This window comes from Meriones unguiculatus, chromosome 8, assembly GCF_030254825.1.
Source record: "Meriones unguiculatus strain TT.TT164.6M chromosome 8, Bangor_MerUng_6.1, whole genome shotgun sequence".
NCBI lineage: Eukaryota > Metazoa > Chordata > Mammalia > Rodentia > Muridae > Meriones > Meriones unguiculatus.
In genome coordinates this window covers 9,783,537-10,278,705 of record NC_083356.1, presented here as the reverse complement: position 1 = coordinate 10,278,705, position 495,169 = coordinate 9,783,537, and the positions used below count along the sequence as shown (strand labels likewise).

The window sequence follows — 495,169 nt, the reverse complement described above, 5'->3', positions numbered from 1 at the left end:
GAGGTGAGCAGCCTTCCAGTGAGAGACAGCTGCTGTGCTGTGAGACTCGACGTAACTGCTGAGGCGCTGAACAGCTAGACCCAAGAAATGCCTGGGTTCTCAGCCAGGTATGAGGTAGCAGTTGTTACTATTTAATGCTCACCTAATAACTCCTTATAATATTCTCTCTCTCTTTCCTCTCTCCCTCCCTTCCTTCCTTTTCCCTCTGTCTTTCTGTCTCTTTCTCTGTTTTGGTCTGGCTGTTTCTACATCTGTTCTCTCTTTTTGTCTCTCTCCCTCCTCTGTCTCTCTTCCTTTGTCTCTCACTCATGTGCACACACACACACACACACACACACACACACAGTTCATTGGTTAACTTCCAGTCTCCTGGAAAGATCATTGTCCTAGTTAGGGTTATTATTGTTATGGAGAAACATCATAACCAAAAGCAAGTTGTGGAGGAAAGTGTCTAAGTGGCTTACAGTTCCACATTATAATCCATCATTGAAAGAAGTCTGGGAAGAAACTCAAACAGGGCAGGGACCTGGAGGCAGGAGCTGATAGTGCACCCTGGATGGAGAGGTGTTGGCTTGCTCATTCTGATTTGCTCAGCCTGCTTTTTTATAGAACCCAGGACCACCAGCCCAGGCATGGCACCACCTTCAAAGGGCTGGGACCTCCCATGCCAACCACTATGCCCTACAGGCTTGCCTTCAGCAGATCTTATAGAGGCATTTTCTCAATTGAGGCCCCCACCTCTCCAATGACTCAATCCTGTGTCAAGCTGACATAAAACCTAGCCAGCGGTTATGCAATTCTTACCATTACTATTTCACGCCTGAATCGGAGTATTTAGCACATAGATTTTCTTGTGTAATCAAGAACTATCAAGTTATAAAAACATTAGCCTTGCTTTTCTTGTCTGTTACATTTCCTAAACATAGATAAAACAAGCTACCAAATTTCCCCTTTGCCGTCTTTGCAACAGAATAATTCCATTATAATAAAATCTAATCATTAAACACATGGTTTTTGACCCTGAGTCTCCTAAAAGTTCTGAAAAACCCTTAGTCTCTCCTGCACTCAGTCCTTTCTCTCTGCTTTACCAGTGTGCAAAATCTGGAAGGAACTAGTTACTGTATTGACACTTCAGTTAGTTTAATAAGTCCTTGTATAAGTTATTAAGAATCACTTTTAGCCTCACTACAAATGGCCCCCTTGAGACAGGTGACACACCTACCCCCAGGCAGGATTCAAGGTTGCAGCCTAAAGCCAACACAGACACCATCTCAGACTTGTTCCAGCTGGACCTTCTCCCCAGTTCCTGGCACTGTACCCTGGTTCCTGGCAATATCACCTAGTTCCTGGCATTCTCTTCTTTCATCTATCCTTGGGCACATTTCTAATGGAATGTCTATGGAAACACATTGTAGAAATTCTTTAAAAAACCCTTCAGAGATGTTTTTACTCCTGTGTAGCAGACAGACCTTAAGACCAATCTGAGTGGTTGGTTGCCCCTGTAACATTTGTGCTGCTATTGCATGCATGGCTTTATCTCACCACAGTAATCATTACTGCAGTTCGCAGGACTCAGAGCTGTGAACTTATTCCCTCCCCAGAGGCCTGGATAGTGCCTTCTGATGAAACCTAGCTAGCAGGGAGGAAGCTTTCTGGCTTGATTTCCCCATATCCTGTGACCAAAGTAGGTCACATTGGTTTTACCATCAAGTTCTGGTGGGCACAGAGTAAAGACTTTTTTTGGTTTTTTTTTTTTTCAATCTCCCAGACATCACTAGTCAACAGCACCCAAGAACATGTCAGACATGTAGCATTGGGCTCTTTATTTGAAAGCCTATGCCTTCTAGGAAGTGCAGTATCCCCCACGCTGCTGAGTTCATGAGCAGCAAACATGGAATTAAGTCAGCATCATATAACAACAGAAACAAAAGGACACAAAGTCAGGGTGGGTAGAGAGTAAATCTGGGAGAAGCAGGTATTGAATATGATCAAAATACATTGTGCACATTGTGGGAAATCTCCAAGAAATCAATTAAAACATTATATTAAAAGCTATATGAAAATTCTCTGGAGAGGAAACATAATTTCTTAATTTCGAGTGTCAGTTTTTGTTTACCTCTTCAGTAACAATTTATGCAACTGGTACACACTTAGTTTACAACATACTTTCCTGACCACCTTCTTGTTCTACCTCTTTGAGCAGATTGTTTAGAATAATCCATTGTCTCCTCTCTAAGGCATCTGTGTAATTGGTTTTTGATTATTCTCAGTATCTCTTTCCCCCTTCTTATGACAGTTAAATCTTATCATCATCTCCTAATCTCATGGTGGGTTCTTATTGATTTAAACTTGTTGTTGATTTAAACTTGATGACTCTGAGATTTGCCCAGAAATTATATATGAGTTAAAATGTATTTGATTGTAGGGATGTAAAATTCATTCAAGTGATATTTTTCATGTCATTAAAAGCCTAGATCTTGCTATTAGTAGCTGCTTGGCAGCATCCTTGATTGCATGGGCTTCCAAAATTCTTACCCCTCAAAATATATTTCCTGTTTTAAGCTGTGTGGTAAAAACAAAACAAAAAAGGGAGAAAACGGACAACAACTTTAAGTGTAAAAATAATCAACATAGGTCAGAAGTACATGGCTCACAGCCCAGATTGTAAGAGAGAGGTCTGAAACGGGAGGACTGGAAGATGCCTTTGTATGTGTGGTGAAATAAATGGAAAGGTAGCAATCCTCAGAGACGAGGTTATGATAGAAGTTAAAGCTCCTCCAGAAAACAAAACAGGCTGGGTAGCCTGCCTGCCAGACAAAACGGCTGACATGCAAGCTATAGCAGTGTCCGTAAATAATTAGGGATGCTAGTAAAGGTGAGCCACAGACAAAGGTTCATAAATAGCCCAACACACATGCAATGGCCTCATAAAAGTACATGAATAACCAGTGCGTGCCACAGCATTTCTGCTATTGCAATGCTGCCCTGCCAACAGCACTTTGAACCTGTTCTGCTAATATGTTGATTTTACGATCCTGTGCTGGTTTGTACTGCTAGATAATCTATTTATAGATATATAACTATTTGGTTGGGTAATATGCTAATAGGGATTTCGTGTTGCCATCCACAAAAATAGCCGCATGAGAAGCATTCATTCCGTTGTGAATTAAGTTGCTTTTTTGTTTGCTTAGACTTTGGTGGCCTTTTCTTCCTGTGCAACCCTCAGGCCCAACAGCGATGTCATGGTTTGGTTATTGTTTAGGTTAAATGTTTCTTTTTTGGTTTCTAGTTTTTGATAGTTACGTACATTCATACAGTGTCTTGTGATCAGGTTTACTTCATTGTCCTCTCTCGCTCCAGCACTCTTTCTGTTCCCCTTCATCTTCACAACTTCTTTCCTTCCCATTCTCAGGTCTTCTATGATTTTTTAAATTTTTAAAATTTATTATAATTTATTCACTTTGTATCCCAGCTCTAGCCCCTATCCCGCCCTCCCACCCACTTCTCCTCCCATTCCCCTCCCCCAGTCCACTATTAGGGGAGGTCTTCCTTCCCTCCCTCCCATCTGATCTTAGCCTATCAAGTCTGATCAGGACTGGCTGCATTGTCTTCCTCTGCGGCCTGGTAAGGCTGCTCTCCCCACTCAGAGAGGTGATCAAAGAGCCAGCCACTGAGTTCATGCCAGAGACAGTCCCTGTTCCCCTTACTAGATACCCACTTGGATACTGAGTTGCCATGGGGCTACATCTGTGCAGGGGTTCTAGGTTATCTCCATGAATGGTCCTTGGTTGGAGAATCAGTCTCAGAAAAGACCCCTGGGCCCAGATTTTTTGGTTCTCTTGCTCTCCTTGTGGAGTTCCTGTCCTCTCCAGGTCTTGCTATCTCCCCCTTCTTTCATAAGATACCCTGCACTCTGCGCAAAGTTTGTCTGTGAGTCCCAGCATCTGCTTTGATACCCTGCTGGGTAGAGCCTTTCAGAGGTCCTCTGTGGTAAGCTCCTGTCCTGTTCCCTGTTTTCTCCTCTTCAATGTCCATCTCATGCCTTTCTGAATGAGGATTGAGCATCTTACCCAGCATTCTCCTCCTTGCTTAGCTGCTTTAGGCGTACAGATTTTAGTATGATTATCCTATATTATATGTCTAATACCCACTTATAAGTGAGTATATACCATGTGTGTCTTTCTGCTTCTGAGATACCTCATTCAGGATGATCTTTTCTTGTTCCCACCATTTGCCTGCAAATTTTATGATTTCCTTGTTTTTAGTTGCTGAGTAGTATTCCATTGTGTAAAAGTACCACAATTTCTGTATTCATTCCTCCGTTGAGGGACATCTGGGTTGTTTCCAGATTGTGGATATTTTGAATAAAGGTGCTACAAACATGGTTGAGCAAATGTCCTTGTTGTGTACTTGAACATATTTTGGATATATGCCTAGGAGTGGTGTAGCACATAGGACTCTTTTTTTGTTCTTCAGCTGTTAGATTTTTTTTTGCCTCCTTTTCTGTGATATGTTCTGGGCTATGGAAGGTTTGAATGTCTTATGTAGGGTTTTCTACCTACTCTTTTGTTGATAAAATATCTTCTGTCTGTATGGAAATTTCACCTGTCAGTAATAAATTTGATGGTCTCTAGCTGAGGCAGGAAATAGGTAGAACATCCATCAGGCAGAAAGGATTCTTGGATAGAGCCAGGCATAGAAGATTCACCCAGAAAGACGGACAGAAAACCGGCCACATAGCAGAAAGTAGAGTAGTATAAGTTATGAGCTAGTTAGAGAGGAGCCTAGCTGTATGACCTAGGTATTTGTAGATACTTTGAGTCATTATTCTAGGAGCTACGGATCGGAGGAAAACCCGGGCCTTATAATACTCTTTGTTACTTTTTTGTCAGCATGTATGTGTTTTATTAATACTATTCCACAGAAGCCCCCCCCCTTTTCTTTCCAAACTGAAAGCTGGCCAGAAGTTTACGTTTCAGCAGTTTGTCAGTGCATTTATATAGGTTTATAGATTTTCTTGGAAATCTGGCATATCTGGCAAAATAGGCCATAGTTCTACAAATACAGCCAAATGGAATGAAGACAGTTTCCCTTTGTAAGGAGCCCTGCATTCTTCTGTGGCCAATCCTTTGGCCAGCTTCTTGGCCCAGCAGACATTGCTGGTTTTGTTCCTGTTTCACATTTTCCCCAGGAAAATGGCTGCCCAGTCTTATAGCTCAGGAAGTAATAAAGGCAGGTGAAAAGTTTGTGAGTCACTCCAAGCAACTTTGAACACAAAAGCTGGTTGTAATTTAGTTTTTAAATGGTACAATAAAGGTTTTAATATCCCTTTTACTAAGAATGTTTATATTGCCTTCAATTTAAACTATATTCTTTTACATATGCATGTATAATATGTATTCTTTGTATATGTTAAATGTTTTGTGGCACACAGATGGTATCAAATGATGTATCAAGATATCCATTTAGGTAATACAGATAAAATACTTAGGAGATGGTCTGAAACAAATGCTAAATAAAGAAATATATAAAAGATTATCTCTCAAATTTTATAAATTATTATTGTTATTCTTAGACTTTTAAAATATTTTAATATTTCTGTGATTGGGATATATATATATATATATATATTTATAATCACTGAAGTCATTGTTTGGATGTCCAGGAACTGTGTCCTACCATGAACATTCACTACATTAAAGTTGCTAAGCGTTCAGGCAATGTACACGTTGGATTTAATAAAATTAAAAACATTGTGGTCACACTATGTGCTGACATTTATTAAATACTTATTTCATGTTGGGGGAAAACATAAAGCCAGCCACAACGCACCCAATTTATGTTAGTGAAATAAAACTTAGTGGATGACAATAGGTATAGGCACCAAAATTTGTTGCATTGTTGTAAGTGGTGTAGAAGAAAGCAGCTGAAATTGTAAGCTACCTTTCCTTGGCTCAGAGAACATTAAGAACACTGTGAAGCTGAAACAATGGAGCTGTCCCAGATTTAATAATGATTTACAGGGATGGGGCATGGCTTGATTGGTAGAGTATCTGTCTCATAAAATCAGGGACCTGAGTTCAATATTCAGAACACACTGGGAAAAAATGTTTTGGCATCTGGCACAGGTTTTTAATACCAGTACAGAGGAGTCGGGGGCAGAAGGATTTATGGCATAACTGGCCATCCAGTCAGGTTTCATTGGTAAGCTCCAAGAACTGAAACCATGTTTTAAAGGATCTGGATGATGTTCCTGGTAAAAAGACCCACATTTGTTCTCTGACCTCCACAAGCATATGTGAAGTCTGAACACATATGTGTATCTTCTAGAAGGCACACACATGCATATATGTACCACACACACACACATGAATTAAAGCTTCACAAAATTTAAAGACTGTTAGCTCAACATTTTCCACCTAATTTTCATTTGCAATAGTAACATTGTAGCAAAATTATTTCCCTGAGTTCATTTCAACGAGCTGTTTTGCTAAATGAAAAAAATTCTAAGTGGCAGGGAGGTATTATCTATGTAATTGGAAATATTCTCCAAAGGTTGTACATGGAAATGATGTATCCCACCTATGACATTTAATATAGACCTATGTATTGTAGAAAATAATTTCCTTAGCACTCCAATGATTGTAGATTCTGATAAACTGTTCAGCATTCAATATACAATGAGAGAGGTGTATGAGTAACCTTGATTATTTCGTCTACTATCCCCTTGTTTCTGAAAAGAACAGGGTAATTTGAAAGTTTCAATAGGGATTAATAAAGATAAACATTTCCATAAGAATGTCTATCCTTCAGACAGATCTCCAGTGTGCTGACCGCAAAAACAGCCAAGTGCCTGGAGATCTCTCTATGAAGTCCACAGAGAGTCATGCCCCTCCTATATTTAGGGTCTATTTTTCTGCCTTTAAATCTTGTTGGAAATAACAGTATAGAACAGACACCTTCCACTAGGTCTTTTCATTCTTATTTACTCTTGATCCCCAAGAAATACCCAAATTCTGGATAGTGTGGAATCCCTTCAGACTTTTAGGGTTCTATAAACCATTCACATGAACTCAAACATCCTGGCCCAGTACTGACTGCTTGCTTTTATTTCATGAATCACTGGAAAGATGGTGTAAAAAAATATGTTACTTTGAGACATCTCAATTATTTTCTGTGAAGGCTAAGCTTACATCTTGGGAGTAAAGTCCTAATTTTCTAAGGACAGCATTTACCTTAATGCTTGTTTTAAATACTAAATAGAAGCAGAACATATATGTGTACACACACACACACACACACACACACACACACACCTTTGCAATTTGTAAAATGAGAGCAACAACTGGATATTTTGGCTTATTGGCTTATTTCTCAATATAGTGTGATTTCCAAAATTTTTCTAAGTTTTCTGATTGGTTTATTGGGTCTATAAACAAATGTTGAGACTGATAAGAAAGTTCACAAGTCCAAGAATACAATTTAGGAAACAGTTTTTTGTTGATATAACAATAATTAAATCATGTCTTTACTCTTTAGGCTTCATATTAGGCATTTATTTTTGAAACTCTATATTGAAAATATTGTAAAATCAAATACGTGCAATGATTCAGAAGATAGTGACTATTCTGAGCTAAAACGTGCCAAGCATATTCAGAACATCCATGAGTTCACAGAGTGTTCAGAAAACAACTGCAAGCTCGTACAGAATCCCTCTTGAGTGCTGGCGAATATGATTTGTGTGGAGTGCTGGAAGCCACAAATGCTATTATCATGGAAAACCAATTAGCATAAATCTCTGGCATTGAGTCAGTGCCATCAGAGTCATTCGCTTGTCTAAATGCATATTCACATTTGGGGAGAGGCATTGTTTATTCTGAGGCAAAGCAAATTAAATTAATCCTAATATCTAGGGCCATGCCTTTTTGCTTGATAAGCATCGGGAATCTTAAAGTAATCCGTAAGATTGTTCAGCTAGCTGCAGTTATTAGCTTAGATCCTCCTGTGCCAATGGGGAAAGTTCAGCCTAAGGAAAGGTCATGCCCCATGGAAGCATGTGAGGCACTGAGCACAGACACCATTTCAATTCTAAGGGACAGAAACTGACTAATCGTTTTTGAAAGGCTTACGGAATGCCTCATGAAATCCTGGAAACACTGAAAGAGTTTATACCCTATCCGAATTATGAGTCAGATGACTCCTTGTTGTCAGGCTAACCTTGGAACTGGACTGTTAAGGAATGTGGGTTCCAAAGGTAAAGTGTGGAGACTCTTCCAGAGCCTCTTCAGCCGTGGCACGGGACACTGCACACATGGAAGCCACCCTTGATTCAATCTTAATCCCTGAGCACGAGGAATTCTTACATTTTTTGATATCTCGTGGCAAATTCTTAAACTGACTAAACCACATGATAATATTTAGAATAGCTTGCTTCTTTTTTTTTTTTTTTTGAGACTGATTTTCAAAAACTGACCCAAAAGCTAAACAAGCGAGCATACCTTAGAGAGCTGCTACAGTCTTCTAGCATGTTGTAAGAGCACAGAAAATTTCTTTGCATATAGTGTGCCAAGAGGCCTGGAGAATTAAATGTAGCCATGGTGATGAGAAGCTGGTTTTAAGTTTGGTTTAATTTTAATCATTTAACAGCTCAGTGTCCTCAGGTGACTAGTGGCTACCACACTGACCTCAGAGCTACAGGCCACAGCTACTTATTTTTTTCTTTTAATAATTACACTTTAGTCACTTTGTATCCCCCCATAAACTCCTCCTTCCTCCGCTCTCGGTCCCACCCTCCCTCCCCCTTCTTCATGCATGCCCCTCCCCAAGTCCACTGATAGGGGAGGTCCTCCTCTTCTTCCTTCTGATCTTAGTCTATCAGATCACATCAGGAGTGGCTGCATTGTCTTCTTCTGTGCCTGGTAAGGCTCAGGGGGAGGTGATCAAAGAGCAGGCCAATCAGTTTATGTCAGAGGCAGTCCCTCTTCCCATTACTATGGAACCCACTTGGACACTAAACTGCCCTGGGCTACATCTGTGCAGGGGTTCTAGGTTATCTCCATGCCTGGTACTTGTTTGGAGTATGAGTCTCTGGGAAGACCCCTGTGTTCAGATTTTCTGGTTCTGTTGCTCTCCTTGTGGGGTTCCTTTCCTCTTAAACCTACTAAAATCTGTACATCTAAAGAAACTAATCAAGAGAGAGGAAAAACGCTCAATCCCCATCTCGAAAGGCAAAGAGGATGGACATCAGAAGAAGAAAACAGGAAACAACCTAGGAACCTGCCACAGAGGGCCTCTGAAAGGCTCTGCCCTACAGATTATCAAAGCAGACGCTGAGACTTATGGCCAACTGATAGGCAGAGTGCATGGAATCTTACACAATTACTTATTTAAATAGTCAAAGGGATCACTAATTGCTTGGTAGTAACAGGAAAAAGAAAAGTGACGAAATTAGATCAATTCACCTCCTCTGTTCTCAGTAGATTAAGTATTCGTCATCAGTAGATTAAGTATTCGTCATTTTTCTCATTACCGTGACAGAAGAGACAACAGAAGCAACTTAAAAGGGGAAGGAATTGGCTCACATTTAAAAGGGTGGCACAGGAAGGGGGCTGGCTGCTCAGTTCATGATGGGAAACAGCTCGGCTTGCTCAGGTCTTAGCACAGGTATCCGAGTGTGAAGTGCTCAGATGTGATCCAGAGGCCATTCACCTTTGATGGGGCTCCTTCATCAGTGACATCACTGTTTGGCTCTGCTGGGTCAGTGAGCAACACAGGAACAGGGATGTGCTGAGCTGAGTCCATAAAGATCACGATTGGCTTTTGTGTGAGAGTGAAATGTCTGCACCAGTTTGCAGTTGATAGGTGCTGACATAGCACAGCTTTGGCAAGGTGGTGAGCCTTGGTGCTGTTGCTATGGGGATATTTGACTACCTGGTAGGATATTCTCGAAATGCCAGCTAGTGTGCAAACGCTGCTTCAGATTCCAACAGCTCCAGCAAAGCCCTTGTCTATTTCTAAAGACTGGAAACTCAGCGCTCAGAAGAACTTACCACTCGTATGCTGAAGAAGAGAACACTGAAAAGGGTTGTGTCTGACGCTTATACGTGTATCTACATCATCTACAGCTATGTATCTTACAGCTATATATAATTTGTAGGAAAAGTGAACCCTCGTATTGCCTCCACTGAGTGGAACCTATCTTCAGGGACATGAGATCTGTGCAGAGTACTTTCCAGCTCAGGATATTCAGTAGTCTGTTTTCTAGCCTGTCTACTGCGCATGCTCATCCCAAGGAATCCAAAAATGCGTACAAACACATGCTGAAACCATTTTCAGTGTTATAAAAATGTGTTTATTATTTTTAATTAGCACAGAAAGTACCAACTTTCCTTCCAGCATTTTCATGTGTAATATACTTTGTCTAATCCTCCTCCTCTGCCCCTCCCTTCCCATGCCTGTGTGTACCCACCTTGCCCCCGGCACTCTCATTTCTACTCTCATGTCATGTATGTCCTATCATTCCCCCTTAAAATCATTTGCCTCTCTTAAGGGCCTTTTTCTAGCTTTATAGTCATTACCCGCATAACCCCATAGATGAAAATATGTAAAACTTAGAGGTTATATCTTCCTATTAACAAGATCATACTTGTTTCTCTGACCTTCTTTCCAATTTTTCACTTAGTCTTTCCAGTTCCATCTATTTGCCATTATTTCATAACCGAGTAAAATTCTGTCGTGTACATATTTACCATGCCCTACATATTTCTTACCTACTTATCAGCTGACTGGTGATGGGAATAATTCCTTTTATTGAAGTTGTGACTGAAACAGCAATGGGTATGGTTCTGTGTGTATTCAACATAGATAGTGTCTTCTGTGTACATTCCAAGAGAGGTATAGAAAGTGAGGTAACAAGATCGTTCTGTTTTAGCCTTTTGGAGAAACTTCTTCACTCAATTCCACAGTGGTCTCACCAGCTTATACGTTCTTCAGCCGAGTAGGGCTACTCTTTCCTTATATCCTTATCTGCACATTGGGTTGCTTTCTTAATGATAGACATTCCGATTGAGATTAGAGGGTTTCAAAATAGTTTTAATTTGAATTTCTTTGATATCTAAGGATGCCACAACAGTTTTTAAAATATTAGTTGGCCAATTATAAAATACTAGTTGGCCAATGTATCTGTTCAGTACATTGACCCATTTATTAATATGCATGTTTTGTTATTCATTTTGATGTCTAGTTTTTGCAGTTCTTTATATATCATAAATATCCATCCCCTGTGTACGTTTAGTGGGTAAGGATTTTCTCCCATCATGCAGGCTGCCTATGTGCTCTGCTTGCAGTCTCCTTGCTATGCAGAAATTTTTATCTGCACTGAATCTCATTTGTCAACGCTTGGGGCTATTTCCTGTGTGACTGCCGTTCTATTTACAAAGGCCTTGTCCCACCAGGTAACACCTCCCTTTTCAAAATAATTTTAAAAGATATTCCTAAGGCAAGAGACCCACCCTCATGGTCAACTTATGTTTCCATAAGTACCATCTCCAAACATATCAAAATGGGGATTATGCTTTATCATAGAAATTTTGAAAGAACACGGTCATTCAGTTGGTTCGTAGTGATAGCAGGCACACAGCAACACTACTTTCCTACCTGTTTACCCATAGCTACAGAACTGGCCATAGTGCTATCCGTTGGATGGCCTGGAACTAGCTGTGTAAACAAGATTGGCCTTGTACTCACAGAGATCAGCCATTTCTAGAAAGCCTGGAAGTGGTGTTGCCACACTATACCAACTCTCAGATTCCTCATCCAAATGCATGTTTATGGCATTGTCTTCCTTCTACTACCATTGGGGCCTACAGCATTGAGAGTTGGGAAAAGAACAGAAGCCAGGAACCAAAAGTAATGGCCAAGCAGCAGATCTAACAGTGGCCAGCAATTATGAAACAGAGCTCGGTCCTGTCTTGTCTTCTAAATAATGCACAGTGCAATGCCACACGCTTGCCTACCTTAGCAGTGTCATGTATCTACTGCTCCACCTACATTTTCAACTCTGCAGAAAGCACTGGACACGAATTTCCCAGGGAAACCTGTTTTAGTGAAAGCTCTTCATTTGCAAAGGCAGCTAACTGCAACTGTCTTGGCATCCACAATGGTATCTTACACTGTCATGAATAGAGAAGAAAAAAAATGTATAAAATTGAAGTGAATTCCCAGGAAAAAATATTTCACACTACTGATCAGTAATGCCAGAAAAGCCTAGAATTTTGTGGCTTTATTTCAGTGATCCCAAAGCATTACTGAGAAGAACGTGTACAAACATGCACTCAGAAGGATTCCTTATCTAAAAAAGCTCAGGGCTTGCAGACAAGTCTGTGAGCAAACAAATGTCATGGCACAGCACAAGGCTTGGTGTTAGCTGTGCTATCTTTACATCTGCCCAGGCTCCAAGCTGCATTTCTCCCTTTAAAGAATTGCAGTCCAGATGGACTTAAAAGGGTTTGAGGAGGACTGCTGTGAAAGGTGTCTTCTGGATAGGAACAGAACTGCTGCACACATGAATGCATGGCAACTGTGGTGGCCTGCACCAGACCTCTGCAAGTTCAACAGTCCACATCCCAGCATGGGAGCGGTCCACCCCTAGCTGAGGCATTATTGACACTTGATGGGTGCAGGAAGAGAAAGACTTCCCCCCATGCTCTCCCACACATCAGTTTCCAGAGGATGGCCCTACAAGTATCCACAAAGCATCTCCCATTCAATTAAAGATCAGAAAAAGAAGGAAGTGGAGGAAGAAGGAGAGGGAAAGAAAGAAAGAAAGAAAGAAAAGAAGAAAGAAAGAAAGAAAGAAAGAAAGAAAGAAAGAAAGAAAGAAAGAAAGAAAGAAAGAAAGAAAGAAAGAGTCATGAAGTTGGAAGGGGATGTGGTAGGACGGCTGGGAGGAATTGGATGGGAAAGTATGGTGTGGATCTGATCAAAATACTTTGCATACATGTATAAAATTCTCAAGGAATGCATTTAAAAATATATAACAAACCAAAGTACTCATATTTGTACAGTAGCCAGATGAAGAGTGTGGAATGTTAAAGAAATAAACAGAAATGTAAATGAGCTGGGCACCATGCCAGGAAAGCAGAGTCTATGTTCAAGTGGATGTGGTTGATCTCAGAACCAGGGGAGGGCTTGGCTGCATGCCTCTAAGGAAAGCACCAATAGGGAAAGGGTGTAGGGTGTAAAGAGCTGCACCCTATTCTAGGACTAACCTGGCAAAATGCAGCTTATAATCCTCATGATAAGTGGATGAAGCATGCTGAGCTCTTTGCATTAAAGATTATAAGATGAGTAGCAAGTATTTGTAGGTGGGAAATCCTGCCATGCTAGGTTAGAATGGACCACTGTCACTGATAGCAATTACCAGGAATTATTTTAGAGTTGAGCTCCATATTTTAAATTTTTCTTATGATCTATCCCAAATCTTTTCGGTATACGCTGATAAGAACCTTCGAATGCTAGATTTACATGTGTGGGGACATGTGTCTTATGCTAGTCATCATGCTTGGACAAATCTCTTTCTCCGGATCCTGTCTGTGAAACAAAGATAACCAACCTTTCCAAGAAGTCAAAAGGATAAGAAATGCTTCTAAATGACAAGTGCTGTTATTGCGGTTGACAGCAATGGATGGGGTGCATTCAAGTGAAGCAATGAGTAGTAACCAGTGTGGCAATAGGACACAGACAGCAGGCAAAACTATGGCAGAGGGTTCCTGCCTCTCTGACCAACCCAGAGTTTTCCAGAGGTCTTGAATACATCTACTAGACCCCGTTTTCGTGTCAGAGTCACTCTCTCTCTCTCTTCCTTTGATTTTCATGACTTTTCCTGCTATTTTCTTTACACGTAATTCCTCAGCATAATTGTTGTATGGGCCTCCAGAGGGGCAGTCTTCTGCCTGATAGTGAGGCTTACCCTGTGGCCTGCCACTTTCTGTCCATTCCGACACATCATGTCAGACATTTCCCACACTCTTGCTAGACACCCTACAAATCTTTAGTGCAAATAGCTCACTATGCTCCACCCACTCAGGACTTGGGTTAGAAAGTCCTTTCTTTAACTGCTCTCACTCAGAAAGTCTGCAATTATTCCCCATTGATCTCCGTCTAGATCAAGCCATCCTATCCCTGAAGCACATTCTCAACCAGGTCACCTGTTCCCCACGGTAATTCTTTCTGGCTGAAATTTACTCATCTTGTTTGTCTGTCTGTTTACCACCCAAAAGCAGGTGGTCTTGTTGTCTTTCTTCACACTTATGAATTTTCACTTCATGATTATAATTTTGGTTGTATTTCACCATGTAAATGCTATATTTCAAAATGATCCAAACAGATTTTAGATTTTTAACCACGTACAGGAAATAGATTTTAGAAACTTCATTGCTACTCGAGGCAGTAGACAAAACAAAGTAATGCCTGGCTTGAGGTACCTAATTAGGAACAACTCTGCAAAGCAGTTCAGAAGACAGAAATGACAGCAAAACCACTCCTGCCTGAAGCTCCAACCCACAGACTTGTCCAGCGTTCTTTTAGCAAAACTCCACTGGATGCAGGGGCTATTTCCCAAAATGAAAGCGACCACCAGTGGAGATAAACTACTTGGGATCAAATCTGAAGGCTTAAGTCATCATGCAATGGAAAGAAAGTCACGGTAGACCAGTGTTCTGTGTCCTAAGTGCAGGATGGAAAGAGCATGAAGTGTTTGCTGGTTTAAATGAACCAAGGGGCTGCTAGAACATTAGAAATGTCACTTCTGGAAATTGAAGCTATCGTCTGCTTCAGTGAGAACTTTGAGAACAGGCATCTCAAGCATTATTTATGTACCAAATATTGTGTTTAGATTTATGAGGAATGAGATCTCACACCACACCCAGAAGGGTGTGAGTGTTGAATGCTCGCACTCATGGAGAGATCTGCATCAACAGAATTTTTGATCAAATGTTGTTTCCATAGTGACAGCATTCTCTCCCTTATCTATATCTCTTCATGTTACTTGGTTACTGAAATATGAAATGAATACAAAATGCAGGTAATGGGCTTGAGTTATGAAAGGAGATATAAAGCTAATTATTTAGGTCTAACTCTGTAATGGATTATTTTTATCTTTTGGTGGAGGTGAATAAGTATGTAAATATATTTAATAGTGGAAATGTAAAACCCAGTATGAAGTCCAACCGCCTCCAAATGCCTAGTCTAACTTTATAGAAGTCCTTTGAGATGTACAGACATTGAATCTATTAAATTCATTATGCAAATGTTTTTATTTACAAAATTTCGATACTACATTGGATTGTGTTAAAATGTATATTGTATGTGTATTTACATGGAACCAACACAAATATATGGGTTTTGTGTTTTAAAGAAGCTACATTACATTAAAGTTTCATTTATTCCTATGAAAAAAGAATTTTCTATTTTAAGATAAATTATCCTACATAGTGATTATTTGCAAGGCTATGTTTATCAGTAATGTTTTATTTCATTTAAGTTGTTAAATAAAATAATACTTAGATGTAGAAAAATGAATCACTATACATTTTCTGAATTCTATGTTCTCATATGAAGATTGTCATTGCTTTCAAAACACTTAAGTTCTGAATTTCGTGGTGAAACTTGAGAGGCGGTGAAGAACATTATGATGAAGGTCTCACCATACTTCCTGGTGGCTCCCAAACCCAGAGTTTTCTTCTGACATGTTGTGAACATCCAGAGAATAAAGTCGGACTAAGATGATGGCCTAGGCATGTGAAACACAATGTGACTGATGCCTTCAGACTGAAGAATGCCTTTCGGGAGGGGGGAGTAGAATAATCCCAGCAGCAATTCAGGGCAGCACAGTTACTTGAGATTCAGCACACGAGATAGGAAAGATCAACGCATTATGCTAAGTGAAGGAAAGGCCAAAGGTGGAGAAGTGGAGTTTGGGATATTGTGGTCCCCCCAAACCACAGCATGGCCTGGCAGGCATGTCTGTGGGAAACCAGCTCTCCACCAAGCCCCAGAGCAGTAAGTAGTGTGCCGAAATAGCCTCGACAAATACTTCCTCCCACAAAAACTTTTGTCAGTGTTGCACAAAGGAAAGCACAAACGTATCCACCAATTTCTATGCTCACATAGCCATATGTTACATAATTTTTAATTTTTATATTAATTACAGTTTATTTACTTTGTATCCCAGCTGTAGCCCCCTCCCTCATTCCCTTCCAATCCGACCCTCCTTCCCTCATCTCCTCTCTGCCCCTCTCTAAGTCCACTGATAGGGGAGGTCCTCCTCCCCTTCCATCTGACCCTAGCTTATCAGGTCTCTTCAGGATTGGCTGCAATGTCCTCCTCTGTGGCCTAGCAAGGCTGCTCCTCCCTCAGGGGGGGGGGGGTCAAAGAGCCAGCCACTGGGTTCATGTCAGAGACAGTCCCTGTTCCCCTTACTAAGATACCCATTTGGACACTGAGCTGCCATGGGCTTTGTCTGAGCAGGGGTTCTAGGTTATCTCCATGAATGGTCCTCGGTTAGAGAATCAGTCTCAGAAAAGACCCCTGTACTGAGACATATTTGGTCCTTGTGGAGCAACTGTCCTCTCCAGGTCTAAGTTTCCCTTCTTTTGCATGATTCCCTGCACTCTGCCCAAGGTTTGGTTATGAGTCTCACATTTAAATTTAAATGATTATCATGAATATCAGTGAGTGCTTATAAAGCTTATATCAATTAGTAGTATAATATAAAGTAACAAAAGCAAGTACCACACACCTATCCACATCAAGAAGCAAAAGCAATTATGGTTACAACCTTTTAATGTAAATTTTATAATCAAATTCCTGTTGGTTACTTGTAGAAACTTCACTCTAGTAATAAAACTATGAAGCAAAGTCTGTTAAAGCACTGCAGAGAGTCAGATAAATGACTTTCATGTTATAATTGTATATTATAAAAAGTGCAGAGCTATTGCATCGCCATGTTTATTCTCCGCCTAGTCACATTAAACTGTTATGCCCACATCAGTTTTCCAAAAGATATTTCAGTTTCTCTGAGTAGAATTATGAGTGTTGTGGCAGCACTTAATCATGGGCGTAGTTAAACTTGTGATTTATTGATTTGGATGAACTGTATGCTGTACACTGCCTTAATTGAGCTGGATAAAATCCAGAGCAATAAAATTGGTATTTCCTTGCATTCACATCTACCAGGAGCACTATATGTTAGCACGTTAGACTATGATCTGAAATACTCAAAAGTCTTTCAATACCAACTGCTACAATCTTTGAACTGAATGTCCGTACCTAATTCAACTTGTTTGCCTTCTTTTGGCTGGTCTTCCTTTACACACACACACACACACACACACACACACACACACACACACAATCACACACACACACACTTGGTGTGCTTGTTAGAGAGAGAGAATGAGATAATACTCTTGCAGTTCTTAGTTTTAAGAAGTACTTGCTTTTGTAAATTTGAGTGCTCAATATTTAATTTTATTGTTTGGCTTTTTCAATGTTTTGATGAATAAGCAATCCATGGATATGTCATTTTTATTAGGACTCAGTTTTCCCATTTCAAGAAGAAAGTGCAATTTGCTAGTCATGTATTCTGTCATCTGTGCTGTCTTGAAGAATTTCATGCATTTATTTCATGTAATCCAAGTAGCTGCTCCAGCACATTAAATAATTTTCTTCCTGTATATAGCCAAACATCAACCTGGCAGGATAATCTTTGAAATGAATCTTACTTTCCTAAGCCACTTTTGTTCATATCACTTATTGTCATGTGACATATTTAGATTTTGTTGGATTATTTTACCCGCCTTTGTTACATACTCCATGGCTAAACTATTTGCTCTGCTTCTGTAACCATATCTAATTCCATTGCTGGAGAGACCGGCTCACACCCGGTAAATGGAAATGAATACCTACCCAGGAAATGATCTGGTAAGTGATTGACCTGTGAGTAATGAGCAATGGCTGTGGTCTTTAGAGAGAACATTAGTTTGGGGTTGAGAGTGCCACCTTGAGGTCACTATCTGTTGGCAATTAGGCCTTGGACAGGGTGTTAACATCCATGGGCTATTGTTTCACCAGTTGAATGATGGAGCTAAGATACCAACCACTTCTTGAATCCTGCATGGTAACTACTGAGGCTGTTTTTCTTGAAAAACTCCTGACATTCCATCTGAAACATGTTCACTCAGCCCAAGTCTGAGAGCAAAGTTCAGAGAAGGCACAGGAAGTGCTAAAACAGAGATTCAAAGAGACAGCCTTCGAGAACCAGAGATAGATTTTTCATCTCTGCTCACTATTTTTTATTCATAATTTTATCGAATGGCACTGAATAAGCTATTATAGAAAGAAATAATTGAATGCTGAGTTCTTGCTGAATACCAGTATCATAGCAGATGTGATTCACTTCTCTTTGTAGATAGATGATTATGGGAAAAGATAAACCAGATGCAACATTACATTTGGATATACATTTCACTCTGAAATCTGTGAACGTTGACTCCTCTGCCAACAGATAACTCCCCATTGCTTATTCAGAAGTATTTACTGATTGAACTGTGCAAGTGCTGTGATACAAAGGCTCTGGCAGTTCCCATAATCAGTAACCCCTGGCTTTATTAACATTATCTGTGCTCTGTTGTGTGATAGATAGATTTTTTCAGCTTTGCAGGTTTTAAATGTGTTGTAGCATCTCCATTTCATTCTGCACACAGATCTTTAGGATTGGTTCTCTGGTTCCCTGTAGTAGTAATCAATGCAGTTTTGTTTTGGCCAGAGAACCTTTGCCTCAGACAGCAACCTGTTACAAGATTTCAGTGTTCATCATATTCAAGTAGGGCTGCTCTGGATGAGGAAAGGCCCATCTAATTGTTTCCCCTTTCTTCAAGGCTTGTCAGGAGCCTGCCTAAATGCAGCAAAACAGAACAAAAACATGATGGGGACAAGTTTCTTGTGACACAGTATTAAATGATACTGTTAAATGGACGTGCAAACCTGAGGACAAATTTTAGAAATTTCAACCCAAACAACCCACGAAGATCATCTATGGCACCCTTTGTCACAGATGCCTTTCTGAAAAGATTTTCTGACCAACAGGGGAAAATAACCATGAAAACCCAATATGGAATATTAGAAAAATGATTCTAAGAGAGAAGAATCAGATATACATAAATATATATATAATATATTGTATATATCATTATATATACATATTATGTATGTATGTAATATATATCATATATACTTGTTACACCAACTCTGAAGCTGCTGTCTTCCACAAACACCCAATAGAAACTCTCAGAAGTCATGCTTATTAAACTAGCACTTTGGGCACACTGACACCTGGTGAATGTGTCACATGCATTTAAGCATGTGAGCTTCATGCTTCACCTTAAATGAAGCTTCACCTTCATTTAAGCAGCTGAGCTTCAACTCAATTAATTGTCCTTCTCTTCAGCCTTCTCCTCCCGTGGACGGTTTTCTCCCATTTACCTTGGTGATCTCTGATAAATTCCAGGAATAAAAGTCTCTACCCCAAACTCGTCACTGACGTCTGAACTACTCAGGAGCGACTGGGAAAATGACTGAAGAACTAACCTAGGTTTATTCTCCCTAGGTTTTTAGGCGGGTCTTCCCACCGCACTAAACCTAATTTGTCCAGCGGTTTATCTCCTAGGCGATTCTATTTCCCATCAATTTGATAATCAATATTAAGTGCCCAATATCTAATGATGAAATTCTTAGAAGTCATAAGACTAGTGTCTAGCATCTTTGAAAACCGTACCTGCTTCCCTCAACTTTAATAATTTACTGATGAATGGCTTTCTAGTTCACAAACAGCTTTCAAATGTATGCACACATTCAGCTTCGTGGTGATCAAAGAGGCACTCTGGCTTGCTAGTGTTCTTATTTTGCAAATGAAGAAACAGAGATAAAGTTAGTTGATTTTCCCGATGGTACTGTCTAGTCAGGGTTGGAACCAGAATGGATTCTCAGTTCATGGCAGCCAGCCACTCATTTTGTAGGTAAAAGAAGCATTGGGGATATGTCTATACTAGCTCAGGATTGAAGTTAACAGTAGCCACCTCCTCTACCATTTCATGGCTCCCAGGTTGATGCATTTCTAATTAACCCAAATTACTTATCTCGGTTTATATCATCTGTTATTAAATCATCGTTTTCATTTTCCTTTGTGCCACCATCGATAATATCTCTGTATTAAAATCTTACAGCTCATAATCTTGTTCCTGGGAGGTATTGCCTGCATAAACCCTGCCTTGCCTGGTTTCCACATCTAGATTTCTACTTGTCTATTTTGGGAGAAAAAAGGATGTGACTCTGTGCTTATCTCGCTTGTTTGGATAAACCAGAACTGGGAAAAAAAACTTGCACATTAGGACAAAGTTGTGATCACATCGTTTGCAAAGAGAACATCCTGTGCAAGCCTGCCCTGTGGCTGTGGTGATTACCTTATTGAGGAGGACGTAAAAGAGAAGAAATCATCCCATTTACTTTATAGCCGTAGACCACAGCAGCCTCTCCCAGGCACACATATATATCCATGATTAGAATGCCTTCCACTCATCAACTACCACTATTACCGCTAAATATTGCAAGAGACATCTTGCTGATTATTCAAAGTAGCTATGTGTATATCTAATAAAGAGAATAATCCCATACCCAGTGCCTTACTCTGTCGCTAGGTTTGTTCAGTGATGTTATCGATTTTTTTTCTTTTTTTAATTTTTTTTATCAGTTACATTTTATTAACTCTGTATCCCAGCCGTGTCCCAATCCCTCATTCCCTCCCAGTCCCTCCCTCCCTCCCTCATCTCCACCGTGCCCCTTTCCAAGTCCACTGATGGGGGGACCTCCTCCCCATTCATCTGATCCTGTTTTATCAGGTATCTTCAGGACTGGCTGCAAAGCCCTCCTCTGTGGCCTAACAGGACTGCTCCTCCCTTCGGGGGTGGGGAGACCAAAGAGCCAGTCATTGAGTTCCTGTTAGAAATAGTCCCTGTTCCCCTCACTTTGGGAAAGGATACTGTCATCAAAACAAAACGACTGCCTACAGATTGGGAAAGAATCTTCACTAACCCTTTATCTGACAGAGGACTAATATCCAGTATATACAAAGAACTAAAGAAGCTGAAAAGCAGCAATCCAAGTAATCCAATTAAAAAATGGGGAACAGAGTTATCGATTTTTAACTGACTACAAGTAATGGAAAAAGTCTACTTTGGAGCTGGGAAAAAAATGTAGACCTCACTGGAGATTAAAAAAGAGAGGGGAAAAATTAAGGGGAACACTTTCTTCAGGACTGTTCTAAATATTAATGGGCTGGTGTTTATAAATATGTCTTCACTTATAATCTTGTAAAGGTACACAGGCAGAAAAATGTCAGATGTTATTGCATAGCTCAGTTTTACAACCCTAAAAACGCTAGGTTTGTGTGTGTGCAATGGTAAAGGCACTGGTCACTTCATGAGTTCTCCCATTAATCTTAATTGAACCAAGCTTCAAGTGATCAAGCTGAATTCACACAGGGTGCAGCTAGGCTGGAGGTAGAAAGATCAAGACTTCCATACATTTGTCTCTACTATTTTAAACGAAAGGGTTTGATTTAATGTTTGCCACCTAAAGCCGGAAGGCTGGTAAACGACATATTGGCTTCTGTGATGTTTGTTCATTACATTTGACTCCTTTTGTTTCTATAACTCAGCTTCTGTTTATCTAATGAAAATGTGCCACAAAAATCACAGTATTTGATTATTGGGATATCCAGGTAGATACGTCGAGGTCGAGTGTGAAGTTATATCTTCAAACCTATAGTCAAAAAGAATAGTGTGTGGTGATGATAAATACCACACCGTAATCATTGTATGAGTTGTAGCTAAAGTTCTCACAGAAGGATATTATCTAGACAAGAAGCTTAGACAACAGAGAAAGTTCCAGAGCTTTAAAGATTAAGTCAAGGAGAAAAGGACACCGAAAATGAGCATTAGTTAGGCTCAGGCAAAACATTTATCCCTGCTGCTTTTCTGATTCTCAAGAATAAACAAACACAGAACATAATATTCCCCATCTCAGAGTTCCCATGAATGGAGTGCATCATTTTGATCTAAAATACTTAGGTGTACTAAACTCCTGTGAACCAATAGCCTCAAGGTGATTCTGAGTGTGACTCATGAACTGAGGATGAGATATTGAGGAATTGTTGGAGTTTCTGAAGTAAGTTTAGGCCCAGGGATTAGCAGCAACCTGACATTTCATCATGACTGAAACACTGGTTTCGTAACCCACTGTTCTTTAGCAATACTAAATTGTTTCTCCATGTTCTTTTTTTTAATAAACTGAGGATAAGACATTATTGAGCTTTGTTATATTATCACAAATGGATATATGTGTGTGTGTGTGTGTTAATACACAAAGCCAAAACAATGTCCATATCATGATAGTAGAGTAATATTCTGCAATGGTAGAACAGGAAAATCCTTTAAAATAATCCTCGTATTAAAGTGCTATGATTTTATTAAAAATTTCTTCAGATGTGGACTGGAGCCTGAGCCTAACAAAGAGTCTTAGTGTGCTACAGGTGACAGAGCTGTATAGGTAGTGTTACTCAACCAGTGATTCCCAGAGTATCATCGCCAGCACCAGAGGCTGTACATTGGAGCTGTGAGATTTGGTGGAGAACTCACCTACAAACTGGTTTTTGGTTTGCTTTGGTGTTACTGTTTGCTCTTGTGCTTCCTGTTTTTGTAGGTTGGGAATAAGAAAGTGTGCAACCTTTTCTCTTTATAGGAGTTTTTTTTTTGTCCCTATCAGTGGACTTGGGGAGGGGTATGGGAGGAGATGAGGGAGGGAGCGTGAGATTGGAAGCAGACTAGGGAGGGGCCTACAGCTTGGATATAAAGTGAATAAACTGTAATTAATAAAACAATAAATAAATTTTTAAAAATAAAATAAAACACACATTTTAGCGTTTGATGCTCATCTTGGTGGAGTACTTCCCAAAATGTGTTTGGAGGATAAATGTTTTGAGAACCTCTCATGTTTGAAGATGGTATGATTCTAACTTCATAAATGAGTAGTGGCAAAAGAATCTACAATTTTAGCTGAGAATTATTAATAGAATATTTAAAACATTACACAGGGCCCTTAAATTTCTAAGATGAGTCATAATCTCTTAATTCTAAATCCTATCTCAGTAGTCATGTTTGTCTTCTTCCTGGAAGATTATAGTAAGTAGATTATAAAGTAATGGATTTTCCTATGTTTTTCAAAACTCTAAATGACATTCTCATTGTCATGTTTCTTATTTAACTCCATGGCAATTAGGTGGTTTCTCTCAAACTGAAAGTTACAAATTTGTTTTGATGAATTGAAGCAAACTTCTATTTCTGAAATAACGTGTTTTTTCAATTTCAATGTAAAACTTTTTACATTATTGAAATGTCTTAATAATAAAGATTATAATAATCATGTTTATTTGACTTTTAAATTTTTCTATTTTGTTTATTAATGTTGTACAAACTCTTAGTTTTATCCCTACTTTTACTCCTTCTTGAATGTTGCCCATTTCAAGTAATTTTATTCTACCTAAGTTTCCAGGTTCTACTACTTTATAAGACTATTTTGTTTTCTGTTTACCATACATCCTTTCTCTTTCAGGCTTCATGTTCTTACTAGATAGCTAGCAGATATTAGGAAGCTTGGAGATCATCAGGGATAGATCTTTCCCTCATAATCAAGAAAGAACCATTTTTCTTTCTTGATAGTATTCTGATTATGGGTGAAAAGAGTGGGCTCTGACTCAATTCTCTGGACTTAGATGGAGAAATGTATTATGAATTGTGCGGAAGCATATTAATAGAGATTTATCTAAACATTATAGGATCACAATCAAGACAAATATGTTCTGATAAACAAGAGCATTCCATTTATCTCCACCAGACAAATGTGTTCTGATTTTAAAAAGAGCATTCCTTTGATATCTGCCATAAGACTCTATCATCTGGACAGCTCACCCTCAAAAGCTCTGTGTCCTAGAAACTTTTTAAAAGAGTGTATTGATATAATGGCCTCTATCATATCCCTTGAGACTGTTTTCTACAGCAATGATTCCTCTGACCATTTCCTTGTCCATGCTCTTCTTTACTCTGCAATAAACCATCTTCTATAGCATTTTTGCGTTTCTTGTCTGAATTTTTTTCAACAAAAATTATTAGGATTCAGAAACCAAGGTGAGTTCAGAACATGACCCCTGAGACACTGTCACTACCACTATACAAAATATCCTCGTTTAGTTGAGAATGGTATCGTCAGTAGAGCTTCTTTCTCCTTCATTGACTGCTTTTCATATTTTTTCCTGCTTATTTTGTTGACAAGTCCCATGACGTCTGTCCAAAAACATGTAAAAATCCTTATTATTTTTAAAAAGTATGAGGTACTTTTTGGGAGGAGAACAAATCTGAATGGTAAGGAATATGTTCTGTGTTTGGCTGTACTCTTCTTGAAATTTTTAAAAACACGTAGACTCAATTTACCTGCTACTGAATAAAAGGTGAGCTCTCCAATTGGATACTGCCAATAGATTTTAGCTACTCCATGAACTGTTGATCTTGTAAGCCCTTAACATGACCAAATTTAACCCATAGCTGGATAGACCAACCTCCAATCTGGCTTGTTAGTTTTGGTTTATACCAGTTCCTCCTTTCACTCTTAAAAATCTACGTTAATACAAGTTATACCATCACCAACATGTCATAAGAGCAGCAAGGATGCTTTCTAAGGGCCACTTCAAAGGTGAATGAGACAAGGGGAGATGTTCTCCTCGATTCGTCCATGTGACAGCAGGGTGAACAAATCTAGCCTGATATGATTTGTCTGGTTGGAGCAGCTACATCAACTTTTTTTATGGAAATACATTTATATTCACTCCAGATAGGGTACTAATGACAGACCAAATCAGTTACCTCACGCAAGTCCAGCTTGGTGAGCCAAAGGACTTAATTTGAGTTAATTATAGGAGTATGGGTAAGGGGGTATTTAGAAGAACATAAGCAACTGATTAGCAGTTATGCCACTAATGAAGAGTCTCCACTCCCTCACTCTATTGATTATTTGGGACTTAAATGTCCTTGAGAGGGTCAGGTCTCATATCCTGTCTAAGGTGGGTGGTAACAAATGTTCTGAATCCCAGGCAGCCGTAAGCCATGTCAGACTCAGAGAACAGAATGCCAGAACACTCCCCAGCTTTATCCAGCTCTTGGATTCTTTTGACTTCCTCCTCCTACATGGTCTTTGTGTATTGAGGTGGCATGATATCAATTTTCTGATTTCCTTTAATAATACTGAACGTTCAGCCACTGTGCCACAGTAACCATCATCTGTTCTCAGCACTGTGAGGAATTATGCTTCACAAGAGCAATAGCATCCATGGCAAAAGTTAGTTTCTCTGACGAAGCCAGACCAAAAACATCAGCAATATAGCCACACACTTAAAACACAATTTAACAAATACACACATTCAACAAGACAACAGTAGAATCAGCCCTACCAAGGTCTGTTACCTCCCACTAATTACACCTTCATACAGTACCAAACATAGATTCCCTCTGGTGTAGAAGGCCCTGAATATAAGTGGAAAGCAATTAGTTGCAATCATACAATCATGGCACTATTGAATCAATGAGCACATCTTGCTAGCATGCCAATGGTGCTGGCACAACATGTCCATAGTCAACGGAAGCATTGATGAGAGTTATGAATTAGGCCTCATGGCATGTTAAAGCATTGTGAAAGTTTGGCAACAGAAAGGATATTTCAATACAGTTCCTGCTGATTTCTCCAATTTCCTATAAGTGAAACTCATGCTGTACATTCCATTGCCTTCATCAATAGGGTCTTATTCTATTGGCCATTCAAGGAAGCAGGTAGGCAACCTTCAATGTCCTTCCTCTCCTTCAAATACAGTCCTTCAATCTTATGCCTACTCTGGAACCAACCATTTCCTGTGGCCTCTCCTCCCTCTCTTGCCCCATTCTCAGGGTTTCATGTAGGTTCTGGTAGCTCACTCTGTTTACTCCTGACAGTGAACCTCTTATCTCTGCTATCTGCTAAACCACACTCATCCCTAAGTATCTGCTGCCAAAACCAAGAAACATATCTAAACAGAACCTACCATTGGGCACATTATGCAGGATCTCAGGAACATCCCCTACTAGGCAACCCATAGTCACCATACTCTCCTAAGTACCAGAGAGGGCAATGGAACCAAGGAACAAAATATCCATCACATAAAGACAAGCTATCAGCTCCTAGAATTATAATTATTCCAAACCCATGTGCTTAGATGCCATGATAAAACTATACTCAGTGAAAGCCAGGACAATATGTCCCCACTAGAGACCAGCAAACCTATTTCAGTAGGCTCTGAAGAAGTCTGAAAATGCAATATAGCCAAAGCACAGGACAAGACCTTAATACAAGAGATAGGGAAAGATACTACATGCTCATCAAGGTAAATATTCATCATAAAGATATTACAGTTCTTAAATTCTATGCACAAAACAGAAGATAACCCAAGTTCATAAAAGAAACACTACTACAGCTAAAGCCACGTATTGACCTTCAGCTAGACAAAAACTAAGCAGAGAAATAATGGAGCTGACTAACATTATAAAGCAAATAGGCCTAATAGATATTTACAAAACATGTCACTTAAACAAAAAAAAAAAAAAGAATATAATGTCTTCTCAACAACTCATGGCACTTTCTTTAGACTTGGCCACATGCCCATACATAAAACAAGTCTCTACAGATACAAGAAAATTGAAATAACCCCATGCATTCTACCAGTTCACCATGGATTTAAAGCCAGATAACAAGAACAACAGAAAGCATATAAACTAATTGAAACTGAATCAAAATTGGGCCAAGACAGACAGTAGGAAAGAAATTAAAGACTTTATAGAATTGAATGAAAATGAAAACACAGCAATTTTTTTAATTCTTTATTAATTACACTTTATTCACTTTGTATCCCTCCAATGGTTCCCTCCCTCCTCCCTTCCCAATCCCTCCCTTCCTCCACCCTCTGCATGCAAGCCCCTCCCCAAGTCCACTGATAAGGGAGGTCTTCTTTTCCTTCCTTCTGATCCTAGTCAATTAGGTCTCATCAGAGTGGCTGCATTGTCTTCCTCTGTGGCCTGGTAATGCTGCTTCACCCTCAGGGGGAGGTAATTAAAGAGCAGGCTAATAAGTTCATGTCAGAGACAGTCCCTGTTCCTATTACAATGGAACCCACTTGAGACCAAGCTGCCATGGGCTACATCTGTGCAGGGGTCTTAGGTTATCTCCATGCATAGTCCTTGGTTGGAGTATCAGTCTCAGGAAAGACCCCTGTGCTCAGATTTTTTGGTTCTGTTGCTTTCTTTGTGGAGTTCCTGTCCTCTCCATATCTTACTGTTTCCCACTTCTTTCCTAAGATTCGCTGCACTCTGCCCAAAGGTTGCCCATAAGTCTCATCATCTGCATTGTTAGTCTGCAGGGCAGAACCTTTCAGAGGTCCTCTGTGCTTCCTGAACAGAACACCAAACAGTACAGGCTCTAAGAGCAACAATCAATAAATGGACCTCATGAAACTGAAAAGCTTCTGTAAAGCAAAGGACACTGTCGTCAGAACAAAACGACAGGCTACAGATTGGGAAAGGATCTTCACCAACCCTATATCTGACAGAGGACTAATATCCAGTATATATAAAGAACTCTAGAAGTTAAACAGCAACAAATCAAGTAATCCAATTAAAAAGTGGAGTACAGAGCTAACCAGAGAATTCTCAATAGAGGAATATCGAATGACCGAGAAACACTTAAAGAAATGTTCAACGTCCTTAGTCATAAAGGAAATGCAAATCAAAACGACCTTGAAAGTTTTTATAATCCTTCCAAAGTACCATCTGGGGACCAAGTGTTCAAATACATGAGCCAATGAAGGACATTTTACATCCAAACCACAACAATGTTGAACGATGCAACGTTAAAGTGTCTCTTTATCTCACTCAGTGAGCCTTGATGACACCAACTTGCTGTCTACTCAGTGAAGAAAATGAAAATATCTACTTTATTCATGGCTTCAGTCTGGTTCTCTGCTTCTAAGCTCCGTCAAGTTGCTCAAGTTTGGGTATATCTATAACTCAGAGTGCAGTGGAATGCGCAATTCTAGACGATGTCGATGTCATAGCTCATAACACCTTCACATCCTAAACTACTGTTAGAAGAACCACATGCCCTTTGGTGTGCAGGTTCAGGTAACTGCACAGAAACCATCTTGACACTCAAAGGAACCTATGGAATTTCTTTCTTCCCCCTCACATGTTCTCTTCTTGTTTACTTTCTTGGAAACGATATATTCGGATAATAATTCCCAAGGTTTTTCTTATCCTCAAATCTCCACACTGTTTGAGGGGGCACCATTGAGCTTCTGGCTTTTGCTTTAAATCTCACATTGTCTTTATCTAATAATTTGGACAATTTCACGGGCATCAGGGACCAAATCCTCTACTCTTATGTCTCATGGTATCCTCCACTGGGCAAGCCTAGATACTCATTAAATATTCATCGAAAAATTTTTTATTAACTCAGTGCGGCTTTCCCCACACTTTGGAGTCAACTCAAACACCATGTAATACATAACCCCTTTTAGTAAAAAAAGAAGAAAAAATTACAAACTAAGAGTTTTTAATCTGGACATCGGCCTTTAATTATGTTAACTGCCACTACTCAGTTCCATTGCTGAGCCCAAGAAAATACTGCGTGTCAGTTATTTTCTGGCCTGTGATTGATGCCATGTCCTTGAAGAGCATTAGCTCATATTCTTTTCAGAATCTGACTTGGAGTCTGGCAGCTACACCATCAATTAGACATATTGATGATAACCTGTATTTTATATAGCAAGTCATTTGTTTTTCCATAGGAGCTTGGAGAGTAAGAGGAGGAAATGGCAGTTATTTGTTGCCACAAACCATGGACAGTAAAAGCAATGCGTACAAATTCTTATTTAAACCTCTCAAAGGTCTTTTAAAACCTTCGTGGTTAAGTGCATGCATGTATGTACACGCGTGTGGCTATCTTCAAGAATTCCGCTCTACATGAAGTATTAATTTAGTTTTATTGCCCACTTTTAACCTAGCTATTTACTGTATCATTTTTTTAACCTAAATTTTTGGGTAAGAGTGAAATATCTGTGTCACCATGGAAATGCCTCTCTATTGAAGATATGGGGCACTGACACTGCCAAGCCCAGGAGTTGCCAACTTAGCTGATTTTTATTTCCCTTTTCCTAAATGCATGACATTGGAGCACACTCAGTCTTTTGTGCTTAAGTTTCATAATGCAAATAGGTATGAAGTCCTCATCTGGTGACTTCTAGGAACCATGTGATGTCGCACACACAGACAAATTTACAGATGAGGAAAACAGACTGTGAAGTACTTGGAGACAAGTAATATATGTGGCCCATCATGTGCCAATCAGCATTTAATTCTTTAAGCATTTTTTTTTATTTCCAGATCCTCTAGTTTCCATCACTGACACAGACACGATAATCTTCTTCCACCCATTTGTAGATCATAATTGATACTGACATCTAGATTCATTTGCTTTTTCATGAAGATTATGATAATACAATTGCTAAAACCAACCAGGGAACAGGAGAGGTTTATTTTTGGTTACAAATTACAGTCCGTCATTGAAGGATGCTAAGGCAGGATCAAGGCAAGACTCTAGAGACATAAAATGAAGCAAAGACTATAGAGTAATACTTCTGACTGGTTTGCTCAGTCTGCTTTTTCATACAACACAGGTCTCCCAGGAATGGCACCACACACAGTGTTCCGGGCCGTCCCACATCCATCATCAGTCATGAAAATGCCCCACAGACATGTACCACAGAGCAATCTGACAGAGGTAACTCTTCAGCGGAGGTCACGTCTTCCCTTGTGATGCTAGTATTTGTCAAGTTCACGAAAACTAACCAGCACAGCCTCTCTAGACACAGATTAAATTGATTTCAAAATCCAAACTCTAAGAATGAAATACTCTGTAAATGCTCAGTGAACTTTGAATTTTATTTCTCCTCAATTTTTTTTTTTTAATGAGAAGGATGCAAAGGGCACAGGAGTCCCACAAGGAGACAAGCAAAGCTAAGGAATCTGAGCCCAGGGGATCCTGCAGAGATTGATGCACCAACCAAGGACCACACATGGAGAGGACCTAGACCCCCTGCACAGATGTGGCTGATTGGCAGCTCAGTCTCCATGTGGATTCCCTAGTAGGGGAGTAGGGGCTGCCTCTGTCATGAACTCAGTTGCCTGCACTTTGATCTCTTGTCCCTAATGATGCCATCTTGCCAGGCCATAGAGGAAGAGGATCTAGGCAGTCCTGATGAGACTTGACAAGCTATGGGCAGATGGCAGAGAAGGAGAACTCCCCCTTTCAGTGGACTAGGGAAAGGGGATGTGGGGAAGAGAAAGGAAGGGTGGGACAGGGAGGAGTTTAGGGCAAGGGCTTCAGTTGGGAGAGATAATGAATAAATTGTGAAAAAAAATATAAGGGATAGAGAAAATTGCTTTCTTTCGTAGAATACCCCCTTCTCTTTTAGAGCAGTTATTTTGAAATAAAATGATCAAAACACATAGCCATGTTATTATTGCCAAAAAAAAATCATTAAGATCAATATTATCCAGATCAAGTTCTAAGATGCTGCTAATAAATGTGACTCTTAGAATTTCTCCCATCAAAGAAAGGGCATCAAAAGGAGAGGGCTTTGGAAGAGTAGAATTCTAATGAATTGAGATTTTTTTTAACTTCCAAGGAGATATGCCAGGAAATTCCATCTTACATTCAAAATATCATAGCCCTAGAACGCATTTAATACTCCCAGCCAACATCCATCCCTGTGTGTCCACAGAGTGCTGCTCAGGCCAGTGACTTACTGCTGTGGTTGTACGATCCCAGAAAAAAAAAAAAAAAGAAGAAGAAGAAGCTGAGTTCTCAGATCAGAAGCATGTGCTGCCACACCCAGGTTACTCAGTGTAGCGAGCCAACTCAGGGCCTTGCTCTTGCTCGGCAGCAACCTACCAACTGAGACCTCCCTCCAGACCCTGCAGGGATACGTTTAAAAGAGCCCGGGTTAAACTCCGCCACTTTCTATTTTCATAGGCTGGGTCTAGGCACGGAGGTAACGATAATGTTACTACAAAGTGGTCGTTGGGAAAATGGACTGAGATGATCATTCCGGGTAATGCAAGCTGGAGCCATAGTATTATAATACTATTATTGTTATTATTATTATTATAATTTTATTACCTATTGGTCCTTAAAGTCAGACTTGCTGCCATAGCTCTCTTTCAGTGACTATGATCTCTAATGTATGGTTAACTACATGTAAGGTTTCCCCTACAAACCATCTTCTGTGACAGTCACCTCTTATATAGAATGATAAGATTGCCCTAAGTGACATTCCAGTAATTGAAAGTTGCCACATTTTTACTGAAGAAAACTTTATATGTCGTATTCTAATCATGCTTCCCCCTCTTCCTCAAATTCCATTCAGAAACTCCACACCTCCTCACTCAACAACCTTCACGCTCTCTTTCTCTCTTTAAAAGACAAACAGGCAAACTAATAAAACAAACAATTCAGAAAAAAATATATAAAATGAAATGATGAATAATAATGTAAGAAACACACACACAAACACAAAATCAGAAACCATAGTATACAAACAAAATACCAGTAGGACAAAAAATAATGTCCAAAAAAAGTAATATTACACAAAAAGTCTACAAAGCACCACTGAACTTTTTTGTGGGGGCCATTTACTACTGGTTAAGTCCTACACTTAAGTGTAGTTTTTATACCCAGTGAAACTTCACTGAAGAAAATTACCTTTTCCCTTGCAGGCAGATGTCAATTAAAGATAGTTTCATGGTTAGGGGTGGAAGCACTTGTCCACTTTTGCCTCTTAGTCCTGGGACCCTATTTGGCTTAAACCTGTCCAGGCCCTGTGTGTGCTTGCTGTCACTCTATCTCTGTAAGTTCATACGTGCATCAGTCCTGTTGTATCTGGAAGATACTGTTTTCTTGGAGTTTACCCCACACCCTCTAATTCTTACAACCTTTCTGCCTCCTAATCCTCATAGTTCCCTGAGCCCAGAAGGGAGGGCTCTGGTGAGGACACCCTGTCTTGTGGCTATAAACATGTTTTTGTTTTAATCCCAGGTGTGGGATGTGGGACTGATTCACATAGTCCACAGCAGCAGACTATTTGCCTCGTGTGGGTTCTGAGAGGAGCTCTTTGCCAGCTGCAGATATTTTAAATGTGAAGACTCTGGAGAAAGAGTAAACGGCAGAGCTCTAAGAGTGTGGAGAAGCTCCAAGAAGGAACAAGGCTGCTGTTGCTTCTCCCAGGGGCTCCTGGTTGCTGTGGTTACAGTGAGAAAAGAAGTTGTAGAGCTCCTGAAATGAGGATTGGACTGGCTCCAAGGAAACCAATGACCTTTACCAGCAGAAAGCAGCTAAGAGAACTGTGCCCGTCTAACTGTGTCCCACCTTTTGTTTCTCCTACCTGTTGCTGGGGTGTTGGAAGGGATTGGGGTGGAGTAGGAAGAAAGAGATATAACAAATGTAAATAAAAGAGCTTTTAAAAAGTACTCCAACAATCCCATTTTGGATTGAATGATACAAAATCTCTCACTTTCTTCACATTGTCCATTTGTGGGTCTCTGAGTTGGCTCCTAGCTACTGTAAGAGGAAACTGAGCTGTGCACTGGTCAATAGGTATAGCAGAATGTCATCGGCACTCATTCTATTGCTCTATTTCTTCAGCAGAAGAATCGTATTTGTTTTTCTCACAGTCCCATGGTCGTGGTACTTGGTCTGGTACTTGGTCAACTGTGCAATGTCACACATGGGTGCCATGCTTTGGAACGGGCCTTAAATCCAATCAGGGAGTGGATGGTTGCTCCCAAAATGTTTGTGCCATATTATACCAGCATGTCTTGCAGGCAGATAGCTATTTACATTACAGGATTCGTATATGGGTTGATGGTTACCTTCCTCCTCTGGTAGTGTGAAGAGTACATTCCAGTAAGATAAATACTAATATTAATAACATTAATATAAACATTAATATAAAATTATAATTAATATTAATATAATAATATTAATATAAACACTAATATTAATAGGGTGAAGACTTTAGGTAGGCACCAACACAAGCTCTCTGGGTTCACTGAGATATTTAAATGTCATCGCCCGCAAAAGGGCCTGTGCATCGCTTTCTTAGACAACAACTGGCAGCCTTGAAACTAGTCTGAGATGTTTGTGGGGTTTCCACAGGACGCTTTGGCTAATGACTCAGCTGGAAGTAAACCCATTCCGGTCGGCAAAAGGTGTCAAACTGGGACATTGCCTTCCTCATTATTTGACAGCTCTGCTTAGACGTCTTTCAAATGTGTGTAATTTAGGAAGCTTCTACGGAAATAGCTTTGCATACAACCCTTCGAATGGCCCTTACTATTAGTTGTTCCTCATCATATTCCCTCCCTGAACCCCTCTTCTATCCCAGTCTCAATTTAACCTTCCAGACCAGTCTCCCTCCTTTTCTTCCCATAACTTTATGTTCTAGCTCCCCTTATTTGGGATACCTCCCCCCCTTCCTGGTGGCTTACTTAATATCTAACGTACACGGTTGTACAGATTGTAGCATGCCCATTGAAGGCTTAAAAGCTAACCACACATAATATGAAACATACAATATTCCAGTTAACTAACATATACCACATTTTTATTACCCATTCATCAGCTGATGAGCATCGAGGATGTCCAATTTATGGACATTTTGAATAGAGCAGCAATGAACATGGTTGAGCAAGTATCTCTGGAGCAGTTTGGAGAGTCCTTTGGTTATATGCCCAAGAGTGGCATAGCTGGATATTGAGTCCTTTGGTATATGCTCAAGAACGGTACAGCTGGATATTGAGGTACATAAATTCCTAGCTTCCTTTAGGAACCACCACACTAATTTACAAAGTGTCTGTACAAGTTTGTACTTAACCAGCGATGAATAAGTGTTCCCCAGTTCCCAATATCCTTACCAGCATAAGTCATTGGCTTTGTTGCTCTTGGCCATTCTGACTCATGTGAGATGAAATCTCAAGGTGGTTTTGATTTGCATTTTCTCTGATGATTAAAGATGTTGAATATTTCTTTAAGCGTTTCTCAGCCATATGAGAACTATTTTACCTTTTGAGAGCTGTCTGTTTATATCTATTCCTATTTCTTAATTGTGTTATCTGCTCTCTTGATATCTAGTTTTATTGAGATCTTTATATATTTTAGATATTAGTAACTTCTATCACTTGTATAATTGCTAAAGGGATTTTCCCACTGTGTGTCATGCTGCTCTGTGCAAATAATGATGCCCTTTGCCATACAAAACATTGCAGTTTCATAGGGTCACACTTATAAATTTGTGTTCTTAATACCTGTATTATTGTTATTCTGTTCAGAAAGTCTTTTCTCATGGAATGAGTCCAAGTCTATTTCACACTTTCTTTTTAATCAGATTCAGTGTGTCTGGTCTTATGTTAAGATCCTTGATCCATTTGGAGTTGAGGATTGTGCAGGGTAATAAGTATGGATCTCTTTGTATTCTTCTACAATCAGCCAATCAGTTGGACTAGCACCGTTTGTTGAAGATGCTGTCTTTTCTCCAGTGTATAATCTTGTCGTCTTTGGGAAAAACAATTCAGTGTCCACAGTTAAGATTTAAAGTGCTATACTTTCTGAGTGAGAATGATCAGTCCTTATTCAGAAAGGCAAATGGGACGGACATTGGAAGAGAGATAATAGGGAACAGGACAGAAGCCTACTACAGAGGGCCTCTGAAAGACTCTACCCTGAAGGGTATCAAAGCAGATGCTGAGGCTTATAGCCAAACTTTGGGCAGAGTGCAGGGAATATTATGAAAGAAGGGGGAGATAGAAAGATCTGGAAGGGACAGGAGCTCCACAAGGAGAGCAACAGAACCAAGAAATCTCAGCCCAGGGGTCTTTTCTGAAACTGATGCTCCAATCAAGGACCATTCATGGAGATAACCTAGCACCCCTGCACAGATGTAGCCCATGGCAGTTCAGTATCCAAGTGGGTACCATAGTAAGGGGAACAGGAACTGTCTCTGACATGAACTCAGTGGTTGGCTCTTTGATCACCTCCACCTGAGGGGGGAGCAGCCTTACCAGGCCACAGAGGAAGACAGTGCAGCCAGTCCTGATGAGACCTGATAGGCTAGGGTCAGATGGAAGGGGAGGAAGACCTCCCCTATCGGTGGACTTGGGGAGGGGAATCAGAGAAGAAGGGGGGCAGGATTAGGAGGGGTGAGGGAGGGGGCTATAGCTGGGATACAAAGTGAATAAACTGTAATTAATATAAAAAAGAAAAAAGTACTATACTGAATATGTATGAAGGGAGTGAGCAACCTTGTCTTATTATTTTTAGTGGAAATGCTTTGAGTTTCTCAAAGCATTGGCTATGGTCTTTCTATAAATTGCCTTTATTATGTTGAAATTATGTCCTTGTATCCTTAATCTGTCTAGGGTTTTTATAAAAAGGGATGTTTGATTTTGTCAATGGTCTTTTCTGCATCTAATAAGATGATCATGTAATTTTGTCTTTTAGTCTATATGGCAGATTACCTTTATTGATTTATGTGTGTTGAACTATTCCTGCCTCTCTGAGATGAAGCCTACTTGATTATGGTGGATGATTTTCTGGTGTGTTATTGGATTTGGTTTGTAAGTATTTTATTTAAAATTTTGCATCTATGTTTATAAGATAACTTAGCTTGTAATTCTCTTTCTTTGTTGTGTGTCTATGTGGTTTAGGTATCAGGGTAACTATGGCCTGAGTCTTGGTTGAAAAGCCAGATGTTACTCTATTAAGTATACCTTCATATGTTATTTGCTCTTTTTTTTCTTGGTAGCATTCAATATTCTTTCTTTGTTCTGTATTTTTAGCACTTTGATTATTATATGTCTTGTTGAATTTCTTTTTTAGTCCAGTTTATTTGGTGTTCTGTGTGCTTTTTGATAGGTAACTTCCTTCTTTAGGTTGGTTAAATTTCTATGTATGGTTTGTTTGAAAATATTTTCTTTGCCTTTGACAAGAGTTTCTTCTCCTTCTTTATTCCTAGTATTTTTAGATTAGTTCTTTTCCTAGCGTCCCAGGTTTCCTGGATATTTTGTGGCTAGATGATATAGATTTAGCATTTTCTTTGACTGGAGTATCAGTTTCTTCTATCTTGTCTTAAATGACTGATATGCTCTCTTTCATATTTTGTATTCTGTTGGTGAGGCTTGACTCTGAGATTCTTGTTTTAATTCCTAACATGTCCAACTTCCCCTCAATTTGGGTTTTCCTTATTGACTCTTACTTCCACTTTCATTTATTGAACTGTTTTCATATCAGTCCTCTGTTTGTTGGTGTTTTCATGGGAATGGGAAAGAATGAGGGAGGAGGCTACAGCTGGGACACAAAGAGAATAAATTGTAATTAATATAAAAAAATTAAAACTTTAAAAGGGATTTTTATTAATACATTTGTTTATATCATCTTTAAGGACCTCTAATATTTTCATAAAAGCCATTTTGAGTCCCTTGTCTTGCACTTCAGCTGTATTGCATTTTCAGGGCCTACTGGATCAGGGTTACTAGGTTCTACAGGAGACATACTGTCTTGACCACTAAGATTCATAATGTTGTGCTGGTGTCTCAGCATCTGGAGTTAAGATGATTGGGGTGATTCTGGATGTTGATATTTGGTCTTGTTTTCTGTTGGTGTACTGTTCTGTTCCTTGGGTTTTGCTGCCATGTCTGGATCTTAGGAAAGTGTTCTGACTACTTCAGGTCAGTGAATAGCTGGGAAGAATAGAGGTATGCTGGAAGGGAAGACTGGGATGGACTGTGGGAAAGAGCGAGGGTAATCCTGCCTAGGTCAAGACAAGCTCTCCTCAGAGAGTTGGAGCCGTGGTAGGAGGAGAGTTTCTGCAAGTATGCAACAGCAGGGCAAAATATATGTCTGGAGACAGAGGAATGAAAGAGCTCTGGAAACTCTGGGTCTGTACCAAGAATTGGAGCCTTCAGTGACTGGAGTTATAGTGAGAGGAGGGGCACCTGCAAGCCGACTCCAACAGGGCTGAGGGCAAAACAGGAGAAATCATACTGGATCTCAGGAAAGATGGTGAGAATCACCCACCTGAATACCAGCCTGGTGCCACCGCCGGGGGTTCCTGGTGTTAGCGTTTCTGGGTTTAGATGGCTCACACAGAGGAATGGAGATGGCTTAGGAGAAAAGGCTGAAAGGCTGTGCAAGAAAGAGCTATGCTGGGTCCTGAGTAGGAGCTGAAGTCCCAGGAATGGATGGGTGATGAGAGGAAGGGCATTTGCAAGCAGGCTGCCACTGGATTGAAGGTGAGACCAGAGACAGCCTACTGGTGGACAGGAGGAATTGTGAGAATCGCCTACCTCACCCCAGTGTTGTCAGCTAGGGAGCCAGTTGATAGATGATGGACACAGTTCTGATGTACAGCTGGCAGCAGGTGTTTCTAACTATCAGTGTCTGACACCAAGGAATTGGATGGGCTAGGAGGGAGGACTGTGAGAGTCTGAAGGAGGAAGATAAGCTGGGTAGGAACCAAGAGAAGTTGGTTTTTCCCCCCACTTTTAACAGGATTTTCTTCAAATTACTCACTTGGCTTTGTCTCATTGATTCTTATAGAAACTACACAATTATGGCAAATCTTTTATTTTATTTTTTTGAAGTGTGGAATAGTTTTGTCCGTATCACTTCATTTTTCTAAACAATAGTATTCTGCACTGTCATGAAGGCCTCCTAAGCCTTCATTTTGCCAAAGATAGCAGAAAAGCAAGATAATAGCAAATTATATGGGTTGCAGGTCAGCAGAGAGTATAGGGGTTTAGATTTTCTGGCTTTACCTGATTTTAATTTTTTTCTAAGAGTAAATCATATTTCCAAAGTGTATTTATGATAAAATAGTTCAAAAATGAGCTGTCAGCTTCCCCTGCTTCAGGGCACTGGTATTTTTTTTTTTTTTTTTGAAGATTTGTAGTTCTATTCTGGGTCAAGGTGACCTTCTTATTATCACAAGATCTGTGAACACATTCATTTGTAATTCAAAGAACAACTATGAATTTTCACTATGGCAAAAAATTTCCAAAAGAAGAATATATGTTCATGGTAAATTCAATAATAGAGACCAATGTTTATATAGGAACTATATGGACCTAAGGTATCAGAGTGCTTTGCCTCTGTAATTAGAGTAATTTCATTAAGTAATAGCTTCAATTTAGATCACTTTGTGTAAAAGAAAAGATGATAGACACAGTTCTGATGCACATACAATAAAACTAGAGAATCAGAGAAAATAAGATAGAAAAATAAAATTTTCTTTCAGAGAAAGTTATAGGGAATTTTGAAATATTGTAATGTCAAAAGCACAAAACTATGCCATGATATCATATATTAAATAAGTGATTTATTGCTTATTTAAATTACTATTTGAAATAATTGTCCAATATTTCTTACTTCATGGATCTTAATCAAATGTGCACAGACTCACACACAAACAGACATAAAAGGCAAAATCTCTTAGTTAGGATTTCCACTGTGGCAATGAAACCCCATGACCAGAAAGCAACTTGGAGCAGAAAGGGTTCATTCAGCTTACACCTTCATATTGCTGTTTCTCATTGAAGGAGATGAGGAAGGAACTCAAGTAGGGCAAAAACCTGGAGGCAGGAGCTGATACAGAGGTCAGGAAGGGGGCTGCTCACTGGCTTGCTTCCCACGGCTTGCTCAGCCTGCTTTCTTGTAGAACCCAGGACCACCAGCCCAGGGATGGCACCAAATACAGTGGGTTGGGCCCTCCCCTATCAATCACTAATTGAGAAAACATCTTACAAGTGAACCTTACGAAGAAATTTTCACAATTGAGGTTCCCTCCTTTCAGATGATTCTCGCTTTTGTCAAGTTGGCCTAAGACTAGACAGCGCACAAAACAAAATCTAAAAACTAGTCTATTTAGCAAAACACTGTCTAGGCTTAATGTGGGGGAAAAGCTCTTGCATTTCTACAGTCTTCACCTCTCTGTTCTTAGGATAATGTGCTTGAATGTAAGGTGTTCTAGTCCTCCCCTGCCCCTTGGAAGCAGGGCTTCTTAGAATTGGGAGCTTGCCTCTCCACACAGGAAGCAGCCCAACTGCAGAACATTTCCATTGCTGTTCAACAAGAAATGCAATAAAAAAGCAAATTGACTTTTTTTTTCATGTGACTCAAAGGTGACTCAAAGGTGAAATTAAATGAAACCCAGTTACTAAGCTTAAAAAAAAATACAACCAATAAGGATTGCTTATCCAGTAGTTGAATCCATGCCATAATTCTGAGTGACTGTTTTATTTCCTGGGTTTGTCTCATAGAGAAGTATATTATCTGGCTGAATGAATGTTTATGGGCAAAACATTTCTTGGCCACAACCAGCAATATAGCTAGAGATTACCTAGACTAAACATGAAAACAGAAACTTCATTTGCAGTTCTTCCACTCCCTAAATAACTCAGTTTGAAATTTTCACATTCTATATATTCGTAAAAAATAGAAAATATTGATGAATAAAGGAATAGCCATATGCCCAAGGTTATGACATAAGAAGCTGAGTTATCCCCTTTGCCAAAGATATTAAAATTCTCTTGGATCTACTTTGTTGAAATATGTGTATATTTGAAACTCATTCCAAGTTCCTGTGCTTACCCTCAGAAAATTTCTTCTTATAATGGTAATTTTTCTTCATTCTTGAGAATTTTATACACGTATGCAATGTAAAATAATTATATAATCTTCTCTGCTTTCTCCCTTAATCCACTTCAACATGTCTCCCTCCAAATGTCATGTCTTCATTTTTTTCTTTCATTTTTCTGCTATTTATTATAGTTGTTGTTGTTGTTGTTACTATCCACTAAGTCTACCTGCTGTTGTCTGTTACATATGGGTGTGAGACTATTTACTAGAACATGGAGACCCTACCTACCAAGGGGAACATTAAAAAACCTTCAGCAGCTATCAGCTACCAACAGGTAATTGGTGAGGCATGGAAAGCTCCTCCCCTATCTATGCCAAATTCTGGCTGGACCGATCTTGTGCAGGATGTTTTTACAGGTAGCCACAGCTGCAGTGAGTTCCTGGGTAGGAAAGCTATGTTCATGTCCAGAAGCCAGCATTGCACACCACCCCTCTCACCATCAGCTCTTCCGTTCTTTCCATCTCCTCCACTGTGATGGTCCCAGAGTTTTGTCAAGGGGAAGGGTGCCAAAGGTAACCCATTTAGGGTTAAGCACTCAGTCTCTTATTGTCAGCACTTTGAAGAGTTACAAGGCTCTGAATTAATGACAACCCACTGCAAATCAATCAATCAATCAATCAATCAAACAAACAAACAAAAATGGATTATCTTATTACAAAGGTTGAGAGCACCTCGGGTGTATTGGTATAAGCATACATATTTAGAAGAAAATTTGATAACATGACATTGAGCAAAATAAAAATAGTGAGTTCTATCCGACAGCCTATGACCACCGCAGCTATGGGCTCTTAACCAAGATTACATTGTCAGGAATAAAATTTCCCCTTGCGGAACGGACCTGAAATCTCAGCAGCAGATGGTCATTTGCCCTGTGACAGCGATGCCACTAATGCAGAAGCTGACATACCTTGCCTGACAGCTTGCTGCGGAGCATGCCTACCCGATGCTGGCTAAGACCACCGATACCTTTTGTCCTCCAGCATCGTGCACAACTGCCTGGCTCAATAAAAACTAGCCAATAGAAACTTTTCTCTTTGGTTTGAGATTGATTTCACTGCATCTAGGGAAAAAAAAGGGGGGCAGTGTCTGGACTGGGCAGGAGAGTGGTGGGGATGAGAACAGGAGGTATGGAGTAGGGGAAGGATGTAGGGAGAGAGTGCTAGAGAAACAACTGGATTGGGGGGAAGCATCTCTGTGATGAGCTAGAAACCTAGGAACATGGAAACACCCAGGAATCTATGAGGGTGGCCCTAGCTAAGACTCCTAGCAATGAGTGATATGGAGCCTGAACCAGCCATCCCCTGTACCCAGGCAAGACTTCCAATGGAGGTACTGGGACACCAACCCAGCCACAAAACCTTAACAATTTGTCCTGCCTACAAGATGTGCAGGGGTAAAAGACAGCAGAATTAGAGGGAAGGGTCAACCAATGACTGGCCCCACTTGAGACCATGACGTGAGAAGGAGCCCATCTCTGACACTACTCATTGATACTCTGCTGTACTTGCAGACAGGAGTCTAACATAACTATCACCAGAGAGGCTCCTCCAGCAATGGGTGGGAACAGATGCACAGACCCACAGCCAAAAATTATGTGGAGCTTGGGGAATCCTGTGGAAGAGGAAAAGAAAGAATTGAAGGAGCCAGAGAGGTCAAGGACATCACAAGAAAACTTACAGAATCAACTAAGCTGAGCTCATAGGGGCTCGTAGAGATTGAACTGCCAACCAGAGAGCATGCATGGGACTGACCCAGGCCCTTTGCACATATGCAACAGTTGTGCAGTTGGGTGTTCATGTAGCTCTCCTAAAGCAGGAGCAGGAGCTGTCTCTCACTGCATTGCCTGCTTTTGGATCCCTTTTCTCTATCTGGGCTGCCCTGTCTAGTCTCAGCAGAAGAAGATGTGCCTAGTCTTACTGCAATTTGGTATGCCTAGGCATGTTGATATCACTGAGGAAAGAGGTTGTAAGATGAAGGAACCAGGAAGAGAAGAGGGAGGGGAAGCTGTGATCAGGATGTAAAGTAAATAAATAATTAATTTAAAAATGTACAGTGTCTTTACCAATAGGTAGTTATGGTGTGTAGGAACCAAGGCTTCCTGCTCTGAGTTCACCTGAGATTTTGGATGATGTTATAATTTTCCTGATATATGTAGAAAAGTCTCCTATTGGCTGGAAAGTGGCTCCTCTGACTTTACACTAGGCACAGTGAGGTCCACTGAAATATGTTTGCTACCTTGTTGATCAGATCAGCTCTTCCCAGCTGTGTTTTCTTAACTCTTTTGAAAATGTTCAAACTTACATTTATCTTATAAAATACTTCCCTTAGCTTTTTGTTTAATTTATATCTATGGTCATAGCTACAAGACCAGAATCTTATATGCTAAAAAAGATGAAACATATTTCTCCCACTCAGAGTTATTTGAATAACCTTTATGGTATTATGTGTTTTCTGTTTGTGCATTTCACACACACACACAAAATGTTCTTGTAAATAATGCTGCAATTTTTTCAGCAATTTATTGTTTGCCCATTCATAGAAAGATACGATTTGTGTGGCAGGAAACACTGAATAATAGCAGTAAATAAACTATCATATCTCTTTATAGAACATCGACAATACAGCATCTTATTTTGACGAGAGAGAGAGAGAAATTATTTCAGATATCTGGAACTCCACTCTGAATTTCACTGGCTGTTGAAGGCTCAGAGGGTTCTTCCTAGAAGCTATGCTATTATTATCATAGAGTCTGGAGCCCGTTTTACTGATGCTCTTCACAGCCTTCCAGGAGGAGCACCCAACTGGCAATGGGGTTGATTAATTTAAGAATCTTCATCTCAGGCATCTGGGGTGGTTTCCAAGTAATGGCGGTAAGCCATGCGGCTATATTCTGGTGTGAATGGCTCTTTGCATTCCTAAATTTCAGGAGAAGGTGAAGAAAACATGGTCCGGGGCCTGGAGAGACCCCTATTATATGTTTTCAGGAACTTAGTGTCAAACCGGAGGGGAGCAGTTTGGACGGACTCAGTTCTGGTTGAGTAGAGGGAGGCATTGCTAAGGTCTGTTTTTATGTTACTGCGCTGTTTTCATTCATGATTATTACCTTTTCTTTTCCTTCCGGGTGCTCAAAAGATAATACTCCATGCCCCATAGAAAAATGCCTCTCATACCCCATTCCCAGGAGTGATAGTGGAAAATAGTGCGAGAAATGAACTCGGAGGCAAGCTGCAGCGATGAAACCTTGGTCTCTTCACTGGGCATGAGGCCTGTATGCAGTTCACTGCCTACCCCCTCACCCCAGCAAGAATAAGGTGCCTTGAGGCAGGCAACCAGCCTTTCCCCAACCCGCACTGCATGATTAAAGGTTACTCTTTTTTGTTTTCATTTGCCTGATTTCTGTATCTTTTTTAAATTCAAGAAACAGTTGTCTAATGATTAAATAAATACATAAATGATTAAATAAAGAAATTATTAAAGAAAGAAAGGAAAGGGAAAAGCAAAGGAGATTTCTGTATCTTCATTTCAGAGGCCTGGCTCTGGATTTCCTAAGCGATCATTTTGAAATGGTGAAGCTTTAGGCTCACAGTTCTTAGCTGATGATTTTTTTTTAATTAGCTCCTTTGAACGAACAAAAGTGTAATTTATTTCAAAGATTTTCTTTTCTTTTCTTTTTTAATTGAGGCTCTGCTTGACGAAAAGATCCTGTTCCATCCTGGTAGATTTCAAAGTTCTCAGTATCAGTACTGTGCCCATCGCCAGCTCTGCCCAGTGGAGAACTTGGGGGACTTGAAGTTCATGGCTCAGGGGAAGAATAAGGCTGACCCAAGGACCACCGTAAACTTGCCTCATTCTCAAGGATAGACTTGAAAGACTTCTCATTGCAAAGCCACGAAGAAGGGGGTGGGAGATTCACCCGGGGCTATCATTTGTGTCAATACAGAGAAGTCAGGACCCAGCCAAAGCTTGGAAACTCTGAGCCAAACTTATTCTGAGATCTCACCCCAACTCCCACCCCCACCCCCAAAAAGCCCAACCGCAGCGGTGGGACCAGACCGCTGCCCCTGGCGCAGCCCCGGGGTTGCCCTGAAGAAGCGGACGCCCGTCTTGGCTCTCCCCCTTCCCTCTGTTACTATGGGCTTCGCTTTGGAGCTCTTCGCGGAAGCCGTGGACCCCGCTTTCCAGTGCCAGCTGTGCGGCCAGGTGCCGGAGGAGCCCGCGTGCACGCCTTGCGGGCACGTCTTCCGCGCCAGCTGCCTGCTGCCCTGGGCGGCGCGGAGGCGCCGGTGCCCGCTGCAGTGCGCGGCGCCGGCGCTGGGCGAGCTGTGCCGGGTGCGGCCGCTGCGCAGCCTGGTCCGGCAGCCGCGAGCGCAGCGTGACTCCCGCGCCCGGGGCTGCGGCTACACGGTGGGGCCGCGGGAGCTGGCTGCGCACGGCCAGCGCTGCGCCTTCGGCCCTGCCCCAGCGGCTGCGGGGGCGGCGGGGAGGAAAAGCACCGGGCGAGCACGACCCGCCGAGGTGGGGACACACGTGGGGGGCCGTCGGGGCCAGAAGGACGCCTGAGGGAGGCAGAGGAAGGCGCTGCAGGACAGCTCGTTTGCTGCGGGGCGGGTACCAGAAGTTGACCCAGTACATGGCGCACACGTGCAACTTCGGCGGGGACCCAGGAGGCCGCGGCCAGGTAAGCGCAAAGGGAGTGAACCCCCAAACATGACTGGGGCCGGGAGGAGAGCGTCTTCCCGACCCTTGAGGATTCCTTCTAGAGGTGGCATCCTTTTTTTTTTTTTTTTTTCTTTCCAGAGCCGCGCGAGACATCCTCCCTGCTAACCTACTCTGCATCGCTTAGGGTTAAGAGAGTCAAACTCAACTTTCTCCTGGAGAAGGAGAAATTGAAAAAGCTCTTTTCCCGTCCACGCTCCCGTTCTCATCTCCCACTCTCCTGTCCACTCTCGCTGCCCATCTTTCTTGTCCTTGGCTTGTGCCTGAAGCAAATTCTACCAACAAACCGGTTAATTGGTGTGCTTTGGCAGAGAGAATAAGTCTTTCAAAGCCAATTAACTGGTGTGTGTGTGTGTTGGGTGACAGGGTACAAGGATGGCATTTCTTTACATCTCCAACTTTCCCTGATGACCTCCCTTTGAGGACCTCACATGTCCTTCTCGGCGGTGAGTGCGCATGCTATGACCAGGGTACCTGGGTCACAGCAAGAACAGCCGCCTGCAGGCACGTTGGCCCCCTGGAGCCCGCCAGGCAGCCACTGTTTTGCCTACACAGAAGCTGCTGGTCTGAGCTGCACGCTGCAGCAGCCTGGCTGTAGAGTCTTGGTTGTCAGCTGCGACTCGTCTTCAGGACTGTTCGCCCCGTGTTTGACTTGGCTGCTGTCTGGCAGAGCAAGCAGGGATTTAGCAGAACTTGCAACCCCTTTCAGGGAGCTGTTTTCATTCTTTTACAGTCCTTGGGAGGAGCTACAGGGGGAGGGCTTCCTTCTGAGGACCGGATGATTAGCTCTACCTCCGACTTTACCCCTTGAGTTGAACCTTCCTGCCCCTAGCCTGAAAAAGAGTGGAAGAGAGAGAAGCTCATGTGATGCTCAGAGAACTTGTAGGAAGAGCCGTATATCCAACACACAAAGTATCCTTGTGTGAAAGCGCCATTGCATCGCAGAGCACAGTTAGCTAATGGAGAAAATAAGCATTAAAAAAAAAAAAAAAATGACCGGATGCTCACATGAGTTCCCTAGTCAGCGTGTGTATAGGATAATCTTCAGATGGGTGATTTAGAGAAAAGCTCAGCGATGTGATTTGCACCAGTCCAGGTTTCAATATTGATGGAAAGGAGCAACCGTTAGAATCATGGGATAAAGACATTCAGCATCCTGTCAAGCTGAGGTTCTATGCCACGGCTTCTCAAGGCCCTTTAGTCTGGTTCCTCGTGTGGCGGTGACCCCCCCTCCAGACCTAAAATTATTTTTTGTTGCTTCTTCATAACTGTAATTTTGATAGTGTTGTGAATAGTAAGATAAATTTCTGATATGCGGGATATTTGATATGCGACCCCTCCCCCAAAAGGGGTTCGTGAGAACAGCTGTTCTATGCAGTGCTTTGTGAACTAATTCTCAAATGCTGCTGGTCGGGTTGTGCATCTCGAAATCGCTTTCTGCTGCCTGTAGGGGCTGCTGTGGGCTCTGGGAAACCGGAGGGGAGGGGCGCTGAGGTGGCAGTGGGGATACAGTGGGGTTTCATCACTCAGCATGGGATGTAGCTCCAGATCCTTCACTCCTCAGAGAAGTTAAAAGTCTGTGGCGGCGACTACAGCTCATCTGCCCGGCTACTTCAGTGCCTGTTCAAATTGGTCTTTGCTCACAAACAGGTGGCTGATATAATTTATGGTTTTTAAATATTGTTGTATCACTGGGGAAGAAATACATACCATTGAGCAAAACTCCTTTTATTTTTATTCTGTGAGAATTATGACAAGCCGAATAGGGATGTTGTTTAAAATCAAGATGGCTGCCTTCCAATACACCCTGCATTACACAGCCAGCCCAAATGCTGCTCCTGAAAGGACCTTATAAATAGCTCAGCATTTTTCAAACACTCTTAACACTTTCTACTGTGAACATTTACATAAAAATGTTTCTAAGATTCACTGACAATTTATTTTACTTTTCTGTCATACAAAGATAAAAATAAAAAGCCCTGCCTGGTGAAGCCCAGAAATCTGTTTGCAGCTAAGGTGAAGTCAGAGTGTGATGCCCCATGAAATGCAAATCCATGTAGTCTGTAGTCGTGTGGAAAGCCCTTTCTGGTCATGTGCACAGCAGTTCCCTTCAAACACACGCTTTAAACGATGCTCAGAGAGAAGTTTTCCTCAGGTCAGCCGGCCATTCTTAACGTTTTCTAGTTACAGTAAGATGTCACTGTAGTGGTTAATTTTCTCTTGTGTTTTTGTTTTTCTACTTTTTATTTATTTATGTATTCACTCTACTTTCCCACTTCTCTCCTTTTTCATGTAGGACAGAGAACAGAAGTCATTCACTGTTGTGTTGGAAAGAGAAGATGGTACTTTGGGATTCAACATAATAGGAGGCCGCCCAAATCAGGTGACTCCTTTGCTAGTACAGCATTCTGCATGAAAGCGGACTGTGCCACAGACAAACAAATGATGCGGTCCTTGAAAGGATGCTTGTGCCCAAATGCCAGATTCTTAATCTGGATTTTCTAGTACATTCTCAACTTTCTTCATGAGAGAATTTGAAAAGAAACCATTCCGCAGTTGACAAACTTGATTCTCTTAGATACAGCCATAAAGGAAAGGGTGCGTTTCAGCTGCCTTCGTTGGACAGCACTGTGGCCAGATCTCTTGACCCTAGAGCAGAGTAGCCTGTGTAGGCAAATTCACCTTTGCAACACTTGGTGCCTTGTCTGCACATACTTCCTGTTGTCCTCAAGTGGTTCTGTCTTTGGATGACAATATGGTTGAGAAGCTGACAATGTATATCAAATGAAGAGTTGAAATGAATTTAAATAAGAGAAAAGTGGGGTGGTTTTTTTTTCTTCTTCCCACAATTTCTTAAGAAACTTCATATTAAATAGAGTTGATGCGAAACATTTTTTTCAGAGTCCCAGCTCAAACTTTTTAATCGGGTAAATAATTTCTACAATATATTTATTGTTCCCAAAGTCCATATTATCTATCTACAGACAGTATTTACAAAATCCTTTGATATCCTGCAGTTCTACATTGTCTTAATTTTGAGTGTAACTGAACAAAGATGGTGAAATTTAGTAAAGAGAATCACCTTACTAACTCCAGCTAATTACTCTGAAATGCTCTTGTTCCATGTGGCATTGGCTGTTCAAGAGCTCACCTGCCATAGGACTTTAGTTCCTGCTCTGAGCTGGGTTTGGGATGGTGAGAACTTGTGCCACCCATGCTGGCTAGGATGGAGCCATCCTGTGCCTTCTATGCAACTAGCAAAACCAGCGATCTAAAGTCACTCTGCTTCTGTTCTAAAATAGTCCCAGTTACTATCAAAACACGGGTGTTCCTCCATATTATTTCCATTCTCCCTTCTATTGTGGGTTATTTATAAATTCCACTTAAGAATTTGACACTTAAACGACATTGGGCATTTTAAAGAATGACTTCTAATTCTGGTTGTGGCAGGCCAAGTGGGGGGAATTTGTAAGGTTAATTTTACTTATCCCGCCGTAAAGTCAGCTGACATTTAATAATGCATAATGTGTTGTTATATGTGGAAAACATTTTCTTAAGTAGATCATGCTGGATCCTTGGTCACTTGTGGTTGGCTAAGATTCTGTACTCTCAAAAGGCTACATTTTTGAAGTTTTCCTATGCTCTGTGAAATTTGTGCCTGAAACTATCAGGCATAAAGATCAGATGTGAGTGAGCCATTTGGTCATGTAAAATAGATATTTTGAGATTTTTAGATTTTAAACTTACCCTGTCTTTTAGGTGGTCAGAGCTATGGTCCAAAATTTCTCACCCTGGAGACTAAATTATATTTATAAAGCTATGATTGCATCTAAGCTGTTATATACTAGAGGGTGAATTTGCTTTCTTTCTTCTTCTGTACTTCTGTCTTTTTTTTTATCTCCCATATCACTTTGTAGGTGAGAGGTTTTTACAGTAACATTGTTGATCTCACCTTGTAAGTGCCCTTCTCCAAAGCTTTCATGTGAACTCCAAGTGTAACATAAATAGATGATCTTGTCAAAGATGCTGGACTTGTTCATTATAGCTGTCATCTTGATTAATGACTAGTAGGCATTAAATAAGTTAATTCTGTGCCAGTTTGCCAGCTAAGAGGGCTGCATGTTTGAGCAGAATTGTCAATGTTACATTCAGAAAATCATCCTTTACAAATTTTGAAGTTTGCTTAATGTTTCTTTCTGTTAACTTTTTTCCCCCTACAGAATTACCAGAAACAACCAGTAACTGAAGGAATTTATGTTTCAAAAATTTTAAAAGATGGACCTGCAGACAGAGCAGATGGCCTGGAGGTTCATGACAAAATCATTGAGGTAAAAGAAGAAAAAAAATAGCGCCTGATCCGTGATTAAGACTGCGTACAGTTGCACGCACAGTGTGTACTTATCAGAGTAGAAATCTAACTGCAGTGGAGACACGGCTGTTTTATTTCTTCCTAAAAATGTAAAACTCTATGATGATTTTCTTGTCAATTAAGAGAGAGCAGGATAAAAGTACAAAGTACCTTTTTTTAAGTGTACAGGTGTGTTGGCGAATATCTGCGTCTTAATACAGTCCCTCCGCAGATACGAAAGGAACTTCTTCTCGAGCTGTTGTGGAATTCATTTCTATCACATTTCAAAAGGTGACAAAGCTGTTCTCGAGAACATATTTGATAAGGGAATAATGCTTTCAAAAGCTTGGATTAGTGTGCGCTTGTGAACACTGTAAGATGCCTTTATCATCCCTCGGCGTAGTGTGTCTTTTTTAAGACAAGGCAGACGGAAGCAGAAGTCTTGTCCCCGTAGGGAGAAGCTGTGGGAAGCTGTTGACCGTGCAGCTGTGTTGCTGTGTTTAAAGCTTACGCCGTGATGAGAGGCCCGGAGTTACTGCTATCTCTCTCTTTTTGATGTTCATTTACAACTGGAGACAGTACTATTTGTTGTTGCCAAAAGAGGTTAGGTTGTTTTTGTTGGTTAATTAATTTCCAACGTGTCTGTAGAGAGATGAATAGAAATTGAGAGGGTTTACTGGACTCCACTGTATCTGGAAAAGAAACCACCTGTTTGTTCAATATCATGGAATAACCGACATTGCCTTTCTGGATGGCTAGATCCCACTTCTTGTCATTAAGCTTCTGATAGGTTCTAGACTTGTATTCCTAGTGTATGTGCTAAAATTCTGAATTCATTGGACTAGAATAAGAATAGGAAGGAAAACCATAAGCCATGGGGTCTAGAAGCAAGCTGACTAGACACGAGGAAGAGTCGTGCATTGCATTTGGCAGAAGACTGGGTGTTTAAATAATCAGGTTTCCACATAAAAATGACTTCTAGTTGTATAGCCAAGAAAGGACAGCCTTGTGTTTGCTGTTCAGTTTGCTGCAGGTTACCTGCAGTAAGCATACATACGGAATAGTGGCTATAGTCAGAAGACGTCTATTTTCAGTCTTGGAAATGTATGTCCAGCATGTTTTCATGGGTATATGAAATTAAACAACAACAAATTCTTCTCATCCTCTGTATCATCTTACAAGCATTCTAATGGACAAAAAAAAAAAGAAGCCTACATTTGCTATTATCAAATTGGATAGTGTCTCAGTGGATAGGCTCAAACACACCCATACCCTAATGACAGAACTCAGTAACGAGGACTTAAATCATGTTAGCTAGCTATGTTATAGCTGTTAATGCTTCAAAAAAAAAAAAAAGACAAAAGCAGAGCTGCAGAGAGGGCTCAGCAATTAAGATGCATGCTTGCATCTTGCAGAGGATCTGGGTACTGTTCCCAGCATCCATTTCAGGTGGCTCACAACCACTTGTGACTCCAGATCCAGGAAAGTCTGACCTCTCTGGACTCTGTGGTACCCTCACACACATGTGACACACACACATGCAAACACACATACAAACACAAATAACAAAATATACCTTTAAGAAGAAAGATTTTTTTTTCTTTTTTGTGATTCAACACTTTTTTTTTTATTTTTTTTATCAGTTACATTTTATTAACTGTATCCCAGCCGTGTCCCGATCCCTCATTCCCTCCCAGTCCCTCCCTCCCTCCCTCATCTCCACCATGCCCCTTTCCAAGTCCACTGATAGGGGGGACCTCCTCCCCATTCATCTGATCCTGTTTTATCAGGTATCTTCAGGACTGGCTGCAAAGCCCTCCTCTGTGGCCTAACAGGACTGCTCCTCAACACTTTATTTTTAAGTACTCATTTATTTAGGGCTAGAAGTGTGACTAGATAGTACAGTGTCTAGCTTGTATGCTCCAGGCCAGGGTTCAAGCCCTAACACCAAACTAGAATAAAATCACAGGTACAAAGTCTCGTTGGTTCTCTTACTGGAAAAAGTAATTTTATTTTTCAAAAAAAAAAAAACAAAAAACCTATGCATGATCAGAAGTTCATCTAGTGATCCATTCAATGCCACTTCTAATGTTTGACGAACAATGTTATTAAAACTATTCTCAATAGAGTTTAAACAGCAAAAATAATTCATCTACAGAGAACCAATTGAAATTCATAATGATCTGCAGTATTATTATTCCTTTTGATTGTATAAATTAGCAAGAAATAGAGCTTGAAACTAGTTATAAGAATAAACATTTGAGTAGAATTCTTCCAGGAAATATATAAATAGATAGATATATACATACATATATACATATACACACATACATACATACACATACATATACATACATACATATATAGCGTATCTTCTAGGGCATGGATTAATTAACTAATTAATTAACTAATATTCTGATTCTACAGTTGATTAATGAGAACACCTTTGTTGTTAAGAACTGAGTAAAATAATTTTAATATTTATGGTATTGTCTTGTAATTAGTGTGACTATTTTATAAGGAAGATGGCTAGAAATAAGCCTCTAATACTTGGCTGCTTTCTTAGTGTTCTGTCAACTCCTGAAACAAATACTCAATGATTTCAGTGTCTATTCCAGCAAGTCTTAATAATGGGTAGGATGGTCAGCCCTCATATATCAAGAAAAGTTAGAAACAGTTGATGTTTGGAGTAATTTTAATTCCTATATCAGAGCTACTTCAATACTGTTTATATTTAATAGGAAATTAACACACTGTATATTGATTTAAAATGTGCGGAGTTGAATAAACTGAATTTTAAAATACAATAATTTATTTTCTACTTTACGACTTGCTAGTTGAAGGAATGTAATGGAAGGTTAGGCTGGATTTTAAATTTCAAAAGGCAATAATGCTTTAAACCTGGTACACAAATAAATTTTCTACAATGTAAAGGAAACAAATGGTTTGTATATTATGAAGCTGTCTGTTCAGGTGACTTAACTGCCACAATTTGACTCATTCTGAATGTTTTAAAATGAAAAAATAATCAAAGCTGGAAACATTTATTATTACCTTATATTCAAAATATGCCCAATGTATTGGTTATTTGCATGGCTAATAACCATATGGTTATTAGCTGGCTCTTTGATCACCATCCCCTGAGGGGGCAGCAGCCTTACCAGGCCACAGAGGCAGATAAAGCAGCCAGTCCAGATGAGACCTGATAGGGTAGGGTCAGATGGAAGGGGAGGAGGACCTCCCCTATCAGTGGACTGGGGGAGGGATAAGGTAGAAGAGGGAGGAAGGATGGGATTGAGAGGGGATAAGGAAGGGAGCTATAGCTGGAATACAAAGTGAATAAACTACAATTCATTTAAAAAGACAATCTGTAGAGTGATCAAAGAGTAGGCAACTGAGTTCAAGACAGAGGCACCACCTTTGGCATTGGAAGGAAGAACTTTCCCAACCAGGAATGTCGCTGTCAGAATTCCAGCTACATGCTCCTCCAGTGATACGTAGAATGTCACACCTTCTGCATTCTTTGTCTTCATTTGTCATGGCTGCCGTGGTAGCTTTTAGTTGCTGTGTGCATTCAGCTAAGCATTAGACATTTGTTTATAGCTGTCAAAGTAGGAAAGCTAACTACAGACCAGGGCTAGCTAACCACTTAGAAATGTTGAGACAAATTTCTAAGGTCCACCTCAGATCATCAATGCTAAATGCTTCTCACACATAAGAAACACTTGCAAGTCGTGTGAGTATCTGTGAACCAGTGGGCAGTTAGATATTTTTTGACAAATAATTTTTTATTAGAATAAACACCTCAATAGAACTATAACTTATTCTCCATCTTCAGGTATATTTTAACAGCAGCTTGCTTTTGTGTAATTAAGGAAAATATGGAAATAATTGGTCCAGATAAAGAAGAATTATCTTTTAATGACATTAGTAGTCACAATTCAATGCTCCTAAAATGAATTGTTGCCACATGCTTTCCTGTCTCTTGCAAAATGTGGTACAACTGGAAGAGCCCGGACCGTGATGTGATGTGGCCTTGCTGGAATGCCTGCTTTATTGCTTAAGGACCGAATGAGTTCCTCCTCAGTTTCTGCATGCAGTTTCTGCTTATTTGGGAAGTTTTGGAAAATGTAGGTCAGGTGCTGCCAGCATTCATTACCTGCAGTTCCTGTGGATGCCAGCTTCTGCTGAAGATCAGCAGATGATAACAGCATCAGGGTTTTATCCGCGAGAACACTGCAGGCGAGAAGAGCTGCTGCTGGGAGCTTGTAGGTGGAAATGTATGGTCTTTCAAGCCACAAATCAGTATTTAATAGTTGCCATCTCTGTGCTAGGTCGGAGCCTTGATTTCTGTTTGCTAGATGAGCACCCATGCTTTGCTGGCTGGGGGAGGAGAGCTCTTTCTGCCTTTTACTCCAAAGCACACCATCCTATGACTCCGCTCCTTCATCTGCTCATCCTCAGTGGGATCACCCTATGACTTCCCTCTAGTTTTCCTATTTCCCTAAAGTCATTTGCTTCAGTTTGGAAATGATGGTATGAGGCGAGGAAGACAGTAGAAGTTACAAATAAGACAGTGTCTCATTGTTTCTGAGAGGCCCAGGCTTTGAACCCTGGAGCTTGTGTTGGGTTATAACAGAAGATAGCACAACTTTCCTTACCCTCAGCATCCTGCCCTTTAACAACAATGCAATGATGACCAGTCACTGTTGTTCAGTTCGCCTTTGCTCTCCAAGGATTTCTTCCTCATAACTTTGGTCCCCGTTGTGACAGAATTGAGTGGTAGTAAGGTCATTAAGAAGTGGATCTACGAGGAGGTCACAGGTCATGGAGCATCAGTTTTGGAAAGTCTCAAGTGATTCTGGGGGGAAGCCTCATTATTTCTTTCAAGGACGTTCTTATGAAAAAGAACTGGTGTTTTCCCAGGTCTTAGTTTCCTATCTGTCTGTGTATCTATCTCTTGAATGTGCTGTCACCACTATGATGCTATCTGATGTGAGCATCTCACCAGAATGGGAGCTGGTGGTACCATGCTCTTGAGCCTATAAAACCGCAAGCTAAATTGACCTTTTTTTATTTATAAAGCATCTGGCCTTGAGTATTTTATTAGAGCAGTGGAATGTGGACTGCTCTTGTAGTTGCTTAGACTGTGAATGACCACAGTGCTTTTATCACTCTATGGGCTTCCACTTCAGTAGATGCAGTGTTAGAAGAAGGAAAAAGCAGTGTTAGAGGGCTATCATTGAGCTGCAGTGTGCTGAACATTGTGAGACCATTTAAGCTTGTAAAACATGAGCATGGGTTTGATGTTCGAGTGGTCAGTTTCCAAGAAAGGACAGAGGCGACCACAGAGGACTGCAGGGTTAGTGCACTGTGGTACTGAGTGGGGATGGAGAGAGCTCCTGGAAGCTGAAAGCACTGGCTGCTCTTCCAGAGGACTTGGTTTCCGTTCCCAGCCCTCACGTGGTGGCACACATCCATCTGGAACTCCAGTTCCAGAGGACTTGGCTCCCTCTTCTGGCCTCTGTGGGTACTGCATGCCAATGGTGTACAGACGTACAATGAACAACATCCAGACACATAAAATGACATTAAATAAAATCTCAAAAAAAAAAAAAAAAACACCTTTCACAAAAGAAGTCTGCCTGAGCTTGACATTTTCTTACCATTCTGTGCTGTGGCTTACCTTATTTCCTACTTGTTTTTCCTTTTGTGTGATGTATAAAGAAAGAATGGCCTTCAATTCCTTTGCATGTTAGCAGTTTGAGCAGACGGTCTGCACTTGGCTGAAGACAATGCCTCGATCTCCAGATTTTGCCACATTCCCTAAGTGATCCCAATGGCTTCCTGAGAGGTTCTCTTCACCCAACCTCTGCCATTCTCAACTTAGCTTGCTTCCTGCAGGTTGGCTTTACTTTTCTCTTTCTGCCTGGCTGAGGCCCCTCAGTAGCATCCTGCCATCAATTAAAATCTACTTCGGCTGGTATAGCAAGTATGACCCTTCACAACATTCATATTTCAAAACCCCTTTTCTTTTTACGCCACAGTTCTGTAGTTACATGAAGTAGCATTTTATTTTCCAATCTCTGTCTGATATTTTCTCACACCATCTCCTTATAATTCCCCAAACCCTTCAAAGCCTCTGAAACTCTTAATAGTCCTTGAAAACTTTATAATATCATGAAACCTTTTACAATGCTCCCCTAACCCTCATATCACCCAAGTTCTTCATGACCCCTGAAGCCCTGCAAACCCCCTATGCAGAACCAATGCCTCATCTCTACTGCTGATAATTTTATACATCTCACTGTCTCCTTCTCTGAGATTAGGACTCATTAAAGGTGCTTTTAGTATTTTACTGAGCTTTTTTTTTTTTCTAGAGTCTCTGCTCCCAACACTTAGCCTGGCAAACTCTACTCTTTCTTATAGCTCTCCCTCTCTCTCTCTCTCTCTCTCTCTCTGTGTGTGTGTGTGTGTGTGTGTGTGTGTGTGTGTATAAAGTGTCTGAATATTGCAGGAAGGAATCAGTTGCAGGTCCTTTTTGTTGCATTTTTATTACAGATCATTAGGCAACAAAAACATCTTTGTTACATAATAGTTTCCACAGTGACATTTGTTACATATGGGATTCACCAAATAAATAGATGTGCCTGAGTATTGATGGGGTTCTATTGCTGGAGGTGAAAAGAGCCATAAGCTGCCGTGCACCAGGACTTTTAACCAAGATGAGAAAATGCAAGTACACAGCACATAAAATAAATAAGAAACAAATGAATCAAGCGAACATATAAACAATTGGCCACAGAAGAATTAGCCAAATACATTCTTAGTATTGTGTCCAAAAGCTCTAGAGTACTTGGAAAATACTTAATATTGTGTCCCAAAGCTCTATGGGACTTGGAAGTGGTACTTGGAAAGCCTTTATGGAAAGAATAAAAATTGAGACAGTAGGAGGTGTGAGGGGGTAGAACAAGAGTTTTTCCTGTTGAGAAGGGGTGCTGAGGACCAATCAAGGCGGTGGGATTTGTATGTTTGCTCGGGCACTGGTTTTGGATAGTTAGCATAAGAAATAGCTAATACTTGCATTGCTTTTTGTTCAGTGCTCTTCTGTTTGCTTATGGGTAGTAACCATTCCATTTCCACAGCTCTGAGCCTGGCACTGTAGGCGTCCCGGGTGAGAAAACCGATGTTCAGAAAGATCACGTAACAGAAAAGTTCTTTTTCTGCTTTAAAAATGACTTGACGTAAGGCTTATTGTCTAATGTTTCTTTATTTTTTTTAAAGACCACATTTAAAGAGATAAAGTTTACTAATTCTTACAAATATTTGGGTTTTTTAGTTAACTTTTTTGCAAAACCTTTTAAAATATTTTTTCAAAAGTATATGTGTAAAACATACAATATTTCTGCCTTTTTAAAATTTCCTAAGAATTTAGGAGTGAATCAAGTTTCAGGAGTCTAAGGAGGTGTCCGAGAGTGTGAGTACCTCTATGTAGGTGTGTTGTGCTGTGTCTCTGTGCCTGTCTTCCTGTCTCTTCCCTGCGTCTATCAGTAACATGTCAAGTCTGTCACATCAGATTCATCCTTATTTTGGAAAAGGCTTCTGAATTACTGTGGATGGTTGTGCTCATTAATCACAGAAGTACTGCGTTTTGAATTTTAAAAGATTTTTAAAGCCCATTGTCATGGCTCGCCTTCTAACAAGCCAGTGATGTGTGAGCTGGAGGCATTGCTTCTGCTGCAGCCCATTGCTGGCAGGCTTTCTCCTGAAAGTGTTCAAGAAGCAATGCATTGTGGGTCAGTGAGTTACTTTAGTAATGTCTCTCACAGCTTGCTTAAAATGCAGTAATCGTATCACTTTAAATCAAACATTTTAGCAAAAATTAGCAAACATTTTAGCAAAAAGCATTAAAAGGGCATTGGCTTTCTGTAACAATTATGACCAAGAAAGAGATCATGAATTGGGGGAGGGGCGTGAAAGGAATGGAAGGGTGAGAGGGAAGAACAAGAGTGGGGTAGATGTACTGCTCATGTATGAAATTCTCAAGAGGTAAAGTTAGTAAACAAAAAAATTCAAGTATAAGAAATCTCTTAAATTATTGTATTTGTAAACAGTTGAAAAATGATTCCACAGTTTGAGGCACCAATTACTTCCACAATCCTACACCATAACATTCAATATCGGAAGCTGTCTTCTCATTGCGGGGAGTGTTCTGGGAAATTCTGGCATCTGCATACAGATCTGAACCTACACAGTGCTTAGAGTGGGAAGCCTGGCTCTGGGCGCTCCTTGTTTAACTCCTGATGTGCACGGATAGGTGTAAGGTTCACAGAGGGCTGGAGCTGCAGAAACTGTTCTCTAATATCTGAAATCTATTAGAGCCCTTTGCAAAAGAAAATAAAGCTCCCAAGCAGTGAATCCACTTTGATCCTAAAACACTGAAACCTATTTCCCAGCTTGTCACTGTAGTATAGAGCTGTAATTCCAGGACTAGGGAGCCTGAGAGAGGGGGCATGAGGAGGGGGTGTATGCATAACTGAAAAGCTGGATAGCGCCATGAAGAAGACGATCAATGCAACCCCATAGACTAGCAGCCACATATCAGGGTGGCTCTGTAGCCCTGAGGATGTGGAAAATGATTAACAGTCCACCTACTCATTCTAACAAATGTCTTGATTGGATATTGATTCATATGGTGTCCCTATCTTACTTAAAATAATTGCATTTTATCAACTGGTTTTCTTGATGGCATAGTTCTAGGCCAAACAAAAACACAAGCCAGAAATGGAAAGATTGAGTGGTAGGAGGGATGTTTAGATTTTTGAGCAGAAGTAGCACTTTATGGGGTAAAACATTTCATTAGTTACAGAATGCTTTCATGTAAATCGTCTGGGTAGATCCATGCCACTCTCCAAGATATAGGAAGCAGTTATGCTAAATTCCATAGGGGGAAAAATAGGCTTAGAATATTAATGTGGCCTCTTTAGGCAAGTTTTAAACTTGGAGCACTACATTAGACTAGTCTAGAAAAATGAGAAATCTGATAGAAGGTTAGGGTGAAAAGAAAAATCCCTAAACAGGTTTTGCCTGCTGTGAAAAATTTGCATGTCACATCTCACAGGGATATATTAAGTAGTGTAAAAAATTCCTTGAATATATATATATGTATATATATATATATATGTAGTCATGGCAGACAATCTGCTAAGACTCTAAAGATAGTGAACTCTCTGCCAAGGCAGAGGTAATAACTGAAAATTGTTCTGCTAATCTAAGAGCAGAAATGTTAGTCTGCCTTATTATTATTATTTTTTTTTACTATTTTATACTTGGTAATAATGAATCGTGGATGCGAAGAGCATTAAGAAGTACTAGCCAGGCACTGTTAAGGGCTCTCCTGCTGATGTCACAAATAATGGAAGGCATTAGTGGCTCTCACACCTTAGTGTCAGGAAGTGTGACTAAAGCACTGTGACATAGCCCCAGGGCTTCTCAAGACAGCTCAGTCCAGGGTGATAAAAGTTCTGTATCATTAGTCACTTTGGAATCATTTTTGTAGGTCTGGGTTGATCTGACTTTTGCATTTTGAACAGGCTTCTTAAGATGTGGCCATGGATAACTTCCATGCTACAGCTTGGGAAACCTCCCTGAAAATCTTTAACAGAATACTTCACTGGGGCTGAATATAGCATTTTCAGAGTGTTAAAGTAATCTCCCACGTTCCATTTAGCCTATCTGTAGTAGACAATACCTGGATAAATATTGATGGCCCATTTACTTAATCCTCTAACTCACCTCAGATTATAGAACCAAATATTTTTCATCTTTTCAAATAATTTTCATGATATCAGTAAACATTCCATTTTTTTGGAAAGTCCAGTAGTCTGCTGAAGTCCAGACTAGTATTTTTTGTACTCTTAAAAAGAAGCCTCCTAGCTTAGTGCTATTTTTAGCAGGCATTTGTGCCCTAGAAGCTACATTTCTGAAATTATGTTCATTTTATGAAGAGATGATGCTACCAGTGCAACTGCCCGAAAGCAAACAGGCCGATTCCACTCTTTCCCCTGAACGATTCCCTCACATTCTTCTCTTTCCCGGCATGACACCTGTGGCTAAGCAGTGAGTGGAGTAGTCAGGTTACCCAGAACTGAGCTTTTATAGAGTTTAGGTTCACGTGGTCGTTGTAAGGCTTTTCTGTCTTACATTGGTGGATGGAGTCACCAAAACGCGTGCTGTCATTGGGACACATAAAATAGATTTGTAGAGATTCTATCAGATGGGAATGACATGACGACAGTTTTACTGTTTCCTTCTAGTGTACGAAAAGGTTTTACTCGAAACAGTGAATAAGAGATACATTTGCTTTTCGTAGATAAGTTTAGCAACTATTTTGAAGGCTTAAAGAAAAACTATTCTGTCTTAAATAGATATCATTTTATGAGCTCTGTCCCAGTCTTCCTTTTGTGGTGGTTGTGTGTGTGTGTGTGTGTATGGGTGGGAAGTTGGGTGTGGGAGTGGTGTGAAAATGTGTGTTCCCTTTAATTAAACATGTGAAATGGATACTGTCTATCTGAGGAATGCTTGAAATAGTCTGTTAATAAGATAGATGTAATTGCATGTTGACCCTGGCTCCCTGTGGCAGAGTTCTCACCATGCCCTAAGCCCTACCCAGAACAGAGAGAAAGGAATGAGCTACCGCCCGGTAATAAAGAACTTATTCAGCATGCTTAAGGCTCCTGGGTCCAATTCTCTAACACTATAAGAGGAACCAAAGACCAGAGGCAACACACATTCTTCCCACAGAGCATTGCCTTCACCCTCTGGGTGAACACGCACTGGGATGAGCATGCTGGGCAGCAAAGGGCTGGAAAATCACGAAAGGAAAGCATTTGCAAGCCGAATGTTTGCATTTAATCAATCTTAAAGTAGCAGCTGGACACTTGCGTCCAGAATTCAGTCGGCTTCCTTTGCATAATGTGTCTTTTGAGGCAGTTAAGCCACCTGTAGGAAAAAAAAAAACAAAAAACCAAACAGCTGTTCTCTTGTCTGAACTGTTGGGATGATCAAGACAAACGCCATCTTCCTATTGAAGATAGAGAAACTCTGTCCTCTCAGTGCACTGATGCATTTGATTTGCTCCCAGTGAACACCTTAAAGAACTCCCTGAGCACAGGGAGAGAGAGAGAGAGCTAAAAGCAGGTGTTGTGGGCAAAAGAAGTTCTGGGAGAGGTAAACAGGAAAGGAGTCAAAGTCTGGACAATAGCAATCCCATTCAGGAGCAGCCCCAAGCACTGATTCTGAAAGTTTTGAAGGTGAACATAATATGTCCAATGAACTGGCCTTACATATTCACTGCAGACATATGTGCTATATCCCATGCATTCATGCCAGCCTTTATTTTATGGGGATAGAAAATTATTATGCCCAAGTGGGTACCCTAGTAAGGGGAACAGAGACTTTCTGACATGCACTCAATGGCTGTCTCTTTGACTCTTCCCCCCCCACCCGAGGGAGGAGCAGCCCTGCTAGGCCACAGAGGAGGACTTTGCAGCTGGTCCTGAAGATACCTGATAAGCTAGGGTCAAATGAAAGGGGAGGAGGCCCTCCCCTATCAGTGGACTTGGAAAGGGGTAAGGAGAAGATGAGGGAGGGAGGGTGTGATTGGGAGGGAATGAGGCAGTGGGATATAGCTGGGATACAAAGTTAATAAATTGTAACTAATATTAAAAAAATAAAACTTTAATTAGAAAGTTATTATACAAAACCAGTATTATATCTGACACACGCCTATGCAGAGTATTATTTTAATGATGATAGTTTGATAGCTGAAGGTTTTAGGTGCATATACCAAAATAAAACTATATCGAATAGTTTTATTAATTATAGCTCTTTAGCAGATACATATCATATAATTTAAAGTACATTAAAAATCACATTTTTATTTAGCTTGTACACTTTTGTGATAAGCTTAAAACTTGGTCAAAAGTGAATGTCTTATTAAATTTTAGGTTAAACCGAAATTCAGACATCTAGAGATAATAGCATAACCTTTTGGGTGAAAACAACTGCTTCTCAGTTAGGCTTTTATTTGTCAAAGCTATTTTGTGTACACAGACACAGCCTGTGCCTCTTACAGTTGGAGGTGGGCTGAGGTGAAGAGACTGGTCAGAAGCGTTTCAGCGGAAACTGAACCTATGGGTTAGACTACTAGGAAAACAGATGAACTAACATCTGGGAGCAGGTGACCATAGGTCTATGCTTCGATGGCTGAACAGGAGTTTAATCAAGATTAAAAACAGAAAGAGCAAGGAGAATTAAGTGAGGTGGTCTTGAATCTCAGAAAATACTCATTGTAAATATCTTTGATGAATATCTTGTTGTGGAAGTAGAGATTGGAGAGAGAAAAAAAATGATCCTTGTGGTAATGCCTTAAGGACTGAAATGAAGCATTATTTGCAGTGAGAAGAAGCCCAACATTTTTCCTAATCAATTTAGTCGTGGGAAGGTCCTTAGTAATCCTACTTAAATTGCAAAAATATTTATAGATCGGACTATGTGTTAGGTGAAGTGTTAAAACCGCTAACTGGCAGATAATAATATGCCTGAAAGAGAAACAATGTTTTCTCTTTAAAAAGCAAACAATAATGTTTCAGTAAGTTTAGGAATGAAGAGGTGACCTTGACACAGCATTACAAAGCTAGTTCCAGATGTGTGCACTTTTTGCATAAATGGATTCACTTTTCTGAATGGTGTATCCCAAAAGCCGTAGCATTCATTCCAAAGGAATCCCACATATGTCAGGCATAATTTTTGCATGATGAGTCCAATACTAGTAATGTACTGGACATCACCTGATGGGAAAATTTCTAGAGCTCTTCCGTGTTAGCTTGACCCAGTGAGCAGTCTGTGTCTGCTCTCATGGGTACTCTGTGTGTGGGCACTCTCTGTAATGGCAGCCATTGCAGGTGTGATTGCAGGAGGATGGGCAGGTTGAAGGGGCACAACAAACAGGATGAATGGGAGTGAGTGAGGCTGGAAGCTGAGCCCAGAGCAGGCACAGGGATTTCACGCTGTTTCTTTATCTGCCAAGCCCGTATTTGCTCTTCAGGGTTGCCATAGGAAAGAACCCATATGGGGTGACTTACGGAAATGCACAGGGTTCTGGAGGTTGAAAGTCCAAGACTGAGGTCTTACAGCTTAAGTTCTTATAAGACCATGTTGTTCCTCACTGTGTACATGCTATCTGCCAGCTCTGCCATCATCTGGCTTTTCCAATATGTTCATCTCTGTCCGTCTCGTCTCCTAAGACAGACTGGATTGTGGTTCATGCTAATGGGCTTATTTAACTTTAATTAGTAGATATTGCACTATGTGAATGGGGGAATTAGCCACTGGCTCAGTGGTTAAATAGCACATGTTGTTCTTGCAGAGGACTAGAGTTTGGTTCCCAGAACCCACATCAGGCAGCTCAGAACTTTCTGGAACTCCAGATGGTGGTGATCTGATGCCCTCTAGCCCCTGTGAGCACCGTATTCACGTGTGTACATGCACACATAGAGAAAACCTTTAAAAGACAAAATAATGACATCTCACCTCTCATAATGATGTCTCACCCCTGAAAATGATGTCTCACCTCTGATAATGATGTCTCACCTTTAATAATGATATCTTTCTCACCTCTTACTTGAATATTGTTGGCTAGTGCACCCATAATTTCAAAGGGGAAGAATGCTATAGCAGAAAGGATCTGTTTCTGCTATAAAAAAACATATACATGCTAACAAAAACCATATATATATATTTTTTTAATGAACATAATTATAACAAAAAAAACCTGTTCATTTCCACATTCTTTCATTTTCCTTGAACACACCAGATTCCAGTTCCCTGTTTCTTTGACACAGGAGGGAGACCACACATCCTTGTTCTAGGTAGGGTAATACAAATGGAAATGAAACTCCTCCAGGCCAAGCTTCAGAATGGCCATGCTAAATGTTACTGCCCCCTACCCCTGTCTCTTAGGCCATCCTAAGAAGCAAAAGGAAGTAGAATCAGGCCATACACAGAAGAAGGTAGGGAAGCTACCTCCCCCTCAGGAGAGCCAGGAATATTCATGCCACACTTCACATGATCTGAGTTTACATGAGGTCACTGAGGTTTAAGGGTTATTGGGAACAGCATTTCTTTGTTAATAAGGCCTCTACCTGGATGCTGGAACATGGGACTTTCCTTCCTCTCTATTGAAGGTTGGGTCTGAGCAGTATCTTCTATCATCTCTGTCTTTCTCTTACTCCTGACTGCCCAACTATTCCTATGAGTTCTAAATTTGTATAGCAAGAAGAGACCTTTAGCACACATCTATCTTGTCCTTCCTTTCCTCTGTGTCCAGCCAGCTTAAGAAACAGCAAGCCAGGGCTGGAGAGATGGCTCAGCCGTTAAAGGCTAGGCTCACAACCATAAATATAAGAAACAGCAAGCCAACACTTTTGTCACATCCTCCCCTCTTCTATTTGGCCTGCCAGATCAGGAGTTAGTGCAATGGATAGAGTTCACATGTCTTCCTGCACCCCCCAACCCTCCCACCTCCCGCTTATAACTCCTCCCTTAGTTGGGTAAGATCTTTCTGGGCAGAGAGGTAAGCTTCAGGTGCATGCCTTACTCACCTACAACAAAAGTGATGCAAAGAGCTCATTGGCTTTTCAAGTGAAACATCAGTGGCATGGTTACTTGGGTCTCTCACGGGTGCCTTTTGCAGGTGAATTATTGCTTTCACTTCCTCAGGAAAATGTATACGGCTTAATTGGTGCCTGAACAAAGACTGACAGAACCCACGATGTGTTGGGGGAAGGGTGTTTGCATGGCCTCCCTACACTTACAAACTGGTGGTAGAGCCCTGAGGATCTTATAAGTCTCAGGTTTTTGAGACTTGTAAATTTTGTTTACCTCCTCCAATTAGAAATCTTATTTAGATAGCTGTTCTCTATCCAGCTTGGCAGAATCATTCCAGCCCTGTGGAAAAATGCGCACAATTTTTCAGGGACAATAAGGAATTTTTCAAAGGACCTGTCTGACTGCCTGATGATGCACTGTCGTCTCCTGGATTTCTGCAGTGGCACACTTACATGCAACATATACTGCTTGGAGTTCAATTTACTTTACCCAGATTTCTCTTCTGTGATGAGTAGCAATGAAATAAAAAGGAAAGGAGCAAAATAAAATAAAACTGCCTTAAACAAGCAGAGTACTCACATACACGCCAGGGTTGAGAGCATGTATTTCCATGCACTGAAGGTATAATTGCTTTTGGAGAAAATGTTTATCAGTAGTAGAGAGTTGACTTATTAAGGGAAAGGGCATAAAGAGTATCCATGAAATAAACAAAGGTAGTAATTTCATTCTAACAAGTGTGGAGCCTGAACCCCGTGTCTGTGGGACATATAGATTGTGGACAATAATCCAAAGCCTGCCAAAGCCCAGCGTTGACATTTTCTAGGGTTTCTCTAGCTCATCAGACAGAGGTAGCCATTCATCAGCCATGCACGTCACCATAAGCGATTTATATCACAGAATAGGAATTCATAAGGGTCTCTTTAAGCTAAAGGTAAATTTTAATTAAGGACTGGAGCTAAAGTCAGACTCCCAGACTACACAATTCAAGGCTCTTCACAATAACATCAGTATTCCATGAATAGTCTGTTTAACTTGGATATAATAGGGGGGAAACCTCACTCTAGTCTCACAACAGCTTTAAAAGACCCTTTGCAAGGAAAGAGTGTGGGTTAAAATGTTAATTAGGGGTGAGGGCAAGTGAACTTTTTTCTTTCTAAGTAAAAAAAGCAACCTCTGTTCAGGATTTGTCACAGAGCGTAAAGTGACACTCCACTTTATATGAATCAGACAATTGTAATGCCACTGAGAAGTTTAACTGTGAGTATTTGTAATGGGAAAACAAAATTCTGGTTAACAGCTTCCTTTGAGATCCTCAGAGAAGCAGTGTTCCTTAACGTATTTCAGGGAGCCCACCTATGAAAATTAGGATTATGGAAAAAGACATAACATGATTTTCTTGGCCTCTTTATTTTGTATATAAGCGAATTCCTTCCGCCAAGACAGTATCACCTGCTGCAAAAACTCAGACACAGAAGATCCAGTGCGGCAAGGCCAATATGGATGGGGTTTAAGATCGTAAAGAATTCTGCAAAATCAAGTGTATGATTCCCTTCTTTCCAATAACCCATTTTTTTTCTCCCCAAAATGAGAAATAGGTCTGTTGTCAGGATCCAAACCTGTATTACATAATGCTTTAGCAGTCCGTTATGTCATTCCTTGATCTAGTGAAAATTGCTGCATCTAATGTGTACACTAAGATCTGAGGCAGACAGTATGGACTTCACCCGTCTTTCCCTTTGACAGACCATGCACGGAAAGGGCTGGGAGGCTGCTTCCATGACAGGCACCCAGTTGTTGCCTGAATTAAAGAAAAGTTGACTGCTACAAATAAAATGTGGGCTTCCACAAAGGAGTTCTCTAAAGTTTCATATCATGATCCAGACCACAAACATAATTTCTGCTGCTTTCTTGCACTCACTAAGTCTTCCTTCCTCATTAGTCTTGGTAGGGCTAGCCTGAGAGAGAAGTGCTCACTGGACTGGTGATTCTGCTGTCCAAACTGGAAATGGGTACACTTCCGTTTTCCACTTTTGTCTGCTTTCATGTTACTTTTTCAGATCACCCTATGGCTACTGACATGGCTGGCTGTGGTGGGTTTTCGTTGTCGTTTTGTTTTGTTTTATTTTTTTTTTCTGTCTGTAATCTTTCTTGTTCTAGACTTTAGAAGCCTTGTCTCAAGGCTTAAGGACTGAAAATTTTCCCATTTTTAAGCAGTTTTTCTTGTCCTTGGATGTTATGCAAGATCAACAATGGTCTATGTATTTATCACTAGAAATACGGCCTCATCTCCCAGGCAGAAAGTGCAAGAAGGATCCACATGTGTATTTCTTGAAGGCATGTGTCTCCTGAGTACTGATTTTTATGGGTACAGCAGTTTCTCTCAAGATTCTACAAACGGTTCTTGTAAAAGTCAGCTTGTGATTTGGCTTTTGTTGCTATTACAGGGAGCCTCTGATAACCCATTTCTGTATATCCTAAAGGGAAAAAAAATTAAAAAACTGGATAATATTTTAAAATTCGGTGTAGATTGTTTCTGGAAACAGTGCTATGCCATATAACTTAGAGAGGGGACCTCTCTGTTTTAGGTGGGCAAGTGGTGTATGTATGTTTCTTTGGTTCCAGGTAAGGGACAGTATACAAGTCAGGAGCTTTCAGCCAACTTATATGAGAGGATACAATTATGATTATATAAATTACATATCTTAAGCCATCAGAGCCTTCCCAGATTGTTTTTAAGCAGCAGAGCTACAATAAATATTAGTCATCTTGAAGACAGCATCACTGTGAGAGTGCATCTTCCAAAACAGAAAGCTAACCTCATGCAGATTATACTTGGAAACACTTGTGACATCTAGATCACCAGACACCAGACAGCCGGATCAGCTTTACTCTCCAACACTGGCATGGAGCCAAGACACTCATCATTGTGAAAAGTTACAAGTGCAGTAGTGGCATGGAGACCTCGGAAGTAACCAACAACTCTCTAGTTGCACTTAAAGCTACTCATCAAGAGGAGAATCATGCCAGGTACCAGAAACCTAGCCAATTCACCAGGGCTAATGAAGTCATGGATTTTGGAGAAGAACCTACAACTGTTTAGACTTTACTAAACCAGCATTTTGTTCCTAACTGTATTCTAAGTATTTGTCCTGTGAAGCCTAGCCCCAACTGATATTCTACTACACAACTCCTACATGCAAGGCTCTGGGATCATTGTGAAAGAAGAAAGATTGTAAAAGCCAGAGGAACCGGGAGTTTACTGTGAGATTATGCTTCCTGGAACTTTCACTATCATGGTTGCCTGAACAAAGACTATACCATTAGGTGTGCTAATGTGAAGAGAGGAGAGGAAAGCTCAGGGGGATGCAACACTAGGCAAGGAACTACAGGCACCTCAGGAAATTTCTAGAGTGGGAGAAATAGTCTTCCCCAAGGAAGATTTCCCAGACTGGTTATCCAATGCCATGGTGTCAGCCCTGAAAGCATATATGTAGAAGTAAGAATATGCTGACGTAATAAGTTATATTTTTACGTTAAGGAACACACACAACAACAACAAAGAAAAGCAGGCCATGAATTTGAAAAACAGTGGTACATGGCAGGGTTTGACCAGAGAAAATGAAGGGGAGGGGGTGTTTAACTATAATTTCAAAAAAATTTAAATTATATACATAAAAAAGAAAAAGAAGACCATGTTGTAATAATACAGCGAGTAAGTAACAGCCCATTCCACCACCTTGGAACTGAGAGATCTAATTAGTTCTTTATGTTATCGGTGAACATGGGAACTCTTATCTTTTTTTTTTCCAAATTGCATTAAAACAAACCTTTGCTGTTTGTACTATTTGTAAAGAGGTAGGTTTTCCTTTTATTTCTAACTTTCATTTCTACTATTTATTTGTAACAATCACTTACGCATCATTTTATTTGGCTCAACGGAGAGAATTTATCCAGGAGACAACAAAACCGCCTTTACCCACATTGAGAACATCACAATGTTCTCTTTGTTTTGTTTCTGAGCTGTCCAATGCTGCAGGGGCAGAACTGATTTAAAGCAATTCCTGTCACTTCCCCCATGGCTTAATGGAGTGTGGAGGTGTGCTCGCGTGAGCGTGTTTTCATAGAAAGAAAGGTGGGGGTGCAGAACAGAAATCCATTCATGACTGCACATTACCTCTTTGGTGTCAGATTCGTTTTAAATGAGAAACCCTGATTAGAGAGGGACAGACACGGAAGTGAGGGTTGATTTACACCGGATAAGCCGAGAGCAACAGGGCTCTATTATCATTAATTGGTTTGCAAATATCTACATTGCTTCGGGGGAATCTTAGGGGAAATATATATATATATATATGTATGCTGAAAATGTCTTCATGCCATCAACATTAAAAACTCATTTGTTGATATTACACGCCCTAATTTCCCAGTGACACCAATTATCACAGAAAGAATTGTGCTATCTCGGTTCTGATATATAACGGCAAAATAAATAAATAAATAAAACCTGCAAAGTAAGCTAACTCACTTGCTGATTTGCTTAATTTGACCCCCCTGTCTTCAGAATGGTGGCCTCATGCAAATTAGGCTCCCTGGAGATGTGATTAATCCACTGTGATGGTGGGCCTAATTGTCATATACTGTATATTCATTTAGGCTTTATAAGAAATTACCTTGGAAGCCTTGTTGTTTTGAAATTGTACTTTGTTCACTCATGCAGAGGACAGAAAGCCTGAAATAAGGATTGCAAGAACCTGTAGCTGACAAATGCTGCTTAGGCAGATTAGCTGTGGCTTCCTGGTCAGCCAGCTGTCGTGAGCAGAGGGGATCTGAGTTATGGTCAGCAAACACGAGGCTCTGTGAATGCCTTAGCATCAAAGTTCCTCAAAAGGCTGGGGAAGTATACAAACACAGAGGTCAGTAAAGAAAGCGCCTCCTTGCCCTATAGTCTCCTCTCAGATGCTGTACATATGTGCAGTTATCTCCAGGAGAAGCATGTTCACCAGTGGTCGGGCCTAGAGTGTGGCAGCGGATTGTGGAATTTACACAGCTTCTAAGAGAGGAACATGGGGACATAGATAACCAGCCGCGGCATATCAGGTTACAGTAAAACTAGGCATCTCCTTTCCTATTAATGCTAGATAGGGCAACCCAGTAGAAAGAGTCCCAGAGGCAGGCAAAAGAGGCAGAGATAGATACTACTCCCACGGTTAAGAGTCCCACGAGAAGACCAAGCTACACAACTGTAACATACGTGCAGAGGTCAGTCCCATGCAGGCTCCCTGGTTGGCGCCTCAGTCTCTGTGAGCCCCTATAAGCCCAGGTTAGTTGATTCAGTGAGTTTTCTGAGTCATTCTTTACTGGTTTTATGAATGGAGCCTTCACAAAGTATTGCGTCAGAGGTGTGTTTTCTACTCAATGAACCTCCAGAAATCAGAGGTGGGTATGTGAGCCTGTGTCGGAAGCAGACAGCCTGTCTGTCTTCACGCATGAGATGTGATGTGTGCAAGTGAGCACATATGAAATTAATTGAAGTAGATTGACTGAGAGACCGAGGGAGAAAGCGCTCCTACCACTGCCCAGACCCTGGCTTTGAAGCCAGCCACCAGGCTGTGCAAATGATTCCACCAACCTGCACCAGAAGGGCTTAGAAGGTTATGAAAATACAGTCTTTCTTAAGGCAGTTAGAGCTTCAGTGTGCCAGTGTTCCTGTGCATGCCAGTTCAACCGCACAGGTTATAATGTTGGAACAGAAGAACAATGACTCTAAGACAAGGTTATAACTCTATACAGGCAAACATCGAAGGAGTAATCAATGTTAACCTCGAGCTTGAGATTAGTGATAGCCTCTCAAGCCCTAACTCCTGCTGATTTGATGTATTAATGTGCCCTGTGATCCTTTTCCAAAAATATTCATCTGCCAGGAAAGTTAAAAATGAGCACAAAGTCTTTGAAGTCTAGATTTTAAAGTTATAGCATTTTGATATGTACAAACGCAACAAAGACCAGAGAATCATATTGAATAGGGTCACACATGTAAGAAGCAGCAGGAAGTGCCAGGGAGGCTGTACACATGAAGAGATAAGAAAGTGAGTCCACAGGCAGGCACTGGGTTCCTGGGTATTGACACTCTGGAAACCTGATGCAATACACAATTCCGTACTCATGTGGGTCCACACATCCTATAATATGGAGTCTATAAAGGGAGATAGCGGTTTAAATTTGTTTGTCCAAAACTTCAAGCAATCCTCTTGGAGCCCCATCACACACACTCATTATTTTGAGGGACCTGTGGGCACCCAGACAGCCAACTGCAGACACAGTAAAGTGTCTGCATGAGCAGATGTACAGCATGGGTTTAGCAGGCTCCCCAGATAGGTTGCTCCACCAAACTGCATCTCTCTGTCACGGGGCTGAATTTCATTTTCAAATGTATAAAGCACATTTCTAAGTTATTAAACTTTCAAAAGTCTAATGAGAGCTGAAATGTTGCATGCTGCTGAGTTAGTTGAAACCCCTTCAGGGACTGAATTAATCCCAGAGAAAGTAAACTCTGAGGCAAAATGAAATCAACCAGCATTTGAAAGTAGCCCGCACTGATTGAGCATTTACATTAAAGGAAATGGAGGAGGTGATTCCACTTCCTTTAAAAATGGGGGTTGCTAGTGCTGTGGGCAGGAGAGACTAGCTTTGGCGTTATGACAAACGTATAGTTGTCATAAGAGCAAATAAACCATCACCAATGGGCTCTTGTACAAAGGCAGGAAAGATATGTATGAGAGAAAAAGACACGGCAGAATCAGGGGTAGAGGGTTCTATTATTTTTCGCTGAAGCAGGAGTTGTAGTCTGGCATGTAGTCTTCCATGTAGTGCATGGAAGAACCAGTGTAGAGAGGAGGTGGGGGGCTCCCTTGGGCCAGTATCATCGAGAACACTGGGTTCTATTGGAGTGTCCAGGCTTCATTCCCACAGGAAGAAGACAATATCAGGGCATGTGAGACACAGAGATAAAGGCAAAGAGATAGTTTGCAGAATTATTTCTGTTCAGACACAGAGAAGTAACCTGGAATGGAGTTCAGGACTCTGAAGCATCAGTGGATTTGGATATCATGTGTTATTTGAGTCCAGCGATTGTTTTTCTTTTCTCCCAACAATACATGTGGAATAATAAGACTTGAATTTAATTTTCCTTCTCACACCCGAGGAGACCAGAGAGCAGAGTGAGTTCAGAGCTAAGAACAATGTCTATTTTTACACTTTGGATCTGTTATAAATGAGCTTATAAGGATGGAAGGACAGAGGAAAGTAGAAAAGCTGTTTTATAATTGTGTTCTAAAGGTGGAAGACTGATCAGATTTTATGTTTTCACTAGTAACATTTAAAATAAATAGCACCAATGATTACAAAACAAGACAAGAACAATTAGATTTTGCAAGATTCCCTTGGGTTATTAAAATAATAAAACATGAAAATGAAAACACAGTGTGGTGATATCAGTTTTAATAGTCACACTTTCATGATGCTATTAACACCTCAAAACAGAGCTCTTCATATATAAACAGCATACAATTCAGAGTCAATTGACAAAATGAAACAGTTATGTGCAATAGTTTAAAAATAAATCTATTTGCCATTTTCATCATAAAATGGACTTATAAAACATTTGATACAGTTTGATCGCCAAAAAGTGACATATTTGGTACAAATATCTTTTAGATCATATCTCATTTGACCATTGTTTTTCTGTGAATTATCAAATAAATATCTGAACTATTTTTTATAAGATCAGTGCTATTACTAATGTGCACTGGCTCGAAATGCATGGAATAATAATTTAATGCTTAGATATATATCCAACATCTCTCTTTCCCAGTTCTGAAACAGGGTATTGGTCAAAAGAAATTAGATGATTTCTTTATTAAGTGCATTTAATTCACACATAAAAATAAAATCGAGCATCCACTAGACAGAGGGTGACTGACAGGTATATAGTGAGGTTCCCTACAAGGCTTTCTATGATGACAAGGAAAATATTGAGTAGATAATTTTCTAGAATTTGGAATTTTTAATGAAGCTTTTCAAAATCAAATTGACCTTGATTATAGTGTTTGCCTTCTGTCAATTCCCTAGCCAGAAGATGGCCTGGTAGCGAAGAAGGACTGAAAATAGAGTTACATCATCTTATCTTTTTAAAATTATATTTATTATCTTTATGTTTATGGGTGTTTTGCCTGTATCTATTTCTGTATATGATGTTCATGCAGTACCAGTTGAGTACGGAAGAGGGTACCAGATTTCCTGAGACTAGAGTTGCAAACAGTTGTGAGCTGTCATGTGGGTGCTAGGAATCAAACCTGCGTCATCTGAAAAAACACCTAGTTGTTTGAACAGCTGAGCCATTTCTCCAGCCTTATGATTTTGAATCTCTAAGACTACAAAAATGTCTGCCCAGGCTGCAGAGACAGCTCAGCAGCTAAGAGTGTTTGCAGATTCTTTCTCGGTACCAGAGTTCGGTGGGATTTGGATGTAGCAGAATTGAGAAGCTCAGTTCAGATAAGAGTCTCTCAATCCAGGAGCTCAGGGTGCCTGGTGCAAACTCTACATTACTCCCTGAGTACACTATTAACTTCAAGAGGAACCATGGTTGTTGTCTATTTCCACTGTGCAAATACTCTGCCAGCTGGCTAAGCATGGTGGAGCCTGGGAATTTAATATTGGAGGATGGACAACCAAGGTTATTACGGAGTATACTCGCTCAGATTTTAATTAATAAAATTAGAATTGAAAGGAAAATTGGTTGGGTGATGATACAAATGAGTATTGAATTGACTTTGAAAAGAAAGAAAAATCCAGCTTGGAGGGGAATTGGAGTACCATTATGGGCCACAATTTTAGAGACTTGTTATCCAGGATGGGTAACTGTTGTCTTCACTTCTTTTTCTCACTAAATTTCGGCTGCTAAGATTTTAATATACCATCTTGCCCAAATATCCCAGGGGTTATCCTTCAAATTGTTTTCATTGACAGCCATTGGTTTAAATTGGTAAACTGCTACAATGAATAATTAGTTTTTTTTTAATAAAAAGTGTAGCTTTTGAGCAAATAAAAAAATATTGATCTTAAGATAGTAATTCCAATGTTTTGCTGTTCAGATTTTCTTTAGTTACTGATAACTGGGTATTAAGTCATCAATTACTATCATGTTTACCTGTGTCTTTCTTTACCTGTAGTGATATTTGTTTTGTGTTGTTGAGTAACCCCATATTTCATGTATATATGTTGAGAATTAACATTGTTCTTGATGGATTGTCTATTAATCAGTAAGAATTGGCCCTTTTTATTTCTTGTGACTAATTTTCATTTGAAGTCTACTTTGTCACAGATTAGACTGGTGACACCCATTCGTCTTCTGGTTCAGGGTTCTCAGAATGTTCTTTTACATACCTGGAGTGGTATTTATCTTTGATGATACATTTCTTAAAGAAAACAGATAGACATTTTCCAGCATGGTTTATTTCTTCCAGTACCCACGTTGATGTGTTTTTCTTTCAGTCTGACAGATTTCTCGAGTGCTGGGTTAGCTGTTGAAAATTATACTCTTTTTGTCAGAGAAAGTCTTTTCTTCTTCACTCATATCAGACAATTTTGCTGGATATAGTAGTCAAGGCTGTCATTTGGAGACTGAGACACTTCACAGCAAATCCTCCTGGCTGTAAAGTATCTGATGAGGAGTTTACTGTTATTTGATGTACCTGCCTTTATCTGTGACTTGGCGTTGCTTTATCGGTTTTTCAAGCACATTCTTTATTCTATGTAACGAGTATTTACACCAGACTATATTGTGGAGAGGTTCTTACTTGGACCTTCGGTGGCTGTGTTGGGCATATCTTTCAGTAGAAGTGATTATCACCCTCAAGCAAGAGAAGGTTGCAGTAGGGTTCCTGGGGTGAAGTTTTCGTCTGCTAGACTGCTATATAGGACATCAGGCTCGCTCCTCAGTACTCTCTTGAGATGAGAGAGCAGTTGGCCTGCTAGGCTAGCCCTGACTGTTTCCACATTTTTCTCAAGATTCTAGACACTTGTTGCATGACTTGGGAATCCTTTGGAAGTTTATAGTTGGGTTATAGATGCTGGTTACACATCCGGGTGGTCGTTCAGAAGTCTTGTTGGTTTTGCCTCTGGGTAGTCTTTTGAAATAAGCTGTCAGTGGGTGAGCTTTCATATAATGTGTCGTTTTTCTTAGTTATTTGTCTGAACCAGCTTTCAGACATGCAGTTGGGAACGCTAGACCTAATCCCTGGCTTATGATCCATTATGATATGGGTCATCATGGAAAATTGGGTCTAGGTTCCCCTGTAGACTCTAGTGCCTTTCAGGCTTCACTCTCACTGAATATTGTGCATTTTTGTGCAAATTTTCTTCCCACACTTTAGCAGAGAGCTTCTGGGTGCTACAAACTCTAAAAATATCCAATAATCATTTATCCAAACCCAGATCCACAAGTCCAATTGCAAACACACAAGAAACAGGAAAAGCCAAGGAAACGTTGCTCCTATTAAATGTACTAATCTTATGACAATGGCTGTTAATGCTAGAAAGATTATAAATATGTTCGAAGAAATCAGAAGACAAATTCTTCATTGCATTCCAAGATATCACACACAGCTGAATCATTTATGTCATTTACATACTATTGACACCCCCCACTTCTTCTTCAGCCTATATATATTATTATATACTATATATATTATTTCATAATCATGGCCTCCTGCTTTCATAACCTGCACCCATATTCATCCTGCTTATATATAAATGTTATAGACTAATAGGTACTAGCATATAAGAGAGAAGTGGTATTTCTGTCTTCCTGAATCGGCTACTTTGCCTGATATCATGCTTTGCAGCTCCACTCATTTTCCTGCACATTTCACAATGATATCTGTCTTTACAGCTAAATGAAATTTCATTGTGCATATATACTATGCTTCAATAGTCACTCATCTATTGATAGATATCTGTGCTGGTTATTTTCCTTGTTATTATCTGTAACACAACAATAAACATGAATGTGTAGCTATCTGTGGTACGAAATAAAGTCCTCTGGGTATAAGCCCAGTTTTGCTATATTAAGGGAATATGCTAGTCCTATTTTTAATAGTTTTATAAAACTTTATATTGATTTCTATTATGGGTATATTGCCTGTGTCAGGATTTGAATGAAAATGGCCCCCATCAACTCACAGAGAGTGGCATTATTGTAAGTGTGGCCTGGTTAGAGTAGGTGTGGTCTTGTTGGAGAAATTATGGACTTTGAGGTTTCAGATACCCAATCCAGGCCCAGTGGCTCTCTCTTTCTTTCTGCTGCCTATGGATCCCGATGTAGAATGCTCAACAATTCTCCAGCCACATGTCTGCCTCTGTGGTGCCAAGCTTCACGCCATGCTGATAACTGACTAAATCTATAAACTGTCAGCTGGCAGCAGTCAAGTGCTTTCCTTTATAAAACTTGCCATGGTCATGTGTCTATTCATAACAAGAAAACCCTAAGAAAACAAGGTTTATTCTCATTTGCATCTAATGAGGGTTCCTCTTTCTGTACCTCCTTGCAAGCATTTTTTAAAAATTAACTCTCTCTTTTTAATGATAAACATTATGACAAGGTTAGTAGAGCGAGATAGAATCTCAACGTAGTTTTAGTTTGCATTTTTCTGGTAGCTGAGGACAGTGAATGCATTTTAAAGCACTTATTGGATATTTGTGTTTCTTCTTTTGAGAACCATATGTTCATTTCATTAGCACATTTGTTTCTTAGGTTTTGAGGTTACAATAGATTTATATTTCTCCCTTTCTTTCCCTCCCTCCAAAACCTCCCATGTTCTCCCCTTGCTCCCTTTCAAATTCTTAACTTCTTATATATTAATTATTATTTTGTGCATATATGTATGTGAATTCACTTATATATATTATTAAATATAACCTCATTATATAATGTTACTTTATATATGCTTATAGAACTGATCATCGGGTATTGGATACACATTGGTGTACTCTTTCCCAGGGGAGGTTATTTTGTGTCTGTGTGTATGTGTGTGTATTTATTTTGTGATTTTTTTATATATGCTAGATGTTACTCTCTCTGATGTATAAGCTAGGATAGGTTCATTCCCATTCCTGACTCTGTTCACTGTCCTGATAGGTTCTTTACAGTACTTTTAAATTTCATGTAGAATGTTTAATATGTTATAACAAATGACATAAAAACAAATACAAATGTAATTTTTTGATATATATAATGCAATCTTCCCCGTTTATTAATTTGGGAAATTATTGTGATATTGGAGACCCAATTAGAAAGTTTTTGTCTATGGCTATATCTTGAAATTAGATCCAATGATTTCTGTTAGCAGTTTCAATATTTTGAGGTCTATTTTTATGTGAGGTTTTTTTTGTTTTGCAGTTTTTATTAGTCTTTCCAGAGTTTCATATAATGTATTTTTGGTCTTAGTGACTCTCATCCCCAAACTTTCTCAACTCCTCTCAGATCTATCCTCACCTTACCTACTCACACAAATTTGCATCCTTCCTTTTTGTTTTTAAGCCTATTGGTGTAGAAGCTTCCTAAAATATCCACATCTACACAGTTAAAAAGAACGAAAGTGGAGTTACTCTGTGACGGCACTATACAGCTCTTGTTTGACACCACAGGTTGACAAACAACATCCTAAGGACCAGGAATGGATTGCTTTTTTTTGAAATAGCTGGCCCATACACCCAAACATTACAGGCTATTGCCAGTGTTCTGGGTTGCTATCCAACACTTGACAGTAAGACACTATCATGAAGATCTCACACACTTGAGTTGTACACAGAGAAATCACGTTAGCACTCAGCTGGGAGCTTCGTCTTTAATGGCTAGCTGTCATAGTGCTGGAAGTTGCTATGAATGCTACTGGGTAAGAAAAATAATCAGCATAATTACCCAGCAGTGAAATCTAAGGGCAACAATAATGACAAGCCTGGCAAGACACGCCCATTGATGACAGGTACATTTGGAAAACACTAACCACTTTCTGATTAGATTTAAGGCCTGTTCTATCAGATGAAATCCATACTTGGCACTGTTACTGGGACCAGGAAACTGGTTTGACAGGTCAGAGGCCCTGAGGAGAACATACTACGATTATTCTGCTAAATATACACAGTAGTAAATCAACTAATGACTAATTGATACAGTCACATATTATTACAGCTCTAAGCTCTCCTCAAAAAAGATTCTTTTTTTAGCAGATGCCTATGACCACAAAGACCCAGAGCTGGTCCAGATGAAGAGGTTAAGAGACTGCAGAATGCTCAGCTATCCCTAAATGGGACATCTATGTCACAGACACTTCTCCTAGGCTCAGGAATCATTGAGTAAGAAAGGGCAGAAAGGCTGTAAGAGCCAGTGATGGTGGATGACTACAAGGATACTTCTCTGGACACAGCAGGGCCCTTGAACATATGAACTCAAAGCAGTAGTAATCACGTGCACCAAGATCTGGGCAAGCTCAATCCAGACAAAAGTCACTACATGGAGAGGAGAGACGGACATGAAGTTCATGCCTAGCGGAGAAGCTATCAGCAGCTGATAACTGATAGGAAAGAGAGAGTCAGCGAACTGTGCTCCGGTGAATGGCCACGTATGGCAGGGTATATGAGCAGCGCGTTTTATGTTTCAGTGAAGGTCTTTCAGTCTGAATTGATGATTTCTTTTGTCAAGAGGTGAGAGAGGAAGAGTTTCTGCATGTAGCCATCCAATTTTGACAGGACCGTTTTTGTACTGGCAGTCCTCATTCCAGCATATGACTTTGACTCTTTTGTTCAAATTGGGTGGCCATCGTTGTGCGTGGGGTTTTATTATTAGGCGCTCTGTCCCATTCTATTGTTACTCATTCCCTCTTTATGCCAATACTATACTATCATGGAGCCTGGGACTCCAGCGTTATGGGAAGCGAATGGCACCTCGTTCTGTGTTTTTCTGCTAAAGATTGTTTTGGCTATTTATAGTACTTTGTTTTTATATGAACTTGGGGACTTTTTCTAGTTCTGTGAAGAATATTACTAGAATTTTTGTTAGAGTTGTATTGACTCTGCAGATTGCTTTTGTCCGTACAGCAATTTTTCTCAGTATTACTTCTGCCAAGTAATAGAAGTTACTTCCATTGCCTTTTATTTTCAGTTTATTTTTAGTGTCTTAAAGCTTTTGCTATAGAAGCCTTTCACTTCCTTGGTGTGATTCATTCATGGGTATTTAAAAATATTTGTACTTTTAAATATCTCTCTGTCTCGTGTGTGTGTGTGTGTGTGTGTGTGTGTAGGTTAGTAGTTAGGTGTATACATGTGAGTGTAGGTGCTAGAGAAGTCTGAAGGTAGTAGATTCCCTGAGTTATATGTGGTTGTGAGACATCTGACTTGGATGCTGGGAATATAACTCAGGTCCTCTAGAAGAGCAATACATAGTCTTAACGACTGAGCCAGTAAGCCAGACACACATTCCTAGGTATTATTTTAATTGTTGTAATTAAAAAAAAAATCCCAGCTAATCCATTATTTGTTTATATAAAAGCTACTGAGTTTTGTGTGTTGATTTTTTTTCTGCAACTTTATTGAAAGGATTTTATTCTGAAAGTTTCTGGTAAAATATGAAAGGCCTTTTAATTATGGAATCATATCTGCAATTATTGATAACTTGACTTTTTCCTTCTCTACTTTTACATCTTTTATATCTTGCTCTTATTTCTCCAGCTGAATTTTCCAACACTGGATTAAATAAGAGTGGGTAGAATGGACATTCATGATTTTAAAGGAAATGGTCTTAATTTTTCCTTATTTAGTACACTGTTGCCTAAGATTTTTCAATATAGCCTTAACTATTTTGAGGAATATATTATTTATTCCTCAAATCTCTAATACTTTTATCATGAGAATATGTTAAACTTTAAGAACTGCCTTTACTGCATCTATAGAGATGGTCCTGGATTTCTGAAGATTATTTATGTTGTATTATGTTTATTGATTTGCATATGTTGAACTAAAATTGTGTCCCTGGCATGAAGCCCACTTGGTTATGATTTATGATCTTCTTGATAGGTGTGGTGGTTAGAATGAGAAAGACCGTTTGTTTGAATTATGTCATTGTTTTGAATGTTTGGTCCCCAGTTGGTGGAACCTTTTGGGAAGGATTAGGTGGTGTGGCCTTTGTTTGAGGAGGTGTGTCACTGGGTGTCGGCTTTGAGATGTCAAAAGCTTGGTTTTCTCTTCTTCCTGCTCGTAGAACAGGATGTAAGCTCTCAGCTCCTGCTGTGGTGCCGTGCCTTTCTGCCCGCTGCCAGGCTCTCTATCATAATAGTCATGAACTCACCATTTGAACTGTTTGCTCAGTAAATTGCTTGGTCATGGTATCATCACAGCAATTTAAAAAATAACTAAGAAAATAGATTCTTGAGATCAGTTCCAAATACTTTGTTGAGAATGTTTTGCGTCTATGTTCATCAGAGACATTGGTCTGTATTTTTCTTTTTGATAGTTGTGGCTTTATGGGTTTTGATAACAGGGTAATGCTGGTTTTATAGAGTGAAATTGGTAGTGTTACTTCACATTCTATTTTTTTAAAGCAATTTGAGATTAGTTATCTTAGCTAATCCTTTAAAATTTTGATTGATACCCTCATGAATTCATCTCATCATAGGCCTTTCTTTGTGGAAAGATAAGTACTGATTCACTTCATTACTTATAATGGGTTTGATTAAATTATTCATATCTTCTAGCTTTAAATTTCTTAGTTTATATTCATTTAGAAATGCATCTTTTGCTGGTTTTCATGCTCTTTAAAATGCAAATTTTCAAGAACATCCCCTACTGTTCTTTTAAAACATTTTTGGAGTCCATTGTAACAAATCCGTTTTTGTTTTTAATTTTATTAATTTGTTTTTCTTCTGTTATTGCTTCCTATAATATATTCATATTACCTAGGCATTTGTAAATTTTGTTAATCTTTTCAAAGAATCAACTCTTTGTTTTATTTCTTCCATGTATCATTCTTTAAGTCTCTACTTCAATAAATTCTGCTCTAATTATTATTTTCTGCTGTGTAATAGGTTGAAATTGACATCTTTTTAGTTTTCTACTGCCTTAAGACTTATCATTATTGAGCATCTTACCCAGGGTCTTCCTTCTTGCTTAGCTTCTTTAGGTGTACAGATTTCAGTATGATTATCCTATATCATGATGTCGAATATCCACTTATAAGTGAGTATATACCATGTGTGTCTTTCTGATTCTGGGATACCTCACTCAGGATGATATTTTCTAGATCCCACCATTTGCCTGCAAAATTCATGATTTCCTTGTTTTTAATTGCTGAGTAGTATTCCAATGTGTAAATGTACCACAATTTCTGTATCCTTTCCTCAATTGAAGGACATTTGGGTTGTTTCCCGATTCTGGGTATTACGAATAAAGCTGCTACAAACATGGTTGAGCAAATGTCCTTGTTGTATACTTGAGCATCTTTTGGATATATGCCTAGGAGTGGTATAGTTGGATCTGGGTAAGATTCTCAATATTCATTCAGAAAGGCAAATGGGATAGTCATCAGAAGAAGGTGAAAAAAAGCAACAAGACAGTAGTCTACCATAGAGGGCCTCTGAAAGACTCTATGCAGAAGGGTATTAAAGTGGATGCTGAGACTCATAGCCAAACTTTAGGGAGACTACAGGGAATCTTATGAAAGAAGTGGGAGATAGAAATACCTGGAAGGGTCTGGAGCTCCACAAGGAGAGCAACTGAACCGAAAAAGTCTTGGCCTACGGGCATTTTCTGAGACTGATACTCCAATCAAGGACCATTCATGGAGATAACCTAGAACCCCTGCACAGATGGCAGCTCAGTCTCCAAGTGGGTTCCCTAATAAGGGGAGCAGGGGCTGTTTCTAACATGAACTCAGTGGCTGGCTCTTTGATCACCTCCCCCTGAGTGGGGAGCAGCCTTACCAGGCTATAGAGGAAGACAATGCAGCCAGTCCTGATGAGACCTGATAGTAGGATCAGAATGAAGGGGAGGAGGACCTCCCCTATCAGTGGACTGGGGAAGGGGCATGGAAAGAGATGAGGGAGGGATGGAGGACAGGATTGGAAGGGAACAAGGGTGAGGTTACAGCTGGGATACAAAGTGAGTAAATTGTAAAAAATAAAAAATTATATTAAAAAAAGATGTCATTATGTGAGTATTTTGAGATGTCAATTTTTTTTTTAACTCAGCTGTTGCCTTTCCTTAGATTGCTCTAGCTGTGTTCCAGGGGCTATGATAGTTTGCACTCTTCTCTTCATTTGTTTTCAGACATTAGTTTCTTCAAAGATTTCTTTAATGTCCCACAGTTCATTCATTAAGGTATTTATGTAGTTTCTGAAATTTCTCTTGATCATAATTTCTACCTTTTATCTCATTGTAGTCTGACAAGATACAAGGAATAGCCGAAATAATTTTGTATTTGTTAAAACTTGTTTTGTGTTCTGTGATGTAATAAGTTTTGATTTTTTTATTTATTTTTATTATTAGTTACATTTGATTAACTCTGTATCCCAGCTGTATCCCGCTTCCTCATTCCCTCCCAATCCCACCCTGCCTCCCTTATCTCCTCCCTGCCTCTTTCCAAGTCCACTGATAGGGGAGGTCCTCCTCCCCTTTCATCTGACCCTGTTTTATCAGGTACCTTCAGGACTGGCTGCAAAGTCCTCCTCTGTGGCCTAGCAGGGCTGCTCCTCCCTTGGGGGGTGGGGAGTTCAAAGAGCCAGTCATTGAGTTCCTGTTAGAAATAGTCCCTGTTCTTCTTACTAGGGAAACCAATTGGTTACTGAACCACCACGGGCTACCTCCAAGCTGAGGTTCCAGGTTATATCCATACATGGTCCTTGGTTAAAGAAACAGTCTCATATAAAACCCCTGTGCCCAGATATATTTGGTCCTTGTGGAGCTCCTATCCTCTCCAGGTCATATTAACTCCCCCTTCTTTCATATGATTCCCTGCACTCTGCCGAAGGTTCGTTATGAGTCTCAGTCAGTATCTGCTTTGATACACTGCTAGGTAGAGTCTTTTCAGAGGCCGTCAGGGGTAGGCTCCTGTCCTGTTTCTTGTTTTTTTCCTACATCCAATGTCCATCCCATTTGTCTAAGTGAGGATTGATTAGCTTACCCTGGGGACAAAGTTCCATAGTGATGTGTATTTCCTACCTGTCAAATGAAATATTTTGATATATGTTAAATTCAGTTGATTTATAGAATTAACTTACCACCAAACTTTCTTGGTTTCTTGGTTTCAGTTTACAAGCATTAAGTATGGATTTGTGGTGTTAAAGACACACTATTATTTCACCAGAATATATATGACCCTTCATACCTTTGATGATTTTTGATGAAATTTGGAGCTCTAATATTCAGTGCATAAATGTTCATATTTATTATTTATTCTTAGTGGTTTAATACTTTTGATAATATCTAGTGTTCCTCTTTATTTTTCTGTTATCAGGTATGAGTCCCTACACCTGTTTTCTTGCTGCTTCCATTTTGTTGGTAGGTTAATTTCAGACGTTGGCAATCAATTTTTGAGCGTTTTGCTAATTATTTACTTTGTGGCTGTAATAAGTAGTTGGTTCTCCCTCTTCTTTTTATAAGTCCAGTCAGCTAGCCTACAAATCTTTTTGTCTTTTTATTGGCCGTTGAAGGAATTCACATTTAAGGCTATTATTGAAAGAAGGTTGTTATTTCCTGGAAAATGTTAAAGAAGATATTGTGGTTAGCTAAGTTTTTGATATTGCTTTTACTCCTTCCCTGTTCATATTGGGGTTTGCCAGATGTTTCTTCTTTGTTTATCTCTTCCTTTCAAGGAGTCTATCCTTTCAAGTGGTCTCAAAACTGGGGTGCAATTTTTTTCTTCCCTATATAGTATTCTTATAAGATTTTCCTGGCTTGATTGTCATAAATTGTTATAATTTGTATTTGCCCTAAAATATCTTTATTTCTCTATCAGCTATGAAAAATAATTTCCTGGGTATAGTATTCTTAGTCGGGATTTATTTATTTGCAGGGCTTAAGCTATATCATACATGATTTTATGCATGTTAAGGTCAGTGATGAAAGATTTAAGGTGTTCTGATATATTTGTTGTCACTTTTCCCTTACAATTCTTTAAGGTTGTTTCTTTACTTTGAATCCTTCTCGTCACCACAATGATGCGTTGTGGAGAACTCCTTTTCTGGATATGTCTGTTTGGAATTCAAAATGTCTACTGTGTTTATATGTTGACTTCCAACATCCTTTTCTTTAAGGTTTTTTTTTTCTTTTGCAGTGTGTGTGTATGTGAGAGAGAGAGAGAGAGAGAGAGAGAGAGGGTGAGTGTGAGTGTGTGTGTATGAGTGAAGCTACAGGCAGAGTCCAGGCGTGTTAGATAGTCCTGTGACTGGAGTTATAGGTCGTTGTGAGTCTTCTGATATGGGCGCTGGGAACCTAACTGAGATCATCTGAAGAACAATATATGCTCTTATCCACTGAACAATCTCTCCAGCCCATATTTATCTCTAGTTTTGTAAAGTTTTCTTCTATAATTTCATTAAATAGTCTGTCCATTCTTTTTATTTTATCTCAGCTCTTTTTATTCTATCTTAGGACTTGTCTGGTTTGGCTTCTTAAATATATCCTAAAGTCCTTTAAAATATTGGTTCTGTTTATTAGTTTTTTCTTTACGTATGTCTGGGTGGAGTATCATCTTTGTTCTTCATTCCTGAAATCAATTCATTTGCATGTTTCTGTGTTTTGGTGAGGAGTTCTGACATTTTTTAAAAATGTGATTGTTTCCTTCATTTATAGTATGTTTGATTCAGTTTTTCTATTTCTTTGATTAATTTTTCCTCCATATATTTGACTTTCCTTTTCAATTTACTATGAAATTCACTTTGGAGACTCTCTTCTTAAAGTCTTAGATTTTCTTAGTTGGTGCATTGGCTTATTTGAATATTTATATGGTTATTAATTTTGTTAAAATAGTGTTCTGAAATTTCAGATATCAGATATTCTGATATTTCAGTTATGTTGGCAATTTTGGCTTTCATAACAGGGCACTTGTACAATTTTAAATGGGTCATGAGTCGTATCATATTTTCTTTTATCCTTTGTTGTATTTTGGCATCTGTTAGAATGGTTTGTCTTCTAGTTTTAACTTTTTCCTTTTCCAACCTCATTTGTGATGTAAATTTCTATCAGTCCTCCTTAAGGAGTCTGTAATAGGAAGAGTATTTCCTACAGATATTTAGGAGGCAATACATTGATGCCACACACTCACTTGTCTGAGGCCTTGGGTTTTTCCAGCTGTAGGACTCCTTTGTATTATTTTCTTATGTTGCATAGATAATGGTATTGTGCTTCTGTTTGGAGCCTGTGAGGTACATAGAATGCCTTTAAGCAGTTGAATGAAAAGGGACAGAGAAAGTACTCAAGGGGAGCAAAGTATGAACAAGAAGGAAGAAGTATGAGCTGTAAGCATGAGAAATAGAGTGCCATTATAAAGCTGGAAACAGAAGAATATGATGATGCTGATGTAGAAGAATAAGGGACAGTTAGTTGTGAATGAACTATTCTGGCAAGATAGAGGTTAAAATGTACAAAACTGCAAATAGTTGTATAAAAAGAATTAGAGGAACTAGACTACTAAAATATTAGAGGAAAAAAGACAGGAAAATGATGCAACATACCATAAAAGCAGAATCAGGATGAAAACATGGATGTCAACCAGCCAATCAACAGGCCAAGAAAACAAAACAAACAATAAACAAACAAACAGGAGGTGGCAGTACCAGCCTCCACCTCATCTGCATCATTTGCTATCTGCAGTCCATGGTTCTGATGTAGACTGACATACAATGGTGGTGATTGTGAGAAATCGATGCCACAGCAAGAAAAGGGCCAACTTCAGTGCCCACACTCCCATTGGCTCCTTAATACTCCCTGGACATTTATTCTATGGTTGCATTTGCATTTTTTCCTCCATCTTTATTCTCTCATTGCCTGTCCTCATAACTTCATTAGTACTTTTTTGAATCCTTTGAAAACTTAAACTTGCACTATTCCCAACGTGTCAGCTTTTCCACATATCTGTCTTTTTTTTTTTTTTTTTTTTAGGGGCATCCTGTTAGTTGTCGCTATGTATGCAGCAAGGTGACCTCCAGGTCTTCTTCACCTTAGACGTTGGTGTCCATTAGTTCTCCTTAAGAGTCCTGTTGTCTGTGGCCTTAGAATACAAAATTGAATAAATCAAGATTTAAACTTTTGGGTTAGTGTGGGTATCAATTATGTTTTTATTGCCGTGGTAAAACACCATGACAAAGGCAGCTTATACGAGACAAAATTTACTTTGGGTTTTTGGGTCCAGAGGGCTAAGATGCATAGTGATGGGAACCAAAGGCAACTGAGAGCTCATGTCTTGTTCCACAAACCGAAAGCAAAGAGAAATAACTAGAAATGTCAGGAGCCTTTAAAAATGTCAGCATTTACCCCTAATAACATACTTCCTCCAGCAAGTCCATATCTCCTAATCCTCCCCAAACATCTGCCAACTGAAAATCACATATTTAGATGCCTGAGATGTAAGTGAGACACATCACATTCAGATCACCATAATAAGAAAAATGACAATTAATATATGGCAATATCTAAAACACACAGTAATACTTTATGAAGGAACATTTATTGTGGTCTTACATGTACTTGTGGTTACTGAAAATACACCCATAGGAAAATGTCCTTGGGAGGATTTTTAAAGGAACACCGTGTTTTCTTTTTGTTTGTTTATTTCTTTTATTATATGCTTCAGATCAAATCCAGGGCCTCTTACAGGGAATGAAAACATTCTACCAACTGGGCTATAGTCTCGGCTGGGAAGAAGATTGCTTTTTGAATCGGTAGAACTGCGGCTGTTTAATAACTACCGATGATTGGAACCATGCCACGTGTATAAATATGATGAATGATTTTAGAAGGTGAATCTTATGTTAGTTCATTCTAGATTTTAAAAATTAAATGTAGGTCCTAAGAGCAAGACAGTATTTCTGAGGTTTTGGATTTAACTGAAGACAAATCTTAAAAGATCCAATGGACAGCCAGGCCCTATTGCTGAAGACATTATGCACATCAGACACAGGACTTGCAGTAACTGGGCTGGAAATGAACCAGAAGCCTCATCCTTGAAGTGTGGCTCTCACAGTAGAAGATGCTACACAAGACATTATGGGAGATGAGCATTTGGCAGTCTTACCCAGCTATTAAGTCTATAAGCCACAAAAATGACTGGACTGACACAATTTTCAATGGTGAAATGGTTGCATTTTTATGTTGTGGGTGACCAGCAGCAGTCTAGTGACATTTCAGGCCTCCTCAACAGGAGAAAAATCATGCCAGACCCCCATGGCTAGGAAGGTCATAGATCCAAGAAGAGGAATGGAACCTAATCCCACCACTTTTATAAACCAGTATAATTTGTAACTTTACTTTAGATGCTTATCCTGATAGCCACAGAATTCTGTAGCTTACAGCTTCTTTTTTGTGTCAGGAGACCATTACTGGAAGTCACAACTGGTAAAAATGTAAAGAACGGCTGACTCTAGGGTGCCCAGCGTCAGCTGCTCTATCTACGACACAACTTCTAGGCATGAGCCTCAGGGAGCATCACTGAAGAGAGGGCAGAATGATTGCAAGAGCCAAAATACCAGGAATACCAGTAAGAATCAGAATACCAGAAAGTCCGCTGAGAGATTGTGCCTTTTAGCTATACCAGGGAAACGACGAGTGAAACCTCCAACATGGCTGCCTAAACGAGGCCTGACCGATTGCAACAGTAGTCAACATCCCAACGTGAAATGCAGAAATTTCATGGAGCCCCACCCTTAGGTGAAGAGCGTTAGCAATGGCTGAGAAAGGGAGCCTTAGTCTTCCCTAGGAATGAGCCACATGATTGATTATCCAGTCCCAAGTTATCAACCTTAAAAGCCTCTCCATGCAGGCAACACTGAGCAGACTCAGCAGGTTGTATTTATACATTTATCCATTTATGTGTAGAGGAGCCAAAATATTAAAGAAGAGCGGGTGTGAATTTGGAGGGAGATCACATGAGAGTTGTTGAAGAGAGGAAAGGAAGAGTGAAATTATGTAATTATATTTTGAATCAAAAAGTAAAAACAAAAAACATTAAGAGATAAATAAAGTTGTTTTATTATCCTGAAGTTTTTGAATCAAGAATTAAAACTCTGCTCTTAAATACATATATAATATACATGAAGGTATATGTATAATATGTACATTATATGTGTATATTCTAAGCTGAAAGGTATACACTATTTAGCAAAATACATGTAGCATTAGAAAATCATATCATAATACCAATAAAAGTTAAAAAGGACTATGGATGTGTTTGTATAATAGGTAAAGAAAAATCATGAAGTATCTAATTTATTACTTAAATTATTCCTCAAAATTATTACATCTTACTGTAGTGAGCTCTCAAAGCAAAAGTAATACATCTCTATATGGACACACCCATGAGGATAAAGACCGCGTGAGCTCAGTCTCCATACTGAAATCACCTGGGAGGGGAAGAGATTATGTAGTGAATCTTATTGAATTACAGTCAAATTGAGCTTATTATCTAGGATAAAATATTAATGCCAGTCAGAAACAAGAACAAGTGATCATTAATTGTGTGTTCGAATTAAGTTGAAAATCTGATTACTAGCTCAAATTATGCAACATTTGCTGCATGGAATCAAATCTTAAAATACATGAAGGGGTGTCTTCTCCCTCCCAATATTAATTGTAGGCTCTACCAATACGCTGCTGTGTCTGCAATTAGGGATTATCCCTAGGTATGAGTCTGACTATGGCACGACAGACAGAGAGAGAGGGAGAGAGGGAGAGAGCACACGGAAAGGAAAGGAGACAGAGAAAGAGGGATAGAAGAAAGGAAGGAAAAGAAAATGCTGATCCCATGAAAATCATAATCTTGACACAGCATTCCAGTCCTTTGATCGCATCACTACTTGAATAAAATATAATTAGCAATATGTTCATAATACAAAACGTTCAGGTTTTGGAGAAAATTTTATAAACCATTATAGAATAATGGTTTATAAAGAATATTAAATAACTTTGGCCTAAAAAGAAAACGTCAACCTGAGTGTACACATTTTTTCCCCCCAATGATCACATCAATTGGCTTTTGAGTAATTAGGAGTATGGTAACCTCACATCAGACCTGCAGCCCTGAAGACAAACTTCATTGTCCTTACGGTTGTAGTGGCTATAAGAATCCATTAGAGGGCGGTATAGTCTTGCCTTAAACTGAGTAAACCTAACAGGGAAAAGCTGAAACCTCAGCTCCTTCGACTCTGAGTCCCCCTATTTTTCTGAAACACAAACCTTAAACTGAATTGTAAGCCTCTGTTATTTCGTTAGGGAGATATAATGGGCTTTCTCACAAGTGGACTTTATGGTGAATACAAATATGTGATGTAGCAATTTTCCATATTTTTTTTTCATTTTTTTTTATTAATTCAATTCACATTTTGGTCAGAGGTCCCTCTCTACTCTCCCCAAATCTCACCTTCCCTCCTAAGCCCCTCCTCCCCTATTCCCTAGAATAGGGGAGCCCCACTACCCAGACATCCCAGCTCATGTATTCACATGAGGACTGAGTTCATCTTCCACCCCTGTGGCCTGGTAGGGAAGTCCCATCAGGGGAAAGTGATCAAAAAATAGCCAACGTAGTCCATATCAGAAATATCCATCACTCCTCTAACTAGTGGGCCCACATGAAGCCTGAGATGCCCACTGGCTACTTACAAGTAGAGAACCTAGGTCCATTGTCCTTGGTTGGTGTTTCAGACTTCATAGGCCCCTCTGGGCCCTGGCTAATTGGCTCTGGTGGTCTTCTTGTGGAGTTTTTGTCAGCTCTAGGTCCGTTTATTCTGGGGAGAGTAGAAGCAGGAGGGCAGAAGACCTGCAAAGAAAAGAGAAACGGTGGATGGGGCCATCTCTGCGACAAGCTTCTGACTTAATGCAGGAGAGGCTTCTGGGAGGAGGCGAGGGGGATTCTAGCTAAGACTCCTGGAAGCAGGGGCCATGGAGACTGAAGGGGACACCCTTTATTTAGACAAGACTCCTAGTAGACAGAGGAGATCACCAGTCCACCCACAGAAACCTCAATCCAAAACTTACCCTACCTACAAGACCTGCAGAGACAAACGTAGAACAGGTAGAGCAGAGATTGAGGTTATGTCCAACCAATGTGGGCATAACCTCAATCTCTGAGACTCACAGCCAAACGTTGGGCAAAGCATAGGGAGTCCACATAAATTTTATTTTAAAAGATCATTTTCCTCAGTATCATGTAAAACAGTTTTAGAAGCGAGTAGTGAGTAGCAAGCCTACGTGCAGTTTAATACTTTAACGATACACTTCTTTTTAAAGTTTAATGTTTATTTGAAAGCACATGTGTTTTGCTTACGTATTATTTTATAAGTTAATACTCAAGTCAAGCCAAGTAAAGGTGTAAGCTTTGGAACCCAGCTTACACAGTTGGTTTCCACAGCGAAGGGCCAATCTGTCATCGATACCATTCTTACTTAAAGACATTTTCTTTGACACCGGGGGAATAGCAGAAAACCAACTCTCACCCTGTCTTTAATCCTGTGGATTAAGTTAAAATATATTTCACCACAGGCTTGTGCGTTTTAGAAGACATGGGCGTTAGAGAACCATGAAGTGTGCATCTTCTGCAATAGTAAATCAGCTCTGCAATCTTCTCGGCATGGAGAAGCTCTGAGTGGCTCAGCAATGAGCATTTGATGCACAGGGAGGCTTCTGCCACAAGAGGCTGCAAAAGGCTGATCATCACTGCCATGCCCAGGTCAGCTGGAGTCACTATCTTTGGGACATGACTAAACCAATGACCTTTGAACCTTCTTCTTAGCCACAAACATAACCTCCTTTGGTATTGTTTAGTAGTTGGATTGGATTTAACTTAAATAAGTTTCACATAGAAGATGATATTAACACAAATTAACATTCAGCATCACATGCCATAAATATCAGGGAAAAGAAAAATGAGAACAGGAAAACATTTTAAATTGTAAAACGAAAAGCAAAATTAAACAATGAAAGGAATTATGATGTAAATATATCTATTTGAGAATGTATAGCAGACATTCTCAAAGTGTATTTGAGACCTTGGTATCAGTCCTCTGCTGGAGGAGAAAAAGTTAAAAAACATGGTAAGGATTCTGTGGTGGTTTGAATGAAAACGGCTCCCATGGGCTCTTAGGGAGTGGTAGCATCAAGAAGTGTGGCCTTGTTGGAGGAAGTGTGTCACTCAGGGTGGGCTTTGGGACTTCAGAAGCCCAAGCCAGGCTTAGTGGCTCTTTTCCTGCTGCCTGCCCATCAGGATGTAGAACTCTCAGCTACTTCCCCAGCACCAATCAAGCTACATGCTACCATGCTTCCCACCGTGGTGATCATGGACTGAGCCTCTGAACCTGTAAGCCAGCCCCAGTTAAATGTTTTGTTTTGTTTTTTATAAGACTTGTCATGGTGTCTCTTCACAGCAATAAAACTCTGACTAATACAGAAGTAAAACAGGAGAGCTTGGGAAGCCTTCGGGCTCTCACAGTGGACCAAAAACATGAAGTTCCTTCTCTGTGCTACTCAAAACTGAAGTGGTAGCAAAGGGAAGGTGAGAGGAGATGTAGAAATGTCGATGACTTTATCCGTTTACCCAATGAAGAAGAACGCCACACGAGTGCCCAGTTACCAAGGTTGTAAGTTGCTACCCCAGTGGCCCAGGGAAGCTAAAGACCTCTGCTGCAGGCTATTCTGACTATTCATTTAACTAAACCGAATTAGTTTGTGTTGTGTGGCGTCACACAACAGCCTGGGTACAGGATCCTATTTTGCTAAGTTTGCGGTGGGTACAAAAGAGGAATCTTGAATATTTAATGCCTGTGAATTTTGGGGCACTATAGCAAATCATTAACATGAATTATTTTGTTTAAACCCATAACGCACTTTTATATTGTGTGTTATAACTTCAGGGATATTATATATATATTCATATGTACATAAAGTCAATCAGCTACCATTTGAGACTAGATTTTGCACATTTCATTCTTCCCTACTGCATTGCCTCCAGTGGTCACACAGACAGGAGTCCTCATGCACCTGTGTATTTCTGGGTTCATTGGAAGCAACAGAAGAGGGAAGGAAGGCAGCACCCGCCCCTTCATGATCGTTGACCAAGACACAAAGGTTCTAAAAGAAAAGGGAAGCAAACTAAAAACCAGAAAAATGAGTAGATGCTGAAATCCCTATTCTGATTTCATGACTTAGTTTTCACTTATTTCTAGGTAAGAGAAAACTTTGACTCTTCTCTTGAAAAATGTGTTACATGTTAAACTCTTTGACTATTGTTTTAGAGATGTAGATGATACATCTAAAAAATCACATTCACTTAAACACAGCATTATTTCTCAAAATAGGATAAAATTTTGAAGTCAGCAAAATGAGAGCGCCACTGTTATTTAAAATGATACTGTTGTTTTGATGGAGTACTTACATTTCAAAAGCTGACACATTTTTCAAAGTAAAAAAATTAACCTAGAGAAAGGCATGTAAGAGATGTATGGAGAGCAAATCATTGCAGATAAACACATGGAAACTGCATTTGAAACTTTGTGCCCTGCCTTAAAAATGACCAACTCCACCCAGCAATTCTATCTAGTCAACTCCTGCCATTAATTTTTGAGTTGAAATGTATTGTCTGCTTCACCTTGAGCCTGTGGAGCGAACATGGATATCTGAGTTTAGCCTTAAGCACTGTGAAAAGAGATGGAATAAAATCTCCAGAACTCTGTGTAGCCAGTGGCCTACAGCAAAGAGCTGAGGTTATAATGGTTCCAAAGCTCAGAACAGTATTGCAAGTGTCCAAGAGAATGGAAAGCAACTATAAAAGTGATTGACATGTTCTATAAAGTAGACTTCCACTGCCAGCCACCTAAATATGATTCATTAATCATACTATAAGCGTTTGACAGCTGACTGACAATAACGGATTCTCCCCCCGAGAAAGCTACAGAGAAACTTAAGAGCAGCTTATTAATGCTGATGCTATTTAAGCTGCATGCCATGCATCATACAAAAGGCAGAGAGCTTCTCGCCGCCCAGCATAATTGATTCCAGCAGACCTTGTTACCACAGCGTGCATCCCAGGCCTCTGAAGCTGCCCCAATTACAGAGAGCTGATTGGTTTTACAAGGGAAGAGAAAAGAAAACAGAAGACACTTCCGATTCAAATTACACAAATTATTAAGAAGAGGCTTTTGGCTTTTTTATTTATTTATTTATCTTCGCAGCTTGAGAACATCAATAGTCAGGGTATAAAAACATTGTCAACATCCGCAGCTGTCACAGTGTTGCAGACTTCGGGCCCCTGGATGATGTATTTGGATGTTTTCTGCAGCAGTAGCCCCAGCATCCATGTATTTGTGCTGTGTCCTGAGACAGCCTGAAGCAGGAAGAAAAGTTAAGTTTGAAACAGAGCACAAGATAAGAAGGCAAAGGGTGTTAACAGCAACAACTTGTTGGTACCGAACCTACAGGTCCACTGGGAAGGACATCAAGGCACCCCAGCACCAGGTTTTGCAAAGTATGAAGCTTCTGGTACATAAAACATACTATAACTTTAGAACCTAGAAAGACCATTAATGCTGCCTAAGAAGATATACCTGAGTCTTTCCCTTGTCAACTCCCCGTGTCTCCCTCATCCTCTTCCCCTCCTGGTCCCCATCTCTCCCCTAGCTCTCTGGATTTCTGAATCAGTTTAGTGAGTCTAGAATAATAAAGCAAGGATGTGGATGCTCCTTTTATATTTGCTGAGGATGAGTGAATCAGCTGTCTCTGGCTGATGATAAGTATTTCCTGTCTCCAGCATAATTTATGCATATGTATGTATGTATGTATTATGTGTATGTATAATTGACATACACAGAGACAGAGAAATGCCTTCTTTGTGGTCAGCATTGTTATTGATAGAGTCGGTTTTGGATTTTAACTACTGTGTGTTAAGAATTAGATTTTTTTTTAGTACACATAATCTGGCCATAATTGAAGCAACAGATAAGAATTTAGACTGAGAAATTTTTGCCATTGAAATACATTGGTAGAGATAATATAATGCTTTAGTTCGGAATGTAGGTATAACTCAGTTACCGGAGCCCTTAAATAGCATGCTAGAAATGTGTTTCTGTAACTATGAAGAACAGATGTGTGTAGACTACTGAATCAATGCCACCTGCTTGCTTCTAGTGAGAGGGATAAATTTGAGGTCTTCCTATATACATCCAACTTGCTGACTGCTGCTTCTGCTTGATAATTAATTATTTCCTACTGATTGGTTGGACTTGGGTTGAATATATTTACCGCTATAGTAATTATTTCTTGCTGTTTTCACATCTCAGTATGATAGAAAAGAGATGTACCTGACTGGGAAAATAGAATGTAAAAATCACTCTTTCATTAACCTCGTCAGGGAAACTCAATTTTTTTTTTTTTTTTTGTGGTCACAATACATGTGTCTATGGACAATGAATGAAAGCTTTTACTACAGTTATTTATTGTAAAGTCATACCAACAGGAGAGACATTTTAGTGAAACTGATCATTAAATGGTCCAATCATTAATGGTCCATCATTACAAGTTTAAATTATTATGTTACACATCTGAAATTTAAAGCCTTCAAGCTTCAGGTGTAGGGTTATGAATGATGCTATGTGGCTTAGAGAAACTGCTTTTATGCCCTCTTTCCCTTTGTGTTCTGTGTTTTGTATACTTCAAGGAATAATATATATTTTCTCTTATCAGCCTCAACTAATATACCTATTTTTTTCCTTTGAGTGTTTTTATGGTTTTTTTTTTAAGAAACTGATTTAATATATACAGTTCCTCCCTCAGCACAAAGCACAGAGCCCAGCAGGAGCTGTTAAGGATCTTCCGAGCTTATTGTTTTATGAGTAGCTGATTCTCATTATACTTAGCCAGCTTCCCTTAGGTACAGAAAATATGGGTCAAGTCCTATTTTCGTGGCCTTATTAAGTCAGGTAGCATTTTTAACCATCTGTGGCGTTATTTTCAAGATACCTTCTCCAAAGGTGCTTTAAAAGACCACTTGGCCTGTATTTAGCACAATTGTTTTCCTACAAGCCTACGAATGTTTAGTCTATTCTGTTGTAAGCATTTTTGCATCTCGCCAATTAAATTGCTAGCCTCTTGGCCCCAACTTCCTTCCCTAGCTTCACAGGAGCATCTGTTCTCCCCACATTCTTGTGTAGTTTAACTGGAAATGCCAATCAGTAATGATTGATCACACTTTCAGACAGCAGCCTGGACCCTGATTCGGTACTCCACATGCATTTGCCATTTTGATTAATGACCATGAATCAGGGGTGACAATTCACATTTGTGAGTGGATGAGAAGAATTATTAGGATTCTGCGTGTGGAAGCTGCAGGCCCCGTGCCTACTGCAATTGCACAGAAAACAAACACAGACCTCAGAGTACCTCTTGCCTGTCACCAGGGAACATCTGGAATGGGAAATAAAACGCAGGCTGCTGAGGCCCTCTTCCATTATCTCGATCTCATGAAAGATCTCTATGTTTGAAAGCAAGAGAAACAAGAAGTGATTCCGAAACATCACTTCTGTGTTGACACATCCTCCAGAGGCGGTTCCCTTCACCGCCAAACAATAAGGTCCTGATAACTGTGTGTGGGAGAGAATGGCAAGCACATTCAAGCGTATTCCCCTAACTCACAGAAGCAATAAAAATTAAGTATTTCCTTGGTGTCTAGTCCATGAACTTTATTTTTCTTTTTTCCCCTTTCACCAATATTACCTTTAATAACATAAATTTATCAATAAATAACCTCTTCTAATTTAGAGCCAAAGTAACAGTGGTATTTAACAAATAAGTCAAGCATCACACACTAAGAATAACTTCTTTTCTTTGTCTATGAATATCACTGGCCTAAGTGAGACTTATTGGTTTGAGTCTTCAAATATAATATTTGGTAGGTGGAATACATATAAAATATAATCCATAAGTCTTATATATCCATTTTAATTGACCTGCTTGACCTGTTCATCGCTGTTTGGCTGGTTCTTTTTTATTGTTGTTATTGTTTTCACTTTGTTGTTTGAGATAGATCTTGGTATGTAGCCCAGCTAGCCTGAAATTGCTAGGTAGATCAGGATGGCCTTGAAGTCATAGATATCACCTACTTCTGCCTCCCAATATTAATTTAAAAGTACCCTAATTATAATGGCCTACTCACTATACTCAGTATTAAATCTCTGTAATTCCTTAAAACTATTTGAAAGGGTTGAGGATCTCATTGCCTCAACACATACATACTAGGGCTCATAGCTTTCTCTATTTTTCCCCAGAAAGAAGCCACGGTGTTTAGTAAGTAGTGTCCCTCTGTTGGTAAAAACATAGATATGAGTTCCAGAAACATGTACCTATAATGCCAGAAAACTTTTGCCACTTTGAAGGTTATGAAAATAGGCATCATTCTCAGAGCATGATTCTAACATTATTTGATCTTACTGCCTTAGAAAATGGCCTTAGAAAATTTTGCTTTTCCATCATAACTGATCCTCCTTAAAAAGCATCTGTAGAAAAACCACTGAAAGAGAAGATTAAATTGGTGTCCATTTGCAAGCATAGCAGGCCAGCTGCTGTTGGACAATCATTCAGAATTCCCAAGAGGCTCACTAAAGTCCCAAAATAAAGAGGAAGAAACGAGCATTTATAACCAACAGGAACTGTCCTATCAGAAGTCTTAAAATCTCTACTTTCTTAGTATTGTCTTCTGGTCTTGGCTTAATTTTGTCATCTAAACTGAAACAAATGCTGATGTGGAAAGTGAGTGAAGTGTGTTTGGTTTAATGTTTTTCATTAAAAATATATTACAGTGAGACAGTGTGTTTGCTGCGGTGGCTACACACGCGTACAAGAGGGGGGGTTTCTCCTCCCAAAGCAGTTTCGATCGAGAGAAGACATTGCACCCAGGAAGAACGTGAGAAGTAGAGTGTCGGAAACAAGGGTCAGACAAAAGCAAACAAAAGCAAAGCTCGGAGACGCAAAGAAGGAACAGGTGAATAGAGGGTGGAGCGGCACACAGCAGTGTGAGCTCAGAGCCTGCGTGAGCCTCCCCTAAAACTAAAGTACAGTGCAGACAGGGTTAAAGGGCGCCAGGTGGAGCTCACGAGGAGCTCCCGTGACTGCAAGTGAACACACTGTTCTGTGATCATTTCAATGAAAAAAAAAAGTATACATAAAAATAACAAACGTGTGATTTTTCTACAGTGCCTAAAAATGGACAAATATAAAACCAGCAAAAGCATAGGATATCTTAAGATGTGTCAGATTGCAACAGGGAAACAATTAGACGGATACAGCTGGCTGACAAGTTTACCTTTGGTACAGCAGATACCGAAGAACTAGGTCGCCAGATGGGCTGGACGGTCATTCCGCTGCTGCCCATCACTTCCTGAGGCATCAACATCCAAAATCCAAGACCACCAGACAAGCATCCTCATTGCCTACAGAATCTGAAGTGCTCCTTGGATTGCTTTGTTCTGTCATGTAAGGAGCCTTGCCTTTACATGGAACATAGCTTTTTTTATAATATAATTTTTTTATTTATCACAATTTATTCACTTTGAATCCCAGCAATTATCCCCACTCTTGTCCCCTCCCAATCTTGTCCTTCCTCCCTCACTGCCTCATCTCCTCCCATGCTTCTTCCCCAGTCCACTGATAGGGAAGGACCTCCTCCCCTTCCATGGAACATAGCTTTCAAGCCAAGTTCATACAACCTTGTGAGTGAAGGTGTTTTTTTTTTTTTTTTAATTGAATAACTGCATTTCTATTAAGGGGTAAGATAAATGGTAGGCATTTATCAGAATGTAGGTCCTCCTCATGAGTGTCTGTAAACTGATATTTTCTCTGGAATCTGTGCTACATGGGACTATGTTTCAGAATGAAGTGTCCATATTTTAGTGATGAGAAAACTTACAGGATCCAAATGACACCAGGAAAGGGAGAGTGTGTATGCTTGAAGTCAGTCATGTAGAACAACATTTAGTGCCTATCTTTAGATGGCCCGGCTTTGATTTAAGAGTGTACATCTCAAATAATTTGCCTTCCCTTATACAAATTACTATTCTCCCCTATCATGGCTGTCCTGTTTTTCTTTGTAGTATTTATCACCTGCTCTATATTCATCCCTTTGTGTGAAGTATTTTGCTGGAACATAAATCCAGACATTAGTTCCCACTGCCAAAAACTTTAAATCCTCTGTTCTTTCCCACTAAGTGGTGACTGGCCAGGTCTTTGTCGTGAGTTTAGCACGAGTGGAGGAGTGACTGTCAGAGAAGCAGGAGGTGATTTCCTTCTGACACTCCTCCTCGCCCACACATACCTCGTCCTGGCATCCTTACTAACTGCATTTTTGTTATTATGTATCTCTCCTCAAAGTGTATTGTATCTATCTTAATGATGAAATTTGAGAAATAATTGCATGTAGGTACACAGACCTACAGTAAGTGAAGGAGATGAGATTCAAACCCAGCAAGGTCTGTGAGGCTAGGGCTGAGCTTCACTGTTAGTTTAAAGGGTCCCAGTGCAATATAAAAAGGAAAAAAAAAAGTGGAGCATACTTATGACGAAGAAAATGATGTTTGGAAAGTCTGTGGGCTTGTGTGGAGCTTGAAGGAGACCTCAGATTGATGTGAGAGTTAGACTAGACTAAAAGAATCCATGCATGTTTTAGGGCTAGAGGTTTTTGGCCTGGGACTTGCCAGCCTTATTGGTTGCTTTCTTGGTAGGTGTGTTTGCCTAGTAGCAATCCCATGGTTCTTCACAGGGAACTTTAGCGGTGTGATGAGCCTAGAACATGTCTGAAGGTAGTATCATTCACAACTGTGTATAATACTTCTTAGAGGGATAGGATGTTCAATCAATAAAGTTGTGTTTCTTTTATTGAAAAAGAAAACTTCTTAGAAAGGGTAAAACAACTTAAACATTCCAATGGTTTAAACATTCCAAAGACACATTGGCATATATCCTCTTTGTGGTATATTAAATTTTTACATTTTCATGGGGAAAAGACCCCTGTGCAACAAGACAGGATGTGATACAAGAGAACAGAAGTCATAAAAAATATCTATTTCTAAAATAACCTGTTCTTCAGGAGTATAAATTTTAGTATGTTTATCTTATATTATGTGGCTAATATCCACTTATGAGTGAGTACATACCATGTGTGTCTTTCAGCTTCTGGGTTACCTCACTCAAGATCATCTTTTCTAGTTCCCACCATTTGCCTGCAAATTTCATGATTTCCTTGTTTTTAATAGCTGAGTAGTATTCCATTATGTAAATGTATCACAATTTCTGTATTCATTCCTCCATTGAGGGACATCTAAGTTGTTTCCAGCTTCTGAGATATTACCAATAGAGCTACTACGGTTGAACAAATGTCCTTGTTGTATATTTGAGCATCTTTTGGTTATATGACTAGGAGTGGTATGGCTGGATCTTGAGGAAGCGCTATTCCTAATTGTCTGAGAAAGCACCAGATTGATTTCCAAAGTGGTTGTACAAGTTTACAATCCCACCAGTAATGGAGGAGGGTTCCCCTTTCTCCACATCCTCTCCAGCATGTGTTGTCACTTGAGTTTTTATCTTAGCCATTCTGAAGGGTGTAAGGTGAAATTATCTTATGAAAGAATGGAGAGATAGAAAGACCTGGAAGGGACATGAGCTCCAAAAGGAGACCAATAAAGCCATAAAAACTGAGCCCTGGGGGGGGGGCCTGAAGAAAATGATACCCCCACCAAGGACAATGCATGGAGAGTGTCTAAAACCAGTGCTCAGCTGTAGCCCATAGACTCAGTCTCCAAATGGGGTCCCTAGTAAGGAGAGCAGGGACTTTCTCTGGCATGAGCTCAGTGACAGGCTTTCTGAGCATCTTCCCCTGGGGGATGCAGCCTTGCCAGGCCACAGAGGAAGACAATACAGCCAGTCCTGATGAGACCTGATAGGCTAGGGTCAAACAGAAGGGGAGGAGGACCTCCCCTATCAGTGGATTAGGGTTGGGGCATAGGGGGAGAAGTGGGAGGGTGGGTTTGGGAAGAGATGAGGAATGGGGCCACGGCTGGGATACAAATTGAATAAATTGTAATAAATGAAAATAATAAAAAATGATAAAAAGGATAAAACAATCTGTTCTTAAGGACTCTCCTTAGTGGGTTATAGTGAATATAGCCCCTGGCCACATTTAGGTTTGGATATATCTGGACTTATTTTGTGCTTAGCATCTACCATAGGCTGATATATGTCTTTGAAATATCCATCAACTAAAACCTTGCAACACATTTATGAGAAATGCCTTGCTTAAGACTCACCAAGTCAAACATCATTCTAGCAAATATCCCCTTTGCAGACACTGTTGCGAGAGAGAGCAAGTTTCTGTGTTTGATCACAAAAGACATTATCCATAGACAATTCTGGAACTCTGGGCAGAAATGGGAGCTTCCCCATACACACCTATAGATAGTGCCCTGCGTTAGTTCATGGACTTTGGTATCAACAGTTCTGTTCTCCTTTAGTCCAAAATATTAGTGTCAGAATAGTGTTATCAATAGAAATCTGGGTGTGGGCATATGAAAACTGTGAGCCACTCATAACTTCCTGAGCGTGGATGTATGCTCCCAGCAATGATATACAACCTTCTAACTTGGACTCTTTGAAGACTCAACTCCATCAATTCAGCTGAACAATAAACATCATGAAATCTCCACACGGAGAATGCAGAAGCTGAAACATTCCAGCCTGCAGCCAGCAGATGGCAGAAGCACCCAAGCGTCTGAAACGGGGCCAGGAACCCAGCTTCCCAAAGCGAAGCTTTTCATTTTTTTCCACAGAGTTTTAGTTCATTTATAATGCCAAACGTATACAGTCTGCTTTCCCCGAATACACGGCGCTTGCAGAAAATAGTACGGGCATGGTCATGGGGAGAGTGCGGCAGCTCAGTCACGGCCAGCACCGTCTTCACCACTAAGGGAAGGCACAGCTTTCATTCTGAATGCCGAAGGCTCAGGAGCTTAGTCCAAGTAGGATGCCAACAAACAGATGACCTGCATCCTCATCCCATTCTTGTGTTCACCTGATGCTCACCTGATGGCCAGAGCTTGCCTGATCCAGTTGGGAGGTGGGGTGGCAATTCTGGGGAGTACTCAGGCGCCATCAGCTGTTGCTGGCTTTAATTAATAAAGCTTGTGGCAACAACCGAGGGACTTCGCTGTTCTTTGGTTTAAAGAAAAAGCGGTGTCGATAGAGCAAATGAGCTTCTCTTAGGTAGATTAGTAGCTGCAGTCAGAATTCACATAAGGATAAGGATGAGTTTTTCTTATGTCTGGGAGAAGATAATTTATGTGAGCAAGGGAAAGGTAATATAGAAGAAAAGGGATATTAGTTAGACATTTTAGGTCTCAGAAAGGAATTTGAGGCTAATGGCTTCCATCTGATCTAAAGCCAATTATGCTAATCGCTCTCCGAGATGGAGAAGGCACAGCCATAAGTCAACATACACCCTTGGCTCTCTGTTTGCATGGACACCAGAGGATGATTTTCTTCTCACTTTCTGCCTGTACTCAAACGTTAAATCACTCCTCCCCTTTCATTTATGCATGTGACCAGTTAGGTGATAAGACTGAATGAGTGGATATTTTACACTGAGTTTTACATATTTCATGTGCTCTGGAAGAAAAATAGACACAGGGTGCTAAAGAAAGAAATGTTATCTTTTCACGAAGGTTAATCTTTTTCCTCAAATGGAAGGAGACATCTTAATTCTTCCGTGCAGATCGTTAATGACTGGGGCAGACTGGTGCTCACAGTTGGCTAAGCCAACAGTTTATTCACTTCATACATGTTTACTTACCTTCCGATATGAAGAGAGCACAACTGAATATGGCGTGAGGCAAAGCATTATTTCCCCTGTACTTTCTCAGACAGTGGCCAGGCTGGCCACTCAATCCCTGGAGAAGTAGCCTCTTATTGATAAAGACAGGCTCTTACCAGTCAGAATACCACCCCCAATTCAACCTTAGACCTTCCCAGTTGTCCCACTGAAATTCTTCTTTCTGCAACTGTCTAGAAACAGTGGGCAAAAGCTTGCCTTTTCCCAACTCTGACTAGAGAAAATCAGTCCTGTGGGCTTCTAAAGGTAAATGTCACCAAAATATGATTCAAATGACAGCCTCAAATCTGTCCAGGATGCCAGGTTTCCCTGTCTGCTGTGATAATCCAGTTTAACTTCAAAATTTGGGCCTGGTGGCCCTTACCTCGGCATCAGGCCCACACTGGAACACAGAGAAGCATCTAATCTGGGCCTCCTAGCACATTTATAACATGCCTATATGGAGGCATTGCATGATATCATATGCACAGCTTGTGCTTCTGTGTGTGGAGGGCTGAGGATGGTACTTTCATAGGTTATAGGGCTGGAAAAGATTCCTCGTCATCATTCTTTCACAGTTAAAGCCAGTCTAACACAGATGACCTAAGACTTCCTAATTACAAAATAGAAATGCCAAAGTAGAAGGAATTCCAGGGTTCTCTGCCACTCAAGATTATTTAAGAATGATAATCATTGAAAGAAAAAAAAATGGAAACTATTATATCTAGCTCTTTTGGCTTTATTCAGTTCCCAGAGCCTGTAATGTTAAAAATCTAGAACACTGAAGTACCTTCAGTAATTTGCAAACTCAACTGAAAAGCAAATGCTTGCTTTATGAAAAAGGACACTTATGGCCCTAAAAATAGAAGTTAATTGGCCACCTTTACTAAGTTTATTAGGGTCTGTTTGGGAATCTATAGTGGCATTTTAGGGGGTTAGTTTGCTTTTGTTTCCTTCAGTGAGTCCTGGCGTGAGAGTACGGCTGGTCTTGGCTCTAGTCTGCGTGAGATGTGACTTTAAAACAAATTTTAAAAGAAAACTAAAAATATAGGAATAAAACTAAAAACCACTTTCAAGTAAATATTGATTTATGCACAGGAAAAATGAGACAAAAAATTGGACGTATTAGAATAGTATTGAGGACTGATGGTGTAGAGACTGTGACAGTCATTCTAAAAACGCTCCTAGAAAAACTCCCGAGTAATGAAAATGTTCTTCCCTCACTGCTCCATAACCCTCCCTTTCTAGCAGGTAGAAAGCAGCAACATGAAGTCAAAGCTGTGGTTCTAGGGTGGACAGTGAATAAAATATGGATAGCTCAACAAGTCCCCCTCCCACCTGAAAGTGCACTGTGACATCAGCAGCTGAGGCTCAGCCACGCCTCTTCCAGCAGCCGAGAAGAAATGGCTGTTTAAAAATTTCTCCCAGCTTAGACGGCCCCTGGTCTGTCTGAGCACGGGTGCTAAGCTGTGCTTGGTAGTGAGTGGCCATTCTGTGGTACCTTTGCGAGGTGTGAGGGAAAGGCTGTGTGTTAGCATTTCCTCTGGGTGGGCACACCTGCCCCAACAGCAGAAAAAAATTGTGTGGGTGTTCTCTGACAGTATACCTGATTTTTTTTCTGTTGCTTGCGGAAGCCCCAGGAGCCCCAAGAGTAGTATGAAGCAATGGTTCTGGACTTCTCTGTGATGGGTTGGACACACACACACAAATATACAAACACACACACAAACACACACACACACAAGCATGCACACACACATGTACATGCGATGGCTGCTTATATCTTAAAATATGTGGCTGATTCATTATTTTATTTCTTCTTTTGGCAATCTTTCTTCCTCTACTTCACTAGTAACGTTGGATTTCATTTTTTAAGTCAGTCAATCTTCCCAATTTAGGCATAAAACCACAGGAAGGTAGCTTTGGTATCTGTTTTATTATAGCTGGATTTTTCCAATGAAAACATACAACAACATATTTTTGTATTGTGAAATGGAAATGGGTCATTATATCCAACCATTAAGTCTTTAGAAGAAAAATCTCATGTATAAATTTGCATTTTAAACTCCAGAAAGGGCACTTGGAATAATAGACTAAATTAGGAGGCAAATTTGTGATCTAATTGGGGTTCTTCTAGCCACGCAGCGTGACACAGACATCACATGGGCTCAGACGTCTAACTTTGGATTGAAGCAATTAAATTGAGCTCCAACACTCTGTTAGCTCAGAACTGTGTCCACTGAAATCTTGAGGTCTAAAAGCAATGCAGCCTTATTAAGAGTATCAATTACCCTTAGATTAGCATTTATTCATTATTCAACTGCTGTCTGTACATAGAACAGGAAAGGAGATTGATAAATCCATTGCAAGGACTGAATACCCTTTGACTATGCAGCCTGACTAATGTAAAAAAGTAAGTTGCCCAATCAAAAGCTGCAGGAAATGTGGGAGTCAATAGGAAATCTCAACCCATCCTCTCAAAACCTGCTTTTTAGAAGGAGGCATTTCACCATCAGAGACAAGACAAGTAGAGGAAGGCAACTAAAAGAATAGAAAACAACAGAATTCTCCATCATGAAGCAACTTCGCTATTCTTTTTGTGGACCTGTACATCACACAGAGCCATCTCGGAGAATGTAGACCTCTCTCCTCCCAGGCGCTTGCAGTGGAGCACTCCATGTCTCTTGGGTCTTTCCCTCAGGCTTCTCCTTTCTGCAGCACTGACATTTCTGCAAATCTCTTCTAAATATTATGAGAGATAGAAGTGGCTTTTTATTTGCCGTGCTGGCTATGATTTCGGATTGTCCGAGCAGCCCCTCGGTGCTTTATTGAAGCATGTCAACAGCCTTCAGCAATAACATTTGCTCTGCCTGCTGCCGTGTGATGTATCGATAGGTATATAACAATACGTTATAAATTGAAATAAAATATGCATTTTTTTCATAATTTATCAGCATTAGGACGGCCCCGAGAAGGCAGCCTTATGAATAACGCAGAGCTCTTCAGCAGGCATTATGGACTGTCGGTGATAAACGCAGCCTCTCTCCTGGTCTGCCAGGAGAGTTGTAAAGCAGAGCACATTAGTTCAGGCCTGTGGTAATAAATCATTTTCCTATGGCAGTGGGCTCTGGCTAACTTTTACTCTGAGGCCCGGAAGAGCACCGTGCCATAAGGCCCTGCATGTATTCTGGAGTGTTTAGACTGGCGCCAGGTCCCCTGGGTAATGTTCTGAGTGAACCGCACGGGTAGATAACAAGTGGCAGCGCTTCTCAGGTATCGATACCCCGACGTCTCCTGTTGTTTTATTGCCTGCGGGGGACGCTTTTGTCCTAATTGGAGAGGTAGTTCTTCTTTGTGTCTCTATTTGCAATATGGCATGGTGTCTCCTTAAAAAATACAGAGAACGCAGGCTGTGATCCAAAGCACCTGATTTCTCAGCTCTCATTGCAGGGTTGACAAATCAATGTGTTCTTACTGTTAGTTTATCCTCTTGAGAAAGACAGATGCCCTTCCAGGAGCTACTTTTCTTGAAGCCACAATGACCTGACCACCAGTTTATTGGACATGTTTTGAACAGTGACAAGCTGGCCTTTTTAATAGGGAGCCTCCGTTGATTATATACAGATGTGATTTAAGGAAACACATTTACAGAATTTTGTTTGACTGCCAAAGCCTTCTGTATGTATTAATTTTCCCTACAGCGGGGACAATGACTTGAACACATGCAGTAGAAACTAGTTTTCATTGTTCTGGCTGAGCCTGTTCACCTGGCTTTTAACATGAAATTTCACATGGTAAATAACAAACATCCGAATAGAAATGGTAAGGAACACTTATTGGAGAATAACAGCTCTTCCAAAGGAGGTGAGGCAGCTGTTTCATTTTCGTCCTTAATTTCTTGAGTCCCAGCCTTGTAAACTCACTCTGAGAAAGCACCTTGGCTGTTTGTTGATGCACAGCACGGCTTACCAAATTCTTGCTATGCCGACCCAAATGCTCATATATCAGATTCACACTGGTCCACAGACGCTGAAAAAAGCCGTGATTTGATGTGTCTGCTGTATATTTCACTGACGTGTAAACAGCGTGTTTTGTAACTAATGCTCGTTTTTAAAATGTTGAACTTACTAGAGACTATGATCGTCCATTTTAACTCCCTGGCCTGCTAACCTACGTGGGCTGGAGCTGAATGTTTAATACAAATGATCCTGAACTAGTCCTAAAGAACATTTAGACCAAATCAAGTGTTAAACAAAAGTCGGCACCATCGCTCCTGTGTGCAGCTACACTACAGATGCAGAGATAGCTAGGAGAAAGCACATCAGTTGAGCTGTATGGAAATTCCCATGTAGACCATATACATTCATTTCATTTGGAAGTAAATAGGTCACTGGCATAGCTCACTGGCTTGGGGTCCTTGCCTAGCCTTTATTTTCCACCAGCAGGTCCTTCGAGCAGCTTCCACAGAAGAAATCGCCACAGTCCACATGGGGATCAGAGCAGCATGGAGCACTGTGGTAACAAGGTTGAAGACAGATGCCTCCTGTTTATCCCCAGGTGAGGGAGGGTGGATGCACTAGCAATGTAAAGTCCTTTCCCTAGAGCTTACCTTGGCCTTTGGGTTTGTGAGTTGACCTAGAGGGGAGAAACCTGACTGCAGGGAGCAAACTGACCCCTCTGTGCTAGTTACAAAGGAACTAAGAATTTTGATACCATGTAGCTCAGTGTACATTGTGAGGATGTCTGTGTGTCCTGAGGAGGGACCGCAGCCTCTCACAGCCCCTTTCGCCTTCGTGTGCTGCTAGACATGGTGGTATTTGTGAGTCATTGGGCTTTGTAATGCAATCTTCTTCATGGCTGTGAGTGAGAGTGAAAGAGAGTTAAAGCAAACCGCACTGCTTTTATGTACAGATTCCTAAGTAAACCAATAAAGTAACCAGCATTTTAATAGGAAATTTAATATTCAAAGGCAGCTTTTGGTCCAGAAAATGGAAATTCCAGATCTGGTCACTCCATGGCATGACACTTTAAAATGAAGTTAAGTAGGTCACTGATTACTACATTTTCTAGTATTTGTTTTCCTCATCTTTTTTAGGAAAACAAAGCAGGTAAAAAAAAAATCCTGTGTGTGTGTGTGTGTGTGTGTGTGTGTGTGTGTGTATGGTGTAAAAGAATAAATTTATAGAATATATTTTCCTTTTCTCATTTCTGTGAAAAAAAATGCCTGACAAGAGAAACTTAAAACAGGGTTTATTTTGGCTTATACTTTAGGGAAGTGGTTCTCAACCTTCCTAATTCTATGGCCCTTTAATACAGGTCCTTGTATTGTTGTGACCCTCAACCATAAAATTATTTCATTCCTACCTCATAACTATAATTTTGCTACTGTTAATGAATCGTAATGTAAATATCTGTGTTTTCCGAAAGTCTTAAGCAGCGCCTGTGAAAGGGTTGCTTGTCCCCAAAGAAGTTGGGAACCACAGGCTGAGAACCGCTAGTTCAAGGGGACATTATCTGCCATGGCATGGAGTTCTGGTGGCACAGAGGTCAGATGGCCAATCACGCTGCATCTATAATCAGGAAGCAGATTGATGAATACTACTATTCAGAGCACTTTCTCCTTTCTGTTCACTCCAGGGTCCCAGTCCATTCGATGCTGCCACTGAGGGTAAGGGTGTGGCCTTATCCTTACCCATCTCAGTTAACTCAATCTAGACTGTCCCTCCAGAGATGCCAAGAGGTTTGACTCCTCGGAGATACTACATCCTGATAAGCTGAGATCTAACATGAACCCTCATAGGAAAGATACTTTGTAATACAGTCATTAGAGTACACAGAGAAGTTTGGACATAAGCATGAGCTTTTCAACCTAAGGAAATAGTCTGGAAAAACTTGTAAAATCAGCAGTGACATCACTAGTATTAAGGACATTGCTGGAACAACAGCTGTAATAAAACTGATGTCTAAGCCTGTGAGGAATAATCTCATGTTTACCTGAACCCAGAAAAACAGATTTCAGAAGAGGGAATATTCTGTCATTCTTATAGTCTTTCATGGAGTCACAAGTCTTCTGGGCCTGGCATGGACTCTTTTAGACCTTTATTTTTGTTCATAAAATTTACCATTCTCCAATTTGATATAGTTTTATATACACCTTTCTACTTTTGTATGTGTGTGTGTGATACTAGGGATTAATCAATGGCCTGTGCTAGACAAGAACTCTACCACTGAACTAAATCTCTAAACATTTTAAAGGGTCGTTTTCATCTTGAAACAGATCATGCCAATCTCCCCACTCTGACATCTCAGTCCACAGTCCAAGCTACCCTTGAACATATTACCCTCCTGTAGCAGCCTCCTGAGCAGTGGGGATTGTAGGCTTTTGAACGGCTTTTGATTCACTTCTTAAACAGTCTTAGAATTTCAGATTTATCTCTTTGCATATTGAACAAAGAATTGATTTAAGTGAAAGAATAAAAGACTTTGTTTTTAAGAAACAAGATAGATTTTATTTGTATTCAAAGTTGCTCTTTCTTTCACATTCTCCCATTGACCTTGAGGACTATGAACTCTGTAGTGGAATTAAAAAAAAAAAAAAACACTTGTCAAGATTTCCAATGTGTTGTTAAAAGCAGCCTCTGAAGGTCTTTCACCAGAGCTAACATAAAGGTGGGATTTTACTTGGGTTCTAGGAACACTGTGGACACAAAAGTGCTGGACAATTTCTCAGGAATCTGTGATGAGAAGCATCATCATTTGAAACACTTGTCATGCACACATAAGCCTGGGGTTCCTCTGCAAGAACCACATAAACAAACTGCAGTGTGTCCTGTAATCCCAATACTGATTGGTAGAGAGATAGGTTTGGGGGCTTAGGGTTATCCTTGGCTACATACTGAGTTTGGGGCTAGTACAGGCTACTTGAAATCTTGTCTCAAAAAACATTTTTTTTAAAAGTGTCCAGACCAAGAAAGTCACAGCTTGCCTCATCTGCTGAGAGTCTGTAAACAGGGCAGTGCTGTACAACCAGGCTTAGAGCTCTCTCCATTGACACCTAAATATGTGATGAGACCTTTACTCCAACTCTCTATATGAGTTCACCATCTTTACATCGGCAAGGATGGTTCTCAGGTTCACCAGTAGATTTGAACATGCTTAACTGTTCTCTTTATTTATGTTTTATAAAAGGATTACTGATACTGAGTCTCCAAAAGTCAAGATAAGGCTCTACACACACATGCTGTGCTTTTCAGTACAGTGTGGGTATTACCATGTTCATAATTATTGAGAAAACCTAACCATATGAGCCTTGATTTTCATACTGCACAAACTCAAATCTTGTGAGCAGATGTTGTGAAGGAACACGAGCCCTCAGGTACACCCTGAAGAAAGCCTATGGCTAACCAGGCAAATACTGCAATTACACTTCCACAAAGATGCCATTACGTCTGTGATATGTGCAAGGAGGAGCCCTTACTTCAAATGTGGCACCTTGCTGGGTTTCAGTAGAGGAAGCCTGAATAGCAACACAGGAGAAAGCCAAGACAGTGAGCCCTGTAAGAAGTCTGCAGGCTAAAGAGGTCTTGTACTCACCTATGTGGTTGTGTCAGTCTTCAGAAGCAGCAGAGCAGTGCACCAGCAGCCAGATTAGCACAAAATCAAAGCATGAATATTGGAAGTTAGCAAAACATATTAGTCAGGAATGGTGGTTCTTAGGTACCAAAGAGATGTCATCCATAGCTGCAATGGGGAAGCTTCAGGATACACTACACAAAGAGAAATAAAAGAATAGCTCTCACTGAACAGATTTCAGAGACCCCCCAGCCAGGGGTTCCAAACTCCTTAGCAAGAAGGAAAGCATACTCTTGAGCATGATCTTCTAGAACCCTGTGTGTGTGAAGACCGGCTCTCTGCCGCTGAAGAGCTATGTCAGTTGTTTCTAGCTTTGTATTGATGGTGTAGCAGTCAATGGGAAATGGGAAGAGACCATCTGCGACTGTTTGATGTCAGGACCTGGAAAATTTATGAGTAATCGTCATTCACATTTCATCAGCCAAAAGTTGGCTACAGAGTCCCACCTACATGCCAAATATCTAGGATATGTCTTAGTGGTGGATACGCACCGTTGCCTACCTGCCTGTGCCTCAACAAAGTCTATTCACAGCCACGAAAGCCTGGCTATCGTCTTCTGCATGCTCAGCTCCTACAGTTCTGTCCGACTACTTTTACTTCTGTTCTAGAAGCTACAATACCAGAGGCTTCTCTCCAGTTAACTGGACATCACGAAGACTAAATATCATGACAAAGTGCCTTACATTTGGGGTATTTCTGTAGACTCTTAACGTGTTCCTATCCTGTTTAGGGGAAGCAAAACATGATTGCATGTACCCAGTATGGTGTAATCAATGTGGCAGATATAATTCATTTTGGCCAAAGAAAATTACCCTGGAAGTTACCAGGCAATATAACATGGATTATTTAGTGGAATGGCTGAAGGTGTTTTCAGTAAAACGTCGCATATGCCGTGTTCCCAGATCCCATTTGTCCTCTTAAAATTAATTTCTGTAGTACTCCACAGTTACCTGTTTAATTATTCATTCTAGATGTCACAGAGAATGATGCAGTACTCCAAAACAAAGCCAATAAAACACGTTTCTAACGCTAACTATCAAAGCAGGAAAACACGATCACCGCAAATAAGGAAGAACCTGCCTCCCTCGCCATAGCCGCACCATGCAACAGCAAGCATAGTCTGAATTAATTTGAGGGTGTATACATAAATATGCACAGAGGTTTATGACTCTCTTTCCCTACAGTTTGTAATGGCAGAGCATGTGTCTCACAGGCAAAGTGATCAGCTTGTTTGACGCCCTGAAACTTCTGCTTCTGTTTGCACATTGTGCTGTGGAAGTGTCAGGAGCTTCAGAATCACAGCTCTTGGCCAGGTCTGCCTGGGCCCCTCGCTGATCAGGTTTCTTGACCTCTTAAAGAATATTCCCCGGGCGTAAAGTGAGCTTCACCAAGTGCCTGTGCACATGGGACAGATAGCTGTCAAATGAAATCTGCATTCTTGAAACTTGTCTCCATAACAACTACAACAGATTGTCTCTTTGTGTAGGTCAGAATTCTCCAGAGGAAAATAACCCATAAAATGAACATATACCATGACCTCAATGGCTGGCTTTTTTACCTCCCCCCTCTGAGGGAGGAGCAGCCTTGCTAGGCCACAGAGGAGGACATTGTAGCCAGTCCTGGTGAGAGCTGATAAGCTAGGGTCAGCTGGAAGGAGAGGAAGACCTCCCCTGTCAGTGGACTGCTGTATTTGATGATTAATATTTACTGTTGATATATCTTCTGGTAATGCTGCTGTTAGTCCTAAACCAGCTGAATACCCAAATCACCACACAGAGGCTGGGATTTATTTAATTAATCTAGAACACAATGCTGGGCAATTGTTACTCCATCCTAAACCTCCAAGCCCTCATAGTTTCCTAACATTTAGATTTCCCACATTATACTTGCTTTTAGTGATATATTAAGTCCAGTCCATCTCTCCATGTCGTTTCAAGATCTCCCTCTTGCCTCTGTTCTCCCAGCCTCTGCCTCCCACTGCTTCTGGTCCTCTGGCTCCTCCCTCTCTTTCTGCTTCCTTTCCATTGCTCAACATTGTGGCTGGTTGCTTTATTTTGGCATGTTTACACAAAGTTGAAACAGGTGATGCTTAGAATAAGACTCACAATGCAATGTCCACATTAAAACCAGAGAGTGGGGGAGAGGAATAAACATTTGAATGAACAAGGGTAAAGTGTATATATTCCAAAAGAATATTATACCAACAGTGGACTTAGAGAGAGGCAGGGAGGAGATGAGGAAGGGAGGGTGGGATTGGGAGGGAATAAAGTAGGGGGCTACAGCTGAGATACAAAGTAAATAAACTGTAACTAATATAAAAAATAAAGATGTAATTTAAAAATGAACATATACATCTATATGTATATATAATTCAGTATATATTATATATGTAATATAGTTAAATATATAATATATAATCATACATTTAATATATATTAAAAGAGATTTGTAAGATTATCTTATATGATAACATCTGGCTAGTTCAACAATGGCTTCTTCATCCCAGAGAGGCTGATAATCCAGTAGTTTCTCACTCCATAAACAAAAGTAGATGTCTCAGCAGTACCAGAACTGGACTAAAGGTTAGGAAAGTTCTTGGAGAAATGTTGGTATTTCATCTACTTTGGAAGCCCAAATAAGAAGGTTCTAATATTTGTCAAGGAATGCAGCAGTGATAGGCATGTGATCAAAGGACTTGCCAGCAAGAGCAAAGCAAACAGGTAAGGAGCAAAGTTTCCTTCTTTCATGTTCTTTTATCTACGCTGCCAACAGAAGGTGCTGAGCACATTCAGGAAGGGTCTTCCCCCCTCAAACAATCTAATCAAGAGAGTCCCCCAACAGGCTGCCAAGTGATCAGGTCAACTTGATAGACATATTAGCTATCATACTCTTGAAAGGTGATTATTTCCTATTAGTCATAACAGATGAATAATAAGATTGATTTGAAAGAATAGAATATAAAGTGGAGTGAATTGTTATGCCTTAGTAAAGATTGTTAAGTGAGAAAAAAATTTCATCTTCAGTAGTTAACATTTAAAATTATTTTACTTAAATTTTGTCTCAAATAGGGTAATTCTCAAACTGCTTCCACATTAAAACAGAGTTGATTGAAATCTTATTAACATAAAGATCGACTCCTTTTAAACCTGAATTCAGTGTGTCACACCTCACTGGGGAATGGTTGAAAATTAAAGCGGAGGCTTTGTGTTAAAATCAAGAGAGGCAAACAAATGTGGCAGTCTGTTTTATGTGGTCTGTTGTATGGAGCTAGAGAAGCAAAGCTTCAAAGGCAATCAACACACAGCAGGGCTTTCCTCCCAGCTGCTGGGTTCTAGTCAAGATGACCTCCAGCAGGAAGTAGCTGGAGAGTCCGCCTCCCACTCATTCCTCCTGGAAGGTTCCCTGGTAAGTATGGCTCCCAGTGTGGGAAGCAGGAAAGAGGAGAGCGTGAGATGTAAAACATGGCTTGTTGTCCCATGTACCTCATTAGTCAGGGACTCTGAGATGGTCAGTGACAAACAAGCCAACCAGAAAACATGAAGTCAGAATAGAACCTGATTTGGTTCAGAGCAAAAACTGCTGACAAGCTAGACGCCACTAAGAAAGAACACATATACATATATTCTTCTCTGTAAGATAAAATAAGATATTTTAACACTTAGGAAACAAACTATACATACACACACAGTATTGATAAATCCTAAAATGTATAACATACTTTTGAGTAGTTCATAGAATGTCACAAAAGAGGACTGTGCTCATGGTACAAGAATATTTGAATTTTAAATAATGATGAGATAATTAGGGCATATGCAATAAATGAGTGAATGAATGAATGGATGGATGGATGGATGAATGAATGAATGAATGAATGATGGCCCCATTATCTGAGTGGCACTTCCCAAAGCTATAGCTCTGGGCTTGCCTGTGCCTTTAATTCTGTCTTTCCTGTTTTCCATAAAACTTTCTCCAAGTGTTGTGACTGTGAGCCAACTGCAGTAGAGACTGTTGAAGATCGTTTTAAACTTGTGATTATAACATGAAAATCTGAAACTATGTGTCTATCCTAGAAAGAGATACCACAGTCTGAACAGGTCCAACATGTTTAGGTGTTATCATAGAAAAATACCACATATTCCTCTTAAGGATAGAGAAAAATAGTTTTCCCCCTCACTCTCGAGTCAGTCCAAGCAGAAAGGAGCACCTTTGTAACAATTTAAAATTTTATTCTTAAAATTATATTCTAGTACTTACTGTGCTTCAATGTTTTCCTCTAATGTAAGATTCTTGATACTTTTTTAGGTGTATAGATTATGTTTATCATATCTTATAGGTCTATATAAGTGAGTATATCCCATGTTTGTCTTTCTCCTCCTGGGATATTTCACTCAAAATGATCTTTTCTATATCCCACCATTTGCCTGCAAATTTCATGGTTTCCTCCTTTTTGATTGCTGAGTAGTATTCCATTGTGTAAAAATACCACAATTTCTGTACCCATTCCTCCATTGATGGACATCTGGGTTGTTTCCAGGTTCTGGCTATTACAAATAAAGCTGCTATAAACATGGTTGAGCAAGTATCCCTTTTGTGTACTTGAACGAACTTTGGGTATATACCTAGCAGTGGTATAGCTGGGTCTTGAGGAAGCACTATTCCTAATTGTCTTAGAAAGCACCAGATAGCTTTCCAGAGTGGTTGTACCAGTTTACATTCCCACCAGCAGTGGAGGAGGGTTCCCCTTTCTCCACAACCTCTCCAGCATGTGTTATCGCTTGAGTTTTTCATCTTGGCCATTCTGATCAATTGAGCGGACATGGGGTAAGATGATCAATCCTCGTTTAGAAAGACAGATGGGATGTGCATTGAACGTATGACAGGAGTCTACTGAGCGCATCTGAAAGACTCTAACTAGCAGTGTTTTCAAAGCAAAGACTCATGACCAAACCTTTGGCAGAGTACAGGGAATCATAAGAAAGAAGGGGAGTTAGTCTGATGGGGAAAGGATAGGGGCTCCACAAGGACCAAATATATCTGGGCACAGGGTCTTTTCTGAGACTGACATTCAACCAAGGACCATGTATGGATATAACCTAGAACCTCCACTCAGATGTAGCCTGTGGTAGCTCAGTAAGCAATTGGTTTCCCAAAGTGAGAGGAACAAGGACTATTTCTAACAGGAACTCAATGACTGGCTCTTTGGTCTCCCCACCCCTGAAGGGAGGAGCAATCCTGTTAGGCCACAGAGGAGGGCTTTGCAGCCAGTCCTGAAGATACCTGATAAAACAGGATCAGATGAATGGGGAGGAGGTACCCCCCTATCAGTGGACTTGGAAAGGGGCACGATGGAGATGAGGGAGGGAGGGAGGGACTGGGAGGGAATGAGGGATTGGGACACAGCTGGTATACAGAGTTAATAAAATGTAACTGATAAAAAAAATAATAATAAAATAAAAAAAGAAATTAATAAAATAAAAATGAAAACAATTAGTAATAAAAAAAGATTCTTGATACTTTTAATTGTATTATTTTTGTAATATAAAATGACTGTTGATGTTAAAAAAGACATTTGGACAAAAAGTGTATATTGATTTTACTGTTGCATAGGATGGATAGGACAGAGACAAACCTAGTTAGGGAAATTTCATAAATGTACTTCAAGCCCTCTCTCAGTAGAAGAACAAAGATTCTGTCATTCAACATTAAATTAAACAATTAGGTTAAAAGAGAAGACATACATTTCATTGTAGTAACCCACAAAGAGACCTGTGAACACAGTAGCTAGCGAGCAGTCATCAATGAAGGAACTGGTTATTCCCCTCTGAAGACTGAGCCCCAGCAAGACAGTGACAACTATGAAGCCTCCCTCAGTAGGGCTACAACTCTTTCTCTCTCTGATAGAGTAGGAAAAGCAATATTTTCTTGCGCAAATGTATTTTTAACTTCAGTGGTCATTTTTATATTAAAGAAATATAATATTTAAATAACTATGGAAAAGTCAGTCAAGAATGTTTGTTTGCACAGAGAAAAACAGTATAACTGATGTATTGATTTAAAAAATATTTTTCCCAATGACAATTTACAGTGTTTACAGATTTTGTATGTTCATCTGTTCTGTGACTTGTGAATTATATATCCCATGTATAGACTTTGAGTTTATTTTATTGATTGCCTGTGGTTTGGCTATTTTATTATTTTATTTTGCTTATGTGAGACAAAGTCTCGGTATAGCCCTGGTTTTTCTGAAACTGTGTAGACCAGGCGTGGCTTGACTTTGCAGAGATCCCCCTGCCTCTGCTTCCCAGGCATCAGGATTAAAGTGTATGCCATGGTATTGAACTGCTTTGTGGATTTCTAAAACATACATACATACACACATACATACACACATATATATATATAATCAGGACTAGTCATCTATAAATTACCTTATAAAGACTGGGTGAGGGAAGGTCTCTCCTAGAGCTAGAATGAAGACATCGAAATGAGCCAGTCAGTCTAGAGGACCAGACCAACAAGTGTCTCTCAGAAAACAAGAAAGCAGGTGGGTGGCGACTGACACCGGAATTTCCACTGTGTGTCAATGTACATAGAATTTAGTGTTTTCTTTCTCGAGGAAAATACACCAGCTTCATGGGGGTCAGTTGTCCCAGGACCTGCTGAGTCCCAGCTGTTGTGGGAACAAACACACACATCCTTTCGGCCTTCTTTTCCAATTCCTATCATGCTTTCACTCTTCTGGCTCCACATCCTAGGACAGCCTCCTGCCTTCCTCTCAAGACCGGTAAGCCATGAGGACTTCATGTTATGATACTTGCGGTTTGAATCTGAGCTGGCCCTCGAAGGTTCAAGTGACTGCGTGATGACCTGATAAGTTTTGAGAAGTGATTGGATCCAGCAGACACTGTCCTAAGCAATGGCTTAAGCAATCCATTGACCAATCTATTATATGATAACGTAATGGGGACTTGTGGCCTTTTGGTAGGAGTCCCTGAGGATGGGATCTGTAAATAAATGCTTTGTCTGTGACTTTTCTATCTCTATCTCTGTCTCTCTCCCTCTCCTCCTTCCATCTTTCTCTCTTTCTCCCCATTGCTCTCCTTTACCTGATGGTTTTCCGCACACCCTCTCTCCCTCCCTCCTGGCTGTTGTGAGGTGAACAGCCTCCAGAGTTTGGAGGCTGTCATGCTGTACCCCCTCACTTCAGGCAGGAGGAAACAAGAGAAAGTTTCAAGGGACCTTGGCCTTGAAACTTCAGGAACCATGAAACCAAAGTAAATATCCAAAATTGTTCTTTCCAGAATTTGAAGGAACAACAGCTAAAGGTTTGACGAATATGATAACATTTTAGGGCAAAAACAAATGCACAAACAACAATGATAATAAATGTGTTTAATATCTATAAAGAATAAAGAGAGCCCCAGCTTTCTTCTGGACGCTTTAGACACGATTGATCAAACTTTCTTGGAAACAGTATCGATTTTAGTGTTGGAATGGAAAGAGGGAAAGGGTGAGACGTTTGTGACTGAGCTTCTCTGAATGTTCTTTCCAAGTCTCTGTCGGGACCCAGATGCTATGTTCTATTAAACCACCAAGATTCATAGCATCTCAGACTGTCCCGCTGGGTGAACATGCAACTTGGAAAGTTTGTTTCAGCTACCAGTTCTGATTTTAGATCCAAATACATACTTTTTTGCTCTCGGAATGTATTTATTTTATAAGCCCTGAGGTCTAGATGTTCTCCAGCCTTATAATGTTTATTTTACACAGCACTATACAGAGCCAGGGTTCGGCCAAGTTTTCAGAGGTCAGCTCTTAAGGAGTAAAACTTTCAAAGCAGTTGTTTGGATGAGAAATACATAAGAAAATTATTATAATTCAATATTTTGAAAAATAACTATAGCTAATCCTACTATGTTTTCACATTTAAAATTTTCATTTTTTAAAGAATATCTCCCTTTGTTTCAAATAATCAACAGTTAAATTAAGTTAATAAGAGCCATTTGGCACAAAAAAATATTATGCATATCTGTACAACTTACATTTTTCGTTTCTGCACATCAATAATCGTTGATGAGTATTACTGTTATATGATGGTATCATAAATAAAAATACCTTTCAATAGTAAACATATGTTACCATATGGACATAAATTGAATACCTAGAGAACATTAATTGCTTAAATATTCTCATCTCTGACTATACATTTATTCAAAGATTAAACTGATATTAATTTTTCTTACTTATGTTATATTTATAGGATGCATGTTATTGCTATATAAATTATTAATATATTGTAAAAATGAAAATACTATATAATAATAGCAATGTTCCATTTGTTTCTATGGAACATTTTAAGTTCTTTTAAAAATGTTTTATTTGATCTTTCTAAAACCTTTTGAAATATACATACATATAATCATGTACTTCATTTATTTTAAAAACAAAGATAGGATGGTAATGAGTAAGACAGGGGAAGCCTGGTAAATTCAGTGTTAGAATTAACACAAAGTTTCAAATGCGGAATTCTACAATGAGAATCTTAAAAACTAAATATCTCTTAATAATTCCATTTGGGCTGTATGTAATTTTATGTGAAGTGTTTCAATAAACCATCTGGTATATGCTGAAATGACCCAATTAAGATCAAACATATACTGGAAATATTTCATAATATGTAGGTTTTATTTTTTCCCTTGTGTTCATTATCTCTTCTTTGAGAAATGGCCTCTAATAAAGATATTCATTTGGCCTCAGGATGTGTGTGCATTAAGGAAATAAAAACCCCAAGCGTTCTCCCTATTAAATCTATAAGCTGTTTGTCAAACCTCCCCAGGGCCTTTCACACACTGGTCAGTGGTTCACAGCAATCTTCCAAGAGCTGAAATAGTTTTGTCTCATAACTTTTTGAGCCTTCCGAACTATCACATCTTTCAGGGCTTCCTTGAGCTTTATTGAAGGCTCCAGGGAAAAGAACTATGTCTTTCTGGACCAGAACTTAAAATAACAGTGGATTCAAGAGATCAGGGTTATCCAAACCAGAGTCCGGCGTTTGGACTTCTGCTACTACAAAGCCACAGCCGAGGTGAAAGCTATTTTTACAGTGTTGAATTGTGTGGAAGGAGAATCCTTATCAGTGCAGATTATTGTTGTTCCAAATTTTAAATGTTGACCCTATTTTTCAATATCATTTTGGTTCCGTGAGTTCTTAGATTATAGATGATTGCGGGGAAGGCTCCCTAACCTTCTTCACATGTGCGATGATTATGAATATTTCCCTGTGTGTTAAGAAACTGTTTTCAGGCAGTTTAAGCAAAATCTCAGCATTTAAAAATTTCTCTTTGTTGTTGTTGTTTTTCTGCACCAGTAGATAGCTGTCTCACCTCTGTGGTGAGGATTTTGTTCATGAGGAACAAGGGAACATGACTATACAGAGATTTTGCAGTCTTTATAGAAGATCTGTGGATAATGTGAACACAGAATGATATCGTCCTGGTAGAAAAAGGAATCAAGTTATGCTGTTCTTGGGACAGCTCTATTATTAACCGCACATAATTGAGAAATTCCTAAGTCATAACTTGAATAGAATAGAGAGCTCAGTTTGAAGGTGTGGTCTCTGAATGACAGTTCTCAGGCACTTTCTTCACCTGTAGCAGAGAAAAGGGAGATGAAACCGGAGGAGCCAGTTTGTCACTGCTCATCTCTAAGCTGCTGAGTATTTGTGTCCACAATTGCTAAGTGTCATTATTTTCCTTAACATCCTTAAAACATTCAGCACCAATCTGTAATAGAGTTTGTTTTAAAAAAAATCCCCCTTCTTTTATGAATTATAAAATATACAGAATGTTTCACATGACTTACATAGGGTGTGTGTGTAATGAAGGGTGTGTGTAGGGTGCACGTGTGAATCTGTGCGTGTGTGTAAAATGAAGGTTTATGACCATCTGCATCATGCATGCATACCACATCTTTTTGGAATGCTCAGACTGACCGTGATGTTTCTTTGAAGTGGTTGTTCACAGTAAAAACTTTGTGCATATTTTGTTTTATGAATCATCATATATTCTGTATTAAAGTAATACTGTTTACTCACACTTTTTAAGATGAAGCTATCCACCCCCAAAAAATACTCACTTCTGATTTTGTGGTTCCTTTTGCTTTTTATTCAATACTACAGATCTAAGTGCAGCTTCCAGTTTTCAAACCATATTAACTTGTATTTCTGAAGACAATTGTGGCCAGAGGCTTTTTACAAAAGAAAGATGTAAAGACATAAAGGACTGAAGATGTAATATATTTCAAGAACCATTGTACCCTATAGTCTACCCACAGAAACTTAAGTTTATTTTAGATTGTTGCAGAACCAATTTCCTAATTCTAAAAGAAATAAAAACTTCATTCATGCTGACTTGAGCACCGCAGATTTTCAAGACACTTCCTGTACAGAGTTAGCTTTTCTTTTATTCAGTCAGTATCACCATCTTGGCAAAATATTCCCTGTAGCTTTTTTATAATTCTTGCTTTATCAATTGCTCATCTTGCATTCTTCCCAAGGCTGTAAGGCTGACACTGGATATGACTCATCAGTTCACTAGTACTGCATGCTACAGTGCTATATCTCAAATTTTTTACAGGTAGAAAATTGAACGAATAAATGTTCTTTTGGGGACTGATTTCCCTAAGTTCTTGGGAAACGCAATATCAAGACAACATCTGCCACAAGAAATTAAACAAAACTGTAATAAAACAGAAACAAACAAAAAAAAAGCCCTATGTTGGGAATGGGAATGGCACTCCTCAGAAAGATGTTGTGCTAGGCTTGGCCTGATTTCATCATGGTCCAGGCTAATGGACACAGATCAGCATATGTAGACATTCATTCCTCGAAAATTTAAAGCTATTGTTAACCCGTAATATTGGTCTCAGTATTCACAGAGTCTATCAGCTATGACTTATAAACAGAATTATCCATCGGAAGCCACAAGCTCATGCCAGGACACGGAGCGTCTGCAGGGAGATCTCCACAGCCGTTTCAGTGATGGCTGCAAGCCCTCCATTTTCATAGCCCTGCCCTGTTGCCTAGTAAATCAGCAAAACCAACAGTCAGACCATGCCCTTGGCAAAATAGGATGCAATGTGGCATAATTACAAAGGAAATGGTTGCAGAACACTCAACAGAGCCATGTGAGCTGAGCGCCCCAGAGTGATTTCCTGCTGGCCTCTGATTGGATCCCGGTCATGCAGCACCATGCCTAGAGGTTTCTAGATGTTTTTACCATCCCCAAGCCATATTCTGAAACCTTTGCTTTGACTTGTAAAAGAAAGATTGCATATATTCGGTAATAAAATGCTGCTTAAATTAAAACTATTGAAGAACTAGCCTATTTTCTCTGGAATCGCTGTGCAACTGGATTTCGACACGATTGCTCACCAATCGTTTAATGCACTATTACTTAAACGTATGTGGTTTTTACTCAATTTGTCCTCGTTCTGATTCCTTGAAAATAATGCTGGTGTGGGTGCTCCCTGAGCATTCGAGAGAAAAGATGACTGCGAAATTATGCCCTGCACCTCTTGTACTGTGCGCCCACTGAAGTCAAGTTGACTTCTCCAAGGTTGTGTTTGCGGGAGCCTTGGTATTACTGTGCTAGGATCTTCAATGTCTCTCCGAACAGCACTCAAGGAGGCCCTTTCGCAGGCTCTTCATCATGGGCAGACAATGCTGGAGTTGTTATTCTTCCCTTGATTTTCATCTAGCCACTCACTAAGAACAGGATATACAAGCTCTGGGCTCAGAATTATCATACTCCAAATAAAGAGTAGAAACTGAAGTGTTTTCTCATAAATGATTAAGAAAGTATCCCAGAACGCAGAAGGTTATGGGTTGATGACTGTCTTAGACTGTACTGAGTAGAGGAGGCAAAGAGATGCATCCTGAGGGCAGAGTCTCAGAGTATATAAAGCCCAGTGAAAGACTAAAGCACATGGTATGTAGTGTAGGTGCCATATCCAGTTTCAAGGTTTCCCTCTACATCATATGAATAAGTATTATATGGAGACTCCTAAATAACAACCATCAGACCAGAGTTTGTACTCATTTCTTCCTCAAAAGGAAATCAATGATTGGGTGCTTTTGTAGATGTTGTTTCTCATAGCTTTCATTACATAAGAAGCCTTCTAAACCTTTCTTTTATTCTCCATTGCTCTCTTCCCACACTTCAACACCCGAAATGTACTATACATATGTTGAGCATGGCGGCTCTCAGATGCAGTACACACATCCTGCACTGTAACTTTCAGATGCACTGTACATTTGTCCTGCTGTTTGGAACCACAACCTTTGTAAGAGTTGAGCTTTTTGTTTTAAGCATCTCCCCAAGGTCACCATGAAAATGGTACCCATTTTACTGAGAAATCATAACTTAGAGACATGGTGTGTCAGATGCTAGAACTATAAAGATTCATGGTATGTAGTCCCTTTTCTGGGTAACTTCAATGACTAATGGATGAGAGAAACAAGCCAACACCATTCTAGAAGAGAGTAATCATTTCTATGTGGTCAAGAGAAAAAGACAAGAGTGCATGAAACTTCATTATGGCTGCAGCCGTTAGAGGACAGTCTAGAAACTCCACAGGCATGCTCCACAGGAGAGCTGTGTGCTTCGGTGCTCCCACATAGGGAGATGGGGTGCGGATCAAGTGTAGCCGTATAAGCATGGGCTTGGCAGGTAGACAAAAGCAGCAGAGCGTGTGGCAGGTAGACAAAAGCAGCAGAGCGTGGAACACAGGCAAGGGCAGCCTGCTGAAAGCAAAAATGGGAAAGCAATACGGCTATGAGGAATTGAGGTGTGTCTGGGGCAGTATGGGACCATATGGGAGACTGCGGCAGTACACTTTGTCATGAAAGTGGCGGGGAGAAGCACAACCAATTCTTGACTTGATAGAGAAATCACTCATCATTCTACTTCTTCAGGTGGCTAAAGAAAACTAAGGGTTTTTTCCCCTCTCCTGATAAGCACTGCTTAACTCACACAAAATAAAATTGTGCTGTACCACTGGATATCTGGAGGGGTGGCCTATTTGTTCAAATGCTCCAAGCTTTGTAGATTATGGCAAGGGGGTTTATTTTGCTCAGAGTAATAGATATTGGCAAGGTCAGGCAGCCTCATGGGTTTGGTCTTTGGTGATGGTCTTTCAGCCATGCCATCATGATGGGAGTGTGCAAGGTGCAGAAAGCCATGGCGGAGTGGATATCAATGCTTGTTCATTTATCACAACCCTGTGTCAAGAATTCACTTAGGGTTCTACAGGCTGTGTTAATCCTTCCAAAGCCAATCCTCCAATAACCTAACCAACTTCCCTTAGCATGCACCCCCGAAGTCTTCACAGCATCTTCCTGTATCACTATACCAGAAAGCAAGTAAGGGACCCATGTAGATCACATCCATGCCATAGATGTCACCACTGGAATAATGTCCTGGTTTGTCCAGTTAGCTCAGGCTGCATAACAAAAACCTGTAGACTGGTGGATTAAACACAAACATCTTCCATAGTTCTAGAGGAAGGAAAGTCCAAGATCAAGGTGCCAGCAGAGGTCCTGTGTGATGAAGCCAGCCTTACGGGTCTTCCTCGTCCTCCTCTTTTGAGGGTACTGATCCTGTCCTTAGGGCTACCTACCCAGGGTTTCAACTGCATCCTGAAGGTCCAGTTGGGGTGAGACCTTCAAATACAATGTTAGAGTGTCTGCAAGCTCTAATGTCCTACCCCAGGCTTGAAAACATACGTCTTTCTCCCATGCACAATATAAGTGTCAAATGCTAGCTAGTCTTCCATGGTCAAGTGGATTATTCATTTTGTATATTATTTCAGTAGCGGGAGGAAAAAGAAATGTGTGGCTTTTCCTGAGTTACCTCAACCTCAATGAGCAGAGTCTTGTCTATTTATTTTAATGAGCTTACAAAATAACAGACTTCCTGAAGGCGATTTCATAATTTCTCTAACCATGCAAGCTCCTCTTTTCTACCTCCTTGCCCCCGCCTCACTGTACCCATGCACCCCCTACTTCCACTGTCATCTAATGTGTTCACAGCTGGGCATCATCGAAACCAAACACAGGCAAGATTCCATATCAAAGCAAACTCAGGAAACTTATGACCTCTGAAAGCCTTACCTATGTGCTTTCAAAATGCAGGGGTGAGCCAGGGACAGGATAGACTTTTCATCCCCAGAGGCACACATTAGAAAGAGAATGTAGTGCGACTTAATGAGCCAAGTTTCATGAACTTTTAAAGCTCAAAAATATTCAACTTTAATGCAATAAACAACCTTTCATGCAGGCTGAAGTCACTTCTACATTGAGTGAACCACACTCTGAAGAGATGGATAGTTGTGGAGGTCTTGACTACATAATGTCTCTTGAGTGTGAGGGCTTCCTGTCAACCTCTCCTCAGCTGCTTTAAACACAGTCTTCCCAAGCAATAGAAATGGAGACACTGACACTCATGATCTCTGTGTTGCCTTTGGGGCCATTTTCCCCTTGGAGAGTTGCCGTGTTTGAAATCTGAATGGCTTTACCATCCTGTCATATAGATTTAAGGATTCTATCAACTGTTTTTATTCTGTCCCACTTTCATCCCAACAGTTCAAACTGGTAGCATTTCAATGGGGTGGTTAATTGGGTCTATGGTTGGCATGCCCACCCATCGTATGCACTGGTCCATCACCCTTATTCTTATTATCATACCTTATTCTTCTCTTCTGAATGTGCTCTTTCAGTTTCTGTAAAACAGATAGGCCGAGCATTTCCTAAGTCCTTTTGCTGACAGTGACTTCCTTGATTCATTTCTCACATCTTATATTTCACACAAGCAATAAGGAGGATGGAGGATGCAAGCCCCTCCTTTATCACTTGGGTTACGAACATCCTTATTAAAAACCATCACCCTCACATTTACCAAAAAACAAACAAACAAATCATAAGGACAGTTCAGCCAAGTCCTTTGCCACTTACCAGCAAGGGTCTCCTTTTCCCATTGCCCAGAGAAGCAGAAGCTTATTAGCACCTAGATCTGGAGGTGAAGAAAACTAGTGTTTAGGACTAGCCTATGCATAGTGACAATCTTTCTATCTCATGACCTTAGGAGAAAGTGAAGACTGTACATGTTAATACATTTATAACAAATACACTCCTATCAATAATGCGCTCTTCCTGCTTATAGTGATGTGAATTTCTTTGTTCTCCCCCAATGCCTGATCACTTCTTTATATAAACACTGTTGAATTTGGCATGATTTTCCAATATATGATTTTAGGGGAAAACCAGGAACAACTGTAAGATGAAGTATTAAAATATACTTAAAAAGGAATTGATTGAATCAGGAATAACAAATACAGTTAATGCCTAATATGCAAAGACATAATATTAACAAAAAAAAAAAACTTAATCCAGTGTTCCAGGTTAGGATTAAAGGGTACTGAATATTAGTAAAAATCTATCTTTTTAAGTCTCATGATAAGGAAATTACACTTAGCAAAGTGATAAATGGAAATGAGGAGAGTTGAGGGTGGACAGAAAAAGAAAATATTTCACTCTTTGAGAGGCAGACAGAAACTGGCGTGTTTGTATGTCTGTAAAATGTTACTACGATTTGCATATTTCAAGTGCCCATTCATGAATTCAGTACAATAAAGTGATGGTTTCACATATTAACAGTATCTACAATCTTTAAAGATCACTCTTGTTCTTACCCTCATTCTCTTTTCCTTTGCCGTGTGACTTAAACTATTACAGAGCTCTGTGCAGTTGCTCTTGCTCCTTTCAGACCTGCAAAGAGGATTTAGCCAGGATCATAGTTACATTTGCAAATGCCATCCGCAGGACCTAAGTACATCTTAACAGCATTGACAGTTCCATTATCACAGCTTGACCATGCCAGGCTTTATAGCATTGCTAAGTAATCTGTGTCAATTTTTGCTCTTGAGAATAAAGGGCAAAGTATCTCTTAAGATAAAAGGAAATCTGTGTTAAAAAAAAAAAAAAAGAAAGAAAGAAAGAAAGAAAGGTATTCCCCTGCCACTGCCACAGTATTCTATCTTTAAAATATTACTCAAGTTGTAATATTTTATTCACAAGAGAAATTCTTTCCAATATTCTGTTTCTTTCTTTAGTAATTTTGCTGTGGAAACTAGTTCTGTTTAGTCCAAGCAGTTCTGGCAAACATGAAAGGGATCTTTGCATGCTTGCATACTCATGAATTCATACAGCATTAAGCGAAGTGCACAGATCTGATGGCTGGCACTCAGGAGCCTCCGGACGCTCTTCCATGATCTTCCTCTGATCTGAGATGTAAATTAGGCCTCCTGCTAATAATATATTTACTTCAGCATACAAAACAACTATTAAAATCTTTTTATTCATCTGTAAAATTCCCTGTTCTGGAAAAGCATCAAAAAGGAGATAAAGTATTAAAGAGTTTGAATATTCTCGTCAACAATTTAGCATATTTGATATGATTTTCCCTGCAATGAACTCTCTGATGATACTTCATTATAGAGCTCCATTTGGCTTCAATAATTTCTTAAATATCACATCAGTCAACACACACATATATTTATATATGTTCAGTCTGATTATGTGTGTTTGTGTATGTGTGAAAGAGAAAGAGAGAGAGAAAGAGGGGGAGAGACATACAATAGGGGATTGAGTGGAAAGAAAAGCAACATGGGGAATTATAATCTTGCATATTAAACATAATTGGCAATAACTTCACACAGCACATTAGATTAAGCCAAGTTGGGGCAGGACAGTATTGGAAAGTTAAAGTTTTCACTTTGCAGGGACACCTTCCTGCTTCCATCAATTCAGGTGAGTTTAATGCAACTTTAGAGTAGACACTGTGCTTCGAGATCTACCATATCAACCACATTAGAATGACATCGTTGTTGAAGGAATAACAATGATACATTAAGTCATTAGTACTTCAGGAACTTGACTTTTCAATTTACTACCTATTCGTACTGAACACGACATATCTTCATAAAATGTCAAAATCCTGTTGGCAATCCTCTGTTATTATACAAAGCCAACATTCATATTTAAGAATATGTATGCATCCTTCACCGCTTTGTTATTGGGGTGATTAATGTCCCATAGAAACAGAAATAAATTTGAATCAGATGGAGAAATGTGTTCATTTGACAGCAACAAGAAGAATAGGATGACTTTTAAAGGGAATTATTGGAAATGATAGTGAGCATGATGGAGGAAGGCTTAGCTTTATAAAATGTTATTGCAGTTTCTGTTATGTACAGTCCTTATGAAATATTCAACTTGGAAAAGAGAGAGCAGGAGACCCTGTTTTGAAAGAAGACACTGCCACTCTGTGTGCATAATACTTTTTAAAATTAGTACAGCCTCACATATTTCTTTTCAATATTTATTCTGTGAGAATTTTATTTATGTATACAAAGAGATGTGATCATATCAACATGCAATTGCCCACACTTTTCCTCCAACTCGGCCTCCTACAGTTTTTTCCTTCTCCTCCTCCACCTCCTCCTCCTTCTTTATAACCCAGCAAGTGCACTTACTTCTTCTCATATGAGGATGGATGTGGGACCATCTACTGCACATGGGAAACCAACCAGTGGCCAAACCACTAAGCAAGAACGAGTCCCCCTGCTCCAGCAGGAATCAACTGTCAATAATACCCCAATTAAGGATAGAGTCTTACGAGATTCTGCTCCACCCATACTGTAATTGTGAGTGGCCTGATCTTCCATGAATCCTGCGCAAGTGACCAGAGCATGGTTCCTGAGTACAACAGTTATGACATGCTCAGGAGACAGCCTCTCACAGCACCCTCCTACTTCTCTGGCTTTCATATTCTTTCTGCTCCCCTCTTCCTTGATGCTCCTTGTTACATGAGCTTTGACAGATGTGAAGGCATGATGAACCTGTACTCTTTAGGGCTGAATAGTAACAGTCATTTATTCTTAGCACTTTTACCAGTTATGAGCCTCTGAGTTGACTGATGCCCACTTGGACAGTAGAGAGGTGGAAAGAAAGCAGGCTGTCCCATCACTTACTATGGCTTTAGACCTTAGAAAGGGCATGGAGCATTTGGATGAGGCTGGAAAACTGCTCTCTCACCAAATAACTTGGTTATTTGGCTTTTCGTCACCCTTTGGTTATCTTCCCCTTTCTTAGAGTAGAATTACTTTTGTCAATCCATACAGTGTCTCCCACCGAGACATTAGACCTCTTCTTCGCTATGCTTCTATCATAGCTCACCTTGGTTTCCTATGCTGCATGTCTAGTTCAAGTCTTGAAAATGCCATAAAGGAAAGTATTTCTTGGCAAATTTAAGGTCATGAAAATAATTTAAAACTCACTGTAGACCCTGAAGAATGGTAGCTTGGCTGACAGAGAACACACAAGAGAAACTGAGACTCTAGTTGATGCACTTACCTGGGCACAGTGGCTCAAACTGGGCCAAAACTCGGAATCTTCTTGACTGCATTGTCCATCCTCCCTGAGCCCTACTCTGTTACAGTATCCGTAGTTCTATCTAAAATCATGTAAGGGCCTACCCCCAAGAAACAAGAGAGCTTATACTTCATTGTGAAGTGACATTTTATGAACTCTGCTTGCCCTGGCTCTCACGCATGCCCATTTCATAACAATGAGAGCCTCTTCTGCCAACCAGTATATAAAATTAGGTTTAGCTCATTCTTCTCTAGTATCATGGTCTTGACAGTGAAGGAGCCAAATGACATTTGAGGGTTTTCAACTCTTCTTTATTATATTATGAAGCCTTGATCCACACTGCTGGAATTTGACCTTTGAATTTGATGAAGATGCATATGAATGGCATGAACAGGCATGAACTTTGTAACCCCTTTGTTTGAAAAAGATAAGTATGAACATGGGTTTTGATATTTCTTGCTATAGTTATGGCTTGATTTTTAATCTCGGTTAGTAAAGAACAGTAATTCTTGTACTCTTCACTTTTAAATAAATTATAAATGAAGTTTTGATCTTAGTTTGTAACTCCGGGAAAATTAGGTCTCACCAGTCACACAATTTATATCTGTAATGTTCACCACTTGTAAACCTTTGTAATGATTCTGCGACCATCTAATTACTGCTTAGGTAAACTGCTCTTATAGTAATTTGCAGTGCTCATTTATATTGCATGCAACTTGCTTTTATTTTGTTATTTTTCTTGTTTTTCATACCGAAAAGGTGGAAAAACCTTGGACAGGACTTAAGTTTGCAACCCAACATAAATCAAAGCTCCATTCTTCAGTCTGAAGGCACCTGCCCCCACCTCCATTCTCAGTGACCCTGGGAATGTAATCTTTTCAGCGTGAACCTTGAATCTGGTCTAGACAGCATGTGACTTATGAAGTGTGGAAGGGTGAGGTGTCCAGGGAAAGAGGCAAAAATGAGCTTCACAATAATGCATTTTCTTTGTTGGAATTCCAGTTCGGGTAGAACTATTTTCCTATTTGATCAGAAAGCTGTTACTCACAATTGAATGCTATTTATCACTTCCAATATGCAAGCCTTGTAGCCATAACCTATGATTATAATATATGTATATTTTACTTATTGACCCCTTAAGTCAAGAATCCTGGGTAGGAGCAAAACTAATATTAAAGTCAAGCCAGGAAAGCAATGAAATAAGGGTGTCTGCTGCCTTCCTTAATAGTTGGAGATTTGATTTCTCTGTGTGAGTAGTGTTTTCCACACACAAAATAATAATAATAATAAGTTAGCAATCGTTGTTAAGAGAATTTCTGAGACTAGTATTACACTGAAAGAAAAAGGTAAACAAAACAAACAAACAAAAACAACTGCCAGAGCCCTTGAGAGTGAATCCCACAGATGCTCTTCAGAGGAAGCTGTGAGTTCATTCAGAGTCACTGCATCGAGTCACTGAAAGTGGTGAAGGGCACGAGCACCACATCTTACTGTATTGTCCCGATACACCATTATTTTCAGTCCTTTTGAACAGTACAAGAAAAAGAACTGAAACTGTGTTCTGTATGGCATTCAGGAGCACAGGTTTGGAAAATTTCAGTTTAACTCTGTTAATTTCAGTTCTTCATTAAAATCTTAAAATAACTTTCAGAAACACTAGTTCCAAGGCCTGACCCATTCAAGGTTTTCAGAAACTCTGTCTGCTTCCTACTCAGAAGAATTTTACTGTAGGGTCTAAAATAATGCAATTATGCAATTTCTCTCTGTGTATGTGTGGGTGAGAGAGAAAGAGAGACAGAAGAACAGAGAAACAGAGAGAGATGCTTTCTCCACATTCCCTCTCCCTATTTATCCCTTTCTCTGTGTAATTCTTGAGAGAAAGAGAGAGGGAGAGAGAATTAACTGACTCATGAGCATCTGCAATCTCACTCTGCGAGGCAGCCTGACATTCAAGGAATACAGGAAGGGTCAATCGATCCTGCTGCTCCAATAGAAAATCTTGCTGGAAGACATAGTGAACTAGGATTTAGCATCTTCTGCATCTTTCATTTTCCTGCAGACATATTTATGTAATTACCTATAGATAACTCTATTTGCTTTCATTGCACTGTGACCGCTCAGCTGAAATCATTTCCCCATCATAATAATTCATTAAAGTGTACTCAAGCTTTTATAACTGTATTTATGATTAGAAATGATTGATGTTTATTGTAGAAAACTGAGAAAGCAATGAAAAAATTGCAAACGAGTCCCAGTCTCAGAATAGACCTGCACAGGCTCCATCCTTGTGTGGACTCAGCACAATGAGATAGACAACCCGAACCATGCACTCTGAGCCATGATCCCTCCAGGCCGGCCGTGTTCGTAGCAAAGCATGCTGTGCTGTCTTCGGTGTCTATAATAAAGAGGGAAGACACGCTGCCCATCCTTTCTCAAACTAAACATACTCACATTCTCATTATTTTCTACTACTACCTATGATTGTCCTGGTCGCTTCATCAGGTGTCGGGGGAGTTCCCAGGCAAGTTTAGGTGTCCTGCAGAAACCATGTTTACTTAGAGACTGTTGACTCTGTTCTATGCTTAGCCTGAACAGACAAGAATTTCATTCAGTGAAGTAGGAACTGACAGGATAAAAGAGAAATCTCATTCTGTCTTTTGAATGACAGCCTATGAATTAAAACTCATCAGATGTTTTGAGTAATGTTCATTATGACAGTCTTCTGGCTGCAAAAATAGCAAGAGTCACATAAAAATTAAGCTGGTTATTTCCAACCTGTTGTGTGCTGCTTTGATTTTGTTTGCTCGCAATTTCTAGCCATTCTAGTGATACATGTAATATTATATCTATAGACTCACATCACTTATAAAACAAAACTATCTTTTCAATCTTACACAAATTCAAACGATCATACCCCTAAGAGGCTTAAGTGCAAGGTAAAATGTTCATACTGAACCAAGCACCATACTAATTAATTAATTAATTAATCAATTAATAAAAATAAAGAGGCAACCCCCATTATAGACACCTTTTAAAAATAATGCATGTAACATGGAAAGGGAAAAATCTCTTGGAGCCCAATACAGACAAAGAACTCAAGGATCTTCCGCAGGGATGTGTCCTCTATGGTTTTTCAGTACCAAGTGGTCAGCCTTGAAGTCATAAGAATAACACTAAATGGACCGAGAAGGTTGTATTGGTGTATATAGGGTGCTTGTGTGTGTGTGTGTGTGTGTGTGTGTGTGTGTGTGTTTAACAATAACAAAGAGAAAGAGGCCATGATTTTGAGAGGGAGCAAGGTACGTGGTACATGGGAGGGAGTGGGGAAAGAAAAGGGAAGGTGGAATTTTCTGCAATTTGTATTTTCATTTTTAAGAAGTCACACAAGTGAATGCATAAATAAAAACAGCAGTGTGCTCTGCATTTTTGTCGGCTAGGTTGTGCAAGAGTAACAGTACCTGGAGCGTAAGACTACAAGAAAGAATAAGCTTCAGAATTCTGCAACTAAGAAGAAAGAAACACATCTGCTGTTTATGTCACAAATGCTGGTCTATGCAGATAAACAAATTGCTCTCCAGCGTTAGAGTCTTCCATCTGCTCCCTCGCCAAACTAGGCCAGTCATCAGAAAGCAGTGTGCTTGGCCTGCACTCCCATCCACACAGCTGCTCTCAGGAAGGGACGATGTGCCGCTGGGCTGGTTGTTTCTTGTCTTGGAACCTCTTTAGAATGATTGCTGGCTCTCTTCTCGAATACCATACCGTCAAATATTGTCCTTGACCTGCACAAATGGGTGGACGTAGAAATCTCCTAGGTCTCTAGGGAGGAAATGATTCATCCCTCCTAACAACAAATTGGACACTTCCAACCAGTATGTTCCCTTCTGCCTCAGTCCCTAGAAATCAAAATCAAATTATTTTAGTAAGTTCTCTACCAACCGGGAGCATCTACTTCTTTGCTTTGTTGATCGTTCTGCTTTGACATTTGGATGGAATCTCACCCGTCCTAACCACTGTGGATGGGTTCGGATAGCCTGATCTTGTCTTAGAGGGTAGACACCATTAAGAAACAATCTGATAGTAAAAGGTGACAAACCAGCTTTTCATTTCCTTGAACAGAGATGGGCACTTCACATTGCCCTGGGCACTATAAATTCACCAGTAACTTTCTTATCTGAACAATGACTTTGGAGATTCCGTTTGGGAAAAACTTAAAATCTTTTATTTTCATGCAAGAATTCCATTTGTGGAATAGGGAAACTGCTTTTTACCCTGAAAGTGCGTCAAAGTTTAGAGACTTGAAATTAGTAAGAACTAATTTCAAGGCCTCAGAAGTTGATTCACCAATATTGGGATTCACTCCAAATTTTTTGAACATAGATATCTCTCTCCCTCTGTTTTTTTTTTTTACCTCTATATGTCTCTTTCTCTGTCTCTTCTCTCTTTTCTGTGTGTGTGTTGTGTGTGAGTGTGTGTATATGTGTGTGTGAATATTCACATGGACACCAGAGGTCAATGTTGGGTGTTTTCCTCAACCACCATCTACTTATTTACTTACTTATCTTACCATCATCCATTTATTTTTGAGACATTGTCTCATTGTGCAGCTATACTTGCTTAGAACTTACTGTGTAGACCAGCTATACTTGCTTAGAACTTACTGTGTAGACCAGTAAGCTTAGACTTACTGTGAGTGTCCTGCTCACAGAAATCCACCTGTCTCTGTCTCTTGAGTGATAGGGTCAGGGCATGGGCCACCACTCTAGGCTCCACCTTCATTTTTGGCACAAGGTCTCCCACTAAACCCAGAGCTCAGCGATCGGCTAGACTGCCTGACCAGTAAGCTTTGGTGAGGCTCCTGGGTCTGCATTCCCATCATTAGGTTATAGACATGTCCTACTGCCCCGGGGTCCTACATATGTGTGCTTACATGGCAGGCATGCCATCAACTAACTCATCTCCCCAGCTTCGAGATCTTGAGAATTGCCTCTTGATAGAATTCATACTAGAAAAGTATTTCAAAATTACATAGCTGGAGTTCTACTGTACGCAATAAGTATGTTGAAATGGGTAAAACTGACTTTCAAACTAGCTCTCTTGAAATCATTAGAAACATCCTTACTTAAAGGAACTCCAGACTAGGTTCCTCACAGCCCTTCCCTCTGTCTTATAAATCTTGAAAGTAAAAAAAATTCTGTTATTTGTTTGCATTCTGGGGGCGGGGAGATAGGAGTTATTCTCTTTTAAGTCTTTTATTCTTTTTCCTAGAAAGCTTTATTGATGAAATGTGGGTTTTTGGCAGTTTCATCCATGTATGTAATGCACTGTTTACTCTCACCTCACCCTCTCTTATTGCCCCCTGTTGTTGTCCATTACATGTTCCTTTTCTACATGTGTGGATTCTGTTGTTGTCTTATGACCCTCTAATTTTAATCAGGACTGTCCTATGGCCACTGTCCACTGGAGCCTGGTGGGTCCACTATTCAGTATACAACTGAAGGCAATGATCGTCCTTCCCTCATAATCCACCAGGTGCCTACAGTTCAGAAGGGAGATGTGTGGTCCATTGACCTCCCTGATCATTGATTTTCTGTTGACACATCTAGTTTTGGTATGTCCTAAGGTAGGCATTCCTTGCTACATATGTGCAATAGTTATGTAAATGGCTGAAGATAAAATTTTCATTTCTTCTCTTTATTGTCTGGCTCTTGCATTCTTTCTGCTCTCCTGCAATGGTCCCTAAGCCTTAGAGAAGGTACTATAAATGTTCTGTTTAGAATTGAGCACTGAATTGTCATTTATTCTTGGCATCTTGAACATGCACAAGATGCACTGCCATTCACTGAACATGCACTCTGAAATGCACTGCCATTCACTGAAAAGACAAGCATTTCTGATTAAGGATTGGAATAGCTTTTGCCTGTATACACGTTTAGACCGCAGTTTGGTGCCATGTCAACTTAGTAGTAAGGTCCTACCCTGGGATCTATGACTTCCCTAGCCATGCATTTTTGAGCAGGTTAACAGTAACAAACATGAATTCCCTCCTGTGGTGTGGGCCTCAAATCCCATCTGATAGTGGTTAGTTACTCCAATAACAGTCATGTCACTATTTCACCAGGGAGCACAGCAGGCCCTGCCAGGTTGGCTTTGTAGTTCATAGGGTTCACAGAAAAACAAAACAAAACAAAACAAAAAACAAAAACAAACAAGGCTTTTAAAAGTTTTTGAAGCTCATATCTACTAAAGCACTAGAATAATGACAACCATGGTGGAATGTAATTACTCCTTGTCCAGTAAAGAAGTTCACTTCTTCATCGTCCTGGCTGGCAATCGCGCAGCAACAGTAGTACTTGCATGGCTCTTCAGCTGTTTTCAGGTCTCGTCAGAACACCGCATTTCTTTTCAGGCTAGCAGCACAAAGTCTTTCGCTTTACCCCAAGGTGAGCACCTCATCTGTGGCTTTGGATGAACGGCACAATCATCTGTGGATGGGGTATGCCTTCAAGGAAACATGCAAACAACTTAATTCCTCACTGTTATTGCAGGGGAAGATCCAAATCAATTTAAAAATATAAATAGTTTAGCTTCTTGGTATTCTGTGGAAGCAGTGACCCCTTTCTCAAATTTACATAAGACCTTTAGTGGAATTTGATAGGCATCAGAAAAAAAAAGCATGTGATAAAAGAACAATGAAACAGAATAAAATGCCAAAGCAATGAAGCTATTGGAATCGGGCACTTCTAGGATAAACAAGTGAAGCAAACATATTATTTTTCAGGAGATGAAAAGACTGGCCTTCTTACGGTAATATCCAGAAAATGAAAGCAAGAAATGACCATAACCAAGTGGTAGAGTAGAAAGAGTAAGGGCCTTCTGTTTCATTTCATATATTTTCAGTCAGTCAGAAAGTGATTATATAAAAATATACCACTAATATGGTAACAATGGTGACAGTTTAAACATTTATGTCTCTTTCTTTGTAATGAAGTAAAGTATGCAAAATATTTCATTCCGTTTTATAGTCTTACGTGTTAATTTCATTTTACTAATAAATACACCTAATAAGTTTTTCATATAAATGTGATTTATATTAACTTTGAGAATTTTTCATGATAATGCGCTAGATGGCAGGTTATTTGGGAGCTAATGTAACATAGTCTTAATCTCTTAAAGACAAAACCAAATGCTTAGCTGGTTAGGCTATTTCCACTGAGTTTTATTTGACAATTAGACGTTTCCATCCTTGGAGTTGAATTTTAGTAAATACTGATTCTCATGACTGAACTGACAGATTATTTGAACGACTAGTTCTTCTGATTGTGACACTTTCCGTATGGTATTAAAATACACTTTGACATGGAATAATATCTCTACTAACCCTGTGTGAATTAGAATTATCTCATTGCTGCTTCTCTCATTACTCTACATAGGACTTTATAGGTAACAGCAGCTTGTAAATGTTTCCTTAAATATTTTCTCAACTTTACGTCTTCATGGTGCACAAACAGTATTTTGGTGCAAATCTATGTGTAAAGCAATGTTTTGAAAATTAGCTCACAAATTCAATTCAGAATAAATGTTGCTGCTTTTATGAGTAATTGTTCAGCTCAGGGAGCTATTGAAACGAGTGGACACCCTAGTGCTTTTTGAAAAATCTTATGAGGGCGTAAATTCTATGGTTTATATAAAGGACATAATTTACATTCAAATGCATTCACTAGGTTCTTAGTTTTGTCACTTTTAAAAATGCATGTACTAATATTTTTTCTATTATAGACAGTGACTTCTATAATTTAGCTGCTGACTTTTCATAGACACATCTTAGTTTTGTGGTGCATGCTCAGATCTGTGCTATTCAAAACAGTAATCACTACCCACTTGACAATTTAACAGTTAAATGAGTGGTTTGAATTGAAAAGTTAAGGATTTTAAAGGCTTAGTATAACATACGTTTGAAATTGTGTCGTATTTTTCATCGACTACATTTTGATTTGAAAAGATTTGGGGTTAAAATATATTATTACAATTTTCACCTGAGACATATTCCTTTTAAAAATATAGACACTAAAACATGGGAAAATCTAAGTTACAGATATAGCTCCCATCTATGTTCACAACACTATTTCTATGGAGGTCCGCTGTTCTAGAGATCAGTGTTATAATTAATGTACTAGAGCAGGTATCTCTCTTTCTGTGTGTCTGTGAGTGTCTGCATGCATGTGTACACAAATTTATGGTATGTGTGTGGATCTGGATGCCAGAAGTAAATATTGGGAGCCTTCCTCACTTGCTTCCTACCCTATTTTTTTGAGACAGCGTCTTCCAGTGAGCCTGGATCTTTCTAATTCAGCTGCACTGGCAGACCAGTCACCCCTCTCCACCCCCAGTGGTATGCTCTTCAGTACCGGACACAGCATTGAGTCCAGCTCCTGTGTGTGAATGCTGGAGATTAAACTCAAATCCTTGTGTTTATGTGCAACACTGATTACTGAGCAATCTCCACAGCTCACCTATAAAAAGAATATTTAAATGAACATAATTGTCATTTATGAAAGAATATGCAAGCGTTATCACATCATCATTACTGATTTAACTTCAATTAAAATGTAAATATTCTGGTATCTGGGTTGTGTTTATATGCCCTATTGTTGTCTGACAATCCAGTGACATTTTATCCTTTCCATTAAAAAATTAGAAAACTATATGTTAGGATTATCCTTTATATGGACATTATTTGTGCAGTGTGTACTGTGTACTGTAGTCTGTGGAGGTTTTGGACCATAGTGTGAACTAATTTTAGTTTGTATGTCTCATATATAACCTTCATTTTTATTGTCTTCTTTACCTGGATTCTCAGAAACAATATAAGAACTTAACACAGCTAACTACATGAGCAATGGTTCCCGAGGAAATGCACTCAGCTTTGCTAGGGCAAAGAGACCTGGTCTTGGAAACTCGTCTCAACAGTCATGACAACTCAGTGCAAGGCTATTCTAAGGACAACCAGAAGGGCCCCATGTGCAAAGTACTAGTTCAAGAACTACTCATGTCCCAAAATTCAGCGTTCCTGTCAATGATCAGTCACCAGGGAGCCTAACCCTTGATCTCTTTCAGTTAATATTCTTTTTAGAGCATAGATATCAGGAGTAGTACAAAAAAAAATCATAATGATAGAAATCGTTTTTTATTTTAGTTATCAACTAAGCGTATTATCCCTATTGTAGAGCTACGACTAACAGTCATATGATCAGACTATCAATTAGATCATAATACAAATGAAGCAGGCTTAAAACACATGATTGACAAACAACTGCGTGTAAGACTTGTATCTGGAAAAATTTGACAAGGAAAAAATAAGTATGGTGTGATTTCTCACACTGGCGGAAACAGAAAATGTTGACTGTGCAGTGCAGAGAACCGTAGCGTCTAACTGCAGGAAGCAGGCAAAGTGAAGGCTGGTGAAGAGTTGATCAACGACTACCATTAGGCTGACTATAGATACCTGCAATGAAATGCATGCGGTTTTTGTTTGTTTTGTTTTAAGGCTAGAGGACAGGACTTTGAGTGTTTTCATGAGGAAGTAATGATAACTATTTGAGAAGATAGATGCGGTGGGTTGGATGAGAAATGTTTCCCGGGGGCTTGGGTATCTGAACACTTGCTACCCAGCCAGTGATGCTCTTTAGGAGGTGTAGCCTTGGTGGAGGAAGCATGTCACTGCGGATAGACTTTGCAGGTCTGTAGCCTCAATCCACTTCCTGTTTGCTCTTTGCTTCCTGTGTGTGGTTAAAGATGTGATCACTCAGCTTCCTGCTCTGGTTGGCTGCTGCCTTTCCCTCTGCCCCCACCATTAGGCATTCTCCCTATGGAAACATAAGCCAAGGTTAATTCTTTCTTCTATGGGTTGCTTTTGGTCACGGTATTTTTATCACAGCAACAAAAAGGTATCTAGTACAGTGTGTATCTCATTGATTTAACCTCATGTAATATTTATATGAGGTTAATATCGCATTCAATTCTAAAAACATGCGTAATTTTTCCAAATCCATAAAAATAAACACCTTGCGAAAGAAATTTTAGAAGTTTGTAAGTTTACTTTTGCGTTTGACTCTGGTTTTATAAATTATGGTATTTGCTTTCAACATTATCTGATCATAACCTTACCATAAAGGTGTATACATTTAGTTATATTGAGCTGGCAAATTTTGACATTTTCTCTCTATTTTTGTCTGGTTGCATTTTCTAGTCATGATCTACTAAATACCCCAAACCCCATTACAAATTTGTCTTTATTTGAAAACAAAACCCACACTTTGCTCATTGTGGATATCAGGCAGCAGGAGCCATGGGCAAGCTTGAGGGTCATCAGCAAGAGTCTAAAAAGCAAATAGAAGATGTGGCTCTGGCCTCCAGCCATCCTGGCCATAGCAGGGATGGAGAGCAGAGGCTCTGGGAAATGTGTGTCTGCTTCTCCAGCTGAGCAGAATGTGGATACAGGTTTCTTTTACCCGGTAAGCTTTCTCCCATCAATCTGTAAGATCTCTAACAGATGCGAGATAAGGACATGTTAACCCCTCCAGAGTCAGAGAACCAAGTGGCAAAAACAAATCCCCGCAGAACAGACCACAGCTGAGAGTGTAATATATGAGCTAAACTGAATGAGTCATATACAAGGTAACTTAGGGCATCCCGGAGCTGACTGAGATGGGGAGGAAAAACTTCAAACTAAAGTGAAAGCAAACTGAAAATGTTGGGTGATGACTTATTTGGTCTGGGGCATCCAAATCGAGTTATTTCACTCCCTCCCTTTCCAGTTTGTTTCTCCGTGAGAAAATTCATCCATTCCCCCCTTGGCACAGCCACCCCCACTCCCACCCCTGTTCTTAGTTTCCTCCTCTTAGAGATCAGGCTTTGTTTCTTTCCAGCTGGAGAAGGGCTGGGTGGTAAGGGCAGCCTTGCCCTGGCATTGTGCAGACCATTTATTTCTTCTTTCTCTCCCAGAGTCCTTTCTTCTCTCCCACTGTTCAGCTGCTAACCACAGGACTGAAAACTTGAGTGCCTCCTCCTGTGAGTTCTTCCTTAACGGATTTTCTTTTCTCAGTTAATCCACCTGTGTAAGAGCTCTGCGCTTTTGATGTTTAGTTGTTTGCTAAATCCTTCCCTCTGTCCCCAGGACACCTGAACTGGATCATACTGGTTGAGCTTTAAAGGGCAGCTTTGACTGTTTCCCCAGTCCCCAGTGTGCTCCTTGATTTTTGTTGCTGTACTTTTGAGGAGCCAGTTTTAGCCAAAGTCAATCAACCCAAGAAGCTTGTAGAATTTGTGTAGCTTGAGTAGAACAGGGAGACAGGGGCAAGCTTGTGAGTGCTCACCACACCTGGAACCAACAGAGACGTCCAGGAGCTTACGGTTTGCCAGAGTACTCTTCTCCTCAGCTGTTTAGTTGGTAGAGAACTCAAAATGACCTGTAATATTTCGTGTGGTTTTTCTCTAAGGATGGCCTGGGATATACAGGAATCCACTTCTCTCTGTAGATGTTGCTATAAACATATGCAAAAAATATAGATGTGTATATACAAGACACACCAATGCATATTGTTCTGTCTGTGCCCACGTGTTCATTCAAATATATTTGGTTGAGCCAGTAAAATGAAATGTTCATAATTTTATATGCATGCTGGAACACAGTTAATATTAGCAAAACTGCACCTTACTTGGTAAAATTGGAAATGCAAACTATAAAGATTGGTTCAGAGACAAGAGCAGTCTTTGCCCAGCGGTATCAGCTGCATGTTTTAAAAGGACATTAGAAACTGAAGCCTACAAGCCAAATCCAACTTTTACTTCTCAGTAATGATAGCTGTTTTTAATCTTCCATCAGCATCACTTATGTGCAAGATGCAAAGTAAGAATGCTTGGTATTCTTCAACACATGCTGTTGGTATACTAGATAAAAATGTGCCCAGAAGAAAATATGAATTCTATATATAAAACAAAAAAAATACAGACTACAGATTTTAAAGAATTTTTAAATCAAAAGCGTGGCTTTTGTTTCTAAAATCAGATACAAAATCTGTGTATGTCTTCCTGGACTCCTCCTAAGAGAATGTATGCACACTCCTTTTAGAAGCACATTAGCCCATAGGTTGGTGACGTTTGCATTATTTCTAAGTCATAATATTATCTTCAAAGGAGGCTTCAACATAGCTGGGATCTGGAAAAGACAAGTATTCTGTCTTATATGATGCAGAGAAACAGAAGACAGACCAGGAGAGAGGATGTGAGGATCACCTAGACAAAGCCGAGTGGGTGTTTGTTCTATGAATAAAGCATAACTTTTATCACCTGTTGCTTTGATCTTTAGAGTATTATCATCATACTAGGAATCAGCTTTCAGAGTTCACTAATGTGTCCTTGAACTTGAGCAAAGCTGGATCCTACTAAACACCTGGAATCATCTTGGTGGCACAGAGGTGGTGTCTTCTCTTTAGTTATTGGACTTGTTCTTTGCCTCTGTTTCCACTCTTTACTTCTTCTGCAAATAAAAATAAGACCCAATTTTTGGTTCTGTTGCTCTCCTTGTGGAGCTCCTGTCCTCTCCAGATCTTACTATTTCCCACTTCTTTCATAAGATTCCATGAACTCTGCCCAACAGTTGGGCTATAAGTCTCAGCATCTGTTTTGATAGTCTGCAGGGCAGAGCTTTTCAGAGGTCCTCTGTGTCAGGCTCCTGACTTGTTCCCTCTTTTCTCCTTCTTCTGATGTCCATCCTCTTTACCTTTTAGAATGGGGATTGAGCATTTTAGCCAGAGTCCTCCCTCTTGATTAGTTTCTTTAGGTGTACAGATTTTAGTAGGTTTATCCTATATTATATGTCTCTATGAGTGAGTATATACCATGTGTGTCTTTCTGCTTCTGGGACAGCTCACTCAGGATGATCCTTTCCAGTTCCCATTATTTATCTGCAAATTTCATGATTTCCTTGCTTTTCATTGCTGAGTAATATTCCATTGTATAGATGTACCACAATTTCTGTATCCATTCTTCAGTTGATGGGCATCTGGGTTGTTTAAAATTTGAACACAGGGGTCTTTCCAGAGAATCATACTCCAACCTAGTATCATGCATGGAGATAACCTAGAACCCCTACACAGATGTAGCACATGGCAGTCCAGTGCCCAAGTGGCTTCCATAGTAATGGGAAGAGGGACTGTCTCTGACATGAACTGATTGGCCTGCTCTTTGATCACCTCCCCCTGACGGGGGGAGCAGCCTTACCAGGCCACAGAAGATGACAATACAGCCACTCCTGATGTGATCTGATAGACTAGGATCAGAAGGAAGGAGAGGAAGACCTCCCCTATCAGTGGACTTGGGGAAGGACATGTGTGGAGAAGGAGGAGGAGGGAAGGTGGGATTAGGAAGGGAGGAGGGAGTGGGTTTATGGGGGGATACAAAGTGAATAAAGTGTAATTAATAAAAATTAAAAAAAAATAAGACCCAAGTTAGAATTACACTCCACCTTCTCCATAACATCTTCTGTGTGTAGTTTCCATAGGAAGTGTCCCTCGTAAAAGTTCGTGCACTGGGTCTTGATCCTTATCTGCTTGCGTTACTTTAGAAGCTTCTGGAGATCATAGAGGTAGACCCAGCTGGAAGTAAGTTACTGGGTCCCTGGGAGGTATCTGGCCCCTGCCCATTTTCTATTTCTGTTTCTGCTTCTTGACCTACTGTGTTTCCCCTTACCGTGGTCAGCAGAACCCTCTTAAACTGTGGCCACATAAATCTTTCCTCAAGTGGTTTTCTTTGGAATGGGTGCAACTACTAGAAGAATAACTGACACACCCTGCTAGTTACTTGCTATCATGACGTGGTTTCTATTTGGTGGGAGAGACAGACAATCTTCCCAGGCAGGTACATCTTACTTATCAAAGTTCCCCATATAGACTGGATATTGAAATAGATTTTTAACATGATGGTTCATGGCAATAGGCACCTATCCATACTGCCTATATTTTGGAGGCCAGTACTTTCTGCAAGCTAGTGTAGTCTTCTCTGTATCATGATTTAAAAAAAAAAATAGTCTCTCAGAGAGCATAGTTCTATCAGAGGACTTCTTTACAAATCCCATGGCATTTAGTGAAAATATTTTCTTCTGCTTGCTTAATTCAGTCATCTCAGTCACCTTCATTCAGCCCCCAATCACGGCTTGCTTGGCACACTCTCCACTACCATTGATGCATCTGTTGAGATTTAGTAATAAAACATTAATGTGCCCTCTTTACTTGATTATCATCTTGGAATAATGCTAAATAATGGCTATTAAGGACAGGCAAAATGAGGTTCTTAATTGTGATTAAATTCCCTTTAAATATTTTATCTGTCATTGCTTATGCAATTTCAACCCTGTTAAATTTTTGAAAAGCCACATAAAACCACAAGGCAAATAAAAGACTTTAGTAAACTCAAGTCAAGTAAGTAATCTTGTCACTTAGGTTGCTAAGAGCTGATTCAGAAAGATGTCTTGGCCCCCTTCGAATCTCTTGTACCTGGCTCTCCGAGGCAACAGGATGGTCTTTGCATGGGGACCGAAGTTTGATTAATCTTAGAATCATAGCACACAGAGATAATGCATTCTTTCATGCTTCCTCAAGAGGTGAAATAGAGAATTTAAAAATCATTATGTTTTTTAGCCACATTAAATAATTCAGAATTGTTACGTGTTGTTTAAAGGATGACTTTACTCTCTGTTTCTAAAGTTAGCATTGTGGGCACCACCCTGGCCCGGGTGACCACATACAAAGAGATATCTGATAAAATCTGGAGGACCTGAGCCGTTGGCAGCCCCCGGACTTTATTAGATTGTTTATTTATTTATTTTTGAGACAAGGATTTTCTCTGTGTGACCTGGCTGTCCTGGAACTTGCTTTGTAGACCATGTTGGCCTCAAGCTCACAGATATCTGCCTGCCTCTGCCTTGTGAGCGCTAGAAATAAAGGCGTGTACCATCACAACGAGGAAGGTTTTGTTTTTTTGTTTGTTTGTTGTTGTTGTTGTTGTTGTTTTAAGGAAGAGACTTCAACATTCAGCACATTCTGGGTTTTACGTCTTTACAGTGTTTAATCACATGGGTATGAATGTGATGAGCCATGAGCACCTCAGTTTCTTCTCACTTTTCCCTGCTGCTATGGTTTGTTCAGATAGTGCAAGACTAACAAGGCTTCTGCTTTGTGCATGGCTGAAGAAAGCTTGGCTGCTAGTGATCTTCTAGAATCTGACTTCTGGTCTCTCAGTCGTGGGGACCCTTCTTCTTTTTGCCTTTACTCAGTTCTGTAGTGGAAGTTTTGGTTTCTTTAAAACCCAGTTATGTTATGTTTTTGTTTTAAATCCCAAGTGTGTGATAAGGGGCTGCTTTTAGTTTGGCCACAGCTGATAACTGCCTGGTGCAGCTCAGAGAAGGTTGTGATCTTTGCCAGCTGCAGAGAGCTTAATTCAGAGGACTCAGAGAGGGTATAAAACCAGATCCCAGAGAGACGAAGGAGAGGCTCCAGGAAAGGAAGCTTCAAGGAAACCTCCAGAAGAGGAAGAAGGGGCTGGAGAGATGGCTCAGAGGTTAAGAGCACTGTTTATTTTTCCAAAGGTCCCGAGTTCAATTCCCAGCAACCACATGGTGGCTCACAACCATTGATTATGAGATCTGGTGCCCTCTTCTGGCCTGCAGGCACACACACAGGCAGAATACTGTATAAATAATAAATAAATCTTAAAAAAAGAAGAGGAAGAAGGCTGCTTGTTCGTCCTGCTGTTGCGTTTGCTGTTGCTGGCTTGCTGGACTGCTAGATATCCTGACAACTGAGATTGTTATTGTCTCAAAAACTCAATTAACCTAACCAACTGGAAGTGGTCTAAAAACACCTATGCTTCCCTTTCCCCTCTAATCTTCTTTCTCTCCTACCTAGCATTTGGGGGGGGCGGATATGGAATAAAGGTAGAGGTATGAGAAGACCCAATAAAATAGATTTTAAAACACACACCTAACATGGTTCTCCATGGCAAATCTCTGGGATGGTTTTCAGTCTGACAAAAACAACAAAACAATTTCATAATATTTTTCTACACTTTATGCCAAAGGCAGGAATATCCTCTTAGATGTAGGACATGACATGAGCAGCTTGTAAGTCTTCTTTGCTGTGTGAAAACTATTACAGCATGACTTGTGTGGCTTTATCATATTTTACTCTTTTGATCTGAGTGTGATGTAGCTGCCTCAACCTGGTATAGACTTCCTATTGGTCACTTTCTGTGATGAACAGGCCTAACGATGTGTGGTCGCACATTATCAAGGTGGAGTTCCATTCCTCCCAGGTCCTCCTGACCTTCATTTCCTTGACGTGGCCCTGGACACAAGCTGCCCATCTACCCATATAACCAACTACCCATCTACCCATCTGCTCTGTTGGCAATTATTCTTCTTTTGTTTTTACTTACATATACCTCAACAAATGCCATGCTTTTCTCTGGAAAACCTTTGGCTCTTATTAACATTTTAATCCTCATGACCTTGCAGTATGGCCTTTGCTTGTATCTCACCAACCCCTGTCCCTCAGACAGAATCCTTCCCAAGACGCCCTCTTGCTTCCTTGCATCCTTCTCTGTATTTTGGGTCTTTATTTTGTTCAGTTTGGAGGTTTGTTTTTGATTAGCTAGAGCAGGACTTTGGCGGTGCAGTAAACGTAGGCAGCATTCAGTTAGGGAACATTGTTGAAAAGTTTCAAAAAGGAAGAAAGAAGCCTCACTGGTGGCTGTTGTTCTCCATGCAGATGGCTCTGATTGTCCTGTGAGATCCCTCTGCAGTGAGCACGTCACCACCACCTTATCTCTGATCAGCCTTCCTGCCGGCAGTGATGGCTGAGACAATGCAGAGGGCTCTCAAGTAGGGGCTTCTCTCACAACCCAGTCCTTATCTGGCTGTGACTGGCACAGGCTGTCATTCATGCTGTCACTCAACCAGGGAGCACAATGGATCATGTCTGGCTTGCACATCACAGATAACTGAGCTAACCTAACCCAGTCTGGATTTAATTCCATGGTTTAAAAAGAGAGAGAGAGAAGAAGAAGAAGAGAAAAGATAAATCATTGATTATAGAATATCTGATTTTCCTTTAATTCACTTGTCACTGAAACTGTGACCTTGTGTTCTAGATTGGTGAAATTTGTCAGCATTCCTAACAGAAGACACCTCTTTAATAAGATTTTTTTTTCAAACTGCTGTCTATTTAAAAGTCAGAATAAAATGTAGGTGAATGTCTCGACTCAGACCATGACAATCTTTAGTTTAAAGCATATCATGCCGTTTTGATATGCTTCGGGATTTTTTTTATCCTAGTATTTTAAAGTAAAATGTGTATTAATGATCTCAAGAAAGCATTCTTTGAAAAATTGCTTAGGTAGAATGCTATAAAGGTGTTTTGTGTGAAAGCCTACTGCTTATGCCAACTCCTGAGTACTGACAGCACAAAATTCATTTGCACATCTAAAGCAGCTTTGTGTGTTGCCAATGAAGGCGGTTGACACAGAACTATCATGGAAATCACTGTTTGCCTGTCTCACACATCCTGTGTATGCGACTATGTGTCACATGTGGCATTCTCCTTACAATGTACTAAAATAATCTGATAGAAGGAGCGGTGATTCTTAGCTGGGTTAATTATTGAGTTTTGGAACAGCCTATTAATGATGGCAGGCCTGATTTGCACTGGCTGTTGGAAAAAAAAAAAAAGGTATTGAAGATTTTGAGATATGCAAACACTCCTTGGCACACAATAAGAAATATTTCTAATGTGCGCTCAGGATATTAGTTTTTCCACTAGGTTATCACAGTGTGAAGGAACAGGCTAATATTGCTTTGTGGATCTTTGCTCAGTTTTGGGGTAAAGAGCATGATGGTCAGGAAAACCGTGGAGTTAATGTCTCAGAGGGAGCAAGAAACGATGACCTGTGACTCAGCACCATACCCAAACAAGGTAACAGACTCACGTTGGCATCTTGTTTATAGTCATACCATGCTCTTGCTCCGGTATCATAGAAATTTTTCACCGAAATGGCAGTACTTGGCTTATTAAAATATTAGCTGAAATCAAAGAATTTGCATTCTGATCCTTGTGACAGTTACTTTTAAGAGACTATGTGAAAAATTTAGCAATAGGCATAGCTTTTCCTAGTTACACACTGGCATGGGACCGGGGAGCCCTCAGCTTCTGCCTGGAACTCTCATGTGAGAGTATTTACCACGTGGCTCTGTACAGTGGGCATACATTGGCCTTCTTGATCAACAAATCTGACTGGTATTCTTCCAGATCCTACAGATATCTCCCAGGACAATACCTGTGTGAACAATGTGGCATGTGAGATGGTAGAGAGGCAAGAGCAAAAAAGAAACTGATAAATATGGAAGCTGAGAGGAAGCATGACTAGCAAAGAGATTATTTATAACCTGTAGGCCAGGGCTCGGTTGATTAGCCTTAGTGCATAGGCTCATCTCTGGCCCACACAGCAGCTCTCTCTCCATAAAGACCAGACTAATACTCTGCAGACTGCTCGGCTACATCTGCCAAAAGGAGGATACGCACTTGATCACGCTGTCACTGCAGCATCTAGAGTATTATTTCCCTGCTTGCAACCTGACTCTGGGAGAAACTGAGACGTTTAGCTAAAGTGTTTGTCTCACAACACTGCCTTTGCTCTGTTTCTCTATCTATGAAAAACATTTCAAGTATCTAAAGCAGATCTTAAAGTAAGAAGTCTCCTGGTCACGGTTGTGTCTTTCAAAGAAGAAAGGCAACACCCCCCTGCCACAGACTACGATAACTTGGCAACCAAATGTAAACTAGTATGGCTTCCGTAGCCCTGCCCTAGCTTCTAGTGAGCTGTGCATCTAGGCATGAAGAGTTCCAGCAATGTGAGGCCTAGAAGACAGATACATCCTTTTTATTCGCAGGACCTGGAGGAGGTTTGTAGTCTTCCAAAGTGCCATACTTTAGGCTCTTTTCTGTCTTCTTTGCCCTAGTCCTTCCGGTGTTATCCGTGTTATCCCAAGAGCTTGCCTGATGGCCTTAAAACTAAAGTTCAGCTTCCTTGTTCACTTACCTGGATGAAAATGAAGTCATTCCTTGGCATTCAACTAAGAACTATCTTGAATCCTAGTCTTGTCCTTGAATGGAACACATCAAGACCATAAAGGATACTGGAAGACCATCATAGATGACGTCATAGAAACCACAGGGATATATATATATATATATACATATTTTACCATGAGAAACTTTATGATATCTTGTTATTCTCTTAGGAAATAGTTCCTGTCTAAATTTGTGGCTATATTAAGATATTAAGTATTTCGCTTTATTTTATTTTGCTCGTTTGGAAAGTATCAGGCATCAAGAGAATAGTAGTGACTCTCAAGGGGATGAGGGGTACAGAATTAGAAAAGCAGCTCCACCACTGTAGTGTCATTGTACGCTTCAGAGTCAGAAGCCACAGTCTTTTCATTATGCTCTAGAGAAAGTTAAAGTTAACTAACATTTTGTACCTTAAGGTGAAGCTCTTGGTAATTAGGGACAACTTGGCATACAGTTTTTTTTTTAATCTTTTAATGAAGGCTATGGAGGTTTTAATGCTAAAACTATGATCAAATTGGGAACTTTGGGCAAAATTATGGACTGAATTATCAGACCCTTTATCCACTATTACTGTTTATCTCAACAAGATCATATGTTTCACCATTTCATGATCATTGCATTCGGGTTTTAAAAATTCCAACCCTTTTTATTTAAACACATCAGGGATTTCTGGCAGCCTTCTGTTGTATGAGTCTAAAAATAAATCTCAAAATATTACAGATTTTAATTATTTCAGCCTTAAAAGAAATTCGCTCTGAATGCCATAAAATAGTGGGCTTAGATTTTTGCTCATTAGGAGCCAAGTCATTTCATACTTCTTTTCTTATGCCAAAATGGTTTTCCTGAGTTAAAATCCATAGCAGAGATCAAGGAAGCTGATTATATCTTCCTGTTAGTAGAACAGCAGGCAGAGTTCAATGATGCTTTTTATCTTAAATTATGTTTTCAACTTGACCTCATTAAATTCTTTCCCTTTTGCTTGTCATGGTTGGGCTTGCTATTTTTTTTTTCAATTTCCTCTCAGCCCTTTTCCACTTTAAACTATCTTTTAGAAATACTTCTTGCATGCATAGTTTGCTATTTCCAACAGTGATCACATAGAGAAAATCCAAACACACAGGTAGAATGACCCACACAAGGCAAACTCAGGTAGTGTTAGTTACTGATTATTTTCTTAGAAGGTCATTAAATGTCAAAACACATTTCATGCTTATATTGCTTTTCAACTTTATTTTTAAACTGTTTTTAGGGGGGAGGGAAAGATGTGATAGTGGAATAAATGAAAAAAAATCTACATTTTTGCCTTAATTTTGGTTTTTAGAGAAATAAATAGGAAGCAGAAAATAAATGCCTTGACATAAGACATAGGTCTCTGTTACAGTGAAACATATCTGTTTTTAAACGTTATATCTGTGTCTGTGCAATTTGTGATAATCTATTTCTCAATTTCTAAATATGCAACAATAAGAATATGTATACATATTTTGCATAATTCCAAAGAGGGTATGATTTTGATTTGAAATAAACTAAGTTAGCCGAATAAAATGCAAATTTTCAAACATCAAACATCTTTTATTTTTTGAGATTATAATTATATAATTTCTTCTTTCCCTTCTCCCCCTTTCTAACCTCCTATATAGCACTCTATGCTCTCTTTCAAGTTCATGGGCTCTTTTTTCATTAATGAAAGCCTGCCTGGAATGTATCAGATGAGCCAATGATATGGGGCAGAAGCATTAGAAAGACCAAAGCAATCACCAAAGGGTCCTCAGGCCTGGAAACACCCCCTCCCATCATTGAGAGATGTTTCAGGCCAAACATATTGTTACAAACAGCTTGTATAAAAGACACTTACATTTTTGCCAACTTTAATTTGTTTAATTTTTGTGTTTAAAGAATAAGAGAATTGCATTAAAATACAAATTTCGCTTGGTTTTGATCTCCTAGGCTGTCTTTACAAAGTACTGGCAGGCCAGAGTGATCTCATTACCTGGTGGAGCAGTTAGCCAATGATTGATGTCGCCTTTGTGCACAGCACAGCCGGCTTCCTTTTGTTAGTGGGTATTAGACAAATTAGGCCTTACAAATTTATGACCCACTCTCCCCTCCTAGTTAGCATGTCTCTCTCCTCCCACTTCTCACTCCCAACCCTCCTCCTCCCTCTTCTCCCCCCTCCCCCAGCTTTCTGCTGGCACCTGACCACTATCATGGATAATTAACATTGCTGATAACCTCCACTGAGGCCTGGGAAAGGCTGGTTCGACAAAGGCAGGGCAGAACAGATGCTCATTTCTTACAGTCCAAGGAAAGAATGGGTTTTGGTTATTGTCCAAAAGACCTCAATGCATGAAAAACAAATGAAGGAATGAATATGTCCGTGTTACACCCCAAATCAGTTTTCCCTCTCACTTGATACGGGAACCGTTTATCTTTCCAGTTGCTTTGCATCTCCTTCTGTTGGGATGAGGAGAGATGAGCTGTAAAATAATGAGTTAGACAGCTCCTTCGCCCACGAGGTGCACTGAGGGGGTAGATATACCTTTCCACCCCTTGTTCTACATGATGGTGTTGGGATTCTTCATGCAGTTTTGAAATGGCACAACCAGTAGTGATACTTCAGGTAGATCTGGACATTCTTGGTGGGATACACACACACATAATGTCTATAACAAATGTATTTATTTTAGAAGTACGTATCTTGATTCCAAAATGTTTGAATTTAAATATATATATGTACATGTTACTACATGTTTATTATATAAGCTGATAATGTTAGTGGCTACCATATTGTTGTAATGAAACTAGTGTTTTTTACAGGTTACTGGTTAATCATAATTAATTCACTTTAAAAAATTGCAGGTTTCCACTTGTACATGTAATGAAGCTGAAACACCAGGCCAAACACATAATGCAATATTTCCTAGTTGGTAAACATATGAAATGTAATTTTTTTTTTTTGCTTTATAAGCAACAGCTAATTAAAGCTGATATGGAAGTATTTGTACACATTGTTAAATAGTGATAGAATTCATGGAGCCAGACGCTGGATGGAATGTTTAATGCCTTTATAAAATGAAAAACTCAGGGGGCTTTGGCGTCTTGATATATTGTAGCAATCTAGGCTTGCAATATCTTTGTTTCCCCATAGGGAACGCTACTTGTTTGGCTATTAGTCTCCATTCCCAAGTGACTCCCCACAAACCCTCCTGTTTCCATATTCCATAAGTGTGTCTATTTTGGACATTTCATATGAAGGGAGCCATGTAGTATGTGTTCATCTGTATGTTTTCATTCACTCAGTATAATGTCTTTTTACATTTAGAAAAATTGTCATTTGTGTGTACATGTGTATGTGTGCGTGTGTGTGTGTGTGTATGTGTGTGCTCCCACATGCCTGTGTGCACACATGTACAGGCACAGATACTATGTGCATGGTGAGGATATGTGTGCCACGGAACATGTGTGAAAGTCACAACTTTGTGGAGTTGGTTCCCTTTTCCCAGTTTTAGGGGAAGGAACTCCCAGTGACCAGGTTTGATTGACAAATGTCTTTACCAAACAGATCCATCTCACAAGCCCTCAGCGTGTCTTTAAAATATATCTTATGGGGTGTTTTGGTTTTCTTTTCTTTTGTTTTGTTTTTCATATCTTGGGCTTTGATTAATTTCTGTCACTGAATAATATTCTATTGTGTAGATAATATACATTTTAAAAACATTCCTATTGGTTGACATGCTTTGTTTCCTCCGTTGAATGATGCTTCTGGGAATATTTCTGCATCTTCCATGGACATTTTCTTTTGTTTCATTTCCACATATACCTAGGAGTAGAATCATTTGGTCATATGGCAACTGCATGAAAGCTTTGGTGGAGCTTTTCAGAACTGTGCTATCCTATGCCACTGTCTGTGATGAGTCATGGTTCTGAATTTCCAACACTCTCTTACTGTCTTTATTCTTCATAAAGCTATCCAGCTGGGCATGATGACATGTCTCACTGAGGCTTTCATTTGCATTCCCCTAATAACTAAGAACACTCACCATTTTCCAGGTGCTTATTTTCAATTTGCGTATCTTCTTTATGGACATGTCTATTCAAGGCTTTAGCTCATTTTCAAGTTGTAGATTGAGATTGATTTTTGTTTGTTGTTGAAATGTAACTGTCCTGTGTACAAATTCAATACAAATCCCATGTCATACAGATTTTTTGCTAATACTTTCTTATTCTATTGGTTACATTTTTAGTCCCCCCTTTTATCTCTGTGTTTTAAAACCTTTTTATTTATTAAGTTTTTAATAGCTGGGCAGAGTGGCACATGCCTTTTATCCCAGTACTCAGGGAGGCAGAGGCACGCGGATTTCTGTGAGTTCGAGGCCAGCCTGGTCTACAAAGCAAGTCCAGGACAGCCAGGGCTACCCAGAGAAACCCTGTCTCAAAAAATCAAAAACAAAAAAGCAAGAAAGCAAGCAAGCAAGCAAATGTTTTGTTTTGTTTTGTTTTGTTTTTTGATAATTTCATTCATGTGTATAATGCATTCTGGTTATTCCCCCAATCACAGCTTTTATTAAAATCTACCTCCCACCCTCATCAACTCTCCTGCTTCCTCCCTATCCTTTCCCTGGATTCATTTCTTTGGGTTTTCCGTGTGATCCACGTAGTTTAACAAGAGAGATCTGTGCGCCTGTTGGATTGGGACTATTTGTTAAAACCTGGTAGGGCCACTAGTCATTACACAATCTACCCAATTTATATTTCTTTCTCTACTTCTGTTTTAGTTGCTACTTAAGATTACAGGGATTTATTCTTGCATTTTCTGTTAGAAGTTTTATGTTTCTATGTATTGTCATCTTGAACTTAAAATATCAGTGAAGGACACTTTATGGTGTGAGACTAATTCTTCTTGCATCTCTGGAAGATATCTTAGTAAACTGAGCAAAGCAAACATTTGTTGAGACTATCACGTAGTCCCCGTGCCTTCCTAGAACCTGACACTAAATCAAATCTGTCTTTAGAGAACATTGCCTAATAAAGAACAACAGACATGATATAAGCAACTAAAATACAAGGCAAAAATCTAACAAGTCCCCTATGGAAGATTCCAATTTTGTTCCTGGGAAGTCAGAGAAGGAAATGTATCTTTGGAAGTGGGAAATGATTTACTCATACTGATTTTGAAAAATGAGGAAGCATTTTGGCAGACTTTTTTTTCTTTGTTGAGATCAGGGAACTCAGTGATTGGTCCCAGTCCAATTATGATCTGGTTTCTGGAGTACACAGTATTTTTGACACACACTCTTTTGTGGGTTAGAACAATTTTACACGTTCTGCAGCCAAGTCTTGGGAGCCCTTACACTTTTATAGGTAGTGTACAAGCTCAAGGTAATATATAATACTATTTATATAATAGTATTAAAGCATAATCTGCCACTTTTATTATCTTAATATTTCGCTAGTTGTGGTTGCTTTAATGGACCCTGTGAGCTTATATGTCTGAACTCTTTGGGAAAGCTTAGGATCTATGGCCTCGTTGGAGGAGGTGTGGCACGTGGGGGAGGCTTTGAGCTACCGAAAGACTCATGCTGTTTCCAGGTACACCCTCTGTCTCCTTCCCGTCAATCCAGGTGTGAGCTCTCAGCTTTTCCTACCACCGTGGCTTTGTTCCACCATCATGGGTTTTAGCCACCTGACGCAACAAGCCCAAAACAACTCTTTCATGTTTAAGTTCCTTGGTCATGATGACATAACACAGCAACAGAAAATTAACTAATACTCCGACCGTTTCAAAGGACTGGCTGATAGCTCTTTTATACCTGTGTACCAGTCCACAGTAGGACCAAGCCGTTCCTGTGTTCCTGTATTCCAACAGCTATAGCCTTGAATGGGGCAGTTTACAAATAAATGACTAGAATGAATAAATTGACAAGCACCATACCACTTTATCTTAAGAATGTGGATGGTGAAGTAATAAACTAACCTTACTAAATCTAACCCTGAAATGCATTGCTTTTAGTCCTTGTTTTGATACATTGGGAAATCTGTATGGTGTACTCTCCTGTATACTGAAACATGATGGGTACCCAAGGAAAACCACTTCTGGTTTCTGTTGCAAGCTGAGCAAGCCAAATTTTTGCAAGATGCAAAAACACTTGGAAAGTCTATGATTAAACCCCCCCCCCCAACATTTAAACAGCGTGTTATCCCTAAAGGAAACTTCTGCATCATCTCCCTCTCCCTAAGAGGCTCAAATGACATTACAGAGGAGGCATCAGAAAGACCATGTGCAAAATTGCACATATGCAATTCTTTAAAAAAATAATAAAAAGATTTTTGAAAGATTTGGCACACTAAGGATATTGAGCTTAGCTATTAACTAGACATTTTTTTCAAAAGCAAAAAGCAAATACTGTCATTTGAAGAAAACATTGGTAGTAATAATATTTAAACTTCTAAGTAAAAATTAAGATTTTTGGAAGGATTTGTCCATCACTTTGGTCTTGAGTGATGGTTCTGTTAAGCATGTGATTTGGGTGTTATTCAATGAATTATGACAACATATAGAAGATCTGCATAACTCAACAGATTAGTGACTTCCCATGATATACAAATATATATTATACCACACATAAGTAAAATACCTAGTTAGGGTGCAAAGTAAATAAAAAGATCTTAGTGAAATGTAACATGAAAAAGTCATATATCTAAATTCTGATTGTATGTTGTCCCTGATTTTAAGAGACTATTTAAGCTTTTTTCATACAATGTATTTGACCGTATTATTTCCACTTCCCCAATTTCCTCCCAACAGCCCTACCCTCAAAACTTCATCTTATTTTTCTCACTCAAAAATGAAGAAAAACAATAAAAGTCAAATCCGGTAAAATAAATAAATAAATAAATAAATAAAATAAAAGAACAAAACACACACACACACACACACACACACACACACACACACTAGGCAATAGGGCCTTATCTTCAGGTTATGGAGAGCAACCAATAGTCTTAGCAATAAATCATGATGTTTGATGAAGTCTATAGGAGTCATTTTCCTAATGACCCAACAAGATGAAAAACATTTCCGGCACTGGAGGTTTTACTTGGTGGCATAAATCTAGTTGGAACTTGTCTCCCCCATTACATAGTTATATCATTTAAATTATATATATTTATATATGGACACTTCTACAATAGCAGATGTCCATGTGACTTTTCTAAAAACCTTTATAATGAGTTGGTGTTCCCTATATCACTTTCTTTACCAATCTCAAGCCTCCCATCCCCCCATTTAATCCTCTTATTTTAGTTTTCCCTTTACCTTTCTATAACATTGCAATTTGTTTCTCTGTCCTTGATTGATCCCCTTTTTCTCTCTGGTTTCTTTCAACCTACCCACCATCTGTGGTTATTTCGTTTAAAATGCACACTTTTATAGCTTAAGTGCTAATATCTACATGTAAGAGAAAATGTGTAATATTTGTCTTTTGAAGTCTGGGTTATACCCCCCTTGACATAATTGTTCATAGCTTCATCCATTTAACTGCAAACATCATAAGCTTATTTTTCTTAATAATATTCCATTGTGCAAATGTACCACACTTTCATTATCAGTTGATGGACATCTAGGCTGTTTCCAGTTTCTGGCCAGTATGAATGGAGAAGCATTGAACATGGATTAGCAAGTAACAGAATGTAGAGTCATTTGGGTATATACTCAATCCTGGCATAGCTGGATCTTGTGGTAGGTCTATTTTCATCTTTTTGAGGAACCGCTGCACTGATTTCCATAGTGGCTGAGCAAGTTTCCACTGCCACCAGCAATGAATAAGTATTCCTCTTTATCTTCATCCTCACTGGCATGAGCTGCCATTTGTTTTATTGATTTTCACCATGCTGAAGGGGGTAAGGTAGATCTCATACCTATCACCATGTACAAAAGTCAATTTCAAATTGATCAAGGACTTTCAGTGTAAGTCCAGATACCCTGAATCTGATAAAAGAGAAAATAATGAACATGCTTGAACTCATTTGCACCAGAAAGAATTTTCTAAATAGGACATAAGCACAAAACCCAACAGTTAATAAATGGAATCTTGGGAAACTGAGAAGCTTATGTACAGAAAAGGATACCATCATTCAAGCCAAGTGGCCACAGAGAGGGAAATAATTTGTTTTTACCAGTTATATCTGATAGAGAATCAGAATCAATATGTAAACAACAACAAAAAAGTGAACATGTAAGACTTTGTTTCATGTTAATTTAGTAAATTAATATCATTTTTAATTTTTCTGTGATAAGTATCAGTAGTCACAACCTTTATTAACAAGAAACTCTTTAGAATCCTCAAGGTACTGTGGGAACAAATGCTCTAGTACTCTTGCAGTAAGTGTATAATCTTTCTCCACTGATTCAGATGCGATAGGAAGTTAAACGATCTTAGTCAAGTGAAATTGCATGAATTGAATAAAAGAGGACACTGACCTTAAAGGATGCTATGACACTGAAACATTACTGTGTTATCTCTGCTTAAGGCATGTGATCATAGAAGGGATACAAGAGCCTGTTCTCATATTTATTTTTAATTTTCTCTGATTTAAGTTTTCATAAATCAATTATAAGATAGATGACATGAGAGTGTAAAATAATTTATCACACGAACTGAAAAAGAATTTCACTCTAGTTTTTCACTTAAAATTTACCTTTGATCATTTATGTGTCCTTCATAAACATTGATGAATATTAAATGTAACATGTGTTGGCTGTCTCATGTGTCCAGTACCACGAGATAGCCTTGTAATACTTCATAAAGAGCTTTATTGCTGGTGTGAGGAGAATGTTAATAGAACACTAAAATGAAGAATTTGTTACATGTATGTAAATGGCGTTACCATGAAACATCAAAAACACGGTGCTCATTCTTTTCCGGAAGAGCTTAGAAGAGCTTAGTGTCAAGAAGCATCCTTAGAGGTAATTAACAGGTAAATGCTCGTTGGTAAGGAACACTCCAGAAAGGAAGAAAGAGAATAATGTCGCACATACCTCAGGGATTTGCATTAACTCGCTGTGATTGGAGCGAATGGCCCAGCAGTCACAAGGCGAGAAAGGAGATGAGATGGCAAAGCAGGTGGCAGCCATGCACAGCAGCTCAGGTGTTCAGCCCACACTGAGCGGTTGTTAAAGAGGTTTGAACAAATTTAATCGTATTCTGGGTCGCACCGGTGTGGTGGAGTGTTTCCTCTTCGTTCTACAAACACTACTTGAACCTCTCTTCTGGGAAAGTCTTCAGCTCAGCGCAGACACTATAAAAGTAAGCCAGGCAGCCCGTGTCCCCCGCCGGCTCTCATGTGCTCTTGGACTACCGGTGCGCTCCTGTGGCTCTCTCACGTGAATCCTGCCGGTTCCCAATAGACTAACCAGCTGAAGCTATTCCAGAGTTTTAGGTTGACTTGCAATTGCAATGGGCATAAAGATTAGATGACACATGACCAACGATAATTTGTAACTGATCTTAGTGAATATCTTTAGGAAGGCTAAACAAAAATACTCATGATCAAAGGGGGTGAAATTAAACACACACACACACACACACACACACACACACACACACACACCAAAGAACAAAAATTGATATTCTCAGATATTCAGAACTAACCACTTTATCTGTGAAGACTTCGGGCAATTGTTAGTTAGGAAAATGTGAACTGTGACAGTCGTACGAGTCTGGACACAAGTCCTCTAACGAGATGAGATTCAGGTTTATTCTGGTCTTCTGGCTGAGTAACTCTTTCCAGGCGAGAGAGGGCAAGTATAGTTTTTTGAGATCAGTTCACTAAACAACGACCTTTAAATGCACTCAAGCCCTTGAAAATGTACTTGGTTTTGAATGTAATATCTAGTCATGTCATACGGGTTGTTCTTAGGTCTGTTTTATAAGCATGAGAACTGGGGAATGAAAGCCCACACAAAAGTGAGTGTGACTTTGTCTGGCCCAGCAGCAGCCTCCATATTGTCAGCATTTACTGGCTCTCATCAACAGAATGCGCAAGATGTGTTCATAATACAACAGTTTGTTAAGTCTTCATTCTGGTTTTAGGCAGGTTTTGGTATTTAACAAATGTCTGTATTTTTCAAGTGGGAAAATAGATATCAATGTGGTGTGTAGTTTTAGGTCTTGAACAGACAGAATCAGTTATATCTGATTAGAATATGACTGAGGTGCCCAGAAAACTCTCACATGGAGTTGATGATTTTAATCGCTGCCCTGTATGTGAGTTTTCAGTCACAGACTTGATGTTGTAGCTGGCATTCACGAGAAGGTGATTATTAATTCTATAAAACCAAAGAGAGGAACTAGGAAAGGAGCACTCTGTATCAGGTGAGAGGATGCCAAGAGGCTTCTTGAAAACAGCGAAAGGGAGCAACTGTGAGATCTACTAGTGGTCAAGAGAGAAGCTGGAAACAAAGCATTGGGTTTAGTCAGTGAAACTAATCTGGAGAATTCAGTAAGGGATTGATCAGAGGAGTCTGTGCCAGGCTGAGAATACGGAGTGGCATGGGCTCCACTTCCCACAACAAGGCTACGAAAGAAAAGAGGAAGGATGAGCAATGCCTTGAACGAGGACAAACTGTCAAGAAAGCACTTGTGTGGATTTCAATGGGGCAGACATCAGTGTCTTAGAAGTTGAGAAAATGAGCCCGGGGTTGGGGAGTGGCAGGTGATTTATTTGTGTGATTGGCAGCTTCTATTCTACTCAGGATAAGAGACCGTGAGCTCTTGTCATTTATCATGGCACTTCTGCCTTTGGTAAATCACTGTTATCAATTCTTTCATGTTATGTCTTACAGAACTTTACTTACGTGCTTTAAGGTGAAACAAAAAAGAAAGCCAGGCAGATACAATTAATGATTCCAGATGCTTATTGATGGCGATGCTCTGATAAGGAAGTTATAAGCCAGCTCAACCTAATGTTTTCCACACCTTTTTCTTTAAAAAAAGGAAGCATGTTTTTGGAAACCATGAAATACACGGAGGTGGTTGATTGAGAATTTAATTTCACACATACTTCAGAGGCTGACCAGTCAGTCAATATGCAATGGTGTTCTGCTTTCTCTCTCAAAGGCAGGAGGCGCCTTGCTACAGTCCATATGAAGTATTACTGAATGGCCTTTATTGTTGGGAAATCTGAACTCAGGATAGAATACTATAAACATGAAAAGATGCTGTCAGCGCACCACTATATTTCCTATGACAAACACCATAATAAATGAGTGAAAAAAATGTGGACTTAGAAAAATGGATAACACTGATTTCAAGTGTTCTGACTTCTTAGAAAACATGGAAATCGAGCAGATCTTCAGGCTGAGTTGATGTGGGCAGATGGAGAGAGAGAGACAGAGAGGGACAGAGACAGAGATATAGAGACAGAGGCAGAGAGAGAAGGTAATTCTCACAAATTGGGGTCAACTGTTGGTTGGTCAGTGTTTTTATTGGCAGCAGCTTGTGGAGACAATGTGACTAGCCCCAGGTGACTGGAAGCATTTAGTTTCTTAGGACACTTTAGAATCACAGAAGTCTCCCACATACTGTCTCCTTCTCACTGCCTACATCTCTTCATTTTCTTTTATCTTCTTGCTGGAATCCAGGTTCTCCTCAGTGTTCCTGGGGTTCATCCTCATTGAGTGTTGATAGCAAGTAATACCACATTAAGAATCCAGAAATGTGATTTCCCAGCTCCCTTAAAACAAAGATACAGCATAGAAATTTGCTCAACTGTGGAGAAGATTCACTCGAGCCTTGAAATCTGAACCTAGATGACGTTTTACTGAGCCCCGAACCTTGGCAGTGGAGACAGCCAAATACTCTCTGTGGTACTTGTACCTGGTGTTGAGTCCCAGTAGTTTGGGTTGGGGTGGGGGGATTTGCTGTTTAGTGATGGGGACAACACAGACCTCATGAGTGTGGCTGAGAGCCATGAGTTGGGTATGGGCTGGGCTGCCCAGCTTCTCTCTTTTTGCACTGACTTCTGATCCAGCTTGTCCTGATTCCCCAATAATTCTAAAACCAACCCATCAATTCTTCCAACAAATGGCTTTTCTGCTTAAGCCAGCACAGTTTTCTATTGGCTTCATTTAAGAATCATTGGAGGATTTTAGGTTGAGTTATAGGGGTTTCTCAAGACAGCATAAGGAGCTGAAAGTGACAAGGATCAGCCTGATTTCAACTCTGTGCAGTTGTGAGGCTTTATGTCAGCACCACAGAGGTGAGTTATTTGAGAGAGAGAGTCTCTAATTAGTCCTCTGCTCTGAATGTTTGCTATACCCCAAAGTTTCTATATGCTGAAGGTTAAGTTCTCCAGCAGCACTGCTGGGAAGTACGGACTTTTAGTAGAGAGAGTTTGGGAGAATTCTTCAGGACATTTTAGGCATGTAGTATTCATAGTTTTGCTACGCATTGTCATCATGCCTAACTATTGGAAGCCTGAAGCAAAGGGGGAGGGGATGCCTGTTCTTATACTGGTAATTCCATAGTTTACACTAAAGCAAGCCTTTCTCTTTACAAATTATGAGGGAAGTTTTGAAGTGATGGGAAGCCAATGAATATGGGCTGACAAGTAAAAGTGGCCCTATGGATCATATTAATTGGTTTGTAAGGGGAAAAGTGCTAGATTGAGTTTGAAGAGATGTGAAACACACATGCACACAAATGGCTGGATGGATGGATGGATGGATGGATGGATGGTATTATAAAACTAGGCAATAGCAAAATGGTATTGGACCAAGATTAAAAGAAGTGAGAGTCAGGCCTAAATAATAGTGTTTATGCCTGGTATGTTTCTAGGAAAATGAGTATCACCATGGTGGAGGAGCCTGAGACAAACACATGGGCCACACAATGGTTCGACAATGGTTCTTTATCTTCAGCTATCAATCACTTGCAGTATGCATTTACATCTGAGGTAGGGAGTTGAATGTCTACTGAGAGAGAAATATTGTTAAATGAACTAGCTCTGTGATCTACTCTCCTTTGTATACATTTACCTAGGAGTCCCTTTTATAAAGCAAATAAAAACAGGACATTCAAACACTCTGTTTATATTATCCAGTGGGCTGATAGAAAGTGAATTTGTGAAAGAAATTGAACTTGAGTTATCCAACCAGTATCATGATTACCAGGCAACTGAGCCCCATACCCTGTTTCAGTATTAACTGGTCTTCCCAAAAATGAGTGGAGCTGTTATAATAAACACTATGGAAACTCAACTGTAGATATGAAACTTCCCTTGTATTGCCTTGGAAGTCTTTGATCTGGCAGATCAGTGTTTTACCCCATTCTACTTATACATTTAAGGATGAATTTTTTTCAGGCAGGACATTCTACTGAAGCACTCCTGTAGGAAAGAAAAAACACCCAAATTGCAACTATATATAGATCTTCTGAAAGAAAGCTCATGTGCTCTCAAATTATTTCAAGGCAACCAGCGACTTGCAGATGCTTCCACCATCGCTGCCATTCACTGTAGTCGTACAAGTCATACTCCATGGTCTCAGATACAAAGCACAAAGAGTGGTGTGGACAAGTGCCTTGTTGCTTTGTCACCAGTAGTTTACATTGCAGACTGCCTGATCCTCTCTTGACTTCTGTCTCCTTATGTCTTATGTCAAAGACATAATGAAGCACCCTTAGGAAAATGGTTCAGAATGGAACTATGGTCTAGAAAATAAAATTGGCTCCCCAAGGGCATAAAGAGATGCTCCTGCAAGAGAGAGTTGTGTTCTTCACAGCAGAAACTGAGAGCAGTGGCTGCTTTCCTGAGAGGTCATTGCTCCTATCCCAATATCAATGGTGTGATGGAGACACAGTGGGGACCTGTTGTTGTTGTGTAGGATGGCATCCGCCCTTTCTAGCAGCTATCTGTTTGCCTTTTAATATAATTAGGCAGACCAGATTGGTGTTTAGTCTTGTTCTGACAACAGCAAATTAGGCTTAACTCTTTAATTACAATGAGAAGGAAATCACCTTTCTGATATCCTTCAATTAGCTCAAGCAGCTGTTAAGTTATAATTAAAATTTCACATGGATCATTTGAGTTCTTGGAATGTTTCCATTTAATAACAAAACATTTGCATATATGCATTCAGTCTTCAACAACCTTTTCAAATCTGTCAGTGGTGAACTAGGAGCACGGATGCTGTATTAAACAAAATCTTTGTGGTCTCATAAGCAGACAGCTGGGTCCCACAAAATGAAAAATGGAAATGGAAGAAGGTGATCAAAAAGTATTAGTGCCTTCAAGTTTTCTGGAGCCTGTTCAGAGACTCAAACTTTTGTTTCCTTTGCAGTTACCCAGGAGGGAGAGAAGTCATCAAGAGAGAGCAGTTATTGAGTGCTTTCTGAGTCTCATTATTCCAAGCAATGACAAGCTGCCCCACTGTGACTTAATACATGGCTCCTTGCCGTGAGTTTTCAAAAGTACACATAGGAGAGAAAGTGTTACATGTGAAAATTCTCTTTTGAGTTTCATTTTGAGAATGGAGTTGAGCAAAAATTCATCTCTTTGAAGTTGCTGTGGCCACTATCTATCTGATGCAATTATGGATTCTACTGTATAGGCTAAGATGAAAGAATACAAATAGTATAACTACACTTACAATTTGGGTATTATAAGTTTTAAAAATAGTAAATGCTGGTTAAATTAAACGAGATTCATTTAAGTTATTATAGAAATATTTTTTTTATGTTTGAAAATCTGGGATCATGGCATCCAAATTAAAGATCAGGAAAGTGACTAAAACACTAAAACTATTTTATCCTCCTTTTAAATGTAGTTTATATTTCTACTCTTTGACATTGGAAGAAAGAGCCACTAAAATTGTGTATTAAGAGCAGTGTTGTGATGTGCTAGGTTTTACAATCTATGCTAATGGCCTGAAGCTCAGACTGTATTCAAGCTTATTCATTGATAGCCCACATTGACAAAAAGAATTCTGTATTGGCTAAGGACCTAATGCTATCTTCCTTACCATCAATCTGTATTGTACACTATTGAATTTCAACCACCAAGATAATTGTATCTTTGGGAATTAGAGAATGCATGTGGAGAAGGAAGAGAGATGAAAGAGCCATGCCTGATGTCCTAATTACACCAGTGTGCACACTTTGGGGGGTTCCCAGCTGTGAGCAGCACATTTTCCATCTGCCTTTACTAATTTTATTATGACCTTTCAGAGCTGACTTCATCTGGAAGAGAGTTGGCTCAGACACCTTCACTGTGTCAATTTTATCTTTGAGCAACTGAAAGGAAGGATTAGTTACAAGTGGCATTCTGGCAGAAAAATGTTCAACTAGTACCCGCTACTTTCAGCGAGAGATTGCATTGCTGAGTGATGGGCAGATTGCACTCCTAAGTGATTTAAAGGTTTAGTTTAAGTGCCGCAGCTTAGGGAGCAGGATCGGACCTAAACTCTCAAGTTTAGAGGGTTCTTCAGAAAATGTTCAACACTCTTTTGTATCTTATAGAAATGAGTAATTAATCCTAAAAGATGATTTTATTTGAATTCTAAACTGTAGCAAGATCTCTCTCTCTCTCTCTCTCTCTCTCTCTCTCTCTCTCATACACACACACACATATCCTACTTTAGATCATTTGTTGAATGCCCTATTTCACTTTGTGTGCATAAAATACTTAATTTTATTTCACCCCAACAGCCCTTGCCTTGAAATATACATCTCATGTAAGAAAAAACTGAGTTTATATAAGGTTAATAAATAGTGATCAGTAAAGAACAGAGGCAGAATGTATATAACTCTGAAGTACATTTTCTTAATTAGTACACTGTTATATCCATTGATTGCTTAATTGAGCAACTACACCACTGTCTCACACTTAGCTGGGAGCTAGGAATACAAAGCTGAGCCAAAGGAATGTGGACCCCAACCTCATGGTTTTGACAGCCTCAGGATAACTTCTTAGAAACCAGCTTCACCTGTTGGACTGATCCCTATAAGTTAATCAGCATAAGTATCCATGAGGCACGGGAGGACTTCAGTAATGCCAGTGTGCTCGCACATTCTATAAGGCAATATGTATGCATAGTCTCTCACGGCCTCATTAGCCATGACTGGCTGTTTGGGGAGTAGCAATAGTGATGCCCTTACCATGTCCCAGCACCCAGCTGTTAGGTACAGGATCAGACTCTCCATTGCTCTTAGATTCCCTTTCACTTATAACAGACTGTCTCCACACTTTCGCTCGCTAAGAGGCAAATCCCCTTTCCAGATGCTGTTAGAAAGCAGCAGTCGACATAAAAATCCGAGAGGAGAGGATCGATACTTTTCAGTCCCACCAAGCGGAGAGGTAATGCCAATTTTCTTAGCTTGCTTTAGGAGAGGTGATGAATGAGAAAGGAAAGGTGTGAAGCTTAGAGCAACTAGTGGTTTTGAAAATTCTGTTCTATGCAATGTGAGTTTGTACTTTCTGCTAACACTTTAGAAGGTCTGGTTTCTTAGACAAAGAGGAAAGCAAAAGTCCAGCCCCAGTGGCCATCCTACTGAATAAAATTGGGCTTAGGTTACTAGAACTTTCATACATAATTTCTTCAGATGGAGTACTCTGGTTATACTCCATATTCTGGAATTTAACCACGCATTTCTTTCTTAGCTGTTCTCGTTAATCGATTCATTATTAGAAAGTCCTTTACTGAAACTTTAGGATGTTAAGAAAACGGCCTAGATGAATACAATCCATCTCTGTTCTTTACACAGCAGGCAAGAAACTAGGGTTAAGAAGGTGGCTTGATTTTCCCCTAATTACTCAGCTAGTGAGTAGCAGAAACAGAGCAGAATTGGGGGTCTTTCCCACCAAACCATTTTTTCTGGTTTGGTCACAGGTAAACTGCGTTCCAACTATATCACCCATATAGAAAACACATAGGTTTCGGGACTTTCATTATGCATTAGAAAGGGTTTTTGTTGTTGACTAGGAAACAAATCCACAGTTGTATCACAAGTGTTGATGCCATCGCATTCCAGTTGCTGCGTGATTTGTGTATGAATTAAGATACTGTGAGTTCAAAGGTGGGTTAAAATTCCTTTTTTAAGAATAGCCTCTCCAGGTCTCACTATCTCCCCCTTCTTTCATATGATTCCCTGCACTCTGCCCAAAGTTTGGTTATGAGTCTCAGCATCTGCTTTGATACACTGCTGGGTCGAATCTTTCAGAGGTCCTCTGTGGTAGGCTCCTGTCCTACCTGTGTTCTCCTTCTTCCAATGTCCATCCCATTTGCCTTTCTGAATGAGGATTGAGCATCTTACCCAGGGTCCTCCTTCTTGCTTAGCTTCTTTAGCTGTACAGGTTTTAGTATGTTTATCCTATATTATAGGTCTAGTATCCACTTATAAGTGAGTATATACCATGTGTGTCTTTCTGCTTCTGGGATACCTCACTCAGGATGATCTTTTCTAGATCCCACCATTTTCCTTGTTTTTAATTGCCGAGTAGTAGGGAGATAGTAAGACCTGGAGAGGACAGGAGCTCTACAAGGAGAGCAATAGAACCAAAATATCTGAGCCCAGGGGTCTTTTCTCCAACCAAGGACCCTTCGTGGATATAGCCTAGAACCCCTGCACAGATGTAGCCATGGCAGCTCAGTATCCAAGTGGGCTCCATACTAAGGGGAACAGGGACTGTCTCTGAGATGAACTCAGTGGCAGGCTTTTTGTCCACCCCCATCCCCCCGCCTCCCAGGGGGGAGCAGCCTTGCCAGGCCAGAGAGAAGGACAAAGCATGCAGTTCTGATGAGATCTGATAAGCTAGGGTCAGATGGAAGGGGAGGAGGGCCTCCCCTATCAGTGGACTTGGAGAGGGATATGGGAGGAGATTAGGGAGGGATGGTGGGATTGGGAGGGACTGAGAGAGGGGGCTACAGCTGGGATACAAAGTAAATAAACTGTAATTAATATAAAAAATAAAAATTTAATTAAAAATAATAGCCTCTCACTAGAGATTTTTTCTTCTGAGTCTCATTAATTAGCACTTCTAAAATACATCTGTACCCATCAAATTTATTTAAATCATTTAATGTAATCCTTAAGGATCTAGAATAGGTTGTTTTTTACAAATTTTTGGTTTTGGTTTTGTTTTTTTATGAGACAGCATTTCTCTCTGTTAGCCCTGGCTGTCCTGTAACTCTGACCAGGCTTGCTTCAAAGAGATCTGCCTGCCTCTGCCCCCCAAGTGCTGAGATAAAAGCTATGCACCACCATGCCTGGTAAAACAATACAAAATTTGAAAAATCACCTATGATATATATATATATATATATGTATGTATATATACATATATATATCATATCTGTCCGTATTATTTGTGGAGGGTTCTTCAGTTCTGCGGTGGGTTTTGTGTCTGTTTGGTCTCCTGCTTGCTTTTGCCTTGCAGTGTTAGGGATTAAACTCGAGGTCTCTTGCTTCACCGTGTAGTGTTTGTTATGTGTCATCTCTAACCTATTTCAAGCCCTTCAGTTCTGCCGAGCTTGGCATCGCTTCCGTGGAAAACTGTTCCTGACCCTTCTTTATATGAATTTTCCCTCCTATACCTGAAACCAGGAAATTATCCTAATGGAGCTGTCTATTTCAGGTGGCCGTTAAGTCATACCTTTAGAACACCTTTCAGCAATGTTTACGCTTCCCACCCACTTAGCGGGGGCCTCCTCAGACAGCGTAGTTCACACACACAGATGTTCCATCTCAGCATGAGTAAACAGCACGTGTCTTTACTTTTAGAAACATGACCAGCGTCCCTAGCATACAGCCAAATTAAAACAAAACAAAACAAAACAAAAACCAAACAAAAAACAAAAAACAAAAAACACTAGTTTGGAATGATCAAAACAAAATACATGTTTTGGTGGAAAACAAACAAGCTACTTTTTTGTGTATTTTTCATAAATTTAATAAAGCTTAATTGACATGTTAGTGGAAAACTAAAAGGGACTTCACCAAAATGTATCTTCGTGCATCACACGGGCCATCAATCAGATAGAGAAAGCTCGTCAAAGCCGGGATCTGAAACAGCTAATATCCACTGACAATTACCTGCTTTACATTGTACAAGGTCTTTACCCGACTCCAGGACTATTGAGCAAGTACAAACAGAAGACTAAGATTATCTACTGTCTCACAGAAGAGTCCTTGCTATATAGATGTAAGTATGTGTATAAATGTGCGTGGGCCCACCCATGCACACTTTCATGTTAAGGACTTTTGAAGAATCTTATGTAGGGATTTCCCTTTAAAGCACAGGCTTCCGAATCTGCTGTGTCTAGTGTCATCTTCAGTTGCATAAAAGGCCTGCAAGCTACTGAATACATGCATACTTACATGGCTTGCATGCTTACAAATCTGGGCCACATAGAAATTATATTTTTTGTTATAAAATTATAACACAGGTTATATTTTTTCCTTTTAAGAATAATCTGTGAACAGAGGCAAAATATATAAATAATGAATTAATTATAGAATTAATTTTGTATTAACCTCATCCTGAAATTTATATTTTATTCTATTTGATTTCAACAGAAATGCATTGAGAGTTCTGTTAAATATATTTGAAGTGTAGCTTCTAGTATAACATCTCCAAAACTGGCAACATTTTTGCATAAACTCCATTTTTTTTTTCATTTTACTTTAAACATTCAGAAAAAGAGCTTGTCTCTAAGACGGAACTGGGCTTGCTTGTTATGAGTTATGGATGTTTTAGTGATAAAATTTGGCTTTCTGGAACAAATGGGTGTTCAAATCCAATTTTATTAGTGCGGCTGAACATCGTGGAACTAAAGCAAGGAAATTCCTGCATATTGCCACAATTTGAGGCCGTATGGATCATAAACTTTTCTATTTGTATTTTACTGGTGGACATAAATGGCATGATCTCATCAGGAAAAGAAGAAGGGACCAACAGCTGGCATGTAGGGACTGTACATCTTGCTACAGAATGTCAGATAAAGGTGAAGCTTTTAAACAAGAGGCCCCTTGATTTAGTGTCTTTAATGTACCCAGGAAGGGATGTGCTCCGAGCATCATTAGTGTGACAGGGTGAAGGGGTAACGCATTTCTTCTGTTCCAGCGGAAAGAGGATGAATCTGGCACAGCTCTGATGTCAGAACCTCCATCACCTTTCTCAGAGATGATGTAGATTTTAATTGTACTCGGGGCTGCCGCGCGTCGCACCAGCTCCTACGTGACATTGAGATAGATGAAGCCATTTGTTGGCATTATCAGAGCCAGCTGTGTGCTTGGCTGCAGCTACAGTAGGCATTTTATCTCATGCATAATCCTCTCATTGAGAGGGGATCACAAGCGTCGGAACCATATGGCAAATAATTTTATTATGATCAAAAAAGGACTCTTGAAACTAGTTAAACAGAAGAGTCCTTGAAATTCAATCAGAAGAACTTTGATTTTCATGTCATACCATCATCCTAAATTAATTGTTAGTACTGCCACAAGCAAACAGAACCAAGACTCCCACCCCTTGCAAAATGAGGATCGGCTTGCTGTTATTTTATGCCACTCGACATTTGTTTTTAATCTTCTCAATTTGGGAGAAGTTATGTGTATCAATATCAGAAAGGAAAATCCGGATTTCAAAACCTAAAGCTAGTTCCTAATTAAAAATGGTAATAATTTTAAACAATGTTCTAAATAGCAGAACAGCACAGGAGATGAGCCAAGCTTGAATGAAGATCCTGATTGCTACTCTCTTAAAAGCTGTGAAAGGCAAGCTGTATCTTTTTTCATTCAAGGGAGGAGAGTCTTCTTGCTTTGTGTTGTGTTGTGTTTGTTTTTGATACAGAGGCTCTTGCGGTCAGGCTAGCTTCAAGCTCCCTAGGTGGCTGAGGATGATCTTAAACTACTCATCTTCCTTAGCCCACCTCTCATCTGCTAGGATTATAGTCAATCACCACCCTACCCAACTCAAGAAAGTCCTAGGATAAAAAGAGTGCACCTGTCCTTTTGCCAGAGAGGTTATATATTTAGCTTATGTCTTCAAAAGAAAGAAACAGGGGTGAGGGATTCCCTGCACAGTTCACGGAGTTGCCTGGATCTCTATCATAGGCGTCTGTCCAGGCATGAGGTGGAATCAGCTGCCAGGAAACAGAGGGTTCCAGTTAGGGGTGTTTTAGAGTCTGTGGGGAGCGACTGAGTGGCTGCCTCCTACTTACATCGCTTCAAGCCATCATAACGCTGTATTAATTGGTTTTTATTAATCACAAAGGATTTCAAACTTCCAGTTACAAGGCCACAAAAGGGTGATTTGCCTCGTCTTGCCTTGTCTGTGTTGTGTATACTCTCTTCTTTTTATTATCGTTTTTCTTTCCAGAGGAGAGTATACAGATCCAGGCCTTAGGGTAGCTGCTAGTGCTGGGAAGGCATTATTAGCAATATCCATGCCACAGGGTGAGAGTGTGTGCTAGCCCAGAGTCCAAATTCAGCAGCAGCTCTGTCTTGAGACTGGGCTTTTATTTGGTACTTTATTGACAAATGATAAAACTAGTAATTGTGCTGGGAGAGGCATATAACCACCAATCTACAGAAAGTTTAATTTCTAGCACTAAATGCCTGAAGCAGCTTCCCACTCCCTCCCCATTCCCCCATCCCAGAGCTGAGTAGCTGGCCAAGCTGCTAAAAAAAACAAATAATAAAGGTCTAAAATTTTAAAATGTTTGTTTTTTCTTTTTGAGTTGGTATAAAATGTACCAACGACTCCTGAAGCAAGCAACTGTGCGATCACGCTGTGGAATCGCGATGGCGAAGTTACCTGTGTGCATTCAGGAGGTCCAGGTTGCCAGCCCGGGTGTGTGGAGTCGAGCTATGTGCTATGTGCACCAAGAAAAAAAAACCTCAACAGAAAATCATGCCATCTCCATGCAAGTGCCAAGGGTGGACAGATAAATGTCCCTCCTCATCCTGGTGACAGCTTCAGGCTGGTCAGCCAGCAAGTGGGCCCCACACTGACCACACCGGGTTCTCCCCCACAACGCTCTGTTATTAAGTAGGTGTTGTCAGGAAGGTGGCTTTACAAATCTCTCTGTCCTCCTGCTCCGTTTGCCATCAAGGGAATGCATGGAGACGTGATTGGTATGTTGGAGGCCTCACAGGTTCACCTTGTTGGTACGGAAAGGCCAACACATTACCAGTCTCAGGGATTCGACCTGCTTCGTTTTCTGGGATTGCTCTTTGGCATTTTAGGGAACCTCTAATACCAATGGTGAGTATCTGAATGTTTTGCTGAGTGGTAGAACTTCGGTCTTCCGTAATGTCATCCTATCCACCTTGCAAGCACTTCGCTAGCAGAGAAGGTGGGTTGGCAGGGCCTCAGCACTCAGGACCTCACAGGCCAGCATGTGTTACTAGGAGGCATACAGGTACACCATTCAGGTCAGTACATTCATCTCACTCCATTTATTCAGCTAAGTGAAAGCACGTAGCTCCCTGGAGGGTAGAGCTGAGAGCTTTCCTGGTGTCTTTTCAAAGCTTAGAATTAGGTTCTGAGCACCGCTAGAAGCTTTTCAAATCACCAACTCGCATCCCTTATTTAAGCTGGAATTTTACGAAAATTTCTACTGCATATAAGTTAAAATTCGGCTTATATGCTCATTTGTACTCAAGGCAGTTTCTTCATGATGGATCACCTTGTCAGCATATAGGCAACAGACCAAATGGACCTGTGGGAAGAGACAGCATGAGAGTGTGACACGGGCACCATAGGAGTCCATGCACAGCAGAACACAACAGAGAGGACAAGATTTCCCTTAGGAATTGTGGATGCGTTCTAAACTGGCACTGGCCTATGCTTTTGGAAAAAGAAAATAGCACTATAAATGAAAAGATACATCATGAGTTTTAGGAAGCCTTTAATAATATTTTGTTTCCAGTTATACACATTGAGTTCCTCTCAGTTCCAAGGGTGAATTACAATAAATTAGCAATAACCAGTATGCATAGGCCCAAAACTGCCAGGCCAGTTAACCTAATCGGAATTTCATAGTCTTACGACTTACTACAGAAAGGAAGGGGGAGGGAGGGAAGGAAGGAAGGAAGGAAGGAGGGAGGGAGGGAGGGAGGGAGGGAGGGAGGAAGGAAGGAAGGAAGGAAGGAAGGAAGGAAGGAAGGAAGGAAGGAAGGAGGAAAAGAAGAAAGAGACAAAGGAAGGGTGTAAGGAAGCAAGGTAGGAAGGAAGGAGAAAGGAGGCAGGGAGGGAATCAGGGGAAGAGAGGGAAGGAAGAAGGGAGAGACAGTATGAGGATGGGAGGAAAGAAGGACAAGAAAAGACAAATGAAGAGGAAGAAAAAAGGAAATTTGCCCGAGGCTTGTACTTTTTGTTGTTTATTGTTCTGGTTTTGAGACAGGATTTTATCATGAAGCCCAGACTGGCCTGGAGCTCGCTCTGAGTGCTTGGGTTGCAAGCACGCACTACCACACCCAGCTATGTTTTCTGTTGCTTTTTCTGGAAACTTTAAATCTGTGACAGTGTTTCTATTCTCCCTAGAGAGCACAACAATGGGAGCAATGATGGAACAAATATGATATGGCCAGGGAAAGATGAGTGGCGGCTGTTTAATTGAGCAAACTTGTACTTGCTTATTATTAGAGCTAACGTGTCCAGAAAAATGATTTTCACAGATAAGTCCTGCCATGAAATTGTTTACATCAGTTGTTTCCTTGACCTCAGGGTTTATATTCTACTTAAATGGGTATGTCCAAGATAAGTCTACATGATTGTAAAAGGCCCCATGGTTCAAATTCAACTTAGGGAAAACCTGTTCTTAATTCTATGAGTCCCTCCTGCATCATTATATAATAAATAGTTTTGTCGCCTTCTGAATCTTCAAATCTGGTAAAAGGAAGTGTGCTGTGTCAAGGGACAGCAAGTGAGATCGAAGGAACCCAGAATTTTAAAGCTCATTAGCATTCCCTGCTCCCCTTTTAAGCTCAAATCCCTCTCTCCAGGCAGGGGTCTGAATAAACAGACATGTCTGCCTCTGTGGGACAACACTCACATTCTTCAGATAAGGGCTCTGCTCAGTTTGGGGTCAAATTATACGGGTAGCAAAGCTGAGGAGAGCAAACAAGGTTTTGGAAGATTCAGTCAGTCCTGTAAAAGCTGATTATAATTGATGAACGACCAGTTTGCTAGGCCCTGACAGGCTGGCTGCCTGGCCTTTGCTCTCTGCCAGTTCAAGCCTTACAAGTGTGAAATAGCCAATTACTGAAATACCTATTGAAAGTAATAGGCCAATGAGCAAATTGCTACTATGGGATGCCATAGCGGTGTAGATGGAAGGAGGCCAAGATAAAGTTCTGCCCTGAGCAGCTGCTCCCACCACAGATTGCTAAGACCATTGGATGACCAAGGGATGAGAGTGAGGTACTTTCCCATTCAAACTGCGAGTGTCCTGCCTTGTATTGACTTAAAGTTTATGATGCATGATACCATCTTGTTACCCAGGTCCTAATTTGCAGAAATAAATCCTCCTTTTAAAAGGTAGTTAAATAGGTAATAAGGAGAGTCATGGCCATAGATTTTGTGCAAAAGCATTAAATACAATTTTTGCGGGGAATGAAAAGTCATACAGTGTGCAGGGTGTTAATACTCGCCAGCCATTTGCTATTGACAGAACAATTTATCTTGATAAAGGACAGTGAAGAATTCCAATCTATTCACTGCCATCACATTATCAGCAGTAATATATGACTGCATCTAAATATAAGGGTGAGAACCGATACAGCTGAGGAGTTTGGGCTAATTTGCCTGTAAATATATCATGTACCGGACAATGAACACATGGCACATTTACCATGCCATTGCATAGCCTATTTTTATGTGAAATTTAAAGTTTTACTGTGTTTAATGGAATATCATAATGTTTCCCTTTGCAAGTAACATGCCTCTTTAGAAAGAAATTAAAAATGGTTTAGGGATGGCTGGATATTACAGAGAGAAAAAAAGGGATGGACAAAGGTAAACTCTAAACCTGCACAGGAAGTGGATTCTCTCACAATTTATCACCCTGTCCCTGGATTTTTGCTATCTGTTTCCATGTTGCAGGTATGTACCCCTCTTTCTTAGCATTGCGAGCACAAGGCGTGCTCCTTCAGCGTTCCTTGGAAAATGGATCTAACGCAACTCTGCATTCTCTGAAAGGCCCTGAGACGGGCACGCTGCAGAAGGATGGAGTAAGGTGATGGACAGAAAAGGCACAGGGAGCGCCTTGAGCCCATTTCTCTCCAGGCTGGAAGCCACACCCGCTCAGTCCACACGGGTTATGGGAGACAGACGTGTAGGCACCACGGTCACCCGGGCCGTGCCTTTGTCTGACAAGGCCCCAAGCACTCACTTGTCTGTGAGTCTCAAAACAAGAAAAATTCAAATCCTTCATTGTGTAGCATCTGCATCTTGAGTTTCCTGGTAAGGTTGTTGGGTTTCCTAGGAAACTCTTCGATGGCTCCTTATTTTCTGTTTGTCTTTCATGGACCCCTCACTAGAGAAATAAGAGCTTGAATGAGTAATAAGAAGAAGCTTAAGGGTGATTTGTATATTCCATTTTGGACTTCAGTGTGGACAATGGAAGTAGCCTGCTATTTGTAGTATACATTATTTCTATCATAAATGAAAATTAAGGAACCTATGAAATATGTTAAACAAAATCGTAGTGTTTTTAATTTAACTGTTGAAAACAAACAAAAATGAGCAAGTGAATTCTATACTCATACCCAAGAAATAGCAGAGATCCTGGTCTTATATCACTAAGATAGACACATCTTACCATTTAAACCAAAACTACTTAAATTATCCCTTGCTTTAATAATCAGGATGCTTGGTTTCTCTCTCTTGGTTTCCTCTTGTGGAGGTAAAAACAAACAAACAAACAAACAAACAAAAAAACTCTAGACAAAGAATTCAGTCTTAGCTTTAAGAACAAGAACTATGTCACCATTTGCTTGCCTTTACTTCTCTCGGCCACAAGGTGTCACTGTTGAACGCAGGACCTCCACAGTTTGTTGTTGGCGTATGCCTGTGTCCTTACTGAAGCAGGGAGGCTCCTCTACATCCCAGACGGACAGGGCTCTTGCTTGAGTTCACCATGCCAACCCTTGGGTTGCAGACTCACATCACATCAGAGAGTCGAAAGGCGTTTCTTCACTGAGCTCTGTAAGCACGAGTGTTTTGTGAGATTTCAATTAATCGTACATGCATGCACACCCACACAGGTACATGCGCATGCGTGTATACGTGTATCAGAGATCATGAGCCGTTGCCAGCCAGTTTTTAAATAACCCGTATTGAAAGACCAGCTGAAGCTTGAGCAGAGCCTCTGGCTAGGCTTCCCTCTTGCTGGTCCTGCCATAAGTCATCCAGTGGAGGCCTTGGCATCTTTTTTTGTTTGAAGATCTCACTCAAGCCACTTGAAAGATTTTAGTAATAGTGTCAGTTTAAAACGATGCTTCGTTCTTTATTTCCTCCACCTAAGTAGTCTCGTATAAACTGCCTTCCTTAGTGACTTGCAGTATTGTTCGGGCAAAGGACTACTTTGGACAAGAAAACTAATCTCGTGCTTCTCTCTTTTGATGGTTCCCTCTGGGGTCAATGGAGATCTACTGTTTTACATTTAAATAACTTGAGAGAGGTGTATACAAGATTGAGCCAGTCTCTAAAATAAATTTCAATTCTCAGTTTGTAAGACAAATTCAGCTTGTAGGACAAATCACCCAACCCTTGTAAATTTCTGTTTATCTTGCCAAATGTACTAATGACATATTTTTTTTTTCTGTAGAGATAATTTTTATAGTGAAAACTCCATTTTTAATTTGTCATGAGAAGATGGTGTGATCTAAAGACTGTTCCTATTCTACTTATTGAAAGAACGTTGTGAAGGAAGGAAGAGAATGTTTTTAAGTGTGATCAATAAAGCCTCATGGTATTACAAAACAATTACAGGAAGTGGCATTTTCTCAGAATTTTATATGTGGAATTGATGTTCACAAAATTGGCATCAGTTGCATTTCCCAAGGTCATGTGTGTGTGTTGGTTCTGTGCACACAGAAGCCAGAATATAAACATGGGTCAGCATATTTTATCTGATAAACTTGATGTACAGATTTTGCTGATCATTGTAATAACTGCTAGATTATCCCAGATTTTCCCTTGGCAGAGTTATGTTGCAAACCAACATGAAGGTTTCTTTTTTTCAATCTTCCGTTTTGAACGTTTCAATATGAAATGTCCCTTAGAAGACTTCCATGGAGAAACTCTTATCCTTAATGCAGCCAAGTTCAGAGGTGACATCTTGAGAGGCGAATGAACCATGAGGACTCTGGCTTCGTCAATGGTTTATTCCATTGATGAGTTTGTAGTGAAAGGACCTGCTCAGAGGGATAGGTCATTGGAGGTGGCCTCTAGGGAAAATAGCATGTCCATGGCCCCGCCCTCTCTCCCTGCTTCCTCGTTGCCATGATGATGTTTGCAAGAGACTCTGGCACATGTTCCATCCTTGGTGCCTACCTCAGCTCAGCTCAGCCCGAATCAGCAGAAACATGGACGCAGACCACAGTCTCTGAAACCATGGGCCAAAATTCAGTTTTTCTCTCTGTAAGTTGATTTTTTCAGATATTTTGTCACAGGGACACAAACAAACAAAAACAAAAAGCTGACTATCACAACATTCTCTGGGTCTAGTGACATTTGCAAAAAAAAGGGGGGGAAACTGGGTGGGAGGGGATCTGGGGAGGGTAACCGGGGTGAGGTTCAGGTGTGCAGGGAGATCAGGGGTGGGGAGTAGGGGGTGGAAGACCTGGGGAGATAGCAGAAATTGGCGGGAGGCAGTATGTTTGAGACAGGGGAGGCTCCAGGGAGTCCATGGGGTGACCCTAGCTGAAACTCCTAGCTACAGGGGGTTATAGAGCCAGAAGCGGCCGCCTCCTATAGCCAGGTTGTACTTCCAGTGCAGGAAGGGGGACACCGCCCTTAAAACCTTGGCTCCAAGATTTGTCTTTCAAACAGGAGGTGTAGGGGTTAAGATGGAGAAGAGATTGAATCAATGGCCAACCAATGACTGGTCCAATTTGAGACCCACCCCATGGGAGATGACCAACCCCTGTCACTATTAATAATACTCTGCTATGACTGCAGACAGGAGCCTAGAGTAATGGTCTTCTGAGAGGCTCCATCCAGCAGCTGATGGAAATGGATGCAGAGACCCAGAGTCAAACTATAGGCTGAGTTTAGGGAGTTCTGTGGCAAAGAGGAAGGATAGAGAGAGCCAGAGGGGTCAGGGACACTAGCCCCCTTATCTGTAACAGATATGCAGCCTGGTCAATATGTGGGTCCCCTAACAATGGGAGTAGGGGCTGTCTCTGACTCTGTTGCCTGCCACTGGATCCCTTCTGCCTAGCTGGGCTGCCTTGTCAGGCCTCACTGGGCTAGGATTTGCTTAGTCCTGCTGTGATGTGAGGTACCTGGGTTGATACCCCTTGGGGGCTTCCCCTTCTCTGAGAAAAAGGAGAAGGGGATGGAGGGAGTAGGGGCGTGAGGTCTGGACTGGGAAGGAACGAGGGAGGAGGCTGGGATCAGGCTGTAAAGAGATTAAGTTAATAAATGAATGGGGGAAAAGTGGCAAGTAAAACTGGAGTGTAAGGCTTTCTGTACTGACCGCTAACCGTTCTTCAAACTTGGAAGCATACGCTGACCAAAAATTGCTTCCTTCGGATAGAAAACATTCATGATATAAAGAATAAGTTCAATCCTCTCCCCCAAAAAGAAAAAAACCCAAAAAGCAACAAAGAAAAGCTAAAGGAGAGAAAAAAAAAGGCATATTATGTTAAAATACCAAAGCTTAAAACAAATTTGAATTCATAAACTAAATCCCCTTTGTTCATAATCAACAGCTTTTTGTTCATTTCTAGGTTATGATATATAATACATTATATAATCATATATGTACACACATATACACATGCACACAGACATATTTCAGGACAGGGTTTCTCTGTGTAACCCTATTCAACTTCTGTCGGGTTTACTTTGTTTCTGTTTTGCTTAATTCTTAACTCAAATATTTCATTACCTCCCCCCACAGACCCCCTTTTTCCCCTGCTCTGTGCCTGCCTATAGGGCTACACATTTGCTTTCTTGTACTACCTCAGCTGCTGCCCACACGTTTAAAAAGAGAGGGGTCATTGCTACACAAAGCAAATGTTTACAATTTTATTAATAATTTTTCCTTCGTGCTGAGACTTTTAAAGTGCCTAATCTGTTCTTAAGACTTACGGATTATGTCCTCACCTATGCAAATTTATTGCATTATTTTTGTCAGGACACACAATCTGTGCTGCGCTGGTTCCTTTATGTTAAATGGTGATTTCCAATTCCTATGATATATTTGTGTTCTTTCATTTGTTTTAAAAATCTATTAGAGAATATTTCTGTAACTTGAGGGTAGAGCATTCTTTTCTTTCCTTATATATAAGTATGTGTTCATATATGCATATATATTATACATATTTCACACACATGCATATGTGCCTCTGATACACATATGGTAGATAATTTGTTAAGGGGATAATTCTATTTGCAATCATCACACAGCCTCCTCATCTCTTCTGTTTCTTAGAGTGGTGTGATAAAATCTTAAGGGATAATTGGAGATTTTTCTAATTCTTCCTCTTCCCTTTACGCCCTGTGAGGGTCTGTGTCAGGCGCACGTACAATCCCTCGCAATTACCTTTACCTTTTGCACTGCTCATTTTATTTTAAAATAAAACTTCTCTTTAATGTGAATTAACTATGAATTTAAATCTATCTTGTTCTCATTTAAAGTTATTGTAACAAATTGCCTTTTAAATACGTGACATGGTTGCCCTACCAGGAACCATACCATTAAAGAAAACTGATTCTCCTGCCCACGGAAGTCAGTCGTTCCCAGTTTCCTCTTAGGAGGCCGGCTTGTGCAACACACACCCCGTGCTAGAATTTTGGCTGACCTAATCTTGTGCAGCAGCCTCAGCTGCTTTGACTTCATGACGGTGGCAGCCATGTCATGCCCAGACATTTCACTTAAATGCATTTGTTATCGGAACTTAACTAAGTCTTTTTATTTTCTCTTTACCACAAACTATTTTACTTTCCTCTATTTCCTACATTCTTCTCCACTGAATTGATCAGAATATTCTACCTAGATATGCACCTACCATTCTAATCACTATTCCCACTTATGGTGATTATTTAAAAATATTAATGTGCATTCCAGATTTGTCATAGGACCTTAGAATACTTTAATTCTCATGTATCTTTTTTTATTAAATATTTTTCTCTTTGTTTTAGAGTTCTCCCTTAAAAAAAAAGTGCTTAAATTGATTATGATCAGTGTCCTAACAGCCAATGGTTATTGAAATGTTGTATCATATGTAACTAATTTTTCACTTCATAATTATTTTTATGAGCATACAAACTATTAGATTTTATTGTAGCCTTTTTTGTTTTTTTGTTTCTTTCTTTCTCTTCCCTCCTTTATCCCATTTGCCTCCCACTTTTCCTTTGGCTTTCTTGACACTTGTTCCTCTTACCCCTCTTCCACAATAATGGATGCCAGAAAACATTTTTAAAAATGGAATGAAAATATACCAGCAGGCATCTGTACCAACCAGTCAACTAACCAATCAACAACAGCCCCTCCCCAAAGAAGTCAAAACCAAAAACCCCACCCCTACCCTTGATCCCTGAAAAAGGAAGGGAAAGAGCAGAAGATAATAGTCCTGCTGGAGCCTATACTCAGTGTTTGGCTTTAAATAATGGAGACCTAGGTTCCCAGCACTGATTTTCCATGAGACCCAGCTTGGACTGGTGCTGAGAGTGGCTGAGAAGAAGGGTCCCGGCTCAGCTCCTGACGGTGAAAGGGGCGGCCGCAGCCTCTGTGCTCATGATCCTGCTGGGTTCTCCTGTGCCAACTGTATTTCTTTCTACAATTAGTTTTCTTCACAATGAATGATTAACTATTGTCACTTCTTTCAGCAGCAACCAACAGAGACTAATTTCCTAGATTTTATTTTCTCAAAATGTAATCTTTCTCACTTTTTTACAATAACTTGTGATGATAATTAAGATACTTCATAGTTATGCTCTCTTGTTCTGCAGTTACTATCATTTTTCTTTTGTCCACCCTTTATCAGCCCCTATATATATCTTCCTATATATATCTTCCTATATCTTTAGGAAGAATGACTAATTCTTCCTAAATGTCTACCTTTTCCTTCTGGCCAATTGGCATCTCTCTTTTTTTTTTTTTTTTCAGTTTTTATAATTTAAGCAGGATTCGACATTGAGCATCATTGAGCATCCTTATGTTTGTATAAATCTGGTAAGTTCTAAACTGCTAATTATCCTTCCTCGTTCTCCCTAGTCTTTGCTTCTGGAAGAATCTTATTAGACCTTTTCTGTAATTATGTTTTTTCTTTCAGTGTTTCAGTGTTTCTTTCGGTTTTCATCACTATGTGTTGCATAGCTAGTGCTTGCTGCCTTACCTTAGGTGTTTTGTATTTGCTTGGTTTTGAGACAAGGTCTCACTGTGTATCCCAGGCTGGCCCAATATTTTTTATGTAACCCATAGTAGGCTTAAGACTCCATCCTTGTGCCTCTGCCTCCCTGCTCTTGAGCTCACAGGTGTATGCCATGAAGTCAGCTCATTTTACTGGTTTCTAATGTACTTTTAGAAACCTTTTCAGTGGTTCTGTTCATTTTTATAATTCTATTTGAAATATGCTTTTTTGATTGTTCATGTTGCCCTTTTCATTAACTGTAATTTATGTTGAATAATTTACTTCTCTGATCATTCTAAACATGTTCCATAATCAAATTTTTCTATTATATATGGTAACTGATTGAAAGTAATTTAGATGTGTAATGGTTTTGTTTCTTCTTAAAAGCTCTGGTAGAAGTCTGCAGCAAATCTATCTGTGATTGGGCTTTTTCAGTCAAAATAATTTTTTTTAAAGTACTGTTTCAATTTCATAACTTGTTACAAAGCCTTCACAACAAAAACCAATTGAGAAAACAACAACAAAAATGAAGAGGGGCGAGAGAGGTTGGGGGGAGAAAAAAGAAAGCTCCCCTCTCAGTCCTCCTCTCCCCCACTCCCCTCCTCCCATCCCCTTCCCCATCCAGGCCAGCTCATCAAGTTTCATCAGGACTGAGCATGTCCTTTTCCCCTGTGGCCTGTCAAGGCAGTCCCACCAGAGGAAAGTGATCATAAAGCTGGTGAGTCCATGTCCAGTGTAGTTCCCATTTCCCTTACTACAGGACTCACATGAGGCCCAAGCTGCCCATCTGCTACATCTTTGAAGGGGCCCTAGGTCCAGTTCCTGCATGGTCCTTGGTTGCTGCTTCAGTCTCAGCAAACCCCTGTGGGCCCTGATTAGTTGGTTCTGTTTTTTTTTTTTTCTTACTTCCCAGTCCTGTTCACTTCCTTGCCACTATTCCCTGAGACTCCATATACATCAACCAATGTTTGCTGTGAGTCTCAGCATCTGTTTTGAGGGGCTGCTGGACAGCGCCTCTCAGAAGACAGCTCTGTCAAGCTCCTGTCTGCAAATTTAGCAGCGTATAGGTCATAGTGTCAGGGATTGGCACTCTCTGATAGGGTGGATCTTTGGTTGCGTTAGGTGTTAGTTGGGCATTCTTTCAATCTCTGCTCTACCTGCTCAATCTTTATCCCTGCACATGTCATGGGTAGGGTAAATTTTGGGTCAAAGATTTTGTGGGTCAGTCGGTATTCCCCTCCCTCTTTTAGGAGACTAGTCTAGTTAGTGGGTGTCCTCTTCAGTCTCTATGGCCTCTGCTACTAGGAATTTCTGCTTGAGTGCTCCTCATATCTTCCCTGCAGCCTACTCTGACTTAGGACTACTGCTTGTCACAGAGATACCCACACCTCAGGTTTTCTTTTCTCTGCGGGTCTTCTGTCATCTCCCCTTGCTCTCCCGGGTCTGTTCTCCACCCTCTTAACTCTGCACCCCTCTCCTACCTTGCTTCCTCTCTTCAGCCACTACCTCTGTCTATTCTGTCTCCCTTTCTGAGTGAGGTTTATGCATCTTCCTGTCATCTTTAAATTCACTCAGGAGTTTGTTAATATCTTCTTGGACTTCATTGAACATGTTTATAATTGGTCCCTAGAATTGGTTGCAGTTTGTCTAAGTCAATCTCATTGGGTCCATGACTGTGCTGTTGATTTGGGGAGCAGAAATGCCTTGGTTTTTCATGTCACTTGTGCTTTCACATTAGGAGTTGAGCATCTTGGGTTAGTTCATTGGTTGTGTTTTTCCATGTGAGATTCTGAACCAGCTGTGTTGAGAATGCATTTTGGAACCCCGACTTGGCTACTTAGCTACTTTGGAATCAGTGCGGTGAGGCATGAAGTTCAGTTTAAGAGGCCACACAGAAATGACGTGATCTCTCCTGCTACAGGGAAAGATGTGGTCTCTGACAGCACCCATGCATCCTTTGTGAGTTAGCAGGCTTGGAGGTGGGGTGCTTGTGTTGGAAGAGGCATGACCTCTGACCTGAGGGGAGAGTCGGTCTCTGTAGTTTCTTGAGATATTAGGGACTGCAGTGCCAGTGGAGGGGGGAGGGGCAATATGGCCTCTTGCCTAAAGAAGAAACCAATGTTCTGACCTGGTTCCTCACTCCCCTTTTATTTTGAGGAGTTGGGGTTTTGTTGTTGTTGGGTTGTGTGTGTGTGACAGTTGGTGCCCTTTTTTAATGCTTGTTTATCTATTGTGCAGAATATCAGAACACTTGATGGTGTGCAGTGAGTTCTCATCAATGCACGGAGCTTTTGCTTATGCATGATAAAAAATGAACTCCCCTGGTACTTCACCAAAGCTCAGGAGTGTTCACAGATCACACAAATCAGCTCTGAATACACCAACCCTGTTTTATTTTCTCTTATTTCTGCTTAATTGGCAGTCTATAAAATGTTGCTTACATTAATTTGATTTCTCTTTAAAAAAGATGTAGTACCTATGTGGGACTTAAAGAAAACAGACTATCTTTAAAGTGATTCAGACTGGATACAGATAGTAAAGTTAACAGAAAACTAAAGTGTGAATCAGCCCAGGAATTATGAAAATGTGATTTTCCTGCGTTTATCTATTTATCAACTATTAAATGTACTGTTACTGGATTATCTGAGTACCAGAGCAGCTTTTACTAAAATAAGCTGTGAAAATTAAAGTCCCTCAAAGAAAATTATCAAGCAAAGGAAATATAGTTAATATAAAAGGCAGTCACAAGACTAGATGATATATGCTGGCATACATGTATCAACATAGCCCCATGACAAGGTATGGCGGCCTTTGTAGAGGGGTTACTAGAATAAGTGAAACTTATCCGAGGTGGTAACTGGTGATGGCAACGAGAAGGGTGAAAGAAATGAACCGGAGGAAGAGTCTGGTTATAATAGATAAAACCAGTGCAGGCAGGGGCACCTTTAAGTGTGCTCCTCAATTCAATTCGCACGTCCTCTGTTTAGAGAGATTGTTACTCTGTTCGCCAATGTTACCAATCTGTAATTTGTTTTATCTGACTTACATCAGTGTAAATTTTGCTTCATAAAAAGTTTAAAAGTATTTCTTCCTTTTGAAAGATTATCATTAATAAGTGTGTGTGTGTGTGTGTGTGTGTGTGTGTGTGTGTGTTCCTGTGCATGCATGTGTGTCTTTCCAACAAGATCTCCCTCTTTTGGCTGTGATCCTCTCTATAGGCCTAACTGGCTGACTATTCTGGAACTCCCTACAGCAGTCTGGCTTTGGATTTGTGATCGTCCTGGGTTCTGGGATTAGACAGGCACAGTCACCATGTTTCAACATACTTTTAAAAAATGTTTGGTAAAACATTCAACAAGACCCTCCTAGTTGCTTTCTTTATTATTATTATTATTATTATTATTATTATTATTATTATTATTATTTTATCAGTTACATTTTATTAACTCTGTATCCCAGCCGTGTCCCGATCCCTCATTCCCTCCCAGTCCCTCCCTCCCTCCCTCATCTCCACTGTGCCTCTTTCCAAGTCCACTGATAGTCCAAGTCCAAGTCCACTCCTCCCCATTCCTCTGATCCTGTTTTATCAGGTATCTTCAGGACTGGCTGCAAAGCCCTCCTCTGTGGCCTAACAGGACTGCTCCTCCCTTCGGGGGTGGGGAGACCAAAGAGCCAGTCATTGAGTTCCTGTTAGAAATAGTCCTTGTTCCCCTCACTTTGGGAAACCAATTGGTTACTGAGCTACCACAGGCTACATCTGAGTGGAGGTTCTAGGTTATATCCATACATGGTCCTTGGTTGAATGTCAGTCTCAGAAAAGACCCTGTGCCCAGATATATTTGGTCCTTGTGGAGCTCCTATCCTTTCCCCATCAGACTAACTCCCCTTCTTTCTTATGATTCCCTGAACTCTGCCAAAGGTTCCTAGTTGCTTTCTAATTACTGGTTCAAAACCTTATTAATTCTTCCCACAATTCAATCTTAACATATGTCCTTCTGAAATTTAGCCATTTCTCTTCTTAGGGTATCAGGGTTACTGTGTTTGAGTGCTTGCAGTTCTTATTATCTTGTGTGTTTCTACAGTATTAGATAATGTCTCCTGTTTCTCTTATAATTTTATATCTTTAGAGCTCATTCTTTCTTGATTACTCACACCAAAAGTATGTCCATTTTACTTACCATTTTGAAGAAAATCCCTTAGTCTCACTGACTTTTTATATTATCTTTAATTCTCCATTTCATTTATTTTACAAATTAAATAGTGTTTGGTTCTTTTCTTCTTGCTTGATAAATTTAGGCTTGATGTATTTGTTTATTCTCATATTTTCTAAAGCTGTAGCACTGTGTTGTTTAAGCCCTTTGGGTTTTGTTCTGTTTTGTTTTGTTTTATATGGACGGTTATAAAAATTTTCTCCTTGGAACGGCTTTTGCTAAATATCGTACATTTTGCGCTTTATTTGAAATTATATTTTCTGTGAACTCCTGATATATATTTTTAATTTCCTTTTGGATTTTTTTCCCCACAATTTGTTGTTTGGAAATGTGTTTCACTTGCACTCATTCAGAAACTTTGCTGTTTTTCTCCTATTGCTGCTTTCTTCTGTCTTCCCACGTGAGTCATATGTCAATTAGTATTATTGAAATCTCTTTGAATTTCTTAGTGTCTGTTCTGTGGCCCGACAGAATCCTGTCAGAGAATGCTCCATGTCCACCTGAGAAGGTGAACTGCTACTGTTGAATTTGGAGAGTCTTCATGTCACCCTTCTGTTTTGTGTCCAGGGTACTCTAATCTATTTCTCCTGGCTGGACTGTCCTGACATGTAACGTTTCCTAATGTTCTTTTATTGCTACGAGGGTTTTCTCCCTGTTCTGTTACTATTTCAGCACTCCAATATTTGATGCATGCAGTTTATAAATTATTATGTCCTCTTGATAACTGGCCACTTACCGCAATATAATGCCCTTCCTTGATTGTGACTTGAAATGAATTTTTTATTAATATAGAACCCTCATGCTCATTTCACTTTTAAGAATGTTTTTTTTTTAATTCCTTCATGTTCAATCTATGTGTCCTTAAAGACAAAGACAAAAATGTCTTCTGGCATCAAATCACTGGCTGTTGTTTTTTAATTTACTTCTAGTTCATGCTATTTTATCACATGATTTGATCTAGTTGCCCTTAAGGTAACGTTCATAAATGAGGCTTCATTGAAAGCCCATTTGTTCATTGAAATCCAGTTTGCAGTTTAGCTCTTTCTTCCTCTTTTGTTTGCCCATGTTAGTTGGCTGCCTTTTGTAGTTACGTATTTTGATTTCTGCCCTGTAATCTTTAGGGTATTTAGTAAGTTTTCATTAGTGGTTACCGTATGGCAGGTGTAGCATACACATATTTTAAACTATTTTAAACTGATGCCAACAACCCTGATCATGGTGATGATACTGGTTTTCAACTTGACAGATTCTAGAACCACCTGGGAGACAGGCCTCTGGGTGTGTCATGGAGGAATGTTTGAATGATAAAAAATGGTGTAAAGGGACTCGTTTTTAGCTGTGGGCAGGACCAATCTTTGGGTGGGGACGCTGGATCACAGGATGGGGACGCTGGACCACAGGAAAGGGGCTGAGCACCAGCCTGCATCCATCCCTCTCTGTTTTCTGATGTACTGTGACTAGTGGCTTCAAGCTCCTGCGGTGTAGACTCCCCTGCTTGGATAGACTGCTTTTTGAGCTGTGAGAAAATAAATAAATAAGTCTTCTTTCCCATAAGTTGCTTTTGCTAGAGTATTTTGTGACAACAACAACAAAATAGGTAAGAAAATTGGGTACAAAAACTCATACCTTTATTATTTTCACATTAAATTATTGTAGTCAGTAACTCTTTAGTTGTTTATTTTATTTATAATTATTTTATATGTATTTTACCTTTTATACAACCATGGGAAGAAGAGGTTCTCAACCTGTGGGTCACAGACATTATGGGGATCACATAACAGTTATCCTGAATATCAAATATTTATGTCACAATTCATAACAGTAGCAAAATTATAGTTACGAAGTAGCAACAAAATAACTTTATGGTTGGGGGTCACCACAACATGAGGAACTACAGGAAAGGGTCACAGCAATAGAAAAGCTGAGATCCACTGATTTAAAGTGATCTAACGAGACCTACATATTTCCTTTTATTGATGTTTTGAATATTCATAATTTTTCCATTGATATTTATTATTCCATTTGATTTTTGAGTGGCTCCATCTCAGTTATCTTACTAAGAAGGACTAATAGTGATGAACTTTTCCAGTTTGAGTTTTTTTTTTTTTAAGAAAATCTTTATTTACTTCATTATTGTGATTGGTGTTATGTTTGTTTGCTTTTCAAAAAAAGGGGGGGGTGTCTTATGTAACCCAGGCTGACATTCATTGGTAGCTAAGGATGACCTTGTACTCCTTACCATTCTACCTTCTCCTCCCAAGTCCTGAGCATTTGCCATGCCCGCTTCCACTTCCTTGCTGATGGACACCCTTGCTGCTTTTCAATGGCATAGTTTTCTTTTCTTTTCTTTTTTTTTTTTTCAGTCTTTTCTATGTACTATACCACTCTCTACCATCCTGGTAAAGTTTTGCTAAGAATTCTCTAACGATCATGAGCGATGAGCTTACCGTCATCAATTAACTTAATCAAAATTATTCCCTGTAGACATGCCAGAAGCTAAATAAGCTCGCACAGATGTGCCTTGGAGGCTTGTCTCCTTCTGATTCCAAATTTTATTAAGCTACAATCGTTGTAATAGACGTAATAGTGGGTGGCTAGCTTCTCGGTCTGTGCTTATTGGCTGGATATAGGGGAGGTAGAGGGACTTACAAAATAAGGAATTAGAAAATTAAGGGCTAGGATTTCATTGAGAATTTCTGGGGTAAGAATCTTTTATTCGTGCCTTTATTCGATTATAAGTGCTCATTAAGTTCATCATATTTCCTGGAAACAGTCTGGGATTTCACATTTTACCTTTCCCTAGCAGGTTTAACCCTTGTACTGCAGAGGTGGCTTGGACTCTTGGAGACTAAGTTTCTTGGCAAAACTCACGTGTATAGTAATATCATCAGACTCTCTCCTCTTCAAGGATGTACTTTCTTTTTTCACTGCTCAGCATCTTAGTGGCAGTTTGGGTCAAAAGATGGAGGGACTTGATTATTGGTGTGATTATTTTTCTTCACACATGTAAAGTTTTTGAAAATTATCTTTTAATTGATACCTTTATAGGTGCATATCGTGAGAACACATTAAAAAGAGGCTAGAAACTAAAAGACATACAACTTGCTTAGTGTGTCTGCTAACATGGGTTTATACTGACACTAAGGATAACTCATCTGCTTTGTCAGTTTGTTTGTTTGTTTGTTTGTTTGTTTTGCTGGTTTTCTCCAAAAGTGAAACATCCGAGACCTCTCCATACCTCTCTTTTCCTTGAAGTTGGCCTGGAAGGATGGGTGGTAAACAAATAGAACGCATTCTTTTAAAATGCAACATGAACTAGTTCCATTTTAGTGAGACCCTAATATGGGGGTACACTGGGTCTTAATAATGACTAGTTAGCCAGAATTGCACCAAACTTCTCAACATGTGTGATGCCAACAGAAGCAAAACCATCTGTGCCTTTTACTCTTTCGGGCACCAAATGAAGACTTTGGTTGTGGTTGGAAATTTGAAGTGTGTTTTTTTCCCCCTTTCTGCCATGTAGATGCTACAGAAATTTGTCACCTTCTGCCATAAAAACTCCAGCAAAGATGTTCAGTAGGAAAATTATGGAGGAAAGGGTCAGAAAAAATATAAAGAGTTCTCTGATGTAATGAGCACGTCTAAGTATTTGCCAGGGGAAAGCCAAGTCTTCCATGTTTAAAATAATAGATTTGTTAATCTTATCTTATGTGTAAGTTATGTGTTTTGCTTGCATGTACATGTGTGCACTGCATGCATGCCACTGGAAGTCAGAAGAAGGCATCAGATCCCCTGGAACTGAATTTGTGCATGTATGTAAGCCACTCTGTGGGTTCTGAGAAACTGAATCTGGGTCCTCAGGAAGATCTACCAGTGCTCTTACCTGCTAGACAACCTCTCCAGTGCTCCTCTCTTCATATTTCTTAAAGATTTCTTTTTATTTTGTATGTGTGAGTATATTACCTACAAGTATGTAAGTGTATCATGTACCTTCAGGGCTCACAGAAGCCAGAGAGGTTAGTGGAGCCTTTAGAACTGGAGGTACAGATGGTTTCAAACCACCGCTTGGATGCGGGGAACCCAACCCTGGTCCTCTATCAGGGCAGCAAATGCTTTTAACAGCTGACTCATCTCTTTATCCATCGCTTCTCATATTTTTATGGTGAAAGCATCTCAGTAACAGAGGTGAGTCTGGAGGGCAGAAACTTGAGTTCCCACGTCCTCATGCCTCCGTACAATGAACCGCACAGTGGAGAGCACAGAGGGACATACTATGTGCTCCCGGCAGGGATGTAGGTGCTTTACTAATAGGGAGGTAGACAAGGGTGTGGAGACATGCCAGTCCTTCCACAAAGCCTGGCTCCCAGAAGGCAAACAGAATAAAATAATTGGGGGGAAGTCTACAGTGACCTATTATGAATTGGGAACCTCTCCCAAGTTTCCCTAACGAAGGCTTTCCTGAGCTTGCTCTCTTCATTGAGTGGAGCTTGATTTGATTAGCAATAGCCAGTCTTTCCCTTGTTGTCAGTTTCTTTGTTTGTACAATGCTTTGGTCAGAACTTAACAGGGTACCTAGTACAAGACTAAGAGAGCAGACTCCACTAAAGCCACCAGATCTGGATCCAAATCACACTTCTCCCATTTAGTCACTAGTACATCTGAAATTGTACTTCAATTTCACACTGAAAAAAAATGGAATTAATAACAGCAGAAGTAATGTTACCAAACCTGGGTCATGGTCTGTACCTCAAGAAGCCTGTTCAGCTGCCTGTTCTGGAGAACACCAAAACTGATAGCAAACAAAATATCAGAAAAAAACATTTCTTCAATGTGACCACATTGAAAAAGGGGAAAGGAGATCCAATGACTTCCCTCAAATCTATCTTTTGGGTCCTTAAGTGAAACTGAAGTTTAAACAGGGGCCCAGGAAGATACGTTATCTGAGCAGTCCTGTTACGACATCATCTTGTCCTCCACTGAGTCAACATTGTCTGGCTTCCAGCCTCACCAGCAATGGTCTAACAAGTTGTCCATACTATGTGATATCTTCCTGGGAGGCAAGCTCGCCCTCTGGCTGGCACCAAGCTCCTCCCTTTTTGTCGTCTACCATGAGGTTCCTGGGGGTAATTCCAACATCTCAGGGTGGTTAGCTCCTTCTACCCCTAATGTGGGTTCTAGGAACAGAATACAGGTCACTAGGTTTGTGCAGCCAGAGCCTTTGCCAACTAAGCTATCCCCCTTGTTCCACTTACATCTTTTGAAATGAAAAATCTATTCTAGTAGCAGGAGCTAAGCCATGAACAAAATATGTAAGCGCATAATGTGTTATAGAAGGAAAGGAGATACACTTTGGAGAGATGGAGTTAACACAAGTAAACACACAGGTGTTGCTTTAGCAAAGCAATGAAGGAGGCAGGCACAGCCAGGTGGAGAGGCCTGTGGGAGGGGTGCTTCAGCTGGAGAGAATAGACAAGGCAAGGGAGGTGGGCATTTTAAGGCCACCACTCTAGAACAGAGCGAACAAAGCAAATGTAATAGGAAGTGAGGTCAGGGAAGTCACAGGGGATAAATTGTGAAAGGTTGTGAGGGCCATTGTCAAGATGTTGGCTTTTCCTTTAATTGAAAAGAAAGCCATTGAGAGTTTTGAAGAACCTGTTGTGATAAAAGACACCTTTTATCTCCTTGATTGCTCTTTTGATGCTCGCTGTGGGGAAACAAAAGCCCTAGCAGGAAAACACTTAAGAAACTATTTCAGTCCTGCTGGTGAAAAATTACCAAGTGATAGTATGTGAAGGCTAGAGACAAGTCCAGCTCTTGGATGTCCTGGGGAGACAGAGCATGTCCTATCAGATCCCAAAGTATAGCTAATAGAGGAAACTGTGACACATATCTATAAAAAGTTTCAGAATTGAGAAGTTGAAAGGATCGAATTTCACTTCCTGATTTTATGCTGCCTTTATCGATTACCTTCAAATGCTGGCTATCTTAAAATACTTGTTTATATTAAAAATGAAGCAATCATGAAATCTGCAGGCAAATGGAGAGAACTAGAAAAGATCACCCTGAGTGAGGTAATCCAGACCCAGAAAGATGTACATGGGTATATATTCACTTATAAGTGGATTTTAGCCATATAGTACAAAATAAGCATTCTACAAGGTACAGACCCAAAGAAAATAAGTAATAAGGAAGACCCAAGTGAGGATTCATAAATCTCACTCAGAAGAGGAACTAGAATAGACAGAGGTAGTGGCTGAAGAGAGGGAACAAGGTAGCAGAGGGGGAACAGAGAGTTAAAAGGGTGGAGATCAGACCTGAGAAAAACGAGGGAGAGAAGTCAGTGGACTGTAAAAAAAGAAAAACTGAAGGTGGGTATGTCTTTGTGATAAGCTGGAGACCTAAGTCAGGGTAAGCTCCTGGGAGGATATGAGGGGGACTCAAGCAGAGACTGCCAGTAGCAGAGGCCTTAGAGACTGAGGAGGACATCCTCTAACTAGACTAGTCTTCTAGTAAAGGGTTGGAAACACCAACCCACCCACAAAAACTTCTTCCCAAAATTTACCTTGCCTATGACATGTGCAGAGGTAAAGACAGAGCAGATAGAGCAGAGATTGAGGGAATGCCCAACCGATGCCTGGCCCAACCAAAGACCCATCCATCGTATCAGAGTGTCAACCCCAGACACTATGAACTATACTCTGCTAAGCCTACAGACAGGAGCTTGTCAGAGTTGTCCTCTGAGAGACTACTCAAAACAGCAGCCTCTCAAAACAGATGCTGAGACTCACAGCCAAACATTGGTTGATGCATGTGGAGTCTTGGGGAACAGTGAGAAGAAAGTGGGCAGGACTGAGAAGTAACAGGCGCTCCACATGAAAAACAGCAGAGACAACTAGCCAGGGCCCAGAGGGGTTTGCTGAGACTGAAGCATCAACCAAGGACCGTGCATGAACCAGACTTAAACCCCCTACAAAGATGTAGCAGATGGGCAATTTAGGCTTCAAGTGGGTCCTCTAGTAAGGGAAGTGGGGACTGCATTGGACATAGACTCACTTGTTAGCTTTTAGATCACTCTTCCCTGGTGGAACTGTCTTGCCAGGACACAGGGAAAGAGAACATGCCCAGTCCTGATGAAACTTGATGAGCTGGAGTGGATGGGAATGGAAGCTTCCCTTTTCTAAGGAAAATCAGAGTGGGGAGGGAGAGAAGGTGGGACTGGAAAGGGAGGAGGGAAGGGGATACAAGGATGTAAAGTGAATAAAATAAATAAATGAGAAAAAAAAGAAACAAAAATCCATAACTATTTTTATAAAAGAAAATAAAAACTTAAAATGTTTATTTCTAGAGCTACTATATAATTTTTAAGAGCAAAGAAAGTTATTTCATTCATATGCACTAGGTATTTTATTTGCATATGGAAATTAGCAGATATTGATGACTGACTAGCTGATTGTATATGACTTGTCAGTGGCAGGGAATACATTTTTCCCAATGTTAACTGTGGTGGCTGATTTAATTTCATGCTATAGTCATAGGTTCTTAAATGTCTCTAGAGATATTTAAGATTATATAAAATTATAAAGAAAAATGCTTGTTCATACTGTGTATTTTGGGTGCTTTTGAAATTCTCAGATCTAAGCTGCAGTGTATATGTTGAAAGTGTGGGGGGGGGTGGGGAGTTCATATACAGACGTATGTGTAGAACGAAGGTCAGTGTTGAGATTATTCTCAATTGCTCTTCACCTTATGTTTTAAGACAGGCTCTCTTAACCCTGGGCTCATCGATTCCATTAGTCTGGCGAAATAGGAAGCACCAGGAACCTTCATTTAATCTCTGCCTGCATGCCTGTATTTCACTGGGATTAGAGGCATATGCCACCACGCCGAGCTTTTGCACATAGGTTCTAGAGATCTGAACTCAGATTTGCAGTAGGCAGTTTCACCAGTTACGTCATCTTCCCAGCTCTGAAAGCAATGTTACATGCAGTAAAAACACGTCATCTTGTGTTTTTTTTTTTTCTGTTTTTGTTTTCTAAAGTCTTTCAAAGACATTCTGTAGGCTTTTAAATCAAACCAAATGAAGCTCCAATTTTGAACAAAAGATAATCATTAAATATAAATAGGCACACCTGTGTTTGCAATCTAATCCATAGGCAACTATTTAGTTTGGTTTTTATATTGGTGGTAATGAACCAAAGACCTCCTATATGGTTAGTAAGAACCATCCACTGGGCCACATTCCTAGCTCCTGATCTAGAATTTACATATAAAGAAGTGGTTGATTCTGGCTATTACAAATAAAGCTGCTATGAACATAGTTGAGCAAATGTCCTTGTTGAATGGTGGAGCATCTTTCTTCGGGTATATGCCCAGGAGTGGTACAGCTGGATCTTAAGGTAGTGCTATTCCCAGTATTCTGAGAGCCAGATTGATTTCCAAACTTTTTGTACAAGTTTACATTCCCACCAACAATGGAGGAGGGTTCCCCTTTCTCCACATCCTCTGCAGCATGTGTTCTAACTTGAGTTTTTGATCTTAGCCATTCTGGTGGGTGTAAGGTGAAATCTCAGGGTCATTTGATTTGATTTGACGACATTGAGCATTTCTTTAAGTGTTTCTCCACCATTCAATATTCCTCTGTTAACAATTCTCTGTTTAGCTCCATTTTTAAATTGGATTATTTGTTATGTTGGTGTTTAATTTCTTGAGTTCTTTATATATTCTGCATATTAGTCCTCTGCCAGATGTAGGGTTGATGAAGATCTTTTCCCAGTCTATAGACTGTTTTATTCTCTTGACAGTGTCCTTTGCTTTACAGAAGCTTTTCAGTTTCAGGAGGTCCCATTTATTAATTGTTGATCTTAGAGCCTGTGCTGTTGGTGTTCTGTTCAGGAAATTGTCTTCTGTGCCAATGAGGTTAAGGCTCTTCCCCACTTTTTCTTCTAATAGGTTTGGTGTGTCTGGTTTTATGTTGAGATCTTTGATCCACTTGGGCTTTAGTTTTGTGCAGGGTGATAAAAGTGGATCTATTTGAATTTTTCTACATGTAGACATCCAGTTAGACCAGTACCATTTGTTGAAGATGCTATCTTTTTTTCCATTGTATTGTTTTGGCTTCTTTGTCAAAATCAAATATGTGTAGGTGTGTGGGTTTATTTCTGGGTCTTCTATTTGATTCCATTGATTCTCCAGACTGTTTATATGCTGGTACCATGCTGTTTTTATTACTGTTGCTCTATAGTACAGCTTGAGATAAGGGATGGAGACGCTCCAGAAGATCTTTTATTGTACAGGATTATTTTAGCTATTCTGGGTTTTTTCATTTTTGTTTTTGTTTTTCCATATGAAGTTGAGAATTTTTCTTCTAAGGTCTGTAAAGAATTGTGTTGGTATTTTGATGGGAACTGCATTGAATCTGTAGATGGATTTTGGTAGGTTGGCCATTTTTACTATGTTAATCCTACTGAGCCTAGATATCCCTCATCAGAAAAATAGATACGGAAATTGTGATATATTTACACAATGGAATACTACTCAGCTATCAAATACAAAGAAATCATGAAATTTTCAGGCAAATGGATGGAACTAGAAAAGAGCACTCTTGGTGAGCTTACTAAGGCCCTGAAGGACACACATGGTATAGACTCACTTACAAGCAGATATTATCTGTATAATATAGGATAAACATACTAAAATCTACAGAATTAAAGAAGCTAAACAACAAAGAGGACCTTAGGGAGGATGCTTAATTCTCGTTCAGATGCTTAGTGCTCATTCAGAAGGGAAAACAGGATAGACACCAGAAGTGGTCAAAGAGAGGGAACAGGACAGGAGCCTACCATAGATGTCCTCTGAAAGGCTCCACCCAACAGGGAATTGAAGCAGATGCAGAGACTCACAGCCAAACTTTGGGCAGAGCATAGGAAACCTTTTAGAAAAATGGTAGGCGGGGAGTGTAGAAGGACTCAGAGGGGACAGGAGCTCCACAAGGAGAACAACAAAGCCAAAAATTCTGGGCCCAGCAGGCACTGCAGAGATTGAGGCACCAACCAAGGACCATGCATGGAGAAGACCTACACCCCCTGCTCAGATGTAGCCCATAGGCAATTCAGTCTCCATGTGGGTTCCCGAGTAAGGGGAGCAGGGGTTATATCTGACATAAACTTGGTTGCCTGCTCTTTGAACACTTGCCCCTGGCAGTGTGGCTTTGCCAGGCTGCCGAGGAAGAGGATCCAGGCAGTCCTGGTGAGACTTGATAAGCTAAGGTCAGATGGCAGGGGAAGAGAACTCCCCCTTTCAGTGGACTAGGTGAAGGGAATAGGGAGGGAAGAAAAAGGGAAGGTGGGACAGGGAGGAGATGAAGGAAGGGGCTACAATCAGGATATAAAGTGAACAAATTGTAAAAAAAAAATTAAAAGAGAAAAAATTGATAAATAAAGCTACTTAAAATAACAATTAAAAAAAAAAAGAAAGTAATTGATTCTGGAGAGGTTAAACTCGTGCCTACTTGCCCCGGCCCTGTGGTTCTCTTAACATGTTTTTGCTTTCACTGTAATCAAATGTTCCTAATATTCATGAGCTTTGGAGACCATCTGGTGCAGTATAGTCAATATATTTGTAGTGTAGCTATAATTTTATAAATAATATTGTTTAAATGCCAAGGGAAAGGCATGACCTCAGGTCTCTGTACACTATTCCTAAAACTTTTAACAATTAAGCCCTTCATAACCAGTGTCTTTTATGTTAGCCTCACAGAAACCAAAAATAAACTTACCTTCAGATATCTGCCAAACACAGAGCGCAAGAAATCCATTCCTTTACTCCCAGTGTACTAGTAACTCAATTCTAAGCACTTGCAAACCTTAGCAGTATTTTATATTATATGTTAAAAAAAAACCAGATAATTCTTTTAAATAACATTTTTATTATGAAGTCTTTAAGAAAAAATACAAATTGATAATATTCAAATCCCCTCCTCCCCTAAAGCCTCCCAGATGCACACCTTCTCTAAACCCTCTCAACTTTGTCTTTTTCTCCTCCTCCTCCTTCTCCTCCTCCTTCTCCTCCTATCCCAGTGAGTTCAGTGTGTGCCGCTCATACACTCCAGTGTGTGTGGCCGTCCACTGGCAAGTGGTTAACCTGCCATGGGCTATATCCTTAGAGAAGACTGGTTCTGTCTGCCCCAGGAGTCATCAGCTGTCAATAGGTCTTCACTTAGGAGTATGAATTTTCAAGCTTCTTGTGAACTCCTCCCTTCTCCATCCTGAAAATATTCAGGTCTTGTTCAGGCATCCGTAACTGCTGTGAGTGAACACAGCAGTTCAGTCATATCCAGGAGACATTGTTTTGTTCCCTTCTCCTCAAACTATGGCTCTTAAGATCTCTCCACTCCTTCTTCCATGATGGTCTGATGGTCGCTGAGCCCAAGCTTGAGAGGCAGGTCAGTGACATACATGTCCTATTTGTGGCTGAGCACTAACACATACTCTCTGCACTTTGACCCATTGTGACTGCCTTCATTAATCACTGTTCACTGCACAGTGAAAATTCGCTAGTGAGGAGATAGACTGTTCTTAAAATTAACAGCAATTGCCCACAATTCAGCATTAATTATGGAAGTTGCAAAAATAGGCAGTAAATCTCAGCTAGATGCTTGAGATCAAACCTGATTTTACATTTGGTAACAGCAGCAATTGCAATGCTATTTTGTAAGGACAAATTGTATTTTCAACATCTGGACATTTATTAGACTTTAAGAGCAAGGCTAATTAAGTATTACTACTCCTTAGAAGAATTATTTTGTGTTATTTATAGCCACAAAGAGGGTTAAAAAGAAGCCCCAAAACTTTTTATATTCAAATGGTTGTTAATTCTTGCTTCATTAACTGAAGACTGGGACATTTGCCTTGATGCTTCTTCCGTACCATCTAATTTCCCAAGTGTCTAAAGCAGTCACTTGTCACTTCTGTTTTATTTTGGTTTTTTCCCCCCACCTCAAGACTGCCCACATGACAATCCAAATGATAAGAAACAGCCAGACAGTATTTTCAGAAGGAATTGTCCCCTATGCTCTCTAACAAACAAAACAAAACAGGATTTTAGTCCTAGTGGCCTGATACTAGAGAAGAAATTCTAAGCAAACAAAAAGAAATGCTTTTGGATGTTTCTAAGTCAATGATACATGATGTTCACATCATTCATATCCTTTTAATTGAACTAGTATGTCACTATCCCATCAACCTTTGACATACTGTTAAATTCCAGGATGTTTTCTGATAAGGATACTTTAGCCATGCCTTGCCACACTGATGTCCTTCCCAGCCCCTGTGGTGCAAGCAATTTTAGATGCTAGTAAAATGAAATAGCTAATGCAAGCAGTGTGGCGATAGTATTTATTGTCTTTTACTTAAAAAAAAAAAAAACAAAGATGGCATGCATACTCTTATTTTTCCTAATTCAGGGCATAAATCACAGAGGCAGGAGAAAATATGATTCCATCATGAACAATAAAACAAACTTTGCAAGTTCTGCACTGCCCTGGAATTATGGTCTCTTGCCATCGCTATTAGCTGGTGGCTGAATGTAGTCTGAAATGTCATAGGAATATTGCTACTTACATCTCTTCAAAGGCTCAAAGACTGTTTCTTATTAAGATTTCATGCTTCTGTGTTCCATACTTTTTACACCCCCACCTACTGAGTCACTCTCACTCTCGATGGGAATTTATTTGGATAAAGTCGGGAAGCAAAGCAGACCCCCACCCCCTCTCCTTGAAGCAGATTAGGGACAGAGCACTCTGTCAATGCCTGGCAGGTGTGAAATTTTGAATGTGTGAGCATATGAAAATACACATCAATGTGAAGAACCCTCAAGCAGGCTGAGAGTTTGCCACAAGCAATTTTCAGAGAACATGAGTTATTTGGTTCCTTTCCAGAGGAAACATCTCTGTAGGCATAAATTTGTGAATGGCGCTTGACAACCCGAACAAGCCCTTCTCTCTCAAAATGTGATGTATGTCCAACATGTGACATAGACTTTCTGAACACCTGCATGCTGCAGATAGTGGGTAATTGCCATGATAACTGGGGACATCTTGAGCCATACTATTGATGTACATGCCAAGGAGCAGACTAAATAGTTTCACAATATGGAACTTTTGAAGTGACTTGAGAAAGTATGTCTTTTGGACCATTTCCATTAACCATTCCCAACAATTTCTTAACTATGTAAATGTGAAAAGAAATATCGAAGTCTGACACACACACACAGACACACACACACTCCCAATTTGGTCACTAATTTTTAGGCTCTAACATTGTTAAATTGCTTTTCTGTTTGGCCCCAGGTTCCCTGAGCAATCTTTAGTAATGAAATAAGCTTCTCCTTGGTGTGAGCATGGTGACTTGAGCCAGGCAAGAATGGCTGATTGACAAGTCAGTTCTAATTGAATAAGTGTCAAGGTCAACAGCCAACAAGTGAAGAAGATGAGGGACCCTGGAGAAGCATTTGTTTCAAATCCCATTATATGTTTTTAGGAGCACAGAGCTTAAGGGTGAAAATTTAAAACTGGAAAAGCAGATACTATGGTAAAGCTGAATGCTATGGGTATGAAATGAAGAAAACTTGTTTTTTGGGGTTTTTTTTTTTTTGTAGTTTTAATAGAAGTAGCTGCATAAAATGTAACAATATCAGAGTTCCTGTAAATTCAACACTTTGTGTGAATATGCTCCGAAGGTTCTACCATGAAGCAGCAGAGAAATGAAAACCTTTGCTCCTATCACTCAAGGTCCTAGAGTTTTCCATTGATATTTCCCCAGGGCCCTGTCCCTGAGAAACAAGTGTACTCATCGTTGTTCAACAGTCAAAAATTCAAACCAACATCTAAAGTAAATGCTACTTTAAAAACTACATCAATCTATTCATTTCAGTAATTTGTTCTTCATATATGTCTACATAATTACATTTCAGTTATATTTTGTCTGAAAGGCTGGTTCATCATTATCTTCATGATGAGGATTTACGTGTCACAAATTACTTTTAAATATTTCAGTAGATTTTTGCATATTCCCAAAGTGTGTAGTGTACATTCTCCAGTGGACATTATTGCTATCAGAGTCCCCTCCCACTAGCAAGACCTGAAATGTCCTAGAAGTTGTTGTTCAAGAAATATCTCCTACTGAGTCCTATGAGACTATGAGACTATGAGCTATGAGACTAACACTGCAAGGCCAGAAGATCCAAAAGGGCGAAAGCCTGCTTGTCCCTTCCCATGGCTTTCACAAAGGCCTAGATGAAATCTGTAAGGTTTTCAGCGGGCACTCCTTATTACACAAATTCTTATCACAAATCTCCAAGTGCAGTAGCTCAGGTCATAGGGAGTGAGATCTTTATCTAAGCTTACTGCTAGCTTGAAACACGAGTCAAGACTATGTTCTGAGCCACCACATTCCATCACCCTATCCTCAGACATCAGTCCTTCATTCAGAAAGACTTGCTGTGCATGTGCCCAGCTCCCTACTAGCATTAGTAACATGTGGTGTTAGAGAGTTGCTGTTCCACCAAATATCTTCCCACTTCTTTTCTGTTTTATGAGGGTCTACTCCCAGTTTATAAATACCAGGTACTGAGCAGAGACTATTTCAAAGCAGTATCTTCCTGTCTTTGAAGTCCTGTTGTAGTTTGCATAATGTCTAACAATAGGCTCTGTTGCCTGATAATAATTTCCTCCTTGAATATTATAATCAGTCAGAAACTAATAAACACTTGTTAAAATGCAAACGCACCGATGCTAATTTTATTGAAAAGGATTGCTCTGTTTTCAGGTGTAACTGTTCTGTGAACCAATTTCTTGTAGTAAGTACATATTTGAAAAGCTGAGGATGGATGGACCTCCTCAGTAGCAGCATATACACCTTGGGTTTAGTTCTAACTCAGTGTTCAGCAAAGTATCTAGACACCCTTTTCTATGACTGTAGACAAAATGATGGGTTTTATTATACCACCTTAGTGACTTAAACTCTGGAGCTTTAAAGTTTTCTAGAAGAAAACTGGGAGGATTTGTGGTTATGTATTGCCTAGTTACAAGGCCCCTTTCCCCCTAGGATAAAATGGTAAGTGATTTTGCTCTGTGTTCTTGCCTAACAAGTTCTATAATATGACAGTTCTATAAGATAACAATGGCTTGGGGCTGGGGAGAAGACTCAGTACGCAACGTGATTCTTACAGAAAGCATAAGGACCCAAGAATTGCTCACACCCATGTGAAAGATGGGCAAAGTTAGTACCCATCATCCCTGAAGTAGGGAGGTGGAGACGTGAGGGTGCCTGATGCTTGCTGCAAGTCAGTCTACCAAAAGGAGCAAGCTGCAGACTGAGTGAGCACTCCTGTCTCAAAAGGTAAGGTGGCTGGACCACAAGAAGGTTCAAAGAGTAAAAGGACTTCCACAAACATCTACTGACCCAGGTTCCATCCACAGAACCCACAAGGGACAAGGACGACCAGAGTGTAATCCTCTGACATCCACGTGAGTATCATGGAGTGGCCATGTTTATACATGCATGCAGTAACGTAAATAAAAAATTAAAATATAAAGTAGAAAATAATAGACAAAGATATCCAAAGGCTATTTTGGGGCTCTACAAGTGCACAAGCCCACACAAAGGTGAATGCACACAGTCACACACACACACACACCAGGCACACAGTCACACACACACACACACACCAGGCACACAGTCACACACACACACACCAGGCACACAGTCACACACACACACACCAGGCACACAGTCACACACACACACACCAGGCACACAGTCACACACACACACACACACACACCAGGCACACAGTCACACACACACACACACACACACCAGGCACACAGTCACACACACACACACCAGGCACACAGTCACACACACACACACCAGGCACACAGTCACACACACACACACACACCAGGCACACAGTCACACACACACACACCAGGCACACAGTCACACACACACACACACACCAGGCACACAGTCACACACACACACACCAGGCACACAGTCACACACACACACCAGGCACACAGTCACACACACACACACACCAGGCACACAGTCACACACACACACACACCAGGCACACAGTCACACACACACACACACACACCAGGTACACAGTCACACACACACACACACCAGGCACACAGTCACACACACACACACACCAGGCACACAGTCACACACACACACACACCAGGCACACAGTCACACACACACACACACCAGGCACACAGTCACACACACACACACACACCAGGCACACAGTCACACACACACACACACCAGGCACACAGTCACACACACACACACACACCAGGCACACAGTCACACACACACACACACCAGGCACACAGTCACACACACACACACACCAGGCACACAGTCACACACACACACACCAGGCACACAGTCACACACACACACACAGACCAGGCACACAGTCAAATAGAGATAGCAATTTGTATGATAGATCATGGTTTTGTGCGACAGAAAGTCACAGGAAGCTTAAAGAGTGGTTATTTTCTCTACATCGTGCTAATTATGATTGCCTAACTTGTCTGAGTGGGATTCGAGATCACATCATGACTATTGCTCTAGCAAGAGTTTGCACACTTGTCTTGGTAGGCATGATTGTTCAGCTGGGTTTACCTGGTACTGCCAATCAGAACAACTGCCCATGGAGTCTCCTCAATAACAGTTACAGGGTTGTCAGATCTAATTAGCAGATAACAATGTCTCTCAGGCTGCACTATGGGTATATTATATAATATAGGAAAAATTAATGGCCTATAAACAAAAATGAATTGCTCATAGTTCTGAGGGACGGCGTTCAAAATCTGCCTGGTCATGAGGACTTTGCTTTGGTTTGCAGACTCTTAGCTTCTCATTGTATCTTTCTGTATAGTTAATACGATTAGAAAGCCCTCTGGAGACCCTTTCCTGTGAGCAAATTCATGCAATCACAGAGGTCCAACTCTCAGAACCTGATCACCTCCTGTGTCGATGTAGTACAGCAGGATCATGGCAAAGACTCCACTCTGCTCCCAGTGCGAGGCTTCGGAATGGGCCAAGGAGAAGCTGACAGGGACTCCTGTGCCCTCGCTCAGAACTCCCCCTGCCCCGCCTCGGCCTTTGCCCTCTAAGAGCATCTCACTGCCTGTTGCTCTGTAACAAATTACTTCAAAAGAGAGTGGAGCAAAACCACCACAACACATCACTGTGGGCCAAGAACCAAGGTTCAGCACAGCTGGCTCGTTCTGACTTAGAATCTCTTGGAAAAGCAAATTCTCCTTTGGTTAGAGTCAGGCTGGGGCCAATGATGTGATCTCACCTGAAGTTTTCATCGGGAAATTTTTCCTCTGAACCTCACACAATTGTTAGTACCCTTTAGCGTCTAACTGTTTGGCAGTGACCGTGGTGCCCAGCCACTGAGATGCCACACAAGGTCCTCACGGCTTAACTCTATTCAGTACTCTTTTTTTTTTTTTTTCTTTGCCTGAGAATTATTTTTACACAATCTGGAGTATATGGGCAGATAAAATAACTACATAAACCAAGCACTTGCTGACAATAAATCAGAAAGAAATTAATTTAAAAATAATTCTTTGGTGCAAATATAATTTTATGACTTATTACATAGGGGCAAATTGCCATACCATAGAAAGAGATAGGCCTGCTTGTCTTTATGGAAGAATTAAATCTCGGCTGGGTGTTTGAAACTGCCGGACGTGGAGCATCTACAGTGATAGTCACATTTGATTGATAGTTTGGTTTATAATAATCAATATTGAGAATATTGCCTTTCATGAATTATACAAAATAACAGACGTATGTGTAGGGCCATTTCAGAAACTGTTGGAAATTTGTAATCCCAAGCCAAAAAATCATTTAGCTTTTTTTTTGTTTTTTTTTTTAATGAAACTCAAGTGAGTAACTTAAGCAGCAATTCTTAAAACCAAACATTCTATACAATAAAAGAAAATGTATACTAATTTGACATTTACATGCTAGAGAATGGTGCTAGAAAATGTTGTCTTTGTTGTCCATTATGCAAACCATTGAGTTTCTATAAGAGCAGGAAACTGTGTTTGGACAATAAAAGGCAAGAGTCTTGACCTGAGCCAAGGTGTTTCAGGTCTTCAGTGTGGCATTAGATGGCATGCACAGGGCACCGTCTACATGTTGAGGGGTCAGCACCAAAGCTACGGTGAGGTCACATGACACAGCACAAGCAAGCGCTCTCAGCAACACTGGGGATTCTTATACATTTGATTCTGGATATGTGTTCAGAGGCCTCTTAACCGTTGCCAGAGTTTTGAGGTTTCCTACATTTATGTGGCCTCAGATGGACTTGCAACCCACATGTTATGAGGTGGGGTCGTAGCAGAAATGGCCAGGGAGGAAAACAGTAACTGAGTGGGGTGACAGATGATCAAAATCAGAAGCCACAGTCAAGAAAACACCTATGTTTGAAATTGCATAGCATCCTTTCTGCCACGGGTTATTAATGAGTTCACGTACTAAATCCGGCCCATCCCAAGGGAAGGTGTACCGAGGCCCACAGCTTGAAGGGTAGAGCATGAAAGGATTTTTAAAAGAAGAATTATCTACTTTCCGATCCCAAATACTTTCTGTTGCTCTCTCTGCCAAGCGCCCACCCGCTTCTACCACACTCACTACACTATCAGCTTTAAACTCGTACCCTCAACGTTGAACCGTGAGGTGTAGAAAGAGTCACCTCTACCGTGATTCCCTTAGCAAGTCTAATGCCTGCAAATTCAGGGGAAATCACGTGCTTCTCACACACCTGCCTGGTCTAAGGTAACCGATGCGGACATGCCTCCCACAGTGAGTATGTGGAAATGTGAGAAAGCCACTCTGCCACGCCAGTGTTACTGATGAGCATCAGGGATGGACATGGTCTGCACCTCCCTCCGCTGTGAGGCTGGGACTCTGCCGTTCTTCCTTTCTGAAGACCGATGTCACATCGTGTCTACCCTGAAGGAGTTTTCTCGCCAGCTTGAACACATAGGATTGTAGGTCAGAAGCTGTGTTGCATTTCTGTATATTTCTGCCGTGTCCAGGGCTAGCTGATGAAATATGCACATTGACAACTTCGCTGAAATTCATATTTCTGTGAATCTTACCAGTGTCCACTCCTCTACACAAGGTCACATCCCCGTCCCCCCCTCACACACCACAAAAAAAAAAAAAGATTGTTGAAGTAAAGCCCTGTGTAATTCTGATGTGAAAATGGTAGGTTCTTAATCTTCCCAGAAGGTTTAATATTCACGGGAAGCTGGGTAGTACACTGATGTCATATGTCTGAATAGTACACAGGTGCTCCTTCAAGGTTTTCTGAGATGCTAATCATGAGATTTACTCTAACATTTTCCCTCTTGGTCTGAACCAAGCAATCTTGGTTGTAGCAATCCTTGCAGAGGCACCCATGTAGCATCCCATGTTTCATGGAAAGGATAGAAGTTTTCAAAACCATTATTTCCTATCTCCCCTTTGTTTAACAGTCTTTAGATGAGTGGTTCTCAACCTATGGGTCATGACCCTTCCACAGGGGTCCCCTAAGCCCTAAGACTATTGGAAAGCATATATATTCACATTACAATCCACAACAGTAGCAAAATTTTAGTTATGAAGTAGCAACAAAGGTAATTTTATGGCTAATATCCAGAATATATAAAGAACTCAAGAAATTGAACACCAACATAACAAATAATCCATTTAAAAATGGGATACAGAGCTAAACAGAGAATTCTCAACAGAGGAATATTGAATGGTGGAGAAACGCTTAAAGAAGTGTTCAAGATCCTTAGTCATCAGGGAAATGCAAATCAAAACAACTCTGAGATTCCATCTTACACCCATCAGAATGGCTAGGATGAAATACTCAAGTGACAGTGTATGCTGGAAAGGATGTGGAGAAAGGGGAACCCTCCTCTATTCCTGGTGGGGGTGCAAACTACTTTGGCAATCAATCTGGCACTTCTCAGAAAACTGGGAATAGCTCTATCTCAATACCCAGAATACCACTCCTGGGAATATACCCAAAAGATGCTCCACCATACAGCAAGGACACATGCTCAACTTTAGTCATAATAGCCAGAATCTGGAAACAACCCAGATATCTCTCAATGAAGGAATGGATACAGATATTGTGGTACATTTACACAATGGAATACTACACAGCTATTAAAAACGAGGAAATCATGAAATTTGCAGATAAATGAATGGAACTAGAAAAGATCATCCTGAGTGAGGTAACCCAGAAGCAGAAAGCCACAAATGGTATATACACACTTATAAGTGAATATTAGCCATATAATATAGCATAAACATACTACAATCTACAGACCTAAAGAAGCTAAACAACAAGGAGGACCCTAGGGAGGATGCTTTAATTCTCATTCAGAATGGCAAACAGGATAGACACTGGAAGCAGTGGAAGAGAGGGAACAGGACAGGAACCTACCATAGCCTCTGAAAGGCTCTACTCAACAGGGGAAGGAAGCAGATGCAGACACTCACAGACAAATTTTGGGCAGAGCACAGGGAGTCTTATAGAAAAACAGGGGGATAGAAAAATTAGAGGGGCAGGAGTTCCACAATGAGACCAACAAAGCCAAAATATCTGGGCTCAGGGGGAGGGTCTGTAGAGACTGATGCAGTAACCAAGAACCATGCATGGAGAAGGCTTAGCCCATAGGCATCTCAGTCTCCATGTGGGTTCCCGAGTAAGGGGAGCATGGGTTATATCTGACATAAACTTGGTTGCCTGCTCTTTGATCACTTCTCCCTGTTGGTGTGGCCTTACCAGGCCACAGAGGAAGAGGATCCAGGCAGTCCTGAGAAGCTTGATAGGCTGAGGTCAGAAAGTAGGGGAGGAAGACCCCTCTTTTCAGTACACCAGAGGAGGGGATGGGGGGGAAGTGGGAGGGAGGGCGGGCCTAGGAGGAGATGATGGAGGCAGCTAAAATTGGGATACAAAGTGGATAAGTTGTAATAATAAATAATAATAATAATAATAATAACAAAACACATAATTTTATAGTTAGGGGTCACCACGACACGAGGGCCTGTATTAAAGGGTGGCAGCATTAGGAAGGTTGAGCACCACTGCTTTGGAGTCTTCCATGAGTTAATCTTTAGTCTCTTGGGTATTTATAAAAGGTTCAAGAAGAAACCAAAAAGACATTTTAGTGCTTTATTTGAAATGCCCTTGACTCGTTTCTAAGTCTGTTAAGCCCAAAGGCTGCAAACATCTGGCACTCTGCAACTATGACCTCCTTTCTGGGAGCATTTACTTCACTTTTAAAACAATCTTCCTGACAGCTCTATCAAAGGCCAAGTGACAGTTAACTCCATGGAGAGTGCTGCATTTGGGTGAGCCTCCTGATCCCACTTGGGTGTTAAGCTACTCCCATGTTAGGGTGCTATATAGCTGTAGATGCAAATTTCTGTAGGCTTCTTTAAAAGTAAGAACAGTCAAACTGTAGCAACATTATAGTTACCTAACTACATGTTTGAGTCAAGGACCCAGGAGCAACCCCACTGGCTGGGGAGGGACTTGCTTCCAGATGTACCCTTATCTACAGCTGGGACTCACAAAGACCCACTTCCAGGCCTGAATTACTAATTGAGCTAAGCAACCCTTTTTGGCATTTTCTATCACTTATATACATGTTATTTAACCAGAAAGTTTAGCTTGAAGAGCTTTAATTTCTTGTGTTTATCAAGAATTATTCTGAAAAAAAATGGAAGTTTTATTTCTACATATTTTAAGATGCAAGAAAAATATAAAATGTACTTAAGGTCAACTTTACTATTTATTACTATTATTTTTTACAAAGGACCCTAATTAGAAATCATTACAGTGTAATAGGACAGCACTTGGCTAGTTCCTTTCTTGATGGTAATTAGTTCTTATTCTTGTTTGTATGATGCAGTTTTAAAATGGGATGTATAGTTTAATAGGCAACTAGGGTCTCTAGTAAGCAAATGCTACTTGTGTAAATGCCTCCTCTTTGGGGAAGTCTATTTAAATTCAAACCTAAGAATTGATACAGTTCTTTCAGACAACACCTTAAGACAAAACACAAGCTTAATATTAGGATGCTTTGTCTGCTTCCAACTTCCTTCACTCTAGATGTGGGTGTAACATGTCAGGTAAACTTACTTTTTTGTCCTCTACTACCCTTCCATCCCATTCCCCATCCCAAACGAGACACAACAAAGCCCTATGCTTGTAAATGACTGGGAAATGAGTTTATCTTTTGAAAGTAATTTCTACCATTGTAACAAGCTGGAATCAAAATGGCCAGTCCGTAATAAGCCAACTCTTATTAACTTGCACTAAATCATTTTCACTTGGCAGATAAAATTGCCACTTTTCCATCCTCAATTAGCATTTGGTTTAATAGGATTGAGAGGCAAGCCGGAGCAGGGGTAGATGCTGTATTTAATTGGTTTGAAAATCTAGTAACTTTTAATAGATCAAAATTTGAGTGTTCCCAAAACACTTGGAACATTTACTCTTTTTTTTTTTTAAACTTTCCAGATTACCCAGAGTCTTAAAAGTAGAAACATTTCTGGTCAATAAGCATCTTGAAATTGTGCTGTTGTGTTTTGGCTCTTATGTCCTTATGGAACTTAGAAAGCTCACATCAAAAAGTGGGACTTTATTTCCTAAGCACTTAGACTTTTTTCTCTTACATAAAAGCAAATTGTTCTGCCTCTTGCAAGGGTGCCCTATGGTAAGTCACACACTAAAGTGCTACTTATAGAAAAGTAGGTATATGGAGCAATGCAGATATCAGAGTTACAAGTTCAAATCCTGCCTACTGGCAAGATAACATGAACATGTAACTGAATTGCTGGAGCATCTGGATGGTGTTAAGGGTAGAAATGTAAACATGTTCTGCCTGGTCATATGTGTGCCTGTACCTTTTTTAAAACAATTTTTTACTATTATTTTTCTCGATATGGCACTAAATTTTAAAACATACTCAGTTGGCCTTTGTTCAAAATTCCCAATTCACAAGGCGAATGGCTGAAAATGGGAGAGAGTTTTGCCCTAGTGATGGACCTACTTGCTGTTATTCTGCTAAATGACAGTGTTGAGAAGCCCTGTACATATTTACCTTCACGTCCATGCTCTCAACCTTCTCCAGAAAAAGGCCTCTTTATGCAGTAAATGGTGAGTGAAGCAGAGACTCACACCTGGCCGGCTGCAGAGAATAGGACGCTACGGGGTGGTTCATCTGTATGATGCTCTCGTGTAGTTTGAATAAGGAATGTCCCCCATAGGCTCATTAATTTCATTACATGATCCCAAGTTGTTGGCACTATTTGGAGGATTTCATAGAACACTTATTATGTGGAATCTTCCTGGAAGAGTACACCGGTAGGGGAGAGTTTGATAATTGGCAGCCCCTCCCTCACCAGTTCTTGATTTCTATTTCCTATGCTTAGTTGAGAAATGAGCCCTTGGCTTCCTGCTCCTGTTTCCATGTCTGATCCTGCCATATTGTCCTCACAACTATGGATTGTAGAACTCTGGAACTATGAGCCAAAATAAAATCTTGCATAAGTTGCTTTTGGTGATAGAATATAATCACGGCAACAGAAAGGTAACACACACACACACACACACACACACACACACACACATACACACACACCTCAAATACTTAGGAATCATCACAGAAGGTCTAGAAAGATAGTAAGATCCATTGGTAGCAAAAGGCTATTGTGAAACAATGTTTTCTATACATGGCAGTCCCTCACATGGACTTATAATTGTGACTGTATTCGCAAGACCTGTACAAGACAAATTGGCCAAAACTCTGGTATAAATGGGGGAGGGATGCACAGAGTTCTGCCCCTAGCAGAGGAACAATTGGCTATTGGTAGCTCCTGGAGAAAGGATAATCAGTTTCCTTCAGAGACGTGACTCCTGGGAGGTTATTTGCAGTGGCACACACCTAGGGACACTCTTGGAGTACTAAGAACACTCAGTGGCCAAACCAAAAATGTTAAGAAGGAAAAGTATGTGGGAGGGGGATAGTAGGAAGGAGTTGGAGAGGAGATACAGGCTGTGGATTTGATTGAAATACATTATATACATATGTGAAATTATCAAACTATAAAATTCTTCACTAACTAGCCTTATATAAATAATTCATGTTTATTATCAAATACAATGATCAAGATATAAAAAAGAATTAAAAACAATCATGTATGGTCAAAACACATTATAAGGAGACACTAACCCACATAGATGATAAAAGGATATAATAATCCATGTTACTTTGTCTTTCTATTACTTCTTTAATGTATTACTTCATTTTTCCCATCTTTCTACAGTTTTGTTCAATATTTTCTAGTGTACACCCTGAAAATTTTACAGATATATGAGCTTTAGAGTTATTCCAACCCACAATATTATATATTAAATATATATGATAAAGGAGGAAGAAAAAGCAGCAATTGTCTCCATATTCCATTCTTAATTGTTGGGTAAAAGTTATGGCTTCTTTGCCTTATAAAGATGGCCCCTTGGCCTATACAAAGGCACAAAAAGCCAAGCATGAGCGCATGTGTGTCCACGTCCACATGAGGGAATGTGCATATGTGTAGCAATGTATGTACTGCCCCAGCCCTCTGAAACACGTCATTCTTTAAGCTTAGGCCACTATGCAACTCCTAGGGGGAACATGGAACAACCTTCCATTCAAATGGGCTGCAACATACCTCAGGTTCTGGCTGAGCCACCTTGAGAGTACCACACAAACACGCTCTCTTTGTTTCCATATCTACTGAATCTGCAGCATCTTTGTGACTCTTCTTTCTTTCTTTCTTAACTCTCCCTGGTGTGCGTTTAACTTCAACCTGACAGAAAACATGGATGAATTTTGTAATAGACACTATTGGTACTTAAATCCCAGAAAGGCATTTTGGATAAAGCTAATATCAGCAAAATTTTAGTGGGTAGTGAGGGACTGATGCAGAAAATATGTAATTGGTCTCTGTGTAAAATAGTCCAGTAATACCATTCTGAAGAAGCTTTAACCTCATCTGAATCTGAATAATTTGCATTAAGTGATTTGCAGCCCATTGGAGGCACCACCAAGAGGGCATTTGAGCAGAAGGCATACTTTAGAAATGAAGACCTCATGGGGCTTTGGAGCTTTTACTTCTGTATGAAAATATACTACATATGTTCTGTTTTGTTCTGGGACTGTAAACTAAAATGTTTACAGCTTTCGGATGGAGGAGAATGAGAGGTTAGACACAGGATGCAGGCATGGGGGAGGAGGCCAGAAAGTTGCCCCAAGCATCCTTTTGCCTTGTGTCTTCCCCTGAAATCTAGCCTAGTTCTCAATAGCAAAACCAGCTATCTCAGTGAGGTGTCTCACCTGTCCTATAAAAACACCCTTCAGAGCAGGTGTTGGTTGAAAGTGATGCGAAGGTTAAGTTTGTTCTGGAGAACTAACCCACCTGTCCAAATTGCAGCCTCATTGGGTTAATTTTTCCCTGCATTTTGCAATTGTTCTGAATCCTGACTTTCATAGGTCATTGTTACTGTATTCCTAAAATGTGATGATATACCTAAGTTGGCATTCTCACATATTCAGTAACTAAACATTTTTTAAAAACCTCTTCTCAATAACCGAAATGTAATTTCTAAAGAGGTAGCTAACCACAAGGACGTTTATTTGCAGTAAAAGTCCACCCACTGGCATTTCTTTGTTCACTATTCTAATTCCCTTGCTCTCTTTGCTAGGCAAATTAAAAACATCCATGAAGAAACACACTACCACCAACTTAACATTTTGCACATCCGTCCACAGCAATAAAAACATCACTTCAAGAAAGGTGTGATGAATGACTCCTGGGCTTGGGAAAAAGCTGTTTGAACCTGCGTTTCTTCCCTGCATCTGTAACAAGATACTTCAGTTTTCCTTCATATTTACCCTCAAATTGAGCTCTCTCCTACCATTTTGATTACATGTGGCTTTTAAATGCTTTGTGTTTTGGGTGGAGGATTGAGAAGCTGGAAGCCCAGCCCCACGTGTTTAGAGGCAGGGCCTTTGGGGAGTTGGTGGATTACACCAGAGCAGTTTCCCTGAGAGAAACCTGCTCAAGCAGAGAGTCTATTCTTCACACTCTCACTTCGATGAGCTGCAGCCAGAAAGAGCCCTCCCAAAACCTGACTCCAAGCCTGTTGGATTTGCAGCCTTCAAAACCAGGAGCCAAATAGCCTCTTCCCTGAAAAGAGTGCCTGCCTCAGGTATTTAATTATAGTCATAAAAGGCGGAGTAACACGATCTCTGTCCTTGCACTCGTCAACCATCAATAAGAAACTTCAAAATTCTTCTTAGAATCCTCCTCCCTTGCTGACCAGTCTTTCCTGGGCCAACACTTTGTAAACAGGGCTTCCTGCCTCATCTCACGTTGCCCCTCTGCACTGCTGATTGGTTCCCTACCTTACTACAGTGTCTCTCTATGAATTATTCACTCTGGCATCTCCAGTGCTTAGACTCCCCCTGCAACACAAACCAAGCTACATCATCAGTAAGGCAAAGTTCAACATCTGTAGACAATCCCCGAAAGACTGCAGCCCATCTCACAAAGCTTTACCCTTAAACCACCCTTCTATTATCTGCTGTGCTGACTTCAGGGCAAAGAATTGTCGTAAGACAGGAAAAAGCAACAGTAAGATCAGCAGTAGAGCAGAGGGCTAAGAGCCACCTTCCATGCCACTCAACGCTTGTTGAGCACAGTACTTCCTACAAGAAGAATTCCTGGGTGGTGGGGAAAGTAGATATTGGGATTATTTGAAAGATTGTTAGCGGTGGTTCATATGTGCATACAGATCCTTGAGGAAAGACACAGTTCATTATTTTTGAAGCAGAGACATTTAAGTTCTAAAAGGTCCAGAATGTGCCTTCGATAGGATATATAGATAAAGGCACAGGAAACAGAACATTGTTTTGGAGTGCTGTGAAGAAGAGCATAGACTGATCACACAAAGTTTGGAATTAACACTTCAAAGTGAGCAGGCCTGAGCTTTATTTTCTGATTGTAACAGTCTTTACTACAGGGCTTCTGATAGTATATAAAGGTTACTCATTGCCAGCATGATTCAATCATTCAAAACTGGTGATTGTTTTTTATAAATAAGGCATTACTAAGAATGCAGTGTCAAATAAAATACATACCAGGAGATAAACAAATCGACAGATGAACTACAGCCAGCTATCTGTTCCAAGGAGGGAGGACTAATGTGGCCTCTGTGGTGGTGATTGGGAGGCCACAAAGTGGGCCTTTAGGAGCTTTGCATTATCCAGGAGAGTTACTCAGTTTAAACTAGTGTAGTCATTAGCACCCTGGCTGACATCCTATACCACAGAAGGAAACTTTAAACAGGGTGGTGTCTGGGTTCTGGTCTTAGATTCTCAGTTTTTGAGTTCCAGACATTTATTACTGACCTTTTAAAACTAATTCTCTCTCTTTCTCTCTCTCTCTCTCTCTCTCTCCATAGATAGATAGATAGATAGATAGATAGATAGATAGATAGATAGAGATGTTATATATATACATAATATATCAACATATAATACATTGATGATTGCTGTATGTGAGAACTGGTCATTAGGTTTCATAGTACTATTTTATTTACTTTTGTCTATTCTTGATACTTTCTAAACTTATAAAGAAAGATTTTAAGAAAAGAAGAAATGTTCATCTCAGTCACTCAGGTGCATGTCAACCTTGAGACTCATTGATGCAGATCAAGAGAGAGAGATTAAAGTCAGAGGGTTCGGGGTCTAAGCAACTATTAATACAAACAACTCATGTATTAAGGTAACTTCCTTCCATCTAAATCAACTTAATTCCTGCTTAGCACTCTTTGTTAACTGTAAACTGAAAGCTTAATCCTGGTCAGATGAATGGCCGTGAACATTCTGAAGGTTGGCCTATGTTAGGACTTCTGTTAGAGTCAGCCACAAACAGGCATTTTCTTTCACATGGCTTCCATCCGTCCCACTCTGACCTGGTTTGTAGCTGACAGTTAAAGCAAAGCCATGTAGAAAAGATCTTCATTCATTCTGAAAGGCCTCTTCAGGCTTGGGTCTTTTTCATTTTTCTTCCCTGCCCTTTTTGAATTAATTCTCTCAAAATCCATTGTCTACTGTCTGACGCTTTATTCCATTTATAATCTATCATATCCTCAAGATCCAGCCTTCCCAAATCAAATGCCAAGAAGTTACACTTTAAGACATTGTTCAGTGTCTTGATTTACAGTGTCATGCTTCTTAGGAGAAAGAACGTCACCCGAAAGCTGAGAGGACAAAGAGGTACACAGCATGGCAGTATGTGGGGACTTAATATTTCTAATTTAAAATGTTCTATGCCACAACAGAAATGGTGTATGAAAAGATCTAGAAGTAAAAGAATTCATGTACTAATAAGAAATCTAAAAATAAGTAAGACAAGATAGTTAGAGTTTAGAGGGATACACTTGAAGCGAACAAGACAAGGAAGACAGAGATAAAGGTAGATAGTAAACAGGCAAAATGCCATGTGACTATTATATTTTGAAGGCATTGGAGAGGCATTGAAAGCAGTGCCTCCGACAGGCAATCTGACCAGATTTATGTCCAGTAAACATTAATTTAGTTGAGTTATGGATTCTGGATAAGACGCTGAGATTGAATAGAAGTAGGCTGTCTCCTTGCTATTATTTAAGAAAGATAATTGTGGCCTTGTAGCGAGGCAGTAGAAGCAGAAATTGAGAAATTTGGGCAATGTTAGGTGGAATTAATAGGACTTAGGGGTTGAGTAACGTAATTAATGAGGCAAAGTGGTGTGTTAGAGATGATGGCAATGCTCACATGAGTAGCTGGGTGAATGACATGCCATTTAATACAGAAACTGGTCCCTGTTTGAGAGAGTAATAATGTAAAACACTGAATATGCTGAGTTTAAGACAGAAGGTGTTTGATCAGTGGTTCTCAACCTTCCTAAAGCTACAACTCTTTAATACAGTTCCTCATGTTGTGGTGACCCCAACCATAAAACCATTTTCATTGCTACTTCATAACTGTGATTTTGCTACTGTTCAGAATTGTAACATAAATATTGATAAAGGAGATATCTGATATGCGATCTCAAAGGGGTAACAGACCACAGGTTGAGAACCAGTGTTATATGTTTCTTGATGCCGCCAATGGAAGTGCCCAGTACACTGCTGACTGTCTATATGTGGAGGTCTGGGTAGAGAGAGCGAGAGATCCCTGGAGATTGCTGAACAGCAAACAGACAAGCTGCAGTTCAGTGAGAGACCTTACCTCAAAAAACAAGCTGGAGAATAGATGAGGAGACACTCAGTATCACCTTGTCAACGCCACACACACATGCACACACACACACATACCAAACAAACTTGCATACACAGAGGCACACACACATGAACATCTACACGCACACACAAATTACATAAAAAGTAGAGGATGTTACAGCAATCTAACTTCCAGAATTCTTAAGAGCAAAGATTAGCTCAGTGACCGAGTTTTTGTGTCAAAATAAAAGAAAGTGAAACTAGCAAAGGCACCGACCTGGTGACGGGATCTCCTTCTACAAGAGGTCCTAGGTGGTTCTTTTATCTTGTAACATCAGGCTATCTTAATTTGGAGAGTCACAATCTTATTGTCTGCATAGTTATCACTAAGTGGCACATTGTGGTGTGAGGTATAACTTCATGTCTGTATTTAGCAGATAGCAAATGAAGAAGTAGAATCATAAAGCTGGATGGGGTAGGAGAGGAGACTGAGGGAGAAGGAAAATATCAAAACTATCAAAACCTATTGTGGGCAGCAGGTGGCTCCTTCTGCCTTAATCATGCTGGTGTGATACCCTTAATTGGCCAGAGTGACATGAAGTACCATTCCAGAGTATGATCTCAGTTTCACTATGTTGAGTGTGAACCCAACACTTAAGAAGAGACATGGGAATTAGAAGACGTCAACACTAAGAGTATTTTGTTGAGAAGTGTTACTCTAATTTGAAAATGTTATCACGTGCATTTGTCAACAAAAGGAAGAAAGAGGAAAATTCAGTTCCCAAGCCTTCTTCACAGCATTAAGTACTGTGTTGACCGGAAAACGCTGGGCTTGGGGCCTCTTTCCTTCTAATGAGATGTGTGTTGTGATGCAGAACTTATATTCCCAGTGGACTATGCACTCTCAGATCCACTAATTTATCTTCTAAGAATTAACACTGTCTTTATTAATAGCCCAAAGTCCAGCCCTTAGTGAAGTCCTCATTCACTTGTGTGTGTGTGTGTGTGTGTGTGTGTGTGTGTGTGTGTGTGCATGAGTGTGTGTGTGGCAGGAGGGTGCCAGGCTGAGATATCTCAATGTCACTTTAGTACATCCTATGACAGGGCAGACTCATCTATAAGAAAGCCCTTCTTTTCTTAATAAGAAACCTTCCGTGTTCTCTGTTTTAACACGAGCCTGCAGTAAGCTGGGAGCTATTTGATGCTGAATTCTGAGCAAAGAGTTCTTTGTGGGCAGGTCTGTCAAACAGCATCGTTTCCATGGCAACTCTGGCTAGATAACCCATTTGGGAAAATACTTGTAGGACCTAACACTCTATCATCTGTCATTCAATAATTTCATGTTCATAATAACGAGGAAATCAATGGCTATCCTCTGAGACAGTTTGTGGAAAGGGCAGGCATGCTATTGGCAGCATGGGGGTTTACATTTGTGTCTATTTGTTGTGATTCCAGTGCCAAGTTAGGAGTGTGAGGAATAATGTGTGTGTTTGGACTGGCACAAAGATTAAAGGCAGGTTTCAGTTTGCAATCTAATTACAACCACAGTGTTTACATGTACGAAGGGAGGAAACCAAATGCCGTGGTAGAGAAGCATTTGCAGGACCATCAGGAGGGAAGGCTCACCTGACGCTAACGTTCCATATTTAAAATTCTGCATGAAAATGCAAAGCCCAAGTCATCATGAGACTGGCATGAGCAAATTTGGTAACGTAAAAGGCATTTTCCTTATCTCGGCTCTCTAATTAAACTGCTTATCATTGTAGAGGCTGTGTTACCTGAATGCTACGTACAGAATATAAAGTGATCATAGAGAAGTAATTAAAATTCTCAAACGTGCGACCCGTTGGCTTCACATACAATTCGTTTTTAGAGTGAGATTTGATAATAAAGCAAGTTGGCTGAGTAGAGAAATATACACTTAATAATTACCTTGACAGTGTTTATCAACTGAAAAAAAAAGTCAAGAATAATTTCAGCAAATAGGTATTATAAATAAGAATGCATGATGAACTGAGACCATAAATGTGAGTAGAAGAGAAAAAGTAGGCATTTCGTATTCTGTAAAGGGGAGCTACTTCAGCTTTATGAAATTATTTAGATGCTACTAATTCATTCATCATAAAAAAGGTGATTATTTTCAATCTAGAAGCCTTTCCACAGAACATTAAATCGCTTTTCTTCAGCACAACATGATTTTAGAGCAAGCCATCCCTACTGAATATGCACAGCAAAGGAGCCTTTCTGTAAGTTTATGGAGTTCAGGTTTGGTCAAAATAGACCTGCGGGTTCTGTTTAAAACACCATCGTTTTTCATCACGTGAGATGAAGTCTTCTGAAGTGAAATGGAATTTCATCCAGAGGAGGAGGAGTTCTCCACGTCTATCCTGTGTGCTGAGGGCTAGCCTTGGAAGTGAGAAGATTGTGGGGCCCCTGGAATCCAAACCCAAACTCTACTGAAGTGTTGTTTTGTTGTTTTGGTTTAATAATTAAGTGTGTGTGTGCGTGTGTGTGTGTGTGTGTGTGTGTGTGTGTATACCAGCTTCTTTGTATGTGTACCATGTGCATGCAGGTACTTATGGAAGCCAGTCGTCAGAGGAGTCAGAGCTCCTGAAACCCGAGTTACAGAGAGCTGTGAGTGCTTCAGGAGTGTGGCAGGAAATGAACCTAGGTCCTCTGCAAGAAGAGCAAGAACTCTTAACTGCCGAGCCAGCTCTTCAGTGCCCTACTGCAGAGCTTTAAACTCAAATTTAATTGACTTTTAGTAAACAATACAAAATTTTCAAAAATATGGCTGAGTAAGCAGAGTTTTTCATCTTTCTGCTTCCTTCCGAAACTTTCCTTTCTCTACTTCCTTCTCCTGTTCGTGTTACTCTTGTTCCTGAGGGCCATCCATTGCTGTTGTATTAGTGATGCATATTTGAATAAATAATGAACATTTCTGCTCTCTTTTTAATACTTTTTTACAATTTATTCATTTTATATTCTGATTGTAGCCCCCTACCTCATCTCCTCCAGTCTCACCCTCCCTCTCTCTTCCTGCCCTATTCAATTCCCCTAGTCCACTGAAAGGGGGAGTTCTCCTCCCCTGCCATCCGCCCCTAGCTTATCAAGTCTCATCAGGATTGCCTGGATCCTCTTTCTCTGTGACCTGGAAGGTCACACTGCCAGGGGGAAGTGATCAAAGAGCAGGCAACCAAGTTCATGTCACAGGCAACCCCTGCTCCCCTTACTTGGGAACCCACATGGAGACTGAGTTGCTTATGGGCTACATCTGAGCAGGGGGTCTAGGTCCTCTATATGCCTGGTCCTTGATTGCTGTATCAGTCTCCTCAGGTCCCCCTGGGGCCAAAATTTTTGGCTTTGTTGCTCTCCTTGTGGAGCTCCTGTCCCTTTTGAGTCCTTTTATTACCTGCCTCCCCCACCACCACCACCACGCACAGTTCTTCCAAAAGACTCCCTGTGTTTTGCCCAAAGTTTGACTGTGAGTCTCAGAATCTGCTTCCATCTCCTGTTAGGTGGAGCCTTTCAGAGGACATCTGTGGTAGGCTCCTGTCCTGTTCCCTCTCTTCCACCACTTCCAATGTCTACCCTGTTTACTCTCCTGAATGAGAATTAAGCTTCCTCCCTAGGGTCCTCCTTGTTGTTTAGCTTCTTTAGGTCTGTAGATTTTGTTGTGTGTTTATCCTGTATTAAATAGCTAATATTCGCTTATAAGTGAGTATATACCATGCATGTCTTTGTGGTTCTGGGTTACCTCACTCAGGATGATCTTTCTAGCTCCATGATTTCCTTAAAATTATGAAGCGCTTCATGGATTTGCATGTCATCCTTGCGTGGGGGCCATGCTAATCTTCCAATTTTAGTATATGTGCTGCCGAAGCGAGTGCCATTTCTGTTCTCTTTGCCTTTGAAACCTTCCTCAAATACCACAGAATACTCAGCTATATAAGTGAAATCCAAATGGTATCAAAGGCAAAAATATTATAGGATAATCCCCTTCTACAATGTTTTCATGAGAGTATATTCATTGTTCAAAGTAATTAGCTTCATGACATTTTTGTTCAAGTCTATCATATACTTTAACCATTTTTCCATTTAACCATATTCTCTCCCTATTACCGTCTTCCATTTTTCTTCCTGCTAAATTCCCTTATCTTCCAAAATATTCATCTTCCAAAACAGTACCTATGTGATATGATTTTATGTATAAATATATTTTATGGCATATAAAATATATTTTATATAAAATAATCTTATAAAGTATTATACATATATGTATACATTTATAATCTGATTTTTATATATAAGAGGAAGCATGCAATAGTCTCCAGTCTGAGTTTACATTATTTTGCCATTAGGAATGGTCTACAAGTCTATCCACTTTCCTGCAAATGACATTTTTTTTCCTTCTTGAGATTTAATAAAACCCCAGTTAGCATATATAATACATTTTCTTTATGGAATGAATTCTGACTGGAGACAGTTTTTTTTTTTTTTTTTTGAAGCAGTTGATTGCCTATCTAAACATAACAACAGATGAAAAACCCAATGAGCTGAACAAGACAAAAGTTCCCTGAAAGCCAGAAAGGGCCACTGAGCACAGCGGGCTTGCCATGGTGCTGTTATAGGGAACAGATGTTGAGTGCAACGCATTTCTCGATTTGTAGGAAGAGGTTAGCCTCTACCCACTTTTGTCATCCCTTTATGCATCTGCCATGAATTCTCATTGAGTCTGCACTGGGTCTCAGGCATAGCACTAACCACAAACCTCAGAAAAGACAAGATTTCTGCCTTCATGCTTCCCAGCCATAAAGTAGAGAGAGAGAGATGACGCTGGAGGGATTCGCGCTGTGCTAAGAGAGAAAAAGGTTCTGTCCGTCATCCTTATCCGCATCACTGTGGTACTGAGTGATATGCGATTATTATTTCCCTCCTAAAAACTGATTATTTATGCCCACAGAGTCAACTAACAAGGTTCCATAGGGGCTCACAGGGACCGAACTGTCAGCAAGAGAGCCTGCACCTACATGGGACTGACCTAGGCCCTCTGCACATAAGTTACAGTTGTGTGGGTAGGTCTTGTGGAGTCCTAACAGCAGGAGCAGGGGCTGTCTCTGACTCTGTTACCTGCCTTTGAGCCTCTTTCCTCCTGCTGGGTTGCATCGCGTCAATAGGAGAAGATGTACCTTACTTACTGCAACTTGACATGCCAGGGCTGGTTGATATTCATGGGAGGAGTGGATAGGAGTGGATTCAAGGGAGGGGAAAGGGAGGAGGAAGGACTGGGAGAAGAGAAGGGAGGGGAAAGTGCAGTTGGGATATAAAATAAATAAATGATTTTTAAAATATTATTTTACAAGTGCCTCAAAAATAAAAGTACTTCGGAAGTTTCATATTCTTGCTCTTCGGTATGTTACACAAGATATCATTGTGCAGTGTCAAAATTAGGATCATAATATAGATTAATGTCAGTTTAAAACAACAACTTACTGTTTCTGGCTTTAAAGATTACTCTTTGAAAGCAAGGTGCCAGCTGGGCATATTTTCTCTGCAGCTTTTGTGGGGAGACGCTGTCTGCCTCTGGTAGCCTCTGAGGTTCCTCAGCTTGCTGAGTTCTAGCTCAATCTCTCCTCCTCTTACATCTAGTATTCTTATGCCTTTCTTCTTACAAGGACAACAATTGTATTGGTTTAAAACCCCACCCTATTCCTGATCTTAACCAGTGACATCCACAGTGACCAGAAAAGGTCATTTTGCATAGTGTAATGTCTCAGAATAACTTTAAACCACCATTTCTTTTGTGTTTGTTTGTTTGTTTGTTTAAACAAAGTCGTGTTTCTCCTTCCTTCATATTTGTTCTTGAAGCATCACAGGCATGCATTTCCCAAAAGCAGTGGATACTACAGGTGCTTCAGAACACACAGGTAAACACCTGAAGACATAACGATGGATATTCTGAAGCTTTGCGTGATAATGCACTTTTAAGTACAAGCTATTGCCTAGAATTTCTTATCAGAGCAGTGCTAGAAATACCATATCTATTGCTAGACTATTTTCCTATTGAAGCTTCCGAAGTTGTTCTGGTCCTAGCTTCCAGTGAAATGTCAAAGACAGAATTTAGGGCTTATCTGGAATGTTTAGGGCATCTTCTCTTGAGCGCCTTCTGTAGAAGGAAAGAGACTGCTGTAGGATGTAAAGGAGGAGCTACTTCATTTGGAATCCTGTTCTGGCTTAAAGTTCTGTTCTGCCTGTGGAGACTGACTGGGCCCTAATTTTCGCATCTTCAGAATGAAAGGGCTGTTGTCAGGATGAAGAGGAACGGCTCTTACAGTGTCAGAAACATGGGCTCTAACTGCAGAAAGGTTAAGCCATTTCCAACCGGGATTGTGGCAAGGGAGCCTGAGGCTTTGACTGTCTATTGACTGCAAAGTGAGGACAAGGAAAACTCACACTGTTTCACCCACCTTCTGTATAAATGTTGTCTTTCCTGACTTCGTTCTCCTTCTTGGCAGAGAATACAGTAGAATCAGGAAGATGGCAACCCCTGCGCCAGCTGGAGATACACTAACCCCAGTGAAATGTCATACTCAGAATTTAGGACTCAGCGTCTTCTCTTTGGTGCCTTCTGTAGAAAGCAAGAGGCTGTCCTCCATTTTTGACAGTGGGCTGAAATGAGACTTGCACGTATGAGCCAACAGTAAGGTTGACCACCTTTCTTTTTCTCACTGTGTGAAAGGTCACACAGTCATCTGGGGAAGGGCTCTGTTAACTGACACTCCCAATGGAATGGCTGGTATTCTGGGCTTGACTTCTCACCACATCAAATAACAGGAGGACAAGAAAATTCTGTCTGACCTCACCCTACTGGGTGGTTGTGGTTGTTTGAATACTGCCTAATTGAGGCAAAAATGCAATTTCAAGCAAAAGATATCAAAAAGGTCTTTCATTTAAACCTAGTTAAGTCTTTACAAGTCCCAACAGGGAAGAAACAGAGCAGCTATACCCTTCACTCTTCAGTTTCTTCACCTATTACTGTTCGTTCTTATGTGAACAGCAACTTTTTATCCCAGGTGGCTGTGCCTAAGAACCCTACTTGTTAACAGAAGGAGACACAGAAATTGAAAAGTTAGAAAACAGATGTGGGCCGAAAAGCCCAGCTTTATCAGCGTAGCTCTAAATGCCATCCATTTCTGCATGGCCTGAGGCAGACATGTTATCAGACCATAGCAGTCTCCCCAGTCCTTAAGCGAGAAGATTACACTAGATCGATTTAATTTGCATTTCTACGGTAAAGACCTCCTCATTGGAAATTTGATGATTCCTGTAGATTATTTTTCCCACCATAGATAAATATACATGCATAATGGGTGTGTGTGAGAGAGGGACAGAGAGACATAGACAGAGGCCGTGTGTCTATCATAGCTCTTGAAGCATGAGCATGAACATCTGATGTCCTGGCCCCTGCGCCCATAGTCACTTTATAGTTCAAATCACTAATTCACTTCTAGTCGTGTACAGTTTACTTTTGCTGGAACAACAGCAAAAAGGAGAAAAGATAATGGTGAAAAGTGCGGGAAAGGCATGACTAAAGCAGTGGTTAAGGGGAATTGATTTCATTTCCAACTCACTGATTACAAACTCTGACACACAGAAGAAACAGGGTCTTCTCCCATAGTCATACGCCAAGTTAGAAATAGGACATTCTCCTATTGCCAACACAAAAGTGGGTGGAAAACAGCAATGGCAAGGCCTTCTTAAGTGATTCATATGTACCTCTCTTTACTCTCTTTAAAGGTCAAACTCATAGGCCTCTTTTTTTTTTTCACTTATTGTAATTATGTGCATGGATGTGCATAGTTACATAGATCCACACTGGTTTAACTGATAGAGATTGACATTAACTCCCTGGAAATATAACATCATATTATAAGAAAGGAAATATAATTGTAATACATGATTTGGTTGCACTGTGAGTGTGTGTATGATGATGTGACGGCTACCTATTGACATAAACCAAAATATGAATGAAACAGTTAATATGAAATGTTAGGAGGTGAGTAAAGGAATATTTGTTATCTCTATTGTAGAATATTAATGATTAAAATGTAACAGTTGAAATTTCCGATCTTACTGAATGAAGATGGTGAATATTAAGTGATTTTGCATAAAAGTAATACTATAACCATTATGAAAACTCACACACACCTACAAAAATGATTACCAGGAAGAAGAACTTCACCCTGAGTCTTAGAAAAGGCAACTTTGCAAAGTGGGCAGGCATTTACGAAACAAAGGGAAGGGTTCTTTGTTCAGAGACCGACACAGTTCCGGGTGCTGAGGGGCCAGATAAGGATAGACCACCCTGAAAGCATTGAATATCAGAAGATAACGGCAGGAGGACCGCACGAGCCCTGCGGGAGAGGCTGGGCAAAGCGAAGTGTGAGGATCGGGGCATGCAGCCTTAACATACCAAAAGTTCCACAGGAGTGTGGTAGGGATGTCTACGAGGGTGTTTATATGAGAATGTGTTTCTTGCCTCGGTAAATTGGAGAAAACGTGTAGAGGTGCCAGAGAGGGCGGGACACTGATGATAATGTCAACTTGGTTGGAGAGCTAAAATAAGGTATTTATGAGGCCGAGCCAAAAGGACTCTCAGTTTTCTCTGTATCACTGTGAAGTTCAGGTCCTGCCTTGGAATGCTGCCTTTATCCTCCTAGTTTAGCTCTCCATACTGCCAATGATCAAATAAGAGGTAAATGAACAAGCTAATTGGCCTACGTATAAGAAAATACCAACATCACTTTTCTAAAAGCTTTTTGTTGGAAGGCAGCCAACATTTAAACTTTGGGGGAGCATTACATTTAAGTACATCAACACTTTTCTCCTGTATTTAAAGGCAGAAATCGGTTGCCCTGCGCTAGATAAAACATAATTATTTGAAAACAAGGAATTGTGTCCAGAAGGCACGCTTTGCCATAGCAACCTTAACACTGAGCTACAGTGTGCCTTTCAGCTTCGCAAAGGCAGTTTATCATTCGAGTCATGCGCTGAATGTGTCACACTTTGCTATCCACTTATTTGGTTAGATAGCCAAGATCATGACTCAAGATGAGATTATTCAAAGTTTTGTCTGATTTTCATGCTCACAAGTATAATATGTTTACACTCTAAAATCATTTTAAGTTTTTAAATAGAATAAAACACACTGTCTGGCAAGCACACGTAGGGCCATTTTTCAACATACTTCCCTGATTTTACAACTACGTGTCTCAGGCAGACACAAATATTTTCTTTGAGACTGACAAATATTTTTATTCCTTAGGCTGAACTACTAAAATTTGAGGATTTAAATATAATAAAAATTGGGAAATTGGAGTAATAATTAATTAAAGTATGGATGGGTGCACAAAACTAATGTCCACATTTGTCCCCATTTGCTCTATCGACTGTAAAACCATTGCAGCCTAAAGCTTGAAAAACCTAGTTGTTTGTGTTTTTTTTTTTTAAACTTTGATATATTTTCTCTTCAGTTTAATAAAAAATCTTAAACACACACACACAAAGAAAAATGGAATCTTTCTGATTACTACCATTTGGTGTTTGAACTCAATATGTATTCTGATACATACTGCTAGATATTTGGGCAGGGTTAGCCATGGGAATAACCATTATTCCCTCTTTGTAAAAAGCTTTGCAGCTGTCAATGTTTAAACATAATGGTAAAAAAAAATCTGAAGAAAATATTCTTAGCATGACTGAGATTTGCCTGTTTGTAGGCTAGCCCACTCTGGTTATTTGATGAAAAGCTTGTGGAGGAACGTAAAACTGGAATGGATGCTGTAGCCAAGCCAGACATGATCTCTAAATGTCCTTCTTAAGATGGGAGTTGTCATACTTAATTGCAAGCAAACAAAATGTTTGCATTTTAATTTGTTCTCAATGTAAGAAGAGGCTTAATAGTCACACATACGTTAAATACTATGTGGCTTTCTTTTGCTCCTGAACTAATACCTAATTGACACTTCAGGTTATAGGCAATGCCACCTTTGGTCAGAGGGAACTTGATGAGTGCTATTATCAACATGAATCAAACGATGCCATCTGTTTCAGGGGAAAGTGTGCAAACCTTGTCTAAGATTCATGGATTATTCTTCCTCAGTTTTACCAGTATTTTGGTTTCCCGTGCCTCCTCAGTCGTCCAGTAGAACTATGGAGTATCGGTTGAGTACTAGCCAGTAATCACAGGACAAAAGACAGGGATAGTGCTTGCTTTCCAAGATGTTACAATCTAAGGGGAGCTAAGGATGCAGTCAGAGTTCTTGAGCTAATTCTGGGTTGTAGGTATGGAAGAAGGGTTTCGGCTACAGAAAGAAGGCAAACATTCAGGGAAGCAAGAAGTGTGAATTTCAAATAGATGATGGTTTCCAAGGTATATGAAAGTGCACAGATGTGTGAGAGGGCTGCAAATGGCAAGTCTACACAAGGGTGTGTGAGTTAAAGAGAGCTGAAACCACACAACAGCACAGGCTATACAAAAATTTTGCCACACATCTATATGCAAACACACACAAACACACACAGCTACATATATCAAACTTAGTCTAATACCTTCTCTCCCAATAGTCATGTAACATATAGCCCAACGCAGCAATTTTAAATCTTTCATACTTGAACAAAATAATAAGCAACCCACCTCATACACACACACATGCAATACAACATTTGTGTGATCACAGATTTGTATGATTTCATAGAACTATGCGACACTGAACACAGAGGCAGATTTATGCAGTTCTAACAGGGTTGTTCTTCCTGCTTCTATGAGCACCCTTCTGCAGCACATTATCATTAATTTGAATTTATAACTTACACAGACAAACAAAAGTACACTGCCGCATACAGTCATTTTTAACAGAAGCCTGCTTCAAGATCTAACTTGAAAAAACTTGGAAACATCACTTTCCTCCTGTGGGACATTAATTGAAAGCAGAGTGTCACCCTAAGTTAATCACTGGTGTTGTTTCTGGATTATCCGGAAGGAGTAACTAGAAAAAAGAAACCATGAAATTCATTTTCCAACACCAACAAACACATACGAGTTTATATTAAAAGAATCAGTAGCCCTCCAACATCTTTGCAATAGCCACAAATAACATAAAGTACCTTGGTGTGACTCTAACAAAGCAAGTGAAAAACCTGTTCGAAAAAAATCTTCAAGTCTCTAAAGAAAGAAATTGAATAAGACATCAGAAGATGATCTCCCATGCTCATGGATTGGTAGGATTAACATAGGGAAAATGGCCCTCTTGCCAAAAGCAATCTACAGATTCAGTGCAATTCCAATCAAATTACCAGCACAATTCTTTACATACCTTGAAAGAAAAAATTCTCAGTTTCATATGAAAAAACAGAAAACCAAGAATTGCTGAAACAATCCTGTACAATAACAGATCTTCTGGAGGTATCTACATCCCTGATCTCAAGCTGCACTATAGAGAAACAGTAATAAAAATTGCATGGTACTGGCAGAGAAATAATGAATCAATGGAATTGAATAGAAGACCCAGAAATAAACCCACACACCTATGTATACTTGATTTTTGACAAAGAAGTAAAAACAATACAATGGAAAAAGGGTAGCATCTTCACCAAATGGTGCCAGTCTAACTGGATGTCTACATGTAGAAAAATGCAAATAGATCCACATTTATCACCCTGCACAAAAATAAAATTCAAATGGGTAAAGATCTCAACATAAAACCAGAAACAGTAACCCTGTTAGAATAAAAAGTGGGGAAGAGCCTTGAACTCATTGGCACAGGACACAACTTCCTGAACAGAACACCAACAGCACAGGCTCTAAGATCAACAATTAATAAATGGAACCTCATGAAACTGAAAAGTTTCTGTAAAGAAAAGGACATTGTCATCAAAACAAAACGACAGCCTACAGGTTGGGAAACCAACCCTATATCTGACAGAGGGCTAATATCCAGAATATATAAAGAACTTAAGAGGTTAAACAACAACAAACTAAGTAACCTAATTTTAAAAAATGGGGTACAGAGCTAAACAGAAAAATCTCAACAAAGAAATGTCGAATGTCAGAGAAACACTTAAAGAAATGTTCAATGTCCTTAGCCATCAGGGAGATACAAATCAAAATAACCCTGAGATTTCACCTTATACCCATCAGAATGGCTAAAATAAAAAGCTCAAGCTACAACATATGCTGGAGAGGATGTGGAGAAAAGAGAACCCTCCTCCATTGCTGGTGGGAATGTAAACTTATACAACCACTTTGGAAACCAATCTGGCAATTTCTCATAAAATTAGGAATAGTGCTACCTCAAGATCCAGCTATACCAATCCTAGGTATCTGAAATGTGCTCAATGACTCAACAAGGATATTTGTTCAACCAAGTTCGTAGCAGCTCTATTCACAATAGCCAAAATCTGGAAACAACCTAGATGTCCCTCAAGAGAGAAATGAATACAGAAATTGTGATACATTCACACAATTTGCAGGCAAATGGTGGAAACTAGAAAAGATCATCTTGAGTGAGGTAACCCAGAAACAGAAAGACACACATGGTATATACTCACTCATAAGTGGCTATTAGATATATAATATAGGATAAACATACTAAAATCTATACTCCTAAAGAAGCTAATCAACAAGGAAGATGCTCAATCCTCATGCAGAAGCGCAAATACAATAGACATTAGAAGCAAAAGAAGACAGGGAAAAGGACAGGAGCCTACCACAGAGGGCCTCTGAAAGACTCTACTAATCGAGGTATCGAAGCAGAGGCTGAGACTCATAACCAAACTTTGGGCAGAATGCATGGAATTTTATGAAAGGAGAGATAGAAATACCTGGAAGGGACAGAAGCTCAAAAAGGAGATCAACAGAGCCAAAAAATGAGCCCTGGGGGCCCCCTGAAGAAAATGATACCCCAACCAAGGACCATGTATGGAGGGGACCTAAAACCCTACCTCAGATGTCGCCCATAGACTCAGTCTCCAAGTGGGTTCCCTAGTAATGGGAGCAGGGGCTGTCTCTGACGTGAACTCAGTGGCTGGCTCTCTGATCACCTCCCCCTGAGGGGGGAGCAGCCTTCCCAGGCCACAGAGGAAGACAATGCAGCCAGTCCTGATGAAACCTGATAGGCTAGGGTCAAACAGAAGGTGAAGAGGACCTCCCCTATCAGTGGACTAGGGGCGGGGCAGAGGAGGAGAAGAAGGAGGGGGCATAGTTTTGGGAGGAGAAGGAGGGGGCCACAACCGGGATACAAATTGAATAAATTGTAACAAATGATAATAATAAATAAATACTAATAATAATAAATAATAATAAAACCCCTACAAATGGTGATAAATGAAATGTTTTTTTTAAAGGATGTAACTAGTGTCACTACATAGAGATACCAGCTTTTAAAAAAACTCCCACTCCCCAAATTTTATATGTTATTAATTAAAAAAAAAAACAAACTGACTTTTTGAGGACTCACAAACTCACATTTCATGCAAGTGCAAAAGGAAGTCCCATCTCTATAAATAATCAAGACTTTGTCAAACTTTAATGGCTAAACAAGAGATTCTGTGAGATTCATTGCATTTGGCCTGTGGGTGTATTTCTACCATATCATTCCTGAGTTGGCTGTTATGTAAAACAAAGTGACTTCCCCATGGTCCTCCTTGGCTAAAAGCCTAATATAAAAAGAAGTCGCCCTGCTGCTGTTTCCATGAAGATGCAGCAGCAGCTGGGGCAAAGAGTCTGGCTGCAAAAGAATGAATGGTTGGGCGGCTAGTGTAGGGTGTGGGTATGAGGGGTGGCTTCTGTGTCACATCAGCATTTAGCTGAAAACCCACAGCCCAAGAACCAGTCACATGTGACAAATCTCCCCTTTGCAAGTTGATAGGATACCCTGCTCGACTTCCCATAGTCAGAAGAAGAAAAGAAGATTTTGGGTTAAGGCTATGTAACTCCATTCTGAGATAAAGTAGGATTTTCCTATGCTAATTTGTATTATTTTCCATAAGAAATGAGAAGAGAAGAAATCCTTTATTAAAGGGGTGTTTTGTTTTGTTTTGTTTTAGTGATAAGCATGAATCCTTTCTTTTCTTCTTGCTCTTTTGTCTCAAATACTGGTTTCATATTCGTTGGTTTGGTTTTGTGTGTTTTGAAAACCTTGTGATGGAGTCTGAGAGTCTCTATAAGATAACAGTTGGATGGCAACCTGCTCGCTGGCATGCTTGTGTTTCCGTGTGCTGTAATCCTGCTAAGTCCTCGTACAATAGTGTAACAGCTGGTGCAGGCTTCAGCAGGGGTGTTAGTGTGCTATGTTGGGACTTGAGATCCATGCAGAGATTCAGCTGGGTCAGCTTTGAATGGCCCTAAGTACCCCTCAGACAGCTGGTCCAGTGCCTACCCACCAACCGGTCCTCGGAAAGAGACTCTTCGGATAGCATTAATTTTCTTCTCCAGCAGACGGCAAGGTAACAGGAGCCAGGTTGACTGCGTGCCTTGGGACCTTCACCTAATGATCTTCTGGAAAGCAGGTGCACTGGCAGGGAGTGGAAGCTGCTGAAAACCCAACCAATATCAAAGAGGAAACCTCTGCTGCCGTGGGGGCTTTTACAGGAGTGGGGGTGCATTAGTGTTAGATCATTACAAAGCATTTTGCTGACTACCGCAGAATTAATGGCCCTTTTACAGCTTTCAGTTAATGACTGTCAAGAAACAAGTTTATATCTGTTCACATTGTAATGTTAAATCAAAGTAGCCAGCTGCCAGATGCATCCAGTGCGTGCAGGGTCCTCCTTGTGTAATAACATTTGATGCTTCCCTTACATCCAGCAGCTTATTGGATCACTGCTAAGAACCCAAATTGTCTTGAATGCACTTGATATACAGTTACTGAGGCAAAAGCTAAGCAGGCAGTCCGTTTAAAAAGAGACCCTTATAGAAACTGTGTTTCTTTCAGCGTAAGAGCACAGAATGATTATGTATTCAGCATCTTATTTTAAGTATTTTTTTTTTGTTTCCGTGAATGCTCATGAAAATTGTAACCTCGTTTTCTCATTACTGAATGTAGACACCTGATGTGAACGCATCCAGACCTCACTCCCTTCTGTAGGCTACTAAATTGACTATGTTTTTATTTACCATTTTCTTCTGTCTGAGAAAAAGAAAAATAAGAAAAGTCTTCCAACCAGCAGCTGCTGCCTTCCTGTGCTCCCTTCTATTCACTCTTCCCTCCGCTAGGTTTGTCTTGCCTCCAGTTGCTTCTTCCTTGGGTTCATTTAGTTGAAAACGGCCTAGCAACCAAGCCCTTTGGTACCGCTACCTCCCGCAAAGTCATTTTGTCCCTCTCTCCTTTCCTTAACACACGTCCTAAAAGACCGCCCTTCACGTGTGTCTGCCTCTCGTCGCCTCTGCGGGCTGTGCAGGCCGCCATTCCCACCCACGCTTCCTTGGGTGAAGCAGAACTCTGAGAATGACAGAAGTGTCCAACCATCTCCGCACGAGCGCCCTCCGGCCTGCCGTTCTCGGCCTACTGCTGGAACGTCCCTCACTCTTGAAACTTCATCTCTGTGGATTCAAAATTGTGTTTGTCCTTGTGTGTCTACTCGGAACCCCTCTTACGGCTTCAGTTCTGCACACGCGCACAGATCTGTGTGCATAAAGACATCTGTAGACACATAGACGTACATATACATGTATATACTTAGATACATATACATACATATGTATCTACATACATACACATATGCACATACTAAGTTTACATTAACACACATATGTACACACCCCATACACATGCCTTCATGCATGCATATATGAACATTTTTTTCCTTTCTTTGAGTATCTAACTCCTTAAGTTTCAAATAAAAATTGGTGACTCTCAGATCTTTTACCTCCCTCCTTAAAATTTCAACTCCATGAAGGACATCTTTGTTTCGCTATACCCAACTTGAATCTGTGTCTATTCCTGTCCATAGTAGTTCTTTCTCTTCTTTATTTTTTACTAAAGACATGGTTTTTAATGAGATGCTGAAGGCAGCGACCTTCATTTACTTTCCTCTTTTTCTTTGCCAATCACATCCCTAGCATTTCCTCTCCTATCTTGTGTGCCCTGTCTCCCATTTCCTGTATTCAAGACCACACACACACACACACACACACACACACACACACTATAAGGAGAGGTTAATTGTTGCTCTCCATTGCAAGCCCTGTTATTGGAGTCCTTCGGGGAACCATGAGAAACTGAAATTACAAGGTAACTACTGATAATTCTAGTACAGAAACTTCAGCAATTGTCTTATCTACTGCAAAATAATAATAATAATAAATTCGGACCCTCAGAAATGCTTCCCATACAATGAAGGCCACCTGTCCTGACAGGCCACAAGTGCCAGCCCTGGACACTAGACTACGTGACACTCCTTTAACAGTCCCGAGATTTTCTAATCTCTTCTCCTTCCTCTAGGTTTTCTCTCTTTTTTTAAATTTAACTAGCCTATCTCTTCTTGCTAAATATATATATATTCATGACTTTTTTCAGAAAATTACAGCCAAAAATTATGAACACAAAAACACATAGACACGTATCACATATTTATAGGGAAAAAAATAGATGAAACGGGTCTCTCAACCAGCTAATATCCCATAATGATAAGTACACTGTACTTCTACTGAAAATACTGTTTCAATGATTTATTTATTTAATTATTTAAGGTTAGCAGAATACCCATGTGTATCAATAAATACTTGTTGAATGAATAACTGAGTTTAACTAATTGTTTTTAATTAGTAGCTCTTGGATCATTACCTTGGTATTTCTCAGAACTGATGAAGTTATCCATTTTGTTTTCATTCGTAATTTTGTTCTCACCGATTTGTGAACTACTTCACATGCTACACCGATGAATGCAGTGCGATGAGTTTATCATTGAGGTAAAGATGGGGAGTGAGGCACAGCATACCTTATTTGCATATTGCTAATTAATATTATAGATGAGGATCCTATGCTGTCAAGACATGTCAAAACTACAAAATGCGTTTTCAGCCAAATGAGTTCTACATCCCAGGTACCACACCGATCATCTGGCTCACCAGCGAAACTTCTGTTAGCTATGATTATAACACATTTCCAATAGAAATCTTTCTACTGGTCATATTAGTGCTTTACCCTCCATATTGAGACGTAAAATGTATGTATGAATGCCATCCTTCCTATGTGTGTACCTTACATGCCTAGGAGAGATTTCTTTTGTCAGTGTGACAACTACAGAACAATGGGTGGTGGCCATGCTTCACAGTTTCTTCCTTTTTGTCACCTATACGGATCCTGCCTTTATCAAGCTTTTACCTCCTGATTTCCTTTGTCCCACTTTCCTCTTTGTCGGTGAAAAGCTGGCAACATCGGCTCAATCCTGTGTTTTGGTGGCTTGCTTTTGTTTCGTTTAACCTAAGCAAATCTTTAAGCCCCATTATTAGTTTCCTAAAATGCCCCTAACTCTGTGTAATCCCATACCTCTCGTGGTCTGCACACAGGCTGTATTCTTAGCAGACGTACCGCCATGAATATTTTATTCAACTTCTAAAATTAGTTCCATATTTCTGAGTCCACCCCCAAACATACAACTTCATCTTCCTTCCCCCAGTCGTTAAAAATGATAGCATGAGTTTAATATCCCGCTTGTTGAACTTTTGAATGAGCTGGCCATTCAGAAACTGATAAGACTCTTGGGAGGTCGCATAGGATGGCTTATATAGAGACAATTACTTCAGGTAATCAATCCTATCAATAACGCCAAGAGACTCGGTGGCTATTAACCCCATCTCACAGAAAGTTAGGCATGCCTCTCTTGCTCAGGCTGTGGAGCTGAAATTCAAGCACAAATCTCCTGAATTCTGCAGCCCATGCTTTTTCCTCAGCTTTGACTGTGTTGGGAGGTTCCTCAAGCTCTGAAAATATACAACAGTGTTTAACATTAAAAAGCTGCCCTTTCACTTTTCTTTATGTAAAAATAGATATTTATCGCTTGATTAGCAAGCAGCGTAACCTACTTATCCTGCATTTGTTTGCAATGCTGTCGCCCGTGTTAACCCAGTTAGAATGCACAGCTCCTTTGAGAGCCTAGATTGCTGAGGTGGGCAAGAGTTTTCTTCGCAGGGACTGGAGATCATTGGCTGTCTGTGATCGCAACATGCATGTGCTCAGTCTGCTCGTGTAAAACCATTCCTGCTCACATCAGCTTTACTCGCCTTCTTTAAAAAAAAAAAATGTTGTTTATGAATATATAAGCAAATGACTGGCGAAGATAAGGGTGCTTTGTAAGTAAACTGGTAGATTTGGTTCTTCCGTTCCGAGATGCTCATTTGACTAGAATGTTGCTCATTTGACTAGATGTTGCTGTATCTCTTCGCATAGAATTGCTCAAGAGTCCCTCAAATGTCATCACGACCTGTCACTGAGCCACCATAAGCTGTTTGTTTCATACTAATTAAAGTTTGTTTAGAGATGTGTACTCAGAGGTGTTATCTTAATTGTGCCAAAGTATACTGAAAGAACGATCCTCAAATTCTTTTCAGTTTCATGTAGTAAAGGTGTCCTTCCCTTCGTAAAGAATTGGATACAGGTCTATAAGCAACTGCAAATGGCTTTCACCAAAGACAGCCATCAGACGTCTCGGCTCTTTCTACCAGGTGGACACATTGCTGGTGCTAGTAAGCACGTGGAGCATTGAGGGAGGTTGAGAGCAGCTTCCAGAGGTGAGGCCTGACAGAGGTCTTGACCAGGCCTTCTTCCTGAATTCTGTCAGCCAGAACATACCATATCAGCACCTAACGATGGGAAGGTTGATGAGCACAGTTTTCTAGCCCCAGAGACATAAAATGACTTAACGCACCACACAGACCCATGGAAGATAACTGTATGAACCGAAATTGTGCTTATAATTAATGATGAAAAGTATTTCCAGGAACGGGCTTTTTAAGTCAACTATGAGGAAAAAAATATAAGAGGAGACACAAATATGTATGCCCACCATGGAATGCAAGGGGTTACCTGTGTTAGGTTTTAGTATATAAAACATTAAGTTGACCCTGACATAAAAATTTAAATGAAGAACCCTATAACCCTATAAATAAAGCCAGCTTTCCTGTGTGCGTGAAAAACATGCTGGTGGGAAGGTAGGCTAACACGTGGTCATCATTTCTCATGAATGCGTGAAAGTACAGCCAAGAATAGGAAGTGGGCTCAGCCCTGGAAAATGTAATATATATATATATATATATATATATATATATATATATATATATAATAGCTATTTTTTTTTGTCCTGAAAAAGAATCTGATGACTTGGGGAAAGTGGGCATTTTTTAAACAGGTAATTTTGGCTTATATTCCTTCCCTGTATGATACTGGTATTCTGATTCCACAGAACTTTTTATTGGTACGGGAAGGGACTTTCAATAGAATTATGTCTTTACTCAAGCATTTCTGACATCAAGGCACTTAGCCTTAGAACTCTTGTTTCCCATGTCAGAAAACGTGGCCATGTTCACATTTGGGTCAGAAGACAAAGCTTTCATATGACTTGAACAAACATCTAGAAAACATGCACCATTAGACAGACAAATAGTATGCATTTAATTGAATTCAGTCAATGGCAATAGTGGATCTTTAATGAGTCTTCCTCAGCCTATTAAAGCCTATCAAAATATAACGGCTTTTGTATTACTGTGAGGACTTTCCTTAATGCACTACAGAGAGCAGAAGGTGGTGATGATAATCCACTGAAGGACCTGAAGTCATAAAACATGCAGCACCAGAGCAGTGACCACAGGAGCGATGCCCAGGAAAATGTGGTTTCAGGTCTAAGCCCTTAAAAGTCGTTTTAATCCATCATTAAAGCCTCTTGATTGATTGGTCTGAGGTGACTAGCATTCGGGTGACTAACTCTAATGGGCCAAATATCACCAAGATGAGCCCATGTGTTTAATAAGCAAACAGATCTCTTTCTCTTTGTCTAACACTAACACCTAGAACTTGGACCAATCACTGTCCTGCTGCTGAATGGAGGATCTTTGGTGCTGATCCAGGAGATACATTCCAGGCTGCCCTAAAGATATGATCATCTGTACATCCCACAGCCAGAACCTGTAAATGACGACAAGAAAAAGGAAAAAGGCAGAGGTTCTCTCATTCAAGGGCAGCCTTACCTCTTCATCTGTGACGCCCAGGACTAAAGCAGCTGTGGCAAATGAAGCAATGCCTATAGATTCTTTTACTGAGGAAAAAAATGTCTAACTAGAAAAAAATGGGTCCTAGAATTAATTTAATTCAGAATTAAATATCAACATTTCCAACTACGTAGCCTTGATTGAATTACCTAACGCTCTGAGCCTGAAGGTTTTTAATATGAAAATATGACCACCCACTCATATATTACAAATTTATACAAGATATAAAATACTTCATTTCATAAGTTTAGCTGACTTTTTAAATTAGAAAAAAAAAAAGGAGCCAGTGGCTTTAACAATTGTTTAACTAGCCATGCTAGGAATTGTCTTGATACAGGTATTCGACAGATTATATCTGTTTTAATACCTCACCTGAAAATTTGAAAGAAGGAAAAGAAGGCCTCTATCTGAATTTTCTGTGAAGGATGGGTTGCTCAGAAACCCCATATTGGATCTGGTATACACAACGTAAATTGAAATTATTTCCCAATGATTCAGCACTTACCTTCAGAGGAATACCATAGCTCTTGATGCCAGGGAAAAGGTGTGGAGGAAAAAGAGACTCGGCAAACACCAGGAGATTCAGAGCATCCCTGTCTCCCTGAGGCTGTGCTTTGTATGATCACTGTGCCCTTCTCAACTTCTTCCGTCCCGACTGCCACTCAACGCCACAGCAGCCATTGCTTACCTGAGACAAACTTGGCCCCTTCCTAAGGGAATCTGACTCTTGCAATTTTCCATCCGCACATTTGCCAAAGTGAAAATAAACAAAGTCTCTACTTTAATTAATAATTAGTAAATTTAACAATTATTTTCATGATAAAAATTATAAACTGTAAAATGTTATTTAAAGTTTGTTGAGTACTTACACAGAGCAGACACCACATAAAATCATGTTCTGAAAACCTCCTTGGAGACTGTTCTGATATACCCAATTCACAGAAGGAAAATGGAGGCACTTCAATATAGTTAGATATGAAACTTGTTTAAAAACATATTGCAAATGTTTTATTTTGGTTTTTTTCCTTTATTTTTATTTTACATATGTGGGTGTTCTGCCTGTATAAATGTTTATGCACCACATTTATGCAGTACCCAGAAACTCAGGATAAGAAGGTGTTGAATACCCTGAAACTCGAGTTTTAGAATGTTGTGTGAGTTGCCATGTGGGTGCTGGGAATGAAGCCAGGTCCTCTGGAAAAGCAGCCAGAGTTCTTAACCTCTGAGCCATCTCTCCAGCCCTGTATTGCAAATGTTTTTAGAAGCTTTAAAGATGTCTAAATAACATCAAAGTCTAAAACAAACAAGAAATAAGCAGCAACAACTAACTACTCATTCTGATGATAATGGTATGGGACAAATTCGGGACCAGAATGTGTATGAGATTACATTCACATTCATGGAAACAGACGGGGCATAACCATGCAGGTTTGTAGTGAGGGCCATTTCCCAAGTAGAATGAGGTAAGTCTGAAGATGCCAGGTGACAGGACCACAGTAGATGAGTGACTTCATAGGACCCTTCCAGGCAGAGAAACTTCAAAACCCAAATATCTGAGTTGAAAAGGTCATCTCTCAGCTCTATATTTCTTTATCTACCTTGTTTTATTCACCATCTGTGTTTACTTCATGTCACATAGGTATGTAATCAGATAGGAAACAAAGCAGATAGGGAAACAACAAGGCTGATTCTTATATCCCTCTCCTGTGTTCTGCTTGCAGCTTTTCTGATTATTTCCTGAATATTCATATGTTTATCTTATTACTTATCTGATGTTCCCTCTCACTATAAAATTTGCTGCATGAAGTCTGAGACATTTGTATGCACTATGATGACCAAATAAGTGAAGAAGATTCGGGGTTGAGAAAGGAAGTATCAGCATCAGAGAGAAAAGCAGCATCTGGTCTCTGCTAGGACCTGAAATGGAAAGAGCCAGAGGATAAGAAAGCTCGTACATGGTCACTCACAGGCAGAGAAGGACAGAGGACAACAGTGGCTCCTTAGACCTTTGATACTTCTAACTGCTTTGAGTGAACACAGGGCCTTAGTGGAAAAGACAGATGGCTTGAGCCTAAAAGAATGGCTTCTGAGAAGAAAGAAGAAAGGAGAGCCATTCAGATTGACAGTGACCAGTCCTTAGATTCAAAGCAGGGGACAGGAAGGCAGATGTTCAATCCTGCAACTGGGAGAGTCAGGCCACATTTTCACACGGAGCTTGATGAAGAGCCACGGTTATGGGAAAGACAATGGCAAGTTTTGCTAAATAAACATTAGTGGGTTGTGCACAATCTTGGTAGACATGTCTGCTAATAAAATGGATCAGTCTGAAACTCAAGAGAAATTAAATCTGGCAATTTTTTTGTTTGGATTTTTTTTTTGAGACAAGTCTTTCTGTGTAGCCACAGGTGGCCTGGAGCTCACTATAGAGACCAAGCTGTACTCTAACTTACAAAGATCCACCTGCCTCTGCCTCCCACGTGCTGGGATTAGAAGCACACCCCACCTCATCTAGCCCTAAACCTTGTATTCATCAGCAAATCTCTCACTTTTCTTAAAACCTCCAAATTTGCTTACCTTAGGTAGCTGCCTTTCGTTATCCCTCAATACAGACGTATAATATGAACTCCTGGGTATGCCCTACCATTAAGTACTAAGAAGGAAAATACTATTTAGCTGCTGGCATATATCAAGTGCAGCAATATCCCATAGGCAGCCGAGTGGAGTGAGGTTAGAAAATTGCTTAGGTTTTATTCAATCTATTTTATGCAGTCATGCTTGAGGATGCAACATGGATCCTGGGAGTTAATTTTAGACTACACTTCTGGCCCTCAGGGAAATTCTCATATCTCAACATGCAACAAGCATCACCAGAAATTTTTTTTCCCCTAAGCATTGACAAATCTATTAGAATAACTCTCTCTGAGGGGCAAGACCCTGGTGAGCTAGTCAACCCAGAATACCCTGTGAACGTGAGTCTTGGCTCCCCTTTTACTATCCACATGACCGTTCATTACTCATGTCAAGAAGGCTGACCACCTCAGAGCATTAGTATGAGAAAGTTGGTGAGAACATGGCATACTCAAGCGATGGAATCAGCAAGGACTAAGTCAGGATTAGCCTGTATTTCCACACTAGTCTGTCCAGTCATTGTCACCTTGCTTTGTTCAAAGTACTGCTCAGGAAGTACTGGCTGAATGAATGTAATTGCTGAGCATTTGCTGAAACATTTTTTTTTCTTATAGATGTAAAACCAATGATGACACCACTCAGAATAAATTAACTCTAATTTCTATACTGTTACTGAATAGTGTAGCATTGTCAAGACATAATACTTGGCCTCTAACTGATTCAGGAAAACCAGTACTCAGCTGGGCTAGGCAGGTAGTTAATATTTCCCCCAATAAGTGTTTTTAGGCTGGCCGTTGCATGAGCACATAACTTGCCTCATGCTGTCTTAGTTTCTAGACACTTGCGTTCACAATACTTGCTTATTATGCATGAGAGGAACAACTTGAGCATCGGAGCTATAACTGTGAATGAAAATGGGTACTTCCCATGCCACGATCTGTACTATACGAAGAACCAGTAAACAAGACACTGATATATAAACAGCCAGGATTCAGTAGCACACGAGGTGATAGAAATGACAATAACAGCTAACAAATCATTGTCAAGTAATGTGAGAGGAATCACAACCCCTGTTTGTAATTAGAAAGCATTACAAACAAATTTTGATGTCTAATTTGGATATCATCATTATCTTTATTCTATTTACCGCTATGATAGATATAGTCAGTATGTATTACACACATCATGTGCCAGATAAACAAAACACATATCACTGTAGCTTTATATCTTGGGGGAAAACACACAGCAAATATTATAGTTATGCCTGTTTCAGAATAAGAAACAGAAAAAACAAACATAATAGTAGTAACATATTAGTAATTCATCTCCCAGTACATCAGTAGAAACTGAGACATCACAAGGCACATTGACTATATAGAAGCCATGTATGCCCTAGAACGTGGACAAAGTCCTCCATAGCTCAAGGACGCATGCTCATGTCTTTCACTGTACTTAATCTTCAGAATCAACTGAAAATTAGACATGTACGTCGTGTAAAATCAGGTAATAATTACAAGGTGCAGGTGAGGACCTTAGTGATTCCCTTTGGCGTCTGTGTAGTAACGAGTCCACTCTCAGAAATGTGGAGGATGATGGAACACACTAATGACAGTGAGTGTTGACTATGGGAACGCGTGACTATGGCCAACGAGTGAGCACAGTGCGCATGGTTCAGCATGTTGATATGTCAGGCCTTCGCTGAGTGGCTGGAAGACACACAGGAGACCCGCCAATGCCACAGCTTTCCACACTCATGATATTGGTCAATAGCTCACAGTTTTGTGACCAACACTGGATTAAAGCCAAAGGAAAGGCTCTAGGGTCTCCTGGACCAAATTTTTTTTAACCTTTTCACTTTATTTATTTAGTTGTTCACTTTACATACAATTGTGGTCTTCATCTTCCTCTCCTCCTGCTCCCACCCTCCCTCTTTCTTTCCTCATTCTCCTTCCCTCATCCCTCAGGAAAGGGGGGGCACCCACTAACCCACCCTAGCACTTCAAGTCACATCAGGACTGAGCGTATCTTCTTCCTCAGTGGCCTGGCAAGGCAGCCCCACCAGGGGGAAAAGCATGTAACAGAGTCCATGTCAGAAACACCACCCGTTCTCCTTGCTAGGAGACCCACATGAATGCCAAGTTGCCCATCAGGTGTATATGTACGTGCTTCGGTCGCTGCAGGACCCCCTGGGTCCAGGTTAGTTGGCTCTGCTGGTCTTCTTGTGACGCTCCTGTCCACTCTGGGTCCTTCTGTCCTTCCCCCGGCTCTTCCATAAGGCTCCCTTCAATTTGCCCTGGGACTAAGAATTTCAACATCAAATGACTATGAACATGGGACAATAGCTGACGAATTTCACATCTGAGATGTGGTGAAAGTGAAATGCAATTTTCAAGTTTTCCCACCCAACCACCCTCAGACAGTAAGCACTCAGAAAATATGTGTGTACAGAATAAGTGAGTAACTATCACATGGGCCGGAACATTAATTTAAACATGGAGACATTTTGTCATCTAAATACTCAAGAAACACGTGTGATCAGAACCCAGTCATTTGTAGACTGATCACAGACATTTTTAAAGGCTCTAAAATTTATGTTTATAGAATCCAATTAAATATATTTCATACCCGTGATTAATGTCACCTGCTTGTTAGGCATTATAAAACAAACCTAAATGTACATCTCTTTGCCAGATTCAGAAATGTTACTTCCAAATCCCCAAATAACATGCATTAATTCTTTAGTATTGATTGAAAACCCAGAGTGTGAAAAGTACCATGCTAAGAGTTTAAAAGCTTAAATAACACCGATATAATATTGCTGCCCTCATATGTGTTATAGTCCAACAAAAGAGCTAAAACATGAATATTTATAATTGGTAATTGGTGCTATAGAGATGCCTATAAACATACAAGAAGCTTACAGAACACCAAATAGATGGGACCATAAAAGAAAATCCTCCTGCCGGTTTGACCATGAACAAAACATATAAAGAACTTAACACTGAAGATACTAACTGAGCGAATCCCAGAGGAGACAACAGTGAACTTGCCTAGTGTTTCAGTAGTTTATTTGAAAGAAAAAACAGAACCAATTAGCATCTGGGACAAAGGGAAGATGATATAAACTATACACTGAAGTGCAGCTTGACTGAAATCCAAAGAAGAGAGTTTCAAGTGCACAGTTGGACCAGCCCTGAAGGCCTCCTGGATCTGGAGTTCTGCTGCGTGCCGAAGCCAGCTAAGTTCCTGTCATACCTGGAGAGGCTGTGTATCCTAGTGAGCAGTCAGATGCAGTGCCTGAACACAGATTACCATGGGGTGTTATCTAATTAAATTCAACCCTGACGTATAAAAAGCACTTCAGTACTCTAATAAAGAAAGCAGACATTTTTAAATGGATCACCTCTCTTATTCTAGGTTAAATTTTACCAGTTATTTTATCTTTCTTTTTTTATTATTTTTAGTGTCAGAACTTTGGAGTTCTATTTTCCACTTCCTTGATCATCAGGAAAAGACATATCAGTAGAGCTCTGACTTCCTGTGAAGGAGAGACAGCTCAGCAGCTAGCTATTGAATTCAACCACAGACACTGTAACTGGAGAGGCAAATCTGGATCTCTTTACTCAAGCTGACCTTGAGCAAGACACAGTGTCTCTGTGCTCCTGGTTGTCTGTGTCTGGGAATGAGTATCAGATACATGAACTTTAGAAACTCCGTATATTTACAAAGTATTACTTAAAAGGATTAGAACTAGAATGAAAGTATCGCTCAGGTGTTAATATATTAGAAGGGTTACATTTGACAATGTTCAACTGAGGGACCATATCAGCAAGGATAAAGATAACAACCAACTTATCCACTGCTTATGCCAACAGTGAGACGTGCAGGGGATTGCTGACTCAGAACAGTCTGGTGTCACCTTTATTTCTTCTCGTAAGAACTGAAAATGAGGGCAGCTACCCCTCTTTGTTCATGAGTGGTACATTCTGAGACTCCTAGCAGATACCTGAAACTGCCATTGATACACACATGTATACATGCACCGTTCTTTTGCCTCTACACAAACTGTGGCACAGTTTAATTTATAATTTTGGGACAGTAAAAGAGTCACAATTATAAAACAGAACAGTTATAAAAATACACCATTTGGGAATGTTCTCTTGGAATGTCTTACCGTTTTACCTTTGCCTCTGAAAGCATGCATAACTTTCCTTTGGCAAATCTAAATTGCCAGCCTCACCCATGCTGGGCCTAGGGAATGCTTTTAGGTAAATTAAAGGTTACGTGAATGCAAGCGACACAGTACTTACTACACAATTGGCCTGAGCAGGAAACAGTGACTAATTGACAAATGGGTGTGAGGATACATCGGAAAAATCAATTCATTTCCCTAGCCTGAAGAAGGGAGAGGGCGTGGACCTTCACTGCATCATCCAGGAGTATTTATTTCTGGTATGTAATATTTGTCTTTTGGGCCTTCAATTGACCCAGGACAACCAAACCAAAGAAAGAAGGTTAAAAAAAAAAGCAAAACTAGATATAAGAGTATGGCGCTGACATCAGGGGTAAGTTGTGGCACAGATTCATTGTGAATTAGTGTCCAGTAAATCTTACTGTGAAATACCACAAAAACAGAGAAACCATCTACAGGTAAAGCCCATCTGGTGACTAACTGTGGAAGTCAGAAGATCTGACTCCGCTGGCCAGTGGTAACTCTCTGCTGTCCCTGCCTGACTATGTGCTCCAGTCTTAAAAAAACAACCACCACCATGACTTGTCAGCACTCATTTTCGTAGTTTGACTTATAATTTTGTCAAGTTAATCACGGACGTATTTAAAAAGTACAGTATAGCAATGCCATTAAAGTCTCTTTCGATGAATAGTCTCTCTCTCTCTTCCTCTCCTCTTTCATGTCCATCTGTACAACCCTATTAGCAGTGTCAGTCTGGTGTGGTTTAATATGTTCCTCCATTCTCTGCACTCACTACAATCTGTTTGCCTTTGAAAAGCCTTTGAGTGTTATCGTTCTATCCTACCAGGTAACACAAAATAGACATTTAGCTCTGATATGTGTGCGAGTAGGTATCTCGTTGGCAGCCAGCAATTCTCAGTACCCACACTGGCTGACTGGAAGGCTGCTGGCATGGGGACAGCCTATGTCCCATCTTCACTTGCTAGTCAGTAGAATTCCATGAAAGATAAATTTCCTGTCAGCTCTTCTTCAGCCATTCAGTGATACAAGTTGTGTAGGAGGACCATGAAAGTTATCAGTGTCTTCATTTTACGACCAGCTTAAGCTTTGATATTTAAATTAGATCTTGATGAACACATGTCCTGTTTGGAATGATGTGTGTGGAGAACAGTAATTAATCACAAATTAAAGGCAATGAAAAGAAATAACCATATCTTGAAATTCACCACACACACACACACACACACACACACAAACACCCAAAACAGCTATATCTAATCTATTTGTGTTTTGAAAATCCTCATGATAATGTTATGTTTCACAATTTTCAGTTTTCTAATACAAGACAGACTGCTTAGTCACTAGAACATCTGACCCTCATATTCCAGTGAAATTTGGAAGATTCTGAAAGTATGGGTTCTTTATTCAAAACACACTTTAATTCTTTGGGATGAGCCCATTAGCAGCAGGGTTTGGATTTGTTCCAGGGTAAATGGGTAAGGGCAGCATTTGATAAATGGCTGGAGGAGCCACACTTGCTTCCCTCAGATGGAAACAAAAGAACAGAGGGCCTTGTAATGAATGAACACAACAGCCAAGAGCAGCTGCGGAACTGGACGAGCAGACGCAATGGAAATTGCTTACGTTGCCGGAATGCTCACTCCTTTTGATAACTGAGGAAATATTTTTGAAGCTTTGACTGTTTCTTTTTTAACTAAAAGCCGGCTCTAAGATATGGTAACAGCTCCAAGTAAATAACAGCTTAGATAGTTCCCTAGGCCACTTTCAAAACCTTCCACAAAGGAGTTTAGTCAGTGGCAACAGGAAACACTCAGCGATAAATGAACAAGCCATCCTTGCCGTATTGTACTCTAATTCCATGACCTGGAACTTCAACTACAGAATATCAATACCTCAGAATCCATAATCCACTGACAATTTAGCCTAGAAACTTCCAAATGCTTGGAGGATGTGAACTCTAACATCTTTATACCTGAGCAAATAACATCAAAGATATTATTTCTCCTACACTTAGAAAATTTTCTTCTATTTGTGGTCACCACTGATTTTTATAGAACTCCCTGCAACTGCCTCTTTTAATACACCTGTTTCCATAAATAAATCAAGTCTTAATTAACGTCTCCCACAAGTGGTTTCTAATTTGCAGGATGTCCTGTTGAACTTCGTTCACATGAGTACCACCAATTATTATGCCATTTTCGTGAAGGTCCCTGGTCTTGGCTTTCATCCAGGCTGTTGGGTGAAATTAGGCTCAGAAAATCTGATTACCTCCCCAGGGAAATGGCGTACAGTGACTGTTCATCTCAGGCTACTTGCTGGAGTTGAGGTGTTGCTAGTCACAAAGCCAATTTGTTAACAATTAGTACTCGTTGGATTTATTTCCTGTTATTGGGCCTAAACATTTGACAAAGCACTTTTAAAAAAATTAGACTCCAGAAAGTACTGATAGAGAAATGTTCTGCATTCAAACATCTTCAGAATCCACTGTGATTACTAGACAGAGTCACAAGTATATAAGCAATTATTTTTGCTTTCAGATCCACCCTATAGCCTGTCCAGTTTAACATGTGCTGGGACAAGAACATACTTCTTAATTGGCAGAGGTTTTGGAACAGAAGCAATTGGCTTTTATTAATCTGCTTTGGCTGGATGCAGGGTATCTTTAAGGGACTCAAACTGCTACCTTGCAACCCAATGTAACTATCTGTGAGTCTGAAATTAAATGGATTAATTCTATTATTTGCAGAGCTAAGCTACATCTTTAAGTCTATGTTCACCTTTGCATATTATGAATTCCAAATATAGAATCACAAATGGAGTCCTTGTGCATTACATTAGAATGTAAATATCGCCAGTGTCAGCATCCTGAAATATTATATATGGCTTTAATAAAATTAGCATAAATACTATATACATTGGTAATTTATCCATAGAAGTGCACTGTATTTTATCTGATTTTTAAATATAGATCTACATGCATTATGGTGTTTCAAATGTCTATTTAATGGACATGCTCTTATTATCTAATTAAAATATTTATTATTTGTGCTAGTGTCATCTGTTCACACTTGCTTAAATGTTCTTTATTTGCAGTAGGAGATTGTGCCTGGCATTTTCTCTGTGTGCTGCTCTTTACAGATAATCTACTCAATCATTTCTATAGGGTCAAAATCAAGATGGAATGAACCCCCCCCAACCCCCAGCACACACTCTCATTCTTTCCTATACCAAATCCATAATTTTCATGTGCTTCTGGGTTTATTTTCTAAATTTAGAAAATTGCTTATCTTCATCTTCCCTGTATTAAATAATGCTGAAAACATTTCTTGTCTTTGTTGGGAAACATGGAGTTGTGAACTAAGTAGTTTCTGTTTCTCAATTTTTATTACCATATTAGAAGCTTGTATCAAGGAAGGCATTAGCTGTATGCTCTTCTAAAATGCCCTGCGCCCAACCCCTCTATCCTTAATAAACAGAGATGGTATTGACACAAGTGAATTTTGTTTAACCACACTACATTTGCTTCTTAATTAGTGAATATTCATCTGTCATCAGCAGCGGCTATGACACCCCACCCTGCTAACATGTTCTGTCATAAATAATCAATGAGGCACTATTAATATTCATGAGCTGGAATCTGTGTAGTCATGTGCACTGATGCAGAGACAGGGGGAGTGTTGCCATGAACTGACGGGAAACTCTGTGTATCGGGAGTGCAGGATACTTCGGGAACGCATGCACCCTGCCTTGTGCTTCCAGCCACCAGCGGTTTGTCTGTTTCTGGACCGAAGTGACTGATGAAAACCAGTAGTCAAGGCTGGAGGGTGATTCCCTTTCAGTTCTGGGGAAACTAGAAGACCGGTGCTCTCTCTCCGCCTCCTAGGATGGGCTGCAATTTGTGCACTTTTCAGAAAAGAGAGGAACACTACAAACTGCTGTACGAAGTTTCCCAGGTGAGTGCAGGTCGGCGAGCGGCGGCTGAGCGGCCAGGCTTTGTGTTCCTCTGAGCGATGGGAAATGATTTCTGGCTGGCTTGATTTCTGGCTTTCCGGTGTGTTTCGGGATTGAGGGCAGACTTGCGGTTTGGGGCTTTTTATTCGAGGTTCGGGTGGCAGTTTTCAGTTTCCTTGCCACTCCCCCTTCAGATGACTTCCTGTGGGATTCTTTTTAACATTTTGTGTATCTGCTGCCAAGACGCCTGTCAAGTCAGCGGAGCAGCGAGATCCCTGACTGGAATCTTTGGAGAGACCTCTTTGGTTTTGGGATCATGTTGACATTTGAAAATCAATTGTATCATTGTCTGTATAAATGCTGGGAGTTAATAGGTCTGTGATCTCAGTTATTCCGAATAGACAGGAAAAGTTTCTTGCCAAATCTGGTTAGCCAGAGGAAATTATTTGATTAATGAGACTTTTTTTTCTGCTTTGGTTAAAGGAGAAGACTTGGTATTTTTGTATAAAGGAAAGGAAAACACATGACATGTCATCATTTAAAAGGAGGAAAAGAAAATTTCTTACCATCTATTCTTGGATCCTTGTTCTATTTTCTGTCTGTTTAGCACTATAAAGTAGTTGCAAGAGCTTATTACAGTGTGCATGTGTGACCTAGGGAAAAAAGAATCAAATAAATTCAAGTCTCTTTTTAATGCACATTTGAGGGCTTTTCTGGCTAAAAATAAGGAAACAGAATAAGTGGCCTTCCATAATTATATAATTATGGATTTATTTAGGCAAGGCTCACATGCAAATATCTCATCTTGCAGAATAAAGTTTATTCCTCCCTTCCTCCAGTCTGCCCCGAATACAACAGGGCCACTTTTGTTTTAGACAATATTGTTGATAAAAGATAGTGTTTGGGATGTTGGTGGTCTATGGCCCCGCAGTACCCGCTGCCCACTGGCTCCCCCACGTTCACCCGATGTGATTCATTTCACAGTGGGCTAATTACAAAGTGGATTTGCTACACATGAAACAGCCTCCTCAGTTGCAATGTTAATGCACATTTTCATGGTAATGTGATCAGAGGCTCATTAGCCAGTTTCCAAAATGATCCTCTGCATTAATTAAATATAAAAAATGATTCCTTTATCACCAGAGAGAGGAAAAAGAAGATTAACATTGTTAATTACACTGGGGGCAATACCTTTGGCTCCCCTTCGGAAAAGAAAACCTATAAACTTGCAAGTGTGGGCTAAAGGGAGGCTGCTTCCTGGATGCGCGCCTTTGATTCTTGAGAACAGTCTCCAGGTGGAGCACTCTCCTTTCCTTTGCTTAGAGTTTGACTTCCAACGCTGCTTTTCCATGGTCCAGGAGCAGGGAAGCGGGTTCATCAGTCTGTTGGTGGTGGCTTATAAACATCAAGCCCAAATCATCTGAAAGCGTCGTATGGTGGCGGTGGGGGCTCGCACCTCCAATTATGCCTGGCAGACGATGTTTGTATGCTATCGGGGCGGGGTGACTGCCTCCAGCAGGCAGCACAGCGGCATTAGTTCAGATGCAGGAGCCCTTTGTTACCGGTTTTGAGGACGCTTCTCCATGAGTTTTGCCTTCAAGTGTTTCCCAAACCTTGAGCAAACAGCTAAGCCATGCTCTTTATTGCCTCAGCCTGTGCTCCTCCATCCATTCATTTTATTCTCTCCACTCCCGAGCTGCAGTACTTATGCTCTTTAATAAAGGGGCGAAATGAAGGATTAGCTTCCATTTAACTGGCTTTTATTAGATAAGTTAAAACCTCAGCTTAAAGGTCTTCCCTGCGCTTTCCGAGAGGGGCCCTCCTGCGGCGCACCCCCAGCTTCGCCGTCTATTTTATTGAGTTAATGGATAGATAAGATACCAAAGGCTCATACAATACACCGAGGGGCTGCAAACTATTTCGCGTTTTTATTTGCGGGAAGGCAGCTCAGAGCACACATGAAAATCAGCACATTCTCAGCCAGGTGTTCCGGAGGACACGTAGCTGCCCTTAGGGCTCACAAAACCTCTGTGAGGCTGGAACCTGACTTCTAGCAAGTGCGTCCAGGTGAGGCAGAGCACACCAGACTGCCCCCAAACTGTCTGTATACCTGTAATTCCCACAGCACCTGCGTTTTCTGTCTTTGTTATTTTTTAAGAACTGACAAAAATTCTGGTTTATGGGGGGGGGGGGCGCGGTGATGATGCAAAATTAGCAGTGAAGACATAATGTATTCCCACCAGCAAAGTGCATGTTTCCTTACCATAGGATCATGATGGTTCTGAACTTTCCACATTTCCTCTCTGGATTTAGTGAGCTGATAAGCAGGCCAAGTAGAACAGGGTTATAACTGCAGGAAACGAGGCTCCCCGAGGAGCCCAGTGAGGCAGCCTGGATGATGTACTCAGGTGATGTCTTTTATATTTTGCTGATAGTTTTTGCTCTTAGAGAAGAGCAGAGACTTCAGCTGGCAGGAGCAATGGGATGTCAACCTAAGAAAAATTATTTTCAGCTGGGGTTGGTCCAGTCAGGGTCTAGTACGAAGCCACGAGAATGAATCTAGGGCTGGGACGGGTAAGCTAGCCTTTCTACAGTGCCACACAGCTTGCATCTGGTAACTTTTACACGGTCCAGGAACACAGCTGTTTTCTACAGTGATTCATTTTATGCAGAATAAGTTATTTATTAACCTCTTAAGAATTAATAAGTGGGTAATTTGAACAATGCCCTTCTATTGACAAAAGCTGAACACTGCCCTTCTGAATTAATGTGATTGAGCAACCACCTGTACCTCACAGTGCGGAGGCTGGTCAGGCATTTCTGACCCGAATAGTGCCCGTTCTTCCGAGGGACGCCCAACACTGGTGCCTAATCTAATGGTCTCTTAACTTTGTCGTTCATACATATTAAGCGTGACCTTTTGATTGGTTAAATGATAAAAATTATCAATGGGCTGCGTAGTGGCAGGAAGCAGTGTATTAAAATGAGGAGCACGTGTGTCAAAGTTCATGCTCTCTACCCAAAATGTGTTTATAAGATTTCACTTAAAAGAAAGACTCTGTTACTTGTTAAATTAGAGACAGGAATTTAATGCTCCTCAATCTCAGGAAGCAAAGAGTTAGGTAGTACGGGTCACTGGGCAGTCACAGTTTTGACCCTGTTCTCTTTTGAATGGATGCTTTTTTTTTTTTAACAAGATGGGGTTCTTTTATGTATCTGAATAACTGAGCACAGCAGTGATGTCTGTCTACCTAGCCCCCTGCATCCATGAATCTGCCATATGAACTGGACATAAGCCTGAACTGAAAGCAACATCACCTCCACTGGGCATGGTGCATTTTGGAGGCTGAGGCAGGAGGGTTTTGTTTGATGATTGCCTGGACAGCAATCTAGTAGCCTGCCTAAAAAGTGACTCTAACCATCACCGTCTGTGGTCTAAGACTGTCCCGGGCACTTTCTCCAAAGCATGTAATCCTTTCCCATCACTTAAGAATTCTGTTTGCTTGTCTGTTGTCTGTGTTTATGTCTGTCTGCCTTCTATGCCATGTGTGGAGGTCAAGGGACAACTTGTAGGAACCTGTCTTTCCTTCTATGCCTTGTTTCCTAGGGATCCAACTCAGGCCATGAAAACTGGCAACAAGTGCATTCACCTGCTGAGCCATCTCACTGACCCTCTCTCCCATTGTTTTTAGTATTAAGATGGTAAGGTCTCTCCTAGCCCACAGTATTTCTCAAATCCACATGGTTTTGTGGTTTCTTTTCTCTGTCAAGTACTCATCAGATACCTATTTTGCCTCACACTATGCAAGCCCAACTCAAAACTTCTTACCGACTCTCTCCATATTTCCAAACTCTCGTCTCATTTCCATTGGCTGGAGAGGGCCATCAGTGGTTTCATTCACACATTCAGGTGGTCTCCCTGACAATTACACTTCTCTATCATTCTTCCCTCCTCCCCTTTACCTCACCCTTTATTAACTCAGCCACCGCACTAAGGATGTCTGCCTTAGGATTTATTAGTGGGCTGGCCTGCCCTGATCACTGTGCTGTTATAACTTTCTAGACCATGTTTAATGGCTCCCAATCGCTGTCAAATGATCAGTTGGCTCACTTGTTCTTCTCCAAGTGCAAGGTGTAATTCCTGAAGGCACCTTCTTCCCTTGAAATCAGCTTCCTAAATTGTGCTCTCTAAGCTTAGCATCTTTTGTCATCCCCCATGGAATGCTTTCACCTCCAGGAATATTTTCCTATCACTATTCTCCTCGGGCAGAGCAATTTTAAAAAAAATTATTGGTGAAAAGAAAATCTTTCCCACCTCGGGGTCCTTCAGGTCCTTGTAGAATTCTTTGTACCTGTTAGATCTCCTTCTCTGTGTCTGTCTGGCATTGTAGTCACCTTTTAATGAATGAATTGGAAGTTTCTGGAAGGCACCTTAGGTGCCTGCATGTTCTTAAGCCCCATGCTACCTGCATACCCCCATTAAAGTTGACTGTGATGTCCTTCTAACCCACAGTTTTAGACTCAAACCTCCCCATTCGCAGCCATGACGCTATCAGGAAGCTGCTTGGACCAAGGGCAAGTACCATGCATAAGTGATTGGAGGTCCATGTAACATGTTTTCCAGAGTCATAGATGTAGTCTAGAAAGCAGATTGTTAATGATGGGATTGTGTGTCAGAAAGGAATTCACAGTGTTTTGCTTAGACTGAGGAGCTTAAGGCACATAGTCCATTATAAAGAGCAGGCCACACACACACAAGGATCAGAGACACTAGAGAAATCAAATATGTGTGTAATATAAAAAAGGAAACCCAAAGAATAAGTTCTACGTTGTCAAAGTGGTCACATTTCCCAATCCATGACTGTAATAAGCATCTATTTTATTTATTTAAAGGAAGTGTCTAGTCCTCACAGCTAAAAGAATAAATGAAGACATGCTCTAAAAAGATCTCACTTTTGTTGATCACCCATCAGGTGACAGGACTCTAGACCTGCCGTTCACTTCAACAAACTTTCTGTAAATAGTGGCTTCTTAGATATTTGCCAAGCCCTAGCCTTTGCATTTGGGAACACAAAGAAAATTTCAAAAACTTTGAGAAATACACAGACTGACAGCAGGAAGAGAAAACATAGTGTCAACAGAGTGTCACATGATGTTTTAAGTGAAGCGTGAAACCAACAGACTGATTGGTGGCTAGAGGAGCTCAATGATGTCAGAATGACAGAGACAAGGAATGGCGGAGAGGCAGAGGAAAACTAAAAACAGAAGAATAGAAGAAATGGCAAACAGCTGGTGGGTTGGAAGATATTTGGTATAGGAAAACTAAGAACATGCTTTAAAAAAAAAAAAGCCTAAAAAGAGAACTTTAGATATAACTTGAGAGTGTTTAAGACCAAACTAGTTCCCCGTGTTCTGGTCCTTTGTCTCCTCTTCCTATTTCTCCTCCTCCTCCTCTTCTTCTTTCTATTCCTCTTTTACTTTCTTCTCCTTTTTCTCCTCCTATTTCTTCTTTTTTCTTCTTCTTCTCCTTCTTCTTTCTTCCTCTTCTCCAGAGGGAGAGATGGAGGGAGGGAGAGCAAGCAGCAATATGTTGGCTGTGATGTATGTTTTGGACTGGTTGATGGTATGCTTCAGCAAGAATACACCAAGGGATACCAACTAGGAAGCCATTGCCAAGGACCTGTCGGTGTAGAAATAACATGTAAAGAAGTCAAACTGGAGACTGGGTGAAGGAAAAGCCAACAGGTTTCTGGCTTATGAAACTCTGTATGTGCTCATGTCAACAAAGAGAACAGTAAGGGAAATAAAGTGAGTCCTAGGAATGGAGAAAAGGCTGTTGGTGTGACTTATGAGCTCACCCGTGGTCCTCCAGAAATTGAATAACAAACACTGTAAGCCAAACCTTAGCATAAACCACTGTTGGAAGTCTGCACTCAGACAAGTGGGAAGAACTGACAAGAGGGGAGAGTTATGTGTGAGTCATGAAAACACAACCAAGAAACAACAAAGGAGAAGAACCTAGAGCAAAAAATACATTTTTTTTTGTAGGCTGTGAATGACCTGACATGTAGAAAGAGCTAAAAGGAGGGAGCTATAGAAAGCAACCAAAACAGTTGGCACATTAGAGTGATGGGAAAGAGAAAGGCATTTTTATCATGTACTTCCAGAGTCCTTCCCAGGAGAAAACACTAGCCCCAGCTACTGGGAGGCCACACAGCTAAGGATGTCACTGCTAACCCCTTCATGGGCTTCTTAGCAACAGAGAACTAGCTCACCCAAGGTTTTTCCTCTTCCTGGTAGGCACACATCAGAGATGACCGATGGAAACATAAAACGTGCAAAGGTCTGGTCACCTTGGCCAGACCTGGGACACTGTGGCTGTCTTTTGAGCTCAAATGTTCCCTGCCGCTGTTGTTGGTGGTCACACCTCACAGTTCAGTCTGGTGGCCCAATCTCACTTCCACTGCCCCAGCCCATGTCCTCATACACTTCAAGGGTTGCAATAAGGAGCACAATGCATTCTGTCTCCACGTGCACTTAATGGCGCACCTGACCTAGTGGTTACAGAGCATGTTACTATGAAAATGTGGAAGAAATAGTCAGAAACAGACACTTCAAAAGCAAGGTAGCTAGGCTGGCTGTACATCCCGGAAGTTCAGATATGACAGATTATGAGAGATGGGGTTACTGGTAACATCTGCCTGTAGCTTTCCTCATTTGGTTGAAAAATTACCTAAAAATTGCGATCATTAAAATTGAAAGTTATCTTTGCCTTTCTTTTAAAATTAGGGTCATGAGCCATCATGTTCAGGTAGTGCTGAGTTCGATACGCAGCATAGACACTGACCTGAGTAGCTCAGAGGCAAGATGCCTGAGTGCCATGTCCACAACCCTGGGTTCAATCCTCTGCACCATAAAATGTATCTTAGATCCTTTTTCTAGACTCTCTACAATCCAAGACATTCAAGGAAACCTTCAATGTCAGTTTTGTAAAAGACTTTTTATAAAGAATAATTTGGAAGTCAACAAGATAGATAAACCATTAAAGGTGCCTGTTGCCAGTCCTGATGACCTGCATTTGGCTACTGCAACCCATGTGGTAGAGTTAACTGAGCCAAGGTTGTCCTCTTACCTCCACACACACACACCATGGCTGACACATATGCACACACACACACACACACACAAATAAATGCAAAAAATATAAATAAATATTCCAATGATTCTACTTAATTTACATAAGTTTGGTAAGCAAAGTGTCTTTCCCCACTGGAAAGATCAAAATATCACATTTCACTAACATGTATATCATTACTTTAAATTCCTGCCACTTATTTAATTGATCTAGACATTGGAGGTCAGCCATCTCTAATTACATAGCCATTTAAAAGAAAACATTTTCCTTGTTGGGTAATGCACAGGAAAGACATGTTGCTGAAAACAGAACTCGTAGGGATGCCAAAATATTGTACTTTTCAAATTGTCTGGACTGTTTGGGTGAGTAAGATAATTTAATTAGAAAAAAAATTTAATTTTAATTATTATTGAAAATATTTCTAAAAAATATGTGATTTACATAATTACTTAACATATGTACAATTATTATTCATTTCCAGTCATGTTAACTAGTAACAAATGATTGCATATCTTTAGCAAATAGTAGTTTCTTAACTTTATAAGAGTTAAGTAATTAAGTATAAAGATTAATTGATAGTGAAAAATCCTTCTACAGCAATCAGCGTTCAGTACATTCATTTTATATAAGTAGATTCTCACATATTGGATCTTCACAAGTCATTTAATTGGGTGCTCAATCAGTCTTACTAAATGATGAAGGAAGGCACCAGAATTAAATCACTAGGCAATCAAGTAGAGGCCCTGGGTTGTGGTTCTGTGATTGATCTGTGCTCTGGAAATGTTCAGGATTCATGGCTGAGGATGGGAGCCATAGCAGCCTCTTCGCCCTCAGTCAATCTTTAGACAACAACTTCCTTTACCCATCACAGGGCATGCATCTTCAGAAGTTTTGGCATCATTCTTAACAAATGTCTCTTTCTTGTAACTCATGGGTGAGGTACCACCAGCTGGTAGTTCTGTCTTCACATTTCCAATTCTTGTAATGCCATTGTGTTTCCTAAGTACTAACCTGTCCCATCTTCTTCTTCAAACCATGGTCATTTCTTGTTTCTCAATTCTTTCTCTCTCAATGTGGAATGCCAGCTTTAAAGGTTTATTACAAAGAGTTCATTGTTTCTTCGATAAAAAGCTTAAACAGTAGTGGCCCCACTTCCCTTTGTGCTCCTGTGTTTCTACATATAAATTTAATTGTTAATTTGTGTCCTCCTGTAACACCCTGTAAATCTTGCTTTATTAAGTTTCTTCGGGTCCATGTAAAGCCCGGTCTCTTTCTTGGCTTATGTAGCTTTATAGAAAAACTGTAGCATTTGCTTTTTAATTTGCTCTCATCTCAATAGAAATTAGATACTTTTCTGAACTAACCACTCACTCCCAAGTCTCTTACTTAACGAAATGATGCTTTCAAGGTATGTAAACAAAGAGGAATTTCTGAAACAGCAGTTTGATAAATCATAAATGAAAGACCATCATTGTAATCAGTGTTCATGTTATGTTTTTAAGTAAAGAAAGTTTGAGGGTCTTGAATAATCCTAAGCAATTATGCCACACTTGCATCGCATTCAATATTCTAACACAGCAATGGAGATCACAAAAGAAACATTAAAAGGCAGTCTTCAACAAGTGTATCTTCATGATGCAATTACAAGACAGTCTGGCACATGTGTGGTAAGCTATGAAAGGGCATTTCTACATGGGACCAACAGCCTAAGGAACTTTAAGGAGCTGCACGGCAATGATTACTATGGGATCATAACAGGACGGTCTTCATTATCAGCCAAAGTCAAGGTAACATTTCTGTTCTGCCTATAAGTCCCTTCAGTTGAAGGCATTTGGATCCTTGGATGAACCTTAAAAACAGTCACAGGACAATGACTTGTAGGGCATATCTTGTGAAAAATGGGAAGAGCTTGACTAAAGTGAAGTATGAAATAGGGTTAGTGCTGGCAGCCTGGCCAGGCAAAATAAATGGCCTTGGCACTGTGATCACCGGGCACTGCGCACCTGGAAGATGCAACCAGAGACAAGCAAGTTAGGTCATAGAACAGGTGCAAGCATTGCGCACTTGACACTGGCTTGTAGAAGTATGAAGCGTCATTCCTTCTTCAAGGGTGCTCTGTACTTCGTTAGTGATTCATGTTTCGAATGTTTTAACATGCCTACTTCTGTGCAAGTGTGACCCCAGAAACTGTTCTTCTAAATTGTCTTCTCCGGTGTATTGCCAAATGTCAAATGCCCCTGTGATTTAATAACTTTATTAGCCATTATTTAATGGCTTAACATCAGCCTTGAAGGGTTTTGTTGAGGATTAAGTGAGATGATATATTTAAAGGGCATACCAGAATCCTGGGATGCCAGAGATACTAGCTCTTGTAGTTCTAATCTCATTTTAATCTCAATCTAACAATGACCTTGGGGGATAACTAGCACTGTACCCATCTTCAGGTGAGAAAATAGAAACAGAGTAATCACAAGACAAATTCATATTGCTAGCAAGGGGGACACCTTGAATTTCAAATGAAGGTTTATCTAATGGTAAGGTCCGTGTAAAAATTATTACAAAAACCACTTGCCCCATTTCCTTTCAGTTGATCCACAACTATTGAGCATCTGGCACACAATGAGCATTTGATAAATATCTGATGGAGGAAGAAAAAAAAGGAAAGAATCCAGTGTGGTGCTGTGATTCTATAACCCAACACTTGAGAGGCTGAGAGTATGAGTCTGATGCCAGTTTGAGCATGATACAGCAAGACCCTGTCACAAACAAACAAAAAGAATGATATGATGTGACATGGTATGAAAGAGAGAAGGTCAGGGAAGAAAGAGAATAAGAGACACTAACCTTTTCATTCCAATCATCCACACTAGATCTCCTTCTGGTATATGGAGAGAAAATACACACTTTTCATTACCTACTTCACCATTTCTTTAACTCATTTAATTCAAATCCTTTTTTCTATGAAATATTATTAATATAAAAGATTGACTGTCCTTCCTGCCTTCCTACAATCCGCATCTGGCATACACATCCTTCTCTTGTCAACCTTGACTTTCTTCATTCTTGCCTTACAGCCAACATGTTAGCCAAACCCAACTGTAAATCCCTGTCTATAAACAAACTTTCGGATCTTCTGGTCACTCAACACAAAAATCCCTTTTGCCTACTATGTCTAAACCCATTTAAAACAAACAAACAAATACATAAATAAATAATAAACCCTTAGTTCTTGTGACTCTCTTCCAGATTTACTCCACGAAATCTTCTCCGACCCAACACGGAACAAGCTCGTCTCAGCAATGCTCCACAATTTGCAACACAGCCAGATATCTTTGCACTTAGATCTGTTGCAGTGTGACAGTGTCACCATTATCACACAGTGTCTAAGCAGGAGCAGACATCTGTCTAGGCTTCGTCTAAAAGAGTATTTCTCATCCTGCGTGTTGTGACCCATGCAGAAATTGGAAGGGCTCTTTCACAGGGGTTGCATATCAGATATCCTGCATACAGATATTTACATTTTAATTCATAACAGTGCCAAGATGACAGTTAGGAAGCAGCAACAAAAATAGTTTTATGGCTGGGGGTCACTGTGTTGAAGGGCTGCAGTGTTAGGAAGGCTCAAAGCCACTGCTCTAGGAAGAGATGTGTCCCCAGTCCTCTTCAGCTGTGTTCTAGAACACCCCAGGGTGTGAGTCTGGGATCATTTCCCCAGGTAACCTTCCCGGAGTACTTGAATTGAGTACACTTATTTTTCTCTTTTCAAACTATGTAGTACTTACTATTTCTCCTCCAGGAAGTGTTAAATGTGCACTTTGTATGCACATTATTTGCAGTGGCCTCCAGCTCTCTGCAGACCAAGGACTGTCTCCCAGCTCTGCATCCGCAGAGTCAAACCCGGTACTCGAACCGGTGTTTCCTTGAGTCTATGACTAACCGGTGTCAGCAGAATGGTGTGGTGATGGTGACCGAGAAATCAAATGTGAGGAGGCCTTGCCCGCCTGTGTCCAGACGGTTCTAGTAACAGAGTTTGCACAATGAGGTGTAGAGTGGGGCAGCACAGGTTGTTCGGTAGAACAAAAAGAAACCAAGTCCTCGGGTGTGTTTGAGTGAATATTTGCTGTGGTATAGGTAAATATTTAAACTGAGTACCTAAAAAACACAGGACATGTTTTATTTTGTATAATGTAAAGAATATTAATCCTTGTGTGATTAAATGAATCCGTTATTGATTTAGCATCTATTGTAATTTTTTTTTTTTTTGCTTCCTCCTAGGCTGTAAAATGGAATAAGATATTCGGTGTAAGAGTAGTTTAATGAGTTTGTTTTATTTTAAATGATTTATAACCATTGAAGAAATAGTAAAATAAGCCTGAATTGTTGAACTATATATTCTTACACATGCTCATGTTTAGGTGAACAAGAATTTAAAGTGATGATGTAAAGTAAGTTGTAAACTGCCTGCGTTTCCCTTAATGACGATGCCTTTGGGTTTCATAGTTACTTTGGCACTAAAACGAAAATTTCTTCATTGCCAATATGTTAATTAAGAACATACACAAACAAAGAGTAGTCCATGAAAATTATTTTTAAATATTTAAGATATAAGTAAAAAGTCATTTAAAAATTCATTTTTCCCCAAGAACAGCAAACTGTATTCTTTTACTCATTTTAGCTATGATTTTAAGAGCCAGGATATTTTTCAAGCTATGAGGGATATAGTGAGAGTATGGATAATCTACCCTGAATAGCAGACATCAGCCAAGTTTTTAAGGACATGGACTCATGGCCCACAGATAGGAGTTTCAGAAAGGATAGAAGTTTGTGTTTTAAATCCAAGGCTAGCTTTCCTATCCCATGAAAATTAACTCTGATCTAATTGCTAATGTAATACGAAGCATATTTGCTTTGTCAAACAAGGAGCTTACCTTGCTCCCTGGAAAATCAGAAGGAGGGTGGGAGGAAGCGTGGTGCTTTTACTATTTTATTAATGCAAACAATTTGAGGAATTACACATAAAGGTAATGTCCCTGTTTGAGAGTACAATTATCCAAACTTCATAAACTTTATAAAACTTGAGTTAAAAATTTTTGAGTTTTATTCAGCATTGCATCATATTGTATTGAATACAGTTAGTTGATATGATTGAAAAGTAGGTCAGAACGCTATTTCTGTTTAATAATTTCATATGTGAATTTTGGAGTAAAACACACACACACACACACACAGAGAGAGAGAGAGAGAGAGAGAGAGAGAGAGAGAGAGAGAGAGAAAATAATCTCCTCTTCAACTGGCAAAGACTAACTGGGTGGTTCGCCGTGTCCTGCAGTCCCACGCTAGCCGGTACTGGTGCCCTCCAGAAATGTATAAATGTTATAGATTTCTTCACATGGTGCTCCGTGCACAAGAGCATATCAGTAAGCGTAGCTAAGAGTGGTTGGCAGAGAATGGATATCCTTGCCTGGGGTTCTGTATTCAGTTTGGGTGCAACCTGTTCAAAAGTTGTCAAAATTAAGTTAAAAGGCACCTTGATACTAAATGGCCTTCCCACGCTCTGCAGTCCCTGGACAGCAAGGCCACCCGGTCCTGCTCTGCCAGAAGGGACTTGAGATATTAGAAATGGTGTGGGAGCAACAGGAAGGGAATCTGAAGGAAGTAGGTGCACACACATCTTGCTTGCCACTACTAAGGTGACCACACTCATGTAATAATCTCAGCGAAGCACAGATTCTCTCCTGAGACACGCACGCTGTCTGTACCGTCTCTTTGGGCATGTAAGTGATGCCACCATTGGTGTGCTAACAGCTGATCCCAGGGGTGCCCATTCTTCTCCCACCACAAATACCCACTTGTCATTTTTCCGCCACATCCAAAAAAATAATAATTTCAAATCTACCTCCTCCCTTTGAAGTTTGCTTTGCTCTGACAGCTTTTGAAGTACTTGCAGCATCCTGGCCAGAACAATCTATGTTTCAGAGATCACAGAAAATTCTAAAAGAGGGGAAAATACTTAGTAATTTGTAGATGCAGGGCTCATCTGTTGATGTGCTCCATAAAGGTTTAGTTTTTAATGTCCTGTTAACAAATCAGTGCTTTTAGAAAGTGCACAAGCAAGAGGGAGACGGCTGATAGGACCTTAAGAAACATCTCTTTCTATATCAGTAACATTGTCTCAGTAGTCATAAACAGTAGCCAGTAAGTGATCCTATCACCCCAGTGTTGCCTTAGGTCCTCTGAAAGGACCCAGCATTGTGAGCAAATGAGGCCTGCCTGGAATGTGTTGGTATCTTTAGTTAAGTCCTACTGGACTCAAACTCCTTTCTTAAAACATTATACATAATAGAATTTAATTTCTAAATGTAAGTAAAATAATCATGTCATCTGTGCAAGTCCAGTACAGTAACAATATAGCACATGTAATGTCAGTAACAATAGCAGGCAGGGAAAGGGGAGAGGATATCATAGAACTGGGGTCAGTCTAAACGGAGAGCCTCCTGGGTAGAGAATGAGGCTGGAGCTGAGGCTGGGTTGCTGCTGGCCTTACAGCTGTCTGCAGCAAGGGAGAGCAGCCAGGCCTCTGCAGGCCTCCCTCGACTGTCTTCTCATGTGTTTGTCCCGCTCAGTGGCTGCATCTCTGAGCCATGTGGCTCCCTCCAGCTGAACACAGAGATGCCAGGGACAACAGCCAGTGCCCAGCCCTGGGGAGAGAGTACTTAGTCCTGAGCAGGAGATCTCAGCCCTCAGTGTCTCCAGGCTACACCAGTTCAACTCGTAATGTGGGGCCCGATTTCTAGGTCGTAATGAAATGTTCCTTCCAAAAAGATTTCAGTAAATTTACAGGAGGTTTTTCTCCTTAAGGTTAGCACAGCCTTCTCCTTTTTATCCATTTTGGTGGTTAGTTTAAATCCTTTTATGAAATCACCAGAGTAGGTTTGGAGAATGTGACTTTGAAAGCGTGGCCTGTGGAGACGTGATGAATTGCGTACAGAGAACGAGGGCTAATCCCACCTCATGCAGCCCACAGTCACACTCACTAAATATGTCCAGGCCATATTGTTGAACCCTGCACGGCCACAATCACCTCGTCAGGATGTTTCTATCCTGTGACTAGTGGCTTCAGATGTACTCATCCATCTTCTTGTCCCATTACGTTTTGTGTGACTGATGTCCTGTACCCATTAAAATTGATGGGAAAGAAGAAAGAAAAGAAGAATGTGTCCTTCAATTGATTATCCCTCTGAAAGAGCAAATGAGAGTTTTCTAGTACCAACAAGAGATTTAGAGTGTGGGCTCCCCATTTGTTAAGTGCTTTAATTAGCCAGGTTTACCAAACAGTCTCCAACTCAGAGGGACATCAGTTTATTTAGTTTTAAAAGTCAGGTCCCTGGAATGTTTGATCTTTGTGAGATGAATTTAACAGCCCCACCATTGTTTATAGTCAGGAGATATTTTGCTGAAGTCCCAGGAATAGAATCAGCAAGCTCAGGTGCCTTCCATCTTAGAGGTTTTATTTTATTTTATTTTTCTGAGCGCTATCAAAAGGGTTCACTTTATGCTCTGTGATAGCTTATAATTGAATTGACCATTATTGTAAACTGAAGCCAAGAGCATAGTGATTTTGGAAGGCCTCACCTTCCCAGGTTTTTCTTGGATCTGTAGAATATTATCTTTGGGTTCAACAAATTGTCGAACAGCAAGCGCTTTTTGAAATGCTCAAAAGCATTTGTTTAATCATGTTATTGGATGTGTTATGAGGACAGTGAATTCTGAACAGTAGTAACAGCAGCTACAGGCTTTGTCCTCTGCCCCTCTTTTCCCCACAAGGTCCTTGTGTTTTCATGAAAGGAACAGCAAGGACTGCTTTCTTTGGAGAATGATAGAGTCACATGCTTTAAAGTATGTGTGTGTGTGTGTGTGTGTGTGTGTATGGTTGCTGTTTATAAATTTCAAGCAGAAATAAACTCACACAAATAATATGAAATAGATTGGAGTGAATTCCCTTGAGGGAATTTGGCTGCTGAGGGACTTATGGAATAATTTTAATGCAATGGATAATATGGCCTCTTGGGGCTGGGGGCAGGAAACATTCTACCCTATTGACCTTGGTCACCAGGATGACAGAAGCTATTGTTGGGCTTTGACCATTGGGTGTATCTGCGAACAGCTGTCAGATTGCCTTAGCCTGACTGGTCCACATTTTCAGCAATATTAATGATCCTCTGCCATACAGACACTTGGACTGGCTGTGAGAAAAATAAAAACAGTCAGGCTCGAGGCGAAGCGCTTCACTCCTGTGGAATAATGGCGTTAACCAGCACTGTACCTACTTCTTTCTGCAGTCAGACACACAGTCCCTATCTGTGTGGTTCAATAAGGTACCAGCCACAAAGGACTACTCGGCAACTGCAGTGTTGCCTGTGGACCCGAGGACCAGAATTTACGATCTGGTTAATTCTACCCAATTTAAATTGCCATAGCCACGTGTGGCTAACGGTGTCACAGTGAGCCACACAGATCTGCATATTCTAAAGGAGTTATACTCAGTACTGTCAAAATAATGTGTTCAAGCCTTCAAGTCTATTACACGGTTTTTCATTCTCTCATAGCATTTAAAATTATCTCTGTGACATTTTGGTAGTGGATTGGACTAAAATTTCAAAAAGTATGAAATCCGTATTTATAGACAAATAAAATGTAAATCTCAAAAACAAGCGTTAAAAAATTATTCCACAAAAATAAAAGGAGTTTAAGACCCTAGAAGAACTTGTTTAGCTAACAGGATATAATATTAGATAATGTTATAATTATTATTATAATATAATAATTATATATGATATATTATTATTATAATATAATAATTGGATAACAGGAAATAATCTGGATATGTGATAGAGATCGGAAGCAGGAAAAGACAGGGAAAAGGACAGGAGCCTACCACAGGGAGCCTCTGAAAGACTCTACTGATTGAGGTATCAAAGCATAGGCTGAGACCCATAACTAAACTTTAGGCAGAATGCATGGAATTTTATGAAAGAAGGAGAAGATAGAAAGACCTGGAGGGGACAGGAGCTCCAAAAGGAGACCAACAGAGCCAAAAAATAAAAAATAAAAATTAAATAAATAAGTAAATAAATAAATAACTGAGCCCTGGGGGCCCTGAAGAGAATGATAACCCAACCAAGGACAATGCATGGAGAAGACCTAAAACTCCAGCTCAGATGTAGCCCATAGACTCAGTTTCCAAGTGGGTTCCCTTGTAAGGGGAGCAGGGGCTTTCTCTGGCAGGAATTCGGTGGCTGGCTCTCTGAACACCTGCCCCTGGTGGCGTGCATCCTTGTCAGTCCACAGAACACTATGCAATCAGTCCTGATAGCCTAGAGTCAGATAGAAAGGGAGGAGAACCTCCCCTACCAGTGGACTGGGGGAGGGGCATGAGGGTGAAAGAGGGAGGGAGAGTGGAATTGGGAAGAGATGAGGGAGGGCGCAACAGCCAGGATACAAATTGAATAAATTGTAATAAATGATAATAATAAGAAACAAAAACAACAACAACAGCAAAAGAAACAATCTGGGCACAGAGTTCCACAGAACAGACAGTCTTATCACTTTATAACTTAGAGACTACAAAAGCCAGAGATCTGAGTCCTATTGCCAGCAGGACACAAACCACGGCTTCATAAAATTTATATAGGAGATCACTGTGTCTCCAGGCCTCAGAAAAACAGCCACCACCTTTTCCGGTCATTGTAAGAAAGTCGTATCCCCTTTCAACTGCCTCAGCAAAACCAATTAAAACAGTAGACTGGCAATAACATTCTAAGAGCAGGGCCGGGGTAGCCATGTGTGTTGTCTGCTTTAAGCACCTCTATGGCATCAGGGTCTGCCCATCAGTCAGACACAGCAACCTGGAAAGTCTTCATGAACTGCCATCTCTTCAAGACTCTCAGTGTATTTTCCCTCCAAGATACTTTCATTGATTAGCGTTGTTTCAAATGCATTCAGCATTTGTACCAAGGTGTGTGTATTTTGGACTCATGAGTCCATATGAAGCCCTATCTTCTTTGGTAAAAGTAAGTATGGTTTTGCACAGCAGCCCTAACAAGGGGACCACTTTTTTCCTCACCTGCATCCCTCACCTCTCCCACCCCACTGCTCTAGGCAAGTTGCCAAAACCTGGATTTTTCTCTCCTCCGGCATTTCCTTGACTTATCTCCCTTCCGCACCTTTCCTTTCCTTCGGCCCTCTGGTTTATTGAAGACATGCTTCACAGCTTTACCCCTTCTCCTTGTTTCCACTTTGTACACTTCAAGTTCTTTCTGCCCCACTGACCTGACTCCATCTTGCTTTTCTAGCATCTTTGCCACAGAGCCTTCAGCATCAGGTTGTCAATGCCTGCAGAACCATGTCAGTCACAACTGCCCAGACAGTCCTCCTCCCCAAAAGCCTAAGGCTGTCACCCAGATTGGAATTAATTATTCTCTTCCCTAGACCAGCTGCCTTCATTTTTATCCAGGACATCTTAAAAGTTTGTAAAGGAAAGATCATGTCTTTAGCTATTGCAGAATGCTGTTTGGTCTTTTTCACTAGAGCTGCATCCCCCAGATGTTGTCATCTAGGAGGGGCAAGGGGGGCACGTCCCTGTTTTATAAAGACTGAGACCAACTGAGGGTAGACAGGCCAGTTAACCCTAACTCTCCAGCTAGGAAGTGAATCAATCCTGTGAATCTCTCCATATTAACAAAGTAACAAAAGATATCAGTGAAGACACTAGGCCTAGAAGTGTCCCTGTCGTCTGGGTATTAAGGAATAAATGTCAAATGAGTGAGTAAGACATTGCAGAGAGAGGGAGAACAAACAGAGGATTAATAATTATTACTTTTTAACAGGCTGAACGCAAAAGTCAAATGAAAAGGCTAAGCTGGACATTGTATAGGGAAAGGGTGGCACTAGTGCCCAACAGAGGCAAGCATAGAGGAGTCATTTCCTTTAGATGCAGATGAGCATTTATCTATGTGAAGCCCTTTGGATCTGACTGAACTGATACAGTTCAGTCATGGCCTTTTTGGATCCATGTCTAATTATTCCCATGTGAAGAGGTTGTTTTCTTCTCTTTTAATTTTTATTGTTCCCATGGGGCCATGCCCACTCCCAGAGAAAAGGCTGACCATCCAGAGAGTGCGGAGATCCACTAATCTGAATCCATCCTGAAGTGTGTGCAGCTGGCCATGCTGTCCTCATTCATGGATGTACAATACGCAAGTTGTGCAAGCTCAAAACATGACTTCTCAGAAAATGATCTAGCAAGTAGGGACTGCATTTTCCCCTAACGCCTTCCACTTCTGGTGTGATGAGAGTGCAGTGAAAACATGCACCATTTCCCAGGTTGTAAGGATGATTTCATTTGAGCCCTTCCAGTAGATACTTAAATAGACACTTAAATTTTCCCCACTTTGTAATGGAGAAATGCTCAAGCCACAAAGTGATGGATAACACTTTCTCTCCTTCCCCTTTTTGCCAAATGGGTTGAGTTTCTCTATCCATTTGAGTCATTTATTTATAACTAATTTCTAGGGACACAAGATCCATTCTTATTTTGATTTTCCTAGCACCCTGACTTACATTGTATTTGTTTTAAATGAAGATAAAATAATTTCATTTCTGAGTTTCAAATGCAGCTCTTATAAATAATTTAAAAGCATTAGTAGATTTTTGGTAACCTGAGAAATAAATCTATACAGTGTGTGGGGGTGACCATCCAGTTAGACACCCACACACACACACATTTATGGAATATTTTTAGGTGCAAAAAAATGGTGATAGGCATTGGGTATCGAGTCACAAACAAGGCTCTATGGGGAGCAGAACATCTTCAGGGTATGTCATTATACTATGGGACAAAAAGAAATTAACTGCTAACTGGAACGGGGGGAGAATGGTGACTGAGGGGGGCACAGGGAAGCAGGAGACACCGTGCAGCCCAGCATCCTTGGACATCCAGCAGCAGCGTGTGGGGCAGCTTAAAGACCCTGGGTTTTCTGTTCTCTAAAGTGAAAAGCCTGATGATGTACTTGGAAGAACTGTGGTTAGAAACTTGGTTTCCAGCGTGGACATGTTGAGGAACCTTAGGAGGCCTGATAGAATGCATCATGTCCTAGGCCACTCTCAAAGGTGATTTCATAAGGGTCTAGCAGAGAGAAGGACTTCTCATGGTGCTGTGTTATTAAAAGGCAAGGCCACTGTGACTGCTGAGGGTCTTCTGCACCTGGATGGTTCTGATGTACCCAAGGGGAGGTTTAGAACAGAGGGATTCGCCATAAGATAAATGAATCTCTTTATAAATTAACCAGTATCAGATATTCCATAAGAGTAACAACAGATTAAGGATCAAGAGACAGCTCAGTCAGAAAAGTGTCTATTGCACAAGCGTGAGGATCTGAGTTCAGATCGCTACTACCCACATGAAACCTAGGCATGGGGATGTGGGGAAGGAGATCCCTCCAAGGTCATTGGCCAACCAGTCTAGTTGAATCAGTGAGCTACAGATTCAGTGAGAGACTTTTCCTCAAAAAAAAAAAGAACAACTGAAGAATATACCCAGCACTGACCTTTGGCCTCCACATGCATGAACACACATGTACATGCTTACTTGCATGTACACATGCACACACTCATCAATGAACTCTGTTAGCAAGGAAGAGCAGATGGTTTTCACCCTAGCTTTTAGGAATAGAACTGTCTTGTTTTTGTTTTCTTTCAAATTACATAAGGAGCTTCAAGATACAAAGCATAGCTGTCTGGGGCAATCTGGACAATGCAGAAGATAAACCAGGTTCTGTCTATCTGGGGTACCCTCAAAGACGTTCTCCTAAGGATGCTAAGGAATATGAGGTTCACAGAAAGCCCCCGTCTCCAAGCAAGAAAAATGAGAATGGGGGCAGGGAGAGAATTGGGAAGGAAGCTGTGAAGGAGCTGAACATATAATTGAACATATAATCCAAGCTTCCAAACTGATGCAATCTTTTTTTTTAATGCCTTTTCACACATAAGTTAGAAATGTGCAACGTAGAGAGTCGTTGAAACTCCATATGCCTCTTTTGGCGACCAGAGTGATGCAGCTTTCAGAAATAGAAATGAACATTCAGAAATTGGAAGCATGCCTTGGTCTAAAATCTGGGATGTATTTCAGCCTTCTCACACACGGCAACCTTTCAGCTTGCCATTACCAGTCTTATCCATTGAGGGATTTCTGCTGCTTGGTGCTTCGTCCTGACTATAGCTGGGTCATATTCTATGGTTAGCTATATGTAGGGTTTTCAATAGCCTCCATGCATAGGCTTCTGCACCACAGAATTCTGCTATTCCAGAAAGCTGCTATGAACAAGACTGAATTCTGAATGCTTATTAGACACCACAAATCATTTAGCCTTGCAACAAACATCAATTAACTGTAGTTCACACACTACAATTCATGAAATAGATTGATTGGGGGGGGGTTATAGCTCTGCACCACCTACATTTAGAGATGTTGGGGGAAAATTACCCATTAAATTAACATTAAGTTAAGAAAAATGGAAACTTCTGGAACAATCACAGTTTTGCTGTTTTGACTGAAGGGAAGGAAAAAATGGCCTTGGTTCCAGAAGAAGTAACTTAAACACTTCTATTGTGCATGAAATTGAGAAATTGAGGGTGCTCTCAGCCTGACGGATGGAATGTGTGAGATCTTAGCTGTGCTTCATTAGGCTCTGGTGAATGAGTAGTAAATTTTCCTTATTTATACATTTTCTGTCAGAAGACCATAAACATAGCCTGTTTTGCACATGTTTTTACTGATGACTTTTTTGGTGTTGTTTATAAATTAGTTGCAGTCTTGACAAGAACTTATTCAGGGATTCAGTAAATACCCTGATTTTCAAATATCTAAGTTGGAATTAGGAACGAGGAAATGACCCACTTGCTAGTGTCTGCAGCGCTGTGAATCAAATATGCTTTCCATGTTAGAATTTCCCAGAGATGGAAACAAACAGGCTCAGCTGCTTCCAAGCTTCCTAATACACTGTTTTCATGTACTGGAAGTGAAGCTCAATAGAAAATAAGTTCTTAAACCAAATGTTTGATTCTTGTTCAACTCTGGCAAAACCATCTCAAAAGATGGTTCTCAATCTGTGGGTTGTGACCCCAAAGGGGTCACTTAAGACCATGGGAAAACACATATATTTTCATTATTATTCATAACAGTAACAAACTTACAGTTATGAAATAGCAAAAAAATAATAATAATTTTATGGTTGGGGGTCACCGCAACATAGGAACTGTATTAAAAAGGTCACAGCATTAGGAAAGTTGAGAACCACTGATCTAGAGTTAAGATCACTTCATTTGTATCTTATGCTTAGAAAAAAATATTAGAGCAGGCAAGCTCCCTACACTGGTCTTATAAACCCACCCACCTACAGAAACAATGCATCGATGACTATCTACAGAACTTACAACTTTGTCAGTACAATTTATTCTTTAGGTCTAGTTTTTCTGAGTGGCTTGCCCACATGTATTTTTGCCCAGTACATGTTTGCAGTGCCCATGGAGGCCAGAAAATAGAGTCCATAATCTCCTGAAACCAGGTACAGATGGTTGTGAGACATTATTTGGGTGCTGAAAGTTGAACCCTCTGAAGGAGCCATTAGAGCCCTTAATCACTGAGCCACCTCTCTGGCCTCTGAGTTTAAAATTTTACATATGTTGTTGTGTCATAGAAGTTTTAGAATATCAAACAAATAAAATGTCACTAATAATCTCATAAAAGTACTGAACAGGGCAGAGAGAGATGGCTCAGTGGTTAAGAGCACTGTCTGCTCATCCAGAGCTCCTGAGTTCAATTCCCAGCAACCACAGGATGGCTCACAACCATTTATACTAGGATCTGATGCCCTCTTCTGGCATGCAGGTGTACATGCAGATAGAGCACTTAAACATGATTTTCTTTCAAAAAAGTACTTACAGCCACTAACTATATATGCATATATAATTTGTAGGTAATATATACAGTGTATACATACATTTACTATGTGTTAAGAGAGAGATTGATTTATCACAGGTATACCATTACTTGATGAGGAAAAGGGAGAGAACACAGCAGCGTTGTGCCATATAACCAACACATGTAACATGGAGTCCGTTCAGGGAGATGCGTTGCTCATCAAGAGAATAGCCATCTCCATGGTCTTGGCTAAGGGACAGCATAGTGGACATGCAGACACACTGGAATTTCAAGCGGCCCATTTGAATCCTTCACATGGATGGGGGCGCTCAGACCTCTGGAGCTCTCTTCTGCAGCGCTGTTCTCCAGAGCTTCCCCGTGGGAAGCGGAGTGCTTTGTTAGATCTTAGCTGTTTAAAAGAGCGCAGTTGTCTGATCAGGACTGTAGAGTCAGTGTGTCCACCTACGCCATCCACGACACGGGACAGCCGTGGTGTAGCACTCCAGGATCACTTCCTGCCAACTGACTGCCGCAGGCGACTCCCTAATGCGATATTCACATGTGCTAGCCAGATTTTTACCCACATAGCAACCTTTTCTGAAAATTAGGATTGTGATTACTGTAGTTGGTCCCTTCGTCCCTGCCTTGGAACTCCTATTTTCGGACACAATTAAAACGCCACCCGCTTTGTGTCGTTTTCTCGGATCTCTAAAGAGAATGAATGGAGTGTCTTTCAAAAATCCATACTGCTGTCTGGCCCTCTTTTGCTCCGCTTTTCACAGGTATTCTGCATTCTAATAGAAAGTGTGACAGGCTCTCTGCTCTACCGGATGACCTCCCTCATCGCAGCCCCCACCCCCCTAGAACAGTGTTTTGCAATTATGTTCGTATTCAAAATCAGCCTCATGTTGAGCTAGCTTCCATGAGTTTAAGGGACACAGCACTAACTGCATTCAGCTCATCTGAGTGTGCAGACCGCCTTTTATCCCAGCTGGTGGTGAAGTAGCCCTTTTGGACTCACTTTTTTTTCCCTACATATTTGATACTAAGAACAAGTAAATTAGTAACTGTATTAAATGCTCCTTTAGGAAAATATATATACATATATATATATACATATATAATTTGTGTATTTCACAGAGGTGCTTAACACAGGGCTTTTAACAAAATAGATAGTCAGTGTTTGCAGAACTGAATTGTTAAGTCAGGAATGCCCATAAAACTCAGACGGAGTCGCTCAGCTGCTGAGCACGCATTTCTTATGTATATTTCTCATAGGAAGTTAATGTACCAGGGCGCCTTCATTAAGTTTCCATTATCCTTTAACTATAAAAAGGTATTGACATGGCTTAGAAGTCATTGATCATTAGTCACAAGATGCTGCTAATCTCTACCTGAGTCAAACAGATGAAGCTGTCCAGGTGCAGAGCAGGTCACCACTTGGTCATCCCTTCGGAGCAGTTCAGACTGCCCTGAGTATGCAGTGACCCAAGTGTGCCCAGCCTGGATCCTGGCCTCCGAATAAAAAACAAAATATGGGCAACTACTGATGTTGACAAAGCAAGAGGAGAAATGTAAATTGTAGGAAGGCACGCTTCATTGCTATAAAGATAACAGGTCATTAAAAGAGATGAATACAATTATGAATCAGTAATTCTGACCAACTTTCCAGAAACTCACCCTATAAGAAAATGAAGAATAATAGTAACTCGTCAGGGACATTGGTTTTGGCTAGGACAGTCGTCTCTATATACAAGTATTTAAGGTCTGTCTTCTGCCAGAGTCTAGACAGATGACAGCTTCCTCAAGGTCAAGATGAGGGAGTGAAATGTATGACTTCTGAGATTGCTCTCCCGATGACAGGAACAGAAAACTTCCTGGAAATTAGGTGTTCCTAAGGAATATCCAAGCAAGTCATTCCCTCCTTACACCATCGTCAGTAACTCACAGTTGTCCGTGAAATCACAAAACAGGTATGATTGGCATTTTCTGTGAGTGCTGTAACCAAAGATACCTGTTTCTCAAACCATGCTTTCATTTTCTGTCAAATGCCAAACTGGCAAAGTGCATGATTTTGAACTTAGTTCATTTTAGGCCTCTCTCTCTGAAACACCCACTTTCCCAAGAACTCTTTCTCGAGTTCCCCTAAGGCTGTGCTTTTTCTTGTCAATCTGCCCAAAGTGCTGATGTTTTGTTCAGGGACAGCTGTGCAGGCTGTTGGCTCTAACACTGTGATCTCTTTGACAGAAGAACATTGGAATCACTTTTTCTTTTGCGATACCGCATTCAACAGCTTATTTATTGTGAATATAAAGGACTTAATCACTAATAATACAACAGGAACCCATGGTACTTTTTAGGTTTCAGTGTACACAAAAGGTGTGGAGAGCCATTCAGAGAAGAATCATATGCTGCTCATGACTTGTTTGGTAATTCAGACAAAAGTCTAAACAGACATTGTAGATAATGTAACCCATTTGGTGTCAAAGTTAATTTTGTTTCTTCTTGTCATCAAACTTATCATCAAGAGACACTTGAGGGCGGGTGAGATGGCTCAGGAGGTTAAGGGCGCTTGCCACCAAACCCCTGGGGTCCAAATGATGAAAGTCATAACTGACTCCTGTAAGTTGTCCTTTGAAACTCCCTGTGGCTGACCTGAGCATCACCGTGGCTCAGGGAGCAGAAGACAAGAAGAAAAACTTCTAATTATGAAGGGAGGATCTGTAACCTCAAGAATGTCTTAAGAACAGAACTCAGGTACTTCCGCAAGCTACTTCTCTGTTGTCAATTTGACGTATCTGCAGCCATGGTCACCAAGAACAGCAAATCAGTCTGTGTCTAGACAACCTTGGATGAGCCCAAGTCAGACAGCACAGCTCAGAGAATCCCCGATCGTTCAGCCAGAGAGAAGCCTGCCATTAGAGGGAAGGTGCAAGAATCCACAATCTAAGCACAACTGCCAATTCAGAAATACAGAAGAATGACACTAAAATTACTCCCTTCTGAGTTTCCTCTCTGCCTGCAGAAAGAAAGAAAGAAAGAAAGAAAGAAAGAAAGAAAGAAAGAAAGAAAGAAAGAAAGAAAGAAAGAAAGAAAGAAAGAAAGAAAGGGAACAGGTGCTGGTCGATTCCTTGAGACCAAAGAACTCAAGTTTGAATGAACGGAATGGCTTGCCATTTCCATTTTGATGACATTCAGTGGAAACATGAGTTAGTTAGCAGTATCTAAGAAAGCCCCGGTGTAGGTATAAGAACAGAAACAGACATCCCAAGTACAGCTGGTATGCATTCAAAATGTGTAGTGGCATTATATATATATATTTCACTTATAAACACTTTTTTTTGCAACAGAATTTACATATTAGAATTTTCTTCCTTTTGTTTTTTGGTTTTTGACTTTCCTTTTTTTTTTTTTTAATCTCCCTCTATGGTTCACGCTGGCCTCGAACTTTCTATATAGCCCAAGCAGGCTTCAAGTTCATCCATTATAAATCTTCTTGTTCAACCTGCCAAGTGCCGAGATTAGAGACATAATCTACCATACCAGCTTATATATGACTAATGAAGAAACTATCCGCATTCCACCGTATTTACTCTACTTGACACTCTTTACTTATTTACTTGACACTCTTGACTCACTTGGCTCCCGAATTCAAAAGTGCAGGCGCCACATGGCAATGGAGGTTTGTGACAGCAGGAAAACCATCTAGGGTCATTTGGGCTACCTTCGTTGTTTAAAAGGATGTTACATTGATCCCTTTGACTTCTTGAGTGGATGTGAAGGAGCACGTGTCTTACGCTAGAATCCTGCTTCTTGTTCGTTGAGAGCATGAGAGTGACCACCAGTTTTATTTCTGCCGAGTGTTTGCTTGTTTGTTTTGAGACAAACTAGCCTATAACTCATTCTGTTGCCTAGGCCAGCCTCAACTCACAATCCTGCCTCAGCCTCCCGTGTACTAGGAGTATAGGATGTACCACCATATTCATTCTTCTCTTTGCACTTCTAAACTTTTCCCTATATGAAGAAACCTAAGGGAATACATAGTTCTGGAATATTGGTTGACCATGACAAAATTATGAAGATAGCGTGTGTTAACAAAATTATAAATGGAAAAAATTGAAAAACTATAAAATCTCAGGAGCTTTGGTTTAGATTAACACTGACACCTTTTATAGGCTCTGCTGAGTTCTGGCAACCCTGTGCCTAGTGTAGCTCCTCTTTTTTCTCCTTTCTAGTACCCCGGTCTTACATTGTATGTGACTAACAATAGACCTAACTGATTCCACTATTTTGTTCCCCCCCACACACCCAATTCATTGTACCAGTGTGGGTGAAGAACAGGGAAGGGATGTGAAAAGGGTTTGCCCTAAGTGTCTCAATTCCCTTCAAGATGTAATTTGTGGAATCTCACTGGGCGATACTGATGTACTTTAAGTTATAATGCTGCTTTAGGTTTTGTTTGTGTTTTTGTTTGGGTTTTGTTTTGTTTGGGGGAATTTTATTTTACAAACTAACACCTGTGTTTAGTAATCTTCAAACAGGCCCTGGTTTCAGTACATTGTTTTCTTTCTTGTCCAGCAGAACTGTCTGGTGAAAATCTCTAATTATTAAACATCTGATAATACTATCTAGCCTGTTTTAATTACAGCACGCTTGTGCCTTGTTTTATTACATTTCATGCTAGAATGAGCCTAGCCAGGATCTTTAATAAGGCCATATTAAATCCAGGCTAGAGGTTAAAACTCAGGAGGCTGCCTTGATTCCCTGCCTGTTGTGTCTGGAATCTCATCAGAAAAGCCCCAAACTTCATTAAAGACGGCTGGATGTTGGCGCTCCTCTATTGCCATTTACTTTAAGGGCTATCACTCAGGGGCAATTATTGGTGTGCTCCTCATGATCCCTGTTATATTAAGGCAATTTCTACACCCAGGTTAGGCATTAATACTGCCATTATCTCCAACACAAATCCCCTGGCAGTTGGAAAAGCAGGAGAAATTACAAGCAGATTAATCTCTAGTGCCCATCGAGAAAGAAAACCTTTCCCCAGAGGGTGGAGAAGGGTATGTTGAACTCAGTTAAGCTGTGTTCGTTGTAATGAAAAAGAGCCCCCTGTGCCCAACTCTGCCGGCCATGTCAGAAGACCCTTTCCTCAGCTTGTCAATAGCCCCTCTTGGGCTTCCCTCCCACCATTGTAGGTGTGCTTCTTTGAGTTTTATGACATCTTTAAATAATTATGTTTGCATTAGGAAACAAATTAAAAAAAAAAAAACCCTTCAAGTATGAAGACCAGAGAAAGTGATCCATTTCATACAAAAAGAAGGCAGAAAGAGCTCATGATCTCAAACATCCTTTATATTTGTAGTGCGTTTGTGGGCCTCGCACTGTGAAGCCATACGGAGAAAAGCAGATCATAGAATAAGGACAAAGACTCCCACTAAGCACAAAGGAAGGAAGAAGAGGGGATGAGCGACTTGGCAGGTCACTCCCAGCACACCCTGCTCTGCCTGATAAGGAACCTTTGACAGAGCCTGCTGCAGCTGTTGACGGGTACCTCTGTGCTTGCTGCGCAGTCGCTGGGATTGGCGGAAAGGAACGATAAGAAACACAATGAATAACTAACAAAGCTCCTTTGATGAATGCAGTCATTTGCATCACAGCACAAAATAGCTTTGCTCTGATGGGAGCTGTGCATACCTACCCACAAACATTGCTTGCATCTTTTCAATGACATCTAAGGGCAATGGTGGTCAGGGTGAGGGTTTGGAGTGTAAGAAGGATCAGTTTAGCGCCTTGGAACAGTGTACACAATGTTGAGGCAGGGGGTGAGTTTCTTGTGCTGTTGGCTTTAGAAAGTAACAAGGCTGTGTTGGTTTTGAGGGAAAGTGCTTGTAATTAAATAGTATATTTTTTTCTTGACCTGTTATACTTGAAATTGATGTGGCCTTTAAGGAACTTGGCTCCTCTGAACTTGGCTCCTCTCCTACAGAGTAGGACTGGGTGGAGATGCACCTGAAATGCCAAAGGTTGGATATGAGGAACTTACTGAGAAGGATCCTTCTTTTGAATCTGTTTGTCGCTGGTGTGTCTTCCGTTATCCTAGAATACAGTGAAGGTTTGCAGGCTGAATTCTTACCCACGAAGCTGTGGCTGGGAGCTCAGGCTGGCCTCTCCCTACTTTCCATCTACTACCTGATAATATCTGATGACTCCCAAGCTGGGACATAAAAAGCCCCAGGGAGACTCAGTATATTTCCACCAAGCAAAAGCTTATCCGAAGCAGGAAATCTCTTATTCTACAAGGCATCCCTAGGTTATCCCTCAGCATTCTCTGTTCTGTGTACAAACTAGTTACTCTTTTGACTTAAAGGCACCTTCCCCCTTAGATTCTGCAGCTAACCTCTGTACCAGTTATATCGCATAGTACTGTCTAGGCACCAGGCAATGTGCTTTGTTGATGGAAATGATAGAGCAGCAACTGGAACTGGCAGCATGCTTCTCCCACGAGTTGAAGACGAAATATCTTGAAAATATTTACAGCCTATTTTAAGGATGCTTTAACTTCAGCTGGGGAGAGTGGAGATGAAAAAAAAATCTTTGGAGATAGAAAGCCTCTGTAATTTCACTTCTGTTTGAAATGAGTGATTGCATTCCGGGGTATACTCAGAAACGCTGTCCAGGCGGTCAGTCAGAAAAGGCTGTCCTTTCAAATGAGCTGGATATTGGTGCTCTGTGTGCCATGCCCCAATATTGAGCTGAATATGAACCAACTTAACAGGAAAGACATATGCTCTTGGCTGAAGTTCAATCAAAACGGAAACCTAGAAAGACCAACAGTTTCCCCTGCTAAGAATACATTTCTTTCCTCGCTTCCATCTACCGACCACACATATACATCTGCCTGCTACACATCCATCTCCTGTCAGTTTCAAAGATGGGATGAGAAACACCACAGGCCCAAATCATCATGGACAAGTTAGTCACAGCAAGCAATTGATGAGAGCAAGCTTTTTTATCTGTGTACCCAGGCTGCCTCCCCATGCGGCAGGGTTCTTCAGGAGGTCAGCATTGGATGTGAGGAACACAAGGCTCAGGGGTAGGGAGTTTCAAGTGGGGGATTTGGTGAGCAAAATAGGCAGTGTTGCAGGAGCAGACCCTAAGCAAAACAAGTTGGTCCTTCCTGAGACAAAGACGTGGTCTCAAGGTGGGCACGACCAGGTAGTCATAACAACACAACAAGGTTGTGGTAGGTGGTCCTATAACCTTTGGAACAAACGTAGGACTGCAGGATGGTTATGGACAACTTCTTGAAACAGATACAGAGCCATTTGTAGTTAAAGCTACAAAGGCGGGGCATAGCCCAATCCTTGAGAAACTAAATCACTGAGGTTTAGGTATAAACAGTAATGAACCCAGTTTGTCTTTACTATAGGCTGGCTTTTAAGCCTAAGATGAAGAAAGATTGTTTTTTCACCACTACACATACATTCTATCCATAAATATCCACCCACCACAAATACACACACTTAGGTAACAGCCACACTCTCCTATGTGAATTGTCTGCCAGCTGCTCTCTGTTGAGCTGTAGGAACTGGATTGAGACTTTCTGGATCTTCACCTCGCAAACTCCTCACTAGACGTGTCTTTGCATAAGTACAAAAAACAGAAACAAAAGGCTCTCCAGACCCTCTTCCCATCCACAAAGATTAGTTAAAGATAATATGAGTCAATGTGTCCCAAACAACCGAAGAAATCACATTTTCTCCTTTTCGTTTTGCCTTTCTCCGTGGTTGTTGGTCAAGTAGTCTGCCACTGAAATCCCACAGCCATCTTTTCAGGGTGACTCCGAGACACTTGGTCTCCTGACTGTCATAGCAATGGGGCAGTAGGCAGGGAAATACTTCCTCTTTAGACTCGGTCAAATCTCACAGAAAACTACCGTTGCTCCTAATTATTCTATACACATAGTCATTTTGCTTAAGTAGCTACCCAAAGGTTAATGCCAGTGACACAGGTTATGTTTGAATTCTAAAAGGATGACTACAATTAAGGAAGAACTAAGTACTTTAATAACAAAAGTGTAACACTGAAGAACTTCTTCAGACCCTGTTGCTCCTGGCTTCCTGCGTTACACTTTTGTTTGTTTTCTATGTGACTTTTACCAATTCTAAAGTTCCATTTCTTGCAGCAATCTGTTTCTTTTCATTCCTGTGACCTCAGTCTCAAGATAAGGAATTTCTGAAGCCAGACTATAAAATAGCAATAGTTACCATGTAGACTCAGAGTCAGATCTTTAATTTTGTTTAGTGGAGGCCATGTGATTCATTTATTTTTATAACTGGAAGGCCTAAAGACTGTCTTTGTAATTTCTGTTGTGCTTTACAGATGTTTGTCAGAAAGTTTATTCATTTCTTTAGGATTCATAACTTCAACTGACATTTATACCTATAATCTTTCAGCAAGTTACACACTCTTTTCTCCTTTTCATTTTGCCTCTTTTTCTTCATGATAATTGTGACAGGAATGCGTAGAGATTGAGTGAAGTCCTGAGTGAACGAGTGCTGTTGACATAGGCGTGGCCATGTCAAGGAGCCCAGTACCTCAGCCCCATGGGAGTGACAATACCATCCTGTGGTTTGAGTGTGGATGTTGACAGTGTGTGCAGAAAATGTCCACCATAGAGTGTTCCCTCTAGATATTTACACCCTGAAGACTGCTCCCTACAGAGATTAGCTAAACCTGTCTCCTTGATCCAGCTGTGTACCACAAACCCTGCCTCCTTGTTTATTTTTAGGCAATAACCTGCCTCCCTATTCAACTGAATGTGATAAACATTCTGAACTTATAGGGTATGGTGGCCTTTTTGTTAGAGAGCCAAGTCCCCCAATCCCAGCTTTTTTTGCATGATACTTGGGAAAGTATCAGACGTGTTCTCTCTCTCTCTCTCTCTCTCTCTCTCTCTCTCACACACACACACACACACACACACACACACACACAGGAGCACACAGGGAAAACATCATTCCATCCCTCCAATTCACAGGATATTCATGGCACTCCTGACTGAGTTCATCTTATTTCTCTGACTGTGAGTGTGATTTCAGCAACCGTAGTGATGTGTGCTGGTCCCTCTCCCTGTAAGAGAGTTCTACATGCAGAGCCAAGGTGACAGAACTTTTCTTAGTGGCAAAGCATACATACCTGTGTGACAGTCTGAATCAAACACCTCAGATTTTTCTGAAAACACATGAAGAGTCAAAGAGTCAGCAACTGGGTGCAGTAGTAGTACTGCCTTGCTTCTCCCCCCCTCGCTGGAGGTTGTGAGAGTCCATTACTGGTTTATTTGTGTTTGCTATTTCCAGTGACACCTCAAGGGTGAAATGCAAGACACAGTGAATTCCACGGCTGAAATGTGTGAGGCCAGCTCCTTGGCCCTCGGGAGAGTTTATTCTTTGCCAGGGCAGAAATGGGGATTGTGTCTATTGTTTGCTATTCGACTCATTGCTTCGAAGCTAGCAGGTATTTAGGAAACGCTGATGAATTTCAATTGAGCATTGATGATGTTGGTGGCTATGACTGGCGCAAGTTTTATACAGAAATTCATAACCAGTTTACGAATCAGTGAATACAGGTTGAAAATAGGTTAGCTGTTATGATGGACTGTTGGGATATAAAAAAAATCATTATTAGAATGATAACTATAAACTTAAATTATTGACAAAATGATACTGAAAATATTTTATTTAAAATAGAACATACACCGGCAGCCATGCCACCGCAAATATACCTGATCTCCTCTGACATAAAACATACCTTGTTTTATGAAGGTTTCTTCCTAGAGATCACTGTTATTTTAAAACTGTATTTTAATACCTTAAGACTTCTTTGATCATGATTGATTGTACTTCTAATAACCTTGAATGCAATTGATAAGTGACAAATAGTATAAAGTTAGATCAAATAATAAACACATGAATAACATATTCTGAATGGCTTAGATGATCCAAATCTACTTGAAATATTTCATTTCACATAATGGCATTTGTTGATCAACAGTGACAAAAAAGGATAAGTACTTTCAATGGATGTGTATTTTTAATTAAGTTATTTTTTTATTAAATACAGTTTATTCACTTTGTATCCCAGCTGTAGTCCCCTTCCTCATTCCCTTCCAACCCCACTCTCCCTACCTCATCTCCTCCCATACCCCTCTCCTAGACCACTGATAGGGGAGGTCCTCCTTCTCTTCCATCTGACCCTAGCCTATTAGGTCTCATCAGGACTGTCTGCCTTGTCTTCCTCTGTGGCCTGGTAAGGCTGCTCCCCCCACAGGAAGAGGTGACCAAAGAGTCAGCCACTGAGTTCATGTCAGAGACAGTTCCTGTTCCCCTTACTAGGAACCTACTGGAGACTGAACTGCCATGGGTTCCTTCTGTGCAGGGGTTCTAGGTTATCTCCATGTATGGTCCTTGATTGGAGTATCAGTCTCAGAAAAGACCCCTGTGACCAGATATTTTGGTTCTGTTGCTATCCTTGTGGAGTTCCTGTTCCCTACAGGTCTTTCTATCTCCCCCTTCTTTCATAATATTCCCTGCACTCTGCCCAAAGTTTGGCTATGAGCCTTAGCATCTGCTTTGATACCCTGCTGGGTAGAGACTTTCAGAGACCCTCTGTGGTAGGCTCCTTTTCTGTTCTCTGTTTTATCCCTCTTCCAATGTCCGTCCTGTTTGCCTTTCTGAATGAGGATTGATCATCTTACCCAGGGTCCTCCTTCTTGATTAGCTTCTTTAGGTGTATAGATTTTAGTATGATTATCCTATCTTATACGTCTAATATCCACTTATAAGTGAGTAGATACCCTGTGTGTCTTTCTGCTTCTCGGATATCTCATTCAGGATGATCTTTTCTAGTTCCCACCATTTGCCTGTGTATTTTGCTCAGATGTATTTTATTAATTTTTAAACATGTTTCAACAAGGAGTATTTTAGGCTCCCCACAACCCCTTAACCGTGTTAATGTGCATATAGTCAACACTTAACTGAGTTCTAAGTAACAGGTTTTATGTATATTAACTTATGTCATCTTCTCAGTAGACAGATGAGGTAGGTAGTAGATACCTCCGTTATAGCTGTAAAACCCTTTGGCATAGTATAGCTAACCAATGCACTCACATACTTCTCCCACTAACTAGTGGAACAAGATTAAAATCAAGGAGTTTAATGCTCAGGTGCTTTTGATCATTAGCCCACACAGGACAAAGCTGCTCCCCTTTCTGCTAGAAGCAACATCAGTGTTGCCATGAAGGCAGCATGCTACCTGCAAGAAAGCACGCTGTTCCCCAGAAGAATGAAGTGCCTGCGCCCTCTGCACTCTACAGAGAAGACCACAGCCGTGGTAGCCATTACTTCCTTAGAGTTTAGAAATGGGTTTTACTTGGTGTTAGAAGATTCTCAAGACACTTAGCGCTGATGGAAAAAGGGAAAAGAACATTTGCAATTATTATCATCTGCATCCCACAACTTCTTTTGCGTGTTTTATTTTGTTCTCTAGTAAGAAAGCCTAGACAAGAGGAAGTGAAATATGGCTAGCTGACCACATAAAATCTCCACATTTTATTCCCCCACACTGGCCCAGAGTTGGCAATCCCATGTGATTCAGCCAGAGAGTAACTCAGCGATACAGCATTTGCTGAGTTGTGGTCATTTACCATCTGCTTCACACAAAGCACTCAGAGCTACCCTTGCACTACCCACGATGACAAACGCCTGTTCCCCTGTTTGCTGTCTTCACTCCTACTGGGATGGCAACCTGGACTTGCATCCTGTTTGCAGTGCACCGGTTACCCTCTACATCTTTATTTCCATCTGCTGGGCTCTGCAGACCTGACCTGCTGCTAAATGGCTGCATTATAAACATCGTGTCATGATGTCTTTCAAATCGACAAAATAGCCTAATTGTAAGGATGGTGCCTGAGAATCCAATTACTTAGGGACAGGCTTCACTGAAGAAGGGTAAGTTCTGAGAGGTGATTAGGGCTGGTAGGGCTGAGGGATGGGGCATGAACTGTGAGGTATGCAGGCTGGGATGTGGTGCCACAATTTGTGAGGGTATAAACATCCATCCATCCATCCGAAGTGAAGATTCCAGGCAATGGGAGATTAGAAAGATACACCAATTTTTGTAAAGTCTGTAGTGACAGGAAGAGGACTGAGAGTTGCAGTCCAATATGGCCCCTGAATGCCGAGCACCTCCCGCGTGCCAGGCACTGACCTGTGCCTTTCCAGTTCTGCCAAACTGGAGAAATTAATTATCAGTTATACCAATGAGAATATCTAGCAAGATTAAGTATCTCATCAAAGGCTAAAATTTTAAATCATCTTGTAGGTAATCCCTTTTAAATCACTTACTGTGGAATAAGCTCAGACCTAAGTACTTAGTAAAAATTAACTTGAATTACACAGCAAACCAATGAGGGGTACTCTGTCATTATTATTGTTTCCTCTAGAACTAACTGAGGTACTCAGGAATCAACTACCCAAGATCTCATAGTATATAAACACAGATAGACTGCATAGAAAATCCCTCTGTAGAATCAACTTTCTCATGCACTTAGCTAATCGCTGTGAAACTGGCTGAGGGAGTGGGTCTAGCCCCAAACGTACAAGGCAAGTCTTTGTTGCTGAAGATACCATGCCGTCCAGACCCAGGTCCTAGAGACCCCTGAGCTGGAATTGACCTGAATGCCTCCTTCCTGAAGACTTCCAGAATGTCTCATGCAAGATTCCAAGGAGGGGAGGCCAGTGATATTGCTACTTATGGACCACATCAAAAAACTACATGGCACGATAACTGTAAGAAAACTATGCCTGGTGGTGGAAACCTATCCAATTACCCAGGACTAGTGAAATCAGGGTATCTTGGAAGAGAACCTGCAACCGCCGCTTAACTAAAGCAGCATGATTCTTAACTACATCTGAACGTTTGCTCTTATACTCCCAGGTAAGTGTAGTCCTCACCCCTCATGGACACTATTCCAGAAAACTACAACCAATCAAACTGCAGAGCTATGAACAGGACCAGCTGATACACCTATAATCCAATTGCTGCACCTACAGCCCAGGGATTACTGTAGAAGTGGAGGCAGGAAAGATTCTAGGAGCCGAGGGAATGGCGAGTTTGCTGAGATTGTGTCTTCTAAAACATCAGAAGCAACATTCATAAAGTCTCACCAACATGACTGACTAAACATGAGCTCAACCGGGAGGACACTAATAGTTGTGCTAATTTAGGAGAGAAAGACACCAACAGGTATTCTAACATAGAAGGGGGAAACTTAATGAGGACAAACCCTACAGGAAGAGCCACAGGAGGCTAAGGGATGCTGAAAGTGGAACAAATTGTCTTCCCCAGCGAAAAGCACCCTCATCTAAATATCAAATGTTCAGCCCAGAAAACACATACACAAGTAACATTATATTGTCTGAGCAGGTTGTATTTGTATTTTTAGGAATACACTCTTGTAAGTATTATTTGTTTGTTTGTGTGTGTGTGTGTGTGTGTGTGTGTGTGTGTGTGTGTGGTGTTCTTAACAACAATTAGAGAAAAAGAGGCTCTGAATTTGAAGAACAGAAAATTTACATGTGAGAGCTTGGATTAAAAGGAAGTGGGTAATTGATGTAATTATACTGTAATCTTAAATTTTAAGTATTAAAAACAAAATGGGAGCCAAGGGACACTAACAGTTGGGAAGAGAATCAGAAGGTTTTTGTTAGTAAATACTTCAAAGAGAAGCCACACAGAAGACCATGGCTCAGGTTTAATTCCGAGACACCCAGGAGCTGGACTAGGGCAGCATTCCTGAAGAGGGTGAAGTCAGAAATGATATTAAGGAAAATAGATGTGGAAGTAAGTAGATATGGAAGTAAGCGTGAAGGAAGAAAATACTCCTTTAAATTTTTACCCGGGAGTATCCAGAGAGGCAACGCCATGATATGAAGTTTAAAAGAAAAGTTAGAAGTATTTTGAGGCAACTTTAGGACCCAGTGTGAAAAAATGCAAGAAGCGTCCAGTCACTGGCTGTAGCTAGTTGCAAAACCCATCCCTAGCTAGATGTACACACATATTGATGGAGAGTTTGCACCTATTTCTCCTCTTTGGAAGTAATTTCTAAACTCTTTCCCTTGGGACTCCCCAGCACCCAGTGAAGAAGCATGCTGTCTAGTAGATGTTCAGTAAACAGTGCTGACTGGCTAAAAATGGTTCAGCTGACATTGTTGAGTGTCTTAGGAAGAGAGTGGGGGGGGAGGCCCCGACATCGATTTTTCTCTCTCCCTTGGAGAGACTTGAGGTTTCAGCTACATCTTCTCCTAATAGAATCTGGAATTTCCATCCTAAGAAGCTGCTGCGTGGAATAAATCACCAGGTGCTTAACAAAATATTACCTTAGAATTCTCTTAATGGTTTAGCAGCTGGAATCAATATCTATCTATTACTTCTGTGTCTTTAATTGTTTTTATCTGGGATTCCTGAGAGTGCTGCTGTAAGTGGCATGGAGAAACACATCCTTCACTGCTCTAAGTAGCACTGCGGGGGAAGATCTTATGAGAACACTTATGTGCAGACAGTGACCAGTTTTGACCTTATTCTTACAAGGATCCAAACCACCCCAAAAGGAACATACTGATGGCACATTAATAGTCCCAGTTTTGTTTATTTGTCCCCATTATGCAAGGCATGTTTCTCTTGTGGAAACAGTACTCCCAGATCCCTTTGTGATTATTCTGCTTGCTTCCTTCTCCCTAATTTCTTCTGTCCTTCACAGGTTTACCTTACAAGTACCATCTTTTTTGGCTCTTCTTACTTGATGTCTGCAATATTTTCAGACTTGAGAGCTTTTAACTGTGAGCAAGTTGAGCCTCAAACTTCTGACGATCCCTCTCAGCTCCTTGCAGCCCCTGGCCCAACCCACAACTCACACTGTGGCTGTCTCCAAAGCACCAGGAAACCAGGCTTTTAGGCTTCTGGCTGTAGGTGCTATTATTGTGAAAGTTGTGTATAGGAAACAAATATTGAAATAAAATTATATGTAGAAAGAGCTGGAAAAATAAAACCTTTCATAAGGTTCTCCGACACAATCTCTAGTTCTGATTTGTTTCTCCTTAGTAGACTTACTTTGTAATAATTACTCATGTGAAATTTTCATATGACATATGCACCCCTAAAGAACCAGCATAGCAAAATTTGGGATATAATCACTAGTACAAGATCAAATATTTATTCTAAGTTGTTGATGACATGAAATGAACTGTTTGCATGCCATGCTTCATAAGACCCACTGAGATGACCAGTCAGATACGAAACACAGGACTGTTTAATGATTGCTTCATCTGTATGACCCCCTTCTAATGTTTGTTTTCACTTGGCCAAAAGGACTCAACTTTGTTTTGTTTGTCAAAAGCTGTCCTGGATGTCTCCCTTACCCAGGTGTGTCTTTCAGAAAGGTACCACCATGTTGACAGCCCTGACAGGGAAAGATAATTGACAACCCCTAGTCTCATGTCCTCAGACTACCTGCTAACGATTGTGGTGCCCATGCCTGCTTGGCAGCCTCCATCTCCAATTAAGCATCTGTGGAGACTGGGAAGCAGCCTCTTAATTGGGGAGCTGCAGATACAAAGCAGGTTGCAATTTCTGCCAAGACATTTATCAGTCAGGCCAGGCAAGCTCCCTTCCCTCTTCCTGACTCTAACACACTTGTGTTGTGGTTTTCTGCCACACCCCTCCCATCCCTTCCCCACCCCCCCCAAAAAAAGAGGCTATTTGGCAAGTGTTGAATCCAGCAAAGTCATTTTAGTTCCATAAATAACATCCTACAGAATCAGAACCCGTGACGAATTCTATCCTAATTACACTATTCTCACCCCTCCCCCAACCTCCCATTAAGATATATTGTCTAGGACACATGCAAGAGATCTGTTCGCAGCTATCTTTTACATAGAACTGATTGTTTAATTGCAGATTAAAGATTAATGCAAGTATAATGATTCCATGAGGACACTTCAGACAAAAGCATCCTGCATCAGGCTGCCTGCCTCCATTTTTCAATTTGACCATAAATTTGGCTGGGAATTAAATAGTAAGTAGCCGTGATTGCAACTCTGGTCTCTGAAGGCACTCACGGGAATGAAAATAAATGAACAGGCTCTCACACAAAGCATGTTTCATTATGGTCATTAGTGGGCAGATTCTCAGCAGTACTGAAGGTGAAATTGTCTAGGAGAGTTGTTGGCACATCTGTTAGGAAGAGCCAGAATCAGGTTACAAAGGATGGAAATAGTGTTGGTTGGGAAATGAATGCAACATACTTTTGAAGTTTTGGCTCCTTTGTATATTTCCATTGTTGTAAAGACATCATGCATCAGCAGTAGGTTAATGATACAGAATCACACATATATGCTTCTTTAGTATGAATTTTAAATTGGCACAATGTAGAATGTGAATATGAGTGTATATAATGGTAATCAAACCAACTCAGCATAAAACTGCCAGGATAAATATAACACACACACACAAGGACTTCTCTAGACATGAAATCATAATTCTTAACATGAAATTTTTACTTTCTTTTGTGTTTTTGAAGTAAGAGACAGTTTCTACATACTCTTTTGGCTTTGTTAATATGTTGGCCATTAGCTGCAAGTGTGAGATTAAATTTGCTTCATCATTTGTTGTTACCAGTGTACAAATCAACCTATATGGCTAATAAAATGATAACGTCGGCTGCTCAGATCACTTTTCTTGACCACTTTTCTATGCCCCTAGATAATATAGCTCTCCCATATGTACTTATGTAACATTGCACTATTAAATATGTTAATCTAAAACCTTTGTAAAGATGCTAACTTGAATCATGTAATCTGAAAAGATGATTGTTTAATTCATTTTAAAAAGCTGTACACTAGTCTTGTTAGAGGTAAATATGCTTTAAAATATTTTTTACCTATTGATAATTTGCATGAAGCCAAGGTAAAAAGTTGAGCAAGACACCAGAACCTTACCCATTTATGCTCCTCTCACACATCCGTGACACCCGCAGGGACACATTTATAGATTTTTAAAACTATAAATGTAAATTCTATATCCCTTAAACAGAGGAGGTAAAAATACCACAGCATTGCTCATGAGAACCAGTGTGTTCTGGAATAATCAGGTGGAGCTACGCTAGTGCTTGACAAACACTTTGATGAAATCTTGTTGCCTCAGGAACTCACACTGGCTGGCAAAGTTTAAGCACTTGTAAAGGCGTTCCAGGTCAGAATTCCACAGACATTACTAGGTCTCCCTTGTTCACGAATTAAGAAAACAAAGAATAAATTGATCCCCACTTCTCCAAATTAAACCAAGTCTTTAAGAAAAGAGCAAGTTATGGAAAAGCTGCATTCTGATGCTCAATATCATAATTAATACATATATTTCGGGATAAGAATCAATGGCTTTACTGATGGATTTGAATGAGATACTGTTAGGAACCACAGCAAGAGAAAGGAATATGATCACATCCTGACTTTTGAGTTATTCACAGGCAGAAGATGGAGCTTCTTCCTGGGGTGGAGATGGTGACAGTCAGTGAGCGCAGTTGTGCTAATCATATGATAATGTGTTTCCATCCACTTTTCCTTTCTTCATTATTCGAATTTCTACCATGGCTTACAGAACACTGAACACTTCAAGTGGAAATAAGATTGTTTTATTGAAAGGGCTACCAGATGCTAACTACGATCACTGGAGAGTGAGCAAGGAGAAAGAACTTAGAGGGAAAGCAGCAGGTCTCAGGGTTGCATAGGAGCCATGATGACGATGGTTGGCATTGCCGTCAGTCAAAACTTCTCGGCGTCCAAGTTCACTGCCACACAAAAAAACAAAAACAAAAACAAAAACAAAAACAAAAAACGCTTCCTTTTTGGGGGAGGAAGCAAGATACAAGAAATCAAGAAAACCCTCTCATGTCTGACTTTATAAAACACAGGCATGGGCAGGTCCCTTTATCAAAACATCTTATATTAAAGAATGGGAAGGCCCAAATGGCATGGAGAAAAGTGATGACCAATTTATGCAGAAATGTAAATACTTTTCCACCCTTAAAACCATTCATTTGAGCCATTGTTTCATTCTTTCTGAGTGATTATTCTGTTTGTTTAGTGTAAGTGGACACCGCTGATCTGTGACTATTAAAACAGATAAAAATGAAATAATGTCATAGGTACGAACAAAGACTGTTATTCCTCTGTGGCTATATAATTTCTGCATGTCAAGACTGCATGTTTTGTGCTCATGGTACTGGCACAGAATTCCTCCTCCCTCAATACTAAGATTAGAAATTTAAGAGCATGATTTTGACTATGTCAGCAGTTTCTTTTCTTGCCATAGCCACATCAGTTTCTAGGAACCTGTTGGGAAAGCAGGAATGCTATTTTTTGTCTAACTGCCTTTAGTATCTTGTATTATTACTGAGGATATTTTTCAAGCCTATTCTTTTTTTTTTTTTTTTTTTTGATACTGCTCATAAAACTTGTGGGACTGACTGACAATAGCTCATTGCTAGGTCATGGCATAGATTGGATATTTACATAGTTAGTTCAAATTAGTTGAAATTTGAAATTCTTAGGTAAAATATCACTACTGTGTGTGTGTGTGTGTGTGCATGTGTGTATGTCTTCATGTTATAGTAAAGATATACTGACGCTGGTTTAACACTGAATAGTAAAACATAGTGTACTCTGAAGAAAACAAGTTGCTTCTACTTCTACATTATGGCATATGCTGTGGGAATATTCATGCCCACATGAATGTAGTTTTGTGAACGTGATTCAAAACAAATGAAGCAGCATTGCTATATAACTTTTCCAATGCCAGCCTTAGTTGACAAGTAGAGACTTATATATTTTCTGATAGTCAACACAGTAGTATCAGAAAGATAACACTGGGAAACACTGTCACTCAGCTCCATGGGAGCTCCAACCTGAAAATGCTGGTGCCCTATACAATGAGAAACAGAGAGGGTCTCAGCAGGAGATGGAGTGGAGAAGGTGAAAAGTGATGTAAATACATGTAACTAAAATATGATTGAGATGATTAACTGAGAAGTTCTGAGATTTCAGGCTTAAAATATAAAAGTTATATTTTGGTCCCCAGTGTTGCATTTTCATGTGATTTCTATGTTTGTGAACTTGTGTGTCTCTGTGTTTATATAAGGTTTTTGTGATTTTAAGTTGACTTTTTTCCTGATTGTTTTATCCTGTTCTTGTGTTTTTTTAGACTTTGTCTTATTTTATTCTGTATTATTATTATTATTATATACCTGTTTGTATTAGAATGAGAGAAATAATGAAGAAGGGAGATTTGGGTGGGTAGGAAGTTGGGGAAGATCTGGGAAAAACGGGGGAGGATGGTAAACAGAATATATTGCATGAAAAGTATATAAAAGTTAAAACACTAATTTTTGATATGTACTCATTCATTTTAGTAGGTAGTATTTCAAAACTATCTCCAACCTCTCCCTGTGCAAATGAAATTGAGGTGTACATGAAGATATATTTGGTATTGAGAAGATATTTTCAGCTAGATGTTCCCCAAACATATCTCTCCACAATTTCCCAAGGGCCTCAATTTCCCCCTTAGCAGTTATTCTGTGTCAATCAAGCCATGGTCTTTCATCACTACCAATGTCACCCATCAGAGGAGAGCATTTTGGTCACCTCTTCCTTCTCTTCCTACTCTAGCTACCAACATCTGGATTAAGCCAGTGCCTCTGACAATCACATTTCCCTTTTCAAAGCTACCAAAGCATTCTTTCTCAGGCACGAGGTAACTTTTGTTTCACTTCCCAAATCCATCTAGCCTGCAAGCACAAGGCCAATTCATTAGCTTGGAATTTCAACCTCCCTTGTGCTGTTCTTCAATATGAAAATGAATCTGGCAATCTGTTTTCATCACATCATATCCACAGCCTTCCTTCCAGCAAGCCATGGAGCGAGCCATGTTTTCCTGGCTCCATTTATTTTCTATTTGGAAATATGTTCCTTAAAGCTTTCTTCAAAACAAATTCAGGTCCAAGGCTCCTGTGGAATTTTCCACAGTCATCAATAATGTTGATAGCTCTTTATGGTCTCATGACAGTGATTGTTTGCAATGCCAGAGTAGCAACTGGGGAAAGGTGAGTATAATACTGTTTACCTTTTGTGTATACATGTTCTATATTTGCAACTAAAATCAGAACGCCTCTCCATACCCCATACGTTATGTCCATTTGCAAATCTAGCACCTACTATATGCTTAACCTAGGTTAGACATTTGTGCATAATCAGTAAAACACATGATGATTTATTAATATTTTTATGTAGAAAATTCAATTTTATGATTTTATACCATTTGGATGCATGTAATACAGTGGCCACACAAGGCAGGTTAAATATGTGATGTGAACTTCATTATATGAACACATCAAAAACATTCCAAAAAGCTGGGCAGGGTGGCATGTACTTCCAGCCCCTATAGTTGGCAGATGGAGGAAGGAGGGTTGTAAGTTTGAGATCAGCCCAAGTGAAACGAGACACTGTTTCAAAACATTCCTGATGGAGCTCAGTTGGTGGAGTACTCACCTAGCATGCACAAAGCCCTGTGATCTGTTCCCAGCACTGTATAAACTGGCTGCAGTGGCCCCCGCCTTGTAATCCCAGCCCTCGGAAGGGTGAAGATCAATAGTTCAAGGTCATGCTATACGAGTAGTAAGTTCAAGGCCAAATGAGATTATGTGAGACTCTGCCTCAAATCTTTGTTTATTAAGATATGACTGTTATTGATTTGAATCAGCGCGATGACAATGTCTGGACTATGTGTTAGCTGCTCTCTCTCAGCCTTCCCTTCACTGTCACAGTGGCTGCCACAGCTTCCAGCATATTCATCTCGAAAGGTTTGTATTTATTAGTTTTAGTTATTGCATGTCTGCGTTTCCATGTATGGATTTGTGCACACAAGGATGTGTGCCTGCAGAGGCCAGAAGGTGCTTAATCCTCTGGAGCTGGAGTTACAGGCCTTGTGACAACCCAGTATGTGTAACTGGGAACTGAGCTCAGACCCTCTGAAAGAGCAGTGAGTGTTCTTCACTGCTGAGCCATCTTTTCAGCCCCTCCTGCATATTCTAAAATGGGAAATCAGAGGCTAATAAAAGAAAACAGAAAAAAAAAACTAAATAGATTTCAAAAAATTCTTTAGAAATCTTTCTGTGTCTCTCTTTGTCTCTGTCTCTTTCACACAAACACAGTAGAGGCTGCTCTTAGTTATCAAGATAGTTGGAAGAGACGTCTCTAGAAAATTTAGTCTCTTTAATTGCCTATATTCTACTTCCTGTAACAAGAGAGGAAGTGGCAAATGGGTGGCAGTTGGGTCCAACTGGTAGTATCACTAGGGAAGTATCGTATTTAGTTAAGGGTCCTTGTGCTTGTAGCCCTTTGTCCACTTGACACAGATGTAGACATAACTGGAGAGATGGAATTGCAGCCGAGAAGACGCCTCTGTAAGACTGGTCTGTAGGCCAGTCTGTGCAGTCTTGTTTAATGACTGATGTGGGAAGGCCCAGGCCCCTGTGGGCAGTGCCAGCCGTGGGCAGGTGGCCCTAGACTGTGTACAGGTTAACATTTCAATATTTTGTTTATGGATTTGGATTGGCACTTTTACTCTAGTTTTTTTTTTTTTTTTCATTGTGCTTACAGTTTGGTTTATTTGATTAAAAAATGAGAACCGAAAGGTAAATATTACTTGGAAAACATTTTGGAACTGATTTAGTAGTTGAAAGCTCTTATGTGATATCTGGTCAAATGCTTTTTATTTTCTTTTATTCTCTTAAATCTTAAACAATATTTAAGTTGTCAGAAAATTAAGCAATGATTTTTTAAAAACTATATTTTTCAATTAGCATGCAAAGAATTGGGTTCCTTAGGCCATTTCAGACATAATTTGTTTCTGATGAGCATCTCTGCCCTCCATATTCCCCTCTCCTCCACCTTTCAACCCACAGACTTCTCCTTTCCACTTGCCTGTCACATTTGTTCTAGGCCTCCCCACCTCCCTCATTGTCCCCTCACGGGCTCCACTGTCTAGTCTTATCACCTGTACCCACACTCATACCCACCTTTATGCATACGTGTGCATTGAAAAGAGAGGATTCATGTATGAGAGAGAACATACATTATTTCAATATTTCTCTTTCTGAGTCTGCAGAAACTCACAGGCTTCTGTGACAACCCCCACACCCTAAAACAACCTAGACAGAAAGCTATCGACAGAGACCCCTGAAGACTGTGGTAATCATGCTGAAGTGTAGCTCTCCACAGGTGATGGCGTCTGCCGGGTGGGGAAGGTGGGGAAGGACTCAGTTTTCTCTAAGGGACTGGCCATCGGAAGTTTGTCCATGCTTCGATGAGTATGTGGGCCACATTAATTGGACTTTTTTCTTTTTCTTCTTTTTTGGGGGAAGGGAGGAGGGTCACAAGAGTAGGAAGGCAGGCCTGGGAGGAATGGGAAATGAGTGTACTTGGGATTCATGATGCGAAATTCCCAAGTCATCAATATAAGTATCATGAAAATATACTGAGTTTCGGGTCTATCTCCTTGCAAATTTAATTTTTCTTTATACTGAATAAAGTTGCATTATGTATGTGTGACATATTTTTATTATTCACTTGCTGACAGACATATAGGCTGGTTCTATTTTATTGCTTTAATGACTGGGTCAGCAATAAGTTTGGGTGTGTAAGTGTCTCTAGGGTAAGACATGGAGTCCATCAGATATATGGCCAGGAATAGTAGAGTTTTAGTTTTAATTTTTTTTTTTTTGAGAAACCTCCATACTGATTTGCACAGGGACTACACTGGTTTTAAAGAAAGATATAAAATCAGTATGATTTGCATATGTTTCATGACCGAGTTGACAAAAAGGCTTACTCAGGTGTATGATCTTCATGTGTTCTTAGATACGGCTTGAAAATGTTTTCTGCATTGATGTTCAGTGAGGAGACTGGTCTGTAATTTCTTTAGCTATGTCTCTACCTCATGTTGGTATCAGGACAATACTGACCTTAAAGGATGAGTTTGGTAGTTTCCCTTCCTTTTCTATCATATGGAACGGTACTGATTTTATATCTTTCTTCAAAAGTTTGTAGAATTTAGTTGTAATTTTGCCCAGCCCTGGAATAATCTTTGTGGAGAAATTTTTTATTTAATCTCTTTTCTTACAGTTCTATTCAGCATTTTTATAACATCTAGGTTTAAGATGTGCCCAATTCTTTTTGTTTTTCCAGGCTTGGGAAATGTAAGTTTTAAAAATATTCCCTGATGGTTTTCTGGATTTTATTGGAAACTGTTGTAACAACTCCCTTTTCATCTCTAATTATTAAGTCTTCTCTCTCTTCAAAGACTTCAGCTATTGGTTTGTTAATCTTTCAAAAAGAACCAATTCTTTGTTTAACTTTCTGCATTTTTTTCTTTTGTCTAACTTTTATCAATATTTATTCTTTCTTGCCAGTGAATAGTGTGCTTTAATCTTCTTGATTTTCAAAAGCCTTGAGGTGCATCATTAGGTTAATTGCTTGAGTGTTCTCTGATAGCTTAATAAAAATTATAAACTTTTTTTTTGGACTTACTAGATTGTACCACAGAGGATGTCATAGTTTGTGCTTTCTTCCCTATTTGTTTCTAGGAAAATTTAAAATCCCTCACACACACACACACACACACACACACACACACACACACACACCTTCAACAATCCACAATTTATGCAAGTGTTTATTGTTCCATCTTCAAATATTTGGATTATTTCTGTGTCAATTATATTTTTCTTTCAGTGTGGTATGATGAAATTTTTTTAAAAAATTCAGTATTTTTGTGTGTGTATGAAGGCTGCTTTGTTACTTCTAGAGAAGTTTCTGGGTGTTGCTGGAAGGAATGTGTAGTTTTTAGCTATGCTGGATGTTGTATTTTGTGGACATTTTAAAATACAATTAATTTGTGGTATAGTTTACCACTGCAGTGATTTTGATGACTGTTAATTTAAAACACCTTTCTTAAAAAGGAGTGACGTACTGAGGTATCCCAATATATTTGTTTCTGGACTTGGGACTTTTACGCCTTTTCATATGTGTTTATGGAATTGGGAGCCCCAGTACTGAGTGCATTAATATTTACAGCTTTTATATTTACTTGAAGATTAATTCCCTATGTGTACATATGGTGACCTTCTTTATTTCTTTTCTAAATTTATTTCTTTTTTATTTATTACAAATTATTCACTTTGTATCTCATCTGTAGTCTCCTCCCAAGTCCCCTCCCAATCTCACTTTACCTCCCTTTTCTCCTCCCATACCCCTACCCCAGTCCACTGATAGGAGAGGTCTTCCTCTCCTTCCCTCTAACCCTAGCCTAGAGGGGTCATCAGGACTGACTGCATTATCTTCCTCTGTGGCCTGGTAAGGCTGCTCCCCCCTCAGGAGGAGGTGAGCAGAGAGCCAGCCTCTGAGTTCATGTCAGAGACAACCTTTGTTCCCCTTACTAGGAAACCAATTGGACACTGAGCTGCCATGGGCTACATCTGAGCAGGAGTTTTAAGTTATCACTATGCATAGTCCTTGGTTGGAGCATCAGTCTCAGAACAGAACCCTGTGCCTAGATATTTTGGTTCTGTTGCTCTTCTTGTGGAGCTCCTGTCCCCTCCAAGTCTTTCATCTCCCCCCTTTTCATAATATTCCCTGCACTCTGCCCAAATTTTGGCAATGAGTCTCAGCATCTGCTTCAATACTCTGATGGGTAGAATCTTTCAGAGGCCCTCTATAATAGGCTCCTCTCCTATTCCGTTTTCTCCCTCTTCAGATGTTCATCCCGTCTGCCTTTCCGAATGAGGATTGATCATCTTACCCAGGGTCTTGCTTTTTGCTTAGCTTCTTTATCCTATATTATATGTCTAATATCCACTTGTAAGTGAGTATATATCATGTGTGTCTTTCTACTTCTGGGATACCTCACTCAGGATGATCATTTCTAGATCCCACCAATTGCGTGCAAATTTCATGATTTCCTTGTTTTTAATTGCTGAGTAGCATTCCATTGTGTAAATGTACCACTATTTCTGTACCCATTCCTCCACTGAGGGACATCTGCATTGTTTCTAGATTCTGGCTATTATGAATAAAGCTGCTACAAAAATGGTTGAGCAAATGTCCTTATTGTATACTTGAGCACATTTTGGATATGTGTCTAGGAGTGGATCTAGCTGGATCTTCAGGTAGCTCTATTTCTAATGTTCTAGAAAGCACCAAGTTGATTTCCAAAGTGGTTGTACAAGTTTACATTCCCACCAGCAATGGAGGAGGGCTCCCTTTTCCCCACATCTTCTCCAGCATGTGTTGTCACTTGAGTTTTTGATCTTAGCCATTCTGATGGGTGTGAGGTAAAATCTCAGGGTCATTTTGATTTGCATTTCCCTGGATGACTAAGGACATTGAGCATTTCTTTAAGTGTTTCTCTACCATTCTATATTCCTCTGTTAAGAATTCTCTGTTTAGCTCTGTACCCCCATTTTTAAAACTGTTTAAAACTGATTACTTGTTGTTTTTTTAACTTCTTGAGTTCTTTATATATTCTGGACATTAGCCCTCAGTCAGATATAAGGTTGGTGAAGATTCTTTCCCATCATTTTGTTCTGTAGCCTGTCATTTTGTTCTGATGACAATGTCCTTTGCTATACAGAAACTTCTCAGTTTCATGAGATCCCATTTGTTGATTGTTCATCTTAGAGCCTGTTCTGTTCAGAAAGTTATCTCCTGTGCCAATGAATTCAAGTCTCTTCCCCAATTTTTCTTCTAACTGATTTAGTGTGTCTGGTTTTATGTTGAGGTCTTTGATCCACTTGGACTTTGGTTTTGTGCAGGGTGATAAATATGGATCCATTTTCATTTTTATACATGTAGACACCCAGTTAGACCAGCACCATATGTTGAGGATGCTATCTTTTTTCCATTATATGGTTTTGGCTTCTTTTTCAAAAATCACATATCCATAGGTGTGTGGGTTTATTTCTGGGTCTTCTATTCGATTACACTGATCCACCATTCTGTTTCTATGCCAGTACCATGCAGTTTTTATTACTATTGTTTTGTAGTACAGCTTGCAATCAGGCATGGAGATACCTCCAGATGATCCATAATTGTATAGGCTTGCTTTAGCAATTCTGGGTTTTTTGTTTTTCCAAATGAAATTGGGAATTGTTCTTTTAAGTTCTGAAAAGAATTATGTTGGTATTTTGATGGAAATTGCATTGAATCTGTAGATTTTTTTTGGCACGATGGCCATTTTCACTATGTTATTCCTACCAATCCATGAGCAAGGGAGATCTTTCCATCTTCTGATATCTTCTTCTATTTCTTTCTTCAGAGACTTGAAGTTCTTTTCAAACAGGTATTTTACTTGCTTGGTTAGAGTCACACATCAAGGTACTTTATGTTATATGTGGCTATTGTGAAGAGTATAGTTTTCCTATATTTCTTTCTCAGCCCTTTTGTCTTTTATATACAGGAGGGATACTATTTTTTTTTAGTTAATTTTGTATCCAGCCACTTTACTGAAGGTGTTTATCAGCTAAAGGAGTTCTCTAGTTTGAATTTTGGGGGTCACACATGTATATTATCATATCATCTGCAAAGAATGATTCTTTGACTTCTTCCTTTCTGATTTGTATCCCCTTGATCTCCTTTAGTTTTCTTATTGCTCTAGTTAGGACTTCAGGCACTGTGTTGAAGAGATACAGAGAGAATGGGCAGCCTTGTCTTGTTCCTGATTTCAGTGGGCTTGATTTAAGTTTCTCTCCATTTAGTTTGATGTTAGCTATAGCTTGCTATATGTTGTCTTTATTATATTTAGGTATGTGCCTTCTATCCCTGGTTCTCTCCAAGACTTTAAACATGAATGGGTGTTGGATTTTGTTAAATGCTTTTTCAGCATCTAAAGAGATGATTATGTGGTCTTTCTCCTTCAGTTTTTTTTTTTTTTTTTTTTTTTTATGATGGAGTGCATTGATGGATTTCCGTATGTTGAACCACCCCTGCATGCCTGGGATGATGCCTACTTGATCATGGTGGATGATATCTTTTATGTATTCTTGGATTCGGTTTACGAGTGTTTTATTGAGTATTTTTGCATCCATGTTCATAAGAGAGATAGGTCTGAAGTTTGCTTTTATTGTTGGGTCTTTGTGTGGTTTATGTATCAAGATGACTATGGCTTCATAGAATAAGTTTGGTAATATTCCTTCTGTTTTTATTTTGTGGAATAGTTTGAAGCAAATTGGAGTTAGCTCTTCTTTGAAGGTCTGGTAAAATTCTGTACCGTCTGGCCCTGTGCTTATTTTTTTTTTTTTTTTGGAAAGGAGACTTTGGATTTCCTCAGTGTCTGTCTTTATGTCCCACTTTTCATCTCTGATTTTGCTGATTTGCATAGATTGTCTCTGCCTTTTAGTCAGTTTGGCTAAGGGTTTCTTTATCTTGTTGATTTTCTCAAAGAACCAGCTCTTGGTTTCATTGATTCTTTGAATTGTTTTATTTGTTTCTATTTCATTGGTTTCAGGTATGAGTTTGATTATTTCCAATCATCTACTCCTCTTCAGTGGATGTCAGCTTCTTTTTTTTCTAGGGCTTTTAGGTGTGCCATTAAGTTGCTTGTATGAGATGTCTCAAACTTCTTTCTGGAGGCACTTAGTTCTGTGAACTTTCCTCTTAGCACAGCTTTCATTGTGTCCCATAAGTTTGGGTAAGTTGTACCTCCATTTTCATTGAATTTTAGGAAGTCTCTAATTTCTTTTTTATTTTTTCCCTGACCCAGCTGTCCTTGAGTACAGAGTTGTTTGGTTTCCATGTGTATGTAGGCTTTTTGTTATTTCTGTTGTTTAGTTTTAGGCCATGGTGGCCTGATAGGATACAAGGGATTATTTAGATCTTCTTGTATCTGTTGATACTTGCTTTGTGCCCAACTATGTGGTCAATTTTTAGAAGGTTCCATGAGGTGCTGAGAAGAAGGTATACTCTCTTGTGTTTGGGTGAAAAATTCTGTAGACATCTATGAACGTATGTTCATTTGATTTAGGACCTCTGTAAGTGTCACTATTTCCCTAGTTAGTTTCTGTCTAGATGATCTGTCCCTTAGTGAGAGTGGAATGTTGAAGTCTCCCACTACTAAGATATTGGAATCAATGTGTGATTTAAGCTTTAATAATGTTTCACTTTCAAATGCAGGTGCTCTTGTATTTGGGTCATAGACGTTCAGGATTGAGATGTCCTCCTGGTGAATTTTTCCTGTGATGAGAAAGAAGTGCCCCTCCTCATCTTTTTTGATTAATTTTGGTTGAAAGACTATTTTATTAGATATTAGGATAGCTACTCCAGCTTGTTTTCTGGGTCTGTTTGGTTGAAAAACATTTTTCTAGCCCTTTACTCTGTGGTAGTGTTTATCTTTGTTGCAGAGGTGTGACATGAGGTATTTCCTTTCTGTCTAGTCTATTTGGTGTTTTGTAGGCCTCTTGTATGTTTATGGACATCTCTTTCTTTAAGTTGGGGAAATCTTCTTCTATGATTTTCTTGAAAATATTTTCTGGACCTTGGAGCCTGGAATCTTCTTTTTTCGTTATTCCTATTATTCTTAGATTTCATCTGTTCATGGTGCCCTTGATTTCTTGGATGTTTTGTGTTTGGAACTTTTTCAATTTTACTTTTTCTTTGAGAGATTTATCAATTTCTGCAATTGTATCTTCAACGGCTGAGGTTCTCTCTTCCATCTTGTATTCTGTTGGTGATACTTACCTTTCTCTATGTTCTCCAGCTCCAGGGGTTTTCTCTGTTTGTATTTTCTTTATTGATTCTAATTCTGTTTTCATGTCTTGAACCATTTCCTTCATCTGTTTGAAGGTGGATTCCTGTCTTTCCATGATGGCCTCTATTTTTGTTGCTGTTCCTTTCCTCTCTATATTCCTCTACTTGTGACTCTCTTTGTTTGGTTGTATTTGCCCATATTTCTTTGAGAGCTTTGTTCGTGTCCTCTTTATGTGCCTCTAATAACTGGATAAGCATAGATTTGAAAACATTTTTCTGTGTTTCCAATTAATTAAAATAACCATTCATTTTGAGGTTGTTGGTGAAGCCATGATATCCTGATTTTTGTTGGATGTGTTCTTACGCCAACCTCTAGCCATCTGCCTATCAGTAACCTTCGCTGTTTGTTCCTGGAGTCTGTACTTCAGACTGGGTCCATCTGTCTCAGGAGTCTGGAGTATTCTTCAGGAAGATGAGAGGGGTCCACTGGTTCAAGAGTGGATATTGGTGTTTCAGCTATAGCTAAGGGAGGAAATTGTAGGTGCATGTGTGCAAATGCAGGCGTGTGCTTGGAAGTGTGCGCTGAAGGACAGGGTGCTAGAGCATGTAGATGCCTGGAGGGGTGGAGTATAAAGCACAGGTGGGGGCTGGCATTGTTTGTGGGTGCAATGCACATGCACATGAATGCCTCAGCGGCCCACAGGCCTGGTGTCCTGTCCTCCACATATTCAGTCCTGTCTGAGTTGCACCATCTGGGCTCCAGGAATCGTTTGCCTGGACTCCACTGGGAGAAACACAGAACAGGGGCTTCAGTGTTGAGAATGCTGTCCCAAGAATCCCTATGTTGCCCACGGTGGGGGTGTGGGAGGGAGGGATCCGATGTCTGGCTGCTAGCATAGAGGGACCCTAGAGCTGGGACTCTGCACGCACTCACTTTAAGGCGCACTCACTCGCTCCCAAGCCTATGCAGAAGCACAGGGGTTCCCCCTCTTCTCTACTCTCAGATTTGGGCCCACAGGGGCAAATGAAAGTGTAGGAGATCCGTGAGCTCAGCAGTGTTGCTGTTTGGCCACCAGGAGACCCGTACTTGGGGCAGCTGCCTCTGCCATCTCAGTCGCCTCCCGAGCACAGAGGCTATTGCTTGGGGCAACCACTGCAGCCTCCACCAAGCAGAGACCTCGTGCTTGGGGCAAGGAGAAGTGCAGGGGAGTCGAATATTCACCACTCTCAGACCCCAGAGATGTCCACTGGTGATGTGGATCCAAACTGTCCCAGCTCACGGGTTGTCCCCTCTCACCCAGGAAGCCTCAATGTCAGTGTTCTGGCTTCAGCAGCCTCTCCACTCACCAATTTCAGAGTTTAGGATCCTCTGCCCCTAAGATATTGTACATGCTGGTCGTTGCTATCTTGGACTCCATCTTTATCTCTTATGATTATTTTGGTTTGACATTTATTAGATATAAGAATTGCTGTTTATACTTGTTTATGTATTCTGATTGTTTGGCACGTTGATTTACAGCCTTTGGCACCTGTTTTTGTATGTCTTTGTTAGGTAAATGCGTCATTTGGGACAACAGGCAGTTAGATCTCATTTTTTAGCTGGTCACAATTTTGGTAATTAATTTATTGCTATTTTATATATAACCTTATTTTCGGGAGAGACTTGCTATCTCCAATGATTTTGTTAGTTGTTGTTCTGGTTGATTTGGACTTTTGTATTTCTCTTCCTCATCTGCTGTTTGTATTAGAGATTTTCTAGTCTGATATGTCGGAGATCATCAGTCTTTCCCTTGCTCTTTCCCATTCCTCTCTTCCTCTGACAGAATGCATTCCCTCCCACATTTTCATGAATGGGACTGCCATTCTTCTATTTACATGCAGAGTATTTTTTAGCAATTTCTGCAGTGGTTGTCATATTGCTTTGTTATATAGTTGTGTTGGCCGGTCGTCTTTTGCTTTCTGGGCTTAAACGCATTGTAACTTTTTTCTTCATCTCTGAAGTTTGTTCTTCTGCTTGCTCTTCTCTGTTAGTAATGCTTTTCTGCTATGTTTTTCTTTGATTTACTATTTATGGCATTTCCACAACTTATGTTTGGTTACTCTTTCAATGTTTTTACTTGCTTGTTAATTTTTTTTTCATATTTTAGACCCTTTTCCTCATATTTACCATCTTACTCATTCATTTTATTCATTTGTAACTGTTGCCTAGGGCCTCACTTGATGGTCTTAGTTCATTAATTTGACTATTTGAGTCATCAATCACTTTAAAAAAAATTTGGACTCTGAATTCTTTCTCGGTAATTTAGTTTTCCATTACTGAAGGGCTGAGAAGTTGGAATGTGATGGGGTGAGTCTGGCATTGTTTGTGTTTCTTTGCTCTGTTTACATGTTGGTTGAGATGAGTATTTGCCCTGTTTTAACTTTTATATCTTGCCTACTCTTTGGCTGTTACATTTTTGTGAGTCCCTTTAGAGGATGTTTTCACTAGAAATGATATCTCCTGGTGCTACTTGGGGTGGAGGGAGATGACAATAGTCCTAACCAGCAGTCCAGGCTTGGCTTGATTCAGACACACTTTTTTTTTTTTTTTAACTTCATGTGTGTCTGTTTATAAAAGTCCAGAGACCTCAGCATTGGAATTCTGGTTACAGAAGGTGTACTTTATGGCTATTTTTAGTGGAATGAAGAATATCAATATTTAAGTAGTGAAACAACGGAAGGAATGGAGAAAGGAAAAAAAGATTTGAAGCATGAATGAAAAATGAATTATATGGGTTGGAGGTGTGAGAGGTGGTAGAGAGACTATCATAGGAAAATAAATGCAGAAAAGAAGGTTTTGTTTTAGGTGTAGACAATCTAGGGAAAGTCACAAAAGTCGTCTCTAGTGAGGTAGAAGTTGTAATACGGTGAGTAGCTTAACAATTAGCATATAATAGTGTAAATAGTAATACTATTTTTTTAGGGAAAATAAAAACCTAAAGAGGCAGTAGCATAAAGTAGACAAAATAGGTGGTATTATGTTCTTAGTCCAAATTTTTTGTCATTAAGATACGTCAGCTTTTGCCTCTCATTTGTAATAGTCTCCAGAAGTGGGAAGGACACTTGTCCTGGGTCCTCCTGGCACACACACACACACACACACACACACACACACACACACACACAATTTATACATTTATGAACATAGACTACTTTCTTCCTGAGTATACTGTAGTTAGCAAGTTACAGCCCCACCCCTTGCGAATTAGGACTCAGATTTTCCACAGCCCGACTTCCTGCGATTCGCCTCCGAAATCCCTCCCCAATCCCTAAGTACCTTTGTGTGCTGGTTCTGGCTTCCACCACCCAATGCCCCCTTGTGGTCAATCCTAGCAGCGGCAAAGGATGGGGAGTCGTTTCCTCTGCCTGGCCTTCTGGTCTCAGGGTCCCTGATCATTCTTCCCGTACTCACACTCTGGTACTTAACCTGTCCCAGGCAGTGACAGTCAGCACCAATTTAGAGCGGTCATTGCGGCTTTTTCCTGGTCCGTCAGTTGTGCCACATCCTCCGGCAGATCAGCCGTAGAGAAGTTGACAGGTCATCAGAATGATGTACAGGGCAGCCACGGCCCTGCTGCCGCATCAAAGGTGGTAGCCACCGCAAGTGCTCAGATCCGTTCGTGGGAGATCTTTGCTGGCGGGGAGAGAGTACTCTGATTGGTCAGTTGGTTAGGGAGCTAGAGGGGGGAGCTTGGAGCGTGGTACAGCAGCCCTGGTATTTCTCCTTCCCTTTTTTTGCTCAGATAGGGTTTATAGGCCACCATTTCATCAGGAAGGCTGCTGTTATCTTTGTACTTCAGCTGAGCCTTGAAGTTCAAGGTTTTAGCAACTACAAAAAGAAGAAGAGGAGGAAGAGGAAGAAACTTGTCAGCAGGCACCTGGTGCTTAGTGAGGCATGATAATAGTGCGGTGTGAGATCACGCACGAGGTCATGTGGGAGCAGCAATGTCCAACAGAGTTCAGTCAAGGTCAGCGCTGCTTAACAGGTTCATAATTTGCCTGACTTATATGTTGCTTTTTATTTGTACAAATGAAGAAAAAGTCTCCTTGAGAGAACTCACATCAATGTTAACAATAGTGTGTACTTTGAGGAATTGGCAAGAAAGGAAACTTCAGCTGACCCTTACACATTCTTAATACGCTCCATTTTGTCCCCTTTGTTATCTGATCGGTTGTAAGTATATTCTACAACCAAAATTGTTGATTTTTTTTATCAACAATTTTTTTAAAGATTCAGTGCGCATGCACACACGCACACATATGCGCACACACAAGCATATTATGGCACTTATGAAGGTCAAAGGATGCTACGGAGCCAGTTCTCTGCTTCTGTGTTTACATGGGTTCCAGGGGTTGAACCCAGGTCATTAGACTTGTGCAGCAAGTGACAATTTTTCCCACTGAGCCATCTCTCTTGCCCCTTGTCTATCTTCATATTCCTCCTCTAAGTCAAAATGCCAATTTATATTATTTTTTTATTTCACTAAGCTCACAAAGACTTCAAAGACAAAATATCAAGAAGAGAAAAAAAAATACCATATGTCTCCTCTGAGGCTTTCTTGGATTCTTACGGCACCTCAGGACTTCTGGAGAGCAGGATATTAAATATTTCTTTTTCTTTATCAAGGCAGTTGGAGAGGAGAACGAGTGGCTGGGTTTTCTCCCACCACTGTGTGGGGACTTCAGATAAGAAGCAGCGCTGACGTGTGACACGCTGCTCCTTTCTAAGCGTCGGGAATATTAAAACACCCCTATTATCTGTGCTTAGCCTCCGGCCTCCTTTAATGATCCTCCCAGATCTCGCACGCACTCAGACAAAATCGACTCTATGAGTTCAAATAGTGGAAACATGGTGTCAATTAATGGTTCTTGTCAGGACCCATAAATTACGGCACCTAACTGTTAGCCATTTTTATATCGCCTAATGGTACTTGGGCATCTCATTAAGGCATCTCCCCTTTGCACTGATGCGCTCCTGGGAGTCCAGTAGCACACACATTACATTTCCACGGGCACAACCTGCTTCTCCGGCATTTGAATTAAAACATTTTTTTTTAAAAGTATTTTGTAAAATCCTGCTCTATTTTTCAGATATCAATAAAGTTTGGCTTATTTTATATGAGAGAATAGTGACCAGCATAATTGGGAAGGTTCGTTTTCCTACCACCATGTGAGACTTGAAATGATGGTCGGAGATAAGCATTTGTAAAACCGTGGGATAAGAGTGAACCTGGGAGATTTCTCAAATCTGAATCGTGCTTTCTCAGACTCACAGTCTCGAATCAGTCTGTTTCCAGGAGATCTGTCTAACTAGACTGAGGTTACTTACCAGCTCTGCCATTTCTTATTTCAGTCCAGTAGCTGAGACTTTGGGGTCAAATCCTACTATCCACGAACAAGCTATCTATTTGAGATATGATATTTAAGATCATTGTCCTTTCTCTCACCCACCCCAAAGGACAACAGAGGGAACCTTCTGCCATAGAGAGAACGAAACTCATGCAAGGAATACATTCAACACGTTACACTAAGTGTGTGTTATTTAGCTGTTGACTGGTTGTTTCCCATATTTTCTATTGTACTATAACCCTGACTGATCAAGAAATATGAGGGCCAAACAATTCGTAGCAGATGTGGTAAGAAATCTGTCTGCATTTTTCATGTCTTGGCAACAGACTGTGTGCCCTACTTATCCGGAAATGACAAGACCATAGAAGCTAACTGTTCCCGTGGGTTAAATTTGGTATGGAAATGACAGATCAGGAAATTCCCAGCATGCCATGACTCACAGAAAGTGTTACTATTCTTACCATTGCCTGTGTGGCTACAAAAAGCCATTTATGTCTACACCTCCCCCACCATCCTCCCCATGATTTAATTTCATAAAAAAAAAAAAAATGTGGAAAGGAGAATAAAAATATCCTCTCACTGCAAACAGAACTGAATCAGTGTTTACAAGTTCATAAAACCATGGTAATTGTATCAAACTATTATTAGTAAAACACAGTCTCATGTAATATTGAGAAGCCAGAAAACATTCCTTGGATGGGAAGTTATGGTTTGTATTAGTCCTGAAGCAGAACTTGAAGAAACGCAGGCTACCTATACCAGTGTCTGCCTTTGTTATGATTGAATCTCAACAGGAAACTTTAACGAGAAATAGACCTAAAGGTATGCTACTCAATTTTAAGATATAGCACTTTAACAATTTAAAACTAAGCAAAGGGCTAAGAAAAGAAAGACAGAGAAATGTGTCTTGTATGAGCATCAAGACTAGAGTTTAAACACCCACAGCCTCCACAAAAAGCCAGCAATGTTGACATGCTCATGAAATCCAAATGCCATGGAGGCAAAGACAAAAAGATCGCTAATGCTCACTGAGCACCTAGTATTGTTGAATTAGTGGGCTCCAAGAATAATGAGAGCTCCTGCCTCGATAAACAAGACGGAAAGTGATTGAGATAGAGCTTCAACATTGACCTCTGTTCTCCAAATGTGCAGACACACACACTCACAAATGGATGTATCAAAAAACCCTAAGACAAAATTCTGTTTAGAAGACACACCTGAAAAATGACAGCAGCTTTGTCAATATTAAGTGAAAAAAAAAATCAGTCAACAGTTTTCAGGTTTACATAAAATTAAACAACTGAATATCACAGACCTATGTTATAATATTGTGCTTTTTTTGTTTATTTATTTTTTGTTTTTCAAGACAGGGTTTCTCTGTGTAGCTTTGGCTATCCTGGATTCGCTTTGTAGACCAAGCTGGCCTCAAAGTCACGGCAGTCCACCTGCCTCTGCCTCCCTGAGTGCTGGGATTACAGGCGTGTGCCACCACACCCAGCTTTATATTGTACTGTTTTTAAAGGAAAAATTTATCTTAGATTTCTGACACTGGAAAATTTCAGCATGATGATGACTTGGCAGAGATGTTTTACAAAAGAGATTCCAAAAATAGAGACAGGGTCAATAGAGTTGCTTCCGATCTCCCCTTTTTAACAGTGTAAAAGAAAGGAAATAGAGGCTCAGTTATATAAAATACAACGTTTAAGCACTTTCTCAGTGGAATGGAGCGATGCTTCAGCAGGTGAGAACACTTGCCTCTGGGACCTGAGTTAGGTTCCCAGTACCGCATGGCAGTTTGCAACCTTCTGGTAACTCCAGTCGTGGGGGTTCTGATGCTCCCTCCCGGCTTCTGAAGGCACAGCACATTCATCCCTGTGAGCAAATCACCGCCACACACAGAATGAAGATAATTGCATCCATTAAAAAAAGAAATACGTTTTTAACTACAATTGGCCTGGTGGTTTGAATGAGAGTGACTCCCGTAGGCTCCTCATAATTGAATATGTGGTCCTCAGCTGGCGGAACTGCCTTGGAGATTTAGGGAGTTTGGCCTAGGTGGGGGAGGTGTATTACCAGAGGCAGACTTGGAGATTTCAAAGCAGTCACGGATTCATAGTGATCTCTCTCTTCTCTGCTTCATGGTTGTGGATCAAGATGTGAGCTCTCACCTGTTTCTTCATTCTGCATGTCAGGGACTCTCACCCTCTGAAACCATGAGCCAAGTTAAGCATTTTCTTGGTCCTGTTGTCTTATCACAGAAGTAGAAATATAACTAAGACAGTTTGCAGTAGAAAGTTTGGGACACTCTACACTTAGTTTTGGGTTTGTTGCCCATGGCATTAGATATTCACAGACTAACACGAAAATATCTAACTTTTAATAATGCCTACTCTAAGAATGGTATTAAACAAGGTTGTTTGTGTCTAGTCTGGGGATAGGTAAGTGTTTGTTGGGGGTTGTTTCACGGTCTGTGTCAATATTGCATGAGAAAAAGAAATTTTGTATAACGGCAGCAGCTAGGAGGGAGTAACAGAGAAGGAATAAGGCAGTCTGTACAAACCAGAATGGAAATGATGAAAATATTAAAAAAAGAACCAGCCTAAAACATACTAGAGAAAGCTTTATTGAAAAGTTGTGTTTCTTAGAAAGGCAGCTAGCAGTAAAAGCCCAAGTTCATAAGGCTACCTAACAAGCAGGTGGCCACAGTGACATCCTAAAGGCCCTTAGTGAGTAAGTGGTCACAGTGAGTTCATGTAGTTGTTTAGTGGGTGCTTGGTCACTGTGAGGTCAGAACTCAGCTTAGTGGGGCCACTGAGTTCACAAAACTGCCCGGCAAGCATGTGGTCACTGTGGTGAGTGCGTTCCCTGCTCTTCTCTCAGCCCCTGCCCTGGCTATCCACAAACCCATCGGAAAAGCTCCTGCTCTGAACCTTTGCAACGGGCTGGGCTTCTCTACTTTATTTATTGTGATGGACATGGGAACATTCCATTTTCCCCTAATTAAATCATTGCTTACATTTACTTAATTACCTCTTTCCCTGCGGAGTACCAAGAGAAAAATGGTGACCCCCTTTCCTTTCGACCTTCTCATGATCACTGTTTGTCATATCATTTGACACATAATTATCTTCCAAAGAAATTAAAAGGAATGGAATCTACATGCCCTTTGCTGTTTTTCTCACTCAGTCGTGAATGCCATGAGGTCCGGGATGTAGTCTGACTCACTCTCTGATGCTTCCTTGCTGTGTAAAATAATATCTGGTGCAGGGTGGGGGTAGGGGACACTGATCTTGGGCTCAGGAAAAACATTTTTCTAATTTTCCATTTTAGTATTTTAGGTGTTCTGACAGGAGCATAATATTGTACAAGAGAAGGATCTTAGTGTCTAATTATATTTTAAATTACAAGTTTTAATAACCTCATTTGCCTTCTATTCATTTGTAATTAACTCTAAATAGTCTAGGACTTGAACAACCAGGGAACTTCAGCTTTGCACTTTAAAATGTCTAATACTGTAGACTCTAAAAATAAACTTTACAAATAGAATTTAAAAAATTAGGAATTATGCAAAATACACATTTCCATATTTGACAACACATCTACATACTTAGCTCATAGGCTTATCTCTTGACATCTAGATCACCCAAAGCCTTTATGCTTAGCAATTAAAGCTATGGAAACAGACAGGCAAGACCCAACTTCTGCTGTGCTCCCATCCCTCCTTTCTCATCGAACAAATCCTTTGAACAAGGTGAGGCGATATCTTGCAGACAAGAGGTGAGGGTATTGTCAGATGGGAGTTTGAAAACAATTTTCCCTGGGTGAACATAGTGGCTGCCATCTACAGCCTTTTACGAAGCAGGTACGCGTGAGTTCTTTTTACATCTAGAAAGAAATTCGTTATGCATGAGTAAGCAATGACTCTGATGTTTCCTTACAGCAGCCTCCAATTTAGAACTGCCTCAACTGCTCTAAAACAGAAACCCAATTTCCAAGGCACTGGGTTTAGCCTGATGTTCTCATAAGGCAGCCTGCCTCCTCCACGGTCCGTTCCCTGGAACCTTCCATCCACACCATACTCAGCAACACAGTGAGGTCCTCACCAGGTAATCCGTACAAAGCGGGGCACACCTAGAAGAGTGTGGGACCCCAGACATTCTACAGACAATTCCCTGGCAAATATTCACTAGAGGGCTTACTAAAGCCATGCCTAGGCCTTTCTGTGTGATGAAGAAATGGAAAAAGTAATGGTCTCTCGTGATAATTTTAAAGATGGAATAAAGTAGAAAATGATAGCTGTAAGGGAAAGTTATTGAAGTGGTGTCTATTTAAGTAATATAGCAGCCGTGACCTGGAATTCAGGAATCTCTGTTTTCTCAATGTTTCCCTATGGCCCCATCATCAAAGCATGATGTTAACTCGGGACGTCTCAAGCCTGGTGACTGACAGACCAGTTGTCTAGACCAGAAATCCCTTGTGCAGGAACCGACATACACTTAGCCCTTCCTGACGGGGGGGGGGGGGGGGGGAGGGGAAGAACCTAGCGAGGTATTAAGTACTGTTATTCACTGTTTTACTCAGGTGTGTTCCAGGACAGTTTCCCACATAATGTGACTGTACAGAGTTACAAACCACGGCGTTTTACATGGACAGGGTAAACACCTGCCTCTCAGTTTCTGTTTTAGGCATTATCATCTTTAAAGGAACTTTTATTTGCCTGTATCAACTGTTGTCTCAGAGGCTTACTGCCTCTGTCAGCTAACGTAGGCCTCATCCTGGAAGCTTCCAGCCTCCAAACAATCTAACCTAGGCCTAGAATGTTTTCAGCCTCTGAGACTTACTGCTGAGGAAGCTCACCCTATCTTGTTCTGACTGAACTCTGGGCTGGCTGGTTCAACCCAGCTGTTCCAGCTCAAACTCCTCTTCCAGCTGACTTATTCAATCTGGCTTCTCTTTCAGCCCCAGAAGAGCTCTGCTTGGCCTCTAACTCATTCCAGCAATCTGCTCTAATCTCCTGGCCCTTCTCATTTTCTGACTCATTTGGTCACCTGAGTTCTCTCTCCACAACCTGTCTCCCTTTTACTGTCCTGGTAAAACTGCCTCTTCCTCTCTGTATTGCCCTTAAGTAGCTTCCCTTTCCTTTCTCTTCTCATGAGAACTGGGCATATCCTATCCTGTCAAATATTCTCTGATTTATCACTTTTTCTGCCTCTCAATTAGACATCACATTCAAGCACAGGTGCTTCTAGCAAAATAACTTACCTTCATTGTTTGGGATTAAAGGTGTGTACCACCAGGCCTGAATCTAAGCTTTTTTTTTTTTTTTTTCTTTTTTTTTTACCTGAAACTTGCTCTGTACCAAGCTGGCCTTGAGCTCAGAGATCTGCTTGCCTCTATCTCCTGGGATTAAAGGTGTGTTTGTATTACAGCCAGGTCACACAGACCTAGAAGGTCTTTGGATGTATCTCTTGCCAGAACAACCATGTTCTGAATTAAAATTCCTCTACACATTATTCTCATCTCAAATTAGGTTTCTGTTAGACCCAACACTTTTCAGCCAAAATGAAGGAAAAACGTGGGTAGCAGGAGGCGTAATGTCGGGGTTCTCAGCTGGGCGCAGTCTTGCCTTGAGGGGCTATTCGATCATGTGTGGAGGCATGAGGTCACAACCTGTGGGAGAGGGCATCTGCTCCCGAAATACAGAGGATGGAGGTTAGAGGTGCCGTCCCTAAAAAGAAAAAAGGACAACCTAGCATAAAGTGCTGCTAATGCCACAACCGAGAAAATGTGGCCTAAAGGACACTTTGCTCTTGAGCAGGCAGTCCAGTCATGTGGGAAATCTTTTCCACGCTGGGAAAGGGCTGTCACCAGTGAGATGAGGAAGCAGGTAAGCCGACCTTAGTCTATGAAACCTTGGCGATGTGCTCAGTGTTTGATGTACCCACTGAGAGGAACCGACTGTTCTCTAAACTAAATTCATCGTTTTATTTTCAAAGTCCAGGCTTCATCCATTTTTAATATCTTTCTGATATTTATGGTTTTCCTTTTCAATATAGAACTCCTACCTTGTTATTTGATGACTCTAAGACATTGGTAAAAAAATTTAATGGCGTCATCAGTTTCCCATAGTTCTCAGCATCCTTACTCCTTCTCAAATGAACATTTCAAAGGGACCAATTGTTCTATGCTCTGGCTTCTAACAGACTCAGACATATTTATCAAAGCTTAAAAATCAGTAAGAGTTTCCGTCCCACTACCACTGATTTTGGTAATCAGTGGCTTTTTTTTCCCTCAGAATATAATATCCAAATTTAGATTAACAATCATTTTATCTGTACTGTACAGTGACTAATTAACTGATCCAGGTATTAGTTGGAGGACAAAGCAGAGATGTTTTCTTGTGGCATAAGGAGAGTGCTAGGAGCCAGTCGGGACTTTTAATCCCAGCTTTACCACTTGAGGTATATGACCTTGGTAAAAATCAATTAGACCAATATTTATCTTTTATTGAAGATGTGGATAATACTTAAATCTCCTGTGGGCAGTGAGATAAATGCTGGTGAGCTAATTAATTTACAAATTGTGGGGTAGATTATATGTGCACTAATTCCCCTCATCTGTGATGACTTTACGTAAATATGAGGCATTGTGGATTGAGGGCTCCGGAGTGAGAAATACAGATTTAACTCTGGAGAAAATTGTAGGACCAAACTGAAGACTCAAGTCCTCAGACTACAAACCCAATATTTCTTTATAGTATGATGTTTTACTCTTCAGATTTGTACAATAAAAAAATAAATAAATAAAAGCCAGAAAGCTTTCTCCACATGTGTAATTTTTCCAAAGTTGTAGTCCATGGATACGTTGGCTAAAATCCTTTGATGTTCATGTTGACTACAACACTGAAGAAGATCTCCCATAGTTTGTAAGTTTATATTGCATTACCTTACATACTGTTCATTCTTTATATGTGACTTCCATATTATTATTTTATAAATGTTAATATACAGTTAGATAAATAAATGAAAGTTAAACAGATGATGATAAATAGGTAGAGATAGATAGATAAATAAATGATAGTTAAACAGATGATGATGATAGACTGATAGAGATGATTGATAGATAGATGATATAGATGATTGATAGATTATAGATAGATAGGTAGGTAGATAGATAAATAGATAGATAGATAGATAGATAGATAGATAGATAGATAACAGATAGATAGGCAGAGAGAGATATAAAATAACGATATGAGACAGAGTAGGACTTCAGGAAATTTTAAAATGAGTTGTATTTTCCACCACCCACCCAGCTCCCTTACAGCAACAGCAGCTCAGGACCGTCACACCACTAGGATCCTGAACTTCTACTTAGCCCCACAAGTCCCCACACTTATTTTGAGAGATTCTTACCATGTCCATAGTGGTGGTAGCTTTCCTCTTCTAACCCATCTTCACAGTGTCGGCAGCAGACCTCAGACTCCAGCCTGAGTTATCAGAGGGCAGGTAGGGTTCTGCACCCAAAGTGACAGGTCCTGGTTCAGAGAAGGTATGGGTATTGTCAGGTTCTCTAACATGCCCTTATACAGTGTCAGCACACTTGTCACTTTACTATTCTACCACACACACACACACACACACACACACCCCTCACGTGGGTTACAGTATGCAGGCACGTATTTCCCCAGGGTGATGTGAGGCCTCGGAGAAACCCAGGTGAAGCTTTGTTTCTATTCAACGGTTAAGTGACAAATTTTGTTGGAAACCAAGGCAAATAATGAAACCATAACTACTGCTTTGACTTTCTCCTTCTTGCTGCAAATCTAAAAGAGGGGAGGAGGGAGGGGCTTATGGGAGGATACAAAGTGAATAAACTGTGATTAATAAAAAATAAAAAAAGATTTAAAAAAAGAGAGAAAAACTTGGCCAGTGGGATGTCTCTTAACAGGTAAAGCAACCTGCTACAAGGCTGAACACCCGAGTTTAATCCCATAGATCTACACAGCCAACGGAGAGAACTGACTCCCAAAAGTTGTCCTCTTACCTTCATGTGTGTAGCAGGGCACACACACACATACACACACACTCATATGCACACACTCATATGCACACACGCAGGAATAAATTCAAAGAGAAAAGACTATCATGTGTTTTTTAATCACTGCTGACATTTTTTTTTGTTCTCTCTGAGAACTTCACACTATGTTTTAGACATGTAAGCACCAAACACAGCAACATGGGTTTCCTAAACGCTGTCTTTGGTCATGTGACATTCATGGAGGCCTTTGAGAACCCCACGAAATTTTCTTTCTATGTTTTGTTCTATTTTTTTGGTTCCTAGGCCTCCAAAATGCCCACTAGCATAGGCTGAATAAAATATTTTTACTTGATATAATTTTAATGACCTGATTCATATCTATTGCTTTCATACATATTCATATGAAGACCATATAACCCCCAGAAAAAAAAATGGAACTTAGGCTGTGAATTGATTAGCGTATTAAGCAATCATATCAGATGCATACAAAATAATTTGTGCTCCATTATCTGAATTTTTTTTTAGGTTAAAGCTTTATTTATTCAACAACCTGTAACTCCTATATCATACGTAGCAATCTTAAAAATATTGAAGGTGAAGTGCTAGTTAGGGCTCATATAGTGAAACACCTGTGCATGAAGGGGACCCCTACAACCTAAAAGTAATTTATCAGACTGTCTCTTTTCTATGCAAAATTCTTAGAATTTAAAGCCTTAGAATTTCAGGACAATGCAGAAAACGAAGGCTTAGCTCAGCTGACACATGTGTCTGGCTCCTTCCCAATACACACAAATTTAACAAAAGCATCAGCAAAGCAAACATGCACTATGCTATGCATAAATGCTTGAAAATCAGAGGTGTGTGTGTGTGTGCGCGCAAGTGTGTGTTCATGTGTATATGTGCATGTTGTGTGCAAGTGTGTGGGGGCATATGCATAACTGTGTGTGCCCATACATGTGCATGTATGGTATAAATTCCTGTATGTTTGTGTGCAAACATGTGGAGGATATATGCATGTATGTGTGTCCCCACACAGGTACGTTTGTGTGTTTATGTGCATTTATGTATGTGTGCATGCATGTCTGTGTGTTGGAGCACAATGCAAGTTCACCTCTCTGAGCAAAACTATGTTGCTTCCAGGAAGAGAACAGTTTTCACCCTATGATTTCAAGTTTCAGGTAGTGGAAATTCCTGAGCCTCACTCTGTTCTTTAACAGGGGAGTGGGGAAAGGATCTGTCTGATGCCGGGTCTAACCATCCCAGCCATCTTTTTCAGATAGGGCTGCTTAAAGTTCTTTAAAGTAGGAAAGCTTTGCTGCCACCCGCACCACAAAAGGGACCAGATTTCACTTAGCATTCTATCTGCCACCTCGTTTGGATTGTTCTTCTACCTTTGAAATGTCCGGGTCATTCTGGGAGAGCTGCTTATAGGCTGCCACTGTGAGATGACATTTAAAGTGAGGGAAGCTGATAGAGGTGACACTCTCTCTAAACAAACAGAGCCAGCCCTGCCTAGAACGCTGCTGTGGGATGCTATGCTCTATCTCGCTCTCCTGTGCACGTGGCAATCCGCAAATCATAAATTCCGTTTCACAGAACTACAATATTTACAACCAGAGGAAAATAGATTATTAATTACAGCCAAAGGCTGCTTTGATTAAATATACAATTAATTAGCTATGCTAAGCCCATCCATCCCACAGCTCCTAATATTTTCAGCCCGATGATTCTTCTAGTACTTTTAATTAAAATTGTTCTAAAAAGCCACAAGTTAGCTGCGTGTGCACTTAAACTGAAGTTCTCTCGGCAGTGTTTCGCTGCTTTCCGTATGCCACATAATTAATCTTTAGTGATTAAATGTACATAAAATCATCAGAGATGCAAAGCAATTTGTGCAGACATGGAACAATGGAGAGCTTTTACCAGGACTTTGCAGGACCATTTTATTTGCTGAAATTTATTTCAAAAGCATAAAGATGTTAATTGTTTGAAGGAAGTAAATTTACACAATTTACTCTTTTCTACATTCTTCCAAATTCAGCAAAATAAACAATATTAGTACTGAGTCATTTTGTGGCAATTTAAGAACATGATGACTCTATTTGCCGTTACACCCATCCTGTCGCCCAGCTTTTGCTTGTTTCCAAAGGCATGCATAGAGCCTGTTAAGACACTCTCGTCACAAATCAATAAATAAAGTATGTAAGACAGTCTCACAAAGATGCTCCTTACATGCATACTACACAGACTCAGAGCAGTACGGAGAGGAAGCCACGTGTTCACAAAATGCTGCCCCCACTATCAACGCCTGATGGCTCCTGCACAACCCAGGAAGACCCTGAGTGCGTGCAGAGCTGCGTGCAGCCCAGCTGCTATTTCACTCGTGGTCCTTCCGTCCTAATGCCTCACTGACTGTGACCACTACACAAAAAGGATGAGCACCCAGGCGGTACTTTCCTGTGCACTTTGTCCCGTTTCTGAGACTGTTCCAGCTAACAATGTCATGCCACGTATGTCCTAGGATGGGCCTTGAACAGGGTATCTCAAGGAAGAAGATAGTTTAATGTCTTACATAAAACAGTGTAAGCTGCTATTTTAAATGAGCTTTTTCATTTTTGTCTTTCACAGTTTCTATCTTTTCTCAAAGATGTATTCCTTTTGTGTGTGTATTGTGTATGTGTTTAGATGTATATGTGTATGTGTATATGTGTATGTTCAGTGTGTACATATATGCAACCCATATCTCCAATGCTCAGAAGGAGAGCTCATATTTCCTAGGGCCAGAGTTGCAGGGGGTTGTGAGGTGCCCATTCTGAATGCTGGGAATAGAACCCCAGATCCTGTGGAGGAGAAGCAAGCATTTTCAACTACTGAGCCATCCCTGCAGCCCTTCCATCTTTTAGTAATATGAGTTGGAGAAAGTTGGGAAGAGGATGCTGGGAAGGTTTGACCTGTGGTGATCAATGTTTTGGAACTCCTTTATGGACCTGGCCTTTCTGTAGTGGTTCACATCATAGGCTGAGTTCTACAGAGTAACAGAATATATTCAAGGGGCAGAATTGATTGTTGGAGATGATTTAAACTTCCTGCCTCTCCTAGGATCATGGCAATTTGTTCAGATTTTGGCCTGTCCTTTCAAATTAATGTGAAATATCTTTCCTCCTGTTGTACACTCTAGACTGGAGGCGTCCTGGTGAGGAATCAGACTATGTAAGTCCTTTCTAGTGTTATATCTCTTGTTCCAAAGCTTTAACATCTTCCATTTGACAAAGGTCATACCCCACATGATATATATTATTTTGGAAGAGACCCTTAGAAAGCACAAAGTTACGTAGAGAGAACAAAAGAGACAGGGAAAGATAACTGCTAGACAGACAGATAAGATAGCTGATAGACAGATATATGCATACATAGACACAAACATGTATAGATACATGGACGATAGCTAGGTGATAGACTTATAGTGGAACAATGTACTTATCCAGGTAGATGATACTCAAAAGAACAGTGTTTCAAGTTACTAGAAGCCTAAAAAAATCCACTTCTCAATTGAGGGACATGTAGGTTGTTTCCAGCTTCTGGCTATTACAAATAAAGCTGCTACAAACATGGTTGAACAAATGTCCTTGTTGTATACTTGAGGGTACTTTGAATATATGCCTAGTAGTGGTGTAGCTGGGTCTTGAGGTAGCACTATTCTAATCATCTGAGAAAGCACCATATTGATTTCCAAAGTGGTACACGTTTACATTCCCACCAGCAATTAAGGAGGTTCCTCCTTTCTCCACATCCTCTCCGGCATGTGTTGTCACTTGAGTTTTTTATTTTAGCCATTCTGATGAGTGTAAGGTGAAATCTCAGAGATGATTTGCATCTCCCTGATGACTAAGGATGTTGAGCATTTAAATGTTTCTCTGCCATTCAATATTCCTCTATTGTGAATGCTCTGTTTAGCTCTGTACCTCATTTTTCATTTGGATTACTTGATTTGTTGCTGTTTAACTTGAGTTATTTATATATTCTGGATATTAGCCCTCTGTCAGATAGAGGGTTGGTGAAGATCCTTTCCCAATCTGAAGCTGAGCTTTGTGGCACACACCTGTAATCCCAGCATTCTGGTAGGCAGAGGCAGGTGGATCTTTGTGAGTTCAAGGCCAGCCTGATGTACAAAGTGAGTCCTTTCCCAATCTGTAGGCTGTCGTTTTGTTCTAACAACAGTGTCCATGGCAGCTCAGTGTCCAAGTGGGTTCTCTAGTAAGGGGAACAGGGAGTCTCTCTGACATGAACTCAGTGTCTGGCTCTTTGATCACCTTCCCCTGAGGCGGGGCAGCTTTACCAGGTGACAGAGGAAGACAGTGCAGACTGTCTTGATGAGACCTGATAGGCTAGGGTCAGATGGAAGGGGAGGAGGTCCACCCCTATCAGTGGACTGGGGGAGGGGCATGGGAGGAGAAGAGAGAGAAAGGGCGGAATTGGAAGGAGATGAGGGAGCTGGGATACAAAGTGAATAAATTATAATAAATAAAAAATTTTAAAATTTTAATGACATAAAAAGATGGCACTTTTATATAGAATGCACTTATGGTTTTGTGCTCAATTTTAACTTTCACATCTCCTATCCCTGCTCAACGTGGACTTAATTGATCAGAGTACAAATCCCAGGAAGGTTGCATGGAAAGGCTGCTGATATGATGTGGTCCGTAAGAATAAGATGAATGGGAGTATCTGAGTTCCATTTCACAGCCCTGTCAGTGTCTTCTCCCACCTGGACATTACTATGCTACCCAGGCTCAGCCCAGGCACACACCAGGTCTCCCATTTCCTTCTAGTAAGTTCTCTGCTTCCATTCAGTTATTTCTCACCTTTTGGGTTATTTCCCAAAACCTGACATCAGGCAGCTTTCAGAGAAAAGGTGTTGAAAATGAATCCTTCAACATAACCCACAGAAGACAATGAGATCCTTGTAAGCCTCCTCTCTCGTCCTTACCATATCTAAACCATCACACTCAAATTCCTTCCCTTTATCTTTGCAGTTTATAAATCTTTTTCCCCACCTCCCATGTCATATAGGATGAAGTGACACCACAGCATAGCAATTAATCTCCTCATCCCTTGGTTGTCCCAAAGAACTGTTGACACTGACAGTAACATTTGCAATTTTGTTCCAAGCTACATATTGAAACACATTAATTTCTTGAAATATAATACTTGAGACTGAAAGGTAAGCAATACACTAGGCATACTCTTAGACAGGATATATTAATATATAAAATGTGCTTTGATCGTATTTTCCCCATTATCTTCTTTTCTGCTCCCACAATCCTTTCTCCTTCATGACATGCCCACTTCCATCCTTCATGTCTTTTCCCCCTTTAGTAGCCCAACGCCTTTATTTAGGGTTTCCTATACAAACATCAGAGTAAGGATACGTACTTGAATAAGGACTTCTTACTAGTGGCTACTCAGCTTTCCTCATCAACTACCGTAGCAACCACTGTAGCTCCCCAGAGAGTGGGAAGTCCTCACAAATCCCCCCCTCACCATGACAGCATGCTGATGGCCGCAGTCTGGTGCCATTCTTGTCTAGGTAGTCGCCAGCACCGTAGGTTGTGAACACAAAGACGTTGTTGGGTTTTGCTGTGATGGTTGTTGCTTTTGTTGTTGGGCTGTTTGTTCGCTTTTACAACCATTTGTGTTCTCATTACAAAGATCAGAGAAAGACTTTCCCCAAGGGCCGTGAGCATATTTCCTTTTCTGTAGCACAACAGGAAAAAAAATGAATGGCTCTGTCAAAACCTTCAACTACGAGCAGCTTTTTGTGGGCTGTTTAATTGCAAAGAAGTTTTGATCTTCGTGAACACTCTGAATTGATTTTTAGCGCCATTTTCCTTCTTTGTGCCTTCTGCCTTGTCATCCTCAGCCCTGTTCTACACCATGCTATTTCTCCGGCAGGATTTCTCATTAAGTTTGAGATAGTTGGACCTGATATGTCACAGACTCAACAGATAGGTTATTAATAACCACCTGCATGAGCTTTACATTATCTTAGGAAGTGAAAGGTCAGGGCGTAGTGGTTATCCTACCATTTCATCGGTGGACTCCTCTCCATGGACTTCCTGTCATTACTCACTGCTTAGAGAGCCACTTGAGATACAAATTGTCTTTTTGTAGGCAAGAACTCCCACAATTAGCCAGGAGGCAGCCATTTGTCTTTTTAAACAGCTTAGCTTGGAGAAGAACAAGATGCTCAGTGATATTCACCAAACGAACTATTATGACAGTGATAAAGTTGCTGATACCAATTTGGGATTTTTTTTTTTTTGCATATAGTGATGTGTGTCTGCACATGAATAAGCATGTTCTCATGCATACAAGAGGGAAATAGCCATTAGAGGACTGAGGATGTGTTTGACTAAGGGTATGCAAAAAAACAAACCAAACCAAAACAGGGATGGAGATAGCTCAGTACTTAAAAGCATTTGCTACTCTTGCGGAGGACCTGAGTTGAGCTCCCAGCATCCATTTGGGTAACTTCATAGCCTCTTGTAACTCTATGGGATCCACACTCTTCTCCAGCCTCGGGTGGCACCTGCTCACACATGGTGTGTACTCTCTCTCTCTTTCACACACACACACACACACACACACACACACACACACACACACACCACTTTAAAATTTTAAATCTTATACAAAATTTAAAAAGATATTTGAAAACAGAAACAAGCTCACTCAGTAGGAGGCTCTTCACCAACCAATTCAGTATAATTATTGGGGAAATCTAAATGATTACCACAGAAACCCATTTTTAATAATGACAAAACAATATTTTTGGAACAGTTCAATCTGACTTAATTTTCACTCATCATAAAGTTCCAGGATAGCAGTTTGGCAGAGATTTGTGCTTGGCCAATATGTAGGAAATAGGTGCCTGTTCCGTGCTCAGTCCTAAATGGGGCGTCTATATAATACCCCCACCTTCAAAGGTACAGAGAACAAAAACTGTACAAGCTGGTGGTCGGGAGGGACTGATGCAAGTTAGTGTACTCCTGGAGTCAAGGCAGCTGTGGCTGACGACACAAAAGCAGCACAAAATCAAGCCAGTCAGAGTCAGCGTAGACAGAGAGGAGTGGTTCCTCAGATAGCACCCCAAGCTTCGCCAGTTGATACATGCTAAGCGAAGAAGAGCTGGTTTTCTTCAGCACTTTTGTCTTGTTTTCTTTTGTTTTTCAAGACAGGGTTTCTTTCAAGGCAGTGTAGTTCTGGCTGTCCTAGCACTAGCTAGGTAGACCAGGCTGGCTTCTGACTAAGGGAGGTCCACCTGCCTTTACCTCCTGAGTGCTGGGATTAAATATGTGCCCAACCCCAACAAGCAGGAGCAGTCTTAGCCATGGTCAGTTTTCCATGCTTTCATAGATGACCCCGCACTCATGCACATATGAGCAGCACTAACTGAATTTAGTATATCACTTCTTTTAAAAAGCCACAAAATTGGGACGAGGTTGGAGGGGAAATTGTGGGATAGAAGTGATCTAAATATACTGTATACATGTATGAAATGTTTTTTTAAAAGGTCCAAGAAGCACACAAAGAATTCTCAAATGTCATTCACTCACATTCCCAATTTTTTTTTATTTTATTTTATTTTATTAATTACACTTTATTCATTTTGTATCCCCCCATAAGCCCCACCCTCCTCCCCTCCCAATCCAGGGGGAGGTGATCAAAGAGCAGGCCAATCAGATTATGTCAGACAGTGGCCTTCGATCCATCCCCCATCGGGTCATAAAGGGGGATGGTCAGTAGCAAACCAATATGACTCCCCTCCTAATGGAAGGGTCTGAAAAGAACGCAAGGTGATTCCTGAGATAATTCTGCTAAAAATTCATGGTATTTCCTAATAAAAGGAAACACTAGGCAAAACCAAGTGGAGGAATGTTCTACAAAATAACTAAACATCAACTCCAGGAGAACTTCAAAACTGCTCTATTATCTCAATGAAAATTACATGTTAGCTTTCCTTGAAATTATGACTTTAGCAGTTGCATATTAGCTGTAGGTAAAAATGTTTTGGGACACTGCTTCTCTGTGTAGCCTTGGCTGTCCTGGACTGGCTTTATAACCCAGGCTGGCCTCGAACTCAGGAACCCACCTGCCTCTGCCTCCCTGAGTGCTGGGATTAAAGGCCACCACGCCCGGCTGCCACAGTTAATTTCTACAGGTGCGTTAAATCACTCTGATAATGCATTTCAGCTTTTTCTGCCTTTCTTTGTTACTATTGTTTAACTCAGGACTCTTTCAAAGCACTTTGTTTATTTGTTTGTTTTTGTTTTTTCAGACAAGTTCTCATTGCATTAACCTGGTTGGAGTCAAACTCATAAATCCTTTTGCTTCAGCTTCTGGAGTGTGAATGCTTCAGGCTGTGACACTGTGACCAGTCTAGCAGGGCTACTTATATTGGTCAGGGTTTTAAATGAACCACAAAGCACAAATAATCAAGTGGAAAAAGAATTAATGGTAGGAAAAAAAATGAAGAGATGTTGGCAAATTCCAGAGAAAAATGAAAAATAACCTGGGGAAGAGCTGTGGGGATGTCTTTATCTGTTTAATTTGATGTCTAATTGATAAAGGATACTTGTACATATTTATGGGTTACAATGTGGTGCTTTAGTATATACTGCACTATGGGGAAAAATGATTCAAGCTAGTTAACATATCAGATGTGGGATGCATTTAATTTTGTGTAGTGAGTTTTTTCAGTATCTACTTACAACTTTGAAATGTGCGATCCATTTCTATCAAGCATGCACTGTATTATCTGAGGGACTTGAAGGTGATAGGGATTCAGATCTATACACCTGGAAGGTCAGCCAGGGATGTGAGCAAGTGCTGGAAACCTGAAACCATGCATCGAGAAGAATGTCTCTTTGTCACTGGTGAGCAAGCCGCAAATAGAGAGTGGGAAGTTTGCGGAGGCCATGTATAGTGCTAGAATGGGTTAAATCCCAATTGGGGGCTGCATGGAGCTGTGACAACCAGATAAGAAAAGGACAGAAGAAATGATTTAAACATATGACAAAGACAAGAGAAGAAAAGCAGTTGTGAAAGGTGAGACCCTAAAAGGTTTTATAACCATGCTTATAAATTAATTCGTGAACAGGTTTGGAAAGATCACAGCATATTCTTTACATCTGAAAATGAAAGAAAAGGTGAGTGTTGCTGATATCTGAAAGATTCTGGCAGATGAACTGTGGGTAGATCAAAGATCAGCAGGCTCGACTATCTTTGTGATGTTGGGACCCCAGTAACTCTCTGGGATTGTCTGTTTGGTGAATTTTGAGAATAGATCTTCCTAAGTAGCCTAAGCCAAACTAGAACCCACCACCTTCCTGCCTCCTGAACCATAATTTTGTGAAAGTCTCTCGGGATTGCTGGGAGTCTTCAGTAGGACTGCACATGTAATTTATTTTAACTTACTCAGCTCTGTTAGGCTGTGAATGTGTAAGGCGTCTGTCTTAGTCACTGTTCTATTGCTATGAGAGACACCGTGACCACAGTAACTCTTCTAAAGAAAAGCACTTAACTGGGGATGACTTACAGGTCAGAGGTTTAGGCCATGATTGTCAAGGTGGGAAGCATGGTGGTACCTGGGCTGACATAGTGCTGGATAAGGAGCTAAAGTTTTACATCAAGATCTAAAGACAGCAGGAAGACGAGAGAGCCACTTGGCCTGGATTGGGCTTCTGAAACCCAAAGCCCACCCCACCCAGTGACACATTTCCTCCAACAAGGCCACATGTAAGCCACCAAGGACATGCCTCCTAATCCCTGCCAAATGGTGTCACTATCTAAAAAAAAAATCAAACATTCAGATATATGAACCTGTGGGGCCCGTTCCTAGTCAAACCACCACTGTGTCACATAAGGCACTTAGCAAGAGAGGACCTCAAGGTTTCACAAGTTACAACTTAAGCAATGGCCTTTATAAGAGCAGCATGCGGGGACTGGAGAGATGGCTCAGAGGTTAAGAACACTGACTGTTCTTCCAAAGGTGCTGAGTTCAATTCCCAGCAACTACATGGTGGCTCATAGCCATCTACAGTGATCCCCTCCTCTGGTAAGCAGGCCCAAATGCAGGCAGAATGCTGGATGGATAGATAGATAGATAGATAGATAGATAGATAGATAGATAGATAGATAGATAGATAGATAGATCTTTAAAAAAAAAAGAAGAAGAGTAGCATGCAGGTCCTGAGCATGCAACTCACACACAGACAGACAAGAGACCACCAACTGTTGACATGGAAGAGAGTCTACACACACCCGAGCATTGCTCTTTCCTGCACAGAGACACTCAAATCTGTAGAGAAGAAGAAGAAGAAGAAGAAGAAGAAGAAGAAGAAGAAGAAGAAGAAGAAGAAGAAGAAGAAGAAGAAGAAGAAGAAGAAGAAGTTGTTCCAGGCCCACTTCCTTTCATCACATAGATGACTGCTACATTGTCCTCCCAAAGCTGGACCCCTAGGCTGTCCCCTCGAGGAGGACACTGGACACAACAGATGTGGCGGTCAAGGCAGTCTATGTTTTTACACGCTTGCTAAATGAACAATGAATGCACACCTACCCACCACAGATTCTTTTGCCTACTTACAACATAAAAAAAAAAAAAAGAGTTCATTTTAGTCAATCTCTCACAATGTTTTCCTCATACCTCTAAAATGTATTTGACAAAGATCTTGCAGTGTATCTGTGTCTGGCCTCTAGCTCACAATTCTGCCTCCGTCTCCAGAGTGCTGTGTGCGGGTACATGAAAGCACACCCAGCCGTCCTTGCATAAGTTTGTACGTTCTGCTCTCTGAGTTCCTTTTGCTATACTTTTCACCGTGTGCTTCGCTCAACCTAAATAACAGGTGTCCTCATTGAATCAACATACCAAAGTTTAGAAGGAAACAAAAAAAGTATGTGTTGATGTGAAAATTACATCGGAAGTATTTTAACAAACAGAGATTTAGAGTTATTTTGAATTGTTTTCGTAGCAAATGTTTTAATAGAAATTTAAGTATCAGTTTCTGTATCTGTGACACATCACATGATCTGTAGCATCTCTCTAGTTAGCAAGTAGAGAATTTAATATCAATAAAATTAATAATAATAATCCCACTTGGGAGCCTTAGGAAAAATTAAAGGATTCCGGTTATGCGTGAATGTAAGAAGTCCCATAAGTTAACCAGGAGAAACAATGTGCCCAAACAGAATAATAACATTCTGGACTTTTATATTTTCAACCTGAAATTGGGTCGTAGCTGCCTGTAATCCTTGGTATCTATAGTTCCTTCTTTTATTTTATGAGATAGGGTTTCTTTGTGTAGCCCTGGCAGTCCTGGGCTTGTTATGTTGACCACGCTGGTCTCAAGCTCACAGAGACAAACTTGGATCTTCCTGTCAAGTGTTAGCATCAAACACTGTGCCACCACGTACAGCTTATTAAGCAGTCTTACTTTTGTTATCTCTTGAAAGACACAGATGCTTAGAAACTTTTCTTTATTTTTTGTAAGAAGGATGGAGGAGTTTAAGCTCTCATCAACCTCAGATAGCATTTCTAGAACTGGCCCCTCACTGAAGTGACTTCTTTGAACTCCAAGCTAGGGTGTCTATTGTTTTCCTGATATCCCAAAGAATTGTGTATGTGGTTGGATGTTGGAGGAACAATCAAAAAGGAGCAGCATCGTGAGTGACCACTTTTTGCCTCTACCGAAGGGTAAATGATCCCATTAAACAGCAGCTATGCCAAATGTTATCATAATGTGGTTTACTTATAAAAATCTGCCTTCTTCACATAAATTCACAGGTTGTTATGGATTAATTAGCTCATCGGCCACAACAAATGAATTCACACATCTTTTGCACTGACTGCTGAAAAGTGAAAATTTTTTTATCCACTTAAGATTGTGCCGCCAATGTAGTGAAAAAAAATTACTATTAAAAACATGACTTATTTCTTCCTGGAAGCTTCTACATGTTAATTACAATCCATCACTCACATACATAATCTTAGGACCACTTTTCAATGTAGAACTGACTGGGAAAGGACTTCATGCGATCAGACATTCGCATCCCATCGCGCCTGCTCTTTTGGGTAACCATAATATGTCGCTGGTTCACTTAATTCTCTTTTGCTGCCAGTCCCCAATTTAGTCTGCATGAGTATAGGCCCGTGCCATTACCTAGCCTGCCTTAGGACAGCCCTCTACCACTACGTAATCTGCATGAGCATAGCATCTTGCAACTATCTAGTCCACCATTTAGTGTGCATAAAGATAGCCCCATGCCACTGTTTCTCCTGGAACCTCTTTGCTTTGCATTTCTCCTTTCTCTTCTTTGCCCTGGCCTATCTGGTACCCTGTTTTTGCACAACGTGTCTTCTTTCCCACTTACCCTAATCAGGTGGCTTACACATCTTTTCAGATCGAAGTCCTCACCCTCTGCAATGGCCATCCCGTTGATATTTGGGATGTTCAATGTTGAAATTGAATTATAATTACTGCATTGAAATAAAACCATGCTATGCTTGAGATATCCTTATCAAACTTAGAGTCATTATGGCGACAGGTGGAATTGAACGGTTTGCTTTATTACACTTGACCTCTCTCACATTAAGCCCCTTCACAGATGCCTTCTTTCCTACAGCTTGTGTGAGTCAAACTGCAACCCCTTAGGGATCTCCTATGCGTGAAGACTTTGAGCTCTAACCTGTGTCTTGGCTTTAAAAAAAGAAATAACATATTTCTATCAGTTTTTCTTCCAAGCCTCTAAGTCCACTTTAGTCTTCCCAAAAGTCAGTGTTCCCATTTCAAGCAATGAAGCATCGCCATGTTTTACACTGAGCATCAGTTAGCCTTAGAACAGGCAAGCCCCTTTTCTACAGAGCTTCTCTACTTCCCGTCTGAAATAACACAACAAATAGGCACTGTGCACCGTCCATACAAAATCATATTTAAGATTGAACCATAGAAGGAAAAGAGAAGAGGGCATCTCAATGAAGAACCAAAATCATAAGGGCAGGCTCCGTGAGACCCCAAATCGTGGGATGCTTTAAAAACCTCAGCACCTGAAAATCTGTTCACAACTAACTATTCGTTGATTTGCACACAATTTTCTTCACAGAGTTATTGTTAGCTATTTTGTCAATATTCTTCCTGATAGCCATACCTGTAAATAAACAAGGCAACTGCCAGGAAAAGAAGAAAAAATCCTAATTAATCTCTCCTTTCTTCTGTTGTGAAAGTCGTAATTTATAAAATGCTGACCTTTTGGAAGGCTAATGATATGTTGATGAACTTCAAGTGAAGTGAAAAAATGGTGGTTAGTATTAGCAGTCCTAACATTTTCCAGGAGATCACATGGGGTATCAGGGCCTTTAAAGGTCAGAGACTTCCTTACTTGGAGGCTATATTAAATGGCTTATGAAAATAGAGGTCAGCCATATGGTAACTGACAGAAAAGAGCATCGCCCAATAGGAAAGTAAAATATTTGAGATTACATTGACTGTCTTTTTTTAAAAGATTATATTTGACTGTCCTTAGAGCAAAGAATTAAATTTGCACATAAATACCATGACCATGAATGAATAGGTATACAGGTCTTAGGGTCAACAGTGAGTGATCTTACTGTATAAATGTTAATATTATTGGTATACAACTGAATGTTGACATGAAAACAAGTGGAGTTTTTTGCATCCTTAAATACTTTCCAGTAAAAAATTCACTTCTGCAGTTTTTATTATACTGACTAAAACTGTCAAAATTAATCTTAGCACATAAAATATTTTAATATAATGTTTATTTGTTTTCTGAGAGCTTTATGTATGTATGAGGTGTATTTTCACCATATCTATCACCCACTTGCCACCATCCAACTTTCCTGGACCTTCTATAACATATTCCCTCTGGAACTTCATGTCTTCTTTCTCCTCTTTCTCCTATTTTGGTTTTAACTCACAGGTGAGGAGCTGTCCACTAGAACACTGGATACCTACCACATCCCCAAAGAAAACTGGCTCACCCCTCCCAACAGCCATGAACTGCCAGTGGCTTCTCAGCTAGGGGTGAATCCCCTGAGCCCCTACTCTGTCCATGCCAGAATTTTGATAGCCTTGATTTTGCGAAGGTCTTGTGCTGGTATCCACAGCTTCTAGAGTTTGTGAATGCAACAGCCATGACAAGCATTTTGCATCCCACCTTTCCTCTTCTAGTTTCTACATTCTTTATATCCCTTCTTTTGGGATGTTTCACAAGCCTGGGGATGGGGCAAGCATTTATAGCTAAGCACTCACAGGAATTTATTCTCAGCGCTGTCAACATTTATGTGTCTCTGCATTAAGCAGTGCTCAGTGTTAAAAGGAAACTTCTAACTAAGACTGAGAACAGCCCAGGTCTATGGGTCCAAACATAAACGTTTAGCTGGCAGTCTGACAATCATTACTATTTAGCGGTATAATAGTATGCTCCTTCCCAGGGACTATGACCCCTCTCTCCATTTATAGATCTTGTCTCTTTGCAGAGCAAGAGCTTAGTGTGTCTTAAATTTGTTGTTTTCACAAGTTTTGGCAGTGAGGTTTCTGGCCAGTTTGTCACCTGATGTGGTACACTCCACCGTCTCTGGAATCCCAATTTTTAAAGTAACGTTTGCTTTGAAGGTCACTAAAAACAAATACGGAGACGTGAAAATTAGGTTAACACATAGGCAAGACACCCAGCCACCTCAGGGAAAAACTAGATTAATGGCACTGTCTGCCTAGTACCTGCTGACAGACACAGGTTCTGCACTAGTAGACTCTAATGTGTGACTGAGGCCCGCCTGGCCATACGTTTTTCCTTTTCGTAGATATTGCTCAAAGCTCCTTCAAAAGGACAGGGCTGCCTTTACTTCACCCTGCCACTGCCAGCTAGAGACTGTTCTTGCTGTAAGACTGCAGTAAAGGCAACATACTACCATTATTACAGGAGAGGGTAAATCCGAATACTAGGGTGTTCTTTCAGAGGGAAATGGTGTGGAACACGGCAAGAGAGACATCACTGAATTTGAGGACGAACGATGGAAATGAGTGGGCAGCTCTCCCTCCGTCCAGACCCTTGAAGCTTCTCACTGCTGCTCGCTCATCTACATAATCGGAAACTTAAAAATACTGACCACACTGGGAGCCGTGGAGGAGAACGCTGTTCATCACAGGGCTGGGGTTGTCCTACATGCTAGCCTCTGGTGATGATTCTCTAATTCTCCATCCTCAGAGAGCTGGAGGTGGCCCTGACCTCGGGGCACAGTCATCCCGAACAAGCTCAAGGAATAAACCACTGTGTACTCAAGCGTCCTGTGTCCGCATATGCTACATGCCCAAGTCAAACACTCTGAGGTTGTGTCAATGACATTTTAGGGTCATTGTCCAAGTTCGGTCCACAGAGACAAGGATGAGAATGTGGATATGCAGGCTGGTGAATGTATGCACACTGCCACGTGTCGCCCAGATCTCCATCCGAGGGTCTCCCTGGGTGAGCCAAGAACTGCATGTGTTTCAATGGTGCGGAAACTTAATTGCTCATTGTTTGAGGGCACGTTAACTCTTCCAGGGTCCATTGAGTAAATTAGCTACCCTACGTCATTAAGCTCGTCTCCGGATGACAGGACGCTTTCAGCTGGCACCATATCATTTACCCGTTGCCGCACCCTTGTTTCTGAGCATGCACACTTTCTTCGTCTACACAGGGAGAGAGAAGGTGTACATTTGAGTGTCAGCCACTGTTCCACAGCCAGCGAGGTTTCCTCTCCTTGTTGGACACTCAGGGCTTTTAAAGAGTTGCCAGCTCGGGGCAATTACCACGGCTTCACCAACAGGTTAGCAGCTTAGAGCGGAGGTCTAGAAATGACGCCATTTCCAGGGTGTTTGGAACACTGTTTTGCTACCGAATACATCTTCATAAATGCAAGAACCAAGATTAATCAATTCTGGATAATTCTGTCTTTTCGGGATATTTACTAGAAGGACCTCCACTCACAGGGTGGTGTTATCTGGACATATTTGAGGGCAACAGTTTGACAGTATTTAAGAGCATTCTGGGAAAGAGTTAGGAGAAAGTCTGAGTGTTAAAAACACTGAGGAACATCGCTGGCCCTTGGAAGACAGGGGAGGGAGAGTCCCACAAGAGAATGACCTTTTCCCTTTCTAAATGCAAGTAAGTCTGTCACTGGCTGGGGATGAAAATGGAAAAGCAAGGCGAACTTCACCCATCATTTATGTCTGAAGCTACCTTGAAGAGTTAGGTACAAATATAGGTGAGGATCCAACAGGATGTGGTGTCCCTTCCAGAGGGATTTAGAATACTATTCCTTTCTAGCATGTATGAATCATCTGGGATCTTATTAAAATGCTAGTTCTGACTCAGCAGGTCTTGGGTAAATCCAATGGCTCTGCAGGTTAAAAACCTTATCAGTGACATCAATGGCTGATGGGCCATGCTGGACTGTGATGGTTTAATCTGATGCACACATTCAATAACATTGTCTCGAATAAAGATGAGTATTAAAAAGTGGACAATATTCTGAAAAAGTAAGCTTCGGATGGATTTTTAGGTAAGTACTAAAAATATCACAAAAGACTGGAAATATTTTTAAGTGTTCGCATACACATGCATATGTAATGTTTCTACCTAGCTGAAGAGTTTTGGCAAACATTTTCTAATGCAGTGTTAAGCCCTTAAACCTTTTTAATAATTCTTGTGGTGTTTCATTAAGTTCCAGATAATTTCACATTGATGGAAAAGTGTTTTTGTTTTTGTTTTTTTCTAAGTTGTTGCTTCCTTATGTTGGCAGACAGTTCAACAGATGTCAATGACTGAAGAAGTATTCATCCAAACAATTCCTATGAGAGTGGCTCAGTCTGTCCCGGAAGCTTTCTGTTCTTTATTCTGAGACGTGCACTGTCCTTGTCTCCTCACAGGTCAATGGCAAGGATCTCTCAAAGGCCACCCATGAAGAGGCAGTGGAAGCTTTTCGAAACGCCAAAGAGCCCATCGTGGTACAGGTGTTAAGGAGAACTCCCCTCAGCCGGCCGACATACGGCGTGGTCCCAGAAGTACAGCTCACGAATGCCAGCACGCAGACGGACATCACGTTTGAACACATCATGGCGCTGGCCAAGCTTCAACCGCTCACCCCTCCGGTGCCGGACACCTGTCCCTTTCTGCTTTCAGACAGGTATCTCTCTCCTTTCTCAGAAAGCTCTGTTTGTTTGTCATTCACTACTTAAAGTGGGCATTAGAAAAAGCTACACACCCCAGAAGCTGACAGTCCTAGGGACAGGCTCCTACCTCTGTTTAGAAAATTCTCGCCACTGTGTCGGCTTACCATTGTTTCTCAGCTGTCCCTCCTGCTATCCTTCCTGGCCACACTGTTAGCTGCACACTGGAATCAGACTTTCCGAAGTGAAAAACCTGGTTCTGTTTAGCTACCCTTCAAGGATCAGAGTACTAGTCAGGGAAATAACTATTTTTCACCAAAGCTGCCAAAAATCCTCATTAAGGCTACGGTGAAAGTGACATGCCAGCACCAGGCTCTCCTCCATGAGTCACCTGCTCTCCCTTGCTTTCCCTTTCTTCACAAAAGCGTCTAGGAAATTGATTTAATTCCTTGACAGTTCTCCAAAGAAACCAATTACCAGATACATTGAGATACAAACAAAGGATCCAGGTTTTCACAGAGCAAACACAAACGCACTGAAATAAGCAGCAATTAAAGAAATTTTCTTAACAATTTTACAAAATTTAAAGGTGGGGTATTTTATTTAAACAATGTCACCTGTCTGGGTTTTGCCCCACACATTTTGTTCTCTGTGGTAAGTAATTTTCACGAATTGTCCAGAGTTTGCCTCCTCAGAGCTCCAGTGCCTTTCGGCTACATTTTCACTGCTCTCTGTATGCCAGCTTCTGTTTTGTAAGACACCCAGATTTCTATGCCTGGTCTCAGCCCATTAGTTACTTCCATAATCTGTTTCAGTGAATCACAGGTACACACAGGCTCACCTGGGAACACTGTGGAACACCACAAGAGCCTCAGTTGGGACTCTTGCCATTTAATTAAGGAATATTAGAGTGAAGTCAAGCAAGAACAGTTTCTCAAGCCCTCCTTAAGGCAATTCTAATGTACAAACAAGTTTTTGAAACTACCTCTTGGGGCCTCAGCCAGCAAAAGGGCATACCCTGTTCATCTGTGTGTCTATGTTCATTCCCCCACTGTACAATAGTAGCTCACATATCAGGCACAGCAGTATGTATAAAAAAATGAAACTGTGAACAGATATAAAGCCAGTAGCCCTTAGTATTTATATTCTGGAGTTGAAATGAGAGGTGAGCAAACACACAAATACATGAAATTCATGAATACATCCTGACACATAGTAAGTAGCCTTGCAGGAAATGCTTTCTTGAATGAGCAGAAAGTTAATTTTTATTATCTAACTTTAACACATTTGGGGTAATAGTTCAAGTGTTTTATGTTACTTCTCATCAAGTCCTCACAGCGGTCTTAGGTCAGATTGCATATGTTAGCACCCTCTTGCCGTTTCAGATAAGGAGACGCACACAATGGTTCCTAGCTGGAAGTTTCAGAGTCTGGCTTCTAATAGGGCAAAGGCTAGCATTCTTTAACTGGTGGGGAGAGATGCTTTCATCAAGTCCCGCAGCATCTCTGTCCCCACCACGTGACTCCACAATGTCCATGTTTTCCTTTTAATTATTTTCTTATAGTAAAACTGCCACTCGGAGGCTTGCCTCATTTAAGAGGGCGAGACTTGGATTTTGTGCGTGAGCATGTTTGCCTCACTTGGCATACATCCAGTAGGCACTCAGGAAATCTTCGTTGTGAAACGCCTAAGGTCTTTCCTACCGCCATGTTCTTCCCTTCCTACTAGCAGAAGGGTAAGGGGAAGACATCGATGCCCCGGACCATTGAAAAGTTGCCACCTTCAATTGTTTACATGGAAAGGAGGTTGTAGCTACCTGGTTGACAAGTAGCTTCCTCATACTTCTTGTGCTTTTTGCACCCACATTACTTAATCTTGAGCAAGCCAGCAGCCAGAGCAGTAGCAATAAGATGCAGGCAAGGCCTTACTCTTAGCTTGCTTGCAAGGACATCACCATAAGCCTCACCTTTTAGGCAAGGGAGAGCTAGTCTATGCTAATTGAGCTTACTCAGGGTCCACAATGGCAAAGGGCTGTCACCAGGAAAATGTTTGTTTGTTTTCACTATTTGTGCACATGCCCTTTATCAAAGGGGAGGGTTGGGTTATAAGAGAGAATGAGTACCATGGACCATAGAAAAACTCTTGCTGGTCTCACCACAAAATGAAGCTAGAACCCAGAGCCTCCCCCTTAGTTTTCAGAAATAGAGCATTGGTGAAGAGAAAGACAAACAAGTGCTTTTATTGAAGGCAGAATCCCCTAACCACTAAGAGACAAAGGGGTAAGGTAAAATTCTAACCTCCATTTCAATCATGAAAGCAATCCTGGTGATCCATTGCTGCCCTGTTCCTGCATTCCCCACAGCTGCCACTCTCTTCATCCGATGGAGAACGGATTTTACGAAGACAATGAGTATGTTCCCAGCTTGCCTGCTGACGCTGACAGAGCAGAAGACTTTGAATATGAGGTGAGACCATTTTCTTTCACCTTTCTTCCTGAAGTTATTGTTCAGAGGTTTTGCATAATAAAGAAATCCATTTAGTCTCAGAAAGAGCGTGTCTATTATATTCCTAGAATAAGATCCTTCAAGTAGTTTGGCATTAGTTGCAACTATTTTAATGGTATTTCAAAATTTTTGTGCAATATCAACTTAAAAACAATTTGCTCATAACTTTGTTATTTATATGCATTTATAATACATATATATATAATTTTTTTACAGAAGCTACATTTACCCTTTTTAATAGAAGTCAATTTTTAGAGTTTAGAAAGGAAATTGTTATTTCCCTTGTGTTTGTCTTGTATTGATTGGTAAAATTAATTTGATTTAATTATATTCCCTTTCACAAACTGATTTTCTCTGTATTATGATCCAGGTGTGACCTGGAAAGAGGCTTCATGACTGTTTTAGAAACAGAGAAAGACTCCGTTCAACAGTCATTAAACTGTTCAGTCTTCACAGGACATATGAGGCAGTCCATGTACGGCCCACAGCGCTTCACAAAGCACCATCTAACGATTATTTAAAACATTTCACAAAAGTTAGAGGGTTTATCCTGATATTTCCCCACTTCTGCAGTCTATAAAGTTTGGGTTTGGAGTGCTTTGACATTTGGAAATGCAGTAGATTGAGGCAAAGAAGACTCTGGCAAACAGGCAGAGCACCCACGATTATCTGCCCTTTAATGCCTCAGATGATGTCATACAAGTTCAGCAAAGTGTTCTTTCCATTTTACAAGCAGGAAATCCTGCAATCTTCTCCCTCAGGAGCTTCTGAAATCAAATAAGGGCAACTCAGTGAAGCTCACCTAAAGCAAACAGACGTTTATTTGAAATCTTCCCTCCGAAAAAGTCATTGCTCGTGGTTATGGAAGTCATTAGTTCCCTGCACCTGGGGTTCAGAAAGATGTGCGGTGACACCTACAATCTGAGTTTTGTCATCGTTGTTTGTGTTAAATTTTCATCTCCTCCTCTCCCCTAAGAACAGTTTTATAAACTTTTTCATGTATAGGCACATACAAAGACACCCAATACATTTCACCTAGTTATGAAAAGAAAAAAAAATGACAGCATTGAGGCACCTATTCAAAGAATTGGGTTTGGAAGTTGGAATTGCCTACATGACTTCAGCCTTTCATTCAGGTTGTATCTTACAGCTTTATTAAAATGAGACAATGTTTGGGTAGGTCTGGGAGAAAGCTAAGCATGTTAACAGCAAAGAGTCTTTCATTAATCAGTACCATGACATACCATAATACACACAGATTTCATTCCAATTCCATAGGGCTCACTGGGGCTGAACCATAGCCTCATTTTGGTCAGTATCTATTCCTAGTACAACAGCAGGACACTGAAATTGGTAAATCACAGCTCTCCACAGCATGTAATCTCAACTAATCATGCCACAATCACCGTTAATTTGGTGTCTGTCATCTGTGATTTTTGTTGCCAATGGCACCTTTCTGAATTATTAAAATAGTGTTCTTAAGAAATTTAAAGAAGGAAATGAAACATTTGCTATACCAGTCTTCAGACCTGAAAACACATGCACATGAGAACATCACACATGTTGAAAAGGCAGGTAAAGACACAGGCAAACACCTGAAAGATAAGTCGCCTAATTTCTCAGAAAATAATTGTTCTGCGCAGAGCTCTTTAGTTTGCTATGGCTACACATGGAAATGGCACACAGCAGCCCTCATGGCACATCAGGTGAGATTATAAAGCCTAGCCCATCCATGGCCATCAACAGGGCCTGTCCTGCACACAGCTTTCAGCGGGGAGATGAAACACTAACCCGGTCTTCATGTTTTGCGTGTTGGGCATGAATGCTGACAGGCTGGGCGTTTCTGTGACTAGCTGAGATGTCCTAAGTCTCTCTAGAGTTTCATTATCTTATCACCCTCTACACCTGAGAGTGAGATGGATGTGAGCTTCAGGAATGAGCTGCTTTTGGCACCTACAGAAGACAGGTCCTGTAGTCAGAGTGTGGGCTCCAGGTCGAATCAGAGTGTTGTTCATTCTTTCTTTCTTTTTAATATTCTCTTTGTATGTTTTATTAACTTCATTTACCCCATAAGAAAAAAAATGTAGAGGGTTTTAACAATATAATTCCTGCCAGCTGTTGAACAGTTTACATCTTCTTAAGTCACTCTGGCAGTCAAAGAAGCAGGAAGAGCCTCCATACCCCTTTTACTGATTTTCACACATACATTCGTACCAAGGAACTCAGCACAGCTAAGTACAAACTCGGTGATGCTCCTGGCCTTCTTTCCCAGTGTAGCTTATGCTGTGAAGGATGAGAGGCGCTAGTGATGAACAGTAAGAGTGTGTCACTGAGGAGGGAGACTCCTGGGACTGGGACACACTGAGCCGCATGGAAGTGACTTTCCAGAAAGGGGGGGAATGCAAATCAAAGGCCCAAGCAGACTCCCTCAGCACCTTTTATACTGTGGTGATAAAACATCCCACCCAAGGTGGACGTACAGAAAATGAGGCTCGGGCTCATGTAAGCTTCTGATCACAGAGGGATAATAGCCCATGATGGTGGAGTGAAGGCGTGGTGGCTGGAGCGGAGTCTTTCCTAAACTGGAAACAGGAAGCAGAGCGACAGAGAGTGAACTGGGAATGGCAAAATTCCTTAAACTCTCAAAACCTGCCCCCAGTGACACACTTCCTCCGGCAAGGCCACACAACCTAAGCCTCTGCAAGCGGTGGCACCGACTGGAGACCAGGCATTTAAATACCCAAACCAAGACTATAGGGAACATTTCTGTCAAACCGCTACAGGGCTTGTTGTAGGGAGCTCAGTAAACAGAAAAAGAAAGAGATACCGTCCCACTGAAGGCCACCTGGGAAGAGGTGAGGTCAAGTGAGAAGGTGCTATCTGGAGGGGCCTTGGCCTGTGACTCTGCTGGAGCAGAGCAGGGCCCTCGTGCTGTTCCACGGAAGGACACTATGGCTATGGGATGGGCACGGCAGGGGCGGAGCAAACCAGGTGAAAGGGACTGGCGGCTTGCCTGTGGGGAGTGCCTGGAGATGGGCCCGGGCAGAATGAGAGCATCTGAGCATCACTGAGGCTATGGCTACGTATCTGTGTACCCGCATTTTACCTCAGACCCATCAAACAGTTTGCAGTGTAGCATTTTTTTTCTCCTGATTTTTAAAAAGCAAGATAGGGTAAAACCTACCGAAACGTAGCTGCAGGCATCCCTTGAAAGGATGATAATAGATGCACTCTCTATAAGCAGCTTTCGGGGTCCTAAAGGTTGTGTTCTGTTCTTGCTCCAACACAGATCATGCATGTTTTTTAGACATGTTTTTACAGACTGACTTACGACTGATTCAGAACCAGAGCTGGTTATGAATCTTCTAAGCACATGTACGGAGATTTTAGTACAAATTGCTGACCCAATAGAACAGAACTCATCTATTTTATGAGCACACATATAGGCTATTTTAACATGCAGACCATTAAAACTGACATATGAACAGTTTCCCTCAGAGCCAAGATGCACAGTGAATGTTTTTCTTCTCTTTTCTTTTATGAGATATTAAAGACCATGTGTCAACACTATGGTAACCTTGGTGTGTTAGGGATCTCTACGAAACTTTAATGACACCCACACCTCACCATGACCTATCACTCCCTTCCCCCAAGAAAAATATTTGACTCGGTTTAAGATTCTCCCACTGTACTTCAGAACTTCTCAGAGGAGCAGTCTGCATCAAAAGATTCACAGCTTGAAATTTCTTGTCTATTTTAAAAAGAGAATCACAATGGCATTTGTTCTCTAAATTGAAAAGACATATGATTTTAATATTATTTTTGAGAGGGGGGAAATAAAAGTATCACATTTAAACACTGTGCATATCTTAAGAGTTTAGGGTAGTTTGTAACAGAGTACTATGGAGGACCAAGCTTGTCTTCTTTATTTTTCTGTTCATGTTTTCCCCTTAGAGTCAGCCAAGGTTGAAATAAATCATAAATAGCCCTTAGCAAAAGGCAGAAGTAGGTCTCAAATCCAGCCTCCACCAGAAATAATTTACAGGGAAAGCCTCCAAGAAATATAGCATTCTCCAGCTACCTTCTAATAAAGACATGTTTGCCTCTGCCTGCTGCAAGGAGGGAGCTGGTTTCCGTTGTTCCTTCCTTGTGTTTTGGTTTTGCTGGACTTGTCATTAAATCTCAAAATTCAGGGCTGGTGGGAGAGTCAGCAATAAGCAGAAAATAGTAATATAACACATCTCATTACAAATAAGGGAAAAAAATTCAATCAACGTTTTTGGACCTTCGGGTGTTTATAATTTAGCTGTGTTAATTGAAACTGCTTATAGCTTTCTCTCTAAGATCAAGGAAGAGAAGCAAACATGTAAGTTTGAGTTAAGTACTCTTACGGTGAATGCCATGAAATGGAAGCAAGAAGTATTTTGAAACGTATTTGAACTGAGATTAGAGATGGAAGGGAGAGGTCATGTGTCTACGTAACTGTTAACTGAAAATGTGAACACTTTCAGTGTGTAAAATAAGTGTTTAGCATATTAATTAGCTTCCCCTTGGCAATACTTATATAGAACCAAAGGAGGCCTTTGCACTTGGTATTGTTTTACAAAATGTTATTCTTGGTGCTGGATATATGCAGAATATTTGTAAAAGAAAAACATTATATTCCCTTAAACACACACACAGACACACACACACACACAAACAGGCATATAATTTATTAGACACCAGTCATACATCTGGACAGCTTCATGATTTACAAAGTTGCCTCAGAGAAAAATCTCCCAGTGTACTGTGTACAGCACTGAGTGCTTTTTTTTTTTTTTTAAGTGAAAGCACAATTTTGTCTGTGCTGTTTATTTCATCACAGCATCTGTCTCATAGTGGGGCCTTCTGTAAATATTTGATGATGGAGTAAATGAGGACACTGAAGGTCCATAGCTGTGTGTGCACCAGCTTCTGAGGAGTTTATCCCCTCCTTTTCCATTCTGTCTGTAAGAGGGAGTTTAAAAGAAGCTGGGGCCACCATTCAGTGACAAGGATGCCCCCTCCCTTTCCAGAAGGTGTTTGGGGTTTTTGTTTTTGTTTTTTGAGTCACCTGTTTTATCACTAAAATCAGTTCTGTTCCACTAAGCATTCCTAAGGAGGGGACAAAATGGTATAAAAAAGTAAAGTTAAAATTAAAAATATAGCTGTATTAATTAGCTATACTAACTATCATTATATAAAGTTACAAAACTCATACTTGCTGTAAACTTCAATTTTTTTCCCATGTGTGTGCGTGTGTGTATTGTAGACATTTGTTCACTTGCATGGAGTTCCATGTGCATGCAAGTGTGTGTACATGCATGTAGCAGCCTGAAGTTCATGTTGGGAGCCATTGGTTGCTCTGTACTTTATTATTTGAGGCAAGGTCTCCCAGTTGGATCCAGAGCTTGTCAAAACAGCTAGTCTGGCTTGCTCCAGGGATGCCTTGTCTCCACCTCTCATGTGCTAGAATTACAGATAGGCAGCCATGCTCATCTGACACTTACGTGGGTTCTGAGGATCTGAACTCAGGTCCTTACACTTGCACAACAAACACTTCAACCACTGAGCCATCTTCCCAGCCACCGCTGTGCCTTCTTCATACCTCCTACATGAAGTGGTCATTCAACATGAGTGAGACAGCAAAACAACCAGTGGGCTAGTGCCTACTCAAGAGCTGATGATAGAGCAGTGAGGAAAGGAGCCACTTTAGACCTGAAGCATCCTGGAGCAAGAGCCCATAGGGAGGATTATCTCTGTGATCCAGTAGATTGGAGAGCAGAGAAAAAATAGGGGAGAAAACATGAAGAGTCCCATGTTAACAGCTGCTAGCTCACTGAAGGCTGTATGCCACCAGCCTCTTTCTTTCCACTCGTCAGTCACTGTTCACAGCCACGGAAGAAATACCCAAAGTAATTTTAAATCTCCAACTCCACAGACAGCAGAATCAACCATTTAGAAAAATCCCCTTAGTAAGTCTCAGGCTATGGGAAGGTTCTGATTTGAACCTTGATCTAGATGAAGTATGAAAATATTCCATTACTTGAAAACTAAAGGCCATATATCAGTGAGCCTATATGGAATTAGCTCGTTGGGGTACCTGTTAATCGTCTTCCATGCCTGCCATTTTCTTAATTATGTCAGCTTAAGTCTTGAGGGCTAGTGAATGACTTGCCATATATTGGAACTTGCACTTCCAGGCTCAATGACATACTTTTCCTCCCTACAACTGTGATTCCTTGGCCTGAGAAATTATTCTGTCTCTAGACAAGCCTCTGGTCTCAGATACTGAGTCCTTTGTCTCTGTAGTCATCATCAAAGTTGTCAGACCAATTATAATTTAAGTGTACTCCTGTTGGATTGTTAACTATTCACCATCTTGACCAAATACCCTAAATTTGTTTCATATCTGCCCAGCACTGAACATTTTATAAGCTCTCTCATGGTCCTGCCTCTCTAGGTATCAGGAGCACAAGACTCCTCAGCTCAGCAGCATTCAAAGAAAGGTGTGGGTTTCCATGCCTCATGTCTCGGCTTATGGAATTCTTCATCACTAGGCCTTCTGATAGTTTCTATCTCTGATCCAAGATGGAATCAAGCACCCCACTATGTCCTCCTCACTGAGAAGTCCGTCTTTCCCACCTGAGGTTTGGTGCCATATTCTATAACTAGTCTCTGCTCTTTATTTTTCTGCCCTGGGTCATCACTTACCATTCTGTCTATTATTTTGTGAAAAAGCATTTCAGGGTAGCTGTTGTTGGCCTCAAATTCCTAGTTCTCCTACTCCAACCCTTTGAGTTCTACAGTTGCAGGCACCCATCACATGGTCATATTTTTCCAAACGGGATGCCCGCTTTGAGATAGGTTCTGGTGGTTTTATTTTATATTAATTTATTTTATTTTATGCTTTGTGTGTGTGAGAGTGTATGTATGGGCACCACATGCGTACAGAGCCCTCAGGGGTCAGGAGAGGTACCTGATGCTCTCATCAAGTTACAGATGGTCATGGACCACCATGTGAGTACTGGGAAGTGAACCCTGGTCCTCTGCAACAGGACCTATCTTGTCCCAGTTCCAGGTTTCTAGATCTTTTACATCACAGGAGGAGTGCCTCAAACAATGACGATTCTATCGGCAGGAGGAGGATGACTGAGATTAGCAACTTGAAATAAAATGTGAAAGTCTTTATTCTGACCGTGTACTTCAGCTAATCTAACAATCAAAGTACACTACACTTTGCATATGCTATAACTGGAGAATTTTTGTCACCATCTTTACAGGAAAGATGGCTTCACATGAAACTTTTAAGCTGGTAAACTATGTTAAATAAATGTTCTAGTTCACACAGGTGAGAAATGACAAAGGGTCCAGGGTCACTAGGACCACAAGTCCTGGTTTCTCCTGAACAGTCCTGGAATGTGGCTAATATTTTGGTGCAAGTATGAAAATCTTTCACATTCAGCCATATCCTAGTTGACCAAAACCTTGTAAGGTTGTTTCAATTTTCATATCTGTCAAACTTTAATTAAGGCTGACAGTTTCAGAATTATATGTAATACAATCTTAATATTCCATGCAGAAGTAAGACAGAGCTTTTTAATTTTAACACCCATGTTTATTAAATTGAATTATTTTCCTCAATTGTGAGAGCCTACTAGGAACAAGAAAAAGTCTTCCTTCAAGCGTGATTATAAAATGAGGCCATAGGTTGAGAAGGCATCAAAGTTACTGTAATTCTTTGAGCTTTCTTGCAGAATAAAATGAGATTAGTATTGCTGTTGATTGGTTTATATTATTTTATAAAACAAACATGAAGCAAATCTGCGTTTCACCTCACTGATTATAACAGCACTCAGCCTTATTTGAAAAGCAAACAGTAAAAGCAAATTGAACCTTCGAAGTTAGTTATTCCACAAGGTAACCATGGACACAGGCACTAGGAATCTAGCTATAAAATGAAGATTCAGCGAGTACAAATGACACCAAAGTGCCAACAATCTCTTTGTGTTTGGAGACACTCAGATACACATAAAGAGGATTGCCTTGCATTCATTAAAGGCATCTGGGAATGGTGGTGTTGAAGGTGAATGTTTGCGTAGCACGTTTTCTTCTGACTGGCACTCCACAGGCTCTGCTGAGGGGAAGTAAGAAACAGCACGGGCATGGGTCTAACTCCATTTCCTTGAGAATGGTGTCCTGAATCCCAGTGTCCTACTTGCAAGCTTCTCGGGGACACCCAGGGTTGACTCTGGACTCGTTTGTCAGCACCTGCTTCTCAGCAGTCAACCGTAGCTGTGACAAACTCGCGGTCAGAGCGTTTCGATTTTTACAGTACCGTAGCATCACTGGCATGTCAGTCCGTACTGTGTGAGCTTGGGTAGGGTGAGCGTACCACTCCCACGCGTACGCATTCCGTGTTCCGTGCTGTATCGCATCAGCTGGGAGTGAACTCCTTTTCAATCTACAGCATCTCTTCTTTTAGCTTTACCTTCAGAGCACACTTATGCATAATTCATATGCCTTTGCTAATCTTAAATAGTTGGTATAGTCTGTAAGGATTGCAAATACATTCAGCACTTGGGTTTTTCAATTAAAAAAAAACATAGAAAATAAACTTATTTTGGGTTCCTTTTTTTCCTACCACACAAGATTGTCTTTAAAATAAACATTGGGATCCTCAAGGCAATCTGATTTGTCTGGTAATTATAGTTCCTCACCTGCTCCCCGGAGAACAAAAGCTGCTGATTAAGGCCCTGGTCTGTGTTTGGTTAGCAGTGTTAACTAATGACATACACAAACAAAAGGATTAACCAAGGATCATACTGCACGCCTTGTGTCCAGTAGAGGCCTCAAATATAAACTGTTAGCATTATCATCTGCACTGTGACACCTGAGAAGACATAGCATCCTATGAATATGTCCCTCTGCTGTGTGATGACCTTTCTGTTACTATGGTCTTACTCTTGTGTGGGGTATTTATCTTTTCTCTCCTTAGTGCATCAACCGTTGTCTATGTTTCAGGATTGTCTTCATGGGGGAAAAAAAAGTTTTCCGGAACTAAAGTTCCTACGTCTGTGTAAATTATTAGCTAACTCTCCAAATAAATGTGTATTGGGAAGTTGTTTTCAAAATATATTGGGCTACATTCTCACAAGTAACAAGAGAGAAGTCTCCTTCCTAGTTGGTGGCTTTCTTTCCCCTTTATCGTGTGACTTACATTTACTAAATCTTCAGAGAAGAACGATGGGAGAATATTGGCTGGTGACGAGCTGCGGTAGCCTGGAAGAACTGGTGGTCTGTTGCACACTCAGGCCACTACAGGTGCTGCGCGTGGTGTAGCTGAGCACTGTAGAAGAAACTATGTTACAGGTTTCCATCGCGAGGAATGAAATTCCCGGGTAGGTGCGTATGACTGCCCTACACAGTGTGCGCGTGTATGGAGACAGTACATGGTACTCTAAAACGTGTAAAAATCTGTGTCAACTAAACCATTAAAATTAAATTTTAATGATTCTTGAATTAAACATTAAGTTTATGAAACTAACACTCCTATCAGTGTAGCAAGGAGGATTAACATTATAGATAATATTTTCATGTACCTACTTCCAAATTAGCTGTATGTGAAAATATGAGTCCACAGTGCGTGGCTGATTAAAACCCTGTGACGAATAACAATGGGCTTACATTTTCAAACTACGAGGGCATTTCAAATGAAACCAAGACTTGCTGCCAGATTAAGCTTTTTTGCTTCCTCAATCTACCCAAGTAGATTGGTGTTAGTTAGTGATTCCTTCAACAACACGGCTCTGTCTCTGGGTAGGCAGCATTCACTAGTTTGCTAACCTCCTAGATGGGTACTTACTTTATCTTACAAAAACTTTGTAGGCAAAGTGGCACATACCAGAGAGTTAACTGTAGCTCCGATTTCTGCCTGGTTTTTTCTTCCATAGTCAGGAAGGTGTCTGCCTGGAGCATCTTTGCAGGCAACCCACGTGCCTCCTCCTGTCTTCCTGCCTTGTCTCCATCTCACACCATCATGCCAGGTTGCTGAGAACTCTCCTGTTGTTCCCTTTGCTTCTGACAGCACCACTCAGTGCTGTTGGCTAGAGGAATGTTGAGGAGCGTGTGGCGGTGCCCAGCATCTGTGCGTACAGCCTTGAGAGAAATTCTATGCGTGTTTTCAGTCTTTTTTTTTTTTTACGGTGATGTGAAATTTACATTTAATCCTTTAGTAGATAGACTGCAGTTTTGAATAACCACAAATTTTAAATCATCATCTGTGGCATTTTATTTCTATCCTAACTCCCACTTCCACAAACTGGTATTCGAGAAGGGGCATATAGCTTTAGCTGCAGCTTTATGGATTCTCTTTATGTTCTGGTTTGAAAACTTCAAGCCTTGATTAAGAAATGTAAAGTTTGCAGCACACAGAGGCTCTTTCCATCTCCGTCTTGTGTTGACCTCCCACAAATCCACCATAAATCAAGGTGCTATAAACCTGTACACACACTGCATAGTGTTCACCAAGCAAGTTGTTGGCATTGATCACATTTGTGTATTTGTTTCCCTTTGAATGGGAGAGTCTTAGCCTCTGCTCTGGTCTTAACTCTCTTTATCAAGCTATCTCCCACTCAGCACAGGTAGAAATATGAAGACAAATGGCAATATTTTGACCTGTTACATATTTAACAAACTACATGTGAAGCAGCTTTGACTCTTGACTTCTAGCTTCTACACTCTCTTCTTCTTGCTGGAGTGTGTGATTGTTCTTTCTTCCCACTGGGAGTTCCCTTAAGTACCTCTTCAGCACAAGGAATCTTGTCCTGGGCATCTTTCTTCCATGTGTGAAGTACATGCTAGTTTGATTGGTATGACTAAACCTTAAATACACGTGCAAGCAAACAAATCAAGGATATAAATCTTAGAGGGATTGTATGAAAGAAAAATCTATTTTCAGTGTAAAAAATAGCATAATGAACAGCAATAAAGCTGCAACTCTTTAAATGTCTTCATTTTTTTCTAAAAGTCATTTGTTCTTCAGATTAACTATGAAGGAAAACACTATGGTTTTTCTACTTTAAGTTCGGAACTATTGTTGAGTGCTCCATTAAATGTGTCAAAAAATACAACACAAACACTCTTACGAACCTATGTCTGCCTCTTTGTGTGATAACAGAGTGGTAATGGAGCAAACATCTTCTTTAGCTCACTCTAAACCCAGAGAGGGTGTCAGCGGCCAGAGTGAAGTGAATACATGAAACATTGGAGAGTGGGTTTTTGTTTGTTTTTGCTTTTGTTTTATGCAACAAGAAATACTCTATGATAGCACAAAGCTGACCTTCACTTTCATGGAACTGAGGTACGGAAATATGGCAATCTATGGATCGTCATATTCTGAATGACAAGCCTCATCCCTGAAGACAGCACATGTAAGGCACCAGGGACAGAGGCCACTGTTTGGTACTCAACCCTTGTTGTAAGATGGACGTCTACAGAAGAATCACTCAGCCAGTTTTCACATTGCACAGCTCGTCTGCATCCCTGCCTGTGGTTTCATGTCATTGTCCTCAGCCCCAACTCCAAGGAAATTCACTTTCCATGTTTCTTTTTGTTTTTTTCAGAAACCACTGATTCTTCCCCTCTCCTGAGTGAGAAGATCAGGTTTACCTATATTTTTAATACTTACTTATATTGTTATATTAACTTTAATGGCTGGATCATCTCTCCAGCTCAGAAGAACACATTTTTTAAAAACAGAATTTGAAGGACAAAATTCTGAGGACTCTGATGCTCTGCACATTGTCCAGTTGTGGGTCTTTGTATTTTTCCCATCTACCACAGGAAGAAGCTTCTCAGATGATGGCTGAGCGAGGCACTGATCTAAGAGTATGGCAGAATGTCATTAGGAGTTACCTTCTTTCCTCATTCTTGTAGCAGAATAATGGTATTTGGTTTCCCCAAGGCCCATGGCCTGGGTAGTGGCAGGTTTCTGACCACCCAAACAATATCTGGCAGGGGTTCCAGCTAGCTCATGGAATAGACCTTACATTCTACCAGATAGTGACTGGTTCCTCTCAGTTGCACCAATTGTAGACTGAAGGTTTTCTAGCTCGGTTAAAGCTTATTTATCTCCTCTGGTAGCACGCACATGGTACCTTCTAGTACCATCAACACTAGTCAGTAGGGGTACAAGGCCCTCTTTAGGCACCACTTCAGCTTCTCTGTGTATACTGAGAAATGTAAGTCTTGTCTTCGGCAATGGGGCCTTATCGTCAGTTTGTAGAGAGCAACCAATAGCCTTGAAAATAGCCTGGGTTGTTCATTGATTTCCATGGAGCCTCTCTGGACAACAACTCAATTAGAAGTAATCCATCCCCAGCACTGGAGATGTCATTTGGTGGCAAAATATGTCTAGTTGGTACTTTGTCTCTTCCATTAAATAGTGATTCCTTTTAACTTTCCTTCATTTATGTATATATATATAAAGTTTTTACTATAGTAGGTTTGAATAAGACCCTTTAAATGATCCTTAGTTTTTAACTGTCTCTCCCTGTATACCTTCTTTTACCCTTCTGCCCCTCCCTTCCTCTGTTTAATCCTCCCATTCCCCTCCGTCTATCCATCCAGAAGTATCTATTCTATTTTTCCTTCTTTGAGAGATCCTTCCCACCTCCCTAATCACTTACTCTATACATAACCTTTGTGGCTATAAGGATTTTAGCCTGCTTATTGAAGACTAGAGCATGTATTTTTAAAGGGAAATCTGTAAGATGAATGGATCTTGACATTCAAATGTAAAAGCCTTATTAGTAGCTAGGATACAGAGAGTGAGGACAGAAACTAGACCAAAACGCAAATATGGACTCGTGCTTTGGGATAATAGCAAGTCAATTGAATTTGGACAGAAGCTAATTCAAATAGTCCCTTAGACAAGCCGAAAGGTGAGCAGTTAAAGGAACACAGAGAGTTACCCGAATTGCTTGAGAAAAGAGTCTGAAGCCCAATGTAACTCAAAGTTGATCTTGATAGAGACTGGCTGATGTTGGGTGAGATTTTTTTTTTTAATCTGTTAAGCACTTTTACAATATTAAACATAATAGAGGCACATCTTCAGCGTTCCTTTGTTCCAGGCCCCCGCCGGCATGTGTTTGAGTTCACATTTCTTCTAGAGTGTTATTGTCAAGGATGTGTTGTTTTTTTTTTTCTTTTATAAAACAAACTAAAATGAATGCACCCTACAAGCTGTGGTTTCTTCTTATCCACCTTCTGAGAGAGCTCTAAAATGCAGACTGTGGAAGGGGACTGTGCTTCCAAACATTTGTGAGTAACTGGAGGAGCTACTGACAGCTGTTGAGCTTTTTCAAAGCCAGGAAGTTCATAATCATTAACGGATTTTTTTTTTTACTTCCTTCCTTCCTTTGACTTGTCTGTGGATATCTGCCAAATAAACACAGTTGTGGATCCTTTTGGCAAAAGTTGTAAATATGCCTTAAGAATAAAGGGGCAATTTAGCTGAATTTTTCTAAAGAAAATTGACTCCTTAAATAGAGGGCCCACTAAGTGCTTTTCTTTAGGAAGAAATTAAGTCTGCTGCTTTTTAATGTGCAGAAAATATAATCTATGCTCATCCTCCAAAGAAAGCAAAAAGGTTTTCGAGCTTCTGTCCCTCTCCTGCTAGCACCCCCAAGGACCAGCTGTTTGCAGCACCCACTGCTGTCTGTGTTTTGGGGTTGTTTTGTTTTGTTTTGTTTTTTCTCCTAACCTTTTTTTTTTTTTTTTTTTTTAAGTAAAGCCATCTTGGGCAATGAAACCCAGTATAGCAGCATTTCTCAACCTGTGGGTTGTAATGCTTTGGGAGTAGAATGACCCTTTCACAGAAGTCACCTAAGACCATCGGAAAACACAGATATTTACATTATGATGCATAACAGTAGCAATGAAATAATTTTATGGTTGGGGGTCACCACAACATGAGAAACTCTATTAAAGGGTTGCAATCTCCCTAGCTTGAGAACCATTGAAGAATAGAACACAGAAACACTCCCACAGACCTACAGCACCTCATACAGGGGGCAACACAGAACAGTCAGCTCCCTTTGCTCTCTGCCTCTCTGAAGAAGACAGATTAAAAACATCACAACAGCTGGCTATGCTCTTTATGTTCTCCCTAAGCCAGCAAAACAAAATTTTCTCTCAGGGTTTTCTCTCCAACGCTCAGAAATCATCTTAGAGTCATTTGCCACAGCTTTGTTTAGTGATCTTGGCTGTATGAATAAAGAGGCAACACGATATAGGCCCTCTTATAAATTAATTCAATGTGACCTGTAATTTGACTGGTAATAGATCAAGCCTACAAAAAAAGACTCCAGGTTTTCTCACACCTACAGTTTTTTGCTTATATTCCAACCATATAAAATAAATGCCTTCCATTAAGGCCTCATTTATCATCCTTTATGAATGGCTGAGTCATTGATTTTTCACAACCCGCCTTTAAAAATTTACTCCCTCAAAATTAACTATGAAAATATATCATTTTTGCGAAAAGAAAAGCATATCTGCGTAGATTTGCAATCAACCTCCAGAATGTTCAAATCCTATTCTACAGCCTAGTGATGCAAAATTCCTCCCAGGCCTTGAGTTTCTCACCTGTGCAAAGAAGATAATCATTGATTTAAGTTAAATAAGTTAATACAAGGCATGTGTTAGGTGTCACACACCATGTGTCTTCAGGTAAATGCCTGAATGGCTTCTAGACTTCAGACTTGGTTGGAAGATACGTCTCTTGTGGCTGAGATGAGACACTGGAAACGAACCACATTTACAAATCTGCTTGTGGACAGCTTGATTCCTGGAAACATCTACATAAAAATATCCGGAAAGCGGGTGGAAACAGAGTTGAGGACAGTGTAGCTCACTGACCCTGCAGAACTCTTACTACATACGTGTTAGTCAGAGCCCGTAACTGGGCATGCTGCTCAGCAAATCCTTATCATGCATCTACTTCTTATTTGAGACCGAGAAAAGAAAGGGCATTCGCGCTGCTCCTTGTATTCAAAATGAGAAGAAAACAACATTAATTAAGAAAATCTCGAATGAAAATAGATGTTAGGAAGAAGTATATGAAGAAATCCATTTAAAACAAGTACAGTGGGTTCACAGAAGACCACCCTGGAGGCTGAGAAAGAGCCACACTGTTATCTCAGGGTATAATTAACAGCAATAGATGTGCCTTTATACCAAGCACTAGTCTGTGTGCGCTGACCTTTAAATCACTGCGCACCAATGTGACTGACAAACAAGGCGTGCATATTCAATGCAGGCAACTTGATCCGTTTCACGCGTGAAACCATCACCATAATTATATCAAAAGCATCTCCAGTAAGGTCTCAGGCTACTAAGTCAGAGCACACGTATCACTTGAGTCTCCGTACAACAAAGGATCTGAGAAAGAAATTAAGAAAATAGTTTCACATACAATATCAAAAAGATTAATGTATCAGCCAAACTTAACCAAGGCGAAAAACTTATACACTGAAACTTATAAAACATCAGTTCGATTAAAAAAAAAATAGACATAGACAATAAATCAGGATCTTGCCAATCACAAAGCTGGTGGATTTTATTCAAGATCCAATACGTATATCTTAAAGGTTTTTAAGAGAGGGCTGGCATAATCCAACTATTGGTTTTTTAAAATATTTTTATTGGTTTTTATTATTCATAATTACATGTATGTGTATGTTTGGGAGAGAGAGTGTGCATATCAGCACAGAGGCCCATGGAAGTCAGAGGCCTTGGTTCCCTTGGAGCTGGAGTTACAGGCAGTTGTGAGCAGCTTGATGTGGGTGCTGGGACCCAAACTCAGGTCGTCTGCAAAAGCCATAAGGCAATTTACCCTCTGACCCCATCTTCTCAGGTCCCTTATCTTCTTTTTCCAATACTACTTCGGGGTGGGAGAGATGGATCTGTAGTGAAGCACACTCACTGTTCTTGAAGAGAACCTGGATTCAATCCCCACCATTTCCATGGGGGCTCAAAACCTTCTGTAACTCTAGTTCCTGGGGGGTTGACTCCCATAGTGCACTTACGTACATGCAAGCACAAGACACACAAAATAAAAAGTAAGAGTGAATAACTCTAAAAGATAACTCACACAATACTTTGGCTTCTATTTGGATAACAGTTTGATAAGGATATAGAAAAAGGTAGCAGTAAATGGTTGTGATAACACAGATGAAAGCAATGGATATTGGGTTAGTTAATAGGGTGAAAGTTTGAAATAGAGCAGGTGTGACTTCTAGTAGGCTAGGTGTAGGAATCAGTGTGATGGGAATCAAAAGGACGGCTGCTGTCCTTCTGTGAAGGGTAAAGTGTTCATCCTCTTTGTCATATCCAGTGAAGGCAGCTCCAGTAGTAGGAACAGCAGTGGGAACTAAAAGACAAAAGTGGTGACCTTGATTTTTTTTTTCTAACAAACCTCCTTTATTTAGGGTTATTAAACCACTTCTACCTCCCTTCCAAGCTGCACAACTGTTATATATTTGCAGAGAGTCCATTCCACCCATGTTCTCTGGTTGGTGGTTCAGTCTCTGTGAGCCTCTTTGGGCCCAGGTTAACTGATTCTGGATTCTGTAGTTTTCCTTGTCATATCCTTGACACCTCTGGCTCCTTCAATCCTTCCTCCCCCTTTTCATCCGGATTCCTCCAGTGCTGCTGAATGTTTGGCTGCAGGTCACAACCACTTTCCCCCTACAAGATAGCTGGTTATGAGCCATTTTTCCTTTGTAGGCAACTGTTGACCAAAGTCATTCCGGCAAACTTCTGCATCTGCTTCCGTCGGCTGCTAGGTGAAGCCTCTCTGCTGACAGTGATGCTAGCTAGCTCCTGTCTGGTTGTCTCTGGTGCTGGCAGATCTCTGGGAAAGCAGGCCAAGCTGTGGGCCAGACAACAGAGCACAGGGGACAGGGTGCAGTTTGCCGCTGGTGGGTGTGCTTTAAGGGAATTTTGAGATGTTCTCATTAAATATGAATTGCAAAAGATTAAGACTAAAAGGATTAACTGTATTACGTAAATGTGTCATTGTTTTAAAATTTTCATACCTACAAATACCATCACCATGAACTTGCATGAGTCCTTCACTTATAACTTCATGCACAGGGTAGTTAGAAACTAAACCTGCAGTCTGCAATCTTATTCTTATAAGTATCACAGTTTATGTGACAGGTTAAATACACAGCTTGTACATTTGTCATTTGACCTACTAATTTCAAGATGACTTCCATGTCTCCAGTGACACAATGCTGCTTTCCTTTCAGCTAGATAAAAACCACAGTTGCACAATTAAGTCAGGAAAGATTCCACCCTGAGCATACGGAAGCAAAATCAAATGGGATGCTGTCTCCCTTTAGTTGCTCATAGTGTAAATGGGGGTGCAGGGGGGAATATAATTGTGCTCCTGTGAGACATTCGCTACTGTGAATAAGATGGGAAAGTGGTGTGACTGACCCCAGGGAATGCCAGACCACCAGCCAGACACACACGAAATTTTCAACAATGTCCCAGGCAGGAGCACATGTGCAGGTTTCAGGCGCCAACACACACTGCAAGTCTGATGATCTGCAGACTGGGTTGTAAGAAATGAGAAAGGAGATGGGCCAAATAAGGAAAAGCCTTTTGTGTCATGTAAGAAATTTGGATTTTTTTTACACTGTAATTGGAAGGAAAACAATTCCATGTCGGAAAAGAATCGATGGAGATCAAACCGATATTCTAAAGAGAAGCTCCCCTTTTTGTAGGCAAAGTTAGAGGATCAAAAACCAAAGAAGATGGACATATAAGGGGCCATTTTTAGAATCAATATGTGATACACTCGGAATTAAGATTAACATAGTGGGGATGAAAAGAGGTGGGTTAAAATAAATAAACAGATGACTATTAAAGATAAGCAAAAATTATTTGTGTAGACAACCACTTTCCCCCTACAAGATAGCTGGTTATGAGCCATTTTTCCTTTGTAGGCAACTGTTGACCAAAGTCATTCCGGCAAACTTAACATTCAGTATGATTTGTCTCCTTTGATAAATGTTCATGGGAGTCAAGACATCACATGTCAAAACTGATAAGTGAGACAACAGCAGGAATGTGGTCCTATTTATCACTCTGCAGCTGCCAGCATGTGGCGCCTGTTCCCCTCTGGGATGCGTCTCTGTTGTCCCCAGACTCCTCTGTCCCCACTCAAACAGCCTCCAGCAGAAAGTGAGCTACTATTGGCAGGCTGGTCTGTTTGAGTAGGGGGCTAAAAGGCAATTTTCATTAGGTTGTTTTCACAACTGAAGGATTTCAATAGCTTTCCACAGGAAAGCATGAACTTGGCCAATTCTCCTAATGCGTTTAGCAAAATAGGTCCTAAATTCTGCGACAGAAAGACCCTTGGGATTACAGGGAAGCATACTACTAAAATCCCAAAATGTTCATTACCCCATGCATGGAAGGTATCTGGAGATAAGGAGCCGTTTTCTGTCTTTCTTTTCTTTCTTTCTTCTTCTTCTTTTTTTTTCTTTGTAATGAAAGGATTTAGTTCGGAACAATAGAGCGGCTGGTATCTTTAAATTCAATACACAGGAAAGCACTAAGGCTTCATCTTCTGCTTTTGTGAAGGGAAGAAACAAGAAAGTCTCAGAGGACCGTGCGTCCTGTTGTGGCCACGTGTACTCTCTATAGCTAACTTTTCCTCTCTAAAGGGATTATGCTTACCGGAGGAGGAGGAAGAAGGACACAATGCCTGCAAACCCCGGGAAGGACAGAGCTGAAATGTAAATGATATCATGCCAGGTGCCGGAGCTACCTACTGTGTGCTCATTAACTAAACTTCCACTCACAGTGAAAGCTGGAAACATTCTTGAAGGTTTCTTTAATTGAGAATCTTGAAACAGTTGGACAAATTCTAATTACAGCAGGCTTGCACCCATTGCCTTTCACTGCTAAATCATCCTTCCCGATGTTGGTCCCTGTAGGAAGCCATATTCTTGAAGATTAAATTGATTTTTCTTTCCTGGAAAGCAAAGCGATTCTTTGAAGCTATGCTTTCCAGCACACAGCAGCGAACTGCAAGTTTTCATCTTTCATACCTTTTCAGCAGTTGTTACAACCCAGTAGTGTTCCCAAGGCCTTGGCATTCATCTGCTGCCAACATTTGCCTTGTTTATGGCTTAAACCAAAATTTTCACTGAGGTTTAACATCTCTCCTCCAATACAGCCTTCACATCTTCCTGCGGAGATTACTTCAGGACCTAATAGACCCTTCATTAGAAAACATTTTCTAGAACTCCAATTGGCTTTTCCTGTGTTGGTTGACTTTCATCCAGTTTTCGTCTATTGCCTATTACAGAAGTGATTTGCAGAAACTGCACTGGAGCCAGGAGAGCTCAGAAAGAGATCTCCCGGGGTGCTGGATACCAGCTTGCCAAGCTGAAAAGCCTGCTTTTTTATGGCTGGTATAGATTCAAGTCTCTGTGTGTGTGTGTGAGAGAGAGTATGTGTGTGTGTGTCTTTGTGTCTGTGGTGTGGCTGTATGTGTGGTGTTGTATCATGTGTGTGCTCATGTATGTATTTATTTGTGGCAGGGAAGGAAAGGGAGAAAGATGATTTCTGTGTTTACCTGTGTATAATACACGCTTTTTGTATTATCATCTTTGTGTGTGTGTGTGCGCGTGTGTATGTGTGTGTTTTGTCCCCTCTATAAACCTGCTTGCTTGCCCCAGCCTTTTCCGCACAAACATTCTTGCCCTAGATCCCGAGTTCAGTTTGCAGAGGCTTCGTGGAATTAGGAGATAAGCAGAAGACACCTTCCTGCTACATTGCAATGTCATGTGTCATCTTTTGTTTTTAAAAATAGTGTCCTTGATTTCTAGATTAAGGCACACTTAAAGCTTGTTCCCAAAGAGTTTTGTCGGGTTTTTGGATCTTTGGAGAACATCTTTTACACTATGGAAGCTGCAAAGAGTCAGCATTCGTTATCCAGCTTACGTGCACAAATAACTACCCAGTTTCCTTAGAAAACATAGATCTTTTAAAGATAAAACAGAGATGTCAGATTGCAGCACTTTATGATTACCATGTACATTTTGGGGGAGAATTTCCTCAAGTCACCCCTCAAGTTCTTTCAGAATATTGCAAAATTCCTCATCTAGAACCTCTCCTATAGTGAATTCAGAATTCCTGTAAGGTCTGTTGCCTCCTTCTTCTCTTTCTTCTGAAGCATTCTGATGGCCATTCTTCTCTCTGGTTGTTTCTGTGCTTTTGACACACGGCTCAGACCACTGTATATAAGCATACCACATTCCAACAGTTACCCCAGAGAAGAAGGGGACCATTGCCCAACTGTGCCCCCCAGTTTTATAAAGATCTATTTTTGGTCTTCGTGTTTTTACTTGCTATTATTATTATTATTATTATTATTATTATTAGAGACAGGGTCTGTCTCCGTAGCCCTGGCTCTCCTGGAACTTGCTATGTAGACCAACCTGGCCTAAAAAACAATGGCCCGTGTCTCCTGGGGTCTAGGTCTAAAATAGTCTGAGTAGGCACTCCTGTTCTACTACTTCAATTTCACTTCAAACAAAGGCACAAAGAGTATCTGCCAATACCCAGCTTCATGAGAAGCATTCCTCTGACCGGAGGCGTTGAGCATGCTTCCCTAAGCCCTTTCCTTCACCCACAGACGTGAACACAGGATCTTGTGTTTTCCACCATTATTCTCTGTCTTTTTGCTTTGCCGCGTCTGTGGATCTCAACAGTACATTCTTCACATACATCCAAGAATGCCCAGTGTGGTGTGTCTGCCACCTGTTTGTTTCCAACCTGAAAACTGCAAACCTACTTTCTAGTTTATCTCAGCGATGTGTTGATCTGTCACCTGTATTCAGTACTGTGCGCATTGCTAAGAGTAGCAGTTTGCACCCGGCAGCAGCAGGCATTACAGAGCCCTGTGAACCGTCTCTCAGGAGTAGACGGACACATGTTAGGAGAGGTGGAGGAAACACATACGGTAAAGTTTGCCAGGCAACAAGAACCCGAGCAGTTCTAACTCCCCGATGTGGGGTTGATCCAGCACACTGAACTTACAGATACCTGTCATCTCTAGACTTAATTTTCCCCAATGGTTTGAATGATATTATACCACAATCAGAAATCTCCATCCCCATGGTAACAGATGATGCTGGACATCTTCCTGTGTGTTGACTGGGTCTGTTCTGCTCTCTTTCACCTTAGAATCTCACACCATGTCTTTTTCTCTTTTCTGCATTATTTTTTCACTTAAAGACTTTGTTATTTTTTCCTTTATAATGACTGAGTTTTTTATTAATGTATGCTAGCTATACAAAATAATGGGTTTCATTATGACATGTTCATATTCATATAAATAAACATATATTCATATTATAATACTTTTGGTCATTTTCACTATGTAGTCAACACTTTATGCTAAGGATTTTCTAATTTATGACATTGTATTTCTTATAGTATCTATGAAAAACAGAAGCTTTCAGTTTTTGTTTTGGTTTATTTTTAGGTTTTTGATTTTCTGAGACAGGGTCTCTCCACATAGTCCTGACTGTCCTGGAACTCACTGTGTTGAACAAGTTGGCCTTGAACTCACAGAGCTTTGCCTCCCTCTGCTTCCCAAGTGCTGGAATTAAAGATGTGTGCCACCACACCCCACAGAGTTTCTTAGTTTAATGTAATAACATAAATTGGAAAGTTCTTTACAGTTCATGAATCTATGTAGTTTAAGAAATCTTTTCTGCTCAAATAAAAACTGTGTAGTCTTTGTATTCTAATTTTTAAAAGTAATTTTACCTTTTTCACTAGGCTTTAATGTATACAGAGTTGACCTGTCATGGTTGTCTGAGTTTGGGAGCCAAATCGATCTATTTTTAGTGTTTATCATATACTTTCATCACTGCTAGTTGGAAGTCAGCATTTTGCCTGATGTGTAATGACAGCTTCATCATAAGTCATGTTTCTGCATGTTTGCATCTGTCTCTGGTCACTGATCACTAGCAACCAGAGACCCTCTGTGCCTACCACAGCATCTCAAGCTGTTTTGTAGTTTTAGAAGTCATGGCAGCTACCTGGTCACTTCCTGACAAGCATCTCGCTGTTCTGAGTTCTCTGCTAGCTCATGTAACTTGGTGAACTAGCTTTGCAAGCCCACAGCGATGTTCTCCTGAATGGCTCTGTACATGAATTTGGAAAGAATGATTATGTCTTTATGCCATCAGCTGCTCCAGTTTTGTAAACAAGCCCTCCATCTCTAGAGGACCTTGGTAATATTTGTCCAGAGAGCTTGTGCTTTTCTCGTATGGGGCGTACCCAGCTTTCCATTTTCTGCGTTCCTATGACACGTACAGAGTTTTCTTCAGTATGACCCAGGAGCTAAGGGCACAGACTTTCTTTTAGAGTTGATGGACCTGGGGAAATAATTTGACACTCCCTGCCTAAGTTTTCTCAAATATAAAATGGGAGTGTACCTATGTCAAGCCTTTAGAATTGCTGGGAATATTAAATTTATTTAAATGATTAAATAATACAAGAATGAATACAGTGAAATATCACATATTTATTATGGACTTACATATTTTGTAAATGTATTGTGACTAACACAAACTAAATCAGTTTGCCATTATTATGATGACTAGAACATCTCATACATGGTTAGTTCACGGCCAATCATGATTTATATGGCAGACCACAATAATCCCAGAATTGAGGAGACTGAGGCAGGAAGATCCTGAGTTTGATACCAACTTGAGCAATGCAAAGGGATTGTGTCTCAAAAAACAAAAAATCAATTTATGTTTGAAGGTAATATAGGTACTTGACATGCATTGGTGATAATATTCAAAAGCAATAGTTCAGACCAAAGTTACTAGTCATAGTGTTCAAACCCTGTTTGTTTTGTCTTTTAGTTCCTATTACACCACAGTCCTGTCAATTCTGTGTCTGTAATTGTATTTCCTACGGTTTGGGATCATGATTTCAGATGTGCCTAAGTCTAGAATGCCTGTGAAACACATGTAAACCACACAGATGGAAACCATTACAGAGCGAAAGTGTGTGTGCATTGACTCATTAAGTGTGCCCTGGGCAGTTGCTCCAGGTAAGGTTCCACAGCAACACAGAAGCAGCTCCCCTCATTGTCTCCAGCCTTTGGAAGCCCGTAGTTCACTTGATCATTAATCCTTGATAGAGTTTTAATTCAGACGGGTACTGAAGTGGCATTGTCTGCTGTGAGGAGAAAGCTGGCTTGGTAGGTTTACGGAATGTGTCTTAACCCAGTTAAGTATATCCAAGAGTGGAAAAGGAACAGTGGAAAAGTAAGTGTTCAGGGTGACATCAGAGAGGGTCTACTGTATCATTCTTGGGCTTTATTCACCCACAGAAAGCGTTCAGCTCAGCCTGTCATGATGTGTTAAGCTATTTATTAAGGAGAGTAATCCAACAGACCTGCAGGTGTAGAAGAACATTCTATGGGGAGCTATCTTAGGCCTGAATTACAGCAATGGAAGATGGAGTAGGAATGGAAGATAGAACCATATCATAGGCAAAGGTCAATTCTCTTATAGATATTGGAGGATAAAGAAATAACCATGGAAACCTAGACCTGGCTGGCAAAGTCGTAAGAGCATGAATGAGCTTGGCATGATCAGACTTGTGCCCCTTTTAAGATAACCAAGGCCCAGCTGCCAGTGGTGATTGCTGTTGGCACAGAGACTTCAGGAGCTGGCATGCTGGAGCTAAAGAGCATGGCCTCCCTCTGAGAAAGTGAGAGACAGAGAATGCCTCTCCTTTCCTGAAGATGAAGTCACCTCCTTCTGTTTTCTTATCTCTATGGCTTTTTGAACTGGCAAGTCCTCACAAGCAGGTTAGGCATGGCCAGCTCTGCCCCTGAGGAACACAAGAGTCGCAACTCCTGTGTCCCACCCACCCCCTTTTCCTCTTGTTTCTCTTATGGAACACTGTTAACCCCTCTGAGCCCTTGCCTTGGGCTTGGTTGGACTGTGATGCTTGCTCAGTTTCTGTTCAGCCCACTGGATCAAACTACATTTTCTTTTGTTTTTTTAAGTAAGGGTTTTTTTTTTAATTTTTTTATTTAATTTTATTTATATATTTATTTATTACAATTTATTCACTTTGTATCCTCATTACAGCCCCCTCCCTTGTCTCTTCTCAGTCCCACCCACAATCCCTCTTCTCACCCTATGCCCTTTCTCTAGTCCCCTGATAGGGGAGGACCTCCTCCTTCCCTTCTTTTTTTTTTTTCCAATTTTTTTTTATTTTTTTAATATTAGTTAGAGTTTGTTAACTTTGTATCCCTGCTGTATCCCACTCCCTCTTTCCCTCTCAATCCCACCCTCTCTCCCTCATCTCCTCCCTGCCCCTTTCCAAAGTAAGGTTTTCCAATAAACAATATGATGAAATAAACAAAAAGAAGGAATAGAGATTTGCAGACTCCCATGATGTCTGTGGTATCCAATATTTACCTTTTTGATACCCAGTGATTACTATTTATATTTTAAAATATTTATGATTTGAAATAAGTAGCTACTCCAGAGCTAAAAAATGTTGGAAATAGAAGAAAGCATTAAATAGAAAGTAGTTATTATAATAACAGCAGTAGATGCCAACTACTGTTATATCGACTTTATAAGAATTTTCTTTTGAATATAAAACCTTTTAATGGGCTAGAGAAATGGTTCAGAGGTTAGGAGCAGCTGCCGCTCTTCCCGAGTTACCCACACCAGTGGCCCCACAGCCACCTGCACCCAAGTGCCGTCAGTCACATACCACAAGCACATTCTTACACTCACACACACTCACAAACAACAAACAGACTCACATGCACACTCACACAAATTCATATACACACTCACAAACACACATAAAAATAAAATCTAAAAAGCTGTAAAACTTTTAAAAACAGCTTCATGTATTTTATAAGTCTGTGGCCCGTTTTATCATTTAACATTTTATCAGGATCATTTCCTCTTTAATAAATGTTCCTTAGAACTGATGTTTAAGATACTGAAGGCTGTTAGAACTCTTGACTGGTTAAAAATTACATGGGGTTGGAGATGTACCTTCAAATGAGGTGCTGAGCATGGGTGAGGTTCTAGGTTTAATGTTAAGAAAAGAAAAGAAAAGAAAAGAAAAGAAAAGAAAAGAAAGAACTTAGATAGATAAATGGATATTTATATATAGAGAGATAGTAATTACATGGTAATGAAAAATGCTGATAAAATTTCAATTAACTTCGATGGTCCATGCTTAATAAAAGAAAATGCAGAATAGATAATGCAATGCTTGAAATTAATTTTCGGATGACCAAAGTGATCAGATTAAGTCAAGACTGAGTAGAGAAGCTTGCTGACTCATCAGAAGCCCGATGCAAAAGCATTTTATCGTACGCTTGGGCAAATAACCATGAAAGAATCTTAGTAAATTAATAGTTAAGACGGAAAAATAGTTTTAAATTAATCAGATAATTCATTTAATTTATCTATTCAAATATTTTTAAACAGTACTAAATTCTCTAAAATTGCTAATAACAGACTCCAGTTGACAATATTTACCAGAATTTAAAATTGTGTATATATGGATATATATGTCCATATGGATATAAATATTTCCACATGATAAACTACTGGTTCACAAAAGTCTAGACTATTACTTAGTTTTCAGTTTTTAAAAAATAAGTGAATAAATCGTAATGAATAAAAAAGTAAAAGTAAAAAAAAAAAATGGTAACATAATGACAGTGTTAAGCCTTACAGTGAACGATGAATTGTGAGTGAATGAGTGCAAGCAGAGAGCGATGAGCCAAGTCAGAAAATCCCTGTTCTTGACATTTTCCCGTAAATAAGGCATGTGTGTTTTGTAGAAGCGCTGCTGGAAACTGGGAATGTGCAAACCTCCCTCAATGAGCTTGTGTCCTTCTGGAAGACTGGGTCTGAAATGAGCACCTTTCTGCATAAGTAGCAAGCTCCTGTGCCTTGAGGGTATTGCTGTTTTTACTTGCTTTTGTTTTCGAGTACGGGAAAACCTGTGAATGAAACAAAAATGTTAGCATCAGCATTATGTGACCTTTTGTCAAATTTTTTTAATTAATATATTTTTAAAATTCAACTTTCTTAAGTGGGAAGTATATGTACACATTAAGCTATATTAAGAATCTTGAACTAGGTACAGTGAATTTAGCCAGTTATCAGAGTCCTGAGGAGACTGATACCAGAACATCACAAGTTCAAGGCCAGCCTGAGCTACAAATTGAGACACTATTTCAAAAAGAAAAAAAAAAAGAAAAAAAAGAAAAAGAAAAAAGAAAAGAAAACAAGCAAACACAAGCAAAGCAACTTATTTTATCAAGTAAGAAAAAGAACTGAGGGCCTGGAGAGATGGCTCAGAGGTTAAGAGCACTGGCTGTTCTTCCAAAGGTCCTGAGTTCAATTCCCAGCAACCACATGGTGGCTCACAACCATCTATAATGTGATCTGGTGCCCTCTTCTGACACCAGATGCATGTAGGCACACATGCAGGCAGAATACTATCTAAATAATAAATAAGCATATTAAGGAAGGAAGGAAGGAAGGAAGGAAGGAAGGAAGGAAGAAGGAAGGAAGGAAGGAAGGAAGGAAGGAAGGAAGGAAGGAAGGAAGGAAGGAAGGAAGGAAGGAAGGAAGGAAGGAAGGAAAAGAACTGAAAACCTGGCTGGTTACTATTGCATTGGTGGGACCGTGGCAGCGGTGAAGTGTCTGACATTTTTCCCTGTTATGATGACCATGGGAAAACCTGCCATTCGTGGTGTGAAATTGCTGAGAAGCCGTGTAATAGGAGCTCAGTGCTTCATTCAAAAGACGATTTCCAGCTCCGGAAGCCAGCTGAGGGAAGTAGAGTGCGTCTGTCAACAGGTTTATTTATTTCCTACTTCTTCCTTGTTAATCTTCCCTTTATGTTTCCTTAATAATTCATGCTGAAGAACTTCCCGAATTCTTTTCAAACAAAGAGAAGCTCCGGGTGAGTGCTGACAAATTTCTGTTGTGTCAACACGGACCCGGGGCGTCTTCCAGTCTAGAATTTAATGTGTAATATCTGAAATAGATAAATGAAGACCCTGTTTTCTCAGTCATCACATCTACAGGTCCACTGATTGTCTTTAGTGCGTGTCATTGGATTTTTTTTTTTTTTGCCAGGAATAGAAAGATGCAGTGTACTTTGCATCTATGATAGAGTAGTTTGAAAAAATAAGTAGAACAACTGGTTCCATAAGGAAGGAACAAAAAAGTGACATCTAAAATGTTCTGTAAAATGAGGATCTCACTGGGATCCAAGCCTGTGTGAAAATGTAGAAACAATAAATGCGAAATGCTATATGATGACAGATCAGCCGATCTCCCTATGATTAATCAGTGTGTATTTATTGGGAGAATTGTTACTTTGCACTGTGGTACTAATCTCAAATAAAGAACAGCAAGGTTCTTTTAATAACTAGTTTTATGGATTACATTTTCTACTCACCATTATATTTTATAATAAAATATTCATTTTAGATTTTTCACTGAAAATCCTGGAGAGACTTTAAATCATTACCTGGTCATATTCTTCACCAATGTCTGAAAAAGAAATGAGTGTAAGAATAGAATATGAAAATTTTAATAATATGAATTCTGGGACACAGTTTTATTCTATACAAATATTCTCAAAGTAAAAGCCCTTTTAGTATTTCTGTGACATGTGAACTGCCTATGGTTCTCAGCCTTCCTAATGCTGGGACCCTTTAATATAGTTCCACATATTGTAACCAAAAATTTTTTCATTGTGATTTCATAATTATAATTTTGCCACTGTTATGAATCATGATATAAATATCTGCTATAGAACCCTCAATGGGATTTTGACCCACAGAGTGAGAACCACTAGCATATGGAAAAATCTGAGTTGGTAGAATTTTAGGCATGATTACCATTGCTATGGGAATGAAGCATGCTATGTGGACTGAAGAATTTTGATCAACATCTCCACTCAAGTTCAAGAAGGGGGTTTTGTAAATTCACATGCTCCTGGTTTTGTCCTTTCACTAACTCTTAGCCCAAGTTAATAATAATCCACATCTGTGCCGTCTGGGTCAAACTTTCCTCTAGCTACAACCAAATCTATTCCCTGGGTTTATTTTAAAGGGCAGAGCTAGAGCTCTTAACCCTGTGTCCTTATCTCTTTATCCCTCTCCATCTGCCCTAACCTTCTATGATTTACACGTGCCAGCGTGGTTTCCCGTATGTTAAAAGATTGACATTTGGTGGCATCGTTTTCCAGTGGAAGAGCCCTCATAACGCAAACCATTTTGTTCTGCTTCTATAATCCCAGAGTTTGTCAATTCTCTTGCTCCTGTGGCCATCCTGTGAAGGCTCAGATTTCCCTCTGACTCCTGCAGAATGCTCACTCTGCACAATAAAAGAGCTATCCATGCTCTCTCTGCCTCGTCGACAGAGAATGTTGCCTTTCTCAAGTGAACACCTGCAGCTAGCTCCTCAACATTTGGTAGGGATTGTTGAAACTACAAAGCAGCAACCTGAACTGCAGGTCTCATTGCCTTAGCTCCTTTACTGAAGACATGGCCAGCACAAATGTAACCAAGAAACGCAATCAAATCCAAGTCAACAGTTCCCTGTCCTTTCCAGCTAGTGACTTCCCAGAAAGCACACAGCCAGTACTAAAGAAGGGTTGCTAACACTTTCTTTTGGGGGAAAAAAAATTTTTTTTTCAGTAATTCAAAGAAGACCGCTTACAAATGTGGGGACAAAGGAACAATGAAGACAGCAAGGCCACAGTACAGCAGTGTCCCCACTAAAGTGACACCAGTGATTGAGCCTCTACAGGCAAGGCTCAGATACAAAAGTTTAGCCAGCTTTCTTCTTCTAACATTTGCTACAGACACCGAGGGCTGAAAGAATACAAAGGTGTTTTCAGTGCAAGTCTTTTCTCTGGTCTTCACCCTGACAAGGTTGGCATTGTCAGCGGTGGCCCTGTGTCGCGGCTGCATCTCTCACCTGGGCAGCAGGTGTCCCTCAGTATCCTTCAGTCCTTTCAAGCATTCAGCTGCACCTAAGACACCCTTTCTGGCACCGTTAGTCCGAGCTCCTATGGGGTAGCTAAAGAATAATGGGTGAGCAAGCAAAAAAAAGCAGTTAATACAGAGCTGTTCAATTGAACGACACCTAGAAAGCCAACGAATGTTACTCTCAGCTCTGCCACTAAATCACCAGGTCAATATGAGAAGGTTACTTGCACTTAGGAGAGATGGAAATATAGAAAAAATATCTGTGAGGTTCAGATAATTCCATAAAATATGTTAATCTCTTAAAAATCCAACCAATAGTAAAGTTAAAAGAGAAGGAATTCTTGAGTGTGCTAAATGCTCATCTGTTAAATGCTAGAAAAACAAGCCCTTGCTTTCTCTCAATAGTCCTAATTTACAGCTGGTAATCTGTGTAGGATGAAAGTCCATACCTCTGTATCTTGAGCACCTCCTCACTCCTCTAATAAGGCCTTTGGTTATGAGGCCTCTACCAAATACCTTCTGCCTGCTGCCACACTGGGCTGTTCCTCCAACACACAGTGCCTCTTGCTGGAACCCTCTCTGTTGTGTCTCGTCTCATCTGACTTAGCCTAATGTCTTACTGAGTTCCACTGAATTCTTGTCTTTAAGTCTTCACCTATGCAATGAGCTTCTTCCTCATTAGACTAGAAATTTATCAATTAAAATGAATTAAACCTTGGAGTTCAAAGAAACAAAGAGAAGACATGCGTTCCATTTCTGCTTCTGATTAGTTACTGCCCATGAGTGATCACAAATAAATATCCATGCCAGTTTTGAGTTCTCTTCTCTATAAAACAAAGTTTACAGGAGCTATCAGACTCTAAGAAAAAGAATATCAAAACAAGTACTTAAGACAAAGACTGGGTATAACACAGTCTAGAGACTATAGCTATGTCCCTGCACTTTTGGTCTCCTCCTGTCTTTTGACTTTTATTCCCTGCTTCCAGAACCTCTCTCCAGACTCTACATATCATGGCAATATTAAGCTTGTGCTGCTCCCAACCTACAAGTTCAAATGTAAAAGGGAACACAGATGTTTTCTTCTGTATTAGTGAAAATCATGCTCTTGTTTTTGATGAGCTTGAATGAAACCCTTGAAAGGGCCACTAGTGCTAGGGAAATACAGTGGACTAATATCTGGGTTGTGGGTCCATTCTTCAAGCTAAAAGTTGGCCCTAAACATGCACATAGATTGTGAAAGGAGCTGTAATTGTGTAAAAAAAAAAAAAAAAAAGCATCTCATTTTCAAAAAGACAGTGAAGGAACACTGGACAGTCTACAAACAATTACTGTGTACACTATTGCTCTGCTGGGTTTCAGATTAAAGGAGGCATTATTTGCAAAACATTTTAGCATAACGTTTGATATGTACAAACTTTCTAAAGCTGGATGGGATACGAGTGTTTAGAAATGGCACTGGGGAGGACAAAAGGACACAGGTGATACAAATAAAGAAAGATGCTGCTTACAAAGTCAGGCCTGGTGGAGAGAAGTTAGGTGCTTCGAGGCATATCTTTGAAGGAGTTCTTGGGACCCCCAGATCTTTCCTGCCATTCCTCTCTTTGGGACTGTCATGAGGCAAATAGGCTTTGCCAATCACTCAAGAATATCCTACGCAGCCACAGACCCAAAAGAAAGTATGTCAAATAATTATGAAGTTAAAGCTCCAAAATCCTGAGCCCAATTAACCTTCATTTTCCAAAGCTGATTGGCTCAGTCGTTTGTCAGAGTGCTAGAAGGTTAGCTAACACAGGAAAGAACTCGGATTACTTAACACGTTGCAGTTGGTTGTCTCATACCATAAGCATCATCTGGCCATTGCCTGCCTTTCAGCTTTCTTTTCACTATGACCCCTCATGGAGCTGAAGTTTAAACTGTTCATTTACAACACACTAGCTACTGAACATTCCTCTGGCATGGCGTGTTGTTCCCTGTCTCTGTGCCTTCGCGTGGTCAATAGTTATCCTTTTGAAAATTCAGTCTTCTTCATCCCAAAATATTTTTCTGGGTTCTTCTTGAGCCCTCAATCTCAAGGAGACCTGCACTCCTTTGGGAATTCCTTTTCTGCCCTACACAATAAGAGTAAAACTAATTGTGTGTGTGTGTATACTCATGAACACCCATGTCAAAGGACATGATTTCATAAGGAAAGAGGGAATAATGATAGGATTAAAAACGTAACTTTATGATGGAGATCCTAGGAGCAGTATTTTAGACCTGGTTTATGGGACAAGAGTGGAAACATTTGCCTCTGATAGGGTTGGGCTCTTTCATTAACAGAAAATCGGCAGCAAGGGTGGATAGGATTCATGTAGCCAAACACGCTGAATGAAGAGATAAAGCAGCAGTTTGCATCTCTGGCTTCTGTGTCTTTCATGAACCGCAGACAAGGCTGACTGGTGATCATGAGGAGAGAAAAGGAACCACAGAAGAGCTGCAAGAATGGGGCATGAAAGGACAGCTTAAGAGAGTGAAAAGTGGGTTGTGCCTAAAAATAACGTAGTCTGTGATGAGATATCAATGCAGTGTCTATTGGAACTTTGAAACAAAGAAGAAAATGCACAACTTTTAAGGAAGTAGGAAAGCAATTGCCTTATTCACTCATCCACCTTAGCTGAGGGGCTAGTGTCAAAGTGGAGCTTCTGGGAAACAGGGAGTTGGTTTTCTTTAAGAGTATAGTTTCTGGTGGTTGGACCATACATACTCCAGTGGAAAATCACACATCCAAGCCCATATATATATATATATATATATATATATATATATATATATATAATGTTGCAAATATATATATACATATATATAATGTTGCATATATATATATACTTAACACAAATTGGACATGATGGGTTTAAGGGGTACGGGACACAAAGTTGGGTGAGTAGGGAAGGAAAAATGGATTTGGGAGGAGTTGCGGGAGGGGCATAGATAACCAATAAACATTGTGCAAGATTCTCAAACCAAAAATATAAAACTAGGAAATAAAAAAGAGTGGAAAAGCAACTTGACATAGAAGGTGCTGTGGTTTTCAAGGAGCCTCAACTGAGATTTGTAGAATGGCTTTCTAGTGAGCCTCAATGGCCACTGATGTGTGTGTTCTCATCCAGGTCTACTCAGTCTCAAAGACAGGAATAAAAGGAAGCAAATAGTTAGACAAAAATAAACCATGTTCTACATGATATAATGCAGTGAACAGATGTCCATGTAAAGCCCAATACCATACACAATGACTATATGCTAATAAAAAGATTATTTTAAAAAATCTAAACACTAGAAGAATAAATAATCCAATCAATAAATGAATAGATGAACTGAACAGACAATTCAACAAATACAAGAAAAAATGTTCGGCATCCTCAGCCACAGGGAAATGCGAAGCTATGCTGAGATTCCATATAACATCAGTCAGAATGGCTGTCCTCAGGGGAAAAGAATTAAATGCTGGCAAGGATATAGGGAAAACAGAAACTTCATCACTATTGGTGGGAATATAAATATTATAGTCACTGTGGAAATCCATATGACAAGTCTTTCAAAACTACAAAGTAGAACAACATATATAATCTAATTGCAATTCTGCTAGGCATCTCCCTGAAGGATTCTAAGTCAGTATACTAGGAGACATATGCTGCATCATTCTCCTCTGTAGCCCAGTGTCCATCCAGATGAATGAATAAAGACCACTGGTGAATACACTCCACAAAGATGGAGATCATGTCTTCAGGAAAAAGGATTGAGCCAGAGAACACCCTGTTCAGTGAGAAAAGCCAGACTCGTGAGGATAAATGCCATATATTATCTCTCATGTGTGGAGTTGAACAGCAACACACAAAGAGATTTGGGAGAAGGAAAGGGGTGAACAGTGGTCGCAGACCAGTGTAGGCAACTGAGGTGTGAAAATGACAGGCACCTTACACATATATAGAAGTGTATCGTGAGCATGAACACCATATGTACACATATGTAAACCTTATAAACATGCATTATAAATATACATGTTCTGAAGCCTTTGGTTGCATACAGTTAATATGTGCTAATAAAACAGCTTTTACAGTGGCATTTGCAATTAATATGTTGTGCACATTGTGCTGGCATTTTAAATTGTTCTGGTGGAAAACTCCCAAGAACTAATCATCACAAAAGACTTCGATAGTTGGCAATGCCATTACAAAAATAATCAACAGTCATTTCAATCTCCACTCGGCGATCAAGACCCAAGTCTGAAGCCCTTGAATCCCTAGATCCTTAAATGATTGCCTACCAGTATTGACAGTTTCCTCAAAAGACCCAGCAAAAATGATCTGTCACACACAGGTTTGCCTACAAGGGAGAGCAGACAACGAGGGTGTATTTCTCAAAGATTTCATAAAGTCTGTACTCAGAGAGTAAGTTGAGGAATAATCCCAATGGAAAAAGAAGGTGCTGAGAAGGAACCAGAAGTGAGGGTATTGGCAAGAAACCTTGTCTGTCTGTCTTATCGCCTACACTAACGTGCTGAGAAATGAAGTATAGTGGCTGTTGCATAATTTGTTCTAAACGTGATGACGTCCTCCCTGGAACTTGGGCCTTCCAAAGGTTTTGTTATTTATATTTGTGAAAGTGTGATATGAGCTTCCATTGCCTGGAAGACAGTGGGATTGAAGTGGTAAAAGGCTTCCCTTCTCTGCAGGGGTTAGATTTTCCTCAGTTTCATCTAATTTTTTTCCAATAATTTTCAAGGCATTTTCTTGACTATTGTCAGTACTCCAACGCTGAGTGAAGGCAGTGATGTGAAAGGCCCTCTTCTCCTTCACTGTCTCCTTTGAGATGACTGTCCAGCCTGGCCCTAGATATTCTTCCAGCTTGAACTGTGGCAGCAAACCACCTGTAGTGGTGAATTTTTTTTTAATTCTCCTTCATTTGGGGTGTTTAGACCTCTACCTCCCTTCCATCTACCCCTCAACCTTAAGTAGGAGAGAGAAAGGGTTAGTGGGTAGAGGGGGCTCAGACCTTTTACTTTTCCCAGCTAGTTGGGGTCGATGGGTTCGTTCAGCTCTCCATACCAAACTCCATCAACAGCGGAAGCAGCTAGCAATCTCCTCCACGCCACTGCACCCCGAAGTGTTTCTCTCCATTTGTTTACTCCAAACCTCCACACTATCTCTGGCCTCTCCAAACTGCTCACACCACACTCCAACACTGAACGGCCCACCTTCTAGTTCTTGCTCTCATATTTATACTCTTAGAGTCCTAGACCATGCCCCTCTCCGTGTCTCACAAGGAAGCCCATTACCACCCTCTGAAAGAGACAATTAGCCGGTGTGGACAAATTATAGCCCAACCGAAAACCCATGCTTGGGATTAAAACAAAAATATATTTGCATAGCATAAAAAGAACCCAAAACTTCTGTTGCATTCAGTAATGGTAACTATTCATTTTTTACTCAGTGCTTGGAGGCGACTATGCTTGGAGAGAACTACCTACAGAACAGAGTTTGCTTTGCAAGTTCTTCACTCCTTTCTATGCTCAATCATAAAAGATGGTTTTCACAGTGCTCTACTACAACTGATTTCTGTAAAAACGCTCATGCTTTTCAAAGTAAAGATATGCTTATTTTAACATAATAATTGTGCATACTTCTGGGGTTGAATGTGATATTTAAAACATACATATAATATGTGATGATTGGGTCAATTTAACTATCAAATGCATTGCCTCGGACACTTGTCATTTCATTATTTCATGAACATTCAGAATCCTTTCTGCTATCTACTGTGGAATATTCAGTGTTACTGACAATGATGTGTATTCAACAATAACCATGGGAGTTATTTCTCCTAGCCCACCGCTGCACCCATGTGTCTATAAAATATTCACTCTGTCTCTCTCCCCACATCCTTACAGGCTCTGGAAAATGTTCCTCTACTTACTTCTATGGGATCCATTTTTTTTAATTCCCATGTAAAAAGAACACCCAGTATTTATTTTAGTGAGGGTCAATTCACCTGATATAACGGCCTCTATCCATGTTTCTGCAAATGACAGAATGTTGTTTTTACAGCTGAGCCATATTCCATGGTGTAGATAGGCAACATTTTCTTCATCCATTCATTGTTCCTGGAACCTTGTTGTTCCCATACCTTGTCGATTATGACTAGCATTGCAGTAAGCGTGAGAGGCAGGTGCCTCGGAGACACACTGGCTCCTCTTCCTTTGGATATTTACCGCATGGTGGGATAGCTGGATCACATGTGGGCATCGAGAACCCTCCATACGGATTTCCAAATGCCCGTGTTAGTTTGCATTCCCAGCACTGTTGTCTTCCTCCTTTGCCCACAGTCTCGCCTTCTCTTTTTAATGAAAATACAGTGACTCTAACTAAGTGAGAAGATATCTCATTATTAAAAGGACTCATTCTTGTCCTAAGGCTAAGATGTTTCATAGACAGCTCTTCTGACACCAATCTTTTCCACTCTCCTTCTATATACAGTCTAATTCTCACAGGAATGAATGCCATAGTTTGATTTTTTTTTTTTTAGAATAAACTTTATTCATTCCCAGAACACGGCATTTTTGAAGCGTGTTTGTGGACAAGTGAATGTGGCTGTGTCATATACGCAGTCGAAATAACGTATGTGAGTTAGCACTGCTGTCGCCATCAGTGCGGGAGGCCGGAAGTTTGCACACACCCATGAATCGTCTCTGAGGAGGACCAGTAGCCGTTTGCTTTTCTGTTTTGCAACCGGATTCCTCGTGACAAAGAGATTGACATGAAGAGACAGGATTTACGATGTGTTACTGGAGGCGCTTTAGATGTTGGCTTGGGACCTGCAAAGGAGTACTGGATGGAGCTTCTGCTGAAGAATCCTCCCCCACTGGCTACCTAGCTACCCTGCCCTCAAGCCAATGCTGCTGGATGCTGCTTATAAGTGAACTACACAGTGTGTGCTTCCATGAGCCAGTGTGGATTGTGTAGCCACACAGGAAGAGGTCCAGGCCCACACTGGCACTGGGTTCCCTGGCTTGTGAGTTCTGGGATCCAAGTCATCACACTTGGAGTTTCAGTCCTTGATTTAAAGCTGTGTGTGGCCGAGGAGCCAGCTCAGTAGGGAAAGGGCCTGCCATGCAGGAGAAGTGATTTTGGAGCTCCAGCCCTCATGTAAACAAAAGCACATTGACACCTGCCTGTAATCCCAGTACTAAGGAGACCAAGACACAAGCATTCCTGGGATTTATGTCCCAGCCACGGTTGCTAATCAGCAAACTCCTGGCTAAGTAAAAGGCCCGGTCTTTAAATAGGTGGGGCCAAAAGATGGTTCAGCTGGCAAAGGCAGTTGACTGCAGGCCGCTACCTAAGTTCATCGCCTGATACTACGAGGTAGGAGAGGACTGCTAAGCTGGGTACTGCAAGTTGTACTCTAACCCAATCACACACATTAAATAAATAAATAATCATGAAGAAAAATGTTTTTAATGATAGAATGTGATTGAGGAGCAGTCTGACATTCGTCTGTGTCTTCCAAGCACCGATACACAGCCATGAAGATGGGCGTGCACACCCAGGAAGCTGTGTGTTTTCTGTCTGCAGTTATATGAACTAATCCCTATTGAATCCCATTTTATACAATCTTTGAGAAAAATCATCTCGTTATTTTATGTGTACGAGCATTTGCTGCATGTATGACTTTCCATGGAGTTCAGAAGAAAGTGTCAGATCTCCCTTGATATAACTACAGACCGCTGTAAGCCACAAGTGGGTGCTGGGAATCAAACAGGCCTGCTCTGAGAGAGAAGCCAGCATTCGTAACCATCCTTCAGTCCCCACAGTCCCTGTACTGAATGCATTAAAGTTACCCCAGAGACACCAAAACGTTATCATGTTGCATTAAGGAATGAAAACATAGCATTGCATCTTGGATTAATCTGACCAAGAGTGAGCCCAAGTCTGGATTTTCCACTTTTCTCCCTGCGTCTTCCATCTGTCTGCAGATCACCATTATTGGCCCATCTGTGATTTGTCTATTGTGTGAGTCTCCGATATCCTGCTGTCCCTAGCTTGGCCTCTGACAGTAGCCTTTTCTCTGTACTTACTGAACAGCCTAGAAAACATGGCTCAGGGAAGGACCGAATTTTTCATCAGAGAGATCTTTTAACAGTTTTGCAGAGAGAGAGGACTCGGAATAGTAAACAATACTGCGCGCCTGTTATCAGGCTATAGCCATGTTGTTTGCAGCATTTGTGGGAGATACTTGTTTTGAGGTTGCTTTCAACTGTTGGCTGTCTCCAGAAGATGATTGCCCAAACACACATATGCATTAGTCTGGGTCAGGAGTATGAAAGCATATATGACTTAAAGCAGGCATTAGCTCAGGTTCTAAAAGCCTATTGCCTAGGTAGTCCAAGGCATAGTGAGTTTGCTTATTACATGGTTCCCTCAAAGGAAGGTTAGCTTTCAGAGGCCGAGTGCACAGTAGGACAGCAGGTTAAGTACAGATTCTTAAACAATCTCACGGTGTATCATGGACTTTCCTATAAGCTCTGCCAAAAGTTCAACCTTTTGGAGGTCAAGATAATTTTCCTAAAACTGCACCATTATACCACATTTTACACGAATTCTGATAGTGAATCTTTTAAAGGGGGCTTATGTATCACTTCTCTTTCTCAAGCACACTTGTAAGAGAACAGAGGCTCACAAGCAAATACCAGATTTCCATGGCGGAGTGGTTCTATGGGAAGCCTAAAACGCCCATGCAGAAAGACCAATGCAGGCAGCTGGATATGGGAGAGTGTGAGATGTCTCAGAAAGTGGTGAACTGGAAACCTGGACTAGGCACACACCTTTAGTATCCTCTTCACATAGGTTCAAGAGTATGAAAATACTGGAAAATTACTTTTACATCAAGGTCTCCATGTTTTGTTTTGTTTTCTCCTTTGAATTCCTGGGTGGTTTCTTTGGTGTTTTGGGGTATTGATACCGTATGGGTAGCTCCTGTGGTCCTGCTGTTAACTGATTCATTCCGTCTTATTGCACAGCATTCTGATATGTCTCTCCTAGGCAGACTCCCAAAGTGAACAGAAAACTGAGAATTCTGAGCAGATACTGCAAAGTGCACCCCTATCTGAATGAATGCCTTCCTCAGCATGAGGAGACAGTAGGCTGGTCTTGAGTTAAGATCTCCAAAGGCAGTTCTTGCAGTGTGTTCAGGTTTCCTCAGAGGCCTCTTGGGGACAGCAGGCTTCTCTGCTCCCTGTCCTGGAAGAGGCAGATCTGTGCCTGTGATTCCTTCCTGGCAATACAGGTTTAGTTAGGGACTCTCAGCCTCTGGAGCTGTGAACCACTGCCAATTTGGACCCTTGCTTGGTGCATGCATTTCCCTTCAGGTGACAAATAGGTCCTTGTTTCCTGTTCTTCACCGAGGCAACTGTATTTCCAACCTTTCTCCATTCCCAAGACAATTTGGTTGGTTTGTTTTTGTCCTTGTTTATTTTTGAGATTGTAGTTTAATGGCGGTGCTTCTCCCCTATCTATCTTTCTTTAAACCCTCCCACATACCTCTCCCAGTTCTCCTTCAAATTAATGGGTTCTTTTTCATTATTTGTTATTGTATGCATGTATGTATTTGATATGTATATGCACATATATATAAATTACTTGCTCTATTTAATGTTCCATATAATGTTACTTGTATGTATGTTTTCTTCTGTTTTTGTCTTGTTTTGTTTTTCTTGACACAGTGTCTCACCATGTAGCTCTGTCCTTCCTGTAAATCACAATGTAGACGAGGCTGGCCTCGAGCTCACAGGTCTGCCTGCCTCATGAGTACTGGGTTTAAAGATGTGCACCACCATGACAGCTGTATGTGTATTTTGAAGGCTAGCCATTGGGCACTGACCAACCAATTAGTATGTTCTTTCCCGTGAAGGACCATCCCCCCTGCTCCCAGTACTACTTCGTGCAGGTTGAGGCCTCACGGGATTTTCCCCATCTAGTTCGGCATGTTTGTTGGTGTTCTCGCTCAGCTTGCTTTTAGAAGCTGCGATAGTAGCTCACAGTGACTCGACACACTTACACCCTGCCGTTTCAGTGTGTACTGATTTGCCACACTCTCGGGGTAGAGGGCTAAATTTTGTTTTATTTGCTGTTGACTAGGAAATTATTGGTCATTGGAGTTTATGACAGTAAAAGTCCTCGTTAAGGGTTTACCCACAGTTTACAGCACATCATTTAAACAAATGGCTATTACCCAGTGACAAGGGCATCACTGATAGCTGAGCGGGAGGGAGAGAATTTCTCCAAACGTTGCAGAATGCTGTGGAGAGCAACCTCCTGTTTGCAGCCAAGCAAACTTTTCTGTATTCAGCACCAATATTTCCATTCTTGGGTAGTTAAGTTGGGTTTTCTCTCTTAGTCCATGTTATGGCAAACCCTGAAAATCAGGTGACTTGTAAAGTACAGACACCTTTCTCGGCACAGGAGCTGGGATGTTCAAGATCCAAGTGGAGGCAGTTTGGCATTTCACAGGGTTCTCTTTCTCACCCAGGGCTCCGCCTCCCTGTGACCTGCAAGCTTTGGGGCATCTGCGCTCTCTACCCCTTTCATGGGAGCACTAAATACGTTCATGGCCTTGCCACTCATGACCTAACTACCTTTCAAAGTCTGGACCTCCTAATCAGACAGTCACCTTGAGGGTCAGGATCTCAGCATTCAATTTGTGAAAAACAGACATCTATGGCCACATCCTTATATTGCTCAGCTTCATAATCTTTTTATACACTTACACACACACACACATTTCCCAGCCAAAAGGAAAAACTTCTTAATTATGAGTCGGCTTTTACAAAAACCTATGCAGGCAAGGAAAGATTGGGAAGAATGATACATCCTTCCTGGCGGTAGCAGAGCCCAGGATGAGACTCCTGCTTTTGGGTAATGAGGAGGGGGTATTGACAAGACTGAGAAGAACATAGCTCTGTGGGGCTGAATTCAGAGAGCCTTGCTCTAGGCTTCTGTTCCAGATCACGCTCTCCTCGCTCTGATTGTTTAGTGATAGGTCTTACACTCTCCACAACAGGAACAAGTTTCCCAAGATTGTAGCTGCAATTTGTATTTTAACGCTTGGAATTGTGTGATTTATCCTGGTCTGCATCAGAGAAGTGGCACAAGCCCATTTCATTATGTTGAACTGAAATTTATTATCATTTTACCGAACATAAATCAGGCACTAGATCCAGGACACATCACCTGAGGCTGACATTCCCAGCCCCTTAACAGTGCGTGGCAGTGAATGTATTTTCCTGTTCTTTCACTGCTGCATTCTGAATCATCGCCTCTGCCTCATATGGTGCTCCATTCAGCTGGACGAACCCATTTCTTTCCAAGGGTGAAGGTTTTTGTAGAATAATAGAAAACTTTGACCTGACCCACATTAAACCCTTGCTTCTTATCACAGTGTCCAAAACTCAAAAAAAAAAAAAAATAGATGAAAGAAAGATTCAGGACAGTCCCGTTTTTAATCGAACTTGTGCCGTTTTTGTTACGTAACAGACGGAAATGTTTGGGAAGCCTTTTCTACCTTCCTTGATATTCTCAAGTACTTTATAATTCCACCTTAATAATCTATGCAGTTTGGTGTGCGAATTTATGGGGTTCTGCGTATTTCCAACTACAAAATGAAAATCTGAAATGCGGATTTGACCATACAAAAACAACTTGGTGAAAGTAAATTTCAGTGATATTTGGTTACAAAAGTTAATTTCAGATTTTAGATAATAAGGTTTTAAAACTTCTCACAGTGACCAGAACTTCATCCATGACTTTCTGCTCTGAGATTAATGTCTCAATATGCATGCCATTCCCTCAGGAGGTCGAGCTGTGCCGCGTTAGCAGTCAGGAGAAGCTGGGCCTGACAGTCTGCTACCGAACCGATGATGAAGAAGACACAGGCATTTATGTCAGCGAGGTGAGGGGTGCTGTGGGGAGGATGGGGGGAGGGATGACTTGAAAGGAGAAGAAAAGCCTCTCTCCAAGGCCTGAATGTGGAAAGCTGGCTGCCATCCAATTCTTGCCACTTTCAATTAGGGAAGCAAATTACGCTGCCCAAGTAATGCAATTATCATCAGCTTGTTTAGCGAGGAGGCTTTCCCTGCAGAATCCCAGCAAGGAAAAGTGTGAAAGTGGTAACACTGTCTAAATTTGAATAAATTCCCATAAGACAGTAGCAGGCTGAGCTCAGCCCCGATCCCCAAACATTTGTCCTTCCATTCCATTGCATCTTCTATACTCCGCTAACAGCACTATTGGCTAATTATCTTAAACTGGCGGGCATAATAATCACCTTTTTTTACTCTGTGTGTGGGGTGAGTAGATTTAAATACCCAAGAAATACATCTGTCCGTTTCTTTTATTCAACCACAAGATCCTTCTCAGAAGGCCAAGAACTGTATTTGAGTCATCATTTTAATGTTAGCTTGAAAAGACTTATCAAGCAAAATGTATTACAGTAGATTTCAGGAAAAGTAGGTCATTTTTACTTTTTTAAAGTAAAAAAGCATGTCTTTTAAAAATTATAAATGCTTTTTGTTTATTCTCTCATACAACGCATCCATGCTGCAGCCACCTCTCCTCCCTTAGATCCACTGCTCCTCCGTTTCCCTTCAGAAAAGAACAGGCCTCCCAGTGAGATCACCCAAAGATGACATAACAAGATGCAAAATGGCTAGACACAGACCCTCATATCAAGGCTGGAGGAAGCAACCCAGTAGGAAGAAAAGGGTCTCAAGAAAGGCAAAAGAGTCAGGGATACCCTCCACTCCTATTGTAAGGAGTCCTGCAAAAACCCCAAGCTATAAAACCACAGCATATATGCAGAGGACCCATACATATGACTTAAAACTACACACGTCGCCACACATGGAGATGTGTACATTACATACCTTAGCGCCTGCAGCCATGTAAGGGCTAGGCAAATGACATGCTGATGTTCTCTGAAGTCTGAGCTTTCGTGGCTACAGCGTTAAAACAGTACCGACAAGGAAACCCAGTACAATAGTTTTCTACAGAGTTGCTAGAATATGCAAGGGATCAGCTACTACTGCACTTGGAGAGGAGCTCAACTCTTCAAGTACAGAATGGTCTTGTCCATCGCTTTACTCTGAAAATACAGAATGGTGCATTTCTTTTATCATTTTGCTCTCACGTGGAAAATTGTCCAGAGAACATTTCATTTGGCTACTCTTTAAAACGAGCAACTCCAACAAACCCTCTCACTGAGGGATGGAGTTGTAAAGAAATACTTGCTGAAACCTTGTCCATTATGTGCACAGAAACAGGCAGTTCTGCAGGTGGTTTGATTTAAAGTTTGAAAGACAAAGTTTCAGCGTGATGAGTGGTTTTTAAAAGGGACACAATTCATTAGCAATTATAATGTCCTCTGCATTCTGGGAAGTCTCCATTTAGTATTTAAAGCTGTCAGACTTGAGACTTCTCTTTTCAGAGGTGACAAAGAGGGCCATAGGAACTGAACAAGTGCAGCCGGAAGAGTTGTCCTTATCTTACCTATGTATGATCAGAGGGCCTTCTGCTGGATTAATCATCTTAGCCTCAGTTCTTAAGTGGGACTCCTAGTAAGGAAGTAACATGTAATGTTGGAACTGAATGGATCAACGTCACTCAGTAGTTGAAAAATTTAACTTAAGAGAAGAAGCTTTGATGGAGAAAGCTAATAGAAATGACTTGGAACTATCACAGAAAGTTAATAGATAAAATCACCCTCAGTGAACTGAAAGCCATCACTCAAGTTTGGCTTAATAAAATGTTGGAATGATCTAAGCAAAGCTTTAAATCTCTATTTGTTCTAATAATGCAACATTTATATAATTAGCACTGTCATGTAAAGTGACACCAAGAAACAGAATGTGCAGATAGGAGTTTTTTTTAAGTTCTTGAACGATATAGATTAAAAATCTCTTCAAGTATAATATCCTTGTGAGACTGAAATCCCTTTAATAAATGTGGGCATAGGAGATCTACCAGATTTCCTAAGAGATGTCCTGTATTATAAGTAACCTAATACACGGTCAATTCGCTAGGTCCAGGAGAGTCCTGGGATTAACATCATCATAGCGTCCTGTCAGCTAAGGACAGTCTGACAACGTGGCTTCAGAAATGACTGAAATGATGTGAAAAGGGAAGGCCTGGATGGAGGGGGAAAGGGTGGGCAAGTGGCCTGCAAATGAAGCTCTGCCCCTGTCCATTTTATTACTCTAAAGCAGTTTGTTTACAGCTCTAGAATGAGTGCTTTTGACCGAGAAAAAAAAGGTACGCACCCTGCCATGAATCTACAGAGAATTTTGAGCCAATGTAGTCCAAAACTACAATATCTTGATATGTTTTTAAACTACACTGTAAGCTCTCAGAAGGATATTGTATGGCCCTGAAGATGCATGCCTTCTCTATTACAGGTTGACCCAAATAGCATCGCTGCCAAGGATGGCCGGATCCGAGAAGGGGATCGTATTTTACAAGTATGTGATGCGTGCATTTCCTCAAGTTTCCCACAGGCTGTCTAACAGCTTTCATTTTATCTTGTTTCTTGTAAAGTGTTAGAGGGTAAATAGCTTGTCATTGCTTTTGCATACTATCATCTATACAACAACAACAACAACAAAAATCTATTGCTTTAAACACTTTCAAAATAAAGGTGGTGCCATTTCTCAAGAGTTGTTAGGTCATAATTATTGAGACACAGTTCCTGGAATAAGGTGCCTTTGGCCTCCAGGCCAACCATTGCTTTTGCCACACTATTTGCCTTCCTCTATTGCAAGCCCATTCTCTTATCTTGAGCTATAAAACGCTATCGTTGTGAAGGTTGCATGATCTGTGTGTAGTGTGTTCAGTACAGAGGTGATAAAAGACTGATAAGCGTAGCTGCTACTCATGGTGACTTTTTCAGAATAAACCACTTGAACATGGAGCTATGTGTTCCCTTACTGTGCAAAAGTCTAGAATCCCAAAACAGCAGCTGTAGCCCATGACTAATGAGTGAGCTGCCAAGGCCAGATGGGAGAGCTGTAATTTCTTCTCCATAGAGAAATACAAAAACATAAAGACACTTGCCTTGCAGTCCAATGAGAAATGGGAAACGCTGAGCAGATCATAGGGAGGTCCAGGGCTGGAAAGAGGGTTCCAAGGCCTCACAGGGGTTAACAGAAAGCTAAGGGCTTTGCTCTAAATCTACCTGGCTCATGACGTCCCTCTGGGTCCTTGCCTTAAAGAGTGACTAGAAGACTCCAAAGCAAAGTCTAATGTCCAGATCAACCTCCAAGTGAAACTGCTGAGTTGAGTTCTTGGTCACAGCTGTGAAATATAAGAAGGGGCTCTAGCATGGTGAACTGAAGGAATACACACTTAAAACTCAGAACTTCTAGATGCAGTAAGAGAGCCAGCGTTCCCACATCTCCTGGCTAGGTGTGGATCCCCTAGGAAATGCCTCTTCAGATTTTTTTGCTATAACTCTGAGCTTCAGAAATACACAAAATGCACTTGGCTAACCCTGTCCTGTCTAACTGGGAAGACAGCGGCTCACACAGATGATCACAGAACAGCAGGGCATCATGGAGGTGTCTGAAGCTAGTTGGTGTCTTACCCCACCAGGGTCCCTTTGCTAACCTCCATCATGCTCATACTCCTTTTCTTTCCTTAGCTTGATACGATGGACCCTTTCCACCAATGGCCGTCTACAAAGGTTAGGGAAGAATAAAAAGTAAGAGTTAGCAATTATTTAGGGTTCAAGACTTTTCCAGAAAAATCTCAAGAGTATTCAATGCAGTAAGACTTATGAGTGGTGGCCTGTGCTTAAGCAAATGGAACTGTGCCCATTGTTGGGTACATCAGGAGAATAAAATGTTTGTCTGGCAATCTAGACTCAGCCTTTTTTGAGACACATGTTCACACACACACACACACTCACACACATGTGAACAAGTCAATGAGTGAAACAGGCATTCAGGATAGGTGAATAAAATCTGCAGAGATGCTTTGCTAAGACAGTCTACTTTAAAAGTTACGTTTTAATACAGATACTGGAAGGTTCAAATAATCTATTGTTTACAATAAAATGAAATATTAGCTGTGTCCTCGCTTTATTAGTATCTCCAATGCACTGAAATGATGTGACTTCCTGGCTCTCAGTGGTCACTAAGCGCTAACACGCAGTAAGGTGTCCAGCATCTGAAAAGCGTGAAAGGTTTTGCACCGTCAAAGTAACCACCCTATTCAGCCATGTCTTTGATGTGTTAAATCTGTCCATTGTCATTTTCCTTGCTGCTTCCCTGCCAGCTCATCTTTCTTCCTCTACCATGTGCTCTTCACACCTATAGCTCCTATTATACCATCACCTGGCTCCCTTCCAGTTCTCCAGCTCTCCCATAGGCAAACACAGTTTCCAAAATCACATTTTTTAAAAAAGATTACATCCTTTCGTTCTGTGGCTTACTGCATAAAAATGGGGCGCATGTATTTCTGTGAGACTGAGTATTTTGAAGCTTCTAAGTTCTTAGCTATTCTGTATGAGGATTTATTTGTGAAGAAAAATGCCTACAGAATAATAAAGAGTTCCTTAATGGAATTAGTTCATTGAGGAAACAATGGCAGGGTTGATAAATGCTGTTTTCTGCCAGATTACTTTATATTCTGTGACAAATACTGCAAACTAAATGAATACACACACATCACATTAAAAAGCCTGGAATTCAATTTTGTCTCACACACAGAGGAAACAAAGTGTCTTAAGGGTGATGGTGAAATTATATCAAATAAAACTGTGACAAAAATTGTTCCCACAGACCAATAGCTCCCATCTGTCTGGTGGAGAGATTATAGGAAACCATGTAATGAACAATTAATGACTACTTTCCCAGGGAGAGGGCAATGGGACAAACAGAGGAATTTCTTCTTATCCATAAGGTTTCCTGGTTGGCTTTCATTTAAATGAACCTCTCTCAAGCAACTCTGTCTTTAATTGTCTATTTATGATAAGCTAAGTTGAGTGTATTTATGGGCCTGCCCTCATTGCAGTATTAATATTTTCTTTATCTTGCATACCACAGACTTCTCAGATGACTTTCCAATAGCACACATTTCACACACATAAACACACTCACTCCCAGATGCTGGACATGGCAAAGTGAGTCAACTTCTCCAGAATATGTCCAGTTCTCGTAAGTTCAAAGCGCTGGTTGGTTCTGTCCGCTGTGTCACTGACAATAACTTAGCTCCAATTTGTCCCAGAAATTTACCTAAAAACAAACAAACAGACAAACCTCTAGAGCTGAAGAAGGCACTTCTGAATCAGTCTGCAAGAGTTAAATGTCACACAAATAACCGGTACCTGAAAGGAGGAAGTACTATGTGTCACTGTCTCCTTGGAGTGATGAGTGCAGAAGATGCCCGGCGAGCAGCCTGATAACCATGCTGCCTAAAGCACCAACCATGAGCCATAGAGTCTCCCTGTGAAAGCTCTGCCAGACGGCATGAGCATTTGAGTGGGCTGTCTGCATTCTCTGCACTACATACAGATTGCTGTACACCCTGTCTTCCTATGTGTTTCTCTTATTGAACAGCAGTTTTCCCTGATTCTTTTCTACCCCATCTATTCCTTCCCTCTCTTTGTGATTAAACACGTACAGAACATAGTACCTTTCTTTTTCCCAAGATACTTAGCTTGGTTTTTTGTTTTGTTTTTTCCTGAGAAATGTCAGGGGTAGTTGGATGTCAACATTTCAGATGTTCATCCCTCACAGTGTTGAACCCTAAATATCCCTCATAGTGTTGAACCCTAAATATTGGTATATTGAAGCAGAAAAAAAAATACTATCGTATGTATACCACTTATAGACTTTTGGGCATGGACCTCCACATACTCTGCCCCCTAGGAGACCAGGCCTAAAGTGAGATTTTTTAATTAATTCCATCCCACCCAGGACAAAGACAATACCTATTTCCCTGCCCCAACAATACCCATTTTGAAACGAACATTTGCATATGCCTATGTAAAGAAAATATGAGGTCTACATCTATTATCCACAAAGACTAACCTCATTTAGAACAAAACCTACGTATTGTCTTCCTCCAGGCAATCATCCCTTCTTTCTTAAGCCAAAAGTCCTTCAGGAAGCTGAGGGGGACAGGGCTGACCATGTGTCTCCTCCCTGTGACGCTTTATGTCTTCCTGGCTTCCTCCAGCAAAACAAGCTGCTTTCCCTCTAGCAGCCCTGTGACCACAAGCCATCATTTCAGAAACAAAGACAACTGAAGGTTGAAAGCTCTTGACTCCCCTCCTCAGATCTTCCATCCTTTGAGAGGACTGTTTGCTGAAATGCATGGCCGCATCTCTTGCTTTATATCAGTTTGAGCATCAAATTAAAATCCTGAGTACATGACACTGAACTCCACCAAAGCAGCTGGCTAGAGTAACCCTTCTTTTGAATAAGAAAACAGTGAACAGCATTTTAATAGCAAATTTCTGTGGTGGCTTCATTTCATCCCACGCGTGATCCGGAAGGCGAGTGGTTTCCACAGCAAATGCTTTGTGTTACCTGGCAATTCTAGAAACCAAAACTCAGAGCACTGTGAGCTTACAAAGAAGAAATCTGAGTGCTAACTACAGAGGGACTGAAAGGCAAATGTGGTACAGTGTTGGTGACTTCCTTAGGGTTAAAACTGCGTCTGAAATAAATACCTGTCTAGACAGAACTAGACGGACTACTATGGATTTACGTATTTGTGCATTTTACTCTATTTTCTTTACTTAGCAGGATAGAGTTTGCCTTCACAGTGGTCTAAAGGTATAAACAGTGAAAGCAAGGCAACACGTGCATCTATGTGAGTGTGTGCTGATACCATGCCAGGAACATAGTTAAGACCTTTCCCACAACCCTCTGGAAAAGCCACAATGAGCATCTACTCCAAATCAACAAACATGATAGCATTAGGATAGGAGAGGTGAGGAGCAAGGTTAAGAGCAGGTGAAATGGGTAAAGAAAGGGAAAGTACACCTATGTTTGAGTGAAAATTAGAGGGGAAAGTAATGAATATTACGTCCCAGGCAAAGGCAGAGATTAGCTGGAAATCACAGGACATTTACCACCCAACACTCCCCAGAAAGAAACAGATGTGTCTTACAGGTGGACACATAAGTTGCAGGTAAACTAAAAAGTGACGTGAAATGGCCCAAAGCCATGGTCAATGGCAGGAAAGCCATGGTCCTAGTTGGAGAAGGCATTTTTTGAGAAATGGAAATAAATGTTCATGAAACCCGTGAGTATCGGGGTTTCTTCTATCCACAGATGAGCAAGAAATGAAGGTGGTACCTGCTTTGATCAGAGTACAAAACACCTGTGGGTTGCATGATTTTCTTCACTTGTGGTCTGTTCTCTTAAGTATCATAATAAAGAGTTGAGGACTAAAGATTATTTGTTGTTTTCCAAAGTGAGATTGTTAGGCTAATGTTGTTGTTTGTTTTTGTTTGTTTTTTGATAATCTTTTTTGTCTCTGTGGGTCAGCCAGAATCCCAGACACACACAAGTGAGAACACTGAGTGAAAATATGAAATTACTGGAGGAAAAAAATTGGCTAGCATGGCCATATCTTTTCTCTGTTTGGCTTACATAATTAGTATTCATTTAGGCAAAACTTCTTCTATGTTTGAAATTTTAACATAGTTTGATAATATGCTAGCAACAGAAAAATATTGTCTGTATGGATTTGAGAAATCAATAAAACAAAATGAATTTTAAGTGTCCAAAGGAAAATACGCTAAATTAAAAATAAACATATCTGAACGTGAAAATGTAGTTCAAGGATGCTTACTCTATTTTTAGAACCTAGGAAAACTGAGTGCTGTAGGATTTTTTCCCCCTACCCAATCAAAAGCCCCCAGAAGGTTGGTTTCTTTCCCTCGTTTTGTAAAGTCAAGTTTACATGGAGCCAATCTTTAAAATTTCCCAGTATGTTTAAAACATTGCATGTGCTTTGTTGAAGGAAGAAACAGGGAACTCCTCGGGAGTCAAGTGCCAGGAGCAGGGTCCTAAAGAGCCCTTGTTCTCTCTCTGGATTAGCCTCATTTGGGAGAGAGAGAGCTGGAGTGATGTTTGGACCACTGAGTCAGACCCCACACAAATATGAAGTGATTAACCAAGCCCAGGTCAGCTGCGGGCTGGGAGAGCAGCCTGCACACAGGCTGCCTGCAGCTCTCTAATTGGCTCCCGGGAGCGTGCAGGATGACGGATTTCAGTTGTGGAACTGCTGGCCGCTTCCCCCAGCGCTATTATCTCAGAGTGACACTTCCATTACTCTGAGCGGAGAAAGATGAACGTCACCTGTCAGGGGCTGGTTAATTGTGTCGCTAGATGTATGTTGCCAGGGCGCAGGTTGGACATTTATGAACATAACTGCTTCCTGTGATGTCCACCATCCTTCAGGGATCGATATGGCTCTTACAGCACGCGTGTAATTGAGTGAAGGCACTTTCCACGGAGGGGTGAAGATGAGCCCATTGTGGGAGCCTCGTTGTCCATACATTCACCATAAATGAGCTAGTATTTGCCATTTATTGTGTGCAGCATTGTGGAAACAGAAACTAATGTGCCACCTTCATTTGTTCTCTAGATAAATGGGGAAGACATCCAGAACCGAGAAGAGGCCGTGGCTCTGCTGTCTAGCGAGGAGTGTAAGAGAATTGTGCTGCTGGTCGCCAGGCCCGACATGCAGGTCCGAGCAAAGAGCAGGGTCTGGAGACTGGACGTTCTAGTCAATGAGTTCATGAATGAATGTGTATGCATTCCTGCTGGGCGACACAGAATCACTTTCATGAGTGTCTGTGTAACCATAGATAAAAAACACTGCAAAGGCTGATCCTCAACTGCCTAACCTTACCCCCCAAACCTTGCTAAAGTAACTCCACAGAAAGGCAGCTAAACATTCGATTTCAGGGGAAAAATTAAAACACACAAAATGGACCCCCCCCTCTTTCCTCTCTGACTCTGTCTCTCTCTGTGTCTCTCTTTCTCTGCTTGGTAGTTATTTAAAGGAATTAACAAGTGAGAACTAGTTGGCTGCAGATTGTTTTAAATTCTGTGTAGCCCTGCCTTCAGGCTCCCACCTAAAATACATAATTGGCATATTAAGACATCATGAAGGATTCTCTAATGAGAAAAATGTTAGCATATGTAGCTATCATCTTAAATCGTCTTAAAATAACTTTATCAAATGAACTATCTATGGTGTAGTTCCATGGAGGGCATGAGTTCTTTTCCATAACTAATATGACGAAAACATTTATCGCCCCCCCCAAAGGAATTAATTTATATCTTGACAGAGGACGATGTCATCAGAGTAAAGGAGAGGTAATGCTAGGAGAAAGGTACTTAACCACTGTCTCTTCCCACATGCTTTTCTTGTCCCATTGAATGCAAAAAGGACGGCTCCCTGTCACCGTCCTATCCACCCGTCACTCCTGTGAGGGAAGTTGGTTGCGTCACCATTTGTCTCGCAGGTTATTGATCTGATATTTTTCAGACTCAGTAACTACATTCTCTCTATAAATTACACTGAGTCAGTGTACTTTGGCGTCAGGCTGGGCCCTGACTTGAATATAGTGGTTATAAAAGATCGCTCTCTCCGCATATATTTCCTTTATGCCCTGGACCATTCTAAACGGCTCTCGTAAAGTCTGCTGTAGCCTGGAGCAGAGTAGAGATACACACCTGAGGTCTGAGTTGTGGGAAAATGAGCCCATACAACAGGCTGCGGGGCCTCCTTGCTAAGAAAGAACGTTTAAAATACATTTGAAATTGTACCAGTTATCTAGAAGGTTTTTAAGCAAATGATCTCACTAACCACATTTCCTTAAAATAATAAAATAAAATAAAATAAAATAAGAGGAGGATATGTCAGTGAAGTTCACATGAGTTGAAATTAATCGAGTAGCCAAGCTTGCCATAGAAAGGTGCAAGTCCATTTCCTGTCCTTCCGTGTTGCTCTGGGGAAACACATGGGTTTAGAGTTGAAGCCTTTCCAGTGAGGTCACGATGGCTTAAAACGGGCCCCTGCTACTGTTTGCCAGAGGCATCTGCCTGGCACAGGATGACTGGCTGCTTCACCCTCCTTAACTTTGCCCCCAAAGAGCCAGCTTTGGAGGGTAAATCATCAAATCAGACTCTTCAGATCTTTGGTAACAGTCTCCGATGCTACAGAACACCACGCCACCTGCTCAAACCAGAATTTGCCTTCACCCAGGTCCTGAAAAACAAAAGGCTCCACGGGACTAGAAAAGGCACACTTGTTTTGAAAATTGGATTTCCAATAAAAATCATCTAAGAAAATTCACATTAACACCACACTTTAAAAATAGAATTCACACAGTAGATGCTATCATTGAAAAAAAAAAAAAGACAACAAATCCTGTTTTTCCATCTGCTATCTTTGTCTATCAAATTCAGTATATCTTGTTGCACTGTGTGTATTTTTATGGAGGGAGAATGAGGAAGCTTTTTGTGTGCTTTTCCTAACATGTTTAAAAATGTTTCAAATACTCTCCAGACTCTTGGAAATGATCTATGTGCTTGCTGGGGGCAGTATTGGGCATCTGTGCAATATTTTTAAATAACTCATTTCCTTCATTCCCTGTCACCTTTCTTTCATTTCCTGCCCGTTTTCTTCCTCAGACCATTAAAGATATTGCTTTTCTATCCTATTTCCCTCGGGAGATGGGGGCAGAGAGGGCTCTCGGAGAAACTTGGAGCCACCACGTTTGAGCCGGTGTACTCTGTCTGTTCTCTGCGGCGCTATGGATGACCTGCTTTGTACAGGCACAGCGCTCTGTGAAGGTGATCCCTCCTTTGCAGCTCAGCCCAAGTAGTGCATGGACTGCAGGTGGATGGGAGCCGAAGAGGTGCAGCAGGGGGAGAGGGAGCAAAGAGAAGCCCTCTGCTTCTACGGTGCTCTGCGCCAAATGACAGACACAGATGGTGACTTGGTCGGAGGGAGTCATTTCGACACTGTCCTCAGCTTTTCCCACCACCTCACTGAGCCCGCAGAAGACTGTTCCTATGTGATTATAAGAAAGTGTCTACTTTGACCTGATTAAAGAAAACAGTCCTTGGATTTATAAGAAGCAAGCGTTCTTAGCTTGAGATAATTCTGTTTAGATTTGAATTCTGCAGCTTCGTGGTTCAAAAAAAAAAAAAGGATTAAAGACTACAGAACTCTTAGTTAGCACAGTCATTTGCATACCTTACTTGGGCCACATTAAGAAAAATGAGGACAGATCAGCTTGTCCACACTTGTGGCATACAGTTAAATCTGAGGTCATGAAAGTTCTGTGTGGGCTTTAATAGACACCAGGGAACCCACATGCTCTAGTTTGCTTCCTGTTGCTGACATAAACTCCAGGACCAAAAGCAAATTTGGAAAGGAAAAAGGTTTCGGTTTGTTTGTTTATTTGTTTGTTTTAGCTTATACTTATAGCCTATCACTGAGAGAAACCAGGGCATCAGTTCAAGACAGATTCCTGGAGGCAGGGACCACAGGGGATGCTGCCTGAGGGCTTGCTCAGTACCTCCCTAATACAGCCTCGGCCCACCTACCCACGGATGGTCTAACTCTCAGTGGGCTGGGCCCTTTTGCCTCAGCTGACAACTAAAACAATGACCGCACAGATATGTCCACAGGCCAATCTGATGGAGGCAATTTTTCCATGGAGATTCCCTCTTCCAGGTGTGTCAAAACAAACGTTTCCTACGACACCACAATACGCCTTCTATTAATGAATGTCATGCATGTGTGTGAATGCTTAAGGTTCCACTGACTATTCCATTTACAAGGCTCTTTTGTTGTTGTTGAAGTCTTGAGACATTCATTTGTCTTTAAAGGTTTCTTGTTGAAAATACCTCCAACTGTTGTCCTTTTGTGCTCATTAGAAACCTGTCTTCTTTGTAGCACAGAGTAGAGTTCTGATGACAACACAGGCTGTTAATGAGCATAAACAGTTAATTTATGCACTCCGCCTCCAGAAATCCACTTCGAGGCCAGTTACGTGCACTGGCCATCAACAGCAATCGTGTCGTGACAGTAATCGCCAGCTCTCCATTTCGCTCTCTATGAAGAAGCCAACAGGATTTATTGACAGAGCCTTACATTCCCATCCCCCACAAACAAAATTGCACCGTTCTAATACCTTTAAATATCGCCTGGGCCATCATGTCCCCCTGCCATGAATAGACATGATGGGAGCTGGGTATCCTCAGAGGCACTGTCTGTGTGTAACCTGCTTAAGGCCTTGAGTCAGTTTTCAGAACCTTGTGAATGAAGAGGCATGGCTATGATTGCTTCCTCCCCTCCCCCGCCCTAAAGAATTCAGGTGCTAGTAAGATGGCTCAGTGGATAGAGGCACTTACCACCAAGCCTGATGACCAGAGTTCAATTCTGAGAAGCCACCTGGTGCAAAGAGAGAATCCTCAAGATCTCCTCTGACCTTCCTATGGGTCCCATGGCATGTGGACACACACAGGGACACATACATAGAGAAAGAAAGAGTGGGGGAGGGAGAAGGAGATGGAAAGAAAGAGAAAGAACCAATAGATAGGTAGGTAGGTAGGTAGGTAGGTAGGTAGGTAGGTAGGTAGGTAGATAGATAGATAGATAGATAGATAGATAGATAGATAGACAGACTTTTGGTGTTTAGTCTTATGTTTTTGTTTTTAACTTTTCCTTTTCTTTTTTATAGATAAAATCAATTTTGTCTGTCAATTCTTTTAGGACAAGCTCATCGCTTGCTAACTTGAGTCACTAAAATAGAAAAGCAGGGTGAGGGTAAAATCTGCTTTTTGGGGCCACTTTGGATACAGTCTCACCTGGGGATGCTGTTAAGGGTAAAGGCCCGATTGTCTCAGAGGCCCATCAGAACCACTACAGTTCTTTTAACCCAGGGCTTCGGGAGATAATGAGCCAGCTGCGGATTCTGCAGTCTGCTTTTCACAGGGTTTGAAAGACGGTAATGTTCTGTGCTATGGGATTTACTCAGTTACAAGAGAAAATCTGAAGCTGTTTCAGGAGAGGATAAAAGACCTAAGAATCCTTTTCTTTCTTTCCTTTTGTCTCACCTTTTCTTCTCTCTGAGAAGTGACTATAGGGGGCTCCAGTTCTGAAGAGAAGCGCTGACAAAGAGAGCTGGTCGGCAGTCAGCATCGAGGCAAAACCTCGTTTCAGCGTGAGTCTCACTAACATAATGATGTAATGTACTAATGTGCTCCTTTGCAGCTGGACGAAGGCTGGCTGGAAGATGAAAGGAATGAATTCTTAGAAGACGTAAACTCGGAGATGCTGGAGGAAGAACCTAATGACGGAGCGCAGTGCACAGCCAATGAGCTGCAGCAGGTAGGGCCGCTAGTCTGAACTGCATCATCAGAAATGCTGCTAGTTCTCCTTAATGGAAAAGAAAACACAATCAAAGGGTTTGATCAAACAGCTCTGTAACCGTAATCTTTTTTTTTTTTTTTGAGCATATGATCTTCTCAAATGACGCAGAAGGAATATGTACCTTTTCTATTCAAAATATTTCCAGCTTGGAAAGCCTGAGGATTATTCTTAATATCATACAGTAGCATCAAGAATGTTGAAATACATAGTTTTCAACATAATTTGCAGAAACTTAATAGTAAACGTGTGTGTGACTTATGGATATACTTGCTAGAATCACCAATTATCAACCAGGAGGTAACTTCAAAAACTGTTTTGGACTTTAAAATATAAATGTTTCCATTTGATTGGTTAAGCTGTAAATGGAAGATGATAGCGTGGTGTAAAGATTTGTGTACTTGATGGGTTCATCACACCCGTGTACTCTGGAATAAGCAAAAAGGTGATCTTTGGCCCAATGGCTGCTCTATGCATGCCCATGGCATAATTTGAGGTGATTGAAATAATGTTGAGACAGGTTTTCTCTGTGGGCTGCCCCGGACTTGCTCAGTAGAACAGGCTGGCCTCAAATTCACAGAGATCTACGTGCCTCTGCCACCCTGAATGCTGGGATTACAGGCGTGGGCCACCACACCTGGCTGACATCATGTTGTCTTAAAGGTCACATATTCATTCAATGAAAATCTGAACTTTTAATATGTTCCAAGTACCATACTTGAAGGTGGGAGCGTTTTGAAAACAGAGTTCCTGACCTTAAGAAATTCCTAACGGGGGAAGACCACAATGTGGACTATGGCAAAATGTATCTAGGAGTCTTTTTATTCTTGTTATTTTCACACTACATAGAAACAAAACTATATAGCCTAGATTTTTACGTCTAATTCATGCCCTTCATCTGCCTGGCATAATCTTGTTAACATTTCTCTGGCAGTTTACTGATTTGTTTAATTATCATCCCGTTCTCAACATTAATTGTTTACCCATCATAAAGATGTCTGTTTAAAAAAAAATCCTGACAAGTTTAACCACACGAAGCTAGACATCCTATCACCTCACCAAGCTGAAAAATGAAATATGTTTACACGCTACCTTCTCAAACAAAAGGTACTAACTAAACCATAGGACTGTAAGCAACACCATCAACCCAACCAGGCAGAATGTGAATCCTGACTGTTACTGGCCCCTCCACTAGGGTAGTCTGTGCTCAGAAATGCTGCTGGTGGTTGGCGGTTGTTTTGCTGTATAGATAGGGTTGGAGTTTTTATGTATGACTTCAACAGTGGCCACAAATAAAGATATCTTTTCTTGGCAGCCGCTGCTTACCAGTGAGAAAGTCCTTGCTCCAGGCTTCTTCTTTCTTAGATACAAAATGTGACTCGATACAGCATTGACAGGGGATGTTGGAATAAAGAAGTCAGGGAGGGATCCTGTCTAGGTAAAGTGATACAGTGCAGAGTGCTGCCTACTCATCACGTGTAATACAAATGCGAGGGCTGGTGAAGGAAAGCCTAAGGTCCCCGAGGTTAGACGCTCATTGTGTGGAAATTTCTCTTCACCCTAAGACTGAGAACTGACGAGAAGTACAGAAATCTTTAAAACGTCTTTTGCCCTTATAAACAATAATACTGCATTAGAAATGCCCTGTCAGAAACACTGACTGTCAGAGTCATAACTCCAGAGGGCGGTGAAAAATGACAGCAAGGAACTCCAGGCTTGGAATGGAGATTTTCACTTCCACAATTTCTCACAGACCAGTGACAATGAATTCAAAGTCAACGTAACAACTTAAATTTGTAGGCACATGAATGAGTGCTTTATGCCAAGGTTAACTTTCTACACTGCCTTGGGTTGGGCTGCTGCCCTGGAATCAATGTGCAGTTGCATGTAAAGAACAATACCAGCCTTCCTGCACTGTCTCGTCCTTACAAGATGAGGAAGTTTTCATTGTAAAAACGACTACATGTAAATTCAAACTCCCCAAATCCTGGACCATCAAGGATGTGATTGTCAAGGCGCACCATGCAGCTCTTGGCAAAGTCAGCACGGGGCTCTGAACGGCTTTCCTTTCTTAGTTACTTTTATCGGTAAGGCATTAGGAGCCAGTCATTGTGTTCATTACGAATAAGGGAGTGTTTTGTAGGGAAAGTTTGAGAATCCTAGAATTAAATGATACATGGCTGTATTTTCTTTATTGTTTATATGATATTACGTTTGGGGAACAAAACAGCAATTATCTAGAGAGAGCTTTTAAACTTACGTTAGAATGCTTTTATTACTCCATCCAATCTTTTCTTTTCTTTTTTTTTTTTTTTTACCACAAGTTTGATTGTATATAATTATGCATTTAAACTTGCTAGAGTAAAGAATTAGATCTGGTAGTCAGTAAACTTACATGTAAGGAAACCAATGTAGAGCTTACAATGTAGAACACTGATGATTTGTGATAAGGAAAGAAAGCAATTTTACCGTATTCATCTCATTGGGCCATTGATAAATTGTTCTATATTAAAATTAAAAAACAACAGAGAGTAAAATTGTATGTATGTATCTACATACCATATGGTCATATTAGATATGTACCTATAGCTCAAAACATATTCTTGATATTATATGCATGCCTGCTAGTCAGTGTTGCTCATATTTCCCTGGGAACTATCATTTTTATTTTTTATTGAGGAAGGGAATCATTGTTCATCAGTGTAGAAACCAATGCTATGGCTTAGGACTTTTACAGAATATAAAAACAAAACAAAACAGTCTATTGTATAGGCAACCAGCAAGGAAGCCAGGGGCTAAAGCAGAGCTCAAACTTGTTTCTGTGATGGGTTAATTTTAGGGGACCTCAGGAGTAGAGAAGGAGGGACTTCATACCTGACCTAGTTAGAGTTACTATTGCTGTGATGAAAAAAACCATGACAAAGCAACGTGGGGAGAAAGGGCTTATTAGATTTACACTTCCATATCACTCTTCATCACCAAAGGAAGTCAGGACAGGAACTTTTTTTTTTTTTATTCTTTCTTATATTTTTAATTGATTTAATTTTTGAATTGTACTTTTGAAAGTATATCTTTTTTTTTTTATCAGTTACATTTTATTAACTCTGTATCCCAGCCGTGTCCCGATCCCTCATTCCCTCCCAGTCCCTCCCTCCCTCCCTCCCTCATCTCCACCGTGCCCCTTTCCAAGTCCACTGATGGGGGGGACCTCCTCCCCATTCATCTGATCCTGTTTTATCAGGTATCTTCAGGACTGGCTGCAAAGCCCTCCTCTGTGGCCTAACAGGACTGCTCCTCCCTTCGGGGGTGGGGAGACCAAAGAGCCAGTCATCGAGTTCCTGTTAGAAATAGTCCCTGTTCCCCTCACTTTGGGAAACCAATTGGTTACTGAGCTACCACAGGCTACATCTGAGTGGAGGTTCTAGGTTATATCCATACATGGTCCTTGGTTGAATGTCAGTCTCAGAAAAGACCCTGTGCCCAGATATATTTGGTCCTTGTGGAGCTCCTATCCTTTCCCCATCAGACTAACTCCCCTTCTTTCTTATGATTCCCTGTACTCTGCCAAAGGTTTGGTCATGAGTCTTTGCTTTGAAAACACTGCTAGTTAGAGTCTTTCAGATGCGCTCAGTAGACTCCTGTCATACGTTCAATGTTGTCTTTCTAAATGAGGATTGATCATCTTACCCCATGTCCGCTCAATTGATTATCTTTTTTAGGTGTATAGATTTCATTATGTTTATCATATCTTATAGGTCTATATAAGTGAGTATATCCCATGTTTGTCTTTCTCCTTCTGGGATATTTCACTCAGAATGATCTTTTCTAGATCCCACCATTTGCCTGCAAATTTCATGATTTCCTCCTTTTTGATTGCTGAGTAGTATTCCATTGTATAAAAATACCACAATTTCTGTACCCATTCCACCGTTGATGAACATCTGGGTTGTTTCCAGGTTCTGGCTATTACAAATAGAGCTGCTATAAACATGGTTGAGCAAGTGTCCTTTTTGTGTACTTGAACAAACTTTGGGTATATACCTAGCAGTGGTATAGCTGGGTCTGGAGGAAGCACTATTCCTATTTGTCTTAGAAAGCGCCAGATAGCTTTCCAGAGTGGTTGTACCAGTTTACATTCCCACCAGCAGTGGAGCAGGGTTCCCCTTTCTCCACAACCTCTCCAGCATGTGTTATCGCTTGAGTTTTTCATCTTGGCCATTCTGATGGGTGTAAGGTGATATCTCAGGGTCGTTTTGATTTGCATTTCCCTGATGGCTAATGAGGATGAGCATTTCTTTAAGTGTTTTTCTGCCATTCGATATTCCTCTGTCGAGAATTCTCTGTTTAGCTCTGTTCCCCATTTTTTAATTGGATTACTTGGTTTGCTGCTTTTCAGCTTCTTTAGTTCTTTGTATATACTGGATATTAGTCCTCTGTCAGATAAAGGGTTAGTGAAGATTCTTTCCCAATCTGTAGGCAGTCGTTTTGTTTTGATGACGGTATCCTTTGCTTTACAGAAACTTTTCAGTTTCATGAGGTCCCATTTATTGATTGTTGCTCTTAGAGCCTGTGCTGTTGGTGTTCTGTTCAGGAAGTTGTCTCCTGTGCCAATGAGTTCTAGGCTGTTACCCACTTTTTTTTCCAATTGATTTAGGGTATCTGGTTTTATGTTGAGGTCCTTGATCCACTTTGACTTTAGTTTTGTGCAGGGTGATAAATATGGATCTATTTTCATTTTTCTGCATGTAGACATCCAGTTGGTCCAGCACCATTTGTTGAAGATGCTGCAGGACAGGAACTTAAAAAGAGCAGGAACTTGGAGGCAGGAGCTGGGACAGAGGTCATGGAGGTGTCCTGCTTACTTGCTCTCATGGCTTGCTCAGCCTGCTTTCTTACAGGACCACCAGCCCAGGGATGGCACCACCCACAATGGGCTGGATCTTCCCACATCAATCATTAGTTAAGAAAGTGCAGTACAGCCAGATCTTGTTGTGGCATTTTCTCAAATGAGGGTCCCTTCTTTCAAATGACTCTAGGTTGAGTCAAGTTGACATAAAACCAGCCAGTATACTGACTGACTGGATAGTCTGCCTCAGCAGAGGCTGCACAACTCTGTGGGCAGTTACTTCCAATACAAGAGATCTTGACCATGTGACACGCTTGTACTGATCTTTCTGCTCATAACTATTCTCAAAAAGCTGGTCTCAATCCATAATAGTCAGTCACGAAAGAAAGACATTAATTCTTTTTCTCGGAGATAACCTTGGAAATTTGTTAGTTAAGAAAATTATACCTAGATATATCTAGGTCAGGGGTGTAACTTTCAGTCCTTTGCCTTTCTTCGTTCTGTCTTGAAAGTTTGGTGCTAACTACCATTGCTACTTCCTGCTGAGTTAGGGTATGGTTAAGAATTTAGATTTTGCGAGTAGGAAAAGAATTATGAATAGAAGGTGACCATTAAGTCTAGGTAATCCAAATAGATTTTGAACTTTAAAAGAAGTCAGTTGTTTGCTCCTAGAGACAGACTCATCATCATAAACTACAGGGGAGAGCACAGAAAGGAAGCTGGCAGAGCTCAAACTGCATGAAGGTAACAGAGAATGTAAGGGAAGCCAACACAGTCAAAAAATAAAGTCACCTTTGCCCTGGCTATCCTGGCTTTCATACCTGGGCTCTTGTAACTCCATCTGTTGAGACGTGCTAAAATCCACGTCAATGTCAATGTTCACTATATCACAGGCTACAGTCTGACTGTAAAGACAATAAGAAGCACAGTTACCATCTATGGACAAACAGAAGGGAGAGTCCATCATAGACTGGCAGACATTTTCATTTGGGGTATATTATACTGATTTCTTTCTGGTGCCTATTTTCATCCTTCGCTGAGCTCTTTTAGTCAATGAGATTTAAGACACGGTGTAGAAGTTCTTATTTTTTTCTAGAAACAACTTAGCCTAGTATTCTTTTACAATAATAATTCTAACAGCTGTCACAGTCCTTTTGCTTTTCCCATTGCTGTCTGTAGCATCAGTGACCAACCATCCTATGGTTAGGCTGATTTTCTGCCAGTTCCCAGCATGACTAGACCATACTGGAGGGGAAGTGACTGATGATGGAGTTACCATCATATTCATTTTTGTCACATTTGGGCAACAAGAGGTTTAGAAGAACTCCTCTCACTCAACCCAAAGATGGCTGGTGTCCCTTGCCAAGTCCTCTTCACTCTCTTTCTGTTGATAACAGGCATTATGTCAAAGCACTGGGCACGCACCACTGTGTAATGCACTGAAGGCCTATGGAGTCTTGATATGCGTGGATATAAAGCTTTAAAAGAAAAAATATGAAATACATAAGCAAAACACTCGTGTTATATTCTAGTTTAAGCAAAGAAAGATAACTTTCTGTAGCCATGTCAAATTCTATCAAGGAAAACCCAACTTATTTATAAACTTAGTTGTTCCTTAAAAAAATGTCTTTAAAAGGACCCCTACACCTAAGGTTCAGGGATCCTTTCACGAAGAGGGAGAGCAAAGAGTGTAAGGATCCGGGGGTTAGAACATCTTCTGTGAGATAGCATCTCTTATATATGATAAGGAAGCTGTGCCCATGAAAGGCCATTAATATTGTCATCTAAATCAGATATGCATCATGACGCCAGATAGCATGCAGTGCATACTGGGCGACACTCACAAAGCCGTGTCCCTAGATAAAGACCTACAGGCAATCAAAGGTTGCTGAGTGAGGGAGAATCCTTCTTTCCAGTCACAAGTCCCCTGCTAGGCTATCCACTCTTAACGCTGTCAATATTTTACACACACACACACACACACACACACACACACACTCCTAACAATAAAAATTAAAAAAGAAGGAGTCATGAAGTTGAGGCGTGGAGGCACAGGAGGAGATAGGTGTAGATGATGTAAGTACGGTAGTCATATATGAAATTCTAAAAAATAAAATAAAACTTAAATTAAAAACAAAAAGAGGATGCCTTAGACTCTTTTCCATGTATTTGAGTTCAGATACTTTGGAGGAGAAGCAAAAGTGTAGAAGACCAAAGACAATTGTAACTGGTAGAATTTCTATAAGAATTAGCACTTACTTTGACTGCATATAACATTTTCATATAAAAGCCCTGATTGGTAGCATAATATTAATTAGGACTGCTCAACTTTTATAGACTTTACTAAGAATAAGTAGATAATTTAAGAATGTTTTGTTGTTTTAGACACAGAGAATCTAGATTCTGGTTTGATATCAGCATGTCAATGTTTGATTTTTAGACCAATATAAGCAGTCTGTTCTTAGCTATAGCTCATTGGGAACACACAATGTTTTTATTATTTATTTATTTATTTATTTATTATATAATATTTACCCTCTACAGATGCTCTGTGACTGCTCAGAACCTCTCTGATTTATTTAGCTCTCCTAATTCTTTCTTCCTTCCTTCCTTCTTTCCTTCCTTCCGTCCTTCCTTTCTTGCTTCCTTCCTTCCTTCTTTCCTTCCTTCCGTCCTTCCTTTCTTCCTTCCTTCCTTCCTTCCTTCCTTCTTTCCTTCCTTCCGTCCTTCCTTCCTTTCTTGCTTCCTTCCTTTCTTTCTTCCTTCCTTCCTTCCTTCATTCCTTCCTTCCTTTTCAATCTGGGCCAATTTATTTTACACAAAATTATTTCTTATCATAAACACTGTCTTGTGTTTTTCTTGTTAAAAGACATCTTAATTTCTTTTTGTGTTCTTTGTATATAGAATTGCACATGTTAATTATACTTTTAAATCTTAATAACTTTAGCAAATCCCAGGGAGAAAGCAAGCTTTAAATGCCATATACCAAAAGTGGGATTAAAATACATTTATAGCCCTACAGAAAAGTCCTTTATTTTTACAAAATTTAAGAAGCCTAAGTATATTAACTAATAGTTAATGATACTTGAAAATTTTAAACTTATTTAGACATAACTCTCATGTTTTGTAGGGTTATTACAAATATAACCCTACCTGGACAGAAAACCCAAGTACACTGTATACTAATGATTTGAACTAACAGGCACTTTTTCAATGTAACAGTTTTAATTTATGAGTGTGCTCATGTACTTGTGAGAAAATTTGAAGAGAATTTCTTCAGTCTGTCATATAAACACATAGCACATAATATATATACAAAGAAACACATATACAAAGGTTGTACATCCTTCAGCTAGTCATGAGACTGTAATACAAGTTGCCAGGTTATAAGAAGAAAGTTAAAGCCACATGATATTATAAACAAATGGAAAGGTGAAGGCCTTCTAATGTTAAGGCTTTTATTTGCAAGTCTTTTGCAGTCTTTAGATGGATTTACAAATGAAGCTACATCCACAGCACCTGGTAGAGGTTTTTGTTGTTGCTGCTGTTTATTGTTTGTTTGTTTGTTTTTCCTGGTCTTTGTTCCCAATGAGTCTATGGATTCCCTCTTAGCAATTTCCATGTTAGCTAGACCTGGCTGAAATAGCAAAATCCTACAAGTAACTTGGAACAATCAAGAGATTTAAAGTGGGCAGAGGAGGAATTTAGAGAGCTAAAGCCCTTTACATACCAGCACAGGGCCTGCGGCTTAAGGCCACAAGGAAACTTTATAGAAGCCATGCCAGTCATACAAAGTAGAGGGACACACAGAACCAAAGAGAATTTACCAGAGAAAGGCCACAAGGAACTGGCATAAGCTCAGTGATAGCAAAAGGCACAGGGAAGTCTCCCTGTTACGAAGGAGACAGGAAAGCAGTCATTTGCTGCCAACATTAGTCTGAGGAATTCTAGGGGCAGTTCACCTTGGTGGGATGGAACTAAATCCTGCTTGCTGTGTCTCCGGGACCCCTGAAGGAAAAGTCACTGCTCAGGAAATGTCCCAACCCAGATACGTAGCTTATAGGGGCATTATCTCCCGACACCAGCAATCTGCCAGATGCCCCCTGTTAGTGTCTCAGAACTCCCCAAACTCCAAGAAGTATGGGTGGCTTAGGATAAGGGCTGCCAGTCTTGACTGCAAATGAGTGGAGTTCCTTCTGAAACAGGAGTGGAGTGGAGTGTGGTCTTCCGAGCTGTTTCCACGTGGCATTATGGGAAACTTTCCTAGCACCTCTCTGAGGGGCCTTGTCACCCAGGGTATCCTGAAGGGAGTGTTCAATTCTTCAGAACCACATATATAGAAAGCTTTCAGAAGACTCTTGCTATAGCCACCAAATCCCTCACCCTCTATCAAATCAATTGTCACCAATATGGATTCACAAAATGCAGAAAGAGAAACTGATAGGTAGGGGGGAGCATCAAGCAATTAAGCAAGAGTACACTTCCAGTACTGTTCGGATCAGACCAAACAGCTGTTCAGTGACCCCAAGTAGAACCTTATGATTCTGCTACTACACACAGACTCCAAAGGCTGCAATAGCCCAGGATCCCTGAAGGGCTTGCTGTCCTTGAGCCAAAGATTTAGGTTATACCCGTAAACCAGGAAGAGCGGCCAAGGCAGTGGCCTGTCATAGGCATACTCCTGCAGAGCCACTTGGTATCTATTCATGCAGAGATGTTTGCTTCTGCAAAAATGAAGTGGACGTGGAAGGTGGGCAGTTCTCCCGTGGAGACACAGGTACAGGCATCTGGACATGGCAGACTGACATGGGTTCAGATGGCCAGCCAGCAAGAGCTGCACCCTCCTGAAGGGCCACAGAGCATGCTTCTTCACAGGTCACAGGTTTTCTTTTTTGTGGGGGAAGTCACATTCTTCCCAGGAGTCTGCGCCTGTGATGTTATCCACAGGCCAGCCTGACTGCTTCTGCTTATGTCCGTTCTTAAGCTGGCTCCACAGCATAGGTACCATTTCTGAAAAACTTTGTTATCTAAGGGACTTATGCCCAGGTGCGTCCAGCCCTTAACCAATCCTACCTGCCCCAAACTAAATCTCATCTTTGCAGTAAATTAATAGCTAAGAGTTCTTCATATGTGATTGAGCTCTGGGACAGTGTGTTTATTTCTGAAGCACGTGATTGGGAGGCGCACTGTGGACCTGTATCCAGGAACACGATGTGCTGACCCTAAGTAATGTGGACAGTAGGAGGAGAGCTTTGCCTTCCAGCCCACTCTGCCACAAACAGCCTAGATCTGTCTGGGGTGGAGCTTCCTCCTCTACAGACAGAGATGGAGGTTCGGAGTTCCAGCACAGCGTGAAAGAGTGAAGAAAGGAGATGTCACTGCTGGACCAAAGCCAGGACAGCTGCTGAAAGGCTTCAGCCCTAGGTCCAGTTGTATGTTCATTTTATACCCTGAAACCACAAGGTGGGGTGCAACCAAACAAGATTTTACAGAAGCCTATAGTGGAGTCAGCAGGTTGTTAAGGGCAACTGCCCATTGTTTCAGCTATTGACCCAGGTCACTCTGTTTCAGGTACCACGTCTTGCTTGGCAAGCGAACAGTAGAAGCAGAGCCTCAGGTAGATTACTAAATAAGTCAGTAAATCATTATTGAATAAGTGGTCTTTTCTACCTTATTCTGCTTCACTTAAAGAAAGTGAAGAAGCAGCAATAGGTGGCTGTGGCTTCCAAGCATTAGACCTCCAAATTCCTGAGAGGAGGTAGATATTCTGTCTCTGTTATTCCTGTGTGTTTTTACTTGAGAATTCAGAGTGACTTCATGTATATCCTTCACCTCGGTTTCCAAAAGAGAATAGCCTGAAGTTAAAAACCCTTCATTTCCAGGTTCTCTGTCACATTCATAGCCAGCGAGTGTTAGAGCCATAATGAAAGGACTGTTTGTTTCCTCTATTTCACTGCACAGAAGGCTGTCACGAGCTAATTGTCTCTATTTCTAAAATTAGTATGCGAACTGCAGCTAGCGCTGCTTCTAGGAACTGCACGTTAGCCACGAAACACTTATCAAGCGAGTTTCCAGCAGCCATTTCTTTTCAGAATAATTCCTTGTGTTCTGTTTTCTCAGCCAAAAAAGCAGGAGGAGGAAGAAGGCACGACGGACACGGCCACATCCTCTTCCAACAACCAGGAGAAGGACAGTGGCGTGGGGCGCACAGATGAGAGCTTGCGCAACGATGAGAGCTCAGAGCAGGAGAATGCAGCCGAGGAAGCCCACAGCACATCTCTGAAGAGCAAGAGAGAGCTGGGCCAGAGCCAGGACACCCTCGGAAGCCTTGAGCTTCAGTGCAGCGGGAGCTTTGCCGGGGGTGAGTGCTTGGACTCCGACTGTGCCAGCAACCACGAGGTGTGTGAAGGATTCCAGCAGCTGCTGGAGCTTAAGATTCGAAACCACGGGGACTACGACCTGTACTACTCACGCAGCACAATTGAATGCCGTCAAGGGGAGCAGAGCGGGGTAGAGCACGAGCTGCAGCTGCTCAACGAGGAGCTAAGGAACATCGAGCTAGAGTGCCAGAATATCATGCAAGCTCACAGGCTCCAGAAGGTGACGGACCAGTACGGGGACATCTGGGCGCTGCACGACGGAGGATTCCGAAATTACAACACCAGCCTAGACACGCAGAGGGGGAAGCTGGACGACATCATGGAGCATCCCGAAAAGTCGGACAAGGACAGCTCGAGCGCCTACAACACAGCCGAGAGCTGCAGAAGCACCCCCCTGACTATAGACAGGTCCCCGGATAGTTCTCTCCCGAGAGGGATCAACCTCGCCAACAAGAAAAACCTGAGGAGCACAACGACAGCCCATCAGTCCCCTTCCAGACAGAGCACCAAGGAATACACATCTACCAAAGCCAAAAGCGCCGAGGAAGGCTGCAGCACCGAAAGCCCGGAGAAGAGTCTGGAGAACACCCAGCTTCCGGATCAAGAGGGCCTGGCCAGGGAGCACACCCCATACCTGTCTCCTTACCACAGCTCCTCCTACAGGTATGCCAACATCCCAGCACACGCCCGGCATTATCAGAGCTACATGCAGTTAATCCAACAGAAATCCGCCGTGGAGTACGCCCAGAGTCAGCTCAGCCTGGTGAGCATGTGCAAGGAATCGCCAAGGGGCTCAGAGCCCAAGATGGAGTGGAAGGTCAAAATTAGGAGCGATGGGACCCGGTACATAACAAAGAGGCCAGTGCGAGACCGGATTCTGAAGGAACGTGCCTTAAAGATCAAGGAGGAGCGGAGCGGCATGACCACAGACGACGACACCATGAGTGAGATGAAAATGGGGCGGTACTGGAGCAAGGAGGAGAGAAAGCAGCACCTGGTCCGGGCCAAGGAGCAAAGGCGGCGCCGGGAGTTCATGATGCGGAGCCGGCTGGAGTGTCTCAAGGAGAGCCCGCAGAGCAGCGGCGAGGGCAAGAAGGAGCTGAGCATCATTGAACTGAGCCACAAGAAGATGATGAAAAAGAGAAACAAGAAAATTTTGGATAACTGGATGACAATTCAAGAACTGATGACCCACGGGGCGAAATCTCCTGATGGCACTAGGGTCCAAAACGCCTTCCTGTCGGTGACCACCGTATGACCAGGCGGATGGGACAGCTGCCTTACAGAGCACGCTACCAGTTTCGGTAGAGAATGATTGCCTCGTTCAATGTGGCGTTTTTATATATATTTTGTGACTTTTACAGTTTAAATTTTTTGTAAGAAAAAAAAAATACCCTGTACTTTTTAATTTGCTTTTCATACGCTGGTACCTTCTTTGGCTATTATCTTTCTGTAACTTGTGATATATTCATAGCGCTCATTTATAGAAAAAAAATAAAAATAAAACAATGAAAAAAAGAAAAAAAATGACAAAAATACTAAGGACCTAATTGATTTCGTATTTTAATGTATCTATTGTAAGTTAAAAATCTCGATTTATTTCTCTAATTTTCTTATTTTCTATTTTAATAACTCAATGCCAAAACACGCCTATGCCCGCTTACTGGCATAGCGATTACTAAACCGAATCTGCATTTAAACCACGTGCCGCATCTTGTCTCATACGTGAAGTAGCACCCCTTCTTACAGCCTGTTGTACATTTAACACATACACGGCAGTCGTCTTTGTCTCCGTAAAGTGTGGGTGGACAATCTTCCTGTGATACGTAGTGACACTGGTCATGTAGCTAGGTAATTGTGGTAATTTGTGACAATTAAAAAAAAATAAATTATTGATTATCCATAAGCAAAGTTATCGAGGACTGTTCTTTTCTTTGTCCACTGTGGCTAACTTGCTTAGTTGTACATACACTATTAGAAGACTCTTAGTTGTGAATTATAAATTGTGCGCTTTTTCTACCTTTTTTTTTTCTTTTCTTCAATAAAGTCGTTTCTGAAACACTACTCACAGGTCATTGTGTCACATCTTCCTTCCCAGAGCAACTTAGAAAATAAATGAAGTATTTCAATAATGCTAAATTGCCCTTCACGACCCTCTAGTCTGACATTTGCATGTGAGAGAGGCAAAAACATATTTCTGGAAGAATGAAGAAAAAAAAAACTATTGATGAAAGGTCTCCTTCAGATACAACTGTTTCACCTGTAAAACTCACATTCTCTGAGAGGCTTCAACAATGGCAAGTTACCTCTCATCGCTCTAGAGGCTGTTAAATCGTTCAACTTGGGTAGGACACAATCCAGTCTGCAACACTGCATGTTCATTTAACTGATCACCTAAAAATAAATTGTGGGAAGCCATTTTTGCAGCAGTTTTCAGCATATTCAATTACATGCTTTACATGTCTTTAGCAAAGAGTATGTTGTTAACCGGCTGGGAAGATTCTGTTTTTTAACCTAGCTTTTTGTTGCTTAAACATTTAACCATGCCACATGCCAGTCATAAATGCCTATGGAATGAAAGAAGATGTTAGCCATGGGTGTAAAATTTCCTTTAACCTGACAGGCATGGCACCTAGAGATGTCTCAAGCTGATGTCCTGCATGAAACCTTACAATGCCTGCAAGTTAGCTCTTCAACCAGTCTTGGGCCTCAGCCCTAGGCTCAGGTCTTCTCATAGCTCGCCCAACTCACCCGCTGCTCCGTCTACTGAGGTCTGAATCACTCCTGCCCCCTTCTCACTGACGTTAGTGCCTCCTACTTTTGCTGAGATTTTTGAAACAAATCTTATACCTTATTAGAATGAAATCACAGACAGATCTTGGGGGAAACTGTGATGATGACAACACATTTTCTTATCTCTTCAGAGTATACTGGTATGCACATTGTTCTTCCTTGGCAATTTATTCATAATTAAATCATATACCTAGATTGTCATTGTCTCCCTTTCTAGACTTTAAGTTCATGTAAGGACAGTCTTGAATCCCCTTGCTTTGTAATTCTCTGATTAAATTCCATTTGAATAGTACCCTAAATATTTACTCTAAATTATTTTATGAATTTGCATTCCCCTGCTTAATTCTGTTGCTGCGATTAAACAGATTAAAACTCTGACCAAAAGAAACTGGAGCGGAGAGGGTTTAATTTCATCTTTCCCTGCCCATCATTGAAGTGAGTCCACATGGTAACTTGCTTGCTGCCTCTGTCTCTGTAATTCTCTCCTGCTCAGCTAGCTTCCTTGTACAACCCTGGACGAGGTGCCCAGGGAATTGCACCACCTGCAGTGGGCTTGGCCTCCTACATCAATTATCAGTCAAGTCAATTCCTCAAAGACGCGGACACAGACCAACCAGATAAAAGTAATTATTCAACTGTGATTGCGTCAAGTTGACAAGTGATGTTACCTGAACAGCCCTCCATAGTGGTCCTTTTGCTGCTGTTCTCCTACCTTTCCATGACTGCATCTTTTTGAAAGGCTATTCCAAAAAGGGAAAGAAACTAATTTTATTTGTCTATAGTAGAAAACTGGACTCAAATTTTATAATAGTGATAATAATATCAAAGTAAAGCAATTGAAGGTTTTCTTCTTAATTCTAGCCATTGTAAATGAAATTGCTAAACTACTCCAATGTACACTGAAATGATCCTTCCTTTTTTCCTTCCTTACTTCCTTCTTTCATTCCTTCCTTCTTTCTTTCCTTCCTTCCTCTCTTTCTTTCTTTCTTTCTTTCTTTCTTTCTTTCTTTCCTTTCTTTGACACCTGCTGTGTGTTGAATATCACCTTTTGTGGCCACATCTTGACTTGAGCCACGTACTGCTGGCACGCCTGCATCTTTCATCAGACTCAATTCAGCCTGGTTGCTTGTTTTCTGTTGGGGGTGGGGGTGTTGCCTTTCATTAGCATTGGTTCTCGGCCTCATAGTCTTTGTAATGGCAGTGCTATTTACTTGTTCCCTTGCTGCTGCTTCACCTGTACATTTATAAAGCTCTATGGTTTCATTTTCAAAATGCACAGATTGTTTCCAGGGGACTTAAGACAGCCAGAGATGAGGATGTCACTGTCCCATGACAGGTTACTCAGGCCACTCTCCGTCCTATTCTGCCAGGGCAGCAACATCTGCTCTCCTAAACACCACTTCCTCAGTGCACTTGGATAAGTTTAAAATCTGAGTTCGGTGACTAGTATTTAAGGATTTCGTGTGTCTTTCTTGTGTCTTCTCTCAGGACACTCCATGGAGCTTCCAATTCAAACTTTGAGAAACCGATGCCTTTGGTAAATGGTTTTTCTGATGATCCCTTAAACTAACAAGTCTTTAAATTTTAATGAATATGCAATTAAATGTTTCCTTTATTGTTTTCTATTAATTAATTCACACAGTATTTATGTGAATAATTATCAATGCAATTAACTATATATAGATATACTAATAACTGAATAACTTCTATTATTTCTCAATAAAACTAAACATTGCATCAGACTCATTGACTAATTTACTTCTTCCAGGAAAAAATAAAGCAGAGTTCCTAGAAATTCTTGACCTTGCCACTTACAGTTCTGTAGAAGTTCCCAGGGCTTACCAAGCAAAGCCACAGATATGCAGCTGCACGTGAGTGGAAAGACTGATTAGGAGAACACTGGAAATGTGCAGAAGAGAAACTAGAATCTCATAAGATATGGAGACCAGAGGCATCAGTGTACAAAGAGAAAATGAAATACCCTGTCACTTGTCACCCAGCTCCACAGACTGAGGGAAGGAGTCTCCCTTTTTCAGGGGTAAGAGTCGAATGGGGCAAATTCGAGAAATGCTGTCAATGTGGATGCTAGCAACCCCAGCTACTGATTAGTTACATAATTCTCTGGGGCCTGCATCCTGCTGATACAGACAAGCTGGAATTTTCAAAAAGAAGTCCTCCCTTTCCAAACAGCCTCTTATCACTTCCCACAAATTTCCCAGCATACCAAAGCCAGGAGCTGTCCCAATACAGGACACCTTGTCTCAAGTCAAACTCCTCCAAGGATGGGAAACCTGCATATTCCCATCCTGTGGACCCAATTGACATTCCAATGTGCTAGTAAAATTGGGGGTGCCTCACCAACCAAGCTTGGCATTGAAGCAGAACTTTGACTCAAATTGTCAAGATGCCTCATGCTACAGAGATTAGGTATTGCATCATGGAGAGTAATGAGAAAGAGGTGCTCTCCTCAAAACATGGAATGTGGAGCTCATCTGCTGGCCAGTCACACAGAGATGCATGGCAGTGAGGGAAGCATGTGTAGTCCATCCTGAGATGCTACCAATCCATTTTGCCGTTGCCACACACAGGTGCATGCTGGGAAAACTCTGAGCAACACAGGAACTCCAGCTGTTAACCATCTTGCAGGCACACAGCCCAAGACAGTCTGATGAGAAACTTTGCTAGTGCTGGCCCTGTATCATGACCTTCTCATGCTGGTGGACGCTAGGCCTGAAAGAATCAGAGAAAAAGCTAACCATCATCCTGCCCAGCTAAGGGAGGCTCGAGAGGAATTTTTACCATCTCTGACCAGCACCCTTTCAGTTTACTGGGTAAAAAGACACAATGTTTGAGGCCCATGACCAGTGCTGCTGGTAATGCCAGAGATCCCAACGAATAAAAAGTCAGCAGTGCCTAAGATACTTTATCACCCGACTAGGGACTGTACTACCATTGTAGCTATAGACACACAGTATAGATTTCACACACAGTGCTGTCCACATCACTCCTGCCTGAACTACTACCAGAATACACTGCGGTATACACTGTATACAAGTTATCAATCATAGGTAAAGAAACGACAGGAGACTGTACTTCGTGCCCAACTGGAAATAACATCAACATTGCCTAATGCACCAATGCCATCAGACATATGGGACTATTTACTCAGATCACTGATTCAGAAGACCATTAAATGGTAGCAATAGCTCATCTACTTCATGTACAAGTTTGAGCCTAAGAACACAGAAAATATATTTTAATTGGGTCATATAATATCTCCAAAAGATCAAAACTTTCTAGTAACAGACAGCAAAGAACTTTAGATGGATGAGAAACCTGAAAGAAAATTCAAAGAATGGCTTTTTAAAAGCCATTGAGTAAGATCTAAGTGCCTAAAGATAAACCGTTCACTGAAATTGAGAATAAAATGCAGGAAATAAATGTGAAACTCAACAGAGAAATGCATGTTTTGAAACAGACCCATATAGAAATTGAAAGTTCAATAAATCAAATGAAAAACTCAGTTGAAAGCCTAAGGATATATTAGATCAAACAGAATAAAGAATATCTGAGAGAGAAGATGGGTCTTTTAAAATTTCTTATTCACATAGGGAAGAAAAAAAACAGGAAAAGAAAGAAAGGATGAAGAAAGCACTCAGTATCTTTGCGACACCATCATTCAGTGATCAAACACAAGAATCATCCAAAGGCTGAGAAATAAAGGTTATAGCATAAAGGAAGAAAAGAAAAAAAATTAGACAGTCAAATAACAGTGGAGGGATTCTGCAGTCCTGGGAACTGCACACACATCAGCATGCTGAGGCTGACTGTACCCCAAACAGACCCAACCAGAAAAGACTCTTATCATGACATATGAAATCAAAGCACAGGACAAAGATGTCATTGTGAAATCTGTGAGGGTAGTCCTAAGACACATTGAATGATAACTCTATCAGGAAATGATTCTACTGCAAACACCCTCCAGGCCGGAGCACATAAAGTGATGTATTCTAACCCCAGAAGGAAAATAACTACCAAGCAAGGCTCCTGTATTCAGAATTGAAGGAGAAATAAAGACCCAAGATTAGTAAAAATGAAACTGATTTATGACCGTTAGGTTACAAAATCTACTGAAGAGAAACCTGCATACAGACATACATGAATGAAAATTATCTTATAACAATCTATAAGATTATCACTGCTGTTCCCAGCAGCTATAAGAGAGCAAATGGCACTCCAGGACAGAATATGGGTTGTCTCCCTACAGACTGTTAGGGGTCTCCAAAAGGCCCTAAAACAACACAGACTATGCTGTTCTTCTTGGTTACCCGGAACTAGATGGTGTTCCATGTGATTTTGGGTAAATTCTTGTATGCAGTCTGAATACCCTGAGAAGGTAGCTTTTGGAGCAAAGTTTCCCTGCACACTACATACAATCATGTTTGTCTCAAAGTGTTCTCAAGTCTCCTTGTCTGGAGGTGTACTCCCACACACAATAAAAAGAGAACAGCAAAAGAGCCCACGATTAAAAACACTGTGCCCCTACAAGCAGCTAGAACCTTACCAGTTTCCAACAGATTTTATTATTATTCATCCAATGATATATAAGTTCTTACAGCAGCAAAGAGAAGAGGAAAATTCAGCTATGGGACACTCATCACGGAGAGACAGTTTAATCTTAATATCAGAGAAAGAGTCTACAACCCCATCACTCCTGTATCCTTCGTGACTCTAAAGCCAGAACCATGAAGCTGAAGCTGCAGAGTTCAGCTGTCTGCTTAGGATGAAAACTGGACTGCTGTTTTAAAGACAGAAAAGCGCACCTCTTCAATTTTACCAATAAAGTCTCAGATGCTGAGGTGAAAACCTACTAGCTCAGAGAGGCAGAGAAAGCACCCAGCTGATCTTCCTACTCAGACAGCGTCACACACACATACACACACACACACACACACACACACAAAGCCAAGAGCTAAAAGCCAAAGAACTAAAGAGTCCAAAAGCTCTTTCTTTTTTTTCTGTAATATCTTAAATACCCTTCAACTCAAAGTCTCTCCTTATTACTTAATCCCTGTCATCTGGTTACTAGCTCTCCCTCTTAACCTAGGGCTAACTTTATTAAATCCTGTATATAGAAAGCTCTTGGATTAAAGGTGAGCATTAGGGCTGAGCCACATCAAACAGGCTTTTATAGTTCACATTCTTGGGGTCAACAGTGGGATTAAATATCCTATAACACCTGACCGCCCCCCTTTGAATTACATTTATGCAAGCTTTGATTTGTCAATGATTTCCTTCATTAAATATGCTTTCTTTTGCTTTTAGAACAGGAGATTTCTTGGGTACTTTAGATAAGTTGTTAGCTCATCTGGGTGGAATCTTTCTTTGAGGGCACCATTCCATTTATTTTATTTAATATCAGTCCTTTCTTAAAACTTCTCATCTCTTTGACAAGGCTTGGGTCTAACATTGAATTTCCTGGAATACTTTTCTTTTCAAATTGTACTTTTATTATTTATATTTTTCCTGTTCGCTTTTTGCACTGTAGATCTTTATAAGGTTCACTAAAATAACCATGTCAATATGAGTCTCTCTTGAACTCTTTTTGTCAATGAAATCAGTCCAAAACTCTTCAATTTACCGTCTGGCAGATTCTTAGGACAAAGACGAAAACAGCCATGTTCTTTGTCAAAGCGTCATAAAATGTTCTGTAACCCAGCTGATAATAGTACTCACCTCTGAAGCCACTTGTGCTGGATCTCTACAGTTCATACTGCTCTCGGCACTACTGTCTTCCAAGACTTTAATGGGACGGCCCATCGTGTCAGCCCCACCTGCATCACTTTTATAGTCCAAAATCCCAAAGTCTTCCACATTCTCCAACATATATTGTGGCCACGTGTAGGAAGAATTTTGGAATTTTGGTTTCTTTAAAAAGAGCCTAGATGGCCTCTGTATCAGCTCCTGACTCCAGGTCCATGCCTTGTTTGCATTCCTGCCCTGCTCCCATTCCATGTTGAACAGTGATGTGGATGTGTGAACTTGCTTTTGATCGTGGTGTTTCCTCACAGCAGTAGTAACCAGACTTGCAGATGTTATGTCATTTCCATGTCCGACCAAGGTGTGGCCTTCTAGAGTTAAAGGCCCCTGGACTTGTCTCTGTGTTCTGTGCAGTACCTCGTCGATGGCTGTCACCTAGAGGACACGTGCATGCCACAATGTACTTGTGAACTCACATAACAGCCCAGAGGAGTTTTAGTTCTCTCCCTGTCCTTTGTGGGTTCCGGGGACTGAATTAAGATCTCCAGGCTTGGTGGCAATCACATTTACCTGCTGAACCATCTTGCTAATGGGTTTAGCATTTTCAATAGTCAAATTTTATCAGCATTCTTTCTATTATTTTTATTTTAGACTTATAACATTATTCTCCAAACAAGAACAGACTTTTTTGGTAACATAAATGTTTATATTTATCTCTGGGGTATTAGTACTTGCTACAAATATAAAATGTTTATGAAATATCAGCTATGTAATTTCAGTATGTTATATAAAGTATAACACACTATACTCCATCCCATTATAGTCACCAATTGTCCTAAAGTACTCCTTGCATAGTTATTCATTTCTCTAGCAATCTGTGTTAGGGTCCACGTTTTCAGTCTACATGTTACAATTTGCTAAACAATCTTAAAATTCTTAACAATTCTGTTATTTCCCAGTTAAAATTCAAAGAAACTCAGCAATAGGATAAGAAAATGTTTTTGTTTTAATCCTAGGGGTGGGGATATGTGGCCGCCTCGCATGCAGCAGCTGACTATGTGCTCTAGCACATTTGCCTCGTGTTCCAGCCGTGGCATGATTTTGCCAGCTGCGGAGACTTTTTGTGATTGTGTAATGGTTAGAACATGGTTAGAATTTTGGGAACATTTCAGAGGATATATAAATGCTAGGGCCCTGAGAGGTGGTGGGTTGTTGGTTGGTTGGTTGGTAGATGCTCTTAGTTTTGTTATGGGTTCAGGAATAGCCACTCAGTGACCACTCACACACCAGACTCAAATCAACAGTGGTTTACTGAACACTAAACAGAAACTGACAGGTCAGGGCCTAATCGAGACTCTGGAGACAGACTTTAACATTGGTCTGCTCCTAAGGTGATTATATATATGTGTGTGATTATATATATATATGTGTGTGTGTATGTGTATAAATGTATATATATTATCAGGTAGCAACCAGGTAACCAAACAGTATCCAGGTGCAGGAAACAAACAGCAACTAGGTAATAACCAGGTAACAAAAATGCAACCAAGTATCCACGTGTAGGAAGCAACATTCCATCATTTTGACTAGCTACACAAAGTGTTTCTAACTGACCTTTAATTTGGTTGGTTCTGCAGTTCGGGGACTTCATAGAGCATCCAGGTAACAAAGTATATGAAGGTTGAGAAATGAACCCATAGAGACATACTTGGAGGCAAAATGGCTTCTGATATGCTAAAGACTACAACAGGTGTTAACAGAGGAGCCATAGTTATGCTAAGAAATAAAGTAGGTCTCAACAGAGGGGCTACAGAATTCAAGCAGATTACAACAGTTGCAGTTTGCTAAGTTGTCAGTCACAAAGAAGAAACAAGAAGAAAAGGTTATATTTTCTTACAGGGAAGATCAAACTTGTCCCAAGAAGCTCAATGCCCCTAATTGGCAAGAAGTAGTCTAAATATAATGTCGCCCCCTTTCCTTTCCATCCTCTTTTTCTCAAATATAGTGTTAGAAATTGAAAGGATGTAAAAAGGGTGGAGGAGGGTGGAAGAAGAGGGAACCAACAAAGTAGCAAAATGCAGGTTACAGTCAGGCCTGTCACAGAAATACCCTACTCCTGGTACCAACCTCTGGCTTAATTCCTTTTGTATTGCTGTGAAGGGACACATGGTCAAAGCAGCTTAAAAAGGAAGCAGCACTCTAGGTCAATATCCCTAATGAACACGAATGCAAAAATTCTCACAAAATAGTAGCTGTCTTAGTTACTTTTCTATTGATGTGTTAAGATACCCTAACTAAGGCAATATAGAGAAGAAAGAGTTTATTTGTGGGTTATGCCTTCAAAGGGTTAGAGTCCATGACCATCATGATGAGGACCGTAACAGTAGACAGGGAGGAATGACACTGGAGCAGTAGTTGAGAGCTCAGATCGTGACACACAGCCACAAGGCAAAGCGGGCTAAGTGGGAATAGTGGAGCTTTCGAAACCTCAGAGTCTTCCCCAGTTACACACCTCCCCCAACAAGGCCACACTTCCCAATCCTTCTCAAATATCTCCACCAATTGGGGACCAATTATTCCAGCATATGAGCCCACTGGCACCGTTGTCACTCAAACCACCACATTATACTAGCAAACCAAATTCAGTAGCACTTCAGAGCTGATATACCTTGGCCAAATTGGTCCCATTCCAGGGATGCATGAAACATCAACCGTATACAGATCAGCACACATTACATAAACAGAATGAAGGATAAAAACTATCAGCTTAAAAGCTACATGGAAAGCATTTGTAAGACCCCATACCCAGTTATGACAAAAGGCCTGAAGTATAGCAGACTCATAGCTCAACATAATACGCCAGGACAGCATTTATTAGAGCTTGAAATTCCAAAATGGTTCTTTCAGGAGGGACTTGGGGGATGGTATGGGAGCTTTAGAGGCTTTGTAGAGCCACATTGCCTGGTGCTCTTGTGAGGTGCCTCGTGAGAGAGCAGAGGTTCTGACAGATCCGAATGATGTAGACAAACATGTAAACTGGGTTTGTAAATCCCTAGGGTAGTCAAGAAAAGGGCCAAGCTGACAAAGAGACAAACTGTGGCGAGTAGGACAAACTGTGTCAGTCAGAGTTCCTAGAGGGAAAAAAAAAATGTAACAAGGTAAAATCTTGCATCTAGAGAGTTTGAGGAAGGCTTAAAACCTGAGCAGGATCTGCAGAGAAACATAAGTGACAAATGGTACAAGCAAAAAGGACCCTGCTTGTCCCCAGGCAGGCAGTGATCCCCCGGAGTATGTCGTGCTCTTTTCTTCCCTGCATAAAAGTATCCGGGGAGGAGAGGGGAGGATCCTTCACAGCCAAAGATGTGGTCAGGGGAAAGGCAAGGATCCAGAGCTGCCCTGGAGCTTCTCAGATACAGACACCCAAACTTGGGTTTCTTGCCCATGGTAGTGAGCTACATGGAGCCATACTGGCTAGCCAGGCCAAAGGCTTCTAAGTGCAGTGTAGCGTGGGTCTGTGGTAGGATGAGGAAGCTGGGGCTCATAGTAAATGCCTATGAGTGAGAAGGCTGGCTTCGGTGGTGTCCCTCATGCATAACATTGTGCCCAACTTATGCTGACAGGTATGCTATGAAATAGTTTGTGTGCTATAGTGAACCTTTCTGACGTTTCTGTTTTCTTTTTTTTTTTTTTTTTTGGTGGGGGGAGGGTGGCTGTCCATCACCAATCAGTGCTTGTTTGAAGCAGTTGATATGCTGGGCCTTAAGAGGCCCCACTTGCCCTCTGTGAAGGGTTTAGCACATAAAGTTAGCTCTCAGATGTCTCACAGATTTCCAAAGCGTCTAGAAAGAGTAAAAATAGGGGAGAAGAAAGCTAAGCCAGCGTGTTAAGAAATCAGTGAGTCCCTTGCAGATGTTTCTTTCCATTGCAGTAGGGTCAGTGTGTACAGCACTGCTGTCTATTTGTGTCAAGGCAACTCATTTACACTTCATTCTGAAACTGAACACTGATCAGAAAATCAATAGGTATCAAAACGCACCGTGTGAAACACACAAAGAAGCAAACAGCACAAAACTGTCAGAAGAAAATGTGTTTGAGATCCTGAAATGTTCGCTCGGTTAAGTGTTCTCCATGAGACATTAATAAGCGTGTTGTCTTGGGCAGATGAACTAAAAGCACACAAAATTAAATCTAAAGCTCAGCATATGAACGATGTTGGAGGAGCAAGCAGACCGAGGCCTTGCGCTCTCACTAGCTCTGGCCTTAGATCTTTCAACCACTGCTTACTTAATTGACAAGTTCCTGGTAGGTCTATGATTTTAAACCATCTCAAGCTCTATTTTCTCATCCACAAGATGGGAATGTTGGGATTAACAACCTCCAAAGCCAGTTTGATTTCTAATATTCTAGAAATTTGCCAAAAGTAAACATTTTCTTTTGATGAAGACATATAGTTTGTTATGGTACAAATAAGGACACTTGAAAGTGGAAAAAATTTAAAAAAGCCATAATCTATATAAAAATAATTCTACAACCCCTTCTAACACCAATTGCCATATCATAAGCCTTCTGTTTAGAACAGCACAGCTGTTCTCAAAACCTATGGGTCACAACCCTTTTTTTTTGGGGGGGGGTCACATATCCGATATCCTGCATATTGGATATTTACATTAAGATTCATAACAGTTGTGAAATTATAGTTATGAAGTGGTAACAAAATAATGTTATGGTTGGGGTCGTCACAGCATGAGGAACTGTATTAAAGGGTCACAGCATTAGGAAGGTTTAGAGTCACTGTATTAGGGACTAAGTTTTGATAGTTACACCTTCCATTCCTCCAGAAAATTACCTATCTTCTGGGGCCTCATATCATCATGAGGTTGTGCTCTAGAAGAGAGAGGTGGATCTTTGAGTGCATATTTGTAGAGATGATGGAAAAAGAAAGGAATTATCCATCCACGTGGATGGAGCTGAGCTTTGTTCTTCAGGCACTTCCATGTAAGTGCGCAGGCTTGCTGTTGAGCTGTTCCAGGGAGAAAGCCTCTGAAATCATGAAGCAGACACACTGGCTAGTTCTGCAAATGCTGTATGACTTAAGGCAAAAGAAGAATGAGGAGTTAGGCAGGAACTAGATCAAGAAGACAGAGAGACATAGAAAACACTAGCAGTAAATAGAATCAAACCTGTGCTTCATACAACACAGACTAGTGACAATTTGGCATTTTGAGGGAAGAAAAGCATGTAGGCCAAAAACAACAACGGATGGTATTCAAGTTTTCTTTCATTAAAGATGGGCTTTAAAAGTGTGTGGAGAGAGGTACAGAAGAAGAGAGAGAGAGAGAGAGAGAGAGAGAGAGAGAGAGAGAGAGAGAGAACTTCCAAGGTTGCTGGGCCTGGTTGGGGAATTGAGTGACCATGTTACTATGCTAAAGAGTGTAAACACGAGAAAGCTGTCCTAGAAGGAAAGGTGAATGATTCAGCCTTAGGTACCACTAAAACACTCCAGTAAGAGATGTTTAATGAAAATACAGATCTTAGAACAGGAGTCAGAGACTGGAAAAATTCATCCAGGTTCTCTAAGTAGATCATCTAATGTTTTTTTCTTTGTCTGGGTGCCAAGAAGGTAGGAAGCATTTAGGATTGCCACTGGTCTTCCAGAGCCCTGCCTTGGGTGTCATATCTAAGCCTCTTACAGAAGGGGAAGCAAGAATGTTCCCTGCAAACCTCCTTTCCTCTAGAGATACCTCCAAGCCTGGAGTGTGAACTTCAGAAGCATCCTCAGCAATGTCTGGCAAAGAACACTGGGATCAAATTCATTAATATTTATGCAGCAAGACACATGAGTATTTAAACTATAAATAATCTCATATAACCGCAAGTCAGGTTTTATAGCTCAATTATTTACGGAAAATATTTTCAGAGATGTAGCAACTCTAAATTTCATGCACTTCGATGGCAGCATAGCTGAGCAATCTTTTTACTTATCATCCCATCTCAATCTATAAAGTGTTCTCCCTCCCCCACCTTTCTCTCCACTCCTGTTGAATGGAAATAGCAGCTTAGAGAAGGGCACATGGAGGAGACATACCACAGAGGGAAAAGAAGGTGAAAGGTCGTAGCTGGGAAGAGGAAAAATCAGGTGCCTTCACCCTCTGCAGATGAGATTTGTAATTGTGTTGCCCTCATGGAGGTAGAGATGATGCTGGCAACCACCAAGATCTCAAGTGTTCAAGTTCTCCTTAAAAGTCATTGCAATTCTGTGAGTGTACACTGAGAACTGCAGTGATCTTTAAGCTTATCAATTGAGGTGTCACTGCAGCAGGCATGTTTACATGATAATCATTACTATGGGTAAACTATGCATGTAGATGAATACATTTAGAGTCAAGGTAACAGGACTTAGTCATTGGGTACTAGTAACGTGACAATGAGGTTAAGATTGCAGCTCAGCACAAGTAAGTCTGATGTACATTGAGAGCCTCTGAGTTCAGACCCCAGAACTAAGATAGGAGATAGATAGACAATAGATAGATAGATAGATAGATAGATAGATAGATAGATAGATGATGGATAGATGCATAGATGGACAGGTAGACAGACAGGCTGGAAACCAAAAAGAAGGGGAAAACCATGAGTCAGATTTGATGGAACCAACAGTTTAAGTATTTGAGGTTCCAAAAAAAACCTAAATTTAAAATGTACTCAAAATTAGATTAAAAAAAAAACTAGAAGCTGAAGAGAAACGACAAACTATACTTTTTTAAAGATATACAAATGTCACATCACAGCATTTTCATGTATTATCTCCCAAAATTTTGAATGTTTAAAACTGGCCTTTGCAACACAGTCATCAAAACAAAGCGCCTGCCTACAGATTGGGAAAGAATCATCACCAACCCTTTATCTGACAAAGGACTCATATCCAGTATATATAAAGAACTAAAGAAGCTGAAAAGCAGCAAATCAAGTAATCCAATTAAAAAATGGGGAACAGAGCTAAACAGAGAATTCTCTGTAGAGGAATATCGAATGGCAGAGAAACACTTAAAGAAATGCTCAATCTCATTAGCCATTAGGGAAATGCAAATCAAAACAACCCTGAGATTTCACCTTACACCCATCAGAATGGCCAAGATCAAAAACTCAAGTGACAACACATGCTGGAGAGGTTGTGGAGAAAGGGGAATCCTTCTCCACTGCTGGTGGGAGTGTAACCTTGTACAACCACTCTGGAAATCAATCTGGTGCTTTCTCAGACAACTAGGAGTAGCGCTTCCTCAAGATCCAGCTATACCACTCCTAGGCATATACCCAAAAGAGACTCAAGTATACAATAAGGACATTTGCTCAACCATGTTTGTAGCAACTTTATTTGTAATAGCCAGAAGCCGGAAACAACCCAGACACCCCTCAACTGAAGAATGGATGCAGAAACTGTGGTACATCTACACAATGGAGTATTACTCAGCAATGAAAAATAAGGAAATCATGAAATTTGCAGGTAAATGGTGGGACCTGGAAAGGATCATCCTGAGTGAGTTGTCCCAGAAGCAAAAAGACACACACGGTATATACTCACTCATATAAAAAAAAAACAACATAGAATAAACCCACTAAAATCTAAACATGCTAAGCAAAAGAGAGGACCCTAACTAAAATGTTCAATATCCATCCTGAAAGGCAAAGAGGATAGACATCAGAAGAAGAAGAAAACAGGAAACAACCTAGGAACCTGCTACAGAGGGCCTCTGAAAGCCAGAAGAAGAAAACAGGAAACAACCTAGGAACCTGCCACAGAGGGCCTCTGAAAGCCTCTGCCATGCAGACTATCAAAGCAGATGCTGAGCCTGATGGCCAACTGACGGGCAGAGTGAATGGAATTTTATGTAAGAAGTGGGAAATAGTAAGAGCTGGAGAGGACAGGGTCTCCACAAGGAGAGCAACAGAACAAGAAAATTTGAACACAGGAACTTCCCAGAGACTCATACTCCAACAAAGGACTATTCATGGAGATAACCCAGAACCCCTGCACAGATGTAGCCACTTCTGATGAAAACTGATAGACTAAGATCAGAAAGAAGGAGAGGAGGACCTCCCCTATCAGTGGACTTGGGGAGGGGCATGCATGCAGAAAGGGGGCGGAGGGTGGGACCAGGAGGGGAGGAGGGGGGGGTTATGGGGGGATACAAAAGGAATAAAGTGTAATTAAGAAAAGTTAAAAAAAACTGACCTTTGCCACTTTGGCTGGCTGGCTGGCTGCTCTTTGATAATTCCTTGAAATGACTGCTATTGTGTGGTTACCTATAGTTTATCAACATTCACTTGATTAGTGCGGACAGTGGGAGATACTTCCTCTAGGGCAGGTGAGATGGCTTGAGGAGCAAAAGTGTGTGCCACCAAACCTGATAACCTGAGCTCAGTCACGACAGGAGAGAACCAACTACAAGTTATCTCCTGACCCACACATGACCCACAGGGGCACAAACACTTGCCTATGCACACACGCTCACACACACATGCGCTCGTGCTCGCGTGCACACAAACACACTCACACAAATATATATGTACATATGTAGGTATGCAGATAGACACATGATAGGTAAAAATAAAATGCGACTTAAGATCTTTTCTCTTCTCACGCTGTAATGTTATGTAAACTTGGGGGATGGCTTTGAATTTGGAAAAGCCTCTTCCAATATCTGTCTTTATACAAGCCAAAAAAATTCTGAAAAGTTTTACCTTAGATTTGCTTCTATCCTTGTGTGTTTTAAGCCTCGTTCTTCCTCCATTATTCATGTGCTTCGCTACCAGGAACTGTGAGTAGAGTTCGGAGCCCAACGCGTGTGCCTAGTCTCCCCTGCTGTAGGTCTCTTCCAGTAAATTAGGATAAAGGGAGGTCTTAAGACACATTCATAGGCTGGAATTAACCCACAGCTATGCACATCTCGCTATGATGCAGACAAATGCGGCTAATAAATTAAAATAATTCTATTCTCAACTCATCTTCCCTTTGGTGGATTCTAACTGCCCACTGCCGTTTCATCTCCCACTTTACACACAAAGTATGAATGAAGGAAAGGCAAAAATAAGCAGGCAAAAATAAACCATCTGAACCAGTTCCAGTCACAAGGTCGTCATTTTTTCACCTGTTCAAAAAAAGAGGTGACCACAGCAGCCCATTGCTTGGGCCCCTCCAATGGCCTGGGAGGGAGAACAAGGGACACTCAGCTCAGCCATCACAAGATCCTGTCAGTCCACCTCTGGCTTCCTTTCAATGTCCAGGAGAGCATCTTCAGCAGATGCTGCATCCCCCTTCAGATACAGCTCCCACGAGCCAAGCAGACCTCAGTCCCAGATTCTGTCAGATGAGTCTGATCCGTAAGACTTACAACAGGTTCTGAAAATATAGTGAATTCCCATAGTTTCTAATTTCTGGATGACTTCATTCTCAGCTCTGTGTTCACCACCCTTGCTGGATACTGCATATTATAGCATTTTCTTTAAAGCAATTTATGTTCTTATACATGCATGCCAATCAATATTTATCATCGTTCTCTGTTTGGGGGCAGAACAATTTCCGCTGAGCCTAGACAAAGCATAACCATTGTTCATGAAGAAGAGGACAAAATGTTTAGCCTGATATTCATAGCAAGGAAATAAATGAAATGATACAATGATTGATGGAAGCATCATCACTCCCTCATAGAAGAAGAAGCAAGAGAGCCACAGGACCCTGGTCTTGAATTCCACATGTTACCTTTACCAGATCCCCAGCTATGGGTAGTTAGAAGAGGGACAATTGTCAGAAAGTATAGGGGGGAGATTAAGTGAAGGCGGCTTCCATAGTGCAGTTTTGTGATCAGTCCATGCTGTGAGGCTCACAGAGAAAACCAGGAATTGAGTCTGTAAGCTGCATTTATGAAGAGGAGAAAGTAAACAAGCACCCTACACCTCTGTCTTCCATCTCATCTTCATCCAGTAGCTTATGCAGGGAGTTGAGACAAAGTCAGTCATCACTGCAAAGTGTAGTCTCACCCTCTGGTTAGGTGGTCCACTTTTCTCTTTGAAATTTGTGATATCAGTGATTTTCTTCTTCTCATCACTTCTTTCTGTATACTGACACTATAGTCTTCCTTTCCTTTCATTGCCTCTAGCTATAGTAGAGGAGGGTTCACATACAACAGGGCCACATAGTTCTCACATTCCTCCTGAGCCCACCATTTGGATGACATCGAAATGCAGAACAGGTATGTGCATCTAGATTTCTTCCTACAGAATGAAGTACAAATGTGTCCTTCATAGTATAGAACATGAAGTATAGCCCTTTCTGTATTCCTGAGTTCATCCTCCATGCTTGGGAGGGACTTTCAGCAGTTCAGCTGTTTTGGGGTCACTGTGCTCCTGTTAGTAAGCCCAATAAAATCACTGGTTCACCTGGTGGAATGTTGGTAAAATTTTGCCTGTCTTTGGCATCCTGTTCATGCCAAATACAAATTTGTTCACATCTCCCAAGAAAGGATAATTTGACAGTTCTTAGTAAAGACACCTCTAAATAAGATGATACTACTGTTGGTACATTGTCCTCCTCTGTGGCCTGGCAAGGCTGTTCCCCTATCAGGAGGAGGCAGTCAAAGAGCTAGCCACTGAGTTCATGTCAGAGACAGTCCCTGTTCCCCTTACTAGGAAACCCACTTGGATACTGAGCTGCCATGGGCTACATCTGTGCAGGGGTTCTAGGTTATCTCCATGAATGGTCCTTGGTTGGGTTATCAGTCTCAGACCCCTGTGCCCAGATATTTTGGTTCTGTTTGAGACCAGATAAGATAGTGTCAGATGGAAGGGGAGGAGGACCTTCCCTATCTGTAGACTTGGAAAGGAGCATAGGAGGAGATGAGGGAAGGAAGTGGTATTAGGAGGGATAGAGGGAGGGGGCTATAGCTGTGAATCAAAGTGAATAAACTGTAATTAACATAAAAAAATAAAAAATCTAATTACAAAAAGATAATACTGTGGAATTGTTCTATTTTTCATTTGTATGTAAGCATCCATGACCGCCTTGAAGACTGAAAGTGAGAACTTGGTTATGTAGACAGATAGTATACTGACTATAGCTTCTTAAGATTTAGAGTTAGAAAGCCTAGCCTCTCTGTGACAAGACTCTCAGGACAGAGAATTGCTGCTGGGGAGCCAAAACATACCCAGCTGATAGTCATGCTGGGGTCAAAGGCCTGACTACTGTCACATTGCATAGGTCACACATTAACCAGGCCCAAACCCCCTACCAAAAACAGAATGATTCCTGCTATGTAGCCTACGGCACATAAGCTCTCCTCTTCTATTCCTGTCACATAGTATGTATCACATATTAATTAAGCCTGAGTCCTCGTGCTACAAAACTTCTCTTTCCCAAAGAAACCTTAAAAGTGCACATTTGCTCTCCTCCTATTGGACAGGAAACTACTTCAGGGTGCCATTTACAAGCTTGGGTTAATAAAGACTTAATCCAAGGACAATGTGTGAAAGGGCAATGAATTCTTATATATTTCTTGTCTGGTAAGGAAATAATAATGGTTACTTACAATGGAAAATCTGTGAGTTTTTTTTTAAAGAAACTTTTATTTTATCTTATTTTATTTTATTTTGTATGTATGGGTGTGTTGCCTCTGTGTATGTCTTACATGCCTGGTGCCAGCATAGGCCAGAAGGGAGTATCAGATCCACTGTCACTTGAGTTGCAGATGGTTGTGAATGACCGTGTTTGTGCTGGCCTGGGTGCTCCAAAAGAACAGCCAGTGCTCTTAACCTACCAAACCACTTCTGTGTTTTTAATATCTGAGTTTTTAATAGAGCCCCTTCCATGGCAGAGGAATAAATAATGGCCATCTTATAGAGATTGTATAGTAAGCAAACTATATTTCAGGATGTCAGAAACATACATATCCTTCTAAGTATTCTTTTAATGAAAACTGTTGCCCCTAACTATATAGTTATAATTATACAGTTGATTGTTTCAAAGTTGAGCAAGAAGGTATCATCTTTCTATTTCTTTTTCTGAGAAACAATCTTACCCACCCACAAATGGCCTTATAATCAAATACTCTTGCTTCCACCTCTCAAACATTGGGATTACAGATAAGTATCACCACACCTGTCTTGCTTAGTCCAATAAGGCCATACTTTCTAACCTACCAAAACAGGATCATCAACTGGGGACCAAATATTCAAATTTCCGAGGATATGGGGGGTTTACTTTATTCAAACTACCACACTCACCATTTCCATTTGGAGCCCAAGATATTTTGCTTCTGCTTTCATGTTAGATATGCACATATAATTTTATGCATCTCTGTGAAAGGTAGTATCTACTGAGGAAAGAAAATATAACTGTCTGAGACTAGCCTAATTCCCTTACTATGATTATCCTCCATTGCATCCATATCCCTGAAAGCCCTGTGACTTCCTGCTGTATGGCTGAAAATAATCACATTGTGTACATGTATCACATTTCATTATCCATCCCTCTGTTGTTGGACATCTTAGTTAGTTGCATGGCTTTGCTTTTCCACACAGTGCTGCAATGAAGACCGATGTGAAACATCTCTACGATGTGTTGACTTGGAGGCCTTTGGGTAAATACTCAGGAATGCTAACTCTGGGTCATATGGCAGTTCTGTTTTCAAATTTTTAAGGAACATCTATAACAACTTTCATGGTGCCTAGCCTAGTTCCCACCAACAGTGGATAAGGCTGTGTTTTGCCCATATTCTCAACCAGACATTTTTACTGTCTCTTAATGAATGTAGCTCGGGCTGGGAAGAGAAGGAATCTTAACATAGTTACAGTTTTCACTTCTCTGATGGCCAATGAAGTTGACCATTTTTTCTCTATGTTTATTGTCTATTTGTGTTCCACTTTTAACAGCTGTTATTTTATTTCATTGCACTACTTGTTGAAGTGGCTGTTATTTCCCCAGTGTATATTTTTGAAGCCTTGGTGGCTTCAGCCACATGGCTGTGGTTGTATAGGTTTCGACCTGGGACCTCTGTTCTATTCCACTGACCTACATGTCCACTTATAAATCAGAATCTTTGTTATGATGGCTCTGCATTATAATTTAAGATCAGGTATGATAATACTTCTGGCATTGTTCCTTATATTCTAAATTGCCAGAGGTAGGCAAGTCTTTTGCAGTTCTATATGAATTTTAAGATTTTATTTTCTTTTTCTGTGTAGCAGAGCATTGGAACTATAGTGAAGGTTATACTAATTCATAGATTTGGTCTTTTTTTGTGGTGTTCCATAGACCTCAAATATGTGGTTTGTACCCTCTTCCTAATTTATCTTTGTAATCTGAATGTTTCAGTTGCCCTAACCTGTCTTTAAGTCTGACGGCACTGTCCTCCCTTTGATCCATTTCATGATGAGGCTTCCTCATAGCTTCTCATTTGACTGAATCCCTCATTTTCAATATTTCAGTTTCTTTTTTTTCCTCCAAGATTTAGTTTTGAGACAGGGTCTTACTATGCATTCCTGGATAGCCTGTGACTTGCTGTGTAGATCAAGCTGGCCCTCAACTCACAGAGATGGATCTGCCTTTGTCCCCTTACCCACCTCAACCGGTCAAATCAAAACTGTGGCCCTGCTGTGACAGCATTTCTTATCATCCATTTCACTTTCACATCCTGTAATGTCTTCCTTATTTCATTCAGGCATTTATTTGTATTCTCTTGAAAATCACCCAGGAGATTTTTTTTTCTTCTGTGATTTCTTTGAACACACAATTAAAAAAAAAAAATTCTCTGGGGTTTCAGATAACTCACACTCATTGGGAACCATTACTGTGGGATGCATAATTTTAGGAGAAAGTGTGTTGCCTTGAATGTTTGAATATGGATCTTGCATATCTAGGGTTTATTTACTGGCTGGCTTGGATTTGGTTGTTTGTTTTGTTTCCTAAGCAGCCTTAGTCTTTCAATGGAAGTGTTCATAATGCTCAAAAAGGTCTAGTTTGTAGCACAGTTAATGTGTCATTTTTCTGTTAGAACTCCTGTTTTGGACACAGGCCCACTCTCCTTTACTCCTCTAAAAGCAAAATATAGTGTGTAAAAACACTGCTCAAAGGATAGGTTGGCTGTGAGCATAAAGTACTAATCAAATAGCAAGCACCCTTAAAATTCCAATCACGTGAGGAGGCAGAGGTACATGATGAAAGTACTGGTGACGGTGAGATATTAACTTAAACTGTGGTATGGGTAAATCACAGCAGAGCAGCATAAGACCATTATACAGTACTAGGCCAACAGAGCAAAAGTAGAGGAGGGAATGGTAGAGGCAAGGGTGGTTAGGTATTGCAGTATGGGCAAAAAGTAGGATACAGACAAGAGAGGTGAAGAAATGCAATCAGTTAACCCCAAAGATTTCTGTCTCCCAAAAGGCTGAGACACAGAGAACCCCACAAACCAGGCAAGCCTACCTGCATTCTCCAGGAAAGCATAGAAAAAGGAAAACGAGAAAAGAAAGTCTACTGAAAAAAAAAAAGGAAAGGAGAGCAGCACAGAGCTGGCCTAGTAAACTGACACTGACTGTTAAACAGAAGGTTAAATATGATGCGGAGGATACTGAGAGTAAAAAGTCTGCAGCCTCGGCTCTCCAGGAGTGTCTTCGTGGATTTCCCAGATGCCTGCTACACCCTTGGGCGGTTGGTTGCAAGGCTGGGTAACAGGGAATGGTTGTTTCCTCTCAAACTGGGTCATAGATGTGGTCGCACCTCTGGGTGGTTCATTCAAGAGTCTAGTTGCAAATGCTGGTTCCCATTCTGGGCTGTCCTTCCTGGACAGGAGCACAGCACTTGAATCTGGATCTGTGTTCCACCAAAGACTCTCTCTGATGGTCTGGTTCTGACTGGATTTCTACCCTACTGTGGAGTGAAGGGTTCTGGTTCTTAACTTCTTCCCTAGTCTGGAGGAATTCTTACAGGCAGGCTCAGTGTACAGGCCTGTGATGCTTGCTCTGAGTTTCCCAAGACTGAGGTTCTCTGAGTATCCCGGTCCAACAATTCAGCGGGAATCTTTGTAAAACCACTTCTGTCCTACTTTCACTTCTATGGCCATGAGCTACCCTGACAAAAAACAACTGGGGGGAGAAAGTGTTTCAGTTAACAATTACAAGCACTTAAGACAGCTAATGACATGCCACCCACCGCCAAGAGCAGAGAGAAATGAATGCATGCATGCCTACTGCTCAGCTAGCTTGTCCCATGCAGTCCTGGGCTACAGGGAACGGGACTACTGCATTCAGGATGGATCTTCAGACATGAAGACAATCAAGACAATTTCCCCACAGGTGTGTTCACAGGCCAACTTTATGGAGACAGTCCCACACCGAGATCCATTCCTCAGATCCAGTTGACATTCAATCTAACCATCACAGCTCCTCAGTGTTGCTCTAGCCCAGTGCTAAACAGAGAGGGTGTTTCTGCCATCACCCCTCCCTCTGCCTCTGTCACGTACAACTTTCGTCTTTCATGTTCCATCTTCTTTTTTCTCTTTAAAGTGTTTGCTGCCAGAGTACAGTATAGTTTTCTGAGACTCTTTGCTTTAAGCATGGCTCTATTCTCTTTCACTGAGATTGGAGCTAGCCACACACTGACAAAATCCTTTGAGACAGAATCTAGATTCTTCTGCTTTTCAAAGCACCCTATTCCATTTTTCTATTAGACTGGAGACTACGCTGTCACCTCCATCTTCTGATACTGTTATCCAAGCTCCCCAGTAGCTTCCCTGGGGGTAGAGTAGACTGTGTGCACGTGTGTCATCTGCCATCTTTGATCTTTCTCGATGGTGTCTTTTCAACAGTCGCATACTTGACAGTATCTGAGAATATTCAATCCAAGGGGGTAAAACTTTTCAAACATAAAAGGTCTCATGACCTCTCGCCGTTTCCCTATTCTAGTGACCAAATACACACCAAGGAAATCAATTACTGAGGTAGCCATTTTGCAATGAATTGACCCTTGAACATATTAGAACTATTTTTTTTCAATAACCTGATGGATTAAAACTCCCTGGAGACACTTATTTCAAGCTCTTTTCTAAGGAAATACTCTCCCTATTTCCTAAGGAAATAATCTGCTTCTTGAAAGCATTGCCAGATTGTCTTTATGTGTGGAGTTTCTTCCCTATAGAGTTTCAAAGTTCAAGTATGTATCTACTTGCCATTGAAGATATATTTCAAGAAGTAGAAGATAGAAGATAAAATAAAAAAGGTATAAATAAATGGGATATTGGTTGTGTAGATATGGATCATGCTTATAGAAAAAAATAATAGTGTTGTGTAAATAGTATGCGTGTGAAACATTGAATTGACGGGTGCAAGAAACAGTGTGATATAGAGAGATGAAATGACAATCAAAATCCTAGACCCACCTTTCCATTAATTCCATGAACTTGGACAAATGACCTTCTTTTTTAGGGTCAGTAAGATAAAACACACAAGCACTCCCTAGCTCTCAAGTAAGAAATGAACCAGTGTATTTCACAAAGTAAAAGCCATGGAATACTTGACAGTGCTCAAGTATCAGCGATTAAGCTTCCTCTGATCTGTGAAAATTCTGTCTTAAGAAGTCGTCCTCTTCTGGATGACCTGACGCAAGCCAAAAGTGCGGCCCGCAATGACCAAGAACTTCAGGCTCAGCTTTGTGCCTTCACAGCGTGGGCTTGATGCAAACAGTTGCTAATCTTTAACTTAGTGGGACTCCCGCTGGCGAAAACCACAGGCATTCTCAAATACCTTGCTTTAATTCTGTCTTGACAGCTGTCCCACAGGGTTAAAAAGAGGAGTCTGGTTTGTTGTCTTCATGAATGAGGGACCTTACACATGGAACTGAATCCTAGTGCTGGAAGACAAGAGTTGGCATCATATTTGTGAGCCCTGAACCTCCTTTGGCAGGAAGCACAGAAAAAAAGATTAAAGAGCAGGAAGTTGCCCAGCAACAAGACCATGAAACCCACTAAGGATCAAAACATCCTCTCTTGGCACCCACAGGCTTTCTTCTTATTTTCTGAGATTATTTAACCCCGCTGCCAATCGTAAGTGTGCGTGAATATTTTGTGGCTTTGAAACCACCACCCAAACATCACGTAGGTGCTATACACTGGGCATGAAGTGTGTAAATATTCATATCAGTCAAGGTGCTGTCACACTTAAGACGGGCTGGGCTCGCCCAAATTAAAATATAAAGAGATCTGCTGCTGCCTTCCCCCCACCTTTGTCATTGGCTTCATGCTGAAATCAATGCTGAGGATAAAGAAGGGATGCTGAAATTCATACAAGGTTCAGGTGTAAGAAATTAAAACTAAAGACCAGTTCAACCCTGACAGTTTAATTTACTTCTCTTAAGATCCTTAATACCAAACTTATCAGCTCTCTCTGTTAAGCATTAACTTGTTAAATGAGTCTTAATTATACATAAGCAGATGGAGATTTGAATTAAAATTACCTTACACTCGAGTGGCTTTAGTTCATTATAACATATCTTCCTCTTAATCATTTAGGCAGTCTCATCATCTTTCATATAGAAAGTTATTAAAATATTCCAATTTCCATATTTCTTCAGATACAGCCACTATTAAATGGCAAGCAATGCACATTAGTAAGCGACTTATGCCATTGGAGAGTTGGTGAATTATTCATGTCAGGAACAATTTTTGTACTTTTCTGTCATCTGTAGCATATTCTTTTAAATACTTTATATTTACTTGCTCCATGGAACCTCACCTTATTTGATTTTCAGTACCAATTTTAATTCTATTTAATTTTTAGACGGTTGGGAACAGAACCTTACCAAAGGTTCTCTGCACTTTAGCTCACAAGTGAACAAAGAGCTAGCATTTCAGAGATAATAGCTAAGCACTTCCCCAAATCACCTCCCAAAAGGGCTCTGAGAGACAGTGGAAAGTGTTAATGAAAACACAGAGCACTTAAAACCAGCTGTGGCATCGCTAAACACTGAGACATAATTCAGTAGCAAGTTTATCTTGGCAACTAATATTCCTTAGCCTAACAGATGAACCCAAGATTTGCTCTTCTCCACAGTCACTGAAGACTGCCCAGACAAAACTATACCTGTATACTGTCATGCCAGCAGGTTATTCTGGAGCCTAACATGTTAACTTGGCCAAATTGTGACATTTTAGTGTTTTTGAAAGTAAGAAATTTACAGTTATTCTCACAAGAAGTCCCTTGAGCAAACTCCAAAGCCCTGCACTTCCGTCCTTTCCTTCAGAAGCAGTACCCCCTTGGGCTGTTATTTTACCCAAGTAGTCAATCAGTATCCAATCATGTTCTGTTCCACAGGCGTCACGGGATTTCCAGGCAGCAATGACAGTGGCGGCAGAATCAAACCAGACAGCTGACATGACAGGAAGTTTCTGTGTCTGGGCTGAGTCGTCGGGATGAGAGCTCAGTCAGTCCTGTCAAGCACCGGCATCTTTTATTTATAAAACACCATTGACTACCGTCCCTTAGGTTTGACAAAACTCAATATTCAGTATGACTCTTTCTGCACTGTTAGTCCTCAGTGAGTGACGACAGTGACTATTCTCCCCACGCTCAGTTTGAGAAGTAGGGGAAGCTGGGCATGAGTGCCAGAGGGAGCTGTGATCAGCTCAAATGGGATCCCATCAGCACGGCTGGGGAGAACGGTGATTTTGATTGGTTCTTTTGTCTTAAGGCAATGACACTTTTCTTCAACTAGCAAGCAAGAGGTGGCCAATTTGAATGATAGCACATAACAGTACAACATCACAGCCAGCCAATTTGGATTTCTGTAAAAAAAAAAAAAAAAAGCATAACTAAAAGAGAAATAACATTCAGACCTTGAAGATAAATGATAATATAAGATGGAAACATTAATACCATTGTTTTTGTTTTCCCTTCTGGACAGAGGATTGTTATACAGTAATGCATGCATGTGTTTGCCTATACCCATGGGGGGGAAAAATGAATCCTTTTATTTTTCTTTTACGTTTGTATAGTCTACCTACTGTCCTGCACTATTAAATTACTGGTGAAATAAATGCATAAACATAATGTACTCTCAAGAGCAGCTTAAATTTAAATAATCTATAAAGCCTCGGGGAATCATCTAGAAATCATCCTGGAAGGCTAGTGTATTTTTAAAATGTGGTCACTTTTCAAGTGCGCACTGGTTGGGTGTCCTCTAGCCAGCTCATGCTCTTGATTCGAACTAATTAAGTTTTCTGCTTGCTGTCATCGAAAGCTCCAGTCAGGTATAATTAAAACTGAGCCAGTGACAGCCATGGCATTTGTCAGAATCATCCAGTGGTTCAAATACCAGTTCTGACAGAAATGTCAAACTGATAGCACTCCCATCTTCCCACTGCATGCTAGGGGAAAACACAGAGGAATTTTATTATAAATGCTTGGCTGATAACCTTTCTGAATCCCACAACACCAAATGCCTCACACAAAATTTTTATTACCGGGGAAAACAAGTCAGCTCAGAGCTGTTCCTAACTCAACAGTCTTCTCATCTATTGAGCCTTTTTGGTAATTTTGAAGTAGACAAACAGGAAAAAAAAAAGCCACGTGGAAAAATTATTCTAGCTAAAAGACATATCGAAGGAAAGTTTTTCCATAGTTAAAAGTTTTTCCAATTGAATTTCTAGACTCGGTGTTAGGTTTGAGGGTTATCTTGCGTTTTAGTGACAAGAGATAGTATAAAACTAGTAAAGGAACATTCAGGAAAGGGGAGAAAGAAGCTACAGATCCTTGTGAATGGAGGAAAGCTCAAGTTTCGAACATCTCCAACTGGGGCCGTGAGGCAGTGGAGCACAGCCCCCAGTGGACTAAAATATTGCTGGGCCTCCGGTGAGTTAAAGTGTGAAGGAATGAATGTTGCATATATCCAAGAATACAGCATCTAACTCATCATATGAAAGCTGCCATGGAATGTTAGGGTAAGAGAATTGCTTATTATTTATTTTAGAAAAAGATGAGCAATGGGTAAAAAGTATTTGCTCTTTATATTTCTTTATATCTAGGTTCATAGTTGAACTTAAATAAATACAAAGTGCTTTCATCAATCTATGGCAAAGAGAAAAATTAATATGTCCATAAGTCAGCAAAGCAGCTATGAGGTAAGCAATAGGGTTCAAAGACATTTGCGTGGTTGGATCATAAAGACATGATATTCTACACAGAACGAGTCACATCTGCATACCTTTATCCATTTCATAGCATTGCTTCTAATTGTATCTTGAAAGAAAGGGCTGTGTTGTGTGAAGACTCTGAAATGCTTACCTCTACATGTTTATAGAAAACATGCTTCAAAAAAAAAAAGAAAATAAAAGAAAACATGCTTCAGATAAGTAGGGAAGAAAGTATGAAAAGCTTCTAGGACACAGAACTATGATCCAGAGACATGAAAAAGATATTTTGTTGAACAGTGGAAAGAAAACTGAGTACAGGAAACAGGAATTGTTTTTTAATATGGCTCATTAGACCCTTGGTTAGTAGATGAGATCCTCAGTTATACAGGTATAGAAACAAGAGACGACTAGAGCCCTCTGTAAAAAAAATACAAATAGAAAAAAAATAGAGCATATACACACATACAGACAGACAGGGCCTGCGGCCCACCGAGGCTATGTGACTTCTCAGTTGGAGGATTCAAGTCATCCTAGGAGCTGTGTATCTCTATGCCTTACTCAGTCAACTTAGTACTAAGCAAAATCTGCCACACAGGATGACAGAAAAAGCAACAGAGGGGTCACACCCAGCTTTGCTTAAAAGAGAGGAACACCCTTGAAGATAAAACATGAGTGAAATCAAGATTTCTGCCAAGCACATGAGGTCTAAAAAGGAGAAATTCTCAGGACAGCAGGATTTCTTCAATTGGAGATTGTTGAGTCAAGCACATTGACAGGGCCTGGGGAGGGATGGATTCCATTAATATTTAAGTTTTGCTCTCAAATGTTTAATTAGTGAATTGAATCACCTTGCAATTAATTTATAACCACTTAGTCTTTTATTCACTAGCTCCACAAACAGAATTGTTACGTATTAGTGTTTCTCAAAATATTTTTCAAAAAAGACCATTTTAAGATATCAGCTTTATGTTTCTTCCTTTCTTTCTCTTTTGTTTTTTAGTTGGTTGGTTTTTGTTTTGTTTTGGGTTTTTTTGGGGGAGGGGTTGTTTGTTTGTTTGATTTGGTTTTGATCAAGTGTAAGAACACAATTTTAATTCCTTTCTGAAATTCATTCATGAGCACTAAGGTAACAAAAACAAGACAAGAATCTTCACATTTGGGCTCCCAGAAAAGCCCTGGGTATGTTAACTTCTCAGAGAGAGGTTTTACTTAACAGAGTTACCTGAATATATTTGACTATGGACCCTTGTTTGCATGAAACATGTGAAAGGCTCATGTGTGTTCATTGAAAAATGCTGGCCAATGTTGGCTCAACCTAAGAAAAGGTAAGCTTACAGACACCTTGAAGAATGCTCTGAGAGCTTCAGACTTACCCCTCACAGATATCATATCATATACAAAGCACACACACAAGTCTGATATAGAAGGCAATGAGAGAACCTGAAATCTGAAGGGTTTTAAGATATTTGGAAGCCAGGTGTGGTGGTGCAGGCCTTTAATCCAGAATTCGGGAGGCAGAGTCAGGTGGATCTCTGTGAGTTCAAGGTCAGCCTGGTCTACAAAGAGAGCTCCAGGACAGTCAAGGCTACACAGAGAAATCCTGTACTGAAAATCAAAACTAAAAACAAGAAGATATTTGTAGGATATTTAACATAAATATAGACCATCTATTCCATCTATTGTACTGATAAACACTTTAGTTGTTTCTTGGTTTTGTTAAGAATGATGCTGTTATGAACATACTTATACACAAAGATACACATATCTATTAGGAGATCACTGCATCATAGAGTTCGACTTCAGTAGAGTATGCCAAACTCTACTCCCATGATCTGAGATAAATGTTTCTTTATTCTGCACTTACCAACACCTTGGGTACATAGCATACCCTAAAGCAGCTGTGATTCATATACTGCACAACTGACTCATTTAAAGCATATAGTTCAGTGGCCTACAGCACAGACAAAGGGTTTTCAGCTATCACAGTGAGGGTGTTTTCTCTAGAGCCATTCCAGTTTTTCCCTCATCCTCCCAGCTCTAGGGAGCATCTACTGTAATTTCTCTATGGATCTGCATGTTCTGAACATTTCATGGAAGAGGAATCATAAGCTGTGGGGTCTTGGGGGTCAATTTCTTTCACTGAGCAAATGTTTCATTCCAGATTCATCCACTGAAGCCTGCCTCTACCACACATAGTCAGACAATATTACATGAGAAGGTTATACCAGGTTTTATTCATCTGTTGCTCATTAGTTGGGTATTTGAGTGGTGTCCAGTTTGAGGCTACTATGAACAGCACTATTGTGAGCAATTGTGTTGAAGTTTTATGTGAGTAATGCTTTCCTTCCCTTAACTATAAACACAGGAATAGACTAGATAAATGGTCACATAATCCAGCCCTTTAAGGGGTTATGCTTTTCAGTCCTAAAGTCATCATTTTAAATTCCTACTAGCAGAGCAGGAAGGTTACAATTCCTCCACATTTAGTTTTTGTTGTGTCCTTTGTTACAGGGGTCATGACTTGGCCTCTCATTAAAGTTTTGCTTTTCATTTCTACAACTGCAAGGAAAACTAGGTGACTTTTAATGTGTGTGTGTGTGTGTGTGTGTGTGTGTGTGTGTGTGTGTTGACTTTTCTTGGTCATGTGGAGTGATGTGATGTGTGTGTGCCTGTGTGTGCATGCATGTAATATGTATTCTGATCCTTTGATAACTTTTAAATTATATTAAATTTACTATTGGGTTATAAGATTTTCACAAATATTTTAGCTGTATGACTTCCAAAATCATTTTTCATTTCCATTCCTTTTGATTATTGAGGGTATTTTTGACGCATGAAAGTATTCAAATTTTAAATATGCATAATTTTTCTTTCTGTTGTTACTTATGCTTTTCATGTCATATCTACTAAATCATTTCTGAATCCATAATCATGATTTTTTTCTAGAAGTTTAAGTCTTTGAAATGTTTGAAACTTATTTCATGATCCAGTATTTAGTCTAATCTAGAGATTTTCCTCTGTGCTTTTTGAAGAGAAATGTTGGCTTGCAATCTTCTGGGTATATGAATTAAGTCACGTTTGTTAGGCACGTGTCTCAAAGTTAGTGAGTAGTATTAGTAACCATTTTGTCTTTTTTCCTATAAGTTATTAAAAGAAGTTTGTTAAAATCATCCTCCATGTAATCATGTTTACAATTTTCACTTTTATTTCTGCAACTCTTGGTTCATAAATTTTAAAGTTACACTTGGATTGAATGTCAATTTTACAATCCTCTTGTTTTGGGGTAGGTACTTCTTTCTTCCTTGAAGGTCATCACGGTTGATATTATGATTTCAGCTGTCATGGCTCTGACTATGTGTATAATCAAGGTAGGCATTTTCCCATCCTCCTACTCTGGTTTGTTGATATGATACACCAAACAACATTCAAACATTCAAATAAAATCTAATAATTTTATTTGGTTTATATTTGCGTCCTACGCTTAAATGTGCTTCATGAGATAGCTGATCTTAAACCTTCTCTTGATTTGCTATGGTTTTAAGTTTGTTGCACTTGTTTTATGTCCCATTTTCTCTACTCTGATGCCTTCATTGAAGGAACTCGTTATTGTTACCATTTTCTACTCTATGTTCTATGTCTGTATTTGCTATGTTTTTTCATATGATCCTTTTGGTTACAATGGGCATTCTTAACTTATAGAGGTCCAAAATAACATACTGTTTCCCATTGGCTGGCCATCCTATGGCAGTGAATTTGAATCCTTTGGGTAAGAAACTCTTCCTACATCATGCAGGAAGGACGAGTGCAGGAACCTAGATCCATTGCAGTCAAGTTTTACTGTTCACCTTCCCTTGCTTCGCTGTTTCCAAGTGTGCATTAGACACAGTTGCTCCTGTTACAAACTCACAATGGGACAGAGAATGAATCCTGGTGATTCTTGGCAGAAGCAGGAATGACAGACACATCTCCAGGGTCCGAGTTAAAACCTGGGTCCCTCCCTCAGGGTGATTCAGGTAATCATTGAAGTGAGAGGCAGCCCAACTAGACAATGTACATCTTGAGTGACCCAAAACAAAACATGGACAGGCAGAGCGTCAGCCTTTCATTTTTAGGCAGTGGTTCCCAGCCTTCCTATTAAAGGGTGTGACCCTTTAGTATAATTGTGTTAAATGTTGCGGTGACCCACAACCACAAAAATCGTTTTCGTTGACGTTTCGTAACTGTAATTTTACTACTGTTATGAATCATAATGTAAGCATTTGGTGTTTTCCAATGATCTTAGGCAACCCCTGTGAAAGGGTCCTTTGAGCCCCAAAGAAGGTCATGACCCACAGATTGAGAGCCACTAATTTAGGTATTTATATCAGGATTAGAGAAACAAGGTACCCTGCTACCTGTTACCACAGCTTCAAAGCCTGGGGAAGAGGAGTGTTTCCCCTTAAGGATAAGCATGAAAAAGATTTCAGTAGTGTCAACACAGGTATTGGAAAGTTTTGCATCTCTTCGACTTGTACCACCCCTAGACAGGGGTAGCCTGAAATCTGCATGGCATCCTCATTTTGGGAAAGCATTTCTAATCCTTCTTTCAAATTGTTTATTTTTTTGAGATTATGATATAATTCACTTTTCCTCCCTCCTTTTAACCCTTCCATAAACCTTCTCTTGCTCTCTTTCAAATCTATGACCTGTCTTGTTTTTCATCAATTGTTGATAAAGAAATCTGAAAAGAAACTTACTTAATGCATGCTGCATTTCATTGTAACCACAGCAGAAGAAGTTATGAGAAGAAAGTACTGGTCATTACTTTGAGACTGAGTGTACACAGGGAAGACCCAGAGGAACTTTGCCTAGCACCAGCCGTAATCCATTCAAGCTCCCTCAATGGCAACGCTAGCTGGGGGTTTCCAGAGGGAGCAGAAGCCCCCATTCTAAGGTAAGAACCCCCACAGCTATGGCTACCACACTCTGCTGACTGAGCCAATGCAGATACCTCTGTTCCTTCACACTGGTAGCCAACTACAGAAGAGGTATTGGGTGTCCCACTCCTTTCTCTGCTGTGAAACATTGAGGCGGCACTTCAGTCCAGTCAAAGGCCAGTGCTTCCAACCCCTCATCAATGCTGATATTTCTAATGTAGGGACCCTTGCAAGCAGTTGTAAACGATATCGAGAGTATCTAATGAAAATCCAAGTACTGGACAAAGGCCACCAGTCTCATCGTAGGAGCAGCTACACAGTGTGTATTCACATACTCTGCTGTCTATACCATCCTTGCCCCAACTGCTACAGTGTCCCCAATCTTAAGTGACCATAGAAACTTCAGTATGGTATGCTCTGTACCTGAACTCACTAGTCAGAGCCAAAGAAGCTACAGGTCCGCTACATTACAGTACACACTTGGAAATAAAGCCACTATTGCAAAGCCAGTAAAAACAAACAAGCAAACAAACAAAACAGTGAAACTGCAAAACCAAGGAAATGTCAAAGAATGAATAGTAGAAGCAATTCAGAGATATAAAGCTAACTATAATTAGAAAGATAATGTAGGATGGGAGATACTCAGCAACAGATAAAGAACTTTGATAATGCAACAAAAATATTGGAAATGGGGGTTGAAGAAATGGTTCAGCAATCGAGCACTGACTGTTCTTATAGAAAACTGAGATTCAGTTTCCAACACCCACATAGCAGTTTACAACTGCCTGTCCTGTTTGATTCCAGGGGATCAAACCTTTTCTGGGCTTCACAGGCACTCTACACATTGCTACATATACTTATGTGAAGGGGTGAGAGAAACTCATGCATAAAATAAGTACATCTTAGAAATAAAGAGTTTGGTAACTAAATAAAAAAAATTTAGTTGACTCCTCAACAATCAAACAGAAGAAAGAACAGAGAGTGAAGAAAGAACACATGTCTTTGAAATAACACACTCAGAAGTAAAACAAGAAAGAATGGAGACACATACATTTAGGATGCAATTCACACCATCAGAAACAAAGTCAAGGGCTTCAGCATATATTTGATAAAACAGTGGCAGAAAACTTTTTAAAAACTTATGGACAGCCATATATAAGAGGTTCATAGAACCACCACTGGATTCTTAAGTATATATATATATATATATATATATATATATATATATAAACACTATTGCATATATATACTAATAACATATACTATTGCATATATATATACTAATAATATATACTATTGCATATATGTGTGTGTGTGTGTGTGTGTGTGTGTGTGCAATATACTGCCTTCAAGAAACTCAGTTTTCCAGGAAAGGGGTTGAAAATTAGAAAGGTGTAGAGCTGTAGAGATGGCTCAGTAGTTAAGAGCACTGGCTTTTCTGCCAGAGGAACCAAGTTTGGTTGCCCAGAACACACATGGCAACTAACAACCTACTATAATTTCAGTTTCAGGGGATTTAACATCTTCTTTTGGCTTCCTTGGGCACTGTAGGCATGTAATGCACAGGCATACAGGCAAGCAAAACATCCATACATAGGGAAAATGTTAAATTTCTCAAAATCAAAAGAAATGTACAAATTATGTTTTCTTGGGGATTTATCAAACTGGTGTTATTTGCCCTTTTTTCTCGTTCTGTATTGATATCTCTCATGCATCCCCAGTGGGGGACTCCTCCCCATTATACTGTTTTCTACTCTATACCACCTGTATCCTGGTATTCCCCTCTTGAGTGCCCCCATGCTCCCTTTATACTTTCCTTGTTTCTGTGATTAGTCCAAGTTGTGCACTCACATGTGAGGAGAGAAGGCATGTGCCATTTGCCTTTCTAGGTCTGAGTCACCTCACTCAGTATAACTTTTTCTAGATCCATCTAGTTATCTGCCAACTTCATGATTTCATTGTTCCTACAGATGAGTAGTATTCCACGGTGTATATTTACCACATTCTTATTACCTATAAATCAACTAAAGCACGTAGGTTATTTCTGTTTCTCAGCTATTGTGAAAAGGGCAGCCATGACCATTGCAAAGCAAGTACCTGTGGAGTAAGATGTTGAGTCCTTTGGGCATACGCCAAGGAGCAGTATAGTGGTCTATATGGTAGATTTATAGTTCTAGTTTTTTGAGGATTCTCCACACTGATTTTCAGAGTTATTGCACCAACACTGAAGGAAGGTTAGCATTTCTCTACATCTTGGACAGCATTTTTTGTCAGTTACCTATTCTGACTGGGTGAGATGAGAACTCAAAAGTGTTTTAACTTGCATTTTCCTAATTCTCATAAGACTGTACATGTATCTTAAAGAAAGTTTACTTGGGCTGATAATGCTTTCCACAAGAACCATAGACTAACAAACAAACAATAACCCAGTTCTAGACATGTGAACCTTTCTTTCAGGTTGGTCAGGGTAGCCCAAGAGACTCCCCAATATATAGACTATTGATTTAGTTCTTGGTTACCTCTCAGAGGTCGAAGGTAGCCCCATTTCTGAAAATACTGAACACTTAGGACACTGGACTTGGGTGATTTGAGCTATATCTGACCTGAAAGTCCATTTTTCCTATGCTCTAGCTTCCATGGCTCCAGAAAATACTGTACAAGCTGCCAAGAGAAGGAAGAGATTAAACAATCCTGCTCAGCTGTAACATCTAGGAACAAAGCCTAAGAACAGCATGGCAAAATATGCATCAATTTGCAAGAAGTGGCACTCCCGTGTGGATGGTAACCAACAGCTCTCTGATTAGACTTAACGCCTACTCAACAGGAGGGGGGATCATGGTTGGTATTCGAAACCTAACCAGCTTCCTGGGACTAGTAACCTTAAAGAAGAATCTACTACAGACGCTTTGCTAGGACAGCACAACGTTGTTCTCCATTCTAAATTTTCTTCTTACACCCACAGATAACTGTAGCTATCTGCCCTCATCAATAAAGCCTCTCTTTACAGAAGAGGGCACTATAACAGAAAACCACAAAAGATCACAGCATCTGTATCTATGACTCAGGAAACAGAAGGGAATAGGGGAGCAGAAAGATTCCAGGAGCCTGAATACCAGAAAGTCTGCTGTGAACCAGTTTCAACTGTGAAAGAGTACATAAGCAAGACTGGAAGACTATCAAGGGATGTATTAATGGGGAAGAGAGTAAATTTCACCTTGTCCCACTACAAGAGAAAGAACTACAGGCGACTATTGATTGTTAGGAGAACTCGCCTTTCCCAGGAATGAGCCCCTTCTCGGTTGTCTAATGCAGAATAGTCACCTTGGAAGCCATCTATCCACAAAGATTGAAACACAACTGAGCAGGTTTTGTTTGCATTTACTTATTGCACACACACACACACACACACACACACACACACACACACACAGAACAAGTACAAAAAAAAAGAGACTGAATTTAAGTGTGAGGGCATGTCAGGGGTTCAAGGGAAGGTAGCTAGAATGAGCTGGAGAAACAAAAAGGAAGAAAGTGATGTAGTTCTAGTTCAATGTTTTTTTTTTAAACTTATTAAAAAAAGAAAGTTGAAAATATGAGAAATGATATTCTAAGTCAAATAGAGTGCCCTACACAGAAGTGACAAGCTCTAATATAAAAATAATAAAAGAACACCAAAAAGTCACCAGATAAGGATCGAAGGATTAGTTAATCAAGAAGATATCATATCAGTTGCAAAGCTAAATGCAGCTGTTTGCTGTTGAAGGATCCAGTTTCAGATACACCTAAAAGAATATGCAGGCTCTCCAGAATATTGGGAAGTTTAACCACTCCACTTTTATCAATAGTGACTAGACAAACAAAATATTTAAAAAACATCACAGTTAATTATGCTGTAGACATAAACATTCATAAAACATTTCATTAAATAGCTTCAAAATATATCCTTGTTTCCCATACAGAGAACTTTCTCCAAAGTGGGTCGATTATATATACAAGGCTTACTGAACAATTCATTAAAAATGCTTAAAAATTAAAATTATACCCTGTATCTCTTTTTATCACAATGAACAAAATTAAAAATCAATTTCAAGGGACTCTAAGAATTATACAGACATATGGGTGTCAATCAACATGGGCTTTTAAAGTATTTTTATTACATTTATTTATGTGTTGGGTGCCAAAAGAGGGTGTCACCATAATATTCTAACTAAACAACAGCCCCCAGCAATGGAACAAAGCCATCACGGAATGAAAACATCAACTAAAATAAATCGTACCTCCTCTCAGTTGATTACATGAGATATTTTGTCAAAGTGCGGAGAGCTGGCATACAAATCACAAAGCTTACAAGAAGATTAAATTGGCTTTACTTCAGGAACACAAGGAGGACTCATCACATGCAATTCAATAACGTAACAATGAAATGAATGAAAGATAGAAATTCTATGGTCATTTGAATAGACATTTGGTAGAAATTCAACACACCTTCATTATAGAAGCTCAGAGTAAATGAGGTACAGAAGGATTATACATTATAGGTCTACATATGACAAACTCAAAGCCAATGGCACATTGAAAGAGGAGGAAAAGATGAATACATTTCTCAAATACCATGAAGAAGATAACAATGCCACTGTCATTTCTCTTATGCAGTTATAGTACTTAAAAGTTCTAACCACAGCAATTAGATAAGAGAAGAAAATAAAGGCATACAAGTAAGAAAGAAAGAATTCAAACATCTTTGTCTACATTTAATGTGACTCTATACATAGAAAGCCCTAAGATCTCTAAAACAATACTGTTATATCTGAATAATGAATTCAGTAAAATAGCAGAGTACAAAATCAACATAGAGAAATTGGTAGCTTTCTTATACACTTTTAAAGAATTTTCTGAGGAAAAGGATTTACAACAGAATGTCATTCACAATACACACACACACACACACAAACACACAAAGAGAGAGGACTAGGAATTTTCTTTATTAAAGAATTCAAAGATGATCAATCCTTACCCAGAAAGACAAACGGGATGGATATTGGACAAACGGGATGGAAGAAGGAGAAAACAGGAAACAGGACAGCAACCTAAAACAGAGGCATTCTGAAAGACTGCCTAGCAGTGTATCAAAACAGATGCTGAGACTTGTAACCAAGCTTTGGGCAGAGTGCAGGGAATCTTATGAAAGAAGGGAAAGAGAGTAAGACCTGGAGAGGACAGGAGCGCCACAAGGAGAGCAACAAAACCAAAATATCTGGGCACAGGGGTCTTTCCTGAAACTGATGCTCTAACCAAGGACCATTTGTGGATATAAACTAGATAACCTAGAACCCCTGCTCAGATGTAGCCCATGGCAGTTCAGTATCCAAGTAGGTTCCCTAGTAAGGGGAATAGGGACTGTCTCTGACATGAACTCAGTGGCTGACTCTCTGATCACCTCCCCCTGAGGGGAGAACAGCTTTTCCAGGCCACAGAGGAAGACAATGCAGCCAGTCCTGATGAGACCTGATAAGCTAAGGTCAGATGGAAGGGGAGGAGGACCTCTCCTATCAGTAAATTTGGAGAGGGTAGGGAAGCAATGAGGAAGGGATGGTGGGATTGGAAGGGAATGAGGGAGGGAGCTACAGCTGGGATACAAAACTAATAAACTGTAATTGATATTAAAAATAAAAATTTAATTAAAAAAGGAAGTGAAAGACTTCTTTAATGAAAATACTTACAAAAATTTTGAGGAGCATTTAAAAATATAGAAAATCTCTTATATTTATGGATTACAAAATTTAATATTATTTTTAAAAGATCTGTTTATTATTTATACAGTATTCTGTACTGCATGTGTGCCTACATGCCAGAAGACAGCACCAGATCTCATTATAGATGGTTTTGAGCCACCATATGGTTTCTGGGAATTGAACTCAGGACCTTTGGAAGAAAAGCCAGTGCTCTTGACCTCTGAGCCATCTCTCCAGTCCAAAATTTAATATTATTAAAATTAATGTGCTAAATAAAGTGAGTCACATGTTCAGTGCAAACCCACCAAAACAGCAGTGTCATTCTTCAGAGCATTCTAACAGGCAACCTAAAATCTTGAGCAATTCTTGATATTACGATGTAAAATAGGACCACACTAACACCAACAGTACAGGCATAAAAAGGAAGCTGTACAGGCATAAAAAGGAAGCTGTGCCATCCGGCACAGACAGAGCTGTGCACCCCAGGGCAATAAAGACTGGGAGTCCCTGTCGGGGGGGAAAAACACCACAGGGAAGGAAGGAAATGGTACTGACTTGGGTCACCCAGTCTTTCCCTGGAAAAAGTCTTGCAGACAGGCAGGTATGAGCCATCATCACTGAACTGGGTCCCAGCTGTGAGCACAGACAGTTGCTGTGCGCCCAGCTCTCTGGCACAGAGCTGCGTGCCCCAGGGCACCAGAGACTGGGAGTCAGTGTCGGGAGAGATCCTCACAGGGAACAAAGCAAAGGAGATGGACTTAGGCCACCCATTATATCCCTGGAAAAGGTCCCGCAGACCAGCCCAACCCAGGGACCTGCTGTGCACCAGATAGCCTGCTGTTACCAGGAGAGTGGTACCCATCCACCAGAGATTACCTCTTGAGTACTGAGGCACAGAGCCCCAACGTCAGACCTACAAAATCCCGGAATCCCTGAGTTCAACCCCCAGATACTGGTTCAAGGGGCAACCAGTTATCCTTAACAAAACTGACCAAACCACGGGACGGGACACACAGGTTACAGCAGCAGATCACTAAATTTACAGCAAGAAACCCAGAAGCAGGGCAGCTATCTTCAGGACTTCTCCAGGTGAGAGGAGAGCCCTCTTGACTAACAAGGACCAGTTACAACTCTGGTCTCTATGCCTGAGGTGAGCAGCGGCAACTGCTGAAAAACACCGGCCATCCAGTGACTATACCCAAAAAGCTGAGAAGGCTTCCTTCAGGAAAAAAACATCTTCCTGCCAAGGGGATTCTCTTCACCACTGGATTCCAGGAACCACAAGAAAATAACTCCAAACACCTAAGATAGCCTACCTGGATAGAGGCCAGCGTAAAAGCTCAACCAACAAAAGCCAGAGCAATATGGCATCTCCAGAACCCAGTTATCCAAGGGCAAGTAGCCCTGGACACACCAGCATAATTGAAATTCAAGAAGATGACCTAACATCTATGCTCATGTAGAGGATAACAGAGGAAACAAATAAATGCATAAAGACCTAGAGGAAGATAAACTCAAACAGATTATAGCCATCCGTAAAGAAATAGAGGAAGTTGCAGCCAAACAGTTTATGGCCTTTAGAGAAGAAACACTTAAATCACTGAAAGAAGTAAAAGAAACAGAGGATTGTTCAAACAAACAGCTGAAGGAATTGAAGGAAAAACAGGAAAATACAGTCAGACAGGTGAAGGAAATCAACAAAACGGCTCAAGATCTGAAGATAGAATTGGAAAAATTAAAGAAAACACAAATGGAGGAAATTGTGGAGAGAAAGAACTTAAGGAAGAAAACAGGAACTATAGAGGTTAGCATAACCAATGGACTACAAGAGATGGAAGAAAGAATCTCAGGTGTAGAAGATACAATGGAAGAAATAGATGTATCTGTCAAAGAAAATGTTAAATCTAAAAAATTCCTGACACAGACCTTCCAAGAAATTCAAGACAACATAAAAAGACAAAACCTAAGAATAAAAGGAATTGAGGTAAAAGATTCCCTGCTCCAAGGCCCAGAAAATATTTTCAACAAAATCACTGAAGAAAATTTCCCCAACTTAAAGGAGAGGCCAATAAGAATACAAGAGGTATACAGAACACCCGATAAATTAGACCAGAAAAGAAAATCCTTCCACCACATAATAATCAAAACAGTAAATATACAGAACAACAACAACAAAAAATACTAAAAGCTGTAAGGGAAAAAGGCCAAGTAACATATAATGGCAAACCCATTAGAATCACACCTGACTTTTCAACAGAGATTATGAAAGTCAGAAGGGCCTGGACAGATATCATGCAGACCCTAAGAGAACACAGATGTCAGCACAGGTTACTATAGCCAGCAAAACTCTCAGTCCTCATAGACAGAGAAAACAAGATATTGAATGACAAAAATAAATTTCAACAATACCTACACACAAATCCAGCATTACAGAAGACACTAGAAGGGAAAATACAACCGAAGAAAACTAGCTACTTTCAAGAAAATACAGGAAATAAATAACCTCACTACAATAAAACAAAAAGCAACCAAGCACACAACCTTATGAACACAGCCAACATCAAAATCAAAGCATCTAACATCCACTCGTCATTAATCTCTCTCAACATCAATGGATTCAATTCTCCAATAAAAAGACACAGACTAACAGAATGGATGCATAAACAAAACCCAGGAATCTGTTGCATACAAGAAACACACCTAAGTCACAAAGATAGACATTACCTGAGGGTAAAGGGTTGGAAGACGACTTTCCAAGCAAATGGACCCAAGAAGCAAGCAGGAGTAGCCATTCTAATATCTGATAAAATAGGCTTTCAACCAAAATTAATCAAAAGAGATGGAGAAGGACACTTCATACTCATCAAGGGAAAATTCCACCAAGAAGACATCACAATCCTGAACATCTATGCCCCAAATACAAGGGCACCCACATTTGTGAAAGAAACATCGATAAAACTTAAACCACACATAGATCCCCACACACTAATAGTGGGAGACTTCAACACCCCACTCTCAACAAAGGACAGGTCAACTAAACAGAAATTAAACAAAGAAACAATATCTCTAACAGAGGTCATTAATCAAATGGACCTAACAGACATTTACAGAACTTTACACCCAAACACAAAAGAATTTACCTTCTTCTCAGCACCTCATGGAACCTTCTCCAAAATAGACCCTATAGTGGGTCACAAAGCAAGCCTCAACAGATACTAGAAGATTGAAATAATCCCGTGTATCCTATCTGATCACCATGGAATAAAGCTGGACCTCAATAACAACAGAAATAGCAAAAAGCCTACACATACATGGAAACTGAACAACTTGCTACTAAATGACAACTGGGTCAGGGAAGAAATAAAAAAAGAAATTAAAGTCTTCCTAGAACTCAATGAAAATGAAGGCACAACATATCCAAACTTGTGGGACACAATGAAAGCAGTGCTAAGAGGAAAGTTCATAGCACTAAGTGCCTTCAAGAAGAAATTTGAGACAGCTCATTCAAGCAACTTAATGGCTCACTTAAAAACTCTAGAAAAAGAAGAAGCAGACACACCAAAAAGGAGTAGACGGCTGGAAATAAACTCAGGGCTGAAATCAATCAATTAGAAACAAATAAAACAATTTAAGGAATTAACGAAACCAAGAGCTGGTTCCTTGAAAAAATCAACAAGATATACAAACACTTAGCCAAGCTAACTAAAAGGCAGAGAGACACCATCCAAATCAACAAAATCAGAAATGAAAAGGGGGACATAACTACAGACACTGAAGAAATCCAAACAATCATTTGGACTTACTTCAAAAGTCTATATTCCACAAAATTTGAAAATCTAAATGAAATGGACAATTTTCTTGATCGATTCTAAAGTTTACCAAAGCTGAATCAGGACCAGGTAAATCAATTAAATAGTCCCATATTCCCCAAGGAAATACAAGCAGTCATCGAAAGTCTCCCATCCAAAAAAAGCCCAGGAACAGATGGTTTCAGTGCAGAATTCTACCAGACCTTCAAAGAAGAGCTAACTCCAGTTATCTTCAAACTATTCCACAAAATAGAAACAGAAGGAACATTACCAAACTCATTCTATGAAGCCACAGTCACCTTGGTACCTAAAACTCACAAAGACCCAACAAAGAAAGAGAATTTCAGGCCAATCTCCCTTATGAACATTGATGCAAAAATACTCAACAAAATACTTGCAAACCGAATACAAGAACACATCAAAGATATCATTCACTATGACCAAGTAGGCTTCATCCCAGGTATGCAGGGGTGGTTTAATATGCAGAAATCCATCAATGTGATCCACCATATCAACAAACTGAAAGAAAAAAAAAAACACATGATAATCTCCCTAGATGCTGAAAAAGCATTTGACAAAATCCAATGTCGATTCATGTTTAAAGTATTAGAGAGATCAGGGATACAAGGCACATATCTAAACATAGTAAAGGCGATATACAGCAAGCCTATAGCCAACATCAAACTGAACGGAGAGAAACGTAAAGCAATCCCACTGAAATCAGGGACAAGACAAGGCTGCTCACACTCTCCATATCTCCTCAACATAGTTCTGGAAGTCCTTGCTAGAGTAATAAGACAGCTGAAAGAGATCAAGGGAATACAAATTGGAAAAGAAGTCAAATTATCAACATTTGCAGATATGATAGGATACGTGAGTGACCCCAAAAACTCTACCAGGGAACTCCTACAGCTGATAAACACCTTCAGCAAAGTGGCCGGAAACAAAATTAACTCAAAAAAATCAGTAGCCCCCCTGTGTATAAAAGACAAAAGGGCTGAGAAAGAAATTAGGGAAACAACACCCTTCACAATAGCCACAAAGGATATAAAGTGCATTGGTGTAACCCTAACTAAGCAAGTAAAAGACTTGTATAAAAAAATTTCAAGTCTCTGAAAAAAGAATTAGAAGAAGGTATCAGAAGATGGAAAGATCTCCCATGCTCATGGTTTGGCAGGATTAACATAGTAAAAATGGCCATCTAACCAAAAGCAATCTACAGATTCAATGCAATTACCATCAAATTACTAACACAATTCTTTACAGACCTGGAAAGGAAAATTCTCAACTTCATATGGAATAATAAGAAACCCAGAATTGCTAAAACAATCCTCCAAAATAAAAGATCTTCTGGAGATATCTCCATCCCTGATCTTAAGCTGTACTATAGAGCAACAGTAATAAAAACTGCATGGTACTGGCATAGAAACAGAATGGTGGATCAATGGAACCAAACAAAAGACCCAGAAATAAACCCACACACTTATGGATACCTGATCTTTGACAAAGATGCCAAAACCATACAATGGAAAAAAAAAAAAAAGATAGCATCTTCAACAAATGGTGCTGATCTAACTGGATCTCTACATGTACAAATATGCAAACAGATTCATACTTATCACCCTGCACAAAACTAAAGTTCAAGTGGATCAAAGACCTCAATATAAAACCAGAAACATTAAATCAGTTAGAAGAAAAAGTGGGAAAAACCCTAGATCTCAGTGGTACAGGAGACAACTTCCTGAACAGAACACCAACAGCACATGCTCTAAGAGCACCAATCAATAAATGGGATTTCATGAAACTGAAAAGCTTCTGTAAAGCAAAGGACACCGTCATCAAAACAAAACGACTGCCTACAGATTGGGAAAGAATCTTCACCAACCCTTTATCTGACAGAGGGCTAATATCCAGTATATATAAAGAACTAAAGAAGCTGAAAAGCAGCAAACCAAGTAATCCAATTAAAAAAAAAATGGGGAACAGAGCTAAACAGAGAACTCTCTGTAGAGGAATATCGAATGGCAGAGAAGCACTTAAAGAAATGTTCAACGCCATTAGCCATCAGGGAAATGCAAATCAAAACGACCCTGAGATTTCACCTTATACCCATCAGAATGGCCAAGATGAAAAACTCAAGTGAAAACACATGGTGGAGAGGTTGTGGAGAAAGGGAAACCCTCCTCCACTGCTGGTGGGAATGTAAACTTGTACAACCACTCTGGAAATCAATCTGGTGTTTTCTCAGACAACTAGGATCCAGCCATACCATTCCTAGGCATATATCCAAAAGAGACTCAAGTACACAATAAGGACATTTGCTCAACCATGTTTATAGCAGCTTTATTTGTAATAGCCAAAAGCTGGAAACAACCCAGATGCCCCTCAACTGAAGAATCAATACAGAAATTGTAGTACATCTTCACAATAGAGTATTACTCAGCAATGAAAAATAAGGAAATCATGAAATTTGCAGGTAAATGGTGGGACCTGGAAAGGATCATCCTGAGTGAGCTGTCCCAGAAGCAGAAAGACACATACAGTATATACTCACTCATATAGACATATAACATAAGATAAACCTACTAAAATCTGTATATCTAAAGAAACTAATCAAGAGAGAGGACCCTGACTAAAATGCTCAATCCCCATCCCAAAAGGCAAAGAGGATGGACATCAGAAGAAGAAAACAGGAAACAAGCTAGGAACCTGCCACAGAGGGCCTCTGAAAGGCTCTGCCCTGCAGACTATCAAAGCAGATGCTGAGACTTATGGCCAACTGCTGGGCAGAGTGCATAGAATCTTATGTAAGAAGTGGGAAATAGTAAGATCTGGAGAGGACAGGAACTGCACAAGGAGAGCAACAGAACCAGAAAATTTGAACACAGGGGTCTTCCCAGAAACTCAACCAAGTACCAGGCATGGAGATATCCTAGAACCCCTGCACAGATGTAGCCCATGGCAGTTTAGTGTCCAAGAGGGTTACATAGTAATGGGAAGAGGGACTGCCTCTGACATAATCTGATTGGCCTGCTCTTTGTTCACCTCCCCCCGGGGGGGGGGAGCAGCCTTACCCAGGCCACAGAAGATGACAATGCAGCCACTCCTGATGTGATCTGATAGACTAAGACCAGAAGGAAGGAGAGGAGGACCTCCCCTATCAGTGGAATTGGGGAAAGGCATGCGTGAAGGAGGGGGTGGAAGGGTAGAACCAGGAGGGGAGGAGGGAGGGGCTTATGGGGGGATACAAAGTGAATAAAGTATAATTAATAAAATTAAATTAAATTAAAAATTTAAAAAAAGAAAGCTGTAATAGAAGTTTTGGTTTCTTTAAAATCTCAGTTATGTTATGTGAATATGTTTCTGTTTTAATCCCAAGTGTGAGATTTTAGTTTGTGCACAGCTGATGATTGCTTTCTTTGGGGCATGGTCTTTGCCAGTTGGTAATAGCCTGCCTTGCGCCACATGGAGAGGGACGTGGTCTAAGACCCTGAAGAATATTAATAAGAGAGCCCAGACGGAGAAATATGGCCATTTGGAGAGACCAGAGATGGAAGGTGTGGCTATTTGGGGAGACACTGAGACATGCTTCATGGCACAATGGCTTGGAAGAGATTGGCAGAGGAGATTGCTTGCTAAGTTTGCTGTTGGCAGAGATTGGTATAGCCTCAAGAAAAACAAAAACCATTGATCCTAAAGAGCCAGGAGAAGTAAAGGGGTCTGTGCCCCCTATCCCCACTAATCTTCTCTGTCCTACCTAGGGTTGGAGGACTGGGAGGGAGAGGCTTTGTGGATCCCTAAATAAAACGGACTTTAAAAACAGGCGCTATAGCAGACACACATACTCATAAAGTGAATAAGAGCATCTAGAGATAGACTCACACACGCACAGTCAACTGAGTCACAGCAATGACTCCGGGATCACATAGTGGGTAGAGGAAAGCTTCTTCAGTGAAAGATCTCAGGCAAACTGGAGGTCCACATGCAGGAGACTGCTGGGGTTGGCTGGGAGTTACCTCCTAGCTCTCCTTCCTATTTCTCATCCTGGAAAAAAAAATGGAAATGGAATAAATACTTTAATGTAAGAATCTCTAAAACAACCAGAAGAAAACATAGCAGGAAAGCTTCTAGACCATGGTATGGGCTATCATAATTTTGTGGATAAGACTCTAAATGTCCAGGAGACACAGCAATATTGATAAACTTGGATTAGAGCAAAGTTAAAAGCTTCTGAACAGCCAAGGAAGTGCAGAGTGAGGAGACAGCCTTACAGAACTGTAGAATAGACTCCCTAGCCATTCTGCTGACAAGAGACTGATGCCCAGAATACAAAATGAACTAAAAAAAAATTTAGCAAGGAAAAAAACAAAACAAAACTCCCAAGTGATCAAATTTTACAAATGGACAAATGATCTAAACAGACCCTTCTCAGAAGAAGAAGCACAAATACCCTTAGCCATCAGGAAAACGCAAGTCAAACCCACAATCAGACACATATCACCCCATTAGAAAGGCTGGCAAATAGAATTCATACTATAGAAAGTGTGAATTAGCATAGCCACTGGGGAGAACAGAATGGAGCTTTCATTAAAAAGAACTAACTAAAAATAGCACTGCAGATGACCGAGCTACCCGAGTCCTCTGTGTACAGATCCTAGGAAATGAAGTCAGCATACAGAAGCAGCACCTATGTGCTTCTGTTTATTGTGGCACTATTCACCATAGTGAGATCTGTAATTAGCCAGCGTCCAAAAGACGAATGCACAGCAGGAGACACATACAGAATGAGTATTACTGTCAAAACTAAAAGGGGAATTCTATCACTTGAAATAAAATGAATGGAACTGGGGCATATTTTATAAACTGAAATAATGCAGATGCCAAAAGACAAGCATTACCTCTCATTTTGGAAAATATGAACTAAAGAGTATGTGTGGAGAAGTGTGCCGAGACAGAGGCAAAGTGTAAGAACACACTGCACTGAAGTTACAAGCATGCATGGTAGAGTAGATCAATAAAATTAAAATAAGTTATACAGTGTATGGGTGTATCCAAAGTTATCCCATTTTTATATATAAGTTATGTTTTGTGGAGCCACTAAAAAAACAGTAAATCAAGAAATTATTTACTCTCAAAGAAAAGATGTCAAAACTTACTTTTAGACTTCTGAATTTCTTACAAATATCCTAAAAAGATTTACAAATTCTCTCAAATGTGTCTGTAGTAATAAACACGGTGCCACAAACACAGACACTGAAGGGAGGAAGCCCATTGGGCAGCAGGCTTGATCTGAGAACATGAGTGAAAGAAAAACTTACCTCAAAGCTGCTGGTCTTGCTCATATGCGGGTTCTCTTAGTTTTACACACACACATGGCAATTAATTTACATTAGTTGTACACATTTAGGTATTGGGAGATTGCAAATATTTGTTCCAACCAATAGACCCGGGATGCTCTCAGTCTTGTTTCTTTGTGCAATAGGCAGCAGTAGATACGGAGACTCATCATTTATCAGAGAAAATAAGAGGACTGTGAGCCAGGTGTGATGGTGCGCACCTTAAATCACAGTACCCAGGGGTAGAAGCCGGTGGACCTCTGTGTGTTGGAGGCCAGCGTAGACTACAATAGTGAGCTCCAGGCTAGCCAGGGCTACACAGTGAAACTCTGTCTCCAACCCAAACTAACAAAAATATGACTGTGAGTGCTCAGTCCTAAATGGAACATCTCTATTAACCCCCACACACACCCTGACTCACCAAGTCTCGGGAAACATCACAAAAGAGGGGAAGAAAGATTGCAGGAATCTGAGAGTGGGCAGGAGTGCTGCCGTGACTGGGACATGGCTGTTGTACTCAGGAACTCAAAGCAGCCATGTTTACCTCCACAAGACAAAGGCAGCTGAAATCCCAGCGTGGATGGGAGTTCTCTGCTCTCCAATTCCCGCCTCTTACTGCAGGAGCTATTGGCCGTTATTCTTTCTGGAGGATGTGGCCTCCAGGAAGTTTTCCATGCTCCAGTGCATGGCCCCCACACAGCACACATATGGACAATTATAGGACTTAGTGAGTTAAAAAAAGGGGGGGCTGTGTTAAGCGGGAGTTGGAGGGAAAATGGGATGGGTGGATATGGTCACATTTTGCTGTGTACATGTCTGAAATTTCAAAAAAAAAAAAAACCCTAAAAGATATTAACATGCAATATTTGTTCCTGTCTCCTTTTTGAGAGCCAAGACACAAAAGCAGTTGGCCTGATTCTGCAGATAGCGGAAGTGGGAGCTGAGAAGCTTCTGCCTGCTTCCAAGCTTACCAAGACCCCAAAAGCACCTCCTTCAGAGTTCACACACTTCAAGTGTGTGACTGATCTCAGTGGGACATGGAGCCTGTGCCCCATGCGCTCAGCCCTCGAGGAAATGAACACCGACTCTGGCCTATAAGAGCTGCTGACACGGCCTCCTTTTTCCCTTTTCCTCTCACCTTTGAAATTACAGCTAGGTCTCCGGCAGATTCCAAACACATGCCATGCTCTCTGAGTTCATCACTCAATTTTTTTTCCAGATACCTTCCAGTTGACCTCCTACCATACTCTCCCAGGGAACTGCACTCCCTGAAGGTTGGGAAGGAAGGGGTCAGGCCTATCACTCCAGCCCCTGGGCTAACAACTCTACAGGGTTCCAATTTTCTGCACCAGACTCCTTGTTTGGTTGGGAGGTAGTGGGGGTGGGCGGGGGGGGGGGGGTTCACATCTTAATTTTGAGCTGTATTAGAAAGGTCGCTGGGTTAGGTAGCGCTGAAAGCTATGTCTGGATAGATTGCATTTCTTTGTGAAAAAATGTCTTAGAGATCAAGATTAGTAATTGTAGCAGAGCTGGGTCAAAATTAACATACCGCAGCAGCGTGTGTCAGCCTGTGTCAGCGTGTGTCAGCGGTCTTGCAAGCTTGCCACGAGGAAGGGGAGGCAGAAAGGTCGCACTCATCAGCTGACAGTACAAGTCACAGGATCCCGAAGGACGACTACTCTTTAATAAGTCACTGCTCCTGCCAGCTCCAGTCACCTGCACCCTCACGCAGGACTTCCGGGCGCAGAGCGCTCACCCTTCCTGCAAGCGCTCACAGGGTCTGTCCCCTCCTTTTCCGTGAACTTGGTATCCTGAGTCCTGACTTGATCACATATCATTCTTGCTATCATTCTTGGTTTTGTTTGGGTTTTTTTTTTTTTTTTACTTTTTCTTTTTCTTTCTTCCTTTCTTCCTTCCTTTCTTTCTTTCTTTCTCTCTCTCTCCTTTTTATTGCCTGCTTCATTTCTATTACACAAAACTATGTATCTAAATCATTAAAGAGCCGCCAGCCTAAACCTCAGTAACGACTACAATTAATAGCGGGTCTCCTTTGCACTGTATCACACGTGAGCTTCGTCTCAGGCATGATGTTCTAGTCATGAAGCTAACATTTCACCCCTGCATGCGAATAAAACAGAGAGGTTCTCTCCCTTTTCAGCCTCTGCCGTGCGAGCTGCGGTCCTGGGCTGCACATCGAAGCCACAGCGCATGGCGGGGATGCTGAGGTGAAAAGGGCACTGGTTACGATAGACGGTGGATGCTCGGCTTGGCCACCCCTTCGGCAGGATGTTGAAATGACAGGTTATTTTCTGACACTTGTCTGTTGCCGTCGGCCTTATTCATCCCAAGGTTGCGGGAATAAAATTTATCCTCACTTTACCCCTAGGTTTGATTTCACTAATCTTTCCGGGCAAGAGTTCAGCTTCTCTGAGAGCATGGAGAATTGGGCTCTTGACCACTTGGCTGAAGACTCAACTTGAATTTCCCTTCCCCAGTGGACTCAGACTCACCACATCGGGGCATGCCAGCAGCCGCAGACAGCAGACAGCTAACCCTAAAACAAAACGAAACAAAACAAAACAAAACAAAAAAACAATGAAGCAACCAGAAGAAAATTTGAACTATGGAAATCTTGGATTATTTCAGGGTCTCCTGTTAACAGAACCAGTTTTTGCATAGACCACCTAAAGAAAATCGCTTAATTTTATAAGGGGCTATCCTCATCACCAGGGTCCTAGCCTTTCCATATGCCCTTTGTCCCACACTACCACCAACTCACATGTTGTAGACCAATCTTTAATCAGTCTTCTTCTCCCCATCTCTTCCCTTCTTCTTTCTCTCTCTCCTACAAAGCACAACCCGTCTTTCAATTAACATATTGATGACCTATTGTCACCCATCACCATGCTAATCCTGAGCTGGTGTGAAATTACTTTATAATAAACACTACGGAGTTCTGACTTCCAATTAATTTTTCACATGCTATGCTAAATCAGATTAGCGCTCCCCCATCACCACCCTTTGACCAGAGACGTAATTCCTTCCTTATAATGAAATGGGGGATTAATTTATATGAAGCATATCTGTACACATTAGCAAGCAAATGTACAGATACACTTGGTGGCATTCTCTCATTGGGCACTGCCTCTGACTGAAGATAGTTCCTCAGAAATGATTAATTCTTGGTGTTTGCTGGGGTTGGGGAAAGATAGCATTGGTTGTCATTGTTTTTCCATTTAATTTGAAGGAAATGCCTACACAAAGAACAAGCAAAGAAATGTTCACAGATGTAACTATGATGGAGGGATTTCAGCAAACCGTATATGTCACTTTAGAGGAGGCTGGAAAGGGGAAACAGAAATACTCCTGAGACGGGAACACAACCTCAACAGCTAGTTCTTGCCTTTGCTGAATGTGCGGTCACATTCACAGGACAAAAACGGAGAAAAGAGAGACTTTAAATGACCTGAAGAAATGTTATGCTGATTTTAAGTAAATGAAGGCTCAGGCCTTTTAAGAGGTGATACAGGTCCTGCACAAAATTATGTTCCTGGTGAAATAATTATTTTCATCTTTGAAGCTCATTATTAACCGTGGAGTGACAGAAGATGAATGTGAGCACACGGTAAATGAGCAAATTTGTGTGAAAACATATGGATCATACTCCCCAGGTGCTTGGCTGTATTTTTCCTTCTATCTATCTCCAGCATATTTCATTCAGCTTCTTTCATTCCTCCAAAATATTGATAGAAAAATTTCCCCAACACATATTTCCTTTTGACACCAAATGAGAAAAACTGTCAAAGGAACTAAAGGTATGGCACATATAAAAGATAAATGTGTACTTTTCAAATTTTTCTAAACCAGCCTTTCAATAACAATAACAGAAATAAAATCTTGATGGCTGTTGCAATAATGAAAACATTTTGCCGTTGAGTTCTTTTAAGGCAGAGTAAGCAAATTATGCTTCGCAAACAGCAGAAATTTAGCTTGCTTTTATTATTTGTTTCGGGGGGGCAGCTGGTGGTAGCAGTGTATATTTGTGATGTGTCTGGATATGTGCACAGGTGTATACTGATACATACGTACTTGTGTGTGAGTGAATGTAAAAGACAGAGGTCAGCATTGATGTGGCATGCATCTTATGAAACACGGACCCTCACTGAAACTGAAGCTTGCTGATTTCATTAGACTGACAGCCAGGGAACTCTGGGGTCCACCCCTTTCCATGGCTCTCTTCTTCATCTTCAGCACCAGGGCTAAGGTTAGTTGCATGCTGCCCCTCACTTTTACAGGGCTGCTAGAAATCCGAAACTCTTCCTGCTTGAGCTGCAAATACTTTACTAGCTGAGCCATCTCCCCACTTCCTGGAAGTTTATTGATTGATTCACTCAATAGATATTTAATGTCTGCTGTGCTGTCCGCTGCTCTCTGTACAACCAATGAAACTTCCTTGCCCTCACAGAGATCCCTACTTATGTGGGTAAAAATTTGAAACTAAAAGGAACATATCACCTTTGATGAATAATCATTAACTTAGCTCTGAAGACATACTCAGCACGAATTCCCATATTTAATATATTCATAGGTTATTAGCATATGCATTTTTTTAAAGATAAATACATAAAGCTGGGAAGGTAAGCAGTTTCAAGACCCCAAAGACACACACAGGCAAAGCTAGAACTCAAACTATGGCTGGAGGACCAAGGACCTGCCCATTTTTCACTGTATTCCATTGCATCTGTCCTGAATTATTTCTGAAGCACTCAGCATAGTTGAGCTGTATGGGTTTATGTCAACTTGACACAAGCTAATGTCATCTGAGAGGAAAGGAGCCTCAGTTGAGAAAATGCTTCCCTAAGTTCTGACAGTAGGGCATTTTCTTAATTAGTGATTGATGGGGAAAGGTCCAGCCCATTGTGGGTGGCACCATTTCTTGCTTCTATAAGAAAACAGGCTAAGCAAACCATGGGGAGTCAGCCAGTTAGCAACATTCCTCCATTGCCTCTGCATCAGCTCCTGCCTCCAGGTTTATGCTGCGTTTGAGTTTCTGTCCTGAGTTCCTTCAGTGATGAACAGTGATACGGAAGTGTAAGCCAAATAAACCCCTTTCTTCCCAAGTTCCTTTCGTTTTGGTGTTTCATCACATCATCTTAGCACCTAGCTAAGACAATAGTCTTCAGATTGTCCATATCTTAATTTTACAAGCGGTGTATAAAAGAGAAGAGAGAGTATGACCTTTGACCTGTCTTCTGGTGAACTGGGAGGACATTAGAAATAATTTTTTCTTGAAAGTTCTTTGATTCCGGTAAGTTTGTACTCCATAAACATTAAGCGTTTGTGTCACATGGCATGGGGGATAGGTGGAGCATTTGTTGATATTCTATTTGAGGAGCATATTTGACCTCTGTGGCAATGATCATTATTAAGTGAGTTAAGTTCTCAAAAACTTTTACAGAGGAAGTTCAGTAATGCCATCTTAATGTATTTATTGTGAACTTCACTGTTTTCCACATTGCAGCTCTGTAGAAAAGTTTATTACACCACACACTGTAGCATAAGAATAATCCACAGTGTTATTTCCTGGCTCATTTTCACTTTTGTAGCCATAAATTCTTATGATTACCTAACAAATGTATATGTAGTTTCTTGAATTGTAACTTGTACTTTTTTCCTCTTTTTTTTTTAAATTTTTATTTTTTTAATATTAGTTACAGTTTGTTAACTTTGTATCTCTGCTCTATTCCACTCCCTCTTTCCCTCCCAATCCCACCCTCCCACCCTCATCTCCTTCCTGCCGCTTTCCAAGTCCACTGATGAGGGAGGGCCTCCTCTCCTTACATCTGATACTGGTTTATCAGGTGTCTTCAGGACTGGCTGCAAAGTCCTCCTCTGTGGCCTAGTAAGGCTGCTTACACCCTGGGGGTGGGGGGTGGGGGTGAGGTCAAAGAGCCCGCCATCAAGTTCATGTCAGAAACAGTTCCTGTTCCCCTTATTAGGGTACCCACTTGGCTACTGAGCTACCAAGGGCTACATCTGAGCAGGGGCTCTAGGTTGCATCCATACATGCTCCTTGTTTGGAGAAACAGTCTCATAAAAGACCCCTGTGCCCAGATATATTTGGTCCTTGTGGAACTCTTCTTTTTATTTAAATATTTTTTTTGAGAACTTCATACATTATATTTTGATCACATGCATTTCCCTCCCCAAATTACTTCAAGATCTACCACCCCTCCCATATCCAGCCAATTTTGTGTTTCTCCTTTTTTCAAAATCTGTTGAGGCATCTTGGGGAAAAGTGGGAGGAAAGAAAAAAGGACCTGGAGGTGACAGGAACTCCACCAGAAAACCAACAGAGCCAACCAAAAGAGCCAGGGTCCAGAGGAGCTTGCTAAGACTGAAGCATCAACCAAGAACCATGCAAGAACTGGTCTAGGCCCCTACAAAGATGTAGCAGATGGTCAGCTTAAGCCTCACGTGGGTCCTCTAGTAAGGGAAATGGGGACTGCATCGGGCAGAGACTCACTTGCTTGCTTTTTGATCACTTTCCCCTGGTGGGACGGCATAGCCAGGACACAGGGAAAGAGGACATGCTCAGGCCTGATGCAACTTGAAGAGCTGGGCTGGATGAGAAAGAGAGCTCCCCTTTTCCTCAGAAAAGAGAGTGGTGAGGGAGGGAGGGCAGAGCTGGGAGGGGAGGAGGGATGTGCTACAATGAGGATGCAAAGTAAATATAAATAAATAGATAGATAAATAAGCAAGCAAACAAATAAGGAGACATATAGATTTAGTTTTACTCATTCAAAAATAAATAAATAAGAATCTGTTGAGTCCATTGGCTGGTATATGGCCATTCCTTGGAATATAGTTGACCTACCAGGGAACATACCCTTAAAGAAAATTCTCCCTCTCCAAGCATCTGTACATTACCAGCAGTTCTTCAGCTAGGATCAGGACTTGATGACCTCCTCTCTCCTCTATGCTGAGGTTTTTGTTTGGGTGTTTTTTGTTTGTTTGTTTGTTTGTTTGGGTTTTGTTTTTGTTTTTGTTTTGAGCTTGTGCTGTCCTGTACATACTGTCACGATTGCTGTGGATTTGTATATAGCTGCTGACCTGTTGTGTCCAGAAAACAATGTTTTATTGGAGTCGTCTACCACCTCACATCTAACCAGAAAGTGGTTGGTTACTTCCACGATATTCATGCCACAACTGCACCAGCAGACACATCTTGCTCGGCAGGTTAGTATTGTAGCACACTAGGTTTACAGATAGGAAAGGTTAATGATTACTTTTCTATTCTTGTAGCATACTTAGCACCTTCCATTCTGAAAGCTAGACAGTAGTAACGAAGCTTCTATGTCAATGCTAGGTCCCGTGTTCTATGACTCAAGAATACAATGTCAGTTTTCAGAGGGTAACCAAGAGCAATGTCAACAGCCTATAATGTTTGGGATGTCATTGGCCAACAATTCAAAAAGAGGTAGCCAGTGTCTGCACTGGGATTTTTCTTTGTTAGCCCGTTGGCAGCATTATTTTTTTTAACAGAGTAACTATATTTAAACTTTTTGCATTTATATATGTTTTTTGGGGAGGGGGAATCTTCTGCTGTGGTAGATTGTCAGTGGCTTTTTTCAAAAGGTCTTCAGGTATCATTTAGCCTTGGCTGTATTCCCTCAGACAAGAATAGAATGGCTGCAGCTTGCTCTAGCCTCTGATAGCTACAGACACACAATATAGGCCAACTGAAACTCAACTGCCTGGATTACCACCAATTTCTAACCACTTCTATATTATGTGTCTGGGGTCCAGACATGTTTGTGTACCCATAGCTAACTGAGAAGAAGAGAATATATAAGACCTGACAGCAAACATCGGTAACAATTTCATTTGCTAAAAAAATCCAGATTTTCATTCTAAAACCTTCTAGGTTATATTTGTAATGTACAGGAACCACCAGATGCTTGTTTGTTTGTTCTAGAAGAATCAATCATTTTAGGGCAGGGTTAGACTATGTATCCTTAGCTGGCCTGGAACTCATTATATAGACCAGGCTATTCTTGAATTCAGAGAGATTGGCCTGCCTCTGCCTCCTGAGATCTAGGATTAAAGAGTACAGATTGTACCCAGTAAGAATCAATATGTTTAAGAGATGAATGAGCTATGTTCTAATCTTGAACCAGACCTAACCTAGATATCTGTCATAGTTATGAACCAATACAAAAACTATCCGCCAATCCTTGTACGACACTTTCTGACTATCTAGTAATGATAAAAGTTTGTCAACGAGAAGAGGCCCGTCATGACTCCTGTCTCATAACATAGATACACACACACACACACACACACACACACACACACACACACACACGTATAGACACAGTGTCAACAGTAGATAACCAGAGTACATAGTAGCAACAAAGAAATTGGCAAAGTTAATCTGTCTCTTGTAGCTGATAAAACTAGTAGCTTTACAAGGGACAAATAATAATATCCTCATCAAATATGACAAGAAGATAACCAGTAAGTGAAAATGTAACTGCTTTTCAAAAGAGTCTTGTAGTCAGTATGTCAATAATGAATGTCAGCTAATACTTCTGTGTACTGTGTTTAGTTTGGTTGAAAACAATCACATTAAGTCCATGGTCTATTTAAAAATCTCTCTGACTGCATATTTAAAACTGGAAATGTTCCTAACTTGGGAAAAAATCATTCAAAATAAAATTTCATTGAATTTAAACAAATGTAAAAGCACATTTACATGTAGTCTATAGAAAAAACTAATTGTCATAAAGGCAGATGAAAATATATGAGCTGACATTAGCAAAACTATTGATGTCAAGACTGAACAGTATTGGGATTTAGTAATGTAACCAGTATTGAACTTTGTGAGGTTAGATGTCTATGTCTTTGTGAAGTATCTTTCTAAAATATGCCAAGTAGAAGCATTGGGTTCTTAGACAATTAGTCAGAAATTAATAAAAAGGTAATGTATCACATTTGACCACCTGTTCTCACCAAATACATTGGGGAAAAGTTTCAGACAATCAACACATTTTGAATTAATGCATTTAAATATTTACTCTCTCCACATAAGAATGCCTTTCCTTTTGTGTACATTTGTTAATGTTTGGTTTTATCACGTACAGTGTGTTACTGTAGTTCATTAAATATAAGTTGCCAGCAATTAGAATAGGAACATAATTACATGTTCCACCAAGAAAGATAAGAACCCTATAATTATAATGGTAAGACCTCATTAACTGTTAAGAAGTATCCCAGTTTCAGGATATTAAAATCTGTGGGTGATGGGCCAAGCACACCTGGAGTAATAATGAGTGAGTTTCTGGGCTAATAAGAACAAAACAAAACCAAGATGTGTCTTCAACAGCCCCAGAGCCTCTCTCATACTGAAGTGTGTCTATGTTTAACCCAGGTCAGGTCCTTCCATGCCTCTGTAACACTGTCACCACCTAGATAGAGCATGGTCCGGATCAACTTCTCATGAAATGAGAAATAAAAGATAAATTCTAGCAGTCTCTTAAGGAAGGCTTCCAAAATTTCTTATACGTTTTTATTTTCCATCTCATTAGGGAATTTTGGTCACCTGATGTGACCAAATGTGAGGAAGGCACGGAAACATGTTTAGGAAGCTGTGGAAGAGACGAGTATCAGATACTGGAAGACAACTAGAGGTCTACTCAGCATATAGCATACCAGTCCAGGACTGTCTACATCTAGCTTTTCCATAAATAAATACACAGACGTGTGTGCTGATAGTTTGCTCTGAAGATATTAGCTTTAGGCTACTGTAGAAAACCCCTTTTGAGGACAATGGGTGCTGTAGTTTGGATTGTCTAGAAGCAGAACCTCAATAGATATTTGTTTAGTTAAATGTATTATGAAAGAAAATTTGCTTTCAGGAGGACAGATCTCAATGCAAGAGCTGAAGGGAGCCTAGGGAAAGCATTAAGACTGGAAACAGCTCAGGGGTAGCACCAGGTGGTTCCTAAAGGCAGCTTTTGATGACGGATGCCACTGTAAGGTTTGTGCTACCTTAGTGCATCGTTCATGGGAACCCATTGCAAGAGGGATGAAAGGATGGTGTCTAAGACCTGGTCGCTTCTCAAAAATGGCAGCTACAGGAACCTACGGTTCTCAGTTCACAGCTGCTGGAGGATGCATGCTGCATTTACTGGTTTCCACGCTTGTACTGTTCACTTTACCTTATTTGAAACTCTTTATTCCAAACCCCATTGTCACCTCTCTGAGGGAAGCCAAAGGTGAGCTATCCCACAAGCTTGCTGACTCTGAGCCAATTTCCAACCCTGATGTGTCTGGGACTGAAACCTTCATGACTCAGACTTATTGGTAAAACCACCTCAGAAAACCATCAAACTCTTGGCTGTAGTGAGACCTACATCACATGATAAAGCTGGAGCCTGGCACGCACAAACGCCACCATGTTCCAGGTGTGGTAACCCACACCTCTAAGTCCAGCGCTTGCAAGTCTGAGGCAATTGAATTGCCAGGGCTTTAGTCTAGCCTGATCTACATAGTAAGTCTCAACTTAGCCTGGCCTATAGTACAACATCTGTCTCAACAAACAAAAACCTCAAAAGCCAAGAGCAGCGCCGTGGATTACTTAGGAAGCGTCTTGTAACATTAACCTCCAAAGATTTCTCAGATCTACATCTTCATTATATGCTCCACATACCGTAGCTCAGCCCAGCTTCAACTACTGTAATAGGTCTTGAGTCTTCCTGCAATGAGTGTTGTCATTCGTAAAACAAACCATCACCTCCATTAGGACCCACTGTTCCACTGTTCTTTATATGCTCAGAGCGTGATGCTTCTCCAAGCAAGAAGTGTTATCCATATCCACATTCATTTGAATGGCCGAGAGAACAAGGACAGCCCAGCAAAGCGCTCTCTACCAGCTCCATCATCACTTTCACTGGGAAAGAATCTACTGGAGTTTGCTTTGATATTTTGACAATAGACTCAGTACTTAATTCACTAAAGTGGGGTCCTAGAAAGTACATGAATATTCGGAGTGATTATCAGAACAGTGGTTCACCCCTGCAGAGAAGGCAGGAGCACTGTGGGAAGGCTCAGGCAGACCAAAGCAATTGATCTGTTCTTGACAGCATGAGAAATGAGTCAGGGGAGAGTGGGAAGAATCATAAAACAAGAAAGGAGGAAAAAATGGGAAGAAAGGGAGGGATGGAAAAGGGGGATAAAGGCACCAATGTGAGGAAATCCTTTTAACACTATATAGTGATCTTTTTATTAAAAAAAAAAAAGGTACAGAATCTATCCATACCTTCCCTGAATAGTTTACATGGAAATATGTATTTATATTTAATTTCTTGCTGGTTTCTTTCAGTTTAATTTTTAATTCTAATGATGTAGTATCATTTGAATTTATATAAAGAAGTTTTCAAAAAGAATAAACTAATCATTTGCGTGATGCCATACCCATTTCTTCAAAAGTGTTCCTCTGCCTGCCCTACTTACTATATCTGAATGACCACTTTATCCTAAACAGTCCAAGTATTTGCAAAGTAGGATAGTGGGGAATAAGGTCTAACCTTGCACAACAGGGATTCCTTTAAGCATTTCAACACTCTCATATCCAGGAGATCTTCCTGTGTGGTAGAATTACATCAAATACTAAAAAGTGATTCTAAGCTGGGCGGCAGTGGTGCTCGCCTTTAATCCCAGCATGTGGGAGGCAGAAGCAGGCAGATCTCTAGGAGTCTGAAGCCAACCTGGTCTACAGAGCAATTCCAGGATAGCAGGACTACACAGAGAAACCCTGTCTTGGAAAAGAAAAAAAGAAAAAAAAAGATTCTAAGCAGCCAATTTACTCTCCTCTTTCTCTCGACAGTTGGTAGTTCCTCAACGGTATTTACTATGAAATGAGCTCATCTGTCATCATGTACTGGGAACATGAAAGAGAATTATGTACTTAGAAGATGTGACTCCCATTACTGATTTTTATCACCTGATCTAGAATGCCAATTTAATTGCTATAGCATCTACATGCCCTAAAAATATATTGATGATTGCTGGGTAAAGGAAAGCTCGCAGAATCTGTGTTTTCAAACATTAAAGCAGAGTTTGCAAACATTCTTTTAGTATATCTTCACCTTTGGTCAAACATTCAGGCAACATCATCCACTTATGGCCTCACTCAGTATCTCTCTCTCTCTCTCTCTCTCTCTCACACACACACACACACACACACACACACATGCACACATGCACGCACGCACACGTGTGGCACGCACACGCTGTAAAATCACTCTTCCATCATAAAATCAGTATAGGGAGGCAAGGGGAGAACACGGACCATCGCATTGTGACACTGACAATTACTTAGCAGCTGTCAAAATCCACAACGGTCCGCCATTAAAACAGAGAGATCACCAAGCACAGCCAGGCTGATGTGGCTTCTCCACATTGCCCACGGTGGAGAAAGGCACCGCAAACTCACAGGGCTTCGGAGCCCTTCTTCCTGGGCAGGTGAGCTTCGGCAGGAAAAGCCGCAGCCTCGCGTATTTCAGAATGGAAGCTGTAACCGTCACACACGTCATTCTGGCTGTGCCCACATTCATTACCGTGGCCCTGGAGAGCAGCACTGGCATCCTTCAGAGACGACTGCATACTACTCGTTTGTATTAAATGAATTTATTCCTTCAGGTATGTGGCAGACGCTAAACAAAAGTGTCATTGAATCACACATGTCAATAAACTTGAGTCTAAACCCCCCCTGCCTAACAAAGGTAATGATAATCTGGGGGGGAGCTGAGTCTGATTAATGAAATGCCCTTTGTATTTTCTAATGGTTGAAGCATTAACTTGAAAATGGCTTTCCCTGCAATAATTTACAGACAAGCATTCTTTAATGGGAAAACAATTTAAATTTATGTGCAATTGAACTGCAATTATTTGATTAACTTTATTAAATTCGTGTTGATTTTACAGTCTGCAAGAAGTGTCATTTTTTACAAGTTCCATATGTGGGGGTGTTGAGGTTTTCAGCCTCGGGCCTCAATTGATGCAGGCAATGAATCTCCTTTAGGAAGCTTCTGGAGCTTCTCGGCTATGACCTTGATGGGCGGTGATTGTTTCCGTTGCTTCTTTTCATATGGCTATCTCATTTTCCTGGTCAAGGGGCAGCTGAGTAAACTTGGCAGCAGAATTCAAAGGTTTCTTCGGTGGGTTACCTATATTTTGAGGGCACGGAACTCACTTCAGTGGGAAAGCTCCATTCAACTGAGTGAGATCTGTCTCCACACTTTTAGGTTTAATTAGCAAATCCAGTAACTATCCCCATACTGCACGGACAGTCTGGAGGGTAGGAGAGTGTCCAAATCTATAGTCAAAGTTATGCATCAGAAAGTATCAAAGGGCCAATGAGGGGACTCAGCGGGTAAAGGCTGACCACAAAACCTACAGTCTTGAGTGGGAGCCCAGGGACCCACATAATAGAAGGAGAAACTTGTCTTATAAAGCTGTCCCCTGATTTTCACATACTTGCCACAGCACATGCACATCATACCACACACACACACACACACACACACACACACACGTACACACGCACACACATGCGCAAAACAAACTAATAAACAAAAGATTCAAATGTATTTCTACTGACTATAAACAGTGAACACTTGGAAAATGGAATTATACAAAGTAATGCTTTAAAATAGCACCAAAACTGAAATAATAGTAACTAAGCTAGATCTCTCCATGTGTGTGTGTGTGCGCAAAATATTGTGAAAGAAACAAGTGTATACTATGTTCATGGTTGGAAGGCTCATGTTTCTAAGATGTCAATTTTCCTAAAATCGTACTATTTCAACAGAACTCTATTCAAACTCCAACACAGTATTTTAAGTTGATTGAAAAACCAGTCCTAGGCTGTCAAGGTGGCTCAGTGGGAAAGGCACTTGTCATAAAAGCCTGGTGGCCTGAGTGGGATCCCCAGAACCCAGACGAACTAACTGTACAATTATTCTCTCTCCTCTCACCTACACAGTTCACTATACACACATATTATAATAGTAACTAAACAATTTTTTAAATAAAAAAAAAAAACTGTTTCTAAATCTTTTCTCTGGTTTGAGAAAATGGCTCAGCATTTAAGAGTACTTGCTGTTCTTCTGGAGGGCCTGAGTTTGGTTCCAAGCAACTATATTGGGTGGTTAACCACTACATACAACTCTAGAACCAGGACATCTGACACCCCCTATGGCCTCCATTGGGCGATGCGCACACACACACACACACACACACACACCCTCACAGAGAGAGAGAGAAAGAGAGAGAGATCTTTATAAAAATTTTTATCAAAATGCAAAGAATCTAAAACAGATATTTTTGTTTTGAATTTGGAGGACCTACACCTTTTAAAGTATAGAGACTTCCTATACAGCTACAGTCTTCAAAATAAGGCAATACGATTATACACATAGAGCCATCAGAAAGAATAGCATTCAAAGATATATTCATGTAATTATGGTCAATTGTTATTGGCAAACATGGCAAATAAACCCAAGTAATAAGAAGATGCCCTTTAACTGATTGAGTGGTGTTAGAACAACCAGCCAGCACAAAATAACTCTTCACAGCTCAAATAAAAATTTGTTTCAAATGGATGATAGGCCTAAATGCAAAATATAAAGTTCTCAGTGTTTTTTTTATTGTTTAAATGTAAAGCTTTATCATTATAGATTCATGAAAATAACTTATATGACACTAAAATCGTGAAAAAAAATTAAACTTACTTGAATTGATCAATAAAATGTAAAATGTAGACTCTTACTCCATTCAGACTGTTATAATGAAATGTCATCAGCTTTTATACTACTGAAATCTGTTCCTTCAAGTTCTGGGAGCTGTGTACACTCTCAGGGCAGAAGGGAGAAGGTAGCTCTCTGAACCACCTTTATGAGGGTCATAATCCAGCTACATGGCTTGTTTGATCACCAGCCAAAGCGCCGCCTTCTCATACTGTTACAGCCTGGGAAGGGGAGGCGTGAACAGCAAGGCCCCACCACTAGTTGTGGGGGTGGGGGCGGCAATTACTGGCTACATAAGAAGGAAGAATCAGTGTTTTCCAGGAATGAGCACCCTGGTAGAACAGTAATCAACAAATGCTAGGAGAGAGAGATAAGAAGAAAAGGTCACCGTGCAGTTTAACAGTGCCTTCTAAAATCATCTAAAAGCATCTCACCAAAATGTGAGCCCAAAATTACACTCTTAGATATTTACCCCAGAAGAAAGAAGACTACATTCATAACAAAATCTAACTACAAATCTTCTAAAATTATTTTTCAAGTTACTGTTTAGTTTCTTTATATCATTTTCATACATATATGTCATTATACTCCATTCTTCATCAAACTTGCCCCTCACTGCTCTTCCCTAGTTGCCTTGCTGGTTCCCTTCCTCTTTTTGAACAGTCCTCCCTTCTGTTTTTATGTCACATAAATTCTATTACCTTCAGAAGCCCTACAGCCTGAGGACCACCTAAAGCTATGCACATGTCTCCCCAACTAGATTTATCCACTTCCTTCATAACCCTACCCTGTCACCTGAGGACTGATCACATTTGAGATTTCACTGGCCCTGTCCATGATCAGGATGTACTGACCAAAAACAATTAATGTGTATACAAGCTAAGCATAAACTAAAATAACTGGAAAAAGTATAAATAGCAATGAATTGTCATGTGCCTAAAATAATCATGTTCCATGTTCTATCCAAACAAATGCTGCCAGAGTACTCTGAATCTCATCAAACTTTGATTTAATTGTGGTTTTTGTCTTTTAAAGGGCTGTAATTCTGAGGTTCTGCTCCAAGAGAATCAAGGCCCACCTTTGGTCACCAGCCAAAATTAAAGGACCCTTTTACTCTTAGCGTAATGGTCTGTATCTTTCTCTCAGCAGGTATCCTCGAAAAAATCAGCTCTTCCATAGTAATATTATTTGAAAAAAAAAAAAGCAACTTTGATGATATAAAAGACAATGAATTCCAAAGAGCAATTATAAATACATTCAAGGAACTCAAAAGGGATGTGAATAAACCCCAGAAGATCTTGAACACACAAATTATTGGTTGACATAAGGAAAATATGAACTGAGGAAAATGGAATTTAATAACGAAAATTTCTGAAGGAAACTCAAATAACAGTGGTCAAATAAAAAGCTCAACAGGAAGCCTCACTAGTAGAATGAATCAAGTAAAAGAGAGATTCAGGGCTTGCAGAGAAGATAGGGAAATTAGATAACACAATCAAAGAAAATGTTAAATCTAAAACAACTCATGAACAGAAAATGTAGGAAATCTTGAAATTTTATAAAAAGATGAGTCATAAAAATAATAAGTTTAGAAGAAGGAGAAGGAGGAAAAAGAGGAAGAAGAAAAGAAAGACCAATTTAAAGACATGGAAAATATTTTTCAACAAAAATCATAGAAGAAAATCCCCCAAATTGAGGCAAGAGATCTATCAAGGGACAGGAGGCATTCAGTGAACTCCTTCATCCCCAGTCCCCTCTTCCCAAGATCTCTTCTCTTCTCACAATCGCGGGGGGGGGCATTAAACCTTACCTGTATCTCCACGTATGGTTTATTTTTCTTAACACAATGACCTCCATTTACATCCATATCCCTATACATATCATAACTTCATTCTTAACAGCTTAAGAAAATCCCATTGTGTCCATGTCCCACGGATTAGTTATCTGTTCAGCTGTTGATGGGCATATAGGCTAGCTTCATTTCTCAGCTTTTGTGAATAAAGCAACAATAAACATTCTCTTGTTCTGTGTGTGTGTGTGTGTGTGTGTACAAATTTTTGACAACTTTACTGCAGTCATTTTAAACTAAAACATCAAATCAATCCTTTAATTAGTGAGCAGATAAGAAACTCCCCAGCATTCCTTAAGGAAGAGACAACACACAACAGACAATTCCCAGCAGCCCCAGGAGTGGTGAGCAAAGCAGGTATGGTGAGTCCACCCCAACATGTTTCATTTTTGAAAAGACAAAACAATGTGGATAGTATCTCCACCAGCTTTTTTTTTTTTCAACAGATTAGCAGTTATAAGTTTGATTCCCAGGGGCAGAACCAGGGTGTTCTGGGGGCTAGGGACTACAGCAGTGACATCTGTCAAAATTATTACAATACCATACCCAGAAGAGTGGGTGTTACTGCATACAAAGGAAATAAAAAAGAGAACAACCAACAGAGGTAGGCTGCCTGAATTCCCACTTTATTTTGTATTTTCACTTGCCTTCTTTTACCCCAGAATAAAATGTCATAATAATAAGTGGTTCTCAATGTCCTTGTTTATCATAGCTTCCCTACCTTTGTTTTTTGTTTGTTTGTTTTTATATTCTGTTGTTATTACTACCCCATTCCTAACCAGCCACACATCTTTCCAATTCCTCCTATATAAATCCTTTATGATCACCTTCTCTTCCTTGTCTTCCTTAGCTACCATGTTGTCTCCCTTTTGCACTCTGTCATCATGTCCCACCCGCTAGTTGGCATAAGTTCCGAAAAGCAAAGTTTTTGTGGGCGGGTTGGTGTCTTCCTCCCTCCACTGGCAGTCCTGCCTGGCTACAGGAGGTGGCCACTTCAGGCCTCCATATCCCTCACTGCTAGGAGTCTCGGCTAGCATGACTCCCCTAGACTGCCTTAGGCCTCCCATACCTCAGGTCTCTTGTAAATCCCAGAGTTGCCCCTGGCTCTGATTTCTGTTCTCTCACCAGGCCCCTCTCTCCCAGCTCTCCCTACCCCTAATCCCCATCTTTTCTCCCTTCCCCATCCCTTCTTCTACCCAGTTCCCTCCCTCTCTTCATCTGCAGTACCTAATTTATTTCTTTTTCTCAGTGAGATTCATGCATTCTCCCCTGGGCCCTCCTTGTAACTTAACTTCTTTGGGTCTGTGGATTGCAACATGGTTATCCTGTACTATATGGGTAATATCCACTTATAAGTGATACTGAATGTTCCTTGAATGTTTTTGGTGGGGGAAGGGGTGTTACCTCACTCAGTATGATTCTTTTCTAGTTCCATCCATTTTCCTGCAAATTTCAAAATTTCCTTGTTTTTAGTAGCTAAGTAGTAAGTATTCCACTGTGTAAATGCACCACATTTTCTTGACCCAAAGTTTGTCCTGACAACAAGATGTGCAGAAACAAAGATGGAACAAAGACTGAGGGACTGGCCAACCAAAGACTGACACCACTTGAGACCCATCCCATGGGAGAGAACCAATGCCTGGCACTGTTAATATTACTCCTGCTATACTATGCTCCTTAGACAGGAGCCTAGCATAACTCCTCTGAGAGGTGTCACCCAGCAGCTGATGGAGACAGATGCAGAGACCCACAGCCAAACATCAGACAGAGCTAGAGAAATCCTATGGAAGAGTTGGGGAAATGACTGAGAGAACCAGGGAGGTCAATGACACCACAAGAAGACCTACAGAGTCAACTAACCTGGGCCCACGGAGGCTCACAGAGCTTGAACCACCAACCAAAGAACATGCATGGACTGGACCTAGGCCTCCTGCACATATGTAACCGATGCTCAGCTTGGTTTTCATGTGTGTCCCCCAACAACTGGAGCAGAGGCCCTCTCTGACCATGAAGCCTCACTTTAGATCCTGTTCCCCTAACTGAGCTGCCTTGTCTGGCCTTGGTGGGAGAGGATGCACCTAGTTCTGCAGTGACTTAATGTGCCAGGGCAGGATGGTACCCATGAGGGACTTTCCCCTTCTCTGAGGAGAAGAGAGGGAGAAATGGGGGGGAGGGGTGTGTGAAGTGGAAACTGAGAGGAGAGGAGGGGGCTGCCATCAGGATGTAAAGTGAATGAATAAATCTTTTTTTTTAAAGCAAAGATTTTTGAAACATTTCATTTAAATGTTTTTCTTTTCTCTGATCAGGAGTCCACAGTGGTTTCTCATTTCATAAATTGTCTCCAGTACCTCAAAATTAGTGACTAGTCAAAGCATCTAAGAAATAAAATGAGAATGGCAAGACAGCTATGCAGGTGCAGCTGCTGGACAGCAAAACTGAAAAGCTGAATTTAAGCTCTGAGCTCTACATAAAAGGAAGAGCACCACCTCACACACACACACACACACACACACACACACACACGCACACGCACACACACACACACACATTAAATAAATAAATAATGTAAATAGCTGTATATTGACTCTCCTACAAACTCCTTCTCATCCTTTAAAGATCTCCCTTCATTCCAAATTAACAATACAAATAAAAACAGCTGCCGTTTATCAATATTTTACTATATTCTAGGTGCTCTCTTCTCTTTTATCATTTCTATTTGACCCTGAGGGACACTAATAAGTTTGAGACATGTTGTCTTATGAGGCCTACCTGTTCCCCCTTTACAAATGAAGATTCTGTGATTTAGTAGTTATTAAGTGTATAAGACATCAAAGGAACTTCTACACTGGAAGAATTCAAGCCAGGTGTAACTATGGTCTTCATTTCCAAAGGCTTTGAAGAATCTCACATTTACTCGATTTGACCCTACAGCATCTTTCTCAGATCATTCCTGTCCTTAAATAACTTCTTCCTAAAAAAAATTAAAAAAAAATCTTAGCCAAATTTGTCAAGGATTCTCCCCTCATAATCCACACCATTTACTTATTCTTGGTAGATTCTTGCTGCCAATCACATGCTGTCCCATAAGTCTCTAAAGTGTTTTCTGTGCATCAGGCTTATTCTCCTCTTCGTGACCCAACTTTCTAAGTCATTTTACTCATGGGAGGAAGCATCTAAGATTTAATGAGTGCCCAGCTCATGCCTTGCAGCCAGAGGGATGAGTCACTGCCCATTGGCACTCACAGCAAACTTTGTGCGAGCAGGAATTACATCACCCTTCTTTTTATCCTTTACCCATTTTCCTCTAAATGTCTGCTAACCTGCACTCCACATGTCATCAGGATGGAAGACTTAGAATGTTTGTTTGTCATGGTCACGGATGCACAGATCCAAGAAGAGTTGGAAAGGGCCGTCATAGGTCTTGTGTTGAAAAGTATTAATGATAGAGGCATTAGACCCAGCGTCCTTCAGGACAGAAAATGAGCACAGCAGGCAAAGGTGTAGAGGCTGCATACTACACATCATCAAAAAGCCAAGTGGAGAGAAGGGACGCGTGCCAAGCTGAAGGACTTGTTGTTTGTAATGAAGGGATGGGATTTTGTCGGAAATCATACTTCCCTGCCAGCTGGATGATCTCATCTCCACAATGAGCTTTGCTGGCTGATAACCACGGGGTCCCAGGAATTAGGCAGACTCACAAATCACCTGCATAGCATTCTGGCTACACGTTAGAAAGTTGAATTAATTGCCTGGAAATAAATGAAGGGGTTAGGCCAAGAATTGCCTCATTAGTATGCAGCAACGCTGCTGTCTTTTGAAGTCGGGGAAAGAAGTTGGGAGGGAGGAGAGGGAAACAATGGGAAGGAGGCAAGGGAAGGGAAGGAGAAAATAATGAGGAATTGTTCTTTTCCACGCACGTCTCGGCTACCCTGTGAACTGGACTGCTTACAGGATGTTCTTTCTGGCCTGGCAGAGTTCAAGACGGCCACACAGAGGACATCTATGCTTTCCAATACAGCAGCCGCTCTCAGAAGCCTGAGGACTGCTCTGTATGCAGCACAGGCTGAGCTGCTCCATGGATGTTTCCCTTTCATTCCCCAAATGGAATGTAGCAGCATTCAGGTGCTTTTCTTTGGCAAGAAAGATGGCAATTGAGAGACACAGAGCCCAACAGGTGCACCACTCAAACATGTTCATTGGTGGCTTTATTCCAGGACGCTCGATGCCTGAAGCTGGATTCTCCAGGGGAGAGTCTACTTTCTCTCACGGCCCCTTTAATTTGTGCAATCAATAATTGGGTTTAGTCTTTAAAACCACAGTTGTAAAGCCAGATACGGAATGTTTATGAGCATTGATATTTTCTCCAGAGCTTTTTACCTGTTCACATCATTAAGGGGTCCTGCTCCTGGGCAGACCTTTGACAGAGGCCAAGCAAAGAAAGATAGAAGCGCAGAGGAAATCACAATGTGTCCTGGAAATGATGTCTGCACATGCACGCCACACACCCAGTTTATGCACTGAAAACACATTCCCTGGCGGGAGAGGTGGTGCTTGGTGTGTGGAGTTTGCCTCCTGGAGAGGACATGATCACTAGAATGGAGGCAATACAGATGCAATTAGTGCCTTACAAGGAAGAAAAGAGTCCACTCATCTCTGCCCCAACGGCATTTTTACATTGGAGCTCTAGCTTCTAGAACCGAGACATCAGTGTTTAAAGCACCCAGTTCTGTGATTATTTGTTACAGTAACAAACCCACTGATGAAGATCAGATGCTGAGCCAAGTGTGCAGCGCATATCAAGCAGAATTCACAACATACTACGTAAAATGTTCACTGTATCCATATATAATCATAAGAAGGGGTTGGCTTAAATAACCAGAAGCTGAAAACATCTCACTGCGGCCACCTATAGCTAGAGAGGAAGAAAGGGCAGTAGTTTCTCAGTCCAAGAAGATGGGAACATCAGAACAGAAAGCATAGGGGCTGGAGAGTTGAAGAACACTAGGAGCCCATGCAGAGGACCTGGGTTTGGTACCCAGCACCCATATCATATGTCTCACAACTGACTGTAAGTCTGTATTCAACAGGAGACCCAACACCTTCTTCTGGTCTCCATAAGAATTGTGTACATACTGAGGCTCAGATACATACATATAAAATCAAACAATAAAATAAATCTTCCTTAATAAAAGAATAAAACATACAAATGGCACAGCCTCTATCTACAGTTTGCTGAGGATCATGGAAGCTAGTTCCTTTGTAAGGACTAAGGAATCAAGAGTCTGGTGTTCCTGGGCAAAACAAACTGTAAAAGGACACCAGTCTTACTCCCACAGGACACACTAGGGAGAAAGTGCACGATTCTCCCATTTTCTGTTCTTTCTTACATCCCTGCCTCCAAGGCTCATGTTAAGGAATGGTCTTCATGGCTTAGTTTACTAACCCAAGTGTCAATCACTGAAAGAAACAGACACACAAAGACACACCAGAAATGGGCTTTATCATTCTCCGAGTATTTCTGACCAAGTCGACTACCAGGACTAACCATCACAAAGTCTCAGAGACGATGATGTAATAATGTTCAGCCTTCTCCTCCTGAAAACCTGGGGATACCTTTGTTTCATCTTTGAATGCCAGTCTCTCCCCAACATCTATCCTTTTTTTTTTTCTGGATCATGGACATCCTTCAAACTTTAAAGCCTTCTGCACTGGCTTCCTTTCTCTAATCCCCTTATATGCGGCCCAAAACCTAGGGCAAAACAAAACAACAGCAAAACAGGTACTGTGATGCTTTGAACAAGAATGGCCCCATAGACCCAAATGTTTGGATGCTAAGTCACCAGGGAGTGGAACTGTTTGGAAGGATTAGAAAGACCAGGAGTTGTGACCTTGTTGGAAGAAGTGTGTCCCCGGGGGTGGGCTTTGAAGTTTCAAAAGCCCATGCTAGCTCAGTGTTGCTCTCCCTGCCTTTGCATCAGGATGTAGCTCTCAGCTACTGCTCCGGTACCTGCCTGCAGGCTGCCGCACTCCCCACCACGATGACAATGAACTAAACCTCTGAAACTGTAAGCCAGCTCCCAATTAAATGCTCTCACTTACAAGAGTGGCCTTGCTTGTGGTGTCTCCTCACAGCAATAGAACGGTGACAAAGACAGGTACAATTTGACTTCATACACTTGTGGATCACTTTCATTGCAGCGCTTTTTAGGGTGTGTGGTCTAGAGTCCTCCTGAGAACTAAGAATATGCTTCCCATGCTCCCACTCACTCCCCCATCCCCTATCCCCCATCCTGGGAAGAACCCTAGCATATCAAGTTGCATCAAGACTAAATATCTCCTCTTTCACTGAGGCAAGACAAGGCAGCCCTGCTAAGAAAACAGGATCCAGAGGGAGGCAACAGAGTGCAAATCAGAGACAGCACCCTCCAATTGTTTGGGGCCCGACTTGAGGACCAGACAGCCCATCAGCTTTACGTGTGTAGGGACCAGCCCATGCAGTTCTTTTGTTGGTAGTTTTGTCTTTATGAGGACCCATGAGCCCAGGTTAGCTGTCTATGTAGGTCTTCTTGTGGTGTCCTTGACCCCTCCAGTTCCCTCAATCCTTCCCCTAACTCCCTGAGTTCCTCTTAATGTTTGACTATGGATCTCTGCATTTGTTTCCATCAGCTGCTGGATAAAACCTCTCAGAAGATAGTTACGCTATGTTCCTGTCTGCAAGGAGAGCAGAGTGTCATTAATAGTGTCAAGCGTTGGCTCTCTCCCATGGGGTGGCTCTTAAGTTGGGCCAGTCATTGGGTGGCCCTTCCCTCAATCTCTGTTCCATCTTTTATCCCTGCACATCTTGTAGGCAAGGTAAGTTCAGAGTAGAGCATTTTGGGGGTGCATTGGTGTCCCCCTCCCTCCACTAGAAGTCCTGCCTGGCTACAGGATGTGGCCACTTCAGTCTCAGTATCTGCTGCTGCTAGGAGTCTCAACTAGGGTCACCCCCATGTGTTCCCAGGAGTCTCCGCATCCCAGTGAAAGGAACAGGCTAGCTTTACAGGTTTCTTTATAAATTCTACACCCCATGTTAAACTAAGTTCTCCCAGTACTTTTCCAGAAAGCAGGATGAAAGGAGGGGAGGATGAATTGAAACAAGACCCACCCTGTTGCAAAGGAATGCCAAAAGTCTCCACCCCGCTGGACAGGAATGAGATAGACAACCAGGGCAGGATTGGACTTGGGGCCTAAAGTAGGCCTTGTTTTAAAAGTCAACTACCCTACCCAATCCAATGTTGCCAAGCTTGCAACCCCCGAGTTTCCCCGTGCTTTTTCCTTTAAAAACCCGAGGTCTGTCTCTCGATGCTGTGCCTCGCTGGTTTGGGAGAGAGCCACATTGCTCAATGGCTTGAATAAACCTCTTACAATTGCATCGATCCAGTCTCCTGAGTTCCTTCATCTGTCTCCCTAGAGATTAGGCTCCTGCTAGGCCTAACACTAGGTCTCCAGCTTGTCCCAGACTTGCCCCAACACCAATTTCCCTTCTCTCTCCCAACCCTCTCTCCCCTGCTGTCTCCACACCCGATTCCTCCAGTTTTCCTCTCCACCCATCTTTCACCCAGTTCCCTCTCTCCCTCCACTTCCAATGACTATGGCATCTGTTCTATTTCCCCTTCTCAGTGAGATTCAAGCATCCTTTCTTGAACCCGTCTTGGTACATAGTTTTGTTGGGTCTGTGGGTTGTAACATGGTTATCCTGTACTATGTGGCTAATATATACTTATGAATGAGTATATACCAGGAGGATCTGGGTCTGAGTTTCCTCACTCAAGGTGATCTTTTCTAGTTCCTACCATTTGCCTGAAAATTTCATGCTGTTCTTTTAAGTATTCATTTAATCTGACTGCATATGTCAGTTTTCCCAGCTCTAACCTAAAAGGCCTCATTTTCAGAAGCATGAGTCAGCCCTGGGAAAAAAATATATGATTTCAGCTTTATTTTCCTATCTGATGAACTCCTTGGTAGGTTGACGGGCATTGGGCTGTAAATATAAGATTCATCATAAAACAGTTTTAGTTGTGAGCTATGGGGAGACTTGTGTCCCTCAAAGCCATGTGCCGAAGTCCTAATTCTCTGTGTCTCAGAACATCAATGTACCTGTAGGCAGTGACCTCACAGAGGTAACAAGTTAGGCAAGGTCATTGTTGGGAGCCCTAAGTGAAAGACTGCTTTCCTCATTGAAAGGGGGATATTAGAAGCAAATGCATCCTCCTGCTCTGTGAACATGATGGTGAAGATTGGGCTTCCTGAAGCCAAGTCATGCTAAACATTGAAAAAAAAATAAAATAAATACCAGCAGGGTGGAAAGAGGCTTGGATCTTCTAACACCTTGTTCTCTGACTAGAATTCCGTTTCTGCCTCCTGACCCAGGAGATACACATGTAACCACTGCCCACTGTCTAAGACACTCTGTTTTTGTTACTTGTTGTATCAACCTAAGTGAATCAATATACATAAGAAGAAAGCAGTCATGTCCACTACCTCGCATACATCTTTAATCTAAGAACTCAGCTTGGGATACATAGCAAGAGGCTGCATCCAATGGAGAATAGCTAACAATGTCGTTTTCAATCTATAAACTTCCCTCTCTGAAAAGTCCCCCTTTAAAGCCCCACAGAAACAAAATTCCCTTAAGTGTGTATGTGAATGACTTTAATGGTAACTGTGCCCTACTGATGCTGTGATAATGAAGAGGGCGTCTGGGGCGGAGATGGTGCTTCCTGAGACAGAATGCCCACAGCCAGTGAGGAACGCACCTTCAGAAGTACGTGGTATAGGAGACCCTGGCCAATGGCTCACTTGACAGCCGTGTTCCTCAGCCTGCAGGCTTTTGTTGGTTTCTTCAGTACATCCACACTGTCTAAATCTAATGTCCAGAGATTTGTGGGGACTTGAAAGCACTGTTTTTAAGGCATGAAAAAAAAAAAATGGTACCACACAATTGAAATCAACAGCAAAATAGTAGCGCTTGGGTTATAGCTCAGTGGAAGAATACTTTTCAAGAATGCTCAAAGCCCTGGGTTTGCTCCCCAGGACTGAATAAGGAATGATGCATAGCAGGCTTGATAGCAGCTGAAAACACCAGGCCCCCAGGCTTCACATCTAAGATTTAAGGGGACTTTGGAGTTTTATGAGAATGTACAACAGACCTGCAATCTGCCTTAGAGTGAATCGAGGTCAGTTTGCTGGGTTCGTCTAAGCTCAGATTTGATGAGAGGAAATATTCAGCACCCCCATCTCAAAAAAAAAAAAATGTGTATGGGAGGGGAACAGGGGCTGTGCTGCTGAAGATACAGACAATATACTTGCTAAATTCACCAGAACAGCCTGTCAAATGGGAAGTTTCTGAGGAACCACACCCTCTATATCCATGCCCTGGTAAGGGTTTCTTCCTTTGAACCTAAGAGGAATCTGTGACTGGCTTTAATGAAGAAAAGTGCCAGCGATGCTGTCCAAGATGGAGGCCTGAATGTAAAGAGGGTGTAATGCACATAGACTCTGCTATCCAGTCCTGAGAACTTGAGCCAAGGGTGGTCCGTGTGAACAGGTTACCTGGAGAGGAGGGGCCAAGATCCCACCAAGAGTGGGGCTCAGCTCAGTTGGTGTCCTAGCTGAGCTTCGCTCAGTGACGCCCCCACAGAATGGAGCCACGGTGCCACGTGGAAGGGCTAGCTAAATGTGGCGCCACCGAGTTCAGCAAAGATTGTGAAATTGTCACAGATAACAAACAGGATGTTGTTCAGAGTCACATTTTAAAGTGGCTTGTCATGGAGCCATATATAACCAAAGCTTCACCATGCTTTTCTAAGTCCTTCATGCCAGGGAAGAAAAGTGTACAGATGGAGAAGTTAAGCCACTTACTTTACTCAGATATCTGCAGCATCTTCAACCCACAGCCCCTCACAAAACCCTGGTCTTCATTCTCAGTAATGCAAAGAAAAGAGGAAAACAGAAAAGATGAGGACTTATGAGAGTCAGCCTTGGCATGTGTGTGTGTGTGTGTGTGTGTGTGTGTGTGTGCTCACACATGCACGCGGGCACTCCCAGGACAAAAGAGTCCCAGAAGTCTTCAGTGCAATGATGACTATGAAGGACTGAAAGGTGTTGCCCTTATCTGTGCATCCTTCTAATTACCTATCCTAAGCTGTTTCACAAGTCTTTAAGGGGCTGCTAAACAACAAAAATCAATCAACAGAAGTGAGCCCCCCCCCCATTTGAAACCCACACTGCATGCACAGAAGGACAGGCATTCAGAGCTCCTGCCACATTAGAATTTCCAGGTAAGGATTTTCTTGAGACACCTTGTAACAAGGTCTCTTAGGCTCCTACCCATAGTCTCAGGAGCTAGTTGCTTGTCCAGGCGCTCTACAAATGAGCAAGCCATCCTGTTTCTCAAAACACTATGGATGGAAACATTTTCTTGAGGCAGACCTGCTTTTTCAGTCTTACCTTTCGTAACTTGATATAATTCTTCATGTTCTTGTAGCTTGACAGGAACAAGAAAGTGTACCAAATCATTAATTTCCTAATTTGCCCACATATCATAAAAACCAGCTGGCTTTTAACATTTAATTAAATTAGTGAGCTCCCCAACTGAGTTCTAATATTCCAGTTCCAATTTTCAGCACAAAGCTGATATAAAACCAAAAAGCGCTGAGGGATCTGGAGAGGGGAAATAGTGACCTTAGCAGACAATGTGAGGTGTCTACAGATGAAAAGGTTTCTCTTTCTCTCTCTTTTTCTAAGCAATAGAAGATATCCAAAATTAACACCTTGATCAAGAACATTATGTTCTCTTTTAAAAATAACAGGTTTAGTGTGTCTGTTTTTATATTGAGGTGTTTGATCCACTTGGACTTTGGTTTTGTGCAGAGTGATGAGTATGGATCTATTTGCATTTTTCTACATGTAGACATCCAGCTAGACCAGCACCATTTGTTGAAGATGCTATCTCTTTTCCATTGTATGATCTTGGCATCTTTGTCAAAAATCAGGTGTTCATGAGTGAGGTATCCCAGAAGCAGAAAGACACGCATGGTATATACTCACTTCTAAGTGGATATTAGACATATAATATAGGATAATCATACTAAAATCTGTACACCTTAGGAAGCTAATCAAGAAGGAGGATCCTGGGTAAGATGCTCAATCTTCATTCAGAAAGGCAACCAAGACAGACATCGGAAGAGGGAGAAAACAGGGAACAGGACAGAAGCCTATCACAGAGGGCCTCTGAAAGACTCTACCCAGCATTGTATCAAAGCAGATACAATGAGACTCATAAACAAACTTTGAGCAGAGTGCAGGGAATCTTATGAAAGAAGGGGAGATAGAAAGACCTGTAGGGAACAGGAGCTCCACGAGGAGAACAACAGAACCAAAAAAATCTGAAATCTGAGCACAGGGGTCTTCTCTGAGACTGATACTCCAAACAAGGACCATGCATGGAGATAACTTAAAACCCCTGTAGAGAAGTAGCCCATGGCAGCTCAGTTTTCAAGAGGGTTCCCCAATAATAGGAACAGGGACCGTCTCTGACATGAACTCCGTGGGCTGGCTCATTGATCACTTTCCCCTGAGTGGGGAGCAGCCTTACCAGTCCACAGAGGAAGACAAAGAAGCCAGCCTTGGTGAGACCTGATATACTAGGGTCAGGTGGAAGGGAAGAAGGTCCTCCCCTATCATTGAACTAGGGGAGGAGTATAGGAGAAGAAGAGGGAGGGAGGGCAGAATTAAGAGGAGATGGGAGAGGAGGTTACAGCTGGGATACAAAGTGAATAAACTGTAATTAATAAAAATAAAATAAAAATTTTAAAAAAAGAAAAGAAATAACAGCATGTAGTAAAATGCATGTGCATTTGAGGCTGCTTCTGTTCGTTAATTACTTCCTTCTCAACCATGTTTTCCTCAGCTTCTTACATGCCAACATCATACCTGGCTCAGAGCGATGGATGAATCATATGATTGTGCCCCTTAGAGCAGCTCATTGTCTCTGCTTTTTGGGGAACTTGAAGCTGCGCGTGCGAGCGTGAGTGAGTACATGCGTGCGTGCATGTCTTGGACATGATTAACCTTCGCCCTTCAGTCCACTGTCTTCAAATGAGAACCTCAGCAAAGCCACACCCATGAAAAAGTAGTGACATCCTGTCTTGGGCAGAACTCAGTACACTGTATAGGAGCAACCAAAGAAGAAAGAGGGAGTAGGAGTGTTTTGCACAGGTTTCACGGCTGTCACGTGCCTTTGTTCTTTCGGGAGACGACCGGGGAAAGACCTTCTCAGAACTGTGTGTATTCTGATTGTTCCCTGGGTCGCTTCTCACACGCAGTCTGGGTGCTTCAGTCTGCCCTCGGAAAGCTTCATTTCAGGCCTTTTGTTTGTAAATCCTATGAAGCTGTTGCTGCCCTATTTCAGGTTGGCATTTTGTGTCAGTTTGCATCTTGCTTTGGATTAAATTGGCTTACGCCAAATCTAGGAAAATTATTTTCTTTAGCTTTTCAAGGTGTCTTAAGCCCTGTGGGTGAGAGTTTATGACAGCTGCTAAGGAAGATGTAGGTGAGGGAGTGTTTTGTATTTTGTTGTTGTTGGCTTGTTTAACATTTCTAAAGCTACATTTTTATCTCTTCAAATACAGAATCACCATCTACAAACACATCTACGTTTAAATATCTGTGGCTGTATCTTGTTGATTCTGTTTCAGGGAGGGGGAAACCTGCGTAATGCAGGTATTTTTAATTTGCAACAATTATATTTATATTCTATTTTTTAATTTAATATAACAGCGTAAAGATTATTTCATCTTACTACATACTGTTAATGGGTGTTCTAATGGCCCATAATTAGGTGGGCTCATTAAGAACAGCAAAGGGAGCCTTTCCCATTACTCTCTTTGCTTTAGCTATTTGGACCTCATACTAGTTAGAGGATACCTTACCCTGCTGGGGGAAAAAAGCATAGGTGAGAAAGCCAGATAAGGTAACAAAAGGCAAATAGAGAGGAGAGGAAGGAGAGAAATGGACAGTAGAGAGAAGCCAAGGTCTCAGGTTTCTCTCTCTCTCTCTGCTGCACATCAATCCACAGCAGCTGAGGAGACAAGGTTGTGTCTCCAAGGTGCTTTTTCTAGTCAGCAGGAAGTAGAGAAAGTCCCATCCAGTTCCCCTTATCCACCACCCCCACTCACAGTGGCAATGCCTGGCAGGGTCAGGCAAATGCTCTGTGTGACTGAGGCTTGAGCACTTACGTCATTGGCTATTCTCCTACTCGACAGAGGCGGCAGCATGGAGCCCAGGACACACCAAGACACCGTGAGCAAGGCCACACGCTCTCTCCAGCACAGCTGAAACTAAATCCACACATATTTTCAAAACTATTCATGGTTGGCTGAAGTATTATTATCTCCTGCTTCGCTTTAATTCATTTAAAGGTGAGCCTTTAGTAGTGATTTCTAAAAACTATTCTTATTGAAATGAACAGATTCGTCTCCAAATACAGGGTTTGTAGAAAACATCATCAGGTAGTGTTAGAGTGTGTCTGCCTCTCAGTTTCTGAAACTAACCAAGTCAGCAATATTTCTGCGCCCCATTTATTCCTGTCCACATACAGTATTTACAATGGTTTTAGAACTTAGAGAAAGAATGCACTGGGGTAAATACCACTGCTCTGCCCAGGTCATCAGTACAATAGTGGTGATATTGCTTTACTACTCGGCAAGGTGAAATGAAGCAGAGACAGAGCAAGATGCTTCTCTTGGGGGACAATGGGCTGGAATCAGAGTATCCAACCCACCTTGATCGAAAGACTGAAAAGCTTTGCCTCTGTCAGACGGCTTTGCAATATGCTGAGACCAAATGTGGAGATCTTTTTTTTTTCCTGTGTGACATAGTTAAGTTTCCCAAAAGGGGAGAAAAATCTCCCGACTGGAAAATAAAATCTCCCTGCTGGAAAGAGAGCCCGAGAAGGATACATCTAGACTGTTCTTCTTTAGAGAGACCTATCCCACCAACAAACCCTTCCCTTATGCCCATCAAGAGTATGACTAAGTAGACTGTGTGATGACCTCTGTAATCCAACACACTCCACTGCTCTGTTGAGAGCTATCAAAGTTTAAGGAAATGATATTAGGTAAATAATATTTGTGTGCCAGCTCCCCTGGGGAGGCCTCAGCACAGTAGAACCTCAAAGGGTGGCTGCTCTTCAACCATCTCTCCAGGCACGCGGTGGCAGGGCACAGAGCATGGAGGATCAGTGGGCCCAGAGCGTGGAGGAGTGAGGCCTGGATGGGCATACAGGAGTGGAGTATCAGTCTTCTCAGTGCCGCTCACTCTCCACCACCATGATGAGTGTGCAGCTCGCTTCAGTAGAGAAAGCAGAACCTCTCCCACCAGGCCGAGAGTGTGGAAAACCCTGTTAAAATAAGGGACCTGCTGGGCATTCACAGGCCTCTCCCGGAGCATAAAAACACTTAATTGAACAGACTGTACAGTCATTAAAGAACATGAGGATTTTTTTTTTCCTGAAAATTCAACATTAGCCCTGAAAGCCTTCTCCTGATTATGTTTCATTACCTAGTTTGTTAAGCATCTATCTTAAAGTGCTGTTAAATTATAACAAATTAGACTCCTTCCTCAAAAGTGCCTCTGCAATGTGCTCGGAAAGCTCATCCGTGCCACCAATGTGTAAGTATTTATTTTATTAAGTAGTTTTGTTAGCTTTACATACCAAGAAATGTTTTTTCATTATTTTTTTTTCTAAAATTTTTAAAAATTGTTACAAAGCATGGAGTTCTTGGACGTGGTTATATTCATACCAAATCCCAAAATTTTAAACCATTTCTTGCCCATTTGAATATTGCTTACAGTTTTACCTTTGATATCCAGATCAAAGACCACAGTGAGAATTGTGTAAAGGGTGCAAAACTTCCTTCTTCCAAAATAATGGAAACAGAGGATGTTACATAAACTAAAGAAGTTCCATGGAACCCTAGTGAGGAAACTTGGAGTTAAGGGGCTTTTGAAATCTCAACAGATGTATACAACAAATTTTCTTTTACGCTACACTTACCCTTTTCAAGTTACAGTGTACTGAGGGAGGAGGCAACTACCTGTCCCTTAATAGCAAAGTTCAAGGTCATCTCGGTCTTGCTTTTGTTGATTAGAAAAAACCAAATAAGGTCCTCTACCCTTGCCTTCTTCGGTCAACCAAAGACACATTGTCTTGTCATTTCTCACGGGAGAATTTTACATGAGAAAAGACATTAGTCATCGCAGCAAGGTCAATAGAAAAATAAGCAAACATACATCCAGGTGACCTTACCAAGCGGTTCTTCTACGCTAGACTTTCTACTGAGCATCTTTCATTGCTTTGTTTCATTCAGCCCTCAAAACAGGTTCAGGAGAAGCTACTGTTTTGTCCCCATCTTCCCTGTCAGGGGATTGAGACAGGCACAAGGGCCTGGTAAATAAGAAGCTGACATTCCTTTTTATTTTTCACTTACCAGACTGATACTACTTTTTTTTTTAAACCAAGGTGTACCACGTGTCTTTTATCTATCCACAGTCCTGTGAAAAAGGAGCAGTTTCATTTTATTTTGGAGAAACAAGTGGCCTAAATCAACTCGCACCTGCCCTTGATTTTGTGCCAATTTATTATAATAAATTATGAAGCCAAGGGTGATCGTCCTCAATTCAGAGAATTTTAAATAGTCTTAAATCAAAGTTGTAACATACACCCATTTGTTCAGGAGAGAGGAAGAAGAAAAAACAGTAAATCTTTTGCACAGCAAAATTATCACAAGGGTGTGTGGAGTCTTCCAATCTTAAGGACTTCCCCTCTCTGAGTGGGGACTGCAAATCACTGGGTTACAGCATGGTATGAGCAGTGAGTCCATCAATCTCATGCTCATCATTTGCTAGAAGCTGATTTGACTTTGTAATCGTGTGCCCCTCTGTTCACACTATCTTGTCAGGGAGGTGGGGTCTCTAGAGAAAGCTACAGACAGACTCAGGAAGCATGCTGGTGGCTAAGTCTTAACAGAGTCTTAGATGTGGTTGGCAATAGATGAGGAAGGGCAATTTTGGGAGGCATCTTCAACATAATAGTGGCACCCAAGAGAACTTGCACAGTATAAACCGGGTATAAAATATAGACAGAAGAGAATGCAAAGCAAGAACTGAAAAGGAGCTCCCATAACCACCTCAGTATACAGATTTTCTCCTAAGGATACTCGGGTTCCTGCTGAGCATGTAAATAGGAAGCTAAATATGCACATGGTAGTTATTCAGGTTAAAATTCAGGAACTCTAAATATGAGAAGCTTCAGGCCAGAGTTACTCAATGACTTTGAGGCCTCACTGAAAGCTGTTGGTGGTTGAATGCACTCCAGAACTGTTCATTCCTCCTCCACTTACTCTACACCAGGGCTCAGCAAAGTTCTTTTCTTTTCCTTCTTTTTTTTTCTAAAATATTAGACAGTAAATAGCTTGACCTTTGTAGGACATTCTATGTCTGTAGAAAATAGCAAACTCTGCCATTATAGCAAGGGGCGCGGCGGGGCGGGGAAGCGGTGGTCAGAGAGCCCCGTGCTTGGTGATGATGGATCCGTGTTTCAGCCATGTAGATTTAGACTGCAGATGCTAACGTGCCAACCTCTACTGTAGAGTTTAAGATCCAGCTCTACTATTTATTGATTTTAAGTTTAGATTTGGTCTCTCCCAACTTTAGTTGCTTCTCCTCAAGGAACAATGCTGTTTTTTCCCTAATAATATAATAATCAGCTTTTCTCAGATAAAACTATTGAAAATTCTTTTTACAGAAGATACAATTTGTGAAGTATCATTCTCTTTAGAGCTATAAGATCCTATAAGTAACAGGAAAATTGTATTCTATTCATGTGTGCCCACGTCTGTACGTTGTGGTGGTTAATCTTGATTGGCAGTTTGACTGGCTTGAGGGATGCCTTGGGGGGAGTAAAGCACACTTCTGGGTGTGCCTGTGATGGCATTTAAAGTGAGGACTGCCATGGGAGAGAAATCGAGGCTGGAAACACGGAGGAACAGACCCATTGTGAGTGTAGGCAACAAACCATGTGCTACGCTAGGAACATCAATGGGATAAAACTGGCAGGGGAAGCCAGCCGGTGCCTGCAAACCCCAATCCTGAGTAGTGAGTCACTGGTGGACTCAATACTCTAGCCTTTCCACACAGACACCTCAGCCTTCACACCCCTTCTGAAGCCATGATTAGGACCACACCATTGGTCCCTTTGCTTGGAGGCATCCAGCACCGGGGACTGAGCAGCTACCACATTGTCTGTATCTCTGGTACGGATGGAGATACATACACCAACCCCCCAAAGATCTCTTCTAATAACTATATGTGTGATCTGTATTAGTTCTGTTCTTGCAAATAACTCTGATTTATATGTGCATGTGATTTATTGAACACCTATAATGCACTAGACACTCTAGTTAGCACTTTGTAAAGTGTCAAAACTGACCTTCATAGTCACCCTTCAAAGCAGAGAGTAAGCGGTTCAGAGACATTAGGAAGCTGGTGAAAGTTGGCCTAAGCTAAAAGTAGTTGAAATGTGATCACTTAGTTGCTCATCATAATCTCTTTATCCTTGCTTACAACAGAAGATAACTTGGAAAGAAAAAAAAAAATAGAATAAAGTAGCCCAAAGACACATAGAGGCTTACCAGACTCTTTACGTCTGAGTGCTATTCACGGAGATCAATGCAACTCTTCTGATCAGATATCAATGCAACCCGCTTCTGAGATACTTCTGTTTTCAGAGGATGGAGATCAACAAGGAGCCACAACTGACCAAGGTGCAGAGTGGAAGAGACTGCAGAATTCTCAGCCCTAAAGGGAACATATACAGCACACGTCTCCTCCCAGGTCTTCCCAGTGTAGAAGAGGAGCCTTAGAGAGTGTAAGAACCAGAGGCAGTAGATAACTACAAGAAAACATCTTATAGACACAGAAGGACAGCTGCACAGGTGAACAGTGGTTGTGACAATGTGCACAAAAATTGTTCAAGCTCAAGTCCGACCAAATTCCAGCCTGGAGATAAGAGCTGGGCACACACTCCTACCCCTAACCATGGAACAATGGACAATTGTTAGCTACAGAAAGGGAAGAAATTACTTTCTGCTAAGAGGTAAATCTGGGAAGCCTATACTGACACAGTTAGTGCCTGTCCCTGCCCTTCAGACTGGGATCTCCTTTTCACTCGAGTCTTTCTTCACAGAAGATGTTTGGTGGGCCTGGTGTGATGTTTTGAATAGGTTTGGCTCCCACAGGGAGTGGCATTATTAGGAGGTATGGCCTTGTTGCAGTAAAAGCAGCCTTGTTGGAGGAAGGGTGTTGCTGTGGGGGTGGACTTTGAGGTTTCCTGTGCTCAAACTCTGCCCAGTGTGGAATTGAAGTCTCCTTCTGGCTGCCTTTGGATTACGATGTAGAACTCTTGTCTTCTCCAGCACCATGTCTGTCTGCATGATCCCATGCCTCTCACCATGAAGATAATGGGCTAAACCCCTGAAACTGTAAGCCAGCCCCAATTAAGTGTTTTCCTTTATAAGAGTTGCCGTGGTCATGGTGTCTCTTCACAACAACAAAACCCTGAGATAGGTGGTGATAGATAAATAAGATAACTTGGTAACCTAAAACTCACGTAACTACAGGTTCACAGAAGTGAAGGGTAGTCATGACTTCTGGGTAACCTAAGAGTTTGTATAGCAGAAATTTCCAACCAGTCATGTGTTCAAAAGAGCTTTATGCCTCCCAAGTAGAGACAGTGGAGACATGAATCTAAAAATCACAAGGAAGGCAGAAAAGAACCTTCTGGAAGGAAAGAGGCACCTTTTTAAATTAAATTTTTATTTTTTAGTATTTATTACAATTAATTTTTTGTATCCCAGCTGTAGTCCCTTCCCTCCTCCCCTCCCAAACCTACCCTCCCTCCCTCACTTTCTTTCATACCTCTCTCCAAGTCCACTGATAGGGGAGGGCCTCCTCCCCTTCCATCTGACCCTAGTTTATCCCGTCTCATCAAAACTGGCTGCATTGTCCTCCTCTGTGGCCTGGCAAGGCTACTCTCCCATCCAGGGGTAGGTGATCAAAGAGCCAGCCACTGAACTCATGTCAGAGACAGTCCCTGTTCCCCTTACCAGGGAACCCACTTGGATGCTGAGCTGCCATGGGTTACCTCTGAGCAGGGGTTCTAGGTTATCTCCATGAATGGTCCTTGGTTGGAGTATCAGTCTCAGAAAAGACCCCTGTGCCCAGATATTTTGGTTCTGTTGCTCTCCTTGTGGATTTACTGTTCCTTCCAGGTCTTTCTATGTTTCCCTTCTTTCATAAGATTCACTGCACTCTGACCAAAGTTTGTTTATGAATCTCATTATCTGCTTTGATACAATGCTGGGTGGAGTCTTTCAGAAGCCCTCTTTGATAGGCTCTTGTCCTGTTTCCTGTTTTCTCCTTTTTCCAATGTCTGTCCCTTTTGAAAAGAGCACTTCTTAAGGAACAGGAAGGTTTCCCTAAAGTAGAAAACATATGTCATGTCCCTTGCATTAATGACATGGTAGAAACCATCAAACATCACACACAATAGCTATGTGGAAGGAGTCACATGACACAACTCCTACATCAGTTTAAACATCTTCAAAACTGAGAGGGCCCCCTGGGATTTCCAAGAAGGCCACATCTTAATCAAAGGATGTCTTCAAGAGCTTTCACACCTAAAATTTTTCTTTCTGCTCCAGGATTCAGGAAGCCTACAAAGCAGATACCCGGGTCTCTGATTGAGAACTAGGAAAGGACTAAGGCAATAGGTGCTGGAAGAGAAATTGTCAGAGAGAATACTGGGGCCAGCACTGGACAGCGGTCCATGAGAGCTGCTACTCCAGAATGAAGAAACGCTGCAAATGGAGCCCTGGCTATTGTTTTCACCAAACTCTGTCCTGAAGAAAGGCAGGTAACCCCAGAATGCTGCTCTGTACCTCCAAACAAAGCAAAGTCAATGGAGTCTAGAAATCTGTTTTGCTTACAGATAGATTTCCTGCCCTATTAATTTCTCAGGGTAGGAGAGAAGGAATTTGAACATGAGAAATATTTGCTTAAATGAAAATAAATATGCATGAAAATGCTAAACAAAACTGTAAAACCAGTATTTATGCCCATTTACATGGAATTTTAAAGCAAAATGAATCAAGAAGCTGTAACAACATCATCCCGACTATCTATAATGGGACAGGGAATAACGGAACGTCTACATTCAAATTTATTCTATGTATGACTAGAAGCACACTCTATGGATGAATTTCTTAGTGAAATAATTGACTTTTTCTCATAAGCCCAGTAAAAACAGTTTCAAATCATCAAAATTAAGAGATCAATCTAGCGCACAACAAAGTAAAAAAAAAAAATTCTAATCCATATATGTAAATGAGGTAAGTACAATGCATTCAACATCTGCTAACTTCAAAATATATAATACTCATTTCATGAGGTTTGAAACAGAGGCGTGAGTGTGATGAGGCAGAATATAACCACAGAGAGAACTCTGTGTGACATTCTTCATCTCATATTTACACGCAGCTCTATGTGTAAATAAACAGCTAGTTTGGTATCTGTGCCAAATGAAAAAAAAAATATATTGCGCTAGTTGGAGCTTTGACACACATGCTTTATATGTATAGTTTAATTTTGAGAAAGAAAATGATAGAGAGCCTAGCTATTATCAAAGTCATACCTAGAGAAATGAGGAATTATCACGTAAGCCACCTTTCTGAACGAGAGTACATCTGGAGCTGCGTGTATTTTATATCTACAGAAATCACACTACCACCTAGGCAAATGGCTGCAGCTCAGGAGATTCACTATGGATGGAAACACTAATTAATACAGAGAAAGACTCGCCTCTCCAAGTCTGGGGGTTCTTTCAAGATCTTGTCACAACTGATCTTTATTTAATTGCTCCATTTTAAGGATTATTTATCTTGTTTTCGCTCTCTGATTGCCTCCTTCCAGTGCCTTAGAAATCGGAGCCACTATTAGCAGCTCCACTAATTTCCCCTACAGATCATCTCAGCATTCGAGTAGAAACATTGTATCAGTTTTATTTTTTCATAAAAATGAAATGGTTTTAGATGACTAATTTTTATCATCTTTAATGCAAGCCTCAAAGGTAGCCATTCTTTTAAAAGAAAAGTAATTGCTTACAACTGAAAAATTTAACCACAATATTTCAAAGGGGAGATAATGCTAAAGTGGAGTTGGTTATAATCATTAAAGCCTTTTGTTCTATCAAAAATAGACTCTTTAGCTAAAGGGCACTAAATTTCACAGGCATACAACAAATCATATTTCAATTTATTGAACACAAATTTCCCCCCTGTGTTTAGTATTTGTCATTTGGATATATAAATAGAGAATTAGATTCAGAATAAATTAAGCATAGTGATAATTTGTGGCAGGCCTGATAAATCATGTCCTCATGCACTGTGATTACTTGAAATGAGAACGCGGGCCCCCCACAAATAAGGCTGATGAATTGTTCCAAGTCTAGGAAGGGGTTGATCTGTGCACCAGCTCCTTGCTTTTCATGCAGGCAAAACCGCATTGACTTGAAAGCCTTTACCTAGCATTTCTAATGAAATTTAAAATACTGCCAGTGCTAGATGATTTTTAGTTGTTAGGATTAAGCACAGCGAGAGAGTAAGTATTGTTTAAAAGACAGAACTAAAAACTAAAGTTGTATGTCCTAGCTTGGCCCCAGGGACTGCATTGGAATAGAAAGCTATGGCAGAGGGTCCACTGATCATTTGTTGGAGTGGGGACCAGAGTGGATCTTGTCAAAGAAGGTCCTTAAATGATTACACTGAGGGGCTACGGGCCTGGGGCTTTTCCTGGGCTTCCATTTGGATGTCTCTTCCACACACATATTGTGCACCCACTTGTGCTGCCATCCTTCCAAGCCAATGGGCCTCCACTTGACCTTGGGCTTTGAACTTTAAGCTTTAAAAAAAGAAAAATCCTTATTTTCTTTATAAAAAGCTTTAGTCAATTATTTCATTCTAGTGGCAAAAAGCCTGACTAATATACCCCACTCACAGTTCATTTCCATTATAATCAGCTGGTCTCTGAGGCCGTTTTAGACACATTTGAGGGCATGCAGCAGTCCTGATAGATTGCTACAGAGGAGAAATACACACTGCATTTGACATTCTGCATGGAAGGGACATATTTAATACCCTGTCTGGTTCTGCTACTAAAAGCAAGTCACGTGGTACTTCCTGGCTTCAGGGAGGCAGACATTGATGCTTAGAGGTACAGTCTGATAGTTTCCTTCTTGGTTATACTAGACTGACTGAGACGTAGGAATAATTTCAGACCATGTTAAACAAAAAATAAGAAAAAACATTGACTCCTCTTAGATATTAATTGGCATACCCAGGCCAATGTGAGAGGGAATAGAAATTTAGCTGAGTGATAAAGAACCCACAGCTATACACAGCTGGCTTCTTAAATATCCAATATTTAAAATAGTTTCCTTCATTTAATAGGCTTTTCTCCAAGTTTCTCAATGGCATCAGTAACAAATAACCTCAAATTAGGGTTTAAAGCCTTCGGAGGAGAGTCGCTTAAAGTTCACCTAGCAGCCTGCTATGGCAGAACATATCTGCAATCTCAGCCCTGCGTGGGCTAAAACAGGAGGACTGGATGTCCAAGCCATTCTAGGTTACATAGTGAGACCAGTTTCAAAAACGAATATGTAAATAAACTTTAACTGGCTTTGGGACTAGCTGGTGAAAGATGTTTCCTGAAGGAGGAGATCAGCTCCCCTTACCAGAACCGTTACATACTCCATGTGGGCCCTACCCAGCGGGACAAGAAAGATTTTGGTTAAGATCACTTGAAAAATCTGTCAGCAGTTAAGAACACCTGTGGGTGGAGGACCACATTGAAAATGTTTGGGGGTTTCTATTGTATCTAGCAAAAATAATAATAATAATAACAATAATAATGACCTGTATTTATTTATAGACTTCCAACTGAAAGGGCCTGTGGTCTAAGCAATGGGCAGAATTTGCTGTGTATGCCTTGCTCTTCACCATGTGGAAGAGAATAAAAAGAAAACAAGACATGTATACACTGGAAAAGGCAATGAGCTTTCTACACAAGAAAATAATAAAACCAAGATACTCTATTATTCTTTTCTTAAGACTGCAGCAGGTACAGGCACTTTCAAGACTCGAAGCAATTTTCCTACAGTGAGTTTGTCACTGGTCCTGTGGCCTTAACACACTAAAATCAATGAGATACTGTAAGTCCTAGAAACTCTTCCTGAATATCTTTATGGAGCATCTTAAAGTATATTGTGTCCCTTATTGGTAAAGTATTCTCCTATTATAAACTTATGTTAAACTTTATATGAGAAAAATCAGAGCATTGATGTCTGTGTTCAAACAGGGATCTCTAAATGATAGTATTTTAATAGCTAAAGATTGCTCATATTGAATGCTCATTAGAAAAACAAAACCAGAGGTGAAGAGCAGTGGAGCAAAAGATTATCAGTTTGTTAGCAGCAGTAGATAAACTCTAAATTTCATCTGTTCTTGAAAGTCTTATCAGTTCTGAATTTAAATGATAATGTTAAATGTTGTGTGTGGATCACATTCTAATAATGCTCTTAAACTCTCTATAAGTGGTATAAAATAAAGGCAATCAGATTCTGGCCAGGTTTGTGGAATGCCCACAGTGGGCGACACCTGAACCTAGGGGATCATCAGCTATCAGTGATAACCTGTATTCTTTTGAATCCAGAGATTTGTTTGTAATGCTTGATGTTCATTTTCTTACTTCACGCTCACAAAATGCCCAGAAGTTAACCTGAGGAAATACTGTATCCTGTTTGACACAAAAATAGCATTCAAAAAACAAAAATCAAAAAAAAAAAAAAACAAAAACACATTCTTTTAAATGGCCCAAAGCAAGTTCTAGAACATAAGCATTCTACTTCTCCCATCCTCACAACCAGCTCTCTAAAACATAGGTGTTACCTTCTCATGGCTGACAAATAGCTCGTACATACAGAGTACCAAGAGTGTACAGCAGTGTCACAGTTCTACACAAGATGAAAATTTCCCCTGTGTATTGGTATCTGAGTATAAACAAAGAGTGAGGCAGAAGTAGGCTCTGAGCTTGTATACGACAGACATCTACTTTTGTGTTCCACCTACAGTTCTCATACAGTGTCATTTGTCTGTTCATACAACCCAGGTACACACTGTTGCTGCTCAGCTCTGAGCCCTTCTTATCCTTGCTTGTCCCTAAGCATTGTTCATATGCCAGTGCAGCTCTGTAGCCGATTATGCCACCTTCTTTAAACATTTTTAATAACATACACGAACAAAGAAAAATTCATTTAATAACACTGCACTTTCACTAGTAGGTTGTATTTCCAAGAACTTTTATTATCTGATTTTGATGTCTTTACATTAAATCTTGAAGTCTCCTGATTAATTGTGAATATGAAAATACCATGATGTTAATAATTCTATATAAATAACCAATACTTTGGAGTGGGTGGCAGCTTTAACATTAAGTAGGCATTCATAATCACTTATTTTCTGCCCCTTTATACCACAACAGACATAATCTCTACCTCATTTCCCAGTCTATTATTGTGCAATATATTTATACATCAATTGTTATATACTAATGGGCTGTGTAATATCCTTTTAAGATTTTATCATAGATATATTATTAAAATGAATAGTTTCAATTGCATAAAAAAACAGCCTTTGTCTACTACTGTTTATTTTAATTGTAAGTAGTTAAAGAGTTTATATTTTGCTTTTTTTTTTGGACCTAAGTTATATATAGAATCCAATTCCTGCTGGCAGTTTTTTTATGTATGACTTTTGCATTATAAGTAAGCCACATGTGAATTTCTGATGTTATTCTTTACACATTCTATTATTAGCATATTAATCAGCAGTTGCCAACCTTCGAGTTTTTAATTAGAGGAAAGTAGCTTCATTCATTCATCCCACATACACTTATTACTTGTCTCCCATGTACCAGATACAATCGGTCATCAGTAAATGCTTCCATTGTGCTTAGAAGTAAAAACGAGTGTGTGTGTGTGTGTGTGTGTGTGTGTGTGTGTGTGTGTGTCAGGAAGACAATCTACTTGAATTATTACTGAATATAATGGAAGTCTAGTACTGTCTTTGGCAGATGCCCACTGTGTGGTAATTAAGCAATACAGGCTACCTTTGCTTGTGGCTCTACTGTGACAACATTCATCTGATAGTCATCGACAAAGGAGAAGTCCGTTCGGAGTCCACAGACAACTATTGCTTACACCTACACTCCATGACCATGGACTAGTCAGAAGCCCAGGAAAATGAGGTTTTATTCTGGTCTTTTCTGTTGCTGGGGTTGGATGTAGACAAGACAAGACCACTAGGAGAATAGCCTTATTTGTTAGGACAGGAAAAGATGATGTCTAAACTATGGTAGCACACGTCCTATTCCAGCTCTCTTTTGAAGATACAAGCAAGGGGATTCACTGATTAGTTGAATGGAGAGAACTGAATTAGAGAGAAAATAAGTTGGAGACAGTTTGCTACTGTATATAAAAGGCTTTGGAAATGAGTTGAAGAGGAGCACCAAGAGTTTGGTTCTGAAACACAAAACTAAAACTTCCATGAGGCACAAACACTGAAATGCAGACAGATGAATCTGGAGAAGAAGAGAGGTTTATTCATCATCAACAGAGGCACAACATCTGTTTAAAAAAGGAAAAAAGCTCAAGGCCTGAAGAGGACAGCCAAGAAAGGACTTAGGAAGAAGCAGTTTTGATTTAGAGGAGAACCCACAAGTGTGTCATGTTGCAAAAACCAAGTGCAAGTGAGGTTTAAACTCATCTTTAAGGAGAAAGTGGCAGCCTTGTCAAGTCCTTCTGATAGGTCACATTAGCCATTGGATTATTAGATTCAGCAACATAGAGGTTGTTGTCAACAATGACAGGAGACATTTCATGAAACAGGAGAGATGAAAGCCCCCTGGAGTTTTTTGGGAATAGAAAAATGAGGTCAGAGATGGAGTAGATCATGAAATATCTATTTACTAATTCCTATTTACTAATTGCATAATTCAATAAATGAAGAGTAGGGAAGGATACAGAGGAGAGGGAGAGGAGACGCCGGGTTGGTATCTTGAATATGTGAGGGGAAATGGGAGTTGATGCACCAGGAATGGGAACCCTCTCTGGCTTTCACACACTGAAATGGAGAGGAGTCAAAGTGTGGCAAGCAGATGAGAAGGCCGGGGGACAACGCTCTGCAGCAACCAGAGGCTGGCTCCTGATTTCCCAGAGCAATGGCGATCGAAAGCAGTAGGTGGAATTAGAGTGGAGGAAGACTGAGGACAGAGCAGTGAACTTGTCATCTAGAGCACCAGACAGTGATGGGATAGGAAGGAGCTTTCTATTGCCAGGCTGCTCTGAGAGACACAGTTTGCAGGCGGCCATGAACTTAAGTCAGAGCAGAAGGTTTGGGACAGTTTCGTGCACTTACATAATTAATTTTTGTGCACTTTCACCCCCATTCTCCTTCCCCTCGCCTTTGAATCCTTCTCAATCAGTCTTGCCTATGTTCATGTCTTCGTCTAGTATGTAGCTCTCTGAGTTTAATGAGTTTATTGTCCAATCATGAGTAGAGAGTAATTTACCATAGCCAGAAGCATCCTTACTCAGTGCCCAGACGACAGACTTGAGCAGAGCCCTTCCACGGAGACTGTTCCCTGCTTAATAATAAACTGAACACTGTCAGAGCCCCCTCTGCCTTTCGACTTCATCCATCCAAGGACCCAGTTCACGGACAGTCTGGATGGTGAGTGACGTGGGATGACAGATTGCAACACAGAGCCTGTGCTCCTTACCTCAAATTGGACCAATTCTTTCACAGTCCAGATGGTTAACGCTGCTGCGAAAACCTGGTTGATATGGTGAGCTTACCACTACAAATAACTAGCTTTTGGGGAAATTTGATAAATTGGTATTGAAAAAAAAAAAAAAGGAAGGTCAGCTTATTTAGTTTAAAAAAAAAAAAAGTTTCCGTAAAAATATTTGGGCAGCTTTCAGTTTAAGTAGGTAACATTTCACTCATTTCATTTTAACAGTTTCTGTTGAATAAGCAAGAAAAATGTTTGTCATTAGTCCTTCCATATTACACCTGAAAAGCAGGGCAAACCAGGAATTTTTTTCCATAGTTAACAAATATTAGGTAGTGAGATGGAACAGCAGGGGAGAGGCAAAGGGATGGTAATTTTGCAAAATGAAAAGGCTTGGGCCCAAACAGCTCATTTATTCCCAAGAAGGAGCAAGAATATGCTAACAAGTGATAAAAATAAATATAAAATTCTAACTGGAGATTATGATTAAAAACATTTTATAACCAGTCTGAAATGAGGAGAGGCACTTCTTTTTTGTTATTTGCCTCAACCTGATTTATTTTTCTCACACCCCACTCTTTCAACACGGGACCCCCAACAGTCTTGTTATAGGTAAAATTATTTGTCTCCCACCCCAAGTAATATGTGCTATGATACAGTTAGCTTATCTCACAAGTTAATTTTATTTCTGTGTCTAGGACTTAACATTAACAAGATTTTTTGTCTTACTTTTAATACTCTGAGAATCATTGTACATGTGGAATATCAAGTTTTGAAATTTAAATGCCTTTGACATTTTACTTTAATTTCGATTTAGAAGGTAATTTAAGGGCTTAATTAACAATAAAAAATGAATCAACCTATAAAATGAATACATAAACAGGGAGTAGCAATTTACAAAAATGAAAGAAAATTTTTCTAATGCACTCTCTGTGGATTCTTGCTGGAGTGAGAGAAACAACACATCTATGAACTTCCTCACACAATTAAGAACAGGAATGACAAGATCAGAAAGCCGTCTTGCTTAAATAGCATCGTAGCCAGTTAATGGCTGTGAGTACCACTTACAGTGAGCAGAGTAGGAGAAAGCAATGGCATTTTTGAAGAAAGAGCCAGTAAAGCAAATAAGCAATTAATTAAAGTCTAAGAAGAGCACCTGCTCCAGGTCATGTAAGCAAAAATAGTAACTCATTACAGTGAAAGCAGGATTTTTACTTTTCTTTCAGAGAAGAGACATAAGCTAACTTTCACATCGCCACTCAGCTAACACGTGGCACGGATGAGGTTCAGACTCAAGTCATTCTGACTCTGGTCTTTTTTTATACAAAGATAATATCATACAGGCTATTTCTCCTCATAAGTTTTTAAAATGTGTAAACTAGGTGCTGGAGAGTTGAAGCCGTGGTTAAGAGTACCCACCCATTTGTTGTCTATGCAAAGGACTCAGGTTCAATTCCCAGCACCCAGTTTGCATTGGCCAACTACTCCTAGGTGTGGGTCAATATACCAGGTATCACACAATTAAAGAAAGCTGATGTTTCCTCTATCAGCAGCTATCAAACACAACAGCTCCTCAGCTAGAGGTGGGACTTTGCATCCGTCTCCATAATGAAATTTTTGTCTAGCTTGATCTTGTGTAGTTCTTGTGCATGCTACCACAATCACTGTGGGTGCATATGTTCACCTGACCTATTATATCTAGACTCTACGATTTCCTTGAAGTCATTACCGCCTCTAGATCTTACCATCTTTTTCTCCCTCTCCTGCATAGATCCCCCAAGCCTTGGACGTTCAAGTCTTCTATTCACTTGTGAGGTTCTCTGTCATCTATTGCCAAAAGAAGCTCATCTAATAAGGGTTGAATGATAAACTACTTATAGGTATAGCAACATGGCATTAGGATTCATTTTATTGCTATGTTCATTAACAGAATAATAGCAGTTAGGTTTTCCCAAAGGGACCATGACTTATCCACCCTCAGGATCTTGATTTCATTGCCAGTGTAAGTATGGCTTCCACCTCATGGAGTGGGCCTTAAAGGCAGTCAAAAAGTGATTGGTTGCTCAAGTACATTTATGCCACTATTGCAACAGTGGGCATATCTTGTCAGGCCAGTCATCATTATAGGTTGCAGGTTTCACACTAGTTGATATTGATGATTACTTCTCTTTTCTGATAGTGAGCATAGCACCTTCCAGAACTGTAAATGTTAGCCAGCAGAAGTAAAACTTCTAGCTAAGAGCCACTTAGATTCCAAGTTTTATGATTCAAGTATGTGGTATCTTCACCAATAGGATCTTATCATCAAATTCTGGAGAAAAACCAATAGTCTCAGCACTAGCCTGTAATATTTGGGGGTATCTATGTTACACCATTGACTAAGAACTCATTCTTGGTACTAGGATTCTAGGATTATTATTTGGTGTCATGTGATATCTACATGGGGTATTGCCCTCCCCCATTACCTGGTAACTCCATACACACACACACACACACACACACATGTTTTAGAAATATTCTATAGAAGTAGGCTTCTACATGTTTTTTTTTTCAAAATGCCTTTAGCTAGTTTTGCATTTTTGATTATGACATCATGTCACCATAAACTTGCTTCATTATTTTTTAGTGAGCTGGTGTATAAAAGGTGTGAGAACAAATAGAGGCAACAGGAAAAGCAGGGCCCCCCTGTTTCAAAACTCAAGAACAAATTGGCACCAAGGTTTATCAATAATTTCCAGAGTACACTATTATATTTTATAGCCACTAGAACCAGAATTACATAGACATGACTCATATTTGAGTATGAGAGGTTGACTTCCTCCCAAAAGGAACTCTGCATAACTTTTAAGCATCTGAGATAAAGTTTATCAAGGAAAACATGACTTACAATAGCAGGAGAATTTCTGATGTTCCAGAAGCAAAATAAGGTAACATGGATATGTGACATAACTATTCTGTTCTAGTCATATTATATGCATAATATGTGATTTATTATATGTGCAAGAGAAGAAAACAATCATTTGACTGTAATTAGTGTAACAGGGAACATAGGCCCAAGCCTATGCTCTACATTAAAAATAATGAAGGCTAAATTATCATGTTTTAAGATTTTTAAAAATCTTGCCTATTATATTTTTGTTATTTAATTCTTTGGTAGAGTCATTTCGACTAATACACTACCTACTATATTAGTATCAGGCAACATCAGTTAAGAGTGAGTCTGTTGAATAAGACCATGAAATTACGAGAACAGTCACGAAAGCCAAAGATGCAAATGTCAGAAATACATACCAGACCACCCTAATTTTGCCTCAAAACATGTTATGCCCCCCACATGCATCCTATGTATGTGTCAGCTATTGGAATTTTTAAGTTCATCTAGAACCTGAAAATATTCAAATGCCAATCATGCAACTCCTCTCTTAGTATTAACTGCTGAGTGTTTTCAGATGACAATAATACTGCTTCTGCAACCATCAGGTGAGTTAGCCGACCTACCAAACACTGTCTCTGGTTGACTCTCATTTCATGCAGTTTCTGATATAAATCTCTCCTGCTTGTCTCACTCTTCCAAAGCCCTACATATCTCCTTGACATTCAGCAAAGGATGTCCAACCTCCTATGTAGTTGAGAAAAGAAATGCTGCTCAAATATGAACCACCTTCTTCCTTTCATTGGCTGGCAACTTGTCTACACTTCACGCCACTCCTTGTTCTTCTCTTTAGCTCTGAGGTTTTCTCTTCCCGTCTCCCTTTGCAGGTTCGTTCACTCACTCACACAATGTAACAGCACAAAGATCTCGTTGCAGGCCTACGCCGTCAGGCAACTGTGAGATACGCTCAGCTAGTGATTTACATTCAATACCTTTAAGTTCTCTTAAGTCTTCTCCACTTATACCAAAGTTGGGGAGATCTATGCATTACTGAGTAGTTGTCTAAGGTGAGCATTTTTTTTTCTATGCTTGGCCTTAAAATGTGTAATATTCTTGTGCGGACTCTAATATTCTACCTTCAATTTAGTCCACTTGCGTTGGCTGTTTTACTTAGAAAGCTTGCCTATGCACTGAAATGAGCTTGCATTTTTCTACTTATCCCCATGACAAGCCAAATGAAAGATTCCTGCCAATAGATCTCTTAAATGAAAACCTACAGTTGCTAAAACACTCTCCTGAGGCAGGTTCCCTTTACTGAGGCAGGACCTACATCAAGTAGGCAGGCTCCCTGAGGGCCACAGCAGCCAGCTGTCACCAAATGTTTCCAGGTGGATGTCTCAACTAATGGACTGTCCTGATGGAGAACAGGAGTCTAGATATGGTGACTCACAGCAAAGATAATTTACCTTTCCTCTCAGCAATGAAAAGACAAAATGCCAAATGCAGCAGGTTTCATGTTTCTATTCATAAAAAGCATCATTTGTCAAAATCATTTTTCTTTAGACACTTTAATGGAAACCTTTGGCACGCACACACACTAATGTTTTCATATTAATTCAGTATCCAGTATTTCCATTTTACACCCTAACTCTTTGCACAGCTCAGGTTGTCCTATAGTTCTGCTTGTAAGTCGTTTGTCCAGGCCATTTTCTAAGAGGACATCTCTGTTCTGCAAAGCTCTGAGGTTCTCCCTGGTGTGCTATGCTGAAGGCAGGAGGAACAGGCCCATTAACTCTGACCACTATTTAGTGACTTCTAGGTGAGAATGAACCATATAGACCCGAACAGCTGATCAGAAAAACCATAAATGAGGCACCAGGAAGAGAAGAGCAAGTTTCACAGCTGAAAAACCTTTTTTTTTTTTTTTTTTTGCCAAATATGCTTTATTAGGAGTGACTTCTGAGTTTTACAAACATTGTTAAAATGCTGCCAAATTTTAGTTTCTTCATATATTTCAAAAATAAGTTTTAGAATAAATATTTTTAAAGAGCTTTGTTGATAATGATAATATGGCTGCCAAGTTTTAAAATAAAAGAATGAGAAAGAGAGAGAGAAAGAGATGTGCTTCAAGAAGAAGAAGGAGAAGGAGGAGAAGAAGAAAAGGCCATCATTTCCCACGTCAGACCTTATGAGGACAAGGGTCAGGGTCCTGGGCTCTGAAGTCTCAGCTACATTACTGCTCTATTAAAATTCATGTCACACCCAGGTCGGTTTCTGCTGCACACTGCACTGCCTGATCTGATAACTTATCAGTCAAATTTCAAGTAGCATTCCTTTTATATTTAAAAGCGTGATAAGGTTTCATCAGACTAATTTGGGTTTTTTTGGTTTTTGTTTTTTTGGTTTTCTTGTTTGTTTGTTTGTTTGTTTTTGGTTTTTTGTTTTCTCTTTCCAAACTACTTTTGCCCAAGGGTCTAGGTAGCCATGGACAAGCCAGTGGGCTCCTAGGCAAGTGCTGGCTGCTCTGCCCTCAATCTCTTGTCCTCCAGGCCTCTTTCGCCATTCAAACTCCGTAGCCACAAGTTCCCTTCCTTCCTCCCTTGGCCCACAGGAAATTCTCAGAGGGGTTTTATTCAACACCCCGCGAAGCTGAAGTGGTACAGGAACGATGTGGTAATTGCATGTGAGCTACAGTTCAGGCTTAATGAACATTATGTTTATGAAGAATGTAGCTCTGATTTCTAAAAGCACTTTGGTAAATTATACAAATTAAATATTCATTACTTTGTACTTCGTCAGTTCACATTCGGAACACTTTTTCTTCATTATGGTAGCCTAGAGTAAAAGCTTTTAAAAATACCTTTTATTCTGTTATTTTTCAGAAACTTTTTACTTACATTATTAGGACCAAAATGTATCCCATCCCCCAACACCCAGGGCTTATGATAATCATAATTTCTTTTTTAAAGATTAAAAAAAAGGCAACTGGATATTGATTTAACACAAAGAAAGTAACTGTGTCTGTGGTGATTCTCATTGCAATCATCAACATAAAAATATGCAAAGCTTTAATTCTGGTTTTCATTCAAAGTTTATCACTATCAACAAAGCGCTTTAAAAATATTTGTTCCAAAACTTATTTTTGAAATACATGAAGAAACTAAAATTTGGCAGCATTTTAACAATATTTGTAAAACTCAGAAGTCACTCCTAATAAGGCATATTTGGCAAAAAAGAAAGAAGGTTCTCACTCTTACTCCAAAAAGAAATGTAATTTCATTAGTAATAAACCTCAGAACTAAGCCAAGACACTGTAGAGTTACAAAGAAGGCATGCTGCCAGGATTAGAATAACCTTACCATGATTTTTCAGTCATCAGGTACCAGGTTAAAAATCCTTTAAGCAAAAGCTGTTTGTCTGACGTAGGAGACAAATGACAGCCTTTCTAGTCATGCAGGCATTAAAATAGAAGGGAGAATTATGATGGAGCAGCTCTTTTTTCACTCGCAAACACCCTGGTCAGCTAGAAGTGCACTCTTTCTGGACACACTCAGCAAGCTGACAATAAGCTCTGGCAGGAGTCTTACTCATTGCAAACAGCTGCCTGGGAAATAGGTTGAGAACAGGGGAAGGGCCTCCAAGTTCAATATGACTCAGTTGTTTGATTGTTTACTTGAAACCAAAACAAATTACAATTAGTGCTTGAGAGAGAAGTGAATTCTAAAACAGATTTTAAAACATTACAGGTAAAATCATCTTAAGCAGAATTATGCCTAAATTGAAAGAGCACTGGACTAGGCAACAAAAGATACAAGAGTGAGTTCTGGTTGCATCCTACAGTTTTTTGAATTTTTTTTTTTTTACAATTATGTTTTAAAATTTAAGTGTGTGTGTGTGCATGTGTGTGTGTGTGTGTGTGTGTGTGTGTGTGCGCGCGCGCGAATGCTTATACCCATCTGTCACAGCACAGATGTGTAAGTCAGGGAAAAACTTGAGGGCTCCCAGGAATAAATCTCAGGTTTTTAGGCTTGGCATCAGGTGCTTTAACCTACTGAGCCATCCTGCTACTCCTTTTTGTTTTTTCTTTTAGTCTTTGTAGCATCCCCTAATCTTGTTAAACACCAATGACCTAACCTATCAACTGACAATATCTGTCTCTGCTTTGCAGTCACATGTAGTGAGATTATGAAGTTGATAAGTAAAACAAACAAACTTAGAAAACTTAGAAATTAGAGGGTTGGAATGATGGCTCTGCAGTTAGTCACTATAACCTTGAGAATCTAATCTCAGAACCCAGCGCCCACAGACAAGCTGGGCACAGTCTCACACACACTTGTAACCCCAGTACTCTGGAGGGTGTGAGAGTGGGGTAAAAACAAAAAGATGGCTTGGGCTCGCTGGCCACCGGCCTAGCCAAGCTGCACGCCTGCCCTAGGTTCAGGAAGAGACCCTGTCTCAAAGGAATAAGGCAGAAAGAGATGGAGGAGGATGTTAAATGCCCTCCTTTGTCCTGCACACATGTGTGCACAGACACATCCACACCCACACAGACACAGACAAACACACACCACCGGGAAGAACAAGCTTTTCACATGACAAATATTCCATAAATTTGTGACAGTAAAAGCTGAAATCAGGTTCACAAAGTAAAATATCGTTAACAGAATATGAACCCCAACAAGCAACACTAAATTAACCCAGCAAATTGTATTTAGATATTTATTCCTATATATGTGTAGTGATACTAATTAAAGAACAAGAAACATGAATGTGAGCAGGAGTAGGGGAATATGGGAGAGATTCGAGGGAGGAGGAGGGGATGATGTAAATACATTTTAATTTAAAATAAAACAAAATACAAACACTGAGTGAAAGCGTAAGAACTAAAGAGACAACTGCGGCCAGGTGGCCGTCACTTCGCAGCGCTAACAGATCATGTCCTGCGAACCTTTTAGGCAAAGATGGTTTTGGCATCATTTAAAGGAGAGCTTACCCCCTCTAGCTTTTGCTTTCAGCATCTATTTCAACTAACTTCCTTGCCATAATTTACTTTAAAAATAGTAGAGTTGTAAGAGGGGTCAGAAGACGTTTGGAGTCGGGGCAATAGGACACTTGGCATGAAAGCGGAGAGGAAGCTAGGGTGGGAGGGCACAAAGAGGCAAGGATGAGGAAGAAGAGCGTCAACAGACCGAGTGTGCTTGAAGATGACACAATGAACCTAACGTGAATGAGAAACCAAAGGCCAAGAAGCATAAGCAGGAAAATGAGAGAAACGAACACATCTAGCCCTGCAGGTGTTAAACCTACTTAATGTCCAGAAAGGGCCTGGAGAGGAAAGGACAGAAACAATGTAGTGACGTGTGGAGCTTGGGGAATAAAAACACAGGCAGGCTAGGAAAACGGAGCTGGCAGAGTGTTTGTTTGCACGATACATTAAAGTGGAGTCCTTAGAAGAAACCAAGGGAGAAGCCAGCTGAGGGGGAGGGCTCCACTCTGTACACTGGAACCAGTCTTCTGCATGTTCCAAGGAAAATGATGGGAAGATAGTTATAGACACCAAAACAGCAAGCAGCCTAGAAATAGAGACTGACACTTTGAGCGTAAGAAAAGCTAAACCACAAAGTGTTCTTTTTCTTTGCCCTCAACACAGAATGGCCATGTTCTTTTTGTCAACTCGACGCAAACATTGTCGTATCTGAAAGGAGGAAATCTTAATATTAAAAAAAAAAAAAATGCTGCCATAATATTGGCCTGTGAGCAAATCTGCAGGGTATGTTCTTGATTAAAAACTGATGTGGGATGGCCCAGCTCCTGGGGACAGTGCCACCTCTGGGCAGGTGGGCCTGGAAAACAAGCCAGTTAGCAGCACTCTGTGACTCTGCTTCAGTTCCTGCCTCCTGATTTGTGCCTTGAGTTCCTGCTCTGACTTCCCTTCATCAGTGACTATAAGCTGAAACAAACCCTTTCCTTGCCAACTTGCTTTCCATCTATGAGAAAGGTCACACTAATGGATGCAAAGAAGCATTGATGTTCGAAAGCTTTATGGACAAACCATTAGGAAGGCTCCTGGAGCTTCTATCCTCTCTCTTAGGGAGACATCCTCTTGTTCAGCTTTCCGGGGCCCCTGTAAAATCAGTTTTTTGGGGGGGATTTTATGACTGCTTCATTCCAAGAGATGTAACTGAATAAATCACCTGGCAATCAACTCCACAACTCTTGCTCCTCTCTCTTCCCCAGAGGTTGGCAGGTGAGGTTGAAAATCCTAGACCATTAACATCTTTTTTTCTTTTTTTCCCAGCTACCTAGGAACCCCATGTACTGGGCATCCCAAAGACACTTTATCCCTCCCAAGATTCCAAGTGTTTTAGAAGCTATCTAGCAGGAAATGAGGACAAAAACTGGGTGTCCATTTTACACAATCACAAGCATGTTTAAAGAGAAACAGCTGGCAGAACTTAAGTGGAGGTAGGAGAAGGGAGGCCCTAAGTTTGAAGCAAGCCTTGAACTGTTCAGCCTAGAAATTTGGTCTCAAAAAACTTGTGTAAAATTAAAGAATAAGAAGGGAGGAAAGGAGGAAGGAAGAGAGTGAGAGAGGGAGGAAGGAAGAAAAAAAGGAAAAAGAGGGAAAGAAAAAAGAAATCCACAATTGTTAGTCAATTCATTTGAAGAATGGCAATGGGAAAAAGTCAGATGATAAGAAATTGGAAGTCAGTATAATAGGACAACTAGGGGCTTTCTTGAAAGATAAGAATGATGGGATTGCATGAATATTAGGACTAATGCAGGATCAAGAGCTAAAGTGATCTTGTTCTCAGCTGATCTACATTCAGTCATGACAGTAATCCCTGAAAAAAATCTGTTCACTTAATGAGCTTTTCAGAATCTTGATCCATTGCTATCCCAGGTGTTCACTTAGCCATCTATGTTTTGAATTTCTTCACCAGCATCCCAACTAGTTAGCTGGGGATCTGGCTTTGTATAAACACCACAGGATGAGATGCTTTCTACTTACTAAAGGAACATATGTCACACTCGGCAAACTTTGTTTGTGAGAAAAGCCTGTATGCTACACTGAAACTGACTTCAATAATTTTTCCTCATTGGGCTATTTCTTTTTTTTATTTTTTTCTATTAATTACAGTTTATTCATTTTGTATCCTAGATGTAGCCCCCTCCCTCAATTCCTCCCAATCCCACCCTCCCTCCCTCATCTCTTCCTCTGCCCCTCTCCAAGTCCACTAACAGGGTAGGACCTCCTCTCCTTCCATCTGACCCTAGCTTATCAGGTCTCATCAGGACTGGCTGCATTGTCTTCCTCTGTGGCATGGCAAGGCTTCTCTCTACTCAGGGGGAGGTGATCAAAGAACCAGCCACGGAGTTCATGTCAGAGACAGTCCTTGTTCCCCTTACTAGGGAACCCACTTGGACACTTAGCTGCCATGGGCTGTATCTTTACAGGGGGTCTAGGTTATCTCCATAAATGGTCCTTGGTTGGAGTATCAGTCTCAGAAAAGACCCCTGTGCCCAGATATTTTGGTTCTGTTGCTCTCCTTGTGGAACTTCTTTCCTCTCCAAGTCTTACTAACTCCCCCTTCTTTCTTAAGATGCCCTGCACTCTGCCTAAAATTTGGTTATGAGCCTCAGCAT

General features: G+C 40.6%; 1 protein-coding gene and 1 pseudogene across 1 annotated transcript; one reads left to right on the top strand and one right to left on the bottom strand.

Moving 5' to 3' along the window:
• The first annotated feature begins 44,122 nt into the window (after positions 1-44,122).
• On the top strand, positions 44,123-396,953 carry Pdzrn4 (PDZ domain containing ring finger 4). Its single transcript, XM_021652913.2, is given in 13 exon segments — positions 44,123-44,392; positions 44,394-44,448; positions 44,451-44,526; positions 44,528-44,669; positions 47,004-47,090; positions 48,928-49,035; positions 323,872-324,128; positions 326,474-326,576; positions 367,636-367,734; positions 370,235-370,297; positions 376,440-376,541; positions 381,090-381,206; positions 392,212-396,953. Coding segments are annotated over 13 exon segments (2,997 nt in total). The 3' UTR covers positions 393,730-396,953.
• On the bottom strand, positions 215,180-215,274 carry LOC132656200 (U6 spliceosomal RNA; annotated as a pseudogene).
• Positions 396,954-495,169: the final 98,216 nt, after the last annotated feature.